The sequence below is a fragment of the Schistocerca piceifrons genome, chromosome X, assembly GCF_021461385.2.
Source record: "Schistocerca piceifrons isolate TAMUIC-IGC-003096 chromosome X, iqSchPice1.1, whole genome shotgun sequence".
Classification (NCBI taxonomy): domain Eukaryota; kingdom Metazoa; phylum Arthropoda; class Insecta; order Orthoptera; family Acrididae; genus Schistocerca; species Schistocerca piceifrons.
In genome coordinates, this window is record NC_060149.1 from 362,354,640 (window position 1) to 362,931,355 (window position 576,716).

General features: G+C 42.9%; 2 protein-coding genes and 1 pseudogene across 2 annotated transcripts; 1 reads left to right on the top strand and 2 right to left on the bottom strand.

Annotated features, from left to right (window-relative positions):
* Window positions 1–391: 391 nt before the first annotated feature.
* Window positions 392–18,343, bottom strand: LOC124722355 (putative uncharacterized protein DDB_G0290521). Its single transcript, XM_047247531.1, has 2 exons — window positions 17,822–18,343; window positions 392–772 (listed from the first exon to the last, which is right to left on the bottom strand). The coding sequence occupies exons 1-2, from the start codon at window positions 18,341–18,343 to the stop codon at window positions 392–394; spliced, it is 903 nt and encodes a 300-aa protein (XP_047103487.1).
* Window positions 18,344–18,437: 94 nt separating this feature from the next.
* LOC124722356 (nascent polypeptide-associated complex subunit alpha, muscle-specific form-like) lies at window positions 18,438–369,737 on the bottom strand. The gene is made up of 4 exons (XM_047247532.1): window positions 369,313–369,737; window positions 20,177–20,819; window positions 18,616–20,032; window positions 18,438–18,562 (listed from the first exon to the last, which is right to left on the bottom strand). The coding sequence occupies exons 1-4, from the start codon at window positions 369,450–369,452 to the stop codon at window positions 18,438–18,440; spliced, it is 2,325 nt and encodes a 774-aa protein (XP_047103488.1). The 5' UTR covers window positions 369,453–369,737.
* On the top strand, window positions 219,512–219,629 carry LOC124723725 (annotated as a pseudogene).
* Window positions 369,738–576,716: the final 206,979 nt, after the last annotated feature.

Sequence of the window (576,716 nt, forward strand, 5' to 3'; positions counted from 1 at the left end):
ACTCGTTCCATGACCATGGAGACTTCTCCTTAATTTGGTCCCACGGAACAATAAATAAATAAATTAATAACCTATCCGATATACCCGGGCCATTTGATAGTACGAAGACGTATCCTGCAGTTGCTTAAGCCAGTATGCGCCTCGTCGTCCGTCCGACCGTCCCTGTCACCCGCACCGTATATATTATTGATCGGCTGAGATAAGACGTCCGTCCGACGATACGCCGGCTGCGGGCATCTGGCTGTCGCTCGAGTCTGATATCATTGTTTTCATCTCCATCTCGGACGCCCAATCACCAAGCTAGAAGTGTGGTACATGAGACAACACATGGCATTCATCCGATGTCGTAGCCGCAAAATCGCCAGGGGGCTCGTGGGTGAGCATCGTCAACTTATCTTTGTCCTTGGTTGGACGTTACCAGCAACGAACCAGGAACTGTTGGTGTGAGGTCCACAGCCCTGGCCGCAGATGCATTTTCCTCGTCCTCCTGCAACGTGTCACCATCTCGCGAATCATTTCCTGCAGACGGCCTTCTCTTCTTTCGCCGATTGGGCGACTTCTGCTTGCGGGAACGCGTGTCCGCGTCCTGTGGATCACGACAGACAGTAGGCAACTCCCGCATCTCTGTGTCCGATCTCGAATCGATTTGCTGATGCTCTCCTTCCTCAAACGGCTGGGGTGCAGACGTGGTCGCTGCTGTCGAGCACGGCGACGGTACCGATGGAGGCTTCGTCCTCGTGGGCGCGGAAACCGGGCCCGCGGGGGTCGGCAACTGGAACAGAACAACCTCCGCGTCCGGAATGATACTCGCTGCCTCAACGTGTGTAATAGGCAGCGTTGTCGGTTGCGATGGAGGCGACATGTCTGCACGTGGCATCTGAACGAGGCGTCGCTGCAGTCATTCAGAGCGTACATGGCCTTCCTGCCCGCACCCTGAACCAGTCCGCGGCTGACCGTCATAAATGACGAACGCTCGACAGCCACCAACGGCCACGTAAGATGGGATGTGTTTACGCAGTTCGATTCGCACCTTGACGCACTCCATTCAGTACAGAATACGTCTCGAACGTATGCCAATTTTCTTCCACATGACTTAATACTTCCCCGTAAGGCCGCAGCGCGTTCACGACAAGCGTGACCGGAACTTCAAACGGCAGCTCGAAGATTCGTATGTTCCGAACTCCGAGTCCTGCATGGTCGACAGTCACTACACCCACGTTGCTGTCCGAGTGGTGGAAACGATATCCAACGGTGGAACGGCGAAGAAGTTGTTCGCACGCTGCTTCATCGACGAGTTTCAGGTAAACTGTGCTGGAGACGATCGAAAGATGTATACTGATAATTTCCTGTGGATCGACGTGTATTACTTCACGCAGGAAACGCTCTACTTCGTATGCCGTAGGTCGTGCGTACCGGGCATCGCACGTTACTTTAATTGTGGTCTTTCTATAATTTCCATAAGAAAGCGCCATCGTCGTTCGAGGTGATCTGTTTACACTGCAATACCACTACCCGCGCGAGTGCCAGCCGCGGTGGCCGAGCGGTTCTAGGCGCATCAGTCCGGAACCGCGCGATCGCTACGGTCGCAGGTTGGAATCCAGCCTCGGGCATGGATGTGTGTGATGTCCTTAGGTTAGTTAGGTTTAAGTAGTTCTAAGTTCTGGGGGACTGATGACCTCAGATGTTAAGTCCCATAGTGCTCAGAGCTATTTGAACCATTTTTGAGCCCGTGCGAGTAAACAACGGCCCGCTTGCGGAGCGCCGCACAGAGCCCCTCGCACGTCCGCTTCACAACACGGCTGAGAGCCGACTGCGCTTTCGTCTACCCTGGTGGTTCACTCCCAGTCTGTTAAACTGCTTAAACCAACGGCTAATGCTTTTGCGAGTTCGTGGTTGAATACCGAATTTGGTACGAAATGCCGGCTGCACTGCAACTTGCGACTCACTTTTCGCGAACTCAGGAACGCAGAAAACCTTGTGCTCCACAGTCGCCATATCACCCACAACTGACAGTGAAACGGAGTGACGGCCCTAAAGCTTTAGACGGCCCTATTGACGCGAGAACTTTACCGGCAGCTTCTGAAACCATCACCGCCTGCGCACCTCCGCCAGCCAAAAACTTTGAAACTTCCTCTTTTCATTGGTATAAAGCTTGTTCATTTTGGATTTGTACTTCAATACATACGAATTTTTGAAAGTGGGTTCATCACTTAGAATAAACCTGTACATGAAGTTCAGAACACAAATATCATTGTTTCAAAGCAAGTCTATGCAACTCTCGAATATCCTCGATCCGAGCATCTTTAATACCCTGAAGTCAGATTCATTTTTTGATAGCCTGCGGGGCTCTGTGGTGGAGTACTCCCTTGCTACGTTATCAGGCCACGTTGTATTACAAGCCGTCAAGCCGTTCTAAATATTTAATCAAATGCGCATATTCTAGTAGCATCTCCGTGAAACGTAAAATAAATATTATTATTTTTTCCAATTCGAACATCTACATCTACAAGGCCACTCTGCAAATCACACTTAAGTGCCTGGGAGAGGGTTCAAATCACACTCAAGTACATGGGAAAGCGTTCATCGAGCTACCTTCACAATAATTCTCTATTACGCCACTCTTGAACAGCGCGCCGTAAAAACTAACACCTATATCTTTTCGTGCAAGATTAGAATTTCCTTATTTTATTATGATGATCGTTACTCTCTATGTAAGTCGGAATGAACAAAATATTTTCACATTCGGAGGAGGAACATGGTAACTGAAATTTCGTGAGAAGCTCACGCCGCAACGAGAAACGCCTTTGTTTTAATAATGTCCACCCTAAATCCAGTATCACGTCCGTGACACTCCCTCCCCTACTTGTCGATAATACGAAACGTGCTGCCCCACTTTGAAATTTCTCGATGTACTACATTAATCCTATATGGTAAGGATCTGACACTGCGCAGCAGAACTCCATAAAGAGGATGGGTAAATGGAGAGTAGGTAGTCTCTTTAGAAGATCTGTTGCATCTTCTTAGTGTTCTGCCAATATAATGCAGTCTTTGGTTCGCCTTCCCCACTACATTTTCTATGTGTTATTTCCCATTTAAATTGTTCAAAAATGGTTCGAATGGCACTGAGCACTATGGGGCTTAACATCTGAGGTCATCAGTCCCCTAGACTTAGAACTACTTAAACCTAACTAACCTAAGGACATCACACTCATCCATGCTCGAGGCAGGATTCGAACCTGCAACCGTAGCAGCAGCGCGGATCCGGACTGAAGCTCCTAGAATCACTCTCGGCCACAACGGCCGGTATTTAAATTGTTAGTAATTGTAATTCCTAGGCATTGAATTGAATTTACGGCCTTTAGATTTGGTTTACTTTATTGCGGAACCGAAGTTTAATGCATTCCTTTGAGCACTCATGTTATGACCTCACAATTTTCATTATTTAAGGTCAATTGCCATTTTTCGCATCATACAGATATCTCTTCTAAATTGTTTTCTAATTTGCTTTACTGGATGATAAACGACAACATCATCTGCAGATAACCTAAGCCGGCTGCTCAGATTGTCGCCTATATCGTTTACATATATAAGGGACAGCAGAGGACCTATAACACTACCTTGGGGAATATCAGATATCACTTCTGTTTTACTCGATGACTTTTCGTCAGTTACTTCGAACTGTGACCTCTCTGACAGAAAATCACGAATCCAGTTGCATAACTGAGACGATATTCCATAACCACGCAATTCGATTACAAGCTGTTTTATTAACAATCTTTTATAAAAGTTCAGTAATTAAGAAGATATATTTGCAATGAAAACTGGATTTTTGTTTACAGTATATTTTAAATGAAACTGACAATTAGATATGTGTTAATTAGCATACATTTTCTGAATTTTGTATTTAAATGACGTAGGTATTCGAAATGAACGAAAAAAATAATAATCAAAATGAGATTCGAAACAGCGATCCAGCGATTACCAATCTCAATCTCTACCGATTTTCTCTCCATATTTGTGTATTTTTTCCCTCACGCATATGCTCGTAGAACATTCAACATTAAAAAAAAGTGCATCGGCTAGAAGTCGAAACCAGGCCAACTACATGGCACGTAGGGATTCTATCACATTGCCAGATGGCCTGTTAAAGGCCGTAAATGGTTCTGGGAATTAAAGATGCTTGAAAAGCTTCAAAATCGATTTTCTAGAGAATTTTTTAGAGTTGCATCGAAATACTTCGGCGGACTGATATTTTGGTTCTGAACTTCATGTACCATAAATATAAGAAAATTACAAAAACCCAACTACCGTGTGATTTTTATTAGTGAAAGTACACCATGTGATCAAAAGTATCCTGACACCTGGCTGAAAATGACTTACAAGTTCGTGGCGCCCTCCATTAGTAATGCTGGAATTCAATAGGGTGTCGGCCCACCCTTAGCCTTCATCACAGCTTCCACTCTCGCAGGCATACGTTCAATCAGGTGCTGGAAGGTTTGTTGGGGAATGGCAGCCCATTCTTGCAAGGAGTGCTGCACTGAGGAGAGGTATCGATGTCGATCGGTGAGGCCTGGCACGAAGTTGGCTTCCAAAACATCTCAAAGGTGTTCTATAGGATTCAGGCCAGGACTCTGTGCAAGCCAGACCGCTACAGGGACGTTATTGTCTTGTAATCACTCCGCCACAGGCCGTGTATTATGAACAGAAAGTATTGAAAGATCCTATCGCCATCCCCGAATTTCTCTTCAATAATGGGAAGCAAGAACTTAAGAAGGTGCTTAAAACATCAATGTAGCCTGTGCTGTGATAGTGCCACGCTAAACAACAAGGGGTGCAAGCCCCCTCCATGAAAAGAAAGACCACACCATAATACCACCACCTCAGAATTTTGCTGTTGGCACTACACACGCTGTCAGATGACGTTCACCGGGCATTCGCCATGCCCACACCCTGCCATCGGACCGCCACATTGTGTACCGTGATTCGTCACTCCACACAATGTTTTTACAGTGTTCAATCGTCCAATGATTACGCTCCTTACACCAAGCGAGGCGTCGTTTGGCATTTACCGGCGTAATGTGTGGCTTATGAGTGGCCGCTCTACCATGAAATCCAAGTTTGTGATGGCTGGGTGTTGTGTGCTGTCCTTAGGTTAGTTAGGTTTAAGCAGTTCTAAGTTCTAGGGGACTGATGACCATAGATGTTAAGTCCCATAGTGCTCAGAGCCATTTGAACCATTTGAACCAATCCAAGTTTTCTGTGTGATGCTCTGGATAGATGTCTGCCTATTACACCTTACGACCCTCTTCAACTGTTGGCGGTCTCTGTCAGTCAACAGACGAGGTCGGCCTGTACGCTTTTGTGCTGTACGTTTCCCTTCACGTTTCGACTTCACCATCACATCGGAAAAAGTGGACCTAGGAATGTTTCGGAGTGTGGAAATCTCGCGTACATACGTATGACACTAGTGACACCCAATCACCTGACTACGTTCGAAGTCCCCGAGTCTAATGACTACTGAGATCGCTGATATGTAGTACCTGGCAGTAGGTGGCAGCACAATGCTAATATGAAACACGTATGTTTTTGAGAGTGTCCGGATTCTTTTGATAAAATAGTGTAACTGTCATGCGTGCATATAGACTCTAGTGTAGTAGCCGTGCATTTTGTGTACAGTATATTCCAGGATATCAGGGAAATCGCGTTGATTAAAGTCAGCGTATGGTTCACGTCATCAGTGGCTATGGTCCAGAGGTACAACCATTCTTGTAAAATTGAGAGTCGGGGCTCAGAAATTTGTGACTATGTAAATGTCGAGACGTTCGAGAAGATATTATAAGTTCGTCGACTGATGGTAGCCGTAAGGGACAGTGTCCTTTCAGAACATTGTAAGGAAAGCAGAGATATGGTCATTAGTGGAAGCAACTGTACGTCGAGGTGCAAAATATAACGCTGATATTTGAGTTCTGAACTCCACGAACCATAAATATAAAAAATTACAAAAAATCCCATTGCCTTGTGGTATCCCTATTAGTAACGCTAACTGTGATGTGTGCTTGTAGAGTGTAACTTAGTATCTGTGTATTTTGCGTATTTGCAGTTTAAATGATGCGTATTAACAATCCTTTATAAAATTTCGGTAATAGAGAATTTATATTTGCAACGAAAACGGAATTTTTGTGTGTAATATTGAATCAGGTAGAAGAAGACATGCATTTTTCATGAAAATGTCAATTAGATATGTGTTAATTAGCATATATTTGCTGAATTTTATATTTAAATGGTGTACGTGTTCGAATTGAATGAAAAAAACTTCTTGAACTTCTTGCCCTTTTGGCAAGTGACTGACGAAGAAAGAACGACATAGTTAGTTGTCCCACCGACAACAATCTGTGGGTACTTTGGTAAATTTGAAGTAGGTGTGTAACAAGTTCACAATTATGGGTCAAAAGTATGCTTTAAATACACTCCTGGAAATTGAAATAAGAACACCGTGAATTCATTGTCCCAGGAAGGGGAAACTTTATTGACGCATTCCTGGGGTCAGACACATCACATGATCACACTGACAGAACCACAGGCACAAAGACACAGGCAACAGAGCATGCACAATGTCGGCACTAGTACAGTGTATATCCACCTTTCGCAGGAATGCAGGCTGCTATTCTCCCATGGAGACGATCGTAGAGATGCTGGATGTAGTCCTGTGGAACGGATTGCCATGCCATTTCCACCTGGCGCCTCAGTTGGACCAGCGTTCGTGCTGGACGTGCAGACCGCGTGAGACGACGCTTCATCCAGTCCCAAACATGCTCAATGGGGGACAGATCCGGAGATCTTGCTGGCCAGGGTAGTTGACTTACACCTTCTAGAGCACGTTGGGTGGCACGGGATACATGCGGACGTGCATTGTCCTGTTGGAACAGCAAGTTCCCTTGCCGGTCTAGGAATGGTAGAACGATGGGTTTGATGACGGTTTGGATGTACCGTGCACTATTCAGTGTCCCCTCGACGATCACCAGTGGTGTACGGCCAGTGTAGGAGATCGCTCCCCACACCATGATGCCGGGTGTTGGCCCCGTGTGCCTCGGTCGTATGCAGTCCAGATTGTGGCGCTCACCCGCACGGCGCCAAACACGCATACGACCATCATTGGCACCAAGGCAGAAGCGACTCTCATCGCTGAAGACGACACGTCTCCATTCGTCCCTCCATTCACGCCTGTCGCGACACCACTGGAGGCGGGCTGCACGATGTTGGGGCGTGAGCGGAAGACGGCCTAACGGTGTGCGGGACCGTAGCCCAGCTTCATGGAGACGGTTGCGAATGGTCCTCGCCGATACCGCAGGAGCAACAGTGTCCCTAATTTGCTGGGAAGTGGCGGTGCGGTCCCCTACGGCACTGCGTAGGATCCTACGGTCTTGGCGTGCATCCGTGCGTCGCTGCGGTCCGGTCCCAGGTCGACGGGCACGTGCACCTTCCGCCGACCACTGGCGACAACATCGATGTACTGTGGAGACCTCACGCCCCACGTGTTGAGCAATTCGGCGGTACGTCCACCCGGCCTCCCGCATGCCCACTATACGCCCTCCCTCAAAGTCCGTCAACTGCACATACGGTTCACGTCCACGCTGTCGCGGCATGCTACCAGTGTTAAAGACTGCGATGGAGCTCCGTATGCCACGGCAAACTGGCTGACACTGACGGCGGCGGTGCACGAATGCTGCGCAGCTAGCGCCATTCGACGGCCAACACCGCGGTTCCTGGTGTGTCCGCTGTGCCGTGCGTGTGATCATTGCTTGTACAGCCCTCTCGCAGTGTCCGGAGCAAGTATGGTGGGTCTGACACACCGGTGTCAATGTGTTCTTTTTTCCATTTCCAGGAGTGTAGTTAAATGGCATTTACTCGACTTAATTAGGAACATTAAACTATATTTTTATTTGTATTTAAATGTGGTCCAATGGTATTTGCGTGTCTGTCCATTGTTGCAACAAGTATTGTGAATAATTTATAGCTATAATTACAATAGCGGCAGTTCACATGAAGTAAGGAATACTCGAGAGTGGCACAACACAAAATAGCTAAGGTGTACAGAACAAACTACGGAGTGGATCAGACATAGCTTAGGATGCGCGACAAGAGATTGTCAAGGCCGGAACTTGTCCAAAACAGAAATAAATTTGAAGCCGGAACTTGTCCGTAACAGAAATAAATTTGAAGTATACATATGAAGTTTAGTTATCTTTCTTTAGTTGGTGGCGCGATTACACAGATTACACCATATTTTATCGTATAAATTACTTTATTTAACTTCTCTTTGCTGGAAAGTTATGACAGTAATCTGTAGAGCACTCGATTTGTGATATGGAGTCATTTTATGTATTAGACAATCTGAAACAAAGATTCAATACGGAGGGCCTTGATGAAACAGCAATCTAAACAAATAAAAATTAAATGCGCATCAGTTGAGAACATCTGGATGGATTTGCGTAATTTTGTTTTAAAAAAGAATGTTAGTGATACTCCAAAAATATTTTCCCTGCACGAAAAAATTTGAAAGTTTCCCAGAAAACTGGAAAAGTTGGTAAAACCTGTACGAAATACAGACCATAACTCACCATTCGAATGATGGAGATGCGTAATTCTCTTTAGTTTTGTTCGTTATGATTCTGGTTGGATGGTTGGTTGACTTGGGCGAGAGGACCAAACAGCGAGCTCATCGGTCCCATCGGGTTAGGGAAGATGGGGACGGAAGTCGGCCCTGCCCTTTTAGAGGAACCATTCCGGCACTTGCCTGAAGCGAATTAGAGAAATCTCGAAAAACCTACATCAAGATGGCCGGACTCTTGTTTGAAACGTCGTCCTCATGAATACGAGTCCAGTGTGCTAACCACTGTGCCACCCGGCTCGGTGTATGATTCCGGAAAAGTTTTCAGGAAAGGTACAATTACGAACGAAAGTCCGAAAATTTATCTAAACTGCAATAACCGTAATTTTTGTATTCACTCTTGATGCTAACTGACGGTAGGGACGACATATTTAGTTGATTATTTTTCTCTGTTGTTCGTTATGCTCCCGGGATGGAAATAACTCATTTGAATGTTTTCAGTGTTCACGCCAGACGATAAAACATATAGCATTGCAATGAACGAAGTGATGTCCCAGCAGACCAACGGAAACAAAGCATTTCCTTGTTTCTATTGTTTACTTGAACATAGATCTTGCAATCGGAGTCGAAATGTAAATAAAACACTTGGAGATTCATTGTGATTTCAGGTTCAATGGAAGAAAATAAATCACTTGGTTGGCATGGAATTCTGACGTATTTCAACAGAATCTTAAATTTTGCAACAAAACCTGACAGTTCCAAGCCGATCACATTCCAGGCCCATCACCCTTTTCCAGCATTTCACCGTTGTAATTTCCCGTTGGTGTACTTGTAAATGTATTCTTTCTCGTATTTAATATCCATGGCCACAATAGTTAGCAGATACAGCGATCATTCAAAAATACGTTTTCTTCTCATTTTTACTTTGTTTACATTTTTACAATAGCTTTTCATAAATTCACATAACAATCACAAACAAATTTATTGGACAGCACAACATCTGACGAACCAGCTACTAAATAAATAAATGATGGTAATTTGGGAGAGAAGTGTGAGTATGAAACCCAATTCTTGTGCGTATCCTTTACGATAAAATTATTGTCGACAGTGTTTTAATGTCCGCGCTCCATGAAGCATTGTGAAGAGGTCTGTAATTTAATATACAACATTTCTTCACAGTCGGATGATCACAAACTATACGTCGTCACAATCCTTCTTCCTTTGTCTCACATTCCAGCCCAACAATGCGATGCCACTATACTGCTACCGTGCGACAGAGGCCTCAGTTACGGAGGCGGGCGACAGGTGAGATCTGTATTGAGTGAGGACCATGTTTAAGCATAAACACATGCTGACGATATTGCTCTATTAACTGAAAATTAAAACGAATTAAAGGCCCTTACAACACAATTAATAAATGCTACGAAATGCATGGGTCTTCAGATGAATACAGATAAAATAATGTACTTCACAATAACTCGACATCTGGCAAGTAATAATGCGCTAAATGTTAACGACACAAGGTTTGCAAAAACTAATCTTGACACCTCACTGACGTCTTGAAGACCCTATTAAAGCCAGAATCCAATTTAGATTTGAAAGAAGATAACTTCTCAGCGAAGATCGCATTTGTAAAACCTTTATTTACGATGACCGGTGTCAGTAAACAGAGCTACCATCGTCTGATCTGTGACCAGTGTACATAAAGTGTAAAGCATATCAGATTCACTCTAGACTCGGATTCCGGAGGACGACGGTTCCAACCCTCGTCCGGTCATCCTGATTTAGGTTTTCCGTGGTTTCCCTAAATCGCTTCAGGCAAATGTTGGGATGGTTTCTTCCAAAGGGCACGGCCGACTTCCTTCCCCATCCTTCCCTTCACCGAAAAGACCGATAACGTCGCTGTTTGGTCCCCTCCCCCAATCAACCAACCAACCATACCAGATTAAAAAAAAAAAAAAAACGTACACTGCCATAAATAAAATACGTAGAGTGAATTATTATTATTATTACTATTACACATACCTCGATGAAGGTTACTACAAGAGCGCAATTAGAGCTGCTAATGTACTCCAGATCTTACTTAGTCGGAGAATTGATGTAAGAAGCATTGGCATACCAAATTGACTATCATTATTTACAATATGTTTCGTCAAGCGAATCCGTCATGTGTTACAAGTCACAGAGTACATCACTGATACAGAGTCGCCACTGAACTGCCGCACGGCGACAGTTATTAGGCGACATGTTAGTGCCGCTAGAGATCGTTTGTGTATTCATGTCATTGTCAACTGTAAATACACGTATGTCATTTTAATAAAATTGTGGTAACTGGTGTACAATTATAAAATTTTTGTGACAGGTAAAAGCTAAAATATTTTGTAGAACAGCAAGAGAACACGCAAACATATAGAGGTAAAACAAGAAGTCAGAAAAGACAACACGTAAAAATGTGGTAACTGGTATAAAAGATATATAAGCAGATAACTGCCGAAATACTTTCTACACATATAAGGAGCTTCCGCAACCATGCAGAGGCAAGGCACGAAGTCGAAAGAACAACATGTTGTTAGGACTACAACCTAAGTCGTATTTCAAAATCCTATCTATATACAGCTTCAGATACAAGACAAAATAATCGCACAGTAACATTTATTGACAATAAGGCTGCAGAGCAGAAACCTAATAGACGACGAGATTTCGCAGTACAAAGCGCCATACGTAGCTCATTATGTATGTGTTCGGTATATACTTTTAGTGGTGAACGCATTACAGGAGGTCATCTGCGCAAAAACGCACGGTAGATATTCAATATGATACGTAGCCCGAAGTCTAGTTATGATTGTAGATTCTCAACAACCGTTACATAGGAATGAACAAGGACAAATTATACGATGTAGGTACATAAATGTCACAGTAAAATGATTAGTTCATGCGCAGTCCTGCTTAAACCAGGTGAAAAAAGGTTACTTTCAGCTCTAAGGTGACGATAATGTCAAGTATACCACGCGATCCATAGCTCATTTCTGTTTTATCTAAATCTTTTATTGTCTCAGTGAATGGTCCCTGCCACTGCTGATATAGATTACTATTTTGATTTTGATATTGTAACGTTTTATATTTGTAACGGTTGCTGAGCGTCCACAATCATGCCTAGACCTCGGGGTACCAGGCTTTTTCGCACAGATGACCTCCAGTAATGCGTTCATCACTACAAATATATACCGAAGACATTTCCTCTTCGTCACCTACATAATGAGCTATATATGGTATTCTATGCTGTGCACTCTCGTCTTCTTCTAGGTTTCTGTTGTGCAAGCGTACTGTCAATAAATGTTACTGATCGATTAATTTGTTTTGTATCTGAAGTTGTATATAGACAGCATTTCGAAATACGACTTGAGCTGTAATCTTTACGACATGTTGCTCTTTTGACTTAGTGCTTTACCTCTACATGGTTACCGATGCTATTTACGTGTGTAGAAAATATTTTGGTTGTTATTTGTTTTAAAAAATTATACTTTTATTCCAGTTATGTTTGCGTATGCTCTTGCTGTTCTACAAAATATTTTAGCTTCTACCTGTTACAAAAAAATTTATAACTGTATGCCAGTTACCGCAATCTTATTAAAATTACATACGTAAATTTGCAATGACATGAATAAACAAGCGACCTCTAGGGGTACTAACATGTTATATGCTAACTGTCGCTGCGCGTCAATTCACTGGTGATCCTGCATCAGTGTTGTTCTCTGTGACCTGTAATATGTAACGGGAGCACATGACGAAACATGTCATAAATTTTGGTTTTCGCTTTGACATGCCACCGCATCTTATGTCAACTATCCGGCTACGTAATATATGGAGTACACTTATAGCTCTAATTTGGCTCTTGTATTAATCTTCATCGAGGTATGTATAATAATAGAAATTCACTGCACGTGTTACATTTATGACATTGTAAGCTATTTTTATACTCCGCTTTACACTTTATGTACACTACTCATAGATCAGATGACGGTAACTCTGTTTACTGAAACCGGTCGCCGCAAATAAAGATTTTACAAAAGCGATCTTGGATCGAGAAGTTGCCTTCGTTCAGGTTGAATATTTACAGATGGTCTCTGTCGCTCAGTATGAGCAAGAAAACAATCAAAATTTGTAAAACATGACACATGTTACTAAGGCATTAAATTTTAAAGGTATGTTACTGTCTAGGAACTCTAACTTGCACGTATATATATATATATATATATATTGGATCGAGAAGTTGCCTTCGTTCAGGTTGAATATTTACAGATGGCCTCTGTCGCTCAGTATGAGCAAGAAAACAATCAAAATTTGTAAACATGACACATGTTACTAAGGCATTAAATTTTAAAGGTATGTTACTGTCTAGGAACTCTAACTTGCACATATATATATATATATATAAATATATATATATATATATATATATATATATATATATATATATATATATATATGCTAACTAGACAGTAACATACTGTCTAGGAACTCTAACTTGCACGTATATATATATATATATATATATATATATATATATATATATATATATATATATATATATACGTGCAAGTTAGAGTTCCTAGACAGTAACATACCTTTAAAATTTAATGCCTTAGTAACATGTGTCATGTTTTACAAATTTTGATTGTTTTCTTGCTCATACTGAGCGACAGAGGCCATCTGTAAATATTCAACCTGAACGAAGGCAACTTCTCGATCCAAGATCGCTTTTGTAAAATCTTTATTTGCGGCGACCGGTTTCAGTAAACAGAGTTATATATATATATATATATATATATATATATATATATATATATATATATATATATATATATATATATATATATAAAACAATAATTTAATAACTTTAATCCTCGCATCTGAAACATGGACTTCTGAAAAAAAGGCAATCTAAGGATGAAGAACGTCAAGATTGCCACCAACAGCTACTGATTTTTTATTTTTTATTTGACAAACAGCTTCAGCTCACAAACCATCATTAAGTTCATAAAAGCATTTACATAACATTTGCACATAAAAATCTAGAATGCTTCCGTCTCTAGCGCTTGTGCCGACTGTAAAATGAATAATTGCACAGTATGCACAGTTTATAATTGACGATGTAATGTATATTACTATGCGACAACAGTGACGTACTCATGGATTTTTTTATCTAGCGCCAGTGATTTTATAACGACCAATACGATTTGGAAATACTTTTACGAACCAGATGATAGTCTGTGGACCGTTACTGGTTGTTCAATAAAGAAATCTCATCAGTATCTCTTAGTAGGAATCATGACGTTCTTCAAATATTTACGAGGAGTGGGGCATCATTTTCTGAAAATAAAAGCTAAGAGTATTTGAACACAAAATTTATGTATTTAGGCCAATATGATACAGCAATACTAACGATCAGAGAACACTAAACACTGACGAAGTTTATGATACCATAAAGAAAGTGACTGAAGAGAGTCCTACCGGTAGAGGATGTATTGCATTCCCACATCACAGACACATTGATAATATTCAAGGTGGTTTTGTAAGCTTTAGGCAGTGTAGAGACTGGGAAACTATTGCTGAGAAGTAGGTTGGCAAGGTATTTTTCGTTGTAAATAGGCCCTGAAGCTCTGGTAGAAATGTGCGACCATAATAACAGTAACTATCAAAGTAGAAAACTTTAAAAATACTCGTAAGTAGTGAAAGTAATACAGATCCAGATAGTATTGAATTCTTTATTGTGTTCACTACGCGTTTCGGGCACAGCTCATAATCAAATGATCTAGTAACAAATAATAAAGAGAAGTGCAAATAATGACATCATACAATAAAGCTTTATCAAAGAAATGGGATTATATGAATCTCAAATGAAATTAATTGTAAACACTTTTGAAGAACATAATAAATACCATCTAAGATCATTATATTCATTGACAAGGACGTTGAATAATGTCCGTACAAATGTCAAGCAAAATATGTGCTGTCGTATACAAAAAGTGGAGATAACCAGTTGCTGACTACAGTTACAGTGTCAAGGCACCCCTAACAAAGCCACAACGTAAGATTGTAACACTGGAGGGCAGCACTTCTGATCACGTGTAAAATCCAAATGTTAATATATAGTAATAAAAGCTGAGTCAGCACTAACGTGCAAGAAAATCAATTGTAAAAACAGTATAATAACACAAGACATTACAACACCGTCATACAGAACCACATTCGGTATAATTTGTTCATAATTACAATAGAGGGCATCACATCCTCTCCAAAGTTAGTTAAAATATTAATTTTCTATAAAATAAAATTAATTAAAATAATTATTTTGTTTTTATCAGCACAGCTGTGCAAGAAAGTCAACATTAAAACACAATGCGATAGTGCACGTTTCATAGAACAAACGTACTGTCACATGTCATTCTTGCGTTTTCAGAGTGACTTAATAAAAGCAGTTCGCTAATAAAATTACGTGTGTTCATTAAGAATTCCATGAAACATAGAAAAAAAAGAACAGCCAGATGGGGACTCTTATTGAAAACATGTAGATTTTGGTAATAAAGTTACGGTATTCAGGTGGATCCAGAACTTATAAAAAATGAGCAGATTTCAAGCAGTCGTAGGTGTTCCTTTGTTTTTTTTCAATGATTTACTTGTGGGTAGGAAAACACAATAATAGTCCCCAGCCAGCTATTCTTTCTTTTAGCTTTCTCAGCGTTTTATGGAATTCTTAATGACCATATGTAATTTTATTGGCGAACTACTTTTCTTGAGTCATATTGCAAACGCAAAAATGACATCTAACAGTATACTTGTTTTATGAAACCTGCAATGTTGCATTGTGTTTTACTGTTGACTTTTTTGCACAGCTGTGCTGGCAAAAACGAAATAATTATTTTAATTAATTTTCTTTTATTGAAAAATTATTGGTTTAATTAACTTTGTACTGAATGTGACGCCCTCTACTGAAATTTTGAACAAATCGTACCCAGTGTGGTTCTATATGACGTAAATGGAATGTCTTGTACTATTATACTGTTTTTACAATCGTCTTCTTGCGCATTTGCTGGTTGAGCTTTTATTATTTTATATTAACATTTGGATTTTACACGTCATCAGAAGTGCTACGCTCAAGTGATATGAGCTTACGTTATGGCTCTGTTAGCGGTGCCTTGACACTGTAACAGTAGTCAGCTACTGGTTAGGTCTACTTGTTGCTTACGCCAGCACGTGTTACGTTTGGCATTTGTACGGACATTATTCAACGTCCTTGTCAATGCACATATTGATCTTAGATGGCATGTACTTATGTTCTTTTGAATGGTGTACAACTGATTTCATTTGAGATTTATATAACGTCGTTTCTTTGGTGGAACTGTATTGTGTGATATATTATTTGCACTTCTCTTTATTATTTGTTACCATGCCTGAAACGCGTCATGAACACAATAAAGGACTCTGTAACATCTGGATTTGTATTACTCATGCGACTTACCAGCAGAATTTCTTATTCACTTTCCTAGTTATTGTTCATAGTGGAGCTAAGTGCATTCATTGCTCGTGAATCTTAATAATAACAATAATAGTAATAAATGAGAAGCCGCTCCAGTTTCTAGTAAGAACTGTACTAAATCCATGAATGGTTTAGGTCTTTACATCAAGCCGTTTTCAAGAGGACTATGGGAGACTGTGCTGTAGAGAGGCAACTTCACATCAAAGCATACTTCACGTTGCTTCTTCACATCACAATTTTCAAATCCACTTGAAAACTGCCTGATGTGAAGTCCGAAATCGGTCGTGGTCTTAATAAAGTTCTCTTTAGGAGCGTGAGCTAGTTTTCATTAACTGAACGAACGGATACGGAATCAGCATCCTCCGAACATGGAGAAACTAATAATAATAATAATAATAATAATAATAGTAATGATAATGATAATATCGGACTTCAGCGTTATGATAAAACATACTTTGAAGGAGGTACAGGACCTAAAACTGCATTCTTCGCCCTGTTAGCAGCTGTAGAAGCAGTTGTGCTGAGCATCTGCACAACAGCTCGTTCAGGTTCTCGTAGGACATAGTTAAACATAGTGATAACTTTTTGTTTTGTCAGTTACAATCGTATCAGTGCCCCGTAGAAATGAGCGAGCCAGTTAACAATAACAACAACAACAATAACAATAATAACAATAACGATAAGTAAATATAAATAGATAATCGTTAATTCATATATGCAAATACATCAACAGTCAACGACGTGCGTTTGATAATGGACGGCTGCTGAAGAGCACAACTACGACTTACGCAGATAACACGGCGCAAGTGTGATCCCGGTTACCTTGAAAATTCTACAGTGTATCCATCGCTCTGTTTGCAGCTGCAAAAGGCAGTTCTACTGTACACATGCAAGAAAGTTGCTCAGGATCTTTGAGAACATAATTAACTTAGAGATAACGCGTTGTTTAAACTGTTACCATTATACCACTACCGTGTAAAAATGAGTGAATCGATAAGTAATAATTATACATCACAATTTTGAAATTTTAGATGTTTGAGGACACCGCGACTGCTTTTAGTGTAATAATGGTGACTGACTCCATCTCGATCATTTTTGTGTGTATATTCGGACTACGGGAGTCAGGTATTTTTTTTACTTTTTGAGTAATAATTATATGTACTTATCGTAACATTTGAAGTTTACGTATTTTTAACCTTTATTTTGTTAGGCTTTAACTTAAAAATTTTAATTTATTGCGAAGGTGACTTTTATTATACGAAGGAGTCAGTCACGTCACAATGTACACAAGTTTCATTAGAGCTCAGTTTGCGCAAGCTCTCTACTTTTAACAAAATCCTCGCCCTGCTGACGAACTGTTATTCACAGTCATTAGGTACGAAGCTTTACGATCATATATATTTATATATTGCCACCGCACGTGTTTTTATGTGGCAACAATATCAGCTTTGTAGTATCATCTCCTTTCCCTTTTTTATCAGGTACGGATCTGAAGATAACCTGTAACAAATGTTAAAATCGCTAATACGAATAAACATAGATAGAGAAGCAGAAGGAGTCTGTCTTTGTTCATCACTGATGATAATAATAACAATAATAATAATAATAATGAAGTATAAATGATAATTCGTAATGTGTGTGATGACGGGCAGTAGAGGTAACGTGTGGCGGACTACCTTTAGCTGCTGTGGCGCCGCGTAGATGCGGTCGTGCCCCTCGGCGAGCAGACCGGCGAGTGCGTGGTGGCGGCGGCGCTGGCCGCCCTCGAGCTGCGACGGGCTGGAGGCGGTGCGCTGGTGGCAGGGTGGCGCGCCGCCGCTAACCTTGCGCCTGGCGCCGGTTGCCGGCTGTGCGGCCGCGGCGGGACGCGGAGCGGGCGACGCCGACGGCGAGGGCGACGGCGAGGGCGACGCCGCGGCGGCAGCAGGGGCGGCGCGGGCGGCGGGCCGCGGCCGGTGCACCTGCGGCTCATCTAGAGACTGGACCGTGGGCGCGCGCGACGGCCCGGCGCTCGGCGGACCCGCCAGCTCCTCCAGGAACTTGAGGTCCTCGCTGCAGTGGAATCTGGAGTGGATGCGCGGCTCCGGCTTCTGCATCTCGGCCTCCAGCATCTGGCCGTAGGGCCCGCGCAGCGGCCGCTTGGAGTAGCGGCGCGGTGGCTGCGGGCTGCGCGAGCGCGCGCCGTCAGAGTCGGACATGTCGGCGAGGAAGGTGGCCGGTGACGCTGTGTGTCGACGTCCGCCGCTGCCGCTGCCGCCCTGGTCGCTGTCGCCCTCCGACAGGCTGTCCGCCCTATATAGGGGGTGGGCCTTGCACCCCCGGGGCTCCTCCCTCTCCTCGGAGCTCTGGCAGGTGAGCTGCGGACGCGTCGGCGCCGGCGCCGGCGCCGCCGGCCTCCACTCTTCGTCGTCTTCGTGCTGGAGCGTGCGCTGGCGCCGCTGCTGCTGCTGCTGCTGCTGCCGCTGCGCGCTCCCTTCCACCGCGTCCGAGCTGACGTCAGCGCTGGACCGCTGTGCGGACGCCGCCTCTTCCCTCTCGCGCGGGGGCGTGGGCGGCGGCGTGTAGCAGACCTGTCTTCGGCCGAGCGTAATCTCGCCCTCCGACCGGCCCCTTTTGTGACTAGAAGGTTGCAAACTGATTCTTACTGCCGATGTCGGACTGTCGGTCCCCACGTCTCGATATTCGGCCTTTTCTTTCGGCCACTGCGCCACGAAAACTGGACCCGGTCCCGTATCGGACTCGGCGGCGTCGCCCTCAGTTTCTCTAGTGCTCGGTCGCTCGGCCGTTTCGCTGTCGTCTAATAGCATTCTCGTTTCCATCTTTTCGGCAACCTCTCGGTCGGGATCCTTGAAGTATTCCAAGATTTCACCGGAATCGTCCTCGTAGCATTTCTGAAAAGCGTACTCGCAGTTCTCGTAATCCTCGAGTTCCCCGTCGTTTTGGTCGTGCGCTTTGGCATACTCGACGGTCTTGGACACTACGTGCGCCGTATACTCGCGTACGTCGCCAGACGCGTCGGGTATTTCTCGGTGTTCGTCGGTAACGGGCGGCTCGGTTCCGATCGATTGGTGGCAGGCCGCGTCCGCGTCAGCTGTGGGAGCGGACGTGTCGGGCGCGGGCGGCGTATCTGGGTGCTGCTTATCTCCTAACTCGCTAACGTTGGCCGCCACGCCGCTGTCGGTCAGTGACGTTTCGCTCTCCTCGGCGACTTCGGGCAGCTCTCGGACGGCGCAGGAGCTCAGTGGAGTGCAGAGTAGGCTCTTGAGCCCGTTGCCGTCGATGGACGTGAAGGGAATGTCGTCGTCGGATCGGGAGCCCCTCCTCGGTAGTGGGTATGTCAGAGACCGCGCTCCGGACGGCTTGTGCGAGGCCTCGGACGAGGCGGTACCGTCCGGCGACTTGCCGCAAGATATCGTCGAGGTGGGGGCGACGAGGCCTTCGTCGGAGCCGACGGCCGAGTCTACGGAGGGAGTGGAGCCTCCCGCGACTTGCTCTTCGGTAGAGGGCACGGCTAGGTCGGCAGCTGGCGCTCGCTTGCGCGGCAGCGTCAGGGAACCACCTGCCGCCGTCGGAGGTGGTACAGCCGCTGGCGGCGGTGCCGCAGCTGGTGACGCGTACGGGCTGGCGCGCGCCGCGCACCGGATGTACTTTCCGTCCGACGGCGAGAAGTCCACCTGCGAGAAGGACGCGCTCCTGATGGGGATGCTTCTCTGGATGTAGGACCCGACGATGGTGCGGGGTTCGGGTTTCGGCAAGCGCAAGTTTACACAGTTGAAGATATCGTCCTCGGGCGAGGACGCTGCCGGCTTCTCCTCCGCGGTAACAGGGACGGGCAGTTGCGTGAGTGTCGAGGGGGCGGCGGTGGCCGCCTTGGCGTGCTTGGTACGCTGTGGTGGCAAGGGCGGCGGCGGGGGCGGGGGTGGCGGCGGCGGCGGCGGCGGCGGGGGCGGAGGCGGAGGCGGCCTGCGCTCGCCACCCTTGAGCTTCTCGGTGAGCTCCCGCAGGCGCTCCGTCTTGTCGCTAGTGCGCGCCGGCTTCTTGCGGTGCGGCGGAGGGGCGGGGGGCGGGGCCGCGCTCGGGCTCTGCGCGTGCGCAGTGCCGGCGGCGGTGGTGGTCGAGGCGGGGGTGGAGGGGGCGGGGCTCCTCCGGCCAGAGCGCTCCAGCCGGAAGCGCTGCAGCCGGTCCAGCGCGTTGCGGCGCGCGGCGCCGGGCCGCGGCTGCTCGTCGTCGGCCACGTCGAGGGCGGCGTGGGCAGAGGTGCAGGTGGCCGGCGGCCGCAGGGACGCGGGGAGCTGCGGCTTGGTCCGCACGGCGACGCGCCGCGCGCTGGGGGCGGCGGGGGCGGGGGCGGTGGCGACAGCGACGGCGCCCGCCTCACCGAGGCGCGACCATTCGAACGTCGACCGGTAGACGCGAGGCTGCAGATCCGACACTGGCTGAGCGCGCGCCGCTTCGCTACTATTTATGCGGCTAAAGATACCGGCGCGCCTATTAATAGCGGCCGTGTCGGTGGCTGTGGGGATCCGGGAGTGCAACAGCTGCGCCACTCCGCAGCAGCAGTCCGCCTCGTTGTTTGGCGCGCCTCCGCGGGGCGGCGCGTCGTTCGCCGCGTGGCTGCCTCCCACCGGCGACACGGACACACGCGCGCACGCCAGAGAGTACGTGCCCCCGCACCTGCAACACACGTGGTCGACTCACACTCGACAAAACACTTCAGTTTACATCTTTCATTAATTACGGTTCACTTAAATGTAATCGGCATTTTATACTAAGCGAAGAGAATGTCGCCGAAATCACCTGCCGGGGCTCTAGTCGTCTCTATAATGATTTGTAACTGACGAGGGAACTTAGAAATAATACAGCAACCTTGGTTACACACATCGTACTCGTGGGAGAAGTCATGTCTCTACACCGAACAACTAAGACCTAAATAGTATGTGATTGATAGATCGATGATTAGCACTTTTAGGCTTTTAATTCCCTGCTTAATCTTCGAAAGGACTGACAGAACATCAGTAGGCTACCCACTTTCGTTTTCGGTACTTTCTTTCCAAGTCACGATCGCTGACTGTTATAAAATATTTATAATTCCGGTCTCAGCATGTTACTGCCACCGACAGACGTGGAATATTCGTAAAAAGATGCTTGCGCCGAAGTAAAAGGAAACTTTTAAATGAACGTTCATGCACACAGAACTATATTCTGTAGCTTTACACGAAACATGTTTATGCGAATATTGCACTTCAGTCGATGGCAATAAGGTACCGATAACGATAATGTTCGTAGAAAATACGAAGGTTAGGGTTTAACATCCAGTCGACGACGAATTCATTAGATACAGAGACGATAATGTGAATATTTTATGATGATCAGCGTCCCTGATGTATAAGAGAACAATTTGCTTAACGAAAAAGTCTTGTTTTTGAATTTTTACACGCTCATTCAGAAGCATGTTGTAAGTTTCTCATTTCTGTTACTGATTCAAAATAATTACAGCAACAAAATATGTCTCCCACACCCACTAACTTTTCAGATTTCCCACTTCCCTGCGTTAAAAACAGCTACTGCTGAAATCATTCCTGGAAGAATAACATTTTTAGTAAGAAATACGTAATTGATGTGGCACAGTTACACGGCTAATGAGGTAGGGTACAATGGGTAGTGAGTTTCTAGAAAGATAAATTCATATTTTCAAATTTCAGTCATTAAACTACGATGTGCAGACTGTCACAACGTAATCACAACAGTAACTGTCGATAACTTAACAAAATAAATGCCTTTCCAACTCCACAGAGAGAACAGAAGTCTTACAGTGCAGAAAAAAAGTACAAAAACCTTACGAAATTCCCATTACCGTGACTCTTGAATATGATGTTAAAACAGACGACTTAATCAATTCGTATTAACATCTTAATTTATAACAATAATCAATTCGTATTAACATCTTAATTTATAACAATGCGAGTTTCGAAATAATAGACAGCAGAAACCAGTCGTCGTTTCCTTTCTAGCTTTATTGAAGCAGATCCAGATTTCGGCTAGTAACTAGCCATTATCAGTGCTAAAAATGCAACAAGTACATAGTCAGAGCATAGCATAAAATATTGCAATTCATGACTAAAGCTATACTGCTTGTACATTAAATTTCATACCAGTACTTCAGAGCTTTTTTACCTGCTCTAGAACGTCTAAATCTGTTGTTCGTCCTTCCATCACTGTTCGTTCAAAACTATTGTGTAATGAATATAGACCTTGCAGAGAATACGTCGGTTGGCTGTATGGTACTCTCTACATGAAATTTGTAACACGTAAGTTTCATATTAAAGCAACTATGGTCCCTAATAAAATTTAATATTGGCATAGAAATAAAATAAAATAAAATGCAAGTAAAATTATTGACGTTGCGGTACTGACTTACTGCTACATTTAACAATTAACATTAGCAGATGTAGAAATTCCAGATTCATTCCTTGTGAACTAGTTGTTTGTTAGTCTTTGAAAAGCTTATGTAACATCAGTTTCATAAAAAAAAATTACGTAAAATATTTACAAATCACTAGGAGATACAAGAAGTATGCTGTGAATATTGGAGTTGATTTGATTTCAATATTTTTTCTCTTGTACTCTTTCTTTTATTTTTTTAATCGTCGTGACGAGGTATTACTGAATAATTTATAGATGGCGAAAAATACCGTAAGTAAATGTGCAGCCATTCTCGATCTCTCCGTGACATCTTTTCTTTCGAACGCAATGTGTTCTCCAAATCTAATTTCCAGCCTCCTTCCCGTTCGGCCAACGTAACAGGCCCCACAGTCTGGGTAATCATTTTATAAACTAAGGAAGCATGAAATAAACTCTTTGTGTCTACAATATGTTGCAAAATACATCCTAGATTATTTGTGATTCCGAAAGACACTCTCACATTATACTTTCTAAAGACAGTTGCAATCCTTGTACTCGTTTTTTCATAGTGAGGTAAACTAACCAATTTAGTATTTTCTTTTGGAACCATATTATTGTAAGTAGCCATCTTATTTTTGTATTTATTAGCTATGTTCTTTTATATGTTAACTACAAAGTCATGTGGTTAGTTATTGCTGTTCTATATCATTTCAAAAGTCATATCACAGCCGTTGGGTGCATTCCAGTTTTCTAATGGAAGGTAATTTGAACAACGAGAGTAGAGAATTACTTGGCTTCAACATCCACAGAAGTGAACTGCACAATAAAACAATTTTTCCATGCCCTCTGTCACAACTGCTCACCTTTAAAACGCGAAATAACACTGACATCATTCTGCAATCGCGACTAAGATCAATAATTATTGTTATTTAAATTTATCCAGATTTTATGGAACTGTATTAAGCGTATGGAGGTCTGCGACTGGTATATAAAAGTACAAAATTTTGTGGACTGTAGCTCATAAAAACTTTCTGGATTTCTTGACAAAACCAACGGAACTTCGTCGTCTAACTCCACTGCCATTAACAAAACAATAAAAACATCGCACTCATTTCAAATTTATTCACATAAGTAATCAATAATAAGTAGATAGGCACCTGATGAATGCTGCACACTGTCGAAATGCGTAGTGGCAAAATAAGCGTTGTTATTAAAACGAGACTGAAGCAGGGAACTGTGCTGTTTAAAAAAAAAGAGAAAAAAAGAAAAGAAAGTCATAGCCATGGTTCTGTTCCAAATAAATTTACATTCCTCCTACGCCCCTTCGCTGTTCAGCGTAAAAAAAGTCACTGTGCAAATGAGAGACGATTAATTCATGATGGCAGGAACAACATTGTGATCTGTTTTCATTCTTGCAGATACTAAGAATTATTTGATAACAAGAAGCTTATCACATTGTCCCATTTAATACACAGGAACTTCTCAGATATAGGATTAGAGATAATGACGAGCCGACGAACTTCTTGAGGTAAATATTCAATCCCAGATAACGCCACAGACTTGAAACATCTATAATTACTGATATATATTGGTCTGCATTCATTAACTACAGAAAGATTTTGGACAGCTGGGATGTTTCATCCTTCGTATCAAAACGCCGTGTTTTAAAGCACATAAATTTGCTAGTAAACCTTTAATTTTTATCCAGAGTACAACAAGCTAGTTTTACTGAATGCAATTTTATTTCTGCGTTTGCGCAACATAAATCGAATACATGCTTATCTCTTGTTACAAGTGCAGACATAAAAAAGTGGAATAGTTGTGAGATGTTACAACAAACCTTCGTCAAAATAAAATTGTCATAGGTCCAGGTGAAAAGAGAGACTTCCTGAGAGGTGTACGCATTTAATTTAACAATGATGAGTTTCCCAGTCTACAAGCCTTGTTAGACACGGTGGCATGTTCCGAGCGCACTATCATCTCATTAGTGTTGCATCCGTCAGCGAAAGGAAGACCCCTATGCAGTGTGACGGTATTGCAGTCTCAGCTTCAGTCAGCCGAGGGAAGGTAGGTTTATACTAAAGTCATTTACAAGACTGCAGCCGAAATTAGTGCTGAAAAATATACTCATCTTCACCAGTAATTTAAATTAAATTTTTTCAATTCCTTCACGAACACCATTCATTTTTCAGTTCCTCAGTTTCCTTAAATCAAGTAATATACACCATTAAATTGTTGCTGAACCTGCGAAAATTCAAAGTCATCGCAACAGAATCCACAGCCAAGAATTTCAGCTGAGAATAATTTACCAGTTTTGATGATTCAATATAATTTGCATTACGACTAAGAAGGTAAGGTAAGGTGAAGTATGTACATATTTGAATTAAGCTTACAAAATGAGACAGCCACTGCTCATCAGTATGAAAACCGTCGTTGACACCCGAATGAAGAACAAGAAATCTGCCTCCTAAAAGAAGTTCTGGAGCACTTATAATCGGCGACTACAGGCATATAAAATAAAAGACGCTGTTTCCAGAGATTAGTAGAACAAGTCCGGCGCTTTTCGACTAAATAAGTTCTTCGCTATAGGCAGCTGATACAAGAAATTATCGTTATTTCTGGAATTCCCTACATCACTTCAGGTAAGTGCTGCGATGATTCCTGCAGAAATGCAGCAGCCATTTTCCTGCCAAACTGCTTCTCACGCGTTATGCTTCTACTTCGTCCTTGAGGTGTAATTGTCGACGGCACGATAAATTCTATACTTCCTGCTTTTCATTGTTGTCTCTGCTCATCGAAACGTGTCTGCGTTCATAACTTTAATTCAATAAGTATAATCACAGATATTTATTCCTTACACACTGTACTTCCCTTCAAAGAAAAAAAAAGAAAAAAAGAACTTAGAAAAATAGCAAGGAATATGCGCAACTTAAACTCCTTAAATGTGGATTATACAGAAATAGAGCAATAAAAGGTCTTTAAAAACAAATTGCAAGCAGTTTTTCTTAACGGGAGAACTAAAACATAAACGTAATAGTAAAATGACATGACGATAGTCAACAACAACAAAAAATAAGGAATTAAATATAATAATTAAAAAAGTAGATTACGACTAAGCTATTTCAGGAGTATCAGATCAGTCAACTAATATTAACAAGAATCGATTTGTCAAGAGCTAGATATAACCTGCGCCGTTCATGGGAGCGCCTACAGCGGGCTGAGTATACGACCCGCATAACGTCTTCACAACACGTAAGGGCACGCGCTCACTGACAGCTATCGCTTCCGCTCTATTGCCTGTCAGCACTTAACGACAATGATGCTTAGAAGAAAATCAAAAAGTGATAAAGCCGTAGGAGACTTTGTGATGTTTCAGTTGGGTGAACATCTTCACGCAAGGTGGCAGGTATCATAAATTAGGATGTTGTTGTTGTTGTTGTGGTCTTCAGTCCTGAGACTGGAATTAGGATAGCTACTTCGAATTGCTATATCTGGCCTTGGCAACGAACGTAGCACAAACTTTCTGAAGAAATAAATTTCCAACTTTTTCTGCATTCAGGCATTAAAATAACTCAATGACGAGAGATGAAAATTTGTTCCGAACCAGGGTTCGAAGCTGGCTTTCCCACTGTACGCGAGCAATCGCCTTAACTTTTTTTTGTTTTTTTTTTTTGGCATTTGATCTCGGAGGTCTTTATATGACACTCCTTAAAATTAGTCGTTGAATAATTCACTCAGTTTTTTTTATTTTTTTATTTATTTATTTTTTTTATACGGAAGGCACGCAACCCTCTGACCGAACACGCCCCATCGCCTATCCGAGCACGTCTCCCTTCCGACCCATGTCCGAAAGAACATACAACATTTGCACCTGACGGCATATCGATCTTTCAGTGCAGATGCACATAATGATCGGCCTCTCGCGGGAATACAGTGGGGCTGAGAGCGAAGAGGAATAATGAACAGGGGTCGCTGCTCTGTAGTGTGAGGCATATGGAGAAATGGGCCGGACGGGAGACGTGCTCGGGTAGCTGCAGCAGTTAAGGCGACCGCTCGCGTAAAGGTGGAAATCTGGGTTTGAGCCCCTGTCAAAATTACCATCTGTCGCCATTAAGTTATTCCAATGCCCCAATGCAGAAAAAGTCGGAAACGTCTTTCGTGAATTGTATACATACGGCTGAGGATATACTCAACAGTGCCTGTTCTTTGGGGCATGCATGTCCGAAACAACAGACACCATACCTATATAACTAACTTTCTCGTAGATTAAAATTGTAGCCCAGAATAGAGTCTCATCCAGAATCTCCGACATTGTTGTTACATACTGATGTGTCTACACACGGCTAAAGGCGCACCTCATAGCTTCAATCTCCCAAAATGCCTCTCGCATATTCTGGATTAGATGCCACGTATTTCAAGATGACAGTTATCACGCCCACCGAGCTAAACCTGTGACAGATACGCATGGTGAACATTCTGGGCTAGTCTTAAGTCTAGAATGGTCCGAAAAGTACTACGACTATCTCAATTGAAAATCTTTGTGACACATCAAACATCAGGAATGGCAGTAAACAATAATGAAGGTCCTCACGTGTTATTATTGTGTTAAGAGATAGGCAGAAAGGGACCTCGTAAGTCCGCCATTTTACGCCACACCATGCCAAACTCTAGTTGTCATCAAAGTTTGCGGAAGTGGTACACACTGTTACGACAGATATGACCTTTTTCTTGGCCGAGTGAGCGTATGTTTAACAGTAGACCTAGGACTTGGTTCAAAAATTACTTTAGCTCATTTAGTCAGAATTACTGTGGCACTTAAACGTGCATCGCTGTCGTGTGCTGTATAAGCTACAGGATTAGCGTCCGCTGCTTCACTCGCTTTTGCTTGGCAATTACAACAAAAATAATTTTGTAAAGATATATTAGGCCTAATAAAAAAATAATTTATTAAAGAGCTGTTTCTTTTCCTGTGCAATTCTGACAAACCCAATTTGCCGTGATGACTGATAAATAGCTTTCTTTGATTTAGTTTACGAAACGCAATACCATCTAAACTTTTCCCGCTAATTACAGACGTACAAGAATGATCTTTTCAGGATGAACTTCCAACTAAAAAGCGATTATGGTAGCTGTAGTCATACGTTTTTGTTAACCTTGCCTTTTGAGTTCTCGTGACGATATTTCCACAGAAACTTTCATATTTTAACACATATTTCTTTGTTTCTAATCGAATAGTCAAATATAATTTTTTGTAGATTTAGAATTAAAAATGTGTTAATACAGCGAAATATTTTCGCAAATTTTCATCCCCTACCTCACTGAAACTGGTAATTGTTTTATTTCTAACCAAGCAGCCAAATTTTCATATATTTCATAGACAGAAGTGACAATACTCAGTAAATGACTGAATATGTTGTTGTAAGCCGAAAACCGGTTAACAAAATGAAAGTATCACTATAGAACAAAAGCAAACTAGCGCTTTTCGTTTATTATATCTGATTTATTCATGCATTCTCCCAAAATACTCACATTTTACTGTGCAAACGAAATAAAACGGTCAGAATCTATCCGTTCCTAACACTCTATGAAACTAGACGCCTCATTCACTGAAGCACTGTTACAGAGACTTGGGATAAGATTGAGTGTATGAATAGCATTGTGCATGCTGGTCATTGGCCATTGACAAAGGCAGAAAAATATTTCTGAGATGGTACTACGCACAGGCTATTCATGGCATCATTTTCTTCTTATCACTATGTCTAATATGCTGTGTAGTATCATAAGCAGGCTGCAACATGTCTCAAGCATGTCCCAGAAAACTGACGATATAAAAGAATGGAGATATCTGGAGCGCATTTTGTTGGAACATCTGTTAGAAATTGTGTACATTTATTCCTTAGCGTCTTAAGATAGAGGAACATTGTGACCAAGTAGATTGCAACCCTTGAAAAGCTAAGCACGGCAGGATGAGTAATAAAGACATTGACTGGAAATCATTAATAACACAGAAGATATGTGGGACTGTTGTAGCGTATCATTCACAGTGTAACTTGTCTTGAAGTATGCAAAAACAGTCCGATGAGATTACCGGGTTTCAGGTCCGCCTGTTATGCAAAAAACTGTTTCTTTACATAAATCTAAATATTTTTCATGCACCTTTGTGTCATCATCAGTGGGTATTCCTATTCCGTTCTGTAAAATATTAGTATATTTAATTCATAATTATTGTAACAATATCAAGCCTAAAAACAGTTTTTGTAGCAACCTCTGTACATTACTGTAGACTGGTAACTTGTCATCTATAATTAACTGAAGTTACTGTGAGTTTGGTTGGCGACCTAACAAATCATTTTCTCTGCGAACGTTATTTTGTTGTACGAAAATTTTTGCAACTATATCTTGTTTTTATTTACAGTTAGTTTCTGAATGTTCACTGTCATCGCCGGCCGGGATGGCCGTGCGGTTCTAGGCGCTACAGTCTGGAACCGCGCGACCGCTACGGTCGCAGGTTCGAATCCTGTCTCGGGCATGGATGTGTGTGATGTCCTTAGGTTAGTTAGGTTTAAGTAGTTCTAAGTTCTAGGGGACTGATGACCTCAGATGTTAAGTCCCATAGTGCTCAGAGCCATTTGAACCATTTTTTTCCACTTTCATCTGCATTTCCATCTGTTGTTGAAAGGAACACATAAACACGCATTTTAACAACAGATGAGAATGCAGATTAGAGCTGATATTTCGAAACTTATTGTAAGTAATCGCAAAATATGGTCGCGAAGTATTTTCGCACAGCAAAATTACCTTCACAGATGTAGTGTTTCGGGGTCTTCCACATCGCGAAACGCATTGGCACCACTTTGCTTGAACCGCGGCAACGCACACTCCAATTTAGAGAGGGCTACGCCAACTTTTGTTGCTATTGCCCTACTAGAACTTCAGAGCTACAACTAAAGCTCGGTTTTCAATTCCAGATTTCTGCTTCCGTCCCATTGGGAGGTAGTATGGTTTCGAATGACCCCATTTCAGGTAAAAGCACATCAGTGTTGTTGTGGATACTCATCAACGCCCCTGTAGGCAAACAACCAGTGAGATACGCAACAGAGGCGCTTAGCCTTTACACATTTACAGCATTTAATTATCAGAACGGAAATATGAAAGAATATTCAAAATGAAATCCTTGTTTTAACCAAAAATCCATATTTGTGACACGTGATCCAAACCTTTTGACCGGTAGTTTTCTTGGTCTCGTATTTTATTCATGAACGGAAAAACGAAAACGTAATCACTTTCTCGCCTCGGTAAACTTACAAGTTAACCTACTATGTAATTGTTATTCATAGATAATCGGAACGAAATTGGTGTCGCAAAACCTTAAATGCAAATTCTTAGACGATACACGATGCAATTAATTGGAGCGATGCAGTTCTAATTCATTTGAATACGTTCCTTGGATATCTGGCTAAATTTGAGTAACAACATTGAGATTGTCATAATACTAATCCATTAGGAACCACTTGTTTTTCGACTGACTTCATCTGTTACCCTTCCAGCTCTCAAGGTATGAGCCCTGATTTTAATTTAAAACACAGCAACCAATTTTGCGTGTAATGCCCTCCCTCCTTTTCCCACCCACTGGTCACCAATCTCTCACACCTCCCGTCTCCATACTACCTCCCGCCCTTCTTCCTCAGTCTACTGCACTGGACTCGCGTTCGGAAGTGACGGTACTCAAATCTTCATCTCTTAGTTCACATTTCGAAACTCTTCCCACGTCGCTTAAGGCACGTGTCGGGACGGTTTCTTTGAAAAGGACACGGGAGGTTTCCCTTATTCTTCCCCAGAGACCTCGTAGACAACAGTACGTTTAACTCTAGTCTTACTTTTCTTCGTATCCCCGCCTCCGTTTTGCTTCTCTCATACATTTGAAACACACACACACATCGCGACGCGCGCGCTCACTCCATGAAAGGAAGGAGGGAGACGAAGACTATTGTGGCATTTTTACAAAAGATCTTCGCGCGCGCTCGTAACGTAAAAAAAAAAAAAAAAAGGAAAGAGACGGACACGATTGTAGCATTCTTACATAAGATTTTTGAAAAGGATCATTTCTACTACGCAAAATCTTCAAATAACGGTTTAGGTAAAGTGAAACATTGGATGACAGCGTTTGAGCATCGAAAGGTATTTGTATGGCTATTGACGCAGAGCGAGATGGCGCATAAGCTACACAGAGGACACGCATTCAACAGGGCTTCGGTTCACATCCCCGTTCAGATATCTAAATTTAGATTTTCCAGCGTGTCCGTAAATCGCCCAATGAAAATGCGACAGTCGTTCACTTCAACATTATATGCTTTTTTTTCTTTTATCATTCTACAATCCAAGCTTGAACTCCGTCCCCAATGAACTCGTCGACGACGGGACTTTAGAAATTGGTACATAAGTAAATCAACATTAATGTTACGTTAACTTTTAATGAATCCACCTGTTGGTGGAGGTACACTCATGGACAGAATTCAAGAGAACCCTAGCCTTTTCGTTGTGCTGAACTGCAAAGCTTTACTCTCTATTAAACAGATTAACATGCAACGCAATACAGTCCTACTAACCTACTGTCAATTCAGATGTGTCTCTAGTGTTCATCACAGGGAGCAAAAAAATTAGCAGCCAGCTGGAAGTAAGGGTTTAACAAAAAAACTTAAAACAAAAACGTTTTAACAAAAAGATCAGTTTTCTTTTACCATACAACGAGTAAGGAAAATAGTGTTCAGCCAATAATTTCAATTATCTCCGTCGTGTGCGCTTTTTTGTATGCGATGTGCAACTCGTAAACAGATTTACTAACTGATCTGCGATATTATTTTTCCCACTGCATTCTGAGTTATTCACGACTGGCAGATGCTTTTCTACAACCCAGTCTTCGTAGTTTCAGTGAATGGAGACAGCAATAAGACTTCAAATGCACCTGTTCAGAAACATAGCTCGACATACATTACCCATTGCTGTCAACGGTGCATACATCACATGAAATCCTCTGAGAGAGATGACGCGCGACAAACTATCGACAGTAACTATTATTTCAAATACCTGTCATCTTGATCACACCAGAGGGAGGGGATGCACGTTCGGTGGCTTACTATGGTGCCGATAATGATAACTACAAAGAAGCTTTACACAAAACCCGTAAGCACATTGCTTTATCGATATTAACATGATTTTATGACTATATGTGAAATAAGTTATATCTGAAGGTAGTCCTCGGAGTTGTACTAAGATTCATATAAATATTTCCTTTTGTTCCTGATAGTCAAATGTTTCACTAAAACTAAAGCTGCTAACCGGCTGGACAAGTATTAACAGCCATTTACTCGTTGGCGGCATAGTCAACATGGGTACTTCCTGTTTACAAAATGGTTCGAATGGTTCTGAGCACTATGGGACTTAACATCTGAGGTCATCAGTCCCCTAGAACCTAGAACTACTTAAACCTAACTAACCTAAGGACATCACACACATCCATGCCCGAGGCAGGATTCGAACCTGCGACCGCATCGGTCGCGCGGTGCCAGACCGATGCGCCTAGAATCGCTCGGCCACAACGGCCGGCTAGTTTTTACAGTTACAGTAGACTATCAACTAACATATGAAATTAAATTACAGACAAATATAAGTTTGTTGTGGTGTGATTGATGATAATTTTCTTTACCGGTCATTCCCACGATTTCCATTTTTCGCTTCTTACTTCTTTCACCTCTAACGATGTTTGTTAACGTCAAAAATGCAGCGCTGCATCGTGAATCGGAATCCACGTTGAGCTGCAGGTTTCCCTACACCTGAGTGGGTATGTCAGTTCAAAGGTTGGAGGAAGACTACGGCGTACTACCACCAACACAACCATGCCTAGTAAGGCACTGTCCTCTCAAAAAAGTGTTTGGATGGATGACTGCTTCACTTTGTATCGACACAATAACGTAACGTGCATCGTAGATCAATGTGAAAAATTAGATCCAACAGCACCCAAAGACAAATACACCTTTGTGTCGCATGTTACAATGGTTATTATCTTTATTAGTAGCGCAACTAGAGTTCGTAGCTATCAGAGAAACGAATTTCTAGTTTATGAAGTAAAAAACTTAAGGCTGCTAATTGTTTACACTGAGGTGACATAAGTCATGGGATAGAGATACGCCCATATACAGAAGGCGGTAGCATCGCGTACACAAGGTATAAAAGGGCAGTGCATCGGCTGAGGTGTCATTTGTACTCAGGAACTTCATGTGAAAAGGTTTTCAAGGTGATTTTCGCCGCACAACGGGAATTACCAGACTCGGAACGCGGAATGGCAGTTGGAGCTAGACACATGAGACATTCCATTTATTAAATTGTAAGGGTAGCCAATATTACAAGATTCACAGTGTCATTAGGGTGCACAGAATATCACATTACAGGCATTCCTCTCACCAAGCACAACGCAGAGGCCGAAGGTCTTCACTTAACGACCGATATCAGTTGCGTTTGCGTAGAGCTCTAACAGACAAGCAAGACTGCGTGAAATAAACGCAGAAATCGATGTGGCACGCACAAAGAACGTAAGCGTTACGACAGTGCGGTGAAATTTGGCGTCAGTGGGCTATAGCATCAGATGACCAACTCTAGCGCCTCTGCTAACAGCACGACATTGCCTGCAGCTCCTCTCCTGGGCTTGGGACCACATCGGTTGAACCCTAGACGACCGGAAAACCCGTGACCTGGTCAGATGAAACCCGATTTCAGATAGTAAGAACTGATGGGAGGTCCGAGTGTGGCGCGGACCCTGAAATTTCCCCTTGTATGTAAAGAATGAAAGAATGACAGTGCTGGAAAAACTCTTACGTTATTTGATTTTCAAACAGCTGAGCAAAACTCAACGTACTCAGACAGTTTTCTCTTTACTTATTCTGATCATCACTAAACTGACACACAGTATTTTAGCGCAACGCAATCTGACTTTCAATAATCCCTACAAAAGAATGTCCCTGACTAACAATAACTTATACCTTTCATGAATCACGTACCTCACAAAAATCTTCGTGACTCGAGCTACTGCAATACAGCGAGCACCAATACGGCCAGCTAAATAAAAGTTTCTAACTACTGAAGGTACTAACTACTGATAGGCATACTTAGCAAATGAAAGATTTTGGTAGAGATCAAACAATGTATTTACCTTAATAGCGTTCAAAAGTCATAATATATATACATAATTTTGTGACATCCAGTTAAACAAATTTCCTTTTTTCTGACGGACACACGTCCAGATCGTCCGCTCATAGTAACCTCTCAAAACTCTGGCATCTCTCTCCCCACATGCACCATTGCTGGCGGCTCACCTCCAACTGCCCAACGCTGCGGACTGTTCACATCCAACTGCCCAACGCTACACTAGCAAACATTCCAGCAATGAGTCCAACCAGCCACAGACTGCACACAGCGAAGTCAGCGATTTTCATACAGAGCGCGACGTGGCGTCACCAGCATAAAAACCTAAACAGCCTACTTACAACTCCCACGAAACCATGGACCCAAGTTGTCAACAAGGCACTAAGCACGCTGGTGGTGGCTCCATAATGGTGTGGGCAAGGTTCGCATGGAATGGAATTCGTCCTCTGTTCCAACTGAACCGATCATTGACTGGAAATGGTTATGCTCGTCTACTTTGAGTCCATTTGCAGGCATTCATGGACTTCATGTTTCCAAAAGACGATGAAATTTTTTGCACGAAAATGGGCCATGAACTCAAGCCACAGTTGTTCGCGACTGGTTTGACGAACATTCTGAACAAATCGAGCGAATGATTTGGTCACCCAGATCATCCGATATGAATCCCATCGAGCAGTTATTGGACATAATCGAGAGGTCAGTTTGTGCACAAAATCCTGCACCGGCAACATTTTCGCAATTATGGGCAGCTATAGGGGCAGTATGGCCTAGTATTTCTGTAGGGACTTCCAACGACTTTTTGAGCCCATGCCAAGTCGAGTTGCTGCACTACACCGGGCACAAGGAGGTCTGACACGATATTAGGAGGTATCCCAAGACTTTTGTCACCTCTGTGTATAATTCCCATACATTAATATCGATTGCTAAATATACTGACAATCAATTGTGAACCGGCCGATGTGGCCGAGCGGTTCTAGGCGCTTCAGTCTGGAACCGCGCGAGTGCTACGGTCGCACGTTCGAATCCTGCCTCGGGCATGGATGCGTGTGATGTCCTTAAGTTAGTTAGTTTTAAGTAATTCTAAGTTCTAAGGGACTGATGACCTCAGATGTTAAGTCCCATAGTGCTCAGAGCCATTTGAACCATTTGAATCGATTGTGAACCTTTACAGTAGCATCTAATTGATTTAAATTAGGCATTTAGTTAAAATAATCAATGATAAACATAAAATAAAACATCGTACCTAATATTAACAAAGAAGATTATTTGAAATGACAACTCGAAGCACCGTGTTTTCCTAGAAAGATATGCTTACTTATTACCGATGACCAGCTGACATAAAACTGGTCAACAAACAAAAGCTTTGATGGTTCGTAGCCTGCTTTAACATGTCTTTGTTGTATTTCTATGTAATACTTTCTGTATTTTTGCATTATAAAGCCAAACTCGTATTTTAATAATACTGAAGGCTCACACAAACAATGAAGAAATTATTGTGGTCATTCATTGCCTTGTTCTGCAACCTAGAAACAATGTCGATAGTACGAAAAAAAAACAGGTCTTTGTAGCACCGCCGGCCGCAGTGGCCGAGCGGCTCTAGGAGCTTCAGTCTGGAACCGCGCGAGTGCTACGGTCGCAGGTTCGAATCCTGCCTCGGGCATGGATGTGTGTGATGTCATTATGTTAATCAGGTTTAAGTAGTTCTAAGTTCTAGGAGACTGATGACCTCCGACGTTAAGTCCCATAGTGCTCAGAGCCTAGCCTTTTTAGCACTAAACGACTTCCTAGAAGCCATGATGTTTCATTTATGATTTTTCAATAATGAAATAAAGACTAAATTTCGTGTGGAAGTAGGTAAGACTTCTCATTTGCTGCGACATCCGCCTCAGGCATCGTCTAATGTAAACAGTCGTCAAACCGTTGGAACACCGGTCAGTCAGACCACCCGAACCTACAAAAATGATGTTGTGAAACATAGACTTGTCGAGAGACAGACTTGTATGAAAATTAGTGGAGAGTTCGAGTCCACTACTTTCTTTATTTTGTAAATCATATTTCATCTGCTAAAAGTATCAGTCTGATAGGACCACAAACTTAATTTACTTCCGTCTCTGACCCAGCAGTAATAATACAACCTCCGAAAACAGCTCCGCGTAAGAGCCCGCAGCTTCCTGTCCTAATCAGAACCATTGCTGGTCGAAGAGTTTCCTCTCGATGCAGCAGACGACGGCCACTAGCCAGCCACTAACCTCCTGAGGCCAGACAGCATTCGTCCAGGTGATCGCTAAGCTTCGCGCCTTGAGCAGGGCAAGTTGTAGCACTCGCAATGACAAGTATAAAATTATTTATTATTCTGGTGTGATGTGCCGCGCTAAATATAATATGATTCGAGTGAACACCATGCGCTAACACTAGTTGTGTGACCACTGTTCAAGCAGCATATAACGCGGCAAACTTTGAATTATGTAGTCTATCATTCCCGGCGATTTTTTGTGTGTAAGAGATGTAAAGAGTATGACCTTTTCACCTTAGGTGGTAAATTTTTCTTCAAAATTTGCCAGAATTATGAAGAAGCATAAAGTGGATGTGATTTTCCTCCCACTGGCCAAGACAGTAGCTTTCCTGCGTTCTGTAAAAGATAATCCGCTTTTAGGAAAGTCTGGTATATAATAAATTACTCATCGTCGTGGTAAAAGGTACATAGAGCAAACAATATCCACTTTACAAGAACGGTACATTGAACACCAGCGGCACTCCAACCTTCTATAGCCCAACAAATCAGCAGTGGCTGAACACTGTATTACTACTAGCCATGCCGTGGATTACGGGAGATGAATATACTGGTCACAGCCTCGTCCTGTTAGCATTTAGTAGTAAAGGAAGCTGTGAAAGTGCAACACCAATCAACCTGCTCATCTAAGCCGTGAGTTTCCAGCTCGATAAATCATGGAAACCACTCATTTCACGTCAGCGTTTTCAGAGGAATTATTGTCCTGATTCTTCACTGCTTGGCATAGCAGCACATACATTTCAAATATCAAGCGCATAATCCGTAAACACTGTGGATCTGCTGATTCCACGCTTTCTTTGTTTCATTCTTAGACGCATAAAGTTTTGTCTGTTGATGATGCACTTTTTGCCAATAATGGGATCTCTGACACACGCGCGTTTACTTCACAGAATTCTGTGTAGCGGTTTAAATTCTTTCAGCGACTCACCTTGGAGACGGACGTACGGTTACCAGCAGAAATATATCCGAAATGTTCGAAGAAAGAATAATGCTATCCCTGATCTGATGAACGTCCGAAATATGATGGAATATCAGTAACAGGTCCACCAAGGAGGAACGGGGGTGGGCCGGGGGATTTGGGGTAAGGGGTGGCGACAGGGAGGCCATCTGGTCACCCTGTACTACTAACATTGCCAAAACCGTAAATTAACATGCTGATCTGTTGTACATACAGGATAAAGACCACGAAAAACTAGAATAATGGTTGAAAGTTATATGGACCAGATAAGATACTAGAAAGAGTTTGTAGACATTTTGCGAAAAAACTTTCTCGCCTTCTAAAAGTAGTTTACTGTACATCGCTGGAGCAACGAAGGGCACCTAGCGGCTAGAAATACATCGAAAATATTGTAAGTAGGCGGTTTAGGTTTTCTTATTGGTAACGCCACGTAGCGCTCTGTATGAAAATCACTGGCTGTGCTGTGTGCAGTCTGTGGCTAGTTTGCATTGTTGTCTGCCATTATAGTGTTGGGCAGCTGGATGTGAACAGCGCGTAGCGTTTAGCAGTTGGAGGTGAGCCGCCAGCAGTGGTGGATGTGGGGAGTGAGATGGCGGAGTTTTGGACAGAGACAGTAAATTTATAAGACTGGATGCCATGAAATGATATATATATATATATATATATATATATATATATATATATATATATATATATATATATATATATATAATGACTTTTGGTAAACACATTGTTTGTTCTCTATCAAAATCTTTCATTTGCTAACTATGCCTATCAGTAGTTAGTGCCTTCAGTCATTTGAATCTTTTACTTAGCTGGCAGTAGTGGCACTCGCTGTATTGCAGTAGTTGGAGTAATGAAGATTTTTGTGAAGTAAGTGATTTGTGAAAGGTATAGGTTAATGTTAGTCAGAGCCATTCTTTTGTAGAGATTTTTGAAAGTCAGATTGCGTTACGCCAAAAAATATTGTGTGTCAGTTTAAGCACAGTCATGTATAATTTTTCTAAGGGAACGTTACATATGGCGACCCTGCCAGGATACCTCACTGGAATCTTCTGATTTTTTCTTGTAGTTTGTGTAATTAGTGTAGCTTTTGTTTATTGCTAGTGCGTAATTGTAGAGAGAATCTCCTTTGTAGTTGCAGTCTATCACTGTTGTACAGTAAAACAATTGTGACATGCATGTAGATTTGCACCAAGTATTTCGCAGCTGCGCTTGCAATTAACGAGATATTATTTTCAATTCTATGTTAATGTGTTTTCTTATTTTGCTCTTCAAATTGTGATTTTCTGTGTTATTGTGTGAAATATTGTGACAATAATGGTGTGTGAAAAACGTAACACTAGGCTCCAAAGTAAACTGAGAAATAATAGTGACGACGAGCGTAGCTTATCAGCACCACTGTGTAATGAATTAACAGACATTCGAAGTAGTAATTTGGTAATTGTGTATAGGGAAATGGAGCGGGTGGCAAATAATGGTATAGTCAGTGAAACAAATAGTGAACAGGGAAGCATTATTGATCGATCGGTCGGCAACAGCTCGCCTCAGTAATCCGAAATGACAGAACACAATATTGCAAATACTGTGGACTCAGGTTTTGGGTCCTCACCGTTTCCTCAAATGAGTCAAGACACATTTTCTGCTTGTCAAAATGTGAATGTTGCCGTTGCAAATTCACTGCCAAAAATAACTGAGAAACATGTTTCAGACATTGTTATTACAGTTAATGCAACAAATGGGACAAAGGCTACAAAAGTTAGACACAATGCTTGAACAAAATCAGAAACAAATGGGACAAAATCTTCAAAAGTTAGACACAATGGAACAAAATCTTCAAAAGTTATACACGATGGAACAAAATCAGAGACAAACACAGCAAAAGCTTCAAAAGTTAAACACAATGGAACAAAATCTTCGAAAGTTAGATAACATGCTTGAACAAACACGTGAAGGTTTAACTGCTGAGTTACTTAAAATCGAATCGAAATGTCAAAAAGTCTGTAATGATGTAAAAACACAAATTTGTGAGCATTTCCAACCTATTTTTTCGCGGCATGAAAATGCATTACAGAATCACGAAGCAGCCATAAAAGAACCACAAACTATTGTTCATGAAAATCATGAGACCTTGCAAACTAAAACTGACTCAGTTGCATCTACCGATTCGGTTATGCAACTTGCAAAAACTCAGGAAAACTTAAAGGACACAGTAGATACTCTGAAAATTGGTTCAGAAAGACACATGGAGGAAATTAGTTCATTATCAGAGAAAGTAGTTGAACTTTCAGATCAGCTAAATAATTTATCTACGAAGGTAGATGATAATCTGAATGACACAAAACTGGTAGTCTTTAATGACACAGAAGAGTGTGAAGAAATTAGGAAATTCAAACAAAATCAGAATCAAATTAATACACAACACCAAAGAGAAATCCGGGAAGTACAAGATCAGTTGGCACAAGTAATACAAGAATTACATATTTCAGAGGACACTCGCACTCCAACACAGGAAGAGGGACTTAGAAATACAGAAAAGCCACAAAATAATAACACAGGGCATTTCGGAAATTATGAAAGAAATTGGCAAGAGGCACCGAATTTTGAGATGGAACCGCCGACACGACGTAACAATGACCGATATGCGACTCGCCGACACGATGATTTTGACTATAAGCTGTTTATTACTACACGTAAATTCAAAACATTTAAGAATTCCGGCAACGACATTCGACCACAAGCGTGGCTTTATCAATTCTATCATTGTTTTCCTCCCAACTGGTCATTAGAGCACAGAATAGAATTTATGTGTGGCTATTTAGAGAATGAACCAGCTGTAAGAATGCAATCGGTCATTCACGATTGACACAGTGAAGGAGAATTTTATCATGCCTTCCTCTCAGTGTATTGGTCTCAAGCTACACAAGACCGAGTAAAACATAGCATCATAATGATGAAACATTTCGAAAAATCTGAATTTTCAAGTCTTGTGAAATATTTTGAAGACATGTTGCATAAGAATCAGTATCTTTCAAACCCATACAGCCCCTCAGAACTCATCCGCATTTGCTTAATCAAATTGCCTGAACATTTACGACATATTATTTTAGCAGGACGTCGCAAAGACGACAATGAAGCTTTTCAGGGACTGTTACAAGAACTGGAAATTGACACTGACAATCGCGGAATGCGAAAACAGGAGCACAACAATTACAGGTCACATCCGTCACAATTCCGCGATGACAGAAATAATAACTGGACACGACAAGGCTATTATTACAACGTAAATCGTGACCAAAACACACACCACTCATATGACAACCGCTGGCAGAATAATAGTTACAGAGAAAGATAGCATTTTCGTAGTAATGAATAAAATGGTTCAAATGGCTCTGAGCACTATGCGACTTAACTTCTGAGGTCATCAGTCGCCTAGAACTTAAAACTAATTAAACCTAACTAACCTAAGGACATCACACACATCCATGCCCTAGGCAGGATTTGAACCTGCGACCGAAGCGGTCCCGCGGTTCCAGACTGAAGCGCCTTTAACCGCACGGCCACACCGGCTGGCAGTAATGAATATGACAGAGACAATCATAGAAACAGACAATATGGCAACCAGAACTATTATTATCACAGGAGACAGAATAACTTCAGATGCAACAGTTCAGCGCACAGTTACGATTCAGGGAGAAATTCTCCACCACGTTCCCAACAAGAAAGAAACTACAGGAACTACCGACATGACGGCAGACGATATAATCATAACGACAGGCCTGAATTTCATCAGAACTGGCGGGATTCAAACAGGGCAGGGCCCTCTCGACAAGGTGAATTTGTAGAAGTTAGGTCTCCAAATCCTAGCAACGACGCGCGCCAACAAAGAGATAGCAGACAATGACTCGCACCGCAGGCAGCCACGTGCACCGGCTGGCTCAGAGAAAAATAACATAGACGCTAACCCTGAGAAAAATTCCAGTATTCTTTACCGACGTATACCGCATGATAATTGCATTCAAGTTCAAACTCTGAGTACTATGAAGAGTAATGGATTGCACCACACTTCACATGTAAAACCGTTTCTTGAAAGATAATCTGCTTTTTAACTTAGTCTTTTCCATAAAACTTTTCACTTCACGTTACTAGTATGCTTCGTCACACTTACAAACAGTTAACATGCAACTATGTTTCAAAGTTAACTACCCAGTCAAGAACCTAGGGAACTTCGACAAGTAATTATGAATGCATTGTTATAGTGAACAGATAACACAGTGTTGTTATTTGTACATTCTTCCTTGTTAGTTGCACGTTTACATAACGAATATACGGCTTACATACTTAGAATATATACTGTTAATGAGATTTTAATACAACATTTTGGTTTACTTGAAAAGACATTCTTTATTTGAAGTGCTTTATGTGAAATTACCGATGACTTAGTATTTGGTTTCTTTGACAGCTACACGATTATATCACGACGCTACTAATGTGTGACACAATTTACATTGTTGCTTCTGTGCTGTATCTGTTTTATATCTGCACAGTTTTTATGTATTATTCTGGAAAGTAAAACCTGTTTAATAGTAACTTTTGTGGTATAGCTACAATGAGACAGCCTTTTCCGTAGCACAACAATACGTTACAGTACAGTACTTTCTTCATCATGGCAATAAGCATAATAACTACAATATCTATACGCAAAGCACTTCACTTTTGTTTATGATGAGGTAAGTACATTGACTTCAGCAAAACTTTGCTTCCGGAGGACGATAACTACGACACTTCCACAGAATTATCTTACAGCAAGACGCACATTTAGCGCTACAGGACACGTATTAAAGTGATTAATTTTGTACTTAAAACATTTATTTTTAAAGGTTTTTGAATTACAATGATACAAAGGTTTTCTGTGATACATTTCATTCCATTGCTGTAATCTGTAACACCTGAGGTTATAATTACATTAATCCTCAGGGGGTTACATGCTTACTTTGTGTACCATGTGTTTGGCAAGCACAAGGAGCCCTAGCTAATATGGTATTTGCTTATACAACTTTACACATCGGTACCATATTTCTCGAACACATAAATTACACAGCTATCTGATCATTTAACTGAGAGAGACAAACATTTTTTTACTACAGATGTTTACGTAATTACACCATTGGATAACTTCACACTTATGAAATTGTATTTTGTCTGTACTTTGTGAAATGTTCATATTTTTTGGAACCATTGTGATACTATGAGAGCTTTGAATGATGTATTTGATATGGGATCACGATTTTTAAAGTATGATTGAGGTAGATGACACTATTGAAATGAGCAGAGAATTTTTTTATGTTTTGAAATTATTGCAGAAAGCTACGACGTTTTTGAGATTTGGCTGAGTTTTTATGATGTTATTATCATGATGACAATGTGTATTAAGCTGTTGAGATATGTTTATGATCAATAAGCTGATGCTGTATGAGGAATTTGATTATGCTATGTATTTATTATGATGAAATATTGAAGACTTGACGACGAATATATATATGTGTAATAGGGTAAGGAATAATGAGTTGTAGTTAGGAACTCTGACTTGTGAAAAAGGATGTTGGAAACCAATAATCGTACTTTTAAGAGTTATGAAATGTGTGTACATACGTGAATGTCAGTTACCACAATGCTGACAAAACTTTTTGGACACTGTTTGTTTCTATACACTTCTAATGTAAATTCCTAACCTTTGAATTTTTTTATTTTGTATGAGACTGTAACTGTAGTGGAAACAGCTGCCGTAAATATTTCAGTAAAGAAGGTAGATGAACTTGACATAATGTGCTGTGGAAGCCCATCTGAGCGACAGTCACCTGGATAAAAAGCCATTAGTGTGTGCCTTTCAGAGGCACAGGTGGAGAAAAAAAGAGGCCATTATCCTCGCTATTGACATTTCTTTGTAGAAAGCATTGCAAATATGACACGCCCAAACTTGAAAACATATGATTACACTGTGGAGCTCTTAGTTTATGATATTTACTAAATTGCCTAATGAAATGATGATAAACATTTTTACATCTATTGTCTTTCTAGTTGAGAGATTGCTCAATTTGTTTGATATCTAGTTTCTAGCTCCACTGCAGCATTGGTTAAAATAAAATTTAATAGATGTACTAATATAAATATTTTCTGTCTACCGATCCAGTAAATAATAATTTTATGATATACTTCCAAAAAAATGAGGGATCACATAAAGACATTTCCCTTCACAGGAACTGCATACATAATTTTCTTTTCAAGTACTTGGTAATTTATTTTGTAGAATAAGTTGTGGTGCACCACTTTAATTATATAGACATTAAGATGTGAATATGCATTTCCCTTATCTGCATTGTTGTCTTTAGTGCAATATTTTTTCTGCTTGAGCTTTGTCATGTTTAGGTATAAGTTATAGCATTTGCTGCTTCTGTTTGCCAGGCATAGTGTTACTGAATTTGACTTTGTATTACTCTGTTAAGCCAGTTTTACTACGTATTTATTTTTCTTGTTTGCTGCACATTGCCTTATATTACTTGTAATATTGCAATTGCTTTGCTAATTTATATATACTGCTGCTTGCTTTGCCAATTTCCATTTTTTTGTCATTGCTCTTTGTGTTAATTTGTTATGTGCTGCTGCATTGCCTCGTCCCTTGGTATATATATCTGAGTTCAGTATTTTTAAGTTAGCTTAAGAGGGGGTAGACTATATAAGAAACTAACTATGATGAATTGGAAGAAATGCATTGAGAAGCTATAAGAAAATGGTTTGGGCAAAAAAGTTGTGTACAGTGGAGAAAAACTATTTTTGAAAGAGGATGTGAACAGAATACAGAAAGCATACTTGGGTAGGATTTTTTTTTTTTTGGTGGAAACGAATGTTGAAATAAGAGGAAAGATCTACAGAATGAAGTTTTGGATTGGACTGCAATACCAAATGTCACACTGAAAACAAACCCTGTCCTGTACTTTTGTGTTATTACGCTATGTGAATTTGTGTTTTTCCTGTCTTTATGTGTTTAACTAACAAGATTTACATTGTAGAATTTTTCTGATAATGTGTTATTTAAGCCGGCCGAAGTGGCCGTGCGGCTAAAGGCGCTGCAGTCTGGAACCGCAAGACCGCTACAGTCGCAGGTTCGAATCCTGCCTCGGGCATGGATGTTTGTGATGTCCTTAGGTTAGTTAGGTTTAACTAGTTCTAAGTTCTAGGGGACCAATGACCTCAGCAGTTGAGTCCCATAGTGCTCAGAGCCATTTGAACCATTTGTGTTATTTACTTTGTAAAAATGTTTAGACATTATTTATTCTGTTTTGTTTTAATGCTCATGTGTGAAGTTGATGTTTCAAAAGTTATTCTGACCTTTTATGTATGTACTTATGTCATAATTCCTGTAACACTGATGTATATGTTATTTCGATTCTTTTGTAAAGCCCGTATTACTACAAATTTTATCTGTATTTTTATGATCTTTAATGATGTATTTTGTACCTTTGTTGTTGTATTCTCATGTTATAAAATTGTAATTGACACTAGTTCATCAAATTAAGTTACTTGGAAACATTCATTTCACTGCACATATTTCTGTTGGTCATAGTATATGCATAATATGTGAAAAAAAAGAGGACTGTTAGTGTTTGGACGTGTGTTAATAATTCAGCAAGGGACTGGTTAACAGCATTGCTGGTTCTAAGGACTTCCAAAAACTTTGTGAGTGCACAAGTGGTGGTTTATCGACTTGCTATATTGTCCGCAAGACTCTTCGATGGTGATTGTGCACCTGCACAGTCACAGCAGATGGCTGCTGGCCATCTCTACAAGGACTACAGTGGGTCTACATCTTTGATGACTCGCCAATACCATTATTTCTACAAGGACTGCAGTGGGTCTGCACCTTTGATGACCCACCAATACCATAATCTCTACCAGGACTACACTGGGTCTGCTCTGTGGTGGCCTACCTACCAATATTCTTCAAAACTTCGACTGACTCTGCTGTGGGTTTGCTCTGTTGTGGACCAATACCTGTCTGCATGTCAAGAGTCAGCACTGTCTTTCTGTTGGAAGGACAACACTACTTCTTCAAGACTGCATGGAAATCCACTACTTCCGTGTGCATTTTCTTTTATTGCTCAGACTTTGAGAAAAACACTGCAATTTTACTGTGATGAACGATCAGGACTGTCCTTATGGACTGTGAGAAAATTTTAGCTTTTGACCAACATTGTATCAATAAGTGTGTGCATTTGATATCTTTGTTATTGTAATTATGAAAAATTTTTTCAAGTCTGTATTGGCCACTGCCCAAAACAATTTGTAAAATTTTTTGTGGGGAGCATGGGGGCTATGTAAGTAGGCTGTTTAGGTTTTCTTATTGGTAACGCCACGTTGCGCTCTGTATGAAAATCACTGGCTGTGCTGTGTGCAGTCTGTGGCTAGTTTGCATTGTTGTCTGCCATTGTGGTGTTGGGCAGCTGGATGTGAACAGCGCGTAGCAGTGCGCATTTGGAGGTGAGCTGCCAGCGGTGGTGGATGTGGGGGGTGAGATGGCAGAGTTTTGGACAGAGACAGTAAATTTGTAAGACTGGATGCCATGAACTGATATATATATATATATATATATATATATATATATATATATATATATATATATATATATAATGACTTTTGAACACTATTGAGGTAAATACATTGTTTGTTCTCTATCAAAATCTTCCATTTGCTAACTATGCCTATCAGTAGTTAGTGCCTTCAGTAGTTTGAATCTTTTATTTAGCTGGCAGTAGTGGCGTTCGCTGTATTGCAGTAGTTCGAGTAACGAAGATTTTTGTGAGGTAAGTGATTTGTGAAAGGTATAGGTTAATGTTAGTCAGGGCCATTCTTTTGTAGGGATTTTTGAAAGTCAGATTGCGTTGCGCCAAAAAATATTGTGTGTCAGTTTAAGCACAATCATGTATAATTTTTCTAAGGGGACGTTACATAAAATATCCTCTATAAAATAAGCATATTTCCCGGAAACAGAAATCTTGCGAAACACAGCTCGTTCTCTTCATCCACCGTAGACATCTGGACCCAGTTTGACACCGTGTTCCTCTACTCCTCGCAACAGTAGAAATAGCGTATGAAGACAAGAAGTGGAATATTACGTCGTTATACGCGCAGTACTCCCGACATTGAACCATATATCAGTTACACGCTATAGACGTTGTCGAATATGCCAATAACAGAAGCTTAGTAATAGCTGCAGACATAAATGCTATGTCGACTATATGGCACTCTGAAACAACAGACGACTGGGGATACCAAGTCCATGAGGTGCTAACTAAACACAACCTATACAATTTCAACTGTCCGAATCAGCCACCCACCTACATTGCGCCATCAGGAGCCAGCAGCAGGATTGACATAAGAATTGCAAATGAAAATGAACCTCCACTTATAACGGGGTGGGAGGTCATGGATAGCGCTACTCACAGCGACCACAACGCTATACTCATGAACACAGACACACAGCTATACACACATACACGGGACAGACATAAGCGATTGTTAATTCATATGGCGGACTGGGCAAAACTAAGGCAGATGACTGAGGGCTTCCCCTACATGCACTTGAGGGGTCAGTGGTTTATAAAGCACATACACTCCTGGAAATTGAAATAAGAACACCGTAGTTGACTTACACCTTCTAGAGCACGTTGGGTGGCACGGGATACATGCGGACGTGCATTGTCCTGTTGGAACAGCAAGTTCCCTTGCCGGTCTAGGAATGGTACAACGATGGTTTGGATGTACCGTGCACTATTCAGTGTCCCCTCGACGATCACCAGTGGTGTACGGCCAGTGTAGGAGATCGCTCCCCACACCATGATGCCGGGTGTTGGCCCTGTGTGCCTCGGTCGTATGCAGTCCTGATTGTGGCGCTCACCTGCACGGCGCCAAACACGCATACGACCATCATTGGCACCAAGGCAGAAGCGACTCTCATCGCTGAAGACGACACGTCTCCATTCGTCCCTCCATTCACGCCTGTCGCGACACCACTGGAGGCGGGCTGCACGATGTTGGGGCGTGAGCGGAAGACGGCCTAACGGTGTGCGGGACCGTAGCCCAGCTTCATGGAGACGGTTGCGAATGGTCCTCGCCGATACCCCAGGAGCAACAGTGTCCCTAATTTGCTGGGAAGTGGCGGTGTGGTCCCCTACGGCACTGCGTAGGATCCTACGGTCTTGGCGTGCATCCGTGCGTCGCTGCGGTCCGGTCCCAGGTCGACGGGCACGTGCACCTTCCGCCGACCACTGGCGACAACATCGATGTACTGTGGAGACCTCACGCCCCACGTGTTGAGCAATTCGGCGGTACGTCCACCCGGCCTCTCGCATGCCCACTATACGCCCTCGCTCAAAGTCCGTCAACTGCACATACGGTTCACGTCCACGCTGTCGCGGCATGCTACCAGTGTTAAAGACTGCGATGGAGCTCCGTATGCCATGGCAAAATGGCTGACACTGACGGCGGCGGTGCACAAATGCTGCGCAGCTAGCGCCATTCGACGGCCAACACCGCGGTTCCTGGTGTGTCCGCTGTGCCGTGCGTGTGATCATTGCTTGTACAGCCCTCTCGCAGTGTCCGGGGCAAGTATGGTGGGTCTGACACACCGGTGTCAATGTGTTCTTTTTTCCATTTCCAGGAGTGTATTTTGACTGACTTACTACAAAAATCACAAAGGGCTGCAATTCCGACCTCTGACACAGGATGAAAGTTAAACATACCATGGACTAGAACACTAACAAGGTTGGGCAAAGAAGCAAAAAACAAACAGAAATGGTATCAAAGGGCGACAAGGGCAAGGGACAGAGATGTTAGACTCATAGAGTTTGGGGAAGCAAATCGACGCTACAAACATGAGTTACAAAAAACAAGAGAAGAAAATTGGAAGACACATGTGCAGAAACAGCTCCAAACCAACATTTGGGGATACAAACGCGGCCGTCTGAAGACGCCTCTAGTCTTAGCAACGCTGAGACGAGATGACGGTAGCATAACATAAGGATGGAGAAGTCGTGCAGTATTCCTGCTAAACTCCCCCCCGATGACTAGCAACGGTCGGATGGACAGATTCATACTGGACACGAACCTTAATAAACTCTTGCTATGAAAATGTACCGTCATTATTCCCTTTGCGTGTGAGAAGGTCGCGCTTGCGATTGCCAAACTAAAGAACAAAAAAGCCCCTGGGCAAGATAGTATCTATTCCGACACTGAAAATTATCGTTCCACAGATTGTTCCATACCTCACGGATCTACTCAACGAAGCGTTACGGCTGAGACGGGTACCTGCGGTCTGTAAAACATTATATGCGTCATAACAAAAAAAATCAGAGGACAGGTATCATTCAATCCAAAAACGTATAGACCTATATGCTTAATTAACATCTTGGCCAAGGATCACGAATGACTTCTGTGCGATCGCTGGCAAACGCGCAGGGAGCTCCTTTGCCTTAGTCTACACCAGTTCGGTTTAAGGGCGGGAAAATCAATACATGACGCACTAAATAAGATACTAACCACTGCTAATAACAAAGAAAGCAAATACGAAGTTGCTAACCTTATAGACATTTCGGGCGGCTTTGATCATCTCTGGTAGCCCGCAATGTCTTTTTTTTAAAAAAAAATTCTTTATTTCTGAAAACAATACTAACTATACATGTTAACCCACCTCCTAAGATGATTAGTGGGCCGTAAAATGATACATAAATTGAATTACAATGCAGCTTTTACAATTACAGTTATGTTAGTGAGCTATAGTTTAACTACTGCAATGTGTTAGTTTTGGTTTTCTACAGCAATGGGCAATTTGATCTAACTACTTGTTACTTAACTAATCTAATATGACTATTACCTGCAGCGTCACAGGTGTGCCAGTAGAGTATAAACCTACTTAGGATAGCCAGGCTCCACGAGCTAAACCCGAGGAGCATGCCCCTGGCACTGGGCTGCAGTGTCCTAAATTAATGTCCTAATCTAAGTCCTACGAAACTAACTTAACCTATGTCGTATCCGGTGCTTTGTCGTAATCGGTGGTGTTCACCCCCCCACCCCCTCCTCCTAGTCCTGTACGTGGCGGATTCCAACTATGATGGAAGTCGGCCAGCCCACGCACAGGCGGTATGGGAATGGGATCTGGTCTCAACCGGTTTGATTTACGAGTTTATACCTATTCTAGGTCCCTCAGGTATTCTGCTAACACTTTCCGTAATACCCCATCTGTCAATGCATTGGAAGCCCGCAATGTTTGCAAGACTCCGAGAAATACAAGTACCTTAAGCGCTCTGCGATAGCCTCTCGGACTGCTGTAGAAACAGGATTGTTGAATGACGCGCGGGAAAACAGAAAGTGATTAAAAGAATCACCAAAGGTTATACGCAAGGATCAATCTGTGGCCCCGTCTTCTGGGATCAACTGGATTGAGATAACCGTGTGCACGGGGCGATAGCATACGCAGATGTCCTGGTGGTGGTCTCCGCAGACTCATGAGCGCAACTCGAACACCGGTCAACACAGTTACAACCACCAGCAAGTGGTGCAAACATAATAAACTTCAGATGGCTCCATACAAAACAGTTTGTATACTACTCAAAGGAACACTACGGAGTAATCCAACCATAAAACTACTCGACATTAGCATACGCAGACAACGGAAAACAGTATATCTTTGTGTGCAACTCGACGAACGACTGCCCATTGATGAACACATCAGAACAAGGACTGAAGGGGCTGCGAAGACCTGCAGACTCAACATAACAAACTTCAGGACACCATTACACACACTGAAAACTTACCATAGTACGCTCTTTGAGTCTGTGGCCTGTTTTGCAGCCAGTGCACGGGCCCATCGAGTACGTCTGGTGACGAATCGGAACATAGTGCGGCGAGGGTTGGTTGGTTGGTTGTTTGGGGAAGGAGACCAGACAGCGTGGTCATCGGTCTCATCGGACTAGGGAAGGATGGGGAAGGAAGTCAGCCGTGCCCTTTCAGAGGAACCATCCCGGCATTTGCCTGGAGTGATTTAGGGAAATCACGGAAAACCTAAATCAGGATGGCCGGACGCGGGATTGAACCGTCGTCCTCCCGAATGCGAGTCCAGTGTCGAACCACTGCGCCACCTCGCTCGGTCGGCGAGGGCAGAGAAGTGCCCTGGTGAAGCTGTCAGGAGCTTTGAACACTACGTCAGTGGAATCACTCCACGTGGTGCTTGGAACCTTCCCTGTCGATATGTCCATTCGGTTTCGGGCTGCAATGTACTTGCTGAGGAGAGGGGGAGACAGGATAAAGTATTTGAGATTACCGGACAGGACATTACCGAGAAGTGCCAACTCGTTAAATGGCGGGTGGATACCTGGCAAAGGGAATGGGAGTTTAGCAATAAGGGCCGTAGGGTACATCACTTCTTCCCGGACACCAGGGAACGTCTGAGACTGAACCATATCAATCGCAGACGGGACATGGTTCACTTTCAGACAGGTCACGGCCCTTAACCTGAGCACTTACAATGCATAGGCCGCAGCCAGATTGCTACTTGTACACGTGTGGAACATGGGTGCCCAGAACACATACTTTTTCACTTTCATCAATACAGAGCAGCACACCAGACACCAACGTAGTACAACAATGACCTGATACGGGCTCAAATGGCTCTGAGCACTATGGGACTTAACTTCTAAGGTCATCAGTCCCCTAGAACTTAGAACTACTTAAACCTAACTAACCTAAGGACATCACACACATCCATGCCCGAGGAAGGATTCGAACCTGCGACCGTAACAGCAGCCCGGTTCCAGACTGAAGCGCCTAGAACCGCTCGGCCACAGCGGCCGGCTCCGAGGCTTTCAGACCAGGCTGGCACAGGTAGGGTAACGTTTCTCTACCTCTACCTCTGTCTCTCTCTCTCTCTTTCTATCCAAGTCCTTCCTGTAATCTATCATCATATCTACTTAAAATCTGAATATATTTTGTGTTTTTTTTCTTTCAATTTGTAATGTATTTTTAATTTATTATTACTTCTATTGTAACTGCTCAAAGCTATAACTGTTGTTTGTAATATGGAATATGTTTTGTAATCTACATGAAAGGCTGTAAAATGAACGATCTGTTGTAAAATGTAAAGCAACAGGTCTCTAAATGAGCAATAAATCAAACAATAAATCAAATGTTCGTCTGCTCCACGAAGGCATTTTATGCAGTCCGCACTGTCTTTACGTGAGGAAAAAAAATACAAGCTTACTGAATATCGGCCCAGAATCGTGACTGATTGCAGGACTTCCTTGCAGATAGAACTCAACATGTCACTCTTAACGGAACAAAATCAATAAGTGTAAAGGTAGTTTCAGGAGTATCCCAAGAAGTGTGGGAGGGCCGTCACAGTAATATGGTCAAGTGGATCACGTCGGAAGCTCCACAAGGCTGTCTATAAGAAGTCTGCAGATAATTGCAGGAAGGCTTACAGAGGATTAGTGATTGGTGCAGGGACTGGCAGTTAACCATAAACTTAAAAAAATATAACGTGTTGGACATAAATATGTGATTAAACACACTAATCTACCATTATACGATTGGTGAAAAGAAAACTGGAAGAAATAACACCCCTAAAATACCTCAGAGTAACCATCCAGAGCGACCTAAAGTGGAGTGACCATTTAAAACAAATGGTAGAAAAATCAGGCGCACGGTTGATACTCAAAGGAATAATCTTAAGGAAATGTAATGCAATCACGAAAGAAATGGTTTTCTTAAAATTTGTTCGGCAGATTCTTGCGTATTGCTCACGAGTCTGGGACCATTACCAGACTGTATTAACACAACAGATAGACAAGATTCGATGAAGACCGACGCATTTCTTCCTGGAAATGTTTTAATCGATACAAGAGCATTACGGAGATGACCAAAAAATTCTGGTACAAGAGAGGCGTTGCGCATAATGGAGAGTTTTGTTGTTCAAATTCCGAAGGAGTACGTTCTGGTAAGAGTTGGGTAACATATTATTTTCTTCCACATACGTAATCTCTGGAAATGACAACGAGAAAATGCGAGACGTTGGAACTAGTATGGAGGAGGTTTACCGACAACATTCCTCCCAGGCCGGCCGGTGTGGCAGAGCAGTTCTAGGCGTTAAAGTCTGGAACCGCGCGACCGCTACGATCGCAGGTTCGAATCCTGCCTCGGGCATGGATGTGTGTGATGTCCTTCGGTTAGTTAGGTTTAAGTAGTTCTAAGTTCTAGAGGACTGATGACCTCAGAAGTTAAGTCCCATAGTGCTCAGAGCCATTCCTCCCAGGCACCATGCGTGAATGGATAAAGCAAGGGGAGAACAGATAGTAGTACCAAAAGTGCCATCCGCCACACACCGTAAGGTTGCTTTCGCTTTTCTTCTTTTCTTTTTTTTTAAAAAAAAAAAAAGAATAGGTTGCAGCCCCTCCACTTCCGCACCGGCAAAATGTGTGCGCTTACGGTCTATCCGATGACATATGCGGTTGGATAGAAAGTTTTCTAACAGGTAGGGAACAGTATGTCGTCCTGAACGGGGTGACTTCAACAGAAACAAGCGTAACTACAGGTGTGCCCCAGGGCAGACTAATAGGTCCGCTGCTTTTTACAATTTACATAAACGATCAGGTTGATGGTATTGAAAACGGCATTAGACTGTTTGACGATGATGCTGTAGTCTACAGGAAAGTAGTATCACACGAAAGTTGTGAACAAATCAATAAGAATTCGCAGAAAATTAATGAGTTGTGTAATGACTGGCAGTTATCTCTCTATATTAGTAAGTGTAACCTATTGCGCATAACAAGGCGAAAATCCCCATTAATGTACAAGTACAAAATAAATGCCCAGTCTTTGGAAGCGGTAACATCCGTCAAGTATCTGGGTGTGACAATTCGAAATGATCTCAAATGGAATGATCATATTACACAAGTAACGAGTATGGCAAACTTTTAGATTGCGGTTTATTGGTAGAATCCTGAAGCGATGCAGTCCTTCAACAATACATTAGTTCGTCCAGTCTTAGAGTATTGTTCGTCTGTATGGGACCCTTACCAGTTGGGTCTGATTAAAGAGACTGAGAAGGTCCAAAGAAGAGCGGCAAGATTCGTGACTGGTACATTTAGCCATCGCGAGAGCGTTACAAATCTCATAGGAAGTTTGAAGTGTGACACACTTGCAGATATACGGCGCGCTAAACGGAAGGGGCTGCTCACTAAATTCCGAAATCCGATCTTCACCGATGATGTAGAGCATGTATTATTACCGCCAACTTCCAAATCGCGCAATGTTCACCATTCAAAGATAAGGGAAATTAGAGCTCGCACTGAGGCGTTCAGACAGTAGTTTTTCCCTCGCGCGATCCGCGAGTGGAACAAGGGGGGGGGGGGGGATATATGACTTTGGCGCGAACTGTGCCCTCTGCCACACATCGCTTGGTGGCTAGCGGAGTATATATGTAGATGACCATCACAAAAGTTCTACTGACACCTCTGCGTTTTTTGCTATTAATCGAGAAGTTCACAAGATGCGGTCTGTGATACCGTCTGGATAGGATTACCAATAACGCCGGCCCATCGAGGTGATAGAAACTGGATGAAAAGCGGTTGAAACTTGGCAGGTTTTAGGGCAGAGGGTAAAAATTGGCAAGGCAAGCGCCACGGGCAAAATACTTCTGCGACAGTCTGGGCGGTCAGTAAGAGTAGTAGCGGCTTGTTTTCTGCGGCAGATCATGCACGGGTAAAAAAGTGGTTCAAATGGCTCGGACTTAACATCTGAGGTCATCAGTCCCCTAGAACTTAAAACTACTTAAACCTAACTAACCTAAGGACATCACACACGTCCATGCCCGAGGCAGGATTCGAACATGCGACCGTAGTGGTAGTGCGGTTCCAGACTGAAGCGCCTAGAACCGCTCGGCCACAACAGCCGGCGCAAGGCTAAAGTTATGGTTAGTAATTGGGTATCGTGCAATGCCCAGTACCAGTGTCATAGCTTACGTTCGTCATAACGAGTATCAGTCCGTATCGACGTGAAGTACTGTTGAGGCTGGGCACCCAGGATGTCTCCTGGGCCAGCTGCAGCGTCTGCATGCCGGTAACTTTCCGCAGTCGTCATATGAATGTTCGACTACTCATAAAATCGGTCGTACGGTGTGTAAGGTTAGGTGTGTTTTGTTTGTATTTAGTATGCAAATTGGCTTCCCTGCTGTTCAAAAAAATGGTTCAAATGGCTCTGAGCACTATGGGACTTAACTGCTGAGGTCATCAGTCCCCTGCAACTTAGAACTACTTAAACCTAACTAACCTAAGGACATCACACACATCCATGCCCGAGGCGGGATTCGAACCTGCGACCGTAGCGGTCGCGCGGTTCCAGACTGTAGCGCCTAGAACCGCTCGGCCACTTCGGCCGGCTCCCTGCTGTTGGGCAGCTGCGTACGTTCAGCTGGCAGAGGCAGTCAGCTTGGCTGAGATGTACAGGTTCGCCGATATTAGTGTTGTTTGTGTATTTTAGCTTACCATAGGTTGTTAAGCGTTTATAGTAAAGAGTGTCTTTGGGTGATTACGTTTCTACCTATGGTTGAAATCGGGGGTTTGGAGCTGTTATGGCGATTGCTTTGTTGTCTTTGGCGTTTTCGCGCCTCAGTGTCTCTTTGTAGACAATCCACCCTCTGTAGTTGGCCACGTGGGGCCCACCGCAGTTGACGCATTTGCTTTCGTCTGTTTGTCTCTGTGTGCGGCAGCGCGGTGCCAGGACACATCGTGTAGCCTTAGGCGCAAACTGCTGCCAGAGGTTGCATTGTTGGGGGACTCGCGGTGGGATGTATATTTCTATTGTCATGGCCATGTGAAAACAGAGCTTTACCTTCAGGAGGACGCGGATTTTGGTCGTGTCAGCCAGCTCTCCCACGTAGTTGGATAGGTTTCTGTGTGTTTGGAACGCCATCGTACTGCTTACGCTTACACATTTCTAGCCGAGAGCGGCGAGTTCTTCTTATAGTATTTCGTTAGGAATTCGTGTGTCTATTCCTTCATTACGTGCTGTCGTGTTTTCTCGTCAGCAGTTCTGTCCGTGACGTTTTCAACTACTCGTTTCCTAAGAAAACTCAATAGGTTTGTATAGACACGTTATGCGTGACATGGTCATATGATAAGTTTTGAGTAGTATGTCGTTGGTTTGCACCTCTCTGCGAATGTTTTGTTTGAGAGCTTAGGTCTCCATAGTTGTATATGAAGATTGGTGGGAATACAGTCGATGCTTCTATGGTCTGCGTAGCTGCTGGTGTGTTGTTGTTTGGAGCTGCCGCAGGGTGGCTCGTGTTTTCCGTCTTGTTGATGTTGCTAGTGACTAGTGCGGTAGGTATTAGCAACAACACTCCGTCGTGGCCACGTGAGTTGGTGGGCACATTTGTTTGTGTGTTTGGTTTTTGTTTGTGCCTGGGACCTGCCAGCTAGAATGGTCCGTCGCCGTGGTTCTGTTCCTCGGCTGGTAATGTCGCTTCCAGTAACTCCGGCTCCGGCATTTCCGGCTCCGGTAACTCAGGCTCCGGTATTTCCGGCTCCGATAGAGAGCAGATTTCGTGTGCTGGTACTGTGTCTGTACGTTGTGTTGATGTTTCGGGTGACACTAGTACCTGCCAGTTGAGCTATGATCTCCTGGCGGGTGGCGAGCGGGACGGCGATGCTGATGGGTGCAACCAGCTCTTCCGCCTCTTGTGCTGCCAGCATATGCTGCGGGTTGTAGGGTACGATCTACTGGGGGATTCGTCGTCTCTCCAACATAAGGGTTCTTTACATAGGGAGTCACGAAACTTTTGTTTCTCTTGGGATAGAAAAATTTTTGTAACCTACAGAAGTGGGAGGCCCTATACCTATCGGCGCAAAGTTCAAATGGTTCAAATGGCTCTGAGCACTATGCGACTTAACTTCTGAGGTGATCAGTCGCCTAGAACTTAGAACTAATTAAATCTAACTAACCTAAGGACATCACACACATCCATACCCGAGACAGGATTCGAACCTTCGACCGTAGCAGTCGCTCGGTTCCAGACTGCAGCGCCTAGAACTGCACGGCCACTCCGGCCGGCTCGACGCAACGGAGCGCAGAGAGAAGAAAAAGTCTATAATGCGACGGGTCATCCGACGTGTACGGGCCCTGACACTGAAATGCCCAAACATAGAACGGGTCATACCCGCTGGGGAATTTGCAACCGAAGTTGAGAGAGCTTTGAGCCAAAGACCCTTTCCTCTGAGCGCTGGGAAGCGTCAGTACTTACCATTTGGGACAGCTTGGCCCGAAAAAATAATAACCAATAGCATTTCGGGTCGGATCACGTGAGGTCGCTAGCTTGCTACTTCAGTGACTGCATATTGGTTTTCGTCGCATTCTCTTGTTTCCGTACCATAACTTGTGTGTTATGACAGTATGCCGTTTCAAGGCAATGGCGAACCGAAGATTTTTTCACAAACTTTACTCTTTGCACGATTTGTTACAATTAAGGGGTGACGTATGAGAAAATACACGGATACATATAAGGTAATGTAACTTCTACGGTTTGCGAGGTAATTGAACCAAATTTTGCACATGTTGTTATTATGTTATCAGCTACAATTCGAATTTTTCAATTTTTTTGTCAAATAATTTGATCAGTATATTACTGAATACATATTGTCACATGAGGGACATTTTCTGAAAGGTTACTTTACTTACCATTTCCAGATCGTTTTTCCCCTTATTCTTAGTAATTAGGTAAACAAATCTGTGTACCAGTTTTCTTATACCAATCTTAGAACTTCCGCAACATTTTCTTTAAGTTTATGTGAATGATATATAGAAATTTTTATTTCACAAAAATGCAAATAACTTTGACAGGAATGCACTTTGAAAAATTTTCTATCATAGGAAGTTGTGTTAGAGTATGTACAAAATATGTGCCAAATTTCACCTTCTTACTTGCAATGGTTCAGCAGAAACTGTACATTATACACTGAAAAGTGAAAGTTGCGGGAAATGCAGAAAAGGATTTTATTAACATTTATGCCAGAGTCAAGTATCTTAATATTGGCCATAACCATGCTTTTAGTGGTTTTGGTCTTCATGTAGTTCTTTTCTTCGAGTCTGATACTTCTGGAATGCCCTTTTGGCAATATCCTTCACCGACATTTCAGAACTAGCGATACGCACATCATCGGTTTTCTTCAATAGGTTTTAGTGCAGCTACCTGCATCAAATCCTAGTCTCATAAGGGTTCTGACTCTTTCAGTGTTACCATTACTGAACGCCAGGTAACCATCACATGAGGAACTTTTAACAACAGGAATTCTTAGCATCTTTCAAATAAGGATACTAAATCCTTCATCTGGGTTTTTGAGCTCCACCATGGGTGCATTTTATTAATAAATCGTAATTAATTGCATCGTAAATGGGCTCACAGCCTTCTGTACTCTACTGACGTCTTCTCTGATGGCAAGGAACTACAAAATATCACAAAACGGACAGAAGGCGTGGCACTGCGCATTGGTTGAAAGAAGATGGGTTTTACTTCATTTGTAGTACTGTAGGGAAGCAGCCTACTCACGCTGTAGTAAATTCACATCAGTTTCCATTGTGTGCCAGCCAGTCTGCTGTAACTAGCTCTGACGTCATAAATATTGCGCAATACCTTAAAAATCAAGCAAATGAACTAAAACTTTTCTAGCATGTCAGAAATAATACTAAATTAATGTGTGTTAAATATCAGTTCGATAACTTCAGCCATTTCCGAGATTTGGACGTTTTTCTGGAAAAATCATTGGCGCAACAGAACAGAGCTAGAGACTTCAAAATTTATATTTAGATTCATCTTTCATAATGATTTAATAAAAACAGTGCTTTGGATTTCACAAATTAAGACTTTAGTGGAAATTCATGATTTTCTGATTTTCATCTCAAAACTGAAGGAAGCAAGATAGATTAAGTAGGTTAATAAATAAGGCTAGGATGTTTAGATTTAAATACGTTGGAGGTCCGCTATGATTATGAAAATGTGTAAAGTTTCTTTTTAATACCTATAAAATTATAGCGATAGCGGATCTCAAAAGGGACAGTTCAGAGCTCATCTGCTGCGTGCAGGGTAATTTAATTAATTCTCTCGCCCAAAGTATTTAACTTAGCCACGTCAAAATTTTATTATCAATACTTACCTGCGTGCTGAATGCACGTTTAAATTAAGAGCTTCTTCGGCCATCAGCCAAAGAAGCTATAAATTATTATGTAACTTGAAGTGGTGCGTTACTAGCCCAGCGGCTAGTCGGGATAGCGGATTTGATCAGGCGTTCCCTCAGCCGTCCGCACCGCGGCTTTATATATAAGAACACTGCGCGAGGAAGCAAGGCCCCAGTTCTCTCCAGACGCTGAATGACACGCCATCTGTGTCGGTAGTCGCGTCGCATCAGTGTATCTGCTACAAACAGCCTCGGGTGCCGTATTAAGTTACTAGAGATATGCGGAACCATGAAAACATTTCATGTGAAGTGTTAATTCTGGAATGATTTTCATTATCTAGCTTCAATTGCGTATTGTCGTATTTTCACGTGCCGTCGCGGGACAGACATTCTACCAAATATTTAGCGTGGCGTTTGATGAAGTATTTTCATCAAATTATGGCGAGCATTCTTTTTAACATTTGATTCGGACATTTATAATTGCATCAGCGCATTAGACTCTGAACTGTTCTGTTAGTTAGGTTGTAGGGATACTTGTGTTGTTTATCAGTGAATTTCAGAATATACTCAACTATTTTGGAAAACCGTTTTTGATTAGAAATCCCGGACAATCTCCTAATTCCTCAGAGCTATAAGCTGCAGCTATAAGAACATTCTCAGGTAAAGTGGGCACTAGGATATCTATTTACTGGCTCCAAGTTTTATTAAATCACTTTCTGGGGGTCACGGAGTAAATAGAGAGCCAGTGTTGAGAACGGCAAAAGACAGCAATAACAACATTCTAAAAGCTAGAAACTGATTCAACACGCAAGCGTTTATACAGCAATCAGATTTTTTAATTATTTTTACAAACACATCCGCCGCCCCACATATGGTGCATCGGCCAGGAAGCCAGTCTCGCCGTACCGCAGTCGTCCCCTGGAGCAGCTGGCGCAGAGCCTGCAATTGCGGGCCACGCAAACACACAACAGCCGTCGGAGAGCCGTCTGCAGTTCAACGTGCCACGTCGCATCAGGAATCCTGGTACGCCGCGCCGGCAACGCCATACGTCGTGCAGAAGGAACTAAGTTAAGTGAAAAGCTGTTAAAAATTTTATTAACCTGCACTAAAAGACTGTCGGCGATGGAACCGCCAAAAGAAACTGAGTTTAAACTTAAATCAGAACCTATGTCTGTTGAGGGAACTGTAAATACAGACAACGGTTCGAGTGTAAATATGCATGAAAGTAGTAATGTTAAAGTGAAATATGAAGTATTGTCTCCTGACAGTAGTGTGGGAAGGGGCAATGATTCAATAATAGAGACCCCTGTAGTAAAGCGGAAAGTAGAAATTGTAAATTTATTGGATGATAGTTCCTCTGATGAATTAAAAATGAAACAGTCATCAGAGATGGTAGAGTTTAAGAAGGAGCAGTTAGATATGACTAATCAATCAGAAGTTTCATTTGGTTTTGATGATTCTGGTATTGGAGCTAGTTTTTCGTCACCTGAGTGTGATAAAAAGCCAGCTCGTGAGCAACCCATAGATGCTGGGGCTGTGGATCTAAATGTTATATTACAAGCAATAGCTGCCAGTAATGCACAAATGATAGCTGAATTAAAATCTGAAATAAGTGAACAGGTCAAAAGCAGTAATGCTGAAATGTCAGCCAGTAATGCTAGAATGAATGCTGAATTAAAGGCTGAAATAAGTGAACAGGTCAAAAGCAGTAATGCTGAAATGTCAGCCAGTAATGCTAGAATGAACGCTGAATTAAAGTCTGAAATTTTGGCCAGCCAAACAAATTTTAATAAACGATTGGAGGTAATGGACGATACCTTCAAGGCTGGTTGCAATAAGTTGAAAGAGGATCTAGACAGTTTGAATTATAAAATTGATTGCAATCATGAGGATATTAAGAAAAAGGTTGCTCAACAGTTTTCTGAAATGTATAAAACAGTTAAATCCGAAGTTGCTGAGGTTCGCAAAGACTTCCAAATGGAAGACGCGAAGCTGGAGCGCAAGTTAACAGAAAAGATCGAGGCGGAATCTGAACTGTGCTCAGATAGATTTAAAGATGTTAATATAAAAGTAAATATATGTCAAGCAGAAGTAGAAGCAATCAAAACTGACACTACTCATATTGTGCAAAGAGTAGATAATGTTGAAATGAAAGTAGAAAATATCAGTACTAACATTGCTAACATTGAAAGTAAAGTAGCTTCAGTAACTTCTGGTAATGGTAGTATACAACAAGTTGTAGCTGCAAACGCCGCTTTTATCGGGTGTCGGCAGTTCTTGCGGTTTGATCCAGATAAAAATATCCACCCGCTAGATTTCTGGAACGATTTTGAAGATGTGATTCCACCGACTTGGTCTGAACGAGAGAAAATCTCATTTATTAGAAGCCATTTAGCAGGTGACGCCATGCGTTGGTCAGCTGATGTTATGTTGAAATGTAAAACATTAGCGGAATTTAAAACAGCTTTTATTAATGAATATTGGTCTAGCAATAAGCAAAATGAAGTGTTGAGAGAATTTTGGAGTGGAAAACGCTTCAATGCAGGCAAGGAATCTATTAAAGAGTTTGCTAGGTCATGGATTTCACGTTTGTCACATTTGGCGGAAAAGCTAAAACCAGAAATGATTATACTAGGTCTGGAAGCCAAACTGCCATGGTACTGGCAAACTAGAATTATATCAGCCCCTAGAGACAATCTGGATCGTTTCATTGAATATTTGGAACGTGTAGAACGTGTTGCTGCCAATGAGGAGCAAGCACGTAATAACCGTAATGCCAATAATAATAATAGTAATTTTAGGAACGAGCAAAATGGCAATGTAAACATCAGAACAGTAGGTGTTCGTCATCCTAAGAGAGATAGGAATTGGGGAAATAATTATCAGAACCAACAATGGCGTCCAAGGGATAATAATTTTGTTCCAAACAGAAATATGCATGTAAACAACAGTACGGAAAGTAAGGCTATGCCAGCTAACTATAATGAAAATAAAGGAAACAGTAGTAGACCTAGGCAGGAAAACTAGTTCCCGTCTATGAGGACACTGGCGCTCACCAGGCGGTTACTTTTCCTAAGCCAGTAGTTAAGGGAATTGGTAAGACAGATCAGAATACTCAAACTGAACATGTGGATGAAGAGTCGGTAGCACCTAAGGATACAACAGAAATATTAGATCACTCACAGTATTTGATAGATACCGTGTTAGAAACGCTTTCTAAGTGGGAAGAGAAAGAGAAGGCGCAGCAGTGTAATAGTAGGGATGAGCTACAAAATACTGAATTGTCAGGTGAAGAAGCAGAAGAAATTCATGCTTATATTTACGATGAGGATGATGTGCTCTTATCTAAAGTGCCTGTGCAGGATGTTGATAATGTACTAATAGATTTAGGACAGGAGATAAGTGAGAATGTAGAGGGTAGGCTGTTGGGGGTCGATGAACCTAGTAGCTGTGACCAGTTGTCACTTGAGAAGGAAACCGACGATAATGGTGAAAGTGGTTTAGCTGTAACTAGTATTACGCCCGGTCTGGAGGCGCAGAATCGCTCAGACTACAGTAATTTGGGTCATGTTCAGCAAACTAAATGTAATGAAGTCATGCGGTGTTTCGATTTAAAATTAATAGACCGACTGGAAAAGGCAGCTGAAAATGTAATTCAGGAAACCCCTAGACACTGTGACCTAAATGTAATGAAGACAGATATTGATCACTTTAGTTGGAGACAAATCCAAAAGGAACTATTAGATGAATTAGAGGAACCACCTGTACAACCTAGAATAAGCCACCCTATAATAATAGTGAATATATTGGGTATCAATGTACGTTGTCTCTTAGACAGTGGAAGTGAGGTGAGTGCAATATCTCAGTCCTTCTTTGATGCACTACCTGGTAAAGATAAGCTTACAGTAATGAGGGTATCAGGACTAAGAATAATTGGTGCTACTGGCAAGGTTTCAAAAACGGTAAAGCAAGAAGCTTTACTACCCTTTAACATTAATGGTAATTTAATTGATCATCCATGTTTAATTGTAAATAATCTCAGTATTGAGGTTTTAATTGGCATAGATTTCTTGTCAAAATATCAGAGTGTTGTTGACTTTGAAGGAAGCCAGTTGAAAATGGTCTTGCCAATAACCGGAGTAATTATAGTACCTTTTAGTGATAAACATGTAATAACTGATCATGAAACTTGGGAGCTGCCTATACGAGTTCTGAAAAACAGGAGGTATTGGGACGAGGATGTTAATCTTAATAACAATAAGTTGAACACAGAAGAAGAAGAAGCAATTATTTTAGACAAAATAGAAGCTAAATTGCAGGAAATCAATAGGATTTCAGGCAATCAAAAGGAAGAACTGAGACAGGTTCTAAAAAGGCATCATAAAGTATTTTCAGATCGACCTGGCAGATTCATAGGTAGCCAATGAGTGCTGTAGGGAGGAGGTTGTTCTTTAACCTCTACACAGTGTGGCAGCTGTGCAGTCCCAGCTGTGTGAGATCTTCTTTCCCATTTCAGGTCTCACTCACTCTTCATCTTTTCTATCCACCTAAAATTTCTAACTCTTCTTTACAGCATTAAACTAATGAATGCTGTAGCGAGGAGGTTGTTCTGTAACCTCTACACAGTGTGGCAGCTGTGCAGTCCCAGCTGTGTGAGATCTTCTTTCCCTTTCAGGTCTCACTCAATCTTCATCTTTCCTATCCCCAAAAATTTCGACCATTTCTTTCCAAATACTAAAATTTTCCGTTATGACTATCAAGCCATGAGTTATGTAACCATCCTATCCACCGATTACTGAAAAAAAAAAACCTAATGTGACAAACCTAATAGTGACAAACAATAGAGAAGTATGACGTAATTAAGATAAAATATATTGGAATAACATGTATAGTACCCTGGTAATATAGTAAGTACAAAGTGTTGTTTTATTGGAAATGGTCCACCAACAGTAATTTAAAAAAGATGTATGAATTCATGTACAAGCAGGATCTGAAGTGGTAGTGAAACCTAGTGTATGCTTGAGAGCTAACTAATAAATAGTAAGAAAGAGATTGCTTAGTGTTATGAAAAATATGCAGTTAAGTGGTAAGGATAAACTCACCTGGTGTAGCAAGGAAAGGCTGTGTAATAGAATTGAGTAGTGTTTGTGGTTGAGACGTGAAGGACACGTCCCTGATGTATTTATAAGGTTGGAGCTGGCCATTATTTTAGTGTAGTGTGTGACAGGATACACCTACACGTATTGAGGTTATGAATTGGAGGCGTGAATGCGACCATAGGTACCCTTATGTTAGATGAGACAGAGCAGCTCATGGTGTCCTATAGGTTTAAGGAATTTAGCATTACGCTCGTCCATAATTATTTGATGCAGTTTAGTGGTAGGTCTGAGAGAGACTACCTGAGGTTTCAGCATCCGATTGAGTGGAAATGGATTGCCACGTGAGCAAACTGATCAGCTGCAATACACTAAAGATATGAAATAAATATGCTATCCTATGCTTTAAATATTAATAGAGTGAGTGTTAAATAAGTACATACACTAGCAAAATAAATAAATAACATACTGACAGACGTGAAACACTATTTTAGCTCAGCAAGAATACACTTCAAAGTAAGTAAGTACGTAATTGCAGATGTGGAACTGGCAACAGCAGAGGACCAATAAGTGGATTTTGTAGTCAACTAAACGTAGTGTGTTTTGAACACTCACAACTGTACGATTACCAAAAGTTACTCACATGTACATGGAAGCTGAGAAAACAACCACTAATCATACTCATACTATCTCTAAGAATAAAGTAATCAAAGATGAGCCAGTTAAGTAAATAAGATGCAGATTTGTCAGAAATGTACCGAGCATTGGTTCAGTGTTCCGGCCCAGAAATAATACATTCAGATTAAATATGATTTATGACTGTATGCCTTAGGAGCATAAATTTTCTCTAATACATGACTAAAGGCGTTTTGAGCCATTTGTTTATCGATTATGACAATTAAGTAACCACAAGAGTAAGTAAAATTGAGAAAGGTTCTGTTAACTTTGTTCCAGCAACATACTGAAGGATAAAATGTATGTATCCCCATTTCATTGTGACCCACCCTTAGATATTAAGTGAACAGAGTCTGAGGCACTCCTTTTGTTTGTTCTACAGGACAAACCAGATAATGGCAGCCTGGTAGCTGCGTGAAAGCGTGGAGTGACTTGGACACAACTCACAGTGACCCCTCCCCTTTCCCCCATGTAATTTAGAGAGAACGTGAAGGACGCACACCATAGCAACTTCCCCTTCTCTACCCTTGTGAATGGAAGTGTAGGACGCCAGCCAAAGCGGCTACAACCACGTGTGTAAAAATTATTTGTGGAACTTTTCTTTCAGGTTTAGAAAAGACTGCTAAGAGATATTCATCTGTTTATGTGTCATGTTATTTTCTTTGAATTTGTGTATGTAAAAATGTATTTAATGTAGTTAAGATTTTTATAATTTTTCAATTTGTATGTGTTTGTTTGTCTAAGGCAATATGTATGCCAAAATAATTAATTGACTTTGCATAAAAATTTGAGTAATGACATTGGTTAAAAGGCAGTGAATATGCCTACAATTTAAATAATTAATGTAGGTAATCAGTTTCCTTTAATGTTTCTACAGGTTTATATTTCAATTTTGATTTTTCATAGGGAGTTAAACTGTACTCTTGCTTCCCTTTTTGTAATTAAATTTTTTTTTCCATTCATTAACATTCATAAACAAAAAAATTTTAAGTAGAGGGTGATGTAGGGAAGCAGCCTACTCACGCTGTAGTAAATTCACATCAGTTTCCATTGTGTGCCAGCCAGTCTGCTGTAACTAGCTCTGACGTCATAAATGTTGCGCAATACCTTAAAAATCAAGCAAATGAACTAAAACTTTTCTAGCATGTCAGAAATAATACTAAATTAATGTGTGTTAAATATCAGTTCGATAACTTCAGCCATTTCCGAGATTTGGACGTTTTTCTGGAAAAATCATTGGCGCAACAGAACAGAGCTAGAGACTTCAAAATTTATATTTAGATTCATCTTTCATAATGATTTAATAAAAACAGTGCTTTGGATTTCACAAATTAAGACTTTAGTGGAAATTCATGATTTTCTGATTTTCATCTCAAAACTGAAGGAAGCAAGATAGATTAAGTAGGTTAATAAATAAGGCTAGGATGTTTAGATTTAAATACGTTGGAGGTCCGCTATGATTATGAAAATGTGTAAAGTTTCTTTTTAATACCTATAAAATTATAGCGATAGCGGATCTCAAAAGGGACAGTTCAGAGCTCATCTGCTGCGTGCAGGGTAATTTAATTAATTCTCTCGCCCAAAGTATTTAACTTAGCCACGTCAAAATTTTATTATCAATACTTACCTGCGTGCTGAATGCACGTTTAAATTAAGAGCTTCTTCGGCCATCAGCCAAAGAAGCTATAAATTATTATGTAACTTGAAGTGGTGCGTTACTAGCCCAGCGGCTAGTCGGGATAGCGGATTTGATCAGGCGCTCCCTCAGCCGTCCGCACCGCGGCTTTATATATAAGAACACTGCGCGAGGAAGCAAGGCCCCAGTTCTCTCCAGACGCTGAATGACACGCCATCTGTGTCGGTAGTCGCGTCGCATCAGTGTATCTGCTACAAACAGCCTCGGGTGCCGTATTAAGTTACTAGAGATATGCGGAACCATGAAAACATTTCATGTGAAGTGTTAATTCTGGAATGATTTTCATTATCTAGCTTCAATTGCGTATTGTCGTATTTTCACGTGCCGTCGCGGGACAGACATTCTACCAAATATTTAGCGTGGCGTTTGATGAAGTATTTTCATCAAATTATGGCGAGCATTCTTTTTAACATTTGATTCGGACATTTATAGTTGCATCAGCGCATTAGACTCTGAACTGTTCTGTTAGTTAGGTTGTAGGGATACTTGTGTTGTTTATCAGTGAATTTCAGAATATACTCAACTATTTTGGAAAGCCGTTTTTGATTAGAAATCCCGGACAATCTCCTAATTCCTCAGAGCTATAAGCTGCAGCTATAAGAACATTCTCAGGTAAAGTGGGCACTAGGATATCTATTTACTGGCTCCAAGTTTTATTAAATCACTTTCTGGGGGTCACGGAGTAAATAGAGAGCCAGTGTTGAGAACGGCAAAAGACAGCAATAACAACATTCTAAAAGCTAGAAACTGATTCAACACGCAAGCGTTTATACAGCAATCAGATTTTTTAATTATTTTTACAAACACATCCGCCGCCCCACAGTACGAATTACAGTATGAAAATGGGGGACAATATTTCTAACATGCTACAGAACTATCTACTGGCAAGAACATTTTAACATCATTAGCCAGTTTTGCACACATTCCCCCTGTTTCAGTTGACACATCAGCGATAAATTATCTTTAGGACAGCCCGTGCTAAACAATACTACGGCCAAATTTTGAACGTGAGAGGGGTGGCAGAGATGTGTATTGTGGTGTTGAAGGACACAGGTTCGCGTCCTGTTATATGCAAACATTTCTTTTTTCCATTTTCACGTTTGTAACAGACGTACTTCCTGCAATATTCGATGTTATCCACAAATAAGAACGCACTCTCAGGAACGAGCTTCTTCGATTTTGTGACTTAAGTCTGATTAAAAAACGTTCGAAAATCCTGCAAGCGCGTCCAGCAATGATATTTGTATTCTAGCTTGTTACGAATACTTTGTTTTCTATTCTGAACATGACACGATTGTCATGAATCATTTTCTGACAAACTGTCCCTGCACTTCACATGTTAACATTCGCCTTTTGTTATTTTTGCCACAGAACACCAAAGATAAAAATGTCTCCGCCAGACAGTATACAGGCTCACCCGAAACGAAGCAATCTTATTGACTCTCGCTACCCTGAAATGCTATTGGTTATTCACGTTTGGTGCCGAGCTGCCCCTAACGATAAGTGACGTCAGCGGATTAACGACGAGGTCTCCGGCGAATACGCCTGTTCAGCTTGTTTGCGACTCTCAAAGAGCGTCCTCTGGCAGCTACCACCCTACAGCTTGTTTGCGACACTCAAAGAACATTCTCTGGCAGCCACGCCTCGGGGCAGCGACGCGCACGCATCGCTGACGAAAATGGCCAGTCAGACTCCTGATGGTAGTGGAACAAATTCTCCAAGACAGTATCTGGTCGTCGAAAGGACTAGAAATGGTGGAGTCATCAGAGGAGGCACCACTGTCCTAGATCAAATTCCAAACCTCTCCGCAGTGTCTCATGCAGTGCAGGCACGTTAACAGTGTTGATTTTAAGCCTTCCGTCCGATGTGCTTGGTGCTATTTGAGGGGAGCTGGCTGCATGCAGGTCCAGAGTGTCACTATCTACCATTCCTTCATCCATAAAAACACAAACAACACCACATTATACATTCACTCATTGCAGTCACCCACACGACAGTGATACAAACTTCGCAATCCATAACAAATCGGACTGAGGCAATAGTAAACCTTCCCAGGGTGGCAATGCAGGATCCCTACGTCTTCCCGAAATGGTCACTTCCTGCGTACTGGACTGCTTTTATAGAAGAATATGTCATTAATTCTGTAACGTGACCTTTTTTCAGTTCGTTCCTGAGAGATTGTCAAATTATTACACTCAAGGGACAGAAATGATTATTTTGTACTGTGGAATAACTTCAGTTTTCAATTAATACGCAGTTAATTTTAGTACTGAACTGGCCGCGCACACTAGTGCGATGATGCTCGATCCACTAGCTGCCGGTTCGACTCTTGGCGCTGGAAGAAATTTTCATTCCCATATTGCACTTGTAATTGGAGGCAACATATTTTTTTCCCGGCCAATTTCACTTCAAAAAATGTGGAATTCGTTGTGAGTCCTCGAGGAATATTCCCGCTTGATCCCCTTTAGTTTCATGAAGTTCCGATAGGTGGCGGCGCTATACGTAGCCTTGAAAATGGCGCCTGTAACGGAAGTGCGTTAAGAGCTGTCATTGAGTTCCTTTTGACGGATAACCAGAGCATCGCAAATGTCTACGGAAACCTGACGGTGAACAAAAGGAGGGCGTGTCGTCGTGCGAGGCGTCTGTCATCACCTCAACAGGGTTGCGCAAATCTGACCGATCTTCCGCGTGCCGGTCGGCAATACACTTGTGACTTATGCAGTGTTGAAGAAACTACTTCAGTGTGCTCTTCGCCACAAAAACCATCTTCTTCTCCCACATGACAACGCAAAGCCTCACACAAGTCTGCGCACCCGAGAGGAGTTCACAAAACTTCGTTGAACTGTTCTTCCTCATCCATCCTACAGCCCGGATCTCGTACCCTCCAACTTCCTTCTAGTGGGCCCAATGCAGGATAAACTCCGCTGGAAGCGATGGGGAGCTTATTGATGCAGCAAGACGTTGGCTCCGAGGTCGACCAGTAGAGTGGTACCATGCGGGAATACATGCCCTTCCAGTTAAGTGGTATACGGCGATTATGTATAAGGCTTTTGGGCTAAAAAAGTGGGGATAATGTGGTGTATTGGAATCCTGAATAAAATGAAACTGCTTTCAGAAAAAAATATGTTTCATTACTTATAGAACGCCCTCATAGGCAGAGGAGTGGATCGAGCTGTAGGCACGACTGTCGTGGAAACCTGGGTCGGCTGCTCAACTTGCGTACGCGACAGGCACTACGCTGTTGCGGGCGCGAAACGAAGTCTCTGTGGTATGTTTGCATGCAGTTTTTTACTTCTAACAGTATATACTGACACAGTATTTCACCTCAGCTCTTACATAAAATGAACTGATGGCTGTAACATCAGGAACAAGTCGATTCCATAAATCTCCTCCGTTGCTTGTAATGTTGAATCGACGTATTGTTACGTACACGTGAAAAATCTCTGTACCTTAGGTTACAGTGAAAATAATTTATTTTATTAAAGTTCTTATTATTAGTTATACCATTTTAGTAATACTATATGAGGAAATGGCATGTATTTAAGATTTTATTAACACGCACGAAAGCTAGGTGGTTATCTCAGCGCAGAACTGTTACCGTATTCAGAAATTTCTTCAGGATCAACAGTTTAAATTTGTTACTTCAGTTACGAAACACAAACTTTTTACTGTGCAAGACCGTACGCATCGTTAGTTAAAAAGCTTACAGATTGGAAAATCTGTTTAAATATCAACCAAACTGAGTTTTTCGACACTCATGGTAGAAATTAATCTTTCGTTCGACGAAAATGTCAAGAACATAACAAAGCAACATCATTTAGAAGGACTTGGAAAAACTTGCAGAAACTGTTTCCCTGTTATGCCTAGTAATAACAATTGGTAATGATAGAAGCTGAAAAAATGAGCTGAAATTTGTGCTGCGGCCGGAACTCGAACCCCGGTCTCCTCGCTTAGTAGGCAGAAATGCTGACCAACACACCACCGCACCATTGTGTTCAACATTGTTGCACGGACTGCTAAAGTCGAGTGCCCTCCCCAACACAAACTTCAACTCATATCTTCAGCTTATTTTCCGCCCAAAGTGTCACTATTGCCAGGGTTCTTCCGCATTGGAATATCACCCCAGCGTTGGACGTAATGGGGAGGTCCTGTATCTCAGGTTATCTTATAGATCTTATGATTAAATTTTCCCCGAGACATGTAAGTCTCATCTTTATCTACGATAATGGTGGATGCTGAAGAAATGAATTAAAATTTGTACTGCGATCGGGACTCCTTGCTTACTAGGCAGAATGCTGACCATTACATCACCGCAGTGAAATGGTCAACCTTGTGGATTAGTGTGGACTGCCAACTCTCTAGGGTATGGCTGTCGCACTTGTGGCATTTCTCCTTGTATGTCACTTTGTGCTGAGTCCTTCCAGTAGGGGAACCATGTGGGACACGACTTCAATATGTTTCGTAGTCAAGCAGGAGGTGCTTGTGATTGTGAGGACACATCTGCCATAAAAGAAATGGAGTTTTGCGATAAACATGGACCAAAGGCGCAGCACGTCCCATTACGTTCAACGCTATTCCAATGCCGAAGAGCCCTGGAAATAGTGACACGTTAGGGGGAAAATAAGCTAAAGATACACTATGTGATCAAAAGTATCCGGACACCTGACTGAAAATGACTTACAAGTTCGTGGCGCCATCCATCGGTAATGCTGGAATTCAGTACGGTAATGGCCCAATCTTAGCCTTGATGACAGCTTCCACTCTCGCAAGCATACGTTCAGTCAGGAGCTGGAAGGTTTCTTGTGGAATGGCAGCCCATTCTTCACGGAGTGCTGCACTGAGGAGAGGTATCGATGTCGGTCGGTGAGGCCTGGCACGAAGTCAGCGTTCCAAAACATCCCAAAGCTGTTCTACAGGATTCAGGTCAGGACTCTATGCAGGCCAGTCCATTACAGGGATGTTACTGTCGTGTCGAAAGATGCTATCGCCATCCCCGAATTGCTCTTCAACAGTGGGAAGCAAGAAGGTGCTTAAAACATCAATGTAGGCCTGTGCTGTGATACTGCCACGCAAAATAACAAGGGGTGCAAGTCCCTCCCTGAAAAACGCCACCGCCTCCGAATTTTAAAGTTGGCACTACACACGCTAGCAGATAACGTTCACCGGGCATTCACCAAACCCACACCCTGCCATCGGATCGCCACATTGTGTACCGTCATCCGTCACTCCACACAAAGTTTTTCCACTGTTCAATCGTCCAGTGTTTACGCTTCTTACATCAAGCGAGGCATCGTTTGGCATTTACCGGCGTAATGTGTGGGTTATGAGCAGCCGTTCGACCATGAAATCCAAGTTTTATCTTGCCTAGCTGTCATAGTACTTGCAGTGGAATCAGCGACAAACAGGACCCGATTTTTTCACAGCATCCCTCGCGACATTGAATGCCTAATAAGAGTCAAATAATGCGTTTTAGTGTACGTGTCTGTCCACATGTCAGTTGTCCATGTGCACGTACCATCCTCCATATCCAGCAGCACTTGCGGGACTGCACGGAATTCGACTGGTTTTTTTATTTTTATTTTTTTTTTTTTTATTGCGAGAAAGTGTTGAAGGATGAGGAAACACGTCTCCTGCACTTGCAGTGGGGTATTGAGCTCCAGTTTCTAGTAGTATCTGTGCAAGGTCTTGAAAACTTTTTCCTGCAGCTGTGCTGAACGGCCGCAGATCTCTTGCACAAATTCTTACACAATCTTCAGGGCAATGGATTTTGCTGACGCCGGAAGATTCCTATTACTGTTGGTTTGACTACTAAGAGAAGCTCCGCAGGTGTTCAAGTGTCGCAGCAGAGTATTGGTACTGCCATCACGGAAAGCAAGTAACTTACGACTGCTACTACACTCCGCAAAATCTACAGATTTGTTGTATTTATCTACAACCTATTTAAAATTTTGTCCTTAGATGCTATCTCCTGATTTATTCAGGCGAGTCTAGGTTCCCTCCTCCAGTTTCAGGTAAACATTTTTTCTCTTCCACACATTTTCTAATTCTTGAACGCTAGGGGGAACTTTGCTGTTCGATAATTTTTTGACGTAATAATAAAAATATATGATAATCCAAAAGCGATATCAAGAAAACCAAAACAATTGCGAGTTGCTCACACGCTGATCAGTTCAGTGCCTTGCACTGAACTGTTTGCATACGGCTGCATAACTGGCCACACCCGTGCGGATGCTAGCGACCGTCTCCAATTATTTCCTATGTATTGTGGAATATCTGCGGTCTTCACCTGAGCGTTAGTGAAGAGGCGAATTTGAGAGGTATTCAGCTGAAGTTCTCCTAACAATCGATCCGGCCTCGTTACCTGTGCGCACACGTGCGGACTTCTGCAGCAAAGGGCCAGGCCATGTATTCCACAAGTTTTCCTGCGATTTTCATGTGACAGAAAGTTCTAGTTGCTTCTAGTATGCCGAAAGGGTGGACCACACCGAAAAAGAACAAGACACCACGCTTGTGGAAAATGATCCAGGAACAGTACACGAACAATAAATTAAAAAAAGAGGTTGTACGAAGAGATGGTTGAAATATTTCAAGACCATATTCCATTATTCCAACTGTGGACCAAAGTGTGATAAAAACTTAGCTTCAAAATTTGAGATCAGGTTTCAGAAAAGCACTCAGAAATGTGCAGGCCTTGGAAAGAAGCGGAAAAATGAAAGGATGAATTGTGTAAAACAATAAAAAGTCGCACTGCTTCTTCTCACAGCACTGTCATGCAAACTGCAGAAATGAAATATTGCTTGTTCTATGTTCTTTATTGTATTACGCGTTACAGAGTTACCTCCACTATTTTACATTACGAGTTAATTTTCTTTACTCAAGATCAAGAACGTCCACTTCCTAGCATATTAAGCCTTCAAGATTTTCAGAGGTGTCCCGGTGATTCAGGAACACAAAGCATAGAAGGATATAGAGCGGCCTTCCCCACGGCATGTGCTCGCCTGCCTCGCCCTCTGGGCACCTACCTGGCCGGCTGGGCACAGCCCGCGCTCCTGCTTCCTTCCTAATTTTTTGCTTACTGCCTTATCTCACCTGATTTTCTGATCTATGGTTGTTAGTTATTAACGTATTCATGAAGATGAACAAATAAACTAAATAATATAGGCGGCGAGAAAAAAAACTTAAAAACAAATCAAATTGCATGGCGTTACTTGTACTGAAAAACTTACTTTTTTAACACATACTATAATTGCTTGCTAATTTTATTACTTTCGCACGGCAATAAGCATCCAAAATTACCTGTAGATTATTGTTATGTTTAATATATTCACAAAAATATAACGGAAAATGCAAATTGTGCACAATTATTTTTCATTGTCTCTCTGCACCATTCTCTTCCCAGAAATCATAACGGAAAAGCTGTTTTTTAATCCTAGCATAATTCAGCATTAATGTCTTATTAATTTGAACATTATCATAAATTAAAATGACTAAATAAATAAAGGAGTAAGCTTAATTATTTCTAACAAATTTTTATTATTGGCCTTTGAAATGAACAATTTTTTAAAGTTTTTGTCTAATTTTTTGTTCCTCAATATCCTGGTTTTTAACACATATATATTTCTTGATTCTAATACTAAACTAAATTTTCCCCAATGCTGTCAATTATCCAGTTTCTGTGATCGTCTTCCCCACCATTTGAGAAGTGTGGCGAGTCGACAAATAAATTGAGATTTGAGCACTGGATGAGCAAACTGTTGCAATAAAAGGTAAGATTGCTCTTTGGTCTCCCTTTCAATGTGCTTGTCTTAAAAATGTTTTCACAAATCCTACATATGCGATTCACATCAGACGAAGGCTGCACCAACCTCCACGGTTTTTAATTGAAACCAAATTGACAGCTAAGTTGAAAGGCATATTTTCGTTATGTCCACTGATTGCCACCAAACATTCTTTACATTTTATTTTCCGCCCTAGTCTCCGCACAACGTATCTTCCAATGTATTTCACAACATCCATACTTAACGTGGAAAAAACTGGCTCCATTGGTAAGAAGGGTTCATCTTCTTCATCACTTCCCCTTGAAACTTCTGCGTCCAACAAGCTTGATTTAAGCGTAGACACATTTATTTCATCTTCACTGATTAATTTAGTTCCAATTCCAAGTCCCAAAATGTCAATTTTATCAAGTGGTATTACATTTCCACTGCTAACATCACTTTCATGCAACTGCTTATGCACAATAATTTTCCTGAACAAGTGACAAAACTCGTAAGCACTTGGGTTGTCGTTGTTTCCTCCTCTCTTTCTGATATAGCAGAACAATCTCTTCAAATGGTCGTGACTTATTTTATACATGGGTATATATTTCAGCAACTTCTCCTCTTTTATAAGTCTGACATACTTTCTGCGCATGCTGTTGATGCATATCAGAAAACCCATAAAACCAGTTTTACGGGGACCACTGAGTACTAATCTGCCGTTTTCTTCTTTTAGTTGCAGAATGTAAGTTTCTGCTCTCTCTAAAATTAGACAAACATCAAGTTCAATATTTTCGTTTATTGCTTGTTTTAAATATTTTTCTATAATAGTTCTGGTATTTAGTACATCAAATAAATCATTAAAAATATTTACGAATTTGATAGTTCCATCACAGTCTTCGAAGCCTGGAATGCCTTTCATTTTACAATATATCAGTGCATCCGCCACACTCCTACTAAGCAACTGAGCTGCTAGCTTCACTTTCATTTTTTGATTTTTGAACCAGACATGCTGATTTTTTATTTTATTAGCCACATTCATACCTTCTATTTGTTGCAAATGTAACAGTTTATCGAAGACTTTCCAGCATATACCTCTCCCATCTGAGTCCACCAATTATTGCAAGTCATGGAGAGAATCGCGTAGTAACTTTAGAATGTGTGATGGATCGAAAAACACATTGACATGATGAGGTCCTGTTTCGAAATGTGTTACCAGCTGCTTTGAGTCTTTGAAATTACAACCCAATTTTCCGAATCACGTAAAATTGGATGAAGTACCATCACAGGTGACTGAGACGACTTTTACGTTTATGTCTGACAGAAGTTGCAAACACTGAGAAATCAGACAATAAATTTGTTCGCTAGTGATCCTCTTAATGAAGAAGTAACCCAGAGGAGTTTTCCACAATGAATTGATGCACACGAGATGAATGACGAACACTTCATTGGCAATTGGGGCTCCGTCGTCCGTATTTCCACATCCGAGGTCCATGTATCCATACAACTTTTTTCCATCCCAATCAAAATGCTGTCGAATGGCCATTGAATCGAATATCAAACTGCAAACAAGTCCATGATGAAGTTTGCATTTTTCTTTCAGTACCCGGAAGACTTCTGAGCTGAAACCTGGTTCAGCATTGATGGAAGAAAACCACTTAGCAATTGTTCGTGGGTGCGGCAGGCAAGTCTGAAAAGTGTGTCGTACAAAGTTGTAAGCCTTAGGAGAGAGGAAATGTAACGTCGTGGCGAAATTCCGTATGCAGTAATCGTACTGTTTCTTCATGTTTGGATTCACACGCTTTTCTGACTCTCTCTGCACAAGACACAATGATGTTGGAGAAATGTTGCACAACAAATCGCCGTGCTCCGACTGAATAAGACTTTTTCTTTTTAGTTCTTTAACGATATCTGTTAAACTAGTCAATTTTAATTGCAGTCTCATTTGTTTCAGTTTCATATTCCGCAGTTTTTTTCTAGATTCATTTAGTTTTTGTTGGGTCTTTTCTAGTTTTTCTTTAGTTATCGTTAAATCAGTTTTTGGTACTTTTTCGGTCACTGACGATCGAACAGGCGAAGTAACACGTTCGAGAACTCTTCTTACCTTTGAAGCTGATGCTGGTGGTTGTAGATTTGGTGGATGTGAACTAAATATCGATGGAACTGCATCTTTTTTCAAATATCTTCGAAAAGGAGAAGAATTCTCGAAGTCTTCCTCGCTGAAATGACAGCTGCAGATACGGCTGTCAGTTGAAGGTTTCCAGTTGTCTCTTCTGATCACTCGAATCCATTTCTCCTTAAGTTCTGGATCGTTAGGGAACCGGTGGAAAGAAATTCTTCTCCTCTCGATATTTTCTTGTTTTTTCTACGGTTATTACAACCGTACGCCACACACATACCCATTCGAAAGCAGGAAAATTTTCGCGCACAACAGCAAAATCTCACACAATTACAACTCGTCTCCGACTCTACACCGAACCAACACTGGACTGAACAATGAAAAGCTCTAGACTGCATACCTCTTCGCATAAAGGAAGGAATTAACGGTACACAGGCGGGAACGGCAGCGCAGGGCCCCAGCGCGGTAGTTGCCCAGGGAGGTGGGGTTACCTAGAACATCCCGCGCCGGCCGAAGGCCGCTCTATATCCTTCTATGCTCTGTGTTCAGGGAGCAAATCCACTCGCGTGTGGCTAGTCATTCCCGCCTTCCCAGCACTATCTGCCTGCCTGCTGCACCGAGGCCTGCTGACTCTCGGTCTCGATGGGGAACCCGATTAGCCGCAGGTCTCGACGGCTCATGGCAGCTGCGTGCACTCTGTTCTTGGTACAGTTAAGCTCGATTAGTCGCGATGCAGGCCACAGAACGGAGCCATCGGCTGCAGGAGGGTTCGGGCGGGTAAATGTGGCGGGATACGCGGCTCTGCTTGTAGATCACTAGTTCCTCTGCTAATATCACAGTTTAAATACGAAACCTCTTCGCAGTGTCTCATATATTCCTGGCCATTAAAATTGCTACACAAAGAAGAAATGCAGATGATAAACGGGTATTCAGTGGACAAATATATTATACTAGAACTGACATGTGATTACATTTTCACGCAATTTGGGTGCATAAATCCTGAGAAATCAGTACCCAGAACAACCACCTCTGGCCGTAATAACGGCCTTCATACGCCTGGGCATTGAGTCAAACATAGCTTGGATGGTGTGTAAAGGTACAGCTGCCCATGCAGCTTCAACGCGATACCACAGTTAATCAAAAGTAGTGACTGGCGTATTGTGACGAGGCAGTAGCTCGGCCACCATTGACCAGACATTTTCAATTACTGAGAGATCTGGAGAATGTGCTGGCCAGGGCAGCAGTCGAACATTTTCTGTATCCAGAAAGTCCCGTACAGGACCTGCAACATGCGGTAGTGCATTATCCTGCTGAAATGTAGGGTTTCACAGGGATCGAATGAAGGGTAGAGCCACGGGTCGTAACACATCTGAAATGTGACGTCCACTGTTCAAAGTGCCGTCCGTGCGAACAAGAGGTGACCGAGACGTGTAACCAATGACACCCCATACCATGACGCCGGGTGATTCGCCAATATGGCGATGACGAATACACGCTTCCAATGTGTGTTCACCGCGATGTCGCCAAACAAGTATGCGACCATCATGATGCTGTAAACAGAACCTGCATTCATCCGAAAAAATGACGTTTTGCCATTCGTGCGCCCAGGTTCGTCGTTGAGTGCACCATCGCAGGCGCTCCTGTCTGTGATGCAGCGTCAAGGGTAACCGCAGCCATGGTCTCCGAGCTGATAGTCCATGCAGCTGCAGACGTCGTCGAACTGTTCGTGCAGATGGTTGTTGTCTTGCAAACGTCCCCGTCTGTTGACTCATGGATTGAGACGTTGCTGCACGATCCGTTACAGTCATGCGGATAAGATGCCTGTCATCTCGACTGCTAGTGATACGCGGCCGTTGGGATCCAGCATGGCGTTCCGTATTACCCACCTGAACCAACCGATTCCATATTCTGCTAACAGTCATTGGATCTCGACCAACGCGAGCAGCAATGTCGCGATACGATAAACCGCAATCGCGGTAGGCTACAATCCGACACTTATCAAAGTCGGAAACGTGATGGTAAGCATTTCTCCTCCTTACACGAGGCATCACAACAACGTTTCACCAGGCAACGCCGGTCAACTGCTGTTTGTGTATGAGAAATCGGTTGGAAACTTTCCTCATGTCAGCACGTTGTAGGTGTCGCCACCGGCGCCAACCTTATGTGAATGCTCTGAAAAGCTAATCATTTGCATATCACAGCATCTTCTTCCTGTCGGCTAAATTTCGCTTCTGTAGCACGTCATCTTCGTGGTGTAGCAATTTTAATGGGCAGTAGTGTAAATTGGGGCAAGTAATACTTCTGTGGTGATCTGCATTTATGTACTAAACAGAAACTCCATCCGAACAGGCCCAACGGAACCGACTGACCGCCGTGCCAACGTCAGACCAAAGGCGTCATTACGTGCAGATATGGAGGAGCGTGAAGTCAGCACACCACTTTCCTGGCTGTTGTCAGTTTTCGTGACCTGGAGCAGCTACTTCTCATTCAAGTAACTCCTCAACTGGCCTCACGAGAGCTTAGCGCACCCTACTTGCCAATACCGCACGGCAGACTCAGAAATCACCTATTCAAGTGCTAGCCACGCCCAACGGTGGTTAACTTTGATGATGTGAGGGCAATGTCATTGGTCATATTTATGTAGAACATATTTAATCTTTCTGTTATTGGAAAGGAATAGCCTGTTTACCACCCAAGTTCTTTTCATAACAACAGGAACACAACACTACATTGCCCATGTACACTAGACATTTCATAAAATATCTGAGGAAAGCAACGACCAGACCTTGCCCATGACAGAAATGCAGAATCCTCACACTATTTCCAAAGCGCGTTGCCCAAATATGGAACTGACTTGGTGTTTCGAAGTATAAGTGGACTGGGCACAGAATCAGCTTCGCGAAGCATAACATGCACGTGGTTTGTGCCGTACGTTGGTAAGTCGCCCTTTCTGCGGCAAAGTAAGAGCCTACGGAATATCAGACCAGCTGTGTGGCTGGATTGAAGAGTTTTTAGCAAACAGAACACAGCACGTTGTTCTCAATGGAGAGACGTCTACAGACGTTAAAGTAACCTCTGGCGTGCCACAGGGGAGTGTTATGGGACCGTTGCTTTTCACAATATATATATAAATGACCTAGAGTAGATAGTGTCGGAAGTTCCATGCGGCTTTTCGCGGATGGTGCTGTAGGATACAGAGAAGTTGCAGCATTAGAAAATTGCAGCGAAATGCGGGAAGATCTGCAGCGGATAGGCACTTGGTGCAGGGAGTGGCAACTGAACCTTAACATAGACAAATGTATTGTATTGCCAATACATAGAAAGAAGGGTCCTTTATTGTATGATTATATGTTAGCGTAACAAACACTGGTAGCAGTTACTTCTGTAAAATATCTGGGAGTATGAGTACAGAACGATTTGAAGTGGAATGATCATATAAAATTAATTGTTGGTAAGGCGGGTGCCAGGTTGAGATTCATTGGGAGAGTCCTTAGAAAATGTAGTCCATCAACAAAGGAGGTGGCTTACAAAACACTCGTTCGACCTAGACTTGAGTATTGCTCATTAGTGTGGGATCCGTACCAGGTCGGGTTGACCGAGGAGATAGAGAAGATCCAAAGAAGAGGGGCGCGTTTCGTCACAGGGTTATTTGGTAAGCGTGATAGCGTTATGGAGATATTTAGCAAACTCAGGTGGGAGACTCTGCAAGAGAGGCGGTCTGCATCGCGGTGTAGCTTGCTGTCCAGGTTTCGAGGGGGTGCGTTTCTGGATGAGGTATCGAATATAATGCTTCCCCCTACTTATACCTCCCGAGGAGGTTCGAGCGCGCACGGAGGCTTTCCAGCAGTCGTTCTTCCCGCGAACCATACGCGACTGGAACAGGAAAGGGAGGTAATGACAGTGGCACGCCTCCGCCACACACCGTTGGGTGGCTTGCGGAGTTTAAATGTAGATGTAGATGTAGATGAACCTGGAGGTGGGAATTCGTAGCTTTTGTCAATAACATTATGAGACACGCGTCTATATGCATAGCAAATCTACTACATGGAGTTAAAGTTTTCTATGTAATCTGTTGTGTACTCTATGGGAATCGTAGCAAAAAGATAGATTTATACTGTACCGATACAACATGATAAAATATGCGTAGTAATCTTAAACGACCGTTAAGCGAATGGGCATCCGCAACAGGCGCCTGGCTTATTCACCCATGATGACTGCTGTACATCGGCAACGAAGGGTGGAATTCGCATATCAGTACCGTAGCTGGACGCCCACTGAGTAGCGACAGATGGTCTTTTCAGTTGAATCACATCTTATGCTCCATCGGATAGATGGCCATTGGCGTGTACGGCATACAAGCAAATACCCTACATGTGTTATGGCCTGGGGAATGATTCCCGTGGCATTCTCTGGGTGGTATCGTCAGCCTCGAAGGCAGAATGGATCAACACAAATCGTTGGGGACCATGTCTACCCATACATGCAGCTTGCTTTTCCTCGGCACGGTGGCATCTACCAACGCGACAATGCAACGTGTCACACAGCTCACATAGTAGCTGTGTTGTTCGAAGAGCAGCAGGATGGGTTTACCGCAGTGCCCTGACCACCAGAATCCCCCGATGTAAACCCAATGCAAAACCTTCGGGACCACCTCGATAGGGATGTTCGCGCCATGGAACCTCTACCGAGAAACCCGGCGTAGCTGGCCACAGCACTGGAGACGGCATATCGCCACACCCATGTCGGTTCCTACCAGAATCTCTTCGACTCTCATCCTGCACGTTCCGCAGCTGTCCCCGCTGCAAAGGATGGTTACATTAATGTGACTGGACGCTGTACTGTTCGAAGGCACTACTAATTAAATTGAAAAATGTTGCGTTTTGTGTTAGTTACCTCTCACAAGGTAAGAACATAATTTGTTAAAGCAATTTCATTGTGTAGAATGGTTGCGCTAACTCTTCAGTGGAAATACGATTGTGTATGAGCGTAAATGAGAAAATTAGAGACATGGTGATTGAAGTTTGGTCTTCACAGCCTAAACTGCAACAAACTTTAACGGAATATTATTTCTAGTAGCAGCACAAAAGAGCAGTTTGGTCATATGCTGATCCTCTATGGTGTCAGAAAGGGCACACGGCCAGTTAATCAAATACCAAGTCCACAGCAACCAAAGAGCGGTCAATTTAGAATGCAGAAAAAAATGTTCAGTTGTATGTGAAATCTTATGGGACTTAACTACTAAGGTCATCAGTCCCTAAGCTTACACACTACTTAACCTAAATTATCATAAGGACAAACACCCACACCCATGCCCGAGGGAGGACTCGAACCTCCGTCGGGACCAGCCGCGCATTCCATGACTGTAGCGCCTGAGACCGCTCGGCTAATCCCGCGCGGCAATGCAGAAAAACAATGCGGTATGATAAAAAGAAGAGCCCAGTGTTTGTAAGGAAAAACTACACTGTTGCTGTTTACTACAGGTATTAACAACAGGGCCCCGATGAATTACTGAATACCAGTCTGTTTATTTCTGAGTAGCCACGCTGCCAGGACAAGTGAACGCATCTGTGGTTATTTATTTCTGGAGCGGCTGTTAAACCAGAACGCTGAGGAATCACACAGCGTTGCAGCGAATTCAGCGCACCGCGCTCTGCAATATGCTGTGGGCAACACTTAAACGATAACTATCTGCACTGATGAATAAGGAAGGTAATGTACGGACAGCAGTACTTTGAAAATGATCATTTCCGACTGAAAACAATAATTCGAGAAAAGAATTCGGTATTAAATCAAGATAATGGAACTATTACTGTAAACCGTTTGCTTTGTGAGTTTTAATTTCAACTGGGTAGAATATGAACATTTTTCAATTAAATAACTAAACAGACATAGTCATTTAGATAAATATCTGCAATTTCAATGAGAATATAGTTCACACGATAAGCTCCATCCATCATAATTCAGATTTATTGTAGTTTCCTCAAATCGACTGATGCCAGTATTTAGGCAAGGGGAAGAAAAGTCTTGGCTGACGGTGACAAATTTTAAGGGACGGTGAACTAATATAAAACCGACGTTACAGAACCTAGTGTGAAGCATTCGGGTTTTTGACATTCTATTAGAAGACGATTATCTTGCGTCTATTAAAAACAATTTTGAGATGATATTGCATGACTCTCTAACTTTGCTACGCTTATCATTATTACTGTTTGTTATCTCATGTACGGAGAGGCTTCGTCTCCGCCGTAGCCCTCAGTGGTTCACAAACCCACAACAGGCTACAGCAGTTCACTCAGCCCACGCTCGCCCCACACCGAACCCAAGGGTATTGTGCGGTTCGGTCCCCAATGGAACCCCCCCCCCCCCCCCCTCCGGGAACGTCTCACACCAGATGAGTGTAACCCCAATGTTGGCGTGGTACAGTAATGATGGTGTAGGCGCATGTGGAGATAGTGTTTGCGCAGCAATCGCCGACATAGTGTAACTGAGGCGGAATAAAGGGAACCAGCCCGCATTCGCCGAGGCAGATGGAAAACCGCCTTCAAAACTATCCACAGACTGTCCGGCACAGCGGACCTCGACACTAATCCGCCGGGCGGATTCGTGAGGTTCTTATAACAATACTACTTCATAATCATCACACTATTTCTGTTTGTATTCTGGATATTATTTTAAGATTATAAATCTGTATTTTTTTCTTGACTATATTAATTGCTAGAAGGATTGTTAAGTAAACTTATTACAAACTATTTAAAAACAGTATTGTATGAAATGTAGTAGGTACCCTGATTAAGTCAGGGTCTTTGCAGCGTACAATAACTTACTTTAATCACTGACACTGTCGATGTGATGCTAACGTCGTTGGTACGCAAGAGCGCGCACAGAGACAGAGATGCAATTTAATAGTATATGAAGTCGAACGTCAGTAACTGTGAAAGCGCGCGCATTATATACGTATGAATTTCACTGTTATAAAATGTTGGGAAAGATGTTGTGAAGGTAACGAGCAGTCAATGGCGTGGGCAAAACTACAATATTAATTTGAAAAGCGTTTCCAGAGTATTAATGAAAGAAGAGTACTAAGTGGCCAAGTATATTAAATTTTGTTCGAAAATGGAAGAATATCCTTTTTGTATAATAATTGTTGGCATCAGATCATTACGTCGCGCCTATAGCAGATGCACATATTTCAGAAGTGCAGAAATGTCAAAGAACTGCTAGAGTAGCAAACTCAGTTGCTGAATATTATAGTTTTTGTCAGCTTTAATTCTTACCCAATTTAGTATCACATGCCGTAGGCATACCAGCAGCAGAATCCTATTGGTACCATTACAATAACCGAACGTAAGTTATTAAACAGAGATAAAGTCAAAATGACAATATTCATTATGCCACAAAGTAAATAGTAAATTTTGCTGTTTCAGAGAAAAGAGAAACTTTAAGAGTTAATGACAGCATTATTTCCATTCTGCGAATTTAGCTGTATTCATTACCTTTTGAGAAAAATAATCTGTCTGGTAAAGTAACAGTGCATAATATAAATCAACAGTATTATATAATTTTATGTATTTATTTATGAATTGTGTAAACTTGGGTTTCGTGCTTTCAGCATTGCTTATTCTGTTGTTCTGATTGCTGCTAATTGTGACATATTCAGTGTTCCGTTGTAACAATTAAAGTAATGAGTTTTGTTTATTAGAAAAAATTATTAGTACAACCTGAAGAGAGCGAATAGCATACTGAAGTTACGTTTCTCTATCATTATCGCGTTACGTGTTGCAATTAGAAAGCTACTTTTGATTCTGAATTATTGCAAAGTATTCAGTGTTATGATAATTAACTATCAAACATTTTATAATTTGAAACTTCCTGGCAGAGTAATACTGTGTGTTGGACAGAGACTCGAACTCGGGGCCTTTGCCTTCCACGGGTAAGGGCTCTACAGATTTTTTTTTAACGAACACTGAAAAATTAGTGTTCCGATCGAGATTCGAGCCTGCAACCTCTCACTTTTCCAGGTGCGTGTTTTACCGCAATTGTTCAAAGAATTTTTTCTAACAATTTGTAACTCCATTAACAAAAACAAGAGAAATTAACAAAAACAAGAGAAAAAACACCTAAAGTGCACTGGCCTGCACCGCGATTATAGCCGGAGATCTGAGAACTCCAGCCGCCCATGCATCACAAGGCAAGTATGGAACCGATCTTTTTTTTCCGACTGATCACAAGGTTGAGTCGTAACGGGGAGGACAGAAAAGCAAAGCGGGCAGGCGTTGCATTATGAGTCCTGGCAGCGACGCAACGCCCCCCCCCCCCCCAACTCACCACCACTACGACGGATGTGACGGGAAGGGAATTAGATCAACGTAACTGGCTGAGTGGCTCCGCGTATCAGGCCGTTCCTAGGGGTGAAGGTGAGGGGAAGAGCTGTACAAGGTGAGGCCAGCGATCTCGCGGGCAGACAAACACATGAACTAAAATTTAAACTTAAAGAAAAAAGAAACAGGAGTCGGGTGTGCAATTACCCCTGCACATATTCAGGTCGTCGGCTTGAACATGCTGGTATGCCGCACCTTTCCGGAAATGATGGATGATCGCGCACGTTCAGGAACGAAGAAGGCTGGGTACTCCCCAACTACGGGTAGGATTGTTGATCACGTTGAGCATATTGCTGGCAAAAGTGGGTGAACATTCGAGCTTGCTGTGAGCCTGAAGTATATGGCAACAAAAATCAAGTTTGGAGCGTGGTGTATCGCGGAGAAGTGAACTACGTGAAAGCGTTGTGCTTAGTTGGAGGAAAATGAGAAGCTGTGGAATGAGTATAAGACGGAGGTGGACCGCTGCTGACGAGGCGCGGAGACAGCAGTCCAATATGTCTTGTATTAGGAATCACACATTGCGTTTTGTAATGCATGTAAGGCGGTGCTCGCGGGTGTCGACGCATAGGCAGCTCGTACAAAGTGGCAACGCAGCCAGACCGATACGGCGCAGTCGTTGGGAAACTTGCCGTTGACAATGTGGTACCAAAATGCACTTATGTCGGTGTATTTAATGCGGCGGCTCTGGCCCGAACATGGACAAGACTGAGGCTAACGTAAGTCACTCTCTGTAGCGGTTCCAGACTGCGAGGGTTGTGTCGAATGTGGTAACTGATGGACTGCATCAACTGGCCGTACGTTTCGGCTGCGGTACACGGGTGGATCCTTTAAAGTCGATACGCAGGTAACGGAGCGTCGTCGCAGTGTGCAACAGAACTGGTCCTTCGTCTTGGAGTCTGCGTCTTACGTTCATGATCATCGATTTGGTAACTTCGAGGTGAGTTTCCGACGATTGTCTGTAATGTTGAATCTGTACTATGGCTTCATGTATTTCCATGGGCGAGGGTGCGAGAAGCAGGACGTCGTCGACATATGACTGGCAGGGGAACGTGTAGCTGCGTACTGTATGTCCTGTAAGACGGGGTAGGAGGCCTTTGATGAGAGGCTCATGGGTGATCATATACAAATAATGAGCAAAGGGCGAAAGGGCATCCTTGCCTGGCCGAACGCCGGACAGGGATCAGTCCAGACAATCGTTCGCTTGTAACACAACACAAGGCCTAATAAATTTTTCGCAAAATTAATTCTGTTATCATAATGTAGCTGCGATGTAATTCCTATCATATGTACCTTTTACTATTCTATTAATGTTGTCATATAATTAAATGTAAAAAAATTAATACAAACGAGCTAATTAAAAAAGAATATTGTAATTATGAGGTAGTAAAAACGCTGGCCTAGCCACGGAAATTTGCTATTGTGTACAGACAAAGAAAACATTTGAAGTCAGGAGTACTGTCTCTGGGAGTCTAAGTCGGAGTCGGGCGAAAATAGTCGGCGAAGAGGAGTGACTAGCGACAAGTGATCAAGTGCAGACGTTGTGCGCGGAAATGTAAGGAATAAACTGCAAGATTTTCAGTATATGTCCAGGCATATTATGTGGTTGTAAATGGCCACAGTATATTGTCATCAAAAAGGATCAATATTTCAGAAGAGCACTGTGGGCACTAACTTTTTATGGAGTGACGATAAAGAAGAGCCTGTTGTCATACATTATCGACGAGTAATGCTTTACTTCGCACCAGCAGCAACTCATCAAAGTAGAATGAGACCATCTTCATCTTTAGATTGTACAAGGCTAGCCAGCGTAGTAGTTTTTCTTCACTGAATACCACAGTCTTACGTGCAACAACTGTTACAGTGTGAATGAACTCTACCTCAACCATTCTCCTAACAGGGCGCTATCATATCACCAGTATTGATTCCTAGATTACCAGCAGTGAAAAAATAAGAAAGCATATAAAGTTATGAGTAAAATAAAGAAATGCAATTTACAAAACACAGAACTATCCAAAACTGTCATTCAACAGTAGTGAACTTTGTTGCTTGGTAGGACAATTACACAGATCAAAAATATTTTGCATCACCCCGGTTGCCAGAACTCCTGAAGATAGACGTTGTCTATGGATATTGTACCACAGACACAGTCCCTTTGACTGTTCAAGATGTCACTAAACCCGCCCAAAGATGTAAACAACCATGCATGAGCAGAGCCTGTTAGACAGAGGGGGTCCGACAGCCAATCAGTTCCAGTCATCCCACCAGGAAGGAGGTACACGGCTTGTATTGTCTGTAGTTCAACCATGCGTAGACGGTCAATAGCGCGGTTTGATCGCGTTCGTACTGTTACTTTGAGCCAGAAAGGGCTCTCAACAAGGGAAGTGTCCAGGCGTCTCGGAGTGAACCAAAACGATGTTGTTTGAACATGGAGGACATACAGAGAGACAGGAACTGTCGATGACGTGCCTCGCTCAGGCCGCCCAAGGGCTACTACTGCAGTGGATGACCGCTACCTAAGGATTGTGGCTCGGATGAATCCTGAAAGCAACGCCACCATGTTGAATAATGCTTTGGAGCCACAGGACGTCGTGTTACGATTCAAACTGTGCGCAACAGGCTGCATAATGCGCAACTCCACTCCCGACGTCCTTGGCGCGGTCCATCTTTGCAACCACAACACCATGTAGCGCGGTACAGATGGGCCCAGCAACTTGCCTGATGGGCCGCTCAGGATTGGCAACACTTTCTCTTCACCGACGAGTGTCGCATGTATGCCTTTAACCAGACAATCGTCGGAGACGTCTTTGGAGGCAACCCGGTCAGGCTGAATGCCTTAGACACATTGTCCTGCGAGTGCTGTTTTAGGGTGGCATTATGTGGGACCGACATACGCCTCTGGTGGTCATGGAAGACGCCGTAACGGCTGTACGATAAGTGAATGCCATCCTCCGACCGATAGTGTAAACCATATCGGCAGCATATTGGCGAGGCGTTCGTCTTCATGGACGACAATTCGCACCCCCATCGCGCACATCTTGTGAATGACTTCCTTCAGGATAACAACATCGTTCGACTAGAGTGGTCAGCATGTTCTCCAGACACGAACCCTATCGGAATGCCTGGGATAGATTGAAAAGGGCTGTTTATGGACGACGTGACCCACCAACCACTCTGAGGGATCTACGCCGAATCGCCATTGAGGAGTGGGACAATCTGGACCAACAGTGCATTGATGAACTTATGGATAGTATGACCCAACGAATACAGGCATAAATCAATGCAAGATGACGTGCTGCTGGGTATTAGAGGTAGCGGTGTGTACAGCAATGTGGACCACCACCTCTGAAAGTCCCGCTGTATGGGGGTACAATATGCAATGCGTGGTTTTCAAGAACAATAAAAAGGGCGGCAATGATGTTTATGTTGATCTCTATTGCAATTTTCTGTACAGGTTCCGGAACTCTCTGATCTGAGGTGATGCAAACCTTTTATGATGTGTGTAGTTAAAGAATGATAAGTAACACCAAATGACTAAAAGTATAAGTTAAATGAATATTGACAAAATATTACTTCAGAACAATACGTTTCATGTTTCTTGTATTCACTGCAAACTCTGCTCGCATTTGCAAATTACGCAACAGTGTAGTGTAAAATTATATATTCTTCGCTAAATGAAACATTATGAACTTTCCAGAAATAACTAACCGTATCAGAGAACAAGTATTCATGAACATTTGCATTTTCAAAATCAGTAAGAGCATTACAGTGAGCTATTCATTAAGCGAATTGTTTTGCAAACAATTAACTTTTACATGCATGTATTTAGTACAAATTATTCTGCTAGTGTTCTGATTAGCATTAATTCGTCCTAGTAACTGTGTTTTTACATCGGAGCTCGAGTCAGTGCTTTTGGTTCCGTTCTCACCTGATTAGAAATCAACGATTAGTACGTAATTACAGTTTATAAACAGTAATCATACAATAATTTTTTCTCACACAGTGAGCTGGCGAACGTTCGTAAATAATTTGTAACCTAAAATTGTAACAGATTCAGTTTATTTACTCCACATTTCTCAAACTATTTCTTGTTTTTGCCGTTTTTGTAAAAATCTCTTTCGATCATTATCGTGCAAAAAGTAGTCCCGCGGTAAGTATTCGGTTATAGGCTAATCGTATCTGCACTTATCTGGTTTTTCACTATCCTTCCGAATATATGCCTTTCCGAAACAACAGGAAATAATAGGTGCTCGAGTCATTTAAAAATCTTAATTAACAGGAAGTGTAGGTCCGTTAAACGTTCAACTAGATCATGGATATGGAATTGCGAAGTAAGCGGCGAATGGCGTATACGAATGGTGGAGGGAACCCAACGCATTCTGCCACAGAGAGGAGATAATGGTGACCGACTCAGTCAAAGGCGCTGCTGAAATCAATCGACAACAGTGCCGCACGAAGGCGGGAGGACGCAGCCAGCGCAATGAAGTCCCAACATTCGCCTGTGGTCGTCTGGAGGATGGCCCTGCAACCTTGTGATGCTTGTTCAGGAGAAAGTATTGCAGGTAACACCCGCACGCATGTGTACCGCCAAGAGACGCACGTACATTTTATAACCCGCGCCGAGTAATGTGTGTGGGCGAAAGTGGGTAATGTGCGTTCCTCCTGTCGATTTGAGCACCGGTATGAGAATACCGTTGACAAAGTCTGGTGGTACGGGGAGGGAAGGATTGAACAACTCATGGAACATCTCGGTCCAACGTGCAAGCATCAGTGCGCTGAAGGTCCAATAAAATTCAACCGAAAGGCCGTCGGGGGCTGGAGACTTGCTCCTCGGGCCTTTGGCGATCGCATCCCTTATATCGTCCGGGGTGATAGCTATCACCAAGGGCGCCGCCTCAGTGTCGTTATGGGTGTGGGTCAGGAGTTGGAGATCATCGTCGGGAAGCGTGGCCGCCGTCGGTTCGTCATCGTAAAATCGTTGATAATGAACAGCGGTAAAATCGTTGATAATGAACAGCGAAGACTGAGACCACCCCCGGTCGGGTGCTGACACGGTTACCATTCTGGTTGGTAAAGGAAGAGAAGAGGGGAAGTCGTCGACGACGTAGGTCGGATGTAATACGAAGCGTGGATGGAGTCTCTTCGCCGGTGGTGTCTTGATGACGTGACCGCAACACCACGCCTCGTAGTCTGTTGCGTTGAACGGACGGAAGTCGGTTTTGATACGTTGGCGTTCGTGATGGACATCGGACGACTGTGGGAGAGCATCATGTCTTTTTTTTTTTAATCTTTATTGACAACATCTATAATATTTATACAAAAGGAACCCACCACCTTAATGATTAGTGGGTCATGATAATACTACAATGTTATATATTCAGCAGCTATTTTTCTTGTTATTACAATGGTACTATCTTTATTATTGTGAGCTACAGACAGCATACAATACAGGGTAATAGGCAGACTACGGCTATTAATCTATACTACTTGCTAATTGTTAGTTTTCTTACCTACTTGTTAATTCCTAACTGCCTGAGGCGTTGCAGGAGTGTCAGCGTAGATATAAACCTACTACTTTAGGCCCTGCTCATCGAGCTAATCCCGATGAGCGTGCCCCTGACACTGGGCAGGCCAAGATTCTTTGTCGCTGCAGGTTCCTAACTTAATATCTATATCTAAAGCTACAACTACTGTACTAACCTACGTCAATTCCGGTGCTTTTGGTCAAGATTGGTGTACCCCGGTCCCTCTAGTCCTGCACGTGGCGGATTGCAACTGAAAAGTCGACCTGTCCACGCACAGGCGGTATTGGATCAGGGTAATTGAGCACGTTCAGTATTTGTCTTTGGTCGTGAAAGTCCCTCAAGTATGCTGTCGGTACTTTCCGTGATACCTCGTTTGCCAGACTATTTAGAGTTTCAAAATTCTCATCATGTCTTAATAGGTCGTATGTATTGTTATGTGGAAGCTGTTGTCTTAATGTCACTGCTACATCATCGAAAAGGGGGCACTCGTAAACCACATGGTCGGGAGTGCCCTCCGAAGCACCACAGTCACACTCGGGTGTAGCCTTTTCTCCAAACCGACACAAGTATGTCGGGTAGGGCCCATGACCAGTTAGAAAGTGTATTAGACACCGCGTTGACTCGAAGTACTTCATCCCTAACCTTTCTTTTACATTTGGCAGGAACTCAAACGTTCTTCTGCCAGTTTCATCCGCTTCCAAAGACTGCTGCCGTAAGTCCTCGCCCCTTCTGCGTATTTCTCCCTTGTCCCGCACCAGTGCTCCCAGGATATTCTCTGTTTTCATGTTGTTCCCCTTCTTAACCCAATACCATGCTGCTTGCTCCCGTATTTTTATATCTAAAGGACAGAGCCCCATTATTATTAATAGCGCACTTCCTGGGGATGTTCTGTACGCCCCTATAGAGCATCATGTTTTTTTTTTTTTTTTTTTTTTTTTTTTTTTTTTTTTTTTTTTTTTTTTTTTTTTTTTTTTTTTTAAAAAAAAAAAAAAAAAAAAAAAAAATTTCTTTATTATCTAAATCATTATAATGATACAAGTTTGACCCACTACCTTACTACATTAGTGGGTCCTATTAGTGATACATTTTTATTACATTTTTGCAGCTTAGTGTACTTATTAGTGGGAGCTACAGTTAACATTAATAAACAATGGGCATCTAATCTACTTGTGTTGCTTATACTAATTCCTATTATTAATCTAATTTATACATATTTACTGCAGCGTTACATGCGTGCCAGTGAAGATATAAACCTACTTTTACTGCCCTGCTCTTCGAGCTAACCCCGAAGAGCATGCCCCTGGCACTGGGCGGGCCTCGATGTTTATTCGCTGCAGTCCCTATCTTAATTTCCTATGTCTAATTCCTACAAACTACTCTATCCTACGTCATGTCCGGTAAGTGTGTGTCGCAATCGGTTGTTGTTCCCTACTCCCCCTAGTCCTGCACGTGGCGGTTCCCAACTTAGAGGTAGTCGGCCAGTCCATGCACAGGCGGTATGGGAGCAGGGCTCTTGGACTCAGTTGGTGGTTATTGTCGCTCATTTTTTTAATGTATTTCTCCTAAGTAGTCGATTAATACTTTGCGTGATATCTCGTTAGCCAGGGTGTTCAAGGTCTGAAACGTTTCTTCTCGTCTAAGTAATTGGTATGTGTCTCGGTTGGGTAGTCTGTCTCGTAGTCCGTTGGCGATATCATTGAAGAGGGGACACTCATAGACCACGTGCTCAGGCGTGCCCTCCGGATCGCCACAGTCACACGCTGGTGTCGCCCTTTTCCCAAACCGACATAAATATGTCGGGTAGGGTCCATGGCCAGTGAGAAAGTGGATCAACCCTCGCGTGGGCTCAAAGTACTTCAGGCCAAGTCGCTCCCTCACCTCGGGTAGGAACTGGAAAGTTCTTCGTCCAGTCTCTTCTGCTTCCCAAAGCTCCTGCCAGAGCTCTTCCCCTTTTGACCTTATCTCTCTTTTGTCCCTTAATCTGATACCCATGATCTCAGCAATTTTCTCATTATTTCCCCTCTTGGCCCAATACCAAGCCGCCTGTTCTCTAATCTTTATATCCAGGGGACAGAGCCCCATTATTATTAATAGGGCTCCCCCTGGAGATGTTCTATAGGCCCCTACTGATCTTAATATCATGCTTCTCTGAACCCTTCTCACTGCCATGGCGGGCACCACCCTCGTGAGCCTGTGCGCCCAGACTCCCGAGCCGTAGCCCACTACTGAGGTTAGAATACTATTATGGTAAAGTCTAATTAGGTGTGGAGGAAGATGAAATCTTTTGTGGCCTATGGAGATTAAGTTATTTAATATCTGAAGGGCTCTCTGGGTGACTGTTTCAATATGCTTCCCAAAATTCCACCTCTCATCAATGATAACTCCCAGGTAACGTGTCTCTCGTCGTCGGAGAACTGGTGAACCATCTATTCTAACAGTCGGGTTTCTAATAAGGTTCCCTTTCAGTAGTAAGTAAGTCGATTTACTAGGTGATATCGTCATTTTTGTCGATTGGCACCACTTCTGAAGTTTGTCTAGTGCTGTCTCTATTTTTGGTTCTATGTCCTCGCGGCTACGGCCGCCAACCAACAGGAGGAGGTCATCCGCGTAGGCTATCACCTCTAGCACCTCATTGCTTTGTTGCAATTTATCTAGTAATGGCTCCATATGGATATCCCAGAAAAGGGGTCCTAAGACAGAGCCTTGGGGACATCCTTTAGTGATTACCTTTCCAACTCTTTCGCTAGACGATGATAACCAGACCTCCCGATCCTTACAATAGCTCCTCAGGCAGCCATATAGCGGCCCTGGACACTCTTTCTCCCGCAAGCAGGAGAAGAGCGAAGGCCACCAAAGGTTGTCAAAGGCGCCACTGATATCCACCATGATGCCAACCACGTATTTATGCGGGGTCGAGCTACAGACCTCAGCCGCCAGAGCAATAGCATCAGATGCTGATCGCCCCGGCCTAAAACCGAACTGCCTGTCACTCACCCCGCACAACACTCGGTGTGCCGTCAATCTGTCAGCCAGCAGTTTCTCTAATATTTTACCGAATATGTCCAACAGGCAAATCGGCCTGTAAGATTTCACATTTGCTGGGTCCTTGTCTATTCCTTTCTTTATGATGATTACATTTGCTGTTTTCCATCTCTTCGGAAATTTCCTCTGTCGGAGACACTCGTTGTAAAGATGCGTTAATGGCGCAGTTAATTGTGGCGCCAGAAACTTCACCACCTCCGCCACAATGCCGTCCGGCCCAGGAGCTTTACCTATTTTCAGTGATCTTATATGAGCTGCCACCTCCCCCTCTGAAAAAGGGTAGACAGCCGTCTCATTTCCGTATTCCTCCTGGTCTTCGTTTCTAAGTTGTTTCTGCCCTTCTGTTTCCCCTTCCGCATTGTCGTCAGGCAGCAGAGACTGGAGGAGGACCCCCGCAGTTTCCTGCCAGGACTCCGTCATCCTGTCTCCGTACCTGACTGTTGATAACTCCAGAGGAGAGCGGATTTTTTCCCTTACCAGCTTGTATGGGAGCCCCCATGGGTCCGTGACCAGCTGGTTAAGCACAAAATTCTCCCAACTTCGCATCCTAACTTCGCGTAGTTCCTTTTGGAACTTCTGCTTTTCCTCCCTGTATAATATCTGCCACCTTTGGCGTTCTTGCCAGACGACACTGCGCTGGTAGTGCCTTCTTAACCTTCTGACAGATCGACGCAGTTCACCTAGTTCTGCAGTCCATGGTGACGGAGAGGCCGCCATGGCCCTCCTCCTTGTAGGTACGGCTGCCTTCACCGCTCTTGTCACTGCATTCACCAGCTCCTCTGTTCTTTGGTCAATGTCTATGTCTAGATACATGTCACCTTCAGGTAATGGAGGAATGTCACACTCCCTTGCTAGGCGCTCCCAGTCAGCTCTTCTATAATTTAGTTGCACCTCCCACCCCGTGGCCCAGCGGCACTCTCTTTCGCCCAAGGTAAAGGATATCAAGTTGTGATCGCTTGTGGTGGCATTCTCTAGTACTCTCCAATTTTGAATAGAGTTAACCAAATTTGGTGTTATGAGGGTCACATCAATATTTGTGCCCTGTCCTCCCCCTGCAGCATATGTAGGAGGATTTCCAGGCCTGTTAGCCACCACAAGTTGTGATGCCATTATAAGTTCCTCAACTTTTTCACCGTTAGCATCCCTTGTGCCACTGTACCACAGGGGGGATTTTGCATTAATGTCTGCTGTTACTACTATTTTTCTTCCCTGCAACGCCGTGGTGACTCTAGCCAGGTGGTCAATATAAAGTTCTATATTATCCCCATATTGAAAATACATGTTTATGAGGATTATTGTTCCCATGGGGGTTTGAAGCTCCACGACGTTGCAGTGGCTAGTTGCGAATTGTGATAATGTGGTAACTCTGAGGAGCTTATTTGTGATTATAATCACTGCCTTCGGGTTATCTCCCGTGCTGACTATTTGCCAGCCTGCAGCGGCAAAAGCTATCTTTCCAGCCAGGGAGTATGGCTCCTGTAGACAGAGTACATCTAGTCTCCTCTCTTCCACCTCCCTCCGGAGCTCCTGCATGACGAGTCTGCTATTATGACTGTTAAGTTGTCCAATGGTAATTTTAGTCATTAAGGGTAATATGTATGTATTCGGTCATGCGGCCAATTCTTGCTCCAGTCGAAAGCAATCCGTCCGTGTGCTATTACTGATTGCTGGTAAATTTCGTCAAGGTCAAATTTCTCACCTCGTCTGTCGAAAACTTTCTTGAGCAAATCACGCAAGGCTCCGAAGTCGGTGGGGAGATTCACTGATTTTAGCTGGATTCTGTCAACAGCCTCCATAACCGAGAAGGTTACCTTTCTACCGTCTTCATGTCCTACCCGGACCACATGTCGTAAGGCAGTGGTCAGGGTTGCCGGCTGCTCCAATCTAGATAATTGCATAGTATACTCCAAATTTGGGTATACCCTCACCGGATCAACCGGTGGGACTCTGACAACTGATGAGCTCTGTACAGTGGGGCTCGTGCTTGAGCTTGTCACTGTATTTTCTTGAACCGGTAGTTGATTTATATGATTGATTTGATTGTCTTTTGATGTTACAATGTGATTGTCTTTCGACGTTGCCACAGTTACAGGATGCCCTTGCCGTTGTAGGTGTATTATCGGCTTTTTTCCCCGGCTTCCAGAGGAGAGAGTTTCAGTCGTGAGGGGGAGATTGGTTTGTATACCAATGTCCATTGTTGGAAAGTCAGTCTGGGTTTCTTTATCTCGTGTTTCAGTTCTAGAGGCGCCGCAGAGCGACCTCAGAAACTCCTTAAATCTGTTTGCCCTCACGGCATCCCTCCTCCTTTTGCTCGGGGACTTCCGTTTTGGCATCCTATTTGGTGTTCCTGGCTCAGCCATAGTCTGTTCTGGAGATGAGTCTTTGCTCCAGCATCCTATATGTAGGGCAATTCCTGCCTGTGGCTCCGCAAGACTTCTTGCCTCTATTCTTACACGGTATGCAGACCGCCGCCGCCTTACAGTCTTTGCGGCTATGACCATGTTCCCCACATTTAGTGCATGCCGGCTCCCTGGTGCACAGCCTCAAGACGTGATCCAGGTCACCACAGTTGTGGCAACGAGGTACCACGACATAGTCTCTAGCATTAACGGCGTGAAAGCCGATATATATTTTGCCCATTGTTGTGATGTTCCGCCACATTTGTGCTGACACCTCGGCGACGTGATGAACGACATCACGACCCCGTGGCCCAGTCTTAAATTTTAATTTAAAACAGTTTTTGAATTCCTCTTCATTTATCTCCTCAAAATTTTGCAGCCTGATTGTGTCTATTAATTCCTCATTGGTCATTATTGATGGTACGTCATATAATATGACTAAAGGATTTCGTTTCCTCGGTGGTTCGCATCATGTTTGCGTAAGTCAATGTAGTAATAATGTGTAGTATCCCCGTTTCACGCCGCCGCATCTATGCAGCATTGGATGAACTCCCTCTAGATCGCCGGCTTCACGCAAGTGATCCACGTGCTTTTCGGCAAGAAAAATTTCGTCTCGGCTTGATGAGAAGTCCTGTGATGTGTTTGTATCGTAGAAGATGTACATTTATTGAAAAGAAGAGTAGAAGGTGGAAACTGACGTCGCCACATTCTGTCCTATCCTATTGCGCATTGAGCGAGCTAAAAGTCTCCGGCACTGAGTTCGAGTTTGGCGAAACCGGAACTCTCTGTGTGTGCGCGCCGCCCTCAAGGTGTGTAACGTACCGATGAGACGAAACAGGTCGTTAGTGGGAAGCTTGACACACAACGGTAGTATTAAGTTTATCCAGAAGAAAAGGGACTCTGGATCGACATTTGCTCCACTAGCTTCTTGTGGGCGCACCTTAGTTTCCAGTTCCTGAAATAAAAGTTCTAGCAATGGTCGATGGAACATCTCAGAGCAACAGCACCATTCAACAACGAGGGCTTTCCAGAGCCCAACGAGGGATTCAGCTCACAAACTGGTTCCCATCTTTAACGGATCACTTTTCGATTTTTGAAGGAACAGAAAAGTAAATCTGAAAGCTGTCTGCCTTCGCTACACAAAACTGTCCCGAGTGCCAATGCTGCAATCGGTGAGACATCTACAAATGGGATATTACTCTCAGCTATTTTAGAGTCAGCTGACAGAGTTTACGATTAATTTCCATTCTGCAAAGTGTGTCGAATTTGAACAAAATGTGCTCAATTCATTTATACGTGTCGTGTTCCAGACTGTCAATCAGTTCTACAGAACATGAATAGTAACCCCGCCTTTCTGAAAACATTCTGCCTTTAGTGATCATTGTCGCTATAACAGCATCATAATCGCTAAATCCTGAAACTGTCTAAAGCAGCGGTTGTTCTTGTAGTTAACGAGTATAAAATTTTTCTGTCCTATGTGGGCTGTAAGACAAATTCGAAGCAGGTGACTGATAATGCGCTCATTTTTCCTTCGCAAGAATGTTTGCTTTTGGAGGCTAAACTGTCATCCACTCGAACGTTGGTTTGAACTATACGGTGCTTAATAGGCATGGTCCTATACGAGATAGTATGCCGTTGCCTTCTTCCGACCTTCTAACTGACTCACCTAAAGATACCTACAGTTTAACTCGAACTTCAGAACCACGCTGCAACTCTATATTCATTTTTCCAAACGATACTAAGATAATTAAAGCCGTTCCGAGTGATGCAAAAGGATCGGTGTTTTCCGCTTTGTCGAATTTAGTCGGGCCTTAAATAGTTATAAGACTGATTCATCTGAATCTGGTAGACACGTCCCGCAATTAATATAAGCACCTCGCTGCCGGTGAATATTTAGATAGCAGTTGGCAGTCGAATTCATTTAGGATCTGTCTAACCACAAAATTCCTCCACTCCACTCTCTTAGGAGACTAATTTGACTTCCTGATACATGTTACAAGTATTATTGAAAATTTACATAATTTCTTCTTCGTCTTTCACCCAGAGTTTATCAGAGTTCTAGGACTTTTCTGTTTCCCGTGTATAATACTGTATAATACACGCCTGGTCTGTTCACGGTGAATCTGCAAGTCGTAACCTCTGGTAGTGAATCTTCCTTACTCTCCCGTGATGATATTTTCCTGAGGCCATCACGAGACAAATGTACAAATTCAATAGAACTAGCAGGGATCGCTCTTACTCGTGACTGCGCGTCTCAAAATTTTGTGTAACGTGTCCAATAGACCAGCTGGAACCATTCGCCGGGAAACCAGTACGCACTGCAATCGATCGATCATTAATCCGACTCTATTTTGCGTTGACGCGAGAAAGGAGCTTCACTCGTAATGCTGTCGAAGACAGTTCGGTGTCTTTGCTGACTCAGTTAAGTTCCACACTAAAATTTCGAATTCAGACACCTAGAAACGCCGCTCAGAAGCATGGTGGTCGGCCTACGGATGCTGGCGTTCATACCACGCCAACTATGGAATACCTGATGCAAACTTCATCAACATTCCTAGCATAATTTCATCATTATTAGGGCTTTCTAGATAGTTTACATTTAAAAGCAATATCTTTATAAATCTCACCCTTATAAAGTAATTAAGTTGCCTTCGGTGATTTTTGATGGTTTGTGACACAATATCAGAGGGAACAATCCAACGGCTCCTAACTTCTTAAGCAAAAACACATGTGCACTGATATTGGCTATGATTTCCATCCTTATAATTAGAGAGGCTTATATTACAAACAGTTGACTGCTGAAAGGCAGCATGTCATGATTTGCGAATTGTGCTATAGTTTCTCGATACTTGAAGGATGTGTACACATTCGAAATCTTGTTTATAATTGTCGCCTAGAGAGGTACTTAAGCATCATAAAGACCTTACGCCATAAATGAAGTGCTTCAAAACTATTCGTGCGCTTTCACAAGAGTATACACTATGTCATCAAAAGTATCCGGACACCTGGCAAAAATGACTTACAAGTTCGTGGCGCCCTCCATCGGTAATGATGGAATTCAATATGGTGTTGGCCCACCCTTAGCCTTGATGACAGCTTCCACTCTCGCAAGCATTCGTTCAATCAGATGCTGGAAGGGTTCTTGGGGAATGGCAGCCCATTCCTCACGGAGTGCTGCACTGAACATAGGTATCGATGTTGGTCGCTGAGATCTGGCACGAAGTCGGCGTTCCAAAAGTGTTATATAGGTTTCAGGTGAGCACTCTGTGCAGGCCAGTCCATTACAGGGATGTTATTGTCATGTAACCACTCCGCCACCAGCCGTGCATATTGATCAGGTGCTCGATCGTGTTGAAAGATGCTATCGCCATCCCCGAATTTCTTTTCAACAGTGGGAAGCAAGAAGGTGCTTAAAACATAAATGTAGGCCTGTGTTGTGATAGTGCCACGCAAAACGACAAGGGGTGCAGCCCCCCCATGAAACCACGTCCACACCATCACCGCCTCCGAGTTTTACTGTTGTTACTACACACGCTGGCAAATAACGTTCACCAGGCATTCGCCATACCCACACCCTGCCATCGGATCGCCACATTGTGCACCGTGATTCCTCACTGCACGCAATGTTTTTCCACTGTTCAATCATCCAATGTTTACGCTCTTTACACCAAGCGAGGCGTCATTTGGCATTTACCGGGGTGATGTGTGGCTTATGAACAGCCGATCGACCATGAAATTCAAGTTTCCTCACCTCTTGCCTAACTGTCATAGTACTCCCAGTGGAGCCTGATGCAGTTTGAAATTCCTGTGTGATGGCCTGGATAACTGTCTGCCTATTACACATTACGACCCTCTTCAACTGTCGGCGGTCTCTGTCAGTCAACAGACGAGGTCGGCCTGTACACTTTTGTGCTGTACGTGTCCCTTCACGTTTCCACTTCACTATCACATCGGAAACAGTGCCCCTAGGGATGTTTATGAGCGTGGAAATCTCGCGTACAGACGTATGACACAAGTGACACCCAAATGACCTGCCCACATTCGAAGTTCGTGAGTTCCGCTGAGCGACCCATTCTGCTCCCTCGCGATGTCTAATGACTACTGAGGTCGCTGATATAGAGTACCTAGCAGTAGGTGGCAGCACAATGCACCTAATATGAAACCGTATGTATTTTAGGGTGTCCGGATACTTTTGATCACATGGTGTATCTACTACACGAAGGTGGGTAGAAACTTTGGGTAAATTTTGACTTACTCATCGAAAGTACCAGTTTGTGTCGGTGCCAACTGTAAGCTGACGATTCATTTGGTTGTGAGTAGCGGTATCATTGGTGCACCTCGCTCGTTCTTTACCAAATATAAATCAAGTCGAGATCTCGAAAACACAGAAACAAAAGTCGTTTTGTGTTCTACGTTTCAACAGGTGTCATGGAGTTATAGCTGTGCGGTGTGCTTTTCGTCGAGAATACCACCTACAGAGTAAGGAAAGCACCATTGACCTCCAATGTCACCTGGTCTCACGGTATATGTATGTGCCTCCCCCTTCAAAAATTTCGGTTCTACTACAACGCCTCCTATCAACAGAAGTGAACGCATTAACACCAGACATTCTTGCAAAAATATGGCAAGAATTCGAGTATCGCCTTGATGTCTGACACTAGCCTGGTGGAGGGAATACTAAACCTTTTTGAAAGGTAAGTTAAAAATACGGATCTTAAACGTAATTTCTTTTACGTGTATGTAAAATATGCATACTTATACTTTTTAAAATCAGATAACATATTTTACATTTCAGCGAAATTCCTTAATGAAAGGTTTACCTCCACATTTTATGGCTACATTACATTAACACACAGAGCAATTCGTGACAGAATCGCCTTATCACACGCCGAGTCTGAAAACGTTATTTTATGCTTTTCAAGGATGTGCTAAACTCTACCAATCGATTTAAACATCTCTATAAACTGCGTAAAACAGTAAAAGGGTCACTTTCTTGAAACAACGTCTTTTTTCCCCAAATTGTGACGCGGAAGTGTAAGATTTGTACTGAAGGTGCTTACAATGTGGTGCCCTGCGACGTCACCCTAGAGCTCGGCGACACTTCAAACAACAGGTGTCTACACATACGAAAAAAAAGGCTAGAGGTCAGAAGTTTATGTGAGGTTTAAGATGGATTAGTGAGGTCACATAAGCACCGAATTTCGCCCCATTCTGCCCAACGCCTCCACAGAACTGTCACACAATGAGAAGGACATCAAACACCTCCCTTTAGCCAAATCCTATCCCCTTCTCTTGATACTCTGCGATAGACGTCAGATCCGCAACGCCCAGCACTGAAATCACGCGGTTTTCTTATGGGTGGTTGAGTAAAACGTTTGAGAGACGCCAACACTCAGAATCGACACGGCACAACCTCAATTCTACTTGGACCGCTTCATCACTATCAAAGTGAAGTTATCGAAGGTGTTCTTTGTTGTTGTTGTGGTCTTCAGTCCTGAGACTGGTTTGATGCAGCTCTCCATGCCACTCTATCCTGTCCAAGCTTTTTCATCTCCCAGTACCTACTGCAACCTACATCCTTCTGAATCTGCTTAGTGTATTCATCTCTTGGTCTCCCTCTACGATTTTTACCCTCCACGCTGCCCTCCAATACTAAATTGGTGATCCCTTGATGCCTCAGAACATGTCCTACCAACCGATCCCTTCTTCTGGTCAAGTTGTGCCACAAACTTCTCTTCTCCCCAATCCTATTCAATACTTCCTCATTAGTTATGTGATCTACCCATCTAATCTTCAGCATTCTTCTGTAGCACCACATTTCGAAAGCTTCTATTCTCTTCTTGTCCAAACTATTTATCGTCCATGTTCACTTCCATACATGGCTACACTCCATACGAATACTTTCAGAAATGACTTCCTGACACTTAAATCAATACTGGATGTTAACAAATTTCTCTTCTTCAGAAACGCTTTCCTTGCCATTGCCAGCCTACATTTTATATCCTCTCTACTTCGACCATCATCAGTTATTTTGCTCCCCAAATAGTAAAACTCCTTTACTACTTTAAGTGCCTCATTTCCTAATCTAATTCCCTCAGCATCACCCGACTTAATTAGACTACATTCCATTATCCTTGTTTTGCTTTTGTTGATGTTCATCTTATATCCTCCTTTCAAGACACTGTCCATTCCATTCAACTGCTCTTCCAAGTCCTTTGCTGTCTCTGACAGAATTACAATGTCATCGGCGAACCTCAAAGTTTTTATTTCTTCTCCATGAATTTTAATACCTACCCCGAATTCTTCTTTTGTTTCCTTTACTGCTTGCTCAATATACAGATTGAACAACATCGGGGAGAGGCTACAACCCTGTCTTACTCCCTTCCCAACCACTGCTTCCCTTTCATGTCCCTCGACTCTTATAACTGCCATCTGGTTTCTGTACAAATTGTAAATAGCCTTTCGCTCCCTGTATTTTACCCCTGCCACCTTCAGAATTTGAAAGAGAGTATTCCAGTCAACATTGTCAAAAGCTTTCTCTAAGTCTACAAATGCTAGAAACGTAGGTTTGCCTTTCCTTAATCTTTCTTCTAAGATAAGTCGTAAGGTCAGTATTGCCTCACGTGTTCCAGTGTTTCTACGGAATCCAAACTGATCTTCCCCGAGGTTGGCTTCTACTAGTTTTTCCATTCGTCTGTAAAGAATTCGTGTTAGTATTTTGCAGCTGTGACTTATTAAGCTGATAGTTCGGTAATTTTCACATCTGCCAACACCTGCTTTCTTTGGGATTGGAATTATTATATTCTTCTTGAAGTCTGAGGGTATTTCGCCTGTTTCATACATCTTGCTCACCAGATGGTAGAGTTTTGTCAGGACTGGCTCTCCCACGGCCGTCAGTAGTTCCAATGGAATATTGTCTACTCCGGGGGCCTTGTTTCGACTCAGGTCTTTCAGTGCTCTGTCAAACTCTTCACGCAGTATTATATCTCCCATTTCATCTTCATCTACATCCTCTTCCATTTCCATAATATTGTCCTCAAGTACATCGCCCTTGTATAGACCCTCTATATACTCCTTCCACCTTTCTGCTTTCCCTTCTTTGCTTAGAACTGGGTTTCCATCTGAGCTCTTAATATTCATACAAGTCGTTCTCTTATCTCCAAAGGTCTCTTTAATTTTCCTGTAGGCAGTATCTATCTTACCCCTAGTGAGATAGGCCTCTACATCCTTACATTTGTCAGGTGTTCTTTAAGTTTTATAAATATTAAAAATTGTATGGGGCCAAGTAGGGACTGTATGGAGGATGATCAATGACAGAGTCGCATCGTTGCAGATATAGCAGCGCTCGTGTGGGTCTGGCATTGTCATGCTGAAGAGGGTGGTGTGGACGATCTCTTCGAATTCGAAACTCGATTACAGCACGTTGTTTCTGGCACACCTACATAGTTACGTTACACTCCACCATGTTACAAGCTGCAGTTCGGAGCCCTTTAGCGGCAGAGGGCTGCAAATATGTGAACATGAATGAGTGCATTAGTGTTGTTCGTTCATAGTGGTAGATATCCCTCAGATTTCACATGCCCCTGTGGTATCGGCTGCCATCCGGTCGGTCGCACTTTAAAACATACGCGCCGCCAGTCGCGTTTCTTTTTGCGCCAGCGCGGCATGAGGGCGCTACCGCGAACGCTTAGCCGCTGCCAATGATACGCAAGCTCCAGCGGCGGGCTTGCTTAAGTTGAAACATCGACGCACCGAGCCCATTTTGTATGTTTGCCATTTAATAACATATAAAGATTTTCATAGCTGTCAGGGCTTGTCATCTGTGAAACAGCCACTGTATTGGAGACTGACTGAATTGTAAACCTTTCTACCTGTGTATATTTCAACATTCTGCAACTACAGCAAGCAAAGTCATGCATTACTTTTACTGCTTGGTATTAGATGTACAATAAATTAATATCTGAATTCTCTGTCCACGAAGCACATCTGTTCCTCATTCCTGTATCCGCTAAAGAACCACAAAGAGAACAAAGGACGTTACAATAGCCCCCAAGCAGGCGCTAGAGCAGCAGTGTTGCACTACATAGCTGTAGGATGTTGAAAAGGGGTGACCTGCCCGCAGCTGCCTAGGAATCGGTCAGGGATTGTCTCTGTACAAATACAAGAGCCTACTAAAACTTAACGTCTTGGAATTTTTCATATGGGAACTCTTAAAGCATTTAGAGTAAAACAAATGAACGTGTAGAATTCTACACGTCACAGAGAACTGCTACTCTAATCATTTACATACCTACAGGTTGTGAGCACGTGTATGAAATCATACAGACATCCAAATATCGCTTCTTAGTGTTTCTCTTTTTCTGTAAGGCAGCGTAACTCAGAATCTACGCTGACTTAGAAAAATTTTGAGTTGAGTTCAATAGACAGATCAGAACATAGGTCGTTGAATATACTGGACTCGAAGCTCAGATGTTGATTTATGTCGAAACTGGCGTCTTTTAAAAATATAAATTAAAGAAAAGAGTAACCTTTAGTAACAAATGTATTTTGTTGCTTGCCGCCTCCGTGTAGTTACCATAATGGTTCAAATGGCTCTGAGCACTATAGGACTTAACATCTATGGTCATCAGTCTCCTAGAACTTAGAACTACGTAAACCTAACTAACCTAACGACATCACACAACACCCAGTCATCACGAGGCAGAGAAAATCCCTGTCCCCGCCGGGAATCGAACCCGGGAACCCGGGCGCGGGAAGCGAGAACGCTACCGCACGACCACGAGCTGCGGACTAGTTACCATAATGTAATGGTGAAAACGATGCTGGATGTTGTCGAAATCTAACGCCGCCAGACTGTCGGATTAATTGTTTCTATTGTGATGTGTTCATTCTGGCTTAGCTCGGCTGTGAGTGGCCCGATCCGCGTGTTACGGTCTGCGAAAATTCGTTGAAACTGATGTCTCACTGAAGTTGAAATCGATGGTACCGCAACTACAGCGCGAGGTGTCCGGATTGATTATCAGCGGGCGTGAACTCACACCTTGATTGATCGCAGCGCTTGACGACGTAGCCTCCGCCTATCCCCAGCCACCTGTTGTCACAGACCGGACAGATTTCACGGCGTGCAGTTGCGCTGCAAATTCCTTTGATAACGTGGTACATCGTGACTCCTGATGTTCCAGACAGTCTCCAGACGTCGTTAGGTAGCTTTCCTTGCTCATCCAGGCGAATTTTTCGTTGGTCTCTAACAAACGTAAATGTGCAGTATCATGTAGGTTCCAATGCGTTTCCGAACTACAAAAGTATAAGCTTTTCCTTCTTCAATAATTATGATCAGTTATCCCTCTGTCTGATTAACAGGGAACGGCAAATAGAGAAAGGAGGAAACAGGAGCAGAAAAGTTGTTTAAGATATAATAATTGGTATGTGCAAATTATGCACGGAAGTACCCCATAAAATCTTAAGAGAACTCTCTTATGTAAAAAAATAATTACAAGATGACGAGCAATTTAAAGCTGAGAGGGCCAAAATATATAGAAACAGTGTTAATCAAGCATTATATCAAAAGCATCGTCTGAAATAATGGAGTAAGTAAAGCAGTTACCAATACAGTTAACGGTTCCCGTAACCAGCTGCTTGCCTATGAATAGTTCTGTATAAAGTAAATGCTCTTGCTTTCCTTCTAAGCTACGAGCGTGTCACCCATCGAGCAACGGCATGACCTACAGTTTAGTAGTGAACTAAAATCACAGTGCGTAAATGCATCTATTAAATACAAAAATAATCCACACATGAGGAAATCACGCTAAGAAGCAGTGTGTTATATTACAATCGCTGTAAACTATAAATTTAACGAAGACGAATCGCTGTTATCGACGCGATGACCGTGCTCTAATGACGAATCTGTCGAGCGCTCTAGGCCCTAAACATCACCACAACAAAGTGATTACCGAGAGTGAACGTAAATTACGTTCGTAAAGTTATGATCCCTTCCTTGTCTTTGAAGTAACGATTTATGGAGAACTCCAATTTTGGTGTGTTATTGCACTACTCTTAAAAAGCTGCTCTAGAGTGTTTGGAAATTCCCATTACAAACTTCTAGTACATGTAAAGGGGAGTCCGTACGTAATATTTTGAATAGAAACCCATGCCGTTTCCGTGCAACGACCTTTTGAAAACAAGTTTGCTAGGTATGCATCCAACAGAGTAGTCATGGTGGGGGTGGTTATGCCGATCGGCTGTTGACATTTGACGTCTATCCAACCTCTTCGACCTGGTTCGAGTCTCATTCACGTTTCTGTGAGTGTTAGAGCTACATAGTTGAGTCAAGTTTTCAGAATACACCGATATGATCCTTCTGAATGGCGCAGGTCACGGGAAAGCTGCTTGTCGCCTTTATCAAGATCGTTCTCCACGACGTTGGACTCCATCGCATATGCTTTTAGCCACAATTACACAACGGCGTCCGAGAAAGGATACCATTATCGTTAGCAAGCGTGACTCGAGCTCCAAGGAGACGCCTCAGACCCGAATAGGAAGAGCCCGTACTGCAGCACGTTGAAGAGAACCTGTCACCGAGTACACAAGCAATTTGTTTGGCTATTAATGAAAAAAGTTTGTTTTTAAGGATTTTTATGTGGTGAATATGGACTGACATAACTGTAACCCTCTTATCGTTTCTCTTCTCGCAATAAATCGACGCTAACTGGCGGCAAACTACTGTTCTGACAATTCTGTAAATTCTTTACTTCCTGTGTCTATATTACAATGGACAAAAATGAAACTGTAATAATAATTATTAATTTTCCTCTTAATAAAACCACAACCCCTAAAATTTCAAAGAAAATAGTTACGACAAAGGCTAAAAAATATTGAATAGAATTGAGAATGTAAAAAAGCAAAGCTTTAATACTATGTTAATGGCCACATTGTCAGCCATGTATCAACAGAGACTTAACATGAAGCGATGATATATTCTAATATTTTGCTTTGAATCTGGTCGTTATTTTCTGTGAATGATCGCGCGAACTGTAGGTACTATGGTCGAAGTTCATAATCAGTTTTTGGTCAGTGGATCACTCGAGACTGACTGGAACTATTCTCTGGTCGAAGCTTAACTCTTGCGCCCTGATCCAGAAATCTTACAGACCTACCGTTCCTTCCCTGTATTGAAATAATTTTCTCCAGTCTTCCGTCCGAGTTGGTTTGTCAACTATGGCACACAGAAAGTTCATCCATTCTCTTTACGTAATATACCGTAGAATAAGTGCCTTGATACAGGCGTCTATCTTCTGGAATTAAAGTGATATTCTTCGGAAATTCCCTTAGAATGTTTATGATGTGTCTTTGAATCCACTGTGGCAACTGTGTACGTCACCCATATGCTGTTACTTGTTTTGTGTGAGTAGGAGACGCGGCCTGTCAAATAGAGGACGAAACCAGCTGCTTATCCACACCAATGTTGAAATATAAAACAAGGTAAGACCGATTCAAAACTCATCTGACATTCAAAGAAGAAAAAGGAGAATTAGCACAAGGTCAAAGAAGCCAAGGTTCAGGAAGAATACATCCCTAGATTCCTGCAGTCAACTTAGCAAAACCTAATTCTTCACTGTCACACGGCCATTTGATCGGTCCTCTTCCTGTATGCGGGGCCAGAGTTAGAAATCAGAAATGGTCTCAAGCGAATATACTCTACTGGCCATTAAAATTGCTACACCACGAAGATGACGTGCTACAGACGCGAAATTTAACCGACAGGAAGAAGATGCTGTGATATGCAAATGATTAGCTTTTCAGAGCATTCACACAAGGTTGGCGCTGGTGGCGACACCTCCAACGTGCTGACATGAGGAAAGTTTCCAACCGATATCCCATACACAAACAGCAGTTGACCGGCGTTTCCTGGTGAAACGTTGTTGTAATGCCTCGTGTAAGGAGGAGAAATGCGTACCATCACGTGTCCGACTTTGATAAAGGTCGGATGGTAGCCTATCGCGATTGCGGTTTATCGTATCGCGACATTGCTGCTCGCGTTGGTCGAGATCCAATGACTGTTAACAGAATATGGAATCGGTGGGTTCAGGAGGGTAATACGGAACGCCGTGCTGGATCCCAACGGCCTCGTATCACTAGCAGTCGAGGTGACAGGCATCTTATCCGCATAGCTGTAACGGATCGTGCAGCCACGTCTCGATCCCTGAATCAACAGATTGGGAAGTTTGTAAGACAACAACCATCTGCACGAACAGTTCGACGACGTTTGCAGCAGAGATACCACAGATCACTATCTATCCTACTTCACAGAGCAGACAAGCCTCCGAGTCCCACGTTCTGTGGAGAGTCGTGGACGTTCAACCATTTAGCGCCTGTGATAGTTTCACTGTCCGTCTACCTATTTCCGTCGATGTTCACGACAGTAGCACGTGAACATTCGACCAGCTTCGCCATTTTCGAGATACAAGTTCACAGGATCTGCATAATAAAATCTGCCCTTTGGCAAAGTCGCTTATTTCAGAGTATTTCCCCATTTGCAGCCCTTATTTTCGCTAGGGTGATCCCCGTCCGTGTCTGCAGCATTTACTTACTTTTATTACCGCATCACGTGCCCGCAACGCTACAAGGCGGTGTACAACGTCACGGTCGCGGTAGTCATAATGTTTTGGCTTATCAGTGGAAGTTGATGTCACATATGTTGCTGAAAATGACACAAAGTCGAAATTAAGTAATAGCTCAAATTATACAAAGGACATTAATGTACAGTCTACAATGGACCAAGTTTTCGTTTGTTTCTATGAACATGGTCGCAGTCATTAACACGCAGTCCGAGGATGTTTCGAGTCGCGGTCCGGCAGAGACTTTTCATCTGCCAGGAAATTCCGAAGTGATGTATGTTTGAAAAAAAGTATTTCAAGTTAGTCTGTACTATAGACTTCTTGCGAATTTAACCGTTCTCAACTGGCTGTACACGTCAGCACTGGAAGTGGACTCGTACGTCTAAACCCTGTATATACCTCATTGGGACATGACTCTGCCTTGATTCCTTTCAGTACTACTATCCGTGCATCATGGTCTCACAGGGTATTAATTATTTTTCTCACAATGGAAGATTCATCACATTGTTGCAGTACTTACTGCAACATATGCGGCTTGTGACAATCATTGGTGCTCTTGTTAACTCGTCAGAAATGTTAACGCGTCGCAGTGTACGTGTACATATAGGAGAGTAGGGCAAAAATGTTTTGCCGCAAGGAAATAAAATGTTTTGAAAAGTAACTACCCAAAAGTGCTTGCAGTACTGGTACTCCTGTTATGCTGTGGAACATAAATTTGGAATTAAATTCATGTAGACTGAAGAGGAAGCGGTGAGAGTAACATCATAAATGGACGGACAAGATCCCGCATTGTACACAAAGGCGGGCAGGATACTGATGCAAGAAAACGAAAAAAGCATGGTCAAAATTTGGAGCAGACTTCAACGCGAGATTCTTTCAATGTTTTCATAATGATCTCTCTCTCGAAACATGGGAGAAAATCTAGTGAGAATCTGGTCTCACGTGAAGTATCTGTCCTGTAGAATACAACTGGCTCTTATTTGCACGAAGTAATGAATGCTATAAGCAGGGGATCGGTTTCGGAGAAGACATTTGGTACCTTCTTTCACAAGCATATTCTAATTAAACTGCATGCCTCGGTCTCAGTTTTGCGACTGGATTCGTCGCTTCCTGTCAGTAATGACACAGTTCGTAGTAATTAACGGGAAGCTGTACAGTGAATTCGAAGTTAAATCTGGGTTCGCAAAACAAAAGCTATAGACGCTCTGCTTGTTTTAATCTATAAGGGTACGCTTAAGCCAGAACATTATGATGGCCGGCCGAAGTGGCCGTGCGGTTAAAGGCGCTGCAGCCTGGAACCGCAAGACCGCTACGGTCGCAGGTTCGAATCCTGCCTCGGGCATGGGTGTGTGTGATGTCCTTAGGTTAGTTAGGTATAAGTAGTTCTAAGTTCTAGGGGACTGATGACCTCAGATGTTAAGTCCCATAGTGCTCAGAGCCATTTGAACTCCTTCAGAACATTATGACCACTGGCCACCGCGAGAGACGAATGGAGAATCATTCCAGCGAAGACAGGAGCCGGTAATGTAGAAATCCACTGTCATAAGCGGCTTTGACAAAGTACAGACTGTTACGGTGTGACATATGGGACCGCGCATCTCGAAAACGACGAAGCTGGTCAGTTGTTGGCGTGCTACGTTAGTTAGCACGTATGGAAAGTGTTTGTGCAATGGTGAAACCACGAGTAGGCGACAGTATTCTGAATGTCCAGGCCTCATCACAGAAAGTGGAGGTCGAAGGCTTGCAAGTTCTGTAAAGTAGGATAGGTGATTATTTGAAGCAGATCTGACTACACAGTGAAATGATGGTGCTGGAGCCCGTGTTTCGTAGAACGCCGTTGAGGGCACACTGCTGAACATGGAGATCCGCAGCAGGCGAACTCAACGTGTTCGCTTGCTGACCGAATGACATTATCAATTACGACTGCAGTAGGCAAGGGATAATCGAGACTGGATTATGGATCAATGGAAACGCGTCGCTTGGTCAGGCGAATCACGTTTCTTGCTAAACCATGCAGGTGGTCGTGCCGAATAGGCCGTCATCTAAAAGAACGGTTGACTGAAAAAAGCAGCGTGTGACGGACACAGGCCGGCGGCGGCAGTATTACACTAATGGAGCATTCACCTCGGCTTCCGTCACCTCTTGGAATTGAGGACACGATTGCACCTGCGCACTACGTGAACGTTACTTGCAAATCACATTCATCGCTTCGTGCTTGATATCTCCCCCGATGGCGACGTCATCATTCAGCAGAATAGCTGTCCGTGTTACTAGTCCAGAGTCGTTACATGGCGGATTGAGGAAAATCATAGTTAAAATCACATTGAAGTCATGGCTACCAAGTCCGCCTGCAACCTATGGAACACATCCAAAAGCTATCAGACGCCATCCCTTGCCCACAAACCAAGAGCCTGAGATTTACAGGAATTATGTGAGCTGTGCGTAGAGGCGTGATGTCACATATCTCCAGGACCTGACACGGGCTTGTGTAACAGAATTGCTCCTGTTTTCCCTTCCAAAGGTGAATCTACATGCTGTCAAGCATGTGGTCATAATGATATACACTGACGAAAAAAAATCACAGCACCAACAAGAGTTGTGTGACATAAACATAAAAAGTTTATTCTTCGTTGATCCATTATGGATCGTGGGACGACGGCTGGCAAAAACTTCTTGATGCAATACTTTACCAACAGCCGTATGTATTGTAGAAATTTGTTTATTTTATGAACTTCTATGTGCTACCAGTTTCGGCATTACATTGATGCCATCTTCAGGCCCCACTCGTCATAGTGTTGTTGCAGGACGATTGATTCACGGATCCAGTTATATGGCTCCTTCTGTGTATAGCGATTTTACGACTATGACGAGTGGGGCCTGAAGATGGCATCAATGTAATGCCGAAACTTGTAGCACATAGTAGTTCGTAAAATAAAATAAATTTCTACGATACATACGACTGTTGGCAAGATATTGCATCAAGAAGTAAACGTAAGTTGGTAGGCGTCTTTCCACATCTGAAAGATTGTAACTATAAGGATGCAAATCAGGTTTGCTTTAAATTCACGTGGTAACGGTCGTAAGCGTTAGTTACGTTTGAGATTGGAAGTGGTGAGCTGATGTTAGTCAAGAATGTCTTTAAAGCGACAAAGACGCCATTATCAACGCCTCACTGAGTTTCAACGTTTTCCTGTAATATGGCTACGAGAAGATGGATGTTACTTCTGCTATATTGTGGAAAGAGCTAGCAGTAATGTAGCCACTGTGCATGTTTGCTGGCAGCGGTGGTCACAAGAATGTACGGTTGCAAGATGACTGGGCTCCGGAAGGGCACGTGGCATTACCGAGGGGAAAGACCACAGTGGTCGGTGTATGGCTTTAATTTGAGCAGCAGTTGGCACCATAGTGCCACAATGAACTGTTACAAATCGTTAACATCAAGGACAGCTCTAAGCTAGAACCCCTGTATCGTGCATTCCGCTGACCCTAAAACACCGCCATTTGCGCCGTTAGATGGTGTCAAGCTGCTGTGTCGTCCGAACAAGACACAGCGAGGTCAAAAGCACCACAGGCGCAAAGATGCGAGCTGGTGCCAGTGCCATAGACTCGCTACTTGCGCGAGTTCCACCAGCGCTATGGGCGGCGCTGAGGATAAAGATATCGACTTCGACTCGGGCAGTTTCTGGCCGAGTACAATCCGCCAATAATGGGACGACAACGGACAGAAGCCTCTTGAAAAATAGAGGTGCAGCTCTCGCCCACTTGGTTATAGATCATCGTCCAGGGCTGACTTACACAGAGAACGTTGTTTAGTGAACTCCTAGAAGTGAAGAGAGAGTTGCTGTATATTGCATTTGTTATGTACTGTGAAGTTTACCAACGATTATTTGCACTTAGCCATTCAGGGCCTCTTTTGTGTTATATAACAAGCAGTTTTGAAGCCTTTATTATTCGATTAGTCACAAAGATAAGTAAACCTTTTAACTAATTTGTATGACTTTGCTATTAATTTGTTGGAGTGTTGTAGAACGTTTGTTCTCCTATCCTGTTACCAGACCCTGCGGCATAGCTATGTAATAGTGATAGGTAGAAATTGTCTTGGCGCTGTACTGCACCAGAAGCCGCTTCACGAACTCACGAACTCGGCCTTCCGTAACAACAATGGCATGTCGGCCTCCACAGTACTAGCTACGAGGCCTTTACAAGACTGGAGACCAGGGTTTACAAAACAAGCGAGAGCTGGTTGGAGGGTAGGGTAGTGGTCTGTTTTGTTTTCTGACGAAAGCTGGCTCTACCTCGGTGCCAGTGATGGTCGTGCGCTCATTAGGAAGCCAGTTGAGGCCCCGCAACCAATCTGTCTGTGTGCTAGATACACTGGACCTACATCTGAAGATATGATATGGTCCGGGGTTCGATTTCGTATGACAACAGGAGCACTCTCGTGGTTTTTGCACGCCCCCTTGCTAAAAAAAGTACGTAAGTCTGGCGATTTGACCTGTTGTGCTGCCATTCAGTGTGTGTTTCTTTCGTATTTCAATACACCATATTATTCCCCACTCTTTTGACTACAAAACCGTGTTTTCAACACAGTCTTCGCTCATGCGACAGCCTTACCCTACAGTACTGGGACGGCCTGCATGCCCGCACAGTACTACTCAACTGATCGACGTCGGAGCTAACGTCTCGCTGCATCAATAACCTCCCCATCACAGACGCACTGTTTGCACAAGAATGCATCCTTGATTGGGCCAAAGAGATGGAAGCCGGAAGGTACGAGGTCTAGGCTGTAGGGTGGATGAGGAACAACAGTCCAACGAAGTTTTGTGAGCTCCTCTTGCGTGCGCAGACTTGTGTGAGGCCTGGTGTTTGATTATGATCTGTCGATCACATCGAACGAGAGAGTCCGCACGTTCCAACACTGAAGTATTCAAAGCCGTGTGCGGCTGGCCGGCACGCGGGAGGTCGGACAGGTTTGTGCGACCTTGTTGCGATGATGACAGAAGCCTCGCACAACGGCTCAACGCGCCTTTTTTCACTGATGGGTCTTTGTAGACATTCTACAAGCTCATCTTAATATCTGAAATGCTCTGGTTTCCGGCCAAAAGAAACTCCATGTCAGCTACCTGCTTGGAACGTACCTCCTTTACGGACACCACTTTGAAGACTACATATATAATAGTTCCGCCACATATTGTAACTTCATGAAACCATAGGGGCTTAAGCGGGCATATTCCTCGATGTTCGATAAGAAATTTCGCATTTTCGCAATTGAAATTGGCTGAGAAAAAGAATGTGTTGCATTACTTATTGAACGCACCTCGTATATAACTCACAAGGGAAACTCCCCATCGCACCCCCTTCAGATTTAGTTACACTCCTGGAAATGGAAAAAAGTACACATTGACACCGGTGTGTCAGACCCACCATACTTGCTCCGGACACTGCGAGAGGGCTGTACAAGCAATGATCACACGCACGGCACAGCAGACACACCAGGAACCGCGGTGTTGGCCGTCGAATGACGCTAGCTGCGCAGCATTTGTGCACCGCCGCCGTCAGTGTCAGCCAGTTTGCCGTGGCATACGGAGCTCCATCGCAGTCTTTAACACTGGTAGCATGCCGCGACAGCGTGGACGTGAACCGTATGTGCAGTTGACGGACTTTGAGCGAGGGCGTATAGTGGGCATGTGGGAGGCCGGGTGGACGTACCGCCGAATTGCTCAACACGTGGGGCGTGAGGTCTCCACAGTACATCGATGTTGTCGCCAGTGGTCGGCGGAAGGTGCACGTGCCCGTCGACCTGGGACCGGACCGCAGCGACGCACGGATGCACGCCAAGACCATAGGATCCTACGCAGTGCCGTAGGGGACCGCACCGCCACTTCCCAGCAAATTAGGGACACTGTTGCTCCTGGGGTATCGGCGAGGACCATTCGCAACCGTCTCCATGAAGCTGGGCTACAGTCCCGCACACCGTTAGGCCGTCTTCCGCTCACGCCCCAACATCGTGCAGCCCGCCTCCAGTGGTGTCGCGACAGGCGTGAATGGAGGGACGAATGGAGACGTGTCGTCTTCAGCGATGAGAGTCGCTTCTGCCTTGGTGCCAATGATGGTCGTATGCGTGTTTGGCGCCGTGCAGGTGAGCGCCACAATCAGGACTGCATACGACCGAGGCACACAGGGCCAACACCCGGCATCATGGTGTGGGGAGCGATCTCCTACACTGGCCGTACACCACTGGTGATCGTCGAGGGGACACTGAATTGTGCACGGTACATCCAAACCGTCATCGAACCCATCGTTCTACCATTCCTAGACCGGCAAGGGAACTTGCTGATCCAACAGGACAATGCACGTCCGCATGTATCCCGTGCCACCCAACGTGCTCTAGAAGGTGTAAGTCAACTACCCTGGCCAGCAAGATCTCCGGATATGTCCCCGATTGAGCATGTTTGGGACTGGATGAAGCGTCGTCTCACGCGGTCTGCACGTCCAGCACGAACGCTGGTCCAACTGAGGCGCCAGGTGGAAATGGCATGGCAAGCCGTTCCACAGGACTACATCCAGCATCTCTACGATCGTCTCCATGGGAGAATAGCAGCCTGCATTGCTGCGAAAGGTGGATATACACTGTACTAGTGCCGACATTGTGCATGCTCTGTTGCCTGTGTCTATGTGCCTGTGGTTCTGTCAGTGTGATCATGTGATGTATCTGACCCCAGGAATGTGTCAATAAAGTTTCCCCTTCCTGGGACAATGAATTCACGGTGTTCTTATTTCAATTTCCAGGAGTGTATAAGTTGGCACAGTGGATAGGCCTTGAAAAACTGAACACAGATCAATCGAGAAAACAGGAAGAAGTTGTGTGGAACTATGAAAAAAATAAGCAAAATATACAAACTTAGTAGTCCATGCGCAAGATAGGCAACATCAAGGAGAGGGTGAGCTAAGGAGCGCCGTGGTCCCGTGGTTAGAGTGAGTAGCTGCGGTACGTGGGGTCCTTGGTTCAAGTCTTCCCTCGAGTGAAAAGTTTATTTTCGCAAAGTTATGATCTGTCCGTTCGTTCATTGACGTCTCTGTTCACTGTAATAAGTTTAGTGTCTGTGTTTTGCGACCGCACCGGAAAACCGTACGATTAGTAGACGAAAGGACTTGCCTCTCCAATGGGAACCGAAAACATTTGATCGCAAGGTCATAGGCCAACCCATTCCTCCACAGGAAAAAACGTCTGATATAATCTATACGACACTGGTGTCGGCATGTGCGTCACATGACAGGAATATGTTGTCGACCCACCTAACTTGTTCACTTGGCGAATGAGTAAAAAGCTTCTTCTACCTTGCCCGATTTAGGTTTTCTTGTGGATGTGATAACCACTCCCAAAAAAGTGTGTTTCGATGTTTGTTTAGGTGTAGCGTCCCCATACTACGGCGCAGTTACCTCGCATCGGGCAGACGGACGGACAGATAATAATTGTCTGAAAATAAAAAATTAAACTTTTCACTCGAGGGGAGACTTGAACCAAGGACCTCTCGTTCCGCAGCTGCTCTCGCTAACCACGGGACCATGGCACTGCTGAGCTCAGGTTGTCCTTGATTTTGCCTATCTTATGCATGGACTACTAATTTTGTATATTTTGCTTATTGTTTTCATAGTTCCACACAACTTCTTCCTGTTTTCTCGATTGATGTGTGTTCAGTTTTTCAAGGCCTATCCACTGTGCCAACTTATAACTAAATCTGAAGGGGGTGCGATGGGGAGGTTCCCTTGTCAGTAGATAATCTGAGCAGCTCACTTACATTGTTTGCAGTTGATAATGTCATTTACCGTCTAATAATGTCATCAGGAGATCAACCACAAAAAATTTAGAGAAGATATCTGAGTGATGCTAAAAGTGTAACTTCACCCTGAACAACAAAAAGAGCGTAGTATGTGGTCTACCACATAAGTATAAAAAACTGCATCAAATTTCGGTTATCGATAAAACACACACCTTAAGAGATTCTTCATTCAACTAAATTATGGTGTCGTCCGAAGGGTAAGCTCCCATGGTAGAGCTGATGCCTCGCCAGACAATCGGAAGCGAAAGACAGTCGCTGCCAGACGCACCCACAAATGAGAGACATGGACGAAGACACGCCCTCAAGGAGTCCCGTACGCTCCTGCGGCTGGAAGTCTATTTACATCAGAGCACAGCGCTGCTCGCCTACTTTGACAGCTGACTCATCGTAGTTCAGCTCCAGAAGCGAGCTGGTGCTGTTAGAGCAGTGCACAAAAGCTCAGAGGTAATGTGAAGTGATAATTGACTGTCATGTTAGGCTGCAAACATTTCTGTGTGGAACAGTTATTCAGTAGAAGAGCTACAAGGGGTTACTACAACAGCACTACTATTATTCAGTGTAAATAACAGTCCATCATTGTGTTCTCAGCTTGTAGTATGGATTATCGTCAGACATACGGGCATGGATATCTTTCAAACAAAAATCCGGTGTGGCCGAGCGGTTCTAGGCGCTTCAGTCTGGAAGCGCGCGATCGCTACGGTCGCAAGTTCGAATCCTGCCTCGGGCATGGATGTGTGTGATGTCTTTACGTTAGTTAGGTTTAAGTACTTCTAAGTTCTAGGGGACTGATGACCTCAGATGTTAAGTCCCATAGTGTTCAGAGCCATTTGAACCATTTATCAAACAAAAATATTTGTTGTTAAACTGTTTTAGTGAAACATATGTAGTGATATTTGTATGTCGTAGAAGCTTCTCGGGCTCTTCCAGAAGTTAAAAGAGAAGAATTGTCGTCGAGGCTTGGTACGGGGTATAAATACCATAGGATTACAATTACGAATAACGTAAATTGAAACAATCACTTGGCAAAACGTTGCGGGGAACGCGAGTCAAAGACGGATTTTACTGAGGAAACACTTAGAAGGCACAACAAATCTACTAAAGCGACTGCATACATTACGCTTGTTAGTCCTCTTCTAGAGTATTGTTATATGGTATGGGATCCTTACCACATATATTGATGGAGGCCACCGAAAAAATTCAAAGAATAGGAGCTTGTTTTGTATTGTTACGAAATAGATGGCCATGGGGAAGGTATAATTGATTATGCAACTTCCTCCTCCGAAAGCCAGTTTTTTTAACTACAGTCTGCATAGAGAGAAATGAATCTGCTGATAAGCCAACAGAAGTCAGGGCTACCGCAGAAAGTTTTAGGTGCTTGTATTTCCCAAATGCTACTCGAACGTAGTACAGTAGAGACATTATTTGAAAGCGGTTCTATGCACCCACTGCCATACACTGAACTGTGAATTGCAAAGAAATCATAATGATGTACATGAATGTTAACGACATCTTGGTTGTAGACGATGGTTATAAAAATAAAAATAGTAATAGTAATAATAACAATAAAAAAGCTTCAGCTGAAACAGGTGTGAAAGTAAGTTTGAATGCAGTTCAGGAATATTACCAACTAAATAAACTTTCAGTCGCACCACACAAGCCCATATAGTCAAGAATAATGGCTAAAGAGAGTCAAAGACTTAACTGCGCGATTAGCCTTAACGGTGTACATATCCGTAAAACCTGACCAGTTAAGAAGTAAGGGGGTAGCTTGATAAGAGATTAATCTTTCGTGCCCACTAAGATTGCTGCTTTGGCACAACGAAGTTTTTTCGTAGTACTAAGTGACATTCTTTACTGTTGGTGACAAATCTGTGTTCAGTTCGCGGTGAGATTATATTTTTGATGTCTGGCAGAGCAATCAATACGGACCTTCGAGAGAAGTTGATGTAACAGGGGGCGCTAACCCACCTTGGGGATCGCTTCGCGGCGCAGGCACGTGTCCACGGCCGCACCGCTGCCTTGGCGTGCCCAGTAGCGACGCTCTGCAAATAAAGCCGAACCCCAACAGCCCAGTCTGAAAATTAGCGTCATTTAAAGGTCACTTTTAGCTGATATTTCTAGCACGCTGATCACATCGAACACTCGCAGCGTGTATTCATCTACGACATCTCCCCTACACCGACTTCCAACAATTTTGGGTGAACTGCGACGTCCCATAACTCCAGCAGTGATTGAAGTAACTCCAGACGTACTCCAAAAGTGTGGGAGAACTTTGACTATCATGTGGTTGCTTGTGGTGCGTTCGGTGGAGGTCACGTAGAACATTTGTGAAAAATAAATGAAAAGTTTAATATTAAACGTAATTGAGCGAGGAGCGTTCAATAAATAAGGCAGTACATTTTTTTCTGAAAACAGGTTGGTTTTATTCAGGATTCCTGTAAACCATATTGTTTCCCACTCTTTTGGCTACAAAACCCTGTTATTAAGGGGAGGTTTTTTATTATTTATTTTATGGCCTTCATTGGACCACTCTAGTCAAAAACACAAAGTTCTAAACAAGTTGTTACACAGGGATACAATTTGGTTCAACATTAACTTAATATGATATTTAGGTAATATAATTATTAGAGTCTATTCATATATGAGAGGTGTTTTGCTCTTCTGTCTGCCCAATATTTCTTCATTCTTTCAGATATTTTCTTTCTTTCTTCATCTGAGACAACTCTTCTCGTACTCCTTTTATTGATTTTCATTTGTAGTCTGATTTGCGGGTCTTGCAGTATTCTGGTTTTCTCTGTCTTGTTTTTTAGGTCATCTACTGTAATTTGAAGTTCTTTTGTAACTTCCTTAATTTCTGTGATCCATTTAATGTCGCTCTTGCTATTCCACAATTTTTGTATTATTTTTTTTTACTAATTCTGTTTTCTGGAGTTCTCATCACATGTCCAAAGAATGAGAGGCGTTTCTTCCTGATTGTGCTCATGACTGGTTCTATTTTCTTATATACTGTATCGTTTGAAGCTATTCTCCAATGTCCATTTATTTTATACTGTTTATTTACACATGTCCTAATTATTCTTCTTTCTATTTTTAGTATTCTGTCAATTTCTGCTGTATTAGTTGTTTTGAAGATAGTTTCAGCTGCATAGGTTATTTGTGGTTGTGTAACTGTTTTATAGTGTTTTAATTTTGCATCTATAGATAGGCTTTTTTTGTTGTATGTAGTTTTGGTAATGTAATTTGAATAGTTCAGTTTTTTATTCCATTCTGCCATGATGTCTTCTAATTTAGATTGTATGTTATTATTTCGCCTAAATATTTAAATTTATCAACAATTTTGATTTCCTGTTCTCCTATTGTAATTTTGTTTGCAAGTGGTGGATCGGTTAGCATAATCTCCGAGTTTTCAAATGATATTCTAAGGCCTACTTTCTCTGCTATTTCGTGTAGTGGTTTCACTTGTTGCCTGGCTTCTTGAACGGTGTTGGCTAGGAGAGCAAGATCATCAGCGAATCCCAAGCAGTTTAAGCTAATATCATCTTTTGCACTTCCAATTCTTATCCTCTTTGGATTGTCCTTGTACCATTCTCTCAATATGTATTCCAGTGCACCAGTTGAACAGGAATGGTGATAGGCAGTCACCTTGTCTTAAGCCTGTTTTTATGAGGAATGGTTCCGAAATTTCTCCTCTAAACTTCACTTTTGATTTGGTGTTGGTTAGAGTGAGTTGTATTATTTTAATTAGTTTTGGATGGAGTCCTAGATTTCTTAAAATTTTTAATACTGAAGGTCTGTGGAGACAGTCATATGCCTTCTTAAAATCTACAAATGTTATTGCCAGAGGTTTGTTCCGTTTCTTGTAGTATGCCATAATCAATTTTAAACTAATTATCTGCTCTGCACAGCGTCGCCATGGTCTGAAACCTCCCTGATATTCCCCTAACTCCTGTTCTAATTGCTCTTTGATTCTTTCATATAGGATCTTGGACAGAATTTTGTATGTGCAATCTAGGAGAGAGATTCCTCTGTAGTTGTCTGGGTTGCTCTTATCTCCCTTTTTGTGTAGTGGGTGGATGATATCTGTGGTCCAATGTTCGGCAAATCGTTCTGTTACCCAAATTTTTGTTGGAGCCATGTGTAAGGAGGTCTTGAGTGTGCCACTTCCATATTTCCACATTTCAACAAAAACCTGATCTTCTCCACATGCCTTATACTTTTTTCGTTCTTTAAGAATTTTTTCTACTTCTTGGAAAGTTGGAGGGTCTAGTTTGTTAGGTTTGGTTTTTATTGGGGTATTTATATTGATTTGTAAGGGTTCTTTTGGTTCCTCGCAATTCAGAAGTTTGTTAAATGCTTTTGCCATGATTTCTGCATTTTCCTTGTTACTGTGTGTCATTCTTCCATCTTCATCTTTCAGTATTAGTGTAGGGGCCTCATATTGTTGTAGTTGTTTCCCAAAGATTTTATAGTAGTTCCTGGAGTTGGTTTTATGATAATTACCTTCTATAGAGTTTATAATGTCTTTATGAAATCCTCTCGTGATTCTTCTAATATTTTGAGTGAATTTTTTTCTTTCATTTTTTAGGTTGATGGCATTTTCTTCAGTTTTATGTGTTTGAAACTTTAACCATGCTTGGTGTCTATCTTCATGGAATTTGTCACATTCTGATGTCCACCATGCATGTTTCCTTCGTGGGTTCAAGAGAGCTAGATTTTCTGCTTCTTTTTTAAGATTAGGCACTAGTTGTTCTAGATCATCTGTTAATTTGATGGTTTGTGTTATTTGTTGGTACTTATTATTTTTAATTAGCTGATGTTGGTGGAACCTCCTTTTTATTTTATTAGTTTTTCCGGTCCTCTTCTTTAAAGGAGTGAATTTGGTTTTAATTTTAACCACATAATGGTCTGAGCCTGTGTCTACTCCTCTCAGTGCTTTAACATTGTGGATCTCCTTAGGAAAATTTTTGTCCATACAGACATGGTCTAGCTGCCACTCGCCCTTCCTCCAGTCTGGATGTTTCCATGTTTTAAGTTTACTTGGCTTCCTCTTAAAGTATGTTGATTTAGATATAAGGTTGTGTTCTCTGCAGAGTTCTACAAGTCTTTGACCGTTTTTGTTCTTAAATTTATGTGGACTCCATTTTCCAATTATATCTTTATATTTCCTTTCCTTTCCCAACTGAGCATTGAAATCTCCCAATAAGATTTTTACATTCTTTTTATTTACTCTGTTCACAGTTTGTTCTAGAAGGTCCCAAAATTTATCTACCTGTTCCTTTGTTTTTGTTAGACAATTTTTTCATTTGTTGAGGCATGAGCATTTATTATTGTATAGGTTTTATTCATTGTTTTAAAGCTTAGAGTCGCAATTCTTGGTGATACTGCTTGGAAATCCGTTACTGAATCTATTATTTTTATGTTTACTAAAAACCCTGTTCCAAACTGGGGACATTGTTTCATTGCCCTCGGTCCTGGTTTCCCATTATAAATTCTGTATCCTTGTGATTCGAATGGGTCCTCTGTGGTGTTTCTCATTTCTTGGACCCCTGTTATTAAAATTTTTTGTTTATTTAGTTCATCTATGAGCTCCTTGAGTTTTCCGGTCTGAAGTAGTGAGTTTATGTTGTGTGTTGCTATATAATTTATTTGCTCGTGTTTAATCTTCTTTCTGTGTTTTAGTGTGCATTTGGATGGTTGCAAACGCTCCGATTCGTTGCTGTCTTCTAGTTGACTACCCACCGAATCCGATGTAGCCTTTTCCCGCCTTTTTGAGCAGGACAGTGGAATTTTTTTCCTAAAAGATCTTTCCATTTTTGACTTTCGAAGGTTGTCAACCTTAGTTGGAGCAAGCTCCGATTTACAACTACGGTTGTTTACTACATTTTACATTTTGGTCAAAAAAACCGATTTTTTTAAAATTGCAGTTTTGGATCCATAAAGGTGGTGATGATGGTCGAAGTAGAGAGGATATCAAATGTAGACTGGCAATGGCAAGGAAAGCGTTTCTGAAGAAGAGAAATTTGTTAACATCGAGTATAGATTTAAGTGTCAGGAAGTCTTTTCTGAAAGTATTTGTATGGAGTGTAACCATGTATGGAAGTGAAACGTGGACGATAATTAGTTTAGACAAAAAGAGAATAGAAGCAATCGATATGTGATGCTACAGAAGAATGCTGAAGATTAGATGGGTAGATCACATAACTAATGAGGAGGTATCGAATAGAATTGGGGAGAAGAGAAATTTGTGGCACAACTTGAGTAGAAGAAGGGATCGGTTGCTAGGACATATTCTGAGGCATCAAGGGATCACCGATTTAGTATTGGAGAGCAGCGTGGAGGGTAAAAATCGTAGAGGGAGACCAAGAGATGAATACACTAAACAGATTCAGAAGGATGTAGGTTGCAGTAGGTACTGGGAGATGAAGAAGCTTGCACAGGATAGAGGAGCATGGAGAGCTGCATCAAACCAGTCTCTGGACTGAAGACCATAACAAAGGTGTTTAGAATCCACCCCTGGAACGGTTTTTCCGAATACGGAACGGAAATGTTTGTTATTCGCGGTTGAACAAAAAAATGCACCTGCCTGAAATCGGACTTTATCACGCACCAGGTTTTTTCTTTCGGATGACGAGTTATTATACCTCTGCTCGGGAGGAAAGACACAGAATTCAAATAAAAGTTTGAACGCTTGTGTTTGGAAGTTAGCCACCAACCATTTGTACTCTGATGCGAAGACAGTGGAGATTGCGACTTTCCTGGCGGTGAGCAGCTTCAACGAAGGGTATTCACCAATTCTGAAGACCATGACAACGATGGACGTCATCCTTGGACTCTATTCGACGCAGTTCGCCAAGCATTCGGACGACCACCGGATTCAAGCGGCCGAAAACCGCTTGTCACCGGCCGTACGAGCGGCTCTGGAGCAGCGCAGGCTGGCCCAGATCGAGCAGAACGCCCTCTATGAGGAAGAGAAAGGACTAGTTTATGGACACGGAATAGCAGATTGAACGTATGTTGCATAATATTGCATTTACATGTAGTCAAATCTTCAAACGCGTTTTTCTCGAAATGACCTTTTTTTTATCGCCTGGTATGGTAACTTCAAATCTACTGAACCGATTGACATGATTCTTTGTTTCCGACGAAGCTAACTAAATTTTCTACGAGTTGTACCACTTTTATTCCGATCCATCAACTATAAATATTTTTATTTGGCCGACGAAATGTAAAAATCGATGAAAAAAAACCTTATTTTTTTCATATGGCCGCCATTTTCTTTCCTATGGTCCAAACAACTTAAGGGAGGTACAAATCCTAAAGAATCTTATATACTTCGCTAACGTCAACTCAATTTTGATTGCAGACGAACCGGCTGACCTGTGACATACCGCGCGTGGAGGTCTACATCGAAATTTTGTTTCATCCCGACGGCACTTCTGCCTTTGCTCTTCGACATTTTCGATCGAAAAAATTCCAGTTTGTAGAGGATATATTAATAAACATTTTGACCAAATTTGACACTGATATCTATAACAAATCCCGAGAAAAAAAAATCTCAAAGAACATGCTTTTTCGGGCCAAGGTAGTAAACCTCCCCTTAAACATAATCTTCGTTCAATGCGACGGCCTCACGTCTCCTTACAGGGAAGGCCTATATGCCCGCATTCCCCATGATCCATGTACTGCTTCCCGCGGAGTGCATCCTTCGTTGTGTCAAACAGATGGAAGGTGCGACATCCGGGATATAGGGTTGATAACGAAGAACAGTTCAGTGAAGTTTTGTGAGCTCCTCTCGAGTGGGCAGGTTTATGTGAGGCCTTGCTTTGTCATGGAGAAGGAGACGTTCGCTTACATATTTGTGGCGACGAACACTCTGAATTCTTTTCTTCAATTTCATGAAGCACAACACACATCAGAGTTGATCGTTGCACCACGAGGGAGGACATCAATCAGAATAACACCTTCAGAATCCCAGAAGGCCGTTGCCACGACTTGACCAGTTGAGGGTGCGGCTTCGAACTTTTTGTTTGGAGGTGAGGTGGTGTGGCGCCACCTTATTGAGTGCCGTTTTGTTTCCGGTTTGAAGTGATGAACACATGTTTGATCGCCTGTGACGACGTTCGACAAAAAATGTCACGATCCGTCTCATAACGCGCAAGCAACTCCACACTAGTTTCTCTGTATGGCTTCCTGTCAGGCGGCGAGGAATTCAGCGGGCACACCGACGGGTGTGTCAGCACTACCTACAGAGACGTCCAGTTGTGCAGCCAGGTCTGTGACTGTGATTTGTCGATCGCCTCGAATGAAAGTGTCCGCACTTTCCAACACTGCAGGAGTCACAGCTTTGTGCGGTCAGCCGACACGGTGTAGATACAACAGGTTTGTGCGATCTTGTGATGATGACAGACTCCTCGCCCAACGCCTCTCCGTGCTTTTTTCACTGCCATTCTTCAACGCCCTATGAAAATCTGTGATACTCTGGTTCGGCCAAAAGAAACTCAATGACAGCTCTCTGGTTGGAACGCACCTCCGTTACGGACGCCATTTTGAAAGCTACGTGTAACGCCGCCATCTATCGGAACTTAAAGAAAGTATCGCGGCTGAAGCGGAAATATTCCGCGATGTTCCACCACAAATTCTGCATGTTTTGAACCGAAACTGAAGGAAAAAAAGTGTTGCTTTGCTTACTGAACGGCCCTCGTGAAAAGTACGCCAAATGTGTATGTCCACATGTGCAGAAAATATACACCGGTAAAATCTGATGCTTCTTTTGAAAATAAAAGCTTTGCAGTCCTATGCGTAAATTGCAATTTCTGTCGCTGTTCACGTAGGAGATACAATCTTGCGAAATCAGATGGATCTCTCTGGATCACCCCGTATAATGTATTACAGTTCCTCATTGAATATTTTATCACATTTCCACCTGTTACCTGTTGATGGATTTCTCACCCCCAATGGTAGTATAAGGGGCGATCAAAAAGTTTCCGTTTGAGGGCATCCCTGCAGTGTATATTGACTCCGATGATAGTATATAAGCGCCAACACGAAGGCAAGGGATCCTCGAGCGCCATGCGCTCCGCCTTGCCTTCTGTATCCTCCTTCCTTCCCCCACACGGCTCCTGTATGAACTCATCCCCTCCCCCACCTTCCTCTTTTCCTCCAACATCTCCGCATCCTTTACACTGTCCGCAGGCTTGATCCCCCCCCCCCACCTCCTGGTTTCCTCCTTCCCCTCCACTCCCGCCCATTGCCGCGCCTCTATCGCTGTATCCCTCCATCTCTCCACATCCACACCCTCCATCTCCTTCATCAGGGCAATTTTCAGCGCCTCCCCCTCCCGGATGATGAACTTTGCCATGACATATACCCTTCCTTCCAACTATAACTTGGCCTTGTTCCCTCCCCCCCCCCCTCCCCAGGGCCCCGTTTTTCCTCACCCCTCCTTCTCCCAGAGCGGATTTTCCTCCTTCCCTCCCTGAGTCCCTACACCCCATCCTTGGCTGTTTTCCTCTCCCGTCGCTTCCCTTCCCAGCCCTCCTTCGGCGCGCCCCCCACCTCATCTCCCTTTCTCTCCCCTCCTCCTCGACTCCTTCCCCTTCTTCCCATTTCCCTTGTCCCCCCTCCCATGCAGATCCTCCCAGGTTTTTATTCCCTATCAGTGTGCTATGTTAGTGTTGTACTTCGGTGCCGTTCTACAGTATGATCTAGTGATGTGGGTTTTAATTGTGTGCTCGACCTGTTTATTGTCCATGACAGTTCCTTGCTACGCCGTCCAGCGTGTGGATGTTTTACTCTTTCTACGGGCTTTTATGCTCTGGCCGTACTTTGCCTGGTGCCTCTTAATGTAGTGTGTGTGGCTTTTTGGGTAACATACTTTTTTAGATTTTTATCTCCGATTTACAGCCATCGCTTTGTATGTCTTATTTGCTTCTGTTCCGCCTTTTTTGTGTTTATATTCTGCCATGTTATCTCCTTTATATTTTTTAAAAATGTCTTCCTGTCTATTTATGTCTCTTGGCTGAAGAGCAGCGCTTATACTGCTGCTAGCCCGCTCCTGATGGGGAATGGAAATGACAATAAAAGAAAAAAAAGGCAAGGGATTAGTGCGGCCTTCGTGTCTTTCCGACGTGCGTGCAGTAAATGTGGAAGCGTGAACTATGGCGATGTTGTTACCAAATGCGTCCGAACAGGATCAACGTGCTGTATTCTTTTATTGATTGCAGAAGGATAAAAACCGGTAAACATCCATCAGAGAATAAAGAATGTGTATGGGGCAGGACGTCTGTCGGGAACCACCGTTGTGGAATTATGTACAAGTTCTGTGCTGGTCGCGATTCGACACAAGACGCCGGTCGGTCTGGGAGGCCAGCAAATGTTACCTCAATTGAAGTGGGAGACACTCGAGTACCCGCCCTATAGTCTTAAGGGGATACGGAATCACCTATCCCCGCAATGTTAATATATGCCTACTATAGGGAACATTTTCTCACAAACTACTGGAGACAGAGAGGTAAAAATTTTACTGTATGTGCATTCATATGTTACAACAATACTGAAACAACAGTTTATTGTCAAAGTATTTTCTTACAGAGATATTGTACATTTATTTTTAAGTAAATTTTTTCCATCGCTTTTTACTAGACTATCACCCCTAAGTCTTTTGTAAATCAAGTAATTAAAAAATCGTTGTTTCAGTATGTAATAGGGACCTATGTCACTACGTCATAAAAATTTCAGACTTCTAGGTTGACCAGTACCTGAGATAATGTTCCTAGATGAAGTAAAAAGTAAACTTACGGGAAACGGAGAAAGAAGATTAAAACATTCCTGATCCGTAGCTAATACCCCCTTCACAGTCTTCATAATCATCTTCAAGTCTTCTTTTGGCACCCCTCTGCACCTGTCTTGCTTTTTTCACTAATGTCTTGATTATATTATCAGCATGCCTTAGTCTGTGCTGATCTAAAAAGAACATAGCACGTACCGTACGGGAACCAACACACATACCCAACTTTTGAAGGACCTGGCATTTAGTTATATTTCCAAGATTGAAGGTTGCCACAGCATCATACACACCAAAATGTAGTGTATTAATTCCGACAAACACTGTTTTTGGGAGACGATGCCATATCACACTATTCAAGCACTCGTTGGGGTTCTGCGTTTTTCCGTGAAGACATTTCATCAGAAGACTTCTGTCAGCCAGATCTCTGAAAATGGGCTTTATTTCTGCCATGATGGCTGATGGTAGACTGTGGTGGTGAATGTATTTCTCTCCTGTTGTTAGTCCCCTATTGTATTTACACCAGCTGTTTTCACCTTTGGGGCACAAACCATGTTGTGGATGCTCATCCGTGGATGCGGTGTGGAAATATAAAGCCCATATAGCTCTCCTCATTTCTTCAAGATTGCCTGTATTTTGCCTGATTGCAAGGCCATAGCAGTTCTGAATGTGGTCTATTATGGAATCAGTCAATCTTCCTCTGCCATCCAAGGTTTTCCCATCATCTAGTTTTTTCCCTTTCATAACTGATTTTAACCTTCTCAGCCTGGCACCCATTCTCTTCTGCACATGTCCTATACATTCAAGTTTGCTTATATTTACACTGTTCCCATATGGTTTGCTTTCCAAAACTTCTTTGAATGCTTTAGAGTCACCATCTCCCAGATATTTGACATAGCGAACATTATACCACTGTGAAGAGCGATGAAAAATTTTCTTCACCCCAGCAACCTCCATGCCACCACTACTACCATAATAATTAGCAATACAGTCATCACTGTGTTCATTTTTCAGCCTGCCTGTGCACCTACAGTATTTAGACATTATTGCAACATCAATAACCTTGCCAGTATCAACACTAGTTGCTGTTACAACACCATTGTTGGAGGTGTGGCCCCTTTTCTGCCACGTGCCATCAAACGCCACTGTGAGGTCACGACTGCCGTCATTTTCTTCCACTGCTTCTTCCACAGCAACCTGCATTGACTTCTGTGCTACATCTTCAACTGCAGATCCTAGTACATAATTGTAAGCTTCAAACTTTGAAGGTGCACTTGGAAGATTTAGAACACCACATAGCATATCACCAGCTGCTTTGCCCTTACCAATTGCTCGCAATCCATAAACTAACCTAATATTTACACTATAAAGTTCAGTTTTCTTGTATCCATTATTTACAGTTACTGAAACCGAACTTGGAAACTTACAGCTGTATTTACAAACACTGCATATTAAATTAAACTGGGCAGCCAGGCCAACATGGGATTCTACTTTCAGAGAAACGTTTCCATGACATTTTTTGCAGCACAAACTGTTTTCAAGAGCTTCACACAATATATTCGTATCAATGAGTTCAAAAACTTCATTCCCTCTATCAAGTAAATTATATTTCTCTTCCAAATCTCTTAGTTTTTTATGAGAAGCACTGTTTTCATTTGGTGTAAGTTCGTTCGGCAAATCAGTAATAAGTGGATTCACATTTTCCAACAGTGATGATGATGAACCGCTTTGCTTTGCTAATGAATCATTATTTCTTTTCTTTTGCCAGTTCACACGCTTTTTAAATACTTTTGCTTTAGCTCTAAGCATTTTCACTGCGAAAAATGAAGCACTAAATACGAAATAACTCAACAACAACTACTGTTTACAAACACTGTTTACAAAACAGTCCCGCCACAAAGTCAAAGAGTAACTTGAGGAAACCAGAGAGAAACATTTTCGGGCAACTAGTGTATAAATAGTCGCTGGAAACCGGGATATTTGAATTCATGTCACTTTAAAGGTACTGCCAAAAAGTTCATGGTCAGCCACGAGAGACGTGTATAACTAAAGCGCAATACCCGGTCTCACAAATATATAAAAATAAAATAGTTATAATTGTAGTAGAGCTATGTATGATACGTCATTTTAAAGAGGAAACATGGCAGAATATAATACGCCAATAAAAAAAAATTCGATTTTTTAACCCAAAATCCGATTCCGTATCCCCTTAATCTCTTTCGATGTGATTATCACGCAATTGGTCCCTTAAAACAGGCCTTGAAGGGCCGACAGTTCCTGTCGGATGAGGTTTTGCAGCAGGCATTTACGGACTTCTTCACGCACCAGCAAACCGCCATTCACCAAACGGGTACCTTCAACCTGTTGCGTCGGTGGGATTATTGCCTCAGTGCTCATGGCGATTTTACCTAATTGGTGTACAAATTCTGGACTGTACGGCCTTCAAACAGATTGCTCGTTACATATCAGAAGTTTCTAAGAACTTTCCTACAATCTGAAGTTACAAGATTTCCCAGCAAAACAATTTAAGAGATCAGACTGCCGTGGAAGTTCTCTAACCCCATTAAATATTTTCCACATTTATCTTCAACAATTCTGAATTTAGTTCTTGATTGGTCTGTCAGCTTTCGATCTGGGTCTTCATTATCTACTTTCTAGCCTCTTCTTTACCACGGGTGAAAAGAAAACGAACTTTACGTAGTGAGTGATACGTACAGCAAATTTTGTTTCTCTTGGTGACACATTTCCAAGTGTTGCATTTCCCAAAGACGGAAGAGTTATTATAAGGCCCTCCAGTAACCTCTGCTAAATTTTTTCATCATTTGTTAGACTCATAACGCTACACTTAATAAATAAAATAAATACTGTGTGTCTTTCTGTCTCTTAAGTGTATTAGGGATTCAGCCGCCTAGGGTGGGACGAATTTCTTTATACACTTCTACTTAGTATTTATCCCACGCGAAGAATGAATATTGTGTTGTAAGTGTATATTTTCAATATAGATGAGTGAAAGGTGCATCTACAAAGATGTGTTTGTGTCTATGTGGTCTGAGAAGGTTAAAAGGATGTGATGACAAACCTAGGCGCCTCATCAAGGTGCATACCTCTGAGGCAGCAAAAAGAGAGGTGTCTCATCCGTATTCCTAGACGACGGACAGATCGTCATAATCAATGTGGCATGTCCTCACTGTATGAGGCACTGACAAGAGAGTTATCATTTGACTCAGGAAGCTGGGGCACGGCCTGATGATCAGAGTGTACCCAACACATCTCCTCCACTTGCTACGAAAAGTATGGTTATGATAAGTACTGCCATTACACGGATTCGAATTCACCGCCTCTACGTGATTTGTCATCGCACTGGCGACTGTTGGAAAATCTGGCTAATGAAGATAGTCTCACTCTTAATTGAAGAAATGAACTGTATATTATACGACGAGATGTTTATGAGCGGAGGATGACAATAATTGCAGGTCGCTCCAGTACGCCGGAAGCTGTGGTGAACTGCAACGACTCACCAGCGCGGAGGACCCTTCTCTCTCTCTCTCTTCCTCCCTCGCCCTCTGTCCCTCCTTCATCTCTCTCTCTCTCTATCTCTCTCTCTCTCTCTCTCTCTCGCTCTCTCTCTCTCTCTACCCTCTCTCGCGACCATTAACAATGTCATTTAATCTACCAGGTCACTTACGCAAAATGGTCGAGAGATAAAAGCTCATAGAGAGCAAGTTAGATGCGCTTTAGAACTTTGACGGACTAGAGCGAACGCACGGTAATAGCCAGCACTCGCGCCCGCCATAGCGTGCAGCAGATCGGATACCATAAAGGAATGCAATTGTGGACGTGGGAACAATGGCCTCTCCGCAGACGACACGTGTGCTTTTATCATAGTGGCACTCTCAACATGAAGCTAAAAGCTTCCGACTTCCGACACGTGCTGCTATAACACAGAAGTCAGGTACGGAACCGAGGCAGTGCGCTCTAGTTAGTAGCACGTAATTTATTATTGAGAAGTGACGATACCTGCGTGCGTTTCAGCGCACAGAAGCAATATGCTCTGGTTAGCCTAACTATTTCCCGTCACTGAATCACTACCTACCCTTTAATTAAATACTCGCGAAATCCTCTATGCAGTCACATTACTAGGTCACGGTCCAGAAGGCCGCCTGAACGAGTAGCTCACCGGAAGTGACTGGCGAAGCTATTCAGGAACTGACCAGCTATTTCTGCATATTTCAGTAGCTGCCGCAATAGGCAAAGGAAGCAGAAAATCGTATTCACAAAACGTGGATCATTAGCTTTAGGATCAAATGGGCCATGGACAGTTTTTCTGAAATGGCGAAGGTTGTGCACTATTCGTCTGCCTCTGTGGTGCATATGTATATAAAAAAAAAAAAAAAATGGCTCTGAGCACTATGGGACTTAACATCTAAGGTCATCAGTCCCCTAGAACTTAGAACTACTTAAACCTAACTAACCTAAGGACATCACACACATCCATGCCCGAGGCAGGATTCGAACACCTGCGACGGTAGCAGTCGTGTGGTTCCGGACTGAAGCGCGTAGAACCGCTCGGCTCCCACGGCCGGCATATGTATCAAGATACATCTGTATTATTGATACCACTGTGGAGAACCGTCGAAGAAACTGAATGGCGGAGAGGTGGATGTCGACCACGATGGTGCTTCACGATGGTGCTTCAGGTAATTGTACTGCAGCGGAACAGCTCAATGTTAACTACCCAGTGGGAAAGAGGGAGGAATAGGATTCAACGCCACACCGACGAAGAGGCCATTACTGTCGGAGCAAAAGCTTGGAATCAACAAGTATGGAGAACGAAATCGACAGTGTCCTGTTTCAGAGGAACGATCCTACATTCACCTTAATCGATCAAGGTAAAACCGCAGTTAACCTAAATCTGGATTTCTGAATAAGAGTCAAGTGAGCTAGCCTCTGCGCGACCTCGCTTGGAGACGAAAGAAAAAAGTATTCAAATTACGAGCTACAGGGTTTCTAGTCTGTAACATTCACTGGAAGTCTAAATTATAGCAACGTGTAGCGTCCACTGCACGGTAAGAACCATTAAGGTTTCGAGAGGTGCTACACTGCCTGACAAATTGAAGTATCCAGAAGACAGGGTCGGTTGTCAGTGTAAAAGTGTAAAATCGAATATGTACAACTCCTCGGTGGGTAGGTACAAAGAGGTGACAAATGTCATGGGATAGTGATATGCACATATACAGATGGTGGTAGTATCGCGTACACAAGGTATAAAAGGGCAGTGCATTTGTGGAGCTGTCATTTGTACTCAGGTAATTCGTGTGCAAAAGTATCCCACGTGATTATGGCCTCACTACGGAAATTGACACATTTGAAATCGGAATGGTTAGTTGGAGCTGGACGTATGGGACATTTCATTTCGGAACGCGTTAGGGAGATCAATATTCCGAGGTCCACAGTGTCAAGAGAGTACCGAGAATACCAAATTTCAGCGATTACTTCTCACCGTGGACAATGCAGTGGTCGACGGCCTTTACTTAACGACCCAGAACAGTGGCATTTGCGTAGAGTCGTCAGTGCTAACAGACAAATAACCGCAAAAATCAATGTGGGACGTACGACAAAAGTATCCGTTGGGACAGTGCGACGAAATTTGGCATTAATGGGCTATTGCAGACGACGACCGGCGCGAATGCCGTTTCTAACAGCCCGACATCGCCTGTAGGGCCTGTCTTGGGCTCGCGAACATGTCGGTCGGACCCTAGACGACTGGAAAACCGTTGCCTGGTCAAATGACTCCCGATTTCAGTTGGTAAGAGCTGATGGTAGCATTCGGTTGTAGTGCAGACGACACGAAGCCACGGACCCAAGTTGTCAAAAAGCCAGTGTGCAAGCTGGTGGTGGCTCCAAAATGTTGTGGACTGTGTTTACATGGACTAGACTGGGTCCTCTGGTCCATCTGAATCGATCATTGACTGAAAGTGGTTATGTTCGGTTGCTTGGAGACCATTTGCAGCCATTCATGGACTTCATGTCCCCAAACAACCATGGAATTTTTATGCATGACAATGTGCCATGTCACCAGTCCACAACTGTTCGCGGTTGGTTTGAGGAGCATTCAGGAAAAGTCGAGGGAATAATTTGGCCACTCAGATCGCCCGACGTGAATCCCATCGTATCTTTATCGGACATAAACGGGAGGACAGTTCGTGCACAGTATCCTGCACAGGCAAAATTTGCGGAGTTATGGACGGCTATACAGGCAGCATCGTTCAGTTTTCTGCAGGGGACTTCAAACGACTTGGTGAGTCGATGCCATGTCGAGTTGCTGCACTACACGACATTGGAAGATGTCCCATGACTTTTGTCATCTCAGTGAAAATGATTACAGCTATATTTCTCTGTGGCAGGCAGGTACAACGTTTCACCGGACTGCAATACTGTTGTTCATGTTTAGTTTTGTTACCGGCCTGGTACGGTATATAAGGGCGTGAACAGAATCAGATACCGGGTGATCACGGAGATGGCTCGTTCTAATATGAGACCACGTTATCAGCACCCGACAAAATTTGAATGTGGCCTCATTGAGGATTCTCATTTAGTCCGATGGTCGAATAGTACAGGATCTACATTTGTGGGGCATTCGCATGTGACAGTGGCCTGATGTTGCACTGCATGCGAACGTAAGGACAGGCATACTAGTCGTCGAGGTTCCAGTCGACAAAGTCCGACCACTAAAAGGGACGATCGCCGTACTGTGCACCGGGCACATCATAACCTATTCACATCTGCACCTGCTATCCGGGAACAAGTAGAGGATTCTCTGCTTCATTCTGTGTCATTTCGTACCGTTGGTTGCAGAGCAGCAGCTGGACTAAGGGATTTCCGTCTCATGCGTAGACTGGCCAAACACCACAAGACAAAGAGCTGTGTTTAGGGTGATGACATTACCGGGAAGCATGGATTGCTGATGAATGGCGCCGCACTGTGTTTAGCGATGAACCGCGGTTTTACAATACACTGGATGACCATCGTCGGCGAATATCACGGCAATCTGGCGAGAGTACTCATTCTTCCACCGTTTTAGAGAGCACCGATGTGTTACTCCTGGCGTCATTGTGTGCAGAGCTATCGGGTTTGCCTTCAGGTCACGGTTGGTAGCGCATGGTGAACCTCTGACGACACAATGATACGTCACCGACATCCTAAATCCTCATGTGTTATCTCTCATGCGACACTATCTCGGTACCAATTTTCAACAGGACAATGCCTGTCCACACATACCACCTATCTCTATGAACTGTCTGCGTCATGTTGAGATACACCCGTGATCAGGAAGATCCCCAGATCTGTCACTGGTCGAATAAGTGTGACAATATCTCGGACGTCAGTTGATATCCAGGATATCGAGGAGCAGTTACAACAGTTGTGAGCTACCTTGCCTCAGGTGAGGATTCAACGGATTTATGACACCCTTTCCAACTGAATCAGTGCATGCATCGAGGTCATAGATGGTACAACGTCGAAGTGAGAAATTGCCTCTTACTGCCATGTCCTGTATATGTAGATCTGAAGTAACATCGCATGCCCTGTCAAACCGTGAACTTTCATTTAATTTCCTCCTCCCCTTCTGGGTGCTTAACATTTTTTGTCGTAGAGTGTTTACGCTAAGAAAGCCATTTTACTGCATGGCAGAGAGTACTTCATACCAGTATTAGCGAATTTCGTCCCATTCGCGTACTGAGCGCTAGGAAAATGACTGTATACATACATCCGTATGCGCTTTAATCTCACTAATCTTTTTTCTCGTACCCCTCAGTAACAATGATAGCGGCAGGACTGTCGCACAGACTTCCTCGAATATCGATTCACTAAATTTATCCAACACGCCTTCGCGACAATGACGCGGGTTTTCTTGCAAGTACTCCCGTTTAAGTTACTCACATGTCTACGAGGTGCGGCTAGAAAAAAACCGGACTGATGCTGGAAAAAACATTTATTTACAATTATTTACAATTTCATGTTATCTCCTTCAATGTACTCTCCTCCTCGGTCTCTACACCGCTCCATACGAATTTTCCACTGTTCATAGCAATCCTGCAGATCATTTTCGGTAAGTCCATACATTACTTCCGTCGCTTTTTCTTTTACTGCTTCAACAGTCTCAAATCTAGTTCCTTTCAAAGCTGACTTGACTTTAGGGAAAAGAAAAAAGTCACAGGGGGCCAAATCAGGTGAGTAGGGTGGATGATCTAAGATGGGAATGTTGTGTTTTGCCAAAAACGTCTTCACTGACAACGCACTGTGAGCTGGGGCATTGTCTTGGTGAAGGATCCATGACTTTTTTCTCCACAAATCGTTCCGTTTTCTCCGTACTCGCTCACGTAGGGTAGCCAGGACGCTAATGTAGTAATGCTGATTCACTGTTTGTCCCTCTGGTACCCAATCAATGTGCACAATCCCTTTGATGTCAAAAAAAAAAACAATCATCATTGCCTTGAATTTCGATTTTGACATTCGTGCTTTTTTTTGTCGTGGAGAACCAGGAGTTTTCCAATGCATCGATTGGCGTTTAGTTTCGGGATCGTAAGTAAAAAACCACGATTCATCGCAAGTAATAACATTTTGTAAGAAGGTGGGATCACTTTCAATGTTTTCGAGGATGTCAGAACAAATCATTCTTCAGCGTTCCTTCTGTTCAATTGTGAGACACTTTGGAACCATTTTTGAACACACTTTGTTCATGTTGAAACTTTCATGAAGAATCTGCCTAACACTTTCCTTGTCAACTCCTGTTAACTCAGACACTGCTCTGATTGTTAAACGGCGATCTTGTCGAACAAGTTTACCGATTTTTTCAATGTTTGCATCAGTTTTTGCTGACAATGGTCTGCCAGTGCGAGTGTCATCACTGGTGTCTTCGCGGCCATCTTTAAATCGTTTAAACCACTCAAACACTTGTGTTCGCGATAAACAATCATCGCCGTACACTTGTTGTAACATTACAAACGTTTCACTTGCAGATTTTCCTAGTTTGAAACAAAATTTGATGTTAACACCCTGTTCTTTCTGTACACTCAACATTTTCCGACGCACAGACAAAACGTCAACTACTTAAAACAGACGCCACGGGCAGACTGAGTGCAGGAGGCAGATGAAACTCGAGCAGTAGGCGGAGCGAGAGTCACGTGACAGGCCATGCGACTTTCAGCCTTATTGCATTCGTTTTATTGTTTCACCAGTACTAGTCCGGTTTTTTTCTAGCCACACCTCGTATTACATTTGGTTTACACAGATCTGTCAAGGGAGTCACACATGCGCAGTCTATATAGTTTAACTCCTTTTGTACTGAATCCGTCTAGCCTTCGTCCTGTCCGCCGCAATAGCTGCGGGGTCAGTGCAGCAGACTGCTAACCGAAGAGATCTGGGTCCTGGCCGAGTCGGGGATTTCCTCCGCTCAGGAACTAGGTGTTGTAATGTCCTTAGATTCGTATTGCCATTTATGAAACGAAAAGTCACCTCAAATGCACTGTCGTATCATCTTTCCACTATTGCGATCGCTGCATGAGCACGACCCGAAAGCCAATAAATTAAAAAAAAAGGACACTTGGTCTAAATTGAGGGGACTCGAAAGGGCTGCACTTAACCAAGCCGCTCAGAGACACCAGTGCGTAGTATGCTTTGACCATGATACGTGAATCGGTTCCAATAAACACCAGTGGTTAAGAACGAGGAGGATTTCGTTTATTTAGTTGCCGCTACTGAGTGCATGATACAGAGAGAACCCGAACTCCACCGACAAAATATCTGCCGTTATTTTTTTTGTATTTTGGCATCAGGGAGCTGTCGTCTCCGGTGTTGTAACTGTAGTTTATTCAGTCAGATCTGTTTCCATGAGAAAATATTCACAACAGCGAAAAGCATTCTAAAACAGACAGATCCGGTTTCTCGTGGGCGCCTATGTACATATGCACAAGTGCTGTGATATTGTTGCCGTTGCTGCGGGAACAGCTCGGCATAACACGGTTGTGTCGCTTTCCTATTACTTCCATTCTAACACAGTCGTATCCGGTTTCTCGCAGGTGTTTATTATAGATCGAGAAGTACTGTGTTACGGTTGTCGTTGCTGAGGGAACAGCTCTGGATATCACGGCTGTGTCGCTATCCTAGCGCATTCAGTAAACGCACACATGAGATGCATATAGTCCAAAAGTTCATCAGTAATGCTGTCGTTACTTCTGTATACCGATATTAACACTGACGAAAAAAAAAAACTCGAGACAGAAACTAACATAACTGAATGCAAGTGGCCGGGAGGTCCCTTTCGGGTTCGGCCGCCAAGTGCAAGTCTTACTTCGTTCGGCGCCACATTGGGCGAATTGTGGCCGATGATGAGGATGAAATTATGATGAAGGCAACACAACACCCAGTCCACGAGCGGAGAAAATCTCCAACCAGACCGGCAATCGAACCCGGCCCAGTGCATGGGAAGCAAGCACGTTATCACTCAACTAAACAGGAGGACATAAAAGAGGTTAATATGGTATCAGTAAGCTGCAGAGACTTCCAGAGAAAGATCCCAGAATTAGTATCGCTTATTGAAGATTATAATGCCCAGATAGTACTCACATCAAAAAAAGGTTTTGCATCTCCCTGGTTCCCAGAACACCTGAAAATAGACGTCGACTGTGGGTATTGTATCACAGACACAGTCCCTTTGACTGTTCACAAATGTCACTAAACCCGATCAAAGATGCAAACAAGTATGCATGAGCAGCGCCTATTAGACGGAGGGGTCCGACAGCCGATCAGTTGCAGTCATTCCGCCAGGAAGGAGGTACACAGCTCGTGTTGTCTGTAGTGTAGAAGGGCAATGGCGCTGTTCGATCGCGTCCGCATTGCTACTTTGTGCCAGGAAGGGCTCTCAACAAGGTAAGTGTCCAGGTGTTTCGGAGTGGGCCAAAGCGATGTTGTTTGGACGGAAGAGATAGAGAGAGACAGGAACTGTCGATGACATGCCTCGCTCAGGCCGCCCAAGGGCTACTAATGCAGTGGATGACCGCTACCTACGGATTATGGCTCGGAGGAACCATGACAGCAACGCCAACATGTTGAATAATGCCTTTCGTGCAGTCACAGGACGTCGTGTTACGACTCAAACTGTGCGCAACAGGCTGCATGATGCGCAACTTCACTCCCGACGTCCATGGGGAAGTCCATCTTTGCAACCACGACACCATGTAGCGCGGTACAGATGGGCCCAAAAACATGTCGAATGGACCGTTCAGGATTGGCATCACGTTCTCTTCACCGATGAGTGTCGCATATGCCTTCAACCAGACAATCGTTGGAGACGTGTTTGGAGGCAACCCTGTCAGGCTGAGCGCCTTAGACACACTGTGAGCAGCAAGGTGGAGGTTCCCTGCTGTTTCGGGGTGGCATTATGTGGGGTCGACGTACGCCGCTGGTGGTCATGGAAGGCGACGTAACGGCTGTACGATAGGTGAATGCCATCCTCCGACCGATAGTGCAAACCATATCGGCAGCATATTGGCGAGGCATTCGTCTTCATGGACGACAATTCGCGACCCCATTGTGCACATTTTGTGAATGACTTCCTTCAGAAAAACGACATCGCTCGTCTAGAGAAGGAGCATGTTCTCCTGACATTAACCCTATCGAACATGCCTGGGATGGATTGAAAACTGCTGTTTACAGACGACGTGACCCACTAACCACTCCGAGGGATCAACGCCGAATCGCCGTTGAGGAGTGGGACAATCTGGACCAACAGTGCCTTGATGAACTTGTCGATAGTATGCCACGACGAATACAGGCAAGCATCAATGCAAGAGACCTGCTACTGGGTATTAGAGGTATCGGTGTGTACAGCAATCTGGATCACCGCCTCTGAGGGTCTCGCTGTATGGTGGTACAACATGCACCGTATGGTTTTCATGGGCAATAAAAAGAGCGGAAATGATGTTTATGTTGATCTCTATTCCAATTGTCTGTACAGATCCCGGAACTCTCGGAACCGAGATGATGCAAAACTTTTTTGATGAGTGTATTAGGAGCAGAAAGTTAGTTGAAACCGAAAGTGAATGACAAAGAAAACCTGAGTTCAGACTGGAATGGATGGGTTAGTGGCCAACGGTGGCGGCGTATATATTGCAGTAAAAAATTCGATAATACCTAGCGAGGTTATCACGGATTCCGTAAGTGAATTAACCTGGGCAACGTTAAACAGCAAAGGTCGGTCATCAATGGCAATCGGATGCTTTTATAGACTGCCCTGGGCAGGAACTGTAGTGGTACAGCGCCTCAGAGAGAACTTACAGAATATCGTCAGTAATTTTCCTGATCATGCCTTTGTAATAGGAGTCTCTTCAACTTGCCAGGTAGAGATAGGAACTGATACCAGAGACAGGGATACTTGTGGCATTATTCTGAATGTGTTCGAGCAGATAATTAGAGAACCAACTCGTGAAGGTAACGTCTTAGACCTCCTAGCAACAAGCATATTTCAGCTTACTGTATCATTTAATGTAGAGAAATGTGTCAGTGATCATAAAGCTGTGATAGCAACTATGACTAAATGTACGAGGTGCATTCAAGTTCTAAGGCCTCCGATTTTTTTTCTCCGGACTGGAAAGAGATAGAAACATGCGCATTGTTTTAAAATGAGGCCGCGTTCATTGTCAATATGTCCCAGAGATGGCAGCACCATACGGCAGATGGAATTTTACCGGCAGCGGCGAGAATGAGAACTGTTTTAAATACTTAAAATGGCGACGTTTTCCTTACTTGAACAGCGTGCAGTCACTCGTTTTCTGAATTTGCGTGGTGTGAAACAAATTGAAATTCATCGACAGTTGAAGGAGACATGTGGTGATGGAGTTATGGATGTGTGGAAAGTGCGTTCGTGGGTGCAACAGTTTAATGAAGGCAGAACATCATGTGACAACAAACTGAAACAACCTCAGGCTCGCACAAGCCAGTCTGACGATATGATCGAGAAAGTGGAGAGAATTGTTTTGGGGGATCGCCGAATGACTGTTGAACAGATCGCCTCCAGAGTTGGCATTTCTGTGGGTTCTGTGCACACAATCCTGCATGACGACCTGAAAATGCGAAAAGTGTCATCCAGGTGGGTGCCACGAATGCTGACGGACGACCACATGGCTGCCCGTGTGGCATGTTTCCAAGCAATGTTGACGCGCAACGACAGCATGAATGGGACTTTCTTTTCGTCGGTTGTGACAATGGATGAGACGTGGATGCCATTTTTCAATCCAGAAACAAAGCGCCAGTCAGCTCAATGGAAGCACACAGATTCACCGCCACCAAAAAAATTTCGGGTAACCGCCAGTGCTGAAATAATGATGGTGTCCATGTTCTGGGACAGCGATGGCGTAATCCTTACCCATTGCGTTCCAAAGGGCACTACGGTAACAGGTGTATCCTACGAAAATGTTTTGAAGAACAAATTCCTTCCTGCACTGCAACAAAAACGTCCGGGAAGGGCTGCGCGTGTGCTGTGTCACCAAGACAATGCACCCACACATCGAGCTAACGTTACGCAACAGTTTCTTCGTGATAACAACTTTGAAGTGATTCCTCATGCTCCCTACTCACCTGACCTGGCTCCTAGTGACTTTTGGCTTTTTCCAACAATGAAAGACACTCTCCGTGGCCGCACATTCACCAGCCGTGCTGTTATTGCCTCAGCGATTTTCCAGTGGTCAAAACAGACTCCTAAAGAAGCCTTCGCCGCTGCCATGGAATCATGGCGTCAGCGTTGTGAGAAATGTGTACGTCTGCAGGGCGATTACGTCGAGAAGTAACGCCAGTTTCATCGATTTCGGGTGAGTAGTTAATTAGAAAAAAAATCGGAGGCCTTAGAACTTGAATGCACCTCGTATTACAAAGAATTTTAAGAAAGGTAGAAAAACATTTTTTCTTAGCGGGAGTGACAGGAAACAAAGTGCAGAGTATATGACTAATCAGCATCAAATGTCCAGTGCTGAGGAGGAGTAAGTGGAGCACAATTGGAAAAAAATATCAAAAGCATTGTTCAATTATGTTCCGAGCAAGGTTTTAAGGGATAGAAAAGACCCACCCTGATTTAATACTCGTGTTAGAAAACTGCTGTGTAAACGAAGAGAGCTTCATCCAGATTCAAGAGAAGTCACAACCCAGCTGAACGAAGCGAACATGAGCATAAGGAGAGTAATGAGAGAGGCATTCAGTAACCTCGAATGTAAAATTTTGCCACCAAAATCTCTAACAGGTAAAATCAGTAAGCGGTTCGAAATTTTCTATATATTCACTCAGTGACCATACTGGCAGCAAAACAGAAGATAGCAGAGAGGCCAAAATACTGAATTCGGTCTTCCGAAACTGTTTCACCGTGGAAGATCGTAACAAGATCTTTCCTTTCAATCATCGTACGTACGCCGAAATTGCAGGTATAGAGATAACCTATTGCGCAATAGAAAAGTAACTACAATCGCTTAGTAGTGGAAAGGCATCAGGTCAGCTGAGATTCCTATAAGATTCTACAAAGATTATTCGAACTTGTTCCCTTCTGGTAGCAGTTTATCGTAGTTCGTTGGAGCAACGATGGGTGTCTAGTGACTGGAGAAAACCGCAGATCATTTTCGTTTTCAAGAAGAGTCGTAGGACAAATGCACATAATTATATGCCTTTATCGTTTAGATCAATCTCGTTTAGAATTGCGGAACATTTTCTATGCACAAGAGTTATGACGTTTTCGGAGAACGAAAATCTCCTCTGTATAAACCAACACGGATTCCTCAAACAGAGATCTTGCGAAACTCAGCCCGCTCTGTTCCTCCATGAGATCCATAGCGTTGTAGACAACGGTGCTCAAGTTGATCCCATGTTCCTTGACTTCAGGATGGCATTTGATACCATCCCAATTTGCCGTTTCTTGACGAAACAAAAGCACGAATTTACTGATATAGAAGTAGATTTCTGAATGGATTCAAGACTTTCTAGCAGATAGAACTCAACACGTCGCTCTTAACGGAACAAAACCGATAGATGTAGATGTAGTTTCCGGAATAGCCCAAGGAAGCGTTATAGAACCGTTACTGTTTACGATCTATATAAATGATCTTGCAGAAAGCGTCAGAAGCTCTTTAAGTCTGTTCGCTGATGATGCGGTTGCCCATAAGAAAGTAGCAACGTCAGAAGATAGTATCGATTTGTAAAATGACCTGCAGAGGATTGATGAATTATGCGGTCCTTGGCAGTTGACGCTGATCGTGGATAAATGTAACATGTTGCACATACATAGTAAAGGAACTCCACTACTAAACAACTACACTATTGGTTACAAATTACTGAAAACAGTATACACCATAAAATATATAGGAGTAACTATACAGAGCTGCATCTCGCGAAATGACCACGACGAGAAAATTCGAGTAATTAGAGCTAATACAGAGGCTTACCGACACTCATTCTTCTCAGGCGCCATTCGCGAATGGAACAGGGAGGGAGGATCAGTTAATGGTACCAAAAGTATAATCCGCACACAGCGTTAGGTCGCTTACAGAGTAGGATATAGATGTAGATGTACAGGGTGAAGAGTTAAACGGGCATTACTGTTGTGAAAACCAAGTACCGTGAGAGTTTGGAACAAATTTGTGCCAAAACACGACAACCAGTGAGAACCGCCGATGCTTGCATTTTTGGTGATACTTTCATTACGATATAAACAGAAAGATATAGGTACTTTTACCAAAATACTTAGACAATATCCCCGATCAACCTCAAAAATTTTGTGGGTGGAGTTTGCATTCACCGTGTATAATGAAAAAAAAGGAAATTGCAGAAAAGATGGATTGCAGCTACACCACAACGAAATCATTTAAATTTGGTTAAAAAATCTCGCGTGAAATTGGTGAATGGCGGAGTTATTTACGAACAGCTGCGGCTACCTGCCATTCAGTGCTACATATGGTCACTCTAGTGATCAGGAGAAAGGACGGAAATACGAGACAAGCAATAATACTGCAGAAGAGAGAGACTGCTACACATTGGTACATACAAAGTGGGTGTATATTAGAGAAACTGACACTCCCTACAGTTACGTCACCTTATTCTGTGGGGCAGATGAATTGAGACACGTTGCGAGTGAGTCTTTCATTGTCTTCAGTTCGACATAAACGTAGGGATATATGAAAATAATGTTTGCAATAACATATTAACAGTAAATCAAAAGTACAAAGTTTATAAAAATAATACAATTAACAAGTAATTATTAGAGAACTATAACTAATATTTATGAAATATAATTATTTTTCAGAAGTTCCCCTTCTCATCATTATTGTTCACTGAAGCGGTTACTGTGTAAAATATTTAACAAGGAAAATCGCCAAACAGCCGAGCAATTTGAGAAGTTATTTTATTTTCACAAGTTTCGGCAACTGAGTAAGCCATCTTCAGGCCCTATATGCGCCTAGTATATAAACACTCAAGTGGATCGAGATTACCATACTGGAGGCGTCAGTTTCTGGGTGTCGTGAATTCGTATTTCAAGTGCTCCCTTCGAAGACTTCACGACAACTCTGGGCACAGTCGCACTTAAAGTGTCCTCTGGCACTGCAAATGAAACAATCACTTGTCCCCGCATCTTCAACCCTCGAACCATTCCATCCACTAGATTCCTCACCTTGTGCTGCAATACTTTGATCAACACACCTAATATCCTCTGTTTTATAGGCTAGCTCCTCTACATCTCGGAATGTCTGGGGAACACGGAATACAGAACAAATTTTACAAGGTTCAAACAAAAATAGTGTTAACACTCTCCTGCGTAACCATAAAATTGTGGTGACATGAAGGTCACCGTGCAGCAGTATTATTAATAACTGTCAAATTCTTGAGTGGGTAGTTCCCCAATATTACTGTATTGTATCTCAGACAGGAGAAGCCCTGAAGAAAAGGAACAACATTGTTTGTCCGATCGGCCTTAAGTGGACAACATGTGTAGACTTTATGCAAAAGAAGCTGCTGATATCGAAATAAATCTTTTGCACATCAGTGATTTGTCTTGAACCATGATGTCTGTTAATAAAAATAACATTTAATGTGTTATCGATGGTATTTTACTTTTATTCTTGCTTTATGACTGTAGATTCGTTTTACGATAATTGAGGGGGGGGGGGGGCTAATAGAGATCAACAACTTTCAAACGACCACAAGCAATAGCAGATAAGTCTTATAAAAAATAACCAAATAAATGAAATAATCTTTCTCAATTCCCACGTCACCGTTGGAAAAACCAAAATTGATTGCTGATGTTTTTAGCCAACACGTCGCAGAACACTGGCGTCTCCGCCCAGGTCTGTGGTCCCTTACTGTTGTGGTCTTCAGTCCGAAAACTGGTTTGATGCGGCTCTCCACCATAGTCTATCTTGTACAGCCGGCTACTTCTCTGAATAACTAGTGAATCATACATCCTTTGAACCTGCTTGCGGTACTCACTTCCTGATCTTCTGCTACAATTTTTACTCCCCACGCTTCCCTCCAATACTAAATTCATAAATCCTCGATGTCCCTGAATCTGTCCTATTAACCGACCCCTTCTGTTCGTCAAGCTGTGCAACAAATTTGTTTTCTCGACAGTTCTGTTCAGTACCTCCTCATTGGTTACACGGTATACTCATCTAATCTTCAGCATTCTTCTGTAGTGGCACATGAAGTGTTGGCAGAAGAGCCAACACTGTTTGCTAGAGGAGGCCGAAATGCACGCGTTTAATTACACGCTGACTGGCGCGAGGTCTGGAACAGTTAAGGGAATTAATAGTAGCAAATAAAGTACGTAGTTGATGTAATACTTAACTTTAATCCACAATTGTAGAACATCGCTCTTGATTGTACATGCTTCATAAAATAATATCAAATGCTATGGCGCCTTGCTAGGTCGTAGCAAATGACGTAGCTGAAGGCTATGCTACTATCGTCTCGGCAAATGAGAGCGTAGTTGTCAGTGATCCACCTCTGGCTAAGACGGCTGTACAACTGGGGCGAGTGCTAGTAAGTCTCTCTAGACCTGCCGTGTGGTGGCGCTCGGTCTGCAATCACTGACAGTGGCGACACGCGGGTCCGGCATATACTAACGGACCGCGGCCGATTTAAAGGCTACCACCTAGCAAGTGTGGTGTCTGGCGGTGACACCACAGCACATTTTAAAAAATCTTCTATTCTCCTTTTGTCTGAAGTGCATATCGTCTACGTTTCACTTCCATACAAGGTTACACTCCAGACAAATATCTTCAGAAAAGAATTCCGTAGACGTAAATTTATATTTGATGCTAACAAATTTTTCTTCTTCACAAACGCTTTTCTTGCAGTTGCCGGTCTGCATTTTATAGTCTTCCTACTTCGACCACTATTAATTATTGCGTTGCCCAAATAGCGAAACTCATCAACTACTATTAGTATCACATTTTCTAATCTAATTCCTTCAGCATTACTTAATTTAATTAGACTACATTCCTTTAACCCTTGTTTTGCTTTTGTTGATGTTCACCTTATATCCTCCTTTCAAGACACTGTGTTTTCCGTTCAACTGTTTTTTCAAGTTCTTTGCTGTCTCTGACAGAACAACAATGTCATCTAAAAACTCAGAAAGAAATGTGTGTGAAATCTTATGGGACTTAACGGCTAAGGTCATCAGTCCCTAAGCTTACACACTACTTAACCTAAATTATCCTAAGGAGAAACACACACACACCTATGCACGAGGGAGGACTCGAACCTCCGCCGGGACCAGCCGCACAGTCCATGACTGCAGCTCCCTCAGACCGCAGGGCTAATTCTGTGCGGCTAAAATCTCAGAGTTTTTAGTTCTTCTCCCTGAACTTTTATTCTTTTTCCAAATTTTTTCTTTGTACTGCTTTACTCCTTGCTTAATGAACAGATTAAAGAACATAGGGGATATGCTACAACTGCCTCCTCAGCTACTTCTTCCCTTTCATACCCTTCAACTCTCGTAACTACCGTCTGGTCCCTGTGCAAACTGCAAATAGCCGTTCGCTCCCTATATTTTTTCCTTGCTACCTTCAGAATTTTAAGAAGTTTATTCCAGTCAACATTGTAAAAAGCATTACCTAAGTCTACAAATGCTATAAACGTAGGTTTGCCTTTCTTTAATCCATTTTCTAGGGTGAAACCCAAATTTGATTTTTCCGGAGGTCAGATTACCATTTTTTTTATATTTCTGTCAGTTATTCGTGTCAGTAATTTGAAAACATGAGTTACCAAAGGAATAGATCGGTAATATCCACACCTGGCACCACCTGCTTACCTTGGAAATGGAATTATTACATTCTTCTTGTCGTGTGAAGCGCTGTCTCATACATCTTGCACATGGGTTAGAATATTTTTTTCATTGTTAGTTCTCTCAAGGGTATCGATACTTCCGTCGGAATGTCGTCTACTCCAGTGACTTTGTTACAGCTAAGGTCTTTCACTGCTCTGTGAATTCTTCTCGCAGTAACGTATCTCCCTTACGGCCAGAAAATAACAAATGACGCCAAATTTTTGACAGAGATGTAAAATCTTAAAGTCTCTCCTACGATATTTACGGGGCAGATAGTTGCTGCTCCGTCAACCACCAATGGCTGAATGGTAGCATTTTACACAGCAGTCTCTGTTGATCCACTGTGGACGCGGGACAGTGGCTGGTCAAATATTTAACAAGAAAAATTGTCAAATAGCCGTGCAATTTGAGAAGTTATTTCACTTTATTTTCACAACCTGTTTCGTCAGTTCCATGTGCCATCTTCAGGCCCCGTATGCACCTTATGAACAGACACTCAAAAGTATCAGTATTGGCATAATGGAGCCATCAGTTTCTGGATGTCGTGAATTCGTATTTCAAGTGAGCCGTTGTCAAGTAAATAACAGTACCACAAAGGAATGAATGGGGGCATTAGCTGGTTGCTGCTCCAGGTGGTATCAGGGCCATGTTTGTGCACCAGCACAGTGTGACCCTGTTTATGTGCTGTGAGATCTATATTCAGCCAGTATGTGCCTTCCTGGATACTGGCAGCTCAGTAATAGTGTTTGGTTTCGAACACACCAAGCGGTGTGTAGATGGACAAAACTGAGTCAGGAGACCGTGTCATATGTTACTGCTAACTCTAGTTCGCTACATATGTTAGGCTGGGTGGATATAAAATTAAAAATTCGTAACTTAAAATGGATAATTAAACTAAGGGTTGCTGCAGAGCTTCCTAATGATCTGATTTTGTTGACTGATATCGTCAGGATGATGGGGTTAATCTTTAGTTGGGGAGAGTAGCATTTCATATTTCGGCTCTGCAGGAATAGGATACTCTCTTTTTGCTGGCACTATGAATTACCACTATTTGTTGACCGACAGAAGGAAGGAGAATGTCATAGGTTGCAGCTACACCATTTACTCCCAGGACAATTGGAACAGTTGGAAAAGTTGTGCAACGAATTCACGAATTTCTTGATGGACAGGCTGGAGCTTACGAGCCTCATTAAGAATCGTATTGAGGTTTCAGATGCAGTTCCTGTCAGATGGCCATCATTTGTCTCCACCCCAGATGAAGGAGTTAAATGGAGTTACTGAGAAACTGTTAGAACAGGAGGCCATTCAGCCATTTAAATCACCGTATTCTGCAACTATATTTTTTGCATCCAAACCTTTGGGCAAGTCAAGACAAGTGACAGATCATAAGGAGCTGAATAAGAAGGTGTTTGTGTACTCCTTGCCGCTACTGGATTTGCACACCAGTTTTGGGTCGTGTGCTACAACACAGGTATTTACTACCTTGGACCTTAATCAGGCGTACTATCAGATTCTACCGGACGAGGGGTCAAAACACATCATGGCATTCACCATCGACTGGAACCTCTTTGAATGTCTTGTGTGCCAATTTGTCTTTCCATGGGTGCTGCTGTATTATCTCAGTTATAGGTCTTGTTGTTTTCTGATATGAAATTTAAATTTATGCATCCTTATCTGATCTGGTGGTTTTTAAGTAAGAATTGGGAGCACCAAGTTTAGGATTTGAGGGAAGTGTTTACCAGGCAGGCAGGCAGGAATGAAGGATTGATAGTCAAACTGGACAACTGCGTTTCCAGAACTGTCATTTTTGGAACGTGTCGTCTCCTCGGAGTGCGAGTAGGTATGCATCGCTCGTATGCGATATGAGAGTGTTCGCCATCACAGAATTCTAAAGATGTGGCCAGATCTGTTGGGTTATTCTGAATTTTTCTCAGCGGCTCACACCGTTGAATGAACCGCCCAAGATGGGAGGTACATCTGAGTGGGGGAAGGGGGGGGGGGGGAAATCGCAGCAAGCAGCTTTTGAAGAACTAAAGGATGGCTTAGTATACTCTCACTAACAAGTAATTCCCAATTTTTAGGAACCATTCATTGATCAGATAGACACCACCTTGTTGGGGGTGACAGCTGTGCTTCTACAGTAATGGCTCTGAGCACTATGGGACTTAACATCTTAGGTCAACAGTCACCTAGAACTTAGAACTACTTAAACCTAACTAACCTAAGGACATCACACACATCCATGCCCGAGGCAGGATTCGAACCTGCGACCGTAACAGTCCCACGGTTCCGGACTGTAGCGCCTATAACCGCACGGCCACCACGGCCGGCTTCTACAGTAATGTCCAAAAGGTAGGCAGCCAGTGTCGTGTATGTCTAAGCCTTGGCTGTATTGTTTGCACTTAAGAAGTTTCGTTTCCACCTAGAACATAATCCATTCCAACTTGAGAATGCGGGACTGAGGTGCTTGGGAAGAATAGGTAGATGGATGATCCAGATATAAGCTTTTCAGTTTGAAGGGAAGCATGTATGAGGGACCAATAACATGATGGATGGGGTTGAATGTTCCTAGGGGATCTTGTGGGGGATAAAACCCAGATATTAGAAGGAAAAGAAAACAAAACTCAAGTGGTTAGTCTTATCTTAGGAGAGTTACTGGCATTGTTTAAGGGTACTGTGAAGTAGCAAAATAGGAGAGTTCTTGTATCCCACAAGGGTTAAGTTGGCCAAAGGGGATGTGGTAAAGCCATACTCTCAGGATTCGTATGGTAAATTGTATCTCTAGAGGCAGCTAGTGCCCTAGGATAGTGGTTCTGGTGGGTTTGGTTCCCATGGTACTCGCCTGTTGCCATCAGTCACCAGTTGGTGGCCACCTAGCAGCGTGTAAGACACGTACAAATATCAAAGAAGAGTTCATTTTCAAAGAGATGCACATAGATATTAGTAATATGATTGGGTCATTTAAAATGTTTTCCGTCAGTATGGTGCCACAAAATAATAATCAGGGCATCCTGACATCGAAGCATGTACAGAAACAACTGGAGAAAGTATACAGGGTGAGTCAGGAGGAAAAGTACGTGCTTTGAGGGGTGATACTAGTGATGATTCTGAACAAAAAGCTCCTAATAAACAACGGTACTACAGTGTTGTTACGTGAACAACGAATACAGTTTTGTGTAGTGAAAATGTCATAGATCTTCACACATCCAGAGTATGCTGACATGGTGTTTGTCTGTGGTTTTTTTAACGGGAATTCCAAAACTGCTGTGCGAGAATACAAACGATTTCCGAATCGCAGAGTGCTAGAGAGCAGCAGGGTGTTTCACGGATCGCGTGAGCTTGGTACGCTTCCCAGCGTAAATGTTGTCTCTGAACGTCCTGTACAGCAAACTCTTAATGAAGTTGAGAACATTCTTCAAGTAGTGGAACGCAACCCTACTATTAGCTCTAGACGAATTGCTGCCCAACTTGGTATTCCACAAACACGAGTGATACACACAGTACACGAGCACGGTATGTATCCCTTTCATCGGCAGAGCGTACAACATCTGCATGAAGGAGATGCTGCCAGCCGGCAAGAATTCTGTCAATGGATCATTGCCAATGAGCGACTAATTCCACGTATTCTGTTCACTGATGAGTCAACATTTACGGAATCAACAACACGCGAAACTCTCATGTATGGGCAAATGAAAATGTGCACGCTACCGTGGGAATGAATTTTCAACGACGTTTCTCAGTCAACGTGTGGTGCGGTACTATTGATGACCAACTCATCAGTCCAGTTCTTTTAGATAACCGTCTTACTGAGACACGGTGTTTTGAGTATCTTCAAAATGTGTTACCAGAATACGTGGAAGATATACCTTTGGCAACACGAGCTCGTATGTGCTTTCAGCATGACGGAGCTCCTGCACATTCAATACGGCCAGTGATACAGTATGTCAACACGACGTATCTTGGTCGTCGTATCGGTCGCCGTGGAGTCATTGCTTGGTCACAGAGGTCACCCAGTCTTACCCCATTGGATTGCTGTTTGTGGGAGTGGCTGAAGAGCGACGTCTACAAGCGCAGAGTGGACACAAGAGAGGAACTTTTCGCACTTATTTTACGTGCTTGTGCCCAGATATAGGAATGTAAAACTCAGCTCCGACCTGCGACACAACACCTGTCTACAGGAGCAGCAACATGCATCGAAGTTGACGGTGGACTGTTTGAACATCTTCTGTGAGGAAACGTACACAATTCAACAATCATAACGTAACAATATCTTAATTTACCGTCACCTGCACCTTTCCCGTTCCTAGCTGTTTTCATTGGTTTACTTGGAGACGGTTAAGCAAAGGGCATATGTTTATTAGAAGTTTTTTTTGTTCAGAATCACCAGTAGTATCATCTGTCAAAGCATGTACCTTTCCTCCTGACTCACTTGATATATTGCTTTTCTGCGCCCATTCCCACACTTGTGAAAGAAAACAAGTATGTGGAAACAAGTGGCCACTGGTTTGCATGGACGTCTTTAGTAGGTCTTCTTGACTGTTTGCTGCGTGGACTGCGACAGCGCAGCCAAACCTTATGTTGTCTGATAATGCGACGGTGTTCGCGTCCAGGGCGTTTAAGTAGTTCTGTTTTGGTCTAGACGTTAAACATTCCATATCCAATCCCTGTTATCACAGTCCATCGTTTGCTGAAAGGGTAAACCACAATATGTGTGCTGCCTTATTCGTTAGCACCATTTACCGCGCTGCTGCTACGGTCGCAGGTTCGAATCCTGCCTCGGGCATGGATGTGTGTGATGTCCTTAGGTTAGTTAGGTTTAAGTATTTCTAAGTCTAGGGGACTGATAAGCTCAGATGTTAAGTCCCATCTTGCTTAGAGCCATTTGAACCATTTTTAGCACCATTTAGACCATTTCCACTGGAATGAAACTTGAAGTGGCTGGTTTCAGTACTGCTAAATATAGAATGCACAAGGATACTATCTCTGGATTAATGTTTGCCTTTAGGACTAACTTCCCAATATCCAGTATGTAGTCTATTGATGAGATGTTGCTGAGTAAAATATCTCCTAAGCCCGCCCTGCTAGCCGCGCTGTCTATCGCGCTGCTTACCGAGCGGTAAAGTGTGCCAGTACCCGGCACGAATCCGCTCGGCGGATTAGTGTCGAGGTCCGGTGTGCCGGACAGCCTGTGGATGGTTTTTAAGGCGGTTTTCCATCTACCTTGGTGAATGCGGGCTGGTTCCCCTTATTCCACCTCAGTTACACTATGTCGGCGATTGCTGCGCAAACGCTGTCTCCACGTACGCGTACACCATAATTACTCTACAACGCAAACATTTGGGGTTACACTCGTCTGGTATGAGACGTTCCTGGGGGAGTCCACTGGGTGCCGAACCGCACAATAACAGTGGGTTTGGTGTTGGGCGGCGGCGGGCTGGGTGGACTGCTGTGATTTGTTGTGGGGTTGTGAACCACTGAGGGCTACGGCGGGACGAAGCCTCTCCGTCGTTTCAAGCTCCCCGGTTTAATACACAATACACACAAAATATCTCCTAGAGAAAGTAGGGAGAATTAAGGTAGGACACATAAGAACATCTTAGCTGTTCATGGTGAGATGACAAATGACACGGTTTTACAATGGACGGAGGCACCCAAATATGTTCAATGTGAGAGAGAGAGAGTATATGTAAGAAATTTCGGAAGACTGAGCAAGGCAAATCCAAGGCTGAAGGGTAAGCTTATGCCCCACTTCCTGAGGCCCTATCAGACTACTGGTTTTGTGACTCTGGTCACAGTCATATTGCAGGATTTAACTAGAGCAAAGGGGTGCAGGGGACATGTATCCCAACACATAACCAGAAAGATGCATAATTTCGGTCTGAGTGCCTTCGTTGTAGGCTATTTTTTTGGCTCCTTATATAATGACTTCTTAATGTACAGTTGAACTTACAGTATTTTGCTCCCTGATGTGTAAAGAGGGTGGCGTAGAATTTTGGTGGGGGAGATTATGCTGTGAACTGCGGAACATTCGGCTTTCCTGTCACTGGCGGTATGTGTTACAACTGCTTTGGCGGCAGAACACGCGAGACGTCGCGAGCATAGCGCGGCAAGCGCTCGGAGCAAGGTAACCAGTCACCAACAGGCAATCGCTGGGCACTAGAGGCAGTTGGGAACCGGCCAGCGGACGAAACATTACTACGATCTTGGAGGATGAGGAGCGCCTTCTGAAGAGACGAAGCAGGGAACGCGTAGCGGATACTATAAGTTACTTGTGGACATGTCTGTTGTGACGGCAGGGCTATCTGCCCTCTTACATTCACAGGAATCTACGGTGAGGGCAAACTTATTACCTTAACTGCCTTACGTGGAACAATCATGATTTTCAAAACGCATTTTACATAGAGACACAAAAACCCAGTCGTTTATCAAATTATGCAAGAAGTTAGTGCTACATAATCAGCAGAAAGAAGTAACATTAATCTGGTTCAAAGGCCACAGGTATCCTCAGCAACGAACAGGCCGACCAACTGGCTAAACAAGACGCAGACCGTACAGAGACTTCATACAATGACTTAAAATTACTAAAATAACGATGAAGGGAAACATTATACAGCGATACAGCCTGTGATCCTGACAGGTCATTAGTACACATCCGATCAATAGTATCGGCACAACGGTGAGGGAACATTAATAAGGGGTGCGTACACCCTCTGCTTTCGCGGCGGCCTCAACGGTACGGGCACATTTTCGATGAGGTGTCTGAATGTCTGTGCTGGAGTGGCAGGCCATTCATTCTCAAGAGCCGAAACCAGAAAAGGTAGTGATGTTGGACGCTGGGGTCTCGAGCGAAATAGAGGTTCTAACTCATCCTAACGGTATTTCATTGCATTCCGCTCGGGACTTTGGGCATGTCAGTCCACTTCAGGAATTTTATTATCCACAAACCATTGCCTCACAGGTGCTGCTTTATGATAGTGTGCATTGTCATGCTGATATGAACAATCATCCTCTCCGAATTGTTCCTCTACTGTACACAATACATAATGTGTACATATCCATCCACACGTAGCGTTTTCTTAATCTCAATAATGGGACCATACTCTAACCACGAAAAATACCCCCATATCGTAACACCACTTCCTCTGTACTTCCCTGTTGACACTACACATTTTCTAGGCATCTGCCAAACCTAAACCCTTCTGTCGGACTTCCACAGGACATAGCGCGATTCATCACTCCAAATCACTAGTTTCCAGCCGTCCGTTGTCTTGTGGTGTCGCTTCTTACAACACATCAATCATCTCTTAGCTTGACAACAGAAATGTGTGGCTTATGAAGAGCTGCTCGACCATTCTACCACATTCCTTGTAATTCCCTACGCGCTCTCACTGTGCTAGCTGGACTACTGGTAGCAGTTTGGAACTCAGTAATGGTCCCTTCCTTTGATTTAATGAGATTTTTTACAATCACTCTCTGCAGTACTCGACTTCCAGTGTCCATTAGGACATGTATGGTCTATGTTTAGCTGTGGTTGATTAGCCGAGTTTCCACTTCACAATCACATCACCAACAGTCGACTTGGGCAGTTTTAGAAGAACTGAAATGTCCCTGATGGGTTTGCTACTCAGGTGAAAAGTCAGTTCGTATGGCATTGTTGGTTGGGAGGTACCGAATGGGAGATTCGGCGGCCTAGTTGAACAGGATATTCCGTCCTTCGCCCAAAATGGAATCTTTACTTCGTGAAGGGCGAGAGATCTTTTTTTAAGCGTACCTCATAAGTGTACGTGACTGTAATGGATGTAAGTAGTGTGGTGTAACGTTTGCGTTGGAAGGTGATGAGAAAAAGGAAGAGAGTGAAAGCCGATGCCGGCAGATAGACTGCTCCTCTCGAATAGCAGCAAGGGGGTCGTCGGGTTTAACGTTCCCATCCGACGGACAGATCACCGTCAACAGTGTCACAGGTCCTCAGTTCAGGAGACACTGCGGAGATGTTTGGAATTTAATCCAGGACACAGGCGCAAAGATTGGTGATCAGGAACTTTACGACAACACTCCTCTTCCCCTTTACCTTCAAGGCAAATGAAAGCATCCAACAGCACGTGGCACACTCAGGCTGTTACCCATCTACATACTGGCCACGCCCGACGTTGTTGAACTTACCTGATCTGACGAGGGACGGACTAGTCATCAAGGCAATGCCGTTGGCGTTACTCGAGTGACATGACGAGTCCATACGTTCCACGTCACTGAGCTTTCCCGACCGGCTCATTCCTCTGTTACTGCTTCTCTATTGACAACGCAACACTCTCCGCATCTAGCAACATCTGGAGGTCAATTCCGCATGACATAAGGGTGTTCAGATACTTCTGATCAGATAGTGTATATGAAGAAAACGGTGTCAAGAGGATTTTATACAACCATTGCACGAATGAAATTCAATCGCTTTCGTCTTACAGCACCTACGCCGGCCGCGGTGGCCGAACGGTTCTAGGCGCTACAGTCTGGAACGGCACGACCGCTACGGTCGCAGGTTCGAATCCTGCCTCGGGCATGGGTGTGTATGATGTCCTTAGGTTAGTAAGGTTTAAGTAGTTCTACGTTCTGGGGGACTGATGACCTCAGAAGTTAAGTCCCATAGTGCTCAGACCCATATGAACCATTTTACAGCACCTACAACGCTCGGTACTGATCAACAGTTCTCTTTGCACTTGTGAAGAAGGCATGAACCTCATAGTGTTATGATGTCCCGAAAGGACAGGAAGAAGAGATGGCACACTAAATCAAATCAATGCTATGGGGTAAACAGGCCCCCACAGCGTTACTACACTTATTGTTGGCATTGTTGGCAAGCTGGACTACTGCTAGCACTTTGGAACTCAGTAATGATCCCAATAGATGTTATGGTGTGTATACTTACACACTCGTCCCTCAAGGAATTAAGAAAGTCCATATAATCTAGATCTTTAGAATACGGTACGCTTTTTAGACGGACAATGCGATACACATGCGAGATCGGCCACACCGTGGGACCAGAACCGAAAAGAGTAAATGCATTACCTGGACGACAGACCTCAGTAAATTAACACACCAGAAGACAGATGGGAGACAAAGTTTAGAGTACATGTATATGGTTTCTTTTTTGAAAATAATTCTCGTTTAGTTGTAATTTGATTTAATTCTTGCTCATAGATAAGCATAGTGTATGCATACAAATTTTATGAAAACTAAATCTCTTTTGTTATAAATGGTTCTACAAAAACAGTCAGAACAGATAGTTGTTACTAAAATGTATAAATCATGATTGGCTGAATGGTCATGAAAACATAAGCTAATTAAAAAAATTTAAAATACTTTCTTCCAAAGATATCCTTGTCAACAATGCCACACGACTTTCATTTATACTAGCAGATTAACGTCTTTATTTCTCTGCCCGCTGCGATGCTCATTTCGTGCAGAATCACAGCACCTCTCGCGAGGACGTAGCCAGGATTTTGCCAAAAGCGGGGAGGAGGGGAAGGCGGCTCCGATTTGCTGAAGACGACCCTAAAAACGCTCATGTATTTCATTTATTCTTAAAATTTCCATAAAGAACGATAAATCATTTTACTCGACATTGATCTCGGAGTTTCCACCAAGCAAAGATATAATCCCCTCACTTACGAGTGCTTTATTTTGGCAAATCATCAGGAAGTAGTCTGGCTCCTATCTCCCTTCATTTTGCACTCTTCTTTTCTCAGTCTGGATTTGAGCTGAATAAGTGATCAGGAACAGACGAGTGCTACTTTTTGGGACAGCGTGATTATTACCAACAGGGCTTTTGGAATAACGAGAAATCGGTTCGACAAAGAAGCTAGAAGAATTTTTGCTGGTGCTAATGCAAAGGATCCGGAATTATTCAACGTTACACTTTCCCAAATTTCCTCATTTAAGTGTGTATCTCTCACTTCTAGCAATGAAAGAAAGATCATTTTGTGCATTACAAAGTGCCCGGCAGGCAAACAGATAAGCCTAAATGGGGAGAATTTAGATTATTATTTATTTATCATATGGATTTTAGTGCCGGAGGTCTCCGCACACATACTCGGCTTTCATTTAGACAGGGGTGTGTCTTTAAGTGAATTTAAATCTTTGAGGAAAGAAAAGTATTCAGGAGGAATTGGCTGTGGTCTATAGTAACGGAACAACCTCGGCATTTGCCTAAATTGAAAATGGGAAACCACAGAAAACCACTTTCTAGGCTGCTGGCGGGTGGATTGAAACCATCTCGCCTCACGAACCTAGGGACTACCTAACTCAGCGGCCCAATACGCAGAGCTATCCCAAGTCGGAGGAGAGCTTGGAAAAGACTATTTGTTGTACATTGTTTTCAAATAAAACAAAATACATCTCAACGAAATATTGAATTCTGATACTGCATGTTTTTCCTTTAATTGTGCTTGTTTAGTAATTTGATAATGAATGAATGCAGGCATATCTTTAAGATTTAATTGTGCATGGAATTCCTTGCTTTAGTTATTACATTATTACAAGAGCATAATATATTTTGGGCGAATGGAGGAGGGAGGGAAACAGAGAGCAGTCGACTCGGGCGAATTCAAGCAGCCCATTGAAACAACTCTTTTAGAAACGAACTACAGAACGTGCTGTCATCCTGTAACCCTTCCGCTCTCCACAAACCCCTCCCCTGCGTTCGTATCGGAACTGGTTTTCATAACTGAGTACCACACAGGTGACCAGATTGGGTGACATTTTGCCATTTGGGCTAATAATGACAGAATATTGAGCAATTTTTCTACAGAAATGCAACCATCGCCGTTTAGACGATTTTTTGTTGATCAACGCGATTTTTGGACGACATAGAAATTCACGTGTATTTTATCACTGATTTTAACTTAATGTTACTTGTAATGGTATTTATCGCACCGCTGCCTTGTGAAATACTGAAATATAGCAATCACAAAATTTCACTAGCCTCCAAATAACGAATCCAGTGCTAGCATTAAACTGCTATAGATTCGTAATTAGGCTATTATAGTAATGTGCACATATTTTTAACTTACCATAACGCTAGCAGTTGAATAAAAAGCGATTTTCTTCTTCTACCTTGTTACAAACTTTATGACAACAGCACACAGCACGAAAACTAGTAAACGGTTGCACTTACATCAAATTCAACAGCAATTAAAAACTGAACTGATTAACAAAACAACAACTGAGCTAAAACAAGAGCAACAATTGGTCTTGGATAAAATATTGATGAGCGAAAGCCAGTAGTACTATGGATGTACACATAGTTTAAATCTATCGCGAGTGCGTTTCCCTTATCTCTCAATTTCACAACATGGCAGTTAAGTTAGGTCGTGTGTAATTGCGTAATTTCGTTAACGTGAGAGGACGGGGGGGGGGGGGGGTCTGGACTCGCCCCACCCTCTTTAGCTACGGCCTTGCCTCTTGCATTATTTGCGTAACAACCTAGAAGTGAAAGAATCTGCAAGTGGCAGTGTGGTCGGTATCTGGAGCGCAAGGCACATTGGGCAGCCAATATCAAAGCAGTACGTTGACTTCGCGTCGCGCGTCGGCCTTTGCAAAGATGACAAGCTATTCAGTATGCTAGGCCAGCCCACAAGCGTCCTGTGGCCGCCGGAAGCTTCGCAACGTAATGCTCCACTACTCACAACACGCCATCTGCACCTGTATGGCTTCAATTTTGTTCTCGGTAACACACGGCTGACGCCGAAACAGAATTAAAGAAAGCTCTAACTATAAGTGTGCTTCTTATTCCTAGTGTTTTTGTGTAGCTTTGTGCGGCGTGCGACGGCATCCAAGGTAACTGGGCTAGCGTACGGAACCAGCGATCCCCTTAGTTCTGAAATCAGGATGAGAATTACTGTCAATAGCTACCCTCTGCCTCTAAATTATCTCCCACTGCGTCCAAATCAAACAACTACACACATCAAAAAAAGTGTTGCATCACCCATGTTCCCAGAGCTCCTGAAGATAGACGTTGACTGTGGATATTGTATCACAGGCACAGTCCCTTTTGACTGTTCAGAGATTTCACTAAACCCACCGAAAGATATAAGCAACTATGCATGAGCAGCGCGTATTAGACGCAGGAGGTCCGACAGCCGATCACTTGCAGTCATTCCACCAGAAAGGAGGTACCCGGCTCGTGTTGTCTGTAGTTCAACCATGGCTAGACGTCAATACTGCGTTTCGATCGCGTCCGCATTGTTACTTTGTGCCAGTAAGGGTTCTCAACAAGGAAAGTGTCCAGGCGTCTCGGAGTGAACCAAAGCGATATTGTTCGAACATGGAGGAGATACAGAGAGACTGGAACTGTCGATGGGGCATGCCTCACTCAGGCCACCCAAGCGCTACTATTGCATTGGATGACTGCTACCTACGGATTATGGCTCGGAGGAACCCTCACAGCAATGCCGTCATGTTGAATAATGCTTTTCGTGCAGCAACAGGACGTCGTGTTACGACTCAAACTGTGCGCAGTAGGCTGCATAATGCCCAACTTCACTCCCGACGTCCATGGCGCGGTCCATCTTTGCAACCACGGTACTATGCAGCGCGGTACAGATGGGCCCAACAACATGCCGAATGGACCATTCACGATTGGCATCACGTTCTCTTCGCCGATGAGTGTCGCATTTTCCCTCAACCAGACAATCGTCGGAGACGTGTTTGGAGGCAACCCTGTCAGGCTGAACGCCTTAGACACACTGTCCAGCGAGTGCAGCAAGGTGGAGGTTTCCTGCTGTTTCGGGGTGGCATTCTGTGGGGCCAACGTAACGGCTGTACCATATGTGAATGCCATCCTCCGACCCATAGTGCAAACCATATCGGCAGCATATTGACGAGGCATTCGTCTTCATGGACGACAATTCGCGACCCCATCGTGCACATTTTGTGAATGATTTCCTTCAGGATAACGGCATCAAATGGTTCAAATGGCTCTGAGCACTATGGAACTCAACTGCTGAGGTCATTAGTCCCCTAGAACTTAGAACTAGTTAAACCTAACTAACCTAAGGACATCACAAACATCCATGCCCGAGGCAGGATTCGAACCTGCGACCGTAGCGGTCTTGCGGTTCCAGACTGCAGCGCCTTTAACCGCACGGCCACTTCGGCCGGCGATAACGGCATCGCTAGACTAGAGTTGCCAGTATCTTCTCCAGACATGAACCCTATCGAACATGCCTGGGATGGATTGAAAAGGGCTGTTTATGGGCGACGTGACCCACCAACCACTCTAAGCGATCTACGCCGAATCGCCGTTGAGTAGTGGAACAATCGGGACCAACAGTGCCTTGATGAACTCGTGGATAGTATGCCACGACGAATACAGGCAAGCCTCAATGCAAGAGAAAGTGCTACTGGGTATTAGAGGTACCAATGTGTACAGCAATCTGGACCACCACCTCTACAGATCTCGCTGTATGGTAATGCAACACGCAATGTGTGGTTTCCATGACTAATAAAAAGGGCGGAAATGATGTTTATGTTGACCTCTATTTCAATTTTCTGTACAGGTTCCGGAACTCTCGGAACCGAGGTGTTACGAACCTGTTTTTGATGTGTGTATTTGTGAAATTTGCTAGACTATGATGAGACTATTCCAAGTGGGAAAGTTACGAAAAATTCTTGAAATATTGAGCGACAGAGCGTGAATAGATGAACAATGGGCATATAGTCCCAAGAGTAGCTAACTTCTGCATTAGCATTACTATAATTTTGACAATTGCACCAAGGCCATGACATCGTCTCTTCCAGAATTCCGCCTTCACTGAAAAAGACAACTGCACCAAAGCCGTGTCACTGGCCTGTGAAGGTCACTATCACCTGCCTCCCTCCCTTATCCTCGCCCCCAGCGCCCCACACCATCGATCGCAAAGTCATCGTGCTGTCTGTCTGCTAAAGGCGTGCAAGCTCAGCCCCCCATCCATCGAGCGATTTTAATTTTTTACTTCGACAGCGTGTGCCTCAAATTTGCCGTCTGTGCTTCGTCCAGCATTAAGCGCCACCATCAGGAACGGTGAGGTAGGAAGAAGATAATCGGTAAGTATTTGTCCATTCATCTCTAATCATTACGTATATGTTTCGTTATAAACAGGGTGTTGTTATTATTTTTACTGACGAGGACATGCAGATGTTCCTTAGTGAACCACAGCAGCAGCAACAACAGCAGTCACTGTCGACAGGATGTCTTCTTGACGTTTCGGATCTCGTATTGTTAGACTACGCCGAAGTACAGCCACAGCAGCTACCGGAACTTGAGTCCTAGCTAAGTACTACAAGACTTCTTGTATTCACCAGTACATGCGGGGTTATTACAAATGATTGAAGCGATTTCACAGCTCTACAATAACTTTATTCTTTGAGATATTTTCACAATGCTTTGCACACACATACAAAAACTCAAAAAGTTTTTTTAGGCATTCACAAATGTTCGATATGTGCCTTTTTAGTGATTCGGCAGACATCAAGCCGATAATCAAGTTCCTCCCACACTCGGCGCAGCATGTCCCCATCAATGAGTTCGAAAGCATCGTTGATGCGAGCTCGCAGTTCTGGCACGTTTCTTGGTAGAGGAGGTTTAAACACTGAATCTTTCACATAACCTCACAGAAAGAAATCACATGGAGTTAAGTCGGGAGAGCGTGGAGGCCATGACATGAATTGCTGATCATGATCTCCACTACGACCGATCCATCGGTTTTCCAATCTCCTGTTTAAGAAATGCCGAACATCATGACGGAAGTGCGGTGGAGCACCATCCTGTTGAAAGATGAAGTCGGCGCTGTCGGTCTCCAGTTGTGGCATGAGCCAATTTTCCAGTATGTCCATATACACGTGCCCTGTAACGTTTTTTTCGCAGAAGAAAAAGGGGCCGTAAACTTTAAACCGTGAGATTGCACAAAACACGTTAACTTTTGGTGAATTGCGAATTTGCTGCACGAATGCGTGAGGATTCTCTACCGCCCAGATTCGCACATTGTGTCTGTTCACTTCACCATTAAGAAAAAATGTTGCTTCATCACTGAAAACAAGTTTCGCACTGAACGCATCCTCTTCCATGAGCTGTTGCAACCGCGCCGAAAATTCAAAGCGTTTGACTTTGTCATCGGGTGTCAGAGCTTGTAGCAATTGTAAACGGTAAGGCTTCTGCTTTAGCCGTTTCCGTAAGATTTTCCAAACCTTCGGCTGTGGTACGTTCAGCTCCCTGCTTGCTTTATTCGTCGACTTCCGCGGGCTACGCGTGAAACTTGCCCGCACGCGTTCAACCGTTTCTTCGGTCACTGCAGGCCGACCCGTTGATTTCCCCTTACAGAGGCATCCAGAAGATTTAAACTGCGCATACCATCGCCGAATGGAGTTAGCAGTTGGTGGATCTTTGTTGAACTTCGTCCTGAAGTGTCGTTGCACTGACTGATTGACTGACTAACTGACTGATGTGAGTGCATTTCAAGCACGAGATACGCTTTCTCGGCTCCTGTCGCCATTTTGTCTCATTGCGCTCTCGAGAGCTTTGGCGGCAGAAACCTGAAGTGCGGCTTCAGCCGAACAAAACTTTATGAGTTTTTCTACGTATCTGTAGAGTGTCGTGACCATATGTCAATGAATGGAGCTATAGTGAATTTATGAAATCGCTTCAATCATTTGTAATAGCCCTGTAGGGTTTGATCGCAAGTGGATGTAAACGTGGGATTTAGAAAAATTTGTGGTAAGGTCTATGGGACCAAACTGCTGAGGTCATCGATCCCTAGGCTTACGCACTACTCAATCTAAAGATGATGACTGAATACGAGGCATAGCATACTCCGTTAACGCTGGCAAGCTAAAGGGTGAGGCGTCGATTTTTGATACGTATGGAGAGGCAGTGCTTGAGTTAAATCTGGAAGGTGCAGCCATATACATTAAAGTGTGGTGAATTTAAACAACCTGTACAATGCTTTACTGATTGCGGCAGAAAGACTAAGCTGCTGGCATCCTTGTATTAGAGCTGCATACTGTGTCTTCATTGACTATTTGCGTGTGCACAGTGCGAATATAAATCAATTAGACCAGTGTATAAATGGCAGTGCTCATCCAACACCGTAATACACATCTGAAAACTCTATAAGCATAAAATCTGTGGTGGCCGAATTTAGTGAGGGATGCCCGTACATGTAATTCCGCCTGTGGGGCTGAAGAAGATTTACGCCCAATTCAACTCATACACAAAGGATTACTTGGACAATGCTGTAAAACTGAGATTGTGTGTTTATACACAAGGAGGTCATAAACAGTCTGAAAAGCTTTTAATGGTGTTGCAGGGTAAGTTGTGCTGACAAATAATTCTTAATATTCTTAATAAAAAAATTGATACGTTGTTCCTCTTTCGAATTAACTAGCATTGAAGCTAGCGGATTAGGCCGTTACTCATGCAAATTTAAGCGGCCCGCCAGAGACAAGTTTTCATGGCTTGGTTTCCTAAAACCGAACAAGAGAGCGATACAAAAATTACACATGGGACGATAGCAAGAATCTAATCCGACCCAAAGGCTGAACAGTCCTGTGCGCTAATATTTACGCTATGAGAACAACTGACACTAATTGTATCTGGTGGGCCGCTTGAATTTCCAAGTGCAACGGCCCAACTGGATGACTTCAATGCTAATTAGCTGGGAAACAACTATTTCTCAGCACAACCTTTCTGCAACACCCTTACAAGCTCTTCAGACTCTTTCTGACACCCCTAATACTCCACAGGCGGATTATTCAGTCGTTTGCCTGAACATCAACGCCTTTGCCTGCGCGATGGTGTAGCTGCACAAGCAGGTGTAATTATATTTTTGTAACCGTTACTGGTTGAGCCTTTTGTTCGTCCTTTTGAGGTGAGCCTTTCTAAGCATGTTAGTCATACATAATATTTCGTCATACGTTTTTGTATCTTTCTGGAGATACTTCTTGAGATTCGAAGTTTTCAGAATAATAGCTGTAATAAACCAGGTGCTCCTTCAGATTCTTTATTCCCAACTTGTACTGCATTCTCGGTTAAACGTATAGAGTGATTACGGAACACATATGGCCTCTTCCTGCCGACCCAGCATGTTCTGGCTATAAGCACTATGGGACATAACATCGGAGGTCATCAGTCCCCTAGACATAGACCTACTTAAACCTAACTAACCTAAGGACATCACACACATCCATGCCCTAGACAGGTTTCGAACCTGCGACCGTAGCAGCAGCGCGTTTCCAGACTAAAGCCCCTAGAACCGATCGGCGACAGCGACCGGCCAGTATGTTCTGTCTAACTCGTAATCACTGTGACGGTTAATGAAATCGGTAATAGCACATCCTCCTCCACCTCCTCCTCCTTCTTCTTCCTCTTTTCTGTTTCCATCCATAGAGTGTGAAAGCCTTACCAGACTTTCAGTTACTAGTTTAAAAGTTTCCGAGAATGACTGCTCTCGTTGCAGCAGCTCTATTTCAAACAATCGTCATTGCCGTCGAATAGCTTTCAACGTTCCGATAATTTTCCGCATTGTCATCGACGTGGTGTCGAATGCTAATTCAGTTTTGTGATAGCGTACAACTTATACAATGAAGAGCCAAAGAAAATGGTACACCCGTCTAATATCGTGTAAGGCCCCCGCGAACACGCAGAAGTGTCACAACACGGCGTGGCATGGACTCGACTAATGTCTGAAGTAGTGCTGGAGGAAATTGACAACATGAATCCTACAGGACTGTCCATGAATCTGTAATAGTATGAGGAGGTGGAGATCTCTTCTCAACAGCACGTTGCAAGGCATCCCTGATATGCTCAATAACGTTCATGGCTGCGAGTTTGGTGTGCAGCGGAAGCGTTTAAACTCAGAAGACTGTTCCTGGAGCTATTCTGAAGCAATTCTGCACGTGTGGGATGTCGCATTCTCCTGCTGGAATGGCCCAAGTCCGTCGGAATGCACAATGGACATGAATGGATGCAGGTGATCAGACAGGATGCTTACGCACGTCTCACCTGTCAGAGTCGTATCTAGACGTATCAGGGGTCCCATATCACTCCAACTGCACACGCCCCACACCATTACAGAGCCTCCACCACCCTTACCGGTCCCCGGCTAGCATGCAGGGTCCATGGATTCATTAAGTTATTTCCATACCAGTACACGTCCATCCGCTCGATACAATTTGAAACGAGACTCGTCCGACCAGGCAACATGCTTCCAGTCATCAACAGTCCAATGGCGGTGGTGACGGGCCCAGGCGAGGCCTAAAGTTTTGTGTCGAGCAGTTATCAAGGGTACACGATCGGGCCTTCGGCCCCGAAAGCCCATACCGATGATGTTTCGTTGAATGGTTCGCACGCTGACTCTTGTTGATCTCCCAGCATTGAAATCTGCAGCAGTTTGCGGGACGGTTGCACTTCTGTCACGTTGAACGATTCTTTTCAGTCGTTGTAGATCCCGTTCTTGTAGGATCTTTTTCGGTCGCAGCGATGTCGGAGATTTGATGTTTTACTGGATTCCCGATACTCACGGTACACTCGTGAAATGGTCGTAACGGAAAATCTCCACTTCATAGCAACCTCAGAGATGCTGTGTCCCATCGGTCGTGCGCCGACTATAACGCCACGTTCAAACTCACTTAAATCTTCATAACAGTTCTAACAGCTGCGCAAGACACATGTTGTCTCATTTAGGCGATGTCTACCGCAGCACCGTATTCTGCCTGTTTACATACCTCTGTATTTGAATACGCATGCCTAAACCAGTTTCTTTGGCGCCTCAGTGTGTTTGACGCCACTTCGGCGACTTCTGCTTCAGCCGGCCGCGGTGGCCGTGCGATTCTAGGCGCTCCAGTCCGGAGCCGCGCTGTTGCTACGGTCGCAGGTTCGAATCCTGCCTCGGGCATGGGTGTATGTGATGTCCTTAGGTTAGTTAGGTTTAAGTAGTTCTAAGTTCTGGGGGACTGGTGACCACAGCAGTTGAGTTCCATAGTGCTCAGAGCCATTTGAACCATTTGAACTTGTGCTTCGATGAAGTTGAGATGAAATGAGTAGGACAACACAAATACCCAGTCTCCGAGTGAAGGAAATCTGCTACATGGCCTGGAATCGAACCCAGGAACATGCGACCTACATGCAGGGACACTAACAAGTTTTTTCTTCATTTCGTTAATCATTGTTCTCATCATTTAGTCTAGGGGGACGTCACATGGCTCGCCTTCAAGTTCATCGTTGGATACTTCACTCAGGTTTTTCTTTCCCCTCCAGAGGGACGGCAGTCCTCTGACCAAACACGCTGAACCACCGTGCCGGCAGCCATTAGACCACCAGCAGAGGACTTACGCAGCATACATGAGTGCAAACTCATGGTGCTAAGAAAACTGGACAAGCAGTAAATCAAGTACACAATGACGCGATATACAGCTTCGTCTCGAATGTTCCTACTCCAGTTTCCAATAATGTTTTATGTTGTGAACATCGTCCACGCGCTCTTCTTAGAGGAGAGTAAGATGACAAAACAAAACAAATACGTTTATGGTCACAATTAGTTCTCCAATAGAGACAGTGGAAAGCTAGGTGGCAGCAGATCTTCCTTTACAACAAACCTCGTTTCGATTTGAAATACAGTATAGTTGCGAACGAGTACATGTCGGGTTATAATTACGCAGTGTGATATCGGAGAAACCGTTAGCTTGAAGCTATAGAGAACTAGTGAGGTCAATGAGTGTTCCGGGAAATCTGGCTGATCTGAATTACAAGTATTCTTAATATCGAACACTAAATCAAGGAATGATGGGGTCCGAGTACTACTTCTGCGATTGTACATTGCTGGAGCTGCATGTGTTCAGGAAAATGGTCGCCGCATGTTGTAAGGGAAGTTTAATGATTTCCCTCAGCAAGTTGGATACCGCTTCCACTAAAGCCTACCCATTCCCCCTAAGTAAAGTATCCGGACACCTGGCTGAAAATGACTTACACGTTTGTGGCGCCCTCCATCGGTAATGCTGGAATTCAATATGGTGATGACCCCTCTTAGCCTCGATGACAGCTTCCACTCTCGCAGGCATGCGTTCAGCCAGGTGCTGGAAAGTTTCTTGGGGAATGGCAGCCCATTCTTCACGGGGTGCTGCACTGGGGAGAGGTATCGATGTCGATCGGTGAGGCCCCGCACGAAGCCGGCGTTCAAAAACATCCCAAAAGTGTTCTATAGCGTTCAGGTCAGGGCTCTGTGCAGGCCAGTCCATTACAGGGATGTTATTGTCGTGTAACCACTCAGCCACAGGCCGTGCATTAAGAACAGGTGCTTGATCGTGTTGGAAGATGCAATCGCCATCCCCGAATTGCTCTTCAACAGTGGGAAGCAAGAAACTGCTCAAAACATCAATGTAGGCCTATGCTGTGATAGTGCCACGCAAAACAACAAGGGGTGCAATCCCCTCCATGAAAAACACGACCACACCATAACACCACGACCTCCGAATTTTACTGTTGGCACTACACACGCTGTCAGATGACGTTCACCGGGCATTCGCCATACCCACACCCTACCATCGAATCGCCACATTGTGTACCGTGATTCGTCACCCCACACAACGTTTTTCCACTGTTCAATCGTCCAATGTTTACGCTCCTTACACGAAGCGAGGCGTCGTTTGGCATTTACCGGCGTGATGTGTGGCTTATGAGCAGCCGATCGACCATGAAATCCAAGTTTTCTCACCTCCCGCCTTACTGTCATAGTACTTGCAGTGGATCCTGATTTAGTTTGGAATTCCTGTGTGATGGTCTGGACAGATGTCTGCCTATTACAAATTACGACCCTCTTCAACTGCCGGCGGTTTCTGTCAGCCAACAGACGAGGTCGACCTGTACGCTTTTGTGTTGTACGTGTCCCTTCACGTTTCCACTTCACCATCACATCGGAAACAGTGGACCTAGGGATGATTAGGAGCGTGGAAATCTCGCGTAAAGACGTATGACACAAGTGACACCCAATCACCTGACCACGTTCGAAGTCCATGAGTTCCGCAGAGCGCCCTATTCTGCTCTCTCACGATATCTGATGACTACTGAGGTCGCTGATATATAGTAGCTGGCAGTAGGTGGTAGCACAATGCAACTAATATGTAAAACTCAGCCGGCCGGAGTGGCCGAGCGGTTCTAGGCGCTACAGTCTGGAACCGCGTGACCGCTACGGTCGCAGGTTCGAATCCTGCCTCGGGCATGGATGTGTGTGATGTCCTTAGGTTAGTTAGGTTTAAGTAGTTCTGAGTTCTAGGGGACTGATGACTTCAGAAGTTAAGTCCCATAGTGCTCAGAACCACTTGAAAAACGTATGTTTTTGGGGGTGTACGGATACTTTTGATCACATAGTATATTTCCCATCGAACACAAGTGAGATTTCGTCGACCTATAACCGAATCGTGACGTCTGCAGATTCATTTATTTATTTTTATCTGAAAGACATAGATTTCCAGCTGTGGTAATGACTGGCCCGACCAGCAACGGTAAAATGCAAGATATGGACATAGTCAACAGCTCTATTCTGAAAGGAACCTAGCATATAATAATAGTCCTCAAAGCACTGAATTGGCAAGGGCACATGAATCAGATGTCCTTAAACTGAATGCTAATAAAACATATTGAAATAACTAAGACAGGCTAGAAGCCCAGCAGAAAACCTAACGATATATTGGAAGACATACACTCTCTGATCAGAAGTATCCGGACATACCTATGTAATGCGAAACTGACCACTAGATGTGACGATAGGCGGACCTTCCGGTATAAAACGGCGGTGACCATTGTTTTGTCAGTAGAGAAGCAGTAACAGCAGTATTGTTCGGTTAGGTGAGCACCGGAACTTCCAGCGTGAATAAGTCATTGGGTGTAACCCGAGTACAAAATCCATCAGGAACATTTCAACCCTTCTAAAGCTGTCCAAATCGACCGTTGGTGCTGTGATTGTAAATGGAAACGCGAAGGAATAACCACGGCTAAAGCAAGACCAACACAACTCATGAACCGACGGCGTTTGCAAAAAGTCAAATGAAATCAGTGGAAGGAAGCATTCATGAGTTCCTAAATGCTACCAGCAGTCCAGCTAGCTCAGTTACTGTGAGTAGGGAGTTAAAAAGAATGGCAGCTCCTCATAAGTCACACATTTGTGTAGTCTGTACCAAGCGATGCTCGAGGTGATGTATAGAGCGACGCCATTGGATTGTGGATGAATCGAAGCAACAGATTTGGAGTGATAAATCACGCTACACCCCGTGAAAATCCGGTAGAAAGGTTTGGGTTTGGCGAATTCCTCCAGACTTTGCCTACCATCATTTGTGGTGCCAAAAGCGAGGTACGGAAGAAGTGTTGTTACAGTATGAGGGTGTTTTTCGTGGTTAGTGTGTGGTCCCATTATTGCGATTAAGAAAACGCTAAATGCGGAAGGATATGAACACAATTTACCGCATTGTGTACTGCGTGTAGTAGACGAACAGTTCGGAGGCGATGACTGTTTCTATCAATGTGACAATGTGCCCTGTCATCGAGCATCATCTGTGATGCAATGCTTTGTAGACACCAACATTCACAAATGGGGCCACCTTGCGCGAAGTTCAACCTGAATCTAAAGAAACGTCTTTGGAATGAGTTAAAACGAAGATTTTGCTCCACACTCCAGCGTCCAACGTAACTATCTTCTGTGGTTTCGGATCTTGAGGAAGAAAGGGCTGTCGTTCGTCCACAGGCATTCAGAATCTCATTGAAAGTCTGTGGATACTTTTGATCAGATAGTGCAAATCCTCAGAGCCATTAAAAGAGCTGTAGCACTGTGAATACCGAAATAAAAACTGTATATGGAGTGAGCAAACTGAAAGACGCCTGTATACAACGACACATGGTTTACTGTAGGATAAACAGATGACGATAATATTAATGAAGATATTATTCGTGCTGCTCATGACGACAAACAAATAATTTGCTTTGGTCGTTAAATAGTTAGTACATCTGAGCTCGCAAAGAAAACATGTGAAATAACATATTCCTGGAGAATATGCAAAACCTATTTCCTGCGATGACGAGGCGTTTGAAGACACCTATTCCAGCGTGTGATGGTTTCAGCACAAGTTAATTTGGGACACGTAACGTTTCTTCATTACTCTAACCGCTGAATAGTTTTTTTTTTTTTTTTTTTTTGTGAAACAATAACTTGTGTTGTGTGAAATCTTATGTGGCTTAACTGCTAAGGTCATCAGTCCCTAAGCTTACACACTACTTAACCTAAATTATCCTAAGGACAAACACACACACACCCATGCCCGAGGGCGGACTCTAACCTTCGCCGGGAGCAGCCTCACAGTTCATGACTGCAGCGCCCCAGACCACTCGGCCAATCCCGCGCAGCGATACTATAACTCACACATAAGTTATTACCCTATATTTTTTATGATTTCTTAATGGTGCATTACTGTTTCTCTTAATTCATGTGGGGCCGGCCGATGGGGCCGAGTGGTTCTAGGTGCTTCAGTCTGGCACCACGCAACCGCTACGGTCGCATGTTCGAATCCTGCCTCGGGTATGGATGTGTGTGATGTCCTTAGGTTAGTTAGGTTTCAGTAATTCTAAGTTCTAGGGGACTGATGACCTCAGATGTTAAGTCCCATAGTGCTCAGAGCCATTTGAACCATTTTTTAATTCATGTGGTAAGATTAAGTCCATGAGGTCTAATCCTACATCTAAAAAGGCAGCCTGCATAAATTCTCCCAACATGAAATACAACAGAAGATCTTACTAAACATGAATCATGGAAATAGCAGTTGGACTAAATACAATCATACGATTATGAGTATAGAAGTCAAGGAAAGGAATAGTAGTGATAATTATGACAATGACTGGAATAATGTGTACGTCATTTGAGGCAACAGTTTGATGTATGCTTAGGAGCAACAGCAGTAGTATCAACAAAAATAACGACAACAATAATAACAGTAAGACTAATAGAAGAGAACACCAAAAAGGAATTGAAATTGGCATGTGGTCCTTAGTTGCCCTATCCAAGAAGGAATAATACTAGAAGTAATAATAATAATAATAATAATAATAATGTGGTAAGAAGGGCAGAGATTGAACTACAGGCTACGACAGCAGAGAGCTTATACCAAGCAGAAGAAACTGAAAGGAAGAAGGATATCAAAGCAATACTTCAAGCGATGAAGGACAAACAAAAAGAAGATGAATTACTTTGAAAGAGACAGATAATTAGCAGAGGAAAGAAAGGAGATACGTAATTAGTTACTCTTTTAATCTGATAAATGTAGCTTTTCTTTATTTTTTGTAACAAAGTTACTATAATGGCAGCAGAAAGTATTTCAGTTTCTTAGAATCCGTAATTTGGTGTAAATCACATCTAAAATAGGAGAAGTTCGTTAAAGGTGGGTAGCGGCAGTGGAGGATGAATTAAACAATATTTTTGTTTTACGTGCAGGCATAACCAGTCGTACACCTGACAGAAACTGCCATATACTGGATTTAGGAGAAAATAATACATATTTTATAGCGGCCGGGGCAACGAACTAAATCAATTATGGCGAATGAACTACTGAAGAATAAACTGTGTGTTGTGATTACCATGTATAGGCTTGTATCTAGTGAACTGAGTTATGTCACCTAAGCATTCACACTTACATACTTATGTGACATCTGTTCTTTCGGGCATATTCGAAAGAACAGATACCTTGCGTGACCCAGGAGCCGTACAAATACTATCCAAAGGTTTTCAATGACATTAGCCGCATTTGAGTACTGAAATGAATCAACATCAACACGTGAAAACATGTACCAAATAGGGACTCAAACTCAGATCTCCCGCTTAACGTCGGCGGTCGCCTTAACCGCCTCCGCCATCCGTTCAAGTCATGCAATACATTTTTTTCTGAAAGCAGGTTGGTTTTATTCAGGATCCCAATACGCCATATTCCCCACGCTGTTGGTTACAAAACCCTATTTTTCAACGTAATGTTTGTTCAATGCGACGGCATTCGCTGCCTTACAGGGAGAGCCTGTATGCCCGCATGATACCACTTCATTTGTCGACGTCGGAGTCAGCGTCTTGCTGCGTCAATAACAGCATCCTTGTACGGCTTCTCGCGGAGTGCATCTTTCACTGCGCCAAACAGATGGAAGTCGGAAGTACCGAGATACGGGCTGTAGGGTGGATAGCGAACAATCCAATGAAGTTTTGTGAGCTTCTCACGGGTGTGCAGTATTTTGTGTGGCCTTGCGTTGTCATGGAGAAGGAAAAGTTCATTTGCGTTTTTGTGAGGATAAACACGCTGAAGTCATTTCTTCAATTTCCTGAGAGTAGCATAACTGTGTGCGGGAAGCCGGTGTGCGGGAAGCCGGTGTGCGGGAGATGGGACAGATTTGCGTGACCTTGTTGGGATGATGACAGAAGTCTCGCCCAACGACTCACCGTGCTTTTGTTGACTTCCAGGTCTCCGTAGGCATTCTGCAAGCTCCTATGAATATCTGCGATTCTCTGGTTTTCCGCGAAAAGAAATTCAATGACAGCTGTCTGCTTGAAACGCCCCTTCGTTACAGACGCCTTTTGAAGGCTACGTATAGCGCCCCCATCAATCGGAACTTCATGAAACTGGAGGGGCTAAAGCGGAAATACTCCATGATGTCCTGCAAGAAATTCTGCAGTTTTTGAACTGAAATTAGCCGAGAAAAAAATGTATTGTCCTACTTACTGAACGCCCTCGTATATATATATATATTGTGTGTGTGTGTGTGTGTGTGTGTGTGTGTGTGTGTGTGTGTGTGTGTGTGTGTGTGGTGTCCGTTCTTTCGGACTTATATGCACCGTGGCTGTGTCTTTTTCTATTGGGAGCTTTAAAATGTCACTGTAATGTCAGAGTAAAAGTCTGACTGATGTGTTTCAGCTCGCCTAAACATACCCAAGTCAAGATGGTTCAAATGGCTGTGGGCGCTGTGGCAAACATAACGAAAGCTGAATGTTTACATGTAAAGTGCAGTGACAGTTTGTAAGAAAATGATTCATGGAATAGTGTATTTTGTCATTACAGTTATTTTTGTGAAAAAGGGAGGTAAATAAAACTTGGTCCATATTTTCAGTACCTCCTGTTAATATCTTCTGGAACATTCATCTATTGTAAAAATTCACCGAAAACTATTTTGTACTTTGGAGCAGTCAGTGTACTGAATAGTTGTCTTGGCGAATACTGTTGATTGTTACATTCAAGTATATAATTTGTAATTAACAGCTCATTTAGTGAGAGGTAAAACGTTAAGCATGAAAATTATAATACAAATCACTGTCGAACACCGTAAGATCAATGCCCATTCTCTACTTTGCGCAAAGTTAAAAAATAAATGGCTCTAAGCACTATGGCACTTAACATCTGAGGTCATCAGTCTCCTAGACTTAGAACTACTTGAGCCTAACTAACCTAAGGACATAACACACATCCATGCCCGAGGCAGGATTCGAACCTGCGACCGTAGCAGCAGCGCCATTCCGGACTGAAGCGCCCAGAACCGCTCTGCCACAGCGGCCGGCCATACCCAAGTCAGTATCCGGCTTCATAATGAAGTAGAGACGTAACAAAACACAGGCAGCGCAAAGATGATCGAGTGGACTACACACTTTGACTACAGTAACCATCGAAAAAGCAGCAAGGCTTCTCATATCCGTAATCACAAAGAACCATCCACTTGGCATATACATAATCTCCCTACTTTACCTACAAGGGGCGAGCAAAGAGTTTGCGTTCGAAGGCCATACTAACCCCTTGCCTAAATGTCGGTGGTTATATACCCATCGGAGTTGGCCTGGGTCGCATAAAGGCTGCATCAACGCCCGAAACCGGATACTTTTTGATCTCCCCTTATACGATGTATACTTCCCTAAGGTTGTACCAGCCGTAACTCCTGTCGTTACAGTTTGTTTCCATTGCATTGCAACTGTGACCCGCATCACTTGGAAACGAATAAGCAGTGCTTGCCGAGGTACAATGGGAGTGGTGATTACCAGGTGCAGAAGTATGAAACCGGAATTTGGTTGAAATAAAGTCTGCTGTTTGAAACTGATAAACAATATTTTATTCAAAATAATCTCCATTGCTATTCAAGCGAACCAGTCAGCGAGCCATTTTCGTAAATTTTCATACGAATTGAAGCGTTTTTCAGCGAAAACGTGTCCCTGTGACTCAAACAGATGATAATCGGACGGAGCTAAGTCTGGAGAACAAGCCGCATGCTGTAGTATTTCCCAGCTGAACGGCTCGATCGTTTCCCTGGCCCCTTTTTCTGTGTGTGATGGGGCATTATCATGGAGCAATATGACATTGTGTTGCCTTTTTCCATATTTCAGTCGATTTAAATCGATCATTTACTGTTGGTAGCGATCATTGTAAACGGTTTCACCAGGTTTTAGCACCTCATAATAGATGACACCCTTCTGATCTAACCAAAGTGATTTGGTTTTGCAGTGAATGTCGATGGTTTGCCTGGATTCACCCATGATTTACGACGCTTAGGATTCTCAGAATATATCCATTTTTCATCATCTGTCGCTATTCGATGGAGAAACGACTTTCTATTGTATCTGGCGAGCAGCATTTCAAAAGTGGTCTCTCGATTTGCTTGCTGTCTTTCATTCAGTTCATGCGCAACCTATTTTCCCACTTTATGCACCTTTCTCATAGCTCTCAACCGAAGAGAAACGGCTTTCTGCGATACATTCAAACTGTTCCGCGAGTTCCTGTTGAGTTTGAGTATCATCTTCATCTAATAAGGCCTGCAATTCCTTGTCTTAGAACTTTTTCAGTGGTTTCCCGCGCTCGTCATTTCTCACGTCAAAACCATTACTTTTGAATTTTTTGAACCACTCGAAACACTGTGTTTTCCCAATAGCATATTCGCCGAAAGCTTCGACAATTATTCGATGCGATTCTGCAGCAGTTTTCTTCAAATGATAACAGAAAGAGAATGCTGTCCTCAAATCGTAGTTCGTAGGCACAAAACTCGGCGGGTTTACGGGTTTGAAACAGATACCGTTGTATAGAACTTGGGTTATTGTGTATTGACATTCGTCGTCAGCCGTTACGGGTAGCAGATGGCGCTGCAGACACGTTCTCACGGACCCTACGCTGACGGCTAGCGCAACCCATAAGGAGATTCCGGTTTCATACTTCTACTTCTGGTAACAGTATGCCAGGCTATGTCCTGATGACGTGAGTACAGCTGGACGCTGTCTAATTAGCTGCAGTTACCGATCTGCATCTTGCATACAGTGAAATTTATAGGTTGGGGAGACACATTGTGAACACACTTCTTGTGCAAAGCGCTTGGACTCATGTCAGTTTTAGTGGCAACGTGAAAGCAAATGGCTACAACAAATTCCTGTTCACCTAAGTTATATCCTCCAGCGAAGAACAACATAAAAGAAAAGAAGAACGTTACAGTTATGTGCTGTCATGCTCAGAATCATGATGGGAAAGCGAATGAATATTTATGAGGTATTTGGGACCGCCGCTCCACGCCAGATCTCAGGGAATTAGACCGCTGGGGTCTTCGTGGGGCAGGACAATAATTAATAAGTTGGGCTTAATGCCGTTTAATGTGATTTCTATCAAACTAACGTAATTTCTTATATTACTAGCAAACGGCACATTGAATGTCCAAACACTTATGGTTTCGTCACTAGAAGGACTTACGATGGCTTGCCTTTTGTGGCACTGCAATTGAAAACTCGCGTTGCTGACGTCAGCGTGAAATAAGAAGTGATTCTTGAATACCAGCACCAAATTGTAGCCTCGAATATCAGTTAAATAGGCATGCCTCCTGACGCCGGGTTCGAATTCATCCTGCAGCATAAGTTTATATGTAGTACTGTTTCTTCTTCTTCATCAGTAAATTAATTTTACAAATGTTTAAAATAATGTGTTTCCATTTTGAGTATCATGAATAACTTATAGAGTCAACATTAATCTCATTTCCTGCGTTCCGTTTCTGTGACATTTTAAAACATCAGTAATGACAGACTACACTGGAACTGGTTTACCAGCAAAATTAATTTATTGATAGTTTACACGGTTTCTTCATTTTAAATATGTTTCATTTCACAGCTTATTTTTTTTTAAATATTAGGATACAGATGTTATTTTAGACGAAACTTTAACGATTAAATATGTTTCGCATTCGGTATTTAATATCTGAAATTTCCATTCGTCATACTTTTCTAAATTTGAGATTTGAAAGCTTGTGACAGTACATAAATTATGTGGTACATCGTAATAAACAGGCGATGTACAATTTAAATTTTATAGTCGTGAAGAAATGTACTTAAATTCTCTGAATTTTGGATGTAAGCAATTTTATGACCTTTTCAATGAAGGACCTTGGAGATCATTTCGTCTGATTACAGTAACTGGAACTAACAAAATAGCCGGTCAATGTGGCCGAGCGGTTCTAGGCGCTACAGTCTGAAATCGAGCGACCGCTACAGTCGCAGGTTCGAATCCTGCCTCGGGCATGGATGTGTGTGATGTAGTTAGGTTTAAGTAGTTCTAAGTTCTAGGGGACTAATGACTTCAGATGTTAAGTCCCATAGTGCTCAGAGCCATTTGAACCAACTAAGAAAATAAATGAGCTCCTACACCGATATAGTGTGTTCTAAAAGTTCGTAAATACCAGTATGGCATAGTTCTGCAAAATGCGCCTGGAAATAAATGTTTGTTAAACTTACTGGCAGTTTAATAATTCTGAAATAGTAATTTTGTTAATATTATTTTCACTGGTAATGTAGGGTTGTGTGGTCCGTTACGTATTTTCAGAAATAGAATGAATCCTTAAGTTCCTAAGGACTCTAGCCTTATCTCCTCATTTGCACTGGATTCGCCTTCGAATTCAACTTTAAGCTAGTTCTCTTTTGCGTAGTAGGTACTATAGTAAAGCTTTCACTTTTGAGACTCTAAGACAATGGCCAGTATAGACCCAGAAAGCATTGCACGTGACATCCTAAAATCCATGTATCAAGGCAGCCTGGTAGATGCTGTATTTCTAGGCTCCCTCACCAACGTTTTTTACTGTAATCACGTTCATTAAGAGTATCAAACGAAATTTGTGACTGGACGTTCTTCGATGACGTTGAAGAATTTTTCAATATAAGTTTTTAAGACATCTATTGTGAAACATCGCAGTTAAAGAAAGAATGTTCACGGCACGGAAATAAATGTACAATAAAAGCGATTTTTGTAATTTGTTAAACTTAATAGTATAGTATTAGATCGCGTAGCTGTCCAGTTGTTTTTAGTTTACCACCAGCACAAAAAGAAATGTTACATGAGTATGACCAACTATAACTATTACAACAGACGAACAAATAATGGATGACATATAATATAACAATTTAGGTAAGCCTTGATGAGTGGCAACAATTTGAAATAAAAAAGAAGCTAATATTAATATTTTTTCTTTATTTTATCCTAAAAAAAGGTGAAGATATAATATCAGAGTGCATAACAAGTCACAAGCGGACGCCACGACGTTGGGATCACGGATTTACTTCAAACTTTGTACACCTTTAGTGGGCCATTAAAACGACGTAATGTGCAAGTAGTAAGGTGCACTACTCTGGCAATTCCGAGAAAATCGCAAGGGAAGTTTTACGCGTCTATTATCGAACTGATGTATCTGTGCGTAGGTGCCGGACTTAAGAGTTCATGGTGGTCAAGTGAATAGCGTTCGAGGTTCGTAACACAAACGTGTATGAGGCGACGGTTCAACTCCCACCTAAATGTTCATTTGTGCAGTACAAATATAAATTCTGTGATATTCAAAAAAATTGCACCTACACTATTCGTTCTTGATACACTAACAACGTCTCACCTGTACGCAGGTAAAGTGCCAAATGGGGCCTGCCTGTGTCTGCAGAGTATTTCTGGGTACCACGCCGGATTACATTGATAACGGATTTCGCAAATCACGACAGACATACATTATCAGGAAAACTGTATGCGATTCTCCATTTACTTCTCGATAGTTATAAATATGTTTGTTCTAATAATTAAATTTAATTAAAAATAGTAAGCAGCCAAATAACATGAAATTCACTAAAACTTCATGCAAATACATGTGTCTTTTTTAATTATATTACCGTTCAAATGTCATATAAATTAAATAATATGAAGAGCGATGAAAAAAATATTGATTAAAAATTAAGGTCGAGTCGTCTTATACACCTTTATCTTACGAAGCTCGAGAGCTAGCCACCATTTTTTCCCATCTCATTTTGTTCGTTGCATTTGCTCGGGGCGAAAGTCTCATGACACACATTCAAGTTCATCGTTGAGCATTTTTTTTTTTTTTTTTTTTTTTTTTTACAGAGGGCCACTGACCCGCAGATTGAACACGCTGAGTTACAGCGCCGGCACCACTTGACCATCAGAACTACCGGAACCTATGCTCAGACACATCTGTTCCATTATAGACGCGTAAAGCTCCTCTTGCGATTTTCTCGGAATTGCCGCAGTAGTGCACCTTACTTCTTGCAAATTATTTTGTTTCAATGGCCTACTAAAGGTGTACAAAGTTTAAAGTCGTGGTCTCCCCTTGTCAGCTTGAGGTAGATGCGTGACGACATCCAGAGAACATATCAGCGTACTGCGGTTGAGGATGTAAAGTTAGGGTCATTGGTTGACAAAAACTGATGCCTAGGCAATCGTAATGGTGAAATAGTGGTCATACTACTTCGGAACTGATGGATTCCGATTGCACATGTAGATATACGGAATGCAATGCAAACGTGTATAACAGTATGGAAATATAGAACCATATGTAACAAAATAAGCTCTATGAATTGGTAGCGAAAACCAGCTTTCGTGAGGGTAACTACAATGTAATGTACTTGTAATTTAACTATATTTGATACGAGAAGTTATATTTACTGTCCCCGTAATAGTTCATACATGTAATAGCTATGTTACATGTACATTACCTTGTAGTTAACCTTACGAAAGCTGCACGTTTGGGTTTCGCTAAAAGTCATAGAGCTTACTTTGTTATACATAGTTCTACATTTGCATACTCTTATAAACGTTTGAATCCATCAATTCCGAAATAGTATGACCACTGTTTCAGCATTATGATTGCCTAAGCATTAATTTTTGTCAACTGATGATACTACCTTTATATCCTCAGGCACAATATGCTAACATGTTTTCTCGATGTCATCACGCATCTACCTCAAGCTGAGCTGTTATGCGCTCTGATATTACAACTTTACATTTTTTAAACTTTTATTGTAAAAGGCGGCCGCGTGCTCTATTATACTGACGGCAAGAAAATAAACAGCTTGCCTGCGGACGCCTCGCGCATGTGGTGATGAAGCGCGGGCTCGATTGTCAGTATGACAGCACGCGGCCGCATCACCTGTACGCGGTTCCATATAGATCGGAGAAGCGGTAAGTGCGCTTTTCAGGTTCTGATTTTCCGCCATTAGCTATTTACTTGAATATTTTGTCTAGGTAGAACATTCCTCCACCGTGTGGCAACCACTTCTTAAATTTTCATTCAGTAAGAAAAACAATCCTGTAACCATCGAATACTACATTAATAATGTGCTGCTTGACACAGTCACTTCGATTAAATATCTAGACGTAACGTTGCAGAGCGATATTAAATGGAATGAGCATGTCAGGTTGGTAGTAGCGACGGCGTATGATCGACTTCGTCTTATTGGGAGAATTTTGGGAAAGTGTAGTTCATCCATAAAGGAGACGGCGTATAGATCATTAGTGCGACCAATTCTTCGGTACTCTTCGAGTGTTTGGGATGCCCTGCAGATCCGATTGAAGAATGGCATCGAAACAGTTTAGAGACGTGTTGCTAGATTTGTTACCGGTAGGTTCGATCACCACGGAAGTATTACTTAGATGTTTCGTGAAATCAGGTGGGAATCCATGGACGGAAGACGACGCTCTTTTCGCAAGGCACTTTTGCAGAATTTTAGAGAAGCGGCGTTTGACGCTGACTGCAGAAATATTCTACTGCGGCCAACATACATTTCGCGCAAGGACCATGAAGAAAAGATGCGACAAAATTAGAGCTCGTACGGAGGCTTTTAGACAGTCTTTTTCCCCTTGCTCTATTTGCGAGTGGAACAGGAAAGGAAAAGACTATTAGTAGTACAAGGTACTCTCCACCGTGCACCGCAAGGTGGTCTGCGGAGAATGTATGTAGATGTAGATGATTGGTACGTCAATCCACCAATGAAGAATATTATGTGTAAAATGATGGAGATAAGTGTCTTGCATACTTCAAAAAAGACACTCAGCTAGCTCGCGAGACACTGTGACTGAAGCTGGAATTATCCAATCAATCGTCCTTCGAATACTGCACCAGTACAAATTTCATCTTTTCCATACAAGTCGTCATCAGCAATTGCATGAGGATGATTTCCAGAAACGGATGTTGTTTTTATAAATTCATGTTTATGTCTGTAAGAGACTACATATCTTTCTTGAGCAACATATTGGTTCAAATGGGTCTGAGCACTATGGGACTTAACTTCTAAGGTCATCAGTCCCCTAGAACTTAGAACTACTTAAACCTAACTAACGTAAGGACATCATACACATCCATTCCCGAGGCAGGATTCGAACCTGCGACCGTAGCGGTCGCGCGGTTCCAGACTTTAGCGCCTAGAACCGCTCGGTCACCGCGGCCGGCGCAACATATTGTTCACCGACTAAATAAGCAACACTGACATATTGCACACATGTTAATTTATGTAGTATGCATTACTGGGCAGTAAAGAATCCTCGCTGGCTCCGACAAGTTGAATTCGGCGATAGTGGAGCGTAAGTTTTTGGTGTGGAATCGTCTGTAACTCCATTGTTGAACCATGATGTACTGAAAAGACAAAAACCAACCGCACGTACGCGAGTTTTCTCAAAGACATTTTGTCATAGGGTCTAATCATACGTCAGAATATGCCAGGGATAGTTATAAAATTTTAATTATCAGCTCGAAAAAATAAACTTACGTAATTACCTTTTTTGTTTCTTTAAAAGGACACATCATCAGCAATGGTACACATTCAAATGGTTCAAATGGCTCTGAGCACTATGGGACTTAACTGCTGAGGTCATCAGTCCCATAGAACTTAGAACTACTTAAACCTAACTAACCTAAGGACATCACACACATCCATGCCCGAGGCAGGATTCGAACCTGCGACCGTAGCGGTCACGCTGTTCCAAACTGAAGCGCTTAGAACCGCACGGCCACACCGGCCGGCACACATTCAAATAGCCACGCCACATTACCATATCAAGAGGATCGAGATAAATGGCATAGCCAACTGATAACGTGGGTTGTCGTTCGGTACTTGGCTTTCGGTAACAGCGGAAGTCTTGCACCTGTCTCAGGCTAATCCGGATGAGGTATTTAGCCGCTATATTCCACTATCCAAAAAAAAAAAAAAAAAAATCGTTCATGTGGTTGCTTATTTATTCTGTACTTTTAGTTTTCAACCACTGTTTATATCTTGTATTGTCTAAGTCTTCAAAGTAACACGGAAAATTAAATGCATTATTCTGGAATAAAACATATTTGGAGGAATTGGTGAAATTCATCGCTCTTTCACTTGGAAAAACAAAAGCGTTTGTTATAGTTGTTACAATAATCGACGAAATTGTGTTTTATGTAATAAGGAAATAATATTTCAGGGATTACTTAAACAAAAGCATAAAAAATTTGTTTCCCCAACAAGAAAAACAGTCACTTAACACCGCTATGACTTTAAACATTATACATGGTGATTTAGCTGTCCCTGCCTGTCCGTTTTATGTAACGCACAACGACAGAAAAAATGAGCAGGACCTATTTTTGCAGGAAGTTTAACGTAGTTAAATTTTATTCTCTAGTTTACGAATTCCATAGGTTACGAATTATTCAAGATAAACATACAAAAGTGACCTTCAAACGCCTTTTCTTTAATTATTTCTTACAAAAATGTCCTGTTTATTTTTTCTGTCACACTGAGGTGACAAAAATCATAGGATACCTCATAATATCGTGTCGGAATCGTTTTTTCCGGCGTAGTGCAGCAGTTGGACGTGGCACCGACTCCACAAGTCGGTGGAAGTCCCATGCAGAAATACTGAGTCATATTGCCTCTGTAGCCGTCCATAACTCCGAAAGTTTTCCAGTGTATGATTTCGTGCACGAACTGAGGTCAAGATTACGTCCCATGAATCTTCGATAGGATTCTTGTTTGGCGTTCTGGGTAGCGAAACCATTCACTTGAAATGTCAAGAATGTTTTTCAAATCATTCACGAACAATTTTGGCCTGCAGAAATGGCGCATTGACATCCATAAAAAATCCGTTTTTGTTTGGTGACATGAAATCTATGAATGGCTGCAAATGATCTCCAAGTAGTTGAACATAAACATTTACAGTTAATGATCCGTTCCCTTGGACCAGAGGACCCAGACCATTCCATGTAACCCAGCTCACACCATTACGGAGCCACCACCAGCTTTCACAATGCCTTGTTGACAACTTGAGTCCACGGCTTCGTGGGGTCTGTGCCACACTCGAACCCGACCATCAGCTTTTACCAACTGGCATCGAGACTCACCTGACCTGGCCACGGTTTTCGAGTCTAGGGTCCAACCGATACGGTCGCAGTCTAATGCGCTGCAGTCCTGGACTGTGCGGCTGGTCCCGGCGGAGGTTCGAGTCCTCCCTCGGGCATGGGAGTGTGTGTTTGTACTTAGGATAATTTAGGTTAAGTAGTGTGTAACCTTAGGGACTGATGACCTTAGCAGTTAAGTCCCATAGGATTTCACACACCTTTTTTTTTCGATTTGGTCAGAAGCCCAAGAGAGGCGCTGTAGCCGATGCCGTGCTGTGAGCCAAGGTACTCGCATCGGTCATCTGCTGCCACAGCCCATTAAATCCAAATTTCGCCCCACTGTTGTGAAGGATACGTTCGTCTTACGCCCCACATTGATTTCTGTAGTTATTTCAAGCAGTGTTGCTTGTCTGTTATCATGGACAACTGTATGTAAACGCCACTGCTCTTGGTCTTTAGGTGAAGGCAGTCGGCCACTGCGTTGTCTGTGGTGAGAGGTAATGCCCGAATTTGGTTTTCCCGGCACACTCTTGACACTGTGAATCTCGGAATATCGAATTCCTTCACGCTTTCAGAAATGGAATGCCCCATACATCTAGCTCCAACTATGATTCCGTGTTCAAAGTCTGTTAATTCCGGTCGAGCGGCCATAATCACGCCAGTAACCTTTTCACACGAATCATCTGAGTAAAAATGACAGCTCTGCGAATGCAGTATCCTTTTATAACTTGTGTTCGCGATACTATCGCCATCTGTATATGTGCATATCGCTAGCCCATTATTTTTGTCACCTCAGTGAAGTTTGCGCGCGGCGAGAGAGAGATTATGAAAATCTCAAACGTGGATTTTGAAGGCGTTGCGGGTTGCGTAAAACTCATAGGTAGCGGCTGCTGAATCACCTTTTGTTTGTTCAGCCTGTAGCTGGAGAACAACAACACGTCTAGCACCTGATAGTGGAAAGATTTATGGAAATAGGGACACCTCGTGAGGTATGAACCAATTCTAGAACAGACAAGTGACAATAACGGTTTCAGCGAGATTATGGTTTACTACAACTGTCGCATAGTTCTGTATGATTTAGAAAAGGTTTCAGGATATTATTTTCAAATTATCAGATGGCTTTATGCATTTGAAGTAATGACGATATTAATCTACGAGCGTCATGTGGTTTTGCATTGTATCTTTCCAGTCTGCAGGGTTTTGAAATCTAGCTCATATGTAGACATGGCACACAAAACTCACATCGTGACGGGACAGAGTTTTGGTCCTCATTAAATTTCATCTAGTTTTCACTGTTACAAGTGTGGAAGCAACGCACTGTTTTCACCATTGGACCGAGCGCTGCTGAGAGATCTTAATGTCTTCAGCATAGACGAAACAGAGTCTTCCCGCCTTCCTTGACAATTGTACTTAGAAAATTACCTAGTTACTTTGCCTAAATTTCATTGGCCACTGTACTGCAGAGGCAGAGTGGCGGAGTGGAGGGCTTGGACACGTAAGGTTATCAAGAGAATAAAAAAGGGATGTCCACAGGGCTCGATCTGCGGACCAATATTCTGGGATATCGCAATCGAGCCCTTGCTGAGCACCCTGGACGGTGACGACAGGGTAAGAGGTGTGGTGGCGTGCGCAGATGACCTGCTCGTAGTGGTGTCAGCCAAGTCGAGACCAGCACAAGAAACATAAGGCATGCAACTGCTTCAGAAAATTAACAGTTGGTGCAAAGAAAATAAAATAAAAATAGCTTCCAGCAAGATAGTATATTTACTGCTCAGAGGGACGCTACAGAGGAATCCAATTTTAAAATTAGACAATACTAGCATACAGAGGAAGCAAGCCACACATTATCTAGGACTGCATCTTGACGAAAACCAGACTTTCAACCATCATATCAAATTGGTTATTGACAAAGCCTCCAAAATTGTGCACAAATTAGCAAGACTCAACAAAACTCAGTACAGATTACCTATTAAGACGATAAGGACCTACCACATTGCGATACTAGTGTACTCCTGAGAATGAGCGGAGCCTTCAGCACCACATCACTAGAGGCACTTTGCGTAGTGATGGGAACCTGCCCTATAGACTTAACAATACATAATAGAGCTGCACTTCTGGCTTAAGAGGGCAGGCCCAATAAAGTCACTGAAATTAAAGAAACCAACATTATGAACAAAACACAAATTAAACAATGGCGGGTTCAAACATGGCAGAGAGGGTGGGGCGCATCCGACAAGGGTCGCCGAGTACACTCTTTCTTTCCTGACGTACGCGGAGGATTACAACTGAAACATGTCGACCCAAGCCGACGGATGGTCCATTTCCCCCCCCCCCCCCCCCACCCGGGTATCCGGTAAACTTAAATCTCAAGGGACTAACTAACGATGAAATATGCCTTTACGGAGAGACTGGGACACTAGAACATGTCACACTGCTATGCAACACGCTAGCACAAGATTTACCTATACAGAACGACAGTGACATCGCCAGAATAATACGTAATCCCGATGATTGGAACACAGTAAATAGCGTAGCCGATATTGTATCGAGCACACTGCATGAAGAATACAAACGCCAAAACCCATATGGAAGGAGGCACAGACAAGCACAAACAACACAACAAATCGCATGGGGGGGACAAGCACGACTAGAGATTCCGAAACCGAGGAAGGAACCAACAACTAAGTGAACATGACTAAGAAGGAATCAACACGTAAGGGACCCAAACCAACAATGCATGAAACTGCATGTCACAACACAGTCAAAAACAACACAACAAGCAGTAACAATTATGAAAAAAAAAACAGAAAATCAAATACTAAGACTGTAGTAATAAGGTGACGTCACTTGGGAGGAGAAGGCTCAAAGGATTTTTGTTCCGAGGCTCCTCCTCCCCAACGACATATTCCATAGTGTTTAAAGTATACTACACAAAAACTGTAATGTATTGATCGTCTTATTGTGTGTAGACAGAAATATATTCTCTTCTGTATTTAAAGCTGCAATCAATGACTTTTATACATCAAATGTATTTTCTGTATAAAGTATGTATAAAACTAAACATGTAATGTATTAAGTTATTTAAGAAATAATGCATTCAAGTGGCATTGAACTACCTTCTATTTCTGCTAACAAACTTGCAAACATAAGTGTATTTCTCACGTAAAGATGAAATTCGTGTATTCCATGTATCAAATGCTCAATCAGTATTTAATCTGTGTCATACCAGGTATATGTACCTCAGGTATCACATAGAATATACCATAAGTGCCAACAACAGCTGCTGAATATCATGTAGTGTCCTGACTTGCAACACTCCCAGTAATAGACCAATACACAAAAACACAGTAAACATACATAGGCACAAACCATTTCAGATGAGAATAGCTCGAGGTTCTACCAAGACCTTCTCACCTGAAATAGGTAGAAATAGGCCATTATCAACCAACACGCTACGTAGACTATATTACACATCCAAATGCAGTATATCGCTTCCCTCTATACTGAAAATTATTTTCACCACACTCATTGTACCACTTTTCTTAAAATTGTTCTTTGACATTTGCATTGTATAAACTACATTCTCATCAACTAGGCAGAAAAAAAATTATATAGAACCAATTTAACATTTGCTAAGCATTCAATTCGCTGTAGCCTTAGAGAAATTTTTATATATTAAGTTCTTTATATTATTTAAAAAGCACTCACAAATAACAGTATACCAATAAAATAGTAACAATAAAAAGTCTTTGCTGTTAGATTTAGAAGCATCCGACCCACCTTACGTTTCAAGGAGGTGGGTTACTCTGTACTGTTAATGACATAAATAAATAAAATAAATTTGCCTAATGCTGTATCAACGAATTTCTCTTTCCAAGGGGTTTGGAATGCCGTTAAAAAAAGTATTACATTCCATTAAAAACGAAGCTGTTTCAGAATCTCAGCAAAAAGCAAAGCTACAAGTGTTACGAATTTACTTGACTCTTTGCGTACTATCATTTGTTGGAAGCTTTGTTTCAATACCAAGAATTATTCACGAAATATTTGGGGTATTAATATTACGTTGTTCATTACGTATATGTCGGTCACATCGATTAATAAATAATCTACATTAATTTAGATTACAAAGGAGAAGCCCTACGGACACGAAGACTTACGTACAACAACTACTGTAAAAAACAAAATATGGAAAATTGCGTCGCATTATAAGAAGACCCACATCTAGTGTTCGAAGAGAACTGAAAGCGGGAAAGAAAAGTAGCTGAACTAAATTAAGCTCTGTCCTAAATAATACTGTCAGTATAGTAGGACTATAGGGGCCTTCAAAAACAGGAATTTAAACTGTACCTCGACATTACAGAGTATATGACCTGAAGAATTTGTAAGTTTATTACAATCAGCCTCCACGGCCAACTAACAACCTTGTTTTACAAGCTGCGACACCGTCGCTAATCTAACAGTGATCCAGAACGCTTAGAATAAATTTCTTTGTTTCCGTCCATGATCACAAACATGCCAGTTCCTCAGCATACCGGGTTCGGCCAGCAATAAGCATCTTCAGGTCTGCAGCAAAAGAGGGAAAAAAGAACAACAAATACAGCCAGTAGATTGTCTGCAGCTAAGAACAATAAAATAGGCTATAATGAAAAGTATTGCTGACGTACATGTGAAAATTATGCGCTTTAAATATGGCGAGGAATACCCGTTTTAAAAACATATCCTAATATAATGGAGCCATAGTGGCATTGTCAAAAGATTAACACAAGATCAACTCAGTATCGTCACACATCAATGAAATAGCCTATATACCAGAGTCATTCTTTTAACAGCGCTGCTGTTCAAAACAGACCGTCGCACAGTAGCCACAGAACTTAAATGTAGCAAGTTCGGCAGATATCGCAACTGTAGGCGAACACAGTTTTGAACTATACGATTGTGCAGTGTGGAATAAAAATCAGAATATAACCGGTTAAGTCCGTAGCATGCTTAACAGGAGTGCAAGTCATTACAGTAATAAAATGAAATAAATTAAAACACGACCAATATTAGATTGTTAAAAAGGAAATACCTAAGTGGCAATAATTCGGACACGCTCTTGTGACGATTTTTAGATCTTTAATGATATACATAAGAACAAGCTTACGGTGTTCACAGAATAAAATAAAAACGATAAAACGAATGAGGTAAGAAGCTAAATGAATGATAACAAACTGTAGTAGGTAATCAGCACCATTTGATACAAAATCACTTTGTCCATTGAGCACTTTTGCTGGTCATTGCTTTTCCGCTTTATAAGTTTCATGCTTTTTTTAGCAAGGTGAGAGCACGGCCTTCTTGCAGTCTTTGGAGAATGCGCGTATTGTTATCAATGTTCCCTATAGAACTCCATTAACTACGTTGACCTTACTATTATGAAACTTGACAACAAATATAAATTTTCTATGTGCGGATGGTATCATCAATGCCAGTTCATATCATTCTCCACAATATAAAAAAGACATTTTTCACCTCAATGATTCACCGTCTCCTTCGTCTACCTTTGGCCGAAAGAGAAACACTTAAAGAACTCAGCATTTTAAAGCATATTGCGAAAGCTAATTGTTTTTCTGTAACTGATGGTATGCGCTCTTACAACAGGCTAAAGAGACGTGTAATAAACAACAGGCAGACGAGCACTCACCCAGAAAATAGAACCAATAAATAACGAATGAAAACAGTTCCAACGCAGTTTCACGGCAAAATTTCCCAGCAAATAAACAAATGTTTCAGAAACTCTAACGTTAGATGGGGTTTTATGTGGCTTTTAGGTTAATGACACCATAAAATTGCGAGTAAAATATAAACTGAAAAGGGTGTATGACAAATTTGATGGCTCTGGAGTGTACAGGGTTGACTGTAATAACTGCGATAAGTATTATATCGGCCAAACCGGGCGCCCTTATAACGTAAGGTTAAGTGAACACAACCGCGTATCAAAACTGCTGTAGGATTGCATTTATCAGAATCTGGTCATTATATAATGAGCACTGAGAATAATAAGCGTATTCTCCACAACGAGCAAAGAGGCCGTGTGCTCTCAACTTACTACAAGAGCGATTTTGTATCCAATACCTACTTTGTTTTGTTTCACAATGTGCTGCCTTAATTCCTGACGCCTGTCTTATACGTGGTGCGTCTAAAAAGTTCAATGAATGGTGTCATATTTGAACGGCAACTTGGCGCATCTGTGCGTGCATACGCATGGGTCTTCAGAGACTTCAGAAGAATCGATACACGGCATGCAATACATGTGACTGACTGTGTGAACACACTGCGACCAGTTGAACGTAGTCAGTGCGAGAGGAAGTGTCACAGCGCAATAGAGCAACCTGTAGACATCAAGTTCTGCTACAAACTGGGGAAGACTGCAACAGAGACGCATGGAATGTTGGTGCAGGCGTACGGGAGGAAAGCCGTGAGCAGAATATGTATTTACGAATGGCTTTAACGCTTCCATGTAGTGAAGGAAACAACTGAGGATGAGCCACATTCAGGTCGGCCATGGACAAGCAGAGCCCCATAAAAGATCGAGAGAATGCGAAAAATGCTGGCTCAAGATCGGCGGCGGACTCTCAGACTGATTGCGGAGGAATTGCACATTAGCAAGGACACGGTGCCCACCATCGTCCGTAACGATTTGGGTAAGCGGAAAATCTGCTCCCGATTTGTGCCACACAAGCTCGCAGACGAGCAGAAAGCAAACCGGATGGAAAGTGCTGGTGATTTCATTTCCATGTGTGACCAGGATCCACTGCTTCTGAACACCGCCGTCTGCAAAAATCCAAGGTGAAAACACTGTTGCCGGTCGCTGTGGTCGAGCAGTTCTAGGGGCCTCGGTCTGGAACCACGCGGCTGCTACGGTCGCAGGTTCGAATCCTGCCTCGGGCATTAATGTGTGTGACGTCCTTAGGTTAGTTAGCTTTAAGTAGTTCTAAGTCTAGGGGACTAATGACCTCAGATGTTAAGTCCCATAGTGCTTAGAGCTATCCGAACCAATTTTGAAAACACTGTTGATCGTCTTCTTCGACAACAACGGCATCATCCACAAGGAATTTGCTCCTGCACGTCAAACCATTAATGCTGCATTTTACCAGTCGTTTTGAACAGATTGCTACAGTGTAGCCGGCGGGTTTGGCCAGTGTTGCGCAGGACTGGAAAATGGCGTAGAATATGATAACTGGTCTTGAACACCCTCCACACTCCTCCGATCTGACTCCTGCGGACTTGTACCTGTTTCCCCGCTTGAAAGCGGCAATAAAAGGTAAACCTTGCGCGGACGTGAACGCCATCAAAGATCGTGTGACAGCCGTCCTGCGATCGATTTCACAGGTGGCCTTTGCTGATAGTTTCCAGAAGTGGCGACTGTTTTGAAGGGCAATCAACAACATTTGTTTGCATCTTTGTTTTGTTTGTTATCTGATAGCATTCACCAAACTTTTCTTTTCTTTATTGTAATTTCATTCCCCTGCCCCATACGGGCGGGGGAGGGCTGACAGCAGCACAATCCGCCACTCTTCAGCTGAGGGACATTAGAGTTAAAAAAGAGGAAGCTATACATAAAACAGGCGAAAAAAATGGGAAATAGCCGGCCGGGGTGGCCGAGCGGTTCTAAGCGTTACAGTCTGGAACCGCGCGACCGCTACGGTCGCAGGTTCGAATCCTGCCTCGGGCATGGATATGTGTATTGTCCTTAGGTTAGTTAGATTTAAGTAGTTCTAAGTTCTAGGGGACTGATGACCTCAGAAGTTAAGTCCCATAGTGCTCAGAGCCATTTGAACCAAAGGAGGACATAAAAACATAATAAGTGGAGACATTGGGGGTTAAAGTATACACTGACACAGAGACGTTCATCGTGTGGCAGTTAAAAAAGTCTACATAAAGATAAAAAACACCGTTGGCGATTCGTGGAGCACATAAAATACACTGAAGTCACATGTACAAGTTAATAGTTGGTCACAGTATAAAAACACTCCAGAACAAAGACACTTAAAAACCACTGTAGGAGACAGAGCACAGACGACTAGGAATAAAAACTGCTGGGAGGGACCTGCCGAGGGATAAGAAGCCTGAGAGAAGGGAAAAAAGGGGAGAGGAAGGTGCAACAGGAGAGGGGGCGGGTCTGGAGGGTTTTGGATGAAAAGAAAAAGGGGGTCAGGGCGCACCAAGGGGCAGGGGACGGGCATGGTGAAAGATGGAGAGGGAGCACAGGAGCACAGGAAAGGGAAGGGGTGGAGGAGGAAGGAAAACCCCTCAGGGGAAGGGAAAGGTGGGGAGAAGGAGCCCTGAGGAGAAGGAGGATGGAAAGTAGGGTTAGAGTTGGTAGGAGGGGTAGAGATCATGGAGAAGCTTGACAACTGGGAGGGGTAGGTGCTGCAAGTTGCGTTGGGAAAGGAGGTAGAGGATGCAGAGATGCAGAGAGGGCGGGACACAACGGTAAAAGCGTAGCAATGGGCTGGGGGTACAGAGTATAGAAGACACCAGGGGGTGGGGGTCATCGAGTCTGTAGACAATGTACAGGGTGTGGTTGTGTTCGAGTAAAAGGATAAGATGTGGAAAGGGGATGAGGTTATAGAGGGTTCGCGTGGGGGATGGGAGGCGGATATGGAAGGCGAGGTGCAGTGCATGGCGTTCAAAGATTTGGAGGGATTTATAGAATGTGGGAGGGCTGAAATTTAGGCGACACTGGTATAACGAAGGATGGGGTGGATCAAGGATTTGTAAGTGTGAAGGATGGTGGAAAGTTGCAATCCCCATGTCCAGCTGGACAGGAGTTTCAGGAGGCAGAGTCTGTTGTGGCCTTTGTGTTGGATCATAGGGAGATGGGGAGTCCAGGTGAGGTGACAGTCGAGGGTGAGGCCACAATATTTCAGGATAGGAGTGAGGTGGATTGGATGACCATAAATGGTGAGGTAAAAATCGTGGAGCCGCAAGAAGTGGGTGGTACAACTTATGATTTCCTGGGTCTTGGAAGGGTTGATACAAAGGAGCCATTGGTTGCACCACATGGTGAACTGGTTGAAATAGGTTTGAAGGGGACATTGGGAGTGTTGAAAGCCAGCAAAGCTGTGTCATCAGCAAACTGGAGGAGGTGAAAAGGCAGGGGACGTTTGGGCATATGTACAGTATACAGGAGATAGAGGAGAGGGGAAGGGATGGAGCCATGATGCTCACTGGCACTGGCACAGAAAGTAAAGGAGTTGGTATTGTGGACAATGACATGGGAGGGAAAACAGGAGAGGAAGGAAGCAACAAGATGGATGAAACTGATGGGAAGAGCGTAGGTCTGTAATTTAAAGAAGAACCCGGGATGCCAGGCATGGTCGTAGCCATTCTGGAGGCCAAGGGAAACAAAGATACAGAGTGATGGGAGTTAAGTTGGAGGGAAACAAGACTGGTAAGGTTAAGAAGCTCATCATCAGCTGAAAAGGAGGGCTGGAAGCTACACTGGGTAAGGGGGAGTTGGCATTGTTTAAGGTGGCGATCAATATGGCAGGAGAGGATGGACTCGAAGACCTTACTGAACATGGAGATGAGGCTGATGGGACAATGGGAAGAGGTGTCAGGGGGATTATGGAATAGCAGAATATGGGAAGTCTTCCACAAGTCAGCTAAAAGCTGGTGGAAAGGAGGACATTATATGGGGTAGCAATGGCAACTCGGAAGGACAGAGTGGATTCCTTGAGGTGGCAGTAGGTGTCACCATCATGACCAGGGGTGGTGTTGCGTTTGTAGTGGAGGATGAGTTTGATGTCATGCACGGTAATGGGAGTGTATATGTCTGGGGGAGGTAACTGATCCAAGTACCAGAAACTGGAGGCGAGTGACAGGACAGAGGTATCAATGCATTCAAGGACTTATGGAAGAGGGAGTAATCAAAATGGGGATCATCAGGAATGAAGAAGACCTTGGAGAGGTAGGAAGCAAAATGGCCACACGGGGTAGCTGAGCAGCCTGAGGTGCCTTGTCACAGTTTGCATAGTAAACCCCCGTCGGAGGTTCGAGGCCTCCCTCAGGCATGGGTGTGTGTGTTGTCCTTAGTGTAAGTTAGTTAGTTTAATTAGTGTGTAAGCCTAGGGACCGATGACCTCAGCAGTTTGGTCCCATAGAACGTTACCACAAATTTCCAAAGAAAGCAAAATGGTTAGCCTTACTGAGGTTCCCAGGGAAGGGGCGGTTGTCATGGAGAACAGGCTAACATGGGGCGGGATGGCTACCAGTAAGGTGCTGGAAGGCTGACCAGTACTTGGAGGACTTGACAGGGAGGGCAGAGTTGAGGCATGTACATGTCTGGCACCAGTCACGGCTTTTCTTTGCTGTGAGGGGGGTTTCAGATGTGTCATGGTAATTGCCAATGGTGGAGGAGTGTTTCCCAGTCACGGGTGCAGAGGAAGGAATGGTAGAGCCTACGGGATTCACGGAGAAGGAGGACGACTTGTGGAGGAAGAATAGGGCTGTGAGAGTGGATGAGTTTAGTAGGAACATGTGCCTCCACAGCATCAGTGATGGTCTTCTGGAGGAAGGAAGAGGCATGGGTGATGTCAGCATGATGGTGAAAGGTAAGGAGGGTGGCTTTTGACATGTGAGGCAGTAGATTCCCGGTAGGCATCACAGAAGGCGAGGTGGTAGTCATGGATGGACTTAGAAGGGGCAGTAGGGCAGAGGGCAGGTGGGCAGCGATGGGCTCAGGAGATGGTGAGAAGGACTGGGAGGTGATCGCTACCAATGGGGTCGATGACGTCCACGGCGATACGATGAAGGTGGTTGAGGGAAATGAGGACAACATCCAGTGTGGAGTTACTTTCAGGACAGGTGTGCTGTTGGAGGGGAACTAGGTCACCATGGAGGGTGGCAAGGAACTGATGCCACTGCCAAAGGGTTTCAGGGTCATGGCTGTGGATGTTGAGGTTGGCAGCAATCACATAATTGGAGAAGGTGCGGTCAGCATGGGAAATGAAGTCGTAGGGGGGAGGAGCTGTGGGATGGACATAGATAGTGGACAGGTGATGATGAGCAAGGGAAAAAAGACACTGAGGAGAAGGTGTTCGGTTGGATCATTGAGCAGGGGTTGTGGACAGACAGAGGCATGCTTGAGGTGATCAATAGCAACCCTGCCTCATGTGAGGGCAAGGGGATTGTCAGTGTGGTGAAGGAGATAGGGAGGGTGTGGACAACATGTTGAGGTTGGAGGGAGGTTTTGTTAGGGATGAAGGAGTCGAACTGGTGCTGGGACAGGGTATGCAAGAAGAGGTATTTGTTGGCAGGGATGGAGCGAATGTTTAGGTACAGGAGATGATACTATTGACACAACAGGAGGTGGGAGAGGGGGTGGGTGCAGAGGGAAGAGGAGAGAGAGTATTAAACAAGGGTGTCTAGGCAGGTGAAGGTGAAGTGAGCCTGTTTGTGGGAGTATGTGGAGTAGGTATACAAATGGAAGACAGAGCAGGCAACAAGGGAGATCAGCTGGAAGTTGTGGGGGCATTGGAAGGGGTGGATATTCTGGGGGATGATGGTCAGGAACTGTATGATGCCTTCAACTGTAGGAGGAAGGTGGAGGGAATTGTTGGGGTGGATGGGCTGGTCGATGGATTGAACAGGGACCATCAGCTCAGGATTGGTGGGATGGGGTTTGGCTTTGCATTTGGAGAAGTAGGTCGGGTAGGGTTCATTGCAGGTGTTGGAGGGAGGAGGAGAGGTGAGGTTAGGACACTGTTTGAGGAAGTGGGAGGCTTTACAGTGGGGGCAGGTGGAAGGTTTTTGCAGTTTTGTGTAAGGTTGTGTTTGTAGAGGAAACAATGTTGGCAGTTGTAGGATTGAGGAGCTGAATGGGAGGGGTCAATGGGGTGGCGACGGTTGAAAATCAAGGCCCCTGAGTGAGGTGGTGATCTATGGAGAAGGCGGACTGTAAAGACACGCATAAGGAAGGTAGGACCGGAGATGTTGCAGATATGTCGGGCCAAGCGGATTTCCAGAGTGGGGAGGGCATTCAGTTCTGCCAGCACCTCTGCCCCCGTGACCACAGAGCTTAGTTTTGTGGTCACAGAGGGGAGAGTTGGTGGATGATGAGGGGGCTGGAGCTGACGGGGAGAGGAGGACGTAAGGAAAGGTGTGAGGGACACATGTGGGTCAAAGGTGATGTGACGATGTTTCTGGAGGAGATCAGTGTGGAAAGATGGAGTGGATGATTTGATGACAACAGAGTCTCTGTGGTGGATAAGTTGGGCAATGTGGGCACTGGCTATATACGTACAGATTTCGAGGGTGAGGGTGCAGGCATCTAGGAATTTAGGATCGGGGTTGGCAAAGTCGAAGGTGTACAGCACAGGGGCTGGGAATGCAAAAGAAGGGGTGGGATCCATGGGGCGATCAGAAGGAAGAGGGATGTGTGGTGGTATTTTGGAGAAGGGGGTGGAGGTGAGTTGGGCGCTTGAGGGATTTTTGGTAAAGGTGGTCTGAGAGGAGGGGTGAGGGACTGGTTGGAATGTGAGGTGGTGGGAGGCAGGCTCCTTGTGTGAGGTGGAGGCACTTTGAATGGAGGGTGGCGCTCTGTTATGGCAACTGTGACACTGTGGGCAGTGACTCTGGCAAGGGAAGCAGGAGTGGTCTGTAGCTGGGCCAGTGGGGAGTGGGGGAAAGCCTTCCTGACTGTTGGTAGGAGGGTAGGAGCAGGAGCAGGAGTAGGAGTAGGAGAAACATACAGGTGGGGATACAGTGGTGGGGATGATATAGAGGAGGGGAAACTGTGAGGACTGGAGGTGGAGTAGATGGGGAAGCTTGGAGTATGCACCTCCAGAAGGCAACGGTGGGTACAGGGGAAGGGGAGGTGTATATGATAGCGGTAGTGGGAGTGTCCATTGTGGCCACCAGTGGAAGATCAGCTCAAACTTTTTAGACACGCCACATATAGCTTGCCTTTGTCTTTACATGTATAGAGTGCTTTACATATTTAATTCGTTTTCTCAAGTTGAGCGGATTACTCTTGTGTTTTCTTGTCCTTTCCCTATTTATATACACTCCTGGAAATGGAAAAAAGAACACATTTACACCGGTGTGTCAGACCCACCATACTTGCTCCGGACACTGCGAGAGGGCTGTACAAGCAATGATCACACGCACGGCACAGCGGACACACCAGGAACCGCGGTGTTGGCCGTCGAATGGCGCCAGCTGCGCAGCATTTGTGCACCGCCGCCGTCAGTGTCAGCCAGTTTGCCGTGGCATACGGAGCTCCATCGCAGTCTTTAACACTGGTAGCATCCCGCGACAGCGTGGACGTGAACCGTATGTGCAGTTGACGGACTTTGAGCGAGGGCGTATAGTGGGCATGCGGGAGGCCGGGTGGACGTACCGCCGAATTGCTCAACACGTGGGGCGTGAGGTCTCCACAGTACATCGATGTTGTCGCCAGTGGTCGGCGGAAGGTGCACGTGCCCGTCGACCTGGGACCGGACCGCAGTGACGCACGGATGCATGCCAAGACCGTAGGATCCTACGCAGTGCCGTAGGGGACCGCACCGCCACTTCCCAGCAAATTAGGGATACTGTTGCTCCTGGAGTATCAGCGAGGACCATTCGCAACCGTCTCCATGAAGCTGGGCTACGGTCCCGCACACCGTTAGGCCGTCTTCCGCTCACGCCCCAACATCGTGCAGCCCGCCTCCAGTGGTGTCGCGACAGGCGTGAATGGAGGGACGAATGGAGACGTATCGTCTTCAGCGATGAGAGTCGCTTCTGCCTTGGTGCCAATGATGGTCGTATGCGTGTTTTGCGCCGTGCAGGTGAGCGCCACAATCAGGACAGCATACGACCGAGGCACACAGGGCCAACACCCGGCATCATGGTGTGGGGAGCGATCTCCTACACTGGCCGTACACCACTGGTGATCGTCGAGGGGACACTGAATAGTGCACGGTACATCCAAACCGTCATCGAACCCATCGTTCTACCATTCCTAGACCGGCAAGGGAACTTGCTGTTCCAACAGGACAATGCACGTCCGCATGTATCCCGTGCTACCCAACGTGCTCTAGAAGGTGTAAGTCAACTACCCTGGCCAGCAAGATCTCCGGATCTGTCCCCCATTGAGCACGTTTGGGACTGGATGAAGCGTCGTCTCACGCGGTCTGCACGTCCAGCACGAACGCTGGTCCAACTGAGGCGCCAGGTGGAAATGGCATGGCAAGCCGTTCCACAGGACTACATCCAGCATCTCTACGATCGTCTCCATGGGAGAATAGCAGCCTGCATTGCTGCGAAAGGTGGATATTCACTGTACTAGTGCCGACATTGTGCATGCTCTGTTGCCTGTGTCTATGTGCCTGTGGTTCTGTCAGTGTGATCATGTGATGTATCTGACCCCAGGAATGTGTCAATAAAGTTTCCCCTTCCTGGGACAATGAATTCACGGTGTTCTTATTTCAATTTCCAGGAGTGTAATATATTTCATTAAATAGATAATCTTATTAATTGACTGGTATGATGTTTTATCATTCTTGTCTTGGAACGGCATGTCACGGGTGTGAGTAATCCTCTGGCTATTAAATTCTTCTCACTTCCTGCCTATGCAGCATTCTGGTGGCTACGCCAAAAGGGAGCACTGATTACCTACTACAGATTGTTTTCATTCATTTGCCTTCTTTCTACATTCGTTTTATCATTTTTATTTTATTCTGTGAACATTGCTAGCTTGTTCTAATGTATGTCATTAGACTTTGCTCTAAAATTCGTCACAAGAGCGTATCTGAATTATTGCCATTTAAGTGCTTCCTTTTCAACGATCTAACTTTGGTGTTAACTTACTGCATTTTATTACTGTAATGACTATGACCCTATCCCCTTCCCGAACCTTCTTCTTTTCCTTGAACACATCTGCATGCTGTACATCGCCCGCCAACTCGATCCACTGGTGTCTGCTATCCTCTCTACCCCCAGCCCGCTGCCGCACCTTTACCGTTCTGGCCCGCCCTCTCTACATCTCTACATCTCCACACCCTCCACCTCCTTTCTCAACGCAACTTCCACAGCACCTACCACTGCCAGACGATGAGCTTTGCCCTGATATCTACCCCTCCTACCAACTCTAACCCCACCTTCCCCCTCCCATTCCTCAGAGCTCCCTCTCCCCTACTCTTACCTTCCCCTGAGTGGTGTTCCTCCCTCTGACACCCCCTCCCTTTCTGTGTCACCCTTCTGTGTCTCTGCACTCCTTCCTGATTTGCCTTCCCTCTCCATCTCCCGCCCCGTCTGTGTCCTGCCTCTTGGTGTGCTCCATGACTGCTCTTTTTTCTTTTCCTCCCACTCCCTCCAGCCCCTCTCCTCCAGTGCCCCCTTTATCACTCCTCTTAGGCCCCCTCACTCTCGGTAGGTCCCTCCCAGTAGGTTTTATTCTTCATGTGTGCTCCTTGGGTTCCAGCACCTTTTTAAATGTCTCTCGTTTTATGTGACTCCAGTGTAGTTTAAGTGCTCCAAGACTCACAAACTGTGTTCTTTTAACTTTATGTCAACTTTTTTTAACTGTTCCACTCTGAACATCTCCATGTCAGTGTATATTTTAACCCCCATTGTCTCCATTTATTAGGTCTTTTCTCCCACTTTTTCCGCCTTCTTTATGTATCGCTTCCTCTTTTTATTTCAATGTAATGTCACTCAGCCGAAGAGCAGCGGATTGTGCAGCTGCCAACCCTCCCCTGCCTGTATGTGGCAGGGGAATGAAATCACAAAAAAGAAAAAAATTACTATAATGACTTGTATGCCTGGTAAGCCTGCTACGGACTTTACAGGATGCATCCTTCTTTTTGTTCCATGCTGCACAGTTGTATGATCGAAAACTATGTACGCCTACAGTTACGATATCCTGCGACCTTGTGACACAAACATTCTGTGGCTACTGTGCGGCAGTTTGTTTTGAACAGTAGTGCTGTTTACAAAATGACTGTAGTATATAGGATATTTCATTTATGTGTGACGATGCTGAGCTGATCTCGTGTTTATCTTTTGACAATGCCACTATGGTTCCATTATATTAGAACATGTTTCTAAAACAGATATGCCTCATCACGTTTAAAGCGCATTATTTTCAGATGTCTCTCAGTAATACTTCTCATAATAGCCAGTCCACTGTCTGTATTTGTTTTTTCCCTTCTTTGCAGATCTGATGGTCATGGCTAGCCGAAACCGATAGTCTGCTGACCTAACAAGTTTCTGATCAAAGATGGAAATAAATAAATTTATTGTAACACCCTTGTTCTGGGGTGGAAACGAACTATAGTCACATCATCGTGGTACTGCATTCATAGGAAGAGCTAATGACAAACACAGAAAAAATTTCAAATTTTTCATCTCTGAAGAATAGCAAACACAACAATATTATAAAAATTAAGAGGTCCTCACTAAGCTTTTACAAGTTTTCAACCAAATGTAGATGAAAGACGAACTAATACAGGTTTGGACAATTCTACTGTTACGTAAGCCATGAAAAGGTGAAACAAAAGCCACATCGGCAAACATATCTCTCTCGTTATTCATTAGTAAACATTAGAAAGTCTGATTAAAAATCGTTTGAAATATAGAAACTAAATACAAAAACGGAGTCAGTTTCTTTTCATAAAACGCAAAGGAACTGCTGATAAATTAAATATCCTAAGTACTGACATTCACACCCCAGCCAAAAGAAGAGAACTCTTTACCGCCATTGTCCCTCTGTAATGTTATTCTGTTTTTTACTTTAAATCGGGTAAGCTTTTAATCCTTTTTAACTGCAGTAAGTACCTACATCTACCGCTGTACTCCGCGGGGCATCTTATAGTGTGTGCTGGAGGACAATTTGAGTAACACTGTCACTACTGTAATTTAGATAGATAGCGCTTCCTAGTGCATCATTTACTATGCGTTATGTAACTTTTCAGTGAAACCGTTAAGGTGTCTCATGTTGTCTGAGTTGAGTAACAGCGACAGGTGAAAACTGGAGTATTTCTGAAAAGTTTTCGGTATTTCCCCATGCTTGCAACATCGAAAAAAATTGTTATACCTAGAAAAAAGAGCACCTAAGAAGGCTAAGTGAACTGAAGAATCCTCAAAAAGCGCCGTAAGTTTGATGAAGTCAGGTAGCTCACTGAACAAAGAACAAAGGGACTGAACATATCAAGAATCAGATTTTTAAGATCGATTAAAATCCAATTCAAACAAGACACCTTCCTTGAAGAGAAACTCCGTTTTCATACCTTTCCAGTCTCAACACCATTACTGGTAAAATTATTGCACTGCGTTACCCTGGTTCATTTGCAGCAAACTGCCAACAATATTACAGTAAAACTCGGTCTGAAAGACAAGTTAATAAAATTACCAAAATGGCTTCGGACAAGTACGTATCTGGTTTTAAAAAGAGAAAACGAAGTTATAGCCTCCAATAAAACTGCAGTTGACATATTTCTTTCCAGTCTCAACACCATTACAGAAAATTTACGATGTGAAAGTAAGAGTTACACCCATAGTCCAAATCTAACGGCAGATTTAGCTCCTATGTGTCAAAAACAGGTTGGTGCAATCGCAAGGTGGGAGAGAGCACGAAAAGTTACTGTAATGGTCGCCATCAGGGCTGCGGGAGCTCTCGTAGCCACTACGTTTGTTTCTCCACAGAAAATTATAAATCCTATTGTCAAACAAATTTACCTAGCTCATTCCCTCTACAAATGCTCCTACAACAGTTGGTGACATCGTGATTTCCGTATGTACTCGTTACAGTATATGAAACAGAGCATCACGTCAACAGTAGCCGACTCTGTGTTAGGCCGTTACATACACTATGTGATCTAAAGTATCCGTACACCCCCCCCCCCCCAAAAACATACATTTTTCATATTAGGTGAATTGTGCTGCCACCTGCTGCCATGTACTCCATATCAGCGACCTCAGTAGTCGTTAGACATCGTGAGAGCAGAATGGGGTGCTCCGTGAAACTCACGGACTTCGAACGCAGGTGATTGGGTGTCACTTATGTCATACGTCTGTACGCGAGATTTCCACACTCCTAAACATCCCTAGGTCCACTGTTTCCGATGTGATAGTGAAGTGGAAACGTGAAGGGACACGTACAGCACAAAAGCGTACAGGCCGACCTCGTCTGTTGGCTGACAGAAACCGCCGACAGTTGAAGAGGGTCGTAATGTGTAATAGGCAGACATCTGTCCAGACCATCACACAGGAATTCCAAACTAAATCAGGATCCACTGCAAGTACTATGACAGTAAGGCGGGAGGTGAGAAAATTTGGATTTCATGGTCGATCGTCTGCTCGTAAGCCACACATCACGCCGGTAAATGCCAAACGACGCCTCGCTTGGTGTAAGGAGCATAAACATTGGACGATTGAACAGTGGAAAAACGTTGTGTGGGGTGACGAATCACGGTACACAATGTGGCGATTCGATGGTAGGGTGTGGGTATGGCGAATGCCCGGTGAACGTCATCTGACAGCGTGTGTAGTGCCAACAGTAAAATTCGGAGGTCGTGGTGTTATGGTGTGGTCGTGTTTTTCATGGAGGGGATTCCACCCCTTGTTTTGCGTGGCACTATCACAGCATAGGCCTAAATTGATGTTTTAAGCACCTTTTTGCTTCCCACTACTGAAGAGCAATTCGCGGATGGCGATTGCATCTTTCAATACGATCGAGCACCTGTTGATAATGCAGACCTATGGCGGAGAGCTTACACGACAATAACATCCCTGTAATGGACTGGCCTGCACAGAGTCCTGACCTGAATCATATAGAACACCTTTGGGGTGTTTTGGAACGCCGACTTGGTGCCAGGCCTCACTGACCTACATCGATACCTCTCCCCAGTGCAGCACTTCGTGAAGAATAGGCTGCCACTCCCCAAGAAACCTTCCAGCACCTGATATGCCTACGAGAGTGGAAGCTGTCATAGAAGCTAAGGGTGGGCCAACGGCATATTGAATTCCAGCATTACCTATGGGGGGCGCTACGAAGTTGAAAGTCATTTTCAGCCAGTTTTCCAGATATTTTTGATCACATAGTGTAGTTACCGAACTATGCACTGTTCGCAGCATCTCGTGAAGTAAGCTCTCTAATTGAGGCGACTTATGACAGAGAGTTTCGAAAAGAGTGGCTAGGGCATTTGCATATTCGCTATAGAATGTAACGAACAGAAGGACTTTGGGAATACCAACATACCTCAGTTGAATAGCGTTATAGAGATTTAGCGATAGTGCTGCAGCTTAGCGGGTCAGAAGTAGTGCCCTGAGGCACCGACAGCTGAGGCATGTGGGGCCTTACTCAGGTATTAGCCAATAGGCACACTCATTACTGCAGAGCACTTCCTGCTCAAATACGGGCGATAAGTACATGTGCGGCTATCTGGTAGGCGAGAGGCTGTGCTCTCTTGAAAGTGAGTGCTGAACAGACGTTTACAATCCAAGAAAATCTGCCAATACCCGGAAGTGTTACGGCGCTGGCAAGCTCTACAAGCAGTTTGTTTTTCCCGAGGTAAAAAGTGGCTTGCAACTGAACAGACAACTGTTGATTGGAGAATATTGGACTGCGAAAGTAAATGAACCACTGAAGCTTAATTGTAGTTTGTGTTAACGTATCTTCAGTCATATTCAAATACAGTGTTTTTATAAAGAAACTATAATGTGAAACGAAGTCCACAGGTATGCCGTTCACTTGTACTTTTCGTGAGTATATAGTACCTGTTTCTATGACCCGCTCGTAAAGCTCCACGTGCAGTGCGCCGGTTTGCGAGGCAGGAAGGCTCGGTGTGCAGGGGCAATTTATTAACGCGAGCTCGCAGCGCCATTAGCTCGTGCGTTCCAGCAGTGCTAGTGGAATAATAGAGCCGCAGCCACTGCTGCGTCGCAGCGATCTCGCCTACCGCCGCGAAGCAGCAGTCGCAGGTTCCGTATCTATATAAACGATTTAGAAGACAATCTGAGCAGCCGTCTTACGTTGTTTGTAAATGATGCTGTCGTTTATCGACTAGTAAAGTCATCAAAAGATCAAAAAAAAATTGCAAAACGATTTAGAAAAGATATCTGTATGGTGCAAAAATTGGCAATTGACCCTAAATAATGAAAAGTGTGAGGTCATCCACATGAGCGCTAAAAGGAATCCGTTAAACTTCGATTACACGATTAATCAGTCAAATCTAAAGATCGTAAATTCAACTAAATACCTAGGAATTACAATTACGAACAACTCAATTTGGAAGGAAAACATAGAAAATGTTGTGAGGAAGGGTAACCAAAGACTGTGTTTTATTGGCAGGACCTTAAAAAAATGTAACAGATCTACTAAAGAGACTGCCTAAACTACGCTTATCCTTCCTCTTTTGGAGTACTACTGCGCGGTGTAGGATCCTTACCAAATAGGACTGAAGGAATACATCGAGAAAGTTCAAGTTTTGTATTATCGCGAAATAGGGGAAAGAGTGTCACTGAATTGATACAAGATTTAGGGTGGACATAATTAAAACAAAGACGTTTTTCTTTGCGGCGGAATCTTCTCACGAAATTTCGATCACCAACTTTCTTCTCTGAATGCGAAAATATTTTGTTGGCGCTGATCTACACAGAGAGAAACGATCATCATAAAAAAAAATAAGGGAAAACAGAGCTCACACGGAAAGATATAGGTGTTCGTTTCTGCCGAGCGCTGTACAAGATTGGAATCATACAGAATTATTGTGAAGGTGGTTCGATGAAACCTCTGACAGGCACTTAAATGTGATTTGTAGAGTATCCATGTACATGTAGATGTAGAACTGGGCAATGCATACGCGTTTACAACTGAAGCAACAGCTGCTGTCAGCCTGACATGGATGCAGCCGGTTTGGGTGTGGAATGGTTCATTGAAGGGATGAAAAATAACCTGCAGTGTGAGACACAACTTGCAAGCAGTCCCACGATAGGATTAAGAAGACAGCAGCACTGTTACAAGTTTACGTTAACCTTTGCTGCGGAAGCGGATCAGGGGAGAAATGATATAGGGAAATACCACCGTTGAACTGTTTTGTGTTTGTGTTCGAGAGGTGGCGTTTTTGTTCCACTGCGGTCATTTAAAACCTGAAATAGAGCTAAGCAGCAAATGATTTACTCCCTGGCGAGGGTCCTTTCACGTGAATGAACAAATCGTAAGTTACTAATAACAGTTTAAAATAAATACTGTTACCTCAGGGGGTCCAATGTAATCAATGCATTATTGTACTGTAGCCACAAAATACATAGCCGCACACTTTTCAGTAGTGATATAAACTGAATTGTCTTTAACGTTCGGGAATAAATTGATTTAGTGTTCGCTCCGGTGTTATAAAATGGTTCAAATGGCTCTGAGGACTATGGGACTTAACATCTGAGGTTATCAGTCCCCTAGTCTTAGAACTACTTAAACCTAACTAACCTAAGGACATCACACATACCCATGCCCAAGGCAGAATTCGAACCTGCGACCGTAGCAGTCGCGCGGTTCTGGACTGAAGCGCCCAAAACCGCTCGGCCAACGCGGCCGGCTCCGGTGTCATAGACCAAATTTACATACTTTGTCTTGCCATGGTACGTTGCCATCATTGTCTATAAAGTAATCAATGAAAATGTTTCTTCTGCTGTTAAATAAACTTACTCCTTGGGTTCATGGGATTTCATTGTCCACGTTACATAGCATGCTTTTCAAATCCCCTGGCATTTTTCATCCACTTTTCTTCTGTGAATCTTGGTATGCACTTTTTATGCAAGACTTTCCACACAGTTTTACAAACTTTCCCTACTCTTATACACAGTGTTTTGTGGCCAATTCTGTATCGATAATGCAGATCAGTTACTGTCCAGGTATCTGGGAAAGATGAGCAGCTGACGTTACAGCTGCTGTTTTGCTGTTAATTCATAAAACGGCTGTACATTCATTCGAAAATAAATAATTTACTTTCATCTTTTAGTAAATCAATAAACAATTATAGGAACGCTCCTTTCAGCAGCCATGAACTAACCATTGGATGCATCCAAACTCTCTTGTTGCGTTTGTTAATATATTCATAAACGAAATAGACACTGCTAACTTCCTTCTGCCTCCGTCCATAGTAGTTCGTTTCCAATATAATACTGCTGCGCGATTATCGCTGTGATGCTGCCGTGCGTGCAGTGAAACAATTGCTGACGCCACGATCTCGCTGAGAGCACGCTCGGCTGTTTCTCGCTTGTGTGCAGTGAATCGAAGATCAGCCAGACACAGACCGGATCCGCGCAGCGGACTGTTAATTTGGTACATTCGACAACATGAGTGTGGCTTTTACGCGGTTTTCCACGTTCGTTTATGCAAATGCTAGGTTGATATCCAATTGAAGCCTCATACAATACGATACCATAAATGACAGAGCAAAGTTCACACAATTCACAGACAGATGACACACACGATTCCACCTCAACCCCCAACCCCCTCCCCCCACCATTCGATTAACCAACGGCTGTGGCGGAAGAAAGAGCAGCAGGCCACAAAGTTAAATGAAATAACTATGCTAAATAATGAAAAATAGCAGACCTCATAGGACAGGGTAAACGCTAGGAAATAATATAGTAACTGGTTTTAATCTTTTCCTCTGTGGAACACGTACGTCTTTAACTTGTTTCCGTTTCGCGTCACATCGAAGTACTCCTGAAGAGAGGAGTGTTGGTACCCAGTAGTAATAACGTCTCATTTTTACCATGCTAGCGCCACATCGAGTTGCTGCACCACGCCAGATAAAAGGAGGTCCGATACGATAGTAGGAGGCATACCATGACTATTGTCACCTCACTGTAGTAGTGTAACACACCAACAGACGATCATCAAAATGATGGGACACAACCCCTTTTCCCTCATTCTACCCTTATCAACTCTATATAACTTCTAAATCAAAACTCCAATCATCTGAACACCTATAATGCTTTAACCATTCTCTAACAGCTACTACATCTACATTCAACTATCTGCAGCCACATCTCTGACTAGCTATAATCCCACCCACCCAAACCAAATGTCTTAACATAATAATATCTCTGAAGGAACAAAAATCACGTGAATGTATACACACATAAAAACACACGCACGCACGCACACACACACACACACACACACACACACACACACACACACACACACACATACATACATACACTCATACATTGAAATTGGCGAAAGCTCTCCGGCACTGCCACCAGCGGCGTTGAAGGGTAGTGAGGAAATAAAATGTTCACCGTGAAAAAATAACTGGACTAGTCCTATAGGTTGGAGATTGAGTACCTGCATAACAAACCGTTCCATAATAAGGAAACTGCTACGAAACGTCTATACTACAGTGAACGGAAGGATGGAATATTCCAAAAGGGAATGGGTTTCATGGTCAGTAAGAGACTAGCAGCCGCAGTAACTGATTTTCAACCAACTAATGACAGAATAGCCGTTAAGGGACCAACAGGCAGATTCGCAACTATAACAATAGTTACGCTACATACCCCACTGGGGTAGCGGAGGATGCAATGAAAGCCAGTTTCTACGAAATACTTGAAGAATAAATCAGTGAGACACCAGGATATGATACGAAGCTCCCTGTTGCGGACGCCAGGGCTAAAGTAAAAGGGATACCATATACAAGGGAATAGCAGGGAAGAAATGCTTACACGCGGAAAGAAATGATAATGGAGTGAGACTTCTTAGCTGTGCAAGAACAGACAACCGAAGATTATGAGCACATTCTTGACTCGAAACGACTTTCACAAGGCAACTTGGGTGTCACCAGATGGAAGGGGAAAAAAACCAAGTTCACTATGTCGCCGGCCTTAGTGGCCGAGCGGTTCTAGGAGCTACAGTCGGGAACCGCGCGACGGGACGCAGGATCGAATCCTGCCTCGGGCATGGATGTGTGTGATGTCCTTAGGTTACTTTGGTTTAAGTAGTTCTATGTTCTAGGGGACTGAAGACCTCAGAAGTTAAGTCCCATAGTGCTCAGAGCCATTTGACTATGTCCTGGTAGACCAAAGGCACAAAACCAGTGCAATGAATGTGAAAATTATAAGATGAACTGAGACAGGCACAAGCGACTACTTAGTCATGACTGTTATGACAACGAATAGCTACATAGGGGTGACAAAAGTGGTGAGACATCTCCTAATATCGCGTGGGACCCCCTCGTGCTCTGCGTGGCGCAACAACTCTACGTAGAATGGACTCAACAAGTTGCTGGAAGTCCCCTGCAGAAATATTGAACTATGCTGCCAGTATAGCCGTCTACAACTGAGAAAGCGTTGCCGGTGCAGGATTTTGTGCACAAACTGACCTCTCGTTTACGTCCTATAAATGTTCGATGGGATTCACGTGGAGCGATTTGGGTGGCCAAATCATTCTCTCGAACTGTCCAGAATGTTCTTCAGACATATCGCTAACAACTATGGTCCGGGGACATGACGCATTGTCACCATAAAAATCCTATCGTTGTTTGGGAACATGAAGGCCATGAATGGCTGCAAATGGTCTCCAAGCAACCGAATACAGCAACTTCCAGTCAATGATCGGTTCAGTTGGACCACAAGACCCAGTCAGTTTCATGTGAACTCCGCCCACACCATTACAGAACAACCACCAGCTTGAAAAAGCGCATTGTTGATAACTTGGATCCATGACTTCCTGGGGGCTGCGCCACACTCGAACCCTATCATCAGCTATTACCAACTGAAATCGGGACTCATTTTAGCAGGCCACTGTTTCAAGTCGTCTAAGATCCAGCCGGTATGATGACGAGCCCAAGAGAGGAGCTGCAGGTGATGCCGTGCTGCTACCAAAGGCACTCGCGTCGGTCATCTGCTGCCATAGCCTATTAACGCCAAATGTCGCCACACTGTCCTAACAGACACGTTCGTCGTACGTCCCACACTGCTTTCCGCGGTTATTTCATGCAGTGTTGCTTGTCTGTTAGCACTGACAACTCTACGCAAATGCCGGTGCTCTCGGTCTTCAAGCGAAAGCTGTCGATTACGGCGTTCTATTCAAGTGGCTCTATGGGACTATGGGACTTAACATCTGAGGCCATCAGTCCCCTATAACTTAGAACTACTTAAACCTAACTAACCTAAGGACATCACACACATCCATGGCAGAGGCAGGATTCGAACCTGCGACCGTAACAGCCGCGCGGTTCTGGACTGAAGGGCGTAGAACCGCTCGGCCACCGCGGCCGGCGGCGTTATGTGTGCTGCGAGGTAGTGCCTGAAATTTGATAAATAAATGTCGTGTGACTATGGCCTCCCGTCGGGTAGACCGTTCACCAGGTCCAAGTCTTTCGATTTGACGCCACTTCGACGACTTGCGCGTCGATGGGGATGAGATGATGATGATTAGGACAACACAACACCCAGTCAGTGAGCGGAGAAAATCTCCGACCCAGCCGGGAATCGAACCCGGGCCCTTAAGATTGACATTCTGTCGCGCTGACCACTCAGTTACCGCGGGCGGACTGAAATTTAGTGTTCTCGATACACTCTTACCACTGTGGATCTCGGAATATTAAATTCTCTACTGATTTCCGAAATGGAATGTCCCGTGCGTCTAGTTCCAAATACCATTCCACGTTCACAGTCTGTTAATTCCCGTCGTGCGGTCATAATCACGTCGGAAACCCTTTCTCATGAATCACCTGAGTAAAAATTACAGCTCAGCCAGTGCACTGCCCTTTTATACCTTGTGTACGTGATACTAACGTCATCTGTTGGGGTTGGGTTGTTTGGGGAAGGAGACCAGGCAACGAGGTCATCGGTCTCATCGGATTAGGGAAGGATGGGGAAGGAAGTCGGCCGCGCCCTTTGAAAGGAACCATCCCGGCATTTGCCTGGAGCGATTTAGGGAAATCACGGAAAACCTAAATCAGGATGGCCGGACGCGGGATTGAACCGGCGTCCTCCCGAATGCGAATCCAGTGTTTAACCACTGCGCCACCTCGCTCGGTAACGCCATCTGTATTTGTGCATATCGCTATCTCATGACTTGCGTCACCTCTGTGTATAGAAAATCCAAGTAAAGTAACTGGTATAAAAGAAGGGAATATTGATGTGGACTATATGAAACAGAATGCAAAGTCACGGGAATTTGTTATTCAGCTTCAAAACAGTTTTGAGTGCCTGACAATGGAAGACAACCTCGACACTGAAGGCAAGCGGGATATGATAAAAAAGCAATGAGGGAGCAGCAGCGGTAGGAGAGTGTGGAGAAAGAGAAGAGGAAGAAAAATCCATCGTTCTCGGGTGAGTGTGAGCAAAAAGTGAAAGAGAGAACAGTAGTGCAGGAAAAACACCTACAGTAAGATTCCGACGAAAGCAAAGAAGCATATGAAAATGCTAATAGGGTAAGCAAAAGTCTTCTCAGTGCGAAAAGAGACAGCAAATCGAAAGTCTAGTTAAAAGAGGAGAAGAGGATAGAACTGCAGTGAATACAAGAGATCTTTGCGGGACAGTTACGTCCTCAGAAAGGGATACACACAAACGATGTATTGCAGTCGAGATAAAAACGGTAATACAGTTTTGGAAAGGAGGTATGGAATGAAAATTTGGAAGAAATATTTTGAGGAACTCTTAAATTTTGAAGATGGAAGTACAGAATTGGAGGACCACCACAAATATCAGAATATAGAGCTCTTAGTTGCACCGCTGACATTGAAAGAAACAGTAGACGTCATCAGTATACTAAAAAACCAACGAAGCTCCAGGGAGAGATGGAATAATAGCTGAACGGCTTAAGAAAGGAGGAGATAAAATTGTGAAACAGGTACAAAAACTCGTGACCAACATCTGGAATGAAGAAAGAACGCCACCTGAGTGGAAATAAGCGGTCACAATGCTACTACATAAAAAGGGCAATAAACATGAAGGCAGAAACTATAGAGGCATCTCATTAATCAACACAGCCTACAGAGTGTTCTCCAAGAATCTCCAAAAAAGATTACAACCATATTTAAAAGAGACAATATATGTGAGAAGCAAGCTCCATTTATAGAGAATCGACCCGCCACTTATCCGATGTTCGTACTGAGAGAAGCCATATCAAAATTTTGAGGATAGTAGAAAACAGCGAAAATACTGTTTGTTGGTTTTAAGAAAGCCTACGATAGCACAAACAGAGGAAAGTTGTGGGAGGAAACACAGAAGTTTCGAATCCCAAAGAAAATTACAAATGTTGTCAAAGTTACACAGGGATGCTCAAATGGGATAGTGAAGAGGGATGGAGAATAATCGATAACTTTTGACATAAAAACATGAGTCAGGCAAGATGATGGAATATCGCCACTCTTGTTCAAATAATGACACAGGAAGCACTGGATGCAACAAGAGAAGAAGAGGAGGGAATTAGCATAGGAGTAAAAATGAATGAGCTGACCTTTGCGGATGATGTATTTCAAAAAGGAAAGAAATTTGACTTAGAGGTAATGACGAGAAAACAAAATTCATGAGTGTGGAAAGGGATTGCAAGATAAAAAGGCCGGAAATCATACAGTCTGATGACCATCCGTTTGAAGAACTAGAAGAGTTTAAACATCTGGGGGTTGTAGTAAATAACAGAAATAATGAGAAACATGATACAAAAACGAGGATAAAAGTGACATCTAGAGCATCATATTCACTCAACATATTACTGTCATCCAAAATTTTATAAAGAGGAACCGAAATGAGTATATATAAAACTATAATCAGACCAGGATTACTACTTGGGGAATAGATAAGTAAACACAGAGAAAGATAAAAGTTTTCGAAAATAAAATCCTGTGGATAATACTTGGACCAATTTGTGAGGGAAGAGAATCGCGAAGAAGAAAAAAGAGTACAGAGAAGTACGTAATGAATTAGATATTGTTGCGGGAGCCAAGACAAGCAGGCTGAGATGGACTAGGCACGTCTCTAGAAGAGGTGAGGGATCGAGATTGAAGCGTAATAGAAGACACCCGAAGGACGAAGATCTTGAGGCAGACCGAAAATACGATGGAGAGACCAGGTAAGCAAGGATATGCAGACACTTGGAGCAAGGGAAGAAGATGATAAGGACAGAACTCTGAGGAGGTAGCTATTTTACGAGACCAAAAGCCGACTGCAGTTTATGGGGCTGGGAGAGTAAGTATATACAGGGTCCTCAGAAACAGTTTGAAAAGTTTGTAAGGATATAACACGGTAGGTTGTGCTCAGAAATAGTTGTTACGGAAAAAATTCGATACGTTGCGCGCAAATTCACGCTGCCCACAGAGACGGAATCATCAAGCGTGTCCTTCGTTTGGTTTTGTAAACCGAACACGAGAGCGATACAAAAATTGGACATGAGACGTTAATATGCATAGAACCCCAGCCAACAGCTGGGCAGTCTCGTGCGCTATTACCTACGCTGTGAGAACAACAGACATTAACTGTATCTGGCGGGCCACTCGAATTTGCGCGCGCGACGACCTGATTGGCTAACTTCAGTACTAATTAACTCGGAAACGGCTACCCTGCAACACCTTTACAAGCTGCACACCGACTAATAGGGCGTCTTACAGCCCAATATATATATATATATATATATATATATATATATATATATATATATATATATAGAGAGAGAGAGAGAGAGAGAGAGAGAGAGAGAGAGAGAGAGAATGGAAATTTCGGGAATACCTTTCTCTAGATAACATACTGTCGCAAAAAAAGCCGAGGAGCGGTGTGGTGTAGTGGTTATGATACTAAACTGTTAAATGGAGGGTCGTGAGTTCAAAAGCAGTCTGCTTTAGGCCGGTGAGCGGCGAGGACGTCTTGTTTACGTCCCGTCCGCAGAGTCGTGGGTCGCGGTCCCGTCCGCAAAGTCGCGAGCGCGCGTAGTTTTTTTACTTCCTCGCGTCCGTTAACACTGAGTCACCATGGCTCATTCGTACAGAAAAGCTACCATCAAGATCAGCTTCCAGCCCGACTACGCACGACCACGAGCCTTTGAAGTCGAACGATTCATCCGTGACGAAGTTCAAATACTAACACAGCACATCATCTACCGATGATTCATCACAAGCAGCGTCGTTTACGTCAAGATGGTTGATGACGAGTTATGTCACGCAGTTGTGAACAGATGCGCGAACACTCTCAAGTTCAAACACTCCGATGGTCACATCGGAGAGGCTACTGTTGACCATGCTGGACTAGGATTACGCACACTAAGAGTCTTCGAACTCCCTTTCGAAGTACCCCCGGACGTCATTACCTCAGCCTTCCGCCCTTATGGGACGGTAATTAGCCACGTGGCCGAAAAATGGAACACCATCGAGACGTACCAAGTCCTCAACGGCGTCCGACAAGTGAAAATTGAATTAAAGAAACATGTGCCGTCCTACTTAGTCATAGGTGGCTGTCGAGCAATAATAATGTACGACGGCCAACCTCGTACTTGTTCTGGTTGCGGCCAGGAGGGTCATGTGCGCTTGGCGTGTATTCAACGTCGGGTTACACAACTTCCATTGCAAGACACGACACCACCTCCTACGCTCACGGCCCTCCCCCTCAATTACGCAGAGGTGACACGATCGACCGTCATGACAGACGACAACCCCCCCGGAAGACAGGAAGCGTTAGAATGCGCACCTGTCGCCGGTCCTGGATTGACCAACACCATTACGGTCTCTGCAGGGGTTGAAGAACGCCGCCCATCGACTCCACATGAAGATTCGGACGAGAGAACGGAACTCGACGCTAGGGTAGTACCGACCTCTGCCTTTCTCCCTGAGGGGGATGCTATACGGGAACCACAAACTCTTTCGGACACAGAAACCCACGTCCGCAAACAAAGGTCACCGAGAAAACATAAAAAGCGACGTCGCACACCCTCAGACGATTGCCTCCAGCGGACGTCTTCTCCAGTTGACGACCGGACGGCCGACGAAACGACGAGGAGAATGGATGACACGAGATCGCCCTCACCTGTCACTTTGTCTGATTTTGACAAACCCGATTCCGCTCCCTCGGACAAACGGATGGCCAGCACAGCGCCCGCCGTTGGTACACAACCGGAAACAACTGCGAATTCACCCTTAGTCACTCAGCCCACAAGCGATCTACCCCAGCCACCGTTAACTTACGGACCTTGGGCGGACGACATTGAAGACGATTCTACGCCTGCTGTGGTGGATGAGGAGAGAGTTCTCTCCTCCCACACCTCGGCCCCTCCCGAGTAGCAACAGATGACTGCGCGGACGCGGCCAGCAGATCACAGGCCCCACCTTTTACGGCGACACTGACGGCGGCCACCATCGCAGGAGACGATCTACAGACCTATCGCTTAACGACCATCAACATTAACATCATTCGGACACGTACGAAGTTGTCGCTGCTCCAAGACATGCTCAATGCAGCAGACGTTGACAATGTCTTTCTCCAAGAAGTCTTCGTCGCCGATTTCCCGGGTATGTATGGTTATACGGCTCATGCGTCCCACGCCTCGCCAACTAACAGTGGAGTCGCCATTCTCCTCAGAGAGGGCCTCGAGGCGGACGAAGTCCGATATCTCCCCGACGCTAGAGGAATGGCCGTAACGGTGCAAGGCGTCTGGTTTATCAATGTGTACGCCCCTTCCGGAACGAATCGCCGTCGTGTCCGATCGCTCTTCTTCGCAGAAGGAATAGCACCGCTTTTTCAGGGCAGACACGATGCCTTTATATTAGGGGGCGATTTCAATTGCACCCAAGCACCTAAAGATCAGCTGCCACGCCATTCACCGTACCCCGAACTTGGGACACTCATCGGCGATCTCCAGCTAGTAGATACATGGGAACATGTCCGAGGAAATAGACCTGGATACACCCATTTCACGAGTCACTCGTCTAGTCGCATCGATAGGATTTACGTCTCCCGTTCTCTCGCGGCAACGGTGAGTGACGCGGAGGTGTGGCCAGTAGCCTTTTCTGATCACGAGGCCTATATATGTGCCGTCACCCTTCGTCGCCAACGGGTGTGGCGCAGCCGACATCCCTGGAAATTAAACCTTGCTCATCTCGCTTCTCCGGATTGTCGACGCGCCATCGAAGACACGTGGAGTTTGTGCGTCCGCCGCCTCCCAACGTATCCTATGTCGATTAGTTGGTGGTTAACCTGCGCCAAGCCGGCCCTACGGCGAACCTTTATTACGTATGGTCGTGAGACTGCTGCTTGATTTTTATTTCACCGTCCTTCGCGAATGCGCCTCCTTGCCACCCACACCGGAACGACAGCTGACAGTTCAGCGTGCGAAAGCACAGATCGTAGCCCATATGCGCCGACACCTCGAAGGGACGATCGTCCGAGCGCGGACACAAGACAGACTCGCAACGGAACGACCCACCATGTATCACGTCATCCGAGAACGTACACTGCGAAGACGGGCGCTGATACATGCCATCACCACTGAGGACGGCCATCATCACACCACACAACGCGATATTGCTGCAGCCTGCTTCGACCATTACGCACGACTTTATTCTGCTCAATGTTCCGACCCGACGACGGTGACAGCAGTCTCACAACTGGTTTACGGCATTGTCCCACAGGATTTACAAACTGAATTATTGAACGACATTACGGAAGACGAAGTTATCGACGCCATCGGTAAAGGAGCGGCGAATAAGTCTCCTGGCCCCGACGGGCTCCCTGTGGAGTTTTATAGAACTTTCCAGTATTTACTGGCTCCCAAGTTAACAGACATCTGTCGGGAGCTTATGTCCCCCGCGGTGCCGCTCCCTGCGACCTTCGTAGAAGGAATAATTATACCGGTTCACAAGCCTAAAGGTGGGGCTCGAATACAAGATTACCGCCCGCTAACACTCGTCAACTGCGACATGAAGATATTCACCAGACTATTAGCAAACCGTCTACGACCGACCCTACCTTATGTCATCTCGCTAGATCAGACTTCCCTACGGGGTATCAACAACATCCACACAGCACTGTGTCGATACCGTGACTTAATAGCCCTAGCCAGGGCACGCCGCATCACTAGATTTTAGCCAAGCTTTTGATCGAGTGGATCACGCGTACCTAACGTCCGTTCTCCAGCACATGCAGTACCCACAGCAATTCACAGACGTCGTGATGCGCCTACTCCGAGGGGCGACTTCCAAAGTGCTCGTTAACGGGCGTCTCTCGCAGTCCCTCCCGATTTTCCGCTCCGTCCGTCAAGGCTGCCCCTTGTCGACGTTACTATATGCTCTGGCACTGGAACCGCTCCTCTGTGGTCTCCGTCAACGCCTCACCGGTCTTACCCTACGTGACGTCACATTTCGCTGTACAGCATATGCAGACGACCTGATTCTCGTGTTCCGCAATCGCGACGATGTCAACAGAGCACTAGAATGGATTACCGCGTACGGTGTGGCTTCCGGCAGCTGTCTCAACGTCGCCAAATCGGTCGCCATGGCCATAGGAGACGGGTTGACCCCAGCGTGTGTCGAACCCCTACTGCTTCGTGGCACTATCAAATGTCTCGGAATAGAGTTTCACGACGACGTACGGCGCACTGCGGCTCTTAACGACCGCCGCTTATTGCAACAAATTCGGGTCCAGATCTTCACCCTTCGTCTGCGGACCCTCGACATTCTCCAAAGGACACACTTCGTCAATGTTTACCTCGCATCGCGCCTTCCACACATAGCGCGTGTTCTCCCAATACCGTTACTGATGGCTCGACGTCTATTAGCGGCATTCGGAGCCTATGTCAGTACAGACATGCTCTTCAAAGTCAGTTATGAGTCACTGACCCTTCCCCCAGAAAGGGGAGGTCTTGGTCTAGTCCATGTCCACGACAGAGCTGTGGCCCTGTATGTCAGCTCACACATCAAGCTGTGGCGCCACCACCCGGAAAGTTTGACAGGTTTGCTGTTGGAGTCCTTAGCTCCGCCCTCCATTATGCCTCCACTGACGACGCAAGACAAACCCCCACCCTTCTACTACTTCGGGAACTTTTACATTGAACACAGCTATGTCCCTATCGCAGTACCACCGACGAAACAGGCGTCGGCGCGGGATATATATCATGTCCTACAGCAGAGGCGCCCACCAAACATCGTGGAGACCAAAAGCCCTCAGGTTAATTGGAAGGTGGTGTGGAAGACGATTCACGCGATTCCACTGGACACAGCCGTCCGATCCACATGGTACATCACAGTCAATGGTAAACAGATCACCCGATCACGCCTCCACAAGATAAACATGGCGGAATCGCCTCTCTGCGTAGACTGCGGGATACCAGACACGGACGAACACCGTCTCACATGTGGCGCGGCAGAAGACGTATGGCGCTTGGTGCGACAAATTTTGTCGTATTTTCTACGAGTGACTCCGGAACACATTACACCTCGGTTTCTACTATTTCCGGATCAACAGTATTTCCCGCGCGCCAAGACCAACGCTGTCACGTGGATCCGTGCGCATGTGGTACACTACTTATTTCACGATGGACCTAAAGATGTATTAGACTTTTGGAACTACCTACAAGAACGTCATTGCAAGATCGTACGGAACCCAAAATACAGACAGTATTTTTCTAATTACTTAGGGAGTGCCCTACGCGACCCTCCACGCAGCTGGATCATCAATAGTAGGAGAAGATACCCATTGAGTGAGCTGACATGACTAAGTTCGATTCTCGGTGGAACAACATGATATACGTGAAGACGTACCTCGATGATGAAGCCTAAGGAGAGTAGCGACACACCCTTCTGCATCCTGTATGAAGCACTTTTTTTTTCGTTTTCCCCATACACATTACCTCGGTGTAGGAACGTGCCGAGATATTGTTTTCTTTTTCTCAGAGCACGATGCGGTGCTAGATACACTTATTTTTGTTTTGGTATAAAGTAAAACCACATTAAGAATGTACACTCCTGGAAATAGAAATGAGAACACCGTGAATTCATTGTCCCAGGAAGGGGAAACTTTATTGACACATTCCTGGGGTCAGATACATCACATGATCACACTGACAGAACCACAGGCACATAGACACAGGCAACAGAGCATGCACAATGTCGGCACTAGTACAGTGAATATCCACCTTTCGCAGCAATGCAGGCTGCTATTCTCCCATGGAGACGATCGTAGAGATGCTGGATGTAGTCCTGTGGAACGGCTTGCCATGCCATTTCCACCTGGCGCCTCAGTTGGACCAGCGTTCGTGCTGGACGTGCAGACCGCGTGAGACGACGCTTCATCCAGTCCCAAACATGCTCAATGGGGGACAGATCCGGAGATCTTGCTGGCCAGGGTAGTTGACTTACACCTTCTAGAGCACGTTGGGTGGCACGGGATACATGCGGACGTGCATTGTCCTGTTGGAACAGCAAGTTCCCTTGCCGGTCTAGGAATGGTAGAACGATGGGTTCGATGACGGTTTGGATGTACCGTGCACTATTCAGTGTCCCCTCGACGATCACCAGTGGTGTACGGCCAGTGTAGGAGATCGCTCCCCACACCATGATGCCGTGTGTTGGCGCTGTGTGCCTCGGTCGTATGCAGTCCTGATTGTGGCGCTCACCTGCACGGCGCCAAACACGCATACGACCATCATTGGCACCAAGGCAGAAGCGACTCTCATCGCTGAAGACGACACGTCTCCATTCGTCCCTCCATTCACGCCTGTCGCGACACCACTGGAGGCGGGCTGCACGATGTTGGGGCGTGAGCGGAAGACGGCCTAACGGTGTGCGGGACCGTAGCCCAGCTTCATGGAGACGGTTGCGAATGGTCCTCGCCGATACCCCAGGAGCAACAGTGTCCCTAATTTGCTGGGAAGTGGCGGTGCGGTCCCCTACGGCACTGCGTATGATCCTACGGTCTTGGCGTGCATCCGTGCGTCGCTGCGGTCCGGTCCCAGGTCGACGGGCACGTGCACCTTCCGCCGACCACTGGCGACAACATCGATGTACTGTGGAGACCTCACGCCTCACGTGTTGAGCAATTCGGCGGTACGTCCACCCGGCCTCCCGCATGCCCACTATACGCCCTCGCTCAAAGTCCGTGAACTGCACATACGGTTCACGTCCACGCTGTCGCGGCATGCTACCAGTGTTAAAGACTGCGATGGAGCTCCGTATGCCACGGCAAACTGGCTGACACTGACGGCGGCGGTGCACAAATGCTGCGCAGCTAGCGCCATTCGACGGCCAACACCGCGGTTCCTGGTGTGTCCGCTGTGCCGTGCGTGTGATCATTGCTTGTACAGCCCTCTCGCAGTGTCCGGAGCAAGTATGGTGGGTCTGACACACCGGTGTCAATGTGTTCTTTTTTCCATTTCCAGGAGTGTATTAAAAACAGTAAATAAAAATAAATAAATAAATAATAATTCCCACAAAAGATTTCCCCTTCCCATCACTGATTCGTTGACGGACGAGGGGGACACTGCGACCAGGCCTCGGGTTACGACCCCTGATCGCTCTGCCTACCCCGCCCTCCCCCAGCTCCTTTAAAAAAAAAAAAAAAAAAAAAGCCAGCTGGAGTGTACAATTTAAATTTCTATATTTGGTTCGAGTATATTCAAGAAGTATCCACAAACGTCAAGAATCATTGTACTGGAATGTTCTGTATCTGTATATATACTGTATGTGCTCTGGCCGGATGAAGTTCGCTCCGCACTCTTGTATGTGCAAGTGAAGTTAGTATTCGTCATTCATCTAATTACACCTTCTTCTACGTGACATTATTCTTCGATTAACAGTGTAAATTCGTATCATAATGTATGCGCGAATAAGCCATTGCGAAGGTGAAATGCTGGTGCTTTAGTAACCGGTGTAACCGCCAGAATGTTGAACGTAAGCATGCAGATTTGCAGGCACTGTGTTGTACAGCAGTCGGATGTCAGTTTGTGGGATTGAGTTCTATGCCTGTTGCCCTTGGTCGGTCAATATAGGGACAGTTAATGCTGTTTGTGCATGACACTGGAGTTGACGTGCGATGATGTCCCATATGTGCTCTATTGGAGACACATTTGGTGATCGAGCAAGCCGAGGCAAAACGTCGAGACTCCATAGAGCATATTGGGCTACAACAGCGGTATGTCGGCAATTACTATCCTGCCGGAAAACTCCCCTGGAATGCTGTTCATGAATGGCAGCACAACAGATCGAATCACCAGATTGACGTACAAATTTGCAATCAGGGTGCGGTGGGGTAACCACGAGACTGCTCCTGCTGTCATATGAAATAGCATCCTAGACCATAACACCACGCGTAGGTACAGTGTATCTAGCATGAGACAGGTTGGTTGCAGGCCCTCAACTGGCCTCCTTCTAACCAACACACGGCCATCACTGGCACCGACGCAGAACCAGCTTTCATCAGAAAACACAACAGACCTCTACCCTGCCCTCCAATGAGCTCTCGGTTGACACCACTGAAGTCACAAATCGCGGGGGTTTGGAGTCAGTGGAACTCACGCTACAGAGCGTCTGCTCGGAGCTGCACTTTAAGTAACAGATATGTAACAACTCGTTGTGTCACTGTGGTTCCCACTGCATCTCAAATTGGTGCTGCAGATGCAGCACGATGCGCCAGAGCCATACTCAGAACACGATAGCCTTCCGTCTCGGTAGTGCCACGTGGTCGTCCGGAGGCCAGTTATCTTGCGACCGTACATTCTCGTGACCAGCACTGCCAGCAGTGCATGTACAGTGGCTACACTTGTGCCAAGTCTTTCTATAATATGGTAGAAGGAACATCCAGTTTCTCGTAGCCCTATTACACAATGTCATTCATACTCAGTGAGGTGTGGATAATGGCATCTTCGTCGCCTAAAAGGGCATTCTTGACTAACAGCAGCTCACCACGTCCAGTCTCGAAGGTAACTAATGTTCACGACCGGTACAACGTGTATTTAAAGCAAACGTGATTTGCAGCCTCAGAGTGGCGCAAAATTTAAATAGGCGTCATCTTTCAAATGTAGAAACACGTCAACCAACTTTCGTTTATGTTGCACAACTCCTTCTTGGTGTTGCGATTTTTTTCCGTCAGCTTATAAATCGAATATCCATGATTCGCAATTACAACCTCTCAACTCATACAAATACCTGATTGTAACGAGTTGTAGAAACTGAATGATCATATAGGCTCAGTCGTTGTTACGGCAGATGGCGGACTTCATTTCACTGGCAGGTTACTGGAAAAGTGAATTCAGTCTACAAAGGAGATTGCTTACGAGTCGCTTGCATGTACGGTCTTGCTGAAGTGTGTGGGATCCATAGCAGACAGGACTAACAGGTGACTGAACGTATACAGTTGCAATGCTTCTATATTTTCAGCAGATATTTATGTATTTTGTCCTCATGAATTAGATGTGAGTTGTAGGAAACTGTGATGTTGGCAACATACGTGCTGCAGCTACATTTATCTAGAGGCACCAGGTCACGACTGTTCTTAAATCCCACAACGCACGCCAGTAGTCAGTTTCCCGCACACTTTTGCAGCCAGCTAGTACCAAACGTTGCTCCATGAAACATGGGAGTCTTTTACGACAAACTTTTCGAATTTTCTTGTAGCAATTATTTGATCTTGTACTACCCAACACGAAACTCAAAAGATTTTAGGAACAGCTTCGCGGAAGTCAACTGGTAGGACGACGCTTCGGTGTCAACTTTCTCTAGGTTTGTTTCGTTTTAATGTCGCACGTACAAGAGTTTTCCACCGAGTCATTTTCTGTCTATGACTACAAACACCATTCATTTCTGCCCTACTGAGATGCTTTGATGTTGCAATGGCTGCCCGCCACAATTGGCAAATGGATTATACAGCACAAATATGTTATCAAGTACACGTGTGGGTCTATATTGTCAGATGATATGCAGCTTCAGTAGAACCATGACTTCTTTCAACTTGTTATTGTTAGTAGTAGTAATAATAGTAGCCCGCCTCCGTAGCTGAGTGGTCAGCGCAGATGGCTATCCTGTGAGGACCCGGGTTCGATTGCCATTACTTCCAAGGTTTTTTTTTTTTTTTTTGGTGGGCAGACTGGTACGGGTTGCACTGATCCTCGTGATACCAGCTGAAGAGCTACTTGACCCGCTAGTAGCGGCCCCACGGTCTGGAAAGTCTGCAAAACGGCCGGGAGAGCGGTGTGCTGACCACACGCCTCTCTATACCGCATCCGCATGACGCCACAAGGCAGAGGATGACACGGCGGCAGATAAACATCGCTTGGGCCTTCACAGCCTGGCGAGGAGCTCTGTTTTTAGTAGTAGTAGTAGTAGTAGTAGTAGTAGTAGTGGTAGTGCCAACGGCCTTGCCGCAGTGGTAACACTGGTTCCCGTCAGATCACCGATGTTAAGTGCTGTGGGGCTGGGCTAGCACTTGGATGGGTGACCATCCGGTCTCCCGAGTGCTGTTTGCAAGCGGGGTGCACTCAGCCCTTGTGAGGGAAGCTGAGGAGCTACTTGATTGAGAAGTAGCGGCTCCGGTCTCGTAAACTGACATACGGCCGGGAGAGCGGTGTGCTGACCACATGTCACTCCATGCTCGCATCCACTGACGCCTGTGATCTGAGGATGACACGGCGGCCGGTCGGTGCCGTTGGGCCTTCATGGCCTATTCGGACGGAGTTTAGTTTAGTAGTAGTAGTAGTAGTAGTAACAGTAGATGCAATATCGTTGTTTACCACAAGTAGTCAAACGTCATGTGGAGAAGAGAAAGTGAGACGGGGTTCCTGATAATCAGTGCCCTAGATAAAATCCAAAAGCTCTACATAGTGGCTAGTCGAGTGAGGGCATGGGGCACGGTTAAAGGCGTGCCAGCTGTTCGGCGTCGTCGAATGACTTAGCCTTGAGATTACGACTGCTTGAACGGTTCCTGCAGAATGACAACTTCCGATTTCCTAATTCAACCTTATTCCAATAATCCTGTGCTCTGTCTGTAATGACGATGAGCTAGACGCCCTACTTGGTGCTATTAGAGAAACAAAGCATACCGTAGAAAAGTAAAATGGTTCAAATGGCTCTGAGCACTGTGGGACTTAACTTCCGAGGTCATCAGTCACCTAGAACTTAGAACTACTTAAACCTAACTAACCTAAGGCCAGCACACACGTCCATGCCCGAGGCAGGATTCGAACCTGCGACCGTAGCTGCAGTACGATTCCAGACTGTAGCACCTAGAACCGCTCGGCCACTCCGGCCGTCCGTATAAAAGTAACGCGTCGTCAACTATATGGTTATTAGAGACAGAACACAATCTCGGATTGACATGGGTGGGGATGAAAATGGCCGGTTCATCTTCCACCGAACCATTCCAGAATTTTCTCTAAGTGGTTTAGGGAAATCAGGGAAAACTTGGATGGTCGGGTTGTGATATGAACCTCGGTCTTTCGAATGCGAGTCCAGTGTGTTACCAAAGCGCCACGTCTCTCGGTCAGTTCATGTGGCGACACTGTTTCATCGTCCATCTTACTTTCATTAGATATTCAGCAAAAACCAAAATCACAATACAGCAGCTTACAAGCAATCATCACACCCAAGTAACATTGATACAGATTTAACACACAAAGCCAAGGTACTGACAGATTCTTAGCCATGTCAATTAAATAGTGAAACCGGCATGTTTTACAACTGTTAAACGTGTTCGAGAATTGGATATACATCCTAATCTGCTTCTCGACCCTCTCGCTGTCCATCTCCCCCTTACCCGCTCTTTGTCCACCTCCTCCTCCTCCTCGCGCTCTCGTTGTCCATCACCTCCTCCGCCCTCTATCTATCTATCTTCCGTCCGTCTCCTCCTACCCCTGTCTCTCTCTCTCTCCATCTCTGCTCCCCTCCCCCTCTGTCCATCCCCCCCCCCCCCCCACACACACACGCACTTCCACCTGCCAATCTCCACTTCCCTCCTCTCTCTGACCGTGAGTATCATTTATTGTTATTGCAAATTTATATTCCGCAGTAGTATTTTAATCATAAGCCGATAAGCCATAAACACAACTTTTCTGTTTTCAGTGAAAACCGACTACAAGGAAGAAAACAAATCAAAACAAAACAATGTTGTATATACAATTTTTGGTAAAAATATATATTAAAAAAGGATACATATGGGAGAAACAATTTGCCTGAATGCGAGAAAGAAAACAAAACAGTACATTTTCACAGCAGAGCACAGCACAGCATATTGTTTCTCCCAATCGGTCTTTATTGGCTCAAATGGCTCTGAGCACTATGGGACTCAACTGCTGAGGTCATAAGTCCCCTAGAACTTAGAACTACTTAAACCTAACTAACCTAAGGACAACACACACATCCATGCCCGAGGCAGAATTCGAACCTGCGACCGTAGCGGTCGCGCGGCTCCAGACTGTAGCGCCAGAACTGCTCGGCCACCAGCGGCCGGCTCAGTCTTTATTCACATATTATATATATATATATATATATATATATATATATATATATATATATATCCTATGTCTATCCGACTATTCATTAGAGTATCGTCTAAAAACTTGAAGTAAATCTGTCACGGACTTTTCCAAGATTTTTGGTAATAATTTTAATAACTTTTCCCCTTTGTATATTACATATATATTTATATATTGTATATATTAAAAGTATATAGCTTATATCCATCCGATTGTTCGTTAGAGTATCATGTAAGAATCTGAAGAAAATCGATCAAATACTTTTCGAGATTTTTGGCAACAGCTTTCGTTCAAGAATTTTTCGAGATTTTTGCTAGGAATATTTCCCCTTTATATAGTGTATATATTTTTATTACTGTATATATTAAAAATATGTAGTGTATGTCCGACCGAACATTTATTAGAGTATCGTGTATAAATCCGAATTACATCTGTCAAGAACTTTTCGAGATTTTTGGTAACAACGTTAAACAGTTATCTGCAGTGACACCCGTGAAATGGATCGTAACGTTTGTCTTCGAACCTTTCATTTGGAAAGCAGACAGGTGCATCCACTTACACCAGATTCGAATGTACCAGCAGTTCTGGAGGTAGCCTACATGATACGCAATACGAATAGGGCCCAATGAAAACGTCTGTATACGCTCGCAAGGTTCAGGGAAAGGACCCAGTCAGAAAGTACGAGTAATAAATCTACTGCGCGCTCGTGCTCGTGTGCGCGGACGTACGGCGCGTGGCGCGTGCATTACCTGCTGACAGCGAGTCGGGGGACCGCGGCGGTGCGGGCAGGCCGCGCACACTGGCGCCGCACGCCAGGGAGCAGCAACAGGTCGCGAGGTGGCCGCAGCCACTTAACTCCGCACTAATCAACACTTGTCACTTGCGCATCGCGCCGCCTCAGAAGAGCCCTGTTAGCGACGGCTAATTGCTGTTGCAAGGCAACCGTCTAACGCCGCACAACCTCGTTATTGCTGGCCCGTTCCCGTAATTGCCGCGTTACGCGCGCCCTCTCCAAATCGGCGAGTTCCTTCTTAATGCTACAGAGTTTCCGCATAGAACTGATGGAAAACTGAAGCGCGTGCAGCGCAACTGATTATACAAGGCAGCACAGAGGAGCTATTAGAGAAGCTGCCTCCTGGCTGCAGAGCAGCACTGAATGGACTCCTCGCTGTTAGTGCTGCACACAGCCCACTTCGACAGACAGTCGTTGTTGTGGTCTTCAATCCGCAGGCTGGTTTCAAGCAGCTCTCCATGCAGCTCCTGTACCAGCCTCTTCAGCTCCAATTTCTTCTTTTAGTCAAGCTGTGCCATAAAAAATAAACTTAGATGTTAACAAATTCCTCTTTTTCAGAAATGCATTCCTTGCTACAGACAGTCGCCTGTTTATATCCTCTATCATTCGTCCATCATCACTTATTTTGATGCTCCAAGAGCAAAACTCATCTACTACTTCTGGTGTCTCGTTTCCTAATGTAATTTCCTCAGCGTCGCCTGGTTTAGTTTAGTTGTATTCCGCTTCTTTTGTTTTACTTCTTTTGGTATTCATCTTATAACCTCTTTTCAAGACAGTATACGAGGCGTGTGAGAAAAGTAATCAGACTGACAATACTGCGAGCGATCTGGCAATGAAAGACAGAACCACTGACATATATGGACTGAAAATAGTATATGAACAGTCTCAAAGTTTATAGATGCGCGTGATACAGATTTTATCGTGAAAACATATAACTATTCCTAGATAAAATATAAAATACCGTAAGAGCTGTGAAAGTGTTCCGCCGGTGTAATGAAAAATGTCGTCGTTGATGAACTCGCGTTTTGTTGGACACTGTAGGAACTTGCCGCCGCCAGCATTTTAGTTCCGATGGCTCGCCTTAATGCGACCGAGACTATTCCCTGTCTCCCGATATTTTTTAATTTGCAGCTCTTATTGACCCTTCGTCACCCATCACCCAAAGCGCCGATATACGCTATGGGAAAGTAGCCGTAGGTACTTTCAGGCCAATATTCTCTTCTAAGTCTAGCAAAATATACCGGGTGATCAAAAAGTCAGTATAAATTTGAAAACTGAATAAATCACGGAATAATGTAGATAGAGAGGTACAAATTGACACACATGCTTGGAATGACATGGGGTTTTATTAGAACCAAAAAAATACAAACGTTCAAAAAATGTCCGACAGATGGCGCTTCATCTGATCAGAATAGCAATAATTAGCATAAGAAAGTAAGACAAAGCAAAGATGATGTTCTTTACAGGAGATGCTCAATATGTCCACCATCATTCCTCAACAATAGCTATAGTCGAGGAATAATGTTGTGAACAGCACTGTAAAGCATGTCCGGAGTTATGGTGAGGCATTGGCGTCGGATGTTGTCTTTCAGCATCCCTAGAGATGTCTGTCGATCATGATACACTTGCGACTTGAGGTAACCCCAAAGCCAATAATCGCACGGACTGAGGTCTGGGGACCTGGGACACCAAGCATGACGAAAGTAGCGGCTAAGTACACGATCATCACCAAATGACGCTCGCAAGAGATCTTTCACGTGCCATCTGTCGGACATTTTGTGAACTTTTTTTTTCTAATAAAACCCTGTGTCATTCCAAGCATGTGTGTCAATTTTTACCTCTCTATCTACATTATTCCGTTGTTTTTTAAGTATTCAAATTTATACTGACTTTTTGATCACTCTGTACATTGACCGAACAAATAATCTTAACACCAAGAAGGAAATGTGTGAAATAAACAAAAGTTGGTAGGCGTGTTTCTATAACTGGAAGATGATCTCTATTCAAATTACGCGCTAATTGCATAAGAGTGGAGCTAGTAGCGCTACTATGAGGATACAAATCACGTTTGCTTCAGATACACGCTGTAACGGTCGTGAGGGGTAGTTACCTTTGGGACTGGACATGGTGAGATGATGTTAGTCAAAAATGCCTCTAAGCGCCATTATCAACACTTCACTGAGATTGAACGAGGTCTTGTAATAGGGCTACCAGAAGCTGGAGGTTCCTTCCGCGATATTGCTGAAAGAGTTGGGGAGAATGAGCCACTGTACATGATTGCTGGCAGCGGTGGTCACGAGAATATACGGTCGGAAGATAACCGGCCTCCGGATGGCCACGTCGGACTACAGAGACGGAAGACCATCGTGTTCGGCCCATGGCTCTGGCGCATCATCGCACTGTATCTGCAGCACCAATTTTAGCAGCATTTGGTACCACAGTTACGCAACGAGTTGTTACAAATCGGTTACTTCAAGGACAGCTCCGAACCAGACGCCCCGTAGCGTGCCTTCCACTTACCCCAAACCTCCGCCATTTGCGACTTCAGTAGTGTCAAGCGAGAGCTTATTGGAAGACAGGGCGGAGGTCCATTCTGTTTTCCAAGGGAAGCTGGTTCTGTCCCGGTGCCAGTGATGGCCGTGTGTTAGTTAGAAGGAGGCCAGTTGAGGGCCTTCAACCAACCTGTCTGCGTGCTAGATACACTGTACCAATACGCGGTGTTATGATTTGGAATGAGATTTCGTATGATAGCAGGAACACTCTCATGGTTATCCCACGCACCCTGACTGTAAATTTGTATGTCAATGTAGTGAGTTGGCCTGTTGTTTTGCCATTCGTTCCAAGGGCTGTTTTCCAACAGGATAACGCTCGCCCACATACCGCTGTTGTAACCTGACATGCTCTACAGGATAAGGCTCGCCCACGTACCGCTGTTGTAACCTAACATGCTCTACAGAGTGTCAACATGTTGCATTGGCTTGTTCGATCACCAGATGCGTCTCCAATCGAGCACTTATGGGTCATCATTGGACAAGTCCAGCGTCATCGACAAACAGCATTATCTGTCCCTGTATTGACCGACCATGTGCAATATGCATGGAACTCCCTCCCACAAACTAACACCGGGGACCTGTGCAACACAATGCATGCACGTTTGCATGCTTGCATTCAACACTCTGGCGGTTATACATGTTATTGATGTACCAGCAATTCACGTCTGCAATAGCTTATTTCCAAAATTTTATCGAAGTATACTACAAGACTATTGTCCTCAACATTCAGTAAGTACATTTTACACAAAATATCGTTCTTGCTGCTGTACTGTCTCTGCATTCCATTACAAATTTTTGTACGTCATTATAGATTCGTGATCAAAACCAAACGAGCGGGAAAGACAAAGAATGGAAGTCTCTGAGTCATAATAATTAATTTTTTCAAGGCGATCACTTTGTATTTTTCTAGTCATCGGAGACTCTCCTCTGTCGCAGTATCGAAGTGCTGTTCTGCACACCAAATTTTTGTCAAAACCGTCGAAATTCGTAATTTTCTTTTTCATTTAGATCCCTGTCTTGGAGAATGAAAATACGTGCTCACATCTAGAGATTCTGCGGACGTTACTGCACTGTTCAAAAAAATGGCTCTGAGCACTATGGGACTTAACATCTGAGGTCATCAGTCCCCTAGAACTTAGAACTACTTAAACCTAACTTAGCCTAAGGACATCACACACATCCATGCCCGAGGCAGGATTCGAACCTGCGACCGTAGTGGTTGCGCGGTTCCAGACCGAAGCGCCTAGAACCGCTCGGCCACACAGGCCGGCTTACTGCACTGTTAATACAGAATATAGTCGATTCGGAAGTACGACAAGCTTTTGTTGTTATTTTATGAACTTGCGCAAAATTTGTATTATTCCTGGCTTCTTCACTGTTGGGCAGATCAGTAAAACACCTTCAGTACGATCCGTATGACAATTTTATATGGTTTTCGAATGTCTTTTCGCCCTTTACGCACACCGACCGGAGTACACTACACGCAGGCCCTTGAGTCTGCAGTTCGCTCACTACCAAACACACGTCAATACATCGTTCCACGGAAGACTGAAACCACATGTGAACACAGACGGGAACAGAAAATTTAGCTGGCGCTAACCTACTGCCTGTTAATAGTGTACATGCGGCAACATAACAATGAGGCGGGCGAGTCACAGCGCTTGGCGTCTGCGTACTGATTTAATGATGGCACTTACTGAAATTAGATTCTGAACAGCTCCCAGGAATTGACGCAACCGACTGGTTGGTCACTTCAGGCCATATCTATACTCTTTCTAGCGAACAAAATATATTTGTTCCACGTTCTTCAACGATACTTTTCAACGGGAGAGTTCCCTGATTTTGTCTGAAAGAGTCAGGGATGTGCGTCTGTCTGAATATGTCTTGTTGCAGTATAAATCTGTGGTGGCATCTTCCAGTTACAAGATACAAATATCTGTTTTAGAGCCTTATTAATAACGTAATTCATCTCCAACATACTGAACCTCGATATTTGAGACTTCCATTTACGAATAAGCCACCTAGAAATTATACCTATGACCGTAATTCTTGATATTAGCTCATGCCCTCATCATGTACTACCCAATAAACTAAGAATTATGGAAGTAATGTTTATATGCAACCAGTCACAATGCGTATGGATTATTAATTTTATAACAATTTATCTGCGACGCCTTTCGATCCTATCTTATAACGTAAACAATATATATGTGCTTTTCATTTCTTGATGCCTGAAGAGAAGCACAAGTGCCTCGAAACCCTTCACAAATATATTAATGTCATAAAATAAATAATCCATAAATATTGTGACTTGCTGTGCTATAAACATATGTTCTTCATTCTAACAATGGCACGAAAAACTAGTACCACATTTACAGAAAATGATTATTAAGAATTCTGAAAACTAAAGCTGCAACAGGACACAATCTCTCAGTGCATGAGACACTAGGCACATGACGAAGAATCTACCGAGTTTGTTTGCAGAAGACAGCTCACACATAAATATGAATGGAAATTACCTGGACCTTCGCAGCTTTATCTGTCATACGAGCTTAAATCAGAAATATAGTGGAACGACGCACACGTCATAGACCTGACTAATATCAATGAAAAGTAATTTTTGAGATGAACTGGTTTAGTTATGAAAATGAGTCATTAACGAAAATACGTAAGTAAAACAACCTTTTTTGTTAAAGATAATTAAATGTTTAATTACGAATGAGGGATAATCTTCTGAACATTTTGAGATACGAGACGTGTGGTTGTCCGAAGAAACAAATAGATATGAGCATGTAGGTCTGCATTGATGCACGTTCCTTATATTCGTCCATCTGATTTTATTTCATTTTATTAATTTATTGCATTTGTAAAGCCCTGAGATGACAAAGTACAATTTCGTAACAGTGATTAGTTGCTGAAGTAAACGACTGCCAAATTCAAGGAACTCAAACACCTGATTTTGAGACAGTACCACAACATTTCAAATACTCGTGGTGCATTTTTAATATTACCGGAGACAACTACAAACCCTGCAAGTAATTTCATTTTCCTCGTCAACAGCACTCTCACAAACAAGAGATGAGCCATTCCAATACGAACTTTTTCATTTAGTGTTAGGCAGTCTCCTTTGCTCTCCCTGCATGTTCAGAAGATGTGATCTGTCAGTCTAACTGACACCTGCTCTTCACTCTGCCTTTTCCATAATGGGAAATAATTAGTGCCATAAAATTACAACTGCTTGCAAATACATGTTTCCGAAAATAATAGGTGAGCATGACTCAGTATTGGTAATTTATATTTTAAGTGAAGTGAATTGCATGAAGTTTCACAGAATTATAATGACGAGATTTGCATCATAAAGAACGAAGATGATGCTTATTAGGAATTTGTTGATATTAATTGGAAGACCAGGAGCAGAGGTATGGAGTGTGATATACATCGCCCAACGAGTTGGAAAAAAAATGAAGTGGTTCAAATGGCTCTGAGCACTATGGGACTTAACTTCTGAGGTCATCAGTCCCTTAGAACTTAGAACTACTTAAACCTAACTAACCTAAGGACATCACACACATCCATGCCCGAGGCAGGATTCGAACCTGCGATCGTAGCGGTCGCGTGGTTCCAGACTGTAGTGCCTAGAACCGATCGGCCACTCCGGCCGGCACGATAAAGTGCTAAGCCCTACGCTGCATTTTATACCAGTAATGGGTCTTGTTCTGTTGTGTAAAGGTCACATTAATTACAGGAGCGACTACATATGAATAGTGGGGTCGCGCTCCTAAGAGCCTCAGTATGTCTTTATTGTAGTAGTATCAAGCTCTAGTCTACCCCAAACGACCCGAATTGCGTTCTGCCTGATTGGAATGCAGCCCACATGACGTCACTTCCTAACGTCCTAATCTCTTTTCAGTACAGTAATTCCTAGTGATGGGACAACCGACTGGCCAGTCGTTGAATCGTGTTTTTTTTTTTTTTTCCAGTCGAATGAAACAAACCTGATCTGCAACCACGTCACTCTTCAGGTTTGAGTGGTTTCACTTAATGTGAAACCACCGATTGTCACAAGCATCTATCGGTTACGTCAGATATACGAATAAGGTTTTCACTCAGTCGGGTTTGATTCTTTTCCGTGGCGTCGCCGCCCATATCCTACTTCCTGCTGCTGCCGCCTTGGCCAGGGTCGCAACCGGCGCGAGTAGGTGGCGCGGTTGCCGGTGCGAGCGCAATGCTACTGGGACCTGCCTAGCGGTGACTGGCTACCTCCTCCCGCCGTCTACTGCCCTGGTCCTAGCAGCTGCAGGACACTGGCGTGCCCTCTGCGGCTAGATTAAAAAACAGTTTTTCTTAATGAACAGACAGATATCTCACCTTTTCAGTAAAACGGAGTCGCTGAATGGTCTGCGTGACGAATTGTCAATCCTCTGGGCGCGGGTTCGATTCGCGGCTGGGTCGGGGAATTTTCTCCGCCCGCGGACTGGGTGTTGTGCTGTCCTCATCATCAATCATCCTATCATCCTCGTCGACTGCAGGTCGCCGAAGTGGCGTCAAATTGAAAGACCGGCACCCGGCGAACGGCCTGCCCGACGGGGGGCCATAGCCATACGATTAAATAAATAAATAAAGTAAAACGGAATCAAAGCATTTGCAAAAAGTTGACGATGTTCCTTTCTTCTTTATATACCCCTAAGAGAACTTCTCAATTTTGTACTCCCAACGAAGCTTTGTTATTAGTTTCGCGTTAATTAATTGCACCTGGAACAATTTAATGCAGTGGAGAACACTGGTCTGTATAATGATGAGTCAAGATTTCAATTGATACCAAGATATTGCAAATATCGGGAAATGTGTTACTGGACATGAAACTGTAATTACAGCTTGTGAACTAAAATTTATTACACTACGTAATATTTCAAAAACATTACCACTCTCATTAGCATATGAGACAACTAATACTTGTAACTCTGCCACACAAATCATTCAGTAGTCCTCAGTCAAAAGTAATTCTTTTGCAAGAATATCTATACTTCCAGAGTTCTACGACAATTCAAAGTATTCTTGCTGTCTGAAAGATTTTCCAACCACCCATTCATTGTTCACTTGCTGAATAGTTCTGCATAAACTCGTTAATAAAGCAACTCGTTACTAAAAAAGCGATTAATAGCGTCAAGAGCCCCATGGAAGCCTCAAACTCAACAGCGAATCACTAGTAATTGCACTGTACTGATGATGGCGTTTTGATCGATGTCAGTTTTCAAAGTCACCTCTCCCCTTGCTATCTATAAAAATGTGGCACTATATATCTAAGGCCTTCATGAGCAGCTAGTTGTGCACATGTCTGAACTTTAAATGACATGTCTAAGTGTTTTGTTTTGAATATGGATTCAAATCAAGTACCTATAGCCAATGCTAACCAAGCAAAGCTTTGGCACCTGACCGAAAATCGAACACAGCACAGATCATCCTTGCTGTTTAAGGATAAAGAGACGTAAAATACCTCAGTTTTAGCCAGTGTGAAGCCTCAACCTGAAATCCCATGACGAAAATGATTACGGGACCTGGAAGCCTATCCAGAAAACTGTTAACTATCCACGGAAGATGTTAAATATGACGTCATTCACTAGTAACAAACTGTGTGCAAATTTAAACGAGAAATAATGTGACGTAAAGTCTTGTGTTGGACGAGGATTCGAACCCAGCACCTAATCGGATTGTTAACTAAGCAGATACAAATGTTATATATCGAGTTTTTTCACAAATAGTAATATGTTTGAAGTTGGAGTCGAACACGGCATCTATCATCGTTATTTACTAGCCACGAATAGAGCTTATATATCAGTTTTTTTCAGCCGTTGCGTGACGTGCGCACGTTTGAACTATATGTAAGTACAACGTATTGAAACTTTCTGTGCTGACTGGAAGTTGAACCCCACACATACGCGTTGTTGATTACACATAAAGAAAAGTTAACTATCGAATTCTTTTTCACCTGTAGCTAAGCTAAGAGTAACGTGTTTGAACCAAAAAACAATGCAATGGAAATTTCTGTGTTTCACTGGGAGTCGAACCGGCTCCTATCGTTATCTGAATCTGGTGCAGACGGTAGCAGAGGGACATCACTCTTAATGTAGACTTAGAACCACAGTTCACCTCTACGTTCTTCTCATGGTTTTACCAGAAGTGCGTGTTAAAAATTGTCGCCTAAAATCGGACTCTAAGCCAGACCTTCGGCATACCATGCTACCAAAACAGACCGTCGAACTCCACGTCTGGCTGTGTCTTGGTTTAGTTGTAAGGAGGATGCATCATACTGGATAAGAATTCTGCTTCACTGGAGGTAGATTACAACCTGTTCAATACATTCATTTCTTTGTTCGACCGCATCGCCATTCACCAGGGGCCTTGGTTGTTCAATGAGTACATCAGACTCGAATTATTATCACTGACGTAAAATCATATAACGACTATCAGTACGAACTGGCACCACTGGAGAACGTGGAAGTATCTACAGGAGGTGTTGCCTTCAACTTGTGCTGGAGACACGTAAGGGGGAAATTATCCGAACGGGACAGAAATCGGATGATGTGATTCACAGACAAACAAATGATTACAGTTTCAGAAAAATCAGATTATTCAAGGGAAAGAGCTTCACAAATTGAGGAAGTCAATAACGTGTTGGTCCACCTCTGGCCCTTATGTAAGCAGTTACAGGACTTACCATTGATTGATAGAGTTGTTGAATACCCTCCAGAGGGATATCGTGCAAAATTCTGTCCCGAGCTGGTTGGAGGGCCCTGCCCATAATGCTCTAAACGTTCTCAATTATTTAGGAGAGATGCGACGACCTCGATGGCCAGGGTAGTGTTTGGCAAGCACGAAGACAAGCAGTAGAAACTCTCGCTGTATGCGGGCGGGCGTTATCTTGCTGAAATGTAAGTCAAAGATGGCTTGCCATTAAGGGCAACAAAACGGGGCGTAGAATATTGTCGGCGTACCACTATGCCGTAAGGGCACAGCTGATGGTTCGTGGTGCTTCGTTTTCATTTTATTAGAATATATACGTTCGTGGTCTAATGATAAGCCTACACAAAACGAGTTGTTTATTTCTTTCACAAAATCAAGACACTGCTTGATAAATCGGAGGCGGTTTCACTACATCTGTGACAGGTGGCCGCTTCGAGAACAACATATAAGTGCCGATCCGAAAGTTTCCGTTCGAATACCACACTAACCCTTTCCCTAAAAGTCGGGGCTTATATACCCGCATCAGAGTCGCACCGGATAGCGTATACGCTGCAGCAGTGTCCTCAAACTGCAACTTTTTGATCACTCCTTATTATCCGTTCCCCCAAAGGCTTAGATTTTTTCACATCAGTAACTGGAACGTAAAACAGAAGGGAAGATATCTAAAAGAAGCAAATAGCATATGTGAAAGGAATTCATACGCTTCCAGATTTTTGAGCTTTGGCCATCTGTGGACTGAACTTGCTTCTCCGTCAAACTGCAAATTTGGCAAAAATTCTCTTTAGTCATTAAATGAGAAGAAATAGCGTAAAAATAAATACTTTCGTGTTTGGACAGAGCTGTAAAGAGCGGCCGTGGCCACAGTAAAACGTATTATGGCCGTTGCCTACGCTTTCAGCAACAGCCAGGGCGACACGGCAGCTGATTGTTCTACATCATATGGTGGCGTGGGTCGATACGAGCCCCCCTCTCCCTGCAATAGCTGTAACCACATGCGCTGCGCCCTACGCACCAGCGCCCTGTTAAGCTGTGTGCATAGTTTGATAACACGATGCCGGGCGTACATTTTACTTCCAAGCAGTTAATTTACTCTTGTCGCAGATTCGTTCCCGTGCGCTCCGAGAAAAAGGAGTCAGCGATATATGTAAAAAAAATGTAAAACCAATGCTGTGTAACTGTGAACTGAAGTTGTGAAACAGGTTCTGTCTGAAAAATAATTCAAAACAGTTATGCTGTTGTTATCTTCAGTCCTGAGACTGGTTTGATGCAGCTCTCCGTGCTACTCTATCCTGTGCAAGCTTCTTCACCCCCAGTATCTACTGCAACCTACATCCTTCTGAATCTGCTTAGTGTATTCATTTCTTGATCTCCCTCTACGATTTTTACCCTCCACGCTGCCATCCAGTACTAAATTGGTGATCCCTTGATGCCTAAGACCATGTCCTATCAACCGATCCCTTCTTCTAGTCAAGTTGTGCCATAAACTACTCTTCTCCCCAATCCAATTCAATACCTCCTCATTAGTTATGTCATCTACCCATCTAATCTTCAGCATTTTTCTGTAGCACCACATTTGGAAAGCTTCTATTCTCTTCTTGTCCAAACTATTTATAATCCACGTTTCACTTCCATACATGGCTACACTCCATACAAATACTTTCAGAAACGACTTCCTGACACTTAAATCTATACTCGATGTTAACAAATTTCTCTTCTTCAGAAACTCTTTCCTTGCCATTTTATGTCCTCTCTACTTCGACCATCATCAGTTATTTTGCTTCCCAAATAGCAAAACTCTTTTACTACTTTAAGCGTCTCATCTCCTAATCTAATTCCCTCAGCATCACCCGACTTAATGCAACTACATTCCATTGTCCTCGTTTTGCTTTTGTTGATGTTCATCTTATATCCTCCTTTCAAGACACTGCCCATTCCGTTCAACTGCTCTTCCAAGTCCTTTGCTGTTTCTGACAGAATTACAATGTCATCGGCGAACCTCAAAGTTTTTATTTCTTCTCCATGGATTTTAATACGTACTCCGAATTTTTCTTTTGTTTCCTTTACTGCTTGCTCAATATACAGGTTGAATAATAGTTATAGTACTAATGAATTTTATGTGCAAAAAGGACCCAGTGTGGCTATTCAAGGGAAGACGAGGGGCGTTCAGTGAGTAATGCAAATTTATTCTCGCCCAATTTCGGTTGAAGAAATGCAGAATTTCTTATGGGATATCATGGAATATTCCCGCTTCAGCACCTATAGTTTCATGAATTTCCGATAGGTGGTGGCACTGTATGTAACCTTCAAAATGGCATCTGTTACGGAGGTGCGTTCCAAGCAGAGAGCTGTCATGAACGAAGGAGATCTGGCAGTGAACGAATCACGGTGAATCGTTGGGCGAGGCGTCTGTCCCCATCGCAACATGGTCATGCAAACCTCTCCGATATCCTTCGTGCCGGTCGGCCACACACAGCTGTGACTCCCGCAATGTTGGAACGTGCGGACACACTCATTCGAGGTGATCGACGGATCACAATGAAAAACCTCGCTGGTCAACTGGAGGTCTCTCTTGGTAGTATTGACAGACTTGTCCACTAGTTCGAGAACTCACAAGGTGTGTGGCCGCTGCGTTCCTCACTGCGTAACAGAAGGCCTTAAAGAGTAACGAAGGACCTTCTGTGCGGAATTGCTTCCGCGTTACGAGGCTCATCATGACAACTGTTTGTCGATCATGGTGACAAAACTTCAGCCCGGATCTCGCAACTTCCAACTTCCATCTGTATGGCCCAATGAAGGATGCACTCCGCAGGAAGCTGTAAGTGGATAATGGGGAGGTTATTGGTGCACCACGACTTTGGCTCCGACGTCGACCAGCGGAGTGGTACCATGCGGGCGTAAAGTCTCTCCCAGTAATACAGCGTAAGGGCGTCGCAATGAACGGACATTATGTTGAAAAATAGAGTTTTGTAGCCAAAAGAGTGGGGAATGATACGGTGCACTAGAATCCTGAAAAGAGCAACCTGCTTCCAGAAAAAATGTGTTGCCTTACTTACTGAACGCCCTTCGTATTTTCATTTATTGTTCTATGTTTCATCTTTGGAGTTTAATATTTCCTTATACGTTTTACTGCGAAGCTGTTGGCCTCTGCGAACGATATGACGATATTAAATTTTGTTTAGAAGCAGCAGGACAGCTACAATAAGACACCATAAAGTTTAGGAAACACGAGCATCGCACGTGAAGCAATCGTAGCGTATAAGCGTTCACTAATAGATTCCTCTTGGGGTATCGTTTGTGAATCAGTCAGACACTTATTGTGACTTAAAGTTCACATGATCCTAATTCCTAACTTGAAATATGTAAGTCTGAGATCACTTAAATGTCTGGTGGCAAATAATGAGAGACTTTGCATAAGCAGAAACATCTGCTATTCATCCAACCTTGTATAATCGTAGGTCGAACTTCCTTGCGTAACAACATACCATCAAATTTGAATCGCTCTACTAAGAGACTAATAATGCGTAAACAACGGTTTAGCACCAAACGGATAAATCATATCCGTACGAGCTTGTCGCGCAGTATTTGTTTCGCGTTTGACGTCATCGTACCAGTGTAGTCGCAAGCGCGTGATTGTCACGAATTAGCTTCGTGTAAAGTTACAAACAGGTGTACGTTCCGATGGGACTCTGATTCGGGTGTTACAGTGATGAGCTTGCGGAACACTACTAGGACCAAAAGCGAGAAAATAAAAATATTCGCCGGAAAGTGAAAATTTGTATTTAATTGTAAATTACAAACTAATGAGAAACGTCACCTCATACGACTCATAAATATGCTCAGAATTATAGAATACGCAAGTCAGACAGAGGCTATCGTCGAAATGAATGCAAAAAGCCTAAAAGGTCCAGTGTCGAGCGAATGCGAGATCTATGGCAGCGTCGAAAAGGAAATGAAAAAAATGCAAAGCGATTATGCAACTGAACCATTCGGCATACAGCGGTCTGCGCTAATCCAAAATTGTGATTTACCTTTTCTTTAACTATTACGCTACTCCGTGTAACCGTTGTATTAAAAAAAACTGACAATCTAACAACATATTAACACGAAACATCTCTTATGACTTTATCCCGATGTTTTCACGAAAAATCTACGGTGAGGACTGCAACCGCGCACACAAAAATGTTTTTATTTGGAAAGGCCGTATTGCATTACCCTGAGTTATTATTGCTGCACCTAAAAGATGTTTTATCGTTCACTTCTGTGTCCTTTCCGTAAAATCATTGTTTTCCTCAGCAAATGTGACGCACATACCCTCGGAGACATACGCCATAGATTATGTTTGATATTTGTTCACAGGAAGCCGTTCTGGTAATACAGAAAACATCTCACAGGTCGAGAGCTTCATTTATAATTATGCGCGCGTTTTCCGAATACTTCAGAAGCATCGAGAACTTACGCCTCCGATTAAAATTACTTCGTGATTGACAGATGACAGAAGTGTGGAACAGAATTGCCTGCTTGTAGACAGAATACCACGTGCTCATGCGATCCACAGCTGCGCCCCCCAAAACAGAAAGAAATCGGCTATCGGCTGCTTTCCAGCTGTCCCCAAAGTCTTGGTTGGCAGGGAGTAGGGCAGTGGTGGCGACCGCTGCTGCTGTAGGTACGGCGATGCGGAAGAATTCGAATAATGGCAATGATACGAGTGTTCTGTCAGACATATGTTGGAAAGTAACAGATTACCTAAATAAGCGACGAAATTGGTATGGAGTGAACAGTATTGAATTTTTGGTTGCGTCACAAGAACTGTTGTCAGAACTTAATGAAATAATATGTTGCTCTTTGATATTTTCTACTGCACATTCATTCTTCCGTACTTTCATTATTACTTCCTACATCTACATGATTACTCTGCAGTCACAGTTAAGTGCCTGACAGAGGGTCCATCGAACCACTTTTAAGCTACTTCTCTACCGGTCCACTCTCGAACAGCTCGTCGGAAAAACGAACATTTAAAGCAATTTTGTCATATGATGACAAGGTTGGAGACCGTGGCTGTTATTTGAAGATAAATGTTGATGGTGTTGAGACAGCAACCAGCCACAAATTTATTTTCAGCTCCTTTATCCAAAGGGTACCGTTACCGGTTTCGAATCGTTATGATTCATCTTCAGAGGGTTTTCATGCTTTCATTACAACGTTTTTCTACAGATTAATTGTCCTAAAATATAAACAATAAATAATTATAAGCACACCAACAGATAGTTGCGTTACAGATTTTCATTGGACCTGACTTACGTGAAATGTTAGTTTGGAGTGTTTGTTTTCATTACATTCGTCCAACAGATGCGAATACATTCCCACTGCATTCTTATCGTTGCACACGTAAATTTTTCTCGCTGAACACTTTAGATTTGTCACAGAAAAGATTTCGAGCACACACCACATGCTTTGATAGAATACAAAGAAGTGCTTACAAACATATGAGTGACAAAGATGCTATGATATATCGTAACATCCTGAAGATGTCCCATGTTTGGAAAAAGATCATAAATTCACTTATTCAACTGAAACGCCTTTTACACTAGTACAGAGAGACATTGATTTTGTGAGCTTTAGAGCAAATACTGTTACATTAATTACAAAGTAGATCCATTTTTTTGATACTGTATAGGTAAGACAGTACATTATTTATTTACATTTAGCATCATGAGAATTGTAGTCACATATAAATTTGCTACTTGATCTGCAGATAGGCGTAGGAATATTATTTGCTTTGGAGGGTGGAAAATAATTTTTGGAAAATTTTCAGGAAAGGGGTGTTACCAAACTCGGTTTGTTCAATAAGGACATATTCTGGAGTGCTGTTTTTGTGTGTGTGTGTATTTCAATTTCTAATATATTCATAGTAGCTCCTTGTTCTCAATGTTTCTCACTGAATGATTTTCTTCAGCAATATGAGCTGCAAATGCAGTTTTGTTCAAGTTGCCAAGCCTTAAAGCATAAATATGTTCATTGTATCTAACTTCAATACTTCTGCCTGTCTGTCCAATGTAGCATTTTGGGCATGTATCGCATTTGAGTTTGTATATTCCTGATTTACTGTAGGGAGTCTTGGAGGTATTTACATCATGAATTACTTTTTGTTGTAACTTATTATTTGTGAAAAAGCTGATTGTGATATTTTTCTTTTTAAATAAGTTTTCTATTTGGTATGACAGTGGGCCTATGTATGGGAGAGTAGCATATTTAGGTTTGGCTTCTGTGGCACACTGATATGGCTTGGAGTGCACGTTATGTGGATTGCTGTGAAATGGATCTGTGGTTTTTGTCTGCATTCTGTTGCGGAGTTTTTCTATTATTATGGGTTTATATCCATTATCATGAGCAACTGTTTTGATTATATTGATTTCATTTTGTTGGTCTGTGTCACTCATTGGTAATTTTTTAATTCGGTGTACCATCGCTCTGACATATGCCATTTTTTGTTGGCAGGGGTGGCAAGATGAGTTGTCAATACTGACAGCTGTGGTGGTAATTTTTCTGTAAATACTACATTGATGTTTATTGTTACTGTTGCAGATCTTCAGATCAAGAGAGTTAATGCTTTTATTAGTTTCATTTTCAACTGTGAATTTAATATTTTGGGCCTTTTGCTTAGATCTGCTGCTAATATATCAATTTCATTGTTTGTATCATCAAAAAGCAAGATTATATCATCAACATATCTTCTGTAGTAGATTATTTTGTTTCAAATGTGCTGGCTGGTTAAGGAGAACTTTTTTTCTATATGGTTGACGTAAATATCAGCCAATATCCCAGCTAAGATACTTCCCATTGCCAAACCATCATGTTCTTGGTACAGTTTGTTGTTGAAGCTAAAGTAATTATGCTCTAGAGTAAGTAAAAGTATTTCTGTGAGTTCACAGATCTCTGCTCTACTAATTTTCGTATATTGAAGCAGATTGTTTCTTATAATGTTAATAGTCTCTTTGACAGGGATGTTCGTGTATAGGTTGACTATGTCTAGTGATGCTAATTTAGCTGTTGGTGGGATGTGAATGTCTTTAATTAAGCTTATGAGTTCATGTGTGTTATGTATGGTGCAGTTAGTTTCAAATGTATAGTATTTGGTAATCATGTCTTTTAGTTTACGGCTTATGAAGTATGCAGGGCTGTTTTTTGAGTTAACAACCGGGCGATGGGACAATTTTCTTTATGAACCTTTAGCTGTTCACGCAGTTTTGATGCTGAGGCATTCATTGCTATGCAGTTACGTATTTCATATATATTCAGTAAAAAGTTACTGTTTTGTAGTATTTCAGTAATATTGTGCTATGGAAAAATTGCAAGGTTTTCTCTACATTCTCTCATGCATTATGAGTAAAGAATTTCCTTTGTCAGCTTTTACTATGAGTACTTTACTTTCAGATAGTTTGCTGTTAATGTTTTTCAATTCTATAAGTTCAGTGTCTTTGCGGGTATTATTTGTTTGTAGTTGTTTCATTATCAGTTTATTTGTCTTGTGCGCAAGTGCATTTTTCTCACATGTGTCTAGTTTTGCTGTGTCACATGCAAGTTTTGTCCAGGCTATGAGATTTTTAACACTGTGATTATTGAGATTTGCTCCAAGATTATGTTTCAGACCTTTATTAAATAAAGTAAGTTCACTGTTGTTGAACTGGATGTCAGTTGTATTTATAACTCTGTCAAAAAATTTGTATTGGCTCTGCTGTTTGAAAATCTGTAAGGCAACCATCTATTGGCGTGCTTATAATTATGTATTATTTATATTTTAGGACAATTAATCTGTAAAAAAAACGTTGTAATGAAAGCATGAAAATCGTCTGAAGATGGTTCATAACGATTCGAAACCTGTAACGGTACCCTTTGAATAAAGGAACTGAAAATAAATTTGTGGCTGGTTGCTGTCTCACGACGAACACCTAAATCTTTCTCTCATTTTATTATGATGATCATTTCCCCCTATGTAGGTGGGCGCTAACGAAATATTTTCACACTCTGAGGGGAAAGCTGGTGATTTAAATTTCATGAGAAAGTTGTGCCGCAGTGGAAAACTCCTTCGTTTTGATGACTGCCATCTCAATTAGTGTATCATATCCGTGGTTCAAAAATGGCTCTGAGCACTATGGGACTTAACATATGTGGTCATCAGTTCCCTAGAACTTAGAACTACTTAAACCTAACTAACCTAAGGACATCACACACATCCATGCCCGAGGCAGGATTCGAACCTGCGACCGCAGCAGTCGCGCGGTTCCGGACTGAGCGCCTAGAACCGCTAGACCACCGCATATCCGTGGTACTCTCTCCCGTATTTCCCGATAATACAAAACGAGCTGCCCTTCTTTGAATTTTTTCGATGTCCCCCGTCAATCCTGTCTGATGCGGATCCCACACCGCACAGCAGTAGTCCATAAGCGGGTGAGTAAGCGTAGTGTAAGCAGTCTCTTAAGAAGAGCTGTTACGTCTTCTAAGTGTTCTGCCAATAAATCGCAATCTTTGGTTCGCTATCCCCACAACATTATCTATGTGATCGTTCTAGTGTAAGTTATTCGTAACTGTAATCCCTAAGTATTTAGCTGAGTTTATAGCCTGTAGATTTGTGTGATTTGTCATGTAACTGTAATTTAGCGGATTCCTTTTATTACTCATGCTTCATTACTTAGTGTCAATTTTGCCACTTTTTAAACCATATAACTAATTTGTCTGAACCATTACGCAATTCGTTTTGATCAGCTGATGTCTTCACAAGACGGTAAATGACAGCATCATCTTCAAACAATGTAAGAGGACTGCTCATATAGTCTCCGTTTATGTAGATCAGGAACAACAGAGGGCCTATAACACGTTCTTGGGGAACGCCAGATATCACTTCTGTTGAACTCGATGACTTTCCGTCAGTTATTACGAAGTGTCAACTTTCTGACAGGAAATCACGAATCCAATCATACAATTGAGACGATACTCCATAGGCTTGCGAGGAACGGTGTCAAAAGCCTTCTGAAAATCTAAAAATATGGAATCAATTTGACGTTCCCTGTCGATATCGCTCATAACTTCGTGAGAATAAAGAGCTAGTTGTGTTGCACAAGAACGATATTTCCTGAATCCGTGTTGACTATTTGTCAATAAATCATTTTCTTCGAGGTGATTCATAACGTTCGAACACAGTATATGTTCCAAAATCCTAATGCAAATCGACGATAGTGATATGTGTGTGTATTACAACATTATGCCAATCTGATGATGAAGTTCGGTTTATTGCGTTCTTTGTCAATCTCTCACTTCTGCCTGAGTGCATCTTTTGTTCCTCCTAGCCACATAACCCTTAACTTGAACCCATTTGAATTGAGGTGACAGTGATATGATGGCAGCCTGAGAACCCTGTGTCCTTATCTTTTTGTCAGTTCCTCTGTAGCATGTAGAGGTAAAGGTGGTCACCCTTTGTACAGTTGTCTGGTGTGGCAATTTTTTTTTTTTTTTTTTTGTATGTAACGTCTTGTTTTCAGGAAGCTTCTGTAGACGCCTTACAAGGATCGTCTAATGGTACGAGGCATTATCCGTAACTATTACTGAAGGTATGTTCAAGTTCTTGATGGCTCTTTGATATCAACAAGAGCTACTGAACGATATGCCCTTAGCTGAGGTAAATCTTCGTTGCATTTTAATACATCAATCAACAACTAAAACCAAGGAATAATGATTTATGTTAATTCTCAGCTTTTTACGTGCATAGCTGTAGAAATATAATAACAAAACAGTTTATTACACTGAAAACAGTATTGCCCGAAATGAAACGAGAGACCACGGTTTTCTTGCAGAAAAATAACAGACAAGCGCTTTGCTTTTATACTAATGTGTCAAATAGATAATTTCGTTTCATTTAATCTTTTTACAGTACACTGTAACTGTAATAATGTCAGCCTTTATTGCGGATTGATAAACTGCGTACGACACAAACACGAAACACGAATTCGGCATAGTGCGCGGGGACAACTTCGACTCTGTCGCGTGGTGGCGTACTACGAGTATACCGATTACATTTACTTCCCACTGTATAAGCAGCACAAGAGTTTTCCCAGAGGCCAGGAAACAGAAGCTGGTTGAGCCATTACCTAATAAGGACGCTGCCACAGCACCCTCTGGTTACTGACCTATTTGCATTCTTTTTGCACTGTCGAAGGCCTTAGAATATATAGTCCACGACCAGCTAACAATCTGCCGAACTAGAAACAATGTACCAGACGAATACCAGTCGGGCATCCATAAACATCGCAGCACAGTACATAACAGCTTGCCATGGATGAACAAGAGGCAACTGTCACGTTCTTCTTAGACTTCAGGAAAGCGTTGACACTGTCGACTATGGCATTTTACTTTCCAAACTTAGCAACCTAAATTTCTCGTCTAGTTCGATGCAGTGGTTTCCCTCATACCTGACGTCTCGCCAGCATGTCCGGCATCATGAAGTCACAATAGAGGCAGATAGTATTAGGTATCCCCCACGGTTCGGTATTAGGCTCTTCGCATTGTACATAGCTAATGTGACATCAGTTTTGTTCTGCTGCAAATACCACAGGGTCGTTGATGACCTCCAATTCTTTCTAACTGACTACTTAAACCTAACTAACCTAAGGACATCACAAACATCCTTGCCAGATGCAGGATTCGAACCTGCGACCGTAGCGGTCGCGCGGTTCCAGGCTGAAGAGCATAGAACCGCTCGGCCACAGCGGCCGTCGATGATAATCTCAATATCGACCTGTGTGTACTATCAAAATAGGCGACATAGGGTTAAAGCTCAACCTACCCAAAATCCAAGGGGTACTGATTTGTCACTCTAGGTTCATTAGCCCGAAACATCGGGAATCCCTGCACCTTTAACCCTAAATGGGACAAATATCAACTGCTCTCCTTCAGCAAAGAATCTAGGAGCATAATGGATGACAATCTAAATTGGACTTAACACGTAACTGTAACGTACAACAAGGTATGAGCGTCTCTCCATGCTCTAGTAAAATAGAAAAAGCTCTCCCTCTTGACCTGAAAAAGAAACTTACACGAACACTTATACTTCCAGTTATTGGTTACAGCGCAAGTCGGTCCGATCTCCCACGTTTCAGTCGACCGCACACAGCTATGACTCCTGCAATTTTGGAACGTGCGGAAAACGGCAATCCATGGAGTGGCGCTACATCACCTCTCCTCCGAAGAAAAAGTTCAAACCGCACCCTCAGACAGTAAAGTCATGGCGACGGTCCTCTGGGACTCTAAAGGGGCTACTCTGTTTGATGCCCTTCCTCATGGTGCAACGATCAACTCTGAAGTGTTTTGTGGCTTCCTCACGAACCTGAAGAAACAGTTTTGGCGTGTTCGCCTCCACAAAAAGGCAAACGAACTTGTCTACGACCGCGCAAGGTCTCTCACAAGTCTGCGCACCCGAGAGGGACTCAAAAAACTTCATCGAACAGTTCTTCCTCATCCACCCTTCAGCCCGTATCTCGCACCTTGCGACTTCCATCTGTATAGCTCAATGAAGGGTACACTCCTCACGAAGCTGTACGTTGATGACGGGGAGGTTACTGAGGCAGTAAGATGTTGGCCCCGATGTCGATCGGTAGAGTGGTAGCATGCGGGCACCAGACCTTCCCAGTAAAGTGACGTGAGGCTGTCGCATTGAACAGAGATTATGCTGAAAAATGTATTTTCAGCACTGACTCCACAGCGTCCCCCCCCCCCCCCCCCTCGCCGCTCCCGTAGCAGAAGGAAACGTTCTCCTATCGGTCGGCCTCCACCGTCTTGTAGAAGGAAAGCTACCTCCTAACGCAGGAGTGCTAGCTTCAAGTGTCTCTCTGGACATGCATGTAGATTTTAAAAGTGTCGTAGCTGTATATAGTCTGTCAGAAATTGAGTTGGCTTAGAAATTCTTATGATGGCATCAATAAGTACACTAGAACATAACTCGTTGGACATACTGGACTCAAAGTTCAGATTTTAATTTCAGCCAAAACTGTTGTTTGGGTTTAAAAAGAAAAATGATAAAAATTAGCACTCTCTTATAATACACGCATATTGTTGCTCCATAAAGTCACCATAATGCGCTGGTGAGGACGATGGTGGATGTTTTCGAAATCTAACGCGGCCGTTTTATCGGAATTACAGTTCATTCTATGACATTTTCATTCCGGTTTATATCGGCTGTTAAAAGCTTGAGCCATGTGTTTCTATCTGCCAAAAATCGTTGAAACTAAGGTTCGGTTGAAGTCGAAGTTTGTGGCAGTGCAACAACAACGCGAGGTTCCCGATTATCAGTCCGAGTTATCTCTCGCCTTGGTTAAGCGTAGCGCTTGACACTTTACCACCTATGCCCAGCCACCTGTTGTCACAGACCCGGCAGCCGGCCGTTGTGGCCGAGCGGTTCTAGGCGCTTCAGTCCAGAACCGCGCGACCGCTACGGTCGGAGGTTCGAATCCTGCCTCAGGCATGAATGTGTGTGATGTCCTTAGGTTAGTTAGGTTTAAGTAGTTCTAAGTTCTAGGGGACTGATGACCTCAGATGTTACGTCCCATAGTGCTCAGGACCATTTGAACAGACCCGGCAGATTCTGCGGCGCGCAGTTACGCTGTACGCTCCATGGATCCCGTGGCGCATCGTACCTCAGTAAACGGGATACCACGGCTAACTGATGTCGCAGATAGTCTCCAGAGATCGTCAGGCAGCTTTCCTCACTCATCTACGTGAATTTTTCGTTGGTCTCTATTTTCAGTCTTGCCGACAGCATTAACAAACGCAAATGATCAGTTTCATGTAGGTTTCAGTGCGTTTATGACTTACAAAAGAAGAAGTATTTTCTTCTTTCACTCAAAAATGATCAGTTTATTCCGTATATAACGATCAGCGAACAGCAAAGAGAGGGAGCGGGAAATAGACAAAGACATAATAATTGGCATGTGTACATTACACAGGTAAACAGGTAAATACCCCATAAAGAACATGGTTGACAGCGGAAAACCTTAGTTAAAAATATTAATTAAAATTCGACGCACAAGTTAAATCCGTGAGTGAAAAAGTACACTCCATGGGGGCGGGGGGAGGGGGGCGGGAGGGAGAAAGCGACACATCACGAAGAAATTATTCGAACGGGACGGAAATCGGTCGATGTGATGTACATGTACAGAAAAACAAACGATCACAATTTTATAAAAATTGGGTGATTTATTCAAGAGAAAGAACTTCACAAATCGCGCAAGTCAATAACGCGTTGATCCACATCAAGTGCAAGCAGTTACTCGGCTTGGCAATGACTGACACAGTTGTTGGATACTCTCTTGAGGCATATCGTGCCAAATTCTCTCCGATTGGCGCGTTAGACCATAAAAATCCCGAACTGGTTGAAGAGCCTTGCCCACGATGGTCCAAACGTTCTCAATTGGAGAGAGACACGACGACATTGCTGGCCAAGGTAGGGTTTGGCAAACACGAAGACAAGAAGTAGAGACCGATGACCTCGCTTTCTGACCTCCCCCCCCAAAACACAACCCAACAACACCAACAAGCAGTAGAAACTCTCGCCGTGGACTAGGGGGCATTACCTTGCTGAAATGTAAGCCCCCAGGATGGCTTGCAATGAAAGGAAACAACACAGGGTGTAGAATATCGTCTACGTACCGCTGTGCTCCAAGCGTCCTGCGGGTGATAACCAAAGGGGTCCCACTATGAAAAGAAATGGTACTTCATACCGTCACTCATGGTTGTCGGGCCGTAGGGCTGTAGTCAGGTTAGCATTCCACCGTTGCCTGGGGCATTTCCAGACACGTCTTCGCTGGTCATCGGGGCTCTATTCAAAGAGGAACTCATTAGTGAAGACAGCATTATGGGCAAGGTCTTGCACCCATCTCGGGACTCTGACGATCTAGTGCATCAATTGGACATAATTTGGAACGATATGGGAGATATGATACTGCGTGAAGAGTTTGACAGAGCACTGAGAGATGTAAGTCGAAACAAGGCCCCGGGAGTACACAACATTCCATTACAACTACTGACAGTCTTGGGAGAACCAGTCCTGACAAAACACTACCATCTGTTGAACAAGATGTATGAGACAGGCGAAATACCCTCAGACTTCAAGAAGAATATAATAATTCCAATCCCAAAGAAAGCAGGTGTTGACAGATGCGAAAATTACCGAACTATCAGTTTAAAAAGTCACGGCTGCAAAATACTAACGCGAATTCTTTATAGACGAATGGAAAAACTAGTAGAAGCCGATCTCGGGGAAGATCAGTTTGGATTCCGCAGAAATAATGGAACACGTGAGGCAAAACTGACCCTACGACTTATCTTAGAAGCTAGATTAAGGAAAGGCAAACCTACGTTTCTAGTATTTGTAGACTTCTTTTGACAATGTTGACTGGAATACTCTCTTTCAAATTCTGAAGATGGCAGGGGTAAAATACAGGGAGCGAAAAGCTATTTACAATTTGTTCAGAAACCAGACGGCAGTTATAATAGTCGACGGACATGAAAGGGAAGCAGTGGTTGGGAAGGGAGTGAGACAGGGTTGTAGCCTTTCCCCGATGTTATTCAATCTGTATATTGAGCAAGCAGTGAAGGAAACAAAAGAAGAATTCGGAGTAGGTATTAAAATCCATGGAGAAGAAATAAAAACTTTGAGGTTTGCCGATGATATTGTAATTGTGTCAGAGACAGCAAAAGGACTTGGAAGAGCAGTTGAACGGAACGGATAGTGTGTTGAAAGGAGGATATAAGATGAACATCAACAAAAGCAAATCGAGGATAATGGAATGTAGTCGAAATAAGTCGGGTGATGCTGAGGGAATTAGATTAGGAAATGAGACACTTAAAGTAGTAAAGGAGTTTTGCTATTTGGGGAGCAAAATAACTGATGATGGTCGAAGTAGAGAGGATATAAAATGTAGACTGGCAATGGAAAGGAAAGCGTTTCTGAAGAAGAGAAATTTGTTAACATCGAGTATAGATTTGGTTTGTTGGTTTGTGGGATTAAAGGAACCAGACTGCTACAGTCATCGGTCCCAGTATAGATTTAAGTGTCTGGAAGTCATTTCTCAAAGTATTTGTATGGAGTGTAGCCATGTATGGATGTGAAACATGGACGATAAATAGTTTGGACAAGAAGAGAATAGAAGCTTTCCAAATGTGGTGCTACAGAAGAATGCTGAAGATAAGGTGGGTAGATCACATAATTAATGACGAGGTACTGTATAGGATTGGTGAGAAGAGAAGTTTGTGACACAACCTGACTAGAAGAAGGGATCGGTTGGTAGGACATGTTCTGAGGCATCAAGGGATCACGAATTTAGTATTGGAGGGCAGCGTGGAGGATGAAAATCGTAGAGGGATACCAAGAAATGAATACACTAAGCAGATTCAGAAGGATGTAGGTTTCAGTAGGTACTGGGAGATGAAGAAGCTTGCACAGGATAGAGTAGCATGGAGAGCTGCATCAAACCAGTCTCAGGACTGAAGACCACAACAACAACTTCACGAAGACATCCAACAACTCCATCAATCAATGCCAAGCCGAATAACAGCTTGCATAAAGGCCAGAGGTGGACCAACGCGTTACTGACTTGCTCAGTTTGTGAAGCTCTTTCTCTTGAATAAATCATCCAGTCTGTCTGAAACTGTAATAATTTGTATGTCTGTATATATACATCATATCTATCGCTTTCCGTCTCATTCGGATAATTCCTTCTTGGTGCGCCGTCTTTTTTTTTTTTTTTTTTGTCTTAGACTGCGTTTGTTAACAGTATTAAACCAACATTTACAAAAAAAGTGTGCCTAGACTAATGTAGTAAGTAAAGTAATTGTCAACAATTTTTATTGCTTTTGTGTGCCCTGCCGCGGCAGTCGATTACGAAAAACGCTATTTCAACAGCGCACTTTTCTGTCTCCTCCAGGTGATGCCTGTTGAATTAGCGTTCTTACTACATCGCACCATCTTTATACTCTCACCTCTCCCTATTTTTTCCTTCACTACCCGGCCGGATGTCGCGTCGGATAAAATGGTATTGGGACGCGATCGCATAATGCTGGGCGCGAGCTTCATTCCCTCACTGCTGCTGTCGCCTCCATAGCGCGCAGAACCCGCTCTCGATCGACCTCCTGACTCGAGTTGGCTTCGCACTAGTTCTCAAGTTTGACTGAGCATTGTAATCTTATCCTCCTATACATCACTATTAAAATTCTCTTAGTCTCTTCATTATTTTCAAAAGGATCGAGAGGCGTAAGAGATACAAAAGAAAAACTTTTTACTTATTTTCATTTTCTCTTCTTGTTGTTGGCACCAAGTCTTGCATCTAGGGGTACATTCTTGCTGCTGTAATTTTCATTTAACGTTGTGGATTCCTGATGACTAAAAAACTGATGAAGAACCTTCTGTTGCTATGATTTTCTTTTATTTTATCCCATTCTTCTACATCACACTGACTTCACAATTTTTATTCTCATAAAACGATCAATTACATTGTTGTTGACGAGATTAGCAAAATACGTGCGTTTCCATCAGAGACATTCCTACTACTACTTACATTCTACGGTACTCACAATATTCCAGAGCGTTTACTAAGCAAAAGAGTTTACAAACTTTCTTAACAAAAGAAGAATATTCGCTAAAATATATCATTATTTTCTAAATGAGTCGAGAAATAAATTTAATAATTAGTGTTAGATTTTGCAGCTAATAACAGGAATTTAAGTACGCCAGAAATTTCGTAATTTCAAATAATTATAAAAGAAGAGTAATTTTAACTGTATGTACAGAGTACTAACGAATTAATTTCTTTTTATACATTTTAGGCTGAAATATAATACATCGCATACAAAATCATATGAATTCATATAGTTAAATAACTGAGATAATATTCACCTATACAAGAATCTATAGTATAAGTGGTATCGGTTGTTGCTATAAAAAAGGGAAATGTTAGAGGAGGGTGTCCTATTACAGCATAAGGCCGCCGCCTCTATTGATCCGTTCGTTGGTCACTCTTATTTCAACAGCCCCGAAACGACGAGGTCTGTCTTAGCCCTTCCGCTTGTCCCTATTTCATTGAGTCCCCTGTAGCTAAACAGTGTTCTGCAGTAGCAGTTTTCGTTGGTGTTTGTCCTGCTCTCCTGGAAACTTTCTTCAGCTGTCCGCACAGTCTGCCAGATGTATGCCTCACCACATTGGCATGGAATACGGTAGACATTCGGTTTACGAAGCCCCCGAGTCATCTTTCACCGTACCTGACAGTGCACGCCTTTATGGGGGTGGATGGAAAACGCATTTAACGTTACGTCGAGCCACAACTCTGCCGAATTTGTTCCACAGTTTGCCAGTGTACGGTAGATAAGCCACTGTCTTGTCACCCTCGCCGTGTTATATTAGTTAGGCCTGTACCTTATGCCTGGAAGGACGTCGGATTTGCCACCAGTCGTATCGGTTATTCTTGAAAACGTCCTTAAAGTGGCTCAGCTTCTTTGGCAGGCGTTCTTCGTCAGACAAAAACGTGTGCGTTACTGGGTACGGTGAAAGAGAACTTGGAGCTCCGTAAACCGCATGTCTACAGTATTTCATATAAATGAAGCAAGGCACACATCAGGCAGACTTATGGACAGTCGAGGAAAGGTGGCAGAGAACAGGAGAAACACCGAACTTATTTATGCAACAAATCTGTCACTGAAGAACACTGCATAGCTACAGGGGATTCAATTAAACATGAACATAGCGATGAGCTAGGCAGACGCCGTCGTTTTGGGATTTCTTTCTAAGGAGGCTGTTGAAATACGAGTGACCGACGGCCTCTTCAATAGGGACAGTGGCTTCATTCTCAGTAAAGAGTGAGACCCAGCGCTCGGCCAACTGGAGTCACGACGTTGGCCGAGAACGACATCCGCACGGGACAGAGGGAGGGGGGGGGGGGGGGGGGCAGAACCACTGCGGGTGTCCAGAATTCAGCGATCATGTCTCCCCACATGCCACCCAGGCCAGAGTACGGTCGGGTAGTGGAGGAAGAGATAGGTGATGGCAACAGTATAAAGGAGGCACGGTGAAGCAAAGACGCTAATTCTACAGGTATCACGGACTGTGCGATTTGCATCTCATCCTCTGATTTTAAATTACCCATCCCACTCAGGGATGTTTATTTTCCAACTCACTGTATATTTAAAACTTAACATTTAATTTAACTTTGTGGAGCCGTACACAGAAAGTACTAATACATCATTACTATATCAATATGTAAGTAGGCTGTTCATGTTTTTATATTGGTAACGCCACGTAGCGCTGTGTATGAAAATCACTGGCTGTGCTGTGTGCAGTCTGTGGCTGGTTTGCATTGTTGTCTGCCATTGTAGTGTTGGGCAGATGGATGAGAACAGCGCGTAGCGTTGCACAGTTGGAGGTGAGCCGCCAGCAGTGGTGGATGTGGGAAGAGAGATGGCGGAGTTTTGAAATTTGTAAGACTGGATGTCATTAACTGTTATATATATTATGACTTTTGATGACTATTAAGGTAAATACATTGTTTGTTCTCTATCAAAATCTTTCCTTTGCTAACTATGCCTATCAGTAGTTAGTGCCTTCAGTAGTTTGAATCTTTTATTTAGCTGGCAGTAGTGGCGCTCGCTGTATTGCAGTAGTTCGAGTAACGAAGATTTTTGGTGAGGTAAGTGATTTGTGAAAGGTATAGGTTAATGTTAGTCAGGGCCATTCTTTTGTAGAGATTTTTGAAAGCCAGATTGCTTTGCGCTAAAAAATATTGTGTGTCAGTTTAAGCACAGTCTTGTATAATTGTTCAAAAAGGGGACGTTTCATATGTCGACCCTTAGCCTAGGATACCTCACTGGAATCTTCTGATTTTTTTCTTGTAGTTTGTGCAATTAGTGTAGCTATTGTTTATTGCTAGCGCGTAATTATAGAGAGAATTTCCTTTGTAGTTGCAGTCTTTCATTGTTGTGCAGTAAAACAGGTGTGTCACGCATCTAGATTTGCACCAAGTATTTCGCTGCTGCAATTAACTAGATATTATTTTCAGTGCTATATTAATGTGTTCTCTTATTTTTGCTCTTCAAATTGTGCTTTTCTGTGTTGTCGTGTGAAATATTGTGACAATAATGGCGTGTGAAAAACGTAATACTAGGCTCCAAAGTAAACTGAGAAATTACAGTGAAGACGAAAGCAGTGTGTTAGCGCCACCATGTAATGAATTAACTAATATTCAAAGTAGTAATTTGGTAACTGTGCATAGGGAAATGGAGCGGGCGTCAAATAATGGTGTAGACAGTGAAACAGGTAGTGAACAGGGAAGCATTATCGATCGATCGGTCGGCAACAGCTCGCCTCAGGAATCGGGAATGACAGAACACAATATTGCAAATACTGTAGACTCGGGTTTTGGGTTCTCACCGTTTTCTCAAATGAGTCAAGGCACATTTTCCGCTTGTCAAAATGTGAATGTTGCCAGTGCAAATTCACTGCCGAAAAGCACTGAGGAACATGTTTCAGACACTAGTGCATTGTTACTATAATTAATGCAACAAATGGGACAAAAGCTTCAAAAGTTAGACACAATGGAACAAAATCTTCAAAAGTTAGACACAATGGAACAAAATCAGAGACAAATACAGCAAAAGCTTCAAAAGTTAGACACAAAGGAACGAAATCTTCAAAAGTTAGACACAATGGAACAAAATCAGAGACAAACACAGCAACAGTTAGACACAATGGAACAAAATCAGAGACAAACGCAGCAAAAGCTTCAAAAGTTAGACACCACACTTGAACAAACACGTGAAGATTTAACTACTGAGTTACATAACATTGAATCGAAATGTCAAAAAGTCTGTAATGACGTAAAAACACAAATTTGTGAGCATTTCCAACCTATTTTTTCGCGGCATGAAAATGCATTACAGAATCACGAAGCAGCCATAAAAGAACTGCAAACTATTGTTCACGAAAATCATGAGACCTCACAAGCTAAAATTGACTCAGTTGCATCTACCGATTCGGTTACGCAACTTGCAAAAACTCAGGAAAACTTAAAGGACACAGTAGATACTCTGAAAATTGGTTCAGAAAGACACATGGAGGAAATTAGTTCATTATCAGAGACAGTAGTTGAACTTTCGGATCAGCTAAATAATTTATCTACGAAGGTAGATGATAATCCGAATGACACAAAACCGGTAGTCTTTAATGACACAGAAGAGTGCAAACACATTAGGAAATTCAAACAAAAATCAGAATCAAATTAATACGCAACATCAAAGAGAAATCCAGGAAGTACAAGATCAGCTGACACAGGTAATACAAGAATTACGTATTTCAGAGGACACTCGCGCTCCAATACGGGAAGAGGGACATAGAAAGACGGAACGGCCACAAAATAATAACACAGCGCATTTCGGAAATTATGAAAGAAATTGGCAAGGTGCAACGAATTTTGAAATGGAACCGCCGAAACGACGTAACAATGACCGATATGTGACTCGCCGACATGATGATTTTGACTATAAGCTGTTCATTACTACACGTAAATTCAAAACATTTAAGAATTCTGGCAATGACATTCATCCACAAGCGTGGCTTCATCAATTCTCTCATTGTTTTCCTCCCAACTGGTCATTAGAACACAGATTAGAATTTATGTGTGGCTACTTAGAGAATGAACCAGCTGTAAGAATGCGATCGGTCATTCACATTTGCCACAGTGAAGGAGAATTTTACCATGCCTTCCTCTCAGCATATTGGTCTCAAGCCACACAAGACCGAGTAAAACATGGCATCATAATGATGAAACATTTCGAACAATCTGAATTTTCCAGTCTTGTGAAATATTTTGAAGATATGTTGCACAAGAATCAGTACCTGTCAAACCCATACAGCCCCTCAGAACTCATCCGCATTTGCTTAATCAAATTACCTGAACATTTAGGGCCTATTATTTTGGCAGGACGTTGCAGAGACGACATTGAAGCTTTTCAGGGACTCTTACAAGAATTAGAAATTGACACTGACAATCGCGGAATGCAAAACAGGAACACAACAATTACAGGTCACATCCCTCACAATTCCGCGATGAAAGAAATAATAACTGGACACGACAAGGCTATTTTTACAACGCAAATCGTGAACAAAACAGACACCACCCATATGACAACCACTGGCAGAGTAATAGTTACAGAAAAAGATCGCATTTCCGTAGTAATGAATATGACAGAGACAATCATAGAAACAAACAATATGGCAACCAGAACTATTATTATCACGGGAGACAGAATAACTTCAGACGCAACGGACCACCGTGCAGGGAGAAATTCTCCACCACTTAACCGACAAGAAAGAAACTACAGGAACAACCAAAATGACGACAGACGATATAATCATAACGACAGACCCGAATTTCATCAGAACTGGCGAGATTCAAACAGAGCAGGGCACTCTCGACAAGGTGAATTTGTAGAAGTTAGGTCTCCTAATCCCAATAACGACGCGCGCCAACAAAGAGACAGACAATGACTCGCACCGCAGGCAGCCACGTGCGCCCACTGGCTCCGAGAAAAATAACATAAGGCGCTAGCCTTGAGAAAAATTTTAGCATTCCTTACCGACATATACAACATGATAATTGCTTTGAAGTTGAAACTCTGCGCACTAGAGAGTAAAGGTTTACACAACATTTCTCATGTAAAACCGTTTATTGAAAGATAATCTGCTTTTTAACTTTGTCTTTGCCATATAACTTTTCACTTTACATTGCTAGTATGCTTTGTCAGACTTAGAATCTGTTAACATGAAACAATGTTTGAAGTTAAATATCCAGTCATGAACCAAGAGAACTTATTTAAACAGAAATTATGAATGCATTGTTATTGTGAACAGACGACACAGTGTTATTGTGTGTGTACATTCTTGCTTATTAGTTGCACGGTTACGTAACGTCTATAAGGCTCACATACTTAGAACATATACCAGTACTGCTAATGAGATTTTAATGCAACATTTTGGTTTACTTGAAAATACATTCTGGATTTAAAGTACTTTCTGTGAGATACCAGATGACACACTGGTTAGTTTATGTGACAGCTACACGATTTTATCACGACGCTACTAATGAGTGACAATTTACAATGTTGCTTTTGCGGTGTTTCTGTTTCATATCTGCACAGTTTTTCTGAATTATTCTGGAAAGTAAAACATGTTTTAGTAGTAACTTTTGTGGTATAGCTACAATGAGAGCCTTTTCCGTAGCACAACTATACGTTACAGCACAGTACTTCCTTCATCACGGCAATAAGCGTAATAACTAAGAAATCTATACGCAAAGCACTTCACTTTTGTTTATGATGAGGTAAGTACATTGACTTTAGCAGAACTTTGCTTACAGAAGACGATAACTACGACACTTCCACAGAATTATCTTACAACAAGACGCACATTTAGCGCTACAGGACACGCATTTGAGTGATTAATTTTGTACTTGAACCATTTATTTTTCAAGATTCTTGAATTACAAAGGTTTTCCATGATACATTTCATTCCATTGCTGTAATCTGTAACACCTGAGGGTATAATTACATTAATCCTCAGGGGGGTACACACTTACTTTGTGTACCATGTGTGTGGCAAGCACAAGGAGCCCTAGCTAATATGGTATTTGCTTATACAACTTTACACATCGGTACCATATTTCTTCAACACAGAATTACACAGCTATCTGATTATTTAACAGAGAAACAAAACTTTTTTTATGTCAGTGACACATGTTTACGTAATTACACAGTTGGATAATTTCACACTTATGAAATTGTATTTTGTCTGTACTTTGTGAACTGTTCATATTTTTTGGGAACCATTGTGATACTATGAGAGCTTTGAATGATGTATTTGGTATGGGATCATGATTTTAAAGTACGTTTGAGGTAGATGACACTATTGAAATGAGCAGAGAATTTTTTTTAGGTTTTGAAATTATTGGAGGAAGCTACGACGATTTTGAGAGTTGACTCAGGTGTTATGATGTTATTATTACGATGACTATGTGTATTACGCTGTTGCGGTATGTTTATGATCAATAAGCTGATGCTATATGAGGAATTTGATTATGCTATGTATTTATTATGATGAAATATTGAAGAAGTGTTGACGAATAGGTATATGTGTAATAAGGTAAGGAATAATGAGTAGTGGTTAGGGACTCTGACTTGTGAAAAAGGATGTTGGAAACCAAGAATCTTACGTTAAGAGTTATGAAATGTATGTAAATGCGTGAATGTATTACAATGCCGACGAAAGTTTTTTGGACACTGTTATATCAATAGAGTTTTGTTTCTACAGATTTGTAACGCAAATTCTAGACCTGTGAAATTTTGTATATGAGACTGTCACTGTAGTGCAAACTGGTGTCGTAAATATTTTGGTAAGAAAGCCAAGTGACCTTGATGTAATGCGTATTGAGTGGCCAGCTGTGTCAGACGCCTGGAGAAAAAGCCATTAGTGTGTGCCTTTTCAGAGGCACAGGTGGAGAAAAAAAAGGGGCCATTATCCTCGCTATTGACATTCCTTTGTAGAAAGCATCGCAAATACGACACGCTCAAACTTGAAAACATATGATAACACTGTGGAGCTCTTAATTTATGATATTTACTATAATGCCTAATGAAATGATGAGAAACATCTTACATATATTGTCTTTCTAGTTGAGAGATTACTCATTTTGTTTGATATCTAGTTTCTAGCTGCACTGCAGCATTGGTTAAAATAAAATGTAATAGATGTACTAATATAGATATTTTATGCCTGCAGATCCAGTAAATAACCATTTTATAATCTACTTCAAAAAACGATGGAGCACAGAAAGACTATTTCCCTTCACAGGAATTGCATACATAATTTTTGTCAATGACTGGGTAACTTATTTAGTAGTGTAAGTTAAGGTGATGCATCACCATAGTGTTAAGATGTGACATAGGTATTAAACATGGCCATTTTTACTGTAATATTTTTTCTGCTTGAGCTTTGTCATGTTTAGATATAAGTTATTGCATTTGCTGCTGCTATTTTACAGGCATAATGTTACTGATTTTGACTTTGTATTACGCTGTTAAGCCAGTTTTACTACGGATTTATTTTTCTTGTTTGCTGCACAGTGCCTTATATTAGTTGTAATATTGCAATTGCTTTGCCAATTTGAATTTTTTGTCATTATTGTTTGTGTTAATTGTTTTGTGCTGCTGCATTGCCTCATCCCTTAGTTTATGCATCTGAGCTCAGTAGATTTAAGTTAGCTTAAGAGGGGGTAGACTATATAAGAAACTAACTATGATGAATTGGAAGAAATGCATTGAGAATCTATAAGAAAATGGTTTGGCCAAACAAGTATTTTGAAAGAGGATGTGGACAGAATACAGAATGTATGCTTGGATAGGACTTTTTTTTTTTTTTTTTTTTTTTTTTTGCGGAAACAAATGTTGAAATAAGACGAAAGACCTATGGAATGAAGTTTTGGGTAGGACTGCAGTACCAAATGTCACACTGAAAACAAACCCTGTCCTTTCCTCATGTTACCCCACTATGTGTTTGTGTACCCTTGGGTATTTGTGTTCTTCCTGTCTTTATGTGTTTATCTGATGAGAGTTGCGTTGTAGAATTTTTCTAATACTATATTATTTACTTTGTAAAGATGTTTAGACATCATTTATCTGTTCTGTTTTGTTGCTCACGTGTGAAGTTGATGTTTCGAAAGTTATTCTGATCTTTTATGTATGTACTCATGTCATAATTCCTGTAACACCGATGTATATGTTATTTCGATTCCTTTGTAAAGCCTGTAATACAAATGTTATCTGTATTGTTATGTTCTTTAATGATGTATTTCGTACCTTTGTAATTGTATTCTTATGTTATAAAATTGTAATTGACACCAGATCATCATATTATTAACTTATAAGTTACATTTCACTGCACACATTTCTGTTGGTCATAGTCTATGGACAATATGTGAGAAGTAGGGACTGTTAGTGTTTGCACGTGTGTTAATAATTCAGCAAGTTACTGGATAACAGCATTGCTGGTTCTAAGGACAATTCCAAAAACTTTGTGAGTGCACAAGTGGTGGTTATGGACTTGCTATATTATCCGCAAGACTCTTCAATGATGATTGTGCATCTGCACAGTCACAACAGATGGCTGCTGGCCATCTCTACAAGGACTACAATGGGTCTGCATCTCTCATGACCCAACAATACCATTATTTCTACAAGGACTACAGTGGGTCTACACCTTTGCTGACTCGCCAGTACCATTATTTCTACAAGGACTGCAGTGGGTCTGCACCTCTGGTGGCCCACCAATACCACAATCTCTACCAGGACTACAGTGGGTCTACTCTGTGATGACCTACCTACCAATAGTCTTCAAAACTTCGAATGACTCTGTTGTGGGTTTGCTCTGTTGTGGCCCATTACCTGTCTGCATGTCGAGAGTCAGCACTGTCTTTCCGTTGGAAGGACAACACTCCTTCTTCAAGACTGCATGGAAATCCACTACTTCCGTGTGCATTTTCTTTTACTGCTCAGAATTTGAGAAAAACACTGCAATTTTACTGTGATGAATGATCAGGACTCTCTATTTTGGACTGTGAGAAAATTTTAGCTTTTGGCCAACATTGTATGAATAAGTGTGTGCATTTGATATCTTAGTTATTGGGTAATTATGAAAAATTTTATCAAATCATTATTGGCCACTGCCCAAAACAATTTGTAAAATTTTTTGTGGGGAGCATGGAGGCTATGTAAGTAGGCTGTTCAGGTTTTTATATTGGTAACGCCACGTAGCGCTCTGTATGAAAATCACTGGCTGTGCTGTGTGCAGTCTGTGGCTGGTTTGCATTGTTGTCTGCCATTGTAGTGTTGGGCAGATGGATGTGAACAGCGCGTAGCGTTGCACAGTTGGAGGTGAGCCGCCAACAGTGGTGGATGTGGGGAGAGAGATGGCGGAGTTTTGAAATTTGTAAGACTGGATGTTATGAACTGCTATATATATTATGACTTTTGATGACTATTAAGGTAAATACATTGTTTGTTCTCTATCAAAATCTTTCATTTGCTAACTATGCCTATCAGTAGTCAGTGCCTTCAGTAGTTTGAATCTTTTATTTAGCGGGCAGTAGTGGCGCTCGCTGTATTGCAGTAGTTCGAGTAACGAAGATTTTTGGTGAGGTAAGTGATTTGTGAAAGGTATAGGTTAATGTTAGTCAGGGCCATTCTTTTGTAGAGATTTTTGAAAGTCAGATTGCTTTGCGCTAAAAAATATTGTGTGTCAGTTTAAACACAGTCATGTATAATTTTTCTAAGGGGACGTTTCAAATATTAACATGTTTGCTCACAGATTACGGAAAAGAAGCGCTACGTATTCAAACATTTCAAAACATTTCGAACTGAATGTCATTCTCGAGCTGTTATTTTTGCTTTAATCTAAGCTCTGATATCCGTTACTTGCGAGCAACTCGTATTATTAGTGAGTTGAGTGCGTGCAGACCGTTAAGAACTACGGAATTCCACCACGTCTTTGACAGTCATTATACCAACTGTAGTGCTAAAAGAGTTAAAATAAACGGTGAATCTAAAAATGCAACGGTAATGTCAAAAACCTGGTAATATGCACAGCGTGTTCAGAAGTATGGAACGTATGCGTGTCGAAGACGCATTTTTAGCTTGCGTTCCTGCTAACAATGCCAAAAAACTAAATAATAAAAACGATGATCATGCAAAGTACAAATCACACATGAAACGCATAGAAGCCATACAAAGAAAAGAAACGCGAAGTATAGAAAAATGCGTGAGTGAAAGAGAAGAAATGTGGGAAAAGCAATATCAAGAAAACCTAATTAAATCTGTTTTGTTGTTCAGATCTGCATATGTGATAGCTACACAGAAGTTGTCAAATTCAAATGGTTCAAATGGCTCTGAGCACTATGGGACTTACCATCTGAATCCATCAGTCCCATAGAACTTAGAACTACTTGAACCTAACTAACCTAAGGACATCACACACATCCATGCCCGTGCAGGATTCGAACCTGCGGCCGTAGTAGTCACACGGTTCCGGAATGAAGCGCCTATAACCGCTCGGCCACCGCAGCCCTTCCCAGAAGTTATCGTTCAAATTAATTTTCCGCAGTAATTGTACTACAAAAGTGTACTGCTTTATCAATCGCCAATATGCTTTTTTCTGGACATGCATGCCAAACTGTAGTTATGATTGTAGGAGAAGAACTGAAAAAGATTCTTGCTCACTTCCTTATAGAATCCGGCACAAACTTCAGTATCACGATGCACGAAAGTTCAAGGATTCCCAAAAAAAACTGTTTAATAATATATGCAGTTTGTCATTTGAGTGGGTTGCTACAGTTATTTTTTCGATATTATCGAATTAGGAAGTGGGACAGGAGAAGGTATTTTCAGTACACTCTTAGTAGCTTCGAGAAGTATAACATTAAATACGATGTGCTATAAAACCATCTTGTAGGTATCACAACAGATGGTGCACCAACAATACCTGTACCTTACGAAGGTCGGCAGGGGTCAACTGACCATCTTTTATTTTAAGATGCAAATACATTCGTTGCTTAAAATACTCTGTTCCCGTGATTTTCTGATTTTAGTAGTTTCAGGCGATGTTTGAATTCCCATAACAGTTTTGCTTTGTAACAACAAATGTCTAAGATAATTACTCATTTACCACTGGTTGCTGACGGCGTTTAGTTGAGCGCTTCTCATGGCTATCCAATTTACCTGGTTTATTTGGCGCTTTTGTTAGCCAGCAATTATTAGTTACATACATTGTTGCGTATAAAGAGTGTTATGCATCCGTTTGTTGTCAGTAGCAACTCGACTGGCAGCTACAAAGGATCGCTATAGCGGTTGTGGCTTTTCTGAATCTTAAATTATTGAAGCTCTTCAGATATGTCCAACTCATCCCGAAGTAGAACAGTTTGAGAGTGAGTACACTGTAGTACTATGAATAAAATCCCCTGCAAATTCAACTAGTGATTTATTAGAAAGCAATTATGATAATGACCAACCAGTAGTTTCTTACGGCCACAGTGATGCTGTAACTTGTATAGATAAACGTGGCATTGCTTTGTGAAATACAGGTATTGGTACTCGTCTCAGAGGGAGAATAAGAAGTGAATAGAATATTACAGTAAGTGTAATTGTCAAGTATAAAGGTTTTTTAATATTATTTTTGTTTAATTTTTGTCTTACCTTCATTTGTAAAATTTATTTTCATAGTATTTGAATTGATTTTATCTCGTAACATCCAAATTTTTGCAGGTGCTACAGTAAAAAATATTGAAATGAGAAGTGATTTTGGTCAACAAGAGATTGAGCCTGGTGGAACAGCATGGACACGGTTCTCCTACAATCTCTGCGGGAAGAAAGAGTGAGCAAAAAGTTACTCGAGAGACTGCTGGACCTAGAAGGTATGCAAAGCATACTGTTAGGGAAGGAAGAAGAGATTAGTGTTTAACGTCAGGTCGACAACAGAGACGGAGTAAAGTTCGGATTAGAAAAGGATGGAGAAGGATAGCGGCGTGTCCTTTCGAAAGAACCATCCCGGCATTTCCATTAAGCGCTTTAGGGAAATCACGCAAAACCTACATCAGGATGGCCGGACGTGGGTTTGATCAGTTAGGGAAGAATCCGCAGCTACTACATTTCGTCTATTCACTAGTGAAGATATGTTCCGCTTACTGAAGAAATGCTCTAAAACAGAAGGACGCATTGTACTCAACGATGAATTTGGAGCTGCTCGAAGCAGTTATAGCCTCATTGTACTCTTGAGGGGCATACGGTGCGCGAAATCTTTGTGAGAGAGATTTGCACAGTCGTGAATGGGGTCCTGCCTTTATTCCTCAAACAATAGCAAGAAATAGATTTTTAGAAATTATGCGATTTCTTCGCTTTGACATCAAAGCTATGTGTCAGGAACGTAAAGAGGCAGACAAACTTTGTTTGGCACCTAAAATCTGGTACATGTTTGCAGACAACTACATTGCATGTTACAAACCAACTGGATTCCTAACAGTGGATGAGCAATTATATCCAAAGAAATGCTGATGCCCATTTACTCAATACATGAATGGTAAACATGATAAGTACGGTATAAAGTATTGGTTGCTCATACACGCTAAAGTTAGAGGCTGCAGATACGAACACTCCAGAAACAGTAGATTTCTATAACAACACCAAATTTGGCGTAGATGCGATAGATCATATGTCACGCAAATGTAGTGTAAGAGCCACGACGAAGCGCTAATCAGTACATGTCGTCTATAACATTCTGGATCTGGCTATGATCAACGCTGACACCCTGTGCAAGTTGATATCTGTTTGTACTATCCCTCGACCGTCTTTTATAATGAAAGTTGTAGAAGAATTAGTGGTACCCGTCAGAAATTCTCGCCCACAGCAGCTGTAGAATCCATCTATTTTGACTGCTGACAGAGAAGAAGGATCATCTAAGTAAACTAAACGAAAAACTTGCCAGGTTGGATTGTGATACAAAAACAAAACTGGAGATAATTGTTTTGTATACGTAAAAAAATTGCGTGCGATCCATATCTAATGAAATGCATGCTGAAAAAACACACATGAGTAGTCTAGTAAAACAGTACTTACTTGCTACAGGATAAACGTATAATTAGTGAACAGCTAAGCAATCATATGATAATAACATTTGTCTTCCATTGTTACACCATGTAAAACACAAACACTGAAAATGTAAGCAATTTATGTACCTCTGCTGTAGTTTCAGTAGTTTTTGCATGGTGTAATGTAAAAGTAAAATTTCTCAGGCTCAAATAAGAATGTGTCCACATTATTATTATTGTTGTTCTTTTGGTCTTCAATCTGAAGACTGATATGATGCAGCTCCCCATGCTACTCTGTCCTGTGTGAGCCTCTTCATCTCCGAATAACTACCTCAATCTACATCTTTCTGGATCTGCTTATTGGGTTCATCTCTTGTCTCGCTTTACGATTCTTACCCCCCCCCCCCCCCCCCCTCACACCTCACTCCAGCACGAAACTGATGATCCCTTGATGACACAGAATGTATCCTATCAACCGATCCCTTCTTTTGGTCAAGTTGTGCCACAAATTTCTTGTCTCCCCAATTCTATTCAATGCTTCTTCATTAGTTATGTGATCGACCCATTTAATCTTCAGGATTCTTCTGTAGCACAACATTCGAAAGCTTCTGTTCTCTTTTTATCTAAACTGTTTATCGTTCATGTTACAGTTCCATACAATACTCCACACAAATACCTTCAGAAAAGACTTCCTAACACTTATATCTATATTCGATGTTAACAAATTTCTCTGCTTCAGAAATAGTTATCTTGCCATTGCCAGTCTACATTTTATATCCTCTCTACTTCAGCCATCATCAGTTATTTTCCTTCCCAAATAACATAACTCATCTACTACTTTCAAGTGTCTCGGTCCTAAACTAATTCTCTGAACATCACCTGATTTAATTGAATTACATTCCATTATCCTTGTTTTGCTTTTGTTGATGTCCACCTTATATCCTTCTTTCAAGACACTGTCCATTCCATTCAACTTCTCTTCCAAGCCCGTCGCTGTCTCTGACGGAATCATAATGTCATCGGAAAACCTGAAAGTTTTTATTTCTTGTCCTTGAACTTTAATTCCTACTCCAATTTTTTCTTTGGTTTCCTTTACTGCTTGTTCAGTGTACATACTGAATAACATTGGGGACAGACTACAACCCTGTCTCCCTTTTCAACCACTGCCTCCCTTTCATGCCCCTCGACTGTCATAACTGCCGTCTGGTTTCTGCGCAAACTGTAAACAGCATTTCGCTCCCTGTTTTTTATCCCTGGCACCTTCAGAATTTCAAAGGGAGTATTCCACTCAACATTGTGAAAAGCTTCCTCTCAGTCTGCAAACACTGTAAACATAGGTTTGCCTATCCTTAATCTATCTTCTAAGAGGGGTCAGTACTTCCTCGCATGTTCCTATATTTTTCCGGAATCCAAACTGACCTTTCCTGAGGTTGGCTTCTACCAGTGTTTCCATTCTCCTGTAACCAATTCGTGTTAGTATTTTTCAACCATGATTTATTAAACTGATAGTTTATTAATTTTCATACCTGTCACCAACTGCTTTCCTTGTAACCGGGCCGGCTGGAGTGGCCGTGCGGTTCTGGGCGCTACAGTCTGGAGCCGAGCGACCGCTACGGTCGCAGGTTCGAATCCTGCCTCGGGTATGGATGTGTATGATGTCCTTAGGCTAGTTAGGTTTAATTAGTTCTAAGTTCTAGGCGACTAATGACCTCAGAAGTTAAGTCGCATAGTGCTCAGAGCCATTTGAACCTTGTAACCGGAATTACTACTTTCTTCTTGAAGTCTGAGAGTATTTCCCCTGTCTCATACATCTTGCACACCAGATGGAGGAGTTTTGTCATGGCTGTCTCTCTCAAGACTATCAGTAGTTGTGACGGAATATCGTCTTTCCTTGGGGCCTCGTTTCGACTTAGATCTTTTAGAGCTCTATAAAATCTCCTACCTCATCTTCATCTATGTCCACTTCCCTTTCTATAATATTGCTTTCAAGTTCACCTCCCTTGTATAGGCACTCTATATACTCCATCCACGTTTCAGCTTTCTCTTTTCTGCTTTTAACTGTTTTACCATCTGAGCTTTTCAAGTTCATGTAGGTGTCTCTCTTTTCCCCAAATACGCCTCTTTAATTTTCCTGTAGGCGGTATCTGTCTTTCCCCTAGCAAAATATACCCCTCTTCAGGAACCACACGTTTGTCTGGACCCTCAACAGATACGCGTCCGACGTGGTCATACCTACTGTATGGCTACCTGTGTAGCTGAGACACGCAAGTCACGCCACCGACGAGAAGATGCATGGCTCATGAGGGATGCGATAAAAATCTTAGCGATCAATTGACGTCCATTGGACGTTTTCGTGGACTGATGAAAACTGGGTGTTTTAGTGCTTGTGCGTAATAATTTACATAATAACTTAACAATGGTGCATTGTACCAGCCACAAAATGAATGTTGCTGTCCATCATGTTATGAATGATGTGGCAAATGTATCACGTATACAGACTTTCTTAGATTCCTTATGTTCTGTGTTTTCTCAAAGATCGAAAAATGAAAGGCTACTACAAGATGTTTCCCAAGAATTATCTCCTCAGACATTAAAACTAGGCCGTGTTTTTCATGTAGGTGAGGTTGCTTCACCACTTAATGCTGTTCGAGCTCCTCTTGAAAGTCATAGTTCTTTTTTCCATTTTTCTGAAAAACTGAATCATGATGGCTCCCAAACAACTAATGAGGGTTCTAAATTTGAAGCGTTGCTACAATATCTCCCAACTGGTTGCTTATAATGGAATTAGTTGTGCTTTGTGAGGCCCTAGAAGATCTGCAAGTATTATCGTTCTTTATTCAAAATAGAAAACCCTTAGTCCTTAAAGCAAAAGAAGAAACTGACGTGGCTATAAAAACTCTTAAAACATTAAAAACAAATTACTCATGCGGATTATGAGTTGGAGGAAAAGTGCACATTCAAAGGTATCGTATTTAAACAACCATCTTTCTACAAATATAACAAATTTCAAACATTTGGAAAGAAAATTTTAAGTTTTTGGCAAACAATATACGAGGGTTATTCCAAAAGTAAGGTCCGATCGGTCGCGAAATGGAAACGACTATGAAAATCAGATAAAGCTTTGCACAGATGTGTTGGGTAGTGTCTCTAGTATAACCCCAGTTAGCATCACGTCGCTCTTCTCATTTCTGAGCTCGCAGTGAGTGCGTAAAGATGTCTAGAAAATAGTGTCTGCCGCCAAGTACGAGGGCCTGGTGAGAAATTTCGCCTGAAGCTATGCAGCCAACATTACATAACTGTCGTGCTGTTTCGTCTTCACGACAATTCTCAGCCGCATTCTGCAGGGGCAATGAAGATGCTCCTGCATCGTTTTCAAATGGAAATGTTAGATTACCCACAATACAGTCCGCAATTGTCTCCCCCTGAGTTTCATCTCTGGTCACATGAACCGCTGTCTTTGAAGACAACATTTTGACACAGACAACGAGGTGTAGGCCAGCGTGGAGAATTGGCGGAAAGCACTGGCGGCTGCCTTCTATGATGAGGCTATTGACAAGTTGGTACAACGCTATGACAAAAGTCTAAGTCAGAACGGCGACTACGTAGAGAAGTAGCTGAAAGGTGTAGCTAATTGTTACAAGTAAAACATTTCCGATGTTCACTGTGGTTTCAATTTGGCAATCAATCGGACCTTACTTTTGGAATAACCCTCGTAAAAACCTTCTTGAAGATGGATTTCTTTTCAGGTGCAGCCGTATTAAATTCAGGAAAATGGCCTTCAGACGAATGTGAACCTTTTTTATGGTGACACCTCAATTCCTCGCAAGAGGGTGGATTTTAAATGAAGTGAAAGCATGTATGCATCACTAGCTAAAGATTTTCGAGTTCATTTACAAATTCCGACACTTTCAAATCTACTTTTTGTTTTAATGGCTGGACCTCCACTGACCTGCTTCAACGAAAAAAAAAATTGCAGCAAGATGGATCAAGTCTCAGCAACATAGCGTCCTCGATAAACCAACTGGAGAACCCAGGTGGAAAACACTCGGATCTTCAGGGGTAGTCTCATTCATCTCGTGTGTACAATAAACTCTAACAGTGACTGAAGTCGGAGTAAACAATAAACAGTGGAAGTCAAAATGACAAGTAAGTACTATAATATAATTTTATAAATAAGCTTTATCTATAATGTGCTTTTAAGTTATGGTACATCAAGAAGGTAATTACAGATTATATACAGGGGTAAGTAATAGGCATTATAGACAAGAGAAAGTGTTTAATATAGTTGCTGAAACGTTTAAGTGGGCCACCCTAAGTTGACGCTTGAAATAAACAAAACGCGTCACTAAAGCACAACTAGAGATGCAAGCGTGAACCCCACGTCGCTCATAATAGCGATGTGATTGACGAACGTAATCTTATTTTCACTGTTATCACGTGGGCCGAAAGTAGTAATACGGTTTCCTGACTCAAACACTGATATGTAAGGTTCACGTTTGCATCTCGCTATGTGCAATAGCGGCGCGTCCCGTTTATTTCCAGCGTAAACTTCGCTTTGCAAGTTTTCGGGATGTAATTGAGACATTACGTTGCAACCAACGCCATTCTTTTTGTGATTTTTCGTGTAATTGATTGAGTAAGAAATAACACAGGGTGTCCATTTAAAAAAGAAAAAAAAAGAAACACTAGTCTTAGTTGAAACTTATATTTGCTTACGTTTTAGAATGTCTCATAATATTTATTTTTATGAGCCCCTGTCATACCAGTGAAAGTCGTTTTCAGTATCTGTTGTTGTTTCCTGAGACATTTGCGTTGAAACGCTTAAGTAGACCACCCTGTATATATACAGGGTGTACATAAAGTCCGGGAACGGTTTCAGTTATTTATTGGCCAAGAACCAAACACTGTACAGATATCATACGTATGTCATTTTGAAGAGAAACCCTGAAAGGTTTTTTTTTTTTTTTTTTTTCATGTATACTGCCACAGCATAGTTTGGTAATTTGCCGATAGTCAGCGCTAGTCGCAAACATGGCGAGTTCAGGTGGGGAACGTGCTTTCTGTGTGTTGGAGTTCATGAAATGGCCTCCTCGATCACCAGATCTCACTCCGTGTGACTTTTTTCTGTGGGGACACATTAAAGATCTGGTGTATGTACCGCCTCTACCATGTGATGTAGCAGAGCTCCGGGAGAGAATACGGAAAGCGACTGCCACAGTCGACGATGCCATGCTGGGACGGGTATGGCAAGAATTCGATTACCATATTGACGTCTGCCGAGTCACCCATGGTTCGCATATCGAATGTTTATAAAAAAAAAAACTTTCAGAGTTTCTCTTCAAAATGCAATATGTATGACATCTGTACAATGTTTAGTTCTTGTGCAATAAATAATTGAATGTGTTCCCGGAATTTATGTACACCCTATATATATATATATATATATATATATATATATATATATATATATAGTGTTTACAAACTGAAGTGGCAAATCGAGCATACAACAAGGATCAGTAATCACATAGCAACTGAGGTCGCAAGGGTCATCCGGGGATACCAAATGGCGTTCCAATTATTGGATCATCCGGGGATACCAAATAGCGTTGCAATTATTTAGTCACATACTAAAACTGTATGTTCAATACAGGAGATGCCCATATTTTTGTCCAGATGCATCGAGACATCAACGCTGCATTGAATGGCGCACCCTTTCAAAGATACCTGGTATATCTCGAAGACACCCTACTGCCGCAACAATCTTGCCCATTACGTCTTCAGGAGATGTAATAGGTGGTTTATACACAAGGCCCTTCAGATACTGCTACAGGGAAAACTCGATTGGAGACAGATAGGGTGGTCGTGGTGGCCACGTTATTGGCCCACCATCACCAACCCAGCGGCCAGGAAAGTTTGCCTGCAGAGGTGCTCTCACTTGTCTGCTGAAATGTGCGGAGGCACTGTCGTGCTGAAATCGAATGCGGCGACGAACAGGAATGGAACATCGTTCGGTATGTCCAGCAGAAGCTCTCTCAGGAATACGAGGTACGTGCGACCATCTAGTCTCTCCGGGAGAATGTACGGCCCAATTAAACAGTCTTCGACAACGCCAGCCCACGTGTGACCGTAGCGCCCTCTTGTGGCGTTTGCGACCCCTGTTTCTATGTGATTACTGATCCTTGCTTTATGCCCGATGTGCCATGTCAGTTTGTAAACGTTTTTTAATCACTGCGGCATTCTCCCCTACTTAGTGGTAAAAAGCACAGATTGCACACTGGTATCACTTGAAGATGAAGGCAAGGTATGCTTCCGAAATACCGTGTTTCGTAAACGACTGCAGCCAGCTGGACACCCGAGATCAATGAAAACAGTTGATATGCCGAGGAAGATTAGGTCACACATCAAAAGAGTTATTGGGTTCCATACCCAATTGCTTGTCTTTGAATAGTTCTGTTGAAGGTGTATGACCGTGTTTTCCTTTAAAACAAAGAGCGTGCCGTCCTACCATCAACGAGATGGCCACAGTTAAATGCTTTACTAGAATCACGATGCGCAAATGTACATGATAGATATGGAAAGAACTCCCGAATGAGGAAGTCGTACTAAGTAGCAGCGAGTGCGTTGTATTATAAACGCTGAGAATGCAAAGCAAGTGAAGACGAATCGCTGTTACTAACTCGATAACCGTTCTCTAATGACGTCTCTGTCGATTACTGTGGGCGCTAGGAAATCTCTACAACGAAGTGATAAGCGACATTGAACAAGTATCACAGTCTTAAAATTTTAATCCCTTCCCTGTCTCTGAAGCGACGATTTATCGGGGACTACTATTTTGGAATGCTACTTCACTACTCACAGAATGCTGCTCCACACAACATACAGATAACATCGTGGATATACAAATTATGGGAAAAAAGGATGAGAACGTTGTTTTTCGAGGCGGCATCTTGTATAATTGGTTCCTGGTTTTCTGGTGGCTGTAAAATAGTTTTAGCGTAATTTTGAGGTTATAGCAGGTGCATATGAATATTCTGCAGACCTCCCAGAAGCGTACTGCGTACTTCGGGGCAAACAGTGTATGATTTGCCTTAAACGCACAGTTCTGCCTGCCAGATAACCTCACAACTCACCTTCCCACTTCTGGTTTTATTTAATTACACTGTCTCACAAAAAAAAAAAAAGAAAAAGAAAAAGAAAAGGAAAGCGCACAGAGCACATTGCCGGATGGCAATGTAACTTCATAAACTTACACATTATCGGCAGGTATGTAAAAGACTAGAGTTAGAATTCTCTGTGAAAGGTAGAATGGCCTCTAGGGCCCATTAATGTTGTTCGTGTTTGCAGTTATTACCTGGCCTGGTAGGGTATATAATGGGCGTGAACAGGATCAAATGTTGAGTGATCCCTGGAAAGGCTGTTTGCGTTCCGTTGTGGTACTTCCGTAGCCAACAAGATCATCAGATCTGTCCCTGATAGAACAAGAGTGGGACCAGCTCGGACGTCATCTCCGTCCCAGTGCCAGTGTCCAGTGTAGCAAGTACCAGTTACAACAGTTGCGGGCCACCTCCAAAGAGGACACAACGGCTCTATGACACCATTCACAACCGAAAAAGTGCATGTATCCAGGTCTGAACAGGTGCAACGTTATACTGATAAGTGGGTTCATTCTACCAAGTTCTTTGTAAATTTTACTTGATGTTATAATCACTGAAATACTAACACATACGCCATATACCCGCCAAGTTTCACTTCTTCTCCTCCGCCCCTTCTGAGTGCTTCACTTTTTTTGCCAGGTGGTGTATAAACGATTAAGTAGATAATATGAGCAGATCTCTGTTTGTAGATGATGCTGTCGTTCGCTGTCGAATAATGTCACCAGAAGATCAAACGAATTACAAAATATTTTAAACAAGATATTTGAGAGAAGCGACAAGTGCCAATTGACTCTGAAGAATGAAACATTTGGGGTTCTCCTAATGAACATGAAAATTGCGTTGAATTTCGGTTAGACGATAAATCATGCAAACTACCTATCTAGCGATTAAATAAGAAACAATTCAAATTGAAATCATCACATACGAAATGGTATGCAGAACGCAAACCAAACAGTGCGTTTTATTGGCAGAACACTTAGGAGGCGTATCAAAATCAAGTAAAGCGATCCTTGTCAGATAGCACCTACAGAGGACGTCGAAAAATTTCAAAGAATGGCAGCTTGTTTTGTAATATTACGAAATAGGTGTCCATAGAGGAGAGTGTAACTGATATTACAAACGAGTTGGAGTGACTATCAAAGAAAACAAGACGTTTGTAGTTGCGATGAAATCTTTTCACGGATTTTCATTCGCCAACATCCTCCTCCAATGGCAAAATGTTTTGTTAACTCCCATCTGCTTAGAGAGAAGTGACTATGATGATAAAATAACGGAAGTCTTAACCAGCACGGGAAGATATTGTTGTTAGTTTGTTCCACGTCTCATTAGAGAGTTGTACGATAGAGAAATAACTTAAAAGTGGTTCAAAGCACCTTCCGCCAAACATTTAAATGTTAATTGCGAAGTAATCATGCGTATGTATGCTAATGACACCTTGTTTCTACCTGATGGTAACAAAAAAGCTTCAGCCAGAAAGGGATCTCGCAGTATATTTGGACGTAGTTCAAGGAGTGACGCTCACTTAGTAAACTTTCAATCACAGCACGTTTATAATCAGGAGTAATACGTAAAATGAGTCACAGACTGAACTACGCGATTAGTCTTAACGATGCACATATCCGTAAAACTTTACCGGTAAGTACGTGAGGGTGTAACTTGGTAAAAGATTTGTCTTTCGTGCTCTCATACGCGTAGTATTAAACATTATGCATAAGTGTGCTAGTTTCACACAACGAAGTTTGTTCGTAACACTAAGGAACATTTTTTAATGTTATCGACCAGTCAGTCCTCAGTTCCTGGTGAGATTATATTTTTGGTGTCCGGTAGTGTAGTCGATAAGCAACTTCGAGAGAAGTTCAAGAAGCAGAGGGCGTTAACCCACCCTGGGGATCACGTCGCGCCGTAGGCACGTGTCCACGGCAGCACCGCTGCTTGGGCGTGTCCAGTAGCCCCGCCTAAAAATTATATATAACAGTCGCTTGTAGTCGGTGCTTCCTAACAAGCTGCTCACATCCAATACTCGCTGGACGCATTCTTCTACAACTTCTCAGCTACACGGACACAGTCTATGGACGCGCATGAGATTCTTACTAACATTCCTACTGATAGATTATGGGTAAACGGACATGGCCTATGTAAGCTCTTGGGATTCTTAGTAACATTCTTACTGGCATTATGGCTACATGGACATGGCTTATGGAAGATCTTGGGATTCTTAGTAACATTCCTACGGACTGATTATGGCTACGAACTAGTTTCCGAATTGGAAGTGAGTGGTAGAAATTTTTATTTCGCTTCTTATCTATAGATTGCGCCGTTTGACAGGATCTTTTTCTTTCTTTTTTTTGTATTTTCAGTGATTTCTGTAATGTTCAGCCTGACACCGAAATTAGAGTTGATTCAAAAATATTTACGAGATTTCGCGAGAGTGCGTCTTCTACACGGACGAAGATTTAAATTTTGCGTGAACTACAACTTACGCATCGAAGCTAAAAGTTTATCTTGCTGTCAGCTGTACATTGCCGGTTCATGTGATTATCTTTAGCGTTCTCCCTAGTGCTGCTAGCTCCCTCATTCATTTGTTTTTTTTTTTTCACAATTGTGAGAACACGATGAAAATTTAACTTTTCAACAGGACGGTGCGCCACCGTACTTTCACTAGCATGTGAGAGCATTTCTTAATAATAAGCTGTCTCAGTGGTGGATCGTCCGTCCCCGCATATGGATCTTGCAGAGCACCATTCGCCTCCTTCTGATCTCACGGTACGTTATCTTTTTTCTGTGGGTTCTATGAAAGCCTCAGTCTATGTGCCTCCCCTTCCAATAGCTTTGGGTGAACTGCGGCTCCCCATAACAACAGCAGTGATTACAGTAACTGTACGTACACTCCCAAAAGAATGGGTCAACTTTGATTATCATGTAGATGTTTGTTCTGCGTTCGGTGGAGGGCAGACCTGCAAGTTGCCAAGGTTGTTTCGATTACTCTGCAGAAGTTACGCTAGGAAGTACTTACACATCCTCCATACAGTCCCTATCTCTCCCCATGGGATTTCCGTATTGTTTACGTTTTAAATAATGAACAGTTTAGTTACATTTTTCCCATGTGTCTCGTTTTCATTTGACTGCCCACGCCGGCCGGTGTGGCCGAGCGGTTCTAGGCGCTTCAGTCTGGAACCGCGTGGCCGCTACGGTCGCAGGTTCGAATCCTGCCTCGGGCATGGATGTGTGTGATGTGTGATGTCCTTAGGTTAGTTAGGTTTAAGTAAAGTCCTAGGGGACTGATGACCTCAGATGTAGAGCCCCATAGTGCTCAGAGCCATTTGAACCATTTTTTGACTGTCCACATACGAGTGCGTGCTGAAAAGTAATCCCTCCAAATTTTTTATTGTGAAAACTATTACAGCTTTTCAACTAAAGCAAACGTAATTAATATCCTACATTTGTATTCTCCATGTCTACCTATTCGCAGCCCTCTGCCGCTAGAGGCTCCTAATTGCTGCATGTAATATGTCGGTGTGTAACATAACTATGTTGGTAAGTGAGAAACAGCGTGCTGTAATCGAATTTCGAATCTGAAGAGTTTCTCCACACATGGAGCACCCCTTTCGTCAGCATAACAACCCCAGACCACACACGAGCGCAGCGTCATCTGCAACACTCCGACACCTTGTGTTCACCGTCATCGATCATCCCCCATACAGTCCCAACTTGGCCCCATCCGATTTTTCATCTGTTTCCAAAACTTAAAGAACCCCTTCGAGGTCTTCACTTTGATAGGGATGAAGCGGTGCATGCAAAGGTGAGGTTGTGGCTGCGTCAACAAATTCTAACACTCTATAGTGTCACTACCAACAAACTGGTCTCTGGTTGAGAGAAAGGTCTTCGTCGCCACGATGACTATATTGAGAAATAAATATGTAGTCTTGAAGAATAAAAATGTAGAATGTTAATAATGTTTGTTTTATTTAAAAAACGTTTAAAGAGTTTTCACATAAAAACTTCACAGTCATTACCTTTCAGCATGCCGTCGTACATTAGAAAGATTCTGGTATTCTCGTCAATCAAACGACCTTGATTTCAAATGAAGGGATCCAGTAATTTAAAAAGAAATTTTTTTTGGGAAATTAATTAATAAGCCTATCTTGCACCACGAATCTAATCCAGCTATAGAAACTTACTGAACAATCTTCCTCGTTTTCCCTGAATTTACCGGTGGCAATCAAAGGAGCTACGTTTTTCTATTTGTTTAAAACTCGGAGGACTGGAATCGGAGAAGTTACGCACCTAACTACACAACTGCTGGCTAGATCCAGAATTCCATACAACCACCTCTTTAAAAACAGTAAAAAGAATCAAACTTCTTCTTTCCAGTAGCTATACCATCAAAAACTTAACTTTTTATGTTAACTTGTCCTGTGGAATAAATCTGTTTCTTTTGTGCTCCTTGATCATTAACGTAAAGTAATAAAACAGAAAGAAACGTACAAAGTTACTACCGATTTATACAGTTCTCGGCCCATCTTTTGTTCATAACAACTTAAAGTACCACCTACCCACTGCGCTCCTTTCTCGGAAAAAAAATCTGCGCTATTCCTGCTATGAGTGATGCTGGATGGTCATAGACGACAATGTTTCTCGGCCAAAGACCCCACTTTTCCTCAAGTAAGACCGGTTTCAGTGCTTATGAGAGGCGGCGGCGATAACAGCACGCGACCGGTGATAGACTAAGCCGTTTGGCATCGATCGTGGGCTCGCAGAATCCAGCGGACCTTTCACAACTATGCTGGCTTCCGTATAACCGAGCGCGCAGTGAATTACCGCAGTAACGATATAAAATGAAATGAAGCAGTCCATTGGACACATATGCAACCCTTAATGTCTTATTTCCTTGGTGACGAGAAGTGCGAAGTCAAAGTGAACTCGACAGTGCAGAGTAACTGCCCAGTTATTTCCATTCTCTACAGAAGTTTAGTGCAGACGTACACCGAAAGCGCATTGTATGCTCTTTACGCTCTCTGTTATACGGAGGAAATGAAGCTAGTACGAAACATACGACTAAGCAGTTTCACTTGCTGTATCTCAAACGTGTCTTATCGCTATACAGCTGAGACCTCGTCACCTTCTGTGTGAGCCACCCAGTAAGACGTTCTCCCAGGCAAACATATAGCATTGGACAGTCTGAAATCGAAACCACCTGCAATCTCTCAGACACAAAGAAAGCTTTGCCTGGGGAGAAAGCTGCTATGAGAGGTGTCAAAATGCCATTCCATGTATTGTAGTTACACTCTATCCAGTAACAAGATCCTATATTGGTTAATCTTTAGAATAACAACTGAAAATTTACAGTAATATAGGCATCAAGTCTCTGAGTTTAGTTTGTACGTGGGTCCACAATTATTCTTCAGATTTATTTCTTGTGCTCCCTTTTCTGGTGATAGCTCAAAGTGCAGTATGTCACCCTCTTCCTGTCAGATTTATTGAGTAAATTTTCAGGTTTTACTGGACCAGGAGGAACCATTGTGGCTCAGACTAATTCAGGCTTCCAGACGTCAAAATACCGATTTCCTGAACAAGTGCAAACTTAATTTACGTACCAAAACTGAAATATGGTTTAAACTTCACAACAAAAGGTCAAACAATAGAGACGGAATGCTTGTTCATTTGTGCAATGATGTTGGTCTCAATCTTAATGAAGGAACTATCTTGATATTGTCAATATCAATAAAATTCACCAACGGCTGTGTAGTTCAAGATATTATTTTATTTTACTGCGAATGCTACCAGTTTCGGCATTTCATTATGCCATCTTCAGGTCCCATACGCATCTATCTAAATAAACCAACTTATCGTATAGCGCCATAAATCACTGGATATCGTGAATTCAATCGTTATGCAATTGCTTCATTCGAAGACGCGATAGCAACTCACGTCTTCGAATGAAGCAATTGCATAACGATTGAATTCACAATATCCAGTGACTTATGGCGCTATACGAAAAGTTCGTTTATTTGGATAGATGCGTATGCCTGAACATGACCTAATGAAATGCCGAAACTGGGAGCATTCACAGTAAAATAAAATAATATCTTAAATTACACGGCTATTGGTGAATTTTATGGATATTGACAATTACTTAACCAGCCGATGTCTCCTGGCCATGATGGACCAACAGAGATATCTTGATATTAGCGTGAATCAAGTTAAATGAACTTCATGAAACCTAACTCAGATTTGTTGAACGATCTGAAAACAGGAGTCCATTGCGTTAAAAACTGTTACATTTCATTTGAAGTCCACAGAATGCTTTTCACGATAGTTCGGATGCGATCCAATAGATGACAGTAGGTTTCCATGAAAGGAAGGAAGGTTAGACCGGAACGTTCTTTCGACATCGTGACCACTAGAGACGGAGAGCTTGCTCAGGTGGACAAGGACAGGGGAAAGGAAGCAAAGCAGGCAATGCCCTTGTTGTAGAACCGATTCCATCAACCGCGCGAACTGATTTAAGGAAACTGTGGAGAGCGTAAATCAGAATTGCGTGGCTGGGATTTGAACCCCTCTCCTCAATAAAACAACCAGGTATTACACATCGCTTTATCTGAAAATAAATACTAGTAACACGGTTTACTCTTCTCAATTTCTTTCATATTCAAATAGTACGTGATACCAAACCAAACTCTCCCACATTAAATAAAACTAGAAATGCGTCTAGCAGTCACTAGCATGTTAAAATTGATCATTCGCCAACTTACTAGCCAGACTCCAGCTAATCATATTCTGTCCGCTCAATAGGCAAGTTACTCTCGCTTCCTAATCGAGAAATCCATAACAATGCAAAAACAATGTTACAACCCACTAGCACCAACCTGTTATACCCACAAAACTGACATGCACTATGTTGGGGAAAGAAGTGTCGCTAATTTCAGGTTTTTGGTGAGCCCCATAAAAATGAATCACAGCATTCGGTTCGATAGATTAACTATCGAACACTCCGCATTACTTCGCGTCTTTGCTGGCAGTCAACTCTCTGATGCTGCAATAATCTTTGCATCTTGTGCTGGACCATGAAACATGGTGGTGGAGCGCAATGGCGAATTTATTCTTGCTATTACGTGATTAATAAAATATAAGATAAAGTTTTGACCTTCCATACTGTAAGGACATCGATTTCGCCTCAGATTGTGGTCGTTCACGCTTGTGCTGCATTAGTTTCCACTGGCATGAACACGATTTTATATATCATTGCATTCACTAATTGCGGAACAATATGAAAAAGATTTCAGAAACAAATTCCGAAAAAGCATCTAAATTAGACTGTTCACACAAAAATTAAAAAGAGCTCATTGTACACTTAAACTCTTCTCATGATTGATCCGTGTCTGCAAAATACCAGTTAGGGATTTTTGGGTCCGCTTTGATACATACACTATCTTTATTCTCCCCAAATTATGGTAGTTTCAGTGATGCTAGTCTTCATCTGAAAAACTGAACAATGTTTGTCATAGAAAGTCAGCCACTGTGGCCGAGCGGTTCTAGGCGCTTTAGTCCAGAACCGCGCTGCTGCTACGGTCGCAGGTTCGAATCCTGCCTCAGGCATGGATGTGTGTGACGTCCTTAGGTTAGTTAGGTTTAAGTAGTTTTAAGTCTAGGGGGCTGATGACCTCAGATGTGTCCCATAGTGCTTAGAGCTATTTGAACTATTTGTCGTAGAAATATTGTGAAAAACACTAAATTACTTTTCTGGGATATACGGCGCTGGTGCGACCCATTCTTGAGTACTGCTAGAGTGTTTGGGATCCCTACCAGGTCGGACTGAAGGAAGACATCGAAGCAATTTCGAGGCGGGCTGCTAGATTTGTTACCGGTTCGAACAACAGGTAAGTGTTACGGAGATGCTTCAGGAACTCAAATGGGAATCTGTGGAGGAACGCGACGTTCTTTTCGATAAACACTATTGAGGAAATTTAGAGAACCGGTATTTGAAACTGATTGAAGAACGATTCTACTGCCGCCATACGAGAAATTAGCGTTCATGTGGAGGCATATAGACAGTCGTTTTTCCCTCGCTCTATTTTCGAGTGGAACAGGAAATAAAATGACTAGTAGTGGTACAGGGTACCCTCCGTACCATGGCTTGCGGAGTATCTGTGTAGATGTAGATGTACTGGACCCATATAACGATGTCAAATAAACTTAGCTACGTTCGTTCTCCTCACAGCCTCCACTCATGGATACGCCTATCGTGATGCTGCACGCAGAACAGGGACTCGTCTGAAAAGGTGACATGGTATTATTCCTGCGTCCATTGTTGCCGTTGGGTACACCATTGTCGGCTCGCCTCTCTCTGACTCCGTATCAAGGGAAGTAGAAGAAATGGTCAGCGTGCTAACAGTCTGTAGTGCTTCAGACGTCGTCGAACTGCCCGTATCTGGGCCCATCTTTTGGGATCTTAACATCTAGCCTCTGTGAAGTGAAAGGCATGGGGATACACACAGTGACGGGACAGTCGGAAGCGCTGATGATCTGTTGATTGTCGTGTCAGACAACTCAAGAAGAGAATTGGGAACCTAAGCCAGTGATACTGCACACAGGATAGACAGGTGGTGCCGAAAAGCAAGCTCGCCGTGACTCTGATAAACAGTCTACATATTACTAAAAGGGAGGCCACAGACTCGATTATACAATTGCGCAATGGAAATCCCCAGAGAAAACTAGATATACTGACTATCCATCGGAGTGGATGGCGGGAATGCAGTCATATATGATTAGAAATTGTAAGTGAAACAGCGTCTGGCAGATACGGTGGTTTTATAATTTCTTTATTATCTATACTACTACACTGGGAGTCTCTTCTAAGAGTCGTCAGCCACATTTTCTCAGGTGTTTCAGCAGATATTTACGACTTCGTTTTTGCATTGTGTGGCTGGAGTCAGCCCACAGAAACAGTGCTCATCACGTCTTTCATGCAACGGCCAGTGACGACGGAAATGCGATATTTATTTTATCCATATCAGTTAACAGGGACAATAAAACACGAAGAATAAACCCGTACTCCAGCAGCTACTCAGTAGCGCTGCATGCTTGGTGGTAGCAGTCAGCAGCGTCGCTGCTGGAGTACTGATCAATCTTAGAGTTTCACTGCCCCTGTTTATAGACATCGCTCAAACAAATATTGCATTAGACTAAACTGGGAACACTCTATCGAATGGGCACGTAGAATTCCGCTTTAAAAATATATATATATTTTTTTTATGGAAAGCAAACTGACGCTTTCCGTCGGCACTGGGCGCCGTTGAGGGACGTGATGAACTGTATTTGTTAAGGCTGACTCCAGCTACACAATGCAAAAACGAAACTGAAAATATCTTCTGAAACAACAGGTAAAATACGCCTGGCGACTGTTACTGGGGACACCCTACATAAAGAAAAGTCATTGCTCAACGCTGTTACCAAAAATATCGAAAGTACTTGATTCATTTACTTCAGATTTCTACACAGTACTTTAAGGTTCACTCGGACAGACATACGCTATATACCTTTTTACTTTATGCTATATGTAAATAATTCATGATAAGGAAACGTTGTTAGCAAAAATCTTAAAATGTTCTTGACCGATTTGCTTTTTTTTTTTTTTGACGTCACATTGTAGAAAATATTCAGACGGACACGAGATATATATACACTTATGCAATAATGCACAGGTTTGCTGTTAAAACCGAATGCAAGAAATAAAATGCTTTGCTGTGATCTGCTATGAAAATGTCCTCTTTCGTTTCTTTCTCGCAGTCACTCTTAGCAAATATTTCAGGACATTTAAAGCATCAGACAAATTGTTTCTTCCACATATATTATTTCCCATTATATATATTTTCAAACAAAAATTGTATACACACCCGCCACGCGCGATTAGCCGAGCGGTTTAATGCGCTGCAGTCATGGAGTGTGCGGCTGGTCCCGGCGGAGGTTCGAGTCAAATGGTTCAAATGGCTCTGAGCACTATGGGACTTAACATCTGTGGTCATCAGTCCCCTAGAACTTAGAACTACTTAAACCTAACTAACCTAAGGACATCACACACATCCAAGCCCGAGGCAGGATTCAAACCTGCGACCGTAGCGGTCACGCGGTTCCAGACTGAAGCGCCTAGAACCGCACGGCCACACCGGCCGGCAGGTTCGAGTCCTCCCGAGGGCATGGGTGTGTGTGTTTGTCCTTAGGATAATTTAGGTTAAGTAGTGTGTAAGCTTAGGGACTGACGACCTTAGCCGTTAAGTCCCATAAGATTTCACACACATTTGAACATTTTTTTTTTTTTTTTTTTTTGTATACACAACAGAAAATCTATTAAATTGTGAGGAGCCTAATGACAGGTTACAATTTCAAAAACCACAACATGAAAGTCCACCGTCAGAACCACCTACAGTAGAAGAAATAGAAAAGATTATCAAAGCATTGAAGAATGACAGAGCACCAGGTGAGGATGGGATAGTGGCAGAAATGTGGAAACTAGGGGGCTTATCCGCATGTCAGAAAATTCACAAAGTAATTAAAGACATTTGGACAAAAGGAATCATACCCAGTGACTGGAAACAAGCATTGATCCACCCTCTCCATAAAAAAGGAGATAAAACAGACACCAACAACTACAGGGGCATATCCTTGTTACCAGTGACATACAAAATACTTTCTAAAGCACTTTTAAATAGAATAGAGGAACAAGCAGGACCTAATATAGGAGATTATCAAGCAGGATTTAGAAAAGGTAGATCATGCGCAGAACAGATTCTTAATTTAAAAACAATTTTGAGAGTGAGAGCTATACAAAATAAAAATACAGTAGTCACTACCGTAGACTTCAAGAAGGCCTACGACTCTGTTGACAGACAAACACTATTCCACATACTTTATGAATCAGGGATAGATGAAAACACCAGAAGACTTGTTGAACAAACGCTCACAGATACAACATCAAGAATTAAGTTTCAAGGCGAAATTTCTGAACCATTCAAAATCAAAACAGGAGTTCGACAAGGTGACGGACTGTCCCCAATTCTCTTTAACTTGGTTTTAGATAAAGTAGTAAAAACATGGGAAAACACATTAAAAAACAGAGGCACAAAGGGTATAAGCATGGGCCAAGGAAAGAACAAATTTGAAGTAAAATGTTTAGCCTTTGCGGATGATATGGCATTGATAACTGAAAACCGAACAGACGCAACAGTTATGCTTCATATGTTACACGACATTGCTGAAAAGACTGGGTTAAAAATATCCTACGAAAAAACCGAGTATATAGAACACAAACATAATACAGAAAAGTTTATGAAAACAAAGTATGGAAAAATTAAAAGAGTTGATAGATTCAAATACCTGGGGGAGTGGATCCAAGCCAATGGACTGGATAACACAACAAATAAAGAAAGAATAAAAAAGTTGGAATTTGCATATAAATTAACACAAAACTACTACAATAAGAAATCAATATCCATACAAGCAAAGATTAAACATTATAATTCAGTTATTAAGACACAAGCAACATATGGATCAGAGTGCCTAACATTGAATAAGAAAGGTGAATTAAGAGACCTAGAAAAAAGAGAGAGAAAAATATTAAGAAAAATTCTAGGTCCTGAGAAAAACAAGGAAAATAGGTGGATTAAAAGGAGAAATGAAGACCTATACAAAAATACATAAAAGATCACAGATACAATGAGGAAGAGACGGCTAAAATTTTATGAACATTTAAAAAGAATGGAAGAAACACGGCTTACAAAGAAAATTTTTAATTACGTTAGTAAGCTGAAAAACACTGTAGGATGGATAGAAGCAGCAAAGAAAGACGCCAACAAAATAGGTGTTACAGAAGAAATAATACGTGACAGGAATAACTTTAGGCTACTTATAGAAAACGCAAACTATGAAGAAGATGCGCCAAAACCTCGACCCAAGAGAGTGTGGACAGATGAGCAGAGACGAGCAGTTGGCGAGAAAATGAAGAAGTACTGGGAAGAACGGAAGAAAAAGAAACACCATAAGTCTTAAGTTGTATGCGGTCCATAGCTGGCCAAATTCATAATAAAAAAAAAAAAAACAGTGTGCTGCTTTTTTTCATCCCTGCAGTCAGTTTTCACAGAAAATGGAAAGAATGTATTTATGGCTTATCGGCTTATGATTAGAATACTTCTACGAAATCTGAATTTGTAATAACAAACAAGGCTCAAGATCAGAGAGAGGAGGAAGAGAAGATTGGCAAATACGAGGAGGGGAAAGATATGGACATAGAGGAGGGGAAACAGGAGACTGACAGAGAGAGGGAGTGGAACTGGAGAGAGGGGAAGGAGGGGATGGACAGAGAGAGGGGAGACAAGGAGATTAGGACGTTTATCCAAATCTCATACATGTTTAGCAATAGCGAATCATTGCCGGATTCGCCAGTAAATTATAAAACCATCCTTGCAGCCATAAGCTATTTTATTTATAGCTGCTAAAGTAAACAGATACTTAGGAGTACAATTGACGATAGAATGACATACAAGCAAAATATAAAATAGTTAACAGATAGAGTAGAAGAACTTGTACACAAACTCATACGCATCAACACAGTCATTTACAGATTTCCACTACACGCGATACAAATATACCATTGTGCCTTGTTTGAATCAGTAGTATGCTTCTCGGCGAGCACGTAGTCACACAGAATGTCTCGCGTCGATCGGAACTGTTGTCAGGGAACATCGGAGCAGAGTTCTGCTGAGATGATAAGAGTCTTTCAGCACCATGTCAGTGGGAGCACAATGCGTGGTGCTAGGGATACACCCGATAGACCTAACAAGTTGACAATGAGCTGCGACATACTGGCTGAAGATGGGGAGGCTTGACAAAGTACCGGAAAATAGGGGGAATATTTAAATGGCACGTTCCAGCTAAAACAGCGGCGAATGAATTCGTGGCAATGCGAGTGGGAAACCAGTGTTAAAAGCCCGATATCCGGGAGCTGCTAAAAATGTGCTACGCAGGCCTCAGTCGAGGCATGATATATTCATTGACCAAACACGTCCCTTACCTAATGCACCTTCGTCAAGTGCATCTCGGTCAGGGAACAGAGGGTTTCTGCGGGGAATCAGACACACCAGAGCACATTCTTCTTCACTGCACACTAATCATGCGGATCCGACAAACAAACTTCACGCATGACGACATCTACGAATCCATAACAGACACAGACAAACTGCAATGCAGATACTGGTATGGGCATGTGTATTCAAATACAGATATATGTAAAGAGGCAGAATACGACGCTGCGCTCGGCAGCTCCTATATAAGACAACAAGTGTCTGGCGCAGTTGTTAGATGGGTTACTGCTGCTACAATGGAAGGTTATCAAGATTTAAGTGAGTTTGAACGTTGTGTCATAGTCGGCGCACGAGCTATGGGACACATCATCTCCGAGGTAGCGATGAAGTGGGGATTTTCCCGTACGACCATTTCATGAGCTTACCGTGAATACAAACCAAATCTCCGACATCGCTGCGGCCGGAAAAAGATCCTGCAACAACGGGACCAACGACGACTGAAGAGAATCGTTCAGCGTGGTAGAAGTGCAACACTTCTGCATATTGCTGCAGATTTCGGTGCTGGGGCATCAAGAAGTGTCAGCGTGCGTTCATTCAACGAAACATCATCGATATGGGCTTTCGGAACCGAAGGCCCAGTCGTGTACCCTTGATGACTGCGCGACACAAAGCTTTGCGCATCGCCTGGGCCAGTCAATACCGACATTGGACTATGGATGACTGGAAACATGTTGTCGGGAGAGTCTCATTTCAAATTGTATCGAGCGGATGGACGTGTACGGGTATGGAGACAATCTCATGAATCCATGTCAGCAGGGGACTATTCCCCCTAGATACGACTCTGACAGGTGACACGTACGTAAGCATCCTGTCTGATCAGATGCATCCATTCATGTCCATTGTGCATTCCGATGGACTTTGGAACTTCCAGCAGGACAATGCGTCACTCCACACGTCCAGAATTGCTGCAGAGTGGCTTCAGGAACACTGTTCTGAGTTTAAACACTTCCGCTGGCCACTAGACTCCCCAGATATGAACATTATTGAGCATATCTGGGATGCCTTGTAACGTGCTGTCGAGAAGAGATCTCCACCCCCTCGTACTCTTACGGATTTGTGGACAACCCTGTAGGATTCATGGTGTCAATTCCCTCCAGCACTACTTCAGACAATAGTCGAGTCCGTGCCACGGACACTTCTGAGTGTTAGCGTGGGACCTACACGATATTAGGCAGGTGTACCAGTTTCTTTGGCTCTTCAGTGTATAAGTAGTACGCCATCACAGCATTCGACACCAAGTCGATGACAAAGAGGAAAATTACTGGAACGTTGAAAGCTATTTGACGGCAATGACGATTGTTAAAAACAGGGCAGCTGCAACGAGAGCAGTCATTCTCAGAAACTTTTAAACCAGTAACTGAAAGTCTGGAAAGTCTTTCACACTCTATGGATGGAAGCAGAAAAGAAGAAGGAGGAGGAGGTGGAGGAGGATGTGCTATTATCGATTTCAGTAACCGTCACAGTGATTATGAGTTAGACAGAACATACTGGCCGGCCGCTGTGGATGATCGGTTCTAGGCGCTTCAGTCCGGAACCGCGCTGCTGCTACGGTCGCAGGTTCAAATCCTGTCTCGGGCATGGATGGTTATGATGTCCTTAGGTTAGTTAGGTTTAAGTAGTTCTATGTCTAGGGGACTGATGACCTCAGATGTTAAGTCCCATAGTGCTTATAGCCAGAACATGCTGGGTCGGCAGGAAGAGGCCATATGTGTTACGTAATCACTCTATACGTTTAACCGAGAATGCAGCACAAGTTGAAAATAAGGAATCTGAAGGAACACCTGGTTTATTATAGCTTTTATTCTCAAAACTTCGAATCTCAAGAAGTATCTCCCGAAAGATACAAAAACGTATGACGAAGTATTGTGTATGACGAACGTTCTTAGAAGGGCTCACCTCAAAAGGACGAACAAAAGGCTTAACCAGTAACGGTTACAAAAATATAATTACACCTGCATTTGCAGCTACTCCATCGCGCAGTCAAAGGCGTTGAAGTTCAGCATAAACGACTGAATAATCTGCCTGTGGAGTATAAGGGGTAGTCAGAAAGAGTCTGGACAGTCCTGCAGGATTCATGTTGTCAATTTCCTCCCGCACTACTTCAGACATTAGTTGAGTCCGTGCCACCTCATGTTCCGGCACTTCTGCGTGCTTGCTGGGACCCTACACGATATTAGGCAGGTGTACCAGTTTCTTTGGCTCTTCAGTGTACTATAAGGCGAATAACAGAAACATGACCGTGCAGACGATCCAGATCGGGAGTCGCCCGAGATGAACTTCACGTATGGGAAGTATCCGACACGGATCAGAACGAAAACACAGACTCTGACAATGGCAGTTCATAATATTAATGAGCGACGAACTGGAGGAATAATGGAACACACATCACATAAATAACTATAAGATTGACGGTTAACTACCCGCAAACAAAAGACACCAAGAAGTAATATCAGTAGACTAGAACTAGCTATATCCGTGCAAGACTATGCCCTCAATAGGCACGTTAAATGTGTAATAGTGTAGAAGTAGTACCCCTAGATCTAGAATGTATGTCAACCAGTTCATAGATGCATAATTCAAATCTGTACAGGGCTACGGCTACGAAAGGCACCTTAAACCTGATAAAGGCAGAAATGAAACACGTTAACACCACACATAGAACAACACAAGCACCTAAATTACATTATAATAGAACATAGATGATAATTAAACACAATAGTAGACGCGCTTGAGGCAGCGACTCCATATAAATTCGTGGTGTTTCTCTACAATCAGTCAATCGCAAGAATTAGCAATTATTAAGTTTTCATATACTTCTTAAGGTAGTAAGGATAAACGCTGCACGACAAAAAAGTAAATCATACAGACAGGGAGGAGAAAACGGAATGAAACTTCACGGGTTCAGAGTGAATGTAATGTTATTTCAGTGAACACGAAATCTAGTCAGATTTACGAAGAACTTGGCAGTATGAGCCCTCTTATCATTATGATGTTGCTCGCTCTCTGGTATGTTTGCATGAATTGATTCAGTCAGGAAAGGTGTTAGAAGCCTTTGTTTCTGTCTGGCACACAACTGTTGTATGTGGTCCTGTATATCCTTGATATTGGCACTGGGGCGGAGTTGACGCTCGAGGTGGCCCCACACTTGTTTTTTTCGGGAACAGGTATGGGAATCTTGCTACTCCACCACGCAGACAAGTTAGAGACATGTGTCATATATGGAATAGCCGTATACTAGTGAAACATGGCAGCATGATGCTGTTGCATGAGAGGTAACACATGGGTATGCAAGATGTCCGTGACGTACCCTTGTGCCGCCAGTGTTCCCTCAATCACTTATAATATAATAAAAAATATATAATAAGTGTTTACATATATGGAAACAATGAGATAAATTTTTCAGCGCTCGGACGACCACAGTAAGCTGGGCTATGCCTGTAAATAGGTTCATATTACTTCTGCATGGACGAAATAGTCTTTCTCTTGTTGTAGAGTTATGCTTACCAATTAATAATACTACCTCCGATCACCGTATCCACCTACAAAATCTTGACCGTGTCCATCATTCCTTTTGTAAACGGATCTTCGTATTAGCTCCGAAGCACACAGGTGGGTTTCTTGAATTCTTCTATGTTACAGTACTACTTGGAATAATAACTCAATTTTTCACTAACGAAATACGAATGTATTATTTCTTCTACACACATAAAAAATACAGATTCTTTTAGTTATACTCTCACCCCAAAATGACTGCCACTGAATACGCTCTAAAATCACGTGCGTCTATCTTCGTTCATTATCAGAGAGCGAATCCTTCCTTTTACCGAGGAACAAGAAAAATATCTTATGTTTTTTCACACTTAAAAATCAAAAGTACATGACGGTAGTCGCAGGCTCTACGCTGGGCTACCGATTCACCTTTTCTCTTTGCCTTTGACGAAAACGAAAACATAAAAGCAAGAACTGCAAAAGGTACATCATACACTGTCAGCCGCAACTTAAAGTCATACCCAATGGCCCTCCACATCATGACGCAGGATACCACCGTTGTGGCTCTCCAAAGTATTGAAACAATCCCCCCCCCCTCCTCCCTCCCAGGTTGTCGCCATACTCGCCGACGATAGTCATCCGGGGTAGAGCTGAAACGCGATTCATCGCTGAACACACTCTGATGCCATTCAGCATCAGTACTTCCAGCTCACAGCACCACTCCAAATGCAGCCGCCTGTGTTGTGTTAACAGTAGCCTACGAATGGGACGGTGATAATGATGTTTGTGGGGCACTTCACTGCACGATCATCAGTGCCCGTGCGAAGCCCCAGTTTTTTTACAGTCCAATTTTTTACACAGTCCAATCGAGCCACTTTCACGAATGATGATAATGATGATGAAATGAGGAGGAAAACACGAACACCCAGTCCCCGGGCAGAGAAAATCCCCAACCCGGCCGGGAATCGAGCCCGGTACTCCGTGATCCAGAGGCAGCAACGCTAGGAATGGGACGGTGATCCCCTACTCCGGCTGCTGCTAGTCTCCGGACAATGGTGTGGGATGTCACAGAATGATGCAAGGAATCCATTACTTGTTCTCAGATGGCAGGTTCAGATATGAAGTGACTGCTTTGCGTTGGTGTATAATATGGCAATCTTCCCTAGGGATGCACAGACATGGCCGGCAGTAACCTTGAAGACAAATATGTCTGCCTTCACGCTCCTATACAGTTCAAGAGCAGGCCACCTTCACATTCGAATGACCCATAAATCTACATACCGTATCATTCGACAAGTCAACCAAATGGAGATTCACAATGAGGCCCCTTTCGTACTCCGTCAAGTGCGCGATACACTGTCTCCGAGAATGCGGCATCTCTGCGTTCCTTAGAGTGATCACTCAACACATGACGCTGTTCATGTGCCTTATATACCCTACCAGGCCTGATAATAAATAATAAACACGAACAACACTAATGTACTGTGGTGACCGTTATACCTGTCACAGAGAATTACATCTCTAATCATTCACATATCCGCCGATCGTGTGCGCGAATACGAAGTTACATTGACATCCGACCATGTCTTCTGGGTGCTTCACTGCTTTGTCTGGTAGTGTACTAGGTATTTCAAGAAATAATAAAATTGAAACTCTCTTTGTATAACTTGTTACAAATGGTTCAAATGGCTATGAGCACTATGGGACTTAACTTGTGAGGTCAGCAGTTCCCTAGAATTTAGAACTACTTAAACCTAACTAACCTAAGGACATCACAAACATCCATGCCCGAGGCAGGATTCGAACCTGCGACCGTAGCCATAGCGCGGTTCCAGACTGTAGCGCCTAGAACCGCCCGGTCACCCCGGCGGGCTAACTTGTTACAGAAATTTAATATAGAAAACAATCCATTTAGGTGATAAAAGTAAACACCAAAATGGTGCAAATGGTTCAAATGGCTCTGAGCACTATGGGACTTAACAGCTGTGGTCATCAGTCCCCTAGAACTTAGAACTACTTAAACCTAACTAACCTAAGGACATCACACACATCCATGCCCGAGGCAGGATTCGAACCTGCGACCGTAGCAGTCGCACGGTTCCGGACTGCGCGCCTAGAACCGCGAGACCACCGCGGCCGGCAAGTAAACACCCCTGTGGATATTTTTCTTAGCGCAGACAAACCCATTTCCCACCTCAAAGTGCGTAAGGTGGTTATATCTTCATGCACGGCCGAGTGAACAATAGGTACATACTGTCGGGCGCTAGTTTCGTGGGCTGTTGAGATCCTACATGACGTTGAGCGTGTTTCTATGAAACCTATCTATTCCACATTCGCGAGAATGTTGCAGGAACCCGACCGACACTAGCAGCAGTATCGGAGAATGGTTAATTCCAGTCTCAATAGCCCACGATTCGCCGCTGTCGAATTACGACAATTGTCTCTTACACTCGGCGTAAAAGCCAACACCGCAACGCTATTTCGGAATGAGAAAAACGCTGCGTGAAATCCCTTCAAATATTATATTTATAAACAGCATATAGATACCTTACTCCTTACAAATTTGCCTGCGGGGTTTGTCCTCCTGCAGAAGACGGATTTAAAGCCATCGAAACCATGGTCAAAGTTATCTGAAAACCACGACTTATTGCAACTCGTTAGCTGTCTTTTATTCCTGCTGTTCTTTAATCGTTGCTGCAGCGCAGCCATGTTAAAAAAAAATCGAAATCTGTGCGGAATTACTTGAGTGTTATGAGACTCCCAGTGACAATGTTTTGTTGAACATCGTCACAGGCTTTGATACATCGTTCATTACTTTGAACCTGAAGCAAAATGGCAATCCATAGAGGACGCCACGTCGACTCCCCTCCGAAGAAAAAGTTCAAACTGCAATTTCTGCCGGTAAAGTCATAGCGAAAGTCTTCTGGTACTCTGAATGTGTTATTCTGTTTGATGTCATCCCTCGTGGAGTAATGATCAGCTCTGATACATATTGTGCTACCCTCAGGAAAATGAAGAAACTGTTTCGGCGTGTTCTTCACCACAAAAATGCTAACGAACTTCTGTTTCTCCATGACAACGCGAGGCCTCACAAAAGTCTGCGCACCCGAGAGTTCACAAAACTTCATTGGACTATTGTCCGTAGTGTCCTGAAGTTAGCAGGAAAGAAATAACAGTCAAGTTTGAACACACTTTATTATAATTAAAAAAACACCCCTTCTTGGCACGCACTAATTGTCAAACGCAAGAACAACAAGAAAACCCCACCATTCTTGTGGTGTCAAAACTAGATAAGAAACCAACATAATGAAATAAAATAATGACCAAAATCTACTCTACCAGTCACAAGATACAACATGTTACTGAATGCTACGGCGAGTATATACTATGCTAGAGCAGGCGTAAGTACTGGCCGGAGTTGTCCCTAACGGTAGGTAAATACTACCGGTCTGACTGTCCGGGCGTGCTTATAAGGCCTAGTCGGCCGAGTGGTTCAAATGGCTCTGAGCACTATGGGACTTAACTTCTGAGGTCATCAGTCCCCTAGAACTTAGAACTAATTAAACCTAACTACCCTCAGGACATCACACACAACAATGCCCGAGGCAGGATTCGAACTTGCGACCGTAGCGGTCGCGCGGTTCCAGACTGTAGTACCTAGAACCGTTCGGCCACCGCTACCGGCGACCGAGTGCTACATGAGTCATATGAGGTCCGATTGGTTGTCACGCGTAGTCTGGCGAAGTAGTTTCGTGTTTATTCGGAAAGTCTGTTATTGTTTATATCCACAGGCGATGTTCCGCTCTGCGCTCTTGAAGCGAGGTCGGCAGCCCATCTTACTTGTCGGTTGTGAGGGTCCTCTAACTGATAAAAGGCCACTACGACATTTCCCATCTGCTCTTCAGCTCGGATATCGCACCTTCCGACTCATGTTTGTCCCGATGAAGGATGCACTCCGTGGGAAGCAGTACCGGAACAATGGGGAGGTTATTGATGCTGCACGGCATTGGCTTCGACGTCGACTAGCAGAGAGGACCTCTCAGTAAGGTGGTGTACGGTCATCACATCGAAAGTAGATTATTTTTTAAAAAAAAAAGGGCTTTCTAGCGAAAAGAGTGGGGAATAATATGGTGTATTGGTGTCCTGAAAAATACAATCTGCTTTCAGTGATAAAGTGTTGCATTACTTATTTAACGCCCCTCGTAATAATAATTTCGGCCTTACCCCAAGGGTGTGTTAGGGAGCAGTTGTCGTTCACGGTGCATGAAAACGAGATAGTGGATAACGTCGGGAGCATCGTGAGGCAATTCCAGGATGATGTTCTATACAAGGAAGCGGCAACAGCAAAAAATTATTGTAGTACAATGCAGTAAGAGCTACAGAAGATCGACGCTCGCTGCGGGGTTGGATGTTGACCCTCAACATAAATAAATATAGCGTACTGCGTGTAAGTTGGATGAAAGACCCATTATTGTTCTATTACACAACTGATGACACAGTACTAGAAACAGAAATTTTGGGAGTAACCGTCTGTAGCGACTTAAATTGTAATGACCACACAAAACTAGTTGCAGGAAGTGAAGGGGTAGCTTCCAAAACACACCCTCCACCGTTTCTTAAATGTTGCTGGTCAGTCTGCGACTCTTACCAGGTAGACGTAACAGAGACAAGTAGCAGGTTTCGTTTCGGGCTCGTTTACACAGGGAAACTTCCAATTATTTACAAAATCAAACTCGCACGTACATAAAACAGGTTAAAACATCTGAATACTTAACAAATGAGTTAATGTGTTGAATATTTGACGTTAAGCATGTAAGGTAGAAAATGTATGGAAAATGTCTGAAATTATGCTTAAAGTTTGTTGGAGTCGGTAAGTGTTTCATTATGAAACACTTGATGAATATAGTCTGGATGATTTTCGCTCCATTTCGGGCATGTCAATATTTGTGATATCAAATTTCCTGAACTACGAGTCATACAATGATATAATTTTGCAGGTACATTCAGTGGCATATGTGGAAACTCTCTGCAAACTGTGTTACGAACAGAAGTAATAAATTAAAATGTCATGTTTGATGCGGATCTTTTACTGCATGAACACCAAATATGTAGCAAGTGATAAACTTTTTTCTTTCCATAATTGCCGGCCGCTGTGGCCGAGCGGTTCTAGGCGCTTCAGTCTGGAACCCTGCGACTGCTACGGTCGCAGGTTCGAATCCTGCCTCGGGCATGGATGTGTGTGATGTCCTTAGGTTTAGTTAGGTTTAAGTAGTTCTAAGTTCTAGGGGACTGATGACCCCAGAAGTTAAGTCCCATAGTGCTCAGATCCATTTGATTTCCATAATTTTGTGGGGGGTGTCGGCGAGAAAAGTTCCTTAAAGGTTTGAAAGAATGTGTAAATTTCGTTGGAAGTGCTCTCATTCTCAAATACTGGATGAATATAGTGCGGGTGATTTGCGCGCCGTCAGCCACGCTGCCTCAAGAGAGTCACAGTTTCTAACAGTAATACTTGTCTTGCTGTGTTAGAGTTTTCACACAAGATTACACACTGTCCAGCCACATTAATGTGACCACCTGTCAAAATCATGAATTTCTCAGCTGACGATCCATGTCGCGTACAGTCAGATCGATATGGTCCTTCAGATTCTTAACTGAGTTTTAAATGCGGGGAGTTTGGTGGGCAAGGGAGTATAGTATAAATAAACCCGTCCTGGTGCTTTTCGAACCACAAACGTAGACTGCAAACTACGTGACACATTGCATTGTCCTGGGCGTATATGCCATCATGCTGAGAAAAAACAAACTGCATGTAGGGATTGACACGTTCCCCAAGGATAGATGCATACTTTTGTTGATCCATTGTATTTTTCAGAATAACGAAATAACCCAGGGAATGTCACGAAATCATTCCACGATTGTTGCAGTGTGTTTGCTTTCAGGAATTTCACGCCGTACACGCCAACGGCCATCTGTCCGATGGAGCATAAAACGCTATTCATCTGAAAAGGTCACCAGTCGCCGCTCAGTGGACGTCCAGTTGCAGTAATGGCCCGAAAGTCAATTTTTATTCTCGAGTCAGAAACATACAAATTTACAGTGGCCATATCTATCTATATCCGAATCCCGCTCCAGCTACTGCAGGGTCTGGGTGCTGACGAGTCCTCTCCATTTGGCTCGGTCCTCCCACCACTTTTCTTCCTCCACTTGCTGCCAGGTCACACCTCTCCTTTCAACAGATATTCTCACTCCCATTTTCCACCGTGTTCTTGGGCGCCCTCTAGGTCTTTTCCCATCCATCTTTAGTTCTTCCATGATTTTGGGGAGTCTCTGCCCATGCATCCTCTTAACATGCCCATACCATCTTAATTTCTTTCTTTCAATTTCTTCTCTCATACTTTCTTGTTTGAGGTCCTTTCTAATGTCTACATTCCTTACTCTGTCCATTCTTGTTTTTCCCTTAACTGCTCTGAGAAATTTCATTTCCCCTGCTTGCAGTCTGCTCCAGTCCCTTTCTGTCATTGTCCACGTTTCTCCACCATAGGTGACAATAGGAATGTAATAATTCTTATACATAAGGAGTTTTGCTCTTTCTGAAACTTCATTATTCCAAATCAGATGTTTTATTGTTTGGTAGAAATTGCCTCCCTTCTGTAACCTCCTATTAATTTCGTTAGTTATTCTTCCATCCCTAGATATTTCACTCCCTAAATAAGTGTAACTTTCTACCACTTTGAGGGGTTCTCCATTCAAGGTAATATTTCCGTTGATTCCTTTCTCTCTTCCAAATACCATTACTTCACTCTTATCTTTATTTATTTTTAATCCATACCTTTTCATTATTTCCTTCCATGCATCAAGCTGTAACTGTACATCTACCTCTTTATCACCCCATATTACCATATCATCTGCAAAAATCATCTTTTTGTCTTTTTCTTTTATTATATCTTTAACTGCCCTATTCATTCCCTCCATCACAACATTAAAAAGCGCAGAAGATAGAATACTTCCTTGCTTAAGTCCTTGTCTTATTTCGAAGTATTCAGAGTTCTCCAATGGTGTTCTAATTCTACAATTGTGGCCTCTGTACATTGTCTTTATAACATTAATGTATCCATCTTCTATATCTATCTTCTTCAGTTTTTCCCAGAGTCTTTCCCTGTCAACTGAGTCATATGCCTTTTCTAGGTCTATAAAAACCATTATCACCCTTTTGTTATACTCCCAACTTTTTTCCACCAGTTGACGGATAGAAAATATCAGGTCGATCGTGCTCCTTCCTTTCCTAAACCCATGCTGTTCTTCACTCAGCTCCTTTTCTATCTTTTCACTTATTCGATTTAGTAAAATTCTTTCAAAAATCTTGGCTGTATGACTCATGAGGGTTATTCCTCTGTAGTTTTTACAAAGTCTTTTATTGCCTTTCTTGAAGATGGGAACAACGTCTCCTGTTCTCCAGTCGTCAGGTATTTTACTATTTCTCCGCACGCTTGATAGTACTCTATATAGCCACTGCATTCCCACTGGACCTGCTGCTCTTATCATGTCCACTGAACAGTAGCCATACACATCAATAAATATGTACATATAAATATACAAATTGTATTTATATTATTACATACAAGTATACAAATTGTATTTATATTACATGTGCCCAATACTTTGCAACCTCCAAGGCGCTTGGAGTGGCTTGCAGGAGATCAATCTTCGTGCAGGATGTAGGGCACAAAAGGCACTGGAGCATGTGGCTTGTGGTTTGTGGTTTGTTCTTGTCCACAATCACAGGACGTATCTTCTGTTATGAAGCCCCATCTCTTCAGGTTGTCTCTGGATCGTCCAACTCCTGATCGTAATCTGTTTAAAGATTTCCACACCAGCCAGCTGCCGTTGTGTCCAGGTGGTAGTTCTTCAGCTTCTGTCGTCTGCAGGTGAGGCGTCGACTTCTTCCATACCTACAACCTTGCCTTCTCTGGTGAAATGGTGAGGTTCTCGGATGTTCTCAGGAAGCTCTTTCGCGATCTCAGCCGTTGCTGTGGTGGATTATGTTCGTGCAGTGAATGGGCACTGTCCTGTTCCACTTTCAGTCTCTCCTCGTTGGCAGCCACTGTTCTGCGTACCCATGGTGGCGCTATTCCAGCCAGGCAGTAGAGCTTATCAGTTGGGGTAGGTCTTAAGCAACCTGTGATCAACCTGCAGGTTTCGTTGAGAGCAATGTCTACTTGTCTGGCATGAGATGACGTGTACCAGACTGGAGAAGCATATTCAGCAGTAGAAAAGCACAGTGCCATTGCAGAACAGCGAATAGTTTGTGGATGTGATCCCCACTGTGTCCCCGCTAGTTTGCGAATTAGGTTGTTTCGAGTGGAGATTTTCATTTTGGTGTTCTTGCAGTGAGTTTTGAATGTCAGAGTACTATCGAGAGTGACTCCCAAGTATTAGGTGCGTGATGATGCTGGAGTTGGATGCCTGTCCATGCAATATGTAGCTCCAACTCCGAAAGTCAATGATCATTCCCTTTTGGACGTCAGATAAATGGCTCCGTTTCCGTAATTACGACAACGACTGCACTGTTTTCTGTGTCCCCCCGACACGCTTTGTAAACCCCCCACTGCTAGTGCTCCCGCTTGCCGTCTATAAGTTGTTATCTGACGTTGTAGTCGAACATAGGCGATGATCACATTAACGTCACTGGACCGAGTACCTTTTTACGGACATATTATGACAGCCTTTTAAATTGTCATATTCGGTCAATAATTACTCCAAATGTTGAGAATAAAATTTTTGTTGCCCCTGAAAGCGATTAGATAGGGAACATGCCACTGGTGTTTTGTTCTGGTATAGTCGCTTAGTAATCCACACCGCGCAACAGAATTAAAGGGTCACTTGTTCGAAACCCCGTAATTATCTTCCATTGCCATGCGGAAGTCTAAAATTTGGCTCAAAAGTGCGTACAACATTCCTCTGTAACGGTGCAAACGCATGGGGCACTGGGAAGTAACCGCCGTGTTCGACAACGCTTCAAACAGCAAGGTGTCGACACATGCAAAAAAAGGCCAGAGTTCACAAGTTCATGTCACATGTAAGGTGGATTAATTATGTCACATTGACACGAAATTTCAGCACAATTCTGGCCATCGCCACCGTCAACATGTCACACGACGGGAAGGTCGCCACACACCACTCTTATCAACATTTCACTTCTTCTTTTGACACCCCTGTGGTGAAGGTCCGAACGGTGACATCCAGTGTTGAAATAACGCGATTTTCTTACGGGTGGTTAAGAAAAAGATTTTAGACGCACCACCACTCGGAATCGAAACGAAATGGCCTCAGAGAGTGGCACAAAGGGCATCAATGAAACCACCCCTTACCTTTGGGCATTGATTTCCGCACCTTTCGCTGTCGAGAACGACAGTTCTCAGTGCGATGAGCAACACGATGACGTTCTTGACAACTTTTGACGCTACTGACACCCAAACCGTTCCAACCCCCCTCTAAGGACGTAACAGAGCTGCATCTCCACTGAACGCTATCGCACTTCTGTGGAGAGCAGCGTGATCGCAATTTTTGCCCTCGTAAACAAGTCGGTCGACGAAACCTGAACATGATCTGAAGCAGCAAAGTGTGCTTATGCTTTATCAGCCCTCCTGATTCATGCCCTCCCGTGTTGTGATTACGCGGGGGTGCTATATTGACACATGCGTGAATTCAAAGACAAAGGTTTCCTCCAACACCCCCATCCCCACCACAGTTCGACAATACCCTTGGAGGCACTCGCCCACATTTACCGACAATTTTTAAAATATTCATTTAAAGAGCAAACCTGCAAAGTAGTCCTGCAGGCAAGCAACCACTTGACACTCCTCCGATGCCAGCTGCCTGATCTGAGAAAGGTCGGAAATAACTCATACACCGCTGCAAGGATCCAGCTGACTCCCTCCTCTACACGGAATCAGCTCTTAAGTGTGAAGTATTTTCACTGAAACTATAACAAGATCGTCGTAAATGAACAGAAGGGTTTCCAGAACTTCCTGTTCTCAATTTCCCCTTGACAACACGTGCTTCATAAAATCAATGAGTGGCCTCACTGATACCAGCTTCGGGACAAAATTTTCAGTATCGGGTATCAGATTTCTCACTCAAAAACTGACTCTGCGCTATTTGAACCTACGCTCGTGGATACTGACTCTCCAGTTATTTGAGGTTTACAGCGCCAGTCTATGTGAATTTAATTTATAGAGCTGGTAGTTAGCGCCGGTGAAGAGGCATGCTAATTGGCGTCGGGATTTCTACTTGGAGAGACCTCGACTGCGACGGGCCAGCTGAGAGCCAGCATCCACTCCCACGCAAATAACAGCAAAACAGCGCCACGTGCTACCGTGTAATCAGCTTACCAAAATTCTCACGCTTATTGGTCCATACGCTTCGCGATGGTACGCGTCAACCCATGGAGTAGGTTTTATAGGTTATACAAGAGAGAAGAAAATACACAAATTTAATACACAGTTTCTAGAAAAGCTGGACGTAAGATTTATGTTGCTTGTGGATAGACAGTGCACTATCAGTTACCCTAAAATTTTGTTCTCCAGCTTATAATGAGCACTAATATTACAACAGGTAATTATGAGAATTTTGTGTAGTCTGGTTTAGCAGAAGATCAGTAAACCCCAGGCTCTTTATTCATGTTCCATTTATAAAACAGCTTCAAACAACTGATTACTTTACAAATGGGTTAAATGTTTGACGATAAGTATGTGCGTGAGAAAAAGTCTAGAAAAGTTTTGAAATGATGATTAAAGTTTGTTGGAAGTCGGTAAGTGCTCTCGTTACGAAACACTCGATGAATATGGTTTGCGTAATTTGCGCTCCAGTTTAAGCAACAGCTAGTTTTTCACTAATCTCGATGTTTAACGTCATTTCTCCTGAAGTATGTGTCTTACAATGATATAACTTTGCAGTTAGATTCAGTGATATATGTGACTACTGTCTGCAAACTGTGTTGCGAATAGAGTCCGTAGTAAAGGAGTAATAAATTAAAACATCGTGACTGATACCGTAAATGTTGTAAGAGTTACATTTTTTCTTTCATCATTTTGTGGGGGAGTCAGCATGAAAAAGTTTCTGAAAGGCTCGAGATTCTATGAAAAGTTTGTTATAGTTCATTAAGTGCTATCATTCTCAGACACCGGATGAATAGTCTTCGTAATTTTCGCTCCCCGAGTTGCGCAACCTTACAACATGTGCACAGCTTCTGATTGTAACAGTTGGCTTACTGTGTTAAATCTTTAACATAGCTCGTAACGGACATAGTATGACAGAATTTTAAATCTAGTCAATAATTATGCGAAAGTGAAACTTTTGTTGTCTCTGGAAACAGTTGTCCCGGGTTCCGGGATAGTCGTTCAGTAATAAGGATTTCCCTTCCAATCTCTTTGAGATCTATTTTCCTATAAATTTTGAAACGTAAATAAGACGTCTTTCGCCAGCGTAGAGTATGCTACTGCATAAAATATTACCGATGTGACAACAATTGGTCAAACACGATGCAGAAAAAAAGGGACGAATTGCGAAGTACATATACCAATATAATACGTAATTCAGAAATCCTAAATATGTATGTATAATTCTTTCAGTTTTGGTACTTATATCTTTATTGTAGATTCAACTCAAAAGCTCGTCTTCCAAAGCAATACTGGAAACTGGAGTCGAATAATACCACGACTGCGTTATAAAATTTCATTACGTTACGTTTAACAAAGAAACTGTTACCACATCGAACGCATCAATGATGTTTCGCGCAAATCTGCTGTTTGCGGACGCACGTAAGGATGACCTTGCAAGCAGATAATGTCTAACGATTTCAGTTAAGAAATCCACTCAATAACGGCCACTACCACTCATGAGCGTAGGTGAGAAGAGATACAGTGGCAGAAACACACAACTCATTTCAGAAATAACCTGTCAGCACGTCCGAGTAAGGTTTTCCAGTGCGTTCCTTAATCATGTATAGCGAAGTTGGTGTGACGCATCCTATCGCAGATTTATTACACTAAATTGCCAAAGAAACTGGTATGGGTATGCGTATTCAGATGCAGAGATACGTAAGCAGACAGAATACGGGGCTGTGGTCGGCACCTCCTATATAAGACAAAAAGTATCTGGCACAGTTGTTAGATCGGTTACTTCTGCTACAACGGAAAGTTATCCAGACTGAAGTGAGTTTGAACATAGTGTCATAGTCGGCGCACGAGCGATGGAACACAGCATCTCCGAGGTAGCAATAAAGCGAGGATTTTCCCTAAGCGAGGATTTTCCCTTACGACCATTTCACGACTATACCATGATAATGATGATGATGATTGGTTTGTGGGGCGCTTAACTGCGCGGCAATCAGCGCCAGTACAAAGTCCGAATTTTTACACAGTCCAATTTTTTACACAATCCAATCCAGCCAACGTCACGAATGATACTGATGATGAAATGATGAGGACAACACAAACACCCAGTCCCCGGACAGAGAAAATCCCGAACCCGGCCGGTCGAGTCTACCGTGAATATCATGAATCCGGTAAAACATCAAATCTCCGACATCGCTGCGGCCGGAAAAAGATCCTGCAACAACGGGACCAACGTCGACTGAAGAGAACCGTTCAGCGTGATAGAAGTGCAACATTCCTGCATATTGCTGCAGATTCCAATGCTGGGACATTAAGAAGTGTCAGCGTGCTAACTATTCAACGAAACATCATCGATATGTGCTTTAGCCGGTCGGTGTGGCCGTGCGGTTAAAGGCGCTTCAGTCTGGAACCGCGTGACCGCTACTGTCGCAGGTTCGAATCCTTCCTCGGGCATGGATGTGTGTGATGTCCTTAGGTTTGTTAAGTTTAATTAGTTCTTAGTTCTAGGCGACTGATGACCTCAGAAGTTAAGTCGCATAGTGCTCAGAGCCTTTTGAACCATTTGATGTGTGCTTTCGGAGCCGAAGGCCCACTCGTGTACCCTTGATGACTGCACGACACAAAGCTCTCTGCATCGCCTGGGCCCGTCAACACCGACTTTGGACTATTGATGACTCGAAACATGTTGTCTGGTCGGACGAGTCTCGTTTCTAATTGTATCGAGCGGATGGACGTGTACGGGTACGGGGACAACCTCATGAATCGCTGGACGCTGCATGTCAGCAGGGGACTCTTCAACTGGTGGAGGCTCTGTAATGGTGTGGGGCGTGCGCAGTAGGAGTGATAAGAGACTCACCCATGATGTATCTAGATGTGACTCTGACGGGTGACACGTACGTGCTTCATCCTGTCTGGTCACCTGCATCCATTCATGTCCATTGTGCACTGCGACGGACTTGGGCAATTCCAGCAGGACAATGCGACATCCCACACGTCCAGATTTGCTAAAGAGTGGCTTCAGAAACACTCTTCTGAATTTAAACACTTCCGCTGGCCAGCAGACTCCCCAGATATGAACATTACTGAGCATATCTGGGATGCCATGCAACGTGCTGTTCGGAAGAGATCTCCACCCCCTTGTACTCTTACGGATTTATGGATAGCCCTGCAGGATTCATGGTGTCATTTCCCGCCAGCACTACTTCAGACGTTAGTCGAGTCCATGTCACGTCGTGTACGTCACTACTGCGTGCTCGCGGGGCCCCTACACGATATTAAGGCCGGTGTACCTGTTTCTTTGGCTCTTCAGTGTATATAGGCCTACTATCTGAGTATCCGACATTGCCCTGGTACGCATTTAATCGAGACTTCTATTAGCCTATCTCCTCTCTCCCCCTCTCTCTGTCTATCTCCTCCTTCACCTCTTCTCTGTCCATCTCCTCCACCCCTTCTCTCTGTCCACTTCTTCCACCACTTCCATCTGACCACCTCCTCCATGCAGCGCGTGATTAGCCGAGCGGTCTAAGGCGCTGCAGTCAGGGACTGTGCGGCTGGTCCTGGCGGAGGTTCGAGTCCTCCCTCGGGCATGGGTGTGTGTGTTTGTCCTTAGGATAATTTAGGTTAAGTTGTGTGTAAGCTTAGGGACTGATGACCTTAGCAGTTAAGTCCCATAAGATTTCACACACACACACACACACACCTCCACCATGCCCCTTTCTCTGCCCATCTGCTCCTGTCCCGCTCTATGTCAGCCTGCTCCTCCCCTTTCTTTCTATCAATTTGCTCCTCCCCTTCTGTCCTTCTACTTCTTCCTCTTCTGTCCATTTCCTCCTCCTACCTCTAATTCCTTCTCCTCTTCCCCCCTTCTCTCTCCACGTTATCGCACTCACCCCAATAGTAGGCTGGTGGTTCTTACCCCCACAGTATTTATCTATTTCCAGGTTGTAACTAATATTTGTACCAAATTTGACTGAGATCTTTCGAGGAGTTACGGACGTCATATCTCCTGAATTAAGAGTCGTACAATGACGTAATTGCTCTGGTACGGGCATTTGGCATCGGATCTACATCTACATCTACGTAATTACTCTGCTATTCACAATAAAGTGCCTGACAGAGGGTTCAATGAACCACCTTCAAGCCTCCGCGAAAGGCTATTTCTCACCGCAGCATATACACTGCCTGATTAAAAGTATCCAGATACCTATTAGCGGACATTAACATGGAGTATGAGCTCACTTCACCTTTATGTGGGCTTTAACTCTCCTGGGAACATTTTCAACGACCTGTCTGAATGTCTGTGCAGGAATGCCTGGCGGTTCTTCCTCAAGACCCAAAACCAGAGAAGGTAGAGATACTGAACGCTGGGGTCTGGTGAGAAATCGATATCCTAACTCATTTCAAAGGTGATCCATTGGGTTCAGGTCGGGACTCAAGACAGACAAGTCCATTCACTCATAGATGCTACTTTATGACAGGGTGCTTTGTACTCCTTATACACTACTCGCCATTAAAATTGCTACACCAAGAAGAAATACAGATGATAAACGGGTATTCATTGGACAAATATATTATACTAGAACTGACATCTGATTACATCTTCGCACAATTTGGGTGCATAGATCCTGATAAATCAGTACCCAGAACAACCACCCCTGGCCGTAATAACGGCCTTGATACGCCTAGGCATTGAGTCAAACAGAGCTTGGATGGCGTGTACAGGTACGACTGCCCATGCAGATTCAACACGATACCACAGTTCATCAAGAGTAGTGACTGGCGTACTGTGACGAGCCAGTTGCTAGGCCACCATTGATCAGACGTTTTCAATTGGTGAGAGATCTGGAGAATGTGTTGGCCATGGCAGCAGTCGAACATTTTCTGTATCCAGAAAGGCACGTACAGGACCTGCAATATGCGGTCGTGCATTATCCTGCTGAAATGTGGGGTTTCGCGGGGATCGAATGAAGGGTAGAGCCACGGGTCGCAACACATCTGCAATGTAACGTCCACTGTTCAAAGAGCCGTCATTGCGAACAAGAGGTGACCGAGACGTGTAACCAATGGCACCCCATGCCATCACGCAGGGTGATACGTCAGTATGGCGATGACGAATACACGCTTCCAATGTGCGTTCACCGTGATATCGCCAAACACGGATGCGACCATCGTGATACTGTAAACAGAACCTGGATTCATCCGAAAAAATGACGTTTTGCCATTCGTGCACCAAGGTTCGTCGTTGAGTACACCATCGCAGGCGCTCCTGTCTATGATACAGCGTCGAGGGTAACCGCAGCCATGGTCTCCGAGCCGATAGCCCATGCTGCTGCAAACGTCGTCGAACTGTTTGTGCAGATGGTTGTTGTCTTGCAAGTATCCCCATCTGTTGACTCAGGGATCGAGACGTGGCTGCACGATCCATCACGGCCATGCGGATAAGATGCCTGTCATCTCGACTGCTAGTGATACGAGGCCGTTGGGATCCAGCACGGCGTTCCGTATTAGCCTCCTGAAACCACCGATTCCGTATTCTGCTAACAGTCATTGGATCTCGACCAACGCGAGCAGCAATGTCGCGATACGATAAACCGCAATCGCGATAGGCTACAATCCGACCTTTATCAAAGTTGGAAACGCGACGGTACGCATTTCTCCTCCTTACACGAGACATCACAGCAACGTTTCACCAGGCAACGTCGGTCAGCTGCTGTTTGTGTATGAGAAATCGGTTGTAAACTGTCCTCATGTCAGCACGTTGTAGGTGTCGCCACCGGCGCCAACCTTGTGTGAATGGTCTGAAAAGCTAATCATTTGCATATCACAGTATCTTCTTCTTGTCGGTTAAATTTCGTGTCTGTAGCACGTCGTCTTCGTGATGTAGCAATTTTAATGGCCAGTAGTGTACAATCATTGTCTCCAAACTCTTCATCTACTGTACTAAGCCTGTAAAATGTGTTCATATCCTTCCATATTCAGCATTTTCTCAAGGGCTTTAAGGGGACCACCGACGCCCTAAAGTACAAAAACAGCGCCAGTGCCTAAACACATCTCAGTACTTCGTTGTTGGCACTCCACTTCATGGCAGGTAACCTTCTCCAGGCATTCGCTAAACGCAGACCCTTCCATTGGCTTGGCACTGGCTATAGCCTAATTCATCATTCCAAATCACAGGTATCCAAACCCTCGTCCAGTAGCATCGCTCTTTCCACTACCTTAAACGTCGCTTAGCACTGACTGCAGAAATGTGTGTCTTATGAGGAGCCACTCGTCTATTTCACCCCAATCTTTTTAATCCCTTACGAACATCCATTGTGCTAACAGGACTACTGGGAGCACTTTGGGTCTCGCAGCTGACTCTTTCCGCTGATTTCAAGCGGTTTTTTACAACCGCCATCCGCATTCCGCAATGCTTGACGGTCCCCATCCGCCAGTACATGAGATCTGGTGTTGGTTTAGTTGCGACTGTTCCTTCGCCTTTCCATTTCACAGTCACAAACCAACAGTAGACTTGGGCAGCTTTAGAAACGTTGGAATATCACTAATGGATTTGCTACTCAGGTGGCATCTAGAGCCTAGTCCATGTTCGAATTCACTGGGCTCTATTGACCGCTCCCGTTACTGCTTCTCGCTGAAGACACAATATTCATCGCCTCTCGTAACATCTGGCGGTCAATTGTAATCAAAACCACGTATTCGGTGGACCAAACAACACAGAAACTTGACACTAGCTGCCCGACGAGACATTATTTTGCCTCTTTTCAAAGAGGGCAAGGCGCAGACCGCAACGACGGCGCAGTGAGTCCTTAACCCACAGTCCCGCAATACGTGGCCGGTGCAGTTCATGCCGGTGGTGTTTCGGTGATGTTTTTGTTCCATGCCTCGGGTCCACTCACTCAGTTTACCATAAACATATAACATGATTTCCAGAAGTAATTGTCACTCTGCAGCGAGGTGTGTGCTAATATAAAACCTGTCACTCTGCAGCGAGGTGTGCGCTTATATAAAACCTCCTGACACATTAAAACTGAGTGCCGGACCGGTACTCGAACTGGTGACCTTCGCCTCTTGTGGGCAAGTGTCTAGCAACTATGCCATCCGGGCACGACTCAAGACCCGCCCTCGCAGCTTTTGTGAGGAAGTGGCGGAAAAAAGCTGTGAGGATGGGTTCGTGTGTCGTGCTCGGGCAGGTCAATTGGCAAAGCAGTATCGCACGATAAGCGGAGGTCCCGGGTTCAAGTCTAGTCCGGCACACAATTTTAATCTGCCACTAATTTTCACAAAGCATGATTTTTATTTCAGCATTCTCGGTGACTCAGCATTTCTCTTTCTTCTATATCTTGATGTGAGTAGGCAGGTGGTGTTGCACAGTATTAACATGATGTAAGTATCCTGAGGATGAGCAATTTCGTGTCATGTATGCTTATGAACACACTTCTCGAAAGAAATTCTTGATAAACACATTTACCGAAACTTACTAAACTCCTCTTGTGAAAAATAAGATTAAATTTTTGTATCATCAACGATCGAAGAATAAACTAACTTCGTGACAGGTGGGTTGCAACGGTAGTGAGTGGTGTTCCCGGCGTGCAGTCAGCACGCTTGACAATGTTCTGCAGTGCACATACCGAACACACACCTCAGCAAGCACGTGGAGCTCAAGAAACTAATGTTGTTGGCTGACTGATGGCCCTTGCCACTCAACTCGTTCAAATCTGAATCTCGAAGTTATTCTAATCAGCGTATAAAAATAAAGAATAAGAACAATGATGGAACTACGACGGAGACCAAACCACACTGCTTAGTCTTTGACAAAGGCACTAAAAATGTCATAGCTTGTGCTAATGTTCGCCAAAAATGATCGAAAACAATAAGTCTTCTACACTTGTAAGCGAGGAATGTACATTTATTTAAACTGTCGTCGAAATAAAAAAATAACAATTTACTCCGTTTAAAAGTTTGCCTTCATTAGTACTAATTTGCGAAATGATTTGGATTATACAGTGAGTGTTCTGACGGACGTCGTCCTGACGTGTATATAATTGTCGGTTTTACGTACAGAATAGGGCGTCACAATACAGACCAGACAGTGCTTGCACACGGCGATCCTGATGTGATAAAAAAAGTGAGAAGCCTGCCGGCCTTTTTGTGTTTCATTTACTGAACATTTCATTTCTCCCTCCCCTCCTCCTCCTTTACCCTCCCTGCGATGCTCATTTGGTAGGTGTATGCAGAGCATTGTGAAGCCGGCAACAGTCCCCTTCCGCCTCCACTCCTCGTACCACTGCAGTCTGACAATGTCAAAGATCTTTTGTTCGAGTTATATTATTTTTCGAAGGTCAACTTCTTAATATTACTTCTATTGATGGTAAAACCTTCTGCTTTTTAAGCGGCGTCATATTCTTCTTTAATCTTCTAGAAAACTCGACGACTCGGTCCCTTTGCTAGAACCTTCATTCTTCTGGTGTCCATGGGGTGGTTGGAAACTGTCGAAAAACAATTTTGCGCGCCTTAAGAGACGGTGTTTACTCGTGCTTCTTCAGAAGAATAGAGCTACTGCATAAACGGCTTCAGGTTGCCAGTTTGGGGGAGGTAGTCGTTAGGGGGTAAATAGCGATAGCAGACAGTGAAAGAGACGTGGAATGTTTTCAAAATATTATTGTTGTCGTGCCGCCAAGGTAGCTTCCCGACGGTAGCTCTTTACTGTTTACGTTCCTCAAGTGCCGACGTTTGCTGTTTGTTTCTTTGATGGCGAGTAGCCACTAAGCTGCAAGGCTAAGGCTGTCATCTCTATTAAAATTGCATTCATTCTTGGGGATTCAGTCCCTTCTAGGACTTTCCTTCTGTAAACATTGCTTCCTTTGACGAGAATTCTTAAGTTATTAAAATCTTTACCGTGATCACACTTTCCCATAAACAGTGTCTTCAAAGAAAAGGTAATAATAATGCAAAGCAGAAGAACAAAGAACCTCCCTCTCACTCTCCAAGGTTACCTTTTGTTACTAGAGCCACCGGATGCAAAGTGAAAATCCTTCGGAAGAATCGTGTAACGTCTATATTTTCCATCCTGCACAAAACAAGAGTGTTTGCAACCTACGATGGATGTTATCGATCGCCTCCAGAATGTTCGAGTCAATGTAGTGACGTTTGTTTGTGGTAAACCAGAACTCCACCGAAAAACTTTCAGAGGTTGTTCATGGATTCCTTATGAGTATTTCCTTACAAGAAATTAATGGTATCCGTGATGTCGGTGGAGCTACGGTTAACACTTTATAAACGAAACTGGGACTATAGTTATATAAGGGCCATCAAAAACTTTCCGTTAGAGAGCGTTTCTGCAGCGCATATGCAAAGCAGCCCGAGTCCGATGCGGGTATATAAGCACCGAAATATAGGCTAGGAATTAGTGAAGTTAATGCGTCAAGCGTAAACGTGAATTATGGCGACGAAATTATCGAATGCGTCCGAACAGGACCAACGTGCTGTTATTCTTTTCTTAGCTGCCAAAGGTTCATCACCAGTACACATTCATCGGAGAATGAAGAATGTGTATGGGGAAGCATATCTGTCAAGAACCACCGCTGAGGAACAGTGCGACAAGGTACACTCCTGCTTTATGATACCGCACGTCCCCATCTCGCAAATATCGTAACGCAGAAGTTACGCCGTCTCAAGTGGGAAACACCCGAGCACCCACCATATAGTCCTGATCTCTGCCCACACGATTATCACGCCTTCGGTACATTAAAAAAGGCCTTGAGCGTCGACAGCCCCTGTCGGACGAGGACGTGCACCAGGCAGTTTCGGACTTCTTCACGCAGCAGGATACGGTATTTTAACAGACGAGTATTTTCAACCTGTTGCGTTGGTGGGATTGAAAATTTGTGGTAAGGTCTTATAGGACCAAACTGATGAGGTCATCGGTCCCTAAGCTTAGACGCTACTTAATCTACACAACTGGCCATTAAAATTGCTACACCAAGAAGAAATACAGATGATAAACGGGTATTCATTGGACAAATATATTATACTAGAACTGACATCTGATTACAGCTTCGCGTAATTTCGGTGCATAGATCCTGAGAAATCAGTACCCAGAACAACCACCCCTGGCCGTAATAACGGCCTTGATACGCCTGGACATTGAGTCAAACAGAGCCTGGTTGGCGTGTACAGGTACAGCTGCTCATGCGGATTCAACACGATACCACAGTTCATCAAGAGTAGTGACTGGCGTATTGTGACGAGCCAGTTGCTCGGCCACCATTGACCAGACGTTTTCAATTGGTGAGAGATCTGGAGAATGTGTTGGCCATGGCAGCAGTCGAACATTTTCTGTATCCAGAAAGGCACGTACAGGACCTGCAACATGCGGTCGTACATTATCCTGCTGAAATGTAGGGTTTCGCGGGGATCGAATGAAGGGTAGAGCCACGGGTCGTAACACATCTGAAATGTAACGTCCACTGTTCAATGTGCCGTCAATGAGGACAAGAGGTGACCGAAACTTGTAACCAATGGCACCCCATACCATCACGCCGGGTGATACGCCAGTATGGCGATGACAAATACACGCTTCCAATGTGCGTTCACCACAGTGTCGCCAAACACGGATGCGACCATCATGATACTGTAATCAGAACCTGGATTCATCCGAAAAAATGACGTTTTGCCATTTGTGCACCCAGGTTCGTCGTTGAGTACACCATCGCAGGCGCTCCTGTCTGTGATGCAGCGTCGAGGGTAACCGCAGCCATGGTCACCGAGCTGATAGTCCATGCTGCTGCAAACGTCGTCGAACTGTTTGTGCAGATGGTTGTTGTCTTGCAAACGTCCCCATCTGTTGACTCAGGGATCGAGACGTGGCTGCACGATCCGTTACAGCCATGCGGATAAGATGGCTGTCATCTCGACTGCTAGTGATACGAGGCCGTTGGGATCCAGCACGGCGTTCCGTATTACCCTCCTGAACCCACCGATTCCGTATTCTGCTAACAGTCATTGGATCTCGACCAACGCGAGCAGCAATGTCGCGATACGATATACCGCAATCGCGATAGGGTACAATCCGACCTTTATCAAAGTCGGAAACGTGATGGTACGCTTTTCTCCTCTTTACACAAGGCATCACAACAACGTTTCACCGGGCAATGCCGGTCAACTGCTGTTTGTGTATGAGAAATCGGTTGGAAACTGTCCTCATGTCAGCACGTTGTAGGTGTCGCCGCCAGTGCCAACCTTGTGTGGATGTTCTGAAAAGCTAATCATTTGCATATCACAGCATCTTCTTCCTGTCGGTTAAATGTCGCGTCTGTAGCACGTCATCTTCGTGGTGTAGCAATTTTAATGGCCAGTAGTGTATGTAGACATGAAGAATAAAGATGTGGAATGTTAATAAAGGCTGTTTTATTAAATAAACTTTCAGAATTTTCAAAAAATTCGGAGGTACTACTTTTGAGCTTGTGCTCGTATTACTCAGGGATAACGCGTGAAACGCTCCTTTCTTCCGTGCTTGGAGTTTCCGTGGCGTCGAGCGCCCAGAATCCACACACTGGCGGCGAACCGCGGCACGCGAGACCATTTACGCGACACACTGCTCCTCATTTGTAACCGGAAACGTTTATTGGCAGACCTGGTCATTTCTCCGTACTGCTACACTTATAAAATCAATATAAATACGTGTCGCCGACCTCTCTTTGACCCACGAGACAGCGTTAAACTCCAGCCTATTCCAATGTCAATAATGAATGCATTGTAGCAATCAAATTACATTTAGAAATATTCCAAAATCAGACCGCAGGCCGAATACGTCCACAGCTAACAGCTGATACACTACCTCCGGTTGGCTCCTAGCACAAAAAACTTTGAAATAGGAGTTCAGTTCAACATCACCAAACACACGCAAAACACAAGACTGAAAAGTCCACGGAAACTAACTGAACTTATAAGCTCCTCAAGTCCGTTTCAATTCGTGAACACTTCCTCCAGCTAACTAACGATTGCACGATCTTGGCTGATCAATCGTTAACGCAACCGATTGAAGTGTTTTCAGGATGTTCCATTTATAGAGAGGAATACACTAACAAAGGAATACAGTCAAATGGCTTCCAATTATGAAACGTCCCCTTTGAACAATTATACATGACTGTGCTTAAACTGACACACAATATTTTGTTAGCGCAACGCAATCTGACTTTCAAAATTCCCTACAAAAGAATGGCCCTGACTAACATTAAACTATACCTTTCACAAATCACTTACCTCACAAAAATCTTCGCTGCTCAAGCTACTGCAATACAGCGAGCGCCACTACTGCCAGCTAAATAAAAGATTCAAACTATGGAAGGCACTAACTACTGATAGGGATAGTTAGCAAATCAAAGATATTAATAGAGAACAAACAATGTATTTACCTTGATATCATCATATATAAATATAGCAGTTCATGACAAATTTCAAAACTCCGCCATCTCTCTCCCCACATCCACCACTGCTGGCGGCTCACCTCCAACTGCGCAACGCTACGCGCTGTTCACATCCAGCTGCCGCTGCCCAACACTACAATGGCGAGTATTACAACAATGCAAAGCAGCCACAGACTGCACACAGCACAGCCAGTGATTTTCATACAGAGGTGGCGTTACCAATAAAAAACCTAAACAGCCTACTTACATAGCCCCCATGCTCCCTACAAAAATTTTTACAAATTGGATTGGGCAGTGGCCAATACAGATTTGAAAAAAATTTTTCATAATTACAATAACAAAGAAATCAAATGCACACACTTATTGATACAATGTTGGTCAAAAGCTAAAATTTTCTCACAGTCTATAAAGACAGTCCTGATTCATCACAGTAAAATTACAGTGTTTTTCTTTTTTTTCAAAGTCTGAACAGTAAAAGAGAATGCACACAGAAGTAGTGGATTTCCATGCAGTCTTGAAGAAGTAGTGTCCTTCCATCGGAAAGACAGTGCTGACTCTTGACATGCTGACAGGTAATGGGCCACAACATAGCAAACCCACAGCAGAGTCATTCGACGTTTTGAAGAACAATGGTAGGTAGATCATCACAGAGTAGACCCACTGCAGTCCTGGTAGAGATTACGGTATTAGTGGGCCATCAGAGGCGCAGACACACTGCAGTCCTTGCAGAAATAATGGTACTGGTGAGTCAGCAAAAGTGTAGACCCACTGTAGTCCTAGTAGAAATAATGGTATTGGTGGGCCATCAAAGATGCAGACCCACTGTAGTCCTTGTAGAGATAATGGTATTGGTGGGCCACCAGAGGTGCAGACCCACTGTAGTCCTTGTAGAGATGATGGTATTGGTGGGCCACCAGAGGTGCAGACCCACTGTAGTCCTTGTAGAAATGTCCAGCAGCCATCTGTTGCGATTGTGCAGGTGCACATTCACCATCGAAGAGTCTTGCGGAGAATATAGCAAGTCCATAAACCACCACTTGTGCACTCACAAAGTTTTTGGAATTGTCCTTAGAACCAGCAATGCTGTTATCCAGTCCCTTGCTGAATTAGTAACACACGTGCAAACACTAACAGTCCCAACTTCTCACATATTGTCCATATACTATGACCAACAGAAACGTGTGCAGTGAAATGTAACTCACAAGTTACTGAATTTGATGAACTGGTGTCAAGTACAATTTTATAACATGAGAATACAATTACAAAGATACAGAAAACATCATTAAAACACAATAATACAGATAACATTTGTAGATAATAGGGGCTTTACAAAAGAATAGAAATAAACATATACATCAATGTTACAGGAATTATGACATGAGTACATACATAAAAGATCAGAATAACTTTCGAAACATCAACTTCACACATGAGCATTAAACAGAACAGAATTAATAATGTGTAAACATCTTTACAAAGTAAATAACATATTATTAATGCAAATTATATTCGAGGATAACAGTATTCCTCATCATAGTGAATGTAGCTTAGTATTAGAAGAGAAAAAAAGTTCTATGAAACAGTACACAGAGACAGGAAGAAAACAAATACACAAGGGTACACAAACATATAGTGGGATAACACAAAAGGGAAAGGACAGGGTTTGTTTTACTGCAGTATTTTGCATGGAGATCTCCCTTTGTTCATCATTATTCCCAAAAAGTCCTATCTAAGCCTGCTTTCTGTATTCTGTTCATATTTCTTTCAAAATAATTATTTCTGATTGTACAATACGCATTTGGGCCCAAAGCTTTTTCATATAACTTCGCAATTCATTCTTTACCTATTCTCCATAGTCAGTTTCTTGTATAGTCTACCCCCTCTTAAGCTAACTTAAATCTACTGAGCTCAGATGCTGAACTAAGGGACGAGGCAATGCAGCAGCACATAAAACAATTAATATAAACAGCAATGAAAAAAAATGGAAAATCGCAAAGCAAGCTACAGTAAATCTAAATTAGCAAGCAATTCAACATTACAACTAATATGAGGCAATGCGCAGCAAACAAAAAAATAAATCTGGCTTAGCAGAGTAACACAAATTAAAGTTCAGTAGCACTATGCGTGGCAAACAGCAGCTTATATCGAAACATGACATAGCTCAAGCAAAAAAAATAGTACACTAAAGATAACAATGCAGATAAGGGAAATGTATAATCACATCTTAATGTCTAAGTAATTAAAGTGGTGCACCACAACAACTGATTGTAAAAAGAAATATTACCATGTACTTGAAAAGAAAATTATGTGTTACTGTTACTAGTTCCTTCTTATTGTTCTTTCCTTTTCAAGTGCTCCTTTTTTAAAGAATGTGGATCATAAAATAATTATTTAATAGATCTGTTGACAGAAAGTGTTCACATTAACAAATGCATTTCATTTTATAAAAGCAATGCTGCAACACAGCTGGAAACCAGATATCAAATGAAATAAGCAACTATGAAAAGCAAAGCATAAAAATATCATTCAGTAGTCATGTGACATTTCATAAGTTAGTAGAAATTCTCTCAACTCTCATAGAAAGACGCTTGTCATAATCAGGTGCGCAGATGTAAAAATATTTCTTGTCATTTTATTAGGAATTTCAGTAAATATCATAAATTACGAGCTCCACAGTATGCTTTCAACAAGGAAATGTCAGTAGCACGGACAATGGCCTCCCCTTTTTTTTCTACCTGTGCCGCTGAAAGGCTAATGGCTTTTTTTTTTTTTTTTTTTTTTTTTCGGGCGGCTGTCGCCCAGGTGGGTGCCCGCGACGCATTACGTGCAGGTGGTCACTTAACTTTCTTACGGAAATATTTACGACAGCAGTTTCCGCTACAGTGACAGTCTCATATAAAAATATTTCACAGCTCAAGAATTAGCGTTGCAAATCTGTAGAAAGAAAATCCTATAAATATAAGTGTCCAAATAAAATATTCGTCAGCATTGTGATACAGTCACGCATTTACGCACATTTCATAACTCTTAAAGTACGATTCTTGGTTTCCAACATACTTCTTATTCCTCATATATGGTAGCATCATCTTATTGATCATAAACATATCTCAACAGCATAGTACACATCGTCGTCGTAATAATAACATCATAACACCTCAGTCAAATCTCAAAAACGTCGTAGCTTTCTGCAATAATTTCAAAACCTAAAAATAATTCTCTGCTCATTTAGATAGTGTCATCTACCTCAAACGTACTTTAAAAATCATGCTCCCTTACCAAATACATCATTGAAAGCTCTCATAGTATCACAATGATTCCGAAAAAATATGAACAGTTTACAAAGTACAGACAAAATACAGTTTCATAAGTGTGAAGTTACCCAACTGTGTATTGCGTAAACATGTGTCACTGATGTAGTAAAAAAATGTTTATCTCTCAGTTAAATGATCAGATAGCTGTGTAATTTGTGTGTTAGAGAAATATGGTACCGATGTGTAAAGTTGTATAAGCAAATACCATATTAGCTAGGGTTCCTTGTGGTTGCCACACACATGGTACACAAAGTAAGCGTGTACCCCCCTGAGGATTAATGTAATTATACCCTCAGGTGTTACAGATTACAGCAATGGAATGAAATGTATCACGGAAAACTTTCTTTGTAATTCAAAAATCTTTAAAAATAAATGTTTTAAGTACAAAATTAATCACTCAAATACGTGTACTGTAGCTCTAAATGTGCGTCTTGTTGCAACATAATCTGTGTGGAAGTGTCGTAGTTATCGTCCTCCAAAAGCTAAGTTCTGCAGAAGCCAATGTACTTACCTCATGATAAACAAAAGTGAAATGCTTTGCGTACAGATATCTTAGTTATTACGCTTATTGTTGTGATGAAGAAAGTACTGTGCTGTAACGTATTGTTGTGCTACGGAAAAGGCAGTCTCATTGTAGCTATACCACAAAAGTTACTACTAAAACCTGTTTTACTTTCCAGAATAAAACAGAAAACTGTGCAGATATAAAACAGATACTCCGAAAAGCACCAATGTAAATTGTCACATATTAGTAACGTCGTGATATAAATCGTGTAGCTGTCCCATAAACTAACCACTGTGTCATCTGGTATCTCACAGAAAGTACTTTAAATACAGAATGTATTTTCAGGTAACCAAAATGTTGCATTAAAATCTCATTAGCAGTACCAGTATGTGTCCTAAGTATGTAAGCCTGATAGTCGTTACGTAATCGTGCAACTAACAAGCAAGAATGTACAAATACAACACTGTGTCGTCTGTTCACTATAACAATGCATTCGTAATTTCTGTTTAAAAATGTTCCCTAGGTTCTAGACTGGATATTTAACTTCAAACATTGTTGCATGTTAATAGTTTCTTAAGTCTGACAAAGCATACTAGTAGCGCCAATTGAAAAGTTTTATGGCAAAGAAAAAGTTAACAAGCAGATTATCTTTCAATAATCGGTTTTACATGAGAAACGTGGTGCAGTCCTTTACTCTTCCTAGTACTCAGAGTTTCAACTTGAACGGAATTATCATGCGGTATACGTTGGTGAGGAGTGCTAAAATTTTTCTCAAGGTTAGCGTCAATGTTATTTTTCTCTGAGCCAGCCGGCGCACGCGGCTGCCTGCGTTTTGTCTGTTCCTTTGTTGGCACGCGTCGTTATTGGGATTTGGAGCTCTAACTTCTACAAATTCACCGTGCCCAGAGGGCCCAGCCCTGTTTAAATCCCGCCAGTTCTGATGCAATTCAGGTCTGTCGTTACAATCATATCGTCTGTCGTCATGTCGGTAGATTCCGTAGTTTCTACCTTGTCCGTCACGTGGTGGAGAATTTCTCCCTGAATCGTAACTGTGTGCCAAACTGTTGGGTCTGAAGTTATTCTGCCTCCCTTGATAATAATTGTTTTTGTACCCATATTGTCTGTTTCTATGGTAATATCTGTCATATTCATTACTACGGAAATGCGATCTTTCTCTGTAACTAGTATTAGTCTGCAAGTGGTTGTCATATGGGTGGTGTCTGTTTTGGTCACGATTTGCGTTGTAAGAATAGACTTGTCGTGTCCAGTTATTGTTTCTGTCGTCACGGAATTGTGACGGATGTGACCTGTAGTGATTGTTTTCCTGTTTTCGCATCCCACGACTGTCTGTGTCAATTTCTAATTCTTGTAACAGTCCCTGAAAAACTTCAATGTCGTCTTTGCAACGTCCTGCCAAAATAATATGTTGTAAATGTTCAGGCAATTTGATTAAGCAAATGCGGATGAGTTCTGAGGGGCTGTATGGGTTTGAAAGATACTGATTCTTATGCAACATGTCTTCAAAATATTTCATAAGACTGGAAAATTCAGATTGTTCGAAACCTTTCATCATTATGATGCTATGTTTTACTCGGTCTTGTGTGGCTTGAGACCAATATGCTGAGAGGAAGGCATGGTAAAACTCTCCTTCACTGTGGCAATCGTGAATTACCGATCGCATTCTTACAGCTGGTTCATTCTCCAAGTAGCCACACATAAATTCTAATCTGTGTTCTAACGACCAGTTGGGAGGAAAACAATGCGAGAATTGATGGAGCCATGCTTGTGGATGAATGTCGTTGCCAGAATTCTTAAATGTTTTGAATTTACGTGTAGTAATGAACAGCTTATAGTCAAAATCATCATGTCGGCGAGTTGCATATCGGTCATTGTTAGGTCGTGTCGGCCGTTCCATCTCAAAATTCGGTGCACATTGCCAATTTCCTTCATAACTTCCGAAATGCCCTGTGTTATTATTTTGTGGCTGTTCCGTATTTCTGTGTCCCTCTTCCCGTATTGGGGCGCGAGTATCCTCTGAAATACGTAATTCTTGTATTACCTGTGTCAGCTGATCTTGTACTTCCCGGATTTCTCTTTTGTACTGTGTATTGATTTGATTTTGATTCTGTTTGAATTTTCTAATTTGTTCATACTCTTCTGTGTCAGTGAAGGCTACAGGTCTTGTGTCATTCAGATCACCATCTACCTTTGTAGATAAGTTAGTGACCTGATCCGAAAGTTCGGCTACTTTCTCCGATAGTGAACACATTTCCTCCGTGTGTTTTTCTGAACCAAGTTTCAGAGTGTCCATTTGTGTTGAAATCGAATCTACTGTGTCCTTTAAGTTGTCCTGAGTTTTTGCAAGTTGCTTAACCGAATCGGTAGATGCAACTGAGTCAATTTTAGCCCACAAGGTCTCATGATTTTCATGAACAATAGTTTGCAGTTCTTTTATGGCTGCTTCGTGATTCTGTAATGCATTTTCATGCCGCGAGAAAATAGGTTGAAAATGCTCACAAATTTGTGTTTTTACGTCATTACAGACTTTTTGACATTTCGATTCAATGTTATGTAACTCAGTAGTTAAATCTTCACGTGTTTCTTCAAGTGTGGTGTCTAACTTTTGAAGATTTTGTTCCATTGTGTCTAACTGTTGCTGTGTTTGTCTCTGGTGTTGTTCCATTGTGTCTAACTTTTTAAGATTTTGTTCCACTGTGTCTCACTTTTTAAGATTTTGTTCCACTGTGTCTAACTTTTTAAGATTTTCTCCCATTTGTTTCTGATTTTGTTCCATTTGTTGCATTAATTGCAATAATAATGTATTAGTGTCTGGAATCTGTTTCTCTACGCTTTTCGGCAGTGCATTTGCACCGGCAACATTCACATTTTGACAAGCAGAAAATGTGTCTTGACTTATTTGAGAAAACGGTGATGACCCAAAACCTGAATCTACAGTATTTGCGAAATTGTGTCCTGTCATTTTGGATTCCTGAGGCGAGCAGTTGCCGACCGATCGATCGATAATGCTTCCCTGTTCACTACCTGTTTCAATGTCTACACCATTGTTTGCAGCCCGCTCCATTTCCCTATGCACAATTACCAAATTACTACTTTGAACATCAGTTAATTCATTACTCGGTGGCGCTAACACACTGCTTTCATTTTCACTGTCATTTCTCAGTTTACTTTGGAGCCTAGTATTACGTTTTTCACACGCCATTATTGTCACAGTATTTCTCACGACAACACAGAAAAACACAATTTGAAGATCAAAAATAAGAGAACACATTAACATAGCACTGAAAATAATATCTAGTTAATTGCAGCTGCGAAATACTTGGTGCAAATCTACATGCATGCCACAACTGTTTTACTGTACAACAATGAAAGACTGCAACTACAAAGGAGATTTTCTCTACAATTACGTGCTAGCAATAAACAATAGCTACACTAATTACACAAACTACAAGAAAAAAATCAGAAGATTCCCGTGAGGTATCCTAGGCTAAGGGTAGACATATGAAACGTCCCCTTTGAACAATTATACATGACTGTGCTTAAACTGACACACAATATTTTGTTAGCGCAACGCAATCTGACTTTCAAAATGCCATACAAAAGAATGGCCCTGACTAACATTAAACTATACCTTTCACAAATCACTTACCTCACAAAAATCTTCGCTGCTCAAGCTACTGCAATACAGCGAGCGCCACTACTGCCAGCTAAATAAAAGATTCAAACTATGGAAGGCACTAACTACTGATAGGGATAGTTAGCAAATCAAAGATATTAATAGAGAACAAACAATGTATTTACCTTGATATCATCATATATAAATATAGCAGTTCATGACAAATTTCAAAACTCCGCCATCTCCCTCCCCACATCCACCACTGCTGGCGGCTCACCTCCAACTGCGCAACGCTACGCGCTGTTCACATCCAGCTGCCGCTGCCCAACACTACAATGGCGAGTATTACAACAATGCAAAGCAGCCACAGACTGCACACAGCACAGCCAGTGATTTTCATACAGAGGTGGCGTTACCAATAAAAAACCTAAACAGCCTACTTACACAATGATACGCAAAACTCTCACCTAGCAGGACTTAATCAGTGTAAATCCTGTGATTAAAAGAAGACAGAAAAGTCCGGACGAAGCTGCACGTCATAATTTTTTCTGTTTCTATAAGGTGCGTATCAAAAGAAATGGACAAATACAGGATGCTCTGGTATGTCAACCAGCATTCTTCGCATGGCATCACCAACAGACGTTTTATTACTATTAAAAAGGCATTAGCTGCTACAGGGGAGGCTCATGTGGGGACCAGAGGGTAATATAACAATAGACCAAACAAACTTAAAGAAGAAACCGTATCTAAAGTACATCAACATATACAGTAACTGAGAGGATGAAAAGCACATTATACCATTCGTGACAGCAGACGGTTATATTTAGCAGAAGAACTTAATGTTCGAAGATTATGCCTTTTACATTCAGAGAAAAATTCTCGAAACCATGCGTCATACGAAGAGAATCGACCGATTTTTGTGACTAATTACAAAATTAATGTTGTGTACCCCCGCAACTTTCACATGTTTAGTGTGTGATAAATTTAGCCTACTGTTCTAAACTTGATTTAGAGGTAAACACTAACAAAGACGCAACTCAGATACAAACTTCGAATTAGAAGAAACAAAATCTAACGACTCAAAATGAGCTAAATAAGAGGAAAGCTGACAAGTTTTACGGGATTAAACGTTCCGAAAATTTAAAGTCCAGAAAATCAGTGGTTAAGGAAACAATATGCCTGGATTACCAGAACAGTCTTCTGCTTCCTAATATTTCCACCAACGAAGGGTATTACCGCAGGCAGGTTCGATTTTATTCATTCAATACTGATTTGTTTTCTTCTGGGAAATCTGCATTTTGTACACATGACGAGAGATTTCCAACAAAGGACTGATGAAGTGTGTCCAATGTTGAGGCATTTTTGTTCGGAAATGTTGCCTGATTCTGTGTGTGAACTCTGAGTTCTGTGATTCCTGTTCAGGACAGAATAAAAACTCTACTGAGTTTCAGTTTTGCCATTTCTTAGCGCACGTTAAGAAGATATTTGATCGTCTGTGGGTGACATTTCTAGTAATAGACCACTCCATCTCGAGTGCGGTAAGAATACGGGTCTTATGAACCAAAAGGCGAAGTGTGAGTTGGCGGCTAATTGAAGACATGAGACTAATAATCCTAGGAAGAAACCTGAAACATTCATTGTAATTAGCTCAAGAAGGGTATGTTTTATAGGTGGTGAAAATTTCTAGGTAGCTATTAGAGGAAGAAAAGCCCTTTTGCCCAGAGGTCCATAGCAGTAAACCACATCAATGAAAATTCAAAATTGGTGTTCCTGAAACAGTCATACAGCGGGTACTACGAAAGTTACATTCACATAACTGAATGTATCATTTGGATCCTTTAACAGTAATTTTTCATCAGTATCCCTGAATAGTATTTTTCTTCAATACTTCAATTTGTTTTAGGTTACTGAAAAGAAATCTGAAGATAAATAGTACAACAGAGATGAGCATGTGGTGCCACCATGCATCAACAGCGCAAAATTCAACGCTTTGCAAATACAGTAATGAAATTGTTGTGCAGTCCTGGAGAACAGGAGTATTTTGCTTCATTACCAGTGGAAGAAAATGAAAAACTTATCGATAGTGAGTAAGTAAGAGTTCAGGTGAAGTGTCGCAAAAGAAATGTTAGTAGTGAAACTATATTTTGCAAATATGATTCAGGTGATCAAAAAGCATTTCATGCTGAGAGGCAATCAAATGAAAAACAGACAGGTGAAAAGAAAGTAAGTAAACTGTTGGTTATCGCCATAACTGACAATATCCCACTGTCAGATAAGATAGTCAATGCCTTCATGGAGAAATGTTTGCGGTTGCCTACGGAACCATTATTGTACCCAGGCATGCACCTCTTCTTCCGAAGCAAATCACCAGCCCTTAATGTTTTTCTTCATGGCTATAAAAATATGGGAATACGCATGGAGAGGTCTGGACTGTACGGACGATGTGTAAGGGCTTCCCAGCGAAACTCCTATAGCGTACTCGAAACAGCCTTAGCAGCACATCGGCGGGTATTAACCTGCAGCAGTACAATGCCGTCCGTCAACATTCCTGGACGTTTGGAACTGTTGGCGCTCTTCAATTTTTGTAAATTGGCCACGTACCACTGTGCGTTAATTATGGCGCCGTGTTCCAGAGAATCAATGAGCAGTGCGCCCTTGCAGTGAAAGAAAAGATCATCGCGACTTTCCCGGAACTGGCGTGCCTGTTGTTTCAACTACGCTGCGAAGTTTCGCTGCGAAGCCCTTACACAGTCCCGATCTCTTCCCATGCGATTTCCGTATTTTTGGAGCCTTGAAGAAACATTCGTGGCCGTCGATTTGCTTCAGACCAAGAGGTGCACGCCTGAGTACAACCGTGGTTCCGTAGACAACTGCAAACATTTTCCCCTGAAGGCATTGACCGTCTTGTCTCACAGTGGGTTAAATGTATTCACAGTTATGGCGATTACATTTGAACTAATAAACAGTTTACCTATTTTTTCCCATCTGTCTTGTTTCCATTTGACTGCCCCTTGTATTTAGGTTGAAGTGGTGTTGCATTACAATGAAGGTTATATAGCTTGTTCAGGCTGGTATTCATTTGGACCATTACACTCTGGCTGTCTACCCTTTTAAGTCAATTACTGAGAACTCGTTATTCTTTATATTTCCTTATGTCAATTACAATTAATTATGCACAGAACTGAGCACTGAGTGATTAAACTTTAAAATCAGTTTTTCTTAAACTTTTACAAAATTTACATTGATCGTTATTGCCGTTTACTCTTTTTCATCATCCTAGGGAGCAGTGGGTTCAGATTAACAGATATCGGACAGGAGAAGGTCAATGCAAATACAACATACACAAGTGGAGCTTTAGCACTGGCAGTACGCGTGACTGCAGTGATATTCAAACGATTAGCCATAGCGTAAATGAGTGTTCTAACAGAGTTTCCCTGGAGGTACCAGGAGTCCACACGGAGCATCGTATGAGGCGTTACACTGGATTGAGACTTTCGGCATTTGTCCGTCGCCCGGGACGTTATAGTTTGTCGCTGTTCTTGTTGTTGTGGTCTTCATTACGATGACTGGTTTGATGCTGTTTTACACGCTACTGTATCATGTGCAAGCCTCTTCATCTCCGAGTAACTACTGCAAACTACATTCTTCTGAATCTGCTTACTGTATACATCTCTTGGTCTCTTTCTACTGCCGGCCGGTGTGGCCGTGCTGTTCTAGGCGCTTCAGTTTGGAACCGCGTGACCGCTACGGTCGCAGGTTCGAATCCTGCCTCGGGCATGGATGTGTGTGATGTCCTTAGGCTAGTTAGGTTTAAGTAGTTCTAAGTTCTAGGAGACTTATGACCTCAGATGTTGAGTCCCATAGTGCTCAGAGCCATTTGAACCATTTTTTTCTCCTTCTACGGTTTATAGTTTACACAATGTAAATAGTTGCGTATGAGAATTTTTTTGTTTCAGTGTCTACTGAATTTGCTTTCGAAACTGATGCATGCGATAATAATCGTACTAACAAAGGACGCAATACCGGCCGTTAAAGTCACTCGTGTCACTAATTTACCTGAAAATTACACCCATCTCTTCTGCAGAAATCTATTCAGCATAAATATTCACCTCAGATCTGTACCATGAACGTTCCAGATGTAAATCGTCTTTGAAAAATATTTGGTAGCTTAAAGACAGATGGTTAAATCCAAGTAAAGTCTCTCAATACATTGTAACCCTGTAGAAAAGTCAATATCAGTTGTATGAATCCTTTCCTAATAATCCGTAAACTTTCAGGAGTAAATCTGCGAGGTGTTCCTTTGAAATCAAAGCTCCATATTACGATATCCCCACCTAACCTTAAATAATTTTCCTTGTACATTACTGCTATCGTATTTTTGTCTCAATATTGATGACAGGAAAGAGGTTCAAATGGTTCAAATGACTCTGAGCACTATGGGACTTAACTGATGTGGTCATCAGTCCCCTAGAACTTAGAACTACTTAAACCTAACTAACCTAAGGACATCACACACATCCATGCCCGAGGCAGGATTCGAACCTGCGACCGTAGCTATCACGCGGTTCCAGACTGAAGCGCCTTTAACCGCACGGCCACACCGGCCGGCCAGGAAAGAGGTAACGAAGTTTCTCACCATACATACATGTACTAAAATTCTGACGTCACTGCGTTCAAAAAATATTCTAATTTCCCTCAAACCGATCTATTCGGAATTCCTCAGAGTTAAAATTTAGTTCTCACTCAAACGAGGGTCCCATTGAGCTCGTACATCATTAACACTTTTGATCGAATCAGTGGACTCGAGCTCTATTTGACAGTATCATCTTATGATGGTTTATCGCCCTCTGTTTAACCGCCAGTAAAACGCATGAAAAGAGGAGAAATTTAAAGAGAAAATAATCTCTAAGAACACAGTTATCTTTCTCTGATACTAGCGAGGTTAATTTAGGAAGTCACGTTTATCAGATCCTTTACATATCCGTCATATTCCCTGGCAGCCCCAAGCTGTGCGTTGGTAACTGTTCGGAACCCTGAATTTTACTGAAATTACAGTTTTCTTGTGTTTTAAGTGTAATGAACATACAGGTCTCGTACATTCTGTACAATGTGCAAAGTGAAAGTTCCAGATTTCGTAATGAGTTTCCTGTCATGCATATTGAATTACTTTGATTTACGGCACTGAATTTGTAAACCCATATTACCTACGTCCACCTCAACATCAAATATATACAGCTAAAAACACTATTTTTACTGCCGGACAGGTGTACTAAAGAGTTGATAGAAGAGTTTCACATTCCCATCTCGGCGTAGATAGCTTTCGTCACTAAGTTTTATAAATACAGCTACAACAGCATTACCATGACTGATTTTGAAAGCAGAGATAGAGCAAAAATGCAAATCAGTGTTAGTCTTATCAACCTATTGTCTAAGTAATGTCATTCTATAACATAAGAGATTGAGACAATCATCGCCATATAAACTATTTTAATATGTTTACCACTATACACACGAAAGTAAAAATTACAACGGACCTCCACAACAGCTAGCGAAAGCGAAAAAAAGATTTAAAGGATCGTCTGCTACACCTTGACTTTCACTGGTTCACTGCACATCTTAGTATCTTGGTGAACTTGAAGTACAAAGTCTTTGTGAGTACACACTCTTTATGAGTACGTATCTGGCGTCTTAACAAAATCCCACCGGATCTGACACTTCACTCTTCTTAATTTACACTGTAGAGAGTGCAACTATAATTGAGAATTTCTTCCATTTCTGAAACACGTATGGAAAGGACTAGATGCGCACTCAAGTTTTCAGTAAGTAAACAAAATTATAAATGAAGGTACCTGGCTGGAAGGGATGAAGTACATCGTCATATAAAGAGGACTTATTTACATTAGCGATCTTTGTCCTTGTTCGGTGACACGCGCATGAATTTTCCCATCGCAGTTTTCCTGGACAACGGCACACGATATTTACATTCCATACAACCGTGTCCGTATTAAGTAAGAAAAAAGAGAACACACTTGCCTTGATGCTCTTGCCGAGAACAATAGGAAATCAAATATTTCATCCACCTGAACACGGAATGGAAACGTAGAATATTAGATCCAAAAACAGTCGTATAATACAATAGCTTATTATGTTGGTTGTGGATTTCTCTGAGTTTCAACGAAAGAGTGATCAGTTACAGTTTATTCGTTTTAACGCTTTATTTTGTTATTACTTCCCATATGAATAAACAGTTTGTGATTTATTGCAGCCTTTCGTCGTCTTTCAATTGCTATTTTCATACGCAATGCTCTTTTGTATCAAAATGGGTGCACCGTTATTCACAGTTACGGCAAGAACCTTACATGATAGTAATACTTGAGCTATAAATCGAAATAAACAAGAAAAACTTCGCTGCTCTTGAGCTTAGTGCGTGTTTTCCTTAAAACTCGTCCAAGCGCAGCAGACAACTTTCGAAAAAATGAAAGTCATCATACCATTTTGCGCCCGCCGGTAGCTGTCCTCACATGTATAACAAACACGTCGTTTTAGTAGGTTTAATTCATACTAAATTGCCTAAAACTGATCGAAATAATGTTCTCACGCAGCAGCGCCCAACGCAGTGCACTGTGTAACAGAAAGACGTATTAAGCGGACACCGGTTCCCGAAACGACTTACGGATTAGAGGAAAGAAGCAGTTCTATGAAACAGTATTTAATGGCTGGTTAAATCAACAAGATACATTTAAAAAGGCTCATTACTTAGAAAATCCCTTCACAATTATTATATTGCTTTTCGGAGTATAGATTAATTCTTTCCCTGTTATAACTGTTTCATCAGGCATTTAGGGCAATGAGAAAAAATGAACTCACTACTGTTTTCCACTCTACAATGGCAGGACACACAGTTGATAATGAAACCTGAAAAATACTGGATAAACAGTTTCCCCGTATAAATTCTTACTTCAGTTTCCTTCAAGGTGCCTTGCCTGAAAATGCAACTTCTCCATCGTTGTCCACTTTTCAAAAGCCTGAGTAGCCACCTTTGCAGCGCGAGAGGTGCAGGAAGGAAGTCAATGAGGTTCTGGGTGGTATGACAGGTATGTGAATCCATGCTGAATCCAGTGCCGTGGCCAGCTGTGGTGGGTTTGTCGGTTGAGGATCCATGGCGTGAACCGCCCGATCGAGATAGTCCCCTAGAGTCTCGACTGGGTTGAAATCCAGGGAGTCTGGTGGCCAAGGGAGTAAGGTAAACTCATCATGGTGCTCTTAGAACCTCGCACGTACACTGCAAACTTTGTGACACATTGCATTGTCCTGCTGGTAGATGGCACCGTACCGAGGGAAAACACATAGCATGGATGTACATGGTCCATATGGATAGATGTATACTTGTGTCCACAATGACGATATCACCCAGAAAATGCCACAAAAACATTCCCAGACCGTAAAGCTTCCCCCTCCGGCCTGGACCCTGCGTTGATTGTTACAGGGTGTGTGCCATCTGTCCGATGGAGCCTGAAACGTGATTCATCTGGAAAGGCCACCTGTCACCAATCACTGGACGTCCAGTTGCGGTATTTGGGTGCACATTCCGGCCGTCACCGCCAGTGAACATTGTCAGCACGTCTGCATGAACCAGGAGCCTGGTGCGGAGGCCATATGCAGCAACGTTCGCTGAACGGTCGTTGGGAAGACGCCATTGGTAGCTCCTTGGACCATCGGGGCAGTCAGTTGCTCAACAGTTGCACGTTTATTCGCCCGTACACATCTCCACAGCCGTCGTTCGCCCCTTTGATCTATAGCCCGTAGTGCACCACAGTTGCCTCAGCGCCAGTTTTGGATACCGCCATTTTTCCATGCACGGAATACTTTAACCACGGCGGCGCACAGACGGTTTACAAACTTAGCCGTTTCGGCAATGCTTCCAACCTTGGCCCGAAAGCAAATTTTCATGCCCTTCTGGACTTCAGATAAATCGCTCCGTTTCGGCATTACGTCAATGATTGCTCTGTTTTCCCTGTTCCTCTCGACAGGTTTTAAAACCCCTCCACTGCTAGCACTGCCATCTGCCGTCTGTGAGTTGTTATTGAACGTTGACCTCGAGCATAGGCGGTAGTCAAATGGCTCTGAGCACTATGGGACTTAACTTCTGAGGTCATCAGTCCCCTAGAACTTAGAACTACTTAAACCTAACTAACCTAAGGACATCACACACATCCATGACCGAGGCAGGATTCGAACCTGCGACCGTAGCGGTCGCGCGGTTCCAGACTGTAACGCCTAGGCCCGCTCGGCCACCCCGGCCGGCCAGGTGGTAGTCACATTAATGTAACTTTCTTTAAAGGAAAGAAAAACTTTTTCTACCAACTGCTCTAACACATTTCATGACCGTATTCTGAAAACGCTCCAAGCACTTTCACAACGACGAAGTCTTTTGCAATGACAGTATTTCGTTTAAATTGAAGTAATGAAAAAGTTCCTTCCCGATAATTATCTTTCAGAGCTCACTAGCGTCATAGTTTAAGAATCGACAAAATAGCGTGGTAAATTGCCGTCAGCATAATTCAGTCATTATGCTGCCCATAAAATGGATTTCCACAAACTGCGATATACACTCCTAGAAATTGAAATAAGAACACCGTGAATTCATTGTCCCAGGAAGGGGAAACTTTATTGACACATTCCTGGGGTCAGATACATCACATGATCACACTGACAGAACCACAGGCACATAGACACAGGCAACAGAGCATGCACAATGTCGGCACTAGTACAGTGTATATCTACCTTTCGCAGCAATGCAGGCTGCTATTCTCCCATGGAGACGATCGTAGAGATGCTGGATGTAGTCCTGTGGAACGGCTTGCCATGCCATTTCCACCTGGCGCCTCAGTTGAACCAGCGTTCGTGCTGGACGTGCAGACCGCGTGAGACGACGCTTCATCCAGTCCCAAACATGCTCAATGGGGGACAGATCCGGAGATCTTGCTGGCCAGGGTAGTTGACTTACACCTTCTAGAGCACGTTGGGTGGCACGGGATACATGCGGACGTGCATTGTCCTGTTGGATCAGCAAGTTCCCTTGCCGGTCTAGGAATGGTAGAACGATGGGTTCGATGACGGTTTGGATGTACCGTGCACTATTCAGTGTCCCCTCGACGATCACCAGTGGTGTACGGCCAGTGTAGGAGATCGCTCCCCACACCATGATGCCCGGTGTTGGCCCTGTGTGCCTCGGCCGTATGCAGTCCTGATTGTGGCGCTCACCTGCACGGCGCCAAACACGCATAAGACCATCATTGGCACCAAGGCAGAAGCGACTCTCATCGCTGAAGACGACACGTCTCCATTCGTCCCTCCATTCACGCCTGTCGCGACACCACTGGAGGCGGGCTGCACGATGTTGGGGCGTGAGCGGAAGACGGCCTAACGGTGTGCGGGACCGTAGCCCAGCTTCATGGAGACGGTTGCGAATGGTCCTCGCCGATACCCCAGGAGCAACAGTGTCCCTAATTTGCTGGGAAGTGGCGGTGCGGTCCCCTACGGCACTGCGTAGGATCCTACGGTCTTGGCGTGCATCCGTGCGTCGCTGCGGTCCGGTCCCAGGTCGACGGGCACGTGCACCTTCCGCCGACCACTGGCGACAACATCGATGTACTGTGGAGACCTCACGCCCCACGTGTTGAGCAATTCGGCGGTACGTCCACCCGGCCTCCCGCATGCCCACTATACGCCCTCGCTCAAAGTCCGTCAACTGCACATACGGTTCACGTCCACGCTGTCGCGGCATGCTACCAGTGTTAAAGACTGCGATGGAGCTCCGTATGCCACGGCAAACTGGCTGACAATGACGGCGGCGGTGCACAAATGCTGCGCAGCTAGCGCAATTCGACGGCCAACACCGCGGTTCCTGGTGTGTCCGCTGTGCCGTGCGTGTGATCATTGCTTGTACAGCCCTCTCGCAGTGTCCGGAGCAAGTATGGTGGGTCTGACACACCGGTGTCAATGTGTTCTTTTTTCCATTTCCAGGAGTGTAGATCTAAATCAGTTCTTCACATGTAAATAAATACACTAGTCACGCAGTATACAGCATTACCAAAAGCAGGTAAAGGAAACTCAGAGTGCTTCCCTTAAATGGTATAGCACTGGTCAAAATCCCTTGTCCTATACTGCTCGCTACCAAGATTGTAACAAAGTCTAACACATCCGGGAAACAGCGCGGAGAGATGCGGAGACTGACATTCACAGGCCATAATCCTTTTCCGGCAGTCCACAGGGGCAGATTGCGTGCATGGGTGTGGCCAGTGTAGAGAACACTTGACTCTGGACATTTAGTGCCTGCAGCTGTCCCTAGTAACCACAGTCATTTTAATTTTTTTAAACTGGTAACAACTTTCGGACTTTTGAAGACCTGATAATTTTCTCCTGGTAGATGTTCTGTTTCTGAGAGAAGAACAGTAAAAAGTATCACCCTATATTGCAAAATAAATCGAACACAATTTTTTAAAGACAATATGGAAACGCTTACATGCACCAAAAGAATGATTTAGAAAAAGAATTTTGGATAAAATATTTGTTTCAGTGCCCAAAAGCTACACCTAAAGCTAAAGCTCCGTCTACTGGAGCTGTCGGGGCATTCAGTACCGACCGGCCGCCACGTCATTCTCTGCCAATGGCGTCATTCGTAAGCCGTTTGTAGGGACATACGCTCGGTATACCGCTCTTCCTACCGTTGTGAGCATTCTAGACCTCGAAGCCGCAACTTCCCGCAGTTGGAATCACGAATCTAAGTGAACACCATTTCAGTCCTCCCATCAAGGAAAAATCCGTGGCTTAAACCGGAATCGAACCCGGGTCCTCTCCATAGCTGTCAGATACAGTACGTTGATCACGTAGGTACGGAAGTGGACCAAAAGCTACACTAAGTCATTATACTATGAACTCAACAATATCTTAAAAATTCCAAAATGTAAGTGAAAACCAAGGTACAGTTAATCTACACAAATTCTACTAAATTTTGCACATCATTAGTTTTAATCAAAATTACTTAGTGAATATTCTAAATAAATAAAGTTCGTCCTAATGAAACCATTTTGTACGCAGAGTTATAGGTTTCTGCCAAATTTTGATTTTCTTTCTCTCTTGCCTCCCATAAAAAGCATAGACATTTATGCAGTATTTCAAGAAAATATTTACTTCACCTTTTTGAAAATTTTCCAAGTGTTATCTTTGTTCATAAACGGCAGCATAGCGATATTAAGATAATTATAAACACGATTGTTACTATGTTACAATGATTGCACAATGAAAGCGGCGTCACACGGAAGCCACTGGCATGGACAGCATGCTGAAGCGCTTGTTGTCACGATCAAGCTCATTCGCTGGCGCTGACCGATTGCAAAGCGCCTGTTTGGGAGCAGGTAATATGTTTCTCGACTCAGTATAAGACCATACGGCAATTGGATTTTTGTATTTTTTAATATACACTCCTGGAAATGGAAAAAAGAACACATTGACACCGGTGTGTCAGACCCACCATACTTGCTCCGGACACTGCGAGAGGGCTGCACAAGCAATGATCACACGCACGGCACAGCGGACACACCAGGAACCGCGGTGTTGGCCGTCGAATGGCGCTAGCTGCGCAGCATTTGTGCACCGCCGCCGTCAGTGTCAGCCAGTTTGCCGTGGCATACGGAGCTCCATCGCAGTCTTTAACACTGGTAGCATGCCGCGACAGCGTGGACGTGAACCGTATGTGCAGTTGACGGACTTTGAGCGAGGGCGTATAGTGGGCATGCGGGAGGCCGGGTGGACGTACCGCCGAATTGCTCAACACGTGGGGCGTGAGGTCTCCACAGTACATCGATGTTGTCGCCAGTGGTCGGCGGAAGGTGCACGTGCCCGTCGACCTGGGACCGGACCGCAGCGACGCACGGATGCACGCCAAGACCGTAGGATCCTACGCAGTGCCGTAGGGGACCGCACCGCCACTTCCCAGCAAATTAGGGACACTGTTGCTCCTGGGGTATCGGCGAGGACCATTCGCAACCGTCTCCATGAAGCTGGGCTACGGTCCCGCACACCGTTAGGCCGTCTTCCGCTCACGCCCCAACATCGTGCAGCCCGCCTCCAGTGGTATCGCGACAGGCGTGAATGGAGGGACGAATGGAGACGTGTCGTCTTCAGCGATGAGAGTCGCTTCTGCCTTGGTGCCAATGATGGTCGTATGCGTGTTTGGCGCCGTGCAGGTGAGCGCCACAATCAGGACTGCATACGACCGAGGCACACAGGGCCAACTCCCGGCATCATGGTGTGGGGAGCGATCTCCTAATATGGCCGTACACCACTGGTGATCGTCGAGGGGACACTGAATAGTGCACGGTACATCCAAACCGTCATCGAACCCATCGATCTACCATTCCAAGACTGGCAAGGGAACTTGCTGTTCCAACAGGACAATGCACGTCCGCATGTATCCCGTGCCACCCAACGTGCTCTAGAAGGTGTAAGTCAACTACCCTGGCCAGCAAGATCTCCGGATCTGTCCCCCATTGAGCATGTTTGGGACTGGATGAAGCGTCGTCTCACGCGGTCTGCACGTCCAGCACGAACGCTGGTCCAACTGAGGCGCCAGGTGGAAATGGCATGGCAAGCCGTTCCACAGGACTACATCCAGCATCTCTACGATCGTCTCCATGGGAGAATAGCAGCCTGCATTGCTGCGAAAGGTAGATATACACTGTACTAGTGCCGACATTGTGCATGCTCTGTTGCCTGTGTCTATGTGCCTGTGGTTCTGTCAGTGTGATCATGTGATGTATCTGACCCCAGGAATGTGTCAATAAAGTTTCCCCTTCCTGGGACAATGAATTCACGGTGTTCTTATTTCAATTTCCAGGAGTGTATTTATAGACGCCGCTGATGCCAATTTTTAAATAAAGGTGTATCTTCTGTGAGCATTTCCGTGAAGTGTAAATCACAGAAATATGGAAAAAATCAATTTTTACAGTTTTGTAACGAAACAGCCTTTATTAACAATCCTTTGTAGAGTATGAATTGATATTTACAATGGAAACAGGATTTCTGTTTGCGAAATGTAATTAGGAATGAGACGTGCATTTTTCATAATAATGGCAGTTACATATGTGTTAATTAGCATATATTTGATGAATTTTATACTTAAATGATGCAGGTATTCGAATTAACGAAAAGAATTACGACCGAAACGAACCATAACCAGAGACGACAGTAAGATTAGGTTTTAACGTGTCGCCAATTACGAGGCCATTTGAGACAAAATCAGGCTCGAATTGGCGAAAGAAAACAGCCTTGTCCTTTGAAAGGAACCACAGCGACCCTCATCTACATCCACAGTCCGCAAGTCACATTACGATGTGTGGCGGAGGGTACTTCTCGTATCATTACCTTCCACCCTCTCCCTCTTTTCCTGTTCCTATACGCGAATGGTGCGCCGCAGGAAAGGTTGTCGGTAAATCTCCGCATTAGCTCTAGTTTCTCGGATTTTTTTCCTTGAGGCCATTTCGTGAGACATACTTATGAGGAAGTAATAGGTTGTCCGACTCTCCCCCGAACGTACTCTTGGAATTTCAATAGTAAAGCTATGCGTGCTGCACACCGCCTCTCTTTTCATGTCTGCCACTGTAGTTTGCTGTGTATTTCTGTAATGCTATGGCCACATGAGCGTGTATTTAACCGCGCATTTGTGCAGGTACTCACGCCGACGATGTGGATAGACCACTGTTCGTTGAATGGGATTGGGAACGCGACGCGTTTTCTACACTGCGCGCCCGCAGACTCCTGTGTTCACGCGGAGCGAACGCATTGAGGTGCATTTTTTTCCCCCATGTTGGGCGCTGGCTACACGTGCTGCGTTTTTATGATTTGTTTCGGGGAAGCGGCCTGGCCTTCCTGGAAGAACCGCGATTCAAAATCTGTTATCAGGTTAACTGCAAAATGCAGCGACCGGTGATTTACCTTAATTCTATTCGTGTGCATTTCTTTCGTTATTTAGATTAGTTACTAATTTCGGGGAATGATTCCCATTTTCAAGTGCAGTTTATTCCTAGTGTTTTCCACGTCTGAGCTGCTGCATTGTTCTCTTGTCTTTAACGTATAAAACACGGGCAATTCCTAATTAATGATCGATCTTTCTATATAATTAGTGGCGAAATTTTACACTGTATAAAAATCGATCATTAATTAAAAATTGCTCTTTTTTATACGTGACAGTAATGAGAACAGAATAATGCAGCACCTCACAAATGGAAAACACCACGAATAAATGGCAAAGCACATAGCAAACGCACTTAAAAACTGGGACTGTTTACCGAAAGGCGTCGAGGAAAATATAAATAAAACGAATATCGTAACTGGTAGCAAGAAAGGTATTTCATAAACAGACCTGTAAAATTATTTCAATTTTAGTAGCAACTGTTAAATAAATAAATCTGTAACACTTATACATGATCTTTTGGGAATAGACGTACAGAAAAGGTGGAAAAGTATGAAAGATTCGTGTATCAAATTAGTGAAAAACCAGAGAAGAAGTGGTGATTCCGCCACATCCAGAAGAACTAATGTATTTTACAAGCAGATGTCTTTCCCTGAAAGAGTGTTTGAACAAATGACGTAACTGAGAATCATCCATTACTGCCTCTGGACGCATCACTTCACTGGCTGAGCTGTAGTAGCTGTTTCACTTGGATGAATATGAAAGGATATTTCGTTAAATTATATATAAACCTAATTTTTTCAGAGCTAGTGTGGATACGACCACCGTTGCAAGTGATCAGAGTGCAGAGAGCGTACTTCCATCTAAGCCTCGATCTGCAGAAAGTATGCTAAGAAGAGATAACTGGATTCGTTAGAGGAGGAAATTGTGTAGGTGTTAAAAGGGCATTTAGCACAATCTACGCCTCACATGCCTGACGCTCGTGAGATATTCCTCATGTCTCAACTTCCTGTAATTAGAAAACTGAAAATGCAAGATAGACTAATTTTCAATTGAATTCATTCAAGTTTTAAAACCATATACAATTGCCGCATCTTCGTCTTCACCGTCTTCGCCAACTGGTAGCACAGTTATTCAGACTCCTGCACCTGCACTATGAAACCAGTGTGTCACAGTGCACCGATCAAAGTGAAAGACTTTTGTAACACTTCTTGATTTGTAATTATAAATTTCGTTCAGTTTTTTCAGTTCAGAGCATATAAAACTATTTTAATTGATATTTGTGCATAAACTAACACAAAGAATAAACTTCTCCTTCGTTAATCTCTCGCTTGATATTGGATGGAGCCAGTATTTTTTCAACAACTAGTAGGCAGAGATGACCAAGTGATATAAATGATATATGAGCAATTAAACAACTTGCACCCCAACATAAAATTTACAATGGAAATAGAACAAAATAAATCGAAAAAACTTTGTATACCTAAACATGAGCAGCAACAACAGACACCAACAAACTGAACTATATGGAGAAGCTACTACGACAGATATTGTCAAAAATAAAAATTCTTGTCTCTAAAATTTGCAAAAATAGGCATATTTCAAATCAGTGTTTAACAGAAATTTAAATATACTTCTCAATAATAACACGATACAAAATTAAATAAAAACGCTACAACACATAGCGCAACGAAATGACTTCAACCCCAAAATAGTGCTAAAATTATATGAAGAGCATACAACACCAAAAGCAGATGTCATACGTAAAAAAATAACTTTAAAATGAGAAGGAAAAAAACTCAAATAAACCTTCCTATGATGCAACACCACACTCAGACCAAATATCGGAAAACATGAACAAATTATTTAACAAAACAAAAATAAAATTAGTATTTCGTACGGACAACTTGAAGGGCAACATATGATCAACAAAACATATTATCTCCATTTTTTCAAATCCAGGCAGCTACAAACTTCCTGGTGACGACTGCAGTAAGTTTTATGTGGTGCAAACAAGCAGGAATTTCGGAATCATATTTAAAGAACACACACGAAACTGCGAAAGCAACCAATCCACATTTTATTTGTATTTTAAAAGCCATGAACATAAAGTAAACCATATTGGAAATGCTCTAAAAATTCCACACAGACTACTTAAAAGACATACAATGAACATTTTTAGAGGAAATGTAAGCAAACACGTACACAGAAAAATACCCAGAATACGTCTTCAACGAACAGATTTTAATCATAAAAAATACCTCGAAAATTTTATTGACATTATAAAAGAAAAATGGTAAATTGTCGCGATAAACACAAAAAAGAACATTTATCATTTACGTAAGAATGCAAAAATACTGTCTCTGAAAAATTAACGTAGTCACTGACTTTCCGTGAAGTAAAAATTCCATTGTCAACTTATAACATCGTTGGAACCGAATCTGTCAAACAAGTTCTCAAAAATAACTTTACAAGATAACTTTACAAGATAAAAAGTAAACATATAAATAACGTAATCATATCATAACAAAAAGACAACCGAAATTTACGGTCCAAGATGCCATATGGACCACGTCATACCGACTAAGACGTAAGCATAAGGTGCCATAAGTAGACACAGACAACACAGAAGTTGTTGTGGTCTTCAGTCCAAAGACGTGTGATGTAGCTCTCCATGCTACTCTGTCCTGTGCAACCCTCTTCATCTCCGAATAACTACTGCAACTTACAGCCTTCTGAATCTGCTTACTATATTTATCTTTTGGTCTCCCTCCACGATTTTTAACCCCCACGCTTCCCTCCAGTACTACCAACCGATTCCTTCTTTTTTTTCAGATTGTACCACAGATTTCTCTTTTCCCCAATTCTACTCAGTACCTCCTCATTAGTTACGTGTTCTACCCATCTAATCTTCAGCATTCTTCTGTAAAACCACATTTCGAAAGCTTCTATTCTCTTGTTGTCTAAACTGTTTATCGTCCTTTTTCCACTTCCATACATGACTACACTGCACACAAATATTTTCAGAAAGGACTTCCTCACACTTAAATCTATACTCGATGTTAACATATTTCTCTTCTTCAGAAACTATTTTCTTGCCAATGCCAGTCTACATTTTATGTCTTCCCTACTTCGACCATCATCACTTATTTTGCTTCCCAAATAGCAAAACTCAATTTACTATTCTACGTGTCTCATTTCCTAATATAATTCCCTCAACATCACCTGATTTATTTCGATTTCATTCCATTATCCTCGTTTTACTTTTGTTGATGTTCATCTAACAGCCTACTTTTAAGATACTGTCCATTCAGTTCAACTGCTCTTCCAAATTCTTTGCTGTGTCTGACAGAATTACAATGTTACCCACAAACCTCAATTTTTTTTATTTCTTGTTCCTAGAATTTAATTCCTACTTCAAATTTTTCTTTTGTTTCCTTTACTGCGTGCTCAATATACAGACTGAATAACATCTGGGATGGGCTGCAACCCTGTCTCACTCCCTTCTACACCACTTCTCCCTTTCGTGCCCTCGCCTCTTATAACTGCCATCTGGTTTCTATACAAATTGTAAATAATCTTTGGCTCCCTGTGTTTTACTCCTGCCACTTTTAGAATTTGAAATAGAGTATCCCAATCAACATTTTGAAAAGCTTTCTCTAAATCTACAAATGGTACAGACTTAGGCTTGCCTTTCCTTAATCTGTCTTCTATCAAAAGTCGTAGGGTCAGTATTGCCCCGCGTGTTCCTACATTTCTTCGGAATCCAAACTGATCTTCTCCGAGGTTCGCTTCTACCAGTTTTTAGTTTTTCCATTCTTCTCTGTAGGATTCGCGTTGGTATTTTGCAGCCGTGACTTATTAAACTGATACTTCTATAATTTTCACCCCTGTCAGCACCTGCTTTCTTTGGAACTGGAATTATCACATTCTTGAAGTCTTAGGGTATTTCGCCTCTCTCATATATCTTGCTCACCAGATGGAATAGTTTTGTCACAGCTGACTCTCCCAAGGCTACCAGCAGCTCTAATGGAATGTTGTCTACTCCCGGGGTCTTGTTTCCAATTAGGTCTTCCAGGGCTTCATGCAGTATCATATCTCCATTCTCATCTTCCTTTACGTCCTCCATAATATTACCCTCAAGTACATCTCCCACGCATAGGCCCTCCATATACTCCTTCTACGTTTCTGTTTTCCCTTCTTTGCTTAGGACTGGTTCTCCATCTGAGCTGTTGATATTCATACAGGTGGATCTCCTCTTTCCAAAGGTCTCTTTAATTTTCCTGCAGGCAGTATCTATTCTACCAATAGTGATATATGCTTCTACATCCTAACATTTGTTCTCTAGCCATTCCTGCTTAGCCATTTTGCATTTCCTGACGATCTCATTTTTTAGACTTTTTTTATTCCCTTTCGCCTGCTTCATTTATTGAACTTTTATTTTTTCTCCTTTCATCGCCGGCCGCAGTGGGAGAGCGGTTCTAGGCACTTCAGTCTGGAACCGCGCGACCGCTACCGCCGCAGGTTCGAATCCTGCCTCGAGCATGGATGTGTGTGACGTCCTTAGGTTAGTTGGTTTTAAGTAGTTCTAAGTTCTACGGGACTGATGACCTCAGATGTTAAGTTCCATAGTGCTCCTTTTCATCGATTAAATTCATGATCTCTTGTGTTACCCAAGGATTTCTACTAGCCCTCGTCTTTTTACCTACTTCATCCTCTGCTGCCTTCACTATTTCATCTCTCAAAGCTACGCATTCTTCTTCTCTCGTATTCCTTTCCTCTGTTCTTGTCAGTTGTTCCCTAATGTTCCCTCTGAAACTCTCTGTAACATCAGGTTCTTTCAGTTATCCAGGTCACATCTCCTTAAATTCCTGCACTTCTGCAGTTCCTTCAGTTTTAATCTGCAGTTCATCACCAATAAATTATGGTCAGAGTACACATACCTTCCAGTGTCTCCAGGTCTCTTCCAGGTATACACATTCTCTCATGATTTTTAAATCAAGTGTTAGCTATGATTAAATTATCTTCTATGCAAAATTCTGCCAGGCGTTCCTCTTTCATTCCTTTCCCCCAATACATATTCACCTACTACTTTTTCTTCCCTTCCTTCTCCTACTAGTGAATTCTAGTACCTCATAAATATTAAATTTTCGGCTCCCTTAAGTATTTGAATAACTCCTTTCATCTCATCATACATTTCCGCCATCTCCTACTCATCTGCGGTGCTAATTGGCATATAAACTTGTACTGCTGTGGAGGGTGTGCGCTTCGTGTCTATCTTGGCTACAATAATGCGTTCGCTATACTGTTCATAGTAACTTATTCCCATTCCTATTTTTTTTACTCATTATTAAACTTACTCCTGCACTGCCACAATTTGATTTTGTATTTATAACCCTGTATTCACCTTACCGGAAGTCCTGTTACTCCTGCCACCGAACTTCACTAATTCCCTCTATATCTAACTTTAACCACTTTCCTTTTTACATTTTCTAACCTATCCGCCCGATTAAGAGATCTGACATTCCACGCTCCGATCCGCACAACGCCAGTTTTGTTTCTACCGATGACGACGCCCTCCTGGGTAGTCCGCGCCCGGAGATCCGAATGGGGCACTCTCTTACCTCCGGAATATTTTACGCAAGAGGATGCCATCATCATTTACGCGTACAGTAGAGCTGCACGCCACAGGGAAAAATTACGGCTGTAGTTTCCCCTTGCTTTCAGCCATTAACAGTACCAGCACAGCAAGGCCGATTTGGTTGATGTTACAAGGCCACATCAGTCAATCATTCAGACTGTTGCCCCTGCAACTACTGAAAAGGTTGCTGCCCCTCTTCAGGAACGACACGTCTGTCTGTTCTTTATACAGATACCCTTCCGTTGTGGTTGCACCAGCAGCACGGCTATCTGTATCGCTGAGGCACGCAAGCCTCCCCACGAACGGCAAGGTCCATATTTGATGGGGGGGAACACAGATGTAAAGAACAATATTATACCTATTATACCATCTTCATAGGTACATTTGATAATGGTCAAGCGCCGAAACAAGCTCGCCGTGTAACTTGTATCAGTACGAGTAAATAAATAAATAGTGTAGCGAAAACCTGTACTTAAAATAAAATATGTCATTCTTCCAGTATTTTTTCCCACATAATGCGAAGACAGCAATCTCATTTAATGAAATTGCGCCTATAGTTGATACTAACTGCGAACAGTAAATTTATCGCAGCTGGCACGGACACACTGACAGTACCGCGCGCGTTATGTGAATTCCCGCACAAAGGGGCGCGAAAAACAGGCTCGTGGCCGTGGCCAGTGCTCTCGCGCCGACTAAAGGCGACGCTCTTTGTTATATTTACAGTATCTATGTTCAAGGTCGATTGACAGTCCGTGCACCAATCATCGATCCTCTGCAGGTCTTCCAGCAGTTCGCTAGTCTTCTGACGTTGCTACCTTCTTATAAACAACTGCATCAGGTGCCGACAACATTCCGACGATTCCGACGCTACCTGTATATGTACCGGGTGATCAAAAAGTCAGTATAAATTTGAAAACTTAATAAACCAGGGAATAATGTAGATAGAGAGGTAAAAATTGGCACACATGCTTGGAATGACATGAGATTTTATTAGAACAAAAAAAAAAAAAACTGCTAGACGCGTGAAAGATCTCTTGCGCGCGTCGTTTGGTGATGATCGTGTGCTCAGCCGCCACTTTCGTCATGCTTGGCCTCCCAGGTCCCCAGACCTCAGTCCGTGCGATTATTGGCTTTGGGGTTACCTGAAGTTGCAAGTGTATCGTGATCGACCGACATCTCTAGGGATGCTGAAAGACAACATCCGACGCCAATGCCTTACCATAACTCCGGACATGCTTTACAGTACTGTTCATAACATTATTCCTCGACTACAGCTATTGTTGAGGAATGATGGTGGACATATTGAGCATTTCCTGTAAAGAACATCACCTTTGCTTTGTCTTACTTTGTTATGCTAATTATTGCTATTCTGATCAGATGAAGCGCCTTCTGTCGGACATTTTTTGAACGTTTGTATTTTTTTTGTTCTACTAAAACCCCACGCCATTCCAAGCATGTGTGTCAATTTGTACCTCTCTATCTACATTATTCCGTGATTTACTCAGTCTTCAAATTTATACTGACTTTTTGATCACCCAGTATATTGTAAACAGCAACGGTCCTGTCACACATCCTTGCGGTACTCCTGAAATTATTTTTACATCTAATTTGTTCCGTTAAGCACATCGTGCTGAGATCTTCCTTCAAGAAAGTCCTGAATCCAGTCAAGAACGTGGTCCAATAATCGATGAGCCCGTATTTCTTTCGCTAAACGTTAGCGCCGAAGACCCCGGGGCTGTGCTTGCGAGCTATGTCTCCGCACTATCCTTTCTTCCAGGAGTGCTAGTCCCGCAAGGTATACAGAAGAACTAAGGTAGGAGATGAGGTACTGTCGGAAGTAAAGCTGTGAGTCAGTAAAGCACTTGCTCCCCCCCCCCCCCTCCCCGATTGGTGACGGTCCTAGGTTCGAGTCGTCCCGCCCCGGCACAAAGGAAGTTTCAAGTGCATCCTTCGTTATAGCCGTCGAAATGAGGTCTAGCAAACATTACTTATCAATCCTATACAAATATCAAATGATTACATGAAAAGCCCGTAAGCGATAAGCGAAAAAAAAGAAAAAAGTCCGTTTGGGAACGAATTGTTTCGACGGAACAAATTACAGCTCACTGGTGGAAATGCATCGGTAAGCATCGTGTTTCGTGGTGTCGGTGGATAGTACACATCCACATCTACATCTACATACTTACTCCGGAGGCCACTGCAAGGTGTGTGGCAGTTGGTGTGTTGTCACACCACTAGTTACTTCCCTTCCTGTCCGCCCCCGGTAGCTAAATGGTCAGCTTGACGGATTGTCAGTTCTCTGGGCTCGAGTTCGATTCTCGGCTGGGTCGGGGAATTTTCTCCACCCAAGGACTCGGTGTTGTGCTGTCCTGCTCATCATCCTATCATCCTCACAGACTGCAGGTCGCCGAAGTGGCGTCAAATTGAAAGACCGGCATCCGGCGAACGGCCTGCCCGACGGGGGCCCTAGCCATACGATTAAATAAATAAATTTCCCTTCCTGCTACACTCGCAAACAGATCGTGGGAAAAACGAGTGTCTCTGTACCTCCGTACGAATCCTAATTTCTCTGAACTCACGTTTGTGGTCCTTAAGCGAAATGTACGTTGATGGCAGTAGGATCGTTCAACAGCCAGCGTCAGATGCCATTTCTCTAAATTTTCTCAATAGCATTTCTCGAAAATTGCATCGCCTCCTCTCCAGGGATTCCAGTTTGAGTTACCGAAGCATCTCCGTAATACTTGCGTGTTGTCGAACATACCGGTAACAAATCTACCTGCCCGCCTTTGAAATGCTTCGATGTCTTCCTATAATCCGACCTGGTGGAGATCCCAAACACTCTAGCAGTACACAAGACTGGGGCGCACTGCTATTCCTACATGCGACCTTCTTTACATATGAACCACACTTTTCAAAAATTCTTCTAATAAAAAGTAGTCGACCAATCGCCTTCCGCATTACAATCCTTACATGCTCGTTCCATTTCATATCGTTTTGCAATGTCACGTCCAGATATTTAATCAACCTGACTGTGTCAAAGAGCACGCTACTAATGCTGTATTGGAACATTACGGAATTGTTTTTCCAACTCATCTGCATTAACTTACATTTTTCTACTTTTAGAGGTAGATGCTATTCATCACACCAACTAGAAACTTTGTCTAAAGAATCTTCTACCCTCTTACAGTCACAAAACTACGGTACCTTCCAGTATACCACACCATCGCCAGCAAACAGCCACAGATTGCTGCTAACCCTGTCCAGCAGATCGTTTATGTATATAAAGAATATGAGCTGTCCTATAATACATCCATGGGGCATTCCTGTTGATTCCCTTGCCTCTGAACAACACTCACTGTCGAGGACAACGTACTTGGGTGCTATGAAGAAGTCTACGAGTCACTCAAATACCTGCGAACCTATTCGAATCTATTCCGTATGCTAGTACCTTCGTTACCAGTCTGCAGTGGGGCACCATGTCAAACGCTTTACGGAATGGGAGAAAAGGGCAAGCAATGTGAGCTGTCCAGTGGGGAGATACCAGATGTACAAAACGATCAGCTCCGCCACTCATCCACCAGCCGCTTTATACATAACGGACACCAGTTTCATTGTAAACAATGAATGAATTTTTAAGGTTCAAGTTTTCCCCCTATATGATGTCGCACGTTTGTTGTGGCTCATGCCATTCTTAATCTTTTACAGCAAATAGGGCATTGTGCTTCACTGACACCGCACTTTGTAAAATGCTTCCAGTCTAGGGATGGTGCCATTCTGTAACACAACTATGGGGTAAGTCTGGCACATTGCAAGTATACGCGTACCAACCAATAGGCCATGCTACGCTGTAATAGGTACATTATTGTCTCAGCAATGCTATATCAATTCTTTCATGTGTTTGTTGCTCATTTCTGTTGGCACTGTTATTAAAATAACACTGATCGCCTGCCCCATTTTCTCTAATGGCGCAATATTTCAATGCAATGGAAATTTTACGAATAAAAATTACTCGTTTTTTAAAAACGGTTTATTTGAAAATCAGAAATTTTGGCACTGCTACTATGGTTGATGCCGAAAAATACCGGTTATACAGAACAAAAATACCGGTATCGGTTTTAAATTGGAAATTTGTGGTAAGGTCTTATGGGACCAAACAGCTGAGGTCATCGGTCCCTAAGCTTCCACACTACTTAACGTAACTTAAACTAACTTACGCTGAGGACGACACACACACCCATGCCCGAGGGAGGACTCGGGACTCGAACTTCCGACGGGGGGAGCCTCGCGGACCGTGACAAGATGCCTCAAAAAATGGTTCAAATTGCTCTAACCACTAAGGGACTTAACATCTGAGGTCATCAGTCCCCTAGGCTTAGAACTACTTAAACCTAACTAACCTAAGGACATCACACAAATCCATGACCGAGGCAGAATTCGAACCTGCGACCGTAGCACCAGCGCGGTTCCGAACTGAAGCGCCTAGAACAGCTTGGCCACATCGGCCGGCAGGATGTCTCAGACCGCGCGGCTATCCTGTGAAGCGGTATCGGTTTTAACCGGTTGGTTTTTCCCATCCCTACAGTCTACTCTGCCCCTGGACTGTCCGCTTTATTGTACTCTTTAATCTGCTGCTTTTAAAGTTTATTTCTGTATTCGTTTCAATTTTAAAGTTGCTGTTTGTATTGTATTATATTGTATGTCAACCGGGGTCCTAGAAACGACGGAGAGGCTCCGTCCCCGCCACAGCCGCAGTAGTCCACAACCCCGCGACGACTACCGCAGTCCACTTCACCCAGGGTTATTATGCTGTTCGGCCCCCGGTGGACCCCTCCAGGGAACGTCTCACACTAGACGAGTGTAACCCCTATGTTTGCGTAGTAGAGTAATGGTGGAGTACGCGTACATGGAGAACTTGTTTGCGCAGCAATCGCCGACATAGTGTAGCTGAGGCGGAATAAGGGGAACCAGCCCGCATTCGCCGTGGCAGATGGAAAACCGCCTAAAAACCATCCACAGACTGGCCGGCTCACCGGACCTCGACACAAGTCCGCCGGGCGGATTCGTACCGGGGACCAGGCGCCCCGTCCCGTGCGTTAGACCGCACGGCCAACCGGGCGGGCAAGTTGCTGTTTAGTTTTATACAGTTTATTAAGTTGTGAATACGAAGTGTGGTGAAAACGCTTTAAAAACCAGCGTTTAAAAAACCAAAACTTGAGCTCCTAAATGACGCTACGTGGGTTTCACTTTGTCAGGAAAAACGTACGGGGACCCCGCTTTCCGGCCCTATCACAAAAGGAAAAGCTTTTCAGTTGCACCAAAAACTGGGGACTGACGAAGACGAATTCCTTGCAAGTGAAGGTTGGCTTCACCGATGGAAATATCGTCATCGCGTTAGGCAAGCTGGTACTTCATGTCAAAAAGTTTCTGCTGATGATGAAGCTGGTAGGAAGCTTTTTTGAAAAATTTGATAAAATAGCCTCAGAACATAAACTGGTAGCTGATCAGTTATACAACATCGACGAGACGGGCTAAACTATAAAATGCTCCCTCAGAAAAACGTTACCTCGAACAATGAAACAGTCACAGGCACGAAACTAGGAAGGGACAGAATGATCATTGCAACATGTAGCCACGCAAGTGGTGACCAAACATTACCGTTGTCTGTAATTGGCAAATCGAAGAAACCAAGGGCCTTCATAAACATTAACAAATCAGTACTTCCTATTCTTACAAAGCTCAGAAAAGTGCTTGAGTAAATGGCAATTTGCTTAAAGAATGGCTTTTGGTGCATTTGTCCTGGCTGTTAACAAATACTTGAAATCAAAAAACCTGCCAGCCAGTGCAGTTGTGTCGCTAGACAACGCCCCAAGCCACACCTCTGAGGTGACGTAAAAGCTATGTTCTGCATCCCCCCACCCCCTCCGCTTCTACGTGATTTCAGTAATTCAGCCAATGGAGTGGCGTGTTATTGAGTGGCTATAACGACGTTACAGAAGGAAATATGTCAGTGCTTTGTTAGAGGAAACTGAAGAGGGTTGTGTTCTTTTTGAAGAAATGAAAAGCCTCAACGTAAGAGATACAGTTTCCCAAACTTGGGAAGAAATTAAAAATCACTCTACAAAAATCATGGAAGAAGGTTTGTCCTAGCACTAAACAAGAGCAAGGCCTTTCACAAACTAATGAGTCGGACACTGCATATTTAGTCAGTTATTTGCAAACTCTTGAAAATGATATCCAGCTTGCTCAAGCAGAGGAATGGCTGGCAGGTACATATTTAGTCAGTTATTTGCAAACTCTCCGGAATGATATCCAGCTTGCTCATGCAGAGGAATGGCTGGCAGGTGACGTTGCTACTGTTATCCGTGAAGAACTTGAAGATGATCAGATCATGGATTATGTTTTGCAGCAGTATCGTGTTGAGCAAGAAAAGTCAGATGATGAAGAAAAAGAAGAAGACGAAAAGATCAGCCACTCTGCAGCAAGGGACGCGTTCGACTCTGCCCTCCAATATTTGGAAGAACAGCCGTTCGCTACAGCTTTTGACATATTGTGGGCAAAGAAGTGGCATCATGCAGCCGCAAAGTCAAGGTTTAAGAAATCAGAACAAAAAAGCATTTTGCATTTTTAAATACAGTTTCAGTGTGTAAAATTTTCCACTTTCTTTCTCTTTATTAGAAATGTAATTTTTTTACTTAATTTTGATTTATTACATCGTTTTGAGCTCTGTAAACGACTTGTATCATTCTTCTCTGATTATCCGACCTTTTTAGCGTTCCGACCACCCTCTGGTCCCAAGAGTGAAGGTTAATCGAGGTCCTGCTGTGCTTCTAATTTTTAGCGGATTCAGAGGTACAGTTAAATCATTGTACGACCATTTTTCAAAAAGTATTAACAGGAGAAAGTTGAAATTTACAACAAATCCTAGATACGATTCAATGAAGCAAAATTGTTAAATTTCAAGTACTATTAGTTTTAGAAACAACTTATTTTTACCTCACAATTTTCTATATCAGTTTCTTTGGTCTCTTTACTAAAGTAAAATGTTACAAAACTGGTCCGTTGAATGACACATGGGAGCAACAAGAAGCAAATCTTATCAATATCAGTCAATTTTGAAGAGTAGGTTTTGCAAAAAGGTGCCTTAGATAAACAAAAATGCACGTTGTGAAAAAAATCATTTAAAGAAAACTACATAAAATTATATTACGTTTAAACATAGACACTACGTTATTCCATTTCAAATCGCCTGATTTCGAAATATTGCTCTGCTCGACTGTGACGAATTTCGACGAAATTTTATGTGAACATTGGCACATGTCCCCGATGATCATTAGTAAGGTTTAACGTACGTCGAAGCAATACTGGCCAAGACACAGTCACTTGTTTCATTCCATGTGCTAATCTGCATAGAACAAGCGTGAAATTTTGGTAACTTTGACCTATTATATCTCGGGCAATATTTTGTTGAAAAAATGAAATTTGGCTATCTTGTACAAATTTATACTTTCTCTTAAGAACAACAATGAAAAGAATTTTACGAGCGACATTCAGACAGAAAATTTGAAGCAAAATCGCCAAAAAAATGTCAAAGGTTTCCTTCTTACTCCTCAGGGTCTAAGTGTGCGACGAACGGGAACCTTAACATGTAGTAACCCAACAACACAAGGTTTTCAAATATAAAGTTTCATTTATGTACCACTTGCAGATACTGAATAAATTAAGTCCAAATCTGAAGATTTCCTAGAAAGGTAAGAAATACTGTATTTTTTACCAGATTTTACAACTAATTATGTTGTATAAAACTTTTAGAGCTGAACTCATTACACAGATCATCGTTGTAACCACCAAGAACAGTGTATTTGATTATCTAACGCGGAATGACAATGCCAGGCAATTTGAATCAAATTTGAGCGCGAAAATCGCGGCACGAGAGAAATGTGAAATTCGGACTTTTATATCTCTTAGAGTAAATGCATGCTGAACATAAAACTTAATATGCTATAGCTCGCTAGCTTAAGAATGTGGAACGCAAAACTTCATTCACCTACTGTTTTCCAGCACCTGCGAATTCGTTGAAAAGATGACGATTTTTGTAAACAGATGAACTTAGTGTATATTCGACACATTTTTTACAAATATCGTTTTCTATTAAAGCTCCACGACCAGGCTCAGTCGAGACAATGTGTCTGAAGCCCCCACAGAACTGACGATAAAATTTACATCATGGGCAAACGATGCTACATAAATTGTGGCAAAGTAGACGGAAAAATTGGGCTGCGAATGAAAATTTAACTTTGGTTTCTAACATCTCGTCGATTAAAATTTGGAGACATCAGCTTAGTACCATAAAGTTTCCAATATAAAATACTATTCATGTACTGCTTCCTCAATTTCTACAAAATCACTTCGAACTTGATTTTCGTAAGAATTACAAAAATCGATTACATTCAGTTTGCTATTAAGAAATCTGTTTTTCATAATTGATTTCAAACTAATCGTAGTTTGGAAAGATCATGTTTCCAGTCATTAACAAAATCACATATTATTTTCGAATGTGCACTAGCCATACCCGAGGTTTCTTAATTTAGGTTCCAAAGCCTTGTGGTGGTATACACGTCTGCTTCCAAGGCCATTTGCTAAGTACGTTATCTAGGATTCTCAAATCTGTAGGAGTATCTCAGATAGGCGGCAATCAAAAAGTAATATAATTTGTGATATTAAGCTTGTCAACATTGCAACATCAATGAAATATCAACGCAAGAAAATGATCCACAGATAAAATTTATGCATCCTCAAGGCCATGCTCAATCATTTTCCTTAGCTCGAAAGACAGGATACTTGCTGGTTATCAGAACAACAGCTCACCACCTCGCGCTCTGTTCCTTCAATATCATCATCTAGCTGACAATGTAAGTTTCCAAAAAATTGACAGGAGATATTGGGTCAAAAATTTCGAAAAATGTAAACTGCAATGTTGAGAAGTTTAAAATCAAAACTGATATTACTTTCTGCTTGCCGCCTACGTGAGATATCCTACATATTTGAGAATCCGAGATAAGATATCAAGCAAATGACCTTGACAGCAGACATGTACCACCACAAGGCTTTCGAACCTAAGTTAAGAAACCAAATTAGAGGTTTGGGGACCTGGATGGAGAAACCCATGCGTGGCTGGTATTGCACAGCTATCGTACCTGACCTCTATGGCGAAGGGGTTGCCGGTTCATGTTCGTGAACCGGTAACAACACTGTCAACATGGATCAACGCAATATAGTGAGATATTTTTTTCTTTTTTTTTAGTATTTTGGGCAACAGTATAATATATGTCAGATAATGACAAGATTATAAGAAACATGGACAAGAATAACTTTTTATAATAACTACCCTTTATTCGAGACAGACTGTTTCGACATTTATCGCCATTGTCAAGCACTTGCGAATACAATTTTGGTGAGAACGTACACAAATTTGAATGCCATTTATATTGAAATGACTATATTGTACTTACTTCTAGAATGATGTGAAGTCTACATTACCTAGTTAATGAACTGCCTTATAACTGTCACTGTTTTGATAAGATGGTAAATTACGCAAATATATTGAAACTAATACGTTAATTAGGTTTTGACAGTAGCTTGACAGATCTACTCTTACGACGTTATATGTTTACAAAGCTTATGAAAATGAATAGCGATATTATTTTACTAACTAAATTTTGTCACGACTATTTTTGGTTGTTGCATATGTTATTTCCGATTTATCCATTTTCGTGTAGCAAAAGTTCAATAAAATATTTGAAGTAGAACTTGTGTGTAAATTCTGTATGCTCGTTGAATATTTCTTATGAATAATTTCTTGTGTGTGTATAGATTTCTAATTCTTCAACAATGTTCACTGCAAAACCTTTTGGTATTCTGTGCAGAATTTGGAGTGTATTTTCGATTATATCAGCCGTGCGGTTTTGATTTTTCAAACGTAGAAAGAAGCTCGACTGATTATTCGCGGTGACTCTAACGTGTTCCTTATGTGTGATGTTAAAACGTCTTCCAGTTTGGGCAATATAAAAGCTATTATATTTGACACAAGTGATTTTATACATGTCTGGGCTATCATATTCGGATGTTCTAGTGGTGGCTGAATGTAATTTTATTGAAAGGTTGTTACTGGTTCGAAACTTTATTTGAATATTTGTGGCTTTAAAAAATGTATTAATTTTGTTGGATATTCTACCAAGGCAGACTGTCGGTACTATCTTATTTTTTGTTCAGGTGATGTTTCTCGAGTTAGGTGTATCTCGCTGTATATTGTGTTCAGCTTTGGTGTTTTACAATTATAGAATAATTTTGTGATAATGTTAGGGTGGATGTTGTTTGTATAGGGTATATAACGGAGCGTGTTAAGCTCTTTTTGAATTGCTAGTTTTCTAATTGTAGGTTATTCAATCTATTAATCATTCAATAGAAAAATGCCAGTTTGTGCTACATTGGATGACAGGAATTGGTATTTATGACGTTGTCAGAAGTGGTAGAAAGAAGTTCGACTGACTATTCTCGGTGTCTCTAATGTGTTCCTTATATCTGATGTTAAAACTTCTTCCTGTCTGGGCAATATAAAAGCTATTATAGCTGCCACATGTGATTTTATACATGCCTGGGTTATTATTTTCGGATGTTCTAGTGGTGGCTGAACGTAATTTTATTGAAAGGTTCTTTCTGTAGATGTAAAACGTGTGGTAATTATTATTTTTGCCAATTGTGACGTCTAGATAGCTAATGGTATTGTCATTCTCAATTTCCATGGTGAAAATTAATATTACGGTGTAGCTGGTTGAATTTTTGGTGGGAATTTTCGTTATCTGCGTGACTGCCATCTACCGTCATGAGGGCATCATCTACGTACTTAAAATAGTATACAATCTGGTTGAGAGTAGGCCAATTTGAATTAAAGAATTTAGGAAAATATTGGCTAACGTGCCTTCTACGCTATTACCCATAGCCACTCCATCTGCTTGGGTATGAATTTTGTTGTTAAATTCAAAATAACGTTATGGTACTACTATTTCCAAAAGATTTATAATTTCAAGTGTTCCAGTCAAGGGTATTTTCCTATTTCTGACAGCTGGTACATTGGTATATTGAACAGTGACATCGAATGAAATAAATTTACCATTAGGTGGTATTCCTTATATGTTTACAACGATTATACAGACGAACAGCGAGCGATATTATTTTACTAACTAAATTTTGTCACTAACTTAATTTTGTCACTATTATCTTTGGTTTTTGTATATATTATTTCCGCTTTATCCATTTTCGAACAGATTACTGCAATGTAGTCTTTTTGCTATGGTACATTCTCAGAAATCTGTCCGTCATTTACAAGTATTGTTAGCGCATCTTAGAAAATCAAATGTTATTTCCTGAATATTTAACAGCACGCTCTTTCCAACTGATTATCTGAAATCAGTTATGGAAGATAGAACATCTAAAAATAATTGAATGTGATCTGTTTTTCTAATTTTTACGAAAATCGAGTTTGAACTGATTTTGTACAAATTCAGAAAGCAGTAAGTGAATAATATTTTGTATTGAATAACCTTATGTTACTACTAAGCTGTTGTGTCCAAATTTTTATGTTTATGGTGTCTTTAATGAGCGAGTTATAAGAAGCCGAAATCAAATTTTCATTCACAGCGCGATTTTTCCCGCTAGTTTGCTTCAATTTCTGTAGCATTATTATCCAACGTTGGAAATTTTACCCTCAGTTATGGGGGCGGGGGCTTAAGACACGTTGTTTCGAATGAGACTGGTTTTAAAGCTTTAATAGAAAACGGTATTTGTAAAAGATGTGTCGAATATACACTATTTTTATCTTTTCACAAAAATCGTCGTCCTTTCCGCGAATTTGCAGATTATTTGAAAATACTAGGTGAATGAAATTTTGTATTTCACATGCTTATGCTACCCAGCTACTACTCCAAATTATCTAGCACTGTTAGCCCGCGTTTGATAAGGAAACACACTTTTTTGGCGGTTTCAACCGTGGTCCTTCCAATGAGCGCAGTTTGAAAAGTTTTATAGATTTTTTGTAAAATCAGGTCGAAAAATACCGTATTTCTTACCTTTTTAGGAAATCTTCAAATTTGGACTTAATTTATTCGGTATTTGCAAATGGAACTTTATATCTGAGAACCTTGCGTTGTCAGGTCACTGCATGCCAAGTTTCACGTTGGTCATTATCTTTAGTCCCTGAGATAGAAGATGAAAAACTTTGCCAGTTTTTCAGGGGACTTTTTTTAAATTTTCTGTCTGAATGTCCCTCGTAAAATGCTCTTCATTATTATTCTTAAGAGCACATAAAGTTTTAGAAGATGGCAATGTTTCATTTCTTTCAACAAAGAAAATTCACGCTCGATCTACGCGGAGTCAAACAAGTGACTGTATCTCGGCCAGTATTGCTTCGACAAACGATAAACTTTACCAATGTTCTTCGGGAACATGTGCCTACGTTCACACGAAATTACTCAGCCTGCTTCTTTTATTTCTGAGGACCTATATGCACTCATATTCACTACTTTTTCTTCGCATATCATCAAGGTTTAGCAGAGTTATAATGCGCCAAGAATCTGCTTGAACAGTCATTCCACCCAGGATAATTTGAAAAACGTGCAACTATCATTGAAAGCGTAAATTCCAACCAACACAACAATATATGTAAACTTGTTGGAAAAGAGCTTTGCCATCTTTCCCATATTTCTGCACTGAGTGATTCATTTGTTTTCTGATTTGAACGTAATTCGCACTGTAAATCCAGAGAAACATGTGGAAAATCAAAGACATGACATTTCGCCTCGAAACTGAACGTTATAACTCTGTGAAGCCAGAAAATTTCATTGAAGCACGACAACTCGGACGTCATAATTCATCACGTCAGTAATCAAAAACTGCCGTCAAATCGGGTGAAGTTGACCGCTATGGCGAACTTGGCGAAAAGTTCAAAAAACATTTTTATGTTAAATTATTACACTTTGGTGATGAAACTTCTTTTATTTTAGTTATTTTATTTACTGTTCGAATGTTCTTAATTTGTGGCAATGGCTAAATGCACAGTATTCCTAACGACTGTCTGAATACTAATGTCTTCGGAAGGACTAATTTTTTTTAAACTTTTTAATGAGCTATGGCTCTTATTCGTGTCACTGGCATAAAACAACTCGATGTGTCTAGGTCTTACGCCTGTTGCGCACAGACCCTTCACAAAGACAACGAGGGCCATAACAAAAGTTAATCTTTTATACGTTCCTATTTATAGACACGTAAATAAAACTTTGCAAAATCTTCGTGGTATTGGGCTGAGATTGGCTGTCTTCTCTCGAGCGGTTCTTTTACGAACATACACTAAAGAACCAAAGACACTGGTACACCTGCTTAATATCGTGTAGGTCCCCCGCGACCACGCAGAAGTGCCGCAACACGACGTGGCATGGACGCGACTAATCTCTGAAGTAGTGTTGGGGAGAACTGTCACCATTAATCCTGCAGAGCTGTCAATAAATCCGTAAGAGAACGAGGGGGTGGAGATCTCTTCTGAACAGCACGTTGCAAGGCATCCCAGATACGCTCAGTAATGTTCCCGTCTGGGGAGTTTGGTGGCAGGCGGAAGTGTTTAAACTCAGAAGAGTGTTCCTGGAGCCATTCTGTAGTAATTCTGGACGTGTGGGTGTGCATTGTCCTGCTGGAATTGCCCAAGTCCGCCTGAGTGCACAATGGGCATGAATAAATGGAAGTGATTCGACAGGATGCTTACGTACGTGTCACCTGTCAGTGTCGTATCCAGGTGTATCGGGGGTCCCTATCACTCCAGTTGCACACGCCCCACACCATTACAGAGCCTCCACCAACTTGAACAGTCCCCTGCTGACATGCAGGGACCATGAATTCATGAGGTTCTCTCCATATCCGTACGCGTCCATCCGTTCGATACAATTTGAAACGAGACTCGTCCCACCAGGCAACGTGTTGTGAGTCATCAACAGTCCAATGTCTGTGTTGACGGGCCCACGTGAGGCGTAAAGCTTTGTGCCGTGCAGTCGTGAAGGGTACATGAGTGGGCCTTCGGCTCCGAAAGCCCAAGTCGATGATGTTTCGTTGAACGGTTCGCACGCTGACAGTTGCTGGTGGCGTAGCATTGAAATCTGCAACGATTTGTGGAGGGGTTTCACTCGTGTGACGTCGAACGAATCTCTTCAGTCGTCGTTGGTCCCGTGCTCGCAGGATCTTTTTCCGGCTGCACCCATGTCCGAGATTTGATGTTTTACTGGATTTCTGATATTCACAGTACAATCGTGAAATGGTCGTACGGGAAAATCCCTACTTCATCGCTACCTCGGAGATGCTGTGTCCCATCGCTCGCGTGCCTACTATAACAACACGTTCAAACTCACTTAAATCTTGATTACCCGGCATTGCAGCAGCAGCAACTGCGCCAGACACTTGTTGTCTTACCTGTATATAGGCATTGCCGACCGCAGAACCGTGTCCTGCCTGTTTGCATATCTCTGTATTTGAATACGCACGCCTATACCAGTTTCATTGGCGCTTCATTGTATATTAGTGAATGCAGCAGGGTTGTGATCTGATGAACGGAGCAACATTGTGGCACGGTGTATGCAGCAACAATTGCGAGGAAGTCACTGTTCTCCATCTACATCTACATACCTACTTCGCAAGGCACTTGCCGGAGGGTGCCCAGTAACACTAATTGTCTTTTCCTTTTCTGTTACAGTCGCAAACAGAGCGAGGGAAATACGACTGTCTGTATGCCTCCATATAAGCCCCAATTTCTTGTATCTTACGTTCGTGATCCTTACGCGAAATGCACTTTGGCAACAGTAGAATCGTTCAGCAGTCAGCTTCAAATGCCGGTTCTCTAAATTTTCTCAAAAGTGTCGCCTTCCCTCCAAGGTTTCCTGTCTGAGTTCCCGAAGCTTCGCCGTAACACTTGTGTGTTGTTCGAACTTACCGGTAACAAATATTGCAAAAAAAAAATGGTTCAAATGGCTCTGAGCACTATGGGACTTAACATCTTAGGTCATCAGTCCCCTAGAACTTAGAACTACTTAAACCTAACTAACCTAAGGACATCACACAACACCCAGCCATCACGAGGCAGAGAAAATCCCTGGCCCCGCCGGGAATCGAACCCGGGAACCCGGGCGTGGGAAGCGAGAACAAATATTGCAGCCCGCTTCTGAATTGCTTCGATGGCTTCCTTTAATCCGACCTGGTGCGGATCCCAAACACTCGAACAATACTCAAGACTGCGTCGCAGTGGTGATTTACGCGCGCTCTCCTGTACAGATGAACTACACGTCCCCAAAATTCTCAAAGTAAACCGAAGTCGACCATTCGCTCTCCTTCCAATAATCCCCACACGCTCGTTCCATTTCATATCGCTTTGCAACGTTACGCGCAGATATTTAAATGACGTGACTGAGTCAATCAGGACACTAATAATGCTGTATCCAATCATTACGGATTTGTTTTCCCTGTGTAAGTGTCTGTATGTTAACTTATGAATTTGTCACTTAGGTCACTATTCTGTTTGGTTCATTATACAGTTTACAGTCGAGATCGTAAAAATTGTCAGTGCCAAAACGCCGTGTGTATACAAAAGAAAATTGTGGGAACTGAAGAACAATTGCATGGATGTTTTAGAACTGTCTCTCACAGAATTTTTTAAGTGGAAAAATAAGCATTAAAATGGCTACCCGAGTGCATAGAAGTCCTGAATAAAGCCTGATAAGCAGGATTCATCGTTATCATGGTAAAACACAAGGTGGTCAGCCAGTTTTTAGTGCTAAGGAAGAGGAGAGTGTGCCTCTTCAGAATTTATAAAGCAAATTTATGATCACCATTTTTGTTCTTCAACTTTCTTTGATATTGTTCTGAAATTAGTATTAAAATTTAATTATCGTGACAAATTTATTTTTCAATTATTGATAAAATTTCATAACAATGAAAGTCACCTTGGGTCATAAACAATCCACAACTATCACATAACTTGTAATCCGTCAGCTTTAACCCCAGGTAGGGTAACGTTGGCAGATGCAGTTCTTTTCTTTTTTAAGTTTTACGGTCTGTTAAAGTAAAAGATAATAAAGCTCAAAAAATTTTTAGTATATCTCCATACCCACACTCTGAAAGAAGAAGCATTACATTATTTTTGTTGATTCCATAAATATTTAAGTTCAAAATCCAAAATAGGTCAAGTTCACCCCATGTGACGGTCTAAACGGGGCAACTTTTCCTGGCAGCTATAACCTCTGCTTTATTTAAAAACAGAAAAAAAATAAAATTAGATTTTTTGACATTAGTACGTGGCTAACGCTCCATATGGTGAAAGCTGAATGATACTTTTGAAAAGGGCACGGCTGTTTCGTGTTTACAACCTTGTCCGTGCTCAACTTGTTCTACATCGCTAATGACTTCGTCGTCCTCTGGAAGTTTCACTCTAACGCTTCTTTTTATGTTTTCTTACAGCAGGTACCGAAAAGTGTGGATCAGCATTGGCCATTGAAAGTGAAAGGAGCATTAAGTGTTGCTAGATGCACGAGCAAAATGTGGTTATGATTCTCTGGCTTACTACTGGTTTCTTGAGAATTTACGTCCCGAAGAAACTCATTCATTACACGAATATATGGAAAGTAAGGATAGAGTTTGATTCCCTGTCAACACCGAGTTTACTGGCGACAATGAATGGCCAAAAATGAGACCGCAGCCTTTTTGAAGAAACTGTATGAGCTCTTGCCTGACATGGTTCAGGGGTCTCACAAAAATTGCAATTAGGATGCCGAAATGAGATCCTAAATACAATCCAATGTTTTGACCCATGCGCCCCCAAAAATGGTTGAAATGGTTCTGAGCACTATGGGACTTAACACCTGAGGTCATCAGTCCCCTAGAACTTAGAACTTCTTAAACCTAACTAACCTAAGGACATCACACACATCCATGCCCGAGGCAGGATTCAAACCTGCGACCGTAGCGGTCGCACGGTTCCAGTCGGAAGCGCCTAGAACCGTTCGGTCAAAGGGGCCAGCCATGCGCCCCCACGCTCGGTAGTAGCATGATGTAAAATGTAAAAAAATCCTATGGAAAGGAGTTACTTTAATATAACTCTATATTGTGCAGTACAGTTTCGGTATTAAAAGAAATATCCAGGGAGTCGATCGTCAAGAAGTAGTCACCTTCTCTATCTGTAGATCATTCTTAGCACTTACAGTATTCTCTAGACAGACCCTTGTTCTATTTCCATCTGATCGTAGCTATGGCTATAATGTGGCGTAAGAAGTAATAAACAAATGCTATCTACGCACATTCTGTGTGTGTGTATTAAATCTGACAGCAAGTGGCTACATGACACCGTCTTTTTTATAAAACAATACCCACATATCTTTACCTCTCCGGGCTTTGCTGCATTTAGGCAAACTGTGCAGAAACTGCATTTACAGTCGGCGTTGCTGGAACTCAGCATGTTTTATCTGTTGGTACTGAAGGTTTATGGTGCTGCTAGATGCATATTCCCGACGGATTATGTAATTTTCCGTCACACTACAACTCCGTCTTTGACGAGTCTGAGGTCATAACGGCCAAAGAGAGAATCGAGAAAAACCAGCTTGTTACTTGGCACCAGATATTCTTCTCGTGACTTGCCTCACAGCGTCTTTGTGTTTACCGCAGAGGTTTCTGCTACATCCTTAAACAGAATCCAGTTGCTTAACTGTAGTGGTTTTCATTATTTGAACAAACTGCTTATTTTTCATATAACCAGTTAGCATGACTAAACCTTTGGGAATATGTCGTAAATCGTTCACTGACAAGTTAACTCTTTATTTTAATCACACTGCCTTGTGACATGCTACATTCACGTAAGAATCTCAGTTAAGAAGCATGGGAAGAGGCGAAACAGAGAAGGGTATACTTTAGACGGTATTATTTTGAAAATGAAGCGGAGTATTTGTGACGGCGGCCGTCAGTGAGAGTGCCGCGAGTGTGGAGTGGTTGACCTTGTATTGCCACGTGGCTATCGTATGTCTCTCTAGCGTCCAGGCCTTCAGGCGACTTACCCACGTCACCTTCCTTCAGCAACTACAGTATAGTTACTGTAAGTGTAAATGTAAGTGAAATGATTATTGTGAGAGAACGCATGAAGCCAAGTGATCGAATGAAACTGATCGGCTATCTATTTCTTCGGACCTAGTATATATTTGACTCTACATCTACATGGATACTCTGCAAATCACATTTACGTGCCTGGCAGAGGGTTCAACGAACCACCTCCACAGTTCTCTGTTATTCCAATCTCGTATAAACGCGGAAAGAACGAACGCCTATATCTTTCCGTACGAGGTCTGATTTCCCTTATTTTATCGTGGTGTAGGTCGGCGTTAACACAATGTTTTCGCATTCGTAGGAGAAAGCTGGTGATTGGAATTTTGTGAGAAGATTCATCTGCAACGAAAAACGCCTTTGGTTTAATGATGTCCATCCCAAATCCTGTATCATTTCAGTGACACTCTCTCCCCTATTTCACGATAATACAAACCGTGCTGCCCTTCTTTGCACTTTTTCGATGTATTCCGTCAATCCTATCTGGTATGGATCCCACACCGTATTCTAAAAGAGGACGGACAAGCGTACTGTAGGCAGTCTATTTAGTAGGTCTGTTACATTTTCTAAGTGTCCTGCCAATAAAACGCATTCTTTAGTTTGCCTTCCACACAACATTTTCTATGTGTTCCTTCCAATTTACGTTATTCGTAACTTTAATGCCTAGGTATTTAGTTGAATTTACGGCCTTTAGATTTGACTGATTTATCGTGTTTATTGGATTCCTTTTGGCACTCATGTGGATGACCTCACACTTTCCGTTTCGTTATTTAGGGTCAACTGCCAATTTTCGCACCGTACAGATATCTTTTCTAAAACGTTTTGCAATTTGTTTTGATCTTCTGACGACTTTAATAGTCGATAAACGGCAGCGTCATTTGCAAACAACCTAAGACGGCTGCTCAGATTGTCTCCCAAATCCATGTAGTCTGTGTGTCAATAGACCGCTTTCTTCGAGGTGATTCGTAATGGTCGAACACAATATGTGTTCTAAAATCCTGCTGAATATCGACGTTAATGGTATGAGCCTGTAATTTAGTGGATTACTCCTACTACCTTTCTTGAACTTTGATGTGACCTGTGCAACTTTCCAGTCTTTGTGTACGGATCTTTCGTCGAGCAAACTGTTGTATACGAGGGTAATCTCAAAAGTAAGGTCTCCTATTTTTTTATGAGTACATAGACCTGTGTATTTCTACAATGGTTTACATCAGTTTACAGCTTGAACATTTAGCTTTTTTTCGACGTAATCACCATTTCTGTCGATGCATTTTTGTAGACACTGTGACAGCTTTCATCTCGTCGTCGGAGCTGAATCGCTGGTACCACCATTAACGCTGACAGGTACTATGAGACTCTGAAAAAACTCAACCGGGCAATTCAGAACCGGAGAAGAGGAATATTGAGCAAGGGCGTACACATTCTGCATGACAACGCTCGCCCACACATCGCTCGGCAAACCGTTGCTCTCCTGCAACAGTTTCAGTGGATCATAATCACTCACCCACCCTATAGTCCTGAATTGGTGCCCAGTGACAATCACCTGTTCCATAGGTCAAAAGAACATTTAGCCTGAAAGCGATTCAGTTCCGACGACGAGGTGAAAGAAGAAGTTCATAACTTTCTGAAAAGCATGGCGGCGAGCTGGTATGACATGAGCATACAAAAACTGCCACAACCTCTACAAAAATGCATCGACAGAAATGGTGATTATGTCGAAAAATAGCTAAATGTTCAAGCTGTAAACTGATGTAAACCATTGTAGAAATAAACGGATCTATGTACTTATAAAAAAATAGGAGACCATACTTTTGGGATTACCCTCATATGTTTGTTAAGTATGGAGGTATTGCATCAGCATACTCTGAAAGGAGCTGATAGAACGCACAATGCTATGCTGGACTGCGAACGTTTACTGAAACTAAAGTTACATTGGATGTGCACCGAGATAGTTAAGTTGATTTTTGAGAGAAATCAGTTTAGAATTGAAGTTACTTCCGGGGTAAAGTAACTTAGTTACAGTTATAGTTAACAGCGATTTTCTGCAGGATCCTAGAGCATATTCTGAGTTCGGATATAATAAATTTCCTAGAGACCGAAAAGCTCATGTCCACGAATCAGCAAGGCTTTACAAATCATCGCTCGTGCGAAACCCACCCTTCTCTTTTCTCATATGATGTACTGCGAACTATGGATGAAGAGCAACAGGCAGATATATTCCTAGATTTCCGAAAAGCATTCGACAGGGTATCCCACTGCAGACTGTTAATAAAGGTAAGTGCATACGAGATAGACTCCCAGACATGTCACTGGCTCGAAAACGTCTTAAGCAATAGGACCCAGTATGTTGTTCTCGTCGGCCAGTGTTCATCGGAGACAAGGATAACATCAGGGGTGCCCCAGGGAAGTGTGATAGGACCGCTGCTATTTTATATATACATAAATGATCTGGCAGACAGGGTAAGTAGCAATCTGCGGTTGTTCGCTGATGATGCTGTGGTGTACAGGAGGGTGTCGAAGATAAATGACAGTAGGCTGATACAAGATGACCTAGGCAAAATTTCTATTTGGGGTGGCTTTTAATGTAGAAAAATGTAAGTTAATGCGGATGAGTAGGAAAAACAAACCCGTAATGATCGAATAAGCATTATCAGTGTCCTGCTCGTCACAGTCACATCTTTTAAATATATGGGTTTAACGTTGCGAAGCGATATAAAATGGAACGAGAATGTGAGTATTGTGGTAGGGAAGGTGAATGGTCGACTTCAGTTTACTGGGGAAATTTTAGAAAAGTGTAGTTCATCTGCATATAGGATGCAAGTGCGACCTATTCTTGAGTACTTCCCGAATGTTTGCGATCAGCACCAGGTCGGATTGAAAGAAGACATCGAAGCAGTTCAGAGGCGAGCTGTTAAATTTGTCACCGGTTTATTCTATCACCATGCAAGTGTTACGGATATGCTTCGGGAGCCAAGTGGGAATCCCTGGAGAGAAGAGGACGTTCATTTCGAAGAACACTACTGAGAAAGTTTAAAGAACCGGCATTTGAAGCTGACTGCAGTTGATCCTACTGCCGCTAACATACAATTCGCGTAGGGACCACGAAGGTAAGATATGAGAAATTAGGGCTCGTACGGAGTCATATGGAGAGTCACTTTTCCCTCGCTCTGACTGCGAAGGAAACGGGAAAGGAAACTACTAATTGTGGTACAGTGTACCCTCCGCCACGCACCGTACTTAGGCTTGCGGAGTAGGTATGTAGAGGCAGTAACTGTATCAGCTGCAGCTACTTTTACAGTTACTTTTAGAAATTATAACTGTAGCACACCTGCGACTAAATAGTGAACCCTATATGATTCGAAAGGAAACAACCATTAACGTCAAACAATAATTAACTGTATTGCCTACAGCCTCTTCTACCTCAGTGCATCTCATTTGAACTGCTTGTTAATTTTTAACACAAATTGTTTTTCAAATGTTTCTGCTGCCATTTTGTGAAGTTGAAGGGCTGTTCCAAGAGTTAAGTGGTATCTGTTTTGAAGTAAAGCCTGCAGTGGTACTGCTGCACTTTATTTTTGTACCTTGCGTTTCATTTTCCTCGATTTACTTTAGGGAATATGCATGTTTGCGCTAAACGAAAGTGAGAACTGAATTTCTTTTTTCTGGTTTATAAATGTTAAGAATATTTTCTGCTTTAATAAAACAACGGTATTAATCACACATTTATTTAACAACAAGAAAAAAACTTACTTGAACATGTTTTCTAAGTACGCTGCGAAGATCCGACAGCTTTTTATTCCTTTCTTACTGGCGGACAATTTGGAACGGAAGGAATATTTTTTTTCCATCCGGCGTGAGAAAATCAAACACTTCAGCTTAAGCAGGCCAAGGCATGCGTGTCCATGCTTCCTTGTTCATGTCCGAAAGATGTGAAAATGAATGTAACATCGGAGATTTCATTTTATTCACGTGACCCGTGTCACATGACTGGAGTATACTCATTGTTACGTGTACAATTTTCGAATAAAAATGTTACGAATGAATGAACAAGAATTAAATACAAATCGGCATCGACAATTATAACACAGACATCAGACATTTCCTATGTACGCTTTAAAATCTTATATACAAGTGATAATGTTTTACAAACAGCAGACATATTGTTGACCAAATGACGTCAGTCAGGCAGAGAAAGATGAAGAAACACGTGCAGGAACAAAGCGCCGATAAGGCGCGGTGTTAGCCGTGCTGCGGAAAGGAAATGCGTCACCGCCAGCCGCAGCGAATTCAAAAGGTTTTCAGCATGCGTAACGCTCTCTTGCTGAAAAGATTTAATTTCGAAACAAATATTGGGATTTCTCGAAATAAAGGCTGGCATTGCGCTGCCTTGAGATTGTCACAACAAAGCACGTTACGTGCGACGCTTTCGTTAACCCTTAACCGGCGTGGTTTGAAATTTTAACACTAAAAGCGCTGTGCCTGGTACTGATTTTTGTTGTTGTTGTTGTTTTGGGACGTATACGTAAGCAAAGACGTATAACGAAGCAAACTTTTCTATCTACAGTCTATTTAGAAACAAACTAAACTGAAAAATCTGAAACTAAGGACATTACAAAAATAAAAGTGGTTTTTCTGTTATATCCATTTTCCAAGAAAATGCTGACAAATGAAAACTTTTTTATCGAATACACATCTGGTAATCTCTACACTGTTAGAAAAGGGCATACATTTAGCACTATGGGAAAATTGTAAAATATTGACAACGGTCCAAACGCGCATGTAAAAAGAGAGAAAATTTGGGAGTCTTGTAGATTTGCAATGCATTGTATACACAATTTTCTACTTCACTTTCAGTAATCTGCATTTCAGCTTCGTTATCATAGTCATCGCCAGAAAGTTCGCTTGCTGTTTCGTGGTAACGTGGAACAGCATTTTCGATGATAATTTTGCTCTCGGGATCGCCATCTTGATCTGAACATTCAGCACCACGTTCCTCAAATCTGTAGCCTGTAGCATTAACTTTTTCTGGATTCGTGGACATATTCACTAAATAAAATATTACAGTCACTGCGTCGCGAAGTCGAGGGACTTGTTTACAATGCTTGTCTTGATAACAAACCAGTCGCCTGAGCGTGTGACGTATCTCCCCACCATAGGAAGGTACGGAACAGCACATGCTCCGTGATCAACAAATACTAAAGATAACAACTCGATACTTCCCTGGAGAGTCTCTGCATCGCCGGTTAAGGGGTTAAATCCTTACCAATAAACGTAACTTAGTTACAGTTATAGCTATTTTCTGGAAATAATAACGCTGTTACGGACCGTTACCTTGGAAAAGTAACGGCGTTACAAGTCACGCGTACATCCCCAATTCTGAGTGTACCCTAAAGAAGTGTAATAGGATCCGTAACTGGTACGCATGCGATAGCATGCACTACCTGATATATTCCAAAACGCCGCGCACAAAAACATGATTTTTTCCGGGGCTCATTCCCCGGGTTGCATTGGTGGTAGAAAGGTAGGGTCAGGTGTTTTGAATGACCCTTAGACTAGAGACCATTTGTTTACTCAACAGATGGGTCGTCTTACTGTAACCATCCTACAGTACAGAACCAAAGTTTGAATATTACACAATCTCTCCAGCTTCGGCAAATGGAAAAAATTGACTGGTTCTTTTTGCGTCAAATATGGTCTATGGTCCGTCTTGAGGGGATTATAGAGGCGCTATTTGGTTCATGGGCCGATTCCTCGATTCCTAAGATCCAGATCTCAAATACCCTTGAAAATTTTCTAATCACTTCCTTTTTTTCCGAGATACGAGGTTCAAAGTTATCCTACCTGTACACGTAAAATCTGGTGAAATTTACGTAGTTTATAAAGCGACGCAGCACGGAAAAATACGCTGTAAAGAGTCTCCGTTATAATCAGAAAGGTTCTGGGAATCCATGTTCTAGTGTTAAAGTGTATGCAAAATTTTGTGCACTAAAATCCGGTCTGAGTCGTAAAATTAGTTTTGCATTATTTCAATTTCGCATAAGCAAATTATCAAAGTTTTACTTAACGGTAAAGTTCTTTTCGTATAAGCGACATGCCTTGCTGTAGTAGAGAAAAAAAGGGAATCAGCGGAAAAATGGTCCTATTGGAGCACAAAAAAAGGCTAATATGCTCCTGTTTTGAAAGACTCTGACTTCAGAGAGGGCACCAGCTGCCTCATTCTACCTTCATCAGCAGCTTTAAAACTTTACCCAAAAATTGTGGCACGCGAACATGTTCGCGCTTTGTTATGCTGAGAGAGAAAGAGACAGTGGCAATGTGAAAGAGACGGAAGAGTAATAAATACTGGAAGACAGTGGACAGTGGTTGTGGTATAAAAAGATCGAAGGAGAGAATGGCAGTGTGAGAGAAAGAGTGAGAGACAGTGGCAGTAGAAAATAGATGACAGTGACAGAACAGTGCTAGGAAAAGAACGAAGGAGACAACGCCAGTGGGAGACGAATAAAGAAAAGGTAAACATAGATATACGTAAGAGCCACTGATAAAGAGAGAAAGAATCTATGACAATGACAGTGAGGAAGAGAAGGATAGTGACAGTGAGAAGGGACAGAAGCAGTGGGAAGGAATAAATGAGATAATAGCAGAAGGAGAGAGCAAGAGGTACACAGCAACATTGAGAGAAGACAATAGTAGCAGGACAGAACGAATGACACTATGGCTGTCAGACAGGAGATAGTGAGAAGTAGGGAGACACAAAAAGATAATGATAATGATTTGGACTGGATGAGAGAGTGAGAATGGGTAAGTGGGAATGGATGGATACGAACGACTTACAGCGATGGACTGGTGGATGCGTACGAGTTCTCCAACTGGGTGGGGGATCAAGCAATTAACGTAGTATATTCGATATCTCGGATTTGTAAGTTGCCTGTTCTGAGGAAGGTAGAACGAGGCAGCTGGTATCCCGCTTTCCAGTCAGAGTCTTTTAAAACATGAGCACTTAGCTTTTTTGTGCTGCAATAGGAGCATTTTTCTGTTATACATGGAAGGTATTCTCAGCTGCGAATATGGACAACCATCAGCTGTATAATGGAATGACGGCAATGAAAATTTGTGCCGGACCGGGACTCGAACCCGGATTTCCCGCTGATTGCGAGAGAACTTCTTATCACATTTTTATTTTTTTATTTTTTTTGTTCTTTTAACTTTTAATTTCCTTTAGCGGCCAAGTGCTTTACCAACATTTTTTAAATTACCTTCAAACGAAGCCGTCGTTGTGAGTCTTTTTGTTTTTAGCAAATAAAAATTTCTTTTGTGTGAAGATAAGATAATGTTCTTTACAAAATAAAATATTAAATAGAAATTGACTTTTTCGACGTCACTTTTTTGTATAAATGGTGTAACAATAATAAACATAAACTGCTTCGTTCAGTACAAAACAATAACAAACTATGTCCCTCTTTGTGGGCGCGTTCCTCGCTGATCTCGCTGTACATGGTGTTGGTGCCGGGTACGTCTTCGCGTATGATAGTGGATCCTCTTGTTCTGGTCAGAATAATTATATGCAATAATTACATTCTCCAACATGGTACACTCCAACTGGGTGGGGGATCAAGCAATGCACTCTCTAAAAAATTAACGTAGTGTATTCGATATCTCGGATTTTGCGTAAGCAAGGAGTGACGTCCTTGTAGTAAGGCCCAAAAGCCTAGCACATTCTTAATGCCCTCTCGAAAAAGGTAAAGTACCGTCACACCCCGAATCCAAGTCACTGCGTTGGTTTTCATTCGGGGAAAATATGTCATATCTGGGAGAGGTAGTATCCGTGGTGCTATTCCATGGAGCACCACCCGAAGGAGGAAGGCGATCCTATTTTTGGACTAAATACCACACCGTTGCTCAAGGCTCTCATATCAGGCGGTGTTCATCTGTGTCTGTGACACTGCGCTGTGGACACAGTGGTGTATCAGTCACGTGAATTGTATGTAACCTGGAACGAGTCACATATTTCCCATTTACTACCTGACACCATCGTGCACGCGTCCCCGTGTCAAGGTGTACGTGATGCACTGTACGACATACCACCGACCATGTTACTGTTGGTTGCCGCCTCTCAATGTCATTACTCGGCCTTCCTCGAGTCAAAATGCGATATATGTCACGTGCCGTTGACATCCTGGTAGTCGGTAGTTCCATATGTACATAACTGTGTTCCACAAAAAAGATTCGTATGTGGGCTAGCGATGGTGAGATGTGAGCCACTGCTATGGGTTCCAGACGTGAAGATGGTGATACTTCGTCTATCAAAGTGCCCATAAAGCTTCTCTGGTGTCGTATCCACATCTTGATCGCCATTAGACTATCCGAGCACGACATCACCACACCCAAACTTCCATATGTCGTTAACCATGTGTCTACAACCCGCACTCTCATATCCAGTATCTATATTCCCTTGCACAGCAGATATTTTAGTTGGAAGTCGCTTGACCGGTGTCGGCAGATAAATACAGTAATGGCTCTGAGCACTATGGGACTCAACTTCTTAGGTCATAAATCCCCTATAACTTAGAACTACTTAAACCTAACTAACCTAAGGACATCACACACACCCATGCCCGAGGCAGGATTCGAACCTGCGACCGTAGCTGTCCCGCGGTCCCGGACTGCAGCGCCAGAACCGCTAGACCACCGCGGCCGGCTAAATACAGTAATGCAGTGCCTGTGTCGTTCAGAAGTACGATGCAGTATTCCTTCGGAGATGCACTGTACTTCTGAACAACACAGTCACTGAAATATCATATCACATTTTTCTGTTTGTGTTCTCAGTGTACATAACTAATATTTTACCAGATAGGACCAGCAGCACTGTAAGATTATTTGCTGACGATGCTGTTGTACACAGAAAAGTATCACTGCTGAACAATCGTAATTAATTACAGAAAGTCTTCGTGTAATGAACGGCAACTCTCTTTAAGTGTAGATAAATGTAAGTTAATGACTACGCTAATGTGCTTGTGGCTAGATCCTCCCGCCGTGTAGGTCGGTCGTCTGGTGCAATTCTTTTTAGTTGACACACCTTCGATGACTTGCGTGTCGATAAAAACGAAATGATAACGAAGACAACACAACACCAGTCCCCTAGTTGAGAAAGTCTTCGATCCGGCCAGGAATCGAACCGGGCCCCTTGCGTGACAATCTGCCGCGCTCACCACTCAATAGTTAATGAGTATAGAAATGCCGAGATAAACGACTACAGAAATAACCCGACAGTATCTGATTTCAACATCAATGGCGAACAATTTGAGCACATCAAATTGTAAAATTATTTAGGGCTATTACCAAGAAGCGATAAGAACTCGAACATTTCATAACATCACTATTGGGAGGAAGACTTAGATGTGTTGGTAGTGTTATGGGATAATGCATTCCAACAAGGAAATTGCATGCAAGACACTCATGCGAACAATTCTAGGCTATTTTTCCAGTTTATGGAGTCCTTATCGAGCAGACATGACAACAAACATCTACCCAATTCAGAGACATGTTGTTAGAATCGCAACAGATTAACTTAGCCAATGCGAAAATGTCACAGCAATTTTTGGGAAACTTAAATGGGAAGAAGGACGACTTACAAGGGGACCACACAGCAATCAGATTTTTGTAATTTTTTATGTTTATGGTTCGTGATGTTCCGAACACAAATACACCTGTCCAAAAGCAGATCGACGCAACTCTCAAAAATTCACTAGAAAATCGAATTTCAAGTTTCTAATCACGTTTCATATGCTAAAATGAGAGACACGTTTCGAAGAGCTACTGTGCGGTAGAGTGCTCGCTCGCTGTACTTGGTCCTGGGCTCGACTCCTGGTGAAATCAAATTTTTAAACAAAGGTGCATATTCTACGAGGATTCCCGTGAAGCTTAGAATACATAAGACATACGAGGCTGGTAATCGCTAGACGAATCTCGTTGCGGTCATTATTTTTCAGCTTTTCCTTTCAGTTCGGATATCTAAGTTATTTACATATAAAATTCATTAAATATTTGTTGATTAACACATATAATTGTCATTTTTATGAAACATGCACGTCTTCTTACTTCTAAATATATAGTGCAAACAAAGTTCAGTTTTTGTTGCAAACAAAAACTCTTAATTAGCCAAAAAGATTATGTAATTTAAAGGAACACGAATTAATTTTTCTCGTCTTTTTGTATTTTATGCTTCACGTAAATGCCCTTTAGAACACGCCTCTTCGTTTAAAAACGTGATTCCGCCAGGAGTCAAACACAGCACCTCTCCCCACCCGCATCCCCACCTCACATGTCCACTCCACCACATAGCCACGGTACTTATCGAAAGAACGGCCCCTTAGTTTAGCATATTAAAAATGGTCGGAGAACTTCAAAGTCGATTTCTGAGAGTTACATCGAACTGCTTTAGAAGGGGTATGTTTGAGTTTTTATGTAGCCTTGAGTTCTGAATCTCACGTACTATAAATATAAAAAATCACAAAAGAGCGATTCCATGTGGTCCCCTCGTTAGTTCTCGCGAAACACTGTTGTATAAATTCAGAAAATCTATATTCAAGCAAGACTTTTCGCTGCGACCATCGTGTATCTTGCTACAGATCGTGAGAATAATATGGGGACGTGATGAAATGTTATGCCTCCGAATATTTTATGTGGAAACTCTTGAAGCATTTTAAATAAAACAAAGGTTATTGTTAACATTCTAAGTTTTTATTCTTCATGTCGAAATATTGGCCGCCGTCTGCCGCTGGAGGGCTCCAAATTGTAATATGCAACATGGCGGTGAGTAATGTAACTATGTCAGTGCATGAGAAAAAAAGTGCTGAACTCGAGCTCTTCATATTCGTAGAGATCGTCCACACATGGAGCACCCTCTCCTTCAGCATGATAATGCTACACACAAGTGCTGCGACATCTGCAACAATCCGACGCCTTGATTTCATTGTCCTCGATTATCCTCTACCCAGAGCCGACTTGGCGCCATTCGATTTTCATTCGTTTCCAGAACTTAAAGAACACCTTCGAGGAGTTCACTCTGACAAAGATGATGTGGTGCAAGTAGAGGTGGCGCTGTGGCTCCGTGAACTATGTCGGACATTCTACACTGACGGTAATCAACAAACTGTTCTCTCGTTGGCAGAAATGCGTCCGTTGCCAGGGTGACTATGTTGAGAAATAAATATGTAGACGTCAAGAATAAAGATCGTTTTATTTACAAACATTAAGAAGTTTCACATTGATAAATCGGAGACGCTACTTTTCAACACTCCTTCGTATGTGAGAAATTAGAGCCCGTACAAAGGCATAGAAAATCCATTATTGGTTATACGATGTTCCCTCCACTATGCACTGTTCAGCGGCTTGCCGACTGCATACATAGCTAAGGACCTACAACTGCATGTGGAATACAGAGGAACGACAATCGTTGGTGTACCATCGTACAAGCGGATCTGATAACAGTGATATGATGAAGACTGTCATACCAGTAACTATTATTAATATTTATAAAACCAGAAACCAGCACTGAAATGATTCCTGTTGCCTATTTTCACTACAAGATACATTTCTTAAAATTAAAATAAATTACTTCCATTTTTAGTAACAGAATTGCCATGTAAACCAAATACGACTGTAACAGTGATATACCTTTGTAACTTGTGTACTTCATAATCTCTGTTGTACGAGCTAACATCTTTGCTCTGTATGCACTTAAAAATGTTATTGTGCTGCACCTCAGTACCATACAATGAATATTTTAAGGGCCACTAGCTACCATTTGACCACTACCGCAATACGCCGCCTAAGTCTTTTTCACTGGCTGCCAAAATCTTATCGTATGTGCCACAACCGCATTTCAAAATATAAATTATGAAGTAATCCAGCTGATGATGGGAGCTTGGTAGACATATTGAAAGGGCGACTGCTGCAAATAGAAAAAAAATTGTGCTATCCGCACATTATTAACCAGTTGTAGGTTCTGCATCTACAAAGGAACCTGTTATGGACGAAATAATGTTTAGAAACTTGGAGACGTGCGCAAGTCATCGCCGTGGTGAGTGAATACATGCCTTTTTTATTCAATACACCTGACGGCAAGTAGTACGATATCCCGACTGCTTAGTAATAATCCTTCCATTGTGTATAAACACGCTTCTGGCTGACAACAGCTTTCTAAAATCCACATATATCTCCAAATCAATGATAAGATTCACTGATGATATTTCTACCCTCGGTGAAACTCATGAGGAATTACAGGACCTGCTGAATGAAATGAACGTTCTAATGAGCACAGTATATGGACTGAGAGTAATCCGAAGGAAGACGAAAATTATGGGGAGTATCATAGGTAAGATTAGCGATGTGTAACAATAAAATAGGAGGCGACAAAGTAGATGAAGTGAAGAAATTCTACAGCCTTGAAAGCAACGTGACACATGACGGATGAAGCACGGAGGATCTAAAAGGTAGACAACCAAAGATAAATAGAACATTCCTGGCCTTAATTTGACGAAGAGATTTCTGAGAATGTACGTGTGGAACACACATAATACGGAAGTGAGTCATGGACTGTAGGAAAAATAGAAAAGACGGGAATTGAAGCGTTTAAAAGGTGGTGTTATAAAAGGATTTTGAACAGTAGGTGGACTGGTAATATAACAAATGAGAAGGTTCTCCGCAAACTCGGCGACAAAGGAATATGTGGAAAACACTGAGAAGTGGTAACAGGGTATTAGGACATGTGTTAAGACAAGCGGGAGTAAATTCTGTGTCACTAGAGAGAGTTGTAGGGCGAAAAAATGTAAAAGGACGACAGAGATTGCAATATATCCAATAAATAATTGAGCGCATTAGGTGTAAGTGCTACTCTGAGACTAGGTGTTTGCCACGGCAGTGGATCCGTCGAGGGACGCATTAAAATAGTCAGAAGACAAATAGAAAAAAAATCAGCTCATCATCTAGTCTGAAGCTTCTATACAACGGTTACAGTAAGAGTTCAGGGAAGAGAACATGTCTTTGTTGGAAATAGCAAAATTTCATACACAACCTGCTGATATACATGAACCGCATGGTGCGCGTACGTTCCCACAACGTTATTTGGAAGAAACGTTACAAGATTAGAACCTTAACGTTGCGTTGACAGGGCGGTCATTAGATACAGATCACTAACTTAGGTGGAGAAGAATGGGAGGATGGAGTCGGCCATAGCCATACCGCAGGAGCCATCTTGATAATCGCCTCTAGTCATTCTAAAGAAACGACAGAAACCTAAATAACAATAGCATCTCTGCGATATAAATCCAGTGTCTTAACTCGTGCGGTACCTTGCTCGGTGAACAGTTGACAAGAGCAAAATTATACAAACTCTAGGGCCTTTGCATCTACATCTACGTCTACATGGTCCGCTGGAGGGGAGTTCATCGAACCACCTTTACACTAATTCTTTATTATCCCACGCAACGAGAAGTAGGTAGTATTCAAAAAGTCACGAAGCAACACAATTTCGCCGTGGGGCTTCTATCCTATCTCTGAGTCTCATCTGGTATCGATAACGATAGGTTGCACAAGAAAAGCTATGGGAATTCGTCGATTCTGGTGTTACCTCTTTCGACTGCCGTGGTGTCGAATGAATTATATCGGTGCTACTTTCTACAAGCAATGTGTCGAGACTTACTTTTGTTCTGTGAATTACTGAGTACGCACCTCAAAATATGCTTGTTCATTCTAGCTTTGTACCACCATACTGCAGTATTCTGCTTTTCGTACTTTACGTTCATCTCATTTTTTTTCTGAAATTACATTCGATTAGTAGATGTGTGTGTGTGTGTGTGTGTTTGTGGGTCGGTAGGTGGGTGGGTGTGAGTGTGTGTGTGCATGAGAGAGAGAGAGAGAGAGAGAGAGAGAGAGAGAGAGAGAGAGAGAGAAAGAGTCTCTGTAAGCATGTATCTGAATTATAAGTCACTGTTTCAGTTTCTTGATGATACAAATTTTTCATTATGAAGTCACTGGATGGCCACAGTCTGCACCACTTTGATGAAGGAAACAGTCATGCATCCGTAGCTGTCCGTATAGCCAAATACTATGTCATTGCGCAGAGCCATGGAAAACACGAGCCACAGGAAACTAAAATCAGACATTGTTCTCATTCGCAACTATGCAAAGCCCCACACGGATCGCTCCAGAGCGTTCGATGAAAGATACGGGAACAGGCGGCCGATTGGCTGGATATTTGACCTTGAGATTATCACCTGTTCGGTAGTCTGAAAGAACACCTGCGTAAGCGGCAATATGTCTGTGCTTTACTGGTGCAAACAGCGGTCCTAGAAAACGATGTCCCCTCGTCAGATAGTCGGAAAAGTATTATAGTAAAAAGCTGCGACGCCTCGTTATAGGGTTCGAGTGATTCTGTCTAATACTAAGCCGTAGCGGTATTGTGGTACAGACCGCGGTTCGGCTACAGTAGGCAGGTTCAAGTGGATGTACGCTGCAATAGTTACGCGTAGATGAAAAGGCTTGTACAAGATAGACTATCGTGTAGAGCTCTATCAAACGAATGTCGGATTGCAACAACAACACTGTAGGGTATTGACAAAACCAACAAACTTCTTCTTTCCTGGAACTATCAAACTTCACATACCTTCTTGAATATGCCTCCTATTTGGTCATTAAGGCAGATTCCGAGACTTATGGTACTAGCGTGTATATTAAATCGATCGCGTGTAGTGCTATTCTTCCCAGAAGTAAAATGTGTCGAACTTAGACTAACCTCAACGGTAGTATTCCCAGTATTAACGAGGCCTTTCAGGTATGTATGTGGAGCGCTCGGGGGATTATCAGTGTTTTACGCTTTGTCTTTCTCTTCCGCTCTGTCAGGACTTGTACAATCCGTATCGGCATACGGTTTAAAGCAGTTATCGCTGATTGCTGTGCTCTCTTTTCATTGTCGAACATTTTTCCTCTTGTTAAATGTATGTTTGTTTAGGTAATTAAACTGAGAAAAAATCGCATATAATTGCTCATAATTTTATATTAGTAAGCTGTAATTGATTAGAATTATGGTGCCGGAAGGTTTTCGGTAGTATATTCGTTCGAGTACAAAGAAATTATCTGTAGTGTATTTTTATAAATCTATATAATAATTACATTCTTAAAATACAGAGAGTTACCGGCCCTCAGATGAAAATTTTGTAATTTAAATACGCATCTAAAATAAACTAGTATGCAAGCTTGAAATATTATAATTAATTATAGTGTGTTTAGTCCAGTTTAATTCATTTGTTTAGTTATTTTTAATTTTTGCTTTCCATTCAAGATTAGTTTTACGACACAAATAATAGACCGTGCCGTTCTCGATTAAATCAACGGCTTTTGCTTGGTGTGATTTTGAATACTTACATCCTGTTAACTGGACCTGAACTCGAACGCGGCGATTGGGTTCTCCTTGCTGTATATGCACGTAGTTTATGTCATTTAGAATCAAAACCATTTTCTGTGCAGATCATGGAATGTGATATTGACACAACGTGGAAATGCTTCTGATGTTTCGAGTATAACCTTGATTGATCATTACGCTCTTTCAAATGGAAATAAAGTAGCATTATTTCCATATAATCAAACGGTGAATTATTACATTACAGCAGATAGCTCTTTTTTTTGGTGGGGGGGGGGGGGCAATACAGCCTCGGTAAATTCAGAGAAAGACATCTCTTCCGCCCAGCTCTTTGGTTAAATAAGTAATTTACTTCGTTAAATAAAACAAGATTTCTCTGAGATTGGATTAGAAGATTTCACTCCTGTAAATTAATGATATAACCGCATAGCTTGTTGCTCTCGCGTTGTCGAATGTACAAAACAAAGTTGCTGCTGCAGGAAAGTCTCTCTCAGCATCTCTGGAAAGGTGGAATGCTGTCACGTGGTGACAATGCCATAAGCGACAGTACCGAAGTAGCCCGAACAACGCAACTCTGCCAACTACGATTTAATTCCTGCGCGCAGACGCGACACAACAAATGACCGTCGCTGACTCACCTGGCCGGGATACGGGTGGTGCCATCTCTTAGCTCCGTGGGCGAGCTACGCACGGCAGTGGCGGCGGCCGCTGAGACCGGCGGCTGAGGCGCGGCAGCGTTGCCAGGTCTGGGCGGGCCTCTGTAGCACGGCGACGACATTCCAGCAATCACGTCACGCCGCCCATCGCTAGCCACTAATCACCTGCTCACACTGACACGGCTGCACGCATACGAGCAATGACTGCTGTCCCCGCAGCAGGTCGGTCGCCAGCCGCGTTGCGCGCGGCGGAGCGCAATGCCGGCGAACCCTGGCAGAGCTACCGGACAGCGGCGGTCGCTGCCAGCTGCTTCGCCGTAACCGTCTCGCTGACAGCACAAAGCGGTGCGTGCTCTGACTCTGCGTTCCCCGTGGGACGGACGCGAGCGGGTTGTTGTCGAGCTCGCGACCGGCCACCGACTGACAGGTGGCCGGGAGGTACCCAAGGACCCCGCGCCTTCCTCCGTAAGGATCCCCACCTTGTGACACCAACACGCTACGTTGCCAACTCCACGCGTAAGTGCTCCCCACCCTCGTCCACGCACTGCCTGCTGCCACTGACGCCGCCTCCCCCGCCCCCCACCAACGCTCCCGACGTGTGCCCACCACTCCCCCCCCTCCCCCCCCCCCCCCCACCTTTACGCATGAGCATCAAACGCACGCTTCTACCCCTGCGTTTACCTCACGTCAGAGGTATAATGGATTTGCTGTAGCATCGGACATTTCACGGCTACGCATAAAATACCTGTTAAATTATCCTTAATATATTCCGCATTCTGTCAGTCACATGCGTCTAATATTTATTTCTATGTAACACAAATAAGCAAAGAGAAAATCTGCAAGGAAACAGAGCTCCTTTTAATCAGTTGTCGACAACGGAAACGTTTGAAAACTACACTGGTTCAGCGGCCTCCGTAATACAGAACGTAATTATTTCATCGCATTGTCACACTACTGGATCGAGTATGACTCTGACATTGTTCAGACTAAACGTGAGTTAAAATTAGGTGTCTTAGGTGTCTTCGTCTTCGCAGATAAAATAAACAGAAACGAAAAAAAAATCATCCTTGTACGAGTTAGAACCAGAGAGCAATTCTACGACGCTGACTTCCCATAAGCAGCACAAAATTGCATATACCTGTTGCATTTGTTATAAGAACCCCAAACAAGTGGGCAGGTAGCGCAAGTGAGTAGTAATCTCTCTGTTCATTTTGTATTACGGGGTCTGGAGACAGTGCATTAGACCCAGAAGAAAACCGCTGCAACCATGGCCGAAACGTTGGTTTTTCTCCAGCAGCAGTAGTTTTATACATTATGACGCTGTACCATACCACGAAAACTTTTATGTCGAGTGCAAGTTTTGTTTCACAACAGTTCTCAAAGCACTCTCCACTGTTATTACATACCACCCCACAGAACTTGGAGCATCCATAGTGAAGATACATAACCAAATGCTGCACAAATACCTAAAGAGCACGTCAATTACTCGATGCGAGAAAGAAAAAGAACGAGATGAGGCATACCAGAACAGTCGTATTATCAGAAACCTAAAGAATCTCTTGAATCAATAAACATTGCGAATGACCACCATCAAAAAACGCCATTGGCTATGGAAGGGTCACTCTACACACCTAGCAGGAAGTACATCACAGCGTATATTACTTATGAAATACAAAAAATGGTTCAAATGGCTCTCAGCACTATGGGACTTAACTTCTGAGGTCATCAGTCCCCTAGAACTTAGAACTACTTAAACCTAACTAACCTAAGGACAATACACACATCCATGCCCGAGGCAGGATTCGAACCTGCGACCGTAGCGGTCGCGCGGTTCCAGACTGTAGCGCTTAGAACCGCTCGGCCACCACGGCCGGCTTCTGAAATACACCAACTTTTTCGTAAATGACTGTGTCACAAATATGAATATCTAACTTCGGTTTCGTACCTGTAGAGTACAGTCACATACTGAAAACAAGTTCGTTAGTAAGCGCCACTATTCGTCCATAGCCTATATTTGTAAAATTGCTCCATATTTGTAAAATTGCTCTAATATTTGACAGGAGATAAAAAATGTATGCTCACGTATTCTTGTCTGTAGTGAGACTACGAGACGTCATAAAAAATATTTATTACAATTTAAAGAAATCTTTATATTGTCGTGACAGACTCCCTGTGTTGCACTATAAAACAGTCATCATATACAGAAACAATTTACGTCATCTGTTCCACTAGATTGTTCGTTGCAGCTCTATTTTAGAGCGGAATTGGTCTTCCAGTTTTTGTGAGAAACGCAGTATACAGCATTTTACCAGACAGTTTTGTAAGTGGACAGTACAAGGAAGGACATCGAATGTGGTCTAATTTGAGGATGCACGCACCATTTGCCTCAACTGTGATCACCGAGCGAGCTCGCTCAGTGGTAAAACACTGAACTCATACTAGGGAGGACTGCGACTCAAATCCTGTTCGACAATCGAGATATACTTTATCTCCACAGATAAAGTATATCTGGATCCATAGATCATTTAAGGTACATGCCCGGATTGTTCCCTAATTCGAGTTTGTGCACCATCTCTAACGATCAGGTCATAGACAGGACGTTAAAATTCAAACTTCTTTCCTTCAGCTGATGTGAAGTAGTCACGGAAAATCTAAATCAAGGCGGATTTGAACACTGTTTCATCACCAGACAACTGCAACATCTTAACACTAGAGTTCGGAGGTGTATAAGCTATAATCAAATTCTATAGACCATGCGAAAATTACTACATCGAGAAAAGATTATTCAAATTTAATGGTTGTGTAGAATAGAGTTGCAGCAATAAGTGAGTAAGAGTGTATAGAAATGGCATGTATGTAACTCTTGCACTGCGTTCACTTGTGGAACTAGAAAGATCAGCGTCACGTCGACCTTGGCTAATGATGAGCCATTAAATGATATATAATGAAGTGCCAGTGCACGCAATATTAGTCAATATTAACGTATGAGTGAGTTCGAACTGCCTGCCTCGGGCATGGATGCGTGTCATGTCCTTAGGTTAGCTAGGTTTAAGTAGTTCTAAGTTCTAGGGGACTGATCACCTCAGAAGTTAAGTCCCATAGTTCTCAGAGCCATTTGAACAATTTTTTTGAGTTCGAACTGGGCAAACAGGTCGGACCAACACCACCTAGACTACAGGCCTGCGCGCTCACTTGTGACGTCACATACTGATGGCCGGGTCTGTATCGGAACGCTCCTGTTAAGCACTCTGCAGCTATACGAACTTCACGTGTTTTAGTGCTGAAACTGCATAGGTATTCTCGTGCTTTCGTCTTCTACATGTCCTTGTAATGAAAGTATGGAAATTTATATCATTGCGTAAAGTAACTGAACAAAACTGACCTATATTATTTCAAGATGTAAAATTATTTTGACGACTTGCCTTAAGTACGCGTCTCTAGGCTTGAATAGAAACTGTAATTTTAAAATCTGTCTTTTACTTCAGGAGCTACGCTTTCTTGCAGTAAAAAATCGGCAATGTGCAACAACAAGCAGACGTTTTCGGTTTTAAATAAAGCAGCTAGAGCTCCCACAAATTTAAGAATTTGTTTCCCTGGTTATTTTCGTAAATTTTCCTGTCCACTTCAAAATTTGCTGACCTCACATGTAACATAATGTTTAACATAATGTTTAATAAATCAAAAAACCGAAAAAAATATTTTATTTCCCTGTTTCCCCAGAACTTTAGAACCTTAAACATGAAAAGACTGTTTCTCCTATATCCTTGATTAAAATTCGTGTCATAGAGTGCTGTTAATTTAATCGTAATGCACTTACCTCTAAATTCTGCTTTCTATACTGCTTAATCTGTCGAACACTGAATTCATTAAAGCAATTTTCTAAGGTAGTTAACTCAAATTGAAATTATTTCCGAATAGCTGTATATGTAAAACTGAACAAAATCATTCTGCAGCTCTTCCAAATAAAATTACTGGAAACTCAATAACCTGGTAGGAATGATAAGGAATACTAAACATTTTCGAGTCACACTAATTAATATAACTATACTGTGTGACAATAGCTGCAAATATGAGAGACATTTCATAGCCAACTTCGTATTAACCTCGCAACAATGGTCCAGAATTAAGAAACAAATGACACTGGTACATGATATATAACTGCTTTTAAAAACAATTGGCAAATGTGGTGCAATGGAAACAAATAACACGCAATAAATTTTTTGTCATTTACTTACCCTTGAATGATGCGTAGACACAAATTCCTGTCTGGGAATAGCTGCAATCCAGCGATTTCTCAACTTCACACATTTGGGAAATCGAAACATGTGCACTTTCATGCCTTTTTGGGATTTATAATTTCCCTGGCAAAAGGAAACGCAGCACTTGTATCCCATACTTCGCAGAAATGTAGACGAATACTGTATGAAATATATATCACTTTCAAGTGTCACACACTTTCAACACAACATACACGCCAACAGGACTGCCGACTGAAGATAAGATGGCCAACAGTTTGTGACGTCACGTGCAATATGGCCGCTGTGCGTAGGCCTTGTGTCTAGAAGGCTTTAGTCGGACCCCGGTATATAGGTTTATGGTGAAATTTCGGCTAATACGGGTCATGGTGCTACCATGATAGTGACATGCGTAAGGAAACAATGGATAGAAGCGGCTGGTACGCAGTGAAGAGTGGATACTGGGTGACCGGACGTGATCACCATTGATATGACAGCCGTCTCACCTAAACGGTCGCAACGTACCAAACAATCCCTTCTATAACGTGAGACTAACTGGTGTGCACCTGTCTACGTCGACAGTTGGACACATTTGTTGCAGGTTAGACTGAGAGCACACACACCATAATGTTGACCTATTATTCGCTCTAGACCGCAACGGTAACTTGAATCCCATCTCTGGAGAGCAGAGTGGCAAAATGTAACGTTTATGGGTGATTTCTGCTTCGATCTGTCATTACCGATGTTCACCTACATATTAGAGACCGATATGACGACCACAATGCGCCAGCTTGCACCGTTGAGCGCCACAACAATGAAAACATCAAATGCTACTGTTTAGGGTCGCCACTGGATACGACACGCGATTCCAACTGCCATGTGTTAAAGGTAATCTGGAAAGAATTGCAGTACAGTGGATATTTTAGAGCCCGAGAAACACCGGTACAATTTCACGTGTCATGTTTCAGTACGAAAACGCTGCGATTTAGTTGGTCGTAAACATGTTCGGTAAACTCCTTAACAAATCACTGTAGATACTTTGTGTAACTGAACCCCTGGGTCATAGTGATGTCTTTTTGGTAACATACCTGAAAATTTCAATGCTCTAATAGTAGCAGCGTGTGGCGGCTACAGACAATATCGAATTATCACAATTGGGGACGTATCCATCTCGGTATTGCAGTTCGCACAAACAAATGCATGGAAAATGATGAGCGAATGCAGACATTCTTCTGTGTGAAACTGATGCATAAGCCTCGGAATACCAGCCAAACAGCAACACTGATGTAATGCAAAATTTCGACGAGTGACAGATGAACATTCTCCGGGCAGTTGCTGCTAAGCTAACAGGTATTCTAGAAGTACATGGGGATAATTTCTGAATTGAAAGTGTCGGTACAAGTCACCTGTTAGTTCTCTTTATCCTAGTTGATGACCCAAGTCTTTTCTCAAACATAATAATCCGTCTACCGGACGCGAATATTGTGTCTTCATAATCAGTGTGCTGTGCAACGCAACAGTCCCTGCAAATGCGTTCGTGTTAAGAAGGAACCTTAGAGTCTTCCTTCCGTCCAGGTGATTTCGAGGTCACGAGGTATGAAGCCTCAACAAATTTTGACAACTGTAGGGAAGTAAATCAGCTATATCCTATTAAATGGAACGGTACCAGCATTCATCTGAAGTGTATGGGCGATACCATGGAAGACTTACACTCGGATAGCCGAATTTGAGCTTGAACCCCTTCTCGTAAAAGTGAGTGCAATGTGTTACTCCAAATACACCGCACCCTTTCAGGAAACAGTTTCATTGCTTTTGCTAACGTCCTTAACAGAAATTTATTATGTGGATACAAACTGATTGTACCGTAGACAACATTTCTTGAACGTTTAACTCTGGTTCCGACAGTATCATGGAAACAAATTAAACTATTTTGTTAATAACTACTCCGTACTGCCTCAGCTACAACTTAGTCTGACTCTGATATGATTACTTACTACGGTACCTGTATTGTGAACTGACTATTTCGAGGTATTAGTACTTACCTCCATTTTCGCCTGGCTTGTACAATGCTAATAGAAAAAAATAATGAATTGAATCTTCCGGTATTTTAGACGTACTGAATAATTCCAGACAGTGTAGATTCCTGCGTGGCTATTTTTTCCTGTATGTCTATCAGTGGCCCGTTTCCTGTTACTGTTATACACAAGAAAGTCTTAAAATAGAGGCAACAGACAATCCCTTTCATTGTTTTAAGAGGGCATCGAACAGGAAACGAGGCACCTCATGCATCAAAGCTAAGAGTAAATTCGGACTCCTGCAGATTTAAGGGAGGAGTTGGACAGGAGGAAAACGTTTATAGAAAATAGCTTAATATTACGTGTATCTACTGAGATGATCCAGCGCAGTGCCTGCCTCGTTCCCCTTGCGTAACTTTGTCACGCAGTGTCTTAAGGACATATCAGAGGTCACACTGTGAGAGAAATGGTTGCTTTCGTAGTTGTGTCGCCGAGTACTGTCCGATGGGTTTCTTACAGCAACGATTTCATGATGGAACTGTCTAGTGACGGTAGTAAAACGCCGGCTCGTAGTTAAGAATTGAAAATTACCGCGTCTTCTCAGTAATGAACATCCTAAACCGGCCGGCATGGCACTAATCAACACTAAAACAGGAAATTCAGCGACTTCTACAAATACTGAAGGTGTCACAATCTTCATGTCCAACCCTTGGTAATTTATACAGGCTTCTCAGATAAACATAAATCTATTACCGGTAGCCGATTAATCATTTCCGGTGGAAATGTGCTACACGATGTCATGAGTACAAAATGTATCGACACTGTGAATAGATTGACAGTCATCGTAGAGAGTAAACACATGTATAATTATAGCGGTTTTCGAGTGCCAAAAACAGAGGAACCGGGCGAACCATCGCAAGGACCCCTAGACCGCGCAGTTACCCCGCGCCGGCCGGAGTGGCCGAGCGGTTCTAGGCACTTCAGTCTGGAACCGCGCAACCGCTACGGTCGCAGGTTCGAATCCTGCCGCGGGCATGGGTGTGTGTGATGTCCTTAGGTTAGTGAGGTTTAAGTTGTTCTAAGTTCTAGGGGACTGATGACCTAAGCTGTTAAGTCCCATAGTGCTCAGAGCCATTTGACCCATTTGAAGTTACCCCGCGCGGCGGAGACCAGAAGTTAGCATATTATGTATGCAGAAAAATGGTTTCTGTTGTATCTTCCAGCACATGTGTTTCGTTCTGAAGATCTAAGAGTGTGATATTGTTTTAACAGAAAACTGCTGTTTTCCGTTGTACAGAGTTATGTTTGTTTTCTTCCCTTTTGGCGACGGACTGGCCGCGTGGTTTGAGGCGCCCTGTCACGGATTGCGCGGCCCCTCCCGCCGGAGGGTCGAGTCCTCCCTCGTGCATGGGTGTGTGTGCTGTTTCTAGGATAAGTTAGTTTAAATAGCGTGTAAGTCTAGGGACCCATGACCTCAATAGTTTGGTCCCATAGGAATTCACACACATTTGAACATTTTTTTTTTCTTTTGGCGTGAAAACCTATATTCGCTCGTCGTTCGAACTTTCTTGTGTGACAAAATATCGTCAGTTTCGAATCGGTAATACGTGCGACATGAATAATGCGTGAGCATTGGGTGAGCCCACAAGGGATAGATCACGTGGTGGTGGTGGTTAGCGTTTAACGTCCCGTCGACAACGAGGTCATTAGAGACGGAGCGCAAGCTCGGGTGAGGAAAGGATGGGGAAGGAAATCGGCCGTGCCCTTTCACAGGAACCATCCCGGCATTTGCCTGAAGCGATTTAGGGAAATCACGGAAAACCTAAATCAGGAGGGCCGGAGACGGGATTGAACCGTCGTCCTCCCGAATGCGAGTCCAATGTGCTAACCACTGCGCCACCTCGCTCGGTGATAGATCACGTCTCTACCTGTATATCGTGCAGTAAATGTAGGCGGATGCGCGTAATTGTTATGAATTAGCATCGTCGAAAGTTACACATTGCTATAGCGGGGAAACACGCTTAGCTAGGACATTGATTCGTATGTCATTGTGAAGAACTTGCGGAGCACTGCTAGGACCGAAACTGGAAATCAGTGTTAAATTAAAAACTACGAAATAATGAAAGATGCCGTCTCATATGCCTCGCCCGTATGCTCGGAATTATAGAAAACGCCAGTCAGAGGGAAGCTTCTGTCTAAAGAAATCTAAAACTCCTAAAAAGTCCAGAGCCAAGCGCATACGAGAGATACTGCAACGTCGAAAAGGAAATAAGCAAACGGCGCAGAGCCATTACGTAGCTGGCCGATTGAGCATATAGCGGCCAGTGACAGTTAAAACTTGTTATTTATCTGTTCTGTAACCATTCTACTGCTCTGTGTAACCAGCGTATTAAAGAGACTGGTAATTAAATTACCTATTAATACGAAGCACTTGTTATGATTTTGTCCCGAAGTTTTCACGAAAAATCTATGGCTCGGACCCGAACTGCACACACAAAATGTTATATGTTTCTGGAGTATATAAGCTTTAAACTCTAAAAATAATTACTTACTTTAAATATAGAAATAATTACCCACTTTTGTGAACATGGCAACTCAGGTGCAATACTTGCATTGACTTTAGAGGGCGGAGGCAACACGGTGTCTAGCTTTCAAAAGGAAATCACACCCAGCTAAGGTGGGTACATAGCAATTGTGTGTGTGTGTGTGTGTGTGTGTGTGTGTGTGTGTGTGTGTGTGTGAGTGTGTTGTGTGTGTGTGCGTGTGTGGTGTGAATTTTAAGGACAACCACAATGGCATACATCGATAGTCTCAGAGTAAGAGGAAGGGAGGGAAGAATTTCTGTGCTTAATTCCTGTCAAATTCTAAGCTCGAATTGGAAAACATAAGATGGGATTTAGCTCGGCCGTACTCTCGATGGGAAGCATCTAAGAGTTTTGTTGCTTCGTGATGGTTCGCATAACAATTACGTACGATCAGAGGCACCGTGTAGTCACTGTAATGGAGCAGCGAGTGACACGTGTGGACGTCACATCGAATCTCGTTGTGAGTCAAAGTGATGTCTCTACAATTTGGAACAAGTTCCTAGCCACAGTATCAGTTGAGGATCGTCGCAGAAGTGGTCCCGGAAGAAAATTAACAGGTATGCAGGACAGATATCCGCGTATAACAGCAAGCCGAAACCCTCAACAAACAGCCAGACCTCTCCACCCTGACAATACTGATATTCGTGTATGGAATATATCGGAGTGGGTTTCACTCAGATAGGCGACAATGCCCGCTGTCATCGTCACGCTCTAGAGAACGATTTTCTACAGGAGCTAGAATCAGTCGGATGGAATGGCCTCCACACTCTCCAGATGACAACTGCGTTGAGAATGCATGGGCCTGATAAAACGAGAGGTTTGTAATCGTCCTGTCCCTTCAGAGACCTTACAGGGTACGAAAGAGGCAGCTGTGGAGGAATGATTCAATATCTACGGGCTTAAGTGGACAATTCACTAAGGAGTATGCCTAACTGCATTCAAAAAGTCTCCAGTTTACGAGAAGGGCCAGTTGGTTGATAAACAAAGTGTTGTGCAAGATAAAAGTGAGAAGAAACTGTAGTGTCTGTAGTGGAACATTTGGTAAGGTTTCGTTGTGAGTGTATGTATGTATGTATGTATGTGTGTGTGTGTGTGTGTGTGTGTGTGTGTGTGTGTGTGTGTATGTGTTTGTGTGTCTGTGTGCTTATCAAGTGGAAATGTGTTTATTTTCATTCATTTTGTTTCTTACGACTGTACCTGACAGAACAAATTCGGTTTTGTTTCGTTTCCTATTATGATCAGTATAAACAGTAAAGCAATATGCAACAGAAAGTACCCTCCGCCACACACCATTAGGTGTCTGGCGGAGTATGATGTAGGTGTAGTTGTTGTTTTGACCACTGTGCACTTTTTCGGGTATATTCATTGGTATATGTGGATACTCTCTGCAAAACGTGTTGCGAACAGAGTTAGTAGTAAGGAAGAAATAAATTGATAGGCCATGCCTGATGCTGTAGGTTTACTGCACGAACAGCGATAATGTAGTAAGCGACAAACTTTTTTCCTTTTGTAATAGTAATTTTGTGTATGGTTCAAAATGGTTCAAATGGCTCCAAGCAAAATGGGTCTTAACATCTGAGGTCATCAGTCTCCTAGACTTAGAACTACTTAAACCTAACTAACCTAAGGACATCACAAACATCCATGCCCGAACCTGCGACCGTAGCAGCAGCGTGGTTCCGGACTGAAGCGCCTAGAACCGCTCGGTCACAAAATGGCTCTGAGCACTATGGGACTCAACTGCTGTGGTCATCAGTCCCCTAGAACTTAGAACTACTTAAACCTAACTAACCTAAGGACATCACTCACATCCATGCCCGAGGCAGGATTCGAACCTGCGACCGTAGCGGTCACGCGGTTGCAGACTGTAGCGCCTAGAACCGCACGGCCACTCCGACCGGCCGGCTCGGTCACACCGGCCGGCTTTGTGTGTGGTTGTGTGCGTGTGAGGAGTGTGGGTGTTGTTCAGCTAGGAAAAGTTTCGTAAAGCTTTGAAATCGTGTTTAAATTTCTTTGCAAGCCGCCAACAGCTCTCATTCTCAAATACCGGATGACTATAGCCTGGGCAATTTGCGCGCGGAGAGCTACACAGACTCGCGACATATACACAGCTTCTAACTGTAATACTTGACTTATTGTTAAACCTCTAACATAATATTATAGCTCTTTACGAGTAGATTATGACACTATTTTAATTTTGAAATTCGGTCAGTAAGTGTACGAATCATAGAAAATAAAATTTTTGTTGCCTCTGGAGGCCGTTAGATAGGCAGCCTCTTAACTAGGACCGAGTTAGCAGCACGGTAATACAGATAAGTTCCTGACGTTTTAATGTTATTCGTAGTACAATTGTAGGTTTTATTTACAGTGTTACACATAAATAATCAGTACATTTTTGCGCCTCTTTCTTTCTTTTCCCAACTCATGTTTGAAGGTTATATGCTAGTCAGACGGAAACCTGTCATCATTAATAAAATATGGTGATCCAGATGGAGTTTTTCATTCAGTATTACAGATATATTGCAAATCGCACACGCCGGCCAGTGTGGCCGAGCGGTTCTAGGCGCGTCAGTTTGGAACCGCGAGACCGCTACGGTCGCAGGTTCGAATCCTGCCTCGGGCATGGATGTGTGTGATGTCCTTAGGCTAGTTAGGTTTAAGTAGTTCTAAGTTCTATGAGACTGATGACCTAAGATGTTAAGTCCCATAGTGCTCAGAGCCATTTGAACCAAATCGCACACGTCTCCGCACTTGAGCTGCAGTGAACTGCGAGCACCGAATGCGGAGGATGGCGAGTGCAGCTAGTCTGGCGAGCTCTGAGCACTATGGGACTCAACTGCTGAGGTCAGTAGTCCCCTAGAACTTAGAACTAGTTAAACCTAACTAACCTAAGGACATCACAAACATCCATGCCCGAGGCAGGATTCGAACCTGCGACCGTAGCGGTCTTGCGGTTCCAGACTGCAGCGCCTTTAACCGCACGGCCACTTCGGCCGGCTAAGTCTGGCGAGCTGTCTGTCTCTAAACGTTCTGTGCTGCGTATCGGGAGGAAAGGCAAAGAAGGCAGATGGCGCAACAGTTTTTACTGTCGAGGCGGAGAGGGCGGCCACACGAGGAAGAGCGTCACGAGGTGCGGTGTCCAGCTGTAGTGCAATATTTTACGGTGCCGGCTTTTTTCCTGCCGGCGCGTTTCGCGAGTGTGAAGTTATTTTCGGAAAACCGCGAAGCAGTGAGTCAGTGGAAGCGGCTGCGGCTGTGGCGGGATCGGGTGACGACGAGAAGCGGCGGGTCGCTGCACCAGCCCACCGCAGCGGCCAGGGGCGCCGTTTACCTGCCGGGCACGCACACGCAGATAGCGGGCGAGTTTTTCTGCGCCTCTCTCCGGCCGCTCCGACAGCGAACGAGTACCGGAAAATCATTAGGAGCAGCAGCGTTACAGACGGCAAGGATGCCGGTTGACAATCTGTACAGTTTCGGGGCACTACTGCCCCCATCGTAGGTCACGAAACGGAGCTATCTTTCACTTTATTTTCACTGCTGCTCGAGTATCGTCAGGCCGCTCACAGCTCAGATTAGACAATGTTTGGGACATCTGCCAGCACTCGTCCCCTTGGCATTCCCCTGTAGTGACCTAGGTAAACCGTGGGAAGCCTCAGGCGGCGTGAACAGACAGTTGTGTACACACCACTTCTCCGGTATTGATGTAAGTTCTGCACTGCTAGAAGGACGTACAATTTGGCCAGGTTTCGTCACGAGAAGCAGCATGCTTCCTGAAAACACCGATCATGAGAAAACCAACTTGTGCTCTTCGTACATAAATTCTGAAAGCCTGGGGCACAGGCAAATAGCTGGTTTAAGTGGTCTCAGACTTTCGAAAAGCCTTTGATTCAACACCATAAAGTTGCGCTTTGCCAGAACTGCGATTCGGTAGTTTTTGTACAGTACACAAATGAAGCAGTAAATTGTAGAATTACCAATATTATTGGTAGCATTGGTAGGGAAAGAAACAGAAATGAATGTGTGAGAGAGGAACTGGGAGCCGACGACTTCTCTTTTTTTATTTGATTGTTCTGCACATAAAATTGCACATCTTTCAGAGTTAGTCCATTGTGTGTTTTACATTCATACGCAATGTAAAGTGCATTTTATAAGTAATAAAAATTAGCTTCTCGCGTAAATTCTGCGCTTTTATGCAAACAAAGCAATTAATTTTGATACGAGTACAGTTTGCATGCACAAACACAAAAAATTCTATACAATTAATGTGGTCATTTTGCACTCATTGCCGGTCTTTGTGACCGAGAGGTTCTAGGCGCTTCAGCCTGGAACCGTGCGACCGCTACGGTCGCAGGTTCGAATCCTGCCTCGGGCATGGATGTGTGTGATGTCCTTAGATTAGTTAGGTTTAAGCAGTTCTAATTTCTAGGGGACTGATGACCTCAGATGTTAAGTCCCATAGTGCTCAGAACCATTTGAACCATTTTTTTGTACTCATTACAGACTCGTTCTTCATCGTGATCAAAGGCAACATTTTACTGGTATTATTGATAAGTGCGAAATTTATTTAGCAATAACAGAAACATGTTTCATATGAGCTCGGAAAGTTACTGAAGTGATATTTAATATGTTTTTGTCTTGCGTTTTCTTTCCTTTTTTGTTTTTCTTTTTTTTTTTTTGTTGACGAAATTGCGTTTTCTGGCACCATATAATAAATCCTCATTTTTTTAAATTTTTACTGCACCTTCCCTCTATTTCACGTCATGCACCAATAATTTTCGAATAAAACCTGAATTAAACAACAATGACTTTTCAGTTTTGCTATAAATACTGTTTATTTTCGAATAACAGACCGGAAGCTAACTATGTAGAACAAAAATGATCAGTGGGTTACTTGGCCCACTATATATTCCCACTCAGTTTGTAGATGGTTCACCACTTTCGGTTTCTAGGAGAATCTAATAAGACTGTGACCGCATACGCAAACAAAGGAATCGAAATGAGACAACGGCTGATAGCTATCCAACACACCTAATGTGCAGATAACGCGGTTACAATCTTAAGTGACCAATGCTACTAGGAAAATTACCGTAGTCTACCCTTACTTACGATTGTCTACGGTAGCGAATGGTAATTTTACACCTATAAACACTACTCTAAACGAAGATTATTAAACTGTTAATCCAGTTAAGATGTTCTGTTGGATTTAGAATTCTAATAAACACCATCTTTGACCGTTAGCTTCAACACAAGTCAGACCGTAAACAAAGAAATGAAGCAAGATTAAAGGTTAACGCCCTGTCGACGACGAGACAATTGGAAACAGAGCATACGTTTGAATCGGCGAAGGTTAGGAAAGAAACTCGCACACGTCAGTTTCAAAGACATGGCATTTGGCCCAAGTGCTTTAGGTAAACCACAGGAAATCGAGATCTGGATGGCCGGATGAGATTTGAAACTCGTCCTGCCGAATGAGAGTCCAGATCCAAACGAAACTACGAGTTTGCCCCAGCAAAATATCACTGGAACATTACTCCCCATGGTATATGTTAAGAGGCTGGATGATAGCAGTTCATGAAAATAAAGATTTTGTTTATATGTCGCAGTTATTTAAAACGAAAAAAAACTGAACTACTATCCATATACAGTTTGACAAGATATCATACTGGTGCAAAGGCTGATAACTGAGACCAGCTTTTACAGAAAAGTGAACCTGACCGATTTATAAATCGAAGGAAGTGGAAGTTTATGACTTCATGATTAATGAGCCAGAATTTGACTCTGCTGTGTTATGCAATAATAGTGTGACCATGTTAGAATCAGTTGTAGACATCTCGCGTGGCAAGCTTCGTCTCATTGGGAGCATAGTGACTAACGAAATCTACACTTCTTATAAATGTATGTTTCATATCTACTCCTAAATCACAGGATGACTCGATTTAAGCCAAACTCGGTACACATTTCACTTACTGCCTGGAAAAAATCGCTGTGGAGGTAAGAACCACCCTTTCAAAGGGGTGATTGTGGGGGTGTAAAAGTAGTGTAACCCTTGGCGTGCAAACACCCATACATGATTCATCCAGTGTTTGAGAATGAGAGCACTTACTGTCCTGTAACAAAACTTTACTCATAATTTCAAACTTTTAAGAAACATTGTTTTCGCTGACAACTCCCACAAAATGATGGAACCAAAAACGTCTTTTATTTACTATATTTTTTTGTCCATGCAATAACTGCCTCAACATCAGTCGCATCAAGCGTGACGTTTTAATTCTTTACTTCTTTATTACTAACTGTTGTGTCGGTAGCTGGGCCGACACCGTGAAGTTGAGATGGCTGAAAAAGGCACGCTAGACTAATGCAGACGGGCGTGAAGTACTGGAACAGGATACGTAATTAATGTTAGGAAGAAAAGTACGGAGCAGGATTAATACTTATCTTTAATATCATTGTGGTACATCGATCTTCACGATACACAGGAGACTTTAAGTACAATCACTGTATGGCTAATGGCGCCTTGCTAGTTCGTAGCCATTAACTTAGCTGATGGCTATTCTGTCTCTCGGCTAATGAGAGAGAAAGGCTTCGTACAACTGGTCGGTAGCTAGGTTCTCGTACAACTGGGCGAGTGCTCTCTCGTATCACGAGACCTGCCTTGGTGGTGGCGCTAGGTCTGCGATTACACAGTGGCGACACGCGGGTCCGACATGTACTAAATGAACCGCGGCCGATTTAAGCTACCACCTAGCAAGTGTGGTGTCTGGCGGTGACACCACACTAACTATATTCGCAACACATTTTGCAGATGGTATTCACACATACCACTAAATGTATCTACAGAAATATCGTTCAGGAGATATGACGTCGTAAACACTGAATTGCGTAAAAATCCGTAGCATCATGAATTACGTTTAAATTTATTAGTTTTTTACTACTAACTTTATTAATAACACATTTCCCAAGCAGTAGCCACATATATGACTGCACGTACCTCCAAATTATATTATTGTACAGCATGTAGTTCAGGTAATACGATGTCAAAAACACTGAACTGCTTGAAAATGAAATAACAGAGTGAAATTGACTACAGATACAAGTGAAATATGTGCACAAATAAGTGTGAAATTTATTTAAATGTATGTGAAATACATTCGACATGTGTGTACGCAAGCAAGGTCACGAGTAAAGAGCTCATCCTAAACCCCTGGTACTATTTCAACCAAATTTGGTACACATATTAGTTACGATCTGGAAGAAAGAGGGAGAAGGGGAAGGGGGAGATGGGCGCAGACAGGGGATAGGAGGAGATGGACAGAGAAAGGGAGAGGAAGAATGGATAGAAAGAGGGGATCAGAGGAGATGAACAGAGAAAGGAATGAGTAGGAGTGGACAGAGACAAGAGGAGGGTGAGATTCGCAGAGAGAAGGGGGATGAGGAGATGAACAGAGAGAGAGAGGAGGAAATGGACAGAGAAAGGAAAGAGGAGGAGATGGACATATTAGTGAGGGGAGAGGTGGAGATGGACAGAGAAAGGAAAGAAGAAGAGATGAGTAGACAGAGAGGGAGGAGGCGACTGACAGAGAGAAGTGGGTGGAAGAGATATAATTACAAGGGAGGAGGGGACAGCAGATGGACAAAGGGGGAAGGAACAGATGGACTGAGGGCGGAGGAGCAGATAGACAGAAATAGAGACAGGAGGAGATGGACAAAGAGAGGGACAGGAGGAGATGAAGAGAGGGTGGGGAGGTGGAGGTGGTGGACAAGGAGAGAGGGTTGAGGAGATGGACAGAGAGGGGGTGAAGGAGGAAACGTATAGACTTTAAATCGGCCGCGGTCCGTTAGTATACGTCGGACCCGCGTTTCGCCACTATCAGTGATTGCAGACCGAGCGCCGCCACACGGCAGGTCTAGAGAGACTTCCTAGCACTCGCCCCAGTTGTACAACCGACCTTGCTAGCGATGGTTCACTGACAAAATACGCTCTCATTTGCCGAGACGATAGTTAGCATAGCCTTCAGCTACGTCATTTGCTACGACCTAGCAAGGCACCATTACCAGTTACTATTGATGCTGTAAAACATGTACCGTCAAGAGCGATGTTCACCAATTATGGATTAAAGTTAAGTATTCCAGCAGCTACGTCCGTTTTTCTAAAGTCTAATTTCCTTGTACTTTTCCAGACCTCACGCCAGCCTGCGTGAGCTAAAACACGTGCCTTTCGGCTTCCTCTTATACCCGGTGTTGGCTCTCCTGCCAACCCACAACAGGGTGAGGAGTAGATATACTAATAGAAGATTGGAATGAATACATACCCGGGCAACACCGGGAACTATGCAATTTTTTTTAATAAAAACCAAACATATTATATACTGGAATACCCTTGATGCCTGTCGCATTTATACCAGCTTAGTCTAACAGAGAACGTTCGAAGCATAGAAAGAATAGCAGGATGAACTGTCTTACGGTTGTTGGAGTGCGGCAGAGAAATGCTGTAACATTTGAAACAGCAGTCGCTCAACTGAATATGCCTATTACCTTGCTACTTTTTAATTATAATTCAAAAACCCGTTAGTTCTCTGGTTTTACACCTGACTGAGCTGACCGATACAGCTATGGAAACAAACCACTCCTCAGGAGCCATTGCTAATTAGTTAAATTACACAACGGAATGTAATAAAAAGCGACCAGTTACGACGACCTGAGCACTGTATCCTCAGTGGGTCTTCATTAACTTTCCATTATTCCTGCCGTGTGATTGCTTAACTACGAGATGCAAATCACTGAGTAAAAAACATTTATAATTCATTCCACAACTGACGCATTAAATATTGAACGGATTAATCATTGCCGGCAGGAGTGGCCGTGCGGTTCTAGGCGCTACAGTCTGGAGCTGAGCGACCGCTACGGTCGCAGGTTAGAATCCTGCCTCGGGCATGGATGTGTGTGATGTCCTTAGGTTAGTTAGGTTTAATAAGTTCTAAGTTCTAGTCGACTGATGACCTCAGAAGTTAAGTCGCATAGTGCTCAGAGCCATTTGAACCATTTTTGGATTAATCATTGATTGCTTACAGTTTCGATTTAACAAGCGGACTGATAATCCTCACGCTGGTGACAACAACTAATTGTTGGCAAGGTACTGAGACGAATGGGAGAAGCAATTTAGTTAAGACGATTCATTCTCATTGTTATTAAATCCCAGGGTTAGATGATAAGTATTCAGTGATTTGCAAGGCGTGAGGATAACAGAAAGTGAAGACAAGCATACTAGTGGGGCAGAGCAACTGATAGAGGGTACGCTGCTTCTATAAAAGTTAACAAGTTATCGCCCCTTTCCGTCACTGTCATGCTGTTGCTGCAACGTGTTTTTACCGTAAGCAGCGGTGGTCGGCATCGAACCGTAGTGGGGTAACTCGAGGGGTCATCCGTATCTGCTGGTTGCGTGTGCACTCGTCTGAGTCCATCCAGCTCCAGATTTCATTGCCAAATCTCCACAATGAATATCCTTGTGCGAATAGTTGTACTCCAACGTCCAAGCCCGAATGTGTGTCCCCAATGTCTGCCCTAGCACTTTGTTTTGCAATTTTTGATACACTGCAGTGCTCTCCATTATTTCCGGATAGGGTCTGTTTAATACTGTTGTTACACATATTTTACTATGTAGAGTTTCATTTGCCTCGTGTCTTCTGTGATTTAAAACCTACGTTCAGTGAAGATCGGTGGCGTGCTCACAAGCTAGTATTGACGTCTGCCCGCCGTCTAATCGTTACATGTCGTTTGGGATTCATTACAGTGCTTCAAATAATTTCCTGACAGCATCGGTTTAAAATTTTTTGTTAGAAAATATATGTGCTTCTTAGAATTCAGTCACTTTGTGTCTTGAACTACCTTCGTAGAACGAACATCTGACGTGTTGTTCTACATCTACCTGACGCGTGGAAGTTTGCTACACAACTAATCGAAAGCTAAGTTTTGGACTAACTATTAGTTTATTACAGTTTAAATATACTTTTTAGTCTATCGTAAGAGTAGCTTCATGTGTGACAAATGTGGACGTTGTCGTAGGTTAATTGGTATGGAAGAAATATGTCAGTGCTGTGGGCTGGTGTTTCGCCGGGGGGGGGGGGGGTGAATATAGTGCAGAAACCAAAAAAGTGTCGTATGAGGCTTTTCTATGGAGCTGTAAATTATGTAGTCGAGACAAGAAAATCGCGGAACAGGAAAGAAAGATTTGTAGTCTTCAGGCAGAATGAGGAATGGCATGTTTTGAATTAGATAAGTTGAAGCGGGAAAGAGACAACGGAAGCTGGTAAAAGGCAACAAACAATAAGAAAAAGAAGAAAACCTCAAAAAATCACACTTCCGGTTACGGTTAACGATCAGGTTGACTTGTTTCCTATAATAGAGGAAGAGCCTCAACCAGTTCTTGAGCAAAGTAGAGTGCAGCAGTCTCGTACGAACAACTTTAATGCTAGGTCGGTAGAAAAGTCACGTAGAAAGAAAAGAGTCCTGATTGTAGGCAGCAGTCACAGTTTGGATGTAGGTCAAATGCTACAGGGTAAGGTGCTCGTAGAATATCAGGTCACAAGCATCGTGAAACGTAGTACGAAGTGTAGCCAGATGACACAGAACATAGAGACTTTGTGCGCAGATTTTGATTACGAAGGTCAGGTACCTACAGCAGGAGGAGCAGGAAACAACCTGGCAAGCAACTTAGAGCATAGCATTAAAGGTGACCTGGTGGAAATACGAGCAGCAACAGCACACACTCGTGTGGGGTTTGTGGAGGTTTTGCAGCGACATGACCAGCCCTGACTTAACACGGTTGTTAGCCATGTTTGCAAAGAGCTTTTGACTCAAACAGAGTCTCATATCTGTGCCCTGCTTGTTGCTGAAATTGGGAGATGGGGATGCACTAATCATGGCTTACACATAAATAGGAGGGGGAAGGAAAAATTAGCTCAACATCTTGTAGAAAGTGTAAGGAGAGCCACAACCACACGAGAAAAATCCCTGTGATTACCAGAGTAAAAGAGGCACAATTTTTAAGTTAGGGACAGATTACGGACATAGAGTATTGAAAGAAATTAGAACAGGATTGGACCATAATGCACACAACAGTTCCAGAAGAATAAAATTAATTTGTTTAATCGGAATATTAGAGGGTTCAGAAACAAGATACATAAGCATCATGTATGCCTAGAGGATTTAACAATTTTGATGTGATGAATATCCTGTGCGTCTCTGAACACCATGTGAAAGAGGGACGAAGAAGTTAAAATATAAGGGAATATAGACTAGTCTGTCCGCCCCGATAGCCGCCGGCACGGTAGCTCAGCGTGTCCGGATAAAAAAAGGGTCAGCGTGACGGACTGCCGTCATAAGGGCCCGGGTTGGATTCCCGGCTGGGTCGGGGATTTTCTCCGCTGAGGGACTGGATGTTGTGTTGTCTTCATCATCATTTCATCCCCATCTGGCTCGCAGGTCGCCCAATGTGGCATCGAATGTAATAAGAACTGCACCCAGGCGGCCGGTCCTGCCCCGTAAGGGGCCTCTCGGTCAATGACGCCAAACGCTCATTTCCATACACTAGTATAATTTTCGTGTAGATTTAACATGGAAAAAGGAGAAGCTGCAACATATTCACTCGTAATAGTTCGACACAAAGTCAAAAATATTGAAAAAATCATTTTTGTGTTGACCAGAACCTAGAAACATGTGCTTGTGAGTTGTTTCGGCACAATACTTGTGTCATAATGTAACATTCTGCAGATCCAACTTGCAGCTATTTATGACAAATCTAGACTCATTTTTGAGCTACCCGTCAGACAAGAAGACACAATTGGTAGTTCGTGGATATTTCAGTGTAGATTTCTTAAAACATACGAACAGGAAAAACGAAAAAGAACTATTGTTTGGGTTTTTTAATCTAATTGCAGTAGTCAATTTTTCAGCCTGTTTGCAGCAAGACAGTATGATTAACTGATAACATTTTATAGGCAGTACTCAGGCTGAAACAATGAATGTGTACCCAGTAGCTAATTGAATATCTGATCATGGTGCGCAATTAATGGAAATAAATAATATGGCATATTACAGCGCTGGGGCAGCTTCATACAAAGCAGTGAGGCTCATTACTGAGAAGAGGATACATGGTTTGAGAGTAAGTTGAAAGGTGCAGTATGGGATAAGGTATATACAGAAAGAGATGATGATGTCAAATTCAATTTATTCCATAGAAAATCTGTATCAACATTTGAAAGTACATTTCTAAAAAAAAATATCCGTAACATCTATTAAAAAACAAGAAAGTTGTGTATAACTATGGAAATTAAAATCACATGTAAGAGGCGGACAGAAATTTACATAAATTGCCATAATAAGTCAAGATACAACTTTATCTGCATACAATAAAAAATAAGCAAATTCATCAAAATGCACAGAAGTATGCATATCCTGAATGAAATAAGTAATGCATCCACATCTACATGGATACTCTGCAAATCACATTTAAGTGCCTCGCAGATGGTTCATCGAAACACCTTCACAATTCTCTATTTTTCCAATCTCGTATAGCGCGTGGAAAGAAGGAACAGCTATATCTTTCCGTACGAGCTCTGATTTCCCTTATTTTATGATGGTGATCGTTTCTCCCTATGTAGGTCGGTGTCAACAAAATATTTTCTCATTCGGAGGAGGAATTTGGTGATTGGAATTTCGTGAGAAGATTCCGCCGCAACGAAAAACGCCTTTGTTTCAATGATGTCCATCCTAAATCCTGTATCATTTCAGTGACACTCTCTCCCCTATTTCGCGATAATACAAAACGTGCTGGCCTTCTTTGAAATTTTTCGATGTACTCCGTCAATTCTACCTGGTAAGGATCCCACAGCGTATTCTACATGAGGACGGACAAGCGTAGTGTAGGCAGTCTCTTTAGTAGGTACATTACATCTTCTAAGTGGCCTGCGAATAAAACGTAGTCTTTGGTTTGCCTTCCCCACGACATTTTCTGTGTGTTTCTTCCAATTTAAGTTATTCGTAATTGTAATTCCTAGCTATTTAGTTGAATTTACAGCCTTTAGATTTGACTGATTTAAGGTGTAATCGAAGTTTAACGGAGTCCTTTTAGAACTAATGTGGATGACCTCCCACTTTTCGTTATTTATGGTCGATTGCCAAGTTTCACACCATACGGATATCATTTCTTAATCGTTTTGCAATTTGCTTTGATATTCTGATGACTTTACTAGTCGATAAACGACAGCGTCATCTGTAATCAACCTAACACGGCTGCTCATATTGTCTCCCAAATCGTTTATATGGATAAAGAACAGCAATGGGCCTATAACACTACCTTAGGGAACGCCAGAAATCATTTCTGTTTTACTCGATGACTTTCCGACAGTTACTACGAACTGTGACCTCTCTGATACGAAATCACGAATCCAGTCACGTAACTGAGACGATATTCCATAAGCACGCAATTTCACTACAAGCCACTTGTGTAGTACAGTGTCAAAAGCCTCCCGGAAATCCAGAAATACGAAATCAATCTGAAATCTCTTGTCAATAGCACTCAACACTTCATGCGAGTAAAGAGCAAGTTGTGTTTCACAAGAACAATGTTTTCTAAATCCATATTGACTGTGTGCCATTAGACCGTTTTCTTCGAGGTAATTCATAATGTTCGAACACGATATATGTTCCATAATACTGCTGCATATCGACGTTAATGATATGGACCTGTAATTTAGTGGATTACTCCTACAGCCTTACTTGAATATTGGTGTGACCTGTGCAACTTTCCAGTCTTTGGTTACGGATCTTTCGTCAAGCGAACGGTTGTATATGATTATTAAATATGGAGCTATTGCTTCAGCATACTCTGGAAGGAACCTAATTGGTATTCACTCTGGACCATAAGACTTGCTTTTATTAAGTGATTTATGTTGCTTCACTACTACGAGGATATTTACTTCTATGTTACTCATGTTGGCAGCTGTTCTTGATTCAAATTCTTAAATATTTACTTCGTCTTCTTTTGTGAAGGCATTTCGGAAGGCTTTGGCAGCACTGTATTCGATAGTATCTCCATTGCTATCGCACAGAGAAGTCATTGATTGTGTCTTGCTACTAGCATACTTCACATACGACCAGAATCTCTTTGGATTTTCTGCCAGGTTCCGAGACAAAGTTTCGATGTAGCAACTATTATAAGCATCTCGCATTGAAGTACGTGCTAAATTTCGAGCTTCTATAAAAGATTGTGGATCTTGGGGATTTTGCGTTGGCATGTTGGTTTCGTTGTTTCTGCAGCAGCGTTCTGACCCGTCTTGTGTACCAAGTAGGATCGGTTCCGTCGTTTGTTAATTTATTTGGCATAAATCTCTTAAATTCCGCTGGTACTATTTCTTCGAATGCAATCCACATCTGGTCTACACTTAAATTGTTAATTTGGAAGGACTGGAGATAGTCTCTCAGAAAGGTGTCAAGTGAAATTTTATCTTCTTTTTTGAATGGGTATATTTTTCGTTTATTTTTGGAGGATTTGGAGGTTACAATATTCAACCTCACTACGACAACCGTGTGTTCACTAATACCTGTATCCGATTTGATGCTCGTTATTAACTCAGGATTATTTGTTGCTAAGAGGTCAAGTGTGTTTTCACAACCGTTTACTATTCGCGTGAGCTCATGAATTAACTGCTCGAAATAATTTTCAGAGAATGCGTTTAGCACAATTTCAGATGATGTCTTATGCGTACCTCCGGAATTAATAGATAATAAGATTAAGACTACAAGGGAATTGTCAAATGGAAGACAGGGCAGCCAGTCAGTGTTCAAGTTACCGTAACAACTAAAATAAATCATGGTGTTGTGACCGATAATTCAGAAATTGCAAATACTGTTAAGAATCAGTCTCTAAATGTAGCAGCAAAAATATGATTAAATGGTTCAGTTGAAGGAGCATATGATTGCATTGAAAATGTTATTCCACAAAACTTGAAGCAGTTAGATGCAGCAACATCCTTCACTGAAATTCTAAAAAATAGCTCTTCTGGTGTTCGTGGAATTTCAGATACAATTCTGGAAAGATGTTCAAACTTAATAAGTAATGTCCTTAGTGATATATGCAATGCATCACTGGCGCCGGGACTGTTTGGAGACGCCCGCATCTCGTGGTAGCCGGCCGGTGTGGCCGTGCGGTTCTAAGCGCGTCAGTCTGGAACCGCGTGACCGCTACGGTCGCAGGTTCGAATCCTGCCTCGGGCATGGATGTGTGTGATGTCCTTAGGTTAGTTAGGTTTAAGTAGTTCTAAGTTCTAGGGGACTGATGACCTCAGATGTTAAGTCCCATAGTGCTCAGAGCCATTTGCACCATTTGCACCATCTCGTGGTCGTGTGGTAGCGTTCTCGCTTCCCACGCCCGGGTTCCCGGGTTCGATTCCCGGCGGGGTCAGAGATTTTCTCTGCCTCGTGATGGCTGGGTGTTTTGTGCTGTCCTTAGGTTAGTTAGGTTTAAGTAGTTCTAAGTTCTAGGGGACTTATGACCACAGCAGTTGAGTTCCATAGTGCTCAGAGCCATTTGAACCATTTTGAACTGTTTGGAGACATGTTAAAATATGCAATTGTTAAACCTCTTCATAAGACAGGTAACAAGATATTTTTAAACAATTGTCATCCAGTTCCCTTACTAATATCTTTCTCAAAATATTCGTAATCCAAAATATTTGTAACAGTAATGTGTTCAAGTGTAGTCCCATGCTTAAGCAGAAACAGATTTCTTTGCGTATCAAACTATACATTCCGGAAGTGTTGCTCGACTGCTATTTATGCATTCACTCATCAAATACTAAAAACCTTGAATATTAAAATATCACCAGTCGGTATTTCTTCTGATGTTTTGACTGTACAGATCATGTTACTCTCTTAGACAAACTCAAGTTTTAAGGAATTAACGGCTTTACACACAGCTGGTTTGAATCATACTTAACAAGCAGAATGTAAAAGGTTGGGGTGAACAGTTCAAACAATATTGGAAGAGTAGAAAATTTTAGTAACTTGTGACTAGGGGGAAAAATCACAAATGGAGTCCCACAGGGCTCAATTTAGGTCCACCCCTATTCCTAATATACGTGAATGGCCTTCCATTTTACATGCAACAATCAGAATTGGTACTTTTTGCAGATGATATTAATGTAATAATAAGTCTCATCATAAAAAGCGAAGAAGAGATGGTAAATGATATTTTACAAAGAATTATAAAGTGGTTCTCAGATAATGGACTCTCCCTAAATTTAAAAAAAAAAGCACTATATACAATTCTATACAACTTATGGAATCACACCAATAGTTGATGTAACAGTTGAGGGTAGAATGCTCCAACTTCTTGGGTGTACCTATAGATGAAAACTTGTCTCAGAAGAAGCATATTACCGAGCTTCTCAAACAATTAAGTTCAGTTACTTTTCCTCTTCGTATAACTGCTAATCTTCGAAACAAACGAATTGATCTTCTAAAATATTTTGCATATTTCCACTCAGTAACAGAGGTAACTCACCATTTGCACAAAACCGAGCAGTAATAATAATATGTAGTGTTCACCCATGGACATCGTGTAGGTTCCTTTTCAAGGAGCCAGATATTTTGGTTGCACCATCACAGTAGACATATTCACTATAGAAAGTCGTCATAAATAATCCATCACAATTTGAAGAACAGTGATATCCAAACCTACAACTCTAGAGGACGTTTATTACCCATTATTAAAGCTGTCAGTGGCTCCGAAAGGAGATAAATTTGCAGCAACAAAAATATTTGGCCATTTGCCTAATAACACAGGATGTCTGACAGGTAACACAGCAAGCAATACATCCAATTTAAAATCATATCTCCTGGACAACTTCTTCTATTACATTTGACGAAATTCTACTTAAAAGATGTTACAGAGAAAGAAATGCTTGTTTTTAAGTGTAGTTATATGAGTATAACAAAAATAATAATACATTCATTAATATTGACACCAATCATGTGTACATATCCACTAAACTCATCATTATGCATCATTTTGGTAAAAATTGTTCAAATATTCTATGGAACATGTAACTAATTAAAGTAACTACCAGTGTACTCCTCTAGGCCGGGAGACTGTTTTGCACATGCCTAAAATTTCCAACAAGTCACCACTTTTCCACCAACATGGGCCACTGGTATAATTACATAATGTTTTCATCTTCCCTCCAGCAGCTCTGTAAATTTCTTCTTCCATATTAACTTCTTTACCGTCCCTCTCAGTCTAAAAAGTGAAACTCACGATTCAAGTGATAGGCTGTCTGCCAGAATGTTTCCGCCATCGCCGGAAACAAGAAAGGAAAAATAGACCTCCTGCTCTCTAGGCGTCAGCTTGGCGTAGCCTCAGTCTTGCAATGAAGTCACAGTGGTTGGTGTTTTTGGTTCACTTTCTAAGGATTTTATCTGGGGTTGGAACCTGTGCTTTTGCGCACCCAGAGAAGAAGAAAGAGTTTTCTTGAAATCCCTCACACTACCAGACAAGTTTTTACTCTCGTTGTAGGGCCTGCAGGTTTGTCTGGGGAGAACAGTGGGGGTTACCTTTCTTAGCACCGCAACTGTGACCCTGTGTATTGTCCTCAACTATGGTGGGCTGCAGTCTGTTACCAAGCTGGTGAATTACTGGCTGTCTGACAAAGCCTCAGTCCCCTTCCTTCCCTTGTTCAAGGGTTGACTGTCCAGCTTGTAAAGGACACTGGTTCCTACATTCCAAGGGAACAACCCCTATTGCAGCCTTCACTCTCCATAGCGCTCGCTCACTCCCGCTTCTGCACATCATTATACGGCATGGAAGAATCCCATCAGAATGTGAAAGCACAGAGAGTTAGTACTGCCACTGCGATCGCTATTATTTCCCTCTTTAAGGTTCGAAGTGCACTTGGCCCATTTAGTTTTTATTAAGATACTAATCTGTCCCATCACCGTTTACGTGGGTGAGTTGTGGCTAACTGAAATGCTTAGCCATGTCTCATGACCCTCTCCTCGCAATTCAAATTTTGAACAGGAGGTGACATTCTTAAAAACATAGTGTAGCATCTCCACAGCAAAATTTTTGAATGTCCTTCCCTCCTCGAAATATGTCTGATATTATCTTCCTCTATTGGAATGGTCATGGATAGGAAAAAGGCGTACACATTCTGTCCTCGCAAACACAAAAAAACAGTATATGAATATTATTCTTTCACACAAGTGGGAACCACCCTTTCCATTCACACTTACTACTGAGAACATTGCTAAAGGCATTTTATTTGATGTTGAGAAGGCATTTCAATCTCACCGACATCACTCAATACACTTATTCTAAATAACAAACCAAAGTAAAATAAAATTCTGCCCAGCTGTTTGCAAAACACGTTCCCACCTTAATGGAACGGAAAATTTATAATTACAGTATGTCTACATTCCACTTCCTCAAAATTACTTTTCGTCCCTGGTACCACAATTCCTTCATCTGGCTCAAAAGATTAAATGTTGGCGACAAAAAGCCCAGCCATACTCACTTACTATATACTATTTCATTACTGAGTTTTTGCAAAAAGATACTTATATAGAGTTACATTTACATCATCGATACATCAAATTACATGAATAAACACCATGAGAAAAACCACAATATTAAATAAAAATTTTGTATTCTTAGCAGAATGTGAACTATACTTTATATGAGCACTATGTATGTTTCTGTGTTACTTTCGGAGTTCAACACTAATCTAATGATACATATATCCAACTATAAGAGCACATGACATTGCCACAAATAATATATTATCGCTGTTATGAGTAATAATAAATGCAATGAATGTACGCTAAGAACATCAATGTAATCGTTAAATATTTTAACAACCTTTTGAGAGGGGACATTTAATTGTAAAGACGTGAAAAAGCATGATAAATACAATAAGACCGACATCATCAGTTCCCTAGAAATGTAGACAAACATGATTTACAGTAGAGAAGATCATTCTGTCTCCACCTGGTACGAGTAACAGAGATATCTGGCACACCGTAGTTGTTGCATTCTCACTTCCACTCACAATTACAATTATGGAGCACTGGCACATGAATCTACGTGGAGGTACAATGTTCAGTCTGAGGAAAGTGACACATTCTTGCCACTCGTTATCAGCTGTGCTCGAATTTAGTCCTCTTGGCGGTGTGGACTTGGGGGAGTCACACTTCCTTCGTGGCAACAGCCTACCGAGAAGCTAGGCTTCCTCGTCCGTCTGGCTAGCCGCGCTTTCTAATATGCTACCTCCCAAGCGGGAAGGTGTGCTGGTCCCTGGCACGAATCCTCTTGGCGGATTAGTGTCGAGGTCTGGTGTGCCGGCCAGCCTGTGGATGGTTTTTAAGGTGGTGTTCCACCTCGGTGAATGCGGGCTGGTTCCCCTTATACCGCCTCAGTTACACTGTATCAGCGATTTCTGCGCAAACACCGTTTCCACGTATGCGTACACCATAATTATTCTATGACGCAAACACTTGGGGTTACACTCGTCTGGTATGAGATGTTCCAGGAGGGGTCCACTGGGGGCCAAACTGCACAATAACCCTGGGTGCAGTGTGGGGCAGCGGTGGGCTGGGTGGACTGCTGTGGCCTGTTGTGGAGTTGTGAACCACTGAGGGATCCAGCAGGACTAAACCTCTCCATCATTTCTAGGTCTCTGGTTTAATACATACATACATACATACATGCATACATACAAACATACACATAGGCTTCCTTCATCTTGTATGTCAATAGCTGGGGTGAAGCAAGTTTCCCATAGCTGGAGACACCAGCTCTGATTTCATTTGCATCTGAATGGCTCCACGAGGACATGGTTATGGTCAACATATTGTTCCTTGTGTAATGTGACAATATGTGGAGTCCATCTTCAATTTTTGACCTTTTAGTGTTTGCATCTTTGCTGCGTAAATGCAGGAAGATGCTGTAAGGCCCGTATGAGAGCAAATATCATGAGATAATGTCAGAGTAGCATGAGAGTTCTTCCTAGGAGTGAATCTAATTCTGGAAGTATATCCCTGGGCACAGCGCTACATGTGTTGTAGCCTGGCTGACCTGACATCCTTCTGAAAGAAATGATCTCTATCAGTTCTCTGCAGGGTAACTTAATGTGTCTCCACCAAGCTGTAGCTTTAAACTCCCTCCCCGTGGTAGGGAGCAGCCTCTCATGGTGCAGACCCACACTTGTATAGTGGCATGGACATTTACATACCCAGCTGGGTTGCAAACACTGTCGTACCCTTCTCGAGTCCCGAGTATACGACTTGCAAGCTTCCTACTTTCTTTTGTAATCAGGACTTTAAGAAAAATGGCAAATGCAATATTAGTCAGAACACAGGGAGAAGTTGTGATCTAAATAACAATAGATTTATTCACTCTTAACATGACAGGACAAAAAACTGGCTAAAGAAACGTCACACAAACATTTTTATGTGACAAATGCTTTCACTAATATGGGGTCTATGGTGGACAAAGTGATCAGCTGGTGCTCGACACATGACACTAACCAGAACACTGATTACTTTATCTGACATTATACATGTGAATCCATGGCATGGCACAAAAACTACGCCACATTCAAGCATCTATACTCTACTATTCCATAAAGAAAAATATGGTTCCAAAGAACAAGGTGCTAATTATCATGGTGGAATTACAAAAAAATCTAAAGAAATGATTGTTGTGTTCAAAACTATTATAACTAAACAAAACTTATGCTACTATGCTTATGTTCGGCTGTCACCGACTATTAAACTATCTGTGGATTGTTCAGAATAAGAAATTGCCACTGTATGTCTCCCCTTCTATTTTCTTCTCTACTTCTTCCTCCTGCTGTAACTTCTGCTAACGTGACCTCCAGCTTTATTCAATGAAGGGTTTAATGTGCAATATGTGATGCACTCCTGCCAATCGTCCAGATCTCAGGAACTCCAGCTCATACGCATTCTGGTGCGTGACACTGATTATCCGAAGCGGTCAATTATACACGTTGAAGAGCTTCTGGCACTGTTTCTTCTGTTTGTTTGAGAGCCTAAACGATTTGATGAGAACCTTGAACCAACGCGAAATTCTCGGACCCGAGCCTTCTTATGTTCTCGCTCCTTCCTTCTCCTTCCAGCTTCCCAAATCCTTTCCAGCGTTATCCCGATTATCTCTCTATGTGGAATCTGTTTCCGCCGGGGAAATTCCACAAGCTCCCGTACTTTCTCTGTTCTTCAACGCTGTTATCGGTGCCAAGAGAGTTGAACCACATGGAAGTTCATTCACGACATTTTAGAAATCCCACAACACCACGTCCCATGCGCTGTGCTGTCGATGACAGTAGATACGACACAGATTACCCAGTTCCTTCATCCGGAGGGTTCGAACTCGGGTGATGTCTCGATATGTAAATGGGTCCTATCCTATATCTCTCCAGAGTGTCCTTCCTTCGTTTTGACGTGAACTAAGCCCTGTTATCTGTAGTAATTTTGTCCACCCCGCCTACTTGCGCTAGGAAGTCTTTCGTTAACGCTTTGCAAACAGTGAGAGCCGTGGCTCGTCGTAACGGAGTAAACGTAGCAAACTTAGATGTTAATTCAACGACCTAAAATATATCGGAAACCATGCCGAGTGACCGGGAGCGGTCCCATTAAGTCCGCGGCCGCTTTGTGTCGCAGTTTGTTTGGAACGATTTGAAGGAGGGGTGCCTTCATTGTCTGGCTGTCTGGTTTTGTCTTCTGACAGGCCTTGCATACTGACAGAACCTTTCTTATGCGTCTTTCCGTGTGTTTAAAATGACACAGGTCCTTCAGTTTAAGGAAGCATTTCTGTTGTAAAACAAAAAAAAAGGTTCAAATGGCTCTGAGCACTATGGGACTTAACTCCTAAGGTCATCAGTCCCCGAGAATTTAGAACTAATTAAACCTAACTAACCTAGGGACATCACACACACCCATGCCCGAGGCAGGATTCGAACCTGCGACCGTAGCGGTCGCGCGGTTCCAAACTGTAGCACCTAGAACCGCTCGGCCACCCCCCGGCCGGCCATTTCTGTTGTCCGAAGTGACAATAACTTAAATGTGTGTACCAGATTAACTTATTAACTAACTCGTCTGGTATACAGAGGCTCCATATCCTGCTGGTTGCGTAATGTCGGTGGAACAAGATCCCCTTCCTTACGAGGTAGAACATTCGTAATTCGACTTCCTGGCGGTCCTTCCAACGTTCTTTCAGCTGCTTCAGTTCCTGATCTTTATCCTGCTCTCTTCTTATATCCCGTAATGATGCAGTCATGAAGTTATCGAAAGCGACTCCCCCACAGACAGAATAGGCTAAAGTGACTATCCTCCGTATCTCCTGCCTTTGCATCTGGTCTCCCAATCGGCGAACGTGAAAGTGCGTCAGCAATTACATATGTTTTTGCCGGGACATGTGTGATGCTGAAGTCAAATTGCTGGAGGAATAAAACCCACCGTGTCAGCCTGTCGTTACTGAGAATTCCTTTCGCACTTTGTATGGACACGACTCCCAAGTGCTAGGGTCTTGTTTACTAATGCCATATGTTCCATAATTTGTTGGAATATTACTATGCCAAGACCTGTTTTCGCTGCATCAATCCACATGCAAAAATCCGCTGTTAAGTCAGGGTGAGCTAGGATAAGTGCTCCACAAGGGCCTGTTTAAGCGAATTGAATTCTTGATCCGCTGCCTCGTCCCATATCCACGCTGTCTTTTTTCCTGTTAAGGCACAAAGTCTTGTTGTGCCATTCTCCTTCGTTCTAATAAACCTCTTATAAAAAATTATGACACCCAGGAGCCCTCTGAGATCCTTGGTCTCGGGAATGGGCTATAGCTTCCAGTTTTTCCGGGTTTGGTTGCAATCCCTCCTGGCGAAATCACGTACCCTAGAAAATCCACCTTCCTCGTTCCCAAACAAGATTTTTCCAAATTAATTGTGACACCATGTTGCCTTAGTGTTCCTAGTAGTTCGCCAAGGACCTTGTTATGTTGGTGTCAAGTAGGCTTTGCGATGAGGATATCGTCAACATAGGATGTGATGCCGTTCTTCAGACTTTCCGACAAAATTCCGTTCAGCCCCCTGCTGCGGACGATATATTGAGGCCAAAGGGCAATCGCCGGAACTGATAGCAGTGTCCTTCAACTAGGAAAGCCGTGTATTGACGACACGAAGGGTGTAATTCAATTTGCCAGAAACCTGAACTCAGGTCAGTGAACGAAAACACTTTGACACCATGAAGTCTTTGCAAGAGATCTTCTAGCTTCTCAGAATAGTATGTTTCCAGCAAGATTATCGTGTTGATTTGCCTCGAATCAACCACCAGACGTATCGACCCATCCTTCTTTTCAACTATCTGAAGTGGGTTATTGTATGTGGACACATCGGTTTCAATGATCCCTTCTTGCAGTATCCTCCGTAGTTCTTTCCGGACTTTCTCTCTGTGTGCGATGGGAATGGGATAAGCTGGGACAAGAACTTCCGATTTTCTTTAACACGAAATGCATACTGGAAATTATTGATGGCTCCTGTCTTAGGAAGGAACACTTCAATGTTGTTCAGTAGGACAGTTTGTAGTTCTGCCCTCTCCTCTTCGGTAATATTGTCAGTACCACAAACCCTCTCTTGTATCGTCTGACAAATCTCGTCCTCGGTGACCTCTGAGTCATAGTGGCACTCCCCTTCATCTCTCGACACTGATTTCGACCTTCGTAAATGCCAGTCTTCTGCATTTACGCAGATTTTAAGCCACCTCACTGGGACTTGCGCCCGTCTCGCCCCGTCATTGAATCGAAGCATGATGCTTTTATCCTTATTTAATGTCGCTGTACCACGTCCTAGATCCAGCATTGCATCGTACTCGCTTAGAAAATCGGTTCCGATAATCAGCTCAGTCGTCATTTTTGGCACGATCGGGAAGTTTCCCACCAGCAGGAGACCCTGACAGAGTAACTCTAGCCTAGTCTGCATGTTCACTTCAGTTACCTTCCCTACTATTGCTCCTTTTATTCTTAATCTCTTTACCTGTAGTTTCGCCCAGTCTTACAGTCTATAAGTCTCTTCCGCGATGGCTGAAATCTCACTACCACTATCCAGGATTGCTCTAACTTCCTTTCCTCCTATGTTTACCATAATGATTGGATGCACATCATTGTGAGTGAACCCCGCTCTTTCTTCCAGCAACGTTTCTTCAATATCGTCGTATCGAATAACATTGAAGAGACTAGGTCCGAGTTTAGTTGCAGATGCGTTTTGTGCCTCATCTGCATATTCAACTAGTCACTGACGCTGGTTGTCATTTCCTCACGCCCCTCCGCCTGGTTTCGGTCCCCGAATCTCAATTTCCTCGACTTGACCTCCATTTCCGTTTCCTCCGTTGTTCATTCGCGTCCATCTTCTATTGTCATTGAAACCGGAGCCATGGTTTCGCCATCCGTTGTTTTGTGGTCCGTAGCCTTCATCCGTCCTTCCCTTCCAGCCTCTGTTGCGTAGTACATAATTACTGCGGTTCCCATTCCAGTCTCTTCGTTGTTCTACTTCATTATTCCCGAAATTTCCCGACCGTGAATGGTTTCCGTAAGGCATTCCATTCCGTACATTCCCATTCCTATTATAGTAATGGTTATGTTGTGGACGCGACATAGGGCCTGCGACGTATCTTTCAGACTTTCCTCTGTGTTCTCTGATATTCCTTACTCGGAATCCGTACTCTAATTCGTAAAGAGTGTTACGGAAAGTACTGAGCTCCACATTACACCTGCCAGCTAATACTTGATGATATGGTGACGGAAGTTTGGTGTAACAGTGACCTATGATTTCACCGGTAGAGCATGGTACGTCAAGCTACTGGTTCTTGTCAATCATTGCATCAAGAAACTTGATAGGGTTTTTGTAGCCTGAACTCTCGAAATCTTTGCCAACAATCATCTCGTATTCTATGCTCTCTTGCGTCTCCTTGGACCAGTAGATATTTAAGAAGCAGTCCTTGAAAAACTGATCCTTGCAAGCGTCCGCAAATAGTCTAATTTGTATTTTAAGGTCAAACTGAGATATCCAAGTATGTGGGTGAGTTAAATTACCATTATTTCGGAAAATTTCGAATTTTCGGACTTGTAAGAAGTGTTGAAAATCAAATGGCGTTTCGTCGACAACTTCCGTCCTACGGTAAATATCAGACCTTTGGATGTCCTCGTTCGACGTCCCCTCATTTGTGCTCCATCCACGGCTTCGAGAAAATGCGACGTTCATCTCATCATGTCCTCTGCTCGCCACTAACGGTATACAGTTGTCCGTCCCGTCCGAATGTGTTTCTGGTTCCGTTGCGTTGCACTTGGCCGCATTTGAAATTGTTTTCTTTGCGCCTGCTCCAATTTCTTCTCCATACGCGTATTGATAGCTTCCTGTTGAGATCTGAACGAAAGGAGACTCCGGACCTCTCACTGGAGTTGTAGTTGTCACGTCCGAACCAGTCCTAATTTGCGCAGCTCTGACTAATTTGTCCATGGCTGTCGCATGAAGATCAGTGCGTTCTGATACCGCCCTGTCTTCTCTGTCCGATTTCTACTAATCTCCTCTGCTTCGATATGTTTTGGTATGCTCACATCTTCTATCACACGCAATCTGACACTGTCTGTCTCCTCAAGAAAAACCATTCGCTTTTGTCTCCTTGATTTCCTTGTTGCACGTCATCGGTTTTGCAAACACCGTTCAGCAACAATACCTCCCTACGTTCAAACTGTGCCTCTACCGTTTCATTGCGCTCTTCCTCCATGGCGTACGCTTTATTTTCCCGCTCCCAGTCTACTTGTCTCCGTGCCCTACTTTTCGTTATCATTCAAATTCTCTCTCCACACATACTTTAAACATCCGTGCAACACGTGGACAACCGTATTATCTAACTCACAAGATAAACACAATACAATACAATGACGCAAAAAAAATTGCAAAGCAGTATGCAGTCCGAGACTACGATAATAGTACACTAGATTCAGAATCAAAAACAACCGCATATATAACAAATACAGTAGTAAACAGCACAAAAATAATACGACAACGCCATTAGCAACGACGGGAAAACGGTCGTCCGGTGACACAGAAGCCACTGGCACAACTACACTGTAAATAAACAAACAGACACAATCAGAGAATTAAGTATGCGCAACATATTAATGAACCATATCTTTCTTTTTTTGTTTTTTGTTTTTTTTATTTCATCATAATGTGGACCTGTTTGGCAAATACGCTAAATGACATCATCACAGAAGTGCCAAGGACCTAGATCATGGCAGCGGTCCGCCAACTGAAAGCTTCCTACTTTCTTTTGTAATCAGGACTTTAAAAAAAATGGCAAAGGGGATAATAATCAGAACACAGGGAGGAGTTGTGATCTAAATAACAATAGATTTATTCATTCTTAACATCACAAGACAAAAATATGGTCAAAGAAACGTCACACAAACATTTCTATATGACAAACGCTTTCAGTAATATGGGGTCTACGGTGAACAAAGTGATCAGCTGGTGATCGACACACGACACTAACCAGAACACTAATAGCTTTAACTGACTTCATATACGTGAATCCGTGGTATGGCACAAAAACTACGCCACAATCAAGCATCTATACTCTACTATTCCATAAAGAAAAATATGGTTCCAAAGAACAGGGTGCTGAGAAGCATATATTGGAGCCCTACACCATAGCAGCGAATACTTTACCCTCCTGCTGGTCAGGGCGGCACACCACAATGCGTTCGGAGACTGAAGTCATGAACGGCAGCAATATATTATTAACGGCGCCCGCCCGAAAACTGCAAGTACGCGGTCTCGCGTTCGGCTAATTCGGAACGCAGGTACTTCCCTACGAGCCTCTGGAACCCCGGTGTGTTCCAGTGTGCAGGTGGACCCGTTTGCTGGTCTGCCAAACCAATTTGACTCCGTCCCACGACTATGTGTGACGAAATATGTCAAATGTTTAGACGGCCGACTCAAAACGAATAAGTACACCCACTCATTACTCGTATTGGGTGTGATGCTAGAAGCAGTACCTCTGATGGTTCAGAAGGTGACTAGCACAGGCTCTAAGTGGCGCACTAGCGAAGGACACAAGTCTCACCGTTTAGGTAAAGACTTGTAGTTCTTTACTAGCGAAGCGCCAGTACAAGAGTGTCCTCTTCTCTTTCTCTCCACTTTCCTCACCAGCTCAGTAGCAAAGCACATTTACATCTTAGACTACTCTCACTTTATCACAAGCCAATCACGAGCTGGAGCACCATATTCGAAGATGGGAGACTGCCCCTTGCTCTGCATACACAGATTTGACCAGTCAGAGACTTTAAAGTTAATTGGGAGAAAAGGAGAAAAAGATTCAGCTTCAGCCGGCCGAAGTGGCCGTGCGGTTAAAGGCGCTGCAGTCTGGAACCGCAAGACCGCTACGGTCGCAGGTTCGAATCCTGCCTCGGGCATGGATGTTTGTGATGTCCTTAGGTTAGTTAGGTTTAACTAGTTCTAAGTTCTAGGGGACTAATGACTTCAGCAGTTGAGTCCCATAGTGCTCAGAGCCATTTGAACCATTTGATTCAGCTTCACAGCCTCTTTCCCATGTGATTATGCCATATATTTCGCTAACAACATGACTTGGATGCAACCACAGTCCTCCAGTACAAGAGTGTCCTCTTCTCTATCTCTCCAATTTCCTCGCCAGCTCAGTAGCAAAGCACATTACTACTCCCACTTTAGCACAAGCCATCCACGAACTGGAGCGCCATATTCGAAGATGGGAGACTGCCCCTCTTGCGTTCATTTCAAACTTTCCAAAGAACGGCTGTAAACTCGCTAAAAGCCTCGTGGCTTCACAAATATTTTTTGTAACAGAGTCTGGACGTCTGGGCGCCAGTGACCTGTTCCACAGAAATACGCAGAAAACTCAGTAATATCATAGGCTTCCTGCTTAACGAGGACACATCCTCTGCCTTATTGCCGGTCTTCAATGCTCTTCCCATTGCAGCAGCGACTTCTCGGAGCTAGTAAGCCTCCCTGGACGCGGCTGCCGACCGACCGGTGCCATCCAACAGTCTTCACACTGAGACCACAGAACTCAGCAGCCCGCATATGTTTTCACTTGGACATGGCTTCTTCTGTCAGATTATTTATTGGAAATTACTACCATTGATTGTTGTTATGAAATAATTTTATCTTTTGTACTGACTGTTATTTGTGTTCTCAAGAAACATTCACTTCTTTATGCTATTTAGCTAAGATGGGACAGGTGATGTCTGAATATAGTGTAGTTTGAATAGTTGTAGCTATTTGTTTACTTTTGTGAAAATAACGTGGAGTTTTTCAAAACTTGTGCCCACTAAATAATTATGTACTTTACAACTCCACAAAGTTTAACTTTTGTCGAGGACGGTAACTGTTTTTCAGTTCAGTAAAATAGGAGACTAGGAAATGTCATAGCACTTGCGATACGACCCAGTCTAGGTAAACGACTAAGGATAAAATACGACAGCTAAACACAAAGTTTACAGAACACAAACCCGTTATTGGAAAAGAAACCACAAAACTTGTACATGCAGTTATACAATAGTCAACTGATAATTTGAGACGAATGTGGTGGCAATGTGGATCTCCCGTGTTATTCAGAAAAAGACTGCATTTTTTCCATGTTTCTTCCTGAGCAACAAGCTCTGAAAATTCTCTTCTTAGCGTCGTATTTTTATAGTACAAAGCTAACCAAAGTATACTATAAAAAATAAGCCAAATTACTACCGCATTTGAGGCTATATTATACAATCTTGCAGTTCTTCTCGCCTCTTTCAGTTTACAAGATGCGCACACTTTGCCTGCTACCCGCTGACTGACTCATGCCACACAGGATCCTTGTAGTTCGACCGCCGAATCCGCCTTTCCTATTCCCGCCAATCCTGCTTCGTTGCAGAGGGACTTCCCTCCAGGTTTTACCTGATTACAAATCTACACGTCCTATGCATTAACCATTATTACAAGCAACATTTTAACTTTCCCATTCTTTCACAGCACATTACTTTTGAAATTACATCCACAGATTAATTACAATTACATAAACGGTCATAAGTAATGAATAAAACATTAGCAAGGATGTCACATCAAAGGCTTGGTCATACCGTAGTCCCATTAAGTAAACACAAAAAAAGAAGTTAGATGAGACAAATATAGGTATTATCGATAATAGAGTTACAGACCTTTCATGTATATGCACGCAATTTCGTTTACATGCTTCCCAGGTCAGTTTCTCTAGATCTCTACGTCTTAGTTAATTACCATCTATTAAAGTCCTAGAAGAGAAGAAGATACCATATCCTGACACAAGTTAATCTTCAGTGCCAAATTTGGTCTTTCTCTTCTGCTTGCCCGTCTCCATACTCCCACCTTTTTCTTTTGGCACTGTATTAAACGTGAGTCATTCCAATATTATCCTTGGTACCGTATACAGGGCTGCACATTTCTCGGTGTCGTCGTTCCAGTGCACCTATCTCTTTCCTGCGGACATATTTGAAACAAACACCAACACGCTATGATCTTTTATTCCACCATAATAATTTTCCTTACCTTTCAACTGTGCAGAATAGTGGGATATTATCTGTATATTTTTTCATTCCCGTAACCAATATTCGAAGTGGCATCTGCGGCTAGTTATTATTGTTCTCCTTATATTTTACCGCGGGGTTGTGGATAGTGCATACGCTTCTCCTATTTCTGTAAATTCTTCCTTTGCTGTCCAATGTGGGTACTACCGCATCAGCAATTTACCACACACACTCTGGACATGTGCCATTCTACTCGACTTATGTATATCATCCTCCCCCTTCCAGAATGAGATTTTCACTCTGCAGTGGAGTGTGCGCTGATATGAAACTTCCTGGCAGATTAAAACTGTGTGCCGGACCGAGACTCGAACTCGGGACCTTTGCCTTTCACGGCCTAGTGCTCTACCAGTGAGCTACCCAAGCACGACTCACGCCCCGTCCTCTCAGTTTTACTTCTGCCAGTTTCATTCTCTCCCTTACTTGGCACGTATACATACCAAATCATCTATTAGTCCCTACACAAATGTTCCTCCTCTCTTCCTAAAGTGTCAGACAAATTCCAAGTATCCTTGAAGTCATATGCTTTCCTTCACATACGAGTTCTCTATATCCTCTCTTGCTGTATAATCCGCCCTCCTAAGGAGTTTTATAATGCTTTATGCAACATACACCCATAAAATTATTATTCATCATTCCTACACATTATTACCACTTTTATCAGATGTCTGAAGCCATACAGTACACTCTCAAGTTGGTCTCATTTTTCCACATGTCAACATACACTTCCATTCAGGTAATATGGCCTGAACAGCCACACATTTGGCTAACTAATTATTTAATCGCTTTCATCTTCCCAGATTATAAAATTTCTCATCATCCTGAAAGCTTTGCTCCCATTCTTGCGTCATTCTCTGAAAGGTTTAACCTTGCTAATATGCTATTTTCCTCCACATCTGCCGATTCTGAGCATCACCATCAGTCGGCCGCTGTGGACGAGCGGTTCTAGGCGCTTCAGTCCGGAACCGCGCTGCTGCTACGATCGCAGGTTCGAATCCTGCCTCGGGCATGGATGTGTGTGATGTCCTTAGGTTAGTTAGGTTTAAGTAGTTCTAAGTCTAGGGGATTGATGACCTCAGATGTTAAGTCCCATAGTGCCTGGATCCATTTCTAGCCATCTCCACCATAACAACACTGACATAGTTAATCTGCAGGATCTTCTCTGGTCCATAATATAGTGAAGAGAACTTACGACACACCGTCTTCAAAATGGCTCTGAGCACTATGGGACTTAACACGTGAAGTCATCAGTCCCCTAGAATTTAGAACTACTTAAACCTATCTAACCTTAGGACATCACATACATCCATGCGTGAGGCATGATTCGAACCTGCGACCGTAGCGGTCGCGCGTTTCCAGACTGAAGCACCTAGAACCGCTCGGCCACACCGGCCGGCTACACCGTCTTCTGTCTGATAGATAGTCTGTATGACTGTATTAAAACATTCTACCATACTTCATAGTTCTGCGTCTTCGCGTTTCTATACAGTCTTTCTTTCTGTTTTGCTGCCCCTGTTCTTATCTTATTTAGAGCTGACTCAGTCACTTCCTAGTGCCGCTGGTGTTGCCTGTTTAGGAACTCTGTCATCTCTGCAATCTTATATGCTACCAGTTCATTTTTTTGTTCCTTCATTGGAGGATCCCTGTTGAACTATGTGGGAAATTGTTCATCACCTCCTGAAAGTCATTGAGGAACACATCCCCCAATGTATGGTGTTTATTGCAACATAATCTGCAGAGGAATGCAAGTGCTCTCATAATCCTTCAGATTGATCTGAGGAGGGATGGTATGTTGATATAAATATAGGCTAGATCCTGTGATTCTTCAGTACCCTTTTCTCTTTTGTATCCCACCTGGAAGGCGGTGCGTGGGTCTGCTCCTGAAAACTGAAGGGTAGGCCGAATGTAGCAAACTATGAGGAACAGGTGAGGTAAGACTCACGGTACTGCAATTAAAGTAAAAGTTGTTTTAACATATCACAACACAATAATAACTTGAATACATAAATTGTTACCTAACTTTGACTGAAATGCACGCAGGTGCGAAGCCGGATGTATCATAGCTAACGTAAGTTACACAGGCAAAATCTGCAGTGGCTCGCCCACTATGAAAACGAAACAATGTTGGTTGGTCGTATGCTCGTGATCAAATGGGCTGAATCTAGAGCGGCTGTATTGAGCTGCACAGCGCCGGCTAGAGGGCGCTGTCGTCGGCGAACATCTTCCGCTCTCGTAGTGCCAACCTAAGAACGGACACCTACCCTGTCGCATCGTAGCTACCGATACAACACTTTCCATCTCTGTGACCTAAATTCGTGACCGCTATCAGAGATAACCTCTTCCACTCACCCAACCAGCTTCAGAAATACTTTTTGGAATCACGTCTGAAGCCATCCTGGCACTAAGGTCGCACATGTTGAGGCCAGTTTTACTGTCATCAAAATGTAATTATAGCCCCCTCTCATATGAGGTAACAATCTCATCACAACTGTTGCTGCTAGTTGCCCTAATCTGTTTGGTACAATGGGAAACATGTGCGCTCTGTTCAACGCTATTAATGGTTTTGACTTTTGGCATGGTTTGCAAGTGGCTAACACTTTTCTGATTCTTTTTCCCATATTCTTGAAGTAACACATCACCTGTAATTTCAAGTAAAGCCCGTAATGTGCGTGACTCACATGAGTATACCATAGTAGTTTACTTATTACCTCTTCTGGAATGCACAATAACCGTTAAGTCCCATCCAAAATAGTACTAATTTCTTCAATAGGTAAATCTGTCTTACAGCTGTCTGTTCTCTGTCTTTAATCTTCTTTTTATCTCCATCAGCATCACAATGCGGTTCTGATCCTTCACGATGTCCCTCAGAGATACCATAACAAAATTCTCAAATGCTACATGGTTCATGGAGTGTGAAATGTACTGGTTCTCTTCTAATCCTTCCTCCTTATCTCCTGTTAATCCTACTGGGACATGAGATAATGCATTGACTACACTATACATTACACCACATGTGTATGTAACAGTGAACTGGAACTCTGTAGGTAGAGTACTCACATTCTTACATTCCACACATTACCTTTGCTGTCATCAAAAATTATAATGCCTTGAGGTCTGAGAACACACATGTCTTCCTTCCGTATAGAAAAAAATCTAAAGCTCTTGAGTCTCCATACAGTGGCAATGGCATCTATTTTCCCATTGAACAATAATTTTCTTACATCGTGAGCACCCGACTGGCAATTGTTATTATCTTACATTTTGTCTCCCCTACTTCTTCGATTTCTTGGAAGATAACTACACCCAAATCTGTCTTTTCACTGTCTGTTATCAAGCAAAAATCTTTGGACAGATGCAGGTATGATAATATTCACACAACTACTATTTCTTTCTTTCATGTCTGGAATTCTTTCTCAGTATTCGCATCCCATACTCAACTCGTTTTTTTCCCTGTCAGTTCACATGGTCTAGGTGTGCCAGATCTTTAATGTGTACAAAATGCTTATAGAAATTTACTAGTTCAAGTTAACTCCCTAGTTGGCACTTCATTTGTGCAGGTGCATAACATCACACTGCCTCTAATTTCAGTGGGCAATGGAGAGATCCCTCTGCTGTCTTGGTCCTACAAATTTGACTCTAGAAACTTCAAATTGTGATTTCTTAATATTTGCTGTTATTGTATGGTATTTGAACGTTGAGAACAGGTTCTTGAGTTTGAAATTATGCTCTTTCCACTAGGATTTTACCATTAATACGACATCTACACTACTGGCCATTACAATTGCTACACCAAGAAGAATTGCAGATGATACACGGGTATTCATTGAACAAATATATTATACTAGAACTGACATGTGATTACATTTTCACGCAATTTGGGTGCATAGATCCTGAGAAAGCAGTACCCAGAACAACCACCTCTGACCGTAATAACGGCCTTGATACGCCTAGGCATTGAGTCACACAGAGCTTGGATGGCGTGTCGTGCATTATCCTGCTGAAATGTAGGGTTTCGCAGAGATCGAATGAAGGGTAGAGCCACGGGTCGTAACACATCTGAAATGTAACGTCCACTGTTCCAAGTGCCGTCAATGCGAACAAGAGGTGACCGAGACGTGTAACCAATGGCACCCCATACCATTACGCCGGGTGATACGCCAGTATGGCGATGACGAATACGCGCTTCCAATGTGCGTTCACCGCGATGTCACCAAACACGGATGTAATCATGATGATGCTGTAAACAGAACCTGGATTCATCCGAAAATGTGACGTTTTGCCATTCCTGCACCCACGTTCGTCGTTGAATACACCATCGCAGGTGCTCCTGTCTGTGATGTAGCGTCAAGGGTAACCGCAGCCATGGTCTCCGAGCTGATAGCCCATGTTGCTGCAAACGTGGTCGAACTGTTCGTGCAGATGGTTGTTGTTTTGCAAACGTCCCCATCTCTTGACTCAGGGATCGAGACGTGGCTGCACGATCCGTTACAGCCATGCGGATAAGATGGCTGTCATCTCGACTGCTAGTGATACGAGGCCGTTGGAATTCAGCACGGCGTTCCGTATAACCCTCCTGCACCCACCGACTCCATATTCAGCTAACAGTCATTGGATCTCGAACAACGCGAGCAGCAATGTCGCGATACGATAAACCGCAATCGCGATAGGCTACAATCCGACCTTTATCAAAGTCGTTAACATGGTGGTACATATTTCTCCTCCTTACATGAGGCATCACAACGTTTCACCAGGCAACGCCGGTTAACTGCTGTTTGTGTATGAGAAATCGGTCGGAAACTTTCCTCATGTCAGCACGTTGTAGGTGTCGCTACCTGTGCCAACCTTGTGTGAATGCTCTGAAAAACTAATCATTTGCATATCGCAGCATCTTCCTCCTGTCGGTTAAATTTCACGTCTGTAGCACGTCATCTTCGTGGTGTAGCAATTTTAATGGCCTGTAGTGTAATTTTTACATGGGATGCCATTTTTGGGCGTTTATTTAAGAAATACAATGAAATGAACTTGTTCACACTGACTGTAAGCTAATTATTATCAATATGGGAGCATGGTTTGTTACATGACTAGACCGAAAGGCACCCTATCAAAAACTGCCGATTATGGTGCACAGTCTGCAACTTGAGTGTACAGTCGGTTATGCCAAAATTATTCATTTATTTATTACTATCAACATTTCCTGGCATTATAAAACTACTGAAAGGTAGTACGTATGACCTGTAGACTCCTCCCAATGTCTGAGTAGCAAAAGGCAAATTCTGTTAGCAAATATTTATTAATAACAATTACTTTATTCATGCCATAATACATCGACTTTCCCTACGTCTTTCTTTGCTGATGCCATGAGCGATTTCTGCATTGGCACCTAATACCACTGGCTCTGAAAACTCAAGATGACCAACCAACTCCGCTAGGAATCGTGGGAACCTACTGCTCGGTCCTTACGCCTTACGGCATTCACTTCATGTAAGTGAAATAACAAATAAGGAGTACCTTACAGGCTTCACCATAAACTTCTGCTGGAAATTGCACAACGTACATACTTTAGGTTCAAGAACCTCCACAATTTGGTTTAGAATGTTATCTAATCCTACTTCAGTACACAGCTCCAGTTCCTATAACCCTTCCATTTTTCCATGCGTGGTCTCGTAATTTCGTCTTTTGTTTTCCAGAGATCAGGTCGAAAATACTCTTCTTCCTCTTGTTGTCGTCTTCTGTATTCTATTATTTGATGCTCTGACTCAACATACAATTTTAGACTGTTCTGAGGAACGTCTTTCTCATATGACATGTTCTTCTGAATCTGATTGATCTTCTGTAAAATAATTTCGCCTCTAGCTAGGTCCATCTCCACTTGACATGTTTACATGAATTCCATTCCTAATATCGTTGATATAGGGAGGTTCGGTACAGTTAAGAAATTCAGCTCTAGGGTACTGCCTTGACACATAAACTCTAACTGCACTTTGTGCTGCACATGTGTGCTCTTCCCTTTTAAAGTGCCTTTTACTTTCGTCTTCTGTAAACTTAGTACTGGCCATTCGTTTTGTTGCATACATAATTGAAATACACCGTTGGATAGCGCTAAAATTTGGCTGCCACAGCCGAGAATGCCTTAAAACCTATTTCACCTACTAATATGCTTACAACTAGATGTATATTTTGCGTCCATGTAGTTTCTTTCTGCTCTTATAGTTCTTCATGTAAATCTTCATGCATGATATAATCATGCTATATGTTCCAGGTTTTCTTATGTGTCTCATATATCTTGTACCTGTGAAGTTTTTGAGTCACTGTGTAACGATAGCCCTACAATCGAGTTGATAGATGAGTCAGGTCCTCACAATTATAAAATTTCTGTTGTTGTTGATTCTGTACCTAATCTTTCCTCTCCTGTCTATAATCCGTATTTGTTTTATTATTGTAGCCATTTTAACCATTCCTCGATTAGCAATCGGAATTTTCCATCATTCATGGTTCTTTCGACAAAGCCTGAAATGTCCATCACCACTGGAATGTGATGGTTGCTGTGGTCTGGTAAAGTTATGCCCCTGAGCTACTGGCTGATGCGATTGGCGATTAGCTTCGTTCTACTATTTGTAGTCATCACGTCCATCTCTCTTGTTTCCAAAACGTCTTACTGTTTCACTAACTGCTCTACTGGTCTCTGTTTTTTCTTATTAATTCCCTCCCGCTTTCTTTGAATTCCAACAGCACTCATAATTTCTGTTTCTCACTTACTGAAGCTGTGGCTGTGCCCTCAGATTTTGCATGCTCTTCCATATTTGCATGCTCCTTCCATATTTCTTCCTGGATAATATATTTCTTCTCCAGCGCAAATCATCCTTTGCCTTAGCAAATGTAGCTTAATACATTCAACTTTGCCTACTTGACATTTTAACGTATTTATGCATCTTTCCACCTCTCCTCTCTTCTTTTCCTCTACCTTCTGCCTTTCCTCTATTGTGTTAACCTTTTGATTTATTACTGTAAGTTGCACCAACAGTTGCTCCATCTGCTCCTCTAATTTGATAGTCCTTGCTTCCTCCTGCTTTACTTTTCTCCTCTCCCGTTGTCAGCTTCTCTTTCGTTTTTCCTCCACTACTCAGCTGCCGGCTGGGGTGACCGAGCGGGAACCGCGCGACCGCTACCGTCGCAGGTTCGAATCTTGCCTCGGGCATGGATGTGTGTGATGTCCTTAGGCTAGTTAGGTTTAAGTAGTTCCAAGTTATAGGGGACTGATGACCTCAGAGGTTAAGTCCCGTAGTGCTCAGAGCTATTTGAACCATTTTGAACCACTACTCAGCTATTTCCTTTTTCTTTTCCTCTCGCATTCTCCTCCTTCGCTTCTCTCTTCCTCTCCCACTCAACTATTTCCTTTTCTAATTACTCTCCTGCTCAGCTGTTTCCTTATTCACATTTTTCATCTTTTCAGCAACAAGAGCCATGAATTCACGCTTGGTCAGTTCGTTCCCCTATTCTATCTTTTTGGCTGATCAGTTCGGTGCATCCAGTTAAGTCGCCATTCTTTCGTTTATTCTCTCCTCCACGCATTCATTTTTTTTTCTGAATTTGCAAAGTAAATGCTCGTTTTGCCAAAATTACTTTCGTCTTCACACGGGTCGTCATCTTGCTGAACATGTCTACCCTTTGTTTCCTCATTACCTCTGTATTCGCTCTACCTATGATGTTCTCTATGTTTGCTGCTCCCCCCCCCCCCCCCACTCGAAACATCATTCTGTCTATTTCCACTTCTTCTCTCACATATCCCACAACACTACCTCCATCTTTTCTACTGAACTGCCTTTAGCTGTAATTCTGAACCTGCATATCTGACATCTTGTACACATTCATTGTATAACTTGGCACCTGAATCTCACTTACTTTTCTCAGTGTCGCAGTCTAATTATTATGATATTCCCTCCAGGTATTTGGACTTATGGCACACATATATTTCTCTGCTGTTTAAAACTTTTGTGTAGCAAATCCTTGTATTTCTGACCATATTATTTTGTAAATTTCTAACTATGATCAGAAGTTACTGCATAGTAATGAATCCTGAGCATGACATGCCAAAAATGCGAGGACACATGAGGTGTGTGATTTCAAATCTGACTGATCTGTCCAGCACAGTTATGGAAACAGGACACTCCTCAGGAACCAGTGCTGATTAATTAAGATACACAACGGAATGAAATGAAATGCTATCAATTATGGCAACCTAAGCACTGAATCCTGAGTGGGTCTCAATTAACCTATTATTCCTTCATATGGACATGGGATTCATCAACTACAAAATGAAAACCAGTGAGTAAAATACATTTACAATCGGTTCCACAATTGACATATTAAATCTTGAAGGGATTAAGCATTCATTGTTAACAGTTTCAATTTAAGTTGTACTTAGATGGTGATGTTAATGACAGTAACTGATTGTTGGAGAGGTTCTGAGATGGATGGGTAGCATTTTTTTGTGATGATTCATTATCAGTGTTACTAAATTACAAGAACGCAGCGACTGCGAGGCGGGAAATGACAGCAAGTGAAGCCAAGTATATTAGTGGTGCAGAGTGGCTGATAGATGGTCCACTACTTCCATAAAAGTTAAGAACCTATCGCGCCTATTTGCCCCTATCGTGCTGTCGTTGCAATATATTCTTATCATAAGCAGTGGTGGTCAGTGTAGAACTGCAGTGATGTAACTCGAGGGGACCTTCTGTCTCTGCCGGTCAGGTGTGTGATCCTCTTAGTCTGCCCACCCCCAAATCCAGTTCCCAAATGTCCACTCTAAACATCCATGTCAGAATCCTTGTACTCCTATGTCCAAGCCCGAATGTGTGAGCTGAAAGTCTGCCACCAAACTATTATCAATGCACTCCTCCAGGCCTCGCGACTGTTTTGCATCTACCTAAAATTTCCAACCAATCGCCAGATTTTCCGTCGACACTGGCCAGTGGTATAATTTTATAATGTTTTTCACCGTCTGCCCACAGGCTCCATAAAACTCTTCTCCCTATAAACCACCCCTTTCAGTCTGAAAAGTGGAGCTCAGGGCCTAAACCAAAGACTGACTACAGTTCCAGACCATGCTATTCCCGCCAGTGCGTTTTTTTTCCATCGGGGAAAACAAAAAGGAAGAAAAAGGTCCTATTCTCTCGGCGTCAGCTTGGCGGGCCACTAGCTACTGAATGAAATCGCAACCGGTGGTGTTTTCGGTAAGCTTTCTAAAGATGTCCGCCACCGGAGTCCATGCTTTTGGGCGTGTAGAGAAACCGACATTATTTCTCCGAAATCCCTCCCTTCACCAGGCAATTTTTTTTTCTCACTAACTTGAGGACCTGTATGACCCGCACGTTAGATTAGGGGAACGGTTGGGGTTACATTTTTAGCACAGCGACTGCATTCCTGTGTATTGTCCTCAGTCCCAGTGGTCTACGGACCAGCAGCAGACTGCTGACTGCCTGGCCGTCTGCACAAAGCCTCATTATTATGCTTTACCTCGGTTGTGGGTTGTCTGTCCAGCTTGAAAAAGAAACCCCTCCTATATCCCAAGGGAACGACCCCTGTTGTAGCCTTTGCTCTCTCAAGGGCTCATTCGTTCTCGACGGCACCTTGTCTGCCTCTGTAAATCATTATCTGGTGTGCAAGAAGTCCCATCAGAATACGAAAGCACGGAGAGTTAGTACTGCCACTGCAATTACTGTCATTTACCTCCATAAAGGTTTAAGTGTAATTGGCCAGTTTAGTTAATATTACTGTGCTAATCCATCCATCATCACTTATATGAATGAGATGTGGCTAGCTGGAGTGGTTGGCCATGTCTCAATACACATTTAGAAACTGTTTGGAAGGAATGTGCAGCCGGCCGGTGTGGCCGTGCGGTTCTAAGCGCTTCAGTTTGGAACAGCGTGACCGCTACGGTCGCAGGTTCGAATCCTGCCTCGGGCATGGATGTGTGTGATGTCCTTAGGTTAGTTAGGTTTAATTAGTTCTAAGTTCTAGGGGACTGATGACCTCAGTAGTTAAGTTCCATAGTGCTCAGAGCCATTTGAACCATTTTTGAAGGAATGTGCAAATATCTTAGAGGCTACATGCTGTTCAAGTAGTAAACCTGCATGCTCAAAATGCTAAGTGAACATGGAAAAATTTCAATTTTTTGTTACTGGCGGAGTGCGTACATACATATAGTTCCACGATAGATGTCTTATACAGCGATCTGTATGTGGTCGATGCAGCTGCATTGCTACCGTAGGACTGAGCGGGGTAGTGCCCGGGGCCCCAATGCTCGAGGGGCCCCTCGGCCTCCATGGATGACGATCGAAAAAGTTGTATAATATCTTAGTTGAATGAAGAATTTTCGACTTTTAAATTTTTGGTGCCTGACTAACAAACCTCGAACGGTACGAATTGAAATCAGAAAAATTTCTCCCAGCTCCAGAACATAAACATAACAGGGTGTATTGCTTGTCCGTTAAGACGTGGACCCTGCCGCCGTTCGAGTATTGTCGGTTGAAGTCGGAATTGCCACGGCTGCCAATCTTTGTGAACTAACAGTGAGTGGCGCTGAATTGCTAGCAGTGAACTGTTTGACAATCTAAAAAAATAACTTTATCATTATAGATTCCACTGAAGATGCCTTTGAGCACGAAAAAGACGAAACGCGTCTGGGAAAAATAAATTAATTTGCAGCAAGAAAAGGCGGTTTTATTTACAAAACAAGTACTTGCGGTGTGTTTGATAATACAGTGAGCGACCACATTCTCTATATGAAGTCTCTCCAATGTATTATTACGGAACATTGTTGCTGCTACGCGTCATTTCTAACGTCGAAAGTACAGCGCACGGAACTGCAGGACCTCCAAAGCATCGACCATTTCTCCCCGCGTCTGCCAAGACCTTGGTCCGCACGGTCACACAATTCCTCGCATCATCGAGGGGCAAGTCGTATCAAACGAGCAATAGCAGGGCAATAAGCATAGAACTCAACCGTTTGTGCAGGGAATTCATTTAAGCGAATGATTCCTAATCATAGATCCCGATAAAGTGTCGTAACCAACTGCACTCTGAATTTCACAAAAGACGATGAGAAAATGTGGAGCTTGGTCTTGGATGGTTTTCTGCATTGTGCTAGTGATCGGATAGTCCTCAGTGTAGCAAATAACACCTCCATTGGTAACCTGTATGGCTGTATAGATTCAGATATCGAGGGAGTTAATGGCGGTAGGTACTGCGTTCAGTGGCTTCACTTCCTTTACCCGCTCTTTTTCTGAAGCGACATGTGCTTTCCACCCGACTGCTAAAGTGCGTCTTTCCGAAGTTTTGTCTAATTTTAGTTCGTTGTCATAAAATCAATTAGCATTTGCTGTTTGCTGTTTCTCTGTCGGTCGTTGTTTCTACAAATTATCTGAAGTTGTTCATATAAATATGAGCTAGCAGGCACGGCTGACCAGCCAGCGCAAATGCTCCAGTAATGTTTGTGCACTTGTGAGGTTTTTCGGTCTTATCGGCGATCTTATGGCACAACTTGTCTTACTATCATCTTACTTGAGTGAACTCGCGAGGGCGGCTTTAAGCTCCACTTAAGCAACAGGTAAATGAGGTAACAGCAAACGCAGAAGTATACATAGCGCAATGTTTGCATCTGGTTTCAGTGAATATTCGATTCGAGCACATACGGGTAATCAAGCACTAGAACTGTTTGTTTGGTTTGCAAAGATTTTGTTGAAGTGAAGTAAAACTGTGGATAAAAAAAAGAAACCCAGTGGTGCGTATCAGCGAAAACAACGTCGCAAAAAGAGGAGAATATACAAAAATTGACTAAAATTTACAAATGTTTTACTCAGCCTTCTACAAGAATTTCCGTCCCGAACATATGTGTTGATTGTGGCTCAGATAGTGTGGTATCTGCTCAGAAGCCTATTGAAGATGATCCGATAATAACTGCAGTGAAAAATACCGCCGGCCACGACTACGCCACCGATCATGCCGACGACATCTGCATAGTATACGAAACAGGGAAAGAACCTCGACCTATATACTCTTCGGAAAGGTAAATAAAGCCTCCTATGACGTGGGAAACTTCACGAACAAGACACTGAGTCATAAAGAAAAACGTCTAATTCTTGATATGGGACCGTTAAAGCGTTGAGGGCCATTTGCTAAATACACCGACCAGAACAAAACGTGTTTTTCAACATCGTACTATGTTTCAGTTTCTAAGTATGGACTAGATAATCGTTTTTGACTGTATTATTCCAAAATTCTAGATTCTGCCTATTGTCAACCTCATTGGCTGATTGCTTCACAAAGGAATAATGTATGGTGTATGGGTAACTGGGACAGGAAGCACTTATCAGAAAGAATTAAGGAACACAGTTTCTCGAGCGACCGTGGGAAGTATGTGCTGTGTACAAAGTTTGGAAAGATAATGATACTATCGACAAGAAAACACAAAATGAAATTCGTAAAGAAGTATCATTTTGGAAAACAGGGTTATTCGGTATAATACTTACTCTAGCAAAATGTTCATTGACTTTCAGAGGACATGGAGAGAACTTAAGTCAGGAGAAAGGATACTACAGCAATTTTCTGTCCGTTGTAGAGCTTGTCGCCCAGTGTGATCACCTTTGCGGCAAGTTTTGGGTATTCCCAAAGGTAGTCATTTTCACTTCTAAGAAATTTTTTAGAATTTTTTTAAAAAATTTTCAGTTGCTTACATTTGAAAACTTTTTAAAATCACACCTTTTCGTTTTTAGAATTACACGGTATATGAGTCCAACAATTCAAAATGACATGATTGAGTGCTGAGGGAACGAACTTGAAAATAAGCTGCTAGAACAAATTAGAGCATCATCATTTTTCGCCATCATACTGGGCACTACACGTGATATATCGAAGGTATATCAGCCAAGCATTGTTCTAAGATATGCAGTAATAACGAGATAGGAAAATGGACAACGACATAGAAGTAAATGAATTATTTATAAGCTTTTATGCAGTCACCAAACATAGCGAAGCAAATTTACTCAAGCAGGTTACAAAATTATTTTTTTTGACAAACGTGTTGATTTAAAAAAGTATGTGGGTCAAGGTCATGATGGGTTCAGTGTGAAGAGTGATATTTATATTGGTGTACAAAACAGATTACGGATATTCAGCCAAATGAGGAGTATGTACAGTACATTGCAAAAGTCATAATTTCAATTTAGTGATAAATGATGACGTTAGTAGTTATGTGGAAGTACAGATTTTTTCGCAACAGTTTTATCGCAATAATTTTTTCGGGATTATCATTAAGCGTTGGGATCTACTGTTGAAATTCTCTGGTGAATCAGAAAGCACTCTAAAAAATTAAATCCGGTTAGATGATGTAGTAGAATAAATACGATACCCACAATAAAACTTTTTTTTATATAAGCAAGGCATTATCGGAAATGGTACTGAAGAGTTTCAGTAAAGATAAGCGCAGTGAAGCAGAAGGTATTAAAACAAAAATGCTAAATTTCGAGTTCATATTCCTTTGTGAATTCATGCACCAAATATTGAATGACCTCAGACATGAATTCAAAATTTTACAAGAACGCGATTTTGATTTGGCCAAGGGCAGTAGAGCTTCAGCAGTTGTTAAAACAAAATTGATACTTTATAGAAATGATATCGAATCATTCAAGTACAAAGCCAGTGGAACAGCAAGAAAATTTGACATAGATCACAGTTTCAACGAAAAACGGCAAAAGAATGTTAAAATGCATTTTGATGACTAGCTTCCGATCACCCATTTAGAAACTGGGAAGAAATATTTAATGTTGCTGTTTTCAAACATGTACTAGACACAACAATAGCTCAGTTAAATAAACGTTTTACTGCCAGGAGTGCAGTTTGTCAAATATTTAATTTCCTAACACCATCATTTTTGCTCAGTGTAGCTGAAGCAACTTTATTACAAAGATGTGATCAATTCCAAAGTAAATATGTCGATATAATAGGCCATAATTTTTCACTTAAATTTGTTAATCGTTATCACCTTGTTCTACCTAAACTGACTTCGACGTGGACCGTTCACAAATTATGTAAGGTAATTAAAACTAAATATGTATTGCTAGAATGAGACATTATGGAAGTGTTTACCGCAATTTTATTATGTTATACAATACCTGTCACTTCTGCAACAGCCGAAAGATTATTCAGCAAATTAAAAACAATTAAAAGTTATTTAAGGAATAATATGAGTCGAGATCGACTCCGATATTTGGCACTCATAACAATCAAAAACAGCCGGCCGGAGTGGTCGTGCGGTTCCAGGCGCTACAGTCTGGAACCGAGAGACCGCTACGGTCGCAGGTTCGAATCCTGCCTCGGACATGGATGTGTGTGATGTCCTTAGGTTAGTTAGGTTTAATTAGTTCTAAGTTCTAGGCGACTGATGACCTCAGAAGTTAAGTCGCATAGTGCTCAGAGCCATTTTGAGCCAATCAAAAACAAGGCCGCATCAAGTCTAGATTTAAGGGTACTTATTGATGATTTTACAAAAACTAAAGCCAGAAAAAGATTGTATAATAAGTTGTTATAATAAAATTGCCTACTTCATTTTATTGTCTACCTATATTATTAACTGTACCGGTAATCTATTATAGCTACGAAAACGTGGCTCCTGCCTCCGACGCTTACCGATAACTACCGATGGAAATCGTAGGTCTAAAGGAAATCAGGTTGATCGGTACGACGTCCTGAGCTCACAGCGTACTAGTTTAGCGAGAGTGAATTGCCGGCACTGACAACAGTCCGCCTCCCCGCACCTCTTTCCAATCGCGGACGCGCAAGCCCTAACCTGACTGTTCCCAGTGTGCTTTGAAGCAAGGGGACATATTTTCGTGGCTGAGTAATACTTGTTCATTGTTTATTTTTTACTAGCTTTTCTGCCCGCGACTTCGTATGTATAGTATGGACCAACATTTAAAATTATCCCACAGAATCCTTTTATCGGTATGGAAATATCCTATGTCCTGCCCAGATCGAACTCCGTCCGTGTACAAAATTTCATCAAAATCCAGCCACTATTTTTTGCGTGAAAGCGAAACAAACAAACAAACAAACTTTCACATTTATAATATTATTAGGAACACATAATAATTTACTTAGGAGCAAGTAGGTTTGCCTTATTATGCCATGCAGAGGGTGGTAAGGAGCTGATGATGAAGTAGTTTTGTATTTGTACAGTATTTAGTTTAGTTTAACTAGGGCACCGATTTCATTTTTGCCCCGAGGCCCTTGGTTGCATAGCTACGCCGCTGGGTCGGTACATCGCATCTCAGCCGCTTTCCATCTTGTTTTTATTGTGTAATATGCATTTCACTGGTACTAGTCATAGACCTGATTTTGGCGCTGGAGGACTTGCGTATCACTCTGTTATATTGCTGGAAATCGTTTATTGCGGTTGCTGGCGAAATTGTTACAATGCAATCGATAATTCAAGCGGATGGAAGAACAGATGTGATAGCGTTAAGCTCAGACCATTTACGGAACCATGCAAAGTGAATTGACTTTGTACTGCTAAGAAAGCACTGAAAAGAAATTTTTAAATGTATTTATACATTATAGAGAGCTTTTCCTATAGTATAATGCAGCGCAATAGCTTGCGAGTCAGTGAGGTGAGGTGAACCAAACCCGGATCGAATCCGTGCCGTGTGTTAACGACTGTGCCCACACGAAGTGTGGGTTTTACGCCGCTTCTCGCTCTTGTCTAAGTCAATACTGGGCTTCTCCCAAACATTTAAAATACGATCACATACAGAATAAAATCTGCACAATTTGAGATAGACAGCGTACACGACTTCTCTCCGTTAGTTTACCTTGAGATCGTAGCATTAGGAAGGGAATTTCACCACAAAGTTAAATGATAAAAATAAAATTTGTCCAAGTCTGGACAAGCGGGCTCCATACTAAATGTGATAAATGCTAGGGGAAAAATAAGAAACCCTGTTTCTATCACAAGCCAGTGCATTCGATCCAAATAAAGGCTGTAGAAATTCTCATGATCAAAGAAATTATCTTTGTCTTTATTTTGGCAACCAATGGGGTGAGATGGCGACGCTCGGTGAACTTACGTGTTTTGCGCCTCCAAAGTGAGTCGCGGTGTGAGGGCAGAAATGAGAGTGTCAACAGTAATCCGTCAGTTGAATGGTGTCGTTAACCTTGGTGGTACCCTTTGCCTCGTTCCAGAGAAGTAGACTGCGAGCCGATTCAGTGTTTTATCCTCTCCCTTTATTTTATTCCCAACAATAATCTACAACAACACAGACACGACATCACACGGTCCAATCGTTAATTATTGTTATCCACTCGACAGACATCCCACTTGACACACTACACTGAGGAGTAAGGAGACATCATACCTCAATATTTTGATGTATGCAACTGATTAAGGGTGAAACTAAACTTTAGACAGGACTAAAGATCGACATGTATCGAAAGTAATGACAGAGAAAATTTTATTGGGAAAGGAATTAAAACTCGAATTGCGTTAGTGGCTGGGAGACGTCAAAGGATAGTCCACCCAGTGGCACTAGACACTTGGTGCCTCATTCCTGTACAGTTGCGAGTAAGATTGTGTGTCTAAGGTAGATGTTTAAGAATATGTAACTCTGAAAAAAAGTATCTTCAACGTCATGTAGTGTCTATCTTCTTTCGATGACAGAAATGATGCAAGGGCAAAGGTGAAACCCAATGCCGGCATTAAATTTTCATTTCATAACAAGGTTCCAACAAGCTAGAAAATCCCATTTACTTGACTTTCTGTATGATTATTTATTTCTTCTGCATTATGGTCTGCTACCCATCTTTCTACGATAAATCGTACTGTCATCAAATTTACTTTATTCCTGTATTCGCTTTCTTTTAATGTCGTCCTTCTGACATTAATAGAACACAAGATACAGCACAGAACTTGAGGATTACTTGACTACACTTCTCCTTCAAGACAAGCTAAATTGTGATGCTGGAAATTTCGTTTACATCCGGAATTCGAGCCAGTTACCTCTACATCTATGACAGAGAGACGTGGAAGAAATCAACCGCTATATCGTTGTCGTTTTGTAGACCTGAAGTAATTTCAGATAGTCCGGTTAGAATGAATGTTCTAGACCTAGAGCTTTGACTGATAACATACATATGCTGGCGTTTGAGATTTCAAAGAACCTACACACTAATTTTTTCCATAGACATCGTGCTCAATCGCTCACACTTGCTTCGCATGAATGGTACAGGTGAAGGTAAAGATGACAATATCAGCAATACGAGTAATGTACCTAAAGGCAGTACTGACATGTTTTGTTTCACATGTTCCAATGATGGACACTTGCACCCGCAAGGATCGGGATACACGACGTGGATCCCGACGCCCTAAACTACTACGAACGCAGAGCATCCTTCAATGACGTCTGCCCTATGGTGCAGAGTGACAATCGCCAAGAAAGTTCTTATATAGACTCTTAAATACATGTAGACTAGAAATGTAGAAAGTAGCATTTAATTTAGCAGAACGTAATTATCCTAACAAGAAAAATGCTGCAGCGTGGCAGATTATTGCGAAATATACCTCTAATTACAGTTCGCGCATAATAATTGTAAAATTTTCACTAACCCCACATTATGGGACCTGCAGGCGTGTGAATGAACTTGCTGTTTTTTTGCAAAACACATAAATTTTGGTATTAGGTACTTGTTAGGTTGTGTATTTGTAAAAGAAAAATTAGCTCTACGATCAGGACCAGAGAATCACGAGATGGCGACCGGCCTCCGTGTCACCCTCCGGCATATGGTGTCGTTCAAATAGCTCCTCTGTTCGTCTTCCGAGGCTGAAAGCATGCCGTTGGAGACCTTCCTCCAAGGACAAATCCCTGGCAGAATCAGGGGTGGAACCCAGGTCCTCCGCATTGTAGTCAAGCACACTTACTGCTCAGGCGAACTCGTTATGTATTTGGGTACATTTAATTCCAAGCTTTGGTTCAAATGGCTCTAAGCACTATGGGACTTAACATCTGAGGTCATCAGTCCCTTAGATTTAGAACTACTTAAACCTAACTAACCTAAAGGCTTCACACACATCCATGCCCGAGGCGTAGCAGTCGCGCGATTCCAGTCTGAAGCGCCTAGAACCGCTCGACCACAGCGGCCGTCTTTCCAAGCTTTAAATTACAATATTGTAAATGGTTCAAATGGCTCTGAGCAGTATGGGACTTAACATCTATGGTCATCAGTCCCCTAGAACGCAGAACTACTTAAACCTAACTAACCTAAGGACATCACACACATCCATGCCCGAGGCAGAATTCGAACCTGCGACCGTAGCGGTCACGCGGTTCCAGACTGAAGCGCCTAGAACCGCACGGCCACACCGACTGGCTACAATGTTGTAATCTAAGTAGGTGAACTTCGTGAAATTGTACGGATTTGTAATTTGATGTTGTAAAAGGAATTTGACACTTATATCCCTAACTAACGTAGTCGCGGTTGCAAAGTGTACAAATATGTCTTGTTACTTTGAACGTGTGATGTTCTGCTAGGATTTGTGTCGACTATGCTTCAGAAATTTCGCTCGGAAGCCCTTAAACATCCTCCATACAGTCTCTACCCCTCCTCATGATATTTCCATATTTTTTGATCCCTGAAGAAAGACATTTGTGACCACTGATTTGCTTCGGACGAAGAGGTGCAAGTCTGGGTACAATCATGGCTTCTTAGACAACCGCAAACATTTTTCAATGAAGGCAGTGACCGACTTGTCTCACAATGGGATAAATGTATTAACAGTGATGTATAACACTTTTAACATAATAAACAGTTTACACAGTGATCTGTGTCGCTTCCATTTGGCTACCCCTCATGCATCGTGAGTGGTACCCACGGAGAACACTTTAGCCAGAATAGAAGGATAAATTTGGTTTGAAGGAGTGGCGACAACTGATGAAATCCCCTGTAGTTATCGGTAAAAGAAAAATATAAATCGCCGTAATTAGAACGATGACAGTATTATTCACAACGCCGATAAGGCTAATGAAACGATGGTAGGAATGAATATGCTCTACTGTCACAACACGACTGCAAACCTATTGGTTTCACAGGTGCAGAGGCTGTTGACTGAGGATTCCTAGAATGGAATTCTCAGAACAGTTATTCGATTAGCTTAGTCGAAACGAGCTCTCAAAAAGATACATTCGTTTCGGACGTGTTATCTTAAAATGTACAGAGAAAGTGTTCCGTGAAGATCATCGATTTATCCACCTACCAGACTGCAACATCTTTCTATTACATTTGTTTGGACTCTTAAAAATAAGGATGCAACATGGTAATGGTGCATCCGGAGGACACGTTCCACTATGATGTCTTGTTAATTACTGTGGATCGGATAAATTACGTGTTGCCGAAGTTTAACTGAATTATCCAAGCCGACATTCGAGAAGTGAAAAACTGCTGTTTCACGACAACGCGATTAAAATGGTGGCAAACGTTTCGTGCAGACAGGCGTTGGCAATTACCGTTCAAAAGCTAAATACCTCGTTGTGTAAAGTGCATGATACATAGCTAACTTGTAAACATGGCTAGGAGGATCTAGTTCTTTTTCATGAAAATCAACATAAGCTTAACCCGAAGGTCGACATAAGCTTAACCCGAAGATTCAGGTCACCGTACGGCTTGTGCTCGAGGGAACATGGCTGGTTCAAATGGCTCTGAGCACTATGCGACTTAACTTCTGAGGTCATCAGTCGCCTAGAACTTAGAACTAATTAAACCTAACTAACCTAAGGACATCACACACATCCATGCCCGAGGCAGGATTCGAACCTGCGACCGTAGCGGTCGCTCGGCTCCAGACTGTAGCGCCTATAACCGCACGGCCACTCCGGCCGGCGAGGGAACATGGTTTATCAAAATCATTAAGAAGGGAAAACTGGGGGTTCCGTACAATATATATATATATATATATATATATATATATATATATATATATATATATATATATATTGTTCATCCATCCTGGCACTCTAGAATCTCAACGGTTTTTGCCTGTGATCTATATCAATACTGGCAAGATATTGGTTCTGAGAAGCCGCGCTGGATTAGCCGAGCGGTCTTAGGCGCTGCAGTCATGGTCTGTGTGGCTGGTCCCGGCGGAGGTTCGAGTCTTCCCTCGGGCATGGGTGTGTGTGTTTGTCCTTAGGATAGTTTAGGTTAAGTAGTGTGTAAGCTTAGGGACTGATGACCTTAGCAGTTGAGTCCCATAGGATTTCGCACACATTTGAACATTTTTTTGGTTTTGAGAATTCCAAGACAGTATTAAAATCTCTGCAATAGTTCCTTAAACTAGCCCAGACATACAAAAATAAGCAAGCAGGGGACTTCATCTTATATCTGCTGAGAGAGAAGATTTATTAGAACATTTTTATTTACTTACTAAAACATGGCTGCTACTTATCTTTTATGTTTGCATGCAGTAATGATTTTCTACTATGATTTTGACGGATGATGAATGCAATGTATTTTCAAATGGCAAAAGACAATTTTATGTGGCATAATTACAATTTAACAAGTTTCAGATCTTTTACCTTACTTCTACTGTGACACCTGGATTCTTGCCGAATTTGATTCTAGGTGAACGGGAAGTACTTTACAGGTTTTAATGAGTGAATTTCCGTCTATCAAAATATCTGATTTAAATGACTGAATCTTTGATAGCATGGACTTAGAAGTTTACCAAGTTTTACAACGGAAAGGGACCATAGACCTCAGTACGTGACGTAAATTTGAAACTGACACGCCAAACTGTTCCAAAGAAATAGCGTCTCAACAGACGGACAGACAAACAGACAAAAGGATAAAAAAAGATAAAAAATATTTTTAGGTGTTATACAATAACAAATTAACATTTTTTCAGATTTTTTGCCTTTAGTTTTACTGTCAAAACCTTGCCTCTTGCCAAATTTCATGATTATAGGTCAACGGGAAGCTCCCTATAGGTTTTGATGAGTGAGTTCTCAAGAATCAAAATTTTAGACATAAATGACGGTATCTTTTGATCTGAATGACTTAGAAACTTAAAATTTGTACATCTACAAGGCCCCATGGATTTTAATATGTGACATAAAGTTGAACTTATTCTGTCTCCTCGTTCTGAGAAAAAGGATTGTTAACAGTCGAACAGACAGCCAGACAAATGGCCAACAAAGCGATCCTATAAGGGTTCCGTTCTTACAGAATGAGGCACGGCACATTGAAAAAGGAAGATTGTGTTTTAAAGTCCTGTCGAAAACGGTATAATCAGAGACGGAATACGGCAAGGGCGTGAATGGTAATGAATCACGCCTTCACCAAAGAAATCATCCAGGAATTTGATTTAAGCGAATTAGGGAATACATCGCAAACACTGTGGTATCATCAACGCCTACGCCATTTTGCCGGCTGTCATGTGACCGCCAATCACATGTCATACAGCCCACGACCAACCGTTCTTACCGCAGGCACGGCGCTGGCGAGTCGGACAGCGCAGCCGCGGCCCGTGCACACTGCGGCCTCCACGGTAACATAACAACACCCGCCGGGCGTACCCACGTCAAACAGCTACACGACGCTACCGCGCCAATCACATTATGCCATGCCACAATAGACTCATCGACGGTGGGCATATTTCCATGCTGCTTTAATAGCGCTGGCAGTACCTCACCCCAGCCTCCTCTTCAAGCTCCAAACCTTCGCCCTTCCTATAAACTACGTCCGTCTGATCGGCTCCTTTCTTTCCCAACGTCCTTCCTACGTCACCATCCATAACACGGATTCCTACACCTTTTTCCCCTCCGCCGGTGTGCCCCAAGGTTCCGTTCTCTGCCCTCTTCTGTACCTTCTGTATACGGCGGACATGCCGCTGCCTTCACCCCCCATCCACCTTCCCCAGTACGCCGATGACACCGCCTTCCTTGCCCTTGCCCCCACCCTGCAGCGCTCCCAACACCTGCTCCTATCCCATCTTGACCGGTTCGCCACTTGGTGCAACCAGTGGTTGCTTAAGGTCAATCCTTCTGTTGTGTACATAGTTCCACATAGCGCGTACACAACGTTCCCACTAGAGCGCGCCCCACCTAAGCACAACAGCGCAGGCGCAGCGCTCGTCCGTCTCCGCACTACGAGATGGCGCTGCCTTAGAGACGGATCAAATTCTGCTTCCGCCGATCTGCGTATTAATATGTAACGCAGCCAATGAGATTGCTGCTAACGCAGAACCTTTTCTCCTCGCGGATCACACTCACGCAGTGATACCTGAATGCGTGAGGTATTATAACGAGTGTAAAGACCTCCGATTAGTCAGTCTGCATTAGACTGCATTTTTCTGCACCAGTCTATAGTCAAGTTTCAGTCTGCGCCTAATAAGATTACCATATTCCTGTACATAGCCACGAAGATAAATGAATAGACACTTTGTCAAGTATCAGAGATATGTGAGAATAAGATTAATGTACCAAGACAAAGGAACTTCAGATTGTCAATTGTAAAGAGCATCCAGAGTCAAGTTACATAATGTCTATGCTTTTTATTATTTTAATAAATGTGTGTGAAAATTAATCAAGTTCTGTTTAAAGTTGGTCACTGTCAATCTGCTACTCTAAGCGTGCAAGTGGCATTTCTATTGTCTGACCTAATGGCAGAAGATAAACACGGCACGATAAGACCATGAGACATATTGCTGACACTCGCCTACTTCGTTAGAGTGACAAGTCAAATAATCTGATGGTGTGTGTACCGAAGGTCTTACAGTACGCACACCACACCTTCCAAAACCCAGGCGATTATTGTAGGCAAAACCACCCCTTCCTTCCGCCTCCTCGATTTCTATATCACCATCTATGGCCGTCCTATCGCCCTCACCCCCACCCTTAAGTACCTTGGCGTCACCCTCGACCGTCGCCTCTCCTGGACCCCCCACCTCCGGACAATACAAGCCAAGGCACGCTCCCAGCTCCGTCCCCTCAAGCTCCTTTCTGGCTGTACATGGGGTCTGGAACCCTCCACCATCCTCCACACCTATAAATCCCTCATTCGCCCTATCCTCTGCTACGCCCATCCTGCCTGGATCTCCGCCCCTCCTACCTTTTACAAATCCCTTCAAATCCTTGAATGCCATGCTCTCCGCCTCGCCTATCGTATCTGTCTCCCCTCCCCCAAACGGATCCTGTACGATCTTATTCCGTTCTCCCACCTCCTCCTCTTCCTCGAACGGATATGGATACTATACACCTCCCGTTAACTAGATCCCCCTCACCCGCTTGTCTCTCCCATCCTCTCCCGCCCCCGTCTGCTGCTGCGCCTGTATTTCGACGTCCCACCTGCTCTCCATCTCTCCACTCTCCATACCCTCTCCCAAGGTGGCTTCCACCACCTCCCCCTCCCAGATGATGCCCTCCTCCCCTCCATCTACCCCTCCTACCAAGTTTGATACTCCCTCCCTCTTCCTGTGTTTGTTCCTATGGGCACCCTCTCTCCCTTCTCTCCCCTTTCCCTCCCTCCTACCTCTCTCCCCCCTCCACCCCCGGGCTTCCCCTACCACCTTACCTTCATTCCTGCCGGCCGCGGTGGTCTAGCGGTTCTAGGCGCTCAGTCCGGAACCGCGCGACTGCTACGGCGCAGGTTCGAATCCTGCCTCGGGCATGGATGTGTGTGATGTCCTTAGGTTAGTTAGGTTTAATTAGTTCTAAGTTCTAGGGGTCTGATGACCACAGATGTTTAGTCCCATAGTGCTCAGAGCCATTTGAACCATTTTTTTGAACCTTCATTCCTCCCCCCATCCCCTCTGCCCATGGCATGTTTGCTCTCCCCTCTCCCTCCGCCACCACCTTCTTCCCCTCATGGCAGGTCCTAGGACTCGCACACGCTAAGTGGACATTCGCGCGCCGGAGATCATCGCCATCAGTTTCTCGTGTGTGTGCCATCGTGTTTGTGTTTAGTGTTCTTCGCCGTCACGCTCCTTCGTTCAGCTGTGCCGTCGAAGTCGTCAGTGTTTGTGCGCCCTGCCGACAGTTTTTAATGTTTTTTTTTTTTTTCGTTGAGTGTGAACGGCTTCGTGTTCTTTGTTTCTGTGTCTGTGGTATTTTTGTCCGCCGCTTTGTATTGAATCTTCTGTGTCTCGTTTGTGTTTTCCTTGTATAACTTGAGGCTGAAGAGCAGCGTAATATGCTGCTGCCAGCCCACCTTCTGCAAGGTGTTAAAATAACAATAAAGGAAAAAAAAACTCACCCCAGCAGTCTCGTGTTGGATTTCGCTACCTCTGACACCACTACGCCACAGCGTTAGATAGCCATCATCAGGATTTCGACCCCTCTCTGGAATTGGACTGCCAAGGGATTCTGCTTCACAGCACTCCAACTTCAGTGTCATCCACGAACTCTGTTGATAGCCGTCCCAGTGGCTGCTCTAGATCGTTCACTGATGTATAGTATTATATTGTTTTCGGCTTTTCCCTTGTCGTGGAATAAACTTTTTGCCTACTCACGCCCACAGTTATTCATTGTTCCCCATTCACGGACATAACAAACGTAAATCTGGATGGTGAGACGGCGATCTGAATCAGCGTCCTCCCGAATGTGAGTCAAATGTTATCATCTCTTTCCCGTTCCATTCTCAGTTAGACCACAGAAGAATGATCGTAGGCCCTCTCTGCGTAGTCCTGCTTTCTCTAATTATATTCCTGTGGTCATACAGGGTTTCCTAGAAATGTAGCGACAAACTTAAAGAGGTTGTAGAAGGTGTCCTTAAGAACAAATCGAGGATAGGAACCCGTGTACGGGAACATCATCCAACGAAGCTACAGAGCGTCGAAGTTACAGGCGCCAGCGCCTTGTCACTAGGCCACCCATTCGGCAACAAACGCGACTTTGTACGCTGACGGGCCGTAGGCGCGACGACTCGCAATGCTTTTTGTTATTCAGTGATCGCGACTGATTGCCACGATCTTGTTTCCATTCGATGCTCTGTCGCCTTGGTGGATGCCGGTTTCGAACAAGAGCTTCAATCCACAGTTTATTTTTCTCTTCTAAAATGCCCATTGTATTTCGATATACAGGAGGAAAATAAACTGCAGACAGAAACCCATGTCCTAAGCCGTCATTCGCCAAGGCAACAGAGCATTGCATTCATGGGAGACAAGGCCGGTCTATGCAGCAGTTAACTCCATCTCCTCCATTGGCGACCTTGGTGATCAATCAAGATCATTGGATAACAGACAAACCTGCGATACGTTCCGCCTACGTTCCGTCAGCGTATAAGTCACGTTTGCTACCAAGGGAGTGTCCTAGTGGCAGGTGTCACGACCTGCAACTTAGAAACCGCGTGTAATGGGATTTCTCGTGTATATGTGTTAGTCCTCTTTGATGCAATCCCATGACACATAGAAGTTTTCATTGGAACATATCCAGCTTCATATCACACTAATGTCTGCAATTCAGATATTATGTAAATCTATCTGCAGTTACGCGATAATGTACAGTTACAGTCTTGGGTATTGTAATTCAGACATTATGCTCCGAAATACAAATCTGTTCACTTGTGTACTGTAGTGCGTCACAGAGTAGATACATAATAGTGCACAAGTGAACATATTTGTATTTCGGGGCATAATGTCTGAATTACAATACCCAGTGTTATATGAAACCGTATGTGATGCAACAGAAACCTCTAAATGTCATGGTATGGAATCAAAGAGCACTAGGATTTATCCATGGGTAATTTCGCCAGTCGTAGTTCGTATGCGAGTACATACATCGTCAACAGTCGTTGTTGGAGGGCCGTGAGAATAAGTTGCAGACCCACCATATCCCATTAAAATGAGTGTGCAATCCAACGAACCAGTTGTTTTCTTCGTTCTTCAAAAAACAAAACTTGTCCATTCTTCGCAGCATGTGGTCGGGCATTACTCTGACAAAATTTGGCGTGTGTATCATTGGATCACGTGCATCTGCCTGAAGGAGGGAAAGTACCTCGTGCTTCAAATCGTCCATGATGTATCGGTCACTACTCATATTGCTGTCAGTATGCAGAGCTTCCAATCACACGAGAAAGAAGGTAGCTGGACATGTTTACGCTGTTTTCCACCAATATTTATCATTCACTGTTTATACACTATTACTCATGTCCTTCGTGTTATTATTCATTTGTACCACTCTTCCTGGGCTCTTAAATTTCCATAAATATTGCTGCAGATCCTAACAGGTCTGTGTGTCCGCTATGTAATTGTTCTTATTTTATTACTAAACCCCTTAATTTTTGATGTCAGTAAAACTATTTTCATTAATGGTAACTACTTCAATAGCAGCACAGATCAACATTACTGCAAAAAAATACGAAATCATGCACTACTGCTGTGTTCTAATTATCTAAGCTAACCCAAAACACCGACTTTAATCCACAAAAATAACAATATATGAAGATGGTTCAAATGGCTCTGAGCACTATGGGACTTAACATCCATGGTCATCAGTCCCCTAGAACTTAGAACTACTTAAACCTAACTAACCTAAGGACATCACACACATCCATGCCCGAGGCAGGATTCGAACCTGCGACCGTAGCAGTCGCGCGGTTCCGGACTGCGCGCCTAGAACTTATATATGAAGATAGTAACTGTTCCGAAAGAACAGATACCAATGATGACCATGCAGCTTCTCTAGAACGAAATGATAATTAATCGAAACCCTCAGCTGCCAACAGGTGTTGTTCATATACCTCCATGGGGACAGCTGAAAATGTGTGCCCCGACCGGGCCTCGAACCCGGTATCTCCTGCTTACATGGCAGACGCTCGATCCATCTTTTTTTTCTTTCTTACAACTCTCATTTTGTTCGCTTTCTTTCGTTGCATCTGCTCTTGGCGGACGTCGTAAGACACTCGTTTAAGTTCGTCGTTGATCGGTTAACTCAGCTTTTTTTTATTACAGAAGGCAGCTAAACCGCTGACCGAACACGCTGACCTACCGTGCCGTCATGCAGCTGAGCCACCGAGGTGACAGAGGATAGTGCGACTGCAGGGACTTATCCCTTGCACGCTTCCCGTGAGACTCACATTCCCAACTGTCCACAACCTACATTCGTAATGTTCCAAAAGGATAACAATCCAAATTAGTACTCTTGAAGAATTAATGCAATGATTAACAAAATAAGTTTTAATCCGTGTAGGAATGTGAGATGGTACACTAATGATCTCTGTCTCCATTCCAACAACAGCGCCACACATTCTTTCACTCGACATCGTCTTACCTCTTGTTCGCTTACCCGAAACAGCAATGAGTAGCGAAGTCTGCTTGAACTGCTTAAGAAACGTATGAAAATGAATACAATCCTGGAAGCCACATCTGCTGTATGGTGAAAGTGTTATTTGGTAACGGTGACCCCGCGATCAGTACCTTCGTCTCGACAGAAGTTCCTGACACCTTCCCGTTCGGCTTTCCCACTTTAACTGGTTCGACATTGCCTCGGCGCTTTGGCACCAGTCGCGGCAACATTACGAAACGCGCCGTTCTCCGCCTGTGGCCGCGTTATCTCTGTCTCAGGTCGCACATGTTTCCACAAGAGCTGAGAAACAAATGCGTGATTGCACAAACTGATTCGTTCTCAAACTAAAAAGATATTACTGTGTATTCTCTCTTCCAAATGCTGAAGTATTTAAAAGTATAATAGGTTATTGAGATGTAGTGTTAATTCGACACTGTGAAGACTTTATAATACGGAGACAATAACCACATTAGCTCAACTCTCTGAAAAGAGAAACGGCAGTAATCGGCTGTTAACTACAGTTACGATTACCATTACCGATATAACCAAAGAAAAGGAAATTTGAGTGCAAGATACAGCCACAGAAAGAAAAAAGTCAGCTCACAGTATAGGGTCTTGTCGACATCCAGGACGTTACAGATGGAGAACCAAGAGCCTAAGGAGGGAGGTTAAAATGGAAATGTCGTGTTTATGTACGAACCAGCGTCTGAAGCAAGCAAAGCTCCTCCATTATGGTCTCAGATGTGGCAATCTGGACTGACGATTGCCGTGTCATCCTCAGCAAATAGCGTCATCTGGATGCTGTATTGAGGGGCGTAGGGTTATCACACCACTCTCTCGGCCGTTGTCGGCTTTTCAGACCTTGAAGTCGCTGCTTCTCACTCAAGTAGAACCTAAACCGGCGTCGCGAGCCTGAGTGAACCCTGCTCTTGTCTTCCCATATAGGAAAAATCGCTCGCAGTACTGGGAATACAATCCGTGTCCTCCACATGGCAATCAGTTACGCTGATCACTTTTTTTAGGCCGTTATCATTTATTAAGCAACAAAAATACACAAACTGATACAAATTCTGAAGCTGTGTAATATGCTTCCACACAAGCACATACACACAGCTTAAATCTTCCCATGCGCTTTCTAGAATCAATACTGGCCATGATCCTGGAAAGTTTTAAGCAAATCTGGTTTACAGAGTGAACAATAAATTTTAGCAAAAGAAATAGATGCAGAGAGAATCAACAAAAGAAACGGTCATTATCATTAATAAAGAACAGGAATGTGGACAAAATTCTCTTATGGGTGTGCTTGCTTCATTCCCAAAAATTACAATTCACCACTCAGCTACGGAGGCGGGCATTCGTTGGAGGTGATTTAGAAAAGAAGTCCTTAGGGTAAGGTTTCATTAGTCGGACCACAGCCTAAGTCGTACTCCAGTAATAACTGATCCCACGCTTATAAAATGGGGTATCAAATGGTGTAAAACTGAATTTAATAATCGTGAGAGTAGGCAAAGACAAGTGAGCGGGCAGCTGGTTCAAATGGTTCAAATGGCTCTGAGCACTATGGGACTTAACATCTGAGGTCATCAGTCCCCTAGAACTTAGAACTACTTAAACCAAGCTAACCTAAGGACGACACACACATCCATGCCCGAGGCAGGAGTCGAACCTGCGACCGTAGCGGTCGCGCGGTTCCAGACTGAAGTGCCTAGAACCGCTCGGCCACCTCGGCCGGCGCGGGCAGCTGGTTGTCGAGGCAGAAAAACAGTTAACATGTACAATATTGCGGCGTGCAGTGCTTGTGTTATTTCGAATTACGATATAATGTTCCTTCGGACATGCGTGCATGTCCGAAGAAACAGTCACTGCGGCGATTACAGCCGTTATGAAATACGTGAAATGTATTCGCAGTTGGGAATATGGACAACCATCAGCTGTATAATGGAATGACGACACGTCGTTGACGACATATGGAAGTTTGGGTGTGGCCGTGAGTCGTGTTCGGATAGCCAAATGGTATGATGCTAGCACACCCATAAGAGAATTTTGTCCACATTTCTGTTCTTTACTAATAGCCGGCACGGTAGCTCAGCGTGTTCGGTCAGAAGGCCAATTGTTCTCTGTAATAAAAAAACTGAGTGAAGGAATCAACTATCAACTTAAGCGGGTGTCATGTGACGTCCGCCCAGACCAAATGGAACGAACAATACCGAACAAAATTTAAAAAAAAAATGCTAAGGCGACCGCTCAGGATAAGCGGGAAATCCGGGTTCGAGTACCGAACCGGCACAAATTTCCACTGTCGTCATTCCATTATACAGCTGATGGTTCTTCATATTCACAACTGCAAATACACTTCATGCAGTGAACAACTAAGTGTGTTTGTACAGCTTTACTGAAACACCGGAATAGTGAAAGTGGGTTTAATGAAGCACGTAGAAAATATAATATATCAAATTCTACACTGCGTCGTCATTTAAAGGGTTTAAATGAAACATCAAATTGTGAAAGACCAAATAATACTACAGCAGACATGGAAGATGAATTTGCACAGCATGTAATTAATTTAGAGTCTAGCTTTCCGGAATTACTATTATTGAATTAAGAAGACTCGTCCACAAACTTGATGAGAACTATCGTCTACAGCATCGTTTCAATAAAGAACAAAAGAGAGCCAATAAAAAATAGTATTGCGCATTTATTAAAGGTCATTCCAATTTTTCCTTGCGATTTGCCGAAGCAATATCGATGGCACGAAGGAACAGGTTTAATAAAGAGTGTATTAATGAGTTTTTCGATAAATATGAGAAAATAATAGGTGAACATAAGTTTACTGCTGACCAGATATATAACGTGGATGAAAATGCATTATCCACCGTTCACAAAGCATCTAAGATAATTGCCTGAAAAGGCAAACACCAAGCGGTCGCAATCAAAAGCGGAGAAAAGGGTCGTGCGACGACACGTGTACGTGCAATGCATGCAACAGACGAATTCATAGTGCGATGTTAATATTTAAGAGCAGAAAAATGAATAATATCTTAAAAAGGGGAGCTCCATCAAATACAGCATTCGGCTCCTCGACAAATGGATAATGTCAGAAATGTTTGGCCGAGGGCTACAACATTTCATAAAATGTACAAAAGTAGAAAAAAGGGACCAGAAACAAATTTTGCTTTTGTTGGATGGACATAGCACACACCAAAAATTTAGAGGAAATTAAAAATGGTTCAAATGCCTCTGAGCACCATGGGACTTAACATCTTAGGTCATCAGTCCCCTAGAACTTAGAACTACTTAAACCTAACTAACCTAAGGACATCACACACATCCATGCCCGAAGCAGGATTCGAACCTGCGACCGTAGCAGTCCCGCGGTCCGGACTGCAGCGCCTAGAACCGCACGGCTACTGCGGCCGGCTGGAAATTAAGGTGGCTCTAAATTACGGTATAATTGTTCTGTCATTACCTGTTCGCATGATACATCGCCTGCAGCCAGTGGTCAGATCGATCTTTAAAACACTAAAAACAGCCACAATGAAGCGACATCTTCATGGCTCGTTCACGTCCTGGCAGTGTCACAAAACAAGCTAACATTGCAGAACTCCTGGGTAATGCATACCCTAGATCAGTTTGTATCGACATAGCGCTAAACGATTTTAAGGCAACAGGCTTCTAGCCATGTGACAGAAATGTTATCAAAGAAGAAGACTTTGTAACTACTACTGTACATATTGTTCATCAACCAGACCATGAATTGGCCGATAGAACAGAAGAAACAACGCGAAAATCTGGAAGGCCACCTAATGTCGCAACACCATTCAACGATCAGTCTGGACCTTGTACAGTGTCTCAAGAATGTGGACCCGAAAACTATATTGCAACAGCTGCTGAAATAAACAGTCAACAAATAAAGTCTTACTTGAACGCTTTATCTCCTGTCCCGTGTATAATATCAGTTATCAAGAAAAATACGAAACAGCCTAAACCAACAATGGAAATAACATCAACTCCTTACAGAAATGAATAAGAAGCCCAAAGAAAAAACAAATAAAAAGAAAAAACCTGTTCAAAACCGTATAAAAAGAGGCTGATTGATGTAACCTGTAACGAGAATAAAAAATAAAGGACAGAGGAAACTGATTATACCAACTGTTTAAGGAAGATCTAGAACAAAACATGATTTAGTGTATCAGATGTATAGGTTGGGTACATTATCTGCATGCTGGCGTAGAAAGCAAAATTAAGAAGTATTTCTGTGATGTCTGTGTTCAAATCAACTGATTTTCGAAATGCCAATTTAAGCAACTTAATCTGATCACAATTTATGTTTTGTTTCCTATGCGTAATTTTATTATGTATAACTGTAGTTTGTAATTTGTTATTTAGACGTTTTTTACGTTATTCCATGGCTTTATTATGACGTCGCTGACTTCGTATCCAAAGAACGATTTACGCTATAGGGGTACGGATTAAAAAACCAGGCGCCTTAATCGTATCGAAGGTAAAGATTTGAAAAAGGTTGAAAACACATTTTGAGATAAGATTTTTGTATTTGTGTGGGATCTGATTGATAGCGTGTTATTTAAATTACCCTACCAAATACAGCAATTCTCCCTTAATGTGTACGACTTGAGCAACCTCACACTAATAGAGGCGCAGCTCTGTCACGAATTTTGGAAGGATAGGGAGGGAAAACAGCTGCGTTCTTTGCAAAGATATCATGCCAGCTTTTGCGTTAAACGATTTAAGGAAATCACGGGGAATCTAAATCTGTATGGTCGGACTTGGATTTTAACCGCATTTTTTCCAAATGGAAGTCTAATGTCTTAACTACAGCGTCACCTCTCTCGATTAGTGATTAGGAACCCGCAGTCAAGTAAAAATATAATGAACGGTGTGGTGTCACCGCCAGACACCACACTTGCTAGGTGGTAGCCTTTAAATCGGCCGCGCTCCGTAGTATACGTCGGACCCGCATGTCGCCACTATCAGTGATTGCAGACCGAGCGCCGCCACACGGCAGGTCTAGAGAGACTTCCTAGCACTCACCCAGTTGTACAGCCGACTTTGCTAGCGATGGTTCGCTGACAAAATACGCTCTCATTTGCCGAGACGATAGTTAGCATAGCCTTCAGCTACGTCATTTGCTACGACCTAGCAAGGCACCATTACCAGTTACTATTGATGCTGTAAAACATATACCGTCAAGAGCGATGTTCACCAATTATGGATTAAAGTTAAGTATTCCAGCAGCTACGTACGTTTTTTGTTAGTCATCATTTCCTTGACCTGTTCCAGACCTCACGCCAGTCTGCGTGAGCTAAAACGCGTGCCTTTCGGCTTCCTCTCAAAAACGGGTTGGCTCTCTTGCCAATCCACAACAAATGGACAGAAACATAACTCTATCTCTTCATTGAAAGGAGGTGACATTTCACATACGGAAGCCACTCCGAATGATGGTGTTGGAAGTTGTTAAGAGAACTGGGTGGATCACCTAATGAGTGGAAGCGTGCCGTACAGTTCCTGCATATGCGTCAGTGTCCAGGGTTAACAGTTAGAATTCCCAACTGTCTAAGTCACCTTCCAAGAAGGCTTTGTCCGTCAGGTCGGGAAGTTCGTCCTTCGGTAGTTTTCAGAAAAGTTGGGCAGGTAATTTTGTCCTACAGTTGACTTAAATTCTGATATCTAATTATCACGACACACGTGAAACAGACATTCGTTGGAGTCGTACATCGTACTATGCCGTTAAACACCATTTAGTAAGTCAGCTCCACTGGTGCTCCGTCAGTATAAAAGCTCAATAGTGGGTGCAGACAAATCATTAAGCTCGAAAAAGCATCCATGGCTCATGCAGATCCGTTTCACGTATCTCCTCACTCATTTTCCTGTAGGACGTAGCCAATATGGAACCCGATTTTAACTCTCCACACATCAAAATAAAAAGTTTTGCATCACCTCGGTTCCGAGAGTTCCGGAACCTGTACAGAAAATTGGAATAGAGGTACACATAAACATCATTTCACCGCCCGGGGCACCCGCGCTGGCTGGGGCGTCTTGTCACGGTCCGCGCGGCTCCCCCCGTCGGAGTTTCGAGTCATCCCTCGGGCATGGATGTGTGTGTCGTACTTAGCGTAAGTTTAAGTTAGATTAATTAGTGTATAAACTTAGGGACCGATGACCTCAACAGTTTGGTCCCATAAGACCTTACCACAAACTTCCAAAAAACATCATTTCCGCCTTTTTTATTGCTCATTAAAACCACACATTGCATGTTTTGCCACCATACAGTGAGTCCTTCAGAGGTCATGATCCCGATTGCTGTACATACGGGCACCTCTAATACCCATAGCACGTCCTCTTGCATTGATGCATGCCTGTATTCGTCGTAGCATGCTATCCACAAGTTCATCAAGGTACTGTTGGTCCTGATTGTTCCACTGCTCAGCGGCGATTCGGCGTAGATTCCCCAGAGTGATTGTTGGATCACGTTGTCCATAAATAGCTCTTTTCAATGTATCCTAGGCATGTTCGACAGTGTTCATGTCTGGAGAACATTTTGGCCACTCTAGACGAGCGATGTCGTTATCCTGAAGGAAGTCATTCACAAGATGTGGGCGATGGGGGCGCGAATTGTCGTCCATGAAGACGAATGCCTCGCCAATATGGTTGCACTTTCGGTCGGGGGATGGCATTCACGTATCATGCAGCCGTTACGGCGCCTTCCATGGCCACCAGCGGCGTACGTCGGCCCAACATAATGCCACTCCAAAACAGCAGGGAACCTCCACCTTGCTGCACTCGCTAGACAGTGTGTCTATGCGTTCAGCCTGACCGGGTTGCCTCCAACCACGTCTCCAACGATTGTCTGGTTGAAGGCACATGCGACACTCATCCGTGAAGAGGACATGATGCCAGTCCGGCATGTTGTTGAACCCATCTGTACCGCGCTGCATGGTGTCGTGGTTGCAAAGATGGACGTCGGGAGTTAAGTTGCGCATCATGCAGCCTATTGCGCAAAGTTTGAGTCGTAACACGACGTTTCGTGGCTGCACGGAAAGCATTATTCAACATGGTGGCGTTGCTGTCAGGGTTCCTCCGTAGGTAGCGGTCAGTCACTGCAGTAGTAGCCCTTGGGCGGCCTGAGCGAGGCATGTCATCGACAGTTACTGTCTCTCTGTATCTCCTCCATGTCCGAACAACATCGCTTTGGTTCACTCCGAGATGCCTGGACACTTCCCTCGTTGAGAGCCGTTCCTGGTGGAAAATAACAATGCGGACGCGATCGAAGCGCGGTATTGACAGTCTAGGCATGGTTCAAGTACAGATAACACGAGCCGGATACCTCCATCCTGGTGGAATGACTGTAACTGAACGGTTGTCGGACCCCCTCCGTCTAATAGGCGCTGCTCAAGCATGGTTGTTTACATGTTTGGGCGGGTTTAAAGACATCTGTGAACAGCCAAGGGACTATGTCTGTGATACAATATCCACAGACAACGTCCATCTTCAAGAGTTCTGGGAACTGGGGTGATGCAAAACTTTTTTTGATGTGTGTCTATGTCATCCGTAGCTGAATGGTGAATTGGATTTCCTTATTTTTGTTTCATGTTGTGGCATATCAGTACCATTAGTATTTTGAGGAAGTGATATATGGCGAACATTACTAAAACCGACAAACTGCAGGGATAGATCCCTCATTGAAAATGGAGGAGAAAAGGTCCTATGAACATGTGTCTGGAAATGCATCGTAGATGAAGCCGACGAATGAAAGTTCCTCTGACCACGTGCCGTGCCTTTAGCCCACAGATGACAATTAAGCAGGCTGATGATGCCAGTTCTGGTAAAGATTGCTTCGTCGGTAAAGTGGAAACCATCGACAAAATAGTCCCCGCAGAGGGAATCTGCTGCTGATAGTCTTTGTACTTGTTGCAGGAGATAGGGATAGTAGCGGCCATCGTGCAGAATACACACAAATGTACTTTGGCTTACACAATGTTGGTGGACCACTTCCCGGACCTTGTAGTAGAGTTCGCCTCAATATCCTGCCTTGCCCGATCCGATCCTCCAAATCTGGTGTACGCACAGTCCGCCGCCTCCTTGCACTTTCGTCTGTCTCAAAGGAATCATGATCACAGAAACACCCAAAAAGGGCTTGATATGCCGTGTGATGTGGTTGGTGTTTGTGAGGGTACTGGTTTTGGTATAGCAGTGTTGCCTCTCGACCGTTTTCATCTACTTGGCTGTACACAAACAGAACATCTCGCCTTGTTCCCGACATGAACACTGGAACATTCTACCGCTTACAGTACGCTGCGTCAATCACACAGCCTACAACACGCAAGGAACTCACGCACGAAGTCAGAGCAACTTTTATTCGTCATCGCCATCTATCGTGACAATGGTGTATTTTCGGACACATTTTCATAGGACCTTTCTCCTTCCATTTCCGGCCACGAATCCGTCCCTACTGGTTGTCGGTTTGCCGGCCGCGGTGGTCTCGCGGTTCTAGGCGCGCAGTCCGGAACCGCGCGACTGCTACGGTCGTAGGTTCGAATCCTGCCTCGGGCATGGATGTGTGTGATGTCCTTAGGTTAGTTAGGTTTAAGCAGTTCTAAGTTCTAGGGGACTGATGACCACAGCTGTTAAGTCCCATAGTGCTCAGAGCCATTTGGTTGTCGGTTTCGTTAATGTTCATCCTATATATACATTCTGAAACCGACAAAGCACAAGGACAGACTGCAGACAGTAAACTGTGTTGACAAATAATTGTTAAGAAAAAAATTCGATTCTTTCCTAGTGACTGGCATTGAAGTTAGCCAATCAGGCGTATGCTTCATTTGGTTTCCTAAAACCGAACAAGAGAGCGATACAAAAATTGGACATGGGACGGCAGTAAGGACCGAATCCGAGCCAAAGGCTGAGCAATCTCGTACGCTATAATCTACGCTATGAGAACTACTAACACTAATTGTATCTGGTTGACCGCTTGAATTTGCGCACACAGCAGCCTGATTGACCAACTTCAATGCTAATTAACTCTGAAACAGCACAGCGTATCGAATTTTTTCTTAACAAATATTTCTTGCACAACCTATTCTGCAACGCCCTTACAAGCTTTTCAGACTTTTTTTTTATCTTATGGGACCAAACTGCTTAGGTCATCGGTCCATAAGCTTACACACTATTTAAACTAACTTACAATTAGGACAACACACACACCCATGCCCGAGGGAGGACTCGAACCTCCGACGGGGGGAGCCACGCGGACCGTGGCAAGACGCCTCAAAATGGTTTAAATAGCTCTGAGCATTATGCGACTTAACTTCTGAGGTCATCAGTCGCCTAGAACTTAGAACTAATTAAACCTAAGAAACCTAAGGACATCACACACATCCATGCCCGAGGCAGGATTCGAACCTGCGAGCGTAGCGGTCGCTCGGTTCCAGACTGTAGCGCCTAGAACCGCACGGCTACTCCGGCCGGAAGACGCCTCAAACCGCGTGGCTACCCCGCGCGGCTCAGACAGTTTCCGACCACCCTGTATACACAGTGTGTCCCAGGAGAAATGATAAATATTCAGGGATATGACACAAAAGATCGTCTGAAGCAAAAAACTTCATACGGACATGTGATCTATTCCAAATAGTTTCCGAGACAGAACACATTTAATGTACATTCGTTTTTGGGCTTGTGACGCGGACGTATGTATCTCACCAAGCCAACTTCTTTGACATTTAATTTCTGCCCAACCTACATCTTTTTATTCAATCTCTTTCACGGGATGTCTCTGCCATAGGAATAAGAGTGGACCCAAAAATGAACCCTGTAGGACTCTCTGTATGATTTCTCCTAGCCCGTTCCTGTCGTATACCTGAGTACTGATCATTTCTCTTCGGAAACCCTGTGTACTCCACAAATCAGCATGTACAGCATACCTCTTCTAAGAGTCGTCAGGTGCATTTCCTCTGGTGTTTCGGAAGGTATTTGCAGTACCGTTTTTATAACGTGCAGCTGGAGCCCAAACAGATAAGCTCATCACGTCTTTCAAGCGACGCCCAGCGGCAGTGAAAAGCGTTGGTTTGTTTCTTGTTGCAAACAAAATCATTTTTAAGTGGAATTTTACATTCCCATTCGGCAGAGCGGCCCACAACAGTCTTGTCTGATATTCATTTTTTCGATGTCTGTTAACAGGGACAGTAACACACAAAGAATAACCAATACTACAGCAGTGACAGAGCCGTCCTGACCCAAGTTGGCTGCTACTGCCATGCAGAACCGCTGCTACACTTTGTGATCAAAAGTATCCGGACGCCCCCAAAAACTTACGTTTTTAATATTAGGTGCATTGTGCTGCCACCTCCTGCCAGGTACTCAATATCAGCGACCTTATTAGTCATTACACATCGTGAGAGAGCAGAATGGGGCGCTCCGCGGAACTCACGGACTACGAACGAGGTCAGGTGATTGAGTGTCACTTCTGTTATACGTCTGTATGCGAGATTTCCACACTCCTACACATCCCTAGGTCCACTGTTTCCGATATGATAGTGAAGTGGAAACGTGAGGGGACACGTACAGCACAAAAGCGTACAGGCCGACAGTTGAAGAGGGTCGATGTGTAATGGGCAGATACCTATCCAAACCATCACACAGGAATAGAAAACTGCATCTGGATTCACAGCAAGTACTATGACAGTTAGGCGGGAGGTGAGAATATTTGGATTTCATGGTCGAGCGGCTGCTCATAAGCCACACATCACGGCGGTAAATGACAAACGACGCTTCGCTTGGTGCAAGGAGCGTAAACATTGGACGATTGAACAGTGGAAAAACGTTGTGTGGAGTGACGAATCACGGTACACAATTTGGCGATCCGATGGCAGGGTGTGGGTATGGCGAATGCCCGGTGAACGTCATGTGCCAGCGTGTGTAGTTCCAACAGTAAAATTCGGAGGTGGTGGTGTTATGTTGTGGCCGTGTTTTTCATGGAGAACGCTTGCACCTCTTGTCGTTTTGCGTGTCACTATCACAGCATAGGCCTACATTGATGTTTTAAGCACCATCTTGCTTCCCACTGTTGAAGAGAAATTAGATGATGGCGATTGCATCTTTCAACACGATCGAGCACCTGTTCAGAATTGAGGGCATGTGGCGTAGTGGTTACACGACAATAGCATCCCTTTAATGGACTGGCTTGCACAGAGTCCTGACCTGAATCCCATAGAACACCTTTGGGTTGTTTTGGAACACCGATTTCGTGCCAGGCCTCACCGCCCAACATCGATATCTATCCTCAGTGTAGCATTCCGTGAATGGGCTGCCATTCCCCAAGACACCTTCCAGCACCTCATTGAACGTATGTCTACGAGAGTGGAAGCTGTCATCAAGGCTAAGGGTGGGCTAACACCATATTGAATTCCAGCATTGCCGATGAAGGGCGCCACAAATTTGTAAGTCATTTTCAGCCAGGTGTCCGGATACTTTCGATCACACAGTGTAAGTCGCTGCTGGAGTACTGGTTATTTTTCATGTTTTGCCGTTGTTTAATACGTATCGATAAAACGAATACTGCACTAGATTAATCTGGAACCGCTCTATCGAATGGACACACAAAATTCCGATTTAAAAGTCATTTTGTTTGTAATGGGCGCCTTATGAAAGGCGTGATGAGCAGAATTTGTTTGGGCTGACTCCAGCTACATGTTGCAAAAACGAATTTGACGAAACACTGGAGAAAATGCGCCTGACGTCCCATAGGAGAGACATCCGGTACACACCATAAACTACTGACGAGTATGTATCAGATGCTATTTTTTAGCAATATAAGCTTCTTCCTGCTCCATTCTGGAACGATGAACGACTCTCTGTATGTCTCTGTTGGCTCCCTGATATCTCTTTACGGTTCTGTGGATAAATATACGATGGAGGAACTCTAAAACCCTAGTGTTTAACGGAAATACTGGTGCTCTAAGTTTACCGAGAATTACTTCGGTAGAACTATTTCCCCTTTATTCCAACGATTTGTGCTGAAGACCCAGAGTTACTTTCGAAAAAAAAAAATCGTACAGCATAAAGCGAATAAATAAAAAACACAGCAGTTGATCTCTTAGATCAGGTCTATCTGCGTACGCCTTGTGGTTTTATCAGTTAGTTTTTAGTATCTGTGCCAAATACTAAATGTTCGTAACAAATGCTGTAATAGAAAAGTACGAAAGACTTTCTTCTGTTACACACATCATTTTGCATTTACTCCTTTCCAAGGTGAAATATTTTACCTATTTCGGAGATATAACAAGCGACGACTCGGACTGGAAAAAAATGAGAGAAATGGATTGGTGGAAACTTGAACCCTTTCTAAATATGAATCCAGAAGTTTAGGTACTACGCCACTTCGCGCAGTGGGTAACACAAAGTCGTTCCTCATTTACTTGTAGTTACGCAGCGGTGGTACTTTCCTGCACGATTTCTAGAATTTTAGCGTTCAAAGAATTGTGGTTTTCTTGAGATGAATTGTCAGAGGCAACAGCTAACAAATCTTGGACTGATTATACAGGGCATTTAAAAAAATGACCTGATTTCAAAACTTCATATTTGTTCATATCGCATTCGGGAGGACGACGGTTCAATCCCGCGTCCGGCCATCCTGATTTAGGTTTTCCGTGATTTCCCTAAATCACTCCAGGCAAATGCCGGGATGGTTCCTCTGAAAGGGCACGGCCGACTTCCCTCCCCATCCTTCCCTAATCCGATGAGACCGATGACCACGCTGTCTGGTCTCCTTCTCCAAAACAACCAACCAACCATTTGTTCATAAAAACTTATTACAAACATGGGATGAAGTGCAGAAAACTCACAAAATCTTAAAGTTTTAGCTGTGGCACTAAGAACGCTCTATCTGCCCACCAACAGCAACACGAACAACGTCTAGACGATAACTAAATTCGTCATAAATTTTACACACTGTACCTGTTTTTACATAAGTTATGGTGGCTGCTACTCTGTACCTCACATAATCTATGTCACGAGGAAAACGGGGATGAGCACACTTTTCTTTACATACTGCAACAAGAAGAAATCGCATAGAGTCATGTCAGACGATCTTGGTGGATAAGAATGCGGGCCTGTGTCTCGGGGTCTCGTGCGCCCTGTCCAGTGTTGAGGCAGAGTGTCATTGAAAACCTGACGTACGTTGTTGTGCCAGTGTTGGGGAGCTACATCCTGTTGGAAAATGAAGTCATCGGAGTGCTCCTGAAGTTGTGAAAAAAGCCAATTCTCCAGCTTTTGAAAATAGCTCTTCCACTCATTGTGTTTTCCTCAAAAAAGAAGGGCCCGTCCAATTTTTCACGAGAAACATCCCAAAAAACGTTACTGGTAACATGAAATGTTACTTCATCACTGAAAATTACTGTACGCCACAGGCCATAAAGTGGATTGCGGAATATAGATGTAGATGTAGAAATTAGCCTAATCAAGATACGGGGTGCAAAGAGAACACAATCATTGTCCGTTGTTTCGTTTATATGTTCGATCTAAAACACATTTGCTTCGGAATCAGTTTCTTTCCTGCACTGCAAGCCCTATCAACATGAACCGCAAGAGTTACGGCACCCTTTATATTATTGTTTATTTGTCAGTGGTACAAAACGTTTCTTTATTGCTTGGCTGTATTAATATGCAAGTTCCAAGCAAACAAAAAAACCATGATGTGACTTCCATAAGTATTATTGTAATTTTCCAGTTTAGTACGACCTACAAATGTTTCTTGCATTGTGTTATTGTACAAAATTAAAATTTTGTAGTCTCTGTGACAGAAAAGAAACTACGAGTATGAACGATCATTATTTTTGTAGGCACTGCGCACAGATATTTGTCCTGTTTATTACCTTGTTCGGCTAAATCAAGCCCTAAAATGTAGTAGATAACAGTTCTTCATTATGATATTGCTTGCTTCATTCAATGTAGATCATTATAACAAGAAATTGTTCTAAGTGTTTGAAAAAATGGTTAGGCCATTAGTAAGTAGACTGTGACTCTTCGGGCATCAAATGTATCGCTGCCAAAGTCCACCCACTGTGACATCATTAATGACATCACGCGTTGTCGCCAGATTTCTCCTAATAGACCAAATGCCCTTTGTAAAAAATAGCGGAAAAATCAAAATTTACAAAATATATAATCCACGTTAGGACGGTTTTCTACAGTTAATGCGATTTTACATTTTTATTCCTCCAACAACTTAGAATAGTTGTAGAACAATTCATAATGTTGTAGTACAGTTGACAGACTTATTCATTTACTTTTGATTGACACACTTTAACTACTGTTAAAAGAAATTATTTTGTTATACTACCCCTGTGGAACATAACACACAACTAAATGCAGTCTCTTTTGGTATTGTCAGCAGCAACGAAACTTAAACGAATGTGCAGGTGGTATACAATACACACATGCTGTGCAAAACAATATAACTCACACACATTGTGTGCAAAAAAACAAACTCATATACACAGCGTGCAAACACACACACACACACACACACACACACACACACCCACACCCACACCCACACCCACACACACACACACACACACACACACACACACACACACACACACACAGACGGGTATGAGTACATAATACACATGAATACACTTTATCACTCAAGTGAACAGTGTGCACATGATAGGGTTCCAATCCAGTCAGCACGCTTCTGATTATGTCATGACAGGACAATTCTCAGTTGAAATGCAGTGTGCACTTCATGTCTTCGTGAATGAATACTGAATTGTTGCACCAGATGTGGAGGGGGGGGGGGGGACCATCAGCAACAGTAGTCTTCAACCGTGAGAGCCACTGATGCCACATGCTGCACACCCTTTTCCCGTCTAAGGATACCACCTGTGTCTGTGTTACATGGGTAAATTTTCCAGCGGCGATATACGAACTCCACAGTTGGCAACACATTCACCACACCCTTTATCACGCAGATAACTTTACTGTTAGTCAGCATTACACCATAAAGCTTATCAGCCACAGTCATACGTCTCAAATACGAGGTGCATTCAAGTTCTAAGGCCTCCGATTTTTTTTCTCCGGACTGGAAAGAGATAGAAACATGCGCATTGTTTTAAAACGAGGCCGCGTTCATTGTCAATACGTCCCAGAGATGGCAGCACCATACGGCAGATGGAACTTTACCGCCAGCGGCGAGAATGAGAACTGTTTTAAATACTTAAAATGGCGACGTTTTCCTTACTTGAACAGCGTGCAATCATTCGTTTTCTGAATTTGCGCGGTGTGAAACCAATTGAAATTCATCGACAGTTGAAGGAGACATGTGGTGATGGAGTTATGGATGTGTCGAAAGTGCGTTCGTGGGTGAAACAGTTTAATGAAGGCAGAACATCGTGTGACAACAAACTGAAACAACCTCGGGTTCGCACAAGCCGGTCTGACGACATGATCGAGAAAATGGAGAGAATTGTTTTGGGGGATCGCCGAATGACTGTTGAACAAATCGCCTCCAGAGTTGGCATTTCTGTGGGTTCTGTGCACACAACCCTGCATGACGACCTGAAAATGCGAAAAGTGCCATCCAGGTGGGTGCCACGAATGCTGACGGACGACCACACGGCTGCCCGTGTGGCATGTTGCCAAGCAATGTTGACGCGCAACGACAGCATGAATGGGACTTTCTTTTCGTCGGTTGTGACAATGGATGAGACGTGGATGCCATTTTTCAATCCAGAAACAAAGCGCCAGTCAGCTCAATGGAAGCACACAGATTCACCGCCACCAAAAAAATTTCGGGTAACCGCCAGTGCTGAAAAAATGATGGTTTCCATGTTCTGGGACAGCGAGGGCGTAATCCTTACCCATTGCGTTCCAAAGGGCACTACGGTAACAGGTGCATCCTACGAAAATGTTTTGAAGAACAAATTCCTTCCTGCACTGCAACAAAAACGTCCGGGAAGGGCTGCGCGTGTGCTGTTTCACCAAGACAACGCACCTGCACATCGAGCTAACGTTACGCAACAGTTTCTTCGTGATAAAAACTTTGAAGTGATTCCTCATGCTCCCTACTCACCTGATCTGGCTCCTAGTGACTTTTGGCCTTTTCCAACAATGAAAGACACTCTCCGTGGCCGCACATTCACCAGCCGTGCTGCTATTGCCCCAGCGTTTTTCCAGTGGTCAAAACAGACTCCTAAAGAAGCCTTCGCCGCTGCCATGGAATCATGGCGTCAGCGTTGTGAAAAATGTGTACGTCTGCAGGGCGATTACGTCGAGAAGTAACGCCAGTTTCATCGATTTCGGGTGTGTAGTTAATTAGAAAAAAAATCGGAGGCCTTAGAACTTGAATGCACCTCGTGCATCAGGGTAGCACATTGTTATTTGATATGGATCACAACCATCCACCCAGTAGATGAAGCTGTCTGTATCCATGTAGAGTAACAATGAATTTGCAAAACGAGTTTTTGCAAACTCATAGTGGAGCTGGTACATTTGGAATTTGGACTGGTGTAATATACACACACTCAAAAGCAGGCTTTGTGAATTCTATCGAAGCTTTAGCCAACTACAGAGCAAAGAAATCTTTATTGAAAATTGTGGCCTGTTTAAAATTTAGCCTGGCGATATAATAAGTAAGTGAATTTCGTAATATTGTCAACATTCTGCATAATTTTCCCGAACACTAAGTGATTCCTAAGCTTGTAATAATCTTCCTCAAATTAAACGTGGTTCAAGCCCTGTATTCGGAATTTAAATCAATGTATTCCTTCAACCAGTGACGCTACCTGAAGCAAATAGTGCAGGTGACTTGAGACATTGCTAGACATACCACAATTTAGTAAGTACTTCGTTTTTCCCTCCAGAATTGTCATTATCTCATGGTGGAAACCGTTTTCTGGAACATCGCGCTCTGGACATAGTAGCAAATCGCCTTGTCCATGTTGCACACTAATAGGATACGTTAAATCTACTTCCACGTAGTTACAGAATCTGGCGCCAAATCTAGGATTTTTGTACCCAGTCTGGCGATTTCCTTATCTGACAGCAAGTAAAACCCTTCCACAGCCAGAGATTGTAGCATGGCATGCCTGTGTAAGTTTTTTGTATCTATGGACACATGTAACTTTAGCTGACAGATGCACTGAAATGTTCACGCATTTATAGGCTATTTTCCTCGGTGTGACTACGGGCACATTGTCAATGTCCCCCACTTGTCCCATGTTTGAAAAACAGAAACATGTCAACATCAGTCAAAAGTTCAATGTTAACATGTATTTTTCAACATAGCGTCCCATAAAAGCCCTGGTGTGGTGTAGTAGTACACAGTATCCAGATCGTATGTTTCCAGGCATGCACTCCAGAATCGTTCGAAAATGTCTGCACTTCTGTGTCCATATAAAGCTTTGTATACCCCTCTAAATCAGAGACGCTGAACTTGTGCCTAGCACTCACCTTGTGCACATACTCTGCGTCTGGAATAGTGGTGCTTGAAAAACTGCTGGTGAAAGTGGTTATTTAGGGCAATGTGGTTTCTCTGAATTTCTCCCTCGAATCTAGATATTCATATGGGAAACCCACTTTTTCGTTACAAGTTAAAACTTTGTATTATTGGGAAATGCAGCTTCAGTAGGATGTAAACCCTCCTGACACATGGTTTCAGCAAGTTTCTATGGTAGTGCTGTTATGAATCTCAGTGAGTCAAGAAAGTGCAACGTAACTTTATTGCCGTGTCTCTTCAAAAACGAGAGGTATATCTCAGTTGTGTCAGGCAGAATACTAACCTAATCTCTCTCCACACTGTAACCAGCCAAGGGTACGACTAGGAAGTGAGCATTATACACACTTAAACGGTGAATGAAAACGGGTATGTGTCATGGAAGTTGGTAATTCAAGCTGCATGCATTGTATGTAGTACCATGGAATTTGCCAGTTAGATGGCAGTGATCCCTACGTGATTTCTGTACTAATGACTGCCCACAAATACAAATACAAATGTTTTGGCCATAGGAAATACATTGTTATAAAGATCAACTTTTCTTGCTAGGTTTCCAACCTAGAGCAACTAGCGCATAGGATTATGCCCAATGTACGAATCAAAATGATTAAGATTAGAATCATACGTGCGTACAACTTGAAATTCTGATGTAAAAGGTGTGTGTAATTCTCTGAGAGTCCTATGTGAGACAGTAAGCTTACCCTCACAGACTGAAACAGGGGCGAGAGACATTTAAAGTCGGCATACATGGCAAAGTGTACTCGCTCTTTGCAGAGAAAATTCTTAAAGTTTAAGAATTAATTCCCCTCAGTAGGCATTTCTTCTTGTACTGGGTCCTCGGTAGAACAATCCAAAAGATGTTGCGTTAATTTACACAACTTTCCGTCACAAAAATAAGCACTTCAAGGTCATCACACCATCTTACAGCATTGGCAATTAGTGATAATTTCAGATGTTAGCAAAAGTTCCGAAAAAAACATTAGACATCTCGATTTTTGGTCTAGAGAACGACAGAGTACGTTCTAAAAAAAAATTCTTGCCAACTACTACGAGAAAAAAATGAATATTATCGTTACAAGAAATACTGAAGATAAATAATTTATTACTTCAACCTGTGGAAAAAACAGAACCACTAGCATATTTGGGCTGGAAAAAGTATATGAATACTCTCAAAGTTTATAGATGCATGTGATTCATATTTTATCTTGAAAACATAAAGGTGTTCTCAGATATGAAATATAAAGTACCGTAAGAGGTGTGGAACTGTTCCACCTGTGTAACGAAAACTGTTGTCGCTGATGAATTTGTCTTCTATTAGACCTTGTAGAAACTTCCAGCTAGAAAGTCGTACAGAAAACTATAAAAATTTACTTTGGCAATATCTGTAACATTAATATTGTTTCGTGTCACTTATGAATACACATTATTTACGAGAAACTTCGTGCGTGATATCATGCAGACACTTTTGTTTTCCGCCCCAAGAATTTTAGTTACGACGGCTCGCCTTAATACGTTCGAGAATGGTCCCTACGTCCCACCAACTTTTTATTTGTGGCTCTTACTGACCCTTAGTCACTACACTCATCACCCAAATTGCCGATATACGTTTTACAAAAGTAACTGTACATATTTTCAGGCCAATATTTCCGTTGAAGTTGAGCAAAATATATTTGTGTGAAAGCCAATTTTTGTCAAAGTATGCTACAGGACTACTGTCCTCAGCATGCAATAAGTGCATTGCTCTCAAAACTTCGTTCTTGCTGCTGCAGTGTCTCTGCGTCCCATTAAAAAGTTTCGCCCATCATTACACTGTCTCAGACAAAAACCAAGTGAACAGAGAAGACAAAGTACGAAAGTCTCTGAGCTAGAATGATTAATTTTTTTCACGGAGATCACTCTGTATTTTTCTAGCTGTCGCATGCTCTTCTCTGTTGTAGAATCGAAGTACAGTTCTAATCACTAGCTTTTTGTCCAAATAGTCAAATTCCGTAGATTTCCTTTTTCATTTATATGCCTGTCTTCGAGAATCGAAATAAGTTTTCACATCTACAGATTCTGCTGATGTTGCTGCACTGTTGATATGGAAAACAGTCGGAAATGTCACAACGTTTTGTTGTAATTTTATGAAATTTCCCAAAATTTACATTATTCCTAACACGTTTATTGTTGTCCATATTAGTACAAACCTTCAGTAAATTCGATAGAACAATTTTAGATTGTTTTCGAATGTGTTTTCGCCATTACACACACCGACTGGAGTAGCACTACACGTAGGCCCTTATTACCGCATCTCGATCACTACCAAACACACGTCGATGGACCATTCCACAGAAGACTGAAACTACGTATGAAAACACGATATCACAAGGAAACGCTGATCACTGAGCTGGTGGTGACCTACTGCACTATTAACGGTGTATATTTGGCTATAAAGCTCTGAGGGGTGGCCGAATCACAGCGCTTAGCGCTTGTGGACTGCAAGCAGCGGGTGTGACCTTGCGGTTACTGATTTCGACGTTTGGCAGGCAATAAACTAGGACATACTTTTGATCCAGCAGTAATGTTGTTTCTCACCCTCAGAGATTAACAACAAATCTGCGTATGTCACACGCCGATCAGCGAGTTTGGAAATGTAAGAGGGTCTACCGACTTTAAGATGTGCCATCATCTGACATCCATTTCTTCAGGCTGCATACGTGAACAGATATATGGGTATTATGGCTCTCAAATTTACTGATTTCCTCAAGGTTTGTGGGGAATATCTAATTACTGTCAACTCGCTTGCGTATAAAGACGTTCTTTGAGACAACCTCCTTAGGTGTTAGAGTAAACTCGCAGCATATAGTAGCAATTGGATTTAATTGTGGGATACCGTGAATAACTTAGGTTCTTGGAATGTTCCCTTTCCACAATGGGTAGGCAGCCGTTCATGAAAAGAGTCAGATCTCAGTACTCCACCTTATTACGGATGAGGGTAAGCAAGATCCTGTCTCCAAGCATGGCTACAAACCACTAAAAATGGTAAACCTTTGTGACATAACTGAACATCCTCATCTTCACTGTCAGAATGGACAGAGAGGCTACCGCTAGCCGATAAATGATCACCTTTAACATTACAAAAACCACACCCAGATTGTCCAGATGTAGGTGATGGTCATGCTGCAGCACACAATGTGATGGCCAGTTCTGCTCGTGATGTTAGAGACACTGACGTTGACAACACTGTTGCTGTTCACGACTGTCCAGCTGTTGGTGATGCTTGTGCTGCCAGATGTGATGGCCACCAACGGTGCTCCAGACTGTGGAAGTCCGGTCATATGCATCAACGTTGCCAATCGCGAAACCCCAGTGTAGGCGATAGTTGCTGCAGTTCCAAGTCATTGAGGATTTCTGAAACAGCACAACTGTCTGTAAGTACCAGAAAATTTACGCACACACACACTGGAGTAATTGAGATACTGATATAAAATCTCTGTGACATTATCATCATCATCATCATCATCATCATCAGAGCGTGATAGGTGGCCTGAAGGTACCCACCGATCCATTATCAGTTTTATGCCTTGCTGTGTCTGGCTCACTAGAACAAAGAAAACAACCACCATATTTTGTTAAGTATACACGAAAACAACAGCACTCGACACATGTAAACACACATACAGGGTATTCAGGAATTCCCGTTACAAACTTCTAGGACTTGTAGAGGGAGTGACTACATAATATTTTGAATAGGAACTTATGTCCACAAATGTGCCGCTTCTGTGCTACTGCTGTTTGAAAATGTTTTTGCTAGGTAGTTACGCAACAGGGTACTAATGGTGCGGCGTGGATATGTCAGATTAGCTGATGTCGTTTGACTACTATCCTACATCTCTGACCTGGTTCAAGCCTCGTTCACCTGTCTAGGAGTGTAGGAGTGTCAAAACAACACGGTTGAGTACACGTTTGCAGAATACATCAACGTGATCCTTCTGAATGGCGAAAATCACTTTAATGGAAGAGCTGTTGGTCGCCTTTATCAAGATCATTCTCCACAACGTTTGACTCCATCGCATCTTTTCGCCACAACAGCGAAACGGCTTCGAGAAAGGGTACCTTCACCGTCAGCAGGCGTGACTGTGGTGATCCAAGGAGACGCAGCACGCCTGAAATGGAAGAGGCCGTGTGTGTCACGTTTAAGAGAGCCCTTCAACGGGTACATGATAAATTTCTTTGTGCATTAATAAGTGGAATTATAAAACAAGTGATCTACTGGGTCACTCCTAATCAGTTACTTATAATGGTGGTCGCATTACCAACATGTTTTCAAGTTGTTGTAGCACGGAATCGGTACGTTTCCGGACATAGTTTCAGAATACTATCTACTTGTTCCTCTCAACAAGTCTTAAAAGTTTATAATGGGAATTTCCGAACACCAGGAAATACGGAGAGAAAGAGAGCTATATCAATTACGATCGTTAGAGACGTGGGAGGGCATGCCCAACTTCTCAATACATACGTTAATGTTTACGCGCCAGCCCTCTGATGGGTCGTCCATGCCAAAACGTCGTAGGTGCCTGGACATTGATCGATTATTAAACAGAAAGAATGCTAACAAAAGTATTTAAATACGATGCTCGTGCTTGACGGTGTAGTCAGCATCTCAGTGCATTGGATGATTATTGGATGCCAACCTTCCTGACACCGTCGAAACTGTGAATATTACAATATCATAACTGATCGATTCTGAAACAGCAAGAACGATATAGTTTGAGTTAAACTTGAAAAAATACAGAGACTCAAATGAATAGGGATATGTTACATACCAGGTAGTTAAACCAATCACATCATCGTCATCAAGCACCTAGGATAGCATACCCATAAGGGCCGCCCTTAAAGTATAGTCATTCATCAACCGTAAAAATAATGAGAACATAACAGTCAAGAAGTATCGTAAATACAGACACCTACACAGAGAAAAATAGGTGATAGATGCATCACACTGCGTTAAATCCACAAAATCTCATCATCATCGAGGAGGTTGGATGATACGTTGGCATCATGGGCTTCCCCTTGAAAATGAGAGCGCTTTTTACTGTTCCTGCTCGCACTCCTCTTCAAGATAATATTAAAGCTGGTACAAACGTCACAGGCAGAAACTAAGGGTAGACCGAAGTAAAATTGGGTTAGCTGGGTCTTTTTCAGTAGATGGGGCTGGCAGAGGGGTGGTGGGGGTAGATTTCAGACAGCACCGTTCCTGTGTCCACTGGGAATGGATGCATGTCACGGTGGGTCTTGGGGTAGAAGGCTAGGAGTACGTTTGTGAAATAATAAGACGTAAGAGAGAGTTTCAAAACCTTTTGTTTTCAATCCAGTTAAATAATAGTTTCAAATTACCTAATGCGTGTAGAAAACAATTCTTCTTCCTCTTCTTCTTTATCTTCTTCTTCTGCAGCCTAAGATGATACGGTGGATGACATCCATATCTTCCTAAACCTCTAACGGCGGCATCCTTGTAAATGTCACGTATCGGCAGGGAGTTCCCAATGCCATTTATGTAAACAATCGAGTCTGTGTGATCGAAATTTCTAAGTAAAGTAAGCATATCGTCATAAATCATTCCATCTTCGTCCCAGTTGGTGCCATGAAATTATCGACTCAACCGTAACGTATTTTTACGCGTTTTGAGGCAGCTGATGTCTGTGATAGTCTTACTCGAAGCTATGACTGTAGAAAATGTGATAACCCAGCTCACGCTCATGAAGGCGCAGCAGCAACTTATTTAAATATGAATTGTCCATCTTCACCGAGGAGCCTTCGATATTGATTATAATATTAGCAGAATGTGTCAACATCCTGAAATGGTTTAGTTGTTATGCTACACCTATTAATTTATACAAGTCGCTGCATAATTCCGATAAGGGGGCTGCAGTTGATGAACTGAAGGGGATATTCTGCGGCGATGGCGCCATATTAAGTCCCTCCTTAAGCGTCGACATAGGACCTGTACCGAAGTTTCTCGTCGTCGAGTTGATAACGGCACATTCTGTTATTTTCCATTCTGCCCCATGCTGTCGCTGTGAAAGCATCGCTGCGGAGTATCCCCTTCAGTGACATAATAAGTGGTGTGGAAAAAGCAGTTCGCACGATGCACAGTGAAACTGCAGAGGAAATTAGGTGAGAAAGAAGCTGCATTCTTTCAAAATCCAAGCCGCCAACCTCAAACACGAGATGAGCTGAGTGTAATCGTCTTGACGATGTCCGCAGTAATCCTCTTCCTGTAGCCTTGCCATCTGACAAGGGCAATGCAGCAGTCATTGTGCGCTGAGCTGAGTATGACACTAAGATTCGATTGATGCTGGAGGCGGAGATATATAAAAAATTATTAAGGGAGACAACATCCAGAATAATGAAGGACACGACGGAGCTTCTATAGTGGTTTTCACTGGAAGAGCATGTCATTAAAAATCTCCTCTCTCGGGCACCTCGACCACCTACATTGTATATCCTTCCTAAGATTCACAAGAAGAACACACTTCTACATCCCATCGTGGATAACATTCTATCAATTACTTATAGGTTCGCGAAACATCTGGCCAGCCTCCTAACTCTGCACGTTGGTCACTGTTATGCATCACATGAAAAATACGACCGACTTCATCAGTCGAATTAAATGCCTGCGTCTTGGAAATACTATGGTCAGCTTTGATCTTCTTCTTTCGCTTGTGCATTATCACGCAGTTTTCGCAGGGTCGGCATGGTTACTATCGGATTTGGCGTGGCTAATTGAAAGGGTGGCCAGTTACCCTTCCTGCCGCCACCCCGTACCCCCAGGACGGAATCAGTGTTCCCCAGCTGTCTGCGTCTAGTGTAATCCATGAAATAGTGCGAACATGTTTGTAATGTCTGCGAGTCGTATAACTGAGGCGGGACGTGGGGACCAACCCAGTATTCACCCAGTGGGATGTGGAAAACCGCCTAAAAACTCACATCCAGGCTGGCCAGCACACCAGCCCTCGTCGTTAGTCCGCCGAGCGGATTCGATCTGGCGCCATCTCGACTACCGAAGTCCAGGAAGCAACACATTACTGCTCTCGGCTAACCTGATCGGTATATGGTCAGCTTTGATATGTTGTCATTAAGACAAGTGTTCCCATCAACAAGCCTATATACCTGCTCTTCCAGTTATTTGGCCACACTATTGAATTTATTTATGCACACTCTGACGTCAACAGAATATTTTAACCAGACGGACGGTTTCACAATGGGAAGCCACTTATATCCAGTTATAGGCAAAATGTTAATGGAGTACCTCGAGGACATTTTCCTGGACAAAGGTCCTACAGAGCCTAGTTGTTTTATCATTTTGTCGACGACACGCTCATTGTCTGGTCTCATGGATGTCAAAAGCTAGACAATACTTGGCCCACAACAAACAATATCCATGAAGACATCAATTTCGAGATGGAGACACACACAGGTGGTGCCTTGCTATTCCTTGAGATCCTCGTCCGCTGTAAAGCAGATGGATGTCTCAGCCACAAATTTCACTGGAGTCCCATCCACTCGGACCAGTATCTGCAAGCTAAAAAATCAAATGTGTGTGACATCTTATGTGACTTAACTGCTAAGGTCATCAGTCCCTAAGCTTACACACTGCTGAACGTAAATTATCCTAAGGACAAACACACACACCAATGCCCGAGGAAGGACTCGAACCTCCGCCGGGATATCTGCAAGCTAACAGCTATGACCACCCATCACGGAAATGTTCTGTTCTGAGGAAGCCATCTCAAATATTGAAAACCTGCTGAAGGAGCTGAGCCACTGACGGAAAGTATTCGAGGAAAACGGCTACACCAACTACCGGATTTCGCAAGCCATCTTTCCGAAAACAGATGTAAGCAGAAGGACCCCGAGGAAGACTCAAAGAAGCTTGCGTTTTTGTCGATCTGTGGCTCAGTAACAGGAACGATAAGCCGGCTCTTAAAAAACCAAAAAGTCGATTCGTTCTACAGGGCCCCAGCAAAAAGTCAACAACTTATGCGGCCTGTGAAAGATGCTGTAGGCCTCAAAACGCCAGGATTATACAAAATACCGTATGGGTGTGGACAGTTTCATATTGGACAGTTTGTGGGTACTATTGAACAGAACTGTATAGAACAAAAGAGATTTTTTCACCTTCCCTCAACGAAAGTAGAGGATATGCAACATCGTATTACTGCGGCCTGTGCGGCAATATCCGTAGAAACTCTACAATCTGTGCAACACTCTGTCGTTACCCGTCTACGAACGTGTATCGATGCAAACAGAGGGCACTTCGAACGTATGTTGATATGCCACAGTTTCATTGGTCAAGATGTGGGTGAATTTTCTATGCTGGATGTAATGCACAACAATACAGTTTCTGTGGGCGACAGGGCACCTGTAAATGTGTTTAGCAAAGTGAATTCAAGTGTCGTATCTATAATTGTAGCTCTAGTTGTCATTTCTCTAGAATAAACATACATTTACAATTTGAAAAACGTAACATTGCGTTGGACGTGTTGCTTGTTTATTTTTGTGGATTATGCATATCTTCCCATTGTGTGAGCCCCTGACACAGGCAGCGTGAGGTGCACGCTTGAGTCTCAGGTTAACTCGCAGATCCCACATTGCTAATTGAAAGCAGTACTTATCAGTATTATACATACAGGGTGAGACGCCTAAGACAGGCACCTGAATAACACAGTCACTTTTAGCGACAGAAGAAAATCTTTCAAATAAAAGCTACTTAGCTTGAAGGGGGTGATAGTCTGGTGTTCAAAAATTTGTTGGTGTGAGGGTAGAGGAGATATGATAGTCAACTTTGTTATTTTAAATGGTTTGTGACCGAGGGGTTCTAGGCGTTTCAGTCCGGAACCGCGCTGCTGCTACGGTCACAGGTTCGAATCCTGCCTCGGACATGGATGTGTGTGATGTCCTTAAGTTAGTTAGGTTTCAGTAATTCTAAGTCTAGGGGACTGATGACCTCAGATGTTAAGTCACATAGTGCTCAGAGCCATTTGAACCATTTGAACCATTTTTAGCAGTCATACATGCTGCAAAACACTGTATGAGAACAATAGTGCACGCTGAATTTCATCCGAGATGATAGCAGAACAAGCTCGTGCAATATGACCTTTCATGTCTTCGTGAGTGGTTAGAATTTCATTGTAAACTTGTTTCTATTTATCACACAAGTAAAAGTCCGGGGACGTTAGGTCATTTTGTGTAGCTGGACCGACCAATCCAACGATCTTCAAACCACTTGTTCAGAGAATCTATAACTCTCTGTGCATAATGGGCTGGATCTCCATTGTATTCGTACCAGATAACATGTATGTCCACTTGGATGTCTTATTGTAATAATGGTAGCACCTCTGTCAAAAATTCAAAATACTTCACACTATTTAAGTTCCCATCAATAAAATGGGGAGAAAAAATTCGATTATTTAGAATACCGTACCACACGATGACTGACCAATGTCTATGTTTGTCCATTTCTTTCAACCACTGTGGGGTACCTATGGTTTGTAAATGATCCTTCATCTGTAAATTACATTTTTCTCAAAAACATGCCATCTGTTTGCGGCTTCCGTAGCCTCCATTCAGAGAAATGTACTTTTCGTCGAAAGTCATCGCCATGTGACTCCTGATGAAGTAATGTGTGCTATAGGTGAAATTTGTTGAAATGCAGTATTCGTAGAAAACTTCTTTAGCTGATTCCACCCTCACGTTCAAGGTGCCTTGTACTAACATGTGGACTTTGTGGTACAACTGCTAAGGTGTCAGTTGCATGTCACTCACCGATTTCTGATCTGAAGCCATTTCCGTTCTCATATACTTTTTCTTATTTTTTTATCGACGTTTCCAGTTTCCCGGTATATTTGTATTATGTTTGCAAAGGTAGGTCGAGAAGGTGTTGGACGATCAAGATATCTCTCAGCATACAGTGGCACTGTTGCTTTCATATATATTGGCGACATTCGCCGTCAATAAAAACCATATACGTTTTCTCAGCTTCTTCTGAAGATCTGATAAAATTATGAAGACATTGTCTACTCATTACGACAGTAAACCACAGACTAATGATCTTCATGCAACAGAAAACACACGAACCTTGCAGTGAGTGAAAGGTTGTTTACATTCGATGGCCTTCGTGCAACAGATAAACACATTAAACCTGCAGTAAATGAAATGTTGTTTACATTCTATGTAACTTCTACACTAAAGCAACCATGCAGTGTGCCTGTTCTTTGTCACTGATACTCCATGATCAACGGACCCACCTACATAACCAAATCTAACAGAACCTAACGCATTGTACGTGTTTTCAAATGTGTTATTAAAAGGTAAAAATATTACATGCCCACCCATTTAAAATATCGAAGTCGACTATTACGTTTTCTCTTCCTTTCCACCTATGAAAAATAATGAACATCACACCACGTCCTCCCTCAAGCTAAGCCCCTTTTGTTCGAAAGATTTTTTCTTCTATATCCAAAAGTGTGTGATCGATGTACAGCAGCTACACTCTAACACAAAAAGGAAGCACTACGGAGGAATTATCCGAATAGGAAATCGATAGATCCGATGTACTTCCACAGACAAACGAATGATTACAGTTTCATAAAAATTGAATGATATACTCAAGAGAAAGAGCTTCACAAATTGAGCAAGTTAGTAACATGTTAGTCTAACTCTGGCCCTTATAGACTCAGTTACTCGGCTTCTATTGATTAACAGAGTCGTTGGATGTGCTCATAAAGGCTATCGTGCTAAATTCTGTCCAACTGGTGCGTTACGTCGTCAAAATCCCGAAGTGTTTGGTGAGCACTGGTTCAAATGGCTCTGAGGACTATGGGACTTAACATCTATGGTTATCAGTCCCTTAGAACTTAGAACTACTTAAACCTAACTAACCTAAGGACATCACACAACACACAGTCATCACGAGGCAGAGAAAATTCCTGACCCCGCCGGGAATCGAACCCGGGAACCCGGGCGTGGGAAGCGATTGGTGAGCACTGTCCATAACGTTTCAAGCGGGAGAGATACGGAAAACTTAATGGCCAAGGTAGGGTTTGCAAACACGAAAACAAGTAGCAGAAACTCTCGTTGGCAGTGTGCGGACGGGCATTATCTAGTTGAAATGTAAGCCAAGGATGGCTTACCACGAATGGCAACAAAATGGAATGTAGAATATCGTCGACGTACCGCTCTGCTGTAAGGGTGCCGCGGGTGACAATCAAAGGTGTCCTGCTATGAAAAGAAATGTCACCCCGTATCATCACTCCTGGTTGTCAGACCGTACGGCCAGAGTCTGTCAACCCACTGCTGCCCAGGGTGTGCCCAGACACGTCTTCGCCAGTCATTGGGGTTAAATTCAAAGCGGGAATCGCCACTGAAGACAATTCTTCTCCACTCGGTGAGACTCCAGGCCGTACATGCGTCTGAACACGCCCAGAACAGCCTGAGTGTCGCCTGCCATACTGCCCTACAACCAAAAGCGGTGGTCAGAGGTGTCGTTTCTTTTCATAGCAGGATCCCACTGATTGTAATCGGCTGCACGTTTCCAGCACAGTGGTACATCGACAATGCTCTACGCCCACTTAAATGTCAGTGGACGCCTCAGGATAAGGGAACAACTAAACTGGCATGGGAAGGTGCAGGCCATTTATCGCAAGTCATTTGTTACTTCACAAAACTTCAACAATATTTAATTGCACAGACAAACCTTATAATTCAACAGCCTGACAAAACACATTACTATTGAATCTTACCACCATAAATGGTTCAAATGGCTCTGAGCACTATGGGACTTAACTGCTGTGATCATAAGTCCCCTAGAACTTAGAACTACTTAAACCTAACTAACCTAAGGACATCACACACATCCATGCCCGAGGCAGGATTCGAACCTGCGGCCGTAGCGGTCGTGCGGTTCCAGACTGTAGGGCCTTTAACCGCGCGGCCACTCCGGCCAGCTTACCACCATAAATATTGAGCATTGTTCAAACATACATTAAAAATTGAAACTGCTGAATTCAGATTTACAGATAAACAACACACAATAGTTTCAATATAACTAAATAAAAAAGATAAATTTCTTTCATCCCTGGCTAAAGTGAATTACTTGATTTGAGAAATTTCAACGAATCAGGAAGGCTCCATGGCATATTAAAGATACTAGCGTGGAATAATAATAAAATACCACTTTACAACTGAGCATTATATCAACATTAAAACTATTACGTTAAAAAAAAAAAAAAAAAACTTCAGACAGGGAAACTACGGACAGGCCAGGTGCGGCAGGCCAGGTCTGATAAGATGAAAAAAATAACGGGCACAACTGGGTAAATTAACGCCCAATTGCTACCAGATAGAAACTCAACTTATAAAGGATGCAGTAGCAAACCAGGAGGCCGTAACGTCTCAGAGGCTACAGTGAGACGGGAAGCGGGGCGCAGCCCGCGCGTACGTACACAGCCGACGCGGACAGGCTACGCCCCGTGGACCGGCGGTTAACAAATAAGACCCCGGAGCAGTGCCTCCAAGTGTTACGAACAGCTCGGAAGGTCGAGAGAAAACAAGCAAACATGTATATCATACCTAATAATCATGGAACATGCGAAAATGCTCCGACCAAGAGCAAAGCTCCGTGGCCCCAAGCCCCGACCAGACCTTACGTACATCAACCACAATTTTACCAAGAATTATTAATGATTAACCGGTTAATCTTATAATAAAATATAACAATTTAATGTAATAATCACGTCCTATCCTCAGACAGATTGATTTAACTGGCTTAGAAGGTAACAGGTAAATCTTGAGTGCTAGCATTCGAACAACTACAATCGTAGTCATATTTGAAACAAATATTAATTTTCATGAAAGCGTAAATCTCACCAGAGTAAAGGAACCCAATTACACAAAGAACGAAGATTCGCTGGCCGCTAGCATTTGCTTACCAAGGCTGTAGGCAATTTTATAGTAGCTACATCAGTCAAGGAAGCAACAACTTCCATTACAAATCAGTCCAATCTCGACCTCAGTGGGCACTAATACATGTGACGGCCTGGAACATATGACAATTAATTTCAGATGCAGCTGACAAATAAGCAGACATTGTTCAATGTCAATAATTTTCTTTAATTACAATCTGTTCAGATTGTAATTAAAGAAAATTATAAAACACACAAATGTGGCACTCAAATAATGTCAAACAGAGGCACAAAAAGGTAACTTCAGTTGTTCAAACAGAGTGATGGAGAATCACAGGGAATCCAGCGTAGAGGGAGCAACTTCAACAATGGAGCACATGCGGCAGTCAAGTAATGAGTATCTTACCCGCAAGGGCAGACCAGACAGCATTAGAAAATGAACAGAGCTCCAACGACCATGTCAGAAACTATGTCTCCTTAATGCAGGGTGGATCGACTGCGTCGACCTTAGGCCCAAGTATTGCCGAGCAACACAGCTCTACCGACCACCGGCCGTTTACACAGTCGTGTACCCGTAGTCTGCATACACAGCCCGCCGTACGTCACATGTGCCATTATCTCCTTCTGCCCTTGCTACGACCGACTGACCGCTAACGTCATCAACAAGCTGCCCCTAGGAACTACAACCAAAGACTCTGCTAATGGGCCACGAAGGCGTCTCCTGGCGACTAGACAGAGGCGGACTGCGCCAGTAGGCAAGGATTTAAAACACAGAACGAGCCAACATGGCTCACCCCGCTTTGTTTCCCTTCATGTTAAGCCATCCTGGGGTTACATTTCAGAAAGATCATATCCGTCCTCACACAGCGAGAGTTTCTGCTGCATGTCTCCGTGCTCACCAAATTCTGCCCTGACTAGAAAGTTCCCCTGATCTTTCCCAGACTAAAGCGTTTATAGCATTATGGGTAGGGTCCTACAACCAGGTTTGGATTTGACTATCTAACGCACCCATTCGACAGATTTTGGCACGATAACCCTCAGGAGAACATCATCTAACAACTCAGTCAATTAATACCAAGACGAATTGTTGCTTGCATAAGGGCCAGAAGTGGAGCAACACGTTACTAACTTGCTGCATTTGTGAAGCACTTTCTCTTGAATAAATCTTCTAATTTTTTCGGAAATTTTAGCCTTAGTTTGTCTGTACATGTACATCACATCTACCGATTTCTGTCCACTTTGGATAATTCCTTCGTAGAGCGCCTATTTTTTGTCTTAGAGTGTATATGTGGGGGAGAACCCAATTTCAGAGTATTTCCTGAGATAGAAGATTGTGTTGAATCTATGGAATGGACGTGCTACAACAACTATGACCAAACCAATTACATTACATCGACCAAACATCTTTGTTTACTTTCTAGGTGGTTGATTATCTGACAGGAAAGCTATTTATATGTGATTATCATCTCCAAGCTTCTATAGTCGCTGACTGAGTTTCAATCAATGTATTCTTTGATTACCACACCAAAATATTCATTTCTTATTTTTAGTTAAGTACCCGGTGCCTCCTGGGGATGCATTTATTCCAGTCTTCTGTTAGTTCATCTACTCCTCCTCCATCTCTCTGTCCATCTTCTCCTTGACCTCTCTCTCTCTGTTTGTCTTCTCCTTCCCCTCTCTCCATCTATCTCCTCCTTTCCTCTCTCCATGTCCACCGCCTCTTCCCCCATCTTGGTCCACCTCGTACTCTCCCCTCTCTTTGTACATCTTCTCCTCCTCCTCACTCTATCCATCTCCTCCTCCCTCCTCTCTGTCCTCTTCTCCTCCTTCCTCCCTTTGTCCATCTCCCCCTCCACCCTCTCTTTTACTCTTCTCCTCTACCCTCTCCATCTCGACCTCAACACCCTCTTTACCCATCTCCTTCTCGATCCTCTCTTTGTCTATCTCCTCCTCGACCTCTCTCTGTTCGTCTTCCTCTGCCCTCTCTCTGTCTGTCCCCTCCTTCCCTGTCATTTTGTCAGCCTCTTCCTCTCACCTGTCCGTGTCCTCTTTCTCACCCCTCTATCTCTTCACCTCCTCCACCTCTTCTCAGCCGCCGGCCGGTGTGGTCGAGAGGTTCTAGGCGCTTCAGTCTGGAACCGCGGGACTGCTACGGTCGCAGGTTCGAATCCTGCCTCGGGCATGGATGTGTGTGATGTTCTTAGGTTAGTTAGGTTTAAGTAGTTCTAAGTTCTAGGGCACTGATGACCTCAGATATTTAGTCCCATAGTGTTCAGAGCCATTTGAACCATTTCTTCTCAGCCCATCTCCCAAACCCAATAGAGTGTTGGTATTCTTTACCCCACAGTATTTCTTTCCAGAAAGTGAGTAATATGTATACCAAAATTGGTAGAAATCGATCCAGGGGTTTAGGAGGAGATTTTTACTTGCAGTTTCACCCTGTATGAACATGTCACACGATTTGTACACATATTTCACCTGCATCTGTAGCGAATATCGCTCTGCAATTTCGTTTTTATGCTCCTCAATGTTTATGACGACGTAGCTTCTAAACTATCAGTCGTACAATGACATAATTTTGCTGGTACATTCAATGGTATATGTTGCTCTCTCTGTGAAATGTGTTCTAAATAGAATTAATAGCAAAGAAGTAATAAATTGAAAGCCATTCATTATCTGGCAGTTTTGCACCCATCACAGTGTTTATGATGTCATTTCTCCTGTACTATGTGTCGTACAATGATAAAATTTTTCAAGTACGTTCAGTGGCATGCCGTACATGAATACTGTCTGCAAGATGTCTCACGTATACAATTGGCAGTAAAGAAGTAATCAGTTAAAATGTGATGCCTGGTGTGGCAGTATTACTGTATAAACAGCGAGAATGTAGTAAGCTATAAACTTTTCTCCTTTCATCATTTTGCTGGCAGTGAGAAAAAGTTTTGTAAAGATTTGAAATGATGCATAAAGTTTGTTGTAAGTCACTAAGTGCTCTCATTCTCAAATGCTTGACGAATGAAATATAGATATTTGCCCATCGTGAGCTACACTCCTTTTTTACCTCCATCCTGACGATTTTGGTAGGCAGATGTGAGGCACGGCGCCTTATATGGCTCCTGTCTAGAGCCTATGTATCGGGAGAATGACTCATGCGTGCATAGGTGACAGATGGTCTGAAGCGTGTTCAGTCGAGAACGTAGTTCTAATTTTCATCTGCTAGAGGACAGTAGCAGACAGGACTACACAGAAAAAACTATAAAGTAGTTAAGAATTGTGACCACCAGCGTCCAATAGTGCACAGAGGCATTTAAGAAACAGGTCAACAGAATGTTTTTGTGAATTGTTCTGTTTATTTCTTGTAGGCTTTTTTTGTTTATTTATGTTTGTAAAGTTTTGTATATGCTTTTAATAGTGTGAACGATGCGTGAATGTGGTCTAAAATAAATATGTAGACTCTTGTTGTACTGATGAGTGCTGTACGAACTAGTGTGAGAAAGCTTTAAGACAGTGGGAGTGCAGAGGACGGGGAATTTTGTATCGTTACATGTTAAGTAGGTTTATGGTAAAACGAAAGCTAATTCGAGTGCAAATTAAAATAGTTAATAGCGTAAAGTATAAACAAAATATCAGAATGTTAAATATTTACTTCGGGAAAAAGTAGTTCGAAAACGTGTCAATTCTTGATTGGTTAGTCATGAAAAGCGCGGACTAACGCCGGAGAATAATGTTTTTCTATTGGCCTTAAAGAAAACTGATCAATCAGAACGGAGTGATCTTCGCGCGTCTTTTCTATTGGAGATATAGAATGCTTATAGCAGTCTGAGGAGGCGGAGACCAGCCTTTCAATAGTACAGTCTCTGTCGGTCCATTATGGCCAGGAGACATCGGTTGGTATGTATTTCTCGATTCCAAAAAAACTTTACCAACAGCCGTATATATTGGGTTATTTTTATTTTATATATCAAATGTTACCAGTTTCGGCAAATCAGTATTGCTATCTTCAGGCCCCATACGCTTTTTTCGTATTGACAAGCTTATCGTATGGTGCCTTAAAACTGGAACAGTAAATCCGAACAGTTATGCAACACCTGTTACTTGGAAGGATCGTATCTAGACCTGTCAGGAGTCCCATATAACTCCACCATTACAGAGCCTCCACCAGCTTGAACAGTCCCCTGCTGACATGCAGGGTCCATGGATTCGTGAGGTTGTCTCCATACCTGTACACGTCCATCCACTCAATGCCATATGAAACGAGACTTGTCCGACCAGGCAACATACGGGCCCAGGCGAGGCGTAAAGCTTTGTGTCGTGCCGTCATCAAGGATACACTAATGGGCCTTCGGCTCCGAAAGCCCATATCGATGGTGTTTCGTTGAATGGTTCGCACGCTGACACTTGTTGATGGGCCAGCGTTGAAATCTGCAGCAATTTGCGGAAGGGTCGCGCATCTGTCACGCTGAACGATTCTCTTGAGTCGTTGTTGTCCCGTTTTTGCAGGATCCTTTTCCGGCCGCAGCGATGTCGGAGATTTGATTTTTTACTGGATTCCAGATATTCATGGTACACTCGTGAAATGGTAGTACGGGAAAATTGCCACTTCATCGCTACCTCGGAGATGCTGTGTCTCATCGCCCTTGCGCCTACTGTAACACCACGTTCAAACTTACTTCAATCTTGATAACCTACCATTGTAACAGCAGTAACCGATCTAACAACTGCGCCAGACACTTGTTGTCTTAACCGGCCGCGGTGGTCTCGCCGTTCTAGGCGCTCAGTTCGGAGCCGCGCGACTGCTACGGTCGCAGGTTCGAATCCTGCCTCGGGCATGGATGTGTGTGATGTCCTTAGGTTAGTTAGGTTTAATTAGTTCTAAGTTATAGGGGACTGATGACCACAGATGTTAATTCCCATAGTGCTCAGAGCCATTTCAACCATTTGAACTTGTTGTCTTATATATCTCTGTATCTGAATACAAGTGCCTATACCAGTTTCTTTGGCACGTCGGTGTTTATAGCAAACTAGCCACTACCTGTAGGGTGAAACAAATCCTTAGTCGGCTCTTGGAATTAGCCAGCTGGTTTACGCTTACATCCTTCGCCTTGGCTATAAATAGCATCAATTCCATGTATATTTTCGACTTATAATGGTGTACAGAATGAGAGAAAACCACAATCTTCAGCTGGCAGGAGGAAATCACTTCTTCTCTTCTTCACCTCAGCGATCACAGGCCCTGTAGACCACGCGCTGCATCAACTATCTGCTTCCACCGCCTTCTATCTCTCGCAGTCTCTCTCCACCATGCGGAAATCCCTAATACTGCGATGTCCTTCTCTATGTCATCTTTCCACCTGGCACGAGGTCGGTCCGATGGTCTTGTTGCCTGGAGAGTTACTTCAGATGCTGTTTTTGGTGATTCTGTTGTTTTCCATTCTAGCCACATGTCCAGCCCATCGCAGTCTCCTACTTTTTAATTTCTGGATGATAGTGGGTTGCTTCATTAGCTGATAAATTTCTTTGTTCTTTCGAATTCTCTATACGTCATTCTCCAACACACGTCCCAAGATTTTTCTCATTACTTTTCTTTCGAAAACATTTTTCTCTTCCATTCTTTGTAAGTGTCCAGCTTTCTGAACCGTACAGTGCTACGGGGCAGATGATGGTGTTGTATATCTTCATCTTTGTGGTGATTGACAAAGCTTTACTTTTTAGTGCATTGCTTAGTCCTTAGTGAGTACAGACATCTTGACTCTGAGGCTATTCTATCGTTTATATCCATTGTTATGATATTTTTACTGTTGAAACGTGATCCAAGGTATTTAAACTGCAGAAATTTTCTGAATTTAGAATGTTGGTCAATTTCAAAGTAACTATTTGGTTTTATGACTCGGCCTATTTCCATATACACTCCTGGAAATGGAAAAAAGAACACATTGACACCGGTGTGTCAGACCCACCATACTTGCTCCGGACACTGCGAGAGGGCTGTACAAGCAATGATCACACGCACGGCACGGCGGACACACCAGGAACCGCGGTGTTGGCCGTCGAATGGCGCTAGCTGCGCAGCATTTGTGCACCGCCGCCGTCAGTGTCAGCCAGTTTGCCGTGGCATACGGAGCTCCATCGCAGTCTTTAACACTGGTAGCATGCCGCGACAGCGTGGACGTGAACCGTATGTGCAGTTGACGGACTTTGAGCGAGGGCGTATAGTGGGCATGCGGGAGGCCGGGTGGACGTACCGCCGAATTGCTCAACACGTGGGGCGTGAGGTCTCCACAGTACATCGATGTTGTCGCCAGTGGTCGGCGGAAGGTGCACGTGCCCGTCGACCTGGGACCGGACCGCAGCGACGCACGGATGCACGCCAAACCCGTAGGATCATACGCAGTGCCGTAGGGGACCGCACCGCCACTTCCCAGCAAATTAGGGACACTGTTGCTCCTGGGGTATCGGCGAGGACCATTCGCAACCGTCTCCATGAAGCTGGGCTACGGTCCCGCACACCGTTAGGCCGTCTTCCGCTCACGCCCCAACATCGTGCAGCCCGCCTCCAGTGGTGTCGCGACAGGCGTGAATGGAGGGACGAATGGAGACGTGTCGTCTTCAGCGATGAGAGTCGCTTCTGCCTTGGTGCCAATGATGGTCGTATGCGTGTTTGGCGCCGTGCAGGTGAGCGCCACAATCAGGACTGCATACGACCGAGGCACACAGGGCCAACACCCGGCATCATGGTGTGGGGAGCGATCTCCTACACTGGCCGTACACCACTGGTGTTCGTCGAGGGGACACTGAATAGTGCACGGTACATCCAAACCGTCATCGAACCCATCGTTCTACCATTCCTAGACCGGCAAGGGAACTTGCTGTTCCAACAGGACAGTGCACGTCCGCATGTGTCCCGTGCCACCCAATGTGCTCTAGAAGGTGTAAGTCAACTACCCTGGCCAGCAAGATCTCCGGATCTGTCCCCCATTGAGCATGTTTGGGACTGGATGAAGCGTCGTCTCACGCGGTCTGCACGTCCAGCACGAACGCTGGTCCAACTGAGGCGCCAGGTGGAAATGGCATGGCAAGCCGTTCCACAGGACTACATCCAGCATCTCTACGATCGTCTCCATGGGAGAATAGCAGCCTGCATTGCTGCGAAAGGTGGATATACACTGTACTAGTGCCGACATTGTGCATGCTCTGTTGCCTGTGTCTATGTGCCTGTGGTTCTGTCAGTGTGATCATGTGATGTATCTGACCCCAGGAATGTGTCAATAAAGTTTCCCCTTCCTGGGACAATGAATTCACGGTGTTCTTATTTCAATTTCCAGGAGTGTATTCTGTTTTCTCTTGGTCAGTCAAAAGCCCCATTTTGCTGGCACTGTACCTGAGATATCTGTACACGTGTTTCAGTTCTTCTTTAGTTTCACTGAGCAACACTATATCATCTGCGTAAGCCAGGAGTTTTACTTCACTATCTAAAAGGCAGCCTTCGACCTGTAAGAGTAAACAAACTTCCTTTGACCTCATTATGAAAAACAACCTCTATGTTTACGGACATGCCAGGGAAAAAATATCTTTTGTCTCAGCTGTGAATAGAATACAACAAGTCTGGTCTCATTGGTGATCATAATCATTCACATGGTTGGGCTGTACTCTGAAGCTTCATGCTTGTGCAAGGCACACTGTATATGGAGGAGTAGGGCTCAGGGACCATCAGTTGTAGCTGCTGATAAGTGTTGGTTGGGGGGGGGGGGGGGGCTGGGTAGGATAGCAGCCATAGCTGCACTGGGTTCTTGCAATAGTCTGCATAGTGGAGTTTTGGGTGGAGCAGTCTGAAATGCAAACCTGTAGTCAGGCTTACGCTTCAGCGTGTGGCATCGGCTTTTGCATGTGGAAGTGGTGGCAGTGGCGGCACTACAGTGACGTGACGGTTTCAGGAGTTCGAGTGCTGCCCAGTTACTGTCAACGTGACGACCGCTGTGGCTGACGCTAGAGTCACCAATCCGTCATACTTTCCGTGGAAGCAGTGCACGCACGTTAGTGGCTGCCTGGCCTAGGGTGGCCTGGGCTCATTCGCTGGCGGAAACCAGGGGTGACAGTCATGTGGGACATGGAGGGCCTTTACTCCGGTCTGATGTTTGTTTAAATAAGGATATAAATATCCCTATTATTTCCCAGCATAGCACTAATGGACAAATCCAAATTAAGGGAAACTGGACATTAATTTAGGAGAAGCTGTATGTTTGACATCAGAGAGGGGAAAACTCAGTGGCTATACTGAATTCTATAAGTGACCTGACCACTATAAACAGTTTGTATATAGGACATTTGGTCTATTTGAGGACGTCTGGCAACAACACATGATGTTAATGATGGCATCATTGATGACATCACGGTGGGGGGGGGGGGGAAGGGGGAATCTGGCAACAATGTTTTTGGTGTCAGAACCGCCACAGCTAGGGTGAGAAGCATGTTCACATAGTTACATGCTCACACTGGCAGGAGTAAAACATCATTTGTCTAACAGACAGGACTGCACCTACAGGGAAAACAACCACGTTTTGTTCTGGCTGTGAATAACACCCTATGTGAATTCAGACTGGCAAGAAGGCTGAGGAAAACCCAGGAGATCTGGCAACAAAGCAGACTGTTGCAGTATCCCTGGTGAACAATGTTAGATCGCCATCTTTGTCTCTGACTTCACTGAGGTGTGCCAATATTCCTGGTCAGCCATCTCAGATCGCCATTTTGGATTTCAACAGGACACTACACTATCTTGGTTTCCCTCTAATTTATACTTCGGACAACAGCCCTACTTCCAAAGTGAGATCGTAGGAGTGAGTTAAAGCCTGTAGCACAACTGGCCTATTTTGAATTTCGTGCCAAATTTTGAATTTCCCGCCATTTTTTGAATTTCCTGCCAGTTTCTATATAGGACATTTGGTCTATTTGAGGACGTCTGGCAACAACACATGATGTTAATGATGGCATCATTGATGACATCACGGTGGGTGGGGGAAGGGGGAATCTGGCAACAATGCTTTTGGTGTCAGAACCGCCACAGCTTATTTATTGCCATTCTCATTTACAAGAAAGGTGATAGAACAGAGGCCAGTATTACTGGCATCAGTATCTTTTGAAACTTCTGAAGATGTTTTACGTTTGTATTGTATGATGTTTCCGATGACTGGAAAGTTCCTCTATAGGAATGAACGTACATTTTTCTAATGATATTGTGAAACCCAGTTCGATATGTTCGCCTCGAGACTTGACATTGGCACCTAGACTGAAGCTGGGTTGTTGGACTTTTGGAAGATGTTGGATACAGTTCTACTCTGTCATCTACTGAATATAATGTGAGCCTACAAAATGTTAGAATATCTTTGTGGGTCTGTTGAAGAGTTTCTAACAAATAGAACACAGAATGCCGTTCTTAACGAAGAGAAATCTTCGGGCGTAAAATTATTTTTTTCCCAAAGGAATCTTATAGGACTATTACGAAATAAAAAGGGTGTTTCACAGTTGCTATTACGGGCTTCTAGGAGTTGTAAATGGGACTAAGTAGGTAACGTTTTTATAAGGAGCCCCTGACTGAAAATTCTCCGTTTAGATATAAAATAAGTTTGAATATGGCATCACTTCCAAATTTCCTGCATCACAGTACACACAAAAACTGAGAAGAGGACTTCGTCGTCAGTCCCTGTCACATACCATTTTCGTCCAACTACAACGGCGAACTACGCCTCCGTAGCTGAGTGTTTGCGGTGCGGTTCCTCGAGATGTTTGGTCAGGGAACTGGCCACCTTCTGTGATAAATAGAAGTGAGTGAAGTGCTCATCGATAGAATTTGAAAGATGCCATACAACATCCGCAAAGAACCACTAACGACATAAGAATGCAAGAACAGATCGAAAGAAAAAAGAAAAAAAGTGGTCAGCATTGATGGCTGCCATGTGAAGGACTCTAGTTCGATTCCTAGTATAGCCAAGGATTTTTCGTCGGTGGGAGGACTGATATGCGGTGCACCCAGCCTCGTGATGCCAATTGAAAAGCTACCTGAATGAGAAGTAGTGGCTCCATAACCTGGAAACTGAGCGAAACGGCCGGAAGAGCAGTATGCTGACAAAGTGCCCCTCCATATCGAGTAAGCATGATGCCGCAAGACAGATGATGAGACAGCAGCTGGTCGAGATTGCATAGGCCTTCAAGGCATGGACAAAGAGTACAATAACAGCTGCGAGAAACTAGTACGTTCACACACAGGAGAACTGACTGCTGTTTTCCACGAATGCACCATACTCTGCCTTTGAAGAGGATATCCATTATTATGTAGAACAGAACTTGATCACAAGTACCCGAAACAATGTCGGAGCTATTGTTTGCACTGTGTGCATACCAAGAGGTGTGAGGTTTGAAACTCACCCGATTTTCAAACTTGTTTTACGTCGAAACAATACATTTCCAGACATGAGTTCTCCGTCAAACATTTCTCTACGAAGTTCCCTTTGCAACCCCTAAAAGCCTATACTAGGGATTGTGAAATACGAGTTGCATCAATAAAGTAATGAGACTGGTTAGGAAAATCACCATTTTTTATGTTTAATCAACTACACTCGTATCGCATCCAAACTAACTCCCTTCTGCCTGCACACAATAACTCCATCAGTGATAACACTGTTGATAGCATCTCTGGAACTCATCTTCTGATGTACCAACAAAATCACTTGTTACAATTGCATGGATGTCCTGAAATATTGCAAAATGTTGCCCTTTAACGACTGACTTCACTTCTGGGAATAAAAAATATCATAGGCGTATCTGGGAGAATGAGGAATGGGGCTTGACATCAGAAACTTCCCAGCAGACAATGCAGCAAGGGACGGTGAGCTTTTCGCTGAGGCAACCGGTTTTCGGTTGCACCGGTTCTTTTCGTCTCCATTTTAACCTGCATGTTAAAGCCGCTCGGAATAACCGGTTTTCGAAATAGCCGATTTTCAGTTTTTATTTGCTTTTATTTCCAGTCATAAACGTAACCTTTGAACAAAGAGTGAAAAATTTTCATTAAAGTGGAGTACGAGATCTCGGTATGAGGTTAAAGCTGTGGCAGCAATGATAGGGCAGATGAGGTAGACGTGCACTCGGACTGCGAGAGCGAAACGTCACAAGCTGATGACTTTGCTAAAGCTCCACTTTTGGTTGCAATCAGTTTTTCTATTTTTAACCCTGAAGCAACCGCAAAATTAAGGGTTCAGTTCTTATCCCAAGTTTATAGTACATCAATAAAATAGTAGGTATATCAGTCAAATTTACCTTCTTTTCCAAAGGACATTTGGAATGTTTTCACCTAATATGGTGTCGCAAATTTGTTGTGCCTCCCCTTATTTTTAATCTATTAAAGCTAACGAAGCGTTGTACGCCATTGTCACCACACTTCGTAAAAAAACTTCCAGCCTAGGAATGGCAGCTCAGTGCAATACAACCGATGACCAAGGACGACACCGAGAAACCACCACAAAGATCAAGTGGGATCAAGTCTTGCACATTGCAAGTACACCCCTACCGTCTACACGGCAACAGGTACACCATTATCTCAGCAATGCTGTACCGACTCTTACGTCATGTGTTTGTTGCTAGTTTATAACCGTAGGCATTGTTTTGAAAATAGCACTGATCGCTTTTCCTGTTTCCAGTGATAACCCAAAATTTCAAAGCAACTGAAATTTTACGAGTAAACATTACTCGTTTTGTAAAAAAGAGTTGTAATTAAAACCAAAATTTTTAGTACTGCTGTTAGTGACAAACTGACATGCCCGTTTTTAATCAGATTTTTAGTAAAAAATAAAGAAGCCTGTTGTAACCAAGAGCGAAGAAATATCGAAAAACAGTAATTATTCATAAGTGTCGGTTCTTAATTTCAAAAACAGGCACACTTGATACTTGTTGACTATAGCGCCATCTACCACGAATAGAAAACAATGGTCTGAATAAATCTTACCTTATTTTGGTGCAGAATCTGAATATGCAACAAAAATAGTAGGTATACATATGAAAATATAAATTGGATCCCGCGCGAGCGGGAGGGGTGCTTAGGAAGTGGCCAACTGTAGCACAAACTGATGTCCCTTTTACTAATATTAGCTTTTCACCTAGAACGCTTTCTTGTTACCTACGTTCTTTCAGATATATTTAGTTAAGTTAAAACAAACATGCTGTACACATTTGGAAATAATACGTTCATTAGGAATCTAGAACTATAACTTGTGTAGGTAACGACGTAAAGTAAAATGTCAACACAAAACAAATCGTCGTAAAAGCCGATGCCAGACTGAGAGTCATTGGTTGAATTATCAAGAAGTGTAGTCTACCCAGGAAGGAAGCACCTGGGGAAACCCTCGTTCGACTGATACTTCAGTATCGATGCTCAGTGTGGGGTCCTTACCAAGTAGGGGACTGATACAGGAATCGGAGAAGGTCCAAAGAAAAGGAGAGCTTACCGGTACGGGCTCGTTTAGAAAGCGCGAGATCCTCACGAAGATGCTCTTCCAGCCCCAGTGGTAGCATCACGACGTGGTTTATTGTTCACTAACACAGAAAAGCACGAAAGTGACAGCGGAACACGATGTAACTTCCGCTACACACCGTAAGGTGGCTTGCGGAGTACAGAGGTAGATGAAGAAGTAGGTAGATGTAGGCAGTAACATAAATATAACAAGGTACTAGGTTGAGCACAGTTGTCCTTTGTAACGGTATGTAAAAATGTGAGTGCGCCGTCGTATTGTAATCTTGCTACGATTTTCCATTTATATTGGCAATTATGGTTTTCAGAAGTAACTTATGTCAAAGCACATATGACACGTGTTAAATCTGCAATAAGTTTTCTGCTGTTGAAGATGGTTTAAGACCGAAAGTGGTAGCAGAATAAATATCATTATCACAGACAGCACAGTGTATTGCATTTTGTAAAACAGCACATGTATGAATTGTTTATACCTTTATTTTAATATTGATCTCTGTTTCCCTACGTTGTAACGTGCCTAACCAAATTGATACTCCACGATCACTGCAGAAAAAGTGTTGAGGTGATTCCGGGTACCAGACAACGAATGGATAACTGTTACAGTTACGTAACTGTACTAGTAACGCAATTAAAGGTCAGAATCGCACACGAGCTGACCGAGAGAAAAGGAATGCCTTGATGAGTAGAAAATTAGCTAAGACGCAACGAAGGCCAATTAACGAGTCAACAAGTACCTCGACAGCCAATTCCGTCTCTAATGACTACGTCTCTGGAACACTAAACTCCAGTCTTCCTTCCTTTCTTCCTTCTTTCTGTCTCTCGAGCTTCAAGGACACGTTATCACACCTAAATCAACCAAAAAATGATAAATATCTTGAAAAAGTGTGGATTCTCCATGTACAGGAAAAGGGGCAACTTGTACCCAGCATTCTTTTAACACACCGTACATTCGTTCTTCAAGAACTGTTTAGGTGAGATATGAAAAATCGGTTGAATAAGAAGACACCGAGAGGATGAGGTACTCGCTTGGCTATGGAAGGGAGAGTCTCATAATCGATGATTCCCTCAAAATACAGAGGTGGAACATGAAGGAAATAAACATATTTAACAATCTCTACTGGAGCCAGAACATTCTGGATAGTAAGTAAAATAATATCAGACATGGTGTAGCTCAGCGTACGAAAGCGATTCAGGTCAAGCGATGGATCTTGTCTACATAATTCTCATTAAATTAACGAATGAGGCACTGAAAGTACTCGCATAATTCTCGGTGAAGGGCGCGGAAAACATAATTAAGATGGCGTGATGAAGAGAAATGCCTCCGAATTTTTTGTGTGGAAACTCTTAAAGCTTTTTAAACAAAACAAATTTTATTAATGTTTTACATATTTATTCTTCATATCTGCATATTTATTTCTCAACAAAGTCACCCAGGCGATAAAGACATTTCTCTCAACGCGACACCAGTTTGTTGATACTGACCCTGCAGAATGTTTGATTTTGTTGACGGAAACTCAACCTCACCTCTGGTTGCGCCACTTCAACGCTGGCAAAGTGAAATACTCGAGAGTGTTCAAATGGTTCAAATGGCTCTGAGCACTATGGGACTTAACATTTGAGGTCATCAGTCCCATAGAACTTAGAACTACTTAAACCTAACCAACCTAAGGACATCACACACAGTAGCGGTCGCGCGGTTCCACACTGAAGCGCCTAGAACCACTCGACCACACCGGCCGGCACGAAAGTGTTCTTTTACTTTTGGAAACAGATGAAAATCGGATGGGGCCATGTCGGGAATGTATGGAAGATTGCGAAGAAGGCGTCTGATTGTTGCAGATGTCGCAGCACTCGTGTGTGGTCTGGCACTGGCATGCTGAAGGAGAGGATGCTCGATATGTGACCGGACTCATCGAATTCGAAAATCGATTATAACACTCTGCTTCTCACTCACCGATATAGTTGTATTACACATCATATGCTACACGTTTCAGTTCGGAGTCCTATTACGGCAGAAGGTCGCAATTTAAGTCAGTGGGTTCTATTTTTTATTTTTAACTGTAAATTTGTTGTTAACATATTAACATTTGTGTTGTCTTCCGATTAGACAAAAGACTAACATAGCCCCCGACCATAATCTGGCCATAATTGCGACTTTAAAACTTGATGCCTCCATCTATTCATCACCATGATGACAAATGAAATAATCCCATCTCGACCATCGCTTGGGAAAGTGTGACGCAGCAGGTGAGGCGATCCAAACTCCCTGTACGAAAAAAATAAACCGCAACAGCAATTATGTTGCGACCTAAACTGATTGCGAAGCAAGTGTCGCTGGATGTATGTACATGATATTTTTACTGTTCCTAGCATATATTCTATATGAACTGCACTTAAATCACGAAGCTTTGCATCCCAATGTTTGAATTTTATTACCATACTGTTAAATTATTACGTTTTAATGTGTTTTCAGAAATAACACGTCAATCTCAAAATCTACTTTGATATCGTTTATGACCTACTACCATAGTTTCAGTTCTTCTTCTGTTCATTTGCGAATTTCACAACGGAGAGTCCTTTAAAGAGGCATTGTTACAGTTCGTGACTTCAGCTGTATCGTAGGGAATCAAGACCAGGAACGATGACAATGAGTTACAGTTAATTGCAGTTAAATATAGATTCCAACTGAAAAGCTCAGGATATTATAAGAAAGGCGGCAGCTCTTCCTAAATGCTATGAATCACACGTATCTGCGAGAGCTGCTACGTAAATCCTTCTATACTACACTGTCCAATCACATTATTGTGACCACCGCCTGTACTCGACGTCAACGTGCAAAAACCACTCACAGATGCAGGCGGCAGCACTAACAGTGGAGGTATATAGAAGGTTCCGTGAGGGCGCGGACAATAGTGCAGTCGTTGTCGTGATACTTAGACGGAGCGATTTATCTGACTTCTAACAGGGCATGATCATTGGCTTCCGGGCCAAGGGTGGAAGCATTTCCGATGTGGCGAAGTTTGTAAACTGTTCGCGTCCCATTTTAGCAAAATGGCGCTATCCAAAATTGGTGCCGAAGCAACTGTGGTCAACTACGGGCCATAGAAGACATGTGTGAACGACGGTTGTGGAGATGTGTACGGGCGAATAGACGTGCAACGTTTTAGCAACTAACCGCCCAGATGAACCAAAGGGTCTACCAACACTGTCTCCTCAACGACCGTTCAGCAAACGTTGCTGTGCAAGGCCTCTGCATGTACCAAGATTGAGTTTTTTTCATTGGCATAGAGTGCAGGAAATAACACGCAAGTACCTGAGCTGGAAGCCCACTGAGTGGCGACACGTGATCTTTTCAGATTAATCACGTTTTATGCTCCATAGGACAGATGGTTGCTGGCGTGTACGGCGTGAAACGTCTGAATGCAAACACCTTGCAACAATCTTCGGAAGTTTCCATTCCGCAGGAGGCATTGTGGTCTGAGGAAAATTTTTGTGGCACTCCCTGGATCATCTTGTCATTCAGGAAGGCACAATGGATCAACACAAGTATGCATCTATCCTTGGGACAATGTCCACGCCTATATGCAGTTTGTTTTTCTTCGGTACGATGGCATCTACCAGCAGGACAATGCAACGAGTCACATATCTGGCAGTGCACGTGCGTGGTTCGAAGAGCGTCGGTATGAGTTTGCTGTGCTTGTCTGGCCACGAATCTCCCCGTATATGAAGCCAATCGAGAATCTGTGGGAGCATTTTGATCGAGCTGTTCGCGGCATGAATCTTCAATCGAGAAACCTAGCGCAGCTGGCAATGTCACTGGAGTACGCATGCTCCACGTCCCTGTCGGTACCTTACAGAACAGCTTCGACCTCTTCCTGCACGTCTCGCAGCTGTCCGCGTTGCAGATGGTGGTTATTCAGATTTTTGACAGGTGGTCACATTAATGGACTGGACAGCGTATAAAAATGGATGTACGCAAGTATGTATGTACGTGCCAAGTCTCCTGCTAACCGCTTGACCGATTTCACCGAAACTTGGTGCACAAAGCACACTTACTGTCTAAGAATGAGAGCACTTAGTGAATTGCAACAAAAGTTACACACATTGTTTGAAACTTTTTCTCGCTGATAGCCTCCACAAAATAATGGAAAGAGAAAAGTTTATCGCTTGCTAAATTTTCGCTGTTCACGGAGTAAACCTGCAGCATCAGAAATGATCTTTTAATTTATTACTTCTTTACCAGTAACTGTATTCGCTACACATTTTGCAGACAGTATTCAAATGTACCACTGAACGTACCTGAAAAATTATGACATTGTATGACACATAGTTTAGGAGATACGACGTTATAAACACTGAGATGCGTGAAAAACTGTCACAACATGCATAAAGTTTAAATTTATTACCCCAGCGTGCTCGAAACAACCTTGACTACATGTTGCCGTCGGCTTGTTGGGAAGCCCTTAAGCATTCCTCCACACGATAGTGATCTCTCCCCTGCAATTTCCATATTATTTTTGGAGTCCTGAAGAAAAATTTCCGAGGTGGTAGATTTGTACCTTTCGAAGAGGTGCACGCCAGGGTGAACCCTGGTTCCGTAGACAACCATAGACATTTTTCCATGAAGATAGTGGTCGTCTTGACTCACAGGGGGATAAATGCATTGACAGTTACGGCGATTAATGTTGAAATTATAAACAGTTTACTTACTTTCCCCATGTGTCTCGTTTTCATTTGACTGTCCCCCTCCCCGCCCCCACCTCTCTTACATATTCAACAGCACAGGAGAACCTACAGCATTTAAAGTTATACATAATTCAAATATTATGTTTACAAGGTGTTAACAAACTTATTAATGTATTATAGTTTTGTACATGTATGATCGTATTTATTACCATCTCGTCTATCGACACAACAGTTACAAGTGCACTACTACGAAATGAATGAAGAACCATCAGTTTTCGTGATTCCACACAAAAGAATCCTAGACGAGCTACGGAGACAACGCTCTGAGTCTAACGTGTGAGTCTTACGCTCTGAGATATTCCTATCCTCTACCCTGTTGCTTTGCCATCGCGCGACATCAGACGGTTCCTGTGCTTCCGGTTAAGTGCGGTGAGCGATTCAAATTATGTTACATATTACATCAGTAGTAAGTAATAGAAACCTTTATCAGTGGATGCAAATGAATTCTCGGCATCGCTACACTTGTAAAACAGTTTTGATAAGGATTTATAGCCTTACACTGAGCAGCGGCACAGCAGTTCAAAATGGTTCAAATGGCTCTGAACACTATGGGACTTAACTTCTGAGGTCACAGTCCCCTAAAACTTAGAACTACTTAAACCTAACTAACCTAAGGACATTACACACATCCATGCCCGAGGCAGGATTCGAACCTGCGACCATACCTGTCGCGCGGTTCCGGACTGTAGCGCCTAGAACCGCTCGGCCACTCCGGCCGGCACAGCAGTAAATTTCGCAAATTTCTCATTTTATTAGTATTCGACACAAGAACCGCACATTACAATGAATGTCACCCTATTTTCCATTCATGTATTTCACCCGTATCAATGAGAAATTACAAAAATTTAATTGTTTTCGCTAATGTAATTTTTCATTGTCTTAACACATTCTCGCTCGTCCTGCACGTTCTAAATATTAAACATAAAATGCAAAACTGACATATTATTCATTTATGTCACTCTACTTCTTCTTCATGTGTTTATATCTCGACAATGGTCATTTTTAAATTTCATCAATTAACTTATTCATCTAAACCGGCTCTTGAAAGAACGTCTTAACTACTTCCATATCGTTCGAGGCCCTGACGATAGTTGTTTCATGTTATTAAATGGACAGCGAAAGATCTGATTCAGAGAGCCGCCATGGGACCGGACAACATATTCTCCCAGATTTGTGCGACGATACTCACCGACTTCCTTCCTCTGTTCATATCCTCCTCTCGCCACTCTCTGTCCATCTCTTCCTCTCACCGCAGTTTGTCCGTTGCTTCCTCCCACTCCCTATGTCCATCTCCACCTCTTCCCTTTCTCTCTTGAGAATCACATGATAGTAATCTGACGATGTTCACCATCCCAGCAGACCAGATCATACACATACGTTTGATATCATTCTTTCGACAGCTTAGGAGAGAGCGGTAATGGTTCTCTCATACCGATATCACGGAAGTACTTATCCTCAAACATAATGTATATTTTAGGCCAAACCGAAAAAATGTATCGTTTCTTTCACGATTCCCTACGATTTAGACAGACTAGTTGAGCACCTGGCTTTGCATGGGTGTGTATTTATTCCAGCTCCATAAGTCCATCTCCCTTTTGCCCCCTCTCTCTCTCTCCACTTCGTCTGCCCCACTCTCTGTCCATTTACTTATCAACCCTCTCTCTGTCCACCGCCTCCAGCCTCCTCTCCGTCCGTCTCCACCACCCTCCTCTCGGTCCATTTACTTATCACTCCTCTATCTGTCCACCTCGTCCGCACCCCTCGGACAATTTACCCCTCTCTCTGTCCACCTACTCTGTCCCCCTTACTGTCTATTTACATATCAACCCTCTCTCTGTCCACCTCCTCCACCCTCCTCTCTGACCGCCTCCTCCACCCTCCTCTCTGTCCATTTACTTATCACTCTTCTCTCCCCCCACCTCCTCAGCTCCCCTATGTCCATTTACTTATCACCCCTCTCCCTGTCCACCGCCTCCATCCTCCACTCTGTCCGCCACCTCCACCCTCCTCTCTGTCCATTTACTTATCACACCTCTCTCTGTTCACCTCCTCAGTCCCCCTCTCTCTCTATTTACATATCACCCATTTCTCTGTCCACCTCCTATACCCCCCTCTCCGTCCGTCTCCTCCACCCTACTCTCTGCCCATTTACTTATCACTACTCTCTCTCTCCATCGCCTCCGCCCCCTCGGTCCATTTACTTAACACTCCTCTCTCTGTCCACCTCGTCAGCCCACCTCGGACCATTTACATATCACACCTCTCTCTGTCCATCTCCTCCACCCTCCTCTCTGTCCGTCTCCTCCACCCTTCTCTCTGTCCATTTACTTATCATTCCTCCCTCTGTCCACCTCGTCCGCCCCCCTCAGACCATTTACTTATCATCCCTCTCTCTGTCCACCTCCTCTGTCCCCCTCTCTGTCTATTTACAAATCACCACTCTCCCTGTCCACCTCCTCCATCCCCCTCTCTGACCAGCTCCTCCAGCCTCCTCTCTGACCATTTATGGATCACTATCCTCTCCCTCCACCTCCTACGCTCCCCTCTGTCCATTTTCTTATCACCCCCCTCTCTGTCCACCTCCTCCACCCTCCTCTCCATCTGCCACATCCACCCTCCTCCCTGTCCATTTACTTGTCACCCCTCTCTATGTCCACCTCCTCTGACCCCCTCTCTGTCTATTTACATATCACCCCTCTCTCTGTCCACCTCCTCCACCCGACTCTCTGACCGCCTTCTCCACCCTCCTCACCGAGCGAGGTGGCGCAGTGGTTAGCACACTGGACTCGCATTCGGGAGGACGACGGTTCAATCCCACGTCCGGCCATCCTGATTTAGGTTTTCCGTGATTTCTCTAGATCACTTCAGGCAAATACCGGGATGGTTCCTTTGAAAGGGCACGGCCGATTTCCTTCCCCATCCTTCCCTAATTCGAGCTTGTGCTCTGTCTCTAATGACCTCGTTGTCGATGAGACGTTAAACACTAACTTCCTCCTCCTCCTCCTCCTTCACCCTCCTCTCTGTCCCTTTACTTATCACTCTTCAGCCGTGCAGTTCTAGGCGCTTCAGTCTGGAACTGCGTGGCCGCTACGGTCGCAGGTTCAAAACCTGCCTCGGGCATGGATGTGTGTGATGTCCTTAGGTTAGTTAGGTTTAAGTAGTTCTAACTTGTAAAGGACTGATGACCATAGATGTTAAGTCTCATAGTGCTCAGAGCCATTTTTCTGAACCACTCCTCTCCCCCTCCACCTCCTCAGCTCCCCTCTGCCCATTTACTTATCACCTCTCTCTCTGTCCACCTCCTCCACCCTCCACTCTGTCTGCCACGTCTGCCCTCCTATCTGTCCATTTATTTATCAATCCTCTATCTGTCCACCTCACTTGTCCCCTCTCTGTCTATTTACATAACACCCCTCTCGTTGTGCACCTCCTCCACCCTTCTCTCCTCCCGTCTCCTCCACCCTCCTCTCGGTCCATTTACTTATCACTACAATCTCTCTCAATCGCCTCCACCCATCCGGTTCATTTACTTAATACTCCTCTCTCTGTCCACCTCATCTGCCCACATCGGACCATTTCCTTACCACCCCTCTCTGTCCACAACCTATGCCCATCTCTCTGTCTATTTACTTATCACACTTCTCTCTGTCCACCTCCTCCACCCTTCTCTCTGTCCACATCCTCCACCCTCCTCTCTGTCCATTTTCTTATCACTCATCCTTCTCTCCATCGCCTCCGCCCCTCTCGGTCCATTTACTTATCACCCCTCTCACTGTCCACATCCTCTGTCCCCTCTCTATGTATTTACTTATCACGCTCTCTCTATCCACCTCCTCCACCCTAAACTCCGTCCGCCAACTCCGCCCTCCTCTCCGTCCACCTCGTCCGCCCCCCTCGGACCTTTTACTCATCACCCCTCTCACTGTCCACCTCCTCTGTCCCCCTCTCTGTCTATTTACATATCACCCCTCTCTCTGTCCCACCTCCACTCTCCACTCTGACCGCCTCCTTCACTCTCCTCTCTGTCCATTTACTTATCACTCCTCTCTCCCTCCACCTCCTCAGCTCCCCAATGTCCATTTACTTATCACCCCCTTCTCCCTCCACATCATCCACCTGCCACTCTATCTGCCCCCTGCACCCTCCTCTCTGTCCATTTACTTAACACTCCTCTCTCTGTCCACCTCGTCCACATCCCTCGGACCACTTACTTACCACCCCTCTCTCTGTCCACCTCCTCTGTCCCACTCTCTATCTATTTACATATCTCCCCTCTCTCTGTCCACCTCCTCAACTCTCCTCTCCGTCCGTCTCCTCCAAACTCCTCTTTATCCATTTACTTATCACTACTTTCTCTCCCCATCGCCTACGCCCCCTCGGTCAATTTACTTAACACTCCTCTCTCTATCCACCTCGTCCGCCCCCTCAGACCATTTCCTTATAACCTCACTCTTTGTCCACCTACTCTGTCCCCCTCTCTATTTCCTTATCACCCCTCTCTCTGTCCACCTCCTCGGTTCCCCACTCTGTAAATTTTCTTATTACCCCTCTCTCTGTCCACCTCCTCCACCCTCCTCTCTGTCTGCGTCCTCCACCCTCCTCTCTGACCATTTACTTATCACTCATCTCTCTCTCTCCATCGCCTCCGCCCCCCTCGGTCCATTTACCTATCACCCCTCCCTCTGTCTACCTCCTCTATCCCACTCTCTGTATTTTTACTTATCACCCCTCTCTCTGTCCACCTCCTCCACCCTCCTCTTTGTCCGCCTCCTACACCCTCCTCACTGTATATTTACTTATCACTCATCTCTCTCTCCATCGCCTCGGCCCCCTTATCACCCCTCTCTCTGTCCACCTCGTCCACCGTCTTCTCCATCCGTCTGCTCCACCATGCTCTCTGTCCATTTAGTTACCACTGCTCTCTCTCTCCATTGCCTCCGCCCCCTCAGTCCATATACTTAACGCTCTCCTCCATACACTTCGTGCGCCCCCCCGGGCCATTTAATTATCAACCCTCTCTCTGTCCACCTCCTCTCTCCCCCTCTCTGTCTATTTACATAACACCCCTCTCTCTGTCCACTTCACCCACCCTCCTCACCGTCTGTCTCCTCCACCCTCCTCTCTGTCCAATTACTTATCACTACTCTCTCTCTCCATCGCCTCTGCCCCCTCGGTCAATTCACTTAACATACCTCTCTCTGTCCACCTCGTCCGCCACCCTCTGACCATTTACTTGTCACCCCTCTCTTTGTCCACCTCCTCTGTCCCCCTCTCTGTCTTGGCACTTATCACACTTCTCTCTGTACACCTCTCCAATTACTCTCTGTCCGCCTCCTCCACCCTTCTCTCTGCAAATTTACTTATCACTCATCTCATCACTCTTTATATCGCCTCCGGCCCTCTCGGTCCATTTACTTATCACCCCTCCCTCTGTCCACCTCCTCTGTCCCCCACTCTGTCTATTTACATATCACCCCTCTCTCTGTCAAAATGCTCCACCCTCCTCTCTGAGCACCTCCTCCACCCTCCTCTCTGTCCAATTACTTATCACTCTTCTCTCCCTCCACATCGTCAGCTCCCCTCTGTCCATGTACTTATCACCCCTCCTTGTCCTCCTCCTCCACCCTCCTCTCCTTCTGTCTCCTGTAACCTCCTCTCTGTCTATTTACTTATCACACCTCTCTCTGTCCACCTCCTCTGTCCACTACTCTGTGTATTTACATATCATCCCTCTCTCTGTCCACCTCCTCCACCATCCTCTCTGACCGCCTCCTCTACCCTCCTCTCTTTCCAGTTACTTATCACCCTTCCATCCCTTCTCCTCTTCAGCTCCCCTCTGTCTATTTACTTATCACACCTCTCTCTCCATTTCCTCCACCCTCCCCTCTGTCCGCCACCTCCACCTTCTACTCTGTCCATTTACTTAACACCTCTCTCTCTCTGTCCACCTCGTCCGCCCCCTCGGACCATTTACTTATCACTCCGCTCTCTGTCCACGTCCTCTGCCCCCTTTCTGTCTATTTACATATCACTCCTCTCTCTGTCCACCCCCTCCACCCTCCTCTCCGTCTGTCTCCTACACCCTCCTCTCTGTTCTTTTACTTGTAACTACTATATCTCTCCATCGCCTCCGCCACTTCGGTCCATTTACGTAACACTCCTCTCTCAGTCCACCTCGTCAGCCCCCCCCCCCCCCGGACCATTTACTTATCACCTGTCTCTCTGTCCACCTCCTCTGTCCCCCTCTCTGTCTATTTACTTATCACCCCACTCTCTGTCCACCTCCTCCACCCTTTTTCTGTCTGCCTTCTCCAGCCTCCTCTCTGTCCATTTACTTATCACTCGTCTCTCCCTCCACCTCCTCAAGTCCCCTGTGTCCATTTACTTATCACACCACTCTCTCTCTACCACCTCCACCCTCCACTCTGTCCACCTCCACCCTCCACTCTGTCCATTTACTTAACACTCCTCTCTCTGTCCACCTGGTCTGCCCCCTCGGACCATTTACATTTCACCCCTCTCTCTGTCCACCTATCTGTTCCCCTCTCTGTCTATTTACATATCAGCCCTCTCTCTGTCCACCTCCTCCACCCTGCTCTCCATCTGTCTCCTCCAATCTCCTATCTGTTCATTTACTTATCACTACTCAATCTCTCCATCACCTCCGCCCCTTCGGTCTATTTACGTAACACTCCTCTCTCTATCCACCTCATCCGACCCTCTCGTACCATTTACTTATCACTCCCCTCTCTGTCCACCTCCTCTGTCCCCCCTCTGTCTATTTACTTATCAACCCTCTCTCTGTCCACCTCCTCCACCCTCCTCTCTGTCTGCCTCCTCCACCCTCCTCTCTGTCCATTTACTTATCACTCATCTCTCTCTCCATCGCCTCCGCCCCCATCGGTCCATTTCCATATCACCCCTCTCTCTGTCCACCTCCTCTCTCCCCCTCTCTGTCTATTTACATATCACACCTCTCTCTGTCCACCTCCTCCACCCTCTTCTCTGTCCATCTCCTCCACCATCCTCTCTGTCCATTTATTTACCACTGCTCACTCTCTCCATTGACTCCACCCCCTCGGTCCGTATACTTAACACTCTTCTTTGTCCACCTCATGCTCCAGCTTCGGAGCATTTAATTATCAACCCTCTCTTTGTCCACCTCCTCTGTCCCCCTCTCTGTCTATTTACGTATCACCAATCTCTCTGTCCACTTCCTCCACCCTCCTCTCTGCCCGTCTCCTCCACCCTTCTTTCTGTCAATTTACTTATCACTACTCTCTCTCTCCATCGCCTCTGCCCTCTCATTCCATTTACTTAACACTCCTCTGTCTGTCCACCTCGTCCGTTCCCCTCGGACCATTTACTTATCACCTGTCTCTCTGTCCACCTCCTCTGTCCCCCTCTGTCTATTTACTTATCACCTCTCTCTGTGTCCACCTCGTCTGCCCCCCTCTCTGTCTATTTACGTATCACCTGTGTCTCTTTCCACCTCCTCCACTCTCCTCTCGGACTGCCTACTCCACCCTCCTCTCTGTCCATTTACTTATCCTCTCTCTGTCCACCTCCTCCACGTTCCTCTATGTCCGCCTCTTCCACCCTCCTCTCTGTCTATTTACATATCACCCCTCTCTCTGTCCACTTCCTCCACCCTTCTCTCCGTCCATCTCCTCCACCATCCTCTCTGTCCATTTACTTATCACTACTGTCTGTTCACCTCCTCTGTCCCCCTTTCTGTCGATTTACGTATCACCCGCGTTGCTTTCCACCTCCTCCATCCTCCTCTCTGACTGCCTCCTCCACCCTCCTCTCTGTCCATTTACTTATCACCCCTCTCTCTGTCCCCCTCTCTGTCTATTTACTTATCACCCCTCTCTCTGTCCACCTCCGCCACCCTCCTCTCCGTCCGTCTGCTCCACCCTCCTCTCTGTCCATTTACTCATCACTTATCTCTCTCTCCACACCTCCACCCTCCTCTCCGTCTATTTCCCCTACCCTCCTCTCTGTCCATTTACTTATCTCTTCTCTCTCTCTTTCCACTTCCTCCACCCCCCTCCGCCATTTACTTATCACCCCTCTCTCTGTCCACCTCCTCCACCCTCCTCTCTGTCCACCTCCTCCACCCTCCTCTCTGTCCATTTACTTATCACTCCTCTCTCTGTCCACCTCGTCTGCCCCCGTCGCACCATTTACTAATCACCCCTCTTTCTTTCCAACTCCTCTGCCCCCCTCTCTGTCTATTTACTTATCACCCCTCTCTCTGTGCACCTCATCTACCCTCCTCTCTGTCCACCTCCTCTGCCCCACTCTCTGTCCATTTACTTATCACCCCTCTCTCTGCCCACCACCTCTACCCTACTCTCTGTCCACCTCCTCCACCCTCCTCTCTGTCCTTTCACTTTGTAATATCTCTTTATATTCGATGAATTATTCTGATACAATTCTACCGTTGAATTTCGTTTACTAATGTTCTATCTTCATACTTGCAGAATCCATGTGCAAAATAGTTTCATACAATAGCTATGCCATGAGCGAATAATTATTCTTTGTAGTACTCTCTCTGGTGGTTGTTAGAAGAAAAAAGCTTCCGAGATTGTCTTCGTGCCGATTAACCTGAGCTAGGTTTGAAGAATTGTAATCTGAATATTTAGATTTATGACAAAAGGTAACTGAGACGGAACTGTACTATTAAATGGGAAATATACATATATATTGCTCCTTCATACAAAAGGTGTGTATTTGACATTTGAGAATTAATTATATTCATTGATATATTGCGTAGTTGTTAATCAGAAGGGAATTTCCGAAAGACTGGATACGAGCCTGCATTTAATAATCCAAGAGGTGCATTACTTCTTCGGAAGGTTAAACTTCATCAAAGCGAAATATCCCCTTGATCTGAGGTTTCCCGACTGATTATACAACGCTCCCAAAATTACGAGACATTCTATTAGTACAGATTAGCAGACTGCCGCAAAGCACGAGCCTCCAGAGAACAAGAATCATCGCCTGATTTCATTCTAACAAGTAAAATTTCTGAATCATTTTGAGTGACTGAGCTATGACTGTGTTTCATATTATGAATGATTGATTGCTCGAACGAATTGAGAACTACATAATAACGTAGATGGGAGGAAAAATTACAACTTATCACTCCTCTCTCACTCCATCGCCTCTGCCCCCTCAGTCCATTTACTTATCTCTCCTCTCTCTGTCCACCTCCTCCACCCACCTCTCTGTCTGCCTCCTCCACCATCCTCTCTGTCCATTTACTTATCACTCCTCTCTCTCTCCGCCTGCTCCAACACTCCCCATCCATTTACTTATCACCCCTCTCTCTGTCCAACTCCTCCACCCTCCTCTCTGACCGCCTCCTCTTCCCTCCACTCTGTCCATTTACTTATCACTCCTCTCTTTATCCACTTCCTCCGCCTCATTCGCTCCATTTACTTATCACCCCTCTCTCTTTCCAACTCCTCTGTCCCCCTCTCTGTCTATTTACATACCACCCCTCTCTCTGTCCACGTCCTCCACCGTCCTCTCTGTCTGCCTCCTCCACCCTGCTCTCTGTCCATTTACTTACCACCCCTCTATCTATCCACCACCTCTGTCCCCCTCTCTGTCTATTTACTTATCTCCCCTCTCTCTGTTCACCTCCTCCACCCTCCTCTCTGTAAATTTACTTATCAGTGCTCTCTCTCTCCATCTCCTCTCTCCCCCTCGGTCCATTTACTTAACACCCCTCTCTCTGTCCACCTCCTCCACCCTCCTCTCTGTCCATTTACTTATCACTCCTCTCTCTCTCCACCTTCTCCACCCCCCTCCGTCCATTTACTTATCACGCCTCTCTCTGTCCACCTCCTCTGTCCCCCTCTCAGTCTATTTATTAATCACCCATCTCTCTGTCCACCTCCTCCACCCTCCTCTCTGTCCATTTACTTATCACTCCTCTCTCTATCCACTTCCTCCACCCCCTTTGGTCCATTTACTTATCACCCCTTTCTCTGTCCACCTCCTCTGTCCCCTCTCTATTTATTTATCACCCCTCCCACTGTCCACCTACTCCACCCTCCTCTCTGTCCGCCTCCTCCACCCTCCTCTCTGTCTATTTACTTATCACCCCTCTCTCTGTCCACCTCCTCCACCCTCCTCTCTGTTCGCCTCCTCCACCCTCCTCTCTGTCCATTTACTTATCACTCCTCTCTCTGTCCACCTTGTCCGCCCTCCTCGGTCCATTTACTAATCACCCCTCTCTCTGTCTTCCTCCTCTGTCCCCCACTCTATCTATTTATTTATCACCCCTCTCTTTGTCCAACTCCTCCACCCTCTTCTCTGTCCGCCTCCTCCACCCTCCTCTCTGTCCATTTACTTATCACTCCTCTCTCTGTCCACATCCTCCACCCCCCCTCTGTCCATTTACTTATCACCCCTCTCTCTGTCCACCTCCTCTGCCTCCCCCTCTGTCTATTTACGTATCACCCCTCTCTCTGTCTACCTCCTCTGTCCCCCACTCTATCTATTTATTTATCACCCCTCTCTCTGTCCACCTCCTCCACCCTCCTCTCTGTCCATCTCCTCCACCCTCCTCTCCCCATTTACTTATCACTCCTCTCTCTATCCACTTCCTCCATCCCCTTTGGTCCATTGACTTATCACCCCTCTCTCTGTCCACCTCCTCTGTCCCCTCTCTGTCTATATACTTATCACTCCTCTCTCTGTCCACCTCCTCCACCCTCCTCTCTGTCCAACTCCTCCACCCTCCTCTCTGTCCGCCTCCTCCACCCTCCTCTCTGTCCATTTACTTATCACTCCTCTCTCTGTCCACCTCCTCCACCTCCTCTGTCCATTTACTTATCACACCTCTCTCTGTCCACCTCCTCTGTCCCCCTCTCTGTCTATATATTTATCACCCCTCTCTCTGTCCACCTCCTCCACCCTCCTCTCTGTCCGCTTCCTCCACTCTCCTCTCTGTCCATTTACTGATCACTCCTCTCTCTGTCCACCTCCTCCGCTACCCTCGGTCTATTTACTTATCACCCCTCTCTCTGTCCACCTCCTCTGCCTCCCCCTCTGTCTATTTACGTATCACCCCTCTCTCTGTCCACCTCCTCCACCCTCCTCTCTGTCTGCCTCCTCCACCCTCCTCTCTGTCCATTTACTTATCACACCTCTCTCTGTCCACCTCGTCCACCCTCCTCGGTCCAATTACTAATGACCCCTCCCTTTGTCCATCTCCTCTGTCCCACTCTCTGTCTATTTATTGATCACCCCTCTCTCTGTCCACCTCCTCCACCCTCATCTTGCCCGCCTCCTCCACCCTCCTCTCTCTCCATTTACTTATCACACCTCTCTCTGTCCACCTCGTCCACCCTCCTCGGTCCAATTACTAATGACCCCTCCCTCTGTCCATCTCCTCTGTCCCACTCTCTGTCTATTTATTGATCACCCCTCTCTCTGTCCACCTCCTCCACCCTCATCTTGCCCGCCTCCTCCACCCTCCTCTCTCTCCATTTACTTATCACTCCTCTCTCTGTCCACCTCCTTCGCTCCCCTCAGTCCATTTACTTATCACCCCTCTCTCTGTCCACCTCCTATGTCCCCCTCTCTGTCTGTTTATTTATCACCCCTCTCTATGTCCACCTCCTCCACCCTCCTCTCTGTCCACCTCCTCCACCCTCCTCTCTGTCCATTTACTGATCACTCCTCTCTCTGTCCACCTCCTCCGCTCCTCTCGGTCTATTTACTTATCACCCCTCTCTCTGTCCACCTCCTCTGTCCCCCTCTCTGTCTATATATTTATCACCTCTCTCTCTCTCTCCACCTCCTCCACCCTCCTCTCTTTCCGCCTCCTCCACCCTCCTCCCTGTCCATTTACTTATCACTCCTCTCTCTGTCCACCTCCTCCACCCCCCTCTGTCCATTTACTTATCACCCCTCTCTCTGTCCACCTCCTCTGTCCCCCCCTCTATCTATTAACGTATCACCCCTCTCTCTGTCCACCTCCTCCACCCTCCTCTCTGTCTGCCTCCTCCACCCTCCTCTCTGTCCATTTACTTATCACTCCTCTCTCTGTCCACCTCGTCCACCCGCCTCGGTCCATTTACTAATCACCCCTCCCTCTGTCCACCTCCTCTGTCCCCTCTCTGTCTATTTATTGATCACCCCTCTCTCTGTCCACCTCCTCCTCCCTCCTCTCTGCCCGCCTCCTTCACCCTCCTCTCTGTCCATTTACTTATCACTCCTCTCTCTGACCACCTCCTTCGCTCCCCTCGGTCCATTTACTTATCACCCCTCTCTCTGTCCACCTCCTATGTCCCCCTCTCTGTCTATTTATTTATCACCCCTCTCTATGTCCACCTCCTCCACCCTCCTCTCTGTCCACCTCCTCCACCCTCCTCTCTGTCCATTTACTTATCACTCATCTCTCTGTCCACCTCCTCCGCTCCCCTCCGTCCATTTGCTTATCACCCCTCTCTCTGTCCGCCTCCTGTGTCCCACTCTCTGTCTAGTTACTTATCACCCCTCTCTCTGACCACCTCCTCCTCCCTCCTCTCTGTGCGCCTCCCCCTCCCTCCTCTCTGTATATTTACTTATCACTCCTCTCTCTGTCTACCTCCTCCATGCACTCTTTCGATTTGCTTATCATCCCTTTCTCTGTTAACCTCCTCCACCCTCCCCTCTGTCCATTTACGTATCATCCTTTTCTTTGTCCACCTGCTCTGCCCTCCTCTCTGTCCATTTACTTATCACCCTTTCTCTGTCCATCTCCTGCGCTCTCCTCTTTGTCTCTTTCTAAGAATATCTGGACTCCCAAATCTCTATGAGTACCTGAAGTATTCTTGCTCTCTAGAAGGTTTTCAGAGCATCTGTTGACCGTCGCTCACTAAGCGAGAGATGTAGCATAAACTGAATAACGAACTGAGCAGTCACAAAAACGATGATAAACAGCGTCAAGCACTATATCTAAACTCCACCCTCAACAACGAATCACTAGTAATTTCACTATCTTTGTGATGGCACATTGGTCTATGCATAGTTCCAAAACCACCCAACTCACTTGTTATCTATCAAAAGTTACGTTAAAAATGAAAATTATTAATGAGCTGGTAGCTATACATAGGTTTGTACTTTCAATGACACAACGAACTGTTTTGTTCCAGATATGGATTGAGATTCAATATTAGTTAAGCAAAATATTCGTGCCTGACCGAGGTTCGACCACAGCATTGATTGTCACTAGCTTTAAAGAGACTTGATTTAATACACTTTTGGCTAGTATCAATTACCAACGCTGAACTTTACATTACATGACGAAAAATTTTATACTGGATCGGGACAACTATCTAGTAACTGTTGTCCCAGTTAACTGACCGCGAAAGATGTTTGATATGATTTCATTCCAAAATAACAAATTCGAAATGACATAATGTATGTGTTGGATGATGATTCGAACCAAGCACCTAATCCGATTGTTGTGCAAGCACAGTCAAATTCCATATTTCGAATTTTCTCAGTAGTAGCGAGATGTTTGGAACTGTACTGACGAGAAAATTAATACTTTCTACCGTTCCAGAATCCGAACCCGGCACCATTCGCCGTTGTTCTCTAGCCAAACTTGGACATTAAATGTAGGTTTCTTTCACCAGACGCAGGATGTGGGTATGTTTGAACTTGAAGTGACGTGACAGAGACATGATGATTGAGAATCGAAACTCGCACACACTGTTGTTGACTACACAAGAAGACTCGTTAACTGTTGAATTATTTTTCAACAGTAGCTAGGAGTGGCATGTATGAACTTGAAATAATGTGACGCAAAGATCTGTGTCTCTCTGGTAGTCGAAACCCTCGCATATGATTATTGACAATGAACGTAGAGGTATAAAAATTCAAAATAAATTTCTAGCAACAGGTAGGTTTGCACATGCTAAAGCCTGGAAGGTCATTATGAAAATTTTTGTGTCGAGCCACGATTCGAAACCTGACACGCACCTTACGAGGAAAACACGAGGAGCTTGGAATCTTGAGTAAACAACGGATTGAAGAGACTATGTCTTCATCACAAATCCCACGAACCAGAACCAATATATTCAACGTTTCAATCTAAAATAAAAGATGGAATAAGTGTCCTGTGACTTTACATGGCCTTTGGTTCTTTAACTAAAGTAGAAATACAACTGAAAGAAAGGTTATTGATGACAGAGTTTCTGCACCACTCACGCCTCTGTCATGGCCCAACCTAACGTGTAGTCCGTAGCGAAAGGATATCACGTTTAATGTGAATCTGGAAGTACGGTGGAATCGTATGTTCTTCATTAGTCGTGATCGGAGGTAAATGGGATCTACCAGTGCCTATTAAAAACTTTCGTCTGAAGTGGGAAATGAGCCCTTACCCTATAGATACTAACCCGGTATGAAGCCCGTAGATCACTGAACTCCACATATGCAGAGCTAATGATTTTGTCGTATCACTGGTGTGCCACACCGGATGTGAATTCCGTACTTCGTGACTCCCTGGAGTGGATTACAGCCGGTTCAATAGTTCAATTCTTGCTCGATCGAATAGCCATTAATCAGCTGCTTCAGCTACCCAATGCGTACAGTCAACTTGATTTTGTAATCACTGAAATAAAATCACATAATGGCTATCTACAAGAACTGCAAACGCTGTAGAACGCGGAAGTTCCAACAGGAAGTGTTGCTCCCACTTAAGCTACCTACCCTCCACGGTAAACGTCGCGAAGTGCAAAAGAAAATCTGATGTACTGAACGCTATTCTTCCGTAATTCAGTAAACTACAATTCGTCAGTGTGTTAACAGTATAAATCTGTTGGAAGCTGAGTAGAAATTTCCTTCATTTCATAACCCGCCAGTAACAGCTCGTGGCTGCCAGTCCTGATCGGAATAATTTCTCCTCCTCCGGCATATGGCCACCTGACGCTACCCAGCGTAAGCGCAGGTGATCGCGACGGATCGCGTCTTCGGCCTATGATCTACAGCGGACGTTTGTACACTCACACTGGCAAACATAAGATTATTTAATATTGTAGTACCGTCTTCGGCGTGAAATATTCTCACTCAACAAGGTATATACCCTGCACTAAAGACAATATTGTAATCAGTATTCTCGCGGCATATGATGTGAGGAATACTAAGTATGTAATCCACCACTGCGGCCAAAATTTACCACGAGAAAGTAGATTGGTGCATATCTTTGTGACGATTTTGAATCTAATAGAAGGGGAATGGCAGGAAGCTCTAACATCTGTACAATGTAAGCGTTACCGAAGACATGAAGTCGAATAATAGCTTTCTCGTATCATGTAGGACGTTTTTAACGTGAATTATTTGCCACAGCAGAACAGCTGCAGCTCTGTCAAGTAAGAGTTACAACCTTAGTCTCTTGTAAATTCAGAACATAGAACAAAAGCAACTTCGTCTTTGGTGGGCGACGTCGGTTCCACTGACCTAGCGACCTACAGCAGAACATACTACTAGCTACCTCATAATACAAGTGATGACTAAGAGAGATGAAGACGACATTAGTTGTAGTTTCTGAGTGGAACAACCATTCTGGACTAAAAACATACATTTGATCGTTAGGTGACACATTATAAATGAAAATAATTCAGAATATTTAATTAAAATATGTAGACAATGTCAAGGAAATTTAGCAAGGTAATTCTGTTTTAGTCAATAGGTTATCAGAATGTTCATGAGAACTATCAGGGAGTAATTGTTAGAATCGATTACTAAGTCAAGTTTAAACAGAAAAATAATTAGTGTTCTTTCTAAGGAAGGGCTCAATGACAGCAAGTCCATAAATGAAAAGAAATTAAATATGTAGCCTGGAATGGCATTTACAGTCAGTGACCCACAGCAACATCTGGGGATACGATGCGACTGTAGGGGAAGGTCGGGTTGTATTGGATGGCGGGCTATACTGGACAAGTGATGCTTCTGTTTCTTGCCATGAGTAGCAGCACCAGTCAAGGTCACTGCAGTCTTGGCTGTGAAGACAAGAGGGGCAGTTACGCCATCTTGTACCGCACCTTCTTTGTGTATGGAAGTGACGGCGCATTTTCTATTTTGTGAGTCTTTTTTTGTGTGCAAGGATAACTTTGGAGTGCTATACCCAGCTTGAAAGTAAGTGTAATTCTATTATAAGGTCATTGGTAGCAATAAGGGGTATTGTACTATATGTTTTAGGCAGTAAATCTGTTTAGACTTATTAGTAAGCACGTGACAGTAGAATTGTCTTCTAATGTTGGTCAGGTTGTATGAGACATAAACATTGAGAGCTGTATTGGACAACAATCATTGCCAACTAAAATTAAGTTTTACAGGTGAAATGGGGAAAGTGAAACATACTTGGAGAGAAGAAAATATGAAGACAGCTGTAGAAAAAATTCGTTTACAGGAAATGACAATTTGAGAAACTAGTGAGCGTGTTTAAGTCCCAAACAGTACACTTGGCGACCGCTTTAAGAACTTTTTGGAGAGGAAGGAGGTAGAAATGAAACAGAAACTGGGAAACTCAAAAGATTTAGCTACAACTTTCAATGATGAGCAGGAGCAAGTACTCTATGTTCACATTAAAACTCTAGATAGTCAGCTGATGCTACTAAGTGAGGAAGAGTTTTTGAGGCTTCCTTATCAATTTACTGAGAAAATAAAAATGTAACATAAGTTCAAAAAATTGAAGGCAGGAAAAGACTTCTACTATGACTTCATGAAAAGACACCCAGATCTGCGGCTGAGGACAGTGGAATCAACTACTTTACAGAGAGCGGCAGGTTTTAGCAAAGAACAAGTTGACCGATTTTTCAACAAACTTTCTGAGTTCATGCACTAGTATAAGTACAGCACCTCGAAGATTTTTAACGCTGACAAAACTGGCATAACGTCTATTCATAGAAACAGACTGAAAGTAATGTCAGTTAAAGGTAAAAAAAAAGTTGGAAAATTGACTTCAGGTGAGAGAGGCATTAATGTCACGATTCTTCTCTCAATTAATGCTGCAGGGAATGTGTTTATCCCACTGCTGTTTGTCTGCCCCCGTACCTGAATGGACAGTGATCTGAAGAAAGATGCCCCAGTAGGAAGTGTTTTTGATGCCCAACCAAATGGATGGATCACTAAGGATGGTGGCTTGTTTTGTTTGTAGAACGAGTGAATCCAATCGAGAAATCCCCTGCATTACTAATCGTGGATGGCCACTCAAGCCACAAGGACTTGGACGTTATAACGTTTGCAAAGAAGCACCACATTCACATGTTTGGCCTACCTCCACACACTTCCCACAAACTACTGCCACTGGACATAGCAGGTTGAGTGAGCCCAGCTTTCTCAAGGATTTGCATAATGGAGCTGGCAAAGTCTGGCTTTGAATGCCGAGGCATTTCTCCCCTGAAGCGAAATATTTTCAGTGACTTTGATTACGCTCCTACACTAAACAAGAACAGTGAATCAACTGGTACCTCATCCACCAGTTCTGGACCTGGCTCCTCCTCTACCATGTCTTTACCACGCCTATCTTCTGCCATGTCTTTACCAGGCTCCTCATCTGCTGCCATGTCTTTACCAGGCCCCTCATCAGTCGTAGGCCTATCTTCAGCAGCGCCCTCGCCTGCCCACCATTACCTGAGTCTTCGCTCCTCGTTTGCGTTACCAGAGTCCTCTAATCATGATCCAGCAATTGAGTACCCTAAGATATCTGCCTCAACAAATTTTAGAGGTAATTTTCCCTCTCCCCTGTCATTCTTCTAGTAGACTTGTATCAAGGCAGAATCGTGGAGAGAAGAGTGAAATTTTGACCTGAATTCCATACAAAAAAACAACTGGAAGTAAAGAAAGAAGAACTGGAAGATAGAAAAAAAGCTGCTGAAGCTAAGTGGAAACTTACGGAAGAAAAACATAAACTGAAAGATGAAAAGAGAAAAGAACAAACCTCAAAAAAGCCTGTAGGCGTAGCTACAACCAAACTTTTGACCAATAGAAAAATTGGATGGTTTAAAAGAAAGGATAGTTCTAAAACATAAATGAAAAATCCAGCGAAAATGCTAAGGAAAAACTAAAATTTGACGATGGAAACACTAGAAGTGATTTCGTGACTCACTGCATTATTTGTGACGAAAATTTTGAAGTGGACTGGATCCAGTATCGACTGTGTAACGGATGGGCCCACGAAAACTGCGCAGACCTTGAAATCAGCGCTCTGTACTATGAATGCGATGGCTGTTTCTTGAATAAAAAATAAAAGTCGTGTTCAAGATGTAGTAAAGTTAATTGTTAAGTGCGTAAAATGGCAGATTTATTACTTTTTTATCATTTAGTGATTATTTGAGAACCTTAAATCATTAAATCACTCAATTCAACAAACATTTACCATTTGCCCTGTATTAATACCAATAAACAAGTGTTTTGTGATAAATTCAGATAAATTTTAGAAACCAATAGATAATAGTAATTCTCCTCCCTAAGAGTAAATGACAGTATATTATGGTGGTTACTGTTTTCATATCAAGCCATTAATTTATTCAAAATCTGATAAAAGGCTTAACCGCCCGATACTACCCGACCGTCCCCAGTAGATGGGCAGACTGTGCTGGAATATGTACAGACTACAAGACTACCCAGATACGGCTGATCCATTACGTTAAACTACCAAGGTTCTTTAACAGCGCTCGTTGTCAATTAGATTATGACCCAAACTTTATTTCTCTGTTGAAACAATTGGGAACAGTGTGTGAACACCTCCAACCCATTTGTATCCAACACACACCAAATCTCTCTTTCTTTGTAGCAGGAAGACTCCTTCTTATTTTGGGGCTGATAAACAAGAGAAACAGGCTCTCACAATTTCATGTATCTCGTACATCCCCACTACTCCACCCCCCCCCCCCCCCCAACCTCCATAGTGAATTTCTCATTAATTATGATCTCATACTCAGGAACATAAAGTTTTGTTGTCTTACAGCATTCGAAATAAATTTGTCAATTTCCTAAGGATCTCATATTTCTATCTTATGAAACTTGTGTAATAGCGAAACTAATTACCATGCCCTGCTTCCCTTTGGGCGCTAGGACCCCTAGTCTGTCCCCGACGAGGTAAATCACCTACTGCTTGACTCCTCGAATTCAAAACGGTTCCTGAATTAGTTTATGATCTGTTCATTTTCACCAGTCAGAGTTGTAGATGCAGTATTATTGATTTTTCTACCACCAATGAGCCTTTGTCCCTAAAAGCACTGCTTTATAGATTAACTTCCCCACCGTGAATATTACAATAGTTTACGGAAATCCCTCATATTAACTAGGGAACGGACGGTAAACGTAGTATCTTATCTAGAATGAAATTTTCACTCGGCATCGGAGTGTGCGCTGATACGGAACTTCATGGTAGATTAAAATTGTGTGCCGGTCCAAGACTCCAACTCGGCACCTTTTCCTTTCACGGGCAACTGCTCTACCAACTTTTCTCTTTGTTGATCTCACTTTGTCCCTTATTGTTCGTTGTATTGGTTTGGGGCGGAAGACCCATGACGCTTGTTCAAGCTCAAAGTTGATCCATTAACTCAGTTTCTTTATTACAGAGAGCAGCTAACTATCTGACCGAAAACGCTGAGCTACCGTGCCGGCAACCAACTGAGTTACCCAAGCACGACTCACAACCCGCCCTCACAACTTTAATTCCTCCATTATCTCGTCTCCTACCTTTTAAACTTCACAGAAGCTCTCCTGCAGACCTTGTAGTATACAAATGAATGCATCCATCTTGCTTACCCTCAGTTCCTAATTCGTTTAACTCACTGAAATTCTCGCACCTCGTCCCGTTGTTACCTGAAATCACATTTTAACTATGAGTAATTAACAAGTCGGGAAGAATTTCTTCTTACCAACTTGTTTCTGTAGGCTTGTAGATGAAATTTTACACAGTAGCTCGGTTTTCTCAAAGCAGTCGAGTATGGCTACTCACACAGCAATTTGAATCAGGGTTGCCAGGAGATCCATGATTTGTTTTCACTATTATATGTCATACGTGCAATTATTAGCCAATAACTCTTGGATTTTGGCTCAAAAGCCAGAAGAAAGCACTATTTCAACCTTTTCATACTTCGTTGCAAACGCCTCAGAATTCGAATTGCATGAAATTCTGTCATTCTCAATTAATCCAATGGAACTAACAGATGAATCAACAGAAAATCATTCTAGGTTAATTAGGACCGCACATTCATGGCTCTCTGGTGGTTTCAGTACATTTACTAGCTGTATAGTGGGGTAACATGCTCCGGCTCTAATTTCTTTGTCGTTACAGTGATAAATCACCATAAATGGTTGCAGGTTTATACCTCCAGTATCGACTCCTTGTTATCAGTTTTTATGACTGAGTGTTCTCCTTTTACTCTGATAACTAGCTGAAAAGCAAAGGTAAAAGGGAGTATCGCATGAGGTGAACGTAAAATACTTCCATTTTTCCAACTCAGCATTCAAAAAACACCCAAAATAAGCGACATAGGACTTTCTAAGAACGAACAAATAACAACAGCAATAATAATATTGTGTAATAATTAATTAAGTTTGGCAGATAACATTCAACTGATAATTATAAAAAGTAGCCTGCTCACTTTACTAAAAAATTGCAGCACCAACTCAGAACTTTTCTTAAGTTAGCTTTACTGAATTTCATTCTCGTGCTTTCCAGCTGCATTATAAAAGAGATGACTGGTCATATATCACTTTTTCAGCGATGCTGCATGCTATGGTAAAAGTTGAATTAGCTTCAGTAAACAAATGAAATATCACAGAGCTAATGAAACACCAATGTGCAGAACATTCTCTCACTGCTGTAGTAGCAGTTACGGCAGAAAGAACAGCATATTGGTCACAAAGCGAAATATAAGAGAAACTACAGCAATCTACGAGTAAAATTACTTTCTTGCAGTCACAGACGTTCGGAAAGTTCCATCAAAATTATGAGAAAATATCCGATGAATTTGGAAGAATAATTCAGCTGTAGTTCCGAAAGTAAGTCGACTATCATAGAGTTGTCAAACAAATATTTTGATATTTCCAATCTCAGCTTTTCCAACAAAAGGAACCTATTTTTGGATGGCTCTCAGAATCTCGCTCTGATGCTGCTACTCATATCTCGCTATGTGTCTGAGCTAACAGACATCAGCTTGAAGGTAGGCTTCATCAACGCACATACCGAATACATCACTGAATTTACACCTATTTTACCTGATAATTACAGTTATCTCAGTGTCTATAACACCATAGAAACATTGTAAATCTAAGCAAGGTATCCTATAATTTATGTCATCGTGTCATTATATGTTGATATGTGTAATTGTGTAATGAAGATACAAATGCGTCATGATAACTGTCAAAGATGAAAACTCTTATGTGAAGTTTTTGAAATGATGCGTTCTGATGGTAAGGATAGTCTAGTCATATCTCTAGGACTGTAAAACATCGAAATCGGCTAGCACCTCGGCTTTTGGCAGTTTTACTTAGAAATGCTACACGGAGTGTGGAGTCAGTGCTTCGGAGGTGAGCTACAGACAGAAAAGAATCTGAAGAAACTGTTGGAAAAGTTAATGGAGTATGAACTAATAGTAAAAAGTAAACAGAAACATGTCAGTTACTGTAGACACTTTGATACTCAAGCATTACTGGGGATACATATCCACTGTCACCTTACTGCAGCAGATATAGGTTTCTCATTTCACCAAAAGCGAATAGACTCGTAACTCGTTAAATGTCATTAATTTTCCGCTTTCTGAGAGACTACAGTCATCAGATGTAAGTTGCCTAATTTTGTAAAAGGCTGCTAGTACTGTAATCCACCAAGTGGCTTAACGTATTTGTCCTTTAAGACAATATAATATTTTGCGAACATTAGTTCTGACACCTGGGTCATAGGATATTAACGTCATTGTATTTTCAGTTACTGTTTTGTGGCGGCGCAATCCCACGTAAAAATGAACGTGAACCAATGTGCAACACCTATTCATTCAAACTGCTAGTCAGTAAAATTCAGAGCAGTGAAAAAATACTGCAATGAACTGGCTGCTCATTCAAGTAACTACTGCTCAGTAAAATACAGAATAGCGAAAAAATTGCAATAAACTGATTATTAGACTTGTCGTAACACATATAACCTGAGCAGTGACTCTTATTTCAGTTGATAGCAGACGATACGATTTGTTTTGGAAATATTTACAGATTGAAAATATTAAAATTACTTAGCATCGTCCGTGTTGTAGGAGGCGCTCTTTAACTATTGTTTTATAGTCTTCTGTATGAGAAATTTTTACGTGCCGAGATCGCGAGGCAGGATACATCAATTACTAGTTTCGGCCAGTTAAATGGCAATCTTCAGATCACATAAAAGTCAAAATCGTGTTTACAATTTCAAAGTTAAAAACTGTAGTTCTGAATTTGGAGTTTGGAATTATAAATATGAATGTGGCAATGCGTCGTGATTCAGTAGTCGATGTAGACACTGCCTTCTATTATGTGATCTGAAGACGTCCATTTTACTGGTTAAAACTAGAAATGGATGTATCTCTCCTTGCGATCTTGGCAAAAGAAATCGTAAAGAAGGTTGTAACACCAGACTTAACATACTTACACAAAAATTAGTTCTGTTGTAATTTTAATCGCATTTACAGCACAACAACTCAGATTTGAGTCCACTAAGTCAGATTATTCAGTTTTATGCTCTCTTCAAGAGATGTCCCTTCAAATGAACTTTTTGTGGTATTTTGTAAACAGCGGTAAAAGACTTATTTCCAGTGTGAGCAATATTCACTTGTGTCATTCATTTTGTAAAATTATTATATTTGAGATAAAGTGCATAAGGAAATCATGATTTATATGAGAAACCATACCGGTGAGATAAAGGTTGTCTATAAACAGGCTGTGTTGAATGGTATAATTTACTGTACGACACTTACTTAATTCAAACTGAACAGCAACTAAGATCTGTCAGTAAATGCCATGTAAGGTGAGAGGGCATTCATTCTATCTTTTATTTCAGCTTGAGATATTGAATATACTGGCTCTGGCTTCACGGGATTTGTTCCATTCATGATGACATAGTGCCTTCAATGTGTCATTTGCTTAAGGTTCCAAGCTCCCCAAGTTCTCCATGTAAGACGTGTGTCAGGTTTCGATTCCTGGCTCGGCACAAAAATTTCAGGCATTAGCATGTGCACACCTAACTGTTGATGGAAATTATTTTGATTTTTTACATGTCTTCATTCATTGTCGATAACGGTATGTGATGGTTTCGACTCCCACAGAAACACAGATCTTTTCGTCACATTATTTCAAGTTCACACATGCCACTCCTAGCAAGTAGTGAAAAATAAGTCTACAGTTAACACGTCTTGTTGTGTAGTCAGAACGATATTTGCGAGGTTCGATTCCCAGTCATCATTCTACACTTCAAGTTCAAACGTATGCACACTGGCTTCTGCTGAAAGAAACTTATATTCAATGTTCATTTCTGGCTAGAAAACAACGGCGATAGGTGCTAGATTAGAATCCTAGGTATGCAGAAATTGTTAAGTTTTTCGTCACTACAGTCCCAAACATCTCGTTACTGCTGGGAAAATTCGAAATCTGCCATCTGTCTGTGCTTATATAACAATCAGATTAGGTGCTGGGTTCAAACCGCCATCCAACACATATATTATGTCATTTCTAGTTTGTTACTTGGGAATAAAACCATATCAACATCTTTCGTGGTTAGTTAACAGAGACAACAGTTCCAGGATGGTTGTACGGATCTAATAAAAATTTTCGTCATGTGTCTCAAAGTTCAGATTTGCTGACTGATACTGGCTAAAAATGTAGTATATCACGTCTCATTGTAGTTAGTCAGCAATAATGATTAGTGTCGTGTTCGAGTCTCAGAACATATGAGTAACTTACATTTTTAATGTCACTTTGTGTTAGATACCAAGCGGCTTTCGAACTGCACATAGGTCAACGTGCCACCATGAAGTTAGTGAAATTACTAGTGATACTTTGTTGACAGTGAGGTTTCGATAGAGCACTTGACGCTGTTAATCATGGTTTTTCTAAGTGGTTAGTTCATTAATCAATTTATTTAAAAGCACCCGCCAAGTGACCGACGGTTAATACATGGTTGGAAAATCTTTTAGAGAACTAGAATTCATGAATGATTGATGTGTTAGAGTTACGGTCATTATTTGTGTCGGGTACTAATGAGAGTGTTAACATTGTACAAATATCACTTCTTGCAATAAATTTGTGTTTAAAAGCGTTTAGGACTGTCTCGGGCATTTCCTGATGTTTGTAGTATCATGATATTGATTTATATCTCGTGTTATCTCCATACAGAGCAGTGTTTCTAGTGGTCATTTGCAGTAACCGATACTGATATAGCACCTGCAAGGCAGTTATGTTATGTGGGCTGCATGAAAATCAGGCGAAACGCAATTCAGGGTGTTCAGATACTTTTGGGCATGATAGTTCCATCAGCAGCATACGTCAATACTGTATGCGAAATGTGTTCCGAACAGAGTTAGTAGCAACGTAGTAATAAATTTAAACGTCATGCATCATGTGGTAGTTTTTCATGCATCTCATTTTTTATGACATCATACTGCCTGAACTATGTGATGTAGAATGATATAATTTTATAGGAACATTGAGTGGCATATCTCAATACTGTCTACGGAAGGTGTTGTGAACAGAGTTAGTGGCAAGGAAGTGATAAGTTAAAAGCTCATGTATGATACTTGAGTTTTACTGCATGAACAGCGAAAATGGAGTAAGCGATAACCTTTACTCTTTTCATCATTTTGTGGGGATTGTGGGGCCTATCAGCTTCCTCAAGGTTTAAAAATATGTGGTAAGTTTGTTGCAAGTCATTAACCGCTCTCATTCTCCAGTAAAGGATGACAAAATCTGGGGCAACACTTCTTTTCCACCCCCGACCTAACCCACTTGATATGTAAGTGGTTCTTACGCCCACAGCGATTCCTTCCAGACAGTAAGTGCTCGCGAAAGGCAAAGGTCCCGAGTTCGAGTCTCGGTCGGGCACACAGTTTTAATCTGCCAGGAAGTTTCATATCAGCGCACACTCCGCTGCAGAGTGAAAATCTCATTCTGGAAACATCCCCCAGGCTGTGGCTAAGCCATGTCTCCGCAATATCCGTTCTTTCAGGAGTGCTAGTTCTGCATGGTTCGCAGGAGAGCTTCTGTAAAGTTTGGAAGGTAGGAGACGAGGTACTGGCAGAAGTAAAGCTGTGAGTGCCGGGCGTGAGTCGTGCTTCGGTAGCTCAGTTGGTAGAGCACTTGCCCGCGAAAGGCAAAGGTCCCGAGTTCGAGTCTCGGTCGGGCACACAGTTTTAATCTGCCAGGAAGTTTCATATCAGCGCACACTCCGCTGCAGAGTGAAAAAAGTCTGCCTTCGGCAGTGACACAGTGCGGACCGTGTTGCCTGCCGGCCGCGCTGTGGTGCGCGCGCCTGTTTGTTTACGCCGGAGCAGCTTCGCGTGTGCGGTGTTGTGAGTTTAGAACGAGATGGCACACTCGTACAGAAAAACGACTTTGAAGTTCAGTTTTGCGAACGACTATACACGACCAAAGGCACATGAGATTGAACGTTTCTTCAGAGAAGAGGTAAAAATCGATCCACAGGAAATCGTGGGAATCAATTTATCGCTCGTTTCAAGCGTCGTCTATGTCAAGCTTGTTGACGAGGCTGCTTGCGAAAGACTTCTACAACGATCACCGAACGGGTATCGTTTCTGTCATGCCGACGGGAATGTTGGTGCGGTTACAGTCGATCACGCGGGAATGGGGATCCGCACTATACGAGTCTTCGAACTTCCGTTTGAGGTCCCGTCTGAACTTGTTACCGACGCCTTTCGACCATATGGTACAGTTCTATCCCATGTGGCCGAAAAATGGACGAGTTTTACCACGTACCCCGTTTTAAATGGGGTGAGACAAATACGGATAGAACTGCGCCAGCACGTCCCCTCTTATTTGTACATAGGAGGTTGTCGAGCGATTATAATCTATGATGGGCAACCTCGCACTTGCTCGGGGTGCGGGAAAGAAGGTCACGTCCGCTCGGAATGCCTCCAGCGACGTTTAGTGCAAACTCCACGGGATGACGTTCAGGCGCCACAACCGACGACTGTCTTACCGTTGACCTTTGTGGAAGCCCTGAGAGGCGACGTGAGGGAGACTTCCGATGGGCACCAGCAGCTGCCCCCTATAGAGAACATGGACGCCAACGGGCTGGAACTCCGACCACCGGTTCCACCACAGCAGACACAGGACACCACAGAAGAGATGCAGCTGACTGCCGCTCCAGGCTCATCCGTGGTGGCTGCCAGTGCTTCCACCGAGAGCGTGATAGGCCAGGCCCAAGACGGAGGATACGCAACCCCAACAGCCGATGCGGAAGCAAGGCAACGGAAACAGCGTTCGCCGAAGAGAAGAAAGAAGCGTCGACTGACTTCTGCTGACGATAGCCATAGTCCCGAGGGGACAGTGGACGACAACGACAGTATCGACCTGAGACCAGTGGATTCAACAGATACCGAGATGACGATGCAGGAACTACAAAGCGACGATAACTTGAACTCTCCTTCTGGTAACCGGAAGGCGGAAGTGGAGATGACAACTGTCCAACATCAGAGCGATGACAACGTTACCTCCCATCCTTCGACCAGTTCCGGAAATATGCTGGGGGACTGGGCGCAAGAAATGGACCAACAGGAACAGGATGAAAATACGAACGCGACGATTGAGGACAGTCCTGGCCAGAGGCCGGGAGGGGTCGGGAAATGTTGACCAACTTAGTGTGTTGAGGAGCGCCGGGGGTGCAGATGGACGCTTAATGACACCGCCCTACAACTGATGAACACAAGCCAGGCGTACCGCATTGCCACGATAAACATTAATGGCATACGGACACCGCTTAAAGTTCAAATGCTGAAAGATATGTTACGCGCTGCGGACGTGGATATTGTACTCCTACAAGAAGTGCGTTTCACATCGCCACCAGAGTTCTACGGTTACGAGGCACATTATTCAGTGCACGATGAAAGTGGATGCGGTGTGGCGATTCTCACCAGGGAAGGAATAGGTGTGGAGGACGTCAGGTCTCTCCCTTCGGCACGCGGCATAGCGATCACTGTCGACGGCGTTCGTTTCATCAATTTATACGCACCATCTGGCTCCACAAAACGAAGAGAAAGGGCGACTTTTTACACCGAAGAGATAGCACCGTTGTTCGCTGGACGCTTTGATAACTATATAGTGGGCGGCGACTTTAATTGTGTCGTCGACAAAAAGGACCAAGTACCTCATTATGTGCCATGCATGGAACTGCGTGCGTTGATTACCGAAATGGCGCTTCTGGATACCTGGGAACTGCAGCATGGTGACAGACCGGGTTATACGTTTGTCACGGGACACTCGGCGAGTAGACTTGATAGAGTGTACGTGACACGCGCTCTACGGACGACGATACTGGATGACGAAATCTGGCCAGCGGCTTTTACGGATCATATGGCGTACGTCTGTACGATTTCACTAACGCGTCAGAAGATATGGCGGAGTAAAGGTCACTGGAAAATGAATTGTGCACTTTTACGTGACACTGAATGTCACCGGTCGATAGAGGCGGCCTGGGAGACCTGCGTTCGCCGCCAACGAGCATACACCTCGGTTCTCCAGTGGTGGATTAAATGCGCAAAACCAACGTTACGGCGAACGTTGATACGATACGGGCAGGACAAATCGCAGTGGAACCGCACAACGGCTGATTTTTATTTTACAGCCCTGAGGGAGCTGATGACCCAACAACCATCGCCGGAAAGGCACACGGCCATGCGCAGGATAAAAGCCAAGTTATTACAGCTGACGAGACTAAGAATGGAAGGTATAATGGTCCGGGGGAGACTGGCGGACACAGTTGCTGCCGAAACCCCCTCCATGCACCACGTGGTACGTGAACGCCAACGACGACGCAGGACTTTGATCAGGGAACTAATCTCTGAAACTGGCCAGCAAGTTGTGCACCAGCGTGATATTGCGCATGTGTTTACCGACTATTTCCGCCAGTTATATGGACCTGTACATGTGAACCACGAGACACTACATGATGTCATCTCGGAAATGCCAGATAGAGGACCACCACTGGATGCAGAGACTTTCATCACAGCGATAACAGAGGACGAGCTGACAGACGCAATTGCCAGGGGGGCTCCGAACAAGTCCCCAGGACAGGACGGCTTCCCAATTGAATTTTACCGCGCCTTTGCATACCTCATGGGACGGACCTGGATTCAGATGTACAACGAACTCCTGTTACCGCAGACTGAGATACCTGCCGAATTCACGGAGGGTATCATCATCCCAATACCCAAACCACGCGGTGGCAGAAATCCAGGAGATTATATACCACTCACTCTCTTGAACTGCGACTATAAGATTTTCGCGCGCATCCTTGGGGCTCGCCTGCGGTCTTCACTTTCTGATAGACTCCTCATAGATCAAACTTGCCTCGGCGGTAAGAGCAACGTACATACGGCGCTCAGTGACTACCGAGATATCATCGCATTAGCAGCGGCATGCCGAGTGCGTGGGGCACTCGTCGCTATTGACTTCGATCATGCATTCGACAGAGTGGATCATACCTTTTTGCATGCGGTGATGGGCAGATTGGGAATCCCACAGGCCTTCATCCTAGTGATCATACGACTGTTACACGGCGTACGATCCAAGGTCTCGGTGAATGGGCGGGGCACTGACTACATCGTTATTTCAAGGTCAGTTCGTCAAGGTTGCCCCCTTTCGATATTTTTGTATGCAATGGCTTTGGAACCCTGTCTATATGGTCTCCGAAGACGGTTGGAGGGAGTGCCGTTGCCACAACTGACCTTTCATTGCCGCGCTTATGCTGACGATATGATGCTGGTGGCACGGACAGGCGAAGAAGTACGTACAGCGTTGGCATGGATACAGCGATATGGGATGGCAGCAGGAAGCGTGCTTAATCTACAAAAAACACGCTGCATGAATGTCGGTCGAGGATTACAACCGGGGGAGGAAGGCCCGCTCATCTTGGTTAAGACCATAAAATGCCTAGGTATTACGTTCCACACGGATGTGCAGCGGACAGCAGCGGATAACTACCGACGCATATTGAAGCTGATGCGGACAATGGTGCTGTTACAGAAATTAAGAGCGTTGGATATGATTCAGAGGGTGACCTATGTTAACGTATACCTAGCACCGAGACTCACTCACGTAGCGCATGTCCTGCCTTTAACGCGCACAATGGCATCACGGATACAAGCAACTTTCGGAACCTACGTGAGTGTGGGACACCTGTTTAAGATCCGATACACAGCGCTTACGCTACCACCTGGAGAGGGTGGACTTGGTCTAGTGAACGTATATGAAAAGGCACGGGCGTTATTCGTCAGTACGATTTTCCGACAGTGGCGCGGTCAATTTCGCAATATCTCGGGTGCGTTGGCCGACGTACTAGCGCCCACTTCAATGCTGCCCCCAGTCGATGTGGGCCATATTTCACCGAAGCTGTCACATTTCACGTCTTTTTTTTTGGAGCTTAGCTATGTCAGAGATTTCTTCCCACCAACACGACTACCGACGACGCGAGACGTATACCAACTCTTACTGCGCCGGTGCCCCAGGAATACCCTGGAAAAGAAGTACCCAGACAAGAACTGGCGACAGATATGGCGCGTTATACGGAACGTTTACCTCCCAACGTCGGTACGCTCAACATGGTATGTGGTGATAAATAGGAAGTTCGCAACGAATCAACGGCGGCACGCGATTCATTTGGCAGACACTCCACTATGTTTAGGCTGCGCAACAGTGGACACTGATGAACATCGTTTAACATGTAGTGGGACGGCTCCAGTGTGGCACTTAGCACAACAGATATTGGCGTTCCTGTTACGCTCCGCCCCTCACACAATTTCATCAGACACGCTTTTTTTCCCCCAAGAATATTATTTCCCGGTCCAAAAAACCAATGCAGTGACATGGGTGCGGGGAATGGTGGTGGGCTACGTGTATAACGAATCGGAAAAGGACAAAATTGATTTTTGGCATTTTCTCCTGTATGGACACACGAAGCTGCAACAGCATAAGAAATATAGACAAGACTTCGCTAATTACTTGCGACTTACATTTACCGACCCGCTGGCCAGATGGGGTGTGACGGGTGAGAGATGAGATAGACGAAGAAGCCGAGATAGACATCGATCACACTTACGGACCCTTAGTTCATTTCGAGAAGACGACCCAGTCTTACACCAACGTCTGGAGAACGAGTCGATAGATGGCTCTCTTGCTCTATCGAACGTCGGGTCGTGAGCAGGTGTCGCCCCCGACACGAATTTCATTTCATTGCTACAGGAGCATGTTTCTTTTGTATTTGTGCTATCCGCAATGTCTTCATGTCTTTCATTTGCGAATTTTCAGTTTTATTCATTTCATTAATTAATTAATTTTCTAAGTAGCCACTATTTGTCAACATATGGACTTTATAGACACTATTTATGCGATAGTACAACAACATGTATGTCAGCAAAGGTGGTAAGCCTGACATTGGATACAAAAAAAAAAAAAAAAAAAAAAAAAAAAAAAAAAAAAAAAAAAAAAGATGGATAGAGCATCTGCAAAAAAAATGAAAAAGAAAAGAAACAAAAATAAAAAAAAACAAAAAAATGGTGGATAGAGCGTCTGCCATGTCAAAAAAAAAAAAAAAGTTGGTAGAGCACTTGCCCGCGAAAGGCAAAGGTCCCGAGTTCGAGTCTCGGTCGGGCACACAGTTTTAATCTGCCAGGAAGTTTCATATCAGCGCACACTCCGCTGCAGAGTGAAAATCTCATTCTATTTTTTTATTGTTTACATTTACGGGAGACTAGGTAGCTGAGAAGATACTTCGCAGTGTATATCCACCTGCGGTCCTAGTGTCATCTGCTCGTGAAAGTGAAGAACAAACTAAGAAGTCTTTCAGTTTCTGCAGCGTTCTGAACTTATCTAAGATATCGTTACATATTTACTACCGTGAGTATTATTCCCAGTAGCCTCTCTTTGTTTCTAGTAACTTACTTTTTATTGCTATTGCAGTTCGATAGGTCTTTAAGTTTCCGATTCCTTCCCCCTGTACTATGAATCTTTGATCACATATTTTAGTTACTCGTATTTTGGTTCTCACTTTGGTAACTTTTCTGTTCTAGGACATTGCTCGTAGAGCCCGCGGTTTCATTGTCAGTGTGTAGTTTTTCGATTTCTTGCAATAATGTAGTGAGAAGATGAGCTTTATAATCAAAATTACATTTTATCCTGTGAAATCTGATGCAAACCATTGTGTATAGTAGGCTCACGCGGTTTGTTTTTTGAGCTGCAGTGATAGTATGTTGATCGGTCAATGCATCAAGTATGTCGTTGACGTATACTACTGTTTTGTTATGATCACTGATAACTGCATGTTGATAAACGCCCAAATGGGTTATATTTGCAGCTGCGTTTCTGTTGGTCAGTGTAACGTTGATATAGATTTCACCACCGGAGTAATTGGAATAAATATATCTTTGACCGACTTTGCTGGTAATTACCAGGTGTAACTTACCTTTCAACTCCTTCAGGACTATTTCACGACTGCAGCATAGCGTACTGTGCTACAAGAATAATTTTTCGTTTGTGTCCGTCAGTCTCATGTGAGCTGTGCCACCTTCCTGATGTTCAAATTTTATCTGCATTTTATCAACATCCAGGTCTTTAGAAACGAATGGCAAACTGAGGTTAGACAAGGATGCTTATGAAATCGGTCACTGCCCTTAAAAAGGATCTACACCTCCATTCGAGATTTATAGAACTCACGATAAACCTAAATCAGAATAGCTTGACATGGATTTCAATCTTGTTTTCTTAAGTAGGGGAACCAGTGCGTCAACCACTAACACAACTCGCTTGATGATCATTTTTGCTAACACCTACTGGTCACAAGAATTTTGTTACTAGTGTTTATATCTCCTTCGTTGGACTCAAACATGGGAAGATCCTCCGGGACGCGATACAGTTCCCAGGAGATGTGGTGCAAGTAGTAATACATTTGAGTACTTCAGTATGCTTATTCACAGACTGGCCTAAAAGTCTTTATGTAACTTCTCTGTCTACTACAGTAATATTTAAGGCTTGTTCCTTTCACATTATCCACGTGTGTCAGAATTTTAATAGTATTTTTAGATCCTAAAAAACCACTATCTTTGTTACTATCTTGATAGAGCTACTCTTTGTGCCTTTACTGGCTTTAAGAACATATTTTATCAAGATATCTGTCATGCATTTGCAGCTTGTGAAAACTATGACACACGTAAATAATAGATCATAAAAGGTACATAAAGTTAACTAACAATAAACAAGACAAAACGTTAGGTTATCAGCTACAGCATGCACATTTCTACGTTGAGGAAATTTGTAGTGGGTCACGTCTCCATGTCTAGGAACAAGGGCTTATCCGTGAATGGTTTCATTACGAGTCCATAGTATGTTAGAGGTAACTGACAGTGATGCCTGCTGAAATACTCTAAAGGGTGAACCAGAACACCATTAACACACTTACTGAGGCTGTTCAGGGATACCTTCTGTGCATTTTGGTAAATGGAGCCCACGGTCTCCGGAGGCTCTTTAGGAGTTATTGTATTTCGTTTGGTTTCTTGCCCCAATTAACTTTGTATCTGTCATATACTGAGAATACTATACAACACCGCAAATCTCGACGATGTGTACTTTTCGTCTTGTTTGGGAACAAAGTTGTTTCGTTCACACACAGTACTTACTGTTGACAACAGTAATGCTCACTTTAGTCTACGTCATCAAGATTGCATTCAGCGTGATGTCATGCGTTTGTTTTGATCTAGTTATAAAGAGTATGCCTTGTGTGCTGGCGGATTCACTGAATGCATTGGAAGAGCGGCACCACGAAGCTGTACTTGTAAGGGGAAGGCCTCAGACACGACCAACCGATTCGGCTCATATTTGGTCGCCTGTGTACAGCCTAAGATATTTTGGTTCAACCCCCCCCCCCCCGTTTTTGAGAAAACCACCCGTAAAGTTCATGATATTCAATCGACTCAAATGATCATTTTTCATCGTCACATACGGGGTCAGCAAATGCACATATCCCTAAAAACCGAGGAAAGAAACTTTTCTGACTGCCGCTTAGTACCAATAAGGTAAACGCTGTACAACGAATGTTCCGATGGCGTAGCGATCAAGATATTTGGTTATGGAGCAGAGAACCTGTCTTTAATTTCCAAGTGTATTTGTTTACTTTTCTTTCATTTGTAATTTTCTCCGTTTCCGTTGGGAATAGGAGGCTTAATAAGGTAAATAAATCAATAATAAATAATAAGAAGGCAAGCAAATAAATTTCTTAAACGATTTGGATTAGTAAAGAATTAAAAAATTAGCCCCTGTCACCTTACAATGGCTCTTTCACTCTGTTAGAAGTCCTCCATTGCTTTCTAACAACTATATGGATGGTATCAGTCATATAAAACTACGAAGATAATATATTCGTGGCACCAAGAACGTCTAATGAATGCTACCTTTTTTTGCACATTCGACGGAAAATGCCTTACATTTAAATATTCTGTAAAAAGTAAATAAATACACGTCGCACCACGAAGGAATTATCCAAATGGGACGGAAATCGGTAGAGATGCTGTACGTGTAGGTATAAACAAATGATTAAAATTTCTGAAAATTTGAATGATTTATTCAAGAGAAAGAGCTTCACAAATTGAGCAAGTCAATAACACATTGACCCACCTCTGGCCCTTGGCAAGCAGCTACATGGCTTGGCACTGACTGATAGAATTGTTGAATGTCCTGAGGAATATCGTGTCAAATTCTGTCCGACTGGTGCGCTAGTTCTTCAAAATCCCGAGATGTGTAGAGGCCCTACTCTGCTCCAAACGTTCTTAATCGAGGAGAGATCCCGCGATCTTGCTGGCCAAAGTAGGATTTGGCAAGCACGAACACAAGCGGTAGAAACTCTCGCCATGTGCGGTCGGGTATTATAAATAATTATAAAATTATAAAAAGCATAAAATTATAAAAACATAACAATATTTTTGGTTGATTGCAAACTTTAAATATAAACGTTAAACATAAACGTTAAATGCAGCACGTAACATATACCAATGAAACCAACCAAAATTATGTTTTATTATTTTTTTAAATTTGACATTTTTTATAATTTTATGTTATATATTTTATCTTGCAGAGTCCCCAATGAGTTTCAATTTTCATTTTAATCAAGCGCCCAAGAAAAAACTTTACATATTTAGTTAAAGCTTTTGCTTTAATTAAAGAGAGTTAACTTTACTTTTTTAATTGAAGGCCTTTACTTTAATTAAAAGGAGGCAACAAAAAACTTCTCTTTTTAATTAAAGTAAAAAAAATTTATTATAAAAGTAGACAGAAAGCTTTTACCGAAGTTTTCCTAGGGTGCCAGGATACATATTTTTAGATAGCATTGTTTCACTCCTATTAAAATTTTCAAAGGGTACTGACAGTTCCTATTAAAAAGTACTGAAAGAAAAACTCTATATTTATTAAAGAATCTGGATCATATCCTCTAATTTTGTTTTCTAAAAAAGAAGAAACTAAAAACTTTTTGTCAGCCTGAAATAGTATGTATGAATTATCAATTATCGATAGAGACAAATAAATTAAAACCATAAAAAAATTAAAAACAGGGACAAAAGAAGAATAAAATGTGTCTTTTGTAAATTTGATCACCTTTGCAGTCTTTTACAACTGCCTCTCCTATTTTCCTGTACTACATTTATTTAATTTTTTTAATTCTACAAATAAGTCTTCTTCTTAAATGTAAACAATAATTTTTGCTCAATCACTTTCAAGTTAAATTATATCTAAGCACTCTACTTGGTATTCTTCATCTAATAAACTATTTCATTTTTATCTCTTACCTTGGTAATGCAGTTTATTCTTGTAAAATGTATCTGTAAACTTGACACTGAAGTCTACCTCCGTTTATAGCTACAAATTTTGCTGTAGATAAATAATGTTAATTAAAATAAATGAAAAAACTAGTTATTCCTGAGATATAGCATCTTGGGAGAAGGAAAATACAGAAACGACTGCTTTCTGTTACTACTGAGTTATTTAGAATATCATGTTTACCATATTTATTGAGTCGTCCGCCCCCAGTACCTGAGTGGTCAACACGACAGAATGTCAATCGATTTCCGGCTGGGTCGGAGATTTTCTCCGCTCAGGGACTGGGTGTTGTGTTGTCCTAATCATCATCATTTCATCCCCATCGCCGAGCAAGTCGCCGGAGTGGCGTCAAATCGAAAGACTTGCACCTGGATCTACCCGACGGGAGGCCCTAGTCACACGACATTTATTTATTTATTGCGTAGAGAATGGAGATTTAATTCATCCTCGGTATATATTTGGAGACTGTTGTATTCGAAAATGTATAGAAAGTTTAGTTGAGGTTAATAAAGAATATTCGAAAGTAGCGTTAAATTGTGTTAAAGAGAATAAGGTAGTTATTACAGAAAAAATCGAAACAATTGCAATAGGTATGGATATTTAGGCAGTAAATACTAATATTTATTTGTGTTTATTTGATGTTGTTTTAAATTTTTAATTTACCTTTAGTCTTGAAATTTAGATATATTTTTTAAATCGAATTTCTTCTTGCAATCAAGAAGTGGAACAGAAACAGTTCTATAGGGGAGAGTTGCCGAATTTGGGCAGTTCCTAAGTTGAACCACCTTAGTATTTCACTGTGTGTTGGTAACTTAAATTTTTAAGTTGGCTGTACTGGTAGAAATGTTGTCCAGGTCATCTGGCACAGTGGGCAGTCGACATTTGCCGCTGAAGTGGGAACAATTGCCATTATTGTAGTTTTTTCCGTTCTTGCTGCAAGTCTTGTGGCACAATTCATCAGCTTTTCTGTACAGTACGAGTAAGTAAATAAATTAACTGCAGTGTAGTTCATATGTACCGTTCATTCATTTTCAATTAAGCTGCAGAAAACTAGATTTTAATTTTGTATGTTTTTTTAGTGTTATCTCTACTTATATGGCGTCCAGTTGGCGAAGTTAAACCAATGCCTGTTTCCCAATTTGACCTGGTGCGATTTAGGAGACACTCACAACAAATGATATTTAAGTGCATTTTTACAATAACCTTATAGGTACAGGTAAAGTTTTTAGTTTTACGAAATGGCAAAAAATTTACAGTAAGTAATAGGTACAGGTAATATTTTTAGGTTTCCAAGATGGGAAAAGGGGAATGTACAGGAAATGGACAAAAGATGAGCTGAAGGTCGCCATGGCAGCACATAGAAACGGTGACCATGGACTTAATGAGTGTTCTCGTGTGTATGAAGTACCCAAAGCTACAATAAAGAGATATTCTAATAGTAAAAACTTGCTCTCAAATGAAGTTAAGTTATTCTGAAGGCAATCAACTTTTACGACTTGGATGTAAAAAGTTCTCGCATGTCACCTCCTTTTATTTACAGAGAGGTTGTTTGGATTTACTATCAAAGATATTTGTTAATTTTCATTCGATAAAGCAGAGAAATATGGACTACCTAACTCTTTCAAGAGAGTGAAGAAAATGGCGGATAGACTGTGGTTTTATTCATTTATGGTACGAAATCCACAGCTTTCCCTCCATCAGACAGAGGTAACGACAATGGCCAGAGCAAATGTGTTTAATAGAGAGAATGTGTATCAGTTCTTCCACCTCCTTGAGAAAGCAGTCTATGAGAATAAACTTACACCTAACAGTATATTTAATGTCAACGAGTCTGGATTTGCAACGGTTTAAAAAAGGCAACAAAAAGTCATCGCGCAGAAAGGTAAGCACCAAGTGGGGTGTATCACAAGCGGGGAGCGAAGAGTTAACACCACGGTTCTTTGTGCTGTCGATGTTGCTGGATACTTTATTCCACCTATGATTATACTCGTATTCAAGCGTAAGAGGAAGCAGCAAGTACCTGAAATCGGTGCCTCTCCCCAGGAAGTGTAGCTGACATCTCCGACACAGGCTTAATGAATTCTGAGTTGTTTGCGTCGTAGCTCAAGCACTTCAAAAATCATGTGAACTGTAGCAAAGATTCGCCTGTACTCCGGCTACTTGACGGTCACACAACACACAGCAAAAATCTAGAGGCTGTTGAGTATGCTCGTGATAATGGTATTACCTGGACACACTACCCACAGGTAGCAACCACTTGATGTTTCGTTTTTTGCACCTCTTCAAACCTACTTCATACAAGCCCAGTTCATGTGGTTACGTGAAAACGTAAGTAAAACAATAACACAGTTATCTCGACCGTTGAGCGAAGCCTATGGCCGACGGCAACGACTGGAATAGCGTAGTTTGCCTTCTACTCAGCAGAAATTTGGCCTGTGAATAGGAATGTATTTTCAGATCATTATTTTTCGACAAATGATTGCTTGACAAGTTATGATTATTTTCTGGGGAAACCCAATTCTACGAACGTTAGAGAGCAATCTTCTACTGAAGACATTTTAAGTGATGACGAGTGTAGGCCTATGACACTCACAAAGAAATTCAAGAAGGTTGTAAATGAGGTCTCATCCCTTCAGAATTCGTGCTACAAGATTGCTATTCGAAGTAGGAGAAAAGCACAGAAAGGCACTGTAATCACTAACAACCCTTACACGTAACAATTAGAGCAGTCGATGGGTCAAATAAAGAAACAAAAAGTTGCAAAGACAGTTTTATTTCCCAAAGAACAGAAAATGGTACTGTTGGAAATTCAAGCTGTTTCTGTGTTTTGTGTAAGAATTGTGTAAGAAGATAAGAGAAGATGACATGATACAGTGTATGGACTGTAAATTATGGGTTCTTACATGATGCACGAATGTGAGGCCAAGCACAAATAAATATTTCTGTTCAGATTTCAATTAGACTTCAATGTGGCTTGCCATTTTTAATCCCACCTAATTATTAACATATTTTAGTGTATCAAGTTTTCTTATATTTTACTGTGAAACAAGTTTGCTGGGTTTATTCTTTCTCTTTTTTTATTTGAAGCAGTTATTGCCATGAGTAGTAAAATTATTTGAGTAGCTTCCTAATATAAATATCTTAATGTTAATGAATATTTCAAAACTCTTCATTTTGTATTATATAGCATAAGTACCAAAATAATATGTTTGTTTAATAAATATGTTGAACTGAAGCTTTATTTAAAGTATTACTATTCTTATTTACTTCTGAATCATTGTTTTACCATCTGGTCCAATTTAAGCAACTGAAGGTCCAAATTGTGCAACCGGTTTTCTTATTTGGACCATTTACACAATTCTAAATTTTAAATAGTACCTATTTATGCTATGTTTTATTCAAAACATAATAACACCTGATGGAAGTGTGCAACATGTTGCTTTCTGTACAGTATATTTTGTTTCAAGTACATACATAATAAAGGCTTGGGATAGTGAAATAAATAAGTAGCCCAATATAGGCAAACTTCGCCTATATTTTCGAATTTAAAAAATATCTCTCCTTTCCAAGATAATTAGCAGTACTAAGGTTAAAAATAATTAGCAGTCATTTAAAAACTTTTACTTTTACATTTCCTAGTATTCATCCCATTTTTATAGTCTTGGTTGTTTCTTTATATTCTTCTTTCCACAAAAAAGTCCCTTCATTTTCAAAAATAGTGTTTTACATAAATTATTCTGGGGAAAGAATTTCTATTTGAAGTAGAAAAATTATCTGTTTTTATTTCTAACAATGGTTTTGCTTTGGGATGGTAAAATGTTTCTAATTCATCTTCAAAATTCTTATGTGAAATACAAAGAAAACCTTCATTTTTAAGTATATTTTATTTTTCTTAATTTCTATTAATTTACTTTTACTGGGACCTTTAATAATATATTCAGATTTTTATCATTATTTTCACCCAAAATGGTAACATATGTAAATTTATTTTATCATTTACAACAAAAGCATAAATTTAGTAAGCTCCACATGTGCCAAAATCTACCTATCGTCATTTAAAACGGTTTTTTAATTTGGTATTTCTTACTTCTTGTCTTTTATCTAAAATATTTTTGTGTTCTTCTTTTAACACTATATTATTATTCAAAAATTCTAGTTTTCTTTCTTGTGCACTGAAGTTTTCTAATTATTGTTCTTCTTTTTAGTAGATTGGAAATATATTGTTTTAATTTGTTTATTTTCTTTAATTGTATGTGCATAAAGTTTATTGGAAATATTTGTTATTTTTCTAGACCAAAATGGAAGAATATTATTTGTTTCTATTAAGCCTAATTTATCAGTACTTATATCGTTTGGCATTGTCAAAAATAAACTATGAGATTTAGAAAAATATGTTTCCCAAGATTTTAAGAAGCATGTTTGTATTAAAGAAATTATGGTATTTGCCTTTTCGAAAATCTCTGTACAATTAAAAAGCAAATAGTTAAAAATAAAAGTAGATAAAAATACTTAATCAGTTTTTCTCTTTCTGCTTTACTATCTGTTCCATTTTTAATTGTATTCTTGTATTTTTATTTCCCTAAAGCACATAGTGTAATATATCATTATAAATAAGACGAAGTATTTTCAAGGAATTTATTAATTTTTGCCACATTGTAGATAATGAAACAGAATAAGAAGGAACTTTCTCGAAATATTTACCATTATTGTTTATTAGTTATAAACAATCTGTTAATGGATCAAATTCTTATTCTTTTTGAAAACCTAGGTTAATATAATCATAAATCTTTGTTTGTAATCTTGTAATTCTATTTTATTTAGCTAATTTGGAAAGCAATGTTTGCTTTAATCATTTATCTGGACAATTGTAAATATCTGTAGTATAGTTATCACATTGTTTATTAACTCCAGGACGTGTTATTTGGCAAATAAATTTGATGTAAATTTTTACTCCAGAATTAAAATTTATCCAAGTTAAGCATCTTTTCCTACAGAATTATTGTTAGTAACTATTACACTGCATTCTTTTCTATATTTTGTTAAATACATGCACATTTCTCCTTTGTTTAAAATATCTGCAAAATATGTGTTATGTCTAAATTAATAAACAGTAATGTTCTTTTTAAGTTCTTCTAAAATTTCTGGTAACTCTCTTCAAAGTGTGTCTATTTTGACATCAGCTAATTCTATTTTGTAAGGATGGTTATAGGTTTTTCATATATTTGTTTCATAATTTTTATATCTTTGCTAATAATTTGTTTCATACCTGTAGCTGTTTGTACATCAGAATACAACAAATAAGGAATTTTTGCCTTAACTCCATGGCTTGCAAAATTAAATTTAGAAAATCAGGATTGTAAAAAACTGTTAAAAGTTCCACAAGGTCCTTTTTTTTAGAAGAAATTGTCTATTTTTCATTTTTCCTTCATAATCTATAAAATCTGTTATTTCTATTACCATAATATTAACGCAAAATTGTTTAGTAATTGGTTTAAATTCTTTTAATTTTCATTATCCTCTTGTGTCTGTAATATCTCCAATACTTGTAATTTTGTTATTATTATTTAAATTTTCTGTAATTAGCCATAACCCAAATCTACACTCCTGGAAATGGAAAAAAGAACACATTGACACCGGTGCGTCAGACCCACCATACTTGCTCCGGACACTGCGAGAGGGCTGTACAAGCAATGATCACACGCACGGCACAGCGGACACACCAGGAACCGCGGTGTTGGCCGTCGAATGGCGCTAGCTGCGCAGCATTTGTGCACCGCCACCGTCAGTGTCAGCCAGTTTGCCGTGGATTACGGAGCTCCATCGCAGTCTTTAACACTGGTAGCATGCCGCGACAGCGTGAACGTGAACCGTATGTGCAGTTGACGGACTTTGAGCGAGGGTGTATAGTGGGCATGCGGGAGGCCGGGTGGACGTACCGCCGAATTGCTCAACACGTGGGGCGTAAGGTCTCCACAGTACATCGATGTTGTCGCCAGTGGTCGGCGGAAGGTGCACGTGCCCGTCGACCAGGGACCGGACCGCAGCGACGCACGGATGCACGCCAAGACCGTAGGATCCTACGCAGTGCCGTAGGGGACCGCACCGCCACTTCCCAGCAAATTAGGGACACTATTGCTCCTGGGGTATCGGCGAGGACCATTCGCAACCGTCTCCATGAAGCTGGGCTACGGTCCGGCACACCGTTAGGCCGTCTTCCGCTCACGCCCCAACATCGTGCAGCCCGCCTCCAGTGGTGTCGCGACAGGCGTGAATGGAGGGACGAATGGAGACGTGTCGTCTTCAGCGATGAGAGTCGCTTCTGCCTTGGTGCCAATGATGGTCGTATGCGTGTTTGGCGCCGTGCAGGTGAGCGCCACAATCAGGACTGCATACGACCGAGGCACACAGGGCCAACACCCGGCATCATGGTGTGGGGAGCGATCTCCTACACTGGCCGTACACCACTGGTGATCGTCGAGGGGCACTGAATAGTGCACGCTACATCCAAACCGTCATCGAACCCATCGTTCTACCATTCCTAGACCGGCAAGGGAACTTGCTGTTCCAGCAGGATAATGCACGTCCGCATGTATCCCGTGCCACCCAACGTGCTCTAGAAGGTGTAAGTCAACTACCCTGGCCAGCAAGATCTCTGGATCTGTCCCCCATTGAGCATGTTTGGGACTGGATGAAGCGTCGTCTCACGCGGTCTGCACGTCCAGCACGAACGCTGGTCCAACTGAGGCGCCAGGTGGAAATGGCATGGCAAGCCGTTCCACAGGACTACATCCAGCATCTCTACGATCGTCTCCATGGGAGAATAGCAGCCTGCATTGCTGCGAAAGGTGGATATACACTGTACTAGTGCCGACATTGTGCATGCTCTGTTGCCTGTGTCTATGTGCCTGTGGTTCTGTCAGTGTGATCATGTGATGTATCTGATCCCAGGAATGTGTCAATAAAGTTTCCCCTTCCTGGGACAATGAATTCACGGTGTTCTTATTTCAATTTCCAGGAGTGTATATTTAGTTTGCTTTGTTTCATTTCCAAGAATTTCTCTTACAGAAGGAGGAGGAGGAGATTAGTATTTAAGGTCCCATCGACAGTGAGGCACTAGAGAAGGAGGACAAGCTTGCATTAGGGAAGGATGAAGAGGGAAATCAGCCACACTCTTTCAGAGGAACCATCCTGGCAATTACCTTCAGCCATTTAGGAAAATCTAAATAAGGATAGCTGGATGCAGATTTGAACAATCGTCCTCCCGAATACGAGTCCAGTATGCAAACCACTGCATGACCTCACTTGGTTCTGTCAGAGAATATTTTTTATTTGTAGCACACACTTATTTTCTGTTTCCGTTTATATGAATTCATAAAAGTTCATAAAATGTTCATAAAATTTATAAAAAAAGTTCATAAAAAGTCATAAAAAATTTAGTTTGAAAAGGTAGTCAAAAATTGGCATCTGAGAGTAAAATACTAATCTTACCTCCATGAAGTGTGGGATTTTAGAAATAAAAGCAACATATTTTTCAAAAATTATGTAAAGGACTTCATGAAAATAAAACTAGAGACCAGTTCTCACGATTTATAATCCACGGAGTTATATATCAAAATAGTGAAAGAAAAAATGGGGAATGAACTGGATCTTGATAACATAAAGGAAAATACAGGAAACCTAGCTATTGTTAACATATGTCTGAGTTCATTATGGATAAAATTTGGGCAACGATAAAATGTAAAATATAGTATGTTACAGATATAAAACAATATTATAAGCTACTATTGCATGATCGATTAGGTAATACAGATATAAAATTTATTAATGAGAACATCTTGAATATTTCTTGGATATTCAGCCAGATGGCTTAGCCTGAAAGGTTCGGTATTTCAGGGCGCTAATTTTTTGCAATCTTCAGGTGTTCCTGAAGTCTGATTGATCTCTGATGGATGTCAACTCTATATAGTCTTTACCACCCCTCCCCCTGCCAGTTACATTCGGCAGTGTTCATGGAAATCTGCTCCTATCAGGCCATCTGAAGATGAAGACAGATTGCCATCATGGCGGCTGAGATATGCATGCGGCCACAGAAGGACTGCAGTTCATTATCTGTCATGGGGTGCCATGCTTCCCCCACCACCACCCAGTGCTGCACTTCCCCAGCCATTGGCGGTAGACTCCGTGGGTGCCCCGAGATGGAGGCTGAGGGAGAGGGTAAAGACTATATAGAGTCAGCGTCTCTTAGAGATCAATCAGACTACAGGAACACTGGAAGACGGTAAGAAGTCAGCTTCACGAAACATTGCACTATTTGGATGACGCCACTCTTCTGCACACCCAATAAATATTCAAGATTTCTCTATGCTGCCGAAACGTAAAATAACATAATGAGAATATGTGATGGGGGAGAGGTGGGGTGAACGGGGAAGGGGAGGGTGGGTAAGGGAGTAGGAGGGTAGAGGGGTTGGGAGAGCGGGTATATGGGGGAGGGAGGAGAGGGAAGGGGAATGGGTTTGGGGAGGATGTTGTGTGGAGGATAGATCTGGTCCAGACGAGGACAGTGATTTAGTTGAGTAAGGAGTGATTTAGTTACACTACTAAACTGGAAAACGACGAATGGTCTTTCAGTCAAGTTTAATGAGCGGTCAGGTGTCAATTGTTGTGGAGTGTGATGCGATAAGCAAAGTGGGAGGAAAAGGAGAGATTAAAACGAAAAGGAAAGAAAGCTTACACAAGAAGGAATTTGTCGGAACTAAAATTCTACCTACCAACATAATAAAAATCCTAAGAAGTTATGCTCTTAGTTCAAATCAGTAAGCGGATCAAAGACATTTGTCTAAACACTCTGTAACCATAATGGTATCCAAACGGAGTATGATAGAGGGAAGACCGAAATACCAAATGTTTCATTCATTAATAACTTAGGTGACCAACATAAAGGTAGCAGAGAGCGCACACAGCTACAGTATTCCGTGGCTCTATGAAGGCGGTCTACTTGCACGATTATCACGGACACGTCACAGATCAATCTATCTAAAACAGAGTTACCAGTGCAACACGTAAGACACGAGAACAATCATTTATTAAAATACAGTATGTACAGCAAAAAGTACCCAGGTTCTACTTTGTTGAGAAGTCATGGCACTGATGTATAATTTCTAAACGTAGTCTAAGCCAACTCCATAAAAGTGACTAATTAATCCGTTTGAAGTTCACTTTGGACTGAAGATGGACTATTTACAAATTGAGCCTCTCAATAGGTAATAGACACTTGGCTATCATTTTGACTAATTTTCGACACACTGCATTAACATTCCGGCCACTGAAACTGGTCAGCAACTGTAGGTCAGAACTGTCTGATTACTATACGCAACTGGTGAGAACTGTAGGCAGCTGGAGGCAACTGGCCGAGTGTTGGCGTGTAGCCGCTTAAATCTCGTGCTCGGCATATTAATGTGCAACTCCGAACTGTTTAACGGACACAAAAAAATCGTTTCGGCTCTCAGTGCTTTCTGTGGTGGCAGACTAGCTCTTGGCAGATGAACTGACTACTTACATGTCTTGTAGCGGAAGTATAAAGTAGTTCCTGGAACGTGTGCCAACTAGCAGGCAACTGACGATATTGTGTGTGGCGCCTCGATGAGATTGTCCGTTGCGCCCTCTGATGCTAACGTTGCATACCGCATTTCGAGGGGGGGGGGGGGGGGGGGGGACAAAGCATCCCTCACCGGTGGGGAGTGTGGGGGGAAGCTAATGAAGTTGACTTCATTAGCTTCTGGCTGCGACTGAAACCCACTGGCGGATACGAAGTTGAGAGAGGCTGCTGGCTGCATCTGCCGGTCCCCCACATGGCTCACTGTATCGAAGTCTTAGTAGTCTGTAAAAGAGAACAGTCTAGGAGTTTTGCCTGTATGTGTATGATGGCGTTGTGGCCTTATTTGATTTCTATAGCGCGTTGTGACACCATGAGGAGTTCGGATTTTAAACATATCACTGCCGATTGCTGTATGACTTTGCCTGGTATCCAAGATTTCTTTCAGTATGTATACCTTGTAATATCATCTATTTTTTTTTTAATCTTTTGTCTCGATTGTTGTCGGCGCTTGCTATGAGGATGCACAAATGGCTATAAAACTGACATTGAAGTAGTATGTTGTTTCCCATCTAATCTTTCAACCAGAGATTTTGTATCACGTGGAGCGACTCTGTATTGAGAAATAAATATTAGTAAACCACCGTACTTACTACACTGATGAGTGAACTTTGTCATATGTGACTTGAACATCTTTACAAATCTTTCTGCAAGTATATTGGCTTCCGGATGGTGCGTTTTTAAAAGTGAAATGTCAAGTCTTTCACAGAAAAGTTTGAGCCATTGAGAATAAAAATGACAGCCGTTGTACGTGACTATAGCCGCAGTACTTCAGTGGAGAATATCCTTTATAAAGCATGAATTGTTTTCACAGACGTAGGTCGATGTCATTTGTAACACATACGAAAATCGCGAAAATTAGTCGATGATGATTGGCCAGTAGCTTCCTGAAGAAAAATCGACGTGCAATAATGACATGGGTTCTCCTGCTTATGGCCACGAATATACTGTCGAGGAGAAGCCAAGGTAAAAGCAGGTGGGTTTGAGTTTAACGCCCTATCAACAAAGTGGTCATTAGAGACGGTGCACAAGCTCGGATTACGAATGGATGGGGTAGAAAATCGGGCGCGCTGTTTTCAAAGCAAGTATTGGCCTGGAGAAATTTAGAGAAAATCACGGGAAACCTAAATCCAGGTGACCAGGCGTGGATTTGAACCATGTCCTCTCGAACGTGAGTCCCGTGTGCTGACAACTACGCCACCTCGCGCGGTGAGAAGATGATGGCGTATTCTTGACATCACTTCTATGTCTTTATCCATATAGAATGGCGTCGTTTCTGTATTCTGATGCATCAGCTGCAATGTTTAACATTTTATGTAGGTCATAATACAGTAAATGAAGCAGGCAAAAAGGAATACAAACGTCTCACAAATGAGATCGACAGGAAGTGCAAAATGGCTAAGCAGGGATGGCTAGAGGACAAATGTAAGGATGTAGAGGCTTATCTCACTAGGGAGTAAAATAGATACTGCCTACAGGAAAATTAACGAGACCTTTGGAGAAAAGAAAGTAATTGTATGAATATCAAGAGCTCAGATGGAAACCCAGTTCTAAGCAAAGAAGGGAAAGCAGAAAGGTCGAAGGAGTATATAGAGGTTCTATACAAGGGCGATCTACTTGAGGGCAATATTAAGGAAATGGAAGAGGATGCAGATGAAGATGAAATGGGAGATACGATACTGCGTGAAGAGTTTGACAGAGCACTGAAAGACCTAAGTCGAAACAAGGCCCCGGGAGTAGACAACATTCCATTAGAACAACTGACAGCCTTGGGAGAGCCAGTCCTGACGAAACTCTACAAACTGGTGAGCAAAATGTATGAGACAGGCGAAATACCCTCAGACTTCAAGAAGAATTTAATAATTCCAATCCCAAAGGAAGCAGGTTTTGACAGATGTGAAAATTACCGAACTATCAGTTTAATAAGTCACAGCTGCAAAATACTAACGCGAATTCTTTACAGACGAATGGAAAAACTGTTAGAACCCGACCTCGGGAAGATCAGTTTGGATTCCGTGGAAATGTTGGAACACGCGAGGCAATACTGACCTTACGACTTACCTTAAAAGAAAGATTAAGGAAAGGTAAACCTACGTTTCTAGCATTTGTAGACTTAGAAAAAGCTTTTGACGATGTTGATTGGAATACTCTCTTTCAAATTTTAAAGGTAGGAGGCGTCAAATACAGGAGCGAAAGGCTATTTACAATTTGTACAGAAACCAGATGGCAGTTATAAGAGTCGAGGGGCATGAGAGGGAAGCAGTGGTTGGGAAGGGCGTGAGACAAGTTTATAACCTATCCCCGATGTTATTCAATCTGTATATTGAGCAAGCAGTAAAGGAAACAAAAGTGAAATTCGGAGTAGGTATTAAAATCCATGGAGAAGAAATAAAAACTTTGAGGTTCGGCGATGACATTGTAATTCTGTCAGAGGCAGCAAAGGACTTGGAAGAGCAGTTGAACGGAATGGACAGCGTCTTGAAAGGAGGATATAAGATGAACATCAACAAAAGCAAAACGAGGACAATGGAATGTAGTCGAATTAAGTCGGATGATGCTGAGGGAATTAGATTAGGTTCAAATGGTTCTGAGCACTATCGGATTCAACTTCTGAGGTCATTAGTCCCCCAGAACTTAGAACTAGTTAAACCTAACTAACCTAAAGACATCACTCACATCCATGCCCGAGGCAGGATTCGTACCTCCAACCGTAGGGGTCTCGCGGTTCCAGACTGCAGCGCCTAGAACCGCACGGCCACTTCGGCCGGCAATTAGATTAGGAAATGAGACACTTAAAGTAGTAAAGGAGTTTTGCTATTTGGGGAGCAAAAAACTGATGATGGTCGAAGAAGAGAGGATAAAAAATGTAGACTGGCAATGGCAAGGAAAGCGTTTCTGAAGAAGAGAAATTTGTTAACATCGAGTATAGATTTAAGTGTCAGGAAGTCGTTTCTGAAAGTATTTGTATGGAGTGTAGCCATGTATGGAAGTAAAACATGGACGATAAATAGTTTGGACAAGAGGAGAATAGAAGCTTTCGAAATGTGGTGCTACAGAAGAATGCTGAAGATTAGATGGGTAGATCACATAACTATTGAGGAGGTATTGAATAGAATAGGGGAGAAGAGGAGTTTGTGGCACAACTTGACAAGAAGAAGGGACCGGTTGGTAGGACATGTTCTGAGGCATCAAGGGATCACCAGTTTAATGTTGGAGGGCAGCGTGGAGGGTAAAAATCGTAGAGGGAGACCAAGAGATGAATACACTAAGCAGATTCAGAAGGATGTAGGTTACAGTAATCACTGGGAGATGAAGAAGCTTGCACAGGATAGAGTAGCATGGAGAGCTGCATCAAACCAGTCTCAGGACTGAAGACCACAACAGCAACAAGTCGTGAAACATTTATCATCAAGCAAACTTCGTTTTAATTTGTCGAATGCACGATGGTATTAACTTTTCCATTTCCATCGTGTGTCTTTGCGTAATAATGTATGAAGTGGCTTGCTTATGGATACTGTATGCGGAGCGAACTTTCTATAGTAATTAATTTGTCCTATACATTTGAGGTCTTTGGGAGCTGTAAAGATTTTAATTGCTTCAGTATGTTGCTACGTCAGCTTGATTCTGTGTGCAGACAGAATGCGTCGTAAGTATAGCATTTACCTTTATTACATTTTCAATTTGTCAACTGCAAAATTTATAATACCGGTTCGGAATTGCGTAACAGTTCGTCCAGAGCTTTTCCTGAAACAAGCATGTCGTCCAGACAGCTCACGCCGTTAAATGACTTCCTAATTAATTGTTCCTAATTTCGCAGGAGTAGTGGTTGAGGACCGACCACCACAACGGTAACCTCTTTTATCGGCATAAACCGAACGAAGCATTTACACAGACAAGTGACATTAATGTGATCACTGATCAAAAGCCGGAATAACTATCTTTTGCAGTCTGGGCGTGCAAGAAGAGAGTCAGAGAGGTTCTGGAAGATACCGACATGGACGCAGAGCAGTGCCGCCCTTAGTGCTGTGGTCGGTTGCACTAGATTTCGCAGTTGAGGATCCATGGCGTGAAGAGTCCGATCAAGGTGATCCCACAGGGTCTCGAATTTTCCGGGGGCTTTGGTGGCCAGAGGAGTACGGTACACGCATTACAGTTCTCTTCGAACTACGCACGTCCTGCTGGTAGATTCTATCTTGATGAGCAAAAACTAATTGCATGTAGGGGTGGACATGGTCGCCAAGGAGAGACACATAGATTTGTTGATCCATTGTGACTTCGAGAACGACGAGATCATCCAGGGAATGCCACGAAACCATTCCTCATACTATAATGCCCCCTCCTCCGGCTTGGATCCTCCTGTCGATTGGTGCAGGGACGAAACGCCTATGGCCATATGTCCGATGGAGCAGTATTATCTGAAAAGGTCACCTGTCGCCACTAAGTAGACGCCTAGTTGCGGCACTCTCGCACAAATTCCAGCTTTTGTCTTCGATGAACAGCGGTCAGCATGGGTGCATGCACCAGGCGCTTCTTGCAGAGGTCTTTACGTTGCAACGTTCGCTAAACCGTCGTTGAGTGGAAACTGTTGGTATCTCCTCGGTTGATCAGGGCAGTCAGTTGCTCAACAGTTCAACGTCTGTTCGCCCGTATACATCTCCACAGCTGCCATTCACCCCTGTCATTTATCGACCGTGGTGCACCACAGTTTTCTCGGCACTGGCTTTGGATAGCGCCAATTTGTCATGCTCGGCAAACTTCAACCACGGCAACACGTGAACACTTTAAAAACATAGCAGTTTCGGAAATGCTTCGACACTTGACCGGAAAGCCAATGATCATGCTCGTTTGAGCGGTAGATAGATCGTTCGGTTTCCGCATAACGATAACGAGTGCACTGTTTATTGCGCATTGACCTCGAATATAGGCGGTGGTTCCATTAATGAGACTGGACCATGTAAACCCACAATTATTTGTGTGTTGCATCCAAAGGTATTTGTAAATACTTTCCTGAGATCAACTTCTGCAAAGTATACGACCCAAACTAATCTAGACGTTAGATATTCCGGTTTCATAACTGGGTAAGAAACAATAATAGATTGCGCATTTACTATCGTTTCTAAATCTCCACAATCCATAATGTGCTATTCGTTTTCCGTACTACTACGATTAGTGTTGCGCACTAACCAATGGTTAAGAATTCTACAAACCATTCTGTTCAAAGCGGTCAATTTGCTGTTTGACTTTATCTTTTAAGGCAAAGGGAATGTTGCATGATTTGCAAAATTATTGCACAGTATTCCGTTTCAGTGTATTGTGTGCCTGGTAGTCTTTAATGATTGTTGTTACCTCTGAGAAAAATGTTACTGTACAATGACGGAAAAAAGCGCAACACCAGAAAATAATTAAATATAGAGTAATAAAAGTTCAGGAATTCATTTGTCTAGGTAACATATTTAAGTGATTAACATTGCAAGATCACAGATAATGCAAGTGCTGGCCAGCCGGGGTGGTCGAGCGGTTCTAGGCGCTACAGCCTGGAACCGCGCGACCGCTGCGGTCGCAGGTTCGAATCCTGCCTCGGACATGGATGTGTGTGATGTCCTTAGGTTAGTAAGGTTTAAGTAGTTCTAAGTTCTAGGGGACTGATGACCTCAGAAGTTAAGTCCCATAGTGCTCAGAGCCATTTGAACCACTTTGAATGCAAGTGCTAGATAAGTCAATGCAAATGTGAAACAGGTACATTAATTATCGATGTATCTGCCAGAAAGCTGAATGCAAATGTTCGTATATGGTGTTCTACAGGGGCAGGATGTCAGTTTGTGGGATGGAGTTCGACATCTGTTGCACTTGACAGGACAGTTAATGCTGTTTGTGATGACACTGGAGTTGTCGACCGGTGATGTCCCATATGATCTCGATTGGAGGCAGATCTGGTGATCGCGAAGGCCAAGGTAACATGTTGACACTCTGTAGAGCATGTTTGGTTGCAACAACGGTATTTGGGCGAGTAAACACTCCCTGAAATGCTATTCAGGAATGGCAGCACAAATGATAGAATCACCAGATTGACGTACAGATTTGCAGTCAGGGTGCACCGGATAAACAAGAGAGTGCTCCTGCTGTCATACAAAACTCCATGTGCAGATTAATTGTGTCCATCACGCAGACACGTTAGTTGCAGGCCATAAACTGACCTTCTTCTAACCAACACATGACCATCACTGGCACCGAGGCAGAACCAGCTTTCATCGAAAAAGACAACACACTTGCACCCTGCCTTCCAATGAGCTCTCGCTTGACACCACTAAAGTCTCAGATGACGGCGGTTTGGGGTCAGTGGAACGTGCGCTACAGGGCATTAGGATTCATCACTTCGACTAATCTTCTACACTCGGTGTTAACTGATTGGCAACGGTAAATGAGAACTGTCTGATCACTGTAAGCAGCTGGTGAGAACCGTAGTCAGCTGGAGGCAACTGACCATGTGTCGACGTGCGGCAATCAAATTGATGGGTTTCAGTGCCATATGTGTTGGCAGAAGTAGGTCTTGGCAAGTGAATGGTCTATTTGGATGTCTTGTTGCGGATGCATAAAGTAGCTCCTGGTATGTGTGCCACCCAGGAGGCGATTGACCATACTATGTGTGATGCCATACTGATAAGGGAACCATCAGGCCTATTAACAACAGATTTTGATGAGTCATAGATAAGTTGTAGACGGACCTGTCATGAGTACCTGGCTAGCGGCATTACTGAGACAATCTACGTGTCACCCCAAGTACCGTTAGCCAAGATGGCAGAGGGGCGATGTCACCCCAGGGGTGGCATCATCTGAAGGGTGGTGTCTCCCCAGGGAGGGCATCCTGGTATGTGCACCACCCAGGAGGTAACTGACCATACTATGTGTGATGCCATACTAACAAGGGAACCATGAGACCTGTGGACAACAGATTTTGATGAGTCTTAGATAAGTTGTAGACGGACCTGCCATGAGTACCTGGCTAGCGGCATTAGTGGGACAACCTACGTGTCACTCCAAGTACTGTTAGCCAAGATGGCGGGTGTCTCGCCAGGGAGGGCACCCTGGTATGTGCGCCACCCAGGAGGTGACTGACCATACTATGTGTGATGCCATACTGACAAGGGAACCATCGGACCTATTAACAACAGATTTTGATGAGTCTTAGATATATTGTAGACGGACCTGTCATGAGTACCTGGCTAGCGGCATTAGTGGCACACCCTATGTGTCACCCCAAGTACCGTTAGCCAAGATGGCGGAAGGGCGGCGTCACCCCAGGGTGACCTCACCCCAGGGTGGCGTCACCCAGGGGTGGTGTCACCCCAGGGAGGGCATCACCACAAGTACCATAATCCAATATGGAGGCTGTGACATCAGCTGATGACGCGATTGATGTCATTCAAGCCGGTGGGAAGTTTGAATTTTTGTAATTTGTAGAAATTTAAGCAAATTTAAACAAATTTATAAAAATTATATTCGAATTGAATGATCAGCCACTAGTGGGGGCGACACCACACCAACTCGCCTCAGCTGCAGCAGTAAGCTCTCAGAGCAAAATTCAGACCCATTTTCCAAGAGGATGGCGAACACACTTGATGGCTGTACTGGTTCTAATTGTTTAAATAAAGACTTATGTCCAGTTCCTAGGAAGAGGTGACTTAGGGTAGTGGAGGTAGCCCAGGTGCCCTTACTTCTCCGCCGTTTTCTTAGGTTAGTAGAGGTAGCCCAATTGACCTATATTCCCACCAAAATTCAAACTTCCCACCAGTTCCCAGGAAGAGGTGGCGGTTGGGTGACTTAAGTTAGTGGAGGTAGCCCAAGTGTCCTTTCTTTCCCGCCATTTTTTAGGTTAGTAGAGATAGCCCAGTTGAGCTTCTTCCCTTCAAAATTCAAGCTTTCCACCAGGGGGGCGCGGCACATTCTTAGTTTAGTAGAGGTAGCCCAATTGAGCTATCTTCCCTTGAAAAATTCGAACTTCCCACTATCTTGAATGACGTCAAACGCATCATCAGCAGACGTCACGGCCGCCATCTTGGATAACGGTACTTGGGGTGATGCCCTCCCTGGGGTGATGCCGTCCATGGGGTGACTACACCCTTCCGCCATCTTGGATAACAGTACTTACGGTGACACATAGGTTGTCCCACTACTAACAGCTTTTAATGCGACAGTCCTAGTTTTCAAGAAGATCTATGTTGAAGTTTGATATGTACTTTCTGCACTAGTAATATTTGTTAAGTTTTGGCTACGGAATGTAGCGCAGTGGTTAGGGTCTATGGGTGCTACACTGGTGGTTCTGGTTCAAGTCTTGCCTATGTAACTTCTTTCTTTTCAATTTCATTGTACAGAATATTATTTAATAGTAGAGGTAGGGGTGTAAATGTGGAAACCCAGTTTGTTTTTGCTGTATAAAAGAAATGTTTATTTCTCAGTCAGCTTCAAAAATTAGCCAAAAGTAATTCCTAATGTTTTAGCAATGACTGTAATATTATGAAACACAAAAACTAAATGTGTCAAAAATTAAAAAACATTTTCTGCTTGCACAACAACTCATTAATTTTTCAAGAAGTGTGGGTAGTGTGGAAATGCCTTAAAATTGTGGGAAAAATATTAGAAACTATTTTATTTTATATTAAATTTAAATTACACAAAAACATTTTTAAACGCAACTGTAATAGAAATATGCTTCATAAGCGAAGTTCACTTGCAAAAATCGCATATGTAAATATCTCCTTCATTTCTGGCACACAAAGAGTGACTCCTCTCCTCACACACTACACACTTAATCCACAATTCTCCCCGAACGTCTCTGGAAAATGCGCCTCCACAAAAAATACAAATAGCATCTTCTTCAGTAGGTTTTTCTTCCCCATCTGGGAGATCCAAATCTGACTCGCCTGAAGAGACAGTTGGTACATTGGGCTCTTCATCTGAATCCTCAGATAACTTAAGCCATTTTTTTTGCATGGTTTTCTAGGAGGAGCTTCATGTTTTTTCTTGCTTTCGACAGATGCCTTAGGAACCTTCTGTTTACCCTTCAGTAAGGAGTCTTCAAGGCGTGTTTTATAAGGCGATGATGTCAAAACAGCTGATGAACCTGGTTTACGACCTCTGTTGGAAACCTTCCTCTTTAGAGGAGGTTAGTTGGTTGGTTGGTTTTGGGAAAGGAGACCAGACAGCGTGGTCATCGGTCTCATCGGATTAGGGAAGGATGGGGAAGGAAGTCGGCCGTGCCCTTTCAGAGGAACCATCCCGGCATTTGCCTGGAGTGATTTTAGGGAAATCACGGAAAACCTAAATCAGGATGGCCGGACGCGGGATTGAACCGTCGTCCTCCCGAATGCGAGTCCAGTGTCTAACCACTGCGCCATCTCGCTCGGTTTTAGAGGAGGGATTGGCACGATATCTTGTGGAGACACGCACGTGTTTGATGCGGTATTTGACAACGATGTTGACCTTCTGCTTTCTCTTTGGCCATCATCATTTGGGCTGTCAGTTGTCACAGGTCTGAATGCGTTCTGAGTGTCTTCTTGTCTGAGATCATTACTTCCACCTGGAGATGCTGGATTCTCATAAGTTCCTCTCAGACTTATGGCCTCTTCTAAAGCCGATGTGGCAGCTATAAAGTCGATTTCTGCAAAAACAGTCCTGTCACATGGGAAAATTCCAGTCTCCAAAAATCCTTTTGCTCCATAGAGCCAGTCTAGCACTTTAGGTAGGCTTTCCCAAACAACTCAGATATGTCATATGGTCCTAAGGGCTTACTGCTGTGCTGCAACCATTGGCGAACATACTCAGCATAATAGGTTTTCAAAATGCCCATAAAGGTCTTATCAAGTGGCTGAGTTTTATGAGAGGTGTGAGGCGGGATGCTCACGATTGTAACATGGTTCTCCCTTGCACGTTCTATAATTTGAAGGTTTCTGGCATGACTGTTATGTCCACCAAGAATAAACAACACAGGAGATCCTTTTGAGGGATTTGCCTTAGAAATGAAGTGGTCAAACCACTCGGAGAAGAGCTCTGTTCGAATCCAGCCTGAAGGATGGCATTTACCAATTGTTCCAGGTGGTGCTCCTTTCAGTATAGTATCAGTCCAGTTCTTCCTGGGGAAGATCATCATTGGTGGTATGAAAGTACCGCGAGCATTCATACAGCATATGACACTCACCAGGGATCCTTGCTCTGATGATGTAAGGGCACCTACTTGACGTTTACCTTTCAGTCCAATTACATGTGGTATACTGCTCAGGACGACAGAGAGCCCAGTCTCGTCCACATTGTAGACACGATCAGCACTATAGGAGTGTTTACTGTACTCAGCTTCCAAAATGTCAAAAAAATTGTCTATAGCTTCTTTGTTGAACCCGTTTGCTCTCGAGAATGAGGTCTCCAAAGGTCTGTGGATTGTGAGTTCATTTCTGTGTCGTCTAAGAGAAAGTTCAAACCAAGCTCTACCTGCAGCATTTGAAGTAAAAGGATGATGAATATTATTTCTTTCTGCTAGCTGAAATGCCATTCTCTTGACATCTAATCTGGTAAGGCCATAGAATCGATTATCTATTTCAATGAGATACTGTACCAACTGTTTCTCATTAGCATCAGGTAGTACAGGCTTACGTCCAAGTCTCAAAGAAACACATTCTTCAGGTGACATATCACTATGCACAAACCTTTGAAGTGTAGTCTGAGGGACACTGAAAGCTTTTATTGCTCTTCTTAACCCCATCTGCTTTTCTCTTAAGGCTATTATAGCCTTAATCAAGTTTTCATCATCCCATTTCTTCATAATAGCTCTTGGTTTCCGATCAGTTAGCTTTCGTGGCATCTAGAAACAGACGCAAAACGTATTGGAAGTGATGTATTTTATGTTGGTATTGTGGAAACGTTTCCAAAATGTCATCGTATGTATACTTCCACATTACCTACACAATGGCCATTTTAAATTTCGGTAGATTACATTAAGCAAATATCCATTTAAGGTTGACAAAGGGCTGCTAAAACCTTCTATGAACCTCCCATTATAAGCTAACAGACGTAAAGAAAGATAACTACGAAGTATGTAGATAAATATAATAGCACAACTTACCTCGAAAAAGGTTTAGAAAATGTGCGAACATAAATTGCATCACTGTCACGGCGTCTATTGCTCAACTGATTGCTAAACCTCTACCGTGACAAACAGGAACTATTGCAACAATTTCTGTCTGCCCCGCTAGAGTGCAGCACTCTGCAGGCCAGATACTAGACGTTTCCACATTACCCACACGCGTCCACCTTTACACCCCCACCTCTACATGCCTTGCAACATTATTCAACATAAGACATATTCCCGTAGTAATTTCAATAATAAATAGATAATCACAGTTAACTTTCTTGAAATGTGTGTTTCGTTTGTTACAGAGTAGACTACAGAATCTTCTTACTCTGTATTACTTGCAGTGCTGGAACAGAATTCCGGATGGTATTTTTTGTAGAAACTACCGAAACACTTGTTCATAGAGTACTACGCACATTAAATGAAAGCTATAGCCATGCAGCCACACGCATTTTTTTTTAGAAACGATACCGTGTAATGCATACGTGCATTCCCTTCATGTGTTTACGTTAATTATTACGCACATTTATGGACCTTTGCGAGATCTAAACGCTCGGGAATGCTCTTTAGTAGCCAGGATACAAGTCCAACTGACAATTATGCGTCAGCAAGGAGCATTAAGGATAACATCATAAGAGGCAATGTTGTGCGACCTTAGTAGGGACAAGATCCGATTATTCGGGAGTATGATCTTACAATCTGAGAAATTGTGCCGAGACAAACTTCCGTCACACTGTCTGCAAACGTGACGTCTGATCCGCCTGGCAACAGCGATCTGAACGCCCATTGGCTGAGAGTTTTGATGTCTATATGCGTAGGAGACGAGTGGCGTATCCCTAGTCCGCAGCTCGGTAGCGTTCTCGCTTACCGCGCCCGGTTTCCCGGCTTCGATTCCCGGCGGGATCAGGGATCTTCTCTGCCTCGTGATGACTGGGTGTTGTGTGATGTCCTTAGGTTAGTTAGGTTTAAGTAGTTCTAGGGGACTGATGACCATAGATGTTAAGTCCCATAGTGCGCAGAACCATTTTTGGAGTATCCCTAGTGGCTGAGGGAGAAAGGTGGGGTCTCCCTTGTGCGTCGCGAAGACGGTGCGAAGCTAGTAGCAAGGCGCCACTCAAAACGCGACCGGAAATCTGCTCCGCAGATGTCAACGATCAGAGGACCAGTAAATTGCTTCTCCTACACATATCTCGCGTAATGACCATTAAAGTAAAATTAGAGACATCACACACAGCGGTTTTCCAGCAATCGTCCTTCCCGCGAACCATTCGCGCCTGAAGATTAAAAGGGGAAGTGACAGTGGTGCACAAAGAGACCTCCGCCACACACCGTAAGACGGTTGGTGGAATATAGATGTAGATATAGATAGAGGAGATTTGCATAGAGCCTTCAATATGCTTCTTAGCAAACGCCCCAGATGAATACCCCAAAATTACACTTTCCCACCGAAAACGTCAAAACGTCGGTTCCATTTTGTAGTAGAAAAAGCACATAGTTGAATCCCAAAGGAACCTACATCTCCAAAAACTAAACTGGAGGTAATGTCATATCTTCTTGCTACTGGACACACCATGACCCTCTCTTGCAACTAGCGGAGTGAACTGTAGACGGGGCACTTCATAATCCAGTACTCCTGTCTCCTATTAATAGTAATAAATTTGAATGTTATCGTAATTCCAACGAGCCATAGAAAGAAACAGAGATAGTTACCAGAACTAACAAAGGGGGACTTAATGCAGTTACTTCTGGGAACATTTATTCGACCATTTGAAGTGGACTAAAGTACAGGCCTTACGTGCTTTATCAGGTGTTACACTTTTAGCACACACAGAGTAATAATAAGTGATACTGGTTCTTCGTTTATGATGTAGACATATACGTAATAGTATTGGCAACGATAGTTGTTTCTAATGTAAGAAATATGAGTAGTAAAGGTTGCTCAAAAACGTGCGGTGAAAACATGAATAAAGCCACTGGATACATTTATTTGAATACTTAAACTAATATCCATAAGAGTAATGATGAGCATTTTGTCAATAAAACCGTCTAGATCGTAATACATATTTTCTTTATTTTTCATGCCGTTTCGGCTACTACTTTTATCAGACACCTTTAATTAAGATAAGAGGGGCATAAGGAACGACAGCCGTTTGCTATACAGCAAGAAAGTACGAAAGATGAAAAATTAAGAAGTTAAAAAGTTATAAAATATTTTGAAAATGCATTCACCAAAATGCTTAGAATTTCCAGAACGAAATTCAGTGTCAGCATTGAAACCTATACTTAATCGGATCGTCAGTTAACAGATGGTTCAAACATTTTATACAAAGATAGAAATTCCAGCATCCAGGTGGTGCTAGTGTGGAGGGACGTTGCCTTGAAATTTTATTTTATTATTTACATTTTTTCTCTCTCCAGACTTATACAAAGACACTTTTCAAAATACAAATGTCACAATAAGACTTAACCTAAAATATTCGCATAAATGAAAGTTTTCTGCGCTTGTTACGTACCTGTCACTCCCTTTCGCGTTTCGCTGTGTCAAATGTTCACACGTGTGTGAATTCCTGAGGGATAAAACTGCTGGGGTCGTCGGTCCCTAGACTTACACACTATTTAAACTAACTTATGCCAAGAACCACACACACACCCATGCCCGAGATACGAGTCGAACCTCCGCCGGGGGGTGGGGGGGCACAATCCGCGACATGGCGCCTCAAACCGCGAGACCCCCTGTCTCATTTCAGCATTTACAGGTTACATTAATGAATAGATTATGTGGTGTCTTATACAGATGATGTACATCTTTCATAAGAAACATTACTAATGCGTGTCAACATATAAACTAGCAATAAATGAAGGAACCAAGTTCAGTAACTTTCACCAGCTAAACATCTTTCTCAGTAATATACAGTTTATAGTTCTCAAACACGGCAATTCTGTAAGCGCATTGAAATTATGTGAAACATTTTTCTACGTCGTGAAAAGCCAGTGAATCATCATACACGTATGTTCAAAACACAAACACATAGAACCAGTAATCAGCATCTTTTTCTTATATATTCCCGTTCATTACCAATGTTTCTGAGAAAGATTTTTCTTCACTTGTGCAGAACGGCACATACCATGTTCGTTACCGTGCTTGATGCTACAAAAAGTCTGACTGTTTCGCAATGATCACAAAAAGAATGGTGTAATAGTGTGAACCAATGAAACGCTTAGCGACTTACGTTTGAAAATGGTTCATTTACACTCAGATCACTATCATAAGATGGGAAGATTATGATTTAATCTCCCACTGACGACGAAATCATTTGAGATGCTCAAGTTCTGGGTTAACAGGGATGGAGAATGAAATCGGCTTTTTCATTCCAAAGGCTTTTACCTCAACCCAGCTTAAACCTGGACGGGGTTTTGAATGTCGTTCCTTCTGAATGCAACTGTAGGGCTTTAATATCCGATCTCTCTCGGTCTGAATTAGTACCCTTGGGATACCTGGGACGACCAGCATAATCATCGAGGTCCTTCCCACCAACAGAATATACATATTCTCTTTTCTTTAGAAGCAGAAACTAGTTACAGAACTCAGAACATGAGTCGAAGGTTGTATATAGCTTTCATGACGACTGACGATGCTGTACAAGCGCAGTTGCCATGCCGAATGCATTTTCCACAGTACGCATGTTATCTAGCGCCAACATTGACTATTCTTCAAGCGCGCTCTAGGATATACAGGAGTTGGATAAAAATATGGCAACTCAGCGAGAAACGGATGCTTGAACATAAATGTAGATGCTAGCCAGGCCTGCAACTTGTGCATGTTGTACAGGGTGTATTATAATTAATGGCGTAAAAGCACACAGTTGGAAGTGTATAATAATAGAAGCAAAAAAAGCCTTAGTAAACATAGGGTAGAAAATGCACACATTAAGAGCTACGAGCAATTTTTCATCTTCGATACTGTGAAACAAATCTCTTCTACTGCAAGTTCTTTGTTTTCCATATTTAGGGAACTGGTAGTATGGACCAAAACAAGAAATACAAGTCAAATGCATTCCTTAAGAGTTATGAGCACTTGTTCATCTTTTCTACTTTGAAACACAACTGTTCTAATGATCAAGTGCTCGTAAGTTTTAAGGTATGCATTTTAGAGCATATGCTTGCTGGACATTTTTCTCTTGTTTTGGTCCATACTACCACTTCCCAAATTATGGAAAGCAAAGAACTTGCAGGAGAACAGACTTGTTTCACAGTATCGAAGATGAAAAATTACTCGTAGCTCTTAAGGTATGCATTTCCGATCCTATGTTTACGAAGACTTTTTTGTTTCTAGCATCATGTATTTTCAACTGTATACATTTTCGCCATTATTGATGATGCACCCTGTATTTGACCACGAATGGCACCTGCGCCATGTCCTCAATACGTTGCAGTTGTCAGTCGTGGTCAGAACACTGTTCTGTGTAGTCGTGAGTGTATTATGTCAGAGCTAAGTGAATTCGAATGTGGGCACACTGTTGGTGCTCGTATAATAGGTGCTTCCGTAACCACGGTAGCCGAAGTGTTAGGTATTCCAAGAGGCTCCAAATCGAATAATTATACCACATACAGGGAAAACGACATCCACTAAATCACAACGTAGGGGAAAGTGTGGGTTGAGTGATAGGGGCAGACGGTCATTGAAGAAGACTGTAGCGAAAAACAAGAGGAAAACAGCTGCAAAAGCCACTGTAGAACTGAGTGACGCACTCGGGAAACCTGTCAATACCAAAACAAGATGGGAGCTGCATAAGATGGAAATTACAGAGCAACCTGGAATTCCAAAACCACTAATCGGTGACGAAAATTCCAGTAACAGCAAAAGGTGGTGCCGAAGGCATAAAACTTGGACTGTGGAAAAATGGAAGAAAGTTATTTGATCGAATGAGTCTTGTTCCACACTGTTTCCCACTTATGATCGCGTTTTTGTGGTTGGGATTGATGATGATTTGGGCAACCATATCGTGATATTCCATTGGCCCTATTGTTACTCTGAAACATCGCATTGCTGCCAGAGATTATGTGACCCTTTTGGCTGATCAGGTCCACCCTATGCTGCATTGGTTGTTCCCCAATGGCGATGTGCTCCTAGATGACAGGACCCCTGTTCACACAGCTTGCATGGTGCAGGACTGGTTTTGTGAGCACGAGGATGAATTGTCGTGTCTCCTCTGGTCACTACACTCACCAGATCTCAATATTATTGAACCTTTGTAGTCTAAAGTGATGAAAATGATGCGTGATCGCTATCCACCTCCATCATTGTTGTCTGCCCTTAACACTATTTTGCAGCAAAGATTGTATAAGATTCCCTTGAAAGCCACACAGGACCTGCATTATTCCATTCCTAGACGACTAGACTCTGTTTAGAATGCCAACAGTTTTCCTGAATCTTATTAGGCATGCTAATGTGTTGCATTTTGTGTGTTTCCATAAATTTATCCATCCCCGTAGATGACTGTGTTTTCTTGTCTAATAGTAACAGCAGATTCTTATGTGAACAACCTAATGTTCATTTTACTCGGAATCAGAACAGTGTTCCTCACGCCAAGAGCCAATAATAATCTTCACAATCATAAGTTTGGTTGCTGTCTCCCTGCAACATCAAAGCATCCCACAGGAGCCATTCCTAACCAATAAAGTGTACATCCGTGTTATCATGGAGCAATCCAGAAAAAAGTGGTAAGTAACTTAATATCCAAGTAATTTGTCGCAGGAATATGGTTCAAAGTAAGAATTCCAGTACCGTGACTAAGTATACAGAAGGCAGTTAAGGAGAAATTACTGTGAGAAGGGATTTCCTTTCAGTAGGCTAGTTACGTGTCAATGTTTGGTATTTGTAGGATAAATCATTGCCGATAATGCTTCAAACAATGCTTCAAACAATATACAAATAGGTACAACTGTTCTCTGAGAAAGGAAAGAGATCGAAGTAGAACGAGTCTGTCTGACATTATAGGCTACTGTGCATGTAAATGGAACAAGGGACCACACCGTAATCATTCATAACGCACTACAGTATCGAAAATCATATATCGCCTATGAAGGTGCTACCCCCCATGTGGATGAGATCGAACAATCAGAAAATTAACCTGGCGCAACAGAGTCGCAACAGGGGTATGAAATAATGTGTAACTCTAACCAATGTATCACTAGTCTAGGCCGTTGTGAGAACTAACTTGGTCATCCAGAATGAATTTTCAGTATGCAGCGAAATGTGCGCTGATTTTAAACTTTCTGAAAGATTAAAACTGTTTATCGGACCGGGCGTCAGACATGGAACCTTTGCCTTTCGCGGGCTTTTGCTCCACCGAATTTTTTTTCCTCTTTCTTTTTAGGACCTACATCCTCCGCTACAGCCCCTTCTTAATGTCACCAATTTCGCCTTCTTTGGGGTCTGCTTTTCAAGCCATGACAATGAACGTCTTCTGCTTATTTCTGTCCCATAATTAAGTTCCTTTTTTTCCTTATAGTCGTCGGTTTCTTTTCTTGAAATATTATAATTTAAAATTCTACTTATGTGTAAACACTGAACATATAAAGTAAATAAATTGCTTGTCCTAGATTAAAGATAGAAAGGAGTAGCAGATAAATAAAAAGAATGTTCTCTTCAAGTTTGAAATACTTATTTAGTAAGATATTTATTGGAAAGTAATGTCCAAATCGGTTTGATATATGGCTTTGTAACTTTTAAATCATCTTGTCTCTGCTTGTCTATTCTCAGAAAATTAACAAAACCTTCCAGTTCTTTGTCACTTTCAATTTTGATATAATGGACAAATATTCACATCAACCATAGCGTAGTATTTTGTTTTGTTGGCGCACATTGTCTCTTCTCAAGTTTTAAAACTCTCGTTATCTGTGTATGTGTTTAGTCTACTCGTCACATAAAAGCAAGTTTAATTTTAATTGACAGATCTGCACATATTTGATGCACAGAAATCTGTGCTCCGGATTGTATTTCCTTTTCTTCGCGGTAAGAACAGTCAATACTTCCACACAGTGCAACTAAAGTTAAACATTTCATTTGTTGCTGCTGTTTAATTCATTACCCGATACAGTGCTGCATGTTCCTTGGATATGTTTACATCATGCTGCCCAGATTCTGTCTGTATGTTTCCTTTCCATCCTGTTCACTTCGGATAGATGGAGCATCTCTTTATTACACATCCGCAACTTGTATACTACGAGGCTGTGCTGAAAAGTAATGCCTCCAAAATTTTTAGGGGAAAACTCTTACACCTTCTAAAGTCAAACAAACTTTATTAGCTTTCTACATCTTTGTTCTTATGTCTACATATTTATTTGTCAACATGGCAACTCTGGTGACGAACACATTTCTCCCAAGAAGAGACCAGTTTGTCGCCGGCCCGAGTGGCCGAGCGGTTCTAGGCGCTTCAGTCTGAAACCGCGCGACCGCTACGGACGCAGTTTCGAATCCTGTCTCTGGCATGAATGTGTGTATGTCCTTAGGTTAGTTAGGTTAAAGTAGTTCTACGTTCTGGGGGACTGATGACCTCAGATGATAAGTCCCATAGTGCTCAGAGCCATTTGAACCATTTGAACCAGTTTTTCGGTACCGTCACTATACAATGTTTAATGTTGTTGATGGAGTCACAGCCTCACCTCTGCTTAAACTGCTTCAGCACTGTCAAAGTGAAATCCTCGAAGGTGTTTTTTAAGTTTTGGAAACAGACGAAAGTCAGATGTAGTCAAGTCGGGACTGTATGGAGAACGATCGACGACAGTGAACTCAAGGCGTCAGATTGTGGCAGATGTCGCAGCAGCACGCGTGTGTGCTCTGGCATTGTCATGCTGAAGGAGAGAGTGCTCGATGTGTCCACGAACTCTGCAAATTCGAAACACAATTACAATACGCTCTGTTTCACGTAACGACATAGTTACGTTACACATCGTCATCTTTCGTACTACAGTTCGGAGTCCTCTATCGACAGAGGGCTGTAAATATGCAGACATGCATAATACAAATTTAGAATGTTTATAACGTTTGTTTAAATTAAAAAGCTTTAAGAGTTTCCACATAATAAATTCGGAGGCATTACTTTTCGCCAGGCCTTGTACACTGAAGCGCCAAAGAAACTGGTATAGACATGCACATTCAAATACAGAGACATGTAATCAGGCACAATACGGGGCTACTGTCGGCAAAGCCTATACAAGGTGTTTAAGAAAGGACTTAACAACTTTAAAAATTAATATACATTTACTGTAAGAAGATATAGAGCCGGGTTTAGTGTTATTTTATAGGGAAACGCTTTTTTACCTTAAACTAAAGATGAAACTTCCTGGCAGATTAAAACTGTGTGCCGGACAGAGACTTGAACTCGGGACCTTTGCCTTTCACTGGCAAGTGCTCTACTTGCACTTGCTGGGATCACGAACTCTGCACAGGAGATGAGGAACAAAGTTTGATTTTTATTTGTGAAAAGTGTAATTCGAATCATGCTTAGAAATAAAATATATTCACTTATTTCTTAAAACAGTTATTTCCTACATTCCAAACTTCACAGAAGTTCTCAAAAATGGCTCTGAGCACTATGCGACTTAACTTCTGAGGTCATCAGTCGCCTAGAACTTACAACTAATTAAACCTAACTAACCTAAGGACATCACACACATCCATGCCCGAGGCAGGATTCGAACCTGTGACCGTAGCGGTCGCTCGGCTCCAGACTGTAGCGCCCAGAACCGCACGGCCACTCCGGCCGGCAGAAGTTCTCCTATGTTCTTTCCTGATCTCGCACTTCTTTCTTCCAGGATGATGTTGTCAAATGTGGAGAAGTCGAACGGTACAAAATTGTAGTGACGTGCAGGAAAATTCGCAGGGAATCTACAATTGGTGTAGAGATTGTAGTTGACCCTAACCTGAAGCCAGTGGAACGCACTGATCATAAACAGGGGGAGACCCATTACTGTTCGATTATACGACTGCCGAACAGTCACTGTAAGCAGTAACATTCAATGCGATTTATAGTGGAGTAACCAATAAAGCTAATCGTAGGAGAGATGGGTGCCAGACTGAGATTCATTAGAACAATTCTCGAGAAATTTAGTCCACCCACAAGGGAGGTAGCTTATAAAACACTGTCACCTATCAGTGTAGAGTCCTTACCAGAGAGGATTGATACATGGAATAGAGAAGATACAAAGAAGAGCATCGCGTTTAGTCACGGGTTCGTTTAACAAACACGGAAGCATTGCGGAGATGCTTAGCCAACTCCAGTGGTAGAAGCTATAAGAGAAGCGTTGTGCATTACCGTTGTGGTTTACAATTAAAATTCTGAGGACATACATTCTTAGATGAGTTAACGTAGACGTTGTTTCTTCCTACGGATATTCAGCGGAAAAAAACTGCGACGGCAAGATTAGAGAGACTGGAGCTTACCGACAATTGTCCTTCGCACGCACCATTCGCGGCTGGAAGAGAAAGATCGGAGTGACATCGGTACATTCAGTAACCTCCGCCACATACCATCAGGTTGCTTGCGGATTGTAAACGTAGACACAGATGTAGGTGAAGAATCGTCATCAATGTCCGTGACTGAAATGGTAAGTGACGGTTCGGTGAACACAACTGACGAAGAATCACCGTGAACAGTTATTTACGGACATTGCCAGTGTGAGCTGCTGAGTTAACATAAGTATGTATTCTGTTTGTAAATTTTTCTTCAATGAGCGTGTAATTCGGGGTGGAATCCAGGCGTGTAGTGTGCGACAGCTTTCGACTTTTGAGGATACTGGACTCAACGCTGGAGCGAGTAAGGAATGTAGGTTTCTGTGACTCCGCTGCGCAAAACTCTATCAGTGTACTTTCTATGACAATGAAGAGCTGTAATAACACCACACGCTTGCAATCATCGGAGTTTGTGAAAAGACAGTGATTTCCAAGTGGAAGCGCCGTGTCAACACATCACGGATGATGCTGTTTATTCAGAGAAGTCACGACGCTATAAAATTGTAGCGAAATGCATGTAAACCTGCAGAGGAATGACGTTTTGCGCACGGAGTGGTAGTTCATCCACAACGTAAACAAATGTAACGTATTGCGTGTACATAGAGAGAAAGATCCTTTATTGTATGATTATACAATTGCAAAACACCATTGGAAGCAGTTACTTCCACAAAATATTTAGAAGTATGCGTTCGGAGCGCTTTGAAATGGAACGATTACATAAAACTAATGGCAAGTACGGCAGATGCCAGTCTCAAGTTTATTGGAAGATTCCTCAGGAACAGAGGAAGTATCTTACAAAACACTCGTTCGACCAATACTTGGATACTGCTCGTCAGTATGGAATCCGTACCTGATCAGACCGATGGAGAAAAATAGAGAAAACCCAACTAAGAGCATCACGTTTCGTTACAGGTTCATTTAATAAGCACGAAAGCGAGTTGATCGACCAGCTCCTGTGGCAGGCGCTGCAAGAGAGCGACTGGTATCTCCGTGTCGTTTATTGTTAAAGTTCCCAGAGCCCTGAGTTCCTGGAAAAGTCAACAAATATATATCTTCCTTCACATCTGCATCTACAGCTACGTAGATACTCCGCAAGCCACCGTACGCTGCGTGGCGGAGGGTGCCCTGGACCACTACTTGCCAGTTCCTTTCGTGTTCCACTTGGAAATAGAGCGAGGGAAAACGACTGTCGGTATGTCTCTGTATGAGCTCTAATTTCTCGTATCTTATCTTCGTGGTCATTACGCGCGATGTATGTTGGCGACAGTAGAATCGTTCGGCAGTCAGCTTCAAACGTCGGTTCTCTAAGCTTTCTCAATAGTGTTTCTCGAAAAGAACGTCCCTTCACTCCAGGGATTCCCAATTGAGTTCCAGAAGCATCTCCATAACACATAAGTGTTATTCTAACCTACCGGTAACAAAACTACCAGCCAGCCCCGGAATTACTTCAGTTCCTTCCTTCAATCCGACTTGGTACGGATCCGAAATACTCAAGCAGTTTTCAAGAATAGGTCGCACTAGCGTCCTATATGCGGTCTCCCTTGCAGGTGAACAGCTCTTCCCTAAAATTCTCCCATGTAACCGAAGTTGACCATTCGCCTTCCTTACCACAGTTCTCACATGTTCGTTCCACCTCATATGGCTTTGGAGCGTTATTCCCAGATATTTAAACGGCTTGGTTGTGTCAAGCAGGACTCTAGTAATATTGTATCTGAACATTACAACTTTTATCTTCCTACTCATACGCATTAACTTATATTTTTCCACATTTAGGGCTAGCTGCCATTTATCACACCAAGTAGAAATTTCGTCTAAGTTGTCTTGTATTTTCTTATAGTCACTCAACTTCAACAACTTACCATTCACCACGGAATCATCAGCAAACAACCGAAGATAGCTGCCCACCGTGTCAGTCATATCATTTATGTATGGCCGGCCTGAGTGGCCGAGCGGTTCTAGGCGCTACAGTCTGGAACCGCGTGACCGCTACGGTCGCAGGTTCGAATCCTGCCTCGGGCATGGATGTGTGTGATGTCCTTAGGTTAGTTAGGTTTAAGTAGTTCTAAGTTCTAGGGGACTAATGACCTCAGAAGTTAAGTCCCATAGTGCTCAGAGGCATTTCATTTATGTATGTGAGAATGACAGTGGTCCTATCACACTTCACTGGGGCACTCCTGACGATACCCTTTTCTCTGATGAACGCTCGCCGTCGAGGACGACATACTGGGTTCTATTATTTAACAAGTCTTCGAGCCACTCACATATCTCTGAACTTATTCCGTATGCTCGTAACTTCGTTAACAGCCTCCAGTGGGGCAACGTGTCAAATGCTTTCCGGAAATCTAGGTATAAGGAATCTGCTTGGAATCTGCCTGTTGCCCTTCATCTATTCACCCATACTTCTCAGTAGATCATTTGAGAAAAGAGGAAGCTGAGTTTTGCACGAGCGATTCTTTTTATTCATGCACGTAAGCTTCTCAGTCTCAGGAACGTTTATTATATTCGAGCTGTGAATATGTTTAAGGATTCTGCAGCAACAGGAGTTAGGGATATTGGTCTGTAATTTTGCGGGTCCGTTTTCTTATATACTGGATGCCCTCTATTTCGAAACTAGCTACTACTTTGTTGAACCTATAGGCCAAAGACCCTGAGCAAAACTCTATATGACCTCTCTCTATGCATCTCGTAATTTTTCCTCTGTTTTTAATCAACCATCCCTGCAACACTGTCTCTGACGTAATTTGAAACTGATCAGAAGTAGGAGTGTACTATACCCACTACATCTGATGCCTCATGCGCTTTGTTCCAGTCGCTTGGGACCTTACGCTGGGCTAGTGAGCCACGATAATTCAAGCAACGCAAAGGGCCAATGCCATAGGGTACTCTTTGTAAAATCGAACTGGGATTTCATCCGGATCTGGTGATTTATTTGCTTTCAAATCTTTCGGTTGTTTCTATACGCCAGGTATGCATATTACTATGTTGTCCATTCGGGAGTCTGTCCGATGGTCATATGACGGTATTTCTGTACGATTCTCCTGGGTGAACGATTTCTTGACCGTGAAATTTAAAACTTGAGCTTTCGTTTTGCTGTCGTCAACTGCTACACCAGACTGGTCAACAAAGAACTGAAAGGAAGCCTTAGACCCTCTTGGCTATTTTACATACGACCAGAATTTTCTCGAGTTCTCTGATAGATCTTTAGCTAAGGTGTGACGGTGGTAGTTGTTGTATGCTTCACGCATGGATCTTTTCACAGACGTACGAATCTCTACTAACCTTCGCTCGTCGTAATTTGCGCATTCCTTTTTGAACTAAGAGTGCAACACCCTTTGCTTCCTCAGCATCCGCCGAATTTCGTTATTAAATCATGGTGGGTCTTTTCCATCCTATACCCACTTACTAGGCATGTAACTTTCCAGACCACGATTTACAACTGCTTAAACTTTGCTCATAAATCCTCTGCACCAATCTTGCTGGAACTAACTTACGCCAGTTCACTGTGTAAGTGAGATGCAAATAACTGCTTATCTGTTCTATCGAGCAGAAACACTCTCCTGGCTTCTTGACTGATTTATTAACTTTCATAATCATAGTTGCTTAGTGACATCATGATCGCTAGTCCCAGTTTCTATACTGACATTGTCGATAAGGTCCGGCCTATTTGTTGCTACAGATCTAAGATATGTCCATTGCGTGTAGGTTACCGAGCTAGCTGCTCAAGACAATTTTCACAAAACGTGTTCAAAAGTATTTCGCATAACTGTCTGTATCCTCCGCAATGAAACCATAGACATCCCAGTCTATTCTCGGCAGGTTTAAGTCGCCTCCAGCCAGTATTGCATGATCTGGGTATTTACGCGCTATTGACTGCAAACTTTCGTTGCATGAGCTTAGAACTGTCACAGTGGAATCGAGTGGCCGGTAAAAACATTCAACAATTAACTTGGTTTCACCTACACGTGTTATACGCGACCAGATGACTTCAAGGTCACACTCAACTTCGACCTCAATAGAGATAATACTTTCGTCAACTGCAATGAACACTTCCCCTCTTGTGTCCTCTAATCTGTCTTTGCGTTGTACGTTCCACAACTCGCTAAATATCTCAGAACTTTCCGCTTCGGGTTTCAGTCAGCTCTCGGTCCCAAGAATCCTCCTACACATATCTCGCGATGTGACCATGAATATAAAATTAGATAGATTCGAGCTCACACAAAGGCTTACCGGCAATCGTTCTTCCCACGAACTATTCGGAACCGGAATGGGAAGGAGGCGAAGCGACAGTGTGACACAAAGTATCTTGCGCCACTCACTGGAAGGTGGCTTGAGGAGTGTAGGTGTAGAACACCAGGAGGCTGATTTTCGTTCACAACAATTTGAAACAACTTTCGGCCGCTGCTATGAGTATGGGAAAATACTCTTTACATCGCAGTAGGTGTCCCAGTGGTTAGGAAATTAGCCATGCCGTTGGGTGGAGAGGAATTAAAATCCTCCTCTGGTAAACCAGATATGGTTTTTACGTGGCTTTCTTAAATCAATTTGGGCCATTTCCTCCACTATTTCTTTAGCACTGGATTCGGTTTCCATTGCATCTAAAATGACACTCGGTTTTTACTAATCTCCCTTTAAACGAGACGTTAAACATCACCCAATAATTTTTCGTTAAACACAAATTGCTTTTCTTCTAACCAGAATGTCATTGAGCAGCATTGATGATGTTTATATACTGTAGTATGTTAGCGCTTCTAAATTTGAGAGTATTTTCATGGTCTCTGGAATGGTCTCGACGACGTCTGTTCCTCTGTTTGGTAGCACAGTGTACTTTCGTAAAAAGCTTTCCAGGCAGTGATACTGGGTAAATGAAGAAATCATATAGCTCAATGTCAACGTGAAAATGGTTTGTGCTGTTAGTTTCTACAACTGCAGAAGGAATTTACATGAAGAAGTATACGTTGTTTCCACATTACTTACACATTCGATTTCTAGTTTAATAACTTGCTTGCTCTAGTGTTCTGAGTAGCTTTGTCCTATCGTGAATGAAGCTTTAACCTTCCTTCTTCGCAGGGTTTTCTGGCGGTGGGCTTAATGTTTCCGCCAGTCTGAAATCTCACTTGGCAGCAATCCCGGCTGCGTTAAACACTACCACACGCAGTTTATTGCCTCTTAGACTGCGTGGCCACAAATAAAATCAAAGCGGCCCCTCCATCTAGCACTAAGATTACTGTAACCTCGAAAGTGTAGAGCAAATTGGAAAACGATCAGGGAGGATGCCATGACTGAACATTTTGTTCGTGAAGCCATCTCTCTATTCTACAGAGACGTAAGACTTCCCATTCTCTTTTATAGGTTCTGTAAGAGAATTAAATTATGTCTCCAGTTTTTCTTGTATTCTGCAGTGACTTTGCTTTACTGGATGTGAACGAATTACCCTGTCACCTGTAACGTGTCATGATAGCTCAACTTGATGTTACATTGTCGTACTCCAATATTGTGGTTTCTTACACACTGCACAGTATTTGAACAGATGAGCTTCCATAAAATCGAAAACAGCAATAACTTTAGGAAACAAAGCGACCGAGGTGAATGTTGAGTTATTACTTACAACAGCACGGGCGCACCAAACCACCAGGTTTGTTCATATACTATTGTACAGCGACTGCGCAGGGTATTGCAGTTAATTGCGGCATTTGGTTTACGCTGTACATATGACATCCTATAAAGTGTTATGTTTCAATACTGTACCAAATTAATAACACACGGTCAATGAGCACTTAATGTAGTGTGTAGTACAGTTTAGTAAATAACTACCAAACTAAATACAGCTAGAAGAAGAAAAATAACAACATGTACGCTGAGGTGACAAAAGTCACGAGATACCTCCTTTTGCCCGGCATAGTGCAACAACTCGACGTAGCATAGATTCAACAAGTTAATGGAAGTCCCCTGTATAAATATTGAGCCATGTTACCTCCATAGCCCCCCGTAATTACTAAAGTGTTGAACGTGCAGGATTTAGTGTACAAACTGACCTCTCGATTGTGTCCCACAAATGTTCGATGAGATTAATGTCGATCGATATGGTTGGCTAAACCACTCGCTCGAATTGTCCAGAATGTTTCTCAAACCAAAATGTGGTCCAATAATAAGGCGCATTGTCATCCATAAAAATTCCATCAGTGTTTGGGAACATGAAGTCCGCGAATGGCTGCAAATGGTCTCCAAGTAGCCAAGCATAACCATTTAAAGTCAATGATCGGTGTACTTTGTCCAGAGGTCCTAGTGTATTCAATGTAAACAAAGACCATACCATTCTGGAGCCACCACGAGCTTACACATTGCCTTGCTGACAACCTGTGTCCATGACTTCGTGGGTTCTGCGCCACACTCGAACCCAACCATCCTCTTTTACCACATGAAATCGGGACTCATCTGATCACATCACGGTTTTCCAGACGTCTACCGTGCAGGGTCCAACCGATATGTTCACGCGAGTAGTGGGGCAACAGGGGTACTGCCCCATATTGCCTACACCACGGGCATTCATGCTCTCAGGGGCAAACTTATTGCTCCCCTTTGATTCAAATGTCATTAACCTATTGTTCTGCTCAGATACTTCCTTATGATTACCAGGTCCTTAATTTAATGTTCCCCCACCCCTACCACCTTCCATCCACCAACCACTCAGGAAACCTTCAAACCTCTCCCCCACCCACCTCCCCGATTCAAGCACACTTTCAATATCAGTTTCATAGAATAATTAATTAACTCGATCAATTAGTTCAATCTGGCCTCTGGAAGATGGCCCAGCCCTTTCCTTCCCCTCCCCCTCCTGGCAATTGGCGGGAAAAAGAGTCAGTTGATCGCTCATTTGGAGGGAATTCGATTGCAGTTTATGGAATATTGATTAAACAATTTAAATAATATGTAGGTTATTGTTTAATTATTTATGGAAGTGAATAGAATAGAGTTTATTTATTTGGTTAAAGAATTTGCCTGGAAATCGATTGCAGTGTATGGAATATGATTTAGACAATTGAGACAACGTGTGAAATATTGTTTATTTAAACAATTTATGGGATTCAAGGCAGTGTATGGGATATAGTGTGTTTATTCATTTATTTAAGGAAGTTTTTAGGAAATCGATCCCGACTACCACCCATCCCTCTCCCTCGCTGGTGCAGGTACACTTTCAGGTCTGAGTTATTCAAATAGCCCCCACCTACTCTTATCAGTTTTTTTGACTACATAATTAAATTGATCAGCTAATTAACAGCTCCCCCTCTGGTAACTCCCAACACCCTTCCCATCTCCCCCTCCCCTCTTCTACCTGGAAATTGGCGGTCTTGTGGTGGAGAGGAAGGATCTCATGAAAGGAAATTCGAGGGTCTATTGTTTATTAATAAAAAATCAGTTTGCAGGCGTTGGATCTCTTTTACTCATTATTCTCTGCTGTTTGGAAAGATTCAGACCTTGCAAAAAGTAATTAAATCGATCGCTTTTTTTTCATTCCGATCATACAAGTAATTCCGCAAGAAACACCTATCATACGTAATTACACTGGTAAAAAGCTTTCCATCACGAAGCAGGGCCATCCACTGGATGCCACCACATATACTGCCAGTAGTCAGAGTGCACCGATGGCCCCCACAAAGCGATGAAGCGACCATCAGCTGCCAAACCACGAGCAGATGTCCGTTTGGGTCCTCAAGCATGAGGCGGCGGCATCCCTCTCATACTTGAAATGTAAGAAACTCCTGTCGAAACATATGTTAACCTAGCTACAGTGGTTGACACACAGCCTTTGTACCTACGGCTTCAGCACAGGTGTAACTGCTGAGTGAGAGAATGTTTGCCTAGCGACTCACCTCATGAACGAAGATTTATGTGGCATACTCCATTACCCTGTCGCATCATGGGTATAAAATCGAGACTTCAGTTTCATAACTAAGGAGGCTCTAAGTTAGCAACAGGTGTTTGTGAGGCACCTCGATCCCTGTGTATACATCTGCTTGACAGATTTCCTGTTTACGGAGTTAGTGGGCACATGATGTGTAATTTCACGCTGCTATGCACTTATCTGTTTCCTTGTAAGAGGTATTCTCCATTACTAACGATCATTTTATATAGGACTGATGTTGGCATAGTACAATTTCTGAACCATGATCGGGTGTGAACAGTGGATGCTATACACCTCTGGAAAGCTATATTGTGCGTGTATCACACGTAATCGATGTTTTAAGGAAGTATTATCCATTTCACAGTTTATCACCATAGGTTATAGAAAAGCCCCCAAGAAGGGTGTATGTTTTGCACTGGAAATATATTTTTTACATTGTAATATTAACAGTGTTGCATTTCACATGACTAATAGGTCGGAAACTGCAACGATCTAACGTTATAGCCTGTTTTAAGTGCACAATCGTGTAGCCTTAGGAGTGCATATGTTTATTTTCTCTCTTACCAATACCTTCTTGGTACTGATCAAAATACTAGAACAGTACTTTAGAATCGATAGTGTACTTGATTTACATAAAATTCCTTGAACTCCATCCATCTGAAGCTCCATCATGCATAAAAATCACCAATTTCTTGCTCTTCTTAACCGATTTCTATTACATCACTACACTACCACTATGCACTGATTAGGGGTGCTGACCTCCTCGACATCCGTGCATCTGCAGGAATCTTGTGCACTAGGATGGGCGCAGAGCGGCCGTTACAGACTCGGTATGCTCCATTTATCACGAGACACAGAATGCAGCAGTCTACTTCTGGTCAAGTGCAGATTAATTTATGATATTGCTGCTGGCTGGGTTGATCGAAGACAGTGGAAGGAGATCATTCAGTTTCTAATTTTATCTAAGAATGCGAGAATGGCCTGTGACTCCCATCCGCATAGACAAAGATCGTAAATTGCGCATTATACTCGAAGTGTTAGAAATATGTAGATCGCCGTCTGGTGTACGGTAATGTGTATGTTAGAGAATTAACAATGACTGGACGTAATGCACAGTCATGTATCAACATTCGCAATGATACTTGCAAAGTAGACAAGGGGAGGTTTAACTATAATACTGAAATTGGGAAACATGGTTTCACATCATTGGGCAGTGTTGAAATTACTGTAAAACTGCTAAAATTATTCGCACTATCAACTGTGATACTTATTATTACAGTACATCGACGATGTCTTTTCCATTCCATCCGTTCACCAGTATGTTGTTTATTACTATATAATGGTTGACTGAGATCGCTTGTTTGAGATGTAGCAAGAGTCTTGGTGGAGGGGGAACACGTTCTGGGGATGGCTAGCACCGAAACAGCGATCGCGTACATTGTAACACCATAGCTTACACACTAAATACCCTTTGTTGATTCATTTAGCTTTCTGTTAAGTTCAACATCCCATCGTTGAACTTCTGTGGTTAGTATATGATTAATTCGATACTGTAATGAAGTGTAATCTCGTAATATGCACAATATGAGCAAATGATATGTTTTGTCTTTCTCGCTTAATCTCTTTGGTTATCTTTGAGGTTGAATAATTTTGTTTAAATAATTTTTTGTAGAAATGTCAATATGTGCAAATGTTCTGTGTTATTTAATATGTTTGGTTGCTGTTATGTAAACTGCTGACCTTCACTTAGGGTTCTTAGTTATTTTGTAAGTAAAAGATGGTGTGGTTCCCCGCTGGAATGGAACTGTGTACCACGCGCAAAATGTGGTGGGCATGGATAGAAAGGTGGAACCAACAGTCAGTCGGGGACGAGCTACCAAACTGTCAAATGTTCATGTAAAAGTTCTGTATTGTGCTGGTGCCGAGAGAGGCTTTTGGTGCCGCTTTCCACTGCCTCGGATGGACCGATAAAGAGCTGGAACTATTCTGGAATTGGTACCTATCATCGCCACCAAGAAATGACAGAGTCCCGCATTTCCGCCTTCAAATCCACCCACCGACATTCACTCGCCACCATGTTGCACAATCACTGAAAAGGAACCAAGGAATTGCAAATATGTAAAGTGTAGGATCAGCTCATTGGATGTTTTAGTGGGCTCAAATATAAGGTAACTTATAACAGAGTTTATGTACCTACCTTGATATTTTCCTTATTACAACACCTCTCAGGTTCCTCTCTGTTTGAACTATGATTATCGAGTGTCCTTGTTGTGGAAAAAATGAAAGCCTCAAAGCCAAACAGTTAATTAAATAATGTTGTTGGTCTTTGATAACAAGGAAATATTCAGATTTACTGTGGATTTGGTAAAATTGTGGGAGGTAGTAAATGTAGCTTTGTGAAAGCCTCCCAATGATTGAAATAGTCCAATTTAAAGTTTTGTGGACTTTCATAGTTACCTATTTAATCATTGACTTGAAAGTAGAAGACTTTGGTAATAATGACAGGCAATAAACGATCTTGAGGTTAGTTCCAAAAGTAAATATTACTAAAGTTTGACTTGAAATTTTCTTCTTAATAAACAATTTTCTGTTACTTTCAAAATTTAAAAGTTCTTAAAACTGGAGCTTATAAAGTTTTGATTAGTGCTGCCTGTTGTAAATTTTAAAAGGTGAGTCAATTTCTTACAAATTTGTCAATATTGTGTCTCACTGCAGTAAAAGTCGTGAACTGCATTTGTGGAAAGTTATGTACTCATGTTTGCTAAGTGCTTGTCGATCTTGTGTATTGGAAGTGCATATTAATAGTGTAACAGGATCCACAGTTTGTCTATTGTGCTTATGCTAGGCAACAAGTAACAGAAGATCACCATCTATGAATACAGTGACTTCTTTTATTCAGAGGTTAGTGAGAAATAGTTTGCTAGTGAAATATTTTTTTTTATGTTAGATAGAAAAGTAATTGGTAAAAGAGAGACTGAACATAAGTCCAATTTATTATTCTACAGCGAATATTAATAGTGATGTTTTTGAGACCATTCATTTTGACTAAGTCCTGAAGCTAATAGTGTATCGTTATCTGTTATATCTATGCAAATAGTTTGTTCTGTTCCGTCAGCTCCAACCTTAACGTGAACATATGCAGGTGCCAGAGTTCATTGCATTTTCGTATGAGAAAGTATAAGCTGTGTTAGGCCATTTAAGTTACTTACTTTCAGTTTCTTGAACAAGAATGTTACTCATTCTTATGCCTAATTAGGCTGGCAACCGTTTTCTTTATTCTTTGAACAGTGTGGATAGGTAAAATATTGTTTATTAATGTTTCATTATTTACGTAATTCTGACTTTCACTTCCAATAAGCCATCTCCGTTAGGTATATCGCGGTCAACACAACTAAATTCCTTTCAGAGGGTAACACTACTCTGTTGCTTTATACCATAATTGTTTTAACAAGATAGTTCCATTTTACGATCTGCCTCCAACTTTAAGGTTATGGTATAGCAGTAGTGGACGGAAGTGTTATAACATGACTGCAGTATGAGGTGTGCGTGTGTGTGTATATATGTGTGTGTGTGTGTGTGTGTGTGTGTGTGTGTGTGTGTGTGTGTGTGTGTGTGTGTGTGTGTGTGTCTGTGTGCGTGTATGTGTGTGTGTGTTCCGCCATGTGCAAAGAAAATGACTATGTCTAGTCGTAAGAAAGGTATGGATTTAACATGGAATACTGCGATAACCCCAAAGGGAATGAAAGATTTCTTTTTACTTGGAAAAGTATGTCAAGTCATAAGAATGATACACATCTTTCCATTTCCACAGCCACAGCCATCAGCAGGGGGTATTTTCGATACTTCGCTCGTTGTCGAATGTCTTCCAATTGAGACCGCGATCGTAATATTTAATTGTAATTACAGTGATAAAATTTATGTGACCGGTTTCCTAGAACGATTCTGCCTGGTGTGCGAGGAGTACATGGCGGGAATGATTCATGTTTCCAGCTAACGCAGGAGCTGTCCGAATGGAAAGGCCAGTTGGGGTACAGGTATAAAGCTGTCCTAGCTGTGTCGCCCTCTAGACGGCTGAATAGCGAACTAATACTCGGTATGTGTTGGACAGCCTTAGTGATCACGTGTGTTCTATGTGGAAATTTGAGGATTCAATATGGACGATGTTAGCGCTGTACCATTGTTTCCTACCGTATAAATTGTCCGGTTCACAGCTTCTGCACATTTTCCACCTTCATTTGGTTGAGATAACATCGATTGTGATGTGTGTCGTGTGCATGTAGCAGGTGAAAGACGGGCAGAAGACATGTTTGCTGGTTCTCTAGACATGAAAGCACCCTAGTTGACGTTGTAAATTATTAGGATGATTTGGAATCTGTTACATCTCTGACATCGGTATTCGTGATTGGAAATATCAGTTTCCTCTATTTTTTCGAGTTTTCACGTACAGATCTTCGCAAACTTGATGAGTTACTAGTTACTCAGTGGTTTACAGCCCGCTGCACCTCTCTAAAGTTTCGGGTTTCTAGAGAAATAATTTGCAGTCCATATCTTCGGAATTATACTGTTCAAGTGATCGGTAACATACTGCTATGTGCTTAATACTGAGAAGTATCGTGTAAATGGTATGATATGTTGAGAAACCCTGTGAAAACACGGATGTTCTTGTAATCCCAGTGTCTGGATATAGGTGCAGAAAGCAAGCAAGCAAGCAGGTTGGGACCTTAAACAGTAACGCCTTTGTGCCGAAGGAAAGCCGACCACGAGTGTATACAACAGTTCGGAGAGTGACCTTGGTCCATTGAGGGTGCTCTGGTCATGCATCTGGCCAGTGTTTGTGTGGGAGCATATTACTTGTGACTGTCGGCTGTGGTGGATGACCTACCGATCCACGTGGGAAATGTCTACTGCAGTGATGACTATATATCGTCCATCTGCTTATGCTGTCTGTCTTCGCGGTATATGTACAAGTGTCTGGTAGTCGATAGCTATGTGCAGGATACAGAAGTGATGATTTTGTTTGGTGTAGGATCCGAATTGTGTGTTTACTACATCGATATGGTATGTGGTGATATATGGCCAGGTTGGAGATCGGTTTTACGCTGAAATATTCAAGCTTCCGTCGTCAGTGGAAAAGCAGTCTAATTGAGGAAGTGTTTTCTCGTATTACATGATCTATAAACCAGTTTTGGAGGGTTTGGCTCTCAATGCAATATGGCGATCTGTACAAAATCGTTTTGCCGCTGAAAGTCTCGTCAGCAGAAAAAAGTGATGAACAGCGCTCCCACACCAGCTGCATCAGTAAGAGCCAATCAGAGCGCTCCAATTATTCACAAGACATCCTTTTTGCTGGGACATAGCAGCCTCTACAGACTGGTTCGGAGAAGATGGGTCAGAGTATCTACAGAAAGTTCTGAGAGTAACATGATGTCTTCTTTGTTTAAGTGTTCAAAGACGAGTTGTAGCAGACCATCCATCTCTGGCAGGATGCTGTACTTCATCCGCCATTGTGGCATTAGAACATCTCCAGACCAGCAGCTGTAGGACACTGAAAATTGCAGCCATTTTTCTCTTCTGAGGGACAGTGCTTCGAATTCTGTTTGCATAATTGCTCTGATTCTCCCGTCTGTTATTAGACAGTGCTCTCTTTCCAAACAACAAGAATTCTTTTATAATTAACTGTGTTTCCACAGGAAAGCACAGACATAATGAAGGCTTTTACCGATGAGAACATGAGTGAAACGTTTACCATTTCTGAGATGTATGTTGAAAGCATGAGATTATGATTTCTGGGGAGGGTAATACGTGATGAACGGGCTGTCCCATTAGGATCACTAGGTAGACTGCATCCTGTGTTATCCTGGAAAGCACTGCAAAAGATTTCTACAGCGTGTCCAGAGGGAGACTTGGCTGTTATTTACATAAACATGAGACATCAGTATAACACTGACAACCTTTTAGCTGGACTTGCAGGGGTGAGTCACTAGGCAAACATCTCTCACTCGGCAATTAGGCCTGTGCTGGAGCTGCAGGTCAATAGCTGTGCATCAGCCACGGTGGCTAGGTAAACATGTGTTTCAACAGGAGTTTCTCAGGTTTCAAGTATGACAGGGAAGCCGCCGCCTCATGCTTGCGAGACCTGAGCGGACACCTGTGTGTGGCTCCTTAGCTGAAGCCTGCGTCGACACTTTGCAGGGGTCACCAGTGCACCCCAATTATGGACAGTGTGTACGGTGGCATTTTGTGTGGTCCAGTGTGCAGCGCATGCTTCACAATCGGAAAGATTTTTACCAGTGTAATTACATGTGATAGGTGTTTCATGATGGGATTCCTTGCGCCATCAGAATAAAAAAAAAGTGATCGATTTAATTACTTCTTACAATACCTGCATCTCTCCAAACAGCAGAGAATGATGAGACAGAAAAATCCAACCCCTGCGAACTGATCTTTTTTTATTAATAAAAATATTCCCTTGAATTTCCTTTCATGAGATCCTTCCTCTCCACCACAGAGGCACCAATTTCCTGGTAGAGGAGGGGAGGCAGAGAGGGGAGGGGCTGTGGATTGGGGGTTACCAGAGGGGGAGGTGTTAATTAAATTATCAATTTTATTCTGTATTCAATTAAACTGATAAGTGTGAGAGGGGGCTATTTGAATAACTGAGGCCTGAAAGTGTACCTGCACCAGTGAGAGGGAGGGAGGTGTGGTAGTTGGGATCATTTCTTGGAAACTTCCTTAAATAAATAAATAACTATATCCGATACACTGCCTTGAATCTCATAAATTCTTTAAGTAAACAATATTCTACACACTGTCTCAATTGTTTAAATAATATTCCATACACTGCAATTGATTACCTGACAAATTCTTTAACTAAATAAATAAACTATATTCAATATTCAGCCATAAACAGTTAAACAATACTTCATATTTTATCTAAACTGTTTAAACAATATTCTGTAAACTGCAAACGAATTCCCTCCAATTGAGCGATCAACTGACTCTTTTTCCCGCCAATTTCCGGGAGGAGGAGGGGAGGAGGAGAACTGGGGAGTTTTTGAAAGGCCAGATTTAATTAATGGATCGATTTAATTAATTAGTCTATCAAATTGATATCAAAAGTGTGCTTTTATCGGTGAAGGGGAGGGCGGGAGAGTTGGAGGATTACTGAGGTGTTGGGGGGGGGGGGAGGAGGGTGAAGGGGTGGGGGAACGACAGGTTAGGACCTGTCAATCAAAGGAGAGCAACAGCTTTGCCACTGAGTGCGTACCTGCCACTGATGTAGGCAACCCGCAATGTCGGGCGATTCCCCTGTTACCCCACTACTCACAAGCCCAGGAGAGGTGCAGCAGGCGACATCATGCTGATAGCAAGGTACTCACGTCGATCGTCTTTGGCCATAGCCGATTGATGCCAAATTTCGCTTCACTGTCCTAATAGATATGTTTGTCTTACAACCCACATCTATTTCGGCGGTTATTTCACGCAGTGTTACTTTTTTATCACGCAGTGTTGCTTGTCTCTTAGCAATGACAACTGTATGCAAATGCCGCTGCTCACGGTCGTTAAGTAGTGGCCGTTGGCCACTGTGTTGTCCGTGGTGAGAGATAATACCTGAAATTTGGTATTCTCGGCACTCTCTTGGCACTATGGATTTCGGAATATTGAATTCCCTAAAGAAATGGAATGTCATATGTGTCTAGATCGAACTACCACTCCGCTGCTAATTCACGTTGTGTGGCCATAATCACGTCGGAAACCTTTTCACATGAATCACCTGAGTACAAACGACAGTTCCGTCAATGCACTGCCATTTTTCATATAGTGAACGCGATATTACCGCCATCTGAATGTGTGCATATCGCCATCCCATGACTTCTGTCACCTTACTGTGTTTAATCACTTTTAAAGTAAATTATTAGACAAAATGAAATAATAATGACAAATACAAGAAATCGTGGAAAAATATAAATTCCTACACTGTTCTAAAATCTAGATATAACTCGTGTGATTCTTCAATTTCTCCAGGCGTATTTTATGACGAAATAAATCTCGGGTGAACAGCCTGGTATGAGCGTGCATAGGAAACAATATTTCAGCAATCGATCACGTTACCATCATCAGGTGCGCTGATGTACTGACCGGCGGTGGGCCGGCGCCAGGTATATACAGGGTGTCCCACCTATCTTGCCCACCCAAAATATCTCTGGAACAATAACAGCTCTTGGAAAACGACTTTCACCGGTATCAATGTAGGGCTGGGGCCCATGAATGTACATATTTGGAAACATTCTAAAACGAAAGCATATGTGTTTTTTAACACAAACTTATGTTTTTTTAAATGGACCTCCTATATTTTTTCTTCAGCAGTCCATAGCATGACAAAGCACATACACAATGGTGTTGATTGCATCGCAATATTCCCATTACATCCCGAGATATTAAGACGCGAAGTTGACGCTTGAAACACCCGACATGCGCTGCTAGCGCACGTCCTGAGGCTCAGGCGTGAACCCCATGCTGCCCGTAATCGCGATGTGATTGACATGCGTAATCACAGTTCCATACTTATCAAGAGGTCCGAAACGAATAATACAGTCTGCTGCCATCCTTCATTAACGTCGTACATTCCAGCAGGTATTTATCCCATAGGCTAGGGGTGATGCGGTTCTGTAACATATCTGTGTACCGCAACGTTAGTCACAAAGTTAACTACGCTTATCGTTAATCCGTTACTAAAAAGGCAGTGCCGTTCAACATTAAAACTTTACTTTACTTTAGATCTAGCGCAAGTGACAGTTAATCATTCACTCGTAATAGTAAAATTCATGTTGATGGTTTTAGTGAAACGAGCAAGTGGACTAAAAGTTTTACCGTTGTTTAGGTAAAAATGTTTTGATTTGGGAAGTTCAGGTAGGACATAGAAGATGAATGTAAACATGTTTAACCAATTAGTTTTATTATCACATCATTATCAATGTTATGTTTATCTAATGCGTTAAATGACAAATTGTTGCAAACAAATGTTTCTTAACATCACTGGGTAAAATGGCCCTTTGTAGAAACTTCCACTGTGATACCAGCACCACATACTAAACATAGCGTTCACATCTCATGCTCAAAGTGATGCCTATTGGCTTGCATACATAGGATCACTCTGCGGATGAAGGATGCCCTACTTCGTGCTACTGTTTCCTCTTTGATGGCTGTACAAGCATCAATAATGCGTTGCTTCATGTCCTCTGGTGTTGTTGGCTCATGTTGGTAAACAGCATCCTTCACTGCTTCCCAAAGAAAATAATCCAGCGGTGTAAGGTCCAGAGATCGGGCAGGCCACCTAACTGGGCCACCTCGTCCAATCCACCTACCAGGGAACTTACGGTTCAGAAATCGTCGTGCTCGTAAGGCCTTATGTGCAGGGCATCCGTCATGCTGATACCACATGACCATTCTCCGGTTCAGAGGTACGGTGTCCAAGAGAACAGGAAGATTGTGTCGTATAAATCTGGAGTATTGTCTGCCATTTTGGATGCCATTCATAAAGAAAGGTCCGATAATGGTATCTCTAATAATCCCACACCAAACATTAACCTTCCACGGACGTTGATGGTCTACCTGACGGAGCCATTTTGGATTGTCTGCGGACCAATAATGCATATTCCTCATATTGACAATTCCTTTGTTGGAGAATGATGCCTCGTCGGTAAAGAGAACATCTGCAAAAAAAATTGGATTAGTCAGAAGTTTTTGCTGTGCCCACCGACAAAATGTTAGCCTATTGCGGAAGTCATTTCCATGAAGATCCTGGTGTAAATGAACATGGTAAGGATGAAATTTATGACGTTTAAGAATACGCTGTGCACTTGATTTCGACACACCAACATCATGTTCAATTTCACGTGTGCTGATTTGAGGATTCACAGCTATGGTAGCAAGCACAGCAACTTCAGCACGTTCATCTGTGCGTGTTCTAGGACGAAGTCGAGGTCTTGGATTTAAGCTTCCCGTTCCATGTAGACGAGATGTGAGACGACCATACATCCGGCGCGAAGGCGATGGCTTGTCAGGGAATCGTCTTCTGTACAGTCGTTCTGCCTGAACAGCATTTCGTCCACCTACAACAGATTACAGTACAGGTATGTAGAGTAGAGTAGAAAACAGACATATTAACTTAATAATCATAATGTTCCCTAACAGTACTATCAACAAACAAGCAATCTCATAACGTATTTCCCGTCAATGTACAGGGTGTTTAAAAAATGACCGGTATATTTGAAACGGCAATAAAAACTAAACGAGCAGCGATAGAAATACACCGTTTGTTGCAATATGCTTGGGACAACAGTACATTTTCAGGCAGACAAACTTCCGAAATTACAGTAGTTACAATTTTCAACAACAGATGGCGCTGCGGTCTGGGAAACTCTATAGTACGATATTTTCCACATATCCACCATGTGTAGCAATAATATGGCGTAGTCTCTGAATGAAATTACCCGAAACCTTTGACAACGTGTCTGGCGGAATGGCTTCACATGCAGATGAGATGTACTGCTTCAGCTGTTCAATTGTTTCTGGATTCTGGCGGTACACCTGGTCTTTCAAGTGTCCCCACAGAAAGAAGTCACAGGGGTTCATGTCTGGCGAACAGGGAGGCCAATCCACGCCGCCTCCTGTATGTTTCGGATAGCCCAAAGCAATCACACGATCATCGAAATATTCATTCAGGAAATTAAAGACGTCGGCCGTGCGATGTGGCCGGGCACCATCTTGCATAAACCACGAGGTGTTCGCAGTGTCGTCTAAGGCAGTTTGTACCGCCACAAATTCACGAAGTATGTCCAGATAGCGTGATGCAGTAATCGTTTCGGATCTGAAAAATGGGCCAATGATTCCTTTGGAAGAAATGGCGGCCCAGACCAGCACTTTTTGAGGATGCAGGGACGATGGGACTGCAACAAGGGGCTTTTCGGTTCCCCATATGCGCCAGTTCTGTTTATTGACGAAGCCGTCCAGGTAAAAATAAGCTTCGTCAGTAAACCAAATGCTGCCCACATGCATATCGCCGTCATCAATCCTGTGCACTATATCGTTAGCGAATGTCTCTCGTGCAGCAATGGTAGTGGCGCTGAGGGGTTGCCGCGTTTGAATTTTGTATGGATAGAGGTGTGAACTCTGGCGCATGAGACGGTACGTGGATGTTGGCGTCATTTGGACCGCAGCTGCAGCACAGCGAACGGAAACCCGAGGCCGCTGTTGGATCACCTGCTGCACTAGCTGTGCGTTGCCCTCTGTGGTTGCCGTACGCGGTCGCCCTACCTTTCCAGCACATTCATCCGTCACGTTCCCAGTCCGTTGAAATTTTTCAAACAGATCCTTTATTGTATCGCTTTTCGGTCCTTTGGTTACATTAAACCTCCGTTGAAAACTTCGTCTTGTTGCAACAACACTGTGTTCTAGGCGGTGGAATTCCAACACCAGAAAAATCCTCTGTTCTAAGGAATAAACCATGTTGTCTACAGCACACTTGCACGTTGTGAACAGCACACGCTTACAGCAGAAACACGACGTACAGAATGGCGCACCCACAGACTGCGTTGTCTTCTATATCTTTCACATCACTTGCAGCGCCATCTGTTGTTGAAAATTGTAACTACTGTAATTTCGAAAGTTTGTCCGCCTGAAAATGTACTGTTGTCCCAAGCATATTGCAACAAACGGTGTATTTCTATCGCTGCTCGTTTAGTTTTTATTGCCGTTTCAAATATACCGGTCATTTTTGAAACACCCTGTACATTCTCCATAGATCAGCAGCATTTCTACCATATCTTCATGTGTGTACATTATATTGTACAGTATAAGCTCCACAACACAACGTTTATTCACAATGTGTACTACCTCCGTACCGTCACTAGATTACTCTGATGCACGACTACACTGGCAAGCGGTGCACTGCACGCCAAAGCAACAACAAATGGGATGCTCGGAGGGTGGTGGAGTACCCATTTGCATGGGTCGCAAATCATAAACAAGGCGAAGTGGTAACTGTGGCAGTAGTGAGAACTACGTTGGACACTTCACTAGGTAGAGCCAGGCCCTGCGCGACAGGTACAATGGGTCATATAACGCATTAGATAAACCTTATTTTGGGTGTGCAGGATAAATAAGACTACCTGACGGGTGTACACCGATCGGTACTGGTTCATATTGTGTACGTAGATACGTAAAACGTGCAAGAGGGAAACCATTATGTGCTTATGAGAGTTGATGGCAGCAGACCGTATTATTCGTTTCGGACCTCTTGATAAGTATGGAGGTGTGATTACACATGTCAATCACATCGCGATTACGGGCAGCATGGGGTTCACGCCTGAGCCTCAGGACGTGCGCTAGCAGCGCATGTCGGGTGTTTCAAGCGTCAATTTCCCGTCTCAATATCTCGGGATGTAATGGGAATATTGCGATGCAATCAACGCCATTGTATATGTGCTTTGTCATGCTATGGATTGCTGAAGAAAAAATATAGAAGGTCCGTTTAAAAAAACATAAGTTTGTGTTAAAAAACACATATGCTTTCGTTTTAGAATGTTTCCAAATACACTCCTGGAAATTGAAATAAGAACACCGTGAATTCATTGTCCCAGGAAGGGGAAACTTTATTGACACATTCCTGGGGTCAGATACATCACATGATCACACTGACAGAACCACAGGCACATAGACACAGGCAACAGAGCATGCACAATGTCGGCACTAGTACAGTGTATATCCACCTTTCGCAGCAATGCAGGCTGCTATTCTCCCATGGAGACGATCGTAGAGATGCTGGATGTAGTCCTGTGGAACGGCTTGCCATGCCATTTCCACCTGGCGCCTCAGTTGGACCAGCGTTCGTGCTGGACGTGCAGACCGCGTGAGACGACGCTTCATCCAGTCCCAAACATGCTCAATGGGGGACAGATCCGGAGATCTTGCTGGCCAGGGTAGTTGACTTACACCTTCTAGAGCACGTTTGGTGGCACGGGATACATGCGGACGTGCATTGTCCTGTTGGAACAGCAAGTTCCCTTGCCGGTCTAGGAATGGTAGAATGATGGGTTCGATGACGGTTTGGATGTACCGTGGACTATTCAGTGTCCCCTCGACGATCACCAGTGGTGTACGGCCAGTGTAGGAGATCGCTCCCCACACCACGATGCCGGGTGTTGGCCCTGTGTGCCTCGGTCGTATGCAGTCCTGATTGTGGCGCTCACCTGCACGGCGCCAAACACGCATACGACCATCATTGGCACCAAGGCAGAAGCGACTCTCATCGCTGAAGACGACACGTCTCCATTCGTCCCTCCATTCACGCCTGTCGCGACACCACTGGAGGCGGGCTGCACGATGTTGGGGCGTGAGCGGAAGACGGCCTAACGGTGTGCGGGACCGTAGCCCAGCTCCATGGAGACGGTTGCGAATGGTCCTCGCCGATACCCCAGGAGCAACAGTGTCCCTAATTTGCTGGGAAGTGGCGGTGCGGTCCCCTACGGCACTGCGTAGGATCCTACGGTCTTGGCGTGCATCCGTGCGTCGCTGCGGTCCGGTCCCAGGTCGACGGGCACGTGCACCTTCCGCCGACCACTGGCGACAACATCGATGTACTGTGGAGACCTCACGCCCCACGTGTTGAGCAATTCGGCGGTACGTCCACCCGGCCTCCCACATGCCCACTATACGCCCTCGCTCAAAGTCCGTCAACTGCACATACGGTTCACGTCCACGCTGTCGCGGCATGCTGCCAGTGTTAAAGACTGCGATGGAGCTCCGTATGCCACGGCAAGCTGGCTGGCACTGACGGCGGCGGTGCACAAATGCTGCGCAGCTAGCGCCGTTCGACGGCCAACACCGCGGTTCCTGGTGTGTCCGCTGTGCCGTGCGTGTGATCATTGCTTGTACAGCCCTCTCGCAGTGTCCGGAGCAAGTATGGTGGGTCTGACACACCGGTGTCAATGTGTTCTTTTTTCCATTTCCAGGAGTGTATGTACATTCATGGGCCCCAGCCCTACATTGATACCGGTGAAAGTCGTTTACCAATAGCTGTTATTGTTCCAGAGATATTTTGGGTGGGCAAGATAGGTGGGACACCCTGTATAGAACAGTCCCCCTCCTCCCTCAGGCGCTTTCTATGAGTCGGTGCGGTCCGCGCCCTTCGCGCGCTCCAGGTACAGCATCCGTTCTCCCGCCGTCTGGGCGCTGCGTCCTAGGTCTTCTCGTTCAGAGGGGTCTGCAGGCACCGCTCTCGTTATTCTTCCCCCCTCCCCCGAAGTCTGTACACTCTGGGAAATATCCTTTTTCTTCTTAATCTGGGTGATCGCGGGTTCCCACGCCTTGCTAAGGATGTAACCGCCGTCACGATTTAGTTGTGTCTCCCTTACTCTGATCTCTATGACTTCTTTGATGACTCAGTCCCAGTATTTGGAAGTCTGTGTCAGGACTTTGGTTTGCTCATAATCCATGCTGTGGAGTTCCGACAGGCAATGCTCAGTGATTGCCGACTTACTGGGCCGTTGCAGTCTAGTGTGCCGTTGAAGTTCTCGGCATCGGTCCTCAATGGTACGAATTGTCTGACCTATGTATACACTTCCGCATTGGCAAGGTATCTGATAAACCCATGATTTCGTAGACCAAGGTTGTCCTTGACACTACCAAGAAGGCTCTTGGTTTTGCATGGAGGACGGAAGATGGTTTTCACTTGGTGTTTACGAAAAATGCGTCCAATTTTTCCGGATAAGGCCCCACAAAACGGAATAATAGCCAAGGCCGCTTCCTCCTGAGGTTCATCCTCAGTTTCCGCCGGTGCTGCAGGTGTGGGACTTAGAGCCTTCTGAATTTGCCGTCCGAAACATGGTCTTCAGATGGTCCAATTCTTGTTGGAGACTGTCCCTGTCGGAGATGGTGTGAGCTCTGTGTACAAGTGTTTTGAGCACGCCATTCTTTTGTGCCGGGTGGTGGCAGCTATCCGCATGTAGGTACAAATATGTGTGCGTCCTCTTCCTATACATGCTATGGCCCAAAGTGCCGTCAGCTAGTCTTCTAATCAAAACATCTAGGAAAGGGAGCATCCCATCCGTTTCGATCTCCATGGTGAACTCAATATTCTCGTGTCTGGAGTTGAGATGTGTGAGGAAGTCTGCCAGTTTATCTCTTCGATGTGACCAGATAACGAAGATATCATCCACATATCTAAAGAAACAGATGGGTTTTAGATGTGCTGAGTCAAGAGCTTCCTCCTCGAAATGTTCCATGTACATATTTGCGACAACGGGTGAGAGTGGACTCCCAATGGCTACTCCTTCTGTCTGCTCGTAGTATTCACCGTCAAATAAGAAGTAAGTTGATGTCAGAACATGTCTGAAAAGGTTGGTGGTCTCTTCGTCAAATTTCTGGCTGATGAGTTCCAAGGATTCTTGTAACGGAGCTTTAGTGAATAGAGATACCACGTTGAAGCTCACCAGTATGTCAGATTCCTTAAGAGTAAGGTTGTTTATGCGTCCCAGGAAATCCACGGAATTACGGATATGGTGTGTACATCTCCCAACGTAAGGGCTAAGCAGTTGTTTGAGGTGCTTGGCGAGAAGGTACGTTGGGGCACCAATATTGCTGACAATGGAACGTAACGGAATCGATTCCTTGTGCACCTTCGGCAGTCCGTAAGTCTAGGAGGAACAGCAGCCCTCGGGCGTAGCTTCTTGGTAATCTCTTCAGGGAAGCCGGAATCCTTGAGAAGCGCCAGAGTCTTCCTCTCGACCCTCTTGGTAGGATCGGTGTCAGTCTTGCGGTATGCGCTGTCACCAAGTAGGCCCCTCATCTTCTCAGCGTAATCCTGTCGGGATAGGATCACTGTTGCGTTGCACTTGTCTGCAGGTAATATTACTATGTCTGGATCTTCTCTCGTCACTGAGAGTTCGGTGGAGAGAGTGTGACAATCGTACGTTGGCTGGGGCGAGGCAGCACACACAGGGTTGAGATAAGTAACATTATTGACTTGCTACATATGTACCGTGTATTTGTAAAAAAAATTTTGGGGTCTTACCGCTGTAGGTGTTGATTTTAGCCTTCGACTATGGCTATTTTGGCAAGCTGTTTTATATTTGTTCTGAAGAAGGCATGGTTACCCACGCTGAAACCTAGGTAAACACCAAGTTGTTTGTGCAATCCAGGCGGATTTTTCATAATTATTTTAATGATTAACTGCCTAAACTAGTAGAGGCTGCAACGCCAGTGGAAATGAAATTGCAGGCGTAACTCAGACTCTGGGTGGAAAAGCCCGCACAGGTGTGTTGGTCCTGCTTAACAGAGGAGATAGCCCTAGCCGGATGGTGCTGAAGCATAATAGAGTAGCAGCTGGCCGGTGGTGTAGCTAGGCCGGAAGGATAACCGGAAACTCTGAAAACCTTGGACGCAACAGAGAGGAACAAGGAAGCGTTACTTCGGAAATCACGCCCGCTGGGTTATTTCCGAGGATTTTTGCTCTGAGAAGCGTGCCATTGTATGAATTCCTAATTAACGGGGATAGGTAGTTCCTAGCAAACTTTCCGTGCTGGAGAACAAAAGACTAAAATATGGCCTTCGGAAGAATCGTAGAGAGGGGGAATATTCAGTGGTTTCGACAATATGATTCGCCTTCTGCAGTTACGAGGGAGGGGAGCCGAGCTTTGCTGGGAAGTCAGCGGTGGAGAGAATGATGTCTTCCGTTTTGAGGGCCCGTGTTTGACGGTCGCACATTATCAGCTTTTGTTGGTACAGACGGACTTTCTGTCTTTTCTCTAAGGAGATTTTACAGTTAGAACGGTTAGGCACTGTACTGTCGCGAACTTACACGATTCTGGACTTCGCCTCCGGGTAGGGAGTCGTCGTTGAGTACCCAGCGTTCAGTGATTGAGAGAACTTCTGCCTATACTCACGTTGAGACGTTATTCAGATAACGTCTCCGTCCTTGTGGCTGGGAGTTCGCGTTTCTCGTCCGTAGAACACAGAGAGGAAAAGACAGTATTATATTATACTAGTCAGAGGACCGTCTTCTGCCGTCTTAGTGTCTGAATGAGTTGTTTTTTATATTTTGCGGCTGGAGTTCTTGTGTCGTCGCAGACGTGTACGAGAACCATCACTCCGACGCACCGGACGCAGTACATACGGTGATATTGCTAATTGCTGCGGCTTATTAGGGTTATAAAGCTAAACAGCTGTGATCACGTAAAATTTATTTCCACTGAAGTTGCACACAACTGTATATCATCTTTGATAAATAGTGTCTTCTACTGTTCGGTACGTAGATGATGCCAGTCATCTCGCGGTATTTATATTAGATCGCGTACCCATAGAAAGGGGCAGATTTGGGTAATTGATCACTAATTTTAGTTAGGAAATTCGTTTGTGTCTATTTATGTCCATTGGACATTGATATATAAACATTTGTAATATATAAATTGGTTTTAATCTGCAATAAATGTACAGGCAGAAACAGCATTTATCATTCTGTAGTTACTAGTTCCCTCAGTCATTCATTTATGTTTAGGTTGTAATTTATATGTTAAAGAGCAAGAAGGAGGAGATAATATCACCATTAAGAGATCCTAAGATCTGCTTCAAGGGGCAGTCATAGAGGACCAAATCTTCATTTTTGCGATCAGTGTTTTCCGTTGCGCACATTCATTTTACACCCACCTGGAGTAGCATCTTGGGCCAGAAGTAACCGATCTAACAACTGCGCCAGACACTTGTTGTCTTATATAGATGTTGCCGACCGCAGCGCCGTTTTCTGGCTGTTTCCATACCCCTGTATTTGAATAATCATGCCCATACCAGTTTATTTGGCGCTTCAGTGTATGACGATCATACGGTAATTGGCATGGCGGAAGGAGGGGTGGGGAACGCCTTGGGGAGTTATGACACCCCTTCCAAGAAGAACCTTTACATTTTCACATTTATAAATTTCCAGTTTCTCAGCTAATTTACCCAGAATACAGCAGCACAAAAACTAAGAGTCTCGAAAATGACAATGAATTTTAAACATTACAAGCTATGTGTTTGGCGATATATGTTTTATGAGCATTATGCCGTGCTCCGAGGCATAGTTCTCTGCCTAACGCCTCGTCTTACAACGCTCGAGACATGATCAGATGCTATAACAACTCAGAAAGAAGTTACAATCTCAACAGGCTCAGCAAGCCGAACTGTTTGTACGTAACCTGGCAACAGTCAAAATGGTTCAAATGGCTCTCAGCACTATGGGACTTAACAACCATGGTCATCAGTTCCCTAGAACTTAGAACTACCTAAACCTAACTAACCTAAGGACAGCACGCAACACCCAGTCATCACGAGGCAGAGAAAATCCCTGACCCCACCGGGAATCGAACCCGGGAACCCGGGCGTGGGAAGCGAGAACGCTACCGCACGACCACGAGCTGCGGACTGGCAACAGTCGGTTTGTGACGTCGTCAGACTGCTGTCGAGGCCCACGGGAAACACTGGTCCCGCAATGATCTTGTGATTCCACATTAATTGCCTTGCTCGACATACATCACGGTAGCTCGGCTACGTCCAGGGCCATGCGGAAAATCAGTTTGTCAATGATAAAGGACCCACTAAAATCTTAAAACATTGTTAGGTTTTATCTAGATCTTGAACGTATGTAAGCTCGCAGTTACGAGAATTAAAATGGTCTGAAACAGTAACTCGCTCCCTGCCAGAGACAGTCGCTGCAACTCTTAAGACCTGTTGTGTCAGGTGGTGCGACACACGCCACGGGGTCCCACCGCTGTCTGAGATAGCAGAGTCGCGCCGATTTTTCTTACGAACGTTTAGATAGTACTAAGGACCACAACGTGTCTATTTTCAAGGATTCTACTTTTATTTTAAAGCTGTTTTTGTGTTATTTTATCTATTTTGGTTAGCGAACACGGCAGTTATTTTCATAAATGACACCATAGGAAATATTGCAATCAGTCACAAGATTTTTGAAATTATCTTATTGTACCATTATTAGTTTTGATCCTGAGCCCTTCGGGAGATGGTAGTATTGACTTCTTCACAAGTTTTACTTTTGAGTCCTAAAATATAACAAACTTTTGGTGATTGCAGAGTTAACAAAAGGTTTTGCATTTGTGTCCTAAAATTTAACAATTTTTGCGATTACATAGTTTTACAGTTTTACGCTTATGTATGCTCTATACATTGTAAGTACTTCAAGAAAAGTCCTCCTTTACATATTACAAGACAGAGGTTTGATTTTCTTTTACAGCCCATGTCGATCAATGAACTGAACTAAATACGAGATGGTGGATACATTTGTTTACATCGGCTGCTGATCTGATGTGTCAAGGAACGTGATATGTGTACAGATATGGCACACTTGTGGATTTACTGCAAAGTTACTTTTTCATAGTACAGGTAATTTTATATTGTTAATCATGCCTTCCGCATGGAACACGCCTATCTCACCACTGACTACTAGTCTTAGACACATACAGTTGCTGTCAACAAGTATGGGCCTGAAGATGATGTTGTAACAACATCGAAACCAGTTGCCAATAAAACCAACACCTTAATACAGCTGGAGGAATTTCGTCATTTTTTAACATATATTATACTAGCTGACGTCCCAAGTCGTCCGTTTCAATTATGGATATACGAAGCTTAATTATTTAGGTTTGAAAGAAGCTGGTAATAGCCAATGAAGAACTTTCTCTGTCAGTTAATTATTATTTCTATCACTCCAAATTATAGGAGTTGTACTAAATTTTGGAGAAACACTTGGTTTTTTTTAAAAATTCTAGTTGATCGTTCAGTATGCAGTCAGGGCTGTTGTGAATGTGGCTGTATATTTCTAATTCTTCTAACAAATTCATCTGTATTCCACTTCCGGAAAATGTAATATCTCGAAATTTTCTTCGATACTATCTCTATTTTTCCATGTTGGACCAAGTGAGAAGCCGAAGTTGACTTATTTAGTTGCTGAGTCTGAGAGCATTCATGTTTTCGCGGTATCGTACGTTGAAACTCCTCCTAGTAATAGTACAATAGAATAATCTCAAAAACAGTTGTGGTTGGTTGCAATATTTCCTACAGAATAAATCAGTAGTTTTGTGTTTTTGAATTTCTATGGTCACTCTGTACATCCTAACATTAGTAAAGATTAGATCTTGATAAAAGCATGGTATCTGAGAAACGAATTGGTGGTTCCCTCGTTCCCGAGCATGTTCTTCTACTACCGTTTTATCCGTGAAGATAATTGCTCTTGTGTTCTATAAAGGGGCTGTTAATGCTTCTTTTTGTAGCTCCTATGTACACTTGACCGCGTGTGCGATGGATTTTATACTGTCTTTTGTCGTGTTCAAACACTGTATCAATACCGTATCTTCCGAGTACGGGAGTTTGATCGAGTCTACGAATGAGAGGAAAACTTTTTTTTCAGATTTAGCACCCACCTTAAAGAATAAATGGTTCAAATGGCTCTAAGCACTATGAGACTTAACATCTGAGGTCATCAGTCCGCTAGACTTAGAACTACTTAAACCTAACTAACCT

Coding starts and splice junctions, on each gene's coding strand:
- LOC124722355 (XM_047247531.1), bottom strand. CDS start 18,343: ATGTCCGACTCTGACGGCGCGCGCTCGCGCAGCCCGCAGCCACCGCGC. Junction 773..17,821: donor CGGCGCCACAGCAGCTAAAG/GTAGTCCGCCAC, acceptor GTTCTGTTCCAG/TTGCCGACCCCCGCGGGCCC.
- LOC124722356 (XM_047247532.1), bottom strand. CDS start 369,452: ATGTCGTCGCCGTGCTACAGAGGCCCGCCCAGACCTGGCAACGCTGCC. Junction 20,820..369,312: donor ACCACCCGTATCCCGGCCAG/GTGAGTCAGCGA, acceptor CGTGTGTTGCAG/GTGCGGGGGCACGTACTCTC. Junction 18,563..18,615: donor CTCGGACGCGGTGGAAGGGA/GCGCGCAGCGGC, acceptor CGCACGCTCCAG/CACGAAGACGACGAAGAGTG.